Source organism: Passer domesticus, chromosome Z (genome assembly GCF_036417665.1).
Source record: "Passer domesticus isolate bPasDom1 chromosome Z, bPasDom1.hap1, whole genome shotgun sequence".
NCBI classification, from domain to species: domain Eukaryota; kingdom Metazoa; phylum Chordata; class Aves; order Passeriformes; family Passeridae; genus Passer; species Passer domesticus.
In genome coordinates, this window is record NC_087512.1 from 74256394 (window position 1) to 74800631 (window position 544238).

Genomic DNA, 544238 nt, shown 5'->3' on the forward strand with positions numbered 1-544238 from the left:
TTCCCAGATGGCAAGAGATAATTGAGCTGACAGGAGGGACTGGCACTGGGACAGAGACTCCAGCATCCAGTACTGCTGCTTGGCTGTGGAGGCAGCATGGGAGCTGGTGTCCTTGTTGCTTTGTGTGTAGCCTGGCCATGACAAACCAGAGTGGACAAGGCACAACTGGTTGACTAGCATAACCCTTCAACTACAAGTGGTTTATTTGGTTTTTAATCAATACCTGTAATATCGTCATGCTGCAGGGTGGCTGGATGAGATCCTTGATATTCTGTCCCTGTCACTGAGAAGCGCACACACACACACACTCTCTCACCTCTCACAAGGGATGAAGGCAAAAGTTTGAGAGTCTTGGAAATATCTGCTGGCACTCTCCTCTTACTGTTTTCATAGTCAGAACCCCAAGCCGGGTGGTGGAAGCCGAGCTCGTCGTGGAAAAGGGAAGAAAGCCAGCTCTGCAGAAAAAAAAACAAAAAAAAAACAACCAACCCACCCCCCCCCCCAAAAAAAAAAAAAAAAAACCCACAAAAAAAACCCATCCCACAACCCAGTTGCCTGCAAAGTCCCTTCTAAGCCAGGGTAGGAACACACGGCTGCCAGGTGGGTCAGTTTGCACTCATCTCAGAACAAAGACAAACTTTGCAGGCATTTGCACCTAGGTAGGATTTTCTTTTATCTGTGCAACTTGAGAAGCTGTAGGCAATACCTAGCGATTTAATCTCAATTGTCTGCCACAGACCGCGTTTTACGCTTCATTGAGTAATTTTGTATAGCACCTTCACCACTGCTTTTATGACCAATTTGTCTCACCTGACTGATTTCAGCCCCCAGCAGTGCTCGTGGTGGTGGAACCTCTGGAGTTCTCCAGTTCACAGCTCTCCGTTTAAACCAGGGATGAGTAACCTGAAGCAGCTCGACTCGGAGGTGACAGGGGCTGGAAATATCCCTGGGGTAGTAGAGGTGAACACCCGGGGCAGCCCCCGGTGCACCTCTGTGTGCACACAACTCCTCCTGCTCTCACCTGCCCAGAATGGCCAGGGTCTGCAGCTGAACACAGGGTGACATGTAAGGTTGCATGAGACCCAGCAGCACGAAAACCAGCAGGGCCTTCTGAAGGTCTCCTGCTCTGGTGTATGACAGTTCTCTTCCCAGAATGATGTCAGGATGGCTTTGTGCAGGCATGTCCAGGAACCACTCCCCAGGGATGGAGACCTTCTCCCTCCCTCGTGCACTGTACCTTTTCCTGTCCAAGTTGTGGCAGCTGTGGTGGTGGATTCCTGTGCTTGCAACAATGGCAATAAGCACACGCACAACATCTGCCTGTGCTGAGGGTGTCTGAGCAGGCACACCATGCAATGGGTGTTGGCCATGAGTCTGATGTTTGCACTACAAGGGAAGGAGACCTGCTGGAGACCTTTGAGCCTTCCCAGCTTGGCTGTGCAAGCCCCATGCAGCTGTCCTTGCTCTGAGCACAGCTTTGGAGCTGGGCACCTCCAGAGGTTCCCTTCCAACCTAAATTTTGACAGGATACTTCTGTAATGGCATGTGTACTTAGGTTTTGTTTATTTTCCTCTAAACAAGAGCTTATTGAGAACAAATTAGTCATAGCTGGACTACTGTTGGAGTGAGAAGGTTGTACAGAGCCTTTTTTTTTAATTGCCACCCCAGAAGAATTTTACCAAAATGGCAAGTTGCCACCCAGTATCAGTCCTTTAATCACCTGGGGCTTTTTGTTCTTGTTGGCCAAGTCACAGCACCACTCCAGTACACAAAGGCCATGGTTTTGGCAGAGGATCCAGTAAAGGTCCCAAATGGTTACTGGCATCTACAGGTATGAACCTCAATAAAACTTTGACTCCTGTTTTGTACTAATTTTATTCCTTGAGTATTTTTATATTTATTACTTTTAGTGGAAGTATTTCTGTGCCAGGGAACATAAAACTCAAAAGTGCAACAGCACATGTCTGCAGAAAACAGAAATGTTATATGTCTCTTTCACCACACATATATGTGCAAATATATACTTACATATTCTTTTTCTGTTTTTTACAGTGCTGGAAATAATCATTATGAGGGAGAGGCTGACATGGTGAAAGACAGAGCCTTGGGTACCCTTGGGTACTCTCTTGGATAGAGATACCCAGACGGGTATCCCTAAACGGGAGGACAGGACCACCACGGGTTTTACACAGCTCAGGAAGCAGAAGTGTCAGTGGCATTTGATACACAGGGGTGAGGGAGGAATAACCCTGAGGATTGGTTCAGACTGAGAAGTGACTGGGGGATAGAACTTGGAAGTAACTGTGAAAAGAGCTTGAACATGGGCCAAAAGTAATTCTCATTGCGTATAATGCAAACTGCTTACTAAGCTGTACAAGGAGGACTGCAGCCAGCCCAGTGAAGGGGTGTTGGAAACTCTTGTATACCTGCAACTCCAGAAAGCTTTTCCAAATTATTCATTACAGTGAGGAGAAATGGCTAGTGATGCTGGCCAAGTTCTAGATTCTTCCACAGCCCTCTGCAAAACTGCTGTGGTTACAGGTAGTCAGACCAGTGGAAACCCAAGTGTGTAAGCAGGGAGAGTGAAGCGTGTCTGCATGCTAGCAGAAGACAGCAGGCAAAATGTCTTGCTGTATGTTAGGCACTGGAATCAACAATACACAGCCTGCTGGCATGCCCTAAACAACTCATTGCCTGGATAGGGCAGCCCTGTGAGCTGTGCCAGCATGCAGGGTACCAGCCACACTGTCCTTTTCGCTTCCTCCCATCACTTCCAGTATGCTGGTGAGGTAAGGGTTAAGGTAAGTCTTGCAATACAGCCTGTTCTCTTCTCAGTCAAAATGGCAGGTTTTTGGCACTGACTACTGTCCCTCAGCTTATTTTCATGTTTTGCTGCTGCTAGGTGGCATTTTCTCTGGGGTACTTGGCCACAGCGTTTCCAGTCTTGCTCTTTCTGATACCACTGTGATTCCTGGTGGGTGGGTTTCTTACTATCACACCATCTCATATTGCATGAAGCAGGGGTTGCTGAAATGGCTGAAACAGTCTCTGCCCTAAGCTGTTGGTGCAGCAGCCGCCATGGTGTTAAACACTAGCAGGAGTTGCCTATTTCCCCTGAAGGGGGATCTTTATAGCTCTGCCCTTAGTTTCTGTTGTAGTCCCAGAAATACTGTAACTCTGACGGCAGGGGTTAGAAATTTGATTTGTTAAGACATTGCAATGGCATTATGTCTTGGGTTTTTTCAGAGTTTCCTGGATGTTACTGAAACAGGATAATCACTTACTCATGTGCAACCAACGACCACATGGAAACTGCTAACAAAAGAAGCAGCAGTTTCTTTGCTAACAAAGGAACTCCTTACTGCTTTATTTTTCCAACAAAAATTTTCCAAACATAGTAATTAAATTTATCCCTTTGTTCCAGTTTTTGTGTTTATTCTCACAAGAGAGCCCAGTGAGGGGATGGAAGACAGGGTTCCTTGGTATTGTAATAAGAGCCCTGGTCTGAAGTTTTTTTCTGTTGGTAATTATTCTTAGCTCAAAAATGCCAGAATGGTGAAGATTTTTCTTCTTTGGACTCTTTTGTCTAGTGTGTTCACATTACCATAGATGGAATACTTTGGAGAAGCTATAAGATTTCAGTTTAATCAGGTCCAGGCACAAATTTTGGACCAACAGCTAATACAGCAGAGCATCAGCAACATCTGTCTCCCCTCTGCACACAGAGAGACGGAGACTCAAGAGCTAACCAGGCATGACAGAAAGATTTGCTTATAAAAGAGCCATCTTCCCTTTTCTCCTCTTCAGTCTTCCTCTTGTTCTCCCAAATGCAAATCGGTAACACTGATTGTTAACACCAGGTCTGAAAAACATTTCTATGTTTAAATGTGAAGACAGATGGGTGTTTGGTTTGGGGGATATTAGTCAACCAGGAATGCATAATCAGCACGAGTAATTAATTACAGTCAACACATCCAACGGCTTGGGCATCCCTGGGTCGGGATTCCTAGGACTGAGGGACCCAAGAAGAAGTAGACGGGGAGGAGTCAGCTTCCCGAGGGGAATGAAACTCTGGCGAGCTGGGGTGGAGCTGTTTGCCCTGGGACTTGTCTGGAACTAAAGAGACGCGGCAGGAAGAGATGCTCGTGCAGAGAAACATTACGTGGTAGCTAAGCAGGTCTGGAGGACGGTGAGGAGGGGCTGGGTTGGGTCTCTGTCCCCACGTGGGTCTGGTGCGTGAGCTGGACCTGTGGTGGGGAACAGGGTGGAGAGTGCTGCCCGGGCATGGCTCAGCTTGGGTCACACCAGCGGGAGACACCCCAAAGTGAAGGGCCAGCCCGCTTTCCTCCTGCTGTCATTCTGGAAGTGGAGCAGAAAAACGCGAGTGGGGCTTCACCCAGAGCCGCCCCTGCGCATCTCCCGTGTTTGCAGGCAGCACCTCCCGAACGCAACGGGAAGCGCGAGAGTTGGGGCAGGGGCGGGATGCCTTCAGTCCTCCTTAAAGGCTGCACCTGACCTTAATTGTATTTGGGAAGTGCCCAGGTTACTTTTTTCACAGCCTCAACCCTTGCAGTGATGTTTATGTGTCCTTTTCTCTCTACCTCCACGCTCACGTTTGAAGATGATTCACCGGCCCCTTGCCAGAGGCAATCAAGATTAAATCAATCAGGTGTTAATGATCCACCTGCAGGCTGGGCTTTTGTAGCCTCTGTGAACTAATTCTCTTTCTGGGTCACGTCCCCAAACGGTGAAACGTTACTTCATCTGACATCAGCTGTTGTCCCTCGTTTGTCTCTCTGGGGAAGGCACCAAGCTAAATAATGAGATCCCCTCTCCCGGTAGGTTTGCTGTGGCTGGTACCTTCAGCATCCACCAGAGAACAGTCACTCTGTAGGACTGTTAACCTTTGCATCTTTGCAGTGTTAAAATAGCATGAGCGATTTATGCTGGGATATCACAGAATCATAGAATGGTTTGGGTTGGAAGCAAACTGAAAGGTTAGTCCTGCCGCTGCTCCCCCCATCCCGGCCCCACCAAGGCAGGATCATTTCCTTTAGACCTCATTGCTCAGAGCTCCATGCAATCTGACACTGAACACTTCCAGGGCTGGGGCATCCACAACACCTCTGAGCAACCTGTTCCAATGCCTCACCACCCTCACAGTAATAAATTCTTCCTGATATCTAGTCTGAACCTGCATTTTTTCAGTTTTAAGCCATTTCCCCTTGTTTTATCACTATGTGCTCTTGTAAAAAGTTCCTCTCCAGTCCTCTTGTAGCCCCTTTAGGTACTAGAAGGCTGCTACAAGGTCACCTCAGAGCTTTCTCCTCTTCAGGCAGAACACCCTAACTTGTTTAGACTGTCCTCATAGCAGAGATGGTCCATCCCTCTGATCATCTTGGTGGCCTGTTCTGGACTCACTCCCACAGCTCCATGTCCTCCCTGTGCTGGGACCCCAGAGCTGGGTGCAGGTTCCAGGTGGGCTCTCAGCAGAGCAGAGCAGAGCAGAGGGGCAGAATCCCCTCCCTCCCCTGCTGCCCACGCTGCTTTGGATGCAGCCTAGGACACGTTTGGCTTTCTGGGCTGGGAGTGCCCATGGCAGGGTCCTGTTGAGCTTCTTGCCAACCAAAACCCCTAAGTCTTTTTCCTTGTTTTCAGTCATGGCAGAGGGAGGAAGAGTGCTAGGTCTTGTGCAAGTTACAGTCCTGAATTTAGGGAACGGCAGTCTTCCATGGAACATGTCCTCCAGGAACTTAGACAACCAGGCAGCTCATACTATCAGGCAGTCAGAAAAATAAACCAGAAGGGACGACTGGAGTGCTCTCAATACATTCCCTGCTCGAAGCAGGTTAACCCCAGTGTCAGGTCCAGTTGTTCTGAGCCTTATCAATTTATGTTTGTGGTATCTCCAAGACCAGAGACGCTACCAGCCCTCTGGTACTTGTCTGCATCCCTTCTGCAGGGAAGCAATTTTTTCTTGCATCCAAACAGCAGTTTCTCTGTGCCCAAATGATGGTAAAATAAACATGTGCCTTTGCCACACACATCCTCTTCCTTGGGCACAGAGGGACAGCAGTGGGAAGTGAGGCCACAACACTGTCTGCCCATTGGGAAGGAGTCTTGGAGCAGGGAGGCATCTGTGACTCAGCCTGCATGGGGAAGTAGCAAGGAATCCCAGTACAGTAGTCTGTAGTGGGGCTGGAGCTGAAACAGAAAAAGCACTTCCTGAGGTTGAGACCAGCCTCGTTTGCCCTCCTGCTGTGCCTCTCCACAGAGTTCGGTTAGGAGAGATGGTGGCAAGGACAGGGCTTTCTCACCATCTCCTGCAGGCAGCAGTGCCACAGTGAGTCTCTCCCTGCAGTTTCAGCTGCTGCCAGTGGGTTGGAGCTGTGCCTTCCAGGCAGGGGTTTGGCCCACAGCTGACTTTTACGCTGGGTTTTAAGGGGTTCGTTTGCATAAGGGAGTATGATGGCATTTCAGGCATGATGGCTATGGTTGCCATAGCAGCCTGAAGGCCTGAGTCAGCATCTCCCTGCTGCTGTGGCTGGAAAGATTTGTTCCAGGCATGGCACATGAAAACACAACACTGGAACAGGCAAGGGTAGTGTGTATAATGTTTGAGGCACACCCTGAGGGCAGGAAATATACCAAAGAGAAGATCAAATCAGTTTTTCTCACAGCTAAATGTGGGAATCCCTTTTGAATAATACGGGTTGGATGTGCCCACCTGAAGGGTGAGTGCTCTCTTTATCATGAAGCTCCTTCCAGCTTCTTCCAAGAATATCTGCTTGTGCTCTTGCCATGTGCTGGCTGGGGCTGTGCAAGTGTGTGAAATGCTGTGTCCAGATATGTGCTGCCTCAAACTTCTTGGATGGCAGGAGAGCTGAACCATGGTTCTCATGGCTCTCTCTTATCTCTCTCATCCCAAACACAGAGATAACTGTGTTTGTCTTTGCAGCTGCAATTTGAGAGCAGGAGTCACCACTCTGACCTCTTCATAGCCCACTGCAACTGAGGCAGTTTTGTGCACTGTGCACTGAGCAGGGACCTGCAAATTATCATTACCACCAGCAGTGCAAACTCTGCCTTCTGCATCCATGGGAGTCAGAGGGCATAAAACTCTCAGGCAGTTCACCACAAGCCCTGGCCTCTGATCATCTGCTTTTAATGAGAATGGTCAAGAGAGAGTCTGTCTGGAAAGGCAAGACTTCATCCGTCAGGCATCCATCCATGCTGGTCCCCTGGCCAGGGTATGCACTCGGTGAATATCCTCAGCACTCACTGTGCAGAGTTTAAGAAAAGATTCAGTGGCTCTGCTCAGGATGGCCAAAAGCAAACCAATTAGAAATGGAGAGATAATTCCCCCTCCCGGGACTGGGAAAAGACATAATTAGTCATTTGGGCACTGTTAACATTTTCTGGCATTCCAGATAAGGTTCAATCTTACTTGTGCAGCAAAATATATTTTGTTCTGATGGGGCATTCTTCTAATGAATGTGTGAACAGATTCAAATTACGAGCTCACTCTGTCCCCCTGTACAACAGATCAGTGACAAATGGCACTGTAAGGATGTGGGAAAACCCCCCAGTGTTTCTGTAAGTGCTCTATTTTGAGACCAGTAAGCGCTGAGTAAACACTGGTGTGCTGGGAGCAAGCTGTGCATGAAACATGAAACTCCTCTGAGAAAGGTCATTTTCTTCCTCTGGGTGCATCACAGGATTGCTAGCAAGATCCAGCTCTTATTAAGCACAATGTGGAAAAATCTGTCCCATATCCATCCCTCAGGGCTCATGTCCATCCCCAACCCTCTGCCGCCCTTTTTGCCTGTGTGTTCCCTGTCCCTCTCCGCTGTAAAGTGGTTGGCACCTCCTCCTAAAAGCTCTTTGCCTGGTTTCACACCTCCTCGCGTCCAAAGGTGTGTCCGGATTTTGAACTCCTGTAACCTGTGACCAGTCTCCTTGTCCCATCTGCCGCCGAGAATGTCTGTCCAGCGCAGTAACAGAACCTGCCCAAGCTCCTCTTCTCAATACAGCCACAGCTCCCATAACTCATCAACTGCCTCACAATGTGTTTATAAATCTCTGTGTGTGCAGTGAAGTGAATTAGCATTAGTGAAGGTAATTTATTTCTTAGAAGTTGCCAAAACAAATGTTGCAATTCAGGCTTTCTCCGCCATAGGATTTTGGTGTGCAGGATTGTATTGGTTCTCTTCTATGAATTGACTCACAGGACTAACACTCCTATAATGGGGTTTTGACCTCCAAAACTACCCAGATTTGCCTGGAGCTATGGCACCTCCATAGCCCAGCAGCCTTACTCTTTGTCCTATGCTGCAGTGCAAGATGTCTCTGTTGCCTTTTTATATACAAGGACCTTGCAGAACTGGATGTATGAACAGAGACATACATGATCCTCAGGATGGTGTTTTGCCAGGTACAGTAAGCTCAGACATGTTGCTCCGTATGCAGTGTGGACCCACAGCACAATGCTGCACAGTGTTTGGGCAGGAGAGAGAGAGTGTGGGTATGGTCAAAGTTTTCAGCTTCTGATCCAGCTCCATGCTACCTGGCTTTATGGGTGCTCTGCAGGCTGTTTCCCATCTCTTTTTGCTCACCCATTTGGGTCAGTTTACGGTTCAAAGGACTTGCTCTCTTACTTTAAGGATCTTTCATGTGGATGAAGTGCCTCTTTCTGGCTGAAGCAGAAGTCTGCTGCCTGCTGGCAGCAGTACTGCTTTGTAGCAGGCAGATTTTGGGGGTCCCAACAGCAGTGCCTCCGGGTGGTCTGGCCTGTAGACATGTGCACGGTCTTTGCTGGCATGAGGTGTGCACTCATTGTGTGTGCATAGCGACTGACCGGGGTTTCCCTCCTTCAGCCTGTCCGGGGTCTCACAGGTGGGGATGAGTTCTGTGTGTGCTGCATCATGGCACTGTCCTGTGCATCAGCACATTCTGTGCCTTCTGCTCCCCAGAAACGTGTCAGATAAGCCCCTGATCTGTGGCACTGATCTGCTTTCTAGTCATGTGAGCTATTGCTGACATGAGGCTAAGGTTAAGAACACATCTGCTCAGTTCAGTGCCAACAGCCCTTTTCCCTACTGAGTCCTCTTGGGGTCAGGATGTTCTCTGTGTGCTTGGTTTGCAGCTGTCTCTTGAGGAGACCAACCAGCCATCCAGGGTTGAAAAGCATACAACTATGCCACAGTCCCTTCCCTCCCTTGATTTTTGACTTCCCAGAATGTGGTTTTCAGCCCAAAGACTACTCTTCCTGCCAGCATAGTCAAACACAGGCCAGGAGCCCCCACCTAACCACTGGGCTGTCCCCTGAAGCACCTATACTCACAGACTCAGCTGTGATTGCAGGTCTCCCTCACCCAGTACAGACATGAATGTTTTAGTGGGCAAAATGTGAAATACCATATGGTGGCCACCAGAGAGAGCAAAACATGCCAAATGGCTTGGCAGCACTACTGCCAGATCCCTTCTGCTGAGCTGCAGTACTTTAGCCATAGGAGACAGTTTTCCTTTGGTTGGCACAGTCCTGAAGCCAAGGCAGAGTTGGGAGCTGGAGCAGCAGGTTTGGAAGGAATGAGCTGCTTTGCTGTGCCACCACTGCTGTGCAACAAGGTGCTGAAAGGAATGTAAGTGATGGGACAACAAAAACAAAAATGACATACTCAGCAGCTGCCAGAGTGGGACATTCCTTCCCCTAGGAACTCCCGTGGGTCCACATGGGCAGGGCAGCCTGTCACACAGATCCAGGGTAAGTGCAACTTCTGACACCAGACTGCTCCTGCATCCCCAAAGATTTCCAGCCTGAAACTGTTGGGGAGAGGAATTTCCAAAACAAGTATTGGTATTCAAGGAATGCAGCAGAGGGAGGAAATAATCACAACAGAGATAAGGAGAGGTTGGTTATTTGACAACTGTGCAAGTTCCTCTGCCTCCTGGCTTGTTTGGGATGAAACATCAGCCCACATCCCTGTGCCCCAGGTGACACAGTGCTGCCTTAACATCAGCTTTGCTGGTGGGGCTGGGGAGGCAGCTCTGAGGCAGTTGCAAGGAAAGGTGAAATACAGCTAGAGGGGTGAGGGTGGTAGAGGGGCATCTGTTCCCACTCTGCTCTGCAACTCCTCTCCTTTGCAGCCATCCACTGGGCTTCCTCTGTTTTTTTTGGCACCAGACTCTTTCAGTAAGAGCACGTGCAGGTTTCAGGCATTTCTTTGGGAAGCCAAGTAGCTGTACTGCACTGTCACAGGGATTTTGGGGGCTTATCTGTTTTTCTTCCTGTTCTGGGCTGTGTTGCTCTCAACTGCCAAGATTCCCTGTCTCACCACCAATCCCCTCAGGGTCCACCTCTGTTTAACATCTATCTGGACATGTGGCACTCCTCTGGCAGACTGCTGAAGGCTTTGTATAAGTGTTCTGCCGGAAAACATCTGGGGTCTTGTTCTCTCCTCCCAGGGATAAAGAAAAAACTGCATTGCTCTTGGCTTGGAGTTCAGGAAGAATTTGTTTGCTAAAGCCAGATGTCTGCGTCCACTTTTGCTGACTCCACATTGGGGCTTTTGCACCTGACGCATGCAGAGGGGCTGTTCTCTCACTGACAGGCAGCAAGGGATTTGTTAGAGCCAAGGTCCATATCCCACCATTCTCGGTGGCAGATGGGGCCAAGAGGCTGTGCACATCTCTAGCTTGGAAAATAAGTGATATGAAAAAATAGGCTCACTAGCTGGACAAGCTGCAGAGGTAAGATGGACAGACAGTGAGTGCCTCGGTAGGTGGATGCAAGGCATTGGCTGTCCCAAACACACCCAAGTGATGGGGCTTATACTGTGCACACAGAAACTAAGGAAATGCCCTGAGTATTGAGACAATACTAGGAATCAATACTTTCAGTCCTTTAAGGTGAAATTATCCACCCAGAGGAATGGCTTCAGATCTGTAGTTCCATCTTGGCTCTGAGGTATGCTCAGTTTTGCTTGTCCACCCCGTGCCATTTGAGCACACTTCTTACACTGATCATTTTAACTCACTGCTTTTCCAAACTTGCTCAACACTTTTATCTCTTACAAAACACTTGTGAGGATCTAAAATATAAAATGCAGTTGGCATGGAGTAATTTTTCCTGACTCCTGCCAGTGTCCAGCTCTGCAGCCTGAGCCCTGCCTTATAGTCTTGTTGCAACATAGAGACACAGAAGTTTCCTTTAGAGTTGTCAGTGCCTCCTCCTCAGAGATACACCCAGTGTGAGAGAGGAGCACAGCAGAGACTATTGACCTGAGGCTAGAGGGGACTATTACGGCCTTCTCCCTTGTGCTGCCTGTACCTCTGAACTGGGCTCAGAGACACTCTTTCCCTCTTGGATGTGCAGCACAAGGTTAATTTTTGTAGCACTCCTTGCTCATTTCTGCAGTCCTTTGAATATGCATGTGTCCTTCATCTTCTGGAAATACAGACAGCAACAGAGTACTTTGCCTACCAGGGCTGTGCACAGAAGCAAAAGCTGCCTGTTTCTAATGCTGTTACCCACTTTGTTACACCTGGGGGTTGCATTATTGTCATTAACTGCAGCACAAAGAGCTCATGGTGTTACCCACAGATATACTTAAATCTCTCTGCAACACTGCTTAACAAGGCAGATCTCACATCTGACATTATTTGCCTCCAGTTGTTTTTGTAATTTATTAAAGTTTACTTCACCAAACTGTAATGATTTGGTTAGATCCAGAGCCTCCTGGAACAGAGACATCATTTGCCATGCCACCATGTTTCTGCCATCTGCAAACTTCTTACAGGTTTTGCAACAGCTACTTTTTGAAAGGTTGCCAGACCATTTAAAAACTCTTTTTTCTTTTGTATAAGGCATGGGTCTTACTGAAGCATCATGTGATATTAAGTGAAAAAATGCTTTGAGGAAATCTGACTATATAACACAAACACCATTCCCATTATTGGATTGAAGCAGTAATCCTGTACTGCTTGCTTTTTATTATTTTGTGTTGTTTTTATTTTGTTTGGTTTTGTTGGTTTTTGCTTTAAGGAAAGAAAATAGAATAAAACAAGTTTATTTGACAGTACTGTGCCTCATGGGTGACTTTTTCAGTTTCTTTGTTAATCTTGAGTGTCAAACCAACATTTGTATAAGGTGCCAACTGTTCTCTTACACTTACATCTTCTGTCTTCATGGAAATCCTATGCTGACTGTTTTTATTCTGTCAGGAACTCATTGACTGGATAGAGAGTACATGGGTGCAGGAGCACTTGCAGGAACAAGTGGCAGGAGCAGCCACAAGGCAGGCAGTCATGGATGTCATCTGCATTAGCTGACTACAGGTTCCAACTGCTTTCCAGACCACTCCAACCCCCAGGATGGTCTCAAATATTTGACAGCCTAAAGCAAGATATACTGAAGGCACTAAAAATTATCTTTGGAATACAAGACGTAAAGCATCCTGACAAAGAGACAAAGAACAGTGAGTATTTCTTAGTGGTTCCCAGAAGAGGAGCAGAGATGAAGAAAATGCACGGACAAGAGACCACAGTCACCATCAGCTCCTAACAGGTACCAAAAGTCAAGACAAAAGCAGCACACATTTCCTGAGGTAACAACACAGGAGCCATCATAAGATCTCAGTAGTGAGTGTCCCTTTAACTCTGCATCAGCATTCAGTGTCCTTGGGCAGACTGCTTGCATTTTGGTGCTTTCCTGGACAGACCACTCAGATGCTCTCAGCTTGAAAATCCTTGTGAGTAAGAGGCAAGTGGCTTAGTTTCAAAATAAGTACTCCCTCTTCCCACAGAGTCTAACAGTGAGCTTTGCTGTGTTGTTGCAAGATGAGCTTTTGCTCTGAGATTTCTGAGATTTGGTTTTTTGCCATTTGCTGCTGTCACCTGGGGCTCCATGAGAAAGAACATTGATTGCTGGTGGGTAACAGTCCCAGCCTTTACACTAAAACAGTGGATGCTCAGCATACCAAGACCCTGTTGTGGCCTGTTATACATGTTGCCAACTCTTCATGAGTGCCTGGAGTGTGAACTGGCCTGTGGTGCCAGGTGTCTCTTGTTATTAATGTGTGAGGTAGGCAGGATAGCAGCAGGGGCCTTGAGAGTTTTGGAACAGGCCAGAAGCAGAGGTTCCAGGACTATAAATAACTCACTGGCAGTGGGGTTAGGTGTGCAGCCTCAAAAGCTGGGCACAGCCTGTGTTAAGTGTTCCAAAGAAAAGCAGCAGCAGCTGAGCAATGAGAAACACATCTGAGCAACAGGGTCAGGCACCTGCTGCGGTCTGGGAGAGCAGCACCCGCCAGCGTGTGCAGGAAAGGGGCTGGAGGACAGGGGCTCAGAACTGTCTGGAAGCTCAGACGCCTGGAAGAAGTGCCAGGATGCCAAATGTGGTGTGATTCTGGGGGCTTCTGTGCCACAGCTGTGGAGCTGTGGACAGCTTTGCTCCACACGTCTCTGCTCTCCTGGGGACCACAGAGCTGAGGTTGGAAGGGAGCTTTGGAGATTGTCTGGTCCAAGCCCCCTGCTCAAGCCAGGCCACACAGAGCCAATCACGCAGGACATGTCCAGATGGCATTTGAACATCTCTAAGGATGGATATTCTCATCATCTGCCTGGTTGCAGAACCCTTTTCAGCCGGCAATAGCGGGTGCATGGTGCCATGAGTGTGTCTGAGCATAGCTTTTTGTGCCCATCTAATGCTCCAAGTCTCGATGGGTTTAATACATTGTGTCAATGTGTCTAATCATGACTTTGGGCAGTATTATAATTAGCACATGTGGGACAGAGCACTCCCTAGCAAAATGCTTCAATGGCAGGCCAGTGGCAGTGGTTTAGGCATGCTGGTTCTCAAAGCAGCTAATTTTGCAGAGAGCAGACTCTCAGGCAGAGAGCCACATCAGCCAGTCACAGCCTTGATGCTTGCAGTAGCCAACACTGACTCTGATACTCAGCAGCCCTTTACATGTTAAAGGCTCATAGCACCTCTGCAATCAGATGTCATCTTGTCCACCAGAAATTCTCATTGCAGTGAGATCACAACTTGGAGGGCTGCTGAGTAGATCTGAGAAATCCCAGTTTCCATTCCTGTTTCTGTATTGTCTGGGCAATCATTGTTACATCAACAAGGTGTGCTGAGACCTTGTTTCTCCAGGATTCTTGCTGAGAAGTACCACAATGTTGATGTAAGTTAGAGGTAACCAAAACACAGTCAATTGCTCACTCTGTAATTGTGTTTTCTAAGGGTATGATGGTGGTTTAGAATGATTACAGCAGGGGAATATCTCTTGAGGGCTATTGCTCAATCCCTTTACTCAAAGCCAGTGTAAATCTGAATTCATACTTTATCATCTCTCAGGGATTTGTCCAGTTGAAGTGAAAGATGTAGTCTTCATCCTCCTATTGCTTCAGAGACATCCAACTTGTCCCCTTAGCTCCCTTGTAGGACTCCTGCTTAGACCTGTGTTTGGAAAACCACCCAGGCCTGGTAAATATGTGAAGCAAATTTCTAGCAGCTGGGTGAGAAAGCAAGTTTTAGAGACACAGGCAGAAAGTCAGTGTTTTCCACCTGAAATGAGCAAGACTTGGCATTCTGCAGGACATCAGATGTTATCTACCTGAACTTGTGCAAAGAGTTTTACACTGTCTCACATGACATCTCAAAACAGGAGAGACATCGATACCCCAGTCCTGGAAGTGCTCAGTCAGGTTGGATGGGGCTTTGAGCAATCTGCTTTAGGGGAAGGTGTCCCTGCCCATGGCAGGGAGGTTAGAATTAGATGGTCTTTAAAGGTCCCTTTCAACCCCAGCCATTCTATGCTTCTGTGACATTCTGAGCCTGCCTCTGGGGACTTGTTTCACCAACACATCCCACCTCACCTGTGCCACTGATGTCCTTACAAAGCCTTTGCACTTCCTTGTGTCAAGCACATCCCCAGGCATTGATAATTGATGAGTGGATGCATTAAATTCATTAATTTAACGCCAGGTGCCAGGGCTGACCATACCACTGCCTCCTCTGTAAGAACACATCAGCTTTGGTAGTACTACAGTCAGAAGGACAAAGAAATTTGGACCACAAACAGAAGAATAATCTCTTTTCCCTTCAATACAGATTTTTTCCAGTCCTGGTTGCTTCTCTGGCACATCTCACTCTTCCTTGGGTACACATATCTCTGACAGTATTTCTGGAAATGGGGAGAATAGTTATGCTGCAGAGACATCTCCCACATTGCTGGAACACAGGCTGCTCTGGAGTGCTGTGACCTCAGACCCCAGACCCCCTTCATCAGTGCTGCTCTGCCCTGTGAAGACTTGTCAGCACATTTCCCTTAGAGGGGTCACTAAATCCCATGGGAAAGAAATACAGTGGCTAGGATTTTTTTTCCCCATTAAAAAAAAAAACAAAACAAAATTGTTCCAGTTGTATTTTTGGAAAGAAAACTGAGGCATTTGCTAGGTGGGGTGTTGCTGGAGGGATGACTTTTCAAACTCTTTTTCACATAGAAATCTACCAATGTTTTGCATTTTTTGACTAAGTTGTTGCTCTCCCTCTTGAGAGAAAGTTGGAGGATGTAAAAAAAAACAAACCAAAAACAGTGGTCAGTGAGCTCTTAATGTGATTTTCTACGTGCCAACAGTGAGTAGCACCTCCACATGTCCCAGACATGGGCTTAACAGGTTTGCCAGCTCTGGGTGAGTTGGACACAGCCTTGGAAAGTTTCACAGCTCCTCCTTTTCTCTCCTGCAGCACAGCAGATGGTCACAGTGTAAACACCATGCCAAGTTCTGATTAGTAAAATATAGTGTAAAGCAGGTTTGGAAAGCACAGGCAACCCCCTGCTCTTTCCTTGGAAGTGCTCTGCAGGCTTCTCCAGGCTTGTTGTCATTGTCCATGACCTTAGTGCAGCAGTGTCCCTTCACACAGGGACAGCATTCCTGCTGCTCTGCTGGCTCTGGCTTGGAGCTCCTGGGGGTCTGGTTTATTGCTGTGTCAGTCACACAGCCCAGGAGCCACTGATCAACCCTTGAAACCTCCCAAGGTGGCACCTCGGTATGCTGTCCCAGGACTGCATCCTTGGGAAGGGTTTTTTCAGAGTGTTCATCCTGAATATCCCAAGCCTTCCCTTCTGCAAGAAAATTGGGAATTTCACTAGAAGTCCTGCTTGACTAAATAGAGCACTTCTTGTAGCAAAATAATAAATAAAAACCAAAACAAACAAAAACCAACCAAACAAAAAAATCCAAACAACAAAAACCCCCAAAAAACAGCAAAGACAACAACAAAGCAGCATGTAAGAATGAGAACTACAATAGCAAAAGAATGTAGTAAACATTGCTTGCTTGGGTACTTAGAGGTGGTATTGAGCATGGCCAAGTTCCACCTACAACTCAGATTAGAAAGGGTCATTAAAGATATCACAACAGGACCCTATAGGTATTCTAGAAGTTGGGGGAAATGCACATCCACTGACAGATGGAGGAAACACTATGGTACTGGACAATATGGAAAAAACCACAATGATCAAGATTTTTGTAGCATCTTCGGAGGCAAAGCTGACTCCCAGATGTCTGCATTCACCAGCTTGGTTTTGGAAGTAGGTAGGAAGACCAAACGTGAGGCTTAAGGACTGCTTAAAGAATAGAATAGATGACACAAACCCAGATGAATTATCAGTTCATGCCAATGAAGCTGCTGTCAGTCATGGTGGAATATCATGGCAAATGGGAAAAGGCTGAATGAAAAACCTAATATGATGCCCACCTTTAGGGAGGGCAAGGATAAAGTTACGTGAAACAGCAGTAGTACCTCCATCCTTCTGTAGCAATTACAAAATGTAATTACAAAATTATTATGAGCAATACCTCCATCCTTGGAAAAATCATGGAGCAAGAATTCTTGGAAATAATTTTCATGCGTATGAGAGGCAGGAAGGTAATCAGGAAAAAGTTTACTGGTCCAGCCTTTGGATTTAACCCAAACCCCTTATTTTCTCCACTTAGCTCATCACTGCAAAGTCTAGTGCAGACTTGGGAAGTCAAGGCACCACTGACTCTACAGAGATTCTTGTGCAGTCATCTTCATTGCTGGTGGTTATACTTAGAGCAGTGGATGGATAAGGCAAACAGGATCCAGGAACAAGGTTGCTGCCTTGGGTTGACAGAAAATATACGTGTCATATGAGTGCATTGTCCCTGAGTATGCAGACATCCTGCACATTGGATGTAGTCAAATAAGAACACATCCAGCAATCAGCAATGCTGTGCTAAGACACAGAGCAAGAACAAAGGACAAACACGCCTACTTCGGACTCCTTCCAAGAGGGTGAAAAGGTTTAGCAAACTCCAGCTTAGAACTTTCCTTCCTTTTAACAGCTTCTTTTTTGTTGTGGGTTTTTGGCTCTTTTTTCCCCCTGTGGGCTGGAGAACAGTAAAGTGTAGCAGGGTAAACATGTGGGATAAATGTAATGTTTGCTCCCTCATCCTGGCTCTTGGCAAGCAGGTGGAGCATGAGGTGGAGAAAGCTGTGCTGAAGCAGAAAGAAAGCTCTGGAGAAAGTTCTCTGAGCAAATATGATCTCACAGCAAGAGTCATGGGATCCTTTACCAGCCACAAGCTGATCTGGTCCAGAGAAGCCCTGGTAACTAGTGGAGAGAAGGGTGAAATCCTGGTGACACTTGTCAGCTGCTTTCAGCAAGGGACAAAATTTCCACACATGGTTTCTTCCAGCCATGGAGACTCACCCACTCAGGATGTAGAGAGGAGGAATAGCTTAATACTCTGAGGGCAGAAGTATTCTGCCCACAGAATACTTCTCCCATCTGCAGGAGGAAGTGGTAGGTTGCTCTTAGACTATTTTTTTGCCTGTAGATGCCAAACTTGGAAGGATGAAAAGGTAACACCCATGATTCCTTGCAACATTTCAGGGTTTGAGAGTCAACAGAAAATGCAACAGGAACCACCAAGCCTGCTGCAGCACCCCAGTTTGCTGGCAAGTTCCTTTCAGTAATGGTCCTGCATTGTCCCCAAAGCCCTAGGAGGCAGTTGTGAGGGGACAAAGCAGGCAGAGGCCACTGCTCTCTTCCAGATCCCTGTCAATATGGCCTTCAGAGCATGCCTGCAAACAGCTGCAGGAGCTTGGGGATGTCCTGCCCACTGTGCCAGCCTGGGCCCAGAGGCTGGTACTTGGTCTCAGCTGGAAACAAGCCCACCTTTCCCTGGAGAGCACTGGGGAGCTCATGCCTAGCCTTAGCCACAGTCTGGCCAGAAAGAACTCTTCCACAGAAACTGTTTTTGAGAGAAATTGCCAAGGAACACAAGCAAGGTTTACTTCAGTTTCCCAGGAATTATTCCTCCATTTCCACACTCTAGCCAAACCCACAAGCACTCAGGGAGCAAGCAGTGGCCTGTTTGCCTCAGTGAGGGTTTGCATCCTCTGGTTTCAGGAAGGATTGCATGCTGTGCCCCTACCCAGATACAGGAACCACCCTAGTTTTCTGGTGTCATTTGGGGACTCTCAGGTCTGTGTCTCTAAGGGGCAAAAATTTTGCAGCACAGAGAAATTAATTCAGGAAGTAGCCAGAGGGAGGAAAATCTGGAGAAAGTTAATGCAAGGAAATCAAGGCACAGCCTAGTCCACCCCATGAGCCAGAAACCCACGAAGATGGGGTAATCCAGAGCAATGCTGCCAAATGTTGTAACTGAAAATATTTTTATTTGACATCAATAGTAAAGAAGACACATTGGATTACACATCCCTTGATATATAAATGGTAAGAATGCAAAAGCAAAACAACCTACAGGAAACCCAAAGGCAGTCCAGTATACAAGTAGCATCCTGGGGGAAAGCAGCATGTCAGGACCCTTCCTCATGCTAACAAAGAGTCAGTCATCCCAAAGAATCCAAGCGTTAGCGTTTCCTTTGAAGCTGTTTTTCTGGGTTTCAACCATTAGTTACAATCAGTATCACTTTGAGTGTTTTCACCGGTAGGGGAGAGGAAAAACCACCACCCACCACAGGACACAGTGGAATTGGCTTCTGCGCAACATGAGTGTTTGTAGCTGCGGCCCCTGAAAATCCCCGGGAGAGAAATTTCATGGCCATGTCGAGTCAAGAGCATTTAATGAGTTTGACTGATACAGTTTACACAGAGACAACGAGATCTTGAAATCACAGGTCAGCACCAAAGGGCAACATGAGCTACAAAAGGTGGCTTCAGTTCTTTACATGGCTTGTGGCTTCAGCAGTGGAAGAGAAACTATGCAGCAGCTTCTTGCACTGCTAGAATCTCTCTGCTGAAAAGGGTTTTCAGGTTTCCTGATTTTCCAGTTTCCATTTCTTCTCTCTTTCAAGGCACATGTTGTAGAAACCTCTGATCACAACAGCCAGAAACAAGTGCTCATCCCACCTCCATGACATTGAATAATTTCAGCATACAGCCAAACAATGTGTTGTTGCACTAATTTTTTTCTAACCATCAAAGAATCTCACTGCAAGGAATGCTGCCAGCATTTTCCCCTACCCACCTGATAATAGATAGACATTACAGCTGGAGGTCCCAACTCTTCGACTTACACAAGGCTCAACACAAAATTGAGGTGCTCTCTGCAAAGACATGGCATTTTCAAGTGCAGCCTTGATAAATTTTTGGTTATCTGCTGCTACCTGTGGAGGTGGAGCCCTCCTTTCTAAGGCAGCTTTGAAAAAAAAATTAAAAACAGTGCCCTCCTGTGTCTCCATTACTGCTACAGACTACACCCATGCCAATGTTTTACAGGGAGACATTTGACGTGATTTCTGTAAAACTCATCTTCTTGTAGTCCCTTGCATCTTTAAGACCAAGAGCCTGGTCTGCCATAAGGACTATTTTATTGTTTGGTTTGGTTTTTTTTTTTAATATTCAATGATAAGAACAAGGGGTAAACTCTTAACCACAAGCTCCTTCCTTGCACTTTGCTCCTGCTCCATGCAAGGCCATCTTTCCACAACTCCCACCATGACTGGAGCAGCAAGCCTAGCCAGAAAGAGCTTTGAACCAAAGAAGACGAAGACTTTTCCAAAATGAGACTGAAAAGGCACCTAGTAATTAAAGTCCCTATGCATCCTGTGAGCCACTGCTGGCCTAAGAAGAAATGCACTGTTCCCTGGTCCCTGCAGGATCCCACCCCTGCAGTGCAAGGGTTCAGCAAAACCTCAGGTCACAAAAAATGTAACAAAAAAAACCAAACTAAACCAAACAAAGGGAAAAAAAAAGGCAGTGCTGAAGTTGATCCCCAATACAACAAGAAGTGTCCCTGATTTTAACAACCTTCAGCACAGGCCAAGGAAGTGCAAATTGCTGTGGTCAGAGCTGGTGGCAAAGTACTCACCAGAAGGAATTCAGTTCTGTGTTCTGGCTAAGAGCTTTAAATCACTTAAACCAGCTCCTGGGTGTCAGCGCTTGAGGCTTTCACACACGGTCAAGGGGAGGAAAAGCAGGGTCTGTACAGGTGGTGCCCTGGTGCACTGACAGAAAATAGTACTGCAGAATGTGCATGCCCCTCAAGCCTGAGACAATCAGAAGGGAGGTTCCAGGTACAGGACACACATTGCAAACAGGCTTTAGGCAAAGAAAAATCATTTGGATGTCGGCCCTGCTGTGAGTATCTCAGCACCGCAGGAGATTTAATAGACAAATACACAGAGCAAACAAAATACATGGCTTATATGAAATGACGCACATAAAAAGCCTACTAGTCTAAGGATAAAGGAGGCTTTGAATCACATCCTATTACACTGCACCCTACTTTAATCTGGTATTAAATATACTGCTTATGATACACAAATTACCTTTAGAAGTTATTAAAATGTTACAACAACAGCAAAAGTAATAAAAGATTTCAAGTTTTATGCACAACCTTGCAAGAGAAAATTTTGGTTTTAGGAAGCTTCAGACAATGCTTAAATAGCGTGGTAACTTCCTACCACTGCTAACAAGTGTTAGCAAATGTTAAGGCCATAATTTATTTGTGCAATTAAATTAATCTTTATTTAATGGAAAAAAAACCCCAAAAGACAAATCAACACCTCAAACGCCTCTCTGAACTCCTCCACCCAAAAAAAAAAATAATCCCAGGTGGTGTTGTGCTGAAGAAAATAATCTCTGTCATATTCAGAAGTAAGGTTATCTGAAGCCAGTGGTTTTTAGAGATGTCATCTGTATAGCTTCCCACCCTATGCAGGGAGCTTACCCACAAATTCTGGCAAACTGTCTCAACTCACTCAAAGCCTCCTTTGAGACTAAAAGAAATAATGACATTCATTGAATCCAGACTTGATTGTTCAACACCTGCTCTGCACATAGAGGAGATGTTTGTTTTGGTCGCTCTGAGAAAAAAGTTGTATTTTGCTGTCTCCATTTAAAAAAATCTAATGCAAAGCGTAAACTTGGACAATTTTAGCAGCATTTTACAGTCCTTCATAGAGTAAAACCAGGAATTAATTAAAAAGAATGCCTGCACACACCTCAATCAAAATACCAAATATCATGGGCAGTTACTGTTGATATATCACAGTCACAATCAGAAAAATTTGAGTCCAGCAATTAATTCAACATGGGGAGTACTGCAGCAAATAGATCAGATTCAACATTTTCTGGCAAAGTAACTATTTACAACTTGTATGTACAGCTTCTGGACTTACAAAACAATGGAGAGTTAGAAGGCTGTGTACAGTCAAGTTTGAAATAAAAAAAAAAAAAATTTAAAAAAGCACTTGTCCAACCAATTTGGAGACACTTTGGCATGCCAAAAGAGGCCTATTTTTTTGGTTCACTGCAACTCTTATACAACCAGCACATATAATGCATCAGTGAGGCCAGATATCCTGGGCAATATAGGCAAGTCTCTGTTGTGTCACTGATGTTAGCTATTGGGGGAGCCAATATCCACTGTGATCTTTGTATACAGAGGGTACTTGTCAGTTCTTAACACCTTGTAGGATAGTGTGTTTAAGCCATCAGAATTCATTGTCTCCCGCGTGTGAGCAATTCGGTCAAACCTGCAGGAGGGGAAGAAAAAAAAAGCGGGGGGGAGAGGGTGGAGACAGCAAAGAAAGGAAAAACGTTTAAACAATTTCATCTTTGCATGCCTCTGAGGCAGCACTGCAGGTGTTTCAAGAAAAACCTGAGTATCAGTGCCATAAACTCCCAGATTTGGCCAGCCTGAGCAATGGGCCAATGCACCCCTATGGGGTCAAATTTTAGCTAGAAAGAAGCAGCCAAGCTTTTAAATCACACAGGTCCTTTTCCAACCCTGCACTAGAGCAGAGGTTTATACCCCAAAGACAAGCTGGAAACAATTGCTCAGAATCTAATTTTCTGCATTTAAGAAATTAAAAAAAAAAAGAGGATATGCCTTTGTGCCACAGTGCAATGTTGGGAAAAAGGTCTATAAACAGATAATAAACTGGCAAGGGGAGGGTGGCAGCTTCCAGAGCAGGAGCAGAGAGCTCAGTGAGGCTGCAGCTTTTCCACATTGGACCTTTGTGCCCAGCAAAGAGAAAGCCAAGCAGTCGGAGCAGCAAGGGCAGGAGGCACCCCTAAACCTGCTGTGGGAAAGGGTAAGACACACCTCTCGGGGTTGGGTTCGTTCTTCCTGTCCCGGGAATGCCGAATCATTCTGCACTTCCCAATGACCGCATCCGGACGGGATATCCCCATGCCTTTAAACACCAGCCTGTAGAAAGCAAGTACATTAAACACCCAACGGATGTGGAATGCTCTGCTGCACCTTCCACAAACACCACTGGTTTTACCTATGTTGGGGTTTTTTGTGGTTTTTTTTGTTTGTTTTTTGGGTTTTTTGGTTTTTTGTTTTGTTTTGTTTTGTTTTGTTTTTTTGAGGGGGGATGTTACTAGTGCACTTCCAAGCTTGCCGACACAAGGAGGGAAAGCCAGTCCTTTTCCACACAGACACTATCTATGGCGTGGAGTAGAGACCTCCCCCTGTCAACACCAAGATAGCTCACCACACCCTCACATACACCTCTATCTCCTCCAAACAACACCCAACACCCACATTAACCCTGGTCCAAGCTGTACACTGGAATTTGAGTGGGAGTCATGTAGTTTTTAACCCATCTGGATAGGAGCCAGAGGAGCACTTATTTCTTTTGATGTGAAAGCTGCAGTGTTGGGGGAAACCTAAGTGAATGGTGGTGAAGCAGCACAAAGGAGACACACGGTCAGAGTCACAGTGGTTCCAGCTAGGATCTACTGGGTGAGAGGCAGCCCAGCTTCGTTTGCATGCAATCTACAAAGCACCTGCAGAGTTTTTTCATGGATATCAGTGATGAAAAAGACTTGATTTTTTGTTTGTCTCTCCCTTTGCACTTCTTTGTAGCATCTTCCTCAAAACTCGAGTGCCCCAAAAAGAAAGGACTGCCACCTTGCTCTGAATGCCCTACCAGAAAGCTGTCCCTTTCTTAATTTTTTAATAGAAGTGCAAAACCTCAGGAAGGTACCAATTTTTTTAACACCTTTCCTGAAGCCTAGAAGAGCTCAGAAACCCCAGATAAAAGATCACAGAGTAGTTTTGATACTGAGAAACATGAAGATGGCCTCCAAATACAAGGCCCTCATGATGATTTCTCTCAGTGAATGCTGTGGATATGTGAAGCTGCAAGGTAGCATGTTCATCCTTTGCCCTGGTCTTCCCAGCCTGCCCTGTGAGAACACCATCGTCCTCTCCTGCACTTCTGAGCCATGCTCAGCTTCCTTCCAGTCAAGCTCACATGGCTCTCAGCATTATAGAGACAGCCTGACAAATGGAACTCTCCTGGGAACAAAGGATCTGCTGCAAGACTGCAGACCCAAACAAATCTTGCACTGCATTGGGCAAGGTGGGTCAAGGTCTCATCCACTTTCAGCTGCATGTCCTGAATTCCCTTCTTTGAGCCAGTGCTGGGAGACCCAGAAGCACACTGCTCCAGCCAGTGCACTGGTGTGGATGCTGGCGAGTATACAGGGAGAATGAACAATGGCAGAGGGACTTTTCCAACTGAAGCCCCTCCCCACTGCCCCTTGGGAGCTGAGAAATGGGGTGCCAGCACCCAGCAGGAACATGCTCTCACTGAGCCAGTAGGTTGCCCACACATCACCTTCAGCTCCTGCCTGGAGACACCCCATGTCCTCCCACACCCAGGTGAGAGCAGCAGGTCGGTGTTCATCCCCACCCTGGATGCACCCCAGGGTGCCAAGGAGGAAAAATTATTTACCTGTTATAAATGTCATCATCTTCACCACCCCAGCCCCAGTAATTGTTTGGGAACCCATTGATCTTTGTGAACTGCTCTTTGCTTAGGGCAGACACGCCTCCAAAGTACTGATTGTAAGGCAACCTGGAAGCAGAGAAAAGAGCACATTAGAGGAGAAGAGGTGTTAGCCAAGGGTTAGCCTGCCTGCCTGGAAAGGGCTTGCTGCTGCCCTTCACCCAGCCCACACACAGCCAACACCCACAGGAAGCAGCCATGTGCTGTGGTACTCTGGACTCGGCCGAGGGAGGGGGAACTGTCCCAAATATATCTGAGAAGTATTTGGCAACTGGAAGTAGCTGCAGCCTTTTACTGAGCAGTGCACCGTCCTCAAAGGACAGGCTGAAATGTGTGTCACCTCACCAAAGGTGACATGAATGCCACAGGAGTGGCAAGAGCTCAGACAGACATTGGATATGCCACAGAGCCTTCTCCTCCTGCACCTCCACACTCCTCAGTGCCCCAAAAGGAAGCTTGCAGCCCAGAACTGAGCTGGCAGTGTGACCTTGCACACAGAAAGCCAACCAGCTTCCACCTGAAACAGGACAATTCACCGGGAGACTGGGGACAGATGAACTTCAGACCCAGAGCATAAGGAGACAGTCCACACAGGCATCACCAGGATGTAGTACAGACTTGTCTTTGCTTTAACAAGCAGAGAAATCCCCAGGGCTATGCATTTCTATTTTAAGTTTCACCTCCGTGCAAGAAAGAACTGCAGCTGCTGCAGTGCCAGTGGCAGTCCTGCTCCAAGCAGGGCTTGGGTCTGGAGTGTAGACATGTAGAGACCCTGCCAAATCCACCACTGCTATGGCTTTAGCACTGCTGGCCACCACAGGGTCATGACCAGTCTTTATAGATAACTTTTAAACTTCTCCTTGGGGATTTGGTACAGAGGAAAAAAAAAAAAAAGAAAAAAAAGAAAAAGAAAAAAACCCCAAAACCACAAAAAAAAAAAGCCCATAAAAACCCCAAAAACACCCCAGAAAGGAAAAGCAAGACACATTTTTGTTCAGAACAGCTTGCTAAACCCAAATGTTTAGCTGCAAGAAGTTTTGCTCTGTTCTGCTCTCATGTACCAGGGCAGGTCTCTCAGTGGCATAAAACTAAACAGCCAAAAAATTTTTGTCTCACTCTTAAAATAGTGTCTGATGCAGTCTTTTTAAAGCTGCACATAATTCTCACTGTGTGAGAAAAGTGTCTCACTTTTCAGACTGGGTGGAAACACTAGCTGTCTTCCAGCTTCCAGACTGAAACACAAGAAGGGATATGTGGGCATCTGCTAAACGAAGGCTGCTCAGCTCTTCCTCACCCTTCGTTTCACCTTCCAGAAGCTGTGAATTTTAATAAACCGCTCAGCTGCATTTCTCCGCCTTCCTCCCCTGCAGCCACCCGCTCCCTGCAGGGCCAGGCACGTTAAGACAGGCTTTTGGGAGAGATGCTTTCCCATGCTTTCAATGGAGGGCGGGGATGTGTAACACTGCGCCTGCCCTGCTAGGCTGGCAGCGGAATTAGGAAACAGATGCCACTCCAAAAGGTGTCTCACCGAAATCCAAATTTATCCATGGATACAGAGAGGTGCCGTGGCTGGCTGTAACATTTGTAGGTGTTCCTGTCATCCATTGGGATGAGGTCTACATCACTAAACACAAAGCAATCATAGTCATACTCCTTCAAGGCCTCTGCAAATCCAATATTCAGCAGTTTAGCACGGTTAAATTCTTCTTCTCCATCCTAATTTAAAAACAAATAAAAACAGTTAAGTTTAAATTAGACAGCTGACATCAGCAGTTTCTTACCTGTGGCCAGATGCTGGTTGCTGCAGAGGGCTGATGTGCCCTGATGATGGACTGAGCTCGAGCCCAAGCACTGCCCTTGCAGCACCCATTCAATGTTTGCAGCAGACCTCCAGTGACCCCAAATGCTGCCTGCAGGACAATCACACTTGGGACAGCCACAAACTGTGGGGGCAGGAAAAACGGCTGAGGAAAGGCTGGACCCAGCTCAGCTCCCATCTCTTGGTGGGAGCTCCCAAGAGGGGTCTCAAGAGGTTTGTACAATGGTAAGCAGTCCCTATGTCCCACTCTGTGCACGGACATTTAAAGATTGAATTTTCTTATAGAGGGCAAGCAGGTGGGGCTTCCTGGAGCAGCAGAGAAAAGCAGAAAGAGGTGAGCTCCTCTGGAAGAAGGGACTCTTGCAGCCATGACAAGGACCAAAACCCTGCTGTGGCCAGAATTTCAGCACCCTCCTCCCAAGCTCTGCCACAACATGGCTGTGAGACTGTGGCGCAGCCACTGCTGACCAGTGTGGGATCACACACCAGACTTGATTTGCAAAGCACAAGATGGCACCAGGAGCCAAGGTCTGATGCTTTGCTGCTCACCTCTGGCCCTCTGCCACACCCTGAGCAGCCATGAAAGCAGAGGAGCAGGATGCTCCCTGGGCCCTGGGCAGCAGGCTTGGCACGTGGCTGTGACACAGCCTTGGTTTCTGTATGGCAGGCCAGCACAAGCTGCTTCCTGAAAGGGCTACAGCTCACGAGGTGGATGCTGCCACTGCTGTGGTGGCACATCCCCTTCTTTGCTGCGCTTCCACCACTGCTCATCTGTCCTGGGGGCTCTCTGGATTTTCTCTGGTTGAGATGATCCCGAGGTGTGTTAAAAAGTCTCTTTTCCCCAACCCAGCTGTCAAAGAAGAGATCAGGAGTCTTTGGCTCACGTTCTCAAGTCTGTTTATTATTTCTTATCTAAAACATTCTCTGTCTGGCTTGCAGAGGTCTGTTCTGTACGTCAGTCTGAGGCACACTGCCCTCCCCCAGGGCTGGTGTTGTCTTTTATACTATAAACTACGTATTCAATATTTACAGTTGTGTCCCAATACCTATCACCTGTGTTAGACAGTGACTTTCTACTCTAAACCAATCCCGAAGTGCCACCATCACCAAGAAGGTGGAGGCTAGGAAGAAGAAGGGAGAAGAACAGGATAATGCCCAAATTCCTCCATCTTGTGCCCCTAGACCCCCATAGTCAAATTCTTCAAAATTCCACCTTTCACCCTGTGACAACTACTGTTATGTTATCTAAACTTTTGTGACCTTTAGTTCTTCATACAAAGGTGGTAATTTGTTCCATGGGTTGAACTCAAAGCCACAGGGGTCTCTGGCTGCATGCCAGGGTCTCCAACCCCCCTGCCAGGGCTTCAAAGCCCCCTGGTTGGGGCTCGGCTCATCCAGGATCACCAGGGGGATGTCCTGGGTTCTGACAGGGGGCCTTGATGGGAAAATGCAATCAGGAAAGCTCTCACCATGATGGGCAGGACTTGAAAAGAGCTAACACTACAGCAGGGTATATTTATCCCAGGGCAAGCACAGCCAATGAAGGGACTGGCAAAAAGCAGGGCAGGAAAATCTCTACTTTTCTCCCCAAGTAATGAAGCACCTGAGGAGAACCTGTTTTTCAGGCAAAAACATTGCAAAAGCATATGTGGATTTGAGCACAAGTAGAGGCTCACAAATTGCCGAGCACTTTAGCTTTTTAGCTAAAGGATTGTACCAAAACTCCAAGAATACTGGTGGTTTGAGAGTAAGGATTTCCAGTTGAAGACCCCACTCTGCAGCAGCAGCTTCAAACCCAAACCCTGTACAAGCCAACATAGCAGGTAGAAAGAAACTCATAGGGCATCACTCAAAGAGACTGAGGGTTTTTGCCAGCCTGGAAACCTAATCCATTCCACTTTTAGTTCTCCACACTCTCTGAGCAGTGTTAAGCAAAGGACTCCCCCACTGTGCAAACTGTCCCCCCACTCTGCAGCACCCTCACCCAACATGGGATGCAAATCAAGGATGGATAAAATACTGTGCCCAAGGAGCAGCACGTTGAAACACCACACTCTTTGTAACAGCTTCATCTGGTTAATAAGCAATCATTTTGGTAACTATTTAATCCAGACTGATTAACAGATCTGTTGCTGAAGAGCCAATGCAGGTTCTTGAAACAGCCCCAAGTATATTCCAAATGAAGGTTTTAAAATGCAAGTGTCAAACCAGTTTTAAAAAGATTCCTCACCTGCCTTGGGCATAAATGACTTCACAGGGAGGAGTAAGCTTTCATGGAAGAGGATCTGAGCAAATTCTCAGCATCCTCACCCAAAACAAAAGGGCTCACACAACAACAAGGTGGTGGGTGGATGATCATCATCGTGCATAAAGCAAGAGCAGTGAAAACTCAAGTACAGAACATGAAGGCAAGCGGAACAAAGTGGCTGGGGAGAGGAAGCAGCTGAGGTCATGAGACTGGAGGGTTTTCTTTGCCCAGCTCTAGCTGCCCAGCACTCCTCATGTTCCAGGACACCAAACCCAAACTTGGCTCCAAGATTCTGAGGGGGACTTGTCCTGGTGCTGGTGCAAAGTGCAATGTGCTCACACCACAAAGCAACTGCTGGGGCCAGTCTAGGAGAGAGGTCTCGTTCCACACCCTTTGGCTGCTCTTTTCCTAATGAAATTCAAGGCAAAGGGCACCAATTTTGTTACCAGCAGAGGCTTAGCTGTAATTAACCAGTGCCTTTGGGTAGCCTCTATCTCTTCTGGGTGACACATGGGGATTAACAGTGCTACAAGGAGCTGTGTTTTTAAACCTCTGCCCAAAAAATCTCAAAGTGCAGAGAGTTTTGCACCAAGAGCATCCAGGACCCTTCCTGCCACCTCACCCACGGGACCCTGGCAGAGCTCACACTGGAGCCCTGTGCATGGAGAGGGGCAGGACACAGGGCAAACACTTCATGTGGGCATTGCCAGTCTCCTCCCAAATGGCCACACAGCTTCACACCCTGGCATCCGAAAAACTAAGAACAAGGGAATCACAGCCTATACAAGAAAACAGAGAACCCTCTCCAAGCCATTTTTTACTAACTGTACAGTAAGCATGTAGCTCATGCAGCAAACTTTGCAAGGCTGTTATCAACTGTGCCTGCTTTGACTGCAGGAGGTTGGCTTTCTGTCCCAGAAGGCATGTGAGGCTTTAACACAATATATTGGAACAAAAAAAAGACTGACAAGAGGTTTTGCTTTTTGCAGAAGCTCTGTTTCTTTACCTAAGGCACTGTGGAAGCACTGGCATGCTTGCATATCTCAGATTCAAATATCTCTCAAAACTCACATGCACGCTGCAATCTGATCTGATCCCCGACATTTTGGAAAAACAACCAAACAAGAAACCAGAGCTGTGAAAACTTCCTTCCAGGTCAGCACAGAGCGCAGTACTCGCCGGTGACCCTTGAGAAAGCAGGTAAAGCACAGCTGAAAAAACCTCCATTCCTCACCTCTGCCTAGTAGCTTGTCATCCCATGAATGCTGCTACTTGTCACAAAGAAATTGATTAGTTTGGGCTGGCTTGGACAGAGGAGCATTATCCTGAAGAGCAAGGCAGCACACAGAGGACTGCTAGTTAGACAATGCAGTCAAGCTCTAGACACAGCCTCCACGCTCTCCTAGGCTTTCAGACAGAAAATTTGTCATTCAAGCACATTTTTGTTGTTTTATTTTTCCTGACAATTTTGTCCCAATGTTCTCTTGTCCTGAAATTTAACCCATGTTGGAGCTCAGTGTTGGTGCCCAGCACCTGCTTCTGGCTCCTGAATTAACTCTCTCTATCACTCCCAGAACAAACTGCTGCCTTAGTCCTGCAAGGTCTAACACTGACTCCTGCTTTCACCTGGAGGTGAATGATCAGCCTGAGCAGAACAACATCCAGGCTTTTTTACTTCCCATCCCTTACCTCGGCTGAACCTGGTTTGTTCAGCTAGACCTGCCAAAGGAGGCAGGGTTCCTTTTTTTTCAGTGCTAGACAGAAAAAAATTGAGGTTTTTGGAATCGTTACTCAAACTAAAGGAGTTGCAAACCAGCAAGAAGCCACACGTCCTGGCTTTGTTCTGCCTCCCACATCTATAGAGGAGGCAGCTTTGTGATTCCTCCTGCAGACAGCACAGATGAAATGTGGCTGCATCTCTCTCACCTGAATCCTACGCTCATCGGATATCATGGAGGTAATGGTGAGGATGTATGTTTCTGGCCAGCGAGGAGAGCCATCACCTCCAGTGGGAGCTTGCCAGCTGAGTCAGGGATACACTGAGATGGCCTGAACCACACATGCGATATCCATGGGGAAGTCCTTCCTCCAGTGGACTTGACCAGGTAGAAACAAATTTCCAGAGCCACAGAAAGATATTAGGGGATACTTTGGTGTTTCTCTGTCACCGGGTGTTTTGCGGCCTCAGCACAATTACACTGGGCAGTGGGAGAGAGCAGCCACAGTCAAAACCTGCCTCCCTGACACTGCAAGGGTAAGCAGAAGCTGAGCACAATTCCCTCCTTTGCCCACATACCTGATACGCCCTGCAAAGTAACACGAGTAAGAGTGATGCCCCAAACACCTCACACACACACGCACACACCCCTCTGGAAAACTTCTACCAAGACACTGCAAATAGCACCAGGGGCCAGTGGAAAACGGTTGAACAACTGTCCAGTTTCCAGGGAATTGCCTAAATCTTCCCTTTCCCAAACTTCAGTTTGGCTGCATGGGCATTTGCATGGGCTGAAAATGCAGCTAGAAGATTAATTTCCAGACCTGAGCATCTGCGTGGCAATGGCCGCAGTGCGGAAGAACACACGGGCAACAGTGGGAATGAGCAAGGCTGAGGGAGGCGCTGAAATTTGTCACCTGTGGGGCATCAATGGGCCCTGGGCAAAGCGTGCCCAGCTGTGTATCCTCATCTCAGATTTACCTGGAAACTCCTCCAAAGCACAGGGTTTGGGTTTTTCTAGGGGTGGAGTGTGCAAGGTGAAACATCATACATTATTTTCCACTGGCTCCTGTTACATACCGGACATTTTACAAACATCATCCCCCTGACTTCAGCCAAGTCCTACTCAGAGGCATTCAGGCACGCAAGAACAGCACGGTGGAGACACAATGGACTCGTGACAGAAACACATTGTGCTGAAAGGAAGAAGTTTGACATTACCAGTGCAGCAGTAGCAGGGCTCAGCGCTCCTCTTTCTTTCTATGAGATGCAGAGCACAGAAGAGCATGTAGGCAGCGTGTAAGAACCAGATCACACAGTAATTCTCCTTGCTTCAGTGATTGCTTTGATATAGACAGGATTAACAAGTAAAGGTAATATTTCCCCACTAGAAGGAAAAATAAAATAAAAAAAAAAGGAGGGCAGATGCAAAGGGAAGGACAGACAAGAAAAAGAGAAAAGCAATTGTCAAGACAGCAGAGAAATAAGACTGTTTTCCTACTGTATTTCTGGAAGAATTAATACATTTTCTGAATCCCTCTCTATTCAGTGTACCCACTCACCCTTGGGAGATGCATCCAGTGGTTTTACTACCTCTGACCACTCCACTTCTTCTAGACATGGCTTATGAGAAGCATGCAGAAGGAGAACATTTATTTTACAAATTAAGTAGTCTTACTTGCTAACCTATATCTGCTGGGTGTGGTCAGGGCATATATATATACCCTGTGTACTGCATTTCACTCTCACTCAAACTATGCCCAAGGGCTGCACCTGAGAAAAAGCATTTGCTATAGAAACTTATGTAAGAGTTAACTGTAAAGGACACAGCCCTAGTGCTAGAGAACAGGACCACAGAAGAGGAGCAGTCAGCAACACAGGGCAATGCAAGCCAGCATGCACCATCACAGCAGCTGCAGGGACTCCAACCAGACTGCAGAACTGCCTGCCTTTAGGGGCACCAGCACTGCTTTCCTCACCCTGGAACACCACCGATGGGGACACACCAGCCCCAGCTGCACTGCCAGCTCTTCACAATGGAGGTGGCTGCTGTCCCACAGGTGATGCCCCAGACCACGTGCAGGCAGCTCCCAGCTGGCAGGTGACCTTCCTGCCTGGGAGAGCCGCAGCCCCCACCGCAGGACTACTGCTGGATACCACACCACCCTGTCGCTTCCAGCCGTGCTCAGAGCAGGGAGGCTCCAGCTGCACCCCTGACCAGCAGGGTCTGTGGCTCAGCCAGCCCCGTGGCACCAGCAACTCACAGAGGCCAAGGCTGCACGTGCCAGGAAACGCAGCGCGAAGCGTGGAGCGCTGCGGCTGGCCCTGCGCTGCTGCACCGCCGCGGCACCAGCTGCTCCGTGCTTTACACAGGATGGGTTTCCTTACAGGGCTCAGTTTCAGGGCACAGCATGCCAGTCCACATGCTGCAGAAATGCCTTGTGTCCCCAGCAGCGTGGCTGCCAGGCCACAAGTGCAGTCAGATGCAGACACCGAACCATCTTGGCTGCTGTGCTGGGGAACTACTGCTAATTCCCCAGAAATGTCTTTTGTCATGATCTCTGGCACCCTGGAAATGAGCAAAGCAAGAGAAATTGTAGTAACGGAGTATCAGTTTTCTCTCTCAGGATAAGTCTCCTCGTAGTTTCAAGTCTGACGAAATTCGTCGCTTGGGTGACCATTTTAAATATTCATGGTGTTTGGTGTGGCCAAACACACCAGCTGATCCAAGCAGAAGTTTAAGGAGTTATGACTTAAAAAAGCATGTTATTTCATCTCAGTTCTTGCTAAGCTGAGAAAACAGGATATAAATACATATCCAAGAGAGAAACTGCAGTGGAATTGTCCAGAAGGTGGTCTCTGCTGAGGCTCCCAGAATTGCATCTGCCCTTTTACCCTGCAGCCTGTACAAACGCCTGCACATTTCAAGCCTTTCCAAGGGTGAACAACACTCACTTATTAAACAGCATTACTCTACAAATTAAGACAGCTTGTCTTGAGTGAAATGTGCATTTTCACACCTTTCTTTTTTTAAAAGGGAGATTGAAGGCCACCAGATTGCAAGGAAAAAAAGCCCCAAAACAAAAAACTTCAAGAACTTCCCCATGATTGCTTGTTTCTTTTCCATTCCCCTGAAGACAACCATTGACCCACCCCGCTACCACATCTTTGTTTTCTCCATCCTGACTTTGTGCACTAACATCAACAGAAGGTGCTCGATAAAGTGAAATCCTACACATTTAAGGCACATCTGCTATACAATTAGGCATTAATACCAACTTGTCACCTTAAAAATCTCTGCATGCCATTCCTGCAGCAGTTGGGAAAAAAGGACATTTGGAAAGAGATAATTAATTGGGTTGTGCTATTAGGAATTCTTTCCTCCTCACCAAGTGTTTTTTTTAAGCAGAAACTCTTAAGAGGGAAGTGCACCTGAGCAGAAGCGGGGATCTCAGATTTTCCACCAAAATCATTGAAGCAAAATTTTTCTTCCTTTTCCTTTTCTTTTTTCTTATTCCTGCCTGCCAGCCTATTGCTTTTCAAAGGAAATAACCATTTGTTTTAAGGGGCACAGGCACTGTTGCAACAGCTGTGTAAAAGCTTGTCTCTATCATCTTACCTGGTTGATAACATATACTCCATAATCCAGTTGCTGCCTTTGGAGAATTGGGTGCAGGTAATAGAGCCAGTACTTCAGGTGCTCCTCTCGGTTCCTGAAAGGTATGATTATTGCTACTTTCTGAAGTGCTATACAGTCCTTCGGAGCAAAACGACCTCCTGCTTTGACCTGTGGGTTTATTCTTGCCACTTCTTCCAGGTTTACAGGCTGGGAAAACTCCACACGTAGTGCACCAACTGGAAGAGAGTCATAACACAAAGCAAATTAACACACATAATCTTTTTCTCTGAGCATACATCCTTTACAAACATTAGGGTTTTGGTTGGGTTTGGTTTCTAAGAAACGGAGCTTTTTGTCCAAACACAATCCCATCGGTGCTTGGAGGTGCTGAAGCTTGAGCCGTCCATACCCAAAGCTACCTCACACCACCAAGTCAGAGCAGACCCACAGTGCATCCTCTTGGTATCAGAACCAAAGGAGTCACTGGCACTGAGACCTGCAAATCCTACAGTCTGTGTGGCCAGCCAAGAGCTGTGTTCCCACTGGCACATGCACCACAAAACCAGCCTGAAGCACTGCCCTCTGGGCTCTCACCCACCTCGGGCAGCCCAAGAGTCAAGTACTTCAAAAATAGTCTGCTCTGCTACTGACAAACTCACCTATGGCTAGTCACATGCAAAGTGAATAAAATACTCTTCCTGGTTTGTTTTTTTTTTTTTTTCCTTAGAGATATTTTCAGGGTTCTGTAGACATGCCATTTATTCATAAGAAGTTCTGTATTAGAAATGCTAAAAAACTCCATATCCAGATTTGCATACCCGTTGGCAATTCCGGCAGATGGTTTCAAAAGTGGCAGGTTTTGAAACCATTGAAACAATGTGTCAAAACCAGGTGAAAAGTGAGAAGGCCAGGTGGCACCAGAGAAACCCTGTCAGAACAGCCAGGCTGGCCCTTCTGTTTGCTTCCAGCAGCTCCAGCACCAACGGAGCAACTCACCACAGAAGCCCAAGGAAGGGCCTCTCCGGCTGCCACGTCCTGCTTCCTGCACCAGCCAGCCACAAACTCTGCACTGGGGGGCTGCTGAGGGCCCCCTGCTTAAGGCAGAGAGCATCAACCACAAATGCCAGTCTGAGGATCACCCCTTAAGGATTGGCAACTGTATGCTCCCCTTCTCCTCCATCTGGGTGTGTTTGAGTGTCCCCCTCCTTGCAATGTCTGCAGGGACCCCCGGGTCCCCAAGGTGGGGTACACTGCCCTGGGGAGCTCGGGCACAAGTGACTTACGGAGCTCAAAGAGGCAGCGGTCGTCGCAATCAACCTTGTGCATTCCAAAACATGTCACTACTAAAAAAAAAAAAAAGCAGAAATAATTCTCCAGACTCACGGCTCGTTCCCTGGTTATTTAGAAGAAGCAACTGTAGTTTGGTTGTGCTGCTTCACAAACCTGTGCTCACTCACAGTGGAGAGGACAAGGAGGAGACTGGCCAAGCTGGCAGAGGTGCTGGGTGTACCTCCAGAGGCAGCAGGGAGGCTCTGCTGCATAACACCTACATAGTGGCAGCATGCAAAGGGATCTCCTGATCTCTGCATGTTGCACTGGTCACACGTGTGCAAGTTTCCCTCTCACGCAAGGAGAAGGCAGCGATTTCTCAGACTCCCGGGCACTGGGATCAGTCTGCCCCGCTCCCAGCACTCCAGCAATTCCCAGCTGCACCACGGACACCTGTGCCCAGTTCTGCACCCTCTCTGCCCCATGGTACAAGCTGGGCCCTGTGGATGCTGCCCTGCAGCTGCAGGGCCAGGGCCCAAGCCTCTCTGCTCTGAAGTCTAAATGTGGCTTGCAGGGAGAGCTCAGAAGGTGCTCTGCAGCAGGAGGATGAGGCAAAAATTGGAGGAACTGGGGCAGGAAGGAACATGCAGTGGAATGACTGGGACTGGGGCTCAGCGGTGACAGGATCAGGGCCCAGGCACAGCCATCCTCGTGCCTGTGGGACAGGCATCATATCAATGAGGCCAGAGGTGGCAGGAGGGGGAGACAGCATATTTCATGTTTCTGCTGAATGTGGAGGCTGCTTCCACACCACGGTGGAGAGCATTTTTCCAAAACAGCCTCTGGCCCCAACCCCAACTTGCACACCCACTTCCTCCAGCCATCCCTGTGCCCATGAGAGTCACCTCCATTAGGAAACTAGCACTCAGAGCTAGGACGATGCTACACTTGTGATTTTAAAACAGCAGAGGGCATTGCACTGGGCATGGTTCACCTAACCGGTCACAGCCAGCAAACAGGATTATGTTGGGCATCTGTGCCCAGGGACTTTATTTTCCCATCCTTTTTGCACCTGGCTGCCAGCAGCAGGACCTGCTGGGATGCTGCAGGAATCAGAGGGGCAGGAGCAACACATCCCCTCGGAGGGCCCTGCCAGCCTAGTCCACTGCCAGGCACTGGGTGTGGCTGCTGTCCCATCAAACAAGCCTGTTCCTGTTGGGACAAGCTGGGCTCTGTGTTCCCAGTTACTGGACTCTTCTCCCAGTTGCTGCTCCCAAGAAGTGACTGTGAACCCCATCAGACTGGAGAATGCTTTCTGGTTTAACAAACAAAGGTTCTTTTAATGTCTCAAACCTACTCAGAGTAAGGCAGAAGGAAATGAAAGTCTGCTATTTAGGTGAACTTACAGAGGAAATCTCCCACTGGTGACTTGTGAGCTCCAGCTGGGCAAGGACAGCCACAAGCATTTGGAACTGCAAACAGCATTTTGCTGGCTGGCATCCAGCAGCCCCCCAAGGCGAAACATAGACCACTCATCCTGCCAGCACGCACTCTTGCTTGCCTTACAGAGACTGGAACATTGGCAAGGAAAAGATGGGAGCAGAAAGCATATTCATTGTAAAATACAGCTGCAGAAGGCAGAGATTTAACAGTTTCATAGTCTTGAAGGGCATTGGTGAGAAATGATCTCTACTGCTCCAACCTCCTGCTTAATGAATCAGTTTTAAGGGCAGCACACCTTCTCACAAATACTGCCCTAAGGGATGCAGCCAACATGTGGGTCAGTGAGAAGTCCCCAGGCAATAGTGCCATCCACGAGTGGCAAGGCAGGCACCTCCGAGACACGCTGGACTCAAGTCACTCAGTTAATACATTCACCAAATACAAAACCAGAAAAAAAGCTGAATAGGCTGTTTTGAAATACAGAATGACTAAAACAAACTCAACTTCGTAAAGCCATGTGGCTGACACAAAGCAGCAGCAACATACCACCCACTGCAAATTGACACTTTCATTTGACTTCCCAAGCAGGACAAGGCTAAAGCCAAATCCACAAACACACAGGCTTTCCAACTGGTTAATAGAGTCACAGTTCCAGCTACTAATTTTAAGTCATTTTCACTGAAATTTGACTACCTGTACAGCAAGCAGCCCTAGGGCTGCTGTTTCCCAAGGATGCTGACTCAGGATGTAATCTGCAATGCCAAGAAAATGTGCAAAGTCTGCTGCAAGTGCTGTCCCTCCTGTCAAGACTCTGTCCCTCTCTATGTTTACTAGGTAAACTTTCCAGCTCGATTCACTCCATCTGAATCTTTTCTGATTCTGTTCAAGCTGACTGCCTGCCATAGGAGTCACTGTATTTGGAGTTCCTTCTAAAAAAACAGACAGGCATGACAGCACTGTGTGGACTTACAACACTGGTCACCCATCTGTAGGCACATGCCTGTTGGGTTCAGCATCACAAAGCTCCAGCAGAGCAGCTTCATGAGCCCCCACTGTGTATTTTTAGCAAAAGAAAATCTCAAAAACATAAATAGGCCGCTGCAGGAAGCTTGCAAAAGAACCCAAAAGCACAGCATCACATCAAAACGTTTCAGAGTTTGTAAAAGGAGGCTTTAGCTGGCGGTGGCAGGGTAAGAGAAAGATACAACAAAAAAAACCAACCCACTCCTGCTCCTCAGACGCGTTTCTGCTCACAGGGAAGGTGCACAGGAAAAGCCAGGGGCCATCACAAACTGGAAGCAGATTCTCACACAGAGCAAAATGTGAGGCTTGCAAAAAGCAGAGGCAGCTCAGTGCTGGAGCCCCAAGAGCCTGTCCCACAGTGCCAGTGATTTTCCCATCCCGACTTCCCAATGGCCATGCCTGCCACAACACCTAAACTTTCTGCAGCCTGAGGCTGCCAGCACACAGTCCTCCTGGTGCTCATCCTACTGAGCCAAAATGAGAGGACTCTCACACAAGCGGCCCAGAATCCACTCAGCCTGATGTTATTATAAATCTAGAGACTGCTCTAGCCTCCCTAGACCAAAGGGAGTAATCTAGGGAGGCTCCACGGAACACTTTCCCAATACTAGAAGTGTTGGGAAAACTCAGGAAGCAATGCCTCGCAGGGCCAGAAGTCATCCCTACAGGGGCTGCAAACAGGACGACACCACACTCCATCCAAAAAGGTGGGAACAGGTGATACAAACCAGGGCTGCTACCACAAAGGGCAGCCCTGGGGGACTCAGGCAGGACAGACTGGGGGAGCCCTATTCTTCAGGAATGCACTGTGGCCCTGGCAGAAGGAAATAGGAAGGAGGAAAACTAGTTCCCTGGACAGGCTTGAAGAGTGATCCAGACATCTGAATCACCCTCCCGAGAGCTTCACTGGGAAAACAAGCAAAATCCACCTGCATGCTTTAAGCCAGGCATCAATCTCAGACATTTAATTTAGTGAAAATGAAAGCAAAAACAGATAGCAGCAGTTGGAAAAAGACTCTCCCTGAACAAAGCCAAAAAGAATATTTCCACCACCCTGGCTGAGAGCTGGGCACTGCTATCCATCCACTGAGCCATGTGCACACCCACACCGTCACACTCAGACAATCCTCATGTGGAAGAAAAGCTGGAAAAGAGAAGCAGAGCTCGCAGAGGGAAAAAAACCAAAACAAACAACCCTCGCTTTGCAGGGGCCCGACAGAAAAGGGAAGGAAGGGCCTGTCAGCCACACCAAGCCCGCCTTGGCTGGGAAAAACAATATCAGCTCCACCCCGGACAATGTGAGAGCAAGTTCCCCACCCCAGGCTGTGAAGCAGGGCTGGACCCCAGCCCCACATGGCAGCTCCAGGGCAGGCAGGCAGCTGCACCTCACAGTTCAGCAAAGCAGTAACTTCCTCTTAAGGTAATTGAAATAATTTCCCATCAGCTAAACTTCAGAGCTGTGCCAGCAGCTTTTCAGATGGCACCAGAGAGACTCAAGTCATGGCTCAGGCCCGTGGTGGGGGGACGGGGCAGCCCCCATGTGCCATGCCCATCTGGGTCTCCCATGTAAAAAACTCCTTGGGGCTTTCTAGAAATATCCTAGACACAAAAAACCCCCAAAACCCTGCCCTCCCAAAGGCTGGGATACATTTCATTTGGCTGAGCTACACTTGTGTGCATACCCTCACAGATGTGGGGTACACCGAGGCAGGGGAAGCCTGCCACATGGGCTCTTCTCCTACCCTGGGCAGGCTCGCACATGGTCTGGCATCTGCAACTGCGCACCCCAAATGAAAACAGGCTGAAAAATATGAGGATGTATCACATGTGCTGGCAACATTGGGTCTGCCTGACTAACTCAGCAACTACGGCCAGAGAAAAGAATTTCTTAACCCAAGCCCCAACACTGACACTAGCATGTGGCATCTTTACAACAAAATAAAACAAAAAGGGAGACAGTCTTGTTGACGGAGGGTACTTCTGGGAGAGAAGCAAAGTCCTCCTTGGTGGCTCAAATCCAGTGCACGCTCACTGAGGCGGCTTTGAACTGTCTCCCTTTGAGCCAGGCAATCTGCATGTCATTAGCTCTTCCCGCCCGCCACAAAATTAAATTCCAGGCTCTCTTAACAGCAAACTACAAACAAACAAACATGGATCAGAAAAAGGGTTAGCAGCCATCAGCCACAAACCCCCCACCGTGCAGCAGGACGGGATGTGTGGACAGGAGCCCTCCCAGGACGGGTGGCATCTCAGGCACGTCTCTGCCGGTGGCAGGCCCAAATCATCAGGGAATCTCTGCAGCCCCTCTCCCGCGCCCCATCCCATCCTGCCTGTGGCATGTGCACCTGGATTCCAGCACTGCCCCAGGGCTGGGGAGCACTCCCCAGACAGGTGGGGGAGTGCCGGGTGCCAGGTGGGGTGGAGGTGTGTCTGTCTGGCTGAAACTCTGCCAGGGCTTGTGCACCCCAAAAGCATGGCTTGCTGCTGGCATCAGGGAGCGCAGGAGGTGAGGACAGCAGGAGGGCATTGCATGACTGGAGAGAAGGCTGCTGCTTCGTGCGCTGCCCTGGAGCACAAAGGTTTGTGGGAACCCATCCCATGAAGGCCTTTATAGGGCCACCTCCAGATTCTGCAGGAGAGGTTTGCAGGTAACTTGTGTCTTTGCCCTCAAAGCAAATCCAGTGACACCCCAGTTGAGGTGACAAAAGCAACTCTCTTTCAGACAAACATGTGCAAAAGCTTGGGGACTGCCCCGAGCTCCGGCAGCTCAGCAGCAGCTGGAAGCCTGCTGGAAGGGCTGTTTGCCGTGCCCGGGTCATGGCCACTCCTCAGTGAAATTAGCACCTGCACTGTGAATGCAATCCACACCTGGCACACCAGGCACCTGTCCTTGCAGGCAGGGGCTGCACAAAAAAACCCCACTGATTTGGTGGGGACAGGCTGAGCAACAAGACCTTCTCCTACCCAGAGAAACAGGAGCAAGCTGAGCATTGACACCGCTGCACCCGCATGCCCCAACACCCCAAATCTTTGGCCCTCTCACTGCAGTACTGCTGTGGACTGGCTGGGTTTGCCCCCAAACCAAATCCCCCTTCTGCCCTGCAGAGAAGGGTGTGCAGGAGGGAGCAGAGCAGTGGCTGGCAGGAGTAGTGTCCACTGGTGAGGAGAGGAGCAAGCTGTGGAGCCCAGCACCTCCTGCTTGTATGTGAGGCCACCAGACCTCGAGCACCTCCCTGCTGGGGACTGTGCACCTCCAGCACCCTGCCCTTTGGGGTAGGGATGGCCCTCAAGACAGGGACAATGTTCCCCGTCTGCTGAATGAAGTCAGACTAAGGGAGGAGGAAAGTGAAAGAGCTTAACTGAATTCTGTGTCCAAGCACAGTTTTGGAAGCTGCAAGTTATCTATCTCCTTCCAAACACAAACTTGGCCCAATCTCCAAAGGAACTAGCTATTGCTTCAGATCAATGCTGGCAGAGAAACAAGCATGTTATAAAACACTACATGCATGAGACAGAAAACTTTCATTTTCTCCTCCCTCTGTTGTGCTTTGTCCCTGAAACAGCTGCTCTTCAGCACAGCACACTACCTTTCCAAGTTACTTTGTGAGCCTAATTAACACTCCTTGACCTCCACATTGACCAGATAAGAGGATGCTAGTGATATTTTCCTCACAGAAGCTGCTCCCTGCCTGCCAAGGAAGCCTGTGCTTCAGAGGTATGATGTGCTCCCAGCCACACAGATAGACAGCTGTGGAGTTGTCGGTGGTGTTGCCAGGATCACACATCTGCTCCCTGCCAAACATCTTCAGCATATTCTTTGGAGAAGTTTAACAGTTTCTCAAACGCTCTTTTGAAGCCAAGAAAGCTTAAATTTGAGCAAACTAATTCATGTGTTATCTCCCCCTTCCCCTGCCCTCTCCATGCTCTTCTCTGAGTTTCTGTTTTACTTTTTCAAAAGAAGGCAGAAGAGGAACACAACACAGCCCCAGCTTGTGTCTGTGAGCAAAGCAATGCCTCCAGCACCCAGGCAGGCAGAAAGGAGCAAAGACCGGCTACATAAAAAAGGTTAAAAAAAGGCAGGTCCAGATGACAGAGGAAAGGGAGATGCTACATGTAAAGCAAATGTTATCTGCACTGCCTGGTACTGCAAGTGACCCCACAGATTCAGAGACCTCAAATTCCTGGGGCAGACACTCCTCCCACCACGATGAGAGCCTACAACCGCAGGTGGGCCATGTGACAGGATGACCAGACCCCAGGCATGCCAAACCTACCAAATCCCTTCATCACTGTCAGCACTAGAATTCTTCTAAAAAATGGCAGGCTTAGCATCTCTTAGGTTTTCACCCTCTTGCCCAGTTTTGTCCTGCTAGGATTCTGCCAGCAGTAAAAGATCTTCTACCTCTGCCCACAAAATGTCCACATATACCGAGCCTCAAAATATATTATTTATGAATTCCATCTCAGGCAGCACATAATCTCTAAACACTTCTGTAATGCAGGCCATAAGCATCACTGCTGATTTTACAGGCTACCTCAAAGCATCAGAAAACCCTCATCACTTATCTTCAGCACCTGCTTGTACTGACTACACAGGCATTAGAAGCAGTGCATTGAATAAACAGCCTGTGTAATAGGTCTTCTCCTCCCTGAGTGGCAGCTGTCCAAAGGAGTTTTTTTCTTTCATCCTTGTTTAAAATGTACCTCACTAACATGGAAATGGGAAGCACCAGTTTATATCCAGAACTCTTTGACGTCTTGGAGAAAGTGTTCTTCTCCTTGTAAGCCTAAGATCCCCAAGCAGAAGGACTTGGAGTGCTGGCTGACAAGAAGCTGGACATGACCCAGCCATGGGCACTCCCAGCCCAGAAAGCCAAACGTGTCTTGGGCTGCATCCAAAGCAGCGTGGGCAGCAGGGGAGGGAGGGGATTCTGCCCCTCTGCTCTGCTCTGCTGAGAGCCCACCTGGAACCTGCACCCAGCACAGGAAGGACATGGAGCTGTTGGAGTGAGTCCAGATGATTAGATGGGTGGAGCACTTTCCCTGTGAAGACAGGCTGAGAGAGTTGGGACTGTTCAGCTTGGAGAAGACAAGGCTCTACTGAAAAAACAAAGCTGGAGAGGAACTTTTGACAAGACAGTGACAGGACAAGGGACAATGGCTTTTAACTGCAGCAGGTTTAGATTAGATGTTAGGAAAAAATTCTTTACTGTGAGAGTGGTGGGGTACTGGAATGGGTTGTCTAGGGAAGTTTTGAATGCCCTATTTCTGGAAGTGTTTGTTCAAGGCCACATTGGACGTGTTTCTGAAAGATCTGGTCTAGGTAAAGGTGTGCATGCCCTCATCAGGAGTCAGGATTAAATAATCTTTCAGATCCATTCCAATTGAATCCAATCCAATCCATTCTAAGGTACCCCAGGAAAAAGCTGGTTTTAAACCTTACTGAAAATGAGTGCCTCCCTAGTGGTTTGTCCTTTGGACAATTCACTGGTTCACACATTAAATTACACTTTTGTTTTGTGACTATCTGTTTATTACTAGTGTACAGAGTTATCAATTTTATGATTTTATATCTGGGCATGAAAAACCATTAAGACAGACATATGACTGCAATATGTACCAGACTTGGGTGAACTTTCTCATAAGATGCTCATGGCAAAATGGGCAAAAGCACATCTTTTATGTTTGCCATGCCAGCAACACCTGGTGTCTAAATGGGGGTTAGAATTGGCTACGGAGACAGCTGTACTCTAGAATAACCTCCAGAAATACTCACCTGGGCAGGACTTGAAAATTACATCCCTGACACATAGGTAAGCCTGTCTATGAAATTCTGCTTTGCAGACTTCTACTGCACTAAAGTGAGCTCTTTTGGAAAGGGATCTTTCAGCTGAAGAATTTGACCCCTTGTGCATACTCTCCTTAAACCAGCAGGCATGTAACTACCCCAACACCAAAATACAAAAACCACATGGAAATGGTAGAAGAAACACATTTGACTGGTTTGAAAGTGCTAAGGCCAACACTACTTCTAGAGAGCAAATTTTTATTAAAAAAACCCCACCAAACCACAATACTGTTCTGCATCTCCTAAAGAATGTAACAATTTGGGGAATGGACACCTGCAGGAAATACCTGGATTTACTTGTTTTCGGGCCTCTTAGAGAAACCAGAATTTCTCGGAATTCTTGAGATTTTACTGCAGCAAGCAGGTTCTGCTTCCTGATACCCTATTTAAGATACTCATTAGCATGCAGCTCTAAACTGGAGCATAAATCCAAAATGCTTATGTTACCTTGCATTAGAGAACTGCATAGCCTTTAAGGACTTTCAGCTAGAAGCTGAATTACAGTATTACCCCAGCCCTGATTTATTCTTTTAAATTATAAATGGTAGCAAGTGAACCATAAAAGTACATTTAAAATTTGGCAGCTTCTTGTAAGAGATTAAACCTCATTCAGCTAATGCATTTGTTGCAGAGCCAGACAGCAGGGATTGTAAACTACTCTCTAAAGACTGCTAGGAAGAAAACTGTGGGCCTCTGAAATGAGTACCTGGCTATTTTACCATTCAAAAAGCCTGAGCAGTTCAGTCACACATATCCTGTGTGAGTCATCACATGCTTCCCAACAACGACGGGGGAGGGGCAGGCAGGAAATTAAAAAACCCAGAATCATGTATGTTACAATAAATGTTGGTTTGTTGAGGAAATGGAGTTTTTGGAGCTACCTGTTCCCATCAGAGCACTTCCCCATGCTTTTGGGAATACAGGAATCACAGGACGATTCCTGCCTTTTATGTACATATTGATAGGTGAGTTTTGAGCTCAAAAAGGAGTATTTCTGAGTTCTGGGCGGGGCAATTACATGTCAGAAGTGCCCACAAAGTGCACACCCTCTATTCCCCACGGTGGCCTTAGAGACACATGAGATGCTGATCAGGGCAGACTCAGCTCTGACCAACACGAGAGGTACGATACAATTGTTTAACAAGTGCTGTTTGCTACCAAAATCTGAAAAGAACAGAGAGAAAAAAGAAAAAAAAAAACCAAAACCAAACAAACAAAAAAAGAACAAACAGTTTCTCACCTACATGCTGGCTATAAATCTTGATGCTGTGACGGTGCCAGGCTGCATGTGACTGCACCACCCCACAAGTACGGAAGGTAACACAGCCAGAAAACTTTTGCCTACTCTGTTGTAAAGAGCTACTCCTTCTGTGGCCCTGTAGCTCTCTTGACCATCAGTAACCACTGCCAGCAGCCTCATCTGCCTTTGACAGATTCAGTGAACGGCACTGAAGATGTTACAAAGATGATTTAAAACATCTTAAATGATCCTTCAGCAACTAACTCAAATAACACTTTGAATCTTGGGGTCACTAAGAGCATTTCTCTGAACTCCAGGCATTTCCAAAGCACATGACTCACTCCTGACAGGATCAGACTAACTGGAGACCATTCAAAGCAAAGCCATACTCATAAAGGGTTCCCACATCCACTCTCTGAGGACAGGCTTGCACAGCCACTTTCAACATAAGTGATGTAGGGGGAAAAAGTGAAAGATACGAATCAAAAACAGCAACACAAGACACAGGACAGTTTCTTTTAGTGACCTCAAAACCACCTTCCTAAAATAACAAAACAGTCGTTTGTAATTCAGATGCATTGATCCACAAAGAGCTGACCAGCAAGCACCAAGAGAAACCATGAATTTTTTTGTCAGTTCTGTAAGCGGAAAACCACAGGTAGCTTCTCTGAAGTCTTCCCCTGATGTGATCTCTGGTAACTGAGGTAACTGTGCTGAAATGGCACACTTGGTGGATGAGGGAGAGGAGATTACCCCCAGGCTCAAGGGCCCAAGGTGTGGCCAGGCTACTGTCAACTTGGGATGCCAGCAGGTCATGGCAGCAGCCCTACCTACAGCACAGGAGTGTCTGTTCAGGGAGCAGCAGCTGCAGGCAACAAGTTGGGTGGGAGAGCCTTTTAAAGGTCCGAAAAAATCTGAAACTCCCCTTGTCCCCAACTCTGCCTTGTGACAAAGCCAGCAGATCAAAACAGCTCCAGGCCATCACATAGTAAAAACAAGACCACCAGCAGCCTGCAAACCCGCCGAGATCCTGCCAGCATGCCAGCACCCAAGCGGTCGTGGAAGAGGCCTATGGGGAGCACAGCTCCAGTGCAGATAAAACACACGCCAGGCTGCCACGTATCACGGTACTGCATCACAGGACCAAATATGTCCAGTGGAAAGCGCCGCTGGGATACAGAACAACCGTACTCATGACCCTGCCCCACGGCTCATTTTAAACCCGTGCCGCTCATTCAGCAGGTCCGCGGACAGAGAAAGGCTGCGAAAAGCCTGCCCAGCGCAAAAAGCCTTCCTGAGCTTGGCAATTGCGCAAGAGCAGCATTTTGGGTAGAGTTCCGAGAGGAAATTACCCAACCTCGACGACAACCAGAAAGAAACCTAGCCGGGCGGGCTGGGAGCGCTTCCCGAGAGCGAAGGGCTCCGCTCGCCGCTGCCGTGCCCGCGGCAGCATCCCCGCACCGGCTCCCCGGGGATTCTCCCACAATCCCCCTCCGCCGGCGGCACGGGCGAGAGCAGCCCGCCGCTCCCGCTCCGCGGGGACAGCACCGCGGGCGCACCGGGGCCGCCCGCGCCTCCCGCCCCGCGCCCCGGGCGGCGTGGGGCACCGCGGCCCCGGCCCGCGCCCCGAAACCCAGCCGGGACGGCACTCACCGAGCAGCGGGGAGGGCTCGGGGCAGGGGCCCGGCGGCGGCTCGGCGGGCGGGGACCGGGCCCGGGCGGCGGGCGGCGACGGGCGGGAGAGCGGCAGCGAGAGGTTGGCGGGCGGCGGGCGGCGCGGCGGCGGCTCGGGGCTGCCCGGCGGCCCCAGGGCGCTGCCCGCCAGGTAGTAGAGCAGCGTGGCCGAGAGGTGGAGGGCACAGAAGGCGACGAGGAGGCGGCAGGCCCGCTGCAGCGAGGTGCCGGGCAGCGACGGCTCCTTCATGCCGCTGCGCTGGCGGGGAGCGCCGCCCGCCCCGCGCCGCACCGCCGACGGGGGACGGGGACGGGGCGGGGGCGGCGGCGGCTCCGCCCGCCGGGGGCGGCCCCGAGCCCCGCGCCCCGCCCGCTCCGCCGGGACCGCCCGCGGGACCCCCGGAGCTGCCCCGCCTCGGCGTGCCGCTGCCCGTGCCCCCCGCGCCCGCGGCGCCCCGGCCGGCCCTGCGAGCGCAGCCCGCTCGGCTGGCTCTCCTGCGCGGTGCCCGGTGGCAGCGCGCTGGGACGGTCGCTGTAGCGGCCCCCAGAAGCGCTCGCCCGTGGCAGAGGGTGTAAGCGGCAGCAGCGAGCTGCTGCGGGGCAGAGAGGGCTGTGTTTGTATTCATGCCCCTTGGAGGGCTACACGTTGTCTTCGCCTGGAGCAAATCTGCATCCAGATTTGGTCAGCTCGGTGGAGCTTGTTTCAGCTCCGTGGAGCTTGTTTCAGCTCGTTTCCTGCATTTAAATCACGCCTAGCTTTTTGTTAAATATATCACAACATCCTAGCAGTGCCAGTGGCAGGGTCTTCTGGAGGTCTCCAGTCAAACACCCTGCTTGGAGCATGACCATTGCCAGCAACGTGTGAAGTCAGCTGTGGTTTTGTCCCACTGAGTCTTGAAAGCTGCCCAGCGTGGCGATCTACACCTCTTTAGTGCCCCGTCTCAGAACTGATCCACTTTTCTGAGGAAAGATTTTCCTCACGTCCATCATCAAGCCAGTAGTAGTACCTGCGCAAGCAGGTCTGGACATTATCCAACATCCCTCAAAGTTAGTTACGTGTGTTTCTTATAACTAGTGAGTCCTTGAGCCTGGAAAAATACTGCCTTGATTCTACAGGAAGAAACCTGTCCTGTCTCGGCCAGCAGAGATGATGATGTAGGAGCAGGGGACAGTCGCAAGGCAGTACTAACCTTGCTGCTCCCCTGGGCGCTGCAGGCATTTCATTTGCAGCTGACTGGAGAGTAATCAGTGGGACATCGGTGACTCACAGGGTGAGACTGACAGCTGGCCAGGCAAAATCCTGTTCCTGGTCTGGCAGGCTTGCATGTATCTGGATTTCAGAGTGCTCCACGTACACCGTGCGACACTCAAGTGGTTTTAAAGTGCAATAAAGAACTCCTGCTAGTAGCCCTTAATGCCGCTGTTCATCTGGTCTCACAAAAGCGAAGTAACTGCAGGGAGAAAGTGAATCTCATTCTTCTTATTGGTAAAAACTGCTTTGTAACACACACACACACACACACACACACACACACACACACACACACAGAGCCCCATGAGTGCCTGTGCTACTCCTACTGTCCTCAGCCCTCATGGATCTGCTGATTTCAGCGGCCTCTGGTGCTGCCTGGTGGGCTGCCAAAGTGACAAGAAAGAGCTATCCTGCTGCAAAAGTGCATGACCAGAGACATCTGCTTCCTCTTTTCTGTTCACTTAGATATTTCCCAGTTCTTCCTGAGACATTCTGCAAGTCAGTCCAATAGTCACCCTGTGCTTTGTTTAAACCTGATGTTGTGAGCAACATGATGGCAATGCCAGTGTCCATGATGCTATAATGACACCATCACTGATGGCACTGATATTCTCATTCAACACTCAAACAAGCATCAGCTTGTTGAAGAATTGCCTTCTTCAATGAGTAAACTAATCTTTCAAAACCTTTAGGCTCTTCAGACATCTTTTATGGATCAATTGGTAAAAGGCAACCCGCAATCTGAGCCAGCAGAAAATCCATTTTTCGGGACTGGCAGGTCAGTCCAGTGTTTCCATGTTTCTCTACTGTCAGAAAATACCTGGACTTGTGCTAGTGAAATTTATCTTTCCCTTTTTTCAGTTTTGAACTGAGCACTTGTAGGGAAAGCGGTGTATTGTGAACCAGACCTCGATTGTGACTGAAGGCAGAGTCAGTTTGATTTCCCATTACACTATCATATATGCCATCTTTCAAATTTGTCTAGCAATAGCAAAAGAAGTGACAGCACTGTGCTCAGTAAAAACATCAGAGTTAGGAAATGTCTAACACATTTTTCCATGGGTCCACTGTGGCTCCCCACCATAAATGCCTGCTATATTTTATGTGAATCCTATAAAAATATTGCAATTTTTTTCCATGGGACCACTGTCTTACTTGGTCTCTGGAAGTAGAGCAAGGCTTTGTGATTAAAGAAGGCCCTGATTCTGGAAGGGATCATGCACACTCTGCGCAACTCAAGTGTGCAGTGTTGTGTGAAAGGGTAAATACAGACTTACAGATCCAGCAGGTAACCGCACAAGAGGTAAGGTGTCCTAATGAACCCATGATTGAGGAAAGAGATATACAGCCCCTATAGGAGAAGTAATAATGAGCATGTGTTTGTGCAAGGTCTGGCTGCTCACACTGTATGCCAGCCCCTCCAGCTTTTCACCATTGCAGTCTACAATCCAGCCCAACCTGTAAGGAGTCCTTGGAGATCTCACTTTTCCAGTCACACCACAGTCCATTTCGACCTCATCATGTTGTGATGTTCTTTTTTGGCAAAGTTAATTTTCAGTCCTTTTCTCCCTACAAAAAAAATTACTGCTTGACTATAATACTTTGTTACACATGAATACATCTGTCTATCCATCATGCCTAATGACTTGTAAGTCTGATTCTAATCAAACTTGGCAGTTGGATGAGATTGTAAACATCTAGAATACCTGCTGAAACAAGCCGTCAGGTTGCAACAGAATGAAAGTTCACTGGTAATGTGGCAAGACATTTCCAGTTAGGCATCAAAGTATGAGGAGGAAGAAGGAAGTTATAAGCCCCGTGCTCCTAGAAGAGAAGCAAAGTTCTCAAGGAGCATGGCAGAATCCAGGAAAGGATGTGAATATTAATCAAATGGGAGGTTCTCAGTCAGGCAGCTCATGTGCTGGGGTCAGCATTTTTGCCAGAGCAGTAGCACCATGTATTTCCACTGGGCAACCACTCCTCAGCTGAAGAGCAGCGTGTGGTCACCACGAGCACTGCAGGGATGTATCCGCAGGAAAATGCAGTGCCCCACAGCAAAACATGGCCCTTCTGCCTGTGTGGTCTTGTGGAGTTGAAGGTGGCTGGGACAGTGGAGGTGCAGTAGCTATTCCAGCCCTTCTGAGTCAATCCTCACAAGGCTCTTCCTGGCCAGGGAGGGCACAGAGAAGCACAGCCCCACTGCAGCTCTCCAGTCTGCTTATTCCAAGCTCAGTATATGTCATGTCATTCTTCCAGGAAGAGTGGGAGTTTGGGTTTGTGACTCTGCTCTTCAGTGTGGTTGTGGCAGCTCTGAGCATCTATGGGACAAGAGCAGTCCCCATATGTGTGAGCAGACCTGGATTGTGCTAGACTGAAGCCCACAGCCCCAGGTCACCTACAGGAATTAAAAATATGCAGTGCACATCCCCAGAGCATGAAAGTGGTGCCTGGGATGAGCATGGCTTGGGCAAGAAGGAGGCAAGAGGAGAGGTCAGAAGGTATTGTCAGGATTTGGGGTCAGGCCAGATGAAGAAGGCTTTTGCAGAGTGGTGGGTGGCAGTAGAGCTGTACTCCTTGCTGTGTGGGGGGGTCTGTGCCACAGTAGCCTGGGTCACAGGTGTCCTCTGCTAGCACCATGCTCCTGGGCGCTGGTGGGGAGCCCAGGCACTGTGCAGCTCCCCAGAAAATCCAGCCCAGCTCTCTCCATAGAAATGCTGCTTCCAGGGATGCCAGCAGGACAGAATCATGCTCCCTCTCCAGTGGTGTGGGCTGGGGGACACACGCCCTCTTTGACATCTTTGTTTCTCAGATTTACAGGACCTATTAAAGTGGTCTGATAGCTTTCCATGAGGTATAGCTTTCCTTAGTATAAAACTGCAGTAACCCAGATTAATGATATTGGTAATTTGTTCTGTCTTTATTTATTTCAGAGTGTGCTTGCAGCCCAGAAAGCAAATGGTAACCTGGGCTGCATAAAAGGAGTTGTGACCAACAGATTGAGGGAGGTGGTTCTACTCTGCTCTGGTGAGGCCTCACCTGGAGTGCTGTGTCCAGCTCTGGGGTCCCCAGAAGAAAGATGTGGACCTGTTTAGAGTGTAGTCCTGAGGAGGCCATGGAGAAAATCAGAGTGCTGGAGCACCTCTCTTATGAAGACAGGCTCAGAGTGTTGGGGTTGCTCAGCCTGGAGAAGAGAAGGCTCTAGGGAACAGCCCTTTGATAGTTAAAGGGGGCTTTACAAGAAAGATGGGGCAGTTTTTTTTTTTTTTTTATCAGAGCCTGTAATAATAGGAGAAGGGACAAGGCTATAAAACTGACTGTAGATTTAGACTGTTCATGAGGAGATTTTTATTTTTTTTTCAGTGAGGGTGGTGAGACACTGTAACACCTTGCCCAGAGAAGCTGCGGATGCCCCATTTGTGAAAGTGCTCAAAGCCAGCTTGTATGGTACTTAGAGCAACCTGGTCAAGTGAAAGATCTCCCTCTTCATGCCGGGGGTTGGACTAGATAACATTTTACAGGTCCCTTTCAGCCCAAATCGCTCTAAGCTTTTTCTCCCGTTGCTCTCTGCGAGGCCTGCAGAAGCGCAGGGACATCCCCGCGGTGCCTGTCGCTCACTGGCCCTGGGCATGCTGTGTGGATGGGCAGGCAGGCACGCTCCTCCGGCTTTTCCCTCGGAGAAAAGCAAAGGGCAGAGCAGGGCCCTGGGACAAGGACAGGTCACCCTGCTGCGGGGACGTGAGCCGGAGTGCCGCAGCACAGCCCCTGCTCCCGGGATCCTGCACCACGACATCGCTGCCTGCTCCTGCGTGAGCTGAGCAGCATTGCTGCCCGGGCACTGCTTTAGGAGGAGGATTGGGAAGGGCTGACTTCATCTGGAGGGACAGGTAGCAGCACAGGAACAAGGAAAGAGAGGCAGAAAGCTCTGGAAATCCAATTGCAGCATCCAGCTGCCTTTTGCTGAGAGCCCAGAGAAGTCGAATCAGGAGCAGCACTGTCTCCACGGGAGAAAGTTTCATGAGAAACCAGGCCACAAGCTTTGTCTACAATTTGCAATGATCGTTACTTGAAATAAAGACTTGAAGACTTGAACAAAGAAACTTGAATCATCTTACAAACCTGGAAGTCCTTTTGCACAGTGCTGCTGCCAGCATTGAACTGTCTTTGTGGGGTGATTTTGCACAGTGGGAAGGGTTCCAAGCAGCCCTGGTACGAATGTAGACACAGACCAGCTCCTAATCCTAACCTCCTTGCCTCCTGAGTGGTGCTGGCTGGTTCTGCTAGGGACAGAGGGTGTCCCATAGTTGTGACAGGGAAGACTGACGAGCTTGTAGCTCTTTACCCAGCCATACCAGGCTTATTCCCCCATTCTGACGCTTCTCTTTCCCTGGCTAGCTGATGACAAGAGTGGGGGGCGGCAGGTTCCCCCTGGAGCTCCGTTGAATCCCAGTTGTCAATTGTTTCGGCGCAATATAAAACACAGGCAGCGCAGACGGATCCCAGGGAAACTTTATTTGATGGTAAACTTCCCCTTTTCCTCTCCTGGGACCCCGATCAAGGGGCAAACAAAGACTTATAAGTGTGGGCAGGTCTCAGGGAAAGGCGCAACTTTCAACAAATCAGGAGAGTTGGGAGCAAAAATCCTAGGTGGGGATAACAGTAGTGAACCAATAACATTCCAAGGGAGGAAAAGCAGTTTCAATAAACAGCTAAAGTTTGGAGGAATAGAAACTAGAAACTAGCTGACAAAAGAACTGGGAAAAGGCGAAGACAAAAGGAAAACAGCACCAAGGAAAACCACCAAATCACAAATCAAACCATAAACCTACTAATAAAACAAAAAGCACGATACAACACTTTTCCTCTCAGCTGTATCCAGTCCTGTAAGGTCTGCATCTTTTTAACCACATGGAGCTAAGCTGTGCCCTGTGTCTCAGGCCCCACTTTGTGTGCTTGCCTCAGAAGCAAAGTGACAGTAATCTTCCGCACGAGGCATAGTCAGGCCTGCCAGAGCAAAGGGAGGTGCCTGCAAAGCTTTGGTTGTGTGTAGGTTGACGAGAACAAGGGAGCAAAATAGCTTCCTCTGCAGAGAAGCTCATCACCAGGCAAGAACATACGTTCTGTACCTGCAACTACATTCATCCAAGTGAAGAAAAACACCATTTCTCATTTACAGTCTTTGATGGCTTTTAACTTGAAAGTTTTCTTTATCTGTTTTGGGAGTTTTGGTGTCATACACAACATTTTCTAATCACTAGAATAAGGTTAAAGGTTAATGGGCCTTGCCAAAATCTGGCTCCAAAGCCAGCTCACATTTGGTTACTGCTGCACGTTCCCAGTTCCTTACTCATCTTCTGGTTTGGGTGGTTCCTGCTGAAGTGCCTAACATGCAGCCTGATTATTTGTCACAGCAATTTAATATCCAAACCACACAAATCCATTTGTTACAAGGGTTCTCAGCCTTTGTGCCTATCAGCAGTGCATTTCTTTTCTATGCACTGCTTTGCCTCCCTGGACAGACAGCAGCAAGAATAGCATCTGTCCAGAGGTGCCAGGACCTGGCTGGACCCTTGGGCAGTGTATTTTCTGGAAGAGAATCTGGGACAGCAGTTATGCTCAAAGGTAGGGTTTTTCCCACTGTTGACCTGATTTTACCTGACAGTTCTGTTCCCAAAGGAAAAGATTTGCATTAACATCTGGCTACTTAAGAGCAAGCTGCTTTCAATTCATCTAGTTCTGCTCTGATCTGCCAGTACACATCTAGATAATCACAGCGCTGGAGTGAAAAACAGAGCTTCCATGAGTTAACAGAGGATATAATGAGATATCTCAGAGACTACCAAGTTCTGTCTACAGCTTTTAAGAGAAATGAAAGCAAGTGTTGCAAGAATGTTTTCAGGTGTCACCGAGGGTGACTGGTGCCCTTCTGTTCAGTGGTATTTGTTGTGGCTCCCTCCTGGTGTTAATTCATACATACCCAAGTAGTGAACAGGTCATTTGAAAAAAAATTACGCCTGCACGGTAGGTGGGCTCTGAAGTCAGAAGTAGCAGGCAACATCAAGGACACACATTTCTGCTCTTAGTGTGGATGTGTAAACCTTCCTTCTCTGGCAACTTAACTAATGGGGAAGTGCTGAGTTTGTGTGCCTGCACATTCACTGGATAAACAGAACAGAGAGAGTATTTTATTCCCTGTTTTTTTTCTTCAGAAGGATGCTGCACCTGCAGATGTGTAGGAGAAAGAGGAGACATATGAATGTTAACCAGTGGCAATGTGGAAATCATGGCTGGGTGACTCTGCTGTTGAAGATCTATGCAAATGCAGCATCAGAGAACAGTATCTCCTTGAAATGCAAGGAGAAAAAGAAAGACTTTCCCAATTCTCTTACACTACTGCATCCTTATTTTGTCCCTTATTACATCAATTCTCTCTGGGGTGTCTTCAGGGACTTTAGCAATTGGCAGACTGGGAAGACCAGGCCTCCCTTGCAGAAGTCAAGGGGCCTCCTCCACAAAAACTCACCACGAGCAGCTGTCACTTTGAAGGGGGGAGCTGGCATTTATGCTACTCCTTTTTCTCCAGCATGGTGCTAAATGCAGGGTGATGACAGCATTCAGTCCCACACAAAATGAAATTAGCAACACTGTTCTTAGAAGGTGTAAAAAAACTGGGGCCCAGTACAGATTTATTCATTCAGAAACAAACTCCAGGGAAAAACAGACTGAGAAATCAAAATTTCTTTTTTGTTGTTTTTTTTTTTTTTTTGGGGGGGGGGTGTGTTAATTACAGTGGGTATGAGTTCCCAGATAAACAAGACTGAACATCAGTATGGTGGGGACAGCATACCTACCACTGCTGCCAGCACCCAGGTTATCTGTGTCAGCTCAGAGCAGGAGGGGACAGTACTGCAGCAGCAAGGGAGCTCTGCCTAACCTGCCCAGTCACACAGCCTCACACAGGCCCTGACACCAGTGCTGGGGCTTGGCGTGCCTCGGGCCAAGCATTTACTGGGCAAGAAGTAAATCCGTGGTTTTCTGCTGTTTTATCTGCTGTGCTTGGAATTTGGTCACTCAGTCCTCAAGTGCAAGCATGTGGAAAAAAGCAGGTCAAGGCCATCCTTAAGCTGCCAAGGAGCTGCAGAGCATTTGCAGACTGCGGGTGCATTTAGAGCATGTCTCGCAGAACAGAGGTATGAACAGGCAGTGGTCAACACGAGGGAGAAGAGAAGTGGGTGCCCATGGATCAGGGAAAGCTGCAGCAACTTCTGCCCAGCTACAGCTGTAAGTTGCAGCAGGGGATAAAATGTGCAATGGATACTCCCTTAGGCTGTTGCACTTCAGGTCCACTGTACAGCCTTGTCTGGTAGGAAACTCTAGTCTTCTCCAGAATGATGCCAGATTGATGGTTCAGACTGCATCTGGTGAGAGTGCCAGCAGGCAAGACTAGTCTGTGTACTCACAATCTTGTGTTCTTCCAGCTGAGAGTGTCACAGGGTAATTTTTCTATCATAAAAAAATAATGAACACTACTGACACACTTGCCTGACATGCCACAGTATTTACTCACAGTAATAAAAAGGAAGAAGGTGGCCAAAGATGTATTCTGAATCCTGAAAATCTGGCAAAATTGCTGGGAAATTGTGATGGCTGGTCCCTTCCCCAAGGGGACAATCTTACAGAGTGAGATTTTAGGTGTTCAGTTTTGGATCCACAGTATATCCAAGGGTAAACCTCTGATGGTCAGTTGCATCTCTGGTGTTGGTTTTGGGTTTGGGTTTTGGTTTAGTTTGTTAGGGTTTTGTTTGTTTATTTGTTTGGTTTGTTTGATGGAGTTTTTTAGGCTTTTTTTTTTTTTGGGAGGGGTGTTGTTGTTGTTTTTTTCATACAAAGGAGAACAAATTGCTCCTTCTCTCTCCTACTTGTCTGGAGACCTCAGAGTGGCCAGAGGATCAGAGGAGAGACTGTTATCCTCTCTATTTTGCCTTGCCCCATTGTGCAGCAGGAGGCAGAGGGTGGGCTCTGGTTTGGGCTGCACAAGCAAGGCAGCACTCTTCTCCGGGGGCACTTGTGGGACCCCGGTGTCTGCTGGTACGCCAAAGCCCTGGGAGGAGCGGCAGAACAGGAGTTAAAATATCAGTATGGGTGCAGAACGTGGGAAGGCGGAGAACAGCCATGAAATCCAGGAAAGACAAGAGATAACAGCAAGGAAACGGCAGGTGCTGGGTGGAGTGGTGACGACACCAAGGCCACGCCGCCGATAAGGCCACCAGGCAGACGTGGGGCAAGAGCGATGTGACGCAACCCGGCCTGGCTGGCTGCCAGCTGTGCCCACTCAGATGGAAAGCCTGCAAGCAGGGCTGCAGTCCCCTAGCAGGGGAGAGATGTAATACGGGCTTCTGATGTGATGAGCGATCCCAGACGAGTGCATGGATGTGGGTCCACTGGTGTGGCACAAGCACAAAGGCAGGGGCAATGCTGCAAGGGGGCAGGCCTAAGGTTGGTTTCAGAATCAGAAGTCTGATTGTTGCCACTGTCTCCAGTGGAGTTTGTGTCTTGCTGGTGCTGACACTAGGTCTCCAGCTCCTCAGGCAAACCCAGAGCCTTCACATCTCCCCGTCCTGTCTTCCACATCACCATCTTGCTGCTGTAAGTACAGGGAGAAAATGCAGAGCCAGCTGGAGCTCCACAGCCAATGTGAGGGAAGCAGCCACCAGAAAACCTCCTGCCCCACCTGAGGAAGAATTTCCCCACTTCTTCTTCAAGGGATACAGTAGGCAGGGACTTTCATTAGGAGTTGCAAGTTTGTGCTTGTCAGAAAAGCTTGAAAAGACAAAAACAGTATACAAGAGGTCATTTACCCTTTGTCATCTCTTGGCATGCCATTTTAATCTGCTTTGTGACGGCACTGGAATTTTAATACCACTGAGGAATGAGGTAGAGGAAGATCAAGCCTTGTATCAGCCAACGGCTTTGCTACAGCACCACTGACCTTGCTGAGAGGGGAAGCAGATATTTCCTGTCACCCTCTGTCCAAGGGGAGTGATCTGGAGTACACCACGTGTCCCAGCAGCACAGCCCCAGCCTGCTGCTCCTGCACTGCTGCTGGCGTGACCAGAGAACCAGGCCATGCTTGGAATCAGAGGCAGCTGAGGTGGCACCAGAGGCATTACAATCAGGATTTGGATTTCTTGGTAGTAAAAACTTTGGAGAAGACTTTAAGGCCAAAGATAGCCCTGGGGCTGTGAAGTGTGTTGATGTGTGAGCAGTTTGCAGGAGGGGGCCCCGTGCTGTTCATGTTGTCAAGTGTTGTCTAGGACCAGATTTGCCAGATATGAATCTAAGGACGTACATCCACATGTGCTGGAGACTGACAGCTGCTTGTCCCATGGACCCAACTTGCTGGTGGCAGGGTCCTTCAGGGCTCACCCAACAAACCTTGTGCACAGTGAGGCTTGGTCAGGTACACGTCCTGCTGAGATGCTGATGTCCCACCTCTCGGCTGGTTTGGGTTGTACACCCTTTGGGGTAAGGCTTCTTCCCTGGCTCCTGACCTGATCATGTCAAGGCTGCAGTTTGTGACAATTGCTTTTTATTCTGTCATCTGGCACCACCAAAAAGAGATTGGCTCCATCAGCTTCCCTTCCAGCAGTTGTAGGCTGCTATCAGATCCCCCTTGGCCTCCCTTGTACTAGACTAAACAAGACTAACAGGACCCCATGTGCCTTGGGAAAAACTGCTAATGCAGTTAAATATTTACTTTAGTTGAGGGATTTCCAAAGTGGAATAATAATGAAAGCCAAAGGTTATTGAACTGTGTAAACTCCGTGAAGAGGGAATATAAAACATGTGTGCAGCTGCCTTGGCAGAGCGGAGGAATGACTCTGCAAGGGGAACCCTGAGCTGGTTACGTTGCCACTTTCCAAGTCCTGGTCACAGCCCTGCTGAGTTGTGTGAAAGGACCTCCAATAGAAGGATGCAAGCAGCCTCTGGCAGGGCCCACAGCTCTCTGGCCACAAGGGATGCTCAAGCTTCCCTTTTGACTCAGACATAAAGGCCAGCGTGTATCTTCCTCTGGGGAGAAAACATCCTAAGCACAGTTGTAGTCAGATCCTCAGTGAGTGCAAATGTGTGTGCTCCGTGCATCTGGAGCTCTCCCAGCCTGCTGGTGGTTTCTGTAGGGCATCTACCCCCTGCTCAGCCCTTGCGCACATGATACATCCCATCTGCTCCCATGGGGAAGGTGACTCTCTGTCCCTTCTGGCCCACACCTCATTTCAGCAAGTCTGACCCAAAGGAGTTTTTAGTCAATGTTGGTCTTGCACTGACTTTATGATCAGTGGTCCTTTTTTCTATCCTTCACCCTTCACCAACTGTTTTTTTTCACCAAAGGAAAGTGGGGACAGATGTAGAAAATAAAGCTTCTGAGAAAGAGCAGATAAGAATGCTCACCCTGACATAAAGCATCCAGTCTTGCAGGCAAAACATCTGGGATATTCTGGGGTCATGATTCTTTTTTGAAAAGGTGGTGTTTCTTGCCACTGAGAATGATCTCCAGCCTCTCTGTCCTCTCCCTGCTTTGTGTGCCACCTCTGTGTATTTAATCTGGGTATCCATGCACACTGCCCCCTCCCAACACACTGAATCTTATGATGAAGATAATTTTGCTCTGGCAACCTCAGCTGCAGCCAAGGTGGTGAGTGGAGTAAGGTATTAAACCACCTCTGACTATGTGGCTCCTCTGAGCATAGGCAGCGACTGCACCTGCAGCTCCTTGCCCCCATGCAGCTGAATTTTGTACCCTCCAGACCCTCTGCACCCCAGGCTGTCCCATCCCATCCCACCCAGTGACTGTGGGTTTGCTGCAGCACGGTGACAGGCCTCCCATTGTGTTTGGGATCCTGACCAGCGCCTCAGGCAGTGTGTATACACCTGCCTGGGTCTCATGGGATAATGCCACAGTGCCACCACTCTAATCAGCCTGAATTTCCTGGCTTTTCTATGTCTAGTCTCACCACTCAAGTGCAGAGATCTGTCATATGAAGAACAGCAGCTGCAAGGCTGAAGGGATGGTTTGGGTGAGATACAATCAGAAGTAGCTGGCTGGGGTCAGCAGAGAAGAGCAGCATTGCCCAGCCCTCATGTGTTGGTTTTGCATGGACTGGTTTTTGATAGTGGGGGACCACAGAGGTGGCTTCTGTGAGAAGCTGCTGGAAACTTCCATCATGTCCAGCAGAGCAATTCCTGATGGCTCTGAGGATGGACATGCTGCTGGCCAAGGCTGGGCCAATTGGAGAGCTTGGTAATGCCTCTGGGATAACAGATTTAGTAAGAAAATCAAAACAAAGTGGGGCATGCAGTGTTAATTCCAGCAAGAGAAGAAGAGGAGGTGAGGACATGTGGAACGTGTGAGGAAAACCACATGGGGACACCAAGGTCAGTGCAGAAGGAGGGGCAGGAGGTGCTCCAGGCACCGGAGCTGAGATTCCCCTGCAGCCCTTGGAGCAGCCCATGGTGAAGCAGCTGTGCCCCTGCAGCCCATGGGGATCCACAGGGATGCAGAGATCCACCTGCACCCCATGCAGGTGCCCACACTGGAGCAGGTGGATGCCTGGAGGAGGCTGTGACCCTGTGGGACACCTGTGCAGAGAGGGGCCCTGCCCCCAGGCTGGAGCAGCCTGTCCTTGGAGGTCTGCCGCCCGTGGGAAGAGAGACACATCACAGCAGTTTTGGGAGCACTGTTTGCCCTTGGGAGGGACTCACATTGCAGCAATTTAGAGAGAACTGCTGTTCATGAGATTGGAGCCACGCTGGAGAAATTCAGAGAGAACTGTCTCCTGTGGGAAGGGACCCCACAGTCTCACAGGGAAAGGGCTCCTCTCCCTGAGCAACAGAAGAAAATCTCAGGTGAACTGACCAAAACCCCCGTGCCCTCTCTCCCATGCTGTCAGTGGGAAGGAGGGAGGGGTTGTGGAGAAAGAAAGGTGTTTTTAAGGGCTTATTTTACTTTTCATTATCTTCCTCTGATTTTGTTAGTAATAAACTCACGTTGTACCTCTAAGCTGAGTCTCTTTTTCCCTTGGAGTGTTTTCTGTCAGTCCAGTCCTTATTTCATGAAGCCTTCATGTAATTTTTTTCTCCTCTGCCCAGCTGTAGCAGGGGAGGGTGAGTGAGAGATTTCTGTGGCTGCCTGGCATTTGGCCAGTGTCAAACCACAACACCTGACTAGAGTGCAAAGAGATCGTAAAGCAGCCTCTGATGCTGCCACCTGAAGCTGACAAGTGGGAAGCTGCATTGGAAGGCTTATCTTATGTGTGAGAGTGCCTAAGTGATCTCTTAGGGTGCACAGTCCAGCTGCTCCCAGCAGGAACAAAACTCTGCTTTTCCCAGGGTTCCTGAGATAAGGCTGTGCCCTCCTCCATAAAGGCAGCCACGAGCAGAGCGAGGTGTGTGAGCAGGTCTGCCTGAACTCACCATGCCTGGGAGAGAGCTGCTGCTGCTGCTGCTGGCAGCAATGGCGACTCTGGTCGCTGCCACAGGTAAATCTGCTCTGCTGATGGAGCTGGTTCATGGGGGGCAGGTTGGGAATGGCAGACGGAAAATGGGATGGAGGGGAATGCATGATAAGGCATAAAGACCCAGACATTCTGGTTTGGAGAGGAAGTGAGGTTAAGGCAGACAAACAGCGGCAGCATGGTAAGGGAGAAGGACTGGAGCAAACACACTGTGCCTTCCTTATTAGCAGTTTGTGGCAAGGGTTACAGGCTGGTTCATCAAAAGTATTGCACTAGGGAGTGATCTGGGAGAGGGGAGACTCCACAGCTGCTGCAGTTCCTGCCTCCATGCAAACTGGCAAGTTTGCAAGAACAATATGTGCTCAGCATATTTACGAGGGAAGCACCTGTTTATAGGTGCTGGGAAGCCATTGCTACCTACGTGCAGGTAGTGGTGGTCCTGCAGCTGCCTGTGTGTGAGCCTTCATGCTCCCAGGACATTTGTGAACTGCACAGGTGGGCTGTGAACTGTTCCTACTGCTCTGCTTGTCTGAGAAAAAACGAACCCACCAAATGCCACTCACCCTGGAGGTGCAGATGTCCTGTTGTGCACTATCACCAAGTCTCATCTCTCTGAGGATACCCCATGCCACATGCTGCATTGCATGGTTTCCCGTTTCCTGAGATGTGTTGGATGCTCCGTGGAGCTTCTGACCCACAAACTGGGAAAGAGGGCTGTTGGGAGAGGGTTTAGGGGGTGGGAACAAAGCCATTCACAGCTTTGTCCCAGCCAGCTTAGCTGTGGATGGAAGCAGTGTACTGTGCTGCGGTCAGGGAGGGGTGGGAGTGGCGTACAGCAGCAAACTGATTCCCCCTCATGAAACCCAAGAGCTGATTCAGTCCTGTGCTCTGCACAACACTGCCTTCCCTTTGGTTTGGATGTGATCCTCTGTCAATATCTTGTTCTTCTGCTGTCAGGCACGGGTGTGCCACGCTCATGGGTTTCTGCTCTGTTTTCAGGGGCAGAGCTGAATGAAGGGGGTGGCCTGAGAAGGGTAAGAGGCTTCTTGTTTTCTTTGTTCATGGCTTGAGATGGGCATGCCTGCTGTGCCTGGGAGAAAGATTGTTCCCAGAAATCATCCCCAGCCTCATGGCAACTGGTGTTCCAGCACCAAACCCACACCAAAGCCCAGGCCACGTGTCCCTCTGAGGGATTCAGCGGCCCCTGCTCCTCTGTGGGCATGCACTACTCTGAGACACAGGGAACCAGGTTGCCAGTGGCACTTGCTCCTGCCTGAGTGTTCTGGGGGGAAGAAATGGGTGCTGCTGGCACTGAAATGTGTTCTGTGGTTTCTCCTTTCCAGCCAGTGTGTGAAAACCTGGTTCACCTGCAGGCCTGTCCCCTCCTGTACTTGCCCATCTGTGGCAGCGATGGGAATACCTATGCCAATGAATGCCAGCTCTGTGTGGAAAAAATGTAAGCTCATGCCCTTGGCAGGGACCTCCTGGGTCTAATTTTGGCTGTCTGAAACTGGGTGCTTGTGAAGTACAGCCATTCAGGCTCCCCAGAGCCTGGGAAAAGCCGTGGCAGGCTGCACTTGCATGGCAAATAACAAACCGTGTGCTGGGCTGCAGGAGGGGAGGGATGGTCAGCTTGTCAAGAAAAGTTGCAAGGAAGTGCAGAGGATCTGTACCCAGCCAGGCTGAGGAAGGGGATGCCTGGGGATATCCAGCAGCAGTCTACAGTTGCAGATGGGATGGAGCCTCAGTTGTCTTGGTGCAGGCAATACAACATGGGGCAACAGCCACAAACAGCAGCCCCAAGAGGGTGAAAATTTGACACAGGCAGCAGGTCCAATTGGTGATGCACCAGAGAGGTGTGTGTGTGGTGGGATCTCCATTCTTGGGGGTGGTGGCTGGGGCTCAAATAGAGCCATAGCAACCATAACCTCATGCTGGGGACAGCCCTGCTGTGAGCAGGTTGATCTGCAGATGCACCACCAGTATCACAGCCCCTGGGAGGGCACATCCATGAGCCAGGATGTTGCAGTCACCTCAGCTCTTTAGACAGGAAAATGAGCAGGTCAATTTTGTAACAGTCAGCTCCATTCCATTTGATGGAATGCAGCCAAAGTATGACTCTTGGAATGGTGTTTTTTTTTTTTGATCTCTTACTCTTTTTTCCTATATTACTCTAGGAAAACCAGGCAAGACATCCGGATTTTGAAAGATGGGCAGTGTCAAGATACCTGAGCTTTCTGATAGCTTTCCTGAGACTAAAACCAGGTGATTAATTGATCCTGTGTGTTCTGTGTGAATTGCACACTTAAGCTAGCTATGGTGAATAATAAAATGACATGCACAATCTTATTTCAACAGCACTTTTTTATGCATGGCTGGAGGACAACATCATAAGCCAGTTGCCACCAAGGGCTACTAAAAGTGCACAATCAAAACAATAATTTCAAATCCATATAACAAACCAGGGTGCTCTGCACAGAGTATTATCTCACCCACACTCCTGCAAGAAAGGCCATGGGGGTGTAGCAAGAAACGCACTCATCCTGATGAGGAAGAGGCTGAACAAGTGCAGATTTTCTCTGTAGGAGGCAATTTAGTGAAGGGAAAATAAAGTTTCTCTGGCATGGGAGAAGATGAGTCCATGGCTCCCTAGCAAACTGCTTCACTGGTTCTAGAGATGATGAAAATTGAAAATAGTCAACATCTGCACTTCCCATATTAGATATTATTCTGCTTTTTATCTAAGGCCCTTTCATAGAGCAATCAGCTCAGATAACACATGGGAGCATGGGAAGAGCCTGAGCAGAGATGGTGAACAGCAGGGATCCCAGATGTCTGCTCCAGCACTTGAGAAAAACCCTGAAGTGCAGAATTTTCAGGTGTAGGTTGCTCCTGGTGTCAGGGCCATCTTTGAGATTGTGGCAGGGCTCAGTCCCACCAAGGTAATAGTGTCAGTGTGCATCAGCAGGCCTTGGGGCTTCCTCTGCTCTTTCATCTCCCACTTCTAGCACACGGACACACAAAACACCTGCAACAAGGCCATACAACTTGGAAAGGCAAGGAGTCCCCTTTACTCACAGTGGCAGAGATCAGAGGGCTTATGCAGGGCTTGCCTCCTTAGGCCATTTCAGTCCCACACGAGATGTTGTAACTCTACACAATTACCAGCTGAGATTTCTGATCATCTTTGAACAGTGCTTCAGGGTGAGTTGAAACCTTCCAAGGACAGGTCTGTGCTCACCCACAGGAGATCATGTTGCTCTGACTTGCTGCTATACTAGTATCCCATACAGCTCTCATTTGCAGGCATCTCATAGGAGTCTGGGATCTACCATGTGAGCTCCCCAAAGCCAGTGACCATCCTCAGAGTCTGGGAGATGTGCCAGTGTCTACCACGACTATTGTGCTTGGTCAGCTGGAATTCACCCTCTCACCCAGTTCTGCACCTTGCTGGAGCCACCAGGTGGGACACCCACAGCACCACAATGCACAACAAAGCCATTGCTGACAGATTTAATGCTGCAGCTGGAAACAGTATTGAGGGGCATAAAACAGCTGTGCTCAGTCCGATGGATTGTATCCATGATTTTCTGTCCCAGAGTCAGCTGCTATTAAAACTTTATTCTCCTTAGGAAGTTCTCTCCCAGGCTGAAAAGTCCTAGCTTCACTAATTGCTCAGGGTTGTCCAGAGTTTTGATTTTCCTGTTTTCCTTTCCTGACCCCTTTCTACTTCTGCAGAGGAGGGGACACCTGTCCATAGCTGTTGCTATTACCTGTTCATTTGTCCCAAGGCTCTGCAAGGCTGTTTGTCCCCTTCCAGTCCCCAAATAGCATGGAAGAGGTGGTCTGGCTGTGTGCTACTCTCTGTGTTGCCAGTGCTTCTCTGCAGAGCTTGTTGTCTCCCCTGCACCATAGGGAAAGGCTCTGGTAAGGCCAAAACACATCCACAGTGAACAACACAAATGTATTGCTCACTTCTGTACTGAGGTTTTCTCCTCCTGCTGCCGCCAACTCAGCCACAGGCAGGATTTATTTGGGCGGCTCTATCCCAGTTTTCTGCCAGGGCTGAGGGGAAGTTATGCCCAGCTTAGCATAAGTGGGGCTCGTTCTCCTCTGGGGTGGGCAAATGTCACCGGGATGTCAGCCCCACACCATGGCTCGAGCTGCACCAGCAGAGTGGCTGCAGCCCAAGAGAGTGTGTGTGCTCTGTGAGCCCTGAGAGCCATGACTATTTATGTGCAGAGGCTAGGAAAAAACAACACAGACCATCCAGCAGCTCTTCTGAAGAGGGAAACCGCATACCTCCAGCACAAACTGGAGTGTTTATTCAGAAATTGCAGAACTAAAGCACAGACTAATAGGCCAGACCTGCAAGGTCAAAGCATGGGCAGCCACAGGACAGGGTCAGTGTTGACTCTACACACAGCAAATTCAGAGATACTCGTCCTCCCCAGGGACTTGTGGATTTGGCTGTTTATTTCACATGGCTCAAAAGCAAGTGGCAGACCAAGGGAAGGGTGAAGGCAGTGATTGAACGCTGCCACAGACCTCAGGGCCTGTGCAAGACCAGCCTGGTGCAGAAAGCCTGACTCTGAAGCCCAACAGATCTGTGCCTGCCAGGTGAGACTCAGGAAGCAGCTGGTGGACAGCAAGATGCCTTCAATGCCCTGACCTGTGCCACAGAGTATGCATATGAATTTGCACTTTTGCATATGCTTTTCCTGTTCAATTTTTCTGTCTGTTTCTCATCTTTTCATGCTTCAGTCAAGGCAGGGAAAGAAAGGGATTATCTGCTTTCACAGGCACCATAGTTTGCTACACAGAGCAATGAGTAGTCCTGCTCCCAGAGCAGTGTGTTTGCAACCAGGCAAGTTTCCTCAAGTCAGGGAGTGAAGGACAAGTCTGCGAGTTGCTTCTCTGTCATTGTCTTGTGAGACAAAACTGCAAGAAGTGCCCTGACACCCTGTAAGAGTGGCAGCAGCATAGCTCCCCCAGCTGCCCACGCTGACCAGGGCTGCATCCATGACTGCGGGGAGGGATGTGTGGGTCTCTGGATAGTGCTTCGCAGTAGCCTTGCCAGACAGGGGGACAGATACCCTTGAGGCCCACAAGGACCTTTGACTTACACATAGATACAAAACCTGGTGTTGTGTCTACAGTAAAAGCAGTCCAGACAATGGCAGGATCCAGCCCTAGGAGTGTTTGTCCCTTGGACAAAACTTTCCTAGGATATTTGTGTGTTGAAAGCTGTGCGGGGGCATGGTGAGCTGTACCCAAGGTTGGTGATGCTCCCCTTCCAAGCAGCTCCAATGTGAGCTGCTTGGAAGGGGAGCATCTGTGACACTGGAGATGCTCAGGTTGCTCAGTTGAACACTCAGTTGACATCTTCCAGGGCCTCAGGAACTGAGGAAACTGGACACATCAGTGAAAATGGCCCAGGGTTAGCTGAACTGAAATGTGGAGGGAAAGGGGAGGGAAGCAGTGCTTGGCATACTGTGAAGTGTCCAGCTGCAACAGTTCATGTAGCCAAGACTGACCATAAAATGTAACCCACTTGCACAAGTTTCTCTGCAGCAAAGAGGGTGCTGCTTTGGCTGCATCTCAGTCCCTCTACTTCAGAGCACAGAAAACTTGAAAGTAGGTGGTGAGGCCTGTAATTTCCACGTTGCTAAGCATTACCAAAGTTTTCTGTGGGATACTGAAATTGCTTCCTTGGCATTTAAAGCAGTTTACACTCGAGGGACAAGTGTCTTCTAGAGATTTCCTTCCTGAGAGATGCCAAGTGCCAGCTCTGTAAGATTTTGAAGTCCATGTATTCCATTAAACACCTCTGAGAACTTGGGGGCACAGTGACTCTTTCTTTCACAAATGCTCCCTTCAAGGTCAAAGACAGACGAAATGGAGGAATATTCATAGTACCAGCCCTGCAGTGTCTTACAGCAAAGTTTTGCTGAGTCAAGAGTCACTTATCAGCCCTCACCAGGCTTTGGGGTGACTACGTGGATGGCTGGTGTGAGAAGCTGAGTGAGCCACAGCCTGAGCACACGCCCAGTTCCTGTGGAGCCCTGAAACACACAGGGATTTCCACCCTTCCTTCCATGCTTCATACCACCTGCAAGCAGCCCAGAATATAGAATCATAGAATCATTTAGGTTGAAAAACACCCTTAAGACTGTGGAATTCAACCATTAACTGGCATGTCCTGCAGGAAACCATGTCCCTAAGCACCATGCCTACACATCTTTTAGGTACCTCTAGGAACAGTGACTCCACCACTGCCCTGGGCAGCCTGGCATCCAACCTAAACCTACCCCAGAGCAATTTGAGGTCATCTCCTCTTGTCCTATTACTTGTTACCTGGGAGACGAGATGGACCCCTACCGGTCTACCATCTACTATCAGAAAGCTGTAGAGAACAACAAGATGTCCCCTCAAGTTCCTTTCCTTCAAGCTCAACACCCTCAGCTCCCTCAGTCACTCCTCAGAGGACCTGTTTTCTAGACTCTTTGCCAGCTTCTTTGCTCTTCTTTGAACATGCTCCAAGCACTTCAGTTTCTCCACCTGGGATGGGGCCACCCTGGATGTGTGTAATGACAGGGAATGAGAGGCTAGAGAGCAGCTCCATGTAAAATAACCTGGTCTGTAGCAAGTTGAACATGATCCAGCAGTGCCCTGGCAGCCAGGAGGGTCACCCATGTCCTGGAGTGCATCAGGACAGCATCACAGCCAGGCAGGGGAGGGGATTGTCCTGCTCTGCTCTGCACTGGGGCAGCCTCACCTCCAGGGCTGGGGACAGCTTTGGGCGCAGTTTTCGGAATAAGAAAGACACTGAGCTCTTAGAAAGTTTCAAAGAAGAGCAACAAACATGGTGAAGGGCCTTGAGGTGAAGCTGGATGAGGAACAGCTGAGGTCACTTGGTCTGTTCAGCCTGGAGGAGACTGAGGGGAGACCTCACTGCAGTTACAACTTCCTTGTGAGGGGACAAGAAGCAGCAGGCACCGATCTCTTCACTCTTGTGGCCAGTGACAGGACCTGAGGGAATGGCCTAAAGCTGAGTCGGGGGAGGTTTAAGGCCGGATATCAGGAAAAGGTTCTTCACCCAGAGGGTGTTTGGGCACTGAAACGGGCTCCCCAAGGAAGTGGTCACAGCACCAAGTGTGTCAGAGGTCAAAAAGCATTTGGACAATGCTCTCAGGCACATGGTGTGATTTTGTGGTGTTCTGTGCAGGAGCAAGAGTTGTACTCAATGATCCAGCTGCGTCCTTTCCAGCTTAGCATATTATGTGGTTCTGTGATAATGTGTTTTTTGTCACGAGGGACACAAAACCAGAAACAATGTTCAAGGTCTGATATGTTTGCCCCTCCAAAATCAATGGCTTTGCACAGTGAAGTATCCTGCCAGGATACAGTTCCCAGATGTCTGCAGGACCAGGGTGTCTCTAGTGCTTTGCATCATCACACAGTGCTGGAACATGGACACCCTCACCAGCACAACTTGTCTTCACTTGTGACTGAGCTACAAGAAACTGTTCTGTGAATGGCTTGGTAGCCCCACATCTCCTTATGCCATCCATGTTCCTGGCCCACCCTCCATATCAGAGCCTTCCCATATCTGCTCTGCTGCCACCACCCTGTTGCTTCTTTTGGGGCTGTTAGACCTACCCCACCTCTCTGGAAGTACCATGTAATCTGCAGTGGACACAGGGCAGGAGCTCTAGAGTAAAGTGGTAACTCAGGGGATAAGAAGAATGGCAGCAGAGATGACCACAGACCTCCAAGGTTACATCTTAAGAAATCTATATGCATGAAGTTTCAAGCTCTGGAGCTTCCACAGACCTAGAGAGAGATCGTGCTGAGAGTACAGAATGTACACTGAAAATAAAAAAGACTTGCAAGGATTGGAGTCAGCCAGATCTGCTCACCCCTGAGGAGGTGCTTTCCTCAGGGCAAGTCCTCATACCGCTTGAGGAGGTGGGATCATCCCTGTCAGGAAAGGCAGTCGGGTTCCAGAGGACCTGAGGGTAGGCACATTATCAAGTCCTTCTACCAGCCTTTGAACCACTTCTGAATTCATGGTGGGCAGGGAGGGAAGGGATCAGGGGCACTAGCACTAACCAGTGCATAAGTAGTTGAGTGTCTCATGGACAAAATTGCTGATAGCAGCTGAGTGCACTAGAAACTGGCTGAAGAGGTATCTCTGGTCCATCAGCGTAGTTACACACAATATAAGCTTGAGCTTTTCTGTGCTATCCTGGCATAAGAAGCTAGGAAGACAGCTTTCAGGAGAGGCCAAGATTACCCCCTCACCTCACATGCACTGATCTAGGGGCCTGGTCATTCCCAGAGAGCAAGGAACAGGCTCTCAGCATTGAAGCCATTGTACCAGGCAGCAGCTTCCCCTTTGCAGCGATTCTGGCCCTGCAGGTGTCCCTGCAGGAGCCTGCAGGCCAGCAGGGCTGGGGCTGCAAGGGGCTACCAGCAACTAGGAACAGCCACTTAAAGAAATCATCCTGTGGGGGCAAGGGAACAGCTGGGTCATCCCACTGGTTTTACTGCCCATTGCCATCCTGCTTCAGTGAAGTGCTTTGTTCATAGTCCTGATCCACCAGGGACTGGACCACAGGATCATTAGGAAGTCTTCAACATCCACAGCCAGGCTGGCATGGATTTGTTATTCTGTCTGGATCCCAGGAAGCTGGTGCAGCTGTTGGACAGGTAACATGACTGTGACAGTCTCCATCCCTAGGGGTTTCCAAAGAATATGACAACACAGCCATCCTGACCTTGTGAAGCAGCCAGTCCTGCCGTGAGGGGAGCTGGAGGATGTCCCTTCCTACCAGCACAGCTAGGATCCTATGCAAACACCTTCAGACAGTACATGTCCTATTTCAGACCTCTCAAGGGGTCCTTAAGGACTAACAACACGTCCCTGCATCTCACTCTGGAAAGAGCAGTCAGGCAGTGCCACATCCTGCCCTGCCATGTCCACTACAAAGGAGAGATTTTCAGTCACAGTTTAGCATCAGTGAATGTAAATTTCCTATCTGAAGTGGAATTATTTGCAGTATAAAAGCACTAACATGTTTTGCAATCTACACAGTAGGTCCTGGACAGAGACTCACACACCTTTGCACTCTGATAAGGAGAATATTATTACCCTCCTAGTGGCCTGGCCAGATAAGAGGTTTGGGGCGGGCAGTCTGCATTTTTTTCAAGCTCTCATTATGCTGCACCAGTATCTCCAGATGCTGTTTCCAGGGAACTAAGCTGCTTTCTAATTAAAACTGCAAAGAGCAATGGAGAGTTTAGGCAAAGACCATGCTTCTTCGGACTCTTCCCTGCCACCCTCTGCAGCCTGTGAGGAGTATGCTGTGCCAGGTAATGTGATAACATTCCTAACTTGAGTTTTTTGAGAGAGCAGAGCATGATTTTTGCTACCAAGTGTTTCTCAGAAAGGAACTAATAATTATTAGTCTAGCTTGGGGTACAGGATGCACATTTAACTGTGAATGCAGTGTCTTTTTACATGTTACGTTCCAGATCCCAAAGGCAGAAGCACATATAAATGCTTTTCAACTGAAGTCCTTCAGAGAGCATCAGTAGATTGTCTCTTTGCAGACTGGGAGTACTGCCTCATTGTTTTTACAGCTTGATTTTCTTTTCTCTTTTCATTTAATTTTTGTTTCTCTGTGGCCTCTAGTAAATATTTTTTTCATCAGGATGCATATGTTTTACTGTGGTCTTTCCTGCTTAGTGCTGGCAGGTGACAGATTTGGAGCTATTGTGGGGCTGCTTTCTTGGACCAGTTAGAAGTGAATTAGGGGTGTTTTCTTAGAATGGACTGCGAAGGAGACTGATTGTGAGCAGCTAAAATTGCTTTTACAGCTCACAAGACATTTTTGAAGGAAAATAAAATTACCTTGGCTGCAAATGGGATGTGCAAGAGATTATGTACTTCAGTAGCTGAACCGAGGTCCTGCGCAGATCCTGCAACTGCAACTTGTAACCACATCTTCCCAGGGAGTTTACTGCCTTTTTCTCTGTGGATGGCAGAGTCATCTCCTGCTGGCTGAGCCCTACTGTCCCTGTTACTGCCTCATGTCCAGGAACAACCTCCCACTTGTCTTGGAGTTGTTCTCAGCTTCCCTGGACAGTGCTCTGGGCAGCCCGATGTAATTTTAAAGTTGACTCTGCTTTGATGGAGGGCATTGAAGCATAAACCAACATAAATACTCTCCAAGATAAATTTTTGTAAGATTATTATTAATTATCAGATGTGTCTTGTGTAAAAGTCTACTTTGGGCAGAGACTGGCTCCTGCTGTCAGTTTTATATTGTCCTGTCCTGGACTACAATTTTTCTGGCATTTAATAAATACATGGGACAAAAGACCTGTAATCCCAGCTTGGCCTCAGAAGTCTTTCTCACCTTGACACTTCTATCATCTGATCAAGAGAATGACAAAATGACAATTTTTCACTGACTTCACTACTTTAGTGTGAGCCAAGGCTTTCTGTGAAAGGAGCTGGATGCGATTACATCTGGAAGGAGCAGGTCATAGTTTTGCTTTTCCACTTGTGTGAGTTTTATTGAAACTATGAAATCAGTTCTTTTGTGATCTCTTCAATGTACCTTTGGGAAGAATTCCCTCTCCCTCAAGGCTTCAGGGCAGTAGTGTTTTTCCCTGTGTCTCCTGGAATTGGATCTCATGCTGCTTGATTTGGTACAAGTTTTTACTATCAAAGCTTAGAGCCTACACTAGAAATCATCAGGATTGTTGTCTTTTAGGACAAAGACACAGAAAGTGAAGTTCGGACCATTTTTTAGGCTGGTCATTGCCTCAGGAAGCCATTTGGAGCCCATTGCAACCAGTGAAATGGACACTGCTTACCTTGGCCGAGGGAGGCATGGTGGCTGGGATCTGGGAGTGCTCCTCTCTGGTGCTGGCTATATGCAACCTGCACATCCTGCCCAAATAATAAAGCCAGCATTGGAGCTTTCTCACATCAGTTAGTCTTTCTTAGGCCCTGCCATGGTCTTCCTCACAGCTGCAGACCAGCTTGGGGCTGTTTGTGTGGTGTTTGGGACCAATTTTCTCAACCCCAGCAGTGTGTACTAGCCCTGTCTTGGTCTCTGGTTGGATCACCATCTCCCCACGAGGTCTCAGCCCAATGCACGTGAGCATCTGTGTGGGTAAGGCTGTGCCCTCTGGCTCATCCTTGTCCCCACAGAGCTGTTCCTGTTTTGAAGGACTGTCTGTCCTGTGGGTCAAGGCTTTCTCCCAGGTTTTTAGATAAACATCTTAATTTCAGTGGTGGCCAGTTCCAGCTGTCTGGGAAAAAGAGTAACAATAGAGAAATCATCTTGCAGTCTGTACTGATGCCTGATCAAAGGCACCATGCCCCAGGTCCCTACAGTAGGGTTGGACACGGGCCACCCCAAGGAATTGTCACTGGAAATCTAGAGTAATTGTCAGGCTAGGAGCCTGGGAGTTTTGGGGGCTGTGTCATCAAATCCTACCCACTGGTGCTGTGCTGGAAGTACAGGTGCTCAAGGAGTTTCATATTAAGATTCCTTTGGGACAAAAAAAAAAAAAGAGCATGGCCTCTTGCATCAGTGCTCTAGTGCCAGGCAGGGAGGGATAAGAATGTCACATTAGCATTTGCTATATCGTTGTAGATGTCATCATAACCCGTCGCTTGAGGGACCGGGAGTTGCTCAGGAAAAGAAAAGCAGAAGCCCTGGAGAAAGATTCAGCTCAGTGGGTTATGAGGTAAATCTTGCTTTTTCTGTCAAATTGCTTTTGTGGTGCACTTAACCTGTGCCCAGACATGGCCCAGCCCCTCCATCTTCACCCAAGGACAGAGCCATCAGTCTGCAGTGAGGAAAGCTGACCTGCAGCCAGTAGCTGCTCAAGGTCTACACAGGCACTGGGGAGAGAGATGGATGGGGGGTAGCAAGAAAACCTCAGTCATTATGTGGGGCTGAGGAAAAATGTGTTGCCCAAGCTCCTGCCCACTGGTGCAGCTGCAGAAGGCTGCTGTGCAGAGCTCAGGAGGGGGGCTGAAGAATTGCAACTTCTGCCGGGATGAACTGGGTCACAGTCACAACAGGGGGACGCAGCAAAGCTGCCTCAGGGCAGAAGGGAAAGTCCTTTGTCCTATTCCCAAGTCATCATCCCTGTGAAATCCCCTGGCAGAGACTATAAGAACGAACAGCAAAGGAGAGCCAGAAGAGCCAAAAGAGGACGGGGCCGTCAGACAGTGGTCAAGGCTGTCCTGGAGTCAGAGCCAGCAGTGGACCCCCAGCCTGACCCTCAGGAGAAGGCTGAGCCAGTGCCCTCTGAGCCAGCACTGCCTGAGCCAGGCTTTCAACAGCAGCCACCTCTGCTGACCCTCCAGAACATGGGCGGTGGGATGCAAGCAGTGCCAGCAGAAGGGGAGCTGGCAGAGAGGAGCTTGGACCCTGCTGGTGAGTTGCCGCAGAGCTGCTGGCCCCATGGTGGCCTGGGGAGCAGTGCAGTGCCACCGCTTGAGGACTGTCAGCCAAGGGTGCCCACCTTATCAACAACGATCCTACAGCATCTCCAGGTGTGGGTCCCTTCCCCACAGAACCTGGGTAGCTGAGGAAGGGTGGGGGGATGGTGGGACTGCAGGGACAGACAGCCCTCTCCGAGTCCAGGGGAGTGATAAAAAATCCGCTGTTGTCAGTCACTGGGATGGGGTTGTGGACCTGGTCCTTTATACTCCTTGTCCTAAGAACACTTCTGTGACTCTGCCAAGAGCCATATTAGCACAGGGGGATATATCTCTTCTCTCTGGAGAGAAGATGAGTTTTTTTGTGGTCAGAGCTGGTTGGGGGAGTCAAAGTCAAGACACGCTCTGAGCACAGTCCATCCAGTTTCAGGACTGACACTGGGATGGTGGGAGAGCAAAGTGGACACTGGGACGAGGGGTGGGTGTCTGCAGGCAACTACACTTTGAAACCTGCCAGGACTGAGGCATGGAGGGCACTAAGCTGGTCTGAATGGCAGGCTGGTGTCTGGGCTCAGAAAATCCATTTACAGGTACTGCAGCAGGAGCTGCTGCCAGATCTGGCATGGAAAAGTAGAGTACATTCACTTTAGCAGTTATTGGGTCAAGCATGCAAGTTGCTTCAAAACCAGGAAAACTAAGGATTAGGAAAACTAATCTGCTTCAGAGGATGTGACAATCTTCTGACCCTCAACTGCTGCATTCCCAGCAATGTCTGCAGAGGGGGGAAGAAAAGGCCTGTTAATGCAAGGCATGTGGTGCCGTTGTGCCATGGAAAACAGCTATTCTGCATCCTGGGCTCTGGGCTGGGTGTCCAGCCTCCAGCCCTGAGGTCTAGAAATGGGCAACCATCAGGGTTGTGGTCGGTTGCCTCGGGCTTTACCTTCTCCAACTCCCCTCCACAGCTGGGACTGCCCTTGAAAAGCAGGCAATCCACCTAATGCTTTCTCCAGGAAATTGCCGGAGACTGGCCAGGGAGGTTTTAACATGGGACAGAGGGGTAACGTGGGAGCCCCCAGTACAAAATGATCTGTCTCTTACATGCCTTACAGGTGAAGAGGATGTGCTGAAACCAGCAGAAGCAGCTATACTAGAAGAGTTGAATACTCCTCTGGAAAACGACCACCAGGATAACGAATTCATTCCGCACATTCTGTATTAACTTTCTGATTGTTTGGGGATATTTTTTATTTTTACTCTCACCTCACAAACTTGATAAGTACGGCACAGTGATTTTGAGCAGCTGCTTTCTTGGGAGCCATAAAGCCCATACTCTCCATGTCACTTTGCTTTCTATGCTTCCTCCAGGCTAGAGAGGCAGCCCCTAGGGAGTTGCCTGTGGCTTATGAGCCTCCTGCTCTCTCTGCAAACAGGCTGTTTTTCTTGGGCCCATGGAGGGCTTCACAGTGCTCTGCCACACTACAGTTCAGTCGTACAGTCCAGCATCCACCTGTGTTTCTGAAAGTAATTTCTTATTTGCATAAATGTGAGTGGCATTGCAAAGCGAACACTCACCGTGATTTTTTGCTGGCTGGAGCAGCCCAGCTTGGGCTTTTTACTGCACCCCACAAACCCCACCACCCTTTGCACCATTATTTTTAGTCTGAAAGTTTTTCTCATAGCCTGTTTTCATCTGCAATAAACATCTTGCTTTCCTAAAGTTGGAAATATTTTCTGTTTTTAATTTCTGGGCAGCTTCACTCTGACCTTGTAAGACAAACAAAAGAGGCTGAAAACAGCTGAGTGCATTGGGCTGAAACTTGGCTGAATTATACACTTTTGTCAGGAGAATGCCATTTGGGGCAAAGACAGGAGACACTCTGCACAGTAATTTTCTCCCTGTCTCCCCAGTCTTCACACAGGATTTCTCCTGAAGCCAGGAGGTAATGGGGTGCCCTGTGTCTCCCCCATGTTTTGTGTCTTGTGGTCCTTGTTCCTGTGCACACCAAGGGAAGAGGCTCTCTTACATTCCTGTAATGTCCTGACACAAAGGGTCCTTCTCTTCTTGAGAAGGAGTGGAGGTCGTATTGCCACTGTCTGACTTCCCAAGGGCCTGTCTCCCAGAGCACAAGGCTGGCCAGATCCTGCAGGCACCCCTGATTTGGGGGATTTTTAGATGGCTGTGGACATGTTGCTGCTGCTGTCCCAGAGCCCTCGAGGCTCCGTGTCACAGCATGTGTGACATCTAACTGGTGACACCAGTAAGAGTCTCTCCAGTGACACGATGGACACCCTTGACATCCCACCCCTGCTTCGGTCCCAGGGACACGACGTGAGGAGCAAGGGCTTGCCAGCTCTTCGCACAGCCTCCCCATGCTGAATCCTGACCTCCACAGTCACACTGCCAGAAGCTCTAAAGCACCTGGGGGGCGTCAAAGAAGAAAGCATTCAGCAGCACCATACCAAAGCAAATCCAGCTCCATTCCCCACGGGCAGCTCCTGGAGGGATGGGTTTCCCTTGTCAGGCATCCTGACACTTCTTTGTTCTCCATAGGGGTATCACCTTACTCGAGGTTTCGCTCTCCCCTTGAGCCACTGATACCAGTGGCAGCTGAACGAGATCTCTCAGCTTCCGCCACGAACCACTCAAACCTCACCCACAATCCCAAATATCTCAGGTACAACAAGAGGGCCTTGTGAAAGCCCTGCAGCATGGAAGGAACTTCTATCTGTGAGGTTTGCTCTTAAACCAAGGCACTGGGGGAAGGCAGCTGAGGCTGCACTGGCCTGAAGTGGAGCCAGAGGCTGGATGTCATGTTATGGGTGAGCAACATCCCAACAATTGTGCTTGGGTCCTCCTGCAAGCGTGGCACCCACACCGTGCTGCAGAAAGGCTGGGCTGTGGCTGCTGCCAGGCAGGCCAGGAGACCCTTCCACCTGGTGGAGCCCCACGTGTGCCTTGGCAGGGACAGCAAGAGCCAGGGGCCCTTCCCTGCTCTCTAACCCTCTGTAGTGCTGACAGGGAGGGGGATCAGCCATGCTGCCCACTCCACATCTGCAGACATTTAAACTCTCATGGTTTCCAGAGCCCTTTAGACTTTGGGGAGAAGAAACTGCTGGGGGGCTTCCTACAGCTTACATCAATCAAGGAGGGCACAGAACAACCGCATTCCACCTTCTCCATTGTGAAATGGAGCTGTAGGAGCTGGTGAAGTCCTGGCAGAGTGAGTGTCCATGAATGTGGGGCAACACTCACTCTTGAAACACACATGGGCAGTGGTGCTTACCCTTGCACTGGAAGGGCTGGGAGAGCTCCCTGAGGGCAGAGATGTGCAGGAACCAGAGCAAGAGCCTCTGTCCATCTTTGTGGAGATGCCTTTGGTGGCTAGGAAGCCCTGGAGTCATCCCAGGTACTTCACACTCTCTCTTAGAGCTGCTCTTACTTTCTTTTCTCTGGCAGATAGTAAGAAAGGTGTGCCTGTGCAAACAACAAATCTTATCACAAACTGAACATGAGAAAGATAAAGTCCTCCTAATCAACATTTTTACTCGTCATGCATTGGTACTTTCTCTGTTGAGAGGACAGATAACAGAGCTCTTGCTTATACAGATGGGGTTCAGGTGTGAGGCTGGACTCATGGTGGTCCACGTGTACCCCTGAGTAGGTTCTGCTGCCTGAATTGAGTGGGGACAGGCTGGCAAAGGCAGCTGCATCTAGGACAGGGAGGTTTTTAGGTGGAACAAGTCACCTTCTCCCTCTCTTCTCTCCTTCCTGAGTCCAAGACAGATGTCTTTACCCAGGACCTTGAGAGAGAGTCCAATAAAGAGAGAGTCTAATAAAGTAAATTTTCACCCTCTGGGTGAAAACTGGATAGCAGCTATGGTCTGGGTCTGACATGAAGGGGAAGTCTGGGGGAGGCCAGAGACCTTTAACTGACTGCACCCTCCTCACTGGCAAAGAGAAGGATATGGGTGCAGGGAAATAGCTTCTGAGCTATGGAGCCAGCACAGGGAGCCAGGTAAGTGCCTGACACAGTGATCCTTGCTGTGTTGTAAACTGGCAGGGCTGCCTGAGGCTCCTGCAGGATGCTCTGACCTGCTCCTTGCGGCACACAGATGAAGGCATGCTGTGGTACACAGCGGACATGAGCACTGTAGCTGCCTCCTCACTAGTGAGATTCAGCAGGATATTGGTTAATGTCAGCTGGGCTGGACTGAACATGCTCCTGTGAGCTTTTCTCAAGGCTTCAGGTCCTGACCCCCCTCCTGCAGAGCACGGGAAGCCATCCTGAGTCCTGACAGCCATGACACGAGCGCTAAAGAGAGGAAACCTAACATCATATCCTGGAGAACCAGACTCTCCTCTGTCCATGCTGATTACCTTTCAGTATCCTTTCAGGAAATATGCTTCCAGCTCTGTGGGACAAGGGAAGTTGTTTGGTTTGTGCACCCTGACTCCTCAAATCACTCTTAATACATGGGGCCCCTCCTAAAAGTCAGGGATGATCTGTGGCAGGCTGTGGCTCATGGGTGATGTTTTGAACCAGAACGATCTTCCTGTCTTTAGCAGCAGTGAAGTTGTAGCAGAAAGAAGTTGGCAAGCAACTTAGAGCTAGAAGCCACCACAGGTCAGTGAAAGACTTTCCACCCCTGGTCTTGCATGATAAGAAAAAGTTGCTAATTAATTTACTAATATTGACTTTAAGCAGTAAATCCTGGAGACAGCAAATACCCACTCCCTCTTTGGCCACCACTTCCTGCTCAGAGCTTGTTAGCTCTGCTCCTTCCCATCCTGTGTTCACTGTTTAAATAAATGCTTTTATAATGCCGCCAGGGCTGCCACAGACCGGAGCTGTGTGTCCAGCTCGGCTCATCAGTGCTCCACCACCTGGCCTGACTCTCCTGTTCCACCAGGAAATCATGTAACTGTAGAAAAAGTTGAGTCAGGAGAGATTTCTGAAGATCTTGAATCCAGAGCATGGCTAAGTCTGACCAGACTGTTTTGGGCTTTCTCCAATCAAGTGCTGACCTTCTCCAAGACATGGGATCATCCCCCCCCTTGTCCTCATTCCAGGGCTGCTCCACTTTCAAGGAAAGAATGTTTTTCCTTTATGTCCCACCAGGCCTTCCCTCAGCATAGCTTTAGCTCCTTGCCTCTTTCTCCATCTTAGTGCCCTTCAGAGGAGACCCCAGCTCCATCTTCTCTGTAACCCTCTTTCAGACTGCAAATTAGACTCCCTGCTCACCTGCTCTCCATGAGAACAACCCTGATTCCTTCAGCCTGTGTCCTACGTCCAGCTCCCTGCCTTGACCGCCTCAGCTGAGCTCCAATATAAGAATGACTTTTTTGCACTGGGTTTACCCTAACTGGATCCAGTATTCCTGATGTGGGTGGGCTCACATAAGGCAAGGGGAATGGCCACTTGTCTAAGGCCACTGCCTGAAATTCAGTCCATCCAGATGGACTTGGGGTGCTGAGCATGAGCTGTGCCTGTGTCCCCCTTCCCTTCCCTTCCCTTCCCTTCCCTTCCCTTCCCTTCCCTTCCCTTCCCTTCCCTTCCCTTCCCTTCCCTTCCCTTCCCTTCCCTTCCCTTCCCTTCCCTTCCCTTCCCTTCCCTTCCCTTCCCTTCCCTTCCCTTCCCTTCCCTCCTCCCTTCCCTTCCCTCCTCCCTTCCCTTCCCTCCTCCCTTCCCTTCCCTCCTCCCTTCCCTTCCCTCCTTTCCTTCTCCCTCCTTCCCGCTGCTCTTCCAGCGGCGCGGCCGGCAGTGCTCCCTAGCGGCAGCACCGCAGATTCTGCGCTGAGAAGGACCTCAAAGACCATCTCTTCTCCCCCTCCCCCGATTGTTCACAGACACATCCAGCCTGGCTTTGAACACGTCCAGGGATGGGGTATCCATAGCTTCTCTGGGCACCCTGTGCCTGTGCCTCACCACCCTCACAGGAATTTATTCCAAATATGTGATCTAAATCCACCTTTCTTCACTTTGAAGTAATTGTCCTTTGTCCTAGCACATGGCTCTTGTCAAAAGTCCCTCTCCAGTTTCCCCGTAGGCCTCTTTCAGATAGTGGAAGATGCTATGAAGTCTCCCCAGCTGTGTAAGGTCTTCCTGGATTTAAGTTCAGTTCCTGTTGCGCAGAGAGGTACTAAAATCTTATATCCACTTAAGTAGGAAGGCATAAAACCATTTTCCTGGTTGCTTTAAAAGAATTTTCTTTTGCCTTTTCTCCAGAAGGGAATGGTGGAGAAAACCTCTATGGTAACACAGTACAAAAGAAATTACCCAAGAAGGATTTTTTTTTTTTAACAAATGTTTCCTGCATAAAGGTCAAAGCTCTGAATCATCCTCTGCTTCCTCCATGAAAAAGGCACTAACATCAACAATAACATGTTGATGTTGGTGGCCACCAACATGGCCTCTCACACCGTGACAGGGTGGCACTTCTCACTTAGGCATTTATTCCGACCTGTCTGTAACTCCAGGGCAACACCAGTCTGTAACTCCAGGGTCCAAGTCTATTGGTTGGTCAGTTACTCATTGCTGCAGAAATGCAAGCCCCTGTTATTCAAGTAAAGGCAATTTTTGAGAAAACAAGAACAAAACAAACAAACAAAAAACCCCAAACAAAGCAAACAAACAAATAAACAAAAAGAAACCAAGCAAACAACAACAACAACAAAAAAAAAACAAAAACAAAAACAAAAACACAAAAAAAACCCCAAAAAAAAAAAAAAACAACCAAACCACCAAAACAATTTGAGAACTACTGAAAAAAAAATGCACATACACCAATAAACTAAAGTGTAGCCAAAGATAGAGAAGGAAGAAATCATCACCACCAGTATGCACCTCCTGATGAAGGGAAGGAAACCTTCTCTGAGAACATCACAGTCTGCCCATTGAAGACATCACAATGCTGATACCCTGTAAGTCTTGTTCCCCCTCTATTCTTGCAGCCATAAACCTGAGAACACAGGAAGAGTGGCTAGGGAGCCACTATTTAATTGGCCAGTTCTAGGGCCAGCACTCCAGTGAGCCTGATGACAGGCTATGTGTAAAAACATATGGCTGTAGAAGTGATACGAGGCCTCTGACATCGTCTGTAACCTCAGAAAGTGATAGCCTGGATTCATGGGCACCTTTTCCCAAGTGGAAGAGGTCAACTTGAGATGCAGATGGTGTCCTTGCAAGAGCCAGCCACAGGGATAATTGACTCAGAGTGGTTCATGCACCAAGCAAGCTGTCTCTCAGCTATCAGACCAAGAGCTCTGGTGCTGACACTGAACAAAAAAGGTCAAAAGCTGTTCCTTAATCAATTAGGATCTCTTTGCATCGCTCACATCCAGACAACACCTTTCCAAATTCTTAAATGGCTAATGAATCTTAGCTCCCTGGCATCAGAGAAGGGATAGCAGTGAACTCAGCAAGCTCTTCTGTGCCAGCCCACAGATAATACTCCTGCCTCCTCTCCATGGACATTTTCAGCCAGAGCATGCAATGGCCCAATTAACTTCCTGTCATCAGAGGAGGCTAGGATACAGCCTCTTTTCCTCTTAGCCCAAGCAGTGTGGCCAGAGTACTTCATGTTGGCCAGCTGCACCCCGTGCTCCAATGCTGAGAGTTCAGTCTGGCAGCCCTGAGCTGGGTTTTCCTCCCCCTAAGTTCGCCCACAAAAAGAGGGGTTGGATGACTGTACCACATCCAAAAGTAACTCCCAAAAATAACATAATCTCCCACCTTGACTTCTTGAAGGCATACATTTCAACTGGACTGAGTTAAGAAATCAGCTCTGCTGTCTAGAGAGGGCTTCCAGCAAATCAGGGCTTCAGGATTACACGAAGACAAGTGCATAAAGTTGTTCTTTGTGCCAATATAGGCCACTGTATTCTCATACACCAGGCTCTGTAAAGTCAGACCCCCATCAGCCTTCCTGTGCTCACATTAGTTCACTTCCAGGTCCCACATGAGTGGGATGCCCTCTCTGGTCGCTGACATGGCATCTCTAGGTAATGGACACAGCTAAAGTCCAACTCCAGCTACATAGACTGCTTTCCAGTTACAACTCACAATGCTCTGGACTCCCTCCAAGGTACTCCCTCCTGACCAAATGGCCTCCCCTGCATACTCTTTCTCAAAAATTTTATCCACTTCTTGTCACTTTCAAAGGCAGATCATATTTGGGAGTCCCAACACTATTGAAGAAGACTTTCCTATCTGCTCTTTGGTAACTTGGCAGATTTAAGTACCTGTTCCCATCTCATTTGTTACCCTCCAGGCAGCTTGGGCTGTTGACAGGGCAACAGCTGCAGAATTCACTATCCCCCAAACACCCCCAGGAAGCCAGTCACCCCCTCTCAGCAGGAGAAGGGGCAACATCTGCCATCATCTTACCCATGTGCAAGCCAGTTCATCGCCCTGAGGTGTGGAGTTGCCCCTGAAGGCCTGTTGCACCCCGCATTAGCTCTGGCTGCTGCTGGATGATGAATTGCTCCCACAGATGTTGCCATTGCATAAGGTGAGCACGGGATCAGCCTGCGGCTGCGGGAACTCCATCTCTGCAGCGAAAAAAAATAACTGGCCTGGGGTGCAGGAGGCAAGACCAAGCATTTCTGATGCTGCTGCCACAGGACAGGCAACACATTTCCAGCAGCAACACCTCCTCCAGCTGGCCCAGCTCCATGCTGGAGCATCAGAGAGTAATTAACACCAACCACAACCCCCCTGCCAGTCTCTGAGCTCCTGTTCCTCCCACAGGTAGTAACCTTCCCTGCCTGCCCCTTTTTCTAGCAGAGACACGTGGCTGGGATGGAGCTCCATGCATTGGCATCTGGGGCATGCTTATGGTCTGGCAGGAGACCCTCAAAGCAGACTGGTGACTCAAGGGGTGGTGGAAGTTTGATACACCACCTGTGGCCTGGCCCTGCTGACCCATCCCTCCTCCTTTGCTCTGATGTCTTCAGCAACCCAGCAGACCAAAAAAAGCCAAGGAAAGACAGGGTGAAAAGCAATAGCAACCCATGTCACACATGTCTCTGTATGTCTCCCCGTCTCAGGAGTACAGGGAAGGCTTGAAAGAATAAACTCAGAGACACTTCATTGCAAACAATGCAAAGATTTATTTCCATTTCAAGTGAAGTAGGAGAGTAAATACAAAAAATTCCCCAAAAACCTCCAATACAGAATATAATGGTCTCCTAGGCTGTACAGTCCACTTCTTTCTCAAAGTCTGCTCAGGGCCTGACTATACCAGAACTTGGGCAGAAGAGGAACCAAGAGGCTCTGTCCTTTGAGGAACGAGCATTTTCAAGGCCCCTCTCTTTCCTATCAGTGCTCACATTTTAAGAGTTTCCTACAGGATTACAATCCAGATTTATTGGACTCTTCTGACAGAAATCAAAAGAGTAGTTTGAAACTTCGACTAACTTTGCTAAAAGGAAGGCTCTTGGATATTTACAATAAAACATACAGAAATATTTTTTTTCTTATTCTTGGTGGTGCCTGAGAATTACAAGCAACGTGCCAAACATTGAGATCCACATGTTTAACATATCCCCACGGCACAAGCATACACTGAGATCCAGTTGTCTAACATATCCCCTTGGCATATCCCCATATCCTCTCAGAGAGACCCAACCCCGTGGCTCCCCAAGGACACAACAAGTGTATTTTCCTGTCAGTGGTCAGGCAGTCCCATGACACACGTGGGCACAGTGGCAGTACATCTCAGTGCCATAAGGCACAGCCTGGACAGACCCACAGTGTTCAGCACACCCTTGGCACCTGAGCCTACAAAACAGCTCAGTGAGGTTGGAATAGCCACAAAACCACAGCAGTGCTGGTGGGAAGGGATTGCTGGAGTCTCCAGGCCTGCTGCAAGTGGGAGGTTGGAGCACTGCCAGCACTAGCAAAGGGCAGGTACAGCTTCATTTGGTTTTGCTTAAAAAAGCTCGAAGCATAGACCACCCCACAGAGATACAGAGTCCCTTGAATGGTCCCAGTAGCTCTTCACATTCTGACCAGGGCTTCTAGCTGTTTGTGACCAAAGTTTAAGCAGTTTTTGACCATGTCTCAGGTTCTCAATGCAGCAAGCTCATCACTGTACCTGCCGCAAAAAATTTACCATCTAGATATGCCCAGTTTCCCTAGTTTGTAGGTATAAAAAGATCTGGAGAGAAACAAGAACAAGCATCTAGACCTTCTCTGCAAATAACACACAACTGAACCTAGCCAATCTGTGCATTCTAAGTCACCAAGATCTGTCAGGCTTGTCCTTCAGACACTGAGTTTTGCTCCCTGAACTGCTTACAGATGCTATCTGAGTTCAGAAGCATCTTCCTCAAAACCTGTATCATCATTGGCAACCTTTTTTTAGAACTCTAAACTGGCATGAGGGCTGAAGCAGAGAACAAAATGAGAGGAACAAGGGCCATAAGACATCTGAACTCTTCACTCTCATGACCAGTGACAAGATTCATGGAGGCATGGAGGGAGTTTTAGGTTGGATATCACCCCAGATGGTGGCTGAGCACTGGAACCGGCTCTCCAGAGAGCAAGCAGCAAGCCTGACAGAGATCAAGAAGCTTTTGGACTATACTCTCAGGAACATGGTATGATTCTTGGGGTGTCCTGCACAGGTACAGGAGCTGGGCTTGATGATTCTGATGAGTCCCTTCCCACCCAGCACTGCTGGTTTCATAATTCTATGAAAATTATCTGGTCCACATTTGATAACTGCTTCTACAGGAAGGAAAGGCAGGCATTAAAAGGCAGGACATCTCTTCTCCCAGCTACTCTCAAATGAGCAAGAGGTTGGCATGGCTTGCTGTCAAAGTGACACAGTCCAGTCTTTGCAGGCAATGAAAGCAGAGCCAGCAGCTATCAAAAATGCTAGGAGCTGGCACAGGTGGTACAGGCACAGCTGGTACAGATCCTCTTCCAGATGGTGAAGGGAGAGTTGGGAGAGGTGTTAGCACAGCTGCTGGGGAGACCTGCCCCTGGCTGAAACAGCTCTCTCCAGGATGGCAGCAGCTTCTGGATGTGCCAGGACCAGGAAGAACAAGGAAGATACAACATACCTCTTCAGAAGGGATAGGAAAAGAAAAATCTGACTGACCTCAGCACACCAAAGAGTTGAGTGGTGCTTACACTTGCTGTCTGTGCTTGCCCCCGACTGGCTCCATACATGGAGCAGCCTCCCCAGCTCTGTGTACAGACAACAGCTTCCTGTGGTGCCACAGACAGGTCTACAGGCACACAGGGCAGTGCCATCAGGTCACTATCACCTCCCAGCCTAGACGCTGCTTCACCACATGCCATCCCTGACACTCTGAACCCCTGAATCCAAAACTCATCTCCTGCCTCACAGCCCTGCGGAAAGCAGACGTACAACTTCTCATGCCCACCTACTGCAGAGGGCTTGACTCTTCTCCATACCAAGCTGTGCTGTGAGGACACCCAACCACCTTCCTGCTCCACTCCATTTCCTCTCTCAAGTCCCACCTGGATATGTGGACCACAGCACCCACACAAAGCAAGAAAGCTGCCTCTACACAAATTTCATCCTGATGAGGACCTCACCTGAAAAATGCAGAACAGAAGATACAGGTGTCTTCATGGGATCAAAAACTCTTTGCAGCAAAGCACAGCAGTAGGACAAGAGACAGTAAACATGAAATGAGACTAGAGAAGTGCTACATGGAGGGTGCAAGGAGAAACTTCTCCCCACAAGGACAGCCAGGTTGCCCAAAGAGACTGCGCTGTCTCCATCCTTGGAGGTGATGAAGACTCAACTACATAGGGCTGAGCCTACTGGTCTGAGCCATAGCTGACCCTGATTTGGGTACCAGATTGGAACAGAAATTTCCCAAGGTCTTCTCCAACCTGAGTATACTGTGATCTATACCCTTCTCTGGTAAGGGAGACTCTGGTGTATGTGCGCCCTGTCTGCTCTTCCAAAGCTCCTGTCGAGGTTCTGGCTGCACTTCCTCGTTTCCTCTCCCCACACAAGGCCCCACCACACTGCAGGATCTTCTCACCAACCTCCTCCTGGCCCTGGATACACAAGTTCCCCACCTCTACGGGAAAAAGAAGCTGTGTAAGAAGACCTGGGTGCAGGGCTGTGTCAGCTCCCTCTATACCCACAGCCCAGGCAGAGCCCTGGGTACCCACTACTGCTCCAGACCCCTTTCCAGGGTGGTGAGATCTGTTGGGAGGGTCATGCTTGAGTTTCCCCACAGATCTAGTTTCAAGCTTCTGGCTCACAGACATTCCTATTAGTTGTTCCCTCTCCATATCTTTCTCCAGACTCTTTTCCATCCCTGTAAATCTTGAAAGTGGAGCAACTGAAGATGAAAAGGCACCATATCCTGCCTCCTGTGTTCCAGAAAGAAAAGTTTTCTACTATATATCCAATTTCTCTAGGCTACAGACAGATCTGGGCTGATCTTGGGATCAAAGTAATTTAGGCTGTAAGTACCTCTGCAGACCTCAGGATCAGGTCTCCACTCAAAACATGTCCAGATTCAGTGTTGTCTACGACTTCAGAGGCAGATCAGGCTCCATCGAATCAAGCTGGAAAGACCTCCAAGGGCAGAGGTCCCACAGCTTCCCTGTGTCCCTCTTCTAGGGGCTAGGCATGCTTATAGTAGAAATTTTTGTAGTTCTAATCCCACCACTGTTCCCACCCCTGCAGCACGGAGCACAACACCTCAAAGGACGTGACTTGATGCAGCCCTGGCATCCAAACCTTCTCCAGCCTTGGCCACACTGCTGGTGTAAAGCCTGGGGCTAAAGCAAGAGCCAGCAGGGACATGCCACCGCATCAGTGCCACACATTCTGCTTTGACAGCTTTGCCTGCACGAGGCCAGGGAATGATTCCTCCTGCCTCCCTCCTTCACCTCACCAACAGACATTTAATTCTCTTTAAAAAAAACCACATCAACAGCAGAGAGACTTTTAGACGTGAAATCTTCCTGGGTAGACCAGAAGGGGTCCGGTTGGGTGTGCCGGGAGAGTGGGAGCCTGGCAGGAAGCTTTGAGCACCTGCTCCAGGAAAGGCTGTAGAAGAAGAGACTGCTCGCCTCATCCAAGCACTTGGGAGTCCCTAGGACATTTCTGCCGAGAGCGGACAGGGCTGCACAGGACACCCAGGTCCCCAGGGCTGACTGCGACACTCCTCGCCAGGAAGCCTGGGCAGATGGCAGAATGCGTAGGCGCAGCCCAAGGTTCTTCAGCATCTTCCCGGGCAGCGCCGGGAGCAGCCGTGCCGGCTCCGCCGTCTCCCGGGCTCCGGTCCGCTCCGTCGGGCCTCTCCGGGAAAGGTCAGAGCGCCGGGACGAACCTGTCGGGGCCTCCAGGGTAGGTGCCGTGCCGCGGCGGGGGCTCGGCGGCGCTCAGCTGCCCCGCGGCGCCGTAGGCGTGGGGCAGCGGCGGGAAGGGCGCGGGGGAGCGGCGGCCGTAGAGCGCGGCGGGCCCGGGCGGAGAGGCGGGCAGAGAGGCGGGCAGCACCATGCGCCCCGACGGCGCGTACAGCGGCCCGGGGGCCCCGGGCGCGTAGGGCCCGGCAGCGGCGGGCAGCGGGGCGTAGGCGTGGGGCAGAGCGGCGGAGGGGCAGCCCTGCGCGGGGAAGGCGCTGGCGAAGGCGCAGGAGGCGGCGGCGGGCGCCGGGGACAGGGCGGCGGGGGGCGGCGGGGCGGGCAGCGGGAGGAGGCGGCAGGGAGCGGCGGGGCGCTCGGCGAGGAAGGCCGGGTAGGTGGAGAGGTCGCTGCGCTTGAAGCGCTTTCTGCGGCGGAGGAAGGACCCGCTCTCGAACATGTCGCGGGCGTGAGGGTCCAGCGTCCAGTAGTTGCCCTTGCCGGGGCGGCCGGGCTCCCGTGGCACCTTGACAAAGCAGTCATTGAGGGTGAGGTTGTGGCGGATGCTGTTCTGCCACTTGCGGGGGCTGTCGCGGTAGAAGGGGAAGCGCTCGGTGATGAAGCGGTAGATGCCGCCGAGCGTCAGTCGCCGCTCGGGCGCCTGCCCGATGGCCATGGCGATGAGGGCGATGTAGCTGTACGGCGGCTTGCCCCGCTCCGCCGGGCGCTTGCGGCGGCGCCGCCCGCCCCGCGGCCCCGCCGCCGCCGCCGCCGCCGCCTCCTCTCCGGGCGGCACCGCGTCCGCCTTCAGCGGCGGGGGCGGCGGCGGGGGTCCCGCTGGCAGCCGGCTCTCGGCTGTCATGTGGCCGGCGGAGCGGCTCCGCCCCGGGCCGAGCCGAGCCGAGCCGAGCCGAGGGAGCGCAGCGCGGCACGACCGCGGCTTTTATGCGGCGGTGTCCGGCGGCTCCGCGCCCGGGCGGCCGGCACTCCCCCTGCTACGCCCCGCCGCCCGGGAGGCGCGGGCAGGGCCGGGCGTGCCAAAGCGGGCAGGAGCAGCGCCCGGCCCGGCGCCCCCCTCCCGCCCCTCGCCGCTGCTCCCCGTGCCCAGCGCCCTCGGGGCGCCGCGGAGCCGCCGCCGTCGGGAGCGCACAGCTCCGGAGGACTGGCGGGCACCGAGCGAAGCTGGGTCGTCTCCGGGCTCCCGGTGCGGGTGTCCGGGCACGGCATTTCACGCGCCTCCCCGTAGGGCTGGCTGCCGTCGGGGCCGCTTGTGCCGGCGGCGGCGGGGAGGTGGCAGCGATGAGCGCTGTCCGAGGGCATGCTGCTGCCGTCCGCGCCGGACAGTCGGCCCCGGGCTACGTTGCCCAGGGAGCCCAACAATTCTTTGCGGAAATCAAGCTGTCGAAACAAATTAGGCTGGAAAAAAAGCACCCGGTGACAGATCTGCGTGGGGAGAGATAGTAAGTGCGGGCTTAGGCTACGCGGTTTGCTTGCCGAGCGCTATGTAGAATGCACTAAGGTTAGGGCCCTCCTAGCTGGTACCCAGCAGCGATTTGGCACAGGGCTAGGCTCCCGTGACCCCGGTTGACACTTGAGCTGACCTGCTTGTCCGTAATCCTTATGCCACAGGACCCCACAGGTCCACCATCCAACCAGGAAGGATGCCAGGCTCTCCACAGGCTGATGCTGGGACATACCTGCCAGCTGCCTCATGTTTGCTCAGATACTTGGGGCTGAGGGTCAGACCCCAGCTGAGCATGCCAGCTGGTGAGGAATGCTTGCCCAGGACTTGGACCCCTGTGACACATACCCACAGGCCTGGGGACAGCACAGCCTCCTCACCTGCTGGCATGATGGTCCTTGCAAGCCAGAATATAAAGGAGATGGCAGGACAGGACGTCCTAAAGGTGAGGTGGAAAGTGTGTGCAGGTGTGCAGAGGCAAGTGTGCATGGCAGGGTGCATGTGCATGGGGACATGGGTGTGCAAGGGCACTGGTGTGGGTGAGGATGTGAGTGAGAATTTGTGGGTGAGCCACAAGTCAAGTTTGTGTCAAGTTTGTGACAGGCAAGTGTGTGTACAAAACAATACCAGCACACACAGGTTTGTGGCTGGACCTGAGGCTTGCGTGTGGGCATGTCGGCAAGAAACAGATGTAGGCAGATGTGTGTGCAGAGAGGTGGATATGCACTGGTGCAGGTGCTGTGCATGGCTGTGCACCTGATCCTGCCCATGTCTTGGTGTCTCCTGCTAGTTCTTCCAGAACTTGAGTCACGAGTGCACTGCTGAATCTATCTTTATAGGAGAAGCTTTTCCAAAGCCCTCTTAGGCATTACACAAATTATTTTTTAAGGGAGAAAGGAGAGGTAAGAGCTGTTTATCCTAGTGAAACACAGCTTGCTTAGAGGTGTCCAGCAGAGTTGTTGAGCTGTTTATCTGCTTGGAGAAAAATCTGGTGTGTAGTCTGTGTGTGTGTATGTATGTGTGTTAGAGAGAGAGAGAGAGGATCCATTTCCATGCAGCAAACAAACCCCAGCCCTACTTTCCAGCTCAATAAGGGGCCCGGGAGTCACCAGCCACCTGCTTATCTCTGCAGCTTCCCAGCAATCTGGGAGATAGCAAAAAGTCCTGTGGAGCTAGCAGAATAAACCATGCATTTGCTATGGACCCACATGTGCGTATAGCATGTCCAGTAGCTGGATGCAGAAACTGGACAGAATTTCAAGTCACATGCTGTAGAGTTTGTGTCAAGAGAAAAAAAATAAACCTCCTGTACCAACACTCAAGTTCTTGAAGTCTGCACAGCAGACTAGGGTAGTATTACCCTGCACAAAACAAAACCCATCTCCTTCAGTATGAAGCTGCCTCATCAGTAATGCTCTGCCTTCTAGCTTCTGGGATGCTGCAGCTGGGAATAGATTTTCCTATCAGATGTTCCAAAAGGCAGTGCTGTAGTTCAGTAACCTCTGGGACTGTGTCTCTCTGTGCCATGCCAATTCCATGCCTCCAGAGGGCAAAGTCAGATCGTGCTTCGCTTTGCACTTGTAGAGGATGGGGAATGAAAGAGGTGTGTGCTGAACAGCTGCTTTTGCCCTCCCTGCTGGTGTTGAAAATCCTTTCCCAAGTAAGCACTTTCCTTGGCAGAGCCCGAAGCAGACTGAAATGGATACCCAAACAGCATGTGCTGGCTCTCGTCCCTTCTCCTTTCCACATCACACAGCTTAAACTGTGGTGCCAATATTTGGCAGTGAAGTGTTAGTTGTATAACATGGTGCCCTGGAGACTACTCTCAATCTGACATTATCATAAACCTGTTTAAAAACACTTTCAAGTCTCTACTTTGGGAGCAGGAGTATGTCTTGTGTTGAGCATTGGTGTCTCTTTTGAGTACCAGTTCCCATGGGGAGGGAACTATGGAGAACATGAAACTCCAACTAACCCTCTTGGATCTTAGACTGCAGATCTCCTCCATCTGTAAGTCAAGTGGTGCCTGTTGCTGGAGCAGAACAGTTGGTGTTTGTGTTTGTGAAGCATTGTTTTCTCTTTTGATTCCATCACGCTGCAAGAGGGACAAGAGTAAGTAAGATGGAAAACACCATGCATTGATTAAACATGTTCACAATGGAGTTCATAATACAATAAAAAATGTATGATATCTACATAATATTACCCATATGGAATCTATCACTTGAACTTTCTTTTGGTCTCTGTGCCAAAGTTTAGAGTTATAATTTTTTCTGTCTAAATTTCTCAGCTCAGAGCCTGCTGACACTAAGGTCTGCAGCCTTCAGCTGGGCAAAGCAGTCATTGATTGTGAGACCACTGCACTGCAGAGTTGTACCCTGCAGAAGGGCACTGTGCCTTGGCCTCTCAAAAATGGAGTTTGTTAGTACTGGTATCCGCTAGAGAATTACCCCAAACAAAATCCCATCTGCCTGGATCTCCAAGAGCAATTTCCACCCATGGAAAAAAAATCCACTTCACTCCCCCCGCAGTTGCCGTGTTACAAACCACACCACTGAGCTCCCTCAGGGGTAGAGTGTGGGGACACCCTGCTTTTCCTTAGTCCTATGACCTGAGCTGCTTCTTCCACTTCAGCCAGACAAAGGGAAGTGGACACTAAATGTGTGATCAGCCCCTTCATGTGCAGCACATTAATAGTTTTGTTTCTATGTCAGAATTCCTCTCTGAGGTGAGGAAAATTTTGCCTCTGTGTCCCAGGAACTACAGGGTTGCATTTAATGTGTTCCAAGTTAAAGGTCTGGCAAAATCAAAATCCCAGATCATATTGGCCGAATGCAAATGAAGTGAGAGCACATACCCATGGCACAGCCACCACTCCAAGCTCAGCTGTACCTGTCACGGAATGGCAGGTTTGGGGTTTTTACTGGCTGTGTGTTGGTGCCAGGACCTTGTAGAAGTGTGGAGAGCATCACAGCCAGACACCTCATGATATTTTGTGACAAGGTGCTTAGCCCTACCTGCAGTTTATGGGTACGATCTGAGAGGGGACCATAAACCTGAGCCTTTTGGAATAAGACAAGTGATGGCATGGCATTATTCATGCACTTTCAGAGCACGTTCCACAAAGAAGTATCCAGAGTGACTGTGCTTATGATATTTTGCATCTAACTGGAGTTCGTTCGTGGGAGACAAAAAGAGGGAGGTGATTGCATGGATTTTGGAAATACTTTGTGGATAGATTGTGGTGTGGGGACTAAGGTGAAACCTCTGAGGGAGAACTGATGTGCAGCTGGACATGGAGTATGACCACGTGGCAGAAGAGAGGCTGGAAAACAACATTCTACAAGGATACTGCATCTTTTCTCCAGCTGTTCACTTGCCTTGTCTAGTGGGGGCAGTTTCACTCTCCATCAGTGGCCTGGTTGTTTAGTATTGCTGCTGTTTTTCCAAATTTCTGCAGCTTCTCATCCCTTTGTTGAGTTTTCTATGGGAACTTGTGGCTGCAGCAGGGAAAGAATTGCTTGCTGAGAGGATCACACGGATATAGCCAGGATGTGGCTATATCCGTGTGATCCTCTCATGTGGGAGACTTGAGTTAGCTGTTGTGGTCATTATTCTGTAGAAAGAACCAAAACATCACGGTGGCTTTAAAATAGGCCATGTCTCAAGCCAGAAATTGGGGCAAGAGCCGTGGGCAGTCTTAGTCTCCATCCAGCATGGTTCCACCTAGGCAGGGCACCAAGCATGCTTGCCTGACAGCCCAGCAGCTCTCCTGGCTCCTGGGGGGAGCAGGACCTGCAGCAGGTGAGGTGCCACAGGGGAGGTGCAGGTGGGCAGGGCAGCCTGTCTCAGAGCAGAACACCACCTCTGGGCATTCCCTCAGAATGCTGCCCACTCTCTGCCCCACTCAGGAATTTGGTGCGAGCAGCATAATGGAAATAGGATTGGCCATCCAGCATGGGAGATGTGCAGGATTGGTGCTCTGGGGTGACGGTAGCGCTGAACTAGAGGGAGTGGCTGACACAAGGCCCCAGCCTAGAGGGACCACCACAAAGGGGAGCACGGGACTGCAGCAGTGCCTGTGTGCTGGTCCCAGCTGGGGCCCGGCTGCAGAGACTCCAGGGAATGAGGAATGCTGTGCATGGGGCTGGGCTCCGGCCAGCAGTGACTCCTGCAGCAAGTGAGCCACACTCCGTACTGGGTTTCCTGAGGAGCACAGCCTGTCAGGCAAACCCAGGTCTGTGCCAGCACTCCTGAACAGTTACACATGGAAACTTGCTGTGCACACTGGCAGTGAGGGCCTCGTTTAGCTAAGACATGGCGCCACAAAATGAAGCAATAGAAAACACCACATGTGATGTGGGCAGCAAGGAGCAGGCACCTTCTTGGTGGAAGCGGTGTGGATGCAGCCTGGGCTGGATGGGCCATGACACATTCGTTTGTTTTCCTGCTGAAGGAGAATTTAGAGTTGGTTTCCAAGAGAATAAGCTGCCCATTCTTGCCTTTGCATCACCAAGATAACACTGGGACTAGTGCAGATCAGTCAGATGCTTCAAAAAGGAGGAGCTGGCTTTTTCTGGAAACATGCAAATCAGAGTCAGGCTCTTCTATAAGCAGAAAATCACTTGCTATGCTTTTTGGGTGGGTGGTTTCTTGTTTTTTTTTTGTTTGGGTTGGTTGGTTTTTTGTTTTTGGGGTTTTTTTTGTTGTTGTTTTGTTTTGGGGTTGGTTTTTTTGTTGTTTTGTTTTGTTTTGTTTTTGTTTTTTTGGTGTTGGTTTGGTTTTTTTTTTGGTGTGCAGGTGTTAGGAAGTTTGCATGGCTCTTGCTCCCCTGAAGCCTGTGAATTTCAGCACCTCATGAAAATCTTCCGGATGGGTATCCTTGAATAGCCTGGGTATCTTTGAATAGCTGTCAGACACCCGTTGGCATGGAAATAAGTTCTATTTTGCCTATCAAATGCCCTATTTGGGCAGTCATTCAACAGTTTTGAGAGGCTGAATCTCTGGCAGGGTGAATATCTCCTACTCAGTATTTCCCAGGTACCCTGCTGGGACCTGGTCTGCACTGCTGGCTCACAATAGATGGCACTGGCACCTGGCAGAAGCTCCTGCTGAGGGCCCACAGGATCAGAAAGACCCTGAGGCTTGTGCACAGGAAGTGTTACCTGATGACGATTTTTTTTAAGACAAATTACTATTTGCCAGAGTAGTAATTCGGCCCTCTTCACAGTTACTTGTGAAACCTGATGCTTGATAGAAAATTATAGAATACAGCAGTTTAGAGGGAATTATTAATTGCTTGCTTTGGAAGCTGGGAATTAACTATTTAAGTGTAATTATTTAATTAATTGCCATATTGTGAGCAAAATCCATTAGCAAAAATCCTGGTTTACTTCAATAAGCTATGTGGAAATAAGTATTCTTTTTTTTTTTTTTTTCTTTATTGCAGACAGAACCACATTGTCCTGGACACTGGCTTTTTCTAACTCTCAGGTGGGATGAAGGGACAGGTCATTTTGGCCAGACTGTAGAGTTAAGAGGTAAATTTCCCAGTGCAGGTTAGAGAAATTTCTTGGTGTTCTTTGTTGGCAGCGTTCTTCGTGTTGTTTCACCCAAATATGGATATTTAAAACTCTAACAAATTGCAGTGGCAATGCCCTGTAATTTACTAACCAGTTCCCCGTCCCAAGACATGCTGTGCACTGTGGCTCTTGCAGAGCACTTGCTTGTGGTCACAGACACTGCATCAGCCAAGGAGGGAGAAAAAGGGGAGCAAAGGCCTTGGGAGCTAGTAGATGGGAGCAGTGGTGTAAGACTGGGAGCACATGAAGGAGGGGAAAGAGAAGTACCGTGGAAAAGCAAGGAATGTGGAGAGGAAGGGTTGGGGGTGGAGCTGGAAGAATATGAAGAGCCTTTGCTGAAACACTAGTTGGGAGGTTTGTTTTTGTGGAGAGAATCTTGTACGAGTAGATGGGAAAAAAGTTCACTTAAGTTTTGGTTCCTCTAGGTCTTGGTCTGGAATCAAATATTCGCAGCATCACTTTGGTACAAGAAAAAAAAAAAAAAAAAAAAAAAAAAAAAAAAAAAAAAAAGCAATGTCAGAGCTTTCTTGGACTGGTCTATACAGACAACGAAAAGGCGCTTTTTTTTTTCTTTAAACCAAAGTAAATCACTGAATAAACTGTATTACTGAGCATTATTAAACAAAACACTTGTTGCCCTTCCCTGGAAGCTGCAGCTTTTAGCACGCTTTGCGTGACTCCACTCGATAACAAAAATAAGCTGTTTCAGTAGGTCGGTTCAGGCACCCAGCCCTTTTGTGTGCCCAGTTTGTGACTCATCTTCGGGGCTTTCTGGGGAAGCCCTTAGCGACAAAACAGGTCAGAGGCAGAGCTGGGGAGCAAAGACTTGGGGTCAGAGCCTGCAGCAGGGATTGCAGCCAGAGACAAAGGCACAGCCACGGCGTGGCCCTGCGGCTGGAAGCAAATCCCCCAGCTTGGAAATAGCTCCCAGTTAACGCTGAGCAGCCTCTCTGGGCTCTTTCCTGGCCTTGGGCACAGCCGGGCGGATGCCCAGGCCGGCGAGCGTGTGTCAAGCACTGATCGAGGAAAGAAAAGTTGTACTGAAAAAGGCAAAAGCGCTGCAGCGTTGTGTGCGAGCGATTGCCCGAGCCGCGGAGAGCTGAGCACCGCCGGGTGCCGAGCCGCGCCGAGCCGAGCCGAGCCGCGCCGAGCCGAGCCGAGCCGCGCCGAGCCGAGCCGAGCCGAGCCGAGCCGAGCCGGGCTCCGCCGCTGCCGCCCATGCACTCCGCTGCCGGGGGGTGCGCTGAGCGGGGATCCGCAGGATCCAGCGCTACCCCGCTGTAATTCCATGCCTGAGGCATGTAAATAGTCTTTATTTAAAAAACAAAGTGTAAAGTGGGGATAGTTTGAGTTTATTGGCGCTGGCAGATAAAATCTGAATACTTTTACAAAGAGCCCCTGTTTTTTTTCCCTAGGCCCCTTTGTTCTCATTGCCACTCTCTGACCCTTTAGCAATCACCATGGTAATTACCAAGTAATGCCCTATTTACAAGTACCTTCGGAAATCTGCTGGAGTTTTGCTTGAGGCTGTAACAAAAAATGTCTCTCCCCAGATGAGAAAAAAATGGGTTCTTTCTCAAATTCAAGCTTTTTTTTTTTAATTTTTTTTTTTTTTTTAGGCAAGACTGAAAAGGCAGTGAATAGCTGACATCCTGCTGAAGTTAACAGATTTGTGGGGATTTACACAAGATAAGCATCTGGCCAGCGTTTGCCTGCGGCAATATCTCTAACCAAAAGTGTGTAGGTCGCGGTAATCTGGAGAGAAAGAAGTGTTTTTAAGTTTTGCGCTGCTAATAAAAATAGGCAGTGCACTGCATGTATTTCCGGGGACAGCAAAAAGTTTCAGAAATCTCTTTGTGATTTCGGACAGTCTTACTTGTTCTGTGGCCAGTCCGTATTTCTCTTGTGAAGCCTGTGCCACGGGACAGGTTTCCCAAAGAGATGGTGGGATTTCTGTCTGTCGGACTTTTTTAAATTTTACTTGGTCATGGCCCTGAACAAGTTGATCTAACTTGGGGCATAACCATGCTTTAAGTTTTTGTTGGAGAAGAAACTTTGTCATTTCTGCAGTTCTCTGTTCATGTGGTAAAGCCACGATTTCCAGGAGTTTCTCTCAAATCAGCTCAAGTCCTTTCAATGATACAGGAAAGTGATTTGAGAACACAAGCAAAGGACTTCTCAGAATGCCAGGTGCTCAGGTTTTCTTTCTTCCGGCTGGCTCTGACAATTTTGCTTATGCAGTTTGGGTATTCATATGCAAATCACAGATTTGCCGACCGCGCTGGACCATTATCAGAAAACAGATCTTACAAGTGATTTAACAATCACTTCCAGGATCATTTCATGTATTGGATCTGGAAGGGGAAGCAGAGTGGCATCATTTTGAGACTTTTAGGACTCCCTTCCCTTTACTGTGCTGTGAGACAATGCGGTACTTGCTATGTGAGAGTGGCTGGGATCGAGTTAATTTCTTCAGCGGTGGCTAGTATGGGGCTATGTTTTGGATTTGTGCTGAAATAAGTGCTGGTAACACAGGAATGTTTTTGTCGCTGCTGAGCAGGGCTTAAACAGAGCCCAAGCTTTTGCTGCTTCTCACCCACCGGACGAGAGAGGGGGCTGGGGGTGCGCACGGAGTTGGGAGGGGATGTAGCCTGGATATCTGATCCCGGCTGACCCAAGGGATATCCCACAGCATATGGTGTCATGCTCAGCGTGAAAAGCTGGGGGAAGAAGGAGGAGGCGGGGGGAGGTTCGGAGCAATGGCGTTTCTCTGCCCAAGTCACCGTCAGGCGCGACGGGGCCCTGCTTCCAGGCCGAACACCTGCCTGCCCGTGGGAAACGGTGAATTAATTCATTGTTTTGCTTTGCTTGTGTGTGTGGCTTTTGCCTTACCTATTAAACAGTCTCTATCTCAGTTTTCTTGGTTTTGCTCTTCCAGTTCTCCCTCCTATCCCACCGGGGGGAGTGAGCGAGCAGCTGCGGGGGACTCCATTGCTGGCTGGGGTTAAACCACAAGAGAGTTTTAAAAAAACAGAGAACAAGGGAGAGGTGGACATTTAAATGTGAAAATAATTTTTTTCAATACCGTCTTCCTGCAAGAAGTGTTTATTTAGATGCGAACGCAATAAAAGGTCTGGGACAGGCTAAGATCTGCTTCCAGTAAGTGAGGAGAAGACCCTCTGGTCTCGACAAGGCGCTAAACACGGGAGGTACAGGCCTGGCCTCTGCAGTCAGCAGAAAGAGGGGGCCTCCAGAAGTACCTCCACCCTAAAGGCAGGAGATCACAGCTGAGCTCGGTGCGGCCTCCCTGGTGCTCAGAGAGAAAAAACAGGGCAGTGCAGCACATGGTGCCCGCGTCCCCATTCCTTCCTGGGGCCTCGCTGGTCATTCAGGGGACACCCCCCTCTGGGGTGTGGAGCAATGGACCATGGCAGCGAGGGGGAATAAGCCAAAGAAGGGGAGCTTTGGTGCATCCCTTGGCTGGAGCTGCCAGCCCAGTGCTGTCAGCGACGCTGTGCCATGCTGAGGGCTCAGCTGTGGTGGAGAGATGGGGTGGCTCTTGCTGGTTCACTGCAAATAGCTGAGCACCAAAGGTAATTTCTTTCATTTGCCTCTTACACATCCTGAATGGGGCGTGTCAGTTTTTTCTCCTCAGAACTAGTCTGGGCAACACTGAGAGAGGAGTTGAAAAAATCAGAGCTAATCCTGCAGGAATGACTCATTCTGGCATAGAATTTGCAGAGCAAGATGAGAAGTTCAGGTAAAACAAAGGGAAATGGAGTCTGTAGTAAAACTCTGTGGTTTGGAGCACGACAGTTAAACTGCTACAAAGTCAAAGTTGGAAACCCCCTCCCAACAAATTGCTGAACTCAAAACCTTGGCAATGTCTGGAGCAAGTCAATATTCAAGCACGCTAGCTGCAGAAACTGAAGCTCTTTCCCATGGGACCTGTAAGTCGGATTGCTAATTACCATGGGTCTGGAAAACAATTACTATTATTTCATCATTATTTTTAATTAAACACAAATAAAGCAATGTCCTTTTAAAGTTGGACTTTGAAATATTTTCTCCATTTTTTTAGCCAGGATTACCCTGGCCAAGTCCAAACAGAGAAGCACTGGAATTCTGACAAAGGTTTAAGGTAATTTTTAACCAGATATCTCTAGCAAGGACAGTAGAGTAGTTGGAGTGAAAGCACAAGCCTAGCCTAAATATCTGGGCCCAGGAAAAGAAGGCTGGATTTCTAGAAGGTATAGTAGACATAGGAATAATTTTCCCCTGAGTCCTTTCACAAGTCTTTTAACTACTTTAGCTTGCTTTCTTCACCTGCTATCTTTGCAGACACACCCACCAGATTGCAGACCAGTAGCTCAAGAGAGCACACCTCCAGAGCGTGGATTAGAGAAAGCAATTTTTTCATTATTATAAAACATTTCACCTTGTAAAATAAAAATGTTAGTGTGGTTACAGCAAAAAAGCTAAAGCATCGGGGAGCCACAGAGGACAATTGTCCATCCCTGCCTCTCCCACTCGTTAGTAGCGATGTGACACTTGCAGGAGAGGTGTACTTAGGTGAGGATAAAGACTAAGTTTTCAAGGAAGATGTTTGTAAAATGCCCAGAACACTGGCAGAAGTGTGGCGGCCTTTCAGTGGATGGAGGTCCTGTTCTACAAGCCAGGGTGGGACAAAGCTGCTGCCCTTTGTGGACAGACCAGCCGAGGCCTGCCGGGCCTCTGGGTGCTTGTGCCTGGCAGGCAGTGAAATGCCGGAGTCGCTGTGCCACGGCTTTGGCAGCAACAGCTTGTGTCTCGCTGCCCTTCAGACTTCGCCGTGGGCAGGTCTCAGCTGCAAAAGGGTCTCTGGAAGCAGCAAACAAGGGACAGGGCTTGCTGGAGCTGCAAGCCCACCCAGGGCCCAGTGGGGCTGGGGCCAGTGCAGGCTGGGCTGTGCCTCCGGCCGGGCTGCTGTGCATGCCGCCGCATTCTCCCGAGGATTAGCCCTGCGAGGAATGTGGGGCTGGAGGAATGTCCTCCCGGTGCAACCTGAAACCCTCGGTCTGACACAGCCTGAAAAACAGGGTGGGTTGTGGCAGCGCCCTGACCCCTGGCTCCCAGGCTGCGGGTCATGGGAAATGCTTTCTGGGGTCGGAACCGGACTGGAGCAGTGGCCTTGCATGCTCCATGGCTGGGGTGGAAGCAGCATCCCCCAGGAGCAAAGGACCTCAGGTGAGGGCACTGTTGGCAGGCTTGGACTCGTCTCCCAGTACATTCTGCCACTTTCTGTGGCACCAAGGTCCTCTGCCCCTACAGAGCGAGCTGGGCAGTGGTTATGGGGAATTGGGTTTTTTTTTATTCAACACTCTGGGGCTTGAGGGTTCTTTCCTCTCCCTCTTAGACCCAGCTGCTTGGCACAGCTGTCAGTGTAGACGCTGACCCAGCTCTGGAGCCACCAGTGCTCTTGTCAATGTGGCACCAGGAGGTGTGTGCTGCTGTGTGCCCTTTTCTACAACACCCCTTGGGCAAAGAGGGTGTAACTGTGGCCAGGAAAGCCATGTTAGATCATGTTGATCTTCTAAGGCCATCTGGCAAATCCAAAATAAAACTCAGTCCACATATGATGCTCATCTCAACTGATTCCTTCACAGAGCTCAGCCTCTTCCCACATTGCTTGCTTCAGAGACAGACCACAGTTGTTTTTCTGGTCCCCAGCCTTCCTCTAGCACCAGGTGTCACACAGCTTGCACAGCAGTCAGATGGTGCTGCCGCACCTCTCTGCCAAGCGAGCGAGGGGTGTTTCAGCACTGCACGAGTCTCCAGGGCCAGGGCTGGGTGTGGATGTATCATATCTCGTGCGGCTGCTGTGCACAAAGCTGTTTTCCAATGAGCTCATGGCAGGGTCAGTGCCAGAACAGGGGCAAACGGAGCGTAAAGAGGGTTTGCACCCACATGCTGGCCCCATGCAACCTGTGTTTGGTAACTGGGACTTAACTCCTGATCAAATTCCTGCCAGGTTATTGCTCAAACTCCTTGTAGGGGCAGGAGCTGTGCGCACTAGGTGAAGGCATTTGGCCTCATGCAGCTACACAGCAATATCTTTTCTGGCAGCTGCTGCTTTGGGGTTTTTCCTTCTCCTTATCTGGAGGGGCTGCCAGACCCCTATGCAATGACTGGGGATCCTCTTCCCTTATGGGCACATTCCTGGCAGCACCCAGCTTTTCCTGTGGCTAACCCAGCAGATAGTTCGTCCTGCTGCATGAAGCAGAGACTTAGGAACTAGTCCAGCATTAAATATCCTGGGACCCTAAAGCTCAGAGCTTCCTTGTAGTCCTGTTTGATGTAGCCATATGAGATCTCTCAGCTGCCCGGCTCTTGTCTGGGAAGCCAAACCAAGCCAACCAAGGCAAAAGCCCAGCTAATAGTTTAGAGACCCTGGATATAGAAAGTTGCACTGTTGGCTCATGATTTTTGTGAGCCCACCTGCAGACCTTTTGCACTACAAAGACCTGGGGGCAGGTAAACCTGCAGAAGCAGGTAGGAAGTCAAAGAAGGAAGGAAGCTTTGAGGGCACCACAGAAGATCCACAGCAGACTCAGGGAGTGCCATTTCTGTCATGGTAGATAGAAGGAACAGTGCAGTTCTCCATTCCTTGAAATACAGACAAAAGTTGTTGCACATGGCTGTGTGCTCTGGGATGACCCTGCCCCTTGAGCGGTGAGGTTGGACCATGTGACTTCCAACCCATCTGAGACTCTGTGAATTTGGAGTACCAACCAGCACAGGTGGCCCTGGGACCTGCTGGTGACTGGAGCAGCTGGACTGAGCTGCCCCCTTACATCCGTGGCCCCAGGCATGCCAAGCACTGCCAAGGAGAAGTGGAGGCTGGCTCATACTGATGAGCAGAACAAAGCCTGATGGGGCTGGGGGCACAGCTGCAGAGAGCCTGAAGCAATAGAAGGGGATGGCCCCCAGAGGCCTCGGACAGGTCTTCCAGGGCAGATCATTGTTCTTTTGCTCTGCCCTCTTTCCTTTACTGTTAATAAAATGATCTACATCAAAAGCATGGCATCAAAAGCAAGGCATCACCTTCCCTTTTCATCCTGTCTTCCCTCGCTTGCAAACCAACAGAGCAGCAATGGCTGTGGGATTGCAATGAACAGTTTTCCATCTCTTGCGTCTTATGTCCCAAAGAGCCTGAAACCTGCAGGTTTTCACCCAAGATCCCCAGCCAATTCCTGGCATTATCCTGAGCACATATTCCTTCTGTTCAGCTCCTGTTTCCTTTCTGTGAACCAGTGATAATGGCTTCCCTTGTCTTTCCCCAAGAAGGTCTGGCACACTGGGCAGGTACTAGGTAGGAAACACCTGCATCCAAACCTCACACTGACTCATTACCACTCAGGCCCTAAAAATGTTCCCGCACAGCAGACTTTTCTCCCAGAACCTTTCCCAGCCTTCTAGGCATTAAGCATAAGATGGCACAGTGCCGGAGGAAGACACAGTACTTTCCTAAAAGGTGCCTGAGGTTCTTCTCTGTTTTTTTTTTTTTGGTTTTCATCATATTCCATTTCTTTGATTTTTTTTTCCCCTTCATTTGTTTTGGAAGCCTAGAGGGCTTTCAGGAGAGGTCACTTAGGGAAAGAGGCCACAGAAAGGCAGACATTTCTTTCTGGTTTTCTTCTGAGTCAGAGTAGGAGGTTTGGTGCAGAAGTTTTATGGAGGGACTTGGGATATATGTCTGCTGCTCAAATTACTCTCTTGGTCCAATAATGGAAGCACATGAAGCTTGTAGGCACATCACTTCTCCGAGGCAGCTATACCCTGTATCATGGTGCAGAGCAGCTCCTGGGCAGATGGAAAGCACGTTACCACTATTTGAAATCCTGGGGCTGGGCTGGGAAAGAGCACCTGCTCCCAGTGCTCAGAGCAGGTTCACTGGGGTGCCTAGCCCCTGCAGCCCACAGGTGTCTCCCCCACCACTGGCAGGAAGGAGGACTGGAAGACACTTGAGCTGCCAGGGCTTCTGGCCTTGTGGGTGGCTGGGACCCCACCGTGGGCTGTGCTGTGTGCTGCTCTGGGTCTGGAGGAGCTCCTGCCTCTTTCTGGCAGGACCTTCAGTCACAGCCAGAACAGCACAGGGCTCTGGGGGGGTCACCTGGCAGCCACAGCTGCCCCTGCCAGAAGAGATCCATTGTGCCTGGCTTGCTCAAAGGACTTCTGGAGTTCTGTAAATGAAACCGCCAGTGCATGAAATATGTAAATACTCTTCTGAGCAGTGATGCTGACCCTTGGTCCCTCTTTCTGGCCCACTGATCTTTAAATAGCTTAGCCTTAATGGAAGGGTCTGACACCACCTTCTTATGCCCTCCCACTAAGAGGGCAACATGTAGCCTGGAGGAGCAAGAATTGCTCTGTAAAGGGGGAAGGTGGGAAAGGGTTGTCCATGGGCAGAGAAGGAATTGGCATGGGGGGCCCAGTCCATGCAGTTTAGGAGTGCTGGGTTTAGGAGGGAGAGTGCTCACCCTTTGGGAGGAGGAGCAGGAGTACCCTGGGGTTGGTGTATGCGAAATTTCCACTGCAGACATATTTCTGAGTTCTCCATTGCCCAGCAGAAGCTGGGTCCACGTGTCTGCTCACACCAAGAGTCCCTCGGGCACCATGTGCCCCAGCAGCTGCAGGGGAAAATGCCTGGTTTGGGGCTGGGCTGGGCTCTGGCAGGGGAATGTTTGCACAGATCAACGCCTGAGCTTCATCCCCTGTGTTCAGGCTACATTACCAGCAAGCTGCTGAGTAACTTCTGGGTAGCATGAAACAATATTTCCCAAACCAGCCCTGCCCATGATTCATCAGAAGAACTCTTATCTTGATCGTTCAAAAGCTTTTGTCATTTAAATGAAGGAACAACTTCCTGCTGGCTGGATGGGCGATTACCCAACACAAACTGCAGACATTCAAAGGGATGTGATCCTGTGATCCATTAGTTGGCTGAGGGCTATTCTTCAGCCCAAGAGCCAGGATAATCCTAGGTGGGAACATCCACAAAGGGGTCAGCTGTTAAAGGAATTTAAGTTCCTTTACATTGGCATCTAGAGCCCCGCTGGGAAGCTGAACCCTATGGAAGACCTCCCGTGACCTTTTTCACAAGTCTTGGGGGAAGGCTTCTAAATCACTGAGGCACGTCTGAAGGCTTCGCTCTCTGTTTTCTCCATCACTGGGCTTTCAAACAATTGCATCCTTGTCACACATTTGTCAAAGAGAAAGGGGGAGATGAAGAAAGAAATTTCAATAGTCTCAGGGCTTTGCTTACGGCTGTGTTAATGCTGAATAGCACGCGGAGGTGGAAGGGATATCCTGAACAATGTCTGGTCTCCAGGCAGAATCCGTTTCCCATGACAGTGCCTTTCTGAAGCAGGAATGCCAGCATGAAGCAAAACTTGTTAAAGTAGTAAAGAAGAGGTCTCTATTGTGTCCTGTGTGACAGAATAATCCTCCCTCAAGAGCAGACTGCTGTCTCTTTCCCTCCCATCTGTGAATTTTGGCTTCAATCAACTTCGTGATTTTTGCAAGGTATAAAATTAAAGTCCTACCCCTGAAAAGCAACGAGCCAACCTTGCAGGATCTTCCCACAGACATGCCCATAACTGTGAACGTAGTTTTCCTGTACCGACTCTTAAAATGTCTGACTGCATTAACCTGAAATAAGTTTTCCTGTTAAGAGTTGCATTTGATAAGAAGAAACAAACATTTTCGATATCTCCATCCATTCCACTGGTTAAACATAATTTCCCTTTCTCAATGCCTTATTCACAGGTTATCACTGTGTTTCTCAATTTTCTCCTTTAAATTTCTCCCAAATTTTCTCTTTAAAGCTTTCCTTTCTGAAGTACCTGTGAAAACCAGCATACAATTATTTAGACTTACCAAAGCTATCTTGCTCCTCTCTTTCCAGCTCCTTGTCCTCTGTGCTTGCCCCACATTTATGTTCTGTGTTTGCACCCTGGATAGTGTGTCTCCTCTCACAGCTCAGCCTCTTAAGGGTTGTATTAATAATTAATCACAAGCGTCATTAGTATTGTCAATATATCTATACAGGAGTTGAATATACCAAATTAAAAGTGAAACAAGGCCTTAGCAGGGAAAGAGGGTTGTTCCTTCCACCTGTTTTATTTCAAAAAGCTACTGGTAGTCATGTTCTTTCTACTTATCCTCTTTTTTAATTCCAGCAATACTCATTGGAAGTTGTTGGAGGTTGTTCATAGTATGCCTGTGATTCTACCATCAAGGGAAAATAGATGGGGTTTTTTTTGTCTGGGAATGGAGAAAATCGTAGTAATGAGTCTGGTATTCATATTAAATAGTGCTCACTGGAACAGAGCATCTCTCCAGGTCCGTGAGCACAAGGGAAATGATGCACATAGGGGATGCCCAGCTATTGGAATCCATGCTCGCAGCTCAACACACTTGATAAAGGATCCTGAAGACAGAGATTTTTAATTTCATGTGCCCATGGTGAGCACAAGCCCTGGAAACCACAACAAATGGGTGTCAGAGCCAGCCCTGGGACCTGGCTGGGCTCCTGGGCAGTCCCTGCCTAGGAACCACTGGGCAGGCACGGTGCATGCTTCTAGTGTCCTCACATCCTGTCTTGTGAGGTGGGTGGGGGGTCCACAGCCTGGAATATTTGGAGGGAAGTTACCATGTCAAAAAATGCCAGTCTTGGTGGGACCTTCACTTTGCTGGTAAGGGCTACCCAGATTTGGGTCTGGCACTTGAGGCTTAAGTACAGCCTTTGCACACAAACAAAACAATTCCTCCTAAATTTCAAAGTTACACATCTCCAGATCTGATAACAGCTCTGCACTGTTTACTTAGGGATTTCTTACATTTTTGAAACAGAAGTCTGTCAGCAAGCACTCAGACTATGGATCTTGGTTACTAGTTCACCAGTAATTTAATTATGTAGCCTTAAGATTCAGACTCCCTCTTTTTGAGAGCTATGCTCTAGCTGAAGCGGGTGGGTTTGGTAATCCTGTACCACAGTTGAAACTGGTCCATTTAGCTCCACATAGAGTGATACTCAAAACCAGCCCCCTCGCTGCACACAGGAGCACCATGATGCCAGACAAGCAGGGTCCACACTGCTGCTAGATGCACACTTCAGACTGTAAAGGTATGCTTCCGTGGCAAACTAAATTATTTCTTGAATTTGATCCAAACTGACAAACAGTTTCAATTGAAAAGAGGGGAGTAAAAGTTCCTGAAAGTGGAAACAACACATTTTGACATTTTCCAAAGGAATTTCTTCGCTTTCTTCTTTCACGAGAAGCTTTCAATTTGAAACTGACCCTGAGCTGTTTTCTTTTTTTTTTTTCTTCTTCTTTTTTTTTAATTAGTGAAAAAACCCACAACCCTCTGAAAGGAAGAGGAAGGTTTCCTTATGGTCGAGGTGAAGTGAAATAAATAGTCTGGCTCACTTGCTGCCATGCACAGTCAGAAATTTGCCCTCCCTAGACATTTGCATGCTGAAAATCAGTGTTCACAGGGAGAAGAGAGTTCAGGAGAAGCAGAGTGAGATGGGTGCACCATTTCTCAGGCAGGGTGTTCTAAAAATTGTTCTTTAAAAACTGTTTAGTTGCCAATTCCTTCAAAGTGTGGAGGGATGCAGTTTCCGATCATAATCCCAGCACCATGTACTGTTGTAACAAGTGGGCTGGTCTATCTGTAATGAAGACCCCATCCATGGCAATTGAGAGCTGCTCAGAGAGGAGCACCCACTCCCATGGCTCGCCTGTGGGCTGAAGTGGTTTACCTGAATCCTTCTTATGCATTTCAGTGAGTCCCCACTCTCCAAAAAATGCTGACAGTAGTGCATCCTCCATGTGTGGGAAGTGTGGCACAACACAGTGTGTTTGCGTAGGTACCAGTCCACTTGTGCTTCCATCAGCTGAAAACTTCACAAGAAACAGCATCTTCTCCTACCTAGATCTTTGGCTACTTTACTTCAGAGCAATGCATCAAGAACAGATGTCTGCTGGATCTGTGTCAGGAATAGTCAGAAAAAGAACTTTCCACAGAGTTATTTTTTATCAGTTGCTTGCTTTTTAATCCATGTGACAAGTAGATCACAGATATTCAAGGGATACTTATTAGGCACCTAAAATGAGATTAAGTGAACTGGCAAAGCCATTTGGCTGCTATAATTATCATCCTCCTGTTTACATTGTGCCTTTAGCTGAAGTTTGGGCAGGACTGATGAGAAACCAGGATCACTCAAGGGTGTAAGTTAGTGTTAGTCATATTTCCCTGATTTCTGCGTGGCTGCTACAGATTTCAGAGGGGAGCCAAGTGGAAAGGAGATTAAACTTAGTGTTGCTTCCTCCAGCCCAGGGCGTCTTACACAGCCAGGATGTTTCAGCACCTTTGGGGCAGTCTATATGTCATTTGGGTTGTTGTAGGACTTCATATGTGATCTCCTGGCCACCTTCACTGCACTATCTGTGGTTCCTGCAGTTTCTTTTTAAAAGGGAACACCTCTGAGGAGTATGCTGTGGGGGATAAGCTCAGAGAGCAGTTGCTTGGCTCAGTTTATGCGAGTAAAATGCCATGCATTGTGATGGAAGAGATATCAAATCTTAACTTCTTAACAGAGTTAGCCCACCTTGAGAATAATGTCAGGGGATGAGATTAAAAGTGCCATACTGAAACGTAATTATAGCTTATAGTTTCTTTAATGCTAAGACAGTTTTGTTTGAAAGCAGGTTGGGTTGCAGTGCATGGACATAGCAGACCCTATGCTGCTGTCCTAAGGGTGAGCAGTAATGGGAGTTCCATTTGAGAGGGAGGTCCTAAAATCAGTGGGCTTATGGCACTTAGGAGAATGGCACAAGACTGGTGCCACTGCTCCACTTTGTTAGCCCTGCATTTGATAGGCACAAGAGTCCTCAAAATTTGTCCAGAAAAGTTTGCATTTGGAAAGAGAGGCCTTGACTGGAAAAACTGAGATGTCTGACAGAGAGTATATCAGCAAGCAGAAGGGATGACTGCACATGCATGGGGGTGTGTGCATAAATTTTCCATTTACATAAGGATGGTTGGCAAAGGCTCTCTGGGCTCTAGAAAGAGAAGGCCCAAAAGCTCGGATGACATTTGCTGCAGAGAAGAGAAAGGAGTTTGTGGGCAGGCCTCAAACACATGCAGTGTATTTAGCTTGTCATCATAATTTCTGATGCATTTTGGTTGTGAGGGGAGAAATCCTGGGGAGCGGAAGGCAGCTTGTTCTTGTGATACCAGACAAAAGTGAAAGACAGCTAATGTACTGTAGGTGGGTCATCACCCCTAAATATGTCGTGGGTGCAAACTCCCTAAATTTAAAAATCTGAAAAAGTGAAACCATCTGTTTGATACGCATTTTGTAGCAGCAAGGATTACTCTCTGTGTGGTTGTGCCACTGTGCCGGGAGAGCTGACAAAAAGAAACTGGCAGCAAATCTGTGGTGACCAGCCAGAGCAGCAGCCTGGGATAAGACATCATCCAGCCCCGAAGACTCTGGGAAAACAGGTGAGGAGAGCTTGGAATTACTACACTTCAGGAGAGGACTTGTTACTCATTGTGTCCTGTCTCTCTGTTCACTTCCTTTGTCTCTTGTGGGCTGTAAAGTCTTTTGAGTTTAATATCCCTGAGACTGAAGCCAGCATGACAACGACAGTCCTAAAATTTTATTTTTGTTGGTGTTGTTGCAAGCAAGAGATGCCAGCTGCTGAGTGCTCCAGACACCCTAGCAAGGCACTGGGGTAAGACAGAACTCTGCTGCAAGAGAGCATGTTGTGAGCCTCCCTGGCAAGTTCTTCAGATGCCCATTCTCCTCCAGTGTTGTATCACCTATGTCTGCTGCCTCCAGGAAACCACAAAATGATCCTCAAACTCCTTCCCTCCAGTTTCGGTCTCATGGGGCTGAGATTAGAACATGTTTCAACTTAACATCCTGCAACTTTGCTGGCTTCCCTCCCAAGGAAAAGGTGTAGAACAGATTTAGAGAGGTCTAGGGAAGGCTCAGGCAGAGGGGGAGCAATCCATCACTTTGTTGAGAGGGAAGTTCCTCTCAAAACCAGCAAATCCTGTGTTAAAATCCTGTTGGCTACAGGTGTGGGTTTTTTGTTAAAAATAGTTGAGAAGTTTTGTGCATAATTTGTTAAAAACCATTTACAGTTGAAAAACAAATGTTTAAAGACTAATTAAAATAAAAAAGAGGTCTTCCAGTGAAGCTCAAATTCAGCCTTCCACACATGGAGAGCCACTTCCCAGTGGATTGAGCTAGCTGCAACTACGTATTGCCAGATGACATCCCAATGGTGCTGTGCTCTGCAGTTTCACTGGATGGCTCACACACAATTCTGCGTGGGGGGATCCTTGCCTGAGCTGTTCCTCCAGCTTGCTGGTGACTCACAGGCATGAAAGACAAAATTGAGAAATATGCTGCCAGTGACAGCCCTCTTTACCTCCAGAACATGTCTGTAAGGCTCCAGAGCCTACCTTGATTATCCCAGCCTTGCCTGATCTCTCACTTGTCTGTTCACCTCCATCCTTCCAGAGGTGTACAGCAATGCCATCACTGGCTAAAACCTTATCGTTTTCCCATCTGGGTTTCCCTTCCAGGCAAAAGGATTGTACCCAGCTCCTTCTTGAGGAGGCAAGGAAAGCCAGGCCCCTCTGCTAGTGCCTCCGCATAAGCCCAGGAGGAGGCCATCTCTGCTCTGAAGCAGTCTGTGGGCTCAAGGCCTTATCAAGTAGTAGAGGAACAGAAGCACATGCCTACCACAAGGTTTCTCATTCAGCCAGTTAGTTTTGACAACAGCCTCTACCTGTGCTCTCTGCAGCAGAGAAAACCTGCCTAGGTTCCCTGATTTTCATTCCATATGCAGCCCGTAGTGCAGCATCCTGCTGCAAGCTCAGCGGATCATTTCCAAGTCAATGGAAACTTCCAACTGAGCCGTGCTCAGCAACTTCACTGCTGCCTTTTCTGCTCTGCAGAAGCCCTTGTTTCTCTGTGTTCTTCATGGCTCTTCTCACCTGCACAGAGCATAGAGAAATCACCAGCAGCTGAGATCTAAGGCTGTTTTGGCTGCTGCATCATGGCTGTTCCTCCAAAGATCAGTGATGTGACAGGCTTTGCTATATAGAAATCAAACACCACTAGCATGCATGACATAAATTTTTAACATACAGCCATCGGGCACCTGTGGTGAAAGGTTTAGCTTTGCTTTCTGAGGACTTTGTAACAGTCATCAGGGGGATGACAGGAAGGACAGCAAAGGAGGAGTGTGTGGCACTTCCCTTCTCAGCAGGAGGCATGTGCATACCTACATCACTACATCTCCCCAAGGTCCCGCCCCTATCCTCTTAGAGGATCCTGTGCCACATATTGCTGCTGCTCACAGGATGGAGAGATGCCTCAGAAGGATTGCTGTGTGGTTCCTTGAAGAATTGCAGAAAAGTTTACATCTGGTAGTCTTAAGCCCAACTACCTGATCAAAGCAGTGGTGACAAAAGCTAGGTCATGTTGCCCTTACCCTGCCTGTCTGGGGAATCTCTGAAGACAGGGATCTCACCACCTCTCTGGTGTCTATCCCAGACCTGCTCTACTCCCATAAAAAGAGTTTTTTCCATATGTCCAACAAGAATTTTCCCTGTTGCAACATGTGCCTCTCATCTCTTGTCTTTTCCCCATGGACCTTAACAATAGTCCACGTCTCTCTCTCCCATGTAACCCTGTGGGACTGTGGATGACAACAGCTTAGTACCGTCTTGCCTTTTCCCCTTCAGGATGAACAAGCCCAGCACCCTTCTCTTCTATCATGGGTCACTCAAGTGCAAAAAGGATTGCTTCCAACCACTTTCAACAAGAAAGTGAACCACCCTGAAGAAGCAGCCCAGACACCCAGCCAATATCCCACCATCAAGATCAATGGAAATGTGCTGCAGAGAAGTGGTAATCCCCTGAAAAAAGTCCACTTAAACTCCCTGTAGATCTCTTTGGTCTTTTACTTCTGTCCTTCTCAAACTCTCCTTTCTGGTGCTTAGCTCTGAAGAGACACACTGCTCTCTGGGCAGCAGGCTGCATTACCGTCCTAAGAACACTCTGTCTCCAGGAGATCCTCTCTCCAGTCTCCACTTGTGTGAGCTGTTGAGTGGTTAAGTGTGGATTCAAGCCTCCTTGTCATAGCTGGCTAGGCAGGCATTTCACTGGCGACACGGGGTGCATCCTGCTGGAGAGGTGAAGGCCCTTGAGTCCACTGGAGTGGGGGAACATGCAGACCTCCGGGACTTCTCTTTTCCGCTGTGCTTGACTACGAAATGTGCTGTGGCCTTAGTCACACACAGCTTTTTTCTGTGACACTGTAGGTATAATGTAAGACACAGCCTTTCCTGAACCACAGAAGGACTGTTAAGACTGTTTATCTGCAGCTCTTCTCCAGGATGAGCCATGAAGTATACCCTAGTTAGTGAATAGGAGGATTTAGCTGGTTTCAGTGCTTGAGAGTAACTAATTTCTGCTGAAATCACTGGGAACCCTCACTGCCACATAGATCAGGGCTCCAAAGGTCATGGTTTTTCATGCTAAGATGCTATAACAAATTATCCTGATGTATCTTAGCAGCCTAGATACCAGACTGCTAAAGACTGCATGCCAAAAAATTCCAGGTAGTTGCTGATACCAGTCTCATGTCCAAAAGCTGCCAGACAAATCAGTGAAAAAAACTGAGAAAGACATTTTCATGTAAAAATCTTGCCTCTCTCATCACTTTTTTATGCAGGCCACATTTTGTGTTGCTTGATTGTCCAAGGAAGGAAAAGCACAGAACATTCAGTGAGTATATCTAATGTGAAAAATGGGATTTGGGGGTGCTTGAATAAAATCGAATAGGGAGGCAGACAGGCTCTGCAGTGTGTTGTGGATGTCAGAGGCAGTTGCTGCAGGTTTCTTGCACATGCTGCAGAGAAGGTAATGCAGGACTCCAATGCATTACAGAGGGACAAAGCTCTTCTGGCTCCTAGGCTCCGTCGTCATTTCTGTGGCTTTTTTTTTCATTTTGTAACCTCAGGAAAGAAACTTTCTTTGAGAAGGTCTTGAAAACTCAGAAACACGGATCTTTCTAAACTTTCCAGTTAAATATTTACTGTCCCAGACAGAAAATGCTTCATTCATCGTCTGAATGCCCCCACCTGGAAAAGAGTTACAGAGCTTCAGAGATCTTTCAGCAAACAAATTCCTTCTCATTACTGGCTCTGTGGGCATGACTGCTCTCAGAAAACTTGAAAGTCAAGCTGCTCCGGAGTGCTGCCCATACATGTTTACCTTGTACTCCAGCTTCCCTCTTCAGACTAAATCAGGTACTTTTTGTCTGGTTTGCCTAAACAAGTACAGCCGAGGAACAAATGCTGGAGGATTCCTGGGGGTTCAGCCAGGCTAGCCCTGGGTTTCTGACATTCATTTCTCTATGATTCCTGTAAACTCCAGGTTAACCAGCAATACCTGCATGTTCCTCGGCACCACACAGAGATATCAGAAATGCTTGTAAATGTATATTTTTTATGTGTGCTTGACCTTACTCCTACACCTTGCTTCAGGCTTGTTCTCTCACATGAAGTACAGCTGACATCTGCAAAAAACTACTTTTTAACCCAAGGTCAAACCGTGGGCTGCCCTGCCTAGGGAAGCAGGCATTTTAGGTCTTGAACTTGAGCTGCCTGTCTCTGAGAGGCCATGGGACTAAGCTGGAAGTTGCAAAGGTGGCCATGGAGGGCAAGCCATTTCTGCTGCAGCCTGGACTGGTCCTGTCAGGACCAGCTTCACAGGAAGGAGCACAACCCCACAGTGTTCCACAGAAGTCTGGTCACCATACCCCAAGCATAACAGGCTGAAAGATGCTGCATTCAGCAGGAATAAATAACTTTGCATTTTGCTGGGTGGAGGACATGACTGCAGTGTGATGAGAATATTTAAAATATTGAATGAACCTGAAATCAGTGCAATAGGCTGAAACCACCCACACCACAACTAGTGAACTTGTGAGCTGTGAGTGTGCTGCGTGTTAACAGTTTCAGAGAAATCTCAAAAAGTGAAATTAAATTGTTTTTCTCTCTCAGTAATTCAATGTATTCCATTCCTCAGATATTTAGTTGTATTGACGTATTTCAGAACATCACAGAGAAAGCCTGTGTATACTTTTTCTCAGATGATAATGTGAATTCATACCTGATGTAATTACTGTGCTGTTGGCTGGCTGGAGTAGTTCTTGGGAAAGATCTGGCCTACAGATTTTGCAGCATTGCTCAACAGTTAATATCTGCAGCTTGTACCTGTACTGGTAAGCAAGTGGCAATATTGCAAGCAAATAGTCATTTGCCTAAGCCAGACAGGTTTCTGTGCAGCTGATCAGTGCTTGGAGCCACAGCATCATGACTTCCATGGTCAATGCCTATTGAAGAAATGCATGCAAGAGCATTTTGTCTGTAAAAAGAAAATAAAGGATGGGGTTGGGCGGCTGGGGATGGAGACAGATTAAGCCAAAGTAAAAAAGGAGAGAGTGGGACACATAACAGAGAAGTAACATGCTTTATTTACACATTTGTTCAGTACTGACAGGGAGGGGGGGGTCAGACAAAGGTGCTGCCAAACTGCCAGGATGAAATCCTGCCTAAGTATCATTCTCTAACCTGTACAGAGTCCAGATGTCCATCACTAGTGCCCACCCACACTTCTGCTGCTTAATGCCTTGCATGGCAAACAGCACCTCCTTCCCATGTGGGCTCCTGCTGTTCCCTCTTCCACATGAGAGAGCACACGAGCAATCATTGAGGGACCAGTTCTAGTCTGTATGAACACACCAGTGCATACAGCCACAGAAGCATTAGAGCATCATCAGAAAAACCTTTGTGTTCTCAGGGTGGCCACAATTCCTGTGTACACATCAGGGGTGGAAGCAGACATCATTTGTTGGCAGACTGAAGAGAGATCAGTGCAAGGCCATGGAGATGGTGGGTGGGTCTGGTGCACCTGATGGAGAGAGGAGGGATGGAAGGAATCAGGCTTTGTTGGCATGGAGAAGGGATGTCTCAGGGAAGCCCCAGTTGCAGGTGTCCACTGACTTACAGACAGTTACCAACCTTCTCTCAGGAGTTCACAGGGATGTCTTGTTTTAAAAAGTCTTGTTTTGACCCTTGTCATAAAGGACAAAGAGAGACACACTACAGCATGGGAAATTCTGTTTGCACATTAGGAGTGAAACAACAGTGGTGCAGCCCTGGGACAGGGCCAAAAGAGGTGGTGGGATGTCCACTTCTGGACATGTTCAAAATTTAGCTGGTCAAGGTGCTGACCAAGCTGACTTTGTTTTGAAGGCAGTTGACCTTGGAAAGGGAAATGAGAATAAAGACCTTCAGATGTGCCTCCCCACCTGAATGTTTCCAAGATTCTATGTGCACAGCCTGCAGCTCCCAGCCATGTGTTAATCATGCCTTAAAAAATAATTTCTGAGTAATCCTGAGGATTATTTACTTGACCCTGGGGCTCACTTATGTGAGCACCAAGTGTAGGACTTGCTCTTAATTGAAGAGCTAAATATACATCAGCAGCCCAATGGGATTACTCAGTCTGCAGCAGTGTCTGTCAAATTGGCATGTGTGCTTTCCATTCATTCCTTTCAGATGCTGCTCTGATACAGCATTTTCTGCAACATTGTGTAGCTACATAGAAGAATTTTCCATGTGTTCCTAGTAGAAAGGAAGGTCAGGTTTACTTTTACTGTGTTTCAGGTTTGTTTCATGTCAGGTTAGAGAAGTGCTACAAATCAAGTTTTATATCATTGACTCCCTGTTGATCTCTATTATCAAAATGTTTGTATGCACAGACGGGAATCCCTAGTTCACCTTCATTGGTGCTTAGTGATTCCTTGGGACTGGGTCTTCTCAGCACACCTGCAACCAGTTTATCTGCCTTCGCTTTTATGGACCAGAAAAGCCACTTTAATTTTAAGCAAGCTAGTTTTCTCATTCTTATGCATTCACAGATTTTCCCTTACCCACTTTCACACAGGTGTTCACAGGCACGCAGAGCTCTAGGCCCAGGCAATCTGTTCAGGATCACTTGGGATGGCACAGTGGATGAGGGACACGAGGTATAAAGTTTTTCATTGAGTCTCCTGCAGCCCCTATTGGAGGTACCTCTTGGTAAGTTGGTTTTTGGGCAGGTCTTGCATACCCTCTAGGATACAGATGTTGCTACAGGGGACAGTCTTGCCTCAGCACTCTGTTTTCTTTCAGCATCATTCCTCTTTGGTTTGGGTTTCATGAAGTACCAGAAAGAGGCAAGACGAAAGTGTGTTCTGGGCCCTGGTTGCCACCCTCCTGGTGTCAGGGCATACGGTCTCTTGTTTGTAAGTCACCACCTCATCTCAGCACAGGCCTCCTGGGCATGGCACAAGAAACTGCATTCAGTCAAAACAAATTCTCCATTTCAACTTTAGGCCCGCTATATTTAATTGCATTCCTGCGAAATACAATTAAAGGAGCTCAGAAAAATTCAGATTGGATGGCATCTTTGGAGGTCCTTGTTCTAACAGTGTGCTCCAAGCATGGCTGACCGCAAAGCTAGATCAGGTTATCTCCGATGATGGAGATCCCACCATCTCCCTGGACCACGTCCAAGAACTGGACGATGATGTGTGATGATTTCATCTCTGTTTTATCAAAATTTCTCTTGGATTCAATCTAATTCGGGATGCTGCCTGATCAGAGCCATCAAGCAGTGAAGAGGCACTCCTGTCCCCTGGCTTCCAAGGACCACCCAGGCCCTGCTCAGCCACCAAGTCCACAGCTGACATGCCTTGCTCTCCAGCAGGATTGCAGCCCTTCTGGCCAGACCGAGGGCCTCATTCACTGCTGAGTTTCTTACAGCCATGGGCAGGACGCCTCCTGTGCTCAGGCTGTGCTCCAGGAGGTTCATGGCACCCCATTTCTGCAGCCTGTTGAGGCCCCTCTGAAGGCTGTGTTCCCCTCCAGCTGCTCCTCAGTGTGAAACTATCCCCAGTGCCCTACATCCCCTCTTTTGTGTTGCTGCTAAAGATGTTAAAAATATTGGCCTGGTATTAAACCCTGAGAAATGGTACATGTAGCTGTCTGCCAGCTACTCTTACTGATGGAGCCCTGTCCTTGAGCCTGACAGCCCATCCAGCTTTTCACCCATTTAACAGTTCACCTATGAAATCCATAATTCCATCTGTTTAACTTCAAAAGTAATGATCAAAAACTCCAAAATAACTTATGCCAGAAGATTTCCCTTCCTGAAACATCATGTGCAGACAGAAACTTTGTTTTTGTCATTTTGATCCTTTGGCGCTGGCCCAGCCTAGGGATCAGCACGTTGGTTTTGTGTGTACCATCTGAACACCCTATTATTGTGATAAACTACACCCATCATCATTTAATACTGGCACCAGCAAAAGGGGTTTTTCATATGTGAAAACTAGCAGGGAAATCCATCTTTTGTAAACTCCTAGAGTTAGAAAGTTCATGCATTATTGATCAGACAATAAAATAGTTATCATGAAGGAAAGAGACTGACAGAGCCCTGTAAACATAGTTTTACTAATTAGGAAAAAAAGCAGCATTGATGCTTTTATTATCTTGGGACAGAATGTGAGCTACTGGAAGGAGTTATAGGCAACAAAGAAACATGGCTTTATCTGCAGGTTGGGTGTGCTTTAATCTGACATCCTGACAATGCTGTACGGTGAGTAATACCTAGAGCATGTCTGCCAAAGCTCTAGTGCAAAAGCACAGAGTCTACCTGTCACTCAGAAAAGGCCCAAATGAATAGCAGGACGCTAATCCCTCGGGCACCACATCGCCTGATGCATCTGTTTGCTACAGTAGGGAGGAGACGGTGCTTCCTTTCAGATTACCACAGGTGTGGAGCTCCCACACACAGAGAAAAACACACCACTGCTAAAGCTTTCTGGTAATGGAAAGTAACATGATTAAACTCCCAGAACACTTGCAATTCACTGTTTCAGAACTAAAACTTACCTTTCTCAGGATGACCCCCTACCTCCGTGCATTTCAACATTTGTTTTGCTATGATGAAGTATTACATGAGAAGCTTAGACATTGTTTCTCTGCATGCTTCCCTAAAACCTTACCTATTTTTATAGAAAAAAAAGTATTTAACTGACAAATCCTACAAACACTGTGAATAGCTCATATAACTAGTGAACACTGTTATTAGATCTGAACCAATAAACCCCTTTTCCAAACTAGATATATGAAAAATTTTATTTTTACTTTCCAGGAAATATATCTGGAATTGTTTTTACGCCACAATAAAAGTTAAGAGAAGATACAGACCTCTGTATTTGGTCTTTTTTGTAAGTCATTATTGCGTTCATACTGGTGCTCATTTAGCAGGAAGCAATACTTACTCTCTCAATCAGTATTTCAAAGAATCCTTTACAGAAGTTCCTGAAAACACCCAGGATCACCTTCCTCCTAAAAGGGTCGTTCAGCTAGGCTTTTTCTATCTGCTTTTCACTTCAATCACCTTTATTTCCTTAACTAGCTGTGAGCACTGTGTGATCTACCTGAATAGCCTGGAATCTCTGCTAGTAAATAAAGGCTGTGGACTTCACCTATTTTAAAAAGACAAACACATCTAATTGTATCTAGAATTACTCAATTGCAAACCAATCAACGAAAACAAGCACTTGTCTGTGAGAACTTTCTTAGTTATGTCACCTTAGACACAGTATTGTCCTATCAGTTTTGCAGCTGAGAAAGGAAGCAGATTTTTGTAAAAGTGTTCACAGATTAATAAAATGAAACAATTGTCTCAGTCACTGCATGGGTACAATAGATTTCAAACCCATCAGATAGCAAAAGGGAAGTTTTTTCTGCAATTGCTCTCAGAAGGAAAAGAAAAAAAAAGTAATTTTAGTGCTGAATCAACTTTTGATCTCTGCTTCTTCCACTGCTTGGAATGGCAGAACCTGGATTTGTTTGGCTCATTTACTTACTGTTTTGTGTAGGAGAGGTGGAAAGAGATGCCTTTCCAGAGTGTTCAGGCTCATATTTTAAGTGGAGTCCTTTTTGCTACCAAATCAATCAAGTATACATGCTATCACAGTGCAAAACACTTCAGTGAAAAGGATGTGGCAGGAACAATGCACCATCAGGATGAGCCTCCCTGACTTGCTTTCCTCCCTAGTGAACTCACATCTCAGGACTACAAAAATTTTTTATTCTGCGTTTGGGGTCACAGATTTGAGTCCTGCTGGTTCAGCTGCAGGAGGTGTGAGAGGTGCAAAGCTGAGGGTCACCGGCAGACACAGACCTTGAGTGGCTTACCCCTACTAAACCAAAAGACCTTTCTGTTGAATACCTGTTTAGTAGATCAGTGACAACAGGGCATTTACTGATCAGAAGCCACCTTTGGAACTCCACCTTGAAACCAGAAGCATGCCATGCGCATGCAGAAAATACCCAGCTTAGCACGGAGCTGCCATATCCCGCCCCAGCTCCAGCTTTCAGGGTGACTTAAGGTGGAGTTCTTGTGGAGTGGCTGTGATGCTGCTTCTCCAGGGGATAACTGCCCTGCTGACGAAAAGCAGTGTCACCACCTCAAAGCTGTGGCGGCAGTCTGTTGGGCAGTGGGAAGGAAAAAAGAATCCCTGCTACTCAATGCTACTCAGCCCTTCAGGAATAAAAAACACGGCTCCTTTGCCTGGAGAGCGCTGCAGCTGCAAATGCAGCTCTCAGCTGCAAAGCAGAGAGGCTTTATCCCTCCCTTCCAGGAACCAACCAACATCCCGTGTATCATGTCTGGATTAAAGTTTACTTGTTTCTCTGTTCTGGCCCCCAAGATTATCCCTGTGCCTGTGTTTGGCAACTGCAGCAGAGCTCGGCGCTGCTGGCAGTACCTGGAGACAGTGCTGAGCCATGCAAAGGCAGAAGAGGGAGGGTAAAGGGGGAGAGGCAGCGGCTGCCTCGGTCTGCTTCACCATGGCTCCCTGCAAGCTTCCTCCAACAGGGACACCATCGATCTCCTGGCCAAGGAGGGATGTAACAACTAGTTCAGTTATTGGCCAGATCGGTGTCTGCACGTGGACTGAGATAACTTTTGGGGTTACATTAAATTTATCACATGCAACAGGTTTAATTCTTGCACTGGAAATGTGTCTTCTGCTTATCTTTGGAAGCATTCCTCCTCATTCCTCCTCCCCTCGCCCCACCCTCCCTTTCATTTTGAAGACCTAAGTTTCAAGTTCACATCTATCAGTACAAAAAATAGCAGGACATGCCCTATCATGTCCTGGACACTCTAAGCCAAAAAATTAGGGAGCTGCACCCTTTCCCCCTCATTCTTTTATGTGCACTTAAAATGTTCACACAAAGCTTTATCACGCCCAACCATTTCCGAAGCAATGAGCAGTCACATTTACTATTAGAATTTTGAAGGACTGTAATTCCAGGGTAATTTTACCACTCCCTCTGACAGTCTTTTGTTTTTCTGATACTATATGTGTCTCATAAACAAAACAGTCCAGAACATATCAATCACATTATCAGCACGGAGAGGATTACTTAGAAAGGCACTTAGAATTTGCTCTGCACTCCAGGCAAGTCCAACATAGCAGGTAGACAGCCCATTTTACTGTGTAACAGATTAACACTGATGGGAAAAGTGTTAGTACCTTTCTGGTGTTCATATAACCCAATCCTCCTATAAAGCTAAAAATGCATAAAACAACAGATACTTTAGTTGGATATGTATTGAAAAAACCTCACAACATTACCTTAGAGTCCCTAAACCCACCCATTCTTTCTGTAGACTTCAAAGTTCAAGCTAAAATGGTATTTTCCCTTGAGCATCTTCAGGACAATATGTTAGTCTGGTTTGTGAGCCCAGAAGTTTTACTTTTCCATGGTTTTTTTTCTGCCAGAGTAGTATTTTATTTCAGTGTATTGTGGACCATTACTTACAATGGCTTGCTTCATAGCTTTGAGTCTCAGCACTTCTGGAAAGTCTGTTTTGGGTACATACACACTGAGGATCTCAAGCACCAGGGAATTCAATCCTTTCTCAATTTTGTAACCACAATGCAAAACAGCCAGTTGAGTTTAACTCCAGGAGCAAAGGAGTTGCAACCAAACACATGGAATTTGGGTTTTGCCTGCCTAGTTATCTCCTCAGGCATGTAAATGTGAGCACTTTCACAACAATGAAATTAGGCTGAGACACAAAAATTCATAAAGACCGTGTGATTATGGAATAGTTAAAGTCAGGAGAAAAGCATTACATTCCTTTCTATATACAGGCAAATTTTAATTCAAAACCCACAGAGAGTATTTTCTTAGAACATGCTTACAATATTGCTAGACAAAAGTCATAGCCCAGAGACAGAGGCATGTTCCCGATTGGGAAGGCATCTTCAGGTCCTGAAGAGCCCACAAGGTCCACCTAGTTATCATCAGACAACTATGGCAAAAAGGCATGACAAAAGATATTTCTTGACTGTGTGGCCAACATAATCTTCAGAGAAAAGCCTTACAGATTTTTGATGTTGATCTGGAAAGTCCATCCAAACAGCAGCAAGGTTTTCCTTGATGTACAGAATTCAATATGCAAAAGTCAGAGCAAGAAGTACCAAAGGACAATTCATTACTCCCTTTCACCTTTCACAGTAAGAGATCAGGGTTGCAGGTCAGCCCCTTTCTGCTGAACACTTGTGAGTCTTTTGCACTGGGTCATCATCAGTGCATTTCCACTCCCTCGCCAGTGGGATTTCTGTGTGTCAGGAAGAACAGGGATGACCTTGATGCTTACACCTGGAGCCTGACTGCAGTCAGGATCACTTGCAAATCATGCCTTCCTGCGTGTCCCCCTGCATGCTGCTGGTACACGTTTCCTGAGCAGAGTAACTCTCAGTGGGGCTTTGTCCAATTAAGCATCCATCACCCAAGATGTGCTCCAGTGTTGTGGAAGCCAGCACGTGCAGGGTGTGCTGCCATGAGCTCTGATGGATTTCTTTGAGTCTTATAGTACTCTATACTCTTCTAAAAGCCATGGCTCCATGGACATAGGAGTACATAAGGATTCCAGCTTCCAACTTGTACTAGGGAAAACATGACATTTGAGCCCAAAGATTTGGACGAAAATGAATTTAAACTTCAGCTTCTGTTTTGAACACCTAGTGGCATTCCATGATAGAGTGACTCCATTGACTCTATGAGTGGACAAGGGAAGGGCTAGAGATAACATTTATCAGGACTTCTATAAAACCTTTGACATGGTTCCCCGCAACTTCCTTCTCTTTAAATTGGGGAGAGATGGATTTAAAGGGTGGACTGCTAGACACTTAAGAAAGTGGTTAGACTGTCATACCCAGAGAGCATTAGCCAAGGCCTCAGAGTGCGAATGGACATCAGTGACAGGTAGTGTCCCTCAAGGGGATGTACTGGGACTTGTGTTATTTAATACCTTCATTAATGACACAGACAAATGGGTCAAGTACCCCCTCATCAAGTTTGCAGATGACACTAAGATTAGTGGTGCAACTGACATTCCTGAATGACAGGATGTGATCCAGAGGGATCTGCTCAAGCTCAAGAAGGGGCCCATAGGAATCTCATGAGGATCAACAAGTTCAAGGTGCTGCACCTGGGTCAGGGCAACCCCCAGTGCCAGCACAGGCTGGGGATGAACAGATGGAGAGCAGCCCTGAGAGAAGAGCTTGGGGTGCTGTGGGTGAGAGGCTGGACATGACCCAGCCATGGGCACTCCCAGCCCAGAAAGCCAAACGTGTCCTGGGCTGCATCCAAAGCAGCGTGGGCAGCAGGGGAGGGAGGGGATTCTGCCCCTCTGCTCTGCTCTGCTGAGAGCCCACCTGGAACCTGCACCCAGCACAGGGAGGACATGGAGCTGTTGGAGTGAGTCCAGAGCAGGCCACCAAGATGATCAGCTGTAGCACCTCTCCTAAGAGGAATGACTGAGAGAATAGTTTATTCATCTAGAAAAGAACAGTCTTTGCAGTGACCTAATTGCAGCCTTCCAGTACCTAAAGAACCTACATGAGAGCTGGAGAGGGACTTTTTATACAAGGACATCTAGTGACAGGACAAGGGATAATGGCTTCAAACTGAGAGAAATAATTAGATTAGTTTTTAGTAAGAAATCTTTTGCTATGATGGTGGTGAGGCAACAGGTTACCCAGAGAAGTTATGGGTGCCTCATCCCTAGAAGTGTTCAAGACCAGGTTGCATGAAGCTCTGAGCAACTTGATTTAGTGGAAGGTGTTCTTGACCATGACAGGGGGATTAGAACTAGATGATCTTTAAAGTCCCTTCCAACCTAAACCATTCTATGATTCTGTGATTATTTATTAAAAATTCACTGTTACAAGATAATACCTTGCCTTTCAATTTGCTACTGCTTCACAGAAGGAAATATGGGGCATAATGTCACAATCAGATATGGCTGTGCATTTATTACATTACAAAGTGAAGACACTCATCTAATTTAACTACAAGCAATTACATGTAAGTGCTCACTCTTCTGGGAAGCTGCATTTTTGTGGAGTTCACCCTAGTTGCCTTTGCTTTATTTGTGAAGCCTGCTTATACAAGAATGAACTACCCCAAACACACAAACACAGCTTGACATGACCATCTTCAGGGCATCTGATGTGTTTCTGGCATTCAGAGATATAAGGCACTGCCAAAGAACAAGGAAGCAAAAGAACCAACTTGTTACATATCCTCAATAGATAAGGTCCTGGGATTTCAGCCATTCCTGAAAATCCATTTAATGAGAATGGATGAGTGATCTGCTATTCTGACTACTCAAAAGCTTGAAAATAACCAAGAAGTCATTGATTTCCAAAAGGTTAAAATAAAGCTGCTCTTAAACTCCGTCTCCTTTGTGCAATCCTGAAAAAAACTTGGATGCAAGAAAATATACATCAACTTTAATACTAAAGGACTCAGCAAGATCACTTCCAATCAGCACTGGGGAAATGCAATCTTGCTTTGCAGTGTACAGAATTTGGTCAGCTAGCAGCTTACAGGAGCAGTTTCTGGTTTTAGGGTGATGAGTGAAATCTCTTTGTTATTTCTGTTAGAAAATAAATTTTTTTCTGCATTAAAAAAAATCTTATGGTAGATGGAGAGAAGCAAGAGACTTGATCCTTTTTGGGTTTATTTTTTATTTCACTCATGGTAAGAAGATCTCACTTCTCAGAGACAGATGAATCTTCTGGAACCTTGTCTCTTCCTTGCCTGATACTGCTGTATAAACAGGCAACAGGTGAACAGAAAGCTGTATATATATATATATATATATATTTTTTTTTTTTTTTAATATTTATTTATTTATTTATTTATTTATTTCAGGTCAACTGAAGGCAAGTCTCCCCTCTGAAGGCTGTCAGCTGTCGTAACCTTCTCCAACAACCTGGCTGTCACAATGGAATGAAGCAGAAAGATCATCTTTCCTGCACATAAATTGAAGAGGCACCTAAGAGGCACCTATGCTGGTGTAAAACCTGTGCTGTAAACAAAATCCTGGACTCTGGTACAGCATCTGTTGTTTTAACACAGGGCTGACTACACTGCTGCTCCTGCTGCTCCTCACGCAGCCTCAAGCTGTATTCCTCTGAGGAAGACCAGCTGAAAGCTGGGAGCAGACTCCAGTGTGCTACTGCGCCTATTAAGAATCAGTCAAATTTAACTGCAAATAAAACCAGTGGGGAACAGAAAAATGTAGGTGCAGCTATTGGTTCCCCACAACCTTTCCTAAACAGGTCTAAAACTATCTGTAAGGTGAGCCCTGCCCCATCTTTCTGAAACCAGTCACTAAATGTGCTTATCAAAAGTACTTGCATTCCATTCTGTAAATAAATGCCAGTTAGCAAATGCAAAAACATAGAGTGAAACAATGTAAATATCAAATAATACAAAGTCTTTAAGAAATGTTTCTAAACACAGGGAGAATGGTGGTGTCAGGCACATTGTACTTGCACAGAGGACTTCTAAAAAATAGTATTAGTTCATGCATGAGTGTAAGACAGAATATATGAATTGGGCAAGAAATATAGCCCTATGCAGCCAGAGGTTGGTAGAGACCTCTCAAAGTTCATACAGCAAACAACAAGAGCTCTGAGCCAGTGTCCTGTCACTGTATGGGAGCATACTCCAGTGTTCCTGTGTGCCCTAGCCAGCTTTCAGCAGCAGCAGGCACACACTGTGAACATGTGCCATCACTTCCCAGACCCAGAACTAAAAGACAACGCCAGCACATGCCTTAAAGACTGCCCAGCACAAAGCATACCCAGACCCTGCAGAGACGGGCTGGGCCCCTCTGCTCAGCACATCTGGAATTTCAAAGAAAAGCTTTGGGTTCCCCAAGAAATGATAAATTATTTATTGATAAACTAAGGAGCTCAAACACAGGATTACACAGATGTCCCAGGGATGGGAGTGCAGGACATTTTGGGAAGAAGTGGACGAAACTGATGTTCAGCCTGAGGAAAAGACTACAGTGGGCTACAATTTTTAGTCAGCCATTGCTTACTTGAGCAAGGGGCACCTCTTCTCTGAGGTGCATGAGGAGATGGTGACACAACAGGCATGAGCTGCAACAGAGGAAATTCTAGCTGGATATAAGCAAAACATTCTTTGCATCATTGATGCAGACAAGGCCCAGATATGAGGTGATGGGACCTCTGTCCTGGGAGATACTCTAGAGTTGACAAGGCAGCCTGACCTCACTTGAGTGAGTAATGCTTTGATCAGAGGGTGGGACAGGGGACCTCATTATGATCCTCTTCTAATCTAAATTTTTCCACTCTTTTTACGACCCTCAGGTGTGGATTTTACAGTTGTTTGATTTGGGAACAAAGCATTTCTGAGCTTCACAGCCTTTGGAGTAATGGAAAGAGGGCCTATTTTGCATGTCTGAACATGGCAGGGGTCTGAGCATCCTCTAACCCAGACACTACCACTGTCTGCTGTGAGGCTTTTAGAGACAGAACTTAATGAAATTTTGGACATGAGATACAAGTTTAAAAGACCCCAGCCCACTTTTTCCACTGATAGCACTAAAAAAAACTAAGTTGTTTGCTCTCTGCTTTTCTTTGGCTAGCTCCAGTCCCTACTTTCTGTGGTGGCCCTTTGTATGTTGGTCCGCCAGCACACCCAGAAGGGCCTGTCCTGATCCTCTCTGGCAGCAGGCTCGGCCGAGACGGGGATGCAGACCCTGGTGCTGCCTCCTACACCAGTGTCCCCTGCCCCAGATGTTCAGGAGTAGGGCAGGATGGAGGTGCACCACAGTGGGGTGGGACAGTGCAATTCTCCCCTGCACCCTCTACGCTCCCCTCCCTGTGAGTGGGCAGCTAAAGAGGCTCCCCAAGAAATGGGAGATATTGATAAACTGAGGAGCTTTGGAGCCACTGGGCTGCCCAGGGAGTAACAGTGTCCTGGAGAGGAAAGTTGCAGAGACCTTATCTCTGCTTTATCTCTTGGTCCACACCTCCACACAGGCCTTACCCTTTCCATTCCCTCAACCCCATCCACACATTTCAGTGTCCTATTGTAGCTGAGGCACCTGCCTGTGCTCTTTTCAAGAAGAAGCCACTCATATTTTGGTTTGTTACATATGTTAACCCACTTAACAGCGCTGCTGAAAGGGGACTAAAAATGAAAGGTTGGAAGGGAAATATCTCTTCCACTCGTTTGTAACCAAATTTTTTCAACTAAAACATCAGGCACGTGCTAGTCTCATTATTCCTTGTTTAACACTAAGCAAGAGTTGGAATGAGCTGGTAGGACACAGTGCAGAAAGCTTGTGGGCAGAGCCACTGGCCAGAAAGATTAGGTTTCATAGGTGTGTTTCTTTGATGTGAAATATTATTATTATACTGTAAATGGGTTGACAAGGCAAACACGCACAATTGCTTCGTAGGCAGTCAGTATGGATGCTAAAAGCAGATCCCTTTGCCCATCCCTTGCACAGGCAGCTACTGCCTTCCCACAATACTCCCAGTACAGAGCCTGTCTAACATGTTATTTCATATGAAGAGTCCAGCCAAATGAACCATGAAACAATGAGACAGGCAAAAATGAAGCAAGTACAAACCATGCCCACAGCAGCAATCAAACAGGTTGGGAACTGTCTGCTCCTCCTTCATGGATGCTGTGATGAAGACCTGGCTGCACCAGTGTGGCAGAAGGACTCTCATGAATGTTTTTCTCACCAGGAGTAAAGAGCAGAATATTAAAGAAATAAACACCCTCCTTTGCCCTTTTTCTTCCTTGCTGACCCAAATTCCCTTTCTCTTTAGTTTCCAGCTCCATTCGCTTTGCTGGACACAGCTAAAGAGGATCTGTGCCTTCCCAAGCAGCCCACCACGGACCAGTCCTGCACAGGACTTAAATCTAAAGGGTTGTTGGGGCTGCCAATAGACTGGCCTGTTTTCACTATCAATAACTTTAGGTTTCCTGCATGTTCCCAAGAGCTGGGCTGCACAGAGAAGAGCTGAAGCCATCTGGGAGCTGGATCGTTTGCATGGCAAGTCTTACATCTACAGAAGGCACCACAGCTGTCCTTACCTGGGCAAGGGCATGAAGCCTCCAGACTTCTTTCCCTTTGGTGGCTAAAGCCCCTGTGATGCAAAGCAGATTGGGAGGTAGCAGGGATAGAGACTCTCAGCCAGCTCCAGGGTATAGCCCTGGAGGGTGCACCCCAGCAGACCATGATGTTCCAGTGTTACCCACACACTGGTGCAGGTCTGTTCCCCACAGCCTGGCAGGAACGTGTCCTAGCTGCTGTGTAATGCTGGCTTTGGGTTACCCCTCCTAACAACCTCTCACCTAAATATGTACAGACACTCAGACCACATGTTTTGACAGTTGTTACTTAGGGGCAGGGTTCAGTCACTGGAAGGAAGGGCAGCACGCAAGGGCTAGGAATTCAGGTAGTCTGGTGGGACACCTGTGTGATTGGGACCTTATCTGTGATTGAAATGGGTCTGACTTTGAAGGGATATAGATGAGGATTGTTCCAGGAGTTTCCCAAAGGTGCTCCCAGGCCTGGGTATTGTTTGGGAGTGTCTGAGCCAAAGCAGTGACAAGCACAGGGAGGGACACCACACAGAAGCAGTGGTGGTGGTATAGTCAGGCCAGAACCCAGGTCCTGCCACAATGTAAAACACTCATACTCTGCAAAGTCGGGCTGATTGTCCCTTCCTCCATCTCAGCAATCTCCACAGACTGAAAATAGGTGGCTACAACCACACATGCTCAGAGAGATACTCACACAGTGGCAGAGGCCGCATGAATAGTGTCTCTCCCTACACCAGTCAGCTTTCCTCCAGCCCTGAGTCTGGGTGCTACCTACCCCAGTGTTTCATCTCATGGCATGTGTTTTGATTGCTGCCAGGAGAAGCAGCTTTGTCCTGCCAGGACTTTGAGAGAAGGTTAATCTCCAATGGCTCCTTGATCAAGAAAACAACTTGATTCCCCCAGCAGACATGCATATGCTGCAAGGAATAACAAAGGAGCACAAAACCTCTGTCCATCCTTTGTGTTTGTTAAAACACTTCCTTTGATATGCAGCCACTGGAAGAAGCTGCATATGTAGAGGATCCCCTGCAGAACTGGGGGAAAGTTAAAGGAAAGCACAGAGCTTTTATTTAGGTGAAGTTTTTTGCCGTGAAGCAAAACTGGGGGATGGGAAAGGACGGGTACTGGGGATTTAAGGCCAAAGCTGCATACCTGCAAGTCTTCCCTTATCAAAGGTGATGCATATCTCATTTCACTGCAGACATGCCCTATTGTTGTATGTGTACCTAAAGTGTCACCATAATGGCTGTACCTTGAATTGTGGGGGCAGCTCCTGGGTAAAGACACAAGAGAAAATGGTTTGAGAAAATGGTTTACATAAAAATTTGCCCTTTGCTGCTTTCTGGGCTATTCTTAAAGCAGAGTTTTCCCTTGCCAGCAGTATTTTATGACTTTGAAGGAGAAATTATTCTAACAGCAAGAGAGGATAATTCTGTAAAAAGAACAGGACATCTTACTAGCATAACATTCCTAGTAGTAAAAAACAGACTACTGCTTCATCTGTTCTCCTCCTGCCCCCCTGAGTGCCCATGGCTTACTTTAGGACAGACATGTTGGCACAAAGAGCAGCTCTTGCCTCGAGTACCACAAGCCTCACACAATAAACTTCTTAATTCTGGGCTGTGCCAGCAAAAATGGGGCCTGACTCCTAGGCCAAGTCCAAAACCGTGTATTTACAAATATTTAAAAAAATGCTGAAAGTAGATAGAAAGTCCTGCCAGCCTTCACCCATCTAAAAGCTGAGTGCTTTTCAGCCTGAGCTGAATTTTAACACTCTTTTTGCCAAACACTGTGTCCCCTCTCAGTGATTTTCTTTGCAGAAGGCAACTTAGAAAATAAAATAGCTCCATTTCTTTCAGGGATGTCTGAGAAGCCATTTTCCAACAGTAAAAATGACAGATTCAGCTGCTTTAATAACTATGGTATTACCTTGACCTGAATTGCTTTCAGAGCTTGAGGATTCTGCTGTCACCTTCTTGCATGAAACTGCTTGCAGGGGGAATGACTCCAGTGTTTGTTACCTGCTGTGGGGCCTCCAGGGTCCATTGCAAGCTGCTGCAAGAACTCTCTTCTCCTGCCAGATGTTTCTGTAGCAGCCTTCACTTCATGGGTCACATCACCTCTAAAGAGGCTTGTCTACTCTCCAGTCTTCCTAGTCCCTCTGTAGAGCAGCTTTCATAGGTGCCCCTCCCTCAGAGGCTACCACTGAAATGCCCTGAATCTTCTCCCCTTCCAGTGAGTTTTCAGAAGCTACCTTCAGCAGTACCTCTTCACCATTGTAGGAAAGAAAAGAGGGAATTTAAATAAAAGGTGAAGTTTTTCATCAAAAGTGCTCTCATAATATGATTTCTCCTCCCTGGGACAGGGGGAGGGACTGTCTCTGTTTCCAAGTGCATCTCGGCAGGCAGAAAATCAGGCAACATGTAAATGGTCACAACACCCCTGGGAACTTCACTGAAGATGCCTAAAGGACCGTGGCCTGGACAAAGCAGAAGCTGACAGTGGTGCTGGTAAAGTCTTTTCCAGGTCATCATGTTTATCTACATCACTGAGAAGCCCTCAGACAACCAGGGAAAACATTACATAAATGATCAGCAAACAGCCAGTTCTCTCCTCCTTGCTAAACGTATCCAAACACACTTTTAAATCTCCTCTTTCACATGCCTCTCACAATGCCAATGGAGTAATATTTAACCTTTATCTCCCTGGCTTAGAAAGGAGATGGAAGAACTCAAAAAGGACAGAAATATATTGGGAGGATAATGAGAAGTAAGAAATAGCCAATTATATCAAGACTATATGCTGGTCTAGAAAAGAGATGACTAGCATGAAAGCAGATTCCCTCAGCACTGAGAGGCAAGGAGAAGGTCAACAGGCAGTAAGTACTCGTGTGTCTCTCAGTGCAAGAATAAAGAGGCAACAAATGAAACCAGCAGACAGCAGCTTCACATTCAGCCAGAGGATTAATTTCTTCTTACCACACACAATCCAGCTGTGTGACCCATTATTGCTAGTTATTGTAGACCCAGTGGTCTTGCCTGGATCTAAAACCCACAAGACAAATTCACAGAAAGAAATGGACAAAGTAACAGGAAAAGACAAAATCCACCAAAGCAAATATTGCTGTGATAAGGAGGATCCAGAAAACAGTAAGGAAGTGCATGAGACCCTCTCCTGGAGCAGCCAGCCATGGTGAACCATTCACTGAGAATTACACTCAGCTGGACTGTGTATCTAGCTAGTCTGCTAGCTTCATTTGGTTACTCTTTATTCTTGTTGGCCCACTTTATCCCTGTGCATTATTAATTACTGCTGTCACTGAAAACTGGCAATGGTGACTTCCAATCAGCACATTGCCTTGTGCCTTCTACGGAAAATGTGCTCTGCCTTCACATTACCTGCTGACAGCTCCTGACTGGAGGCTAACTTACTCTTGATTGTGTTAAAGAGGTGTTGTCAGCTCAGTCCATTCTGCAAAACATATTCTGCTTAGCATGGAAAGGAGACATCTGAGGAGGGGCCTAGTTACAGCCTCCAGTTGCCTGTAGGGCATTACAGAGAAGGTAAATCCAGACTCTCTTCAGAAGTGACCAGTCACAGCATAGAAGGCCCTGCAGAAGGGGCACAAGTTCCAAAAGGGTTTGGATGTGAGGAGAAAACTTTCCTTGAGAGCAGTACAGCCCTGGAACAACCCACAGAAAGGTGGTGGGAATCTCTGTCCTTGAAAGTACCAAGCACTGAAGCAGATGAGGGCCTGAGCTCCCTGACCTCGTGTGAGGTCAAGCCCTGTAGTGAGCCTGGCTGGGCACTTAGGCTTGTATTGACCACCTCCAGAAGATGTCTCCTGACACAACTCTCTGTCAGATTTTGGGAACCATATTCCATCCAGCATGACTAGCCTTGCAAGAGAGAATTGATCATCTGTGCTTAATCATAAACATAAGTGCTATTGACAGGGGAACATCCTCCATGTGTGACTGTGACAGCAGCTCACAGACTTCATGGGTGGTTCATCAGCTCCGTGACTCACGCCGCACCTCTGTGCTGCTGCCTGCCCTGTGGTACGGGAAAGGATCTGCACAAGGGAGGAGCTGTACCTGGCACACACCCTGAAGCACTTTCAGACACTTTTCTGACTGTCTCATTGTTGAATTGTGTGTAGCAGTGATTCCCACAAATGTCACAGGTGTTGCCTTGTCCATGGTAAGGGCAGGAAGCCACCAAAAATCATCCTTGGGATACTGCATGTAGCAGCCTTCATGTGGTGGCCTCTGGGGAATATTTTAAAGTTTTAAAGAAAACAGAAGCCATTCTCTTGTGTCTAATTAAACAAAAGCATCACTACCAATTCTCCCCAAGCTCAGTGACACATTATGCCAGGTACAGGTACACCAGACTGTGGTGTACAGCACCATTTCCACTGCCCTGAGGAACTGTGGCCCAGACAACAGGCAATTTGCCTGTTGTCCTGCATGGAATCAGGTGGACAGCGGAAAGTGGCTCAGTTTACCCCTAAGGGAGAAAAACAGGCAACTCCTGCGATTCAGCCCTTTCTAAGACACAAATTCAAGTAATTTGTAGCAGTCTCCCATGGACTCTATGTAACAATCCCATGGTCAGTTTAAAAGACCAGCTTTGATGAGAAGCCTGGATTTTTGCATGGCTGCAAGAAGTGAGCAAATCAATCACTTTAGAGAGACACTTGGAGCTAACAAAAGTGGTATGGTATGCACATGAGACTCAGATGTGCAGTTTGGCTGAATCCCTTAACAAAATCTCCTCTACCTTCTCAGTAATAACAGCAATATTACTTTTCCATCTCTCTTTCTCCCCCTTCTGTCTGTAATTTGCTCTTCTTGGTGGAAGGGAAAGGAAGTGTAAATTATTGCAACACTGACAAGTCCTGAGCAGCATCTTCTGTCACTACCAGTAAACCTTAGGAAGTAGAACAGACCTCTGACACGGCTTTGAGGAATGTGGAGATGCCATCCACGTGCTTCTTTACCAACTGAAAACTGTAAGCATGAAAGCAATTCAAAGCATGCACGTCTTTTTCTGTCTTTCTTATTTCCCCAGTTTCTGGCACATCGCAGGTATTTACTAAACAAATTCACAATTCTTTAGCAATGAATGTACTGAGATGGGCCAGATGTAACTACTCATGCAGGCACACTAAGGTAAATTTGCTGTGTCCTTTTGCAATAAAGAAGCTCAAATCACTTGCTCTTCCTGTGCAGCTGGAGGGCCCAGAAGTAATTCAAACTGATCTAGCAATGTGTAGACTGCAGCCTCACAATGGTGGTCAAATGTTGTTATCTTGTGAAAGATTCTTTACATGGTTGTGGCTGGAGACAAAATGCCTCAAGCAGAAATCTGACACAGGATTTTTTCATCCTCAATCAGACTCTCACTTGGGAGTAATAACATAATAATCACTAACACTTTTTTATATGGCTCCTGTATTTCTACCAGATGATGTCTCAACGCATTCTTGTTGTGCAGCAGTTACGCAGTGAGCACTACATACACACCCTGGGTTTACTGAACACATACAGGAAGATTTTAGAACATACAGGACTGTCTGAGCACAAGCAGCTAACCCACAGCAATCATGAACCAAGGTTTTGCAGCTTCTAGGTCATTTTGGATTCACTGGTTGTACAAGAAAAAATAGGTCTGCACACATCATGGTTGCCTTTCAGGATGCATGCATATTCACCATGCCTTCAGAGATTATTGCTGCATTACACTGCATTACTCTTCCAACAGTCTACCAGACACTCAAAGTCCTGGTTTTTGAAAAAACAGCCCAAATTCTGGTTTTTGGCCTGCACAAAAATTCTGCCTGAGAAAAGGAGACTTGATCAGGGATCCTGGTTCTACACTCTCCATATAAGGAGGTCTCCAAAAAGGCTATACTTTAACTCACATTAAACTCATCCTAGGTGGTTGTCTGTCTCCTCATAAGCTGGACTACATACTGCTAATCAACTGAGCTGCTGTATCAAGAGAGATAAAATATGCATGACAATCCACCATGGGGCCACTTTCTATAGAAGATGATAGAAAGTTGTGGTGTCTCCCCCACTAGGGATACTCAAGAACTGTGTGGATGCAATCCTGTGCCATGCGTTTTGGGATGACCCCGCCTGAGCAGAAATGCTGAACGAGTCAAGGTTGCTCCCTTGCAACCTGACCCATTCTGTGATTTTAATGTAAGGATTTCAACTGCTCTAGGGACCTGTGAGCCAGCAGGATGACACCCGGTTGAGGCTCTGTTTAACTGATTGGTCCCTTGCTTCTGTCAGGTACCCAGAGATTTTTGCTAGAACTGTGTCCCTAACCTTTTATGTGGTCTTGTACCATCTTGCCAGCAGCTGTCTTCACTGGTGGTGTCAGACACTCCCAACACAGAGGTCACTGAAGTGATATCACTGGCAGCTGGAGAACACCGAATTATGTGCCCATGACTCCTGCTAGTCTTCTGTGCTGCCAAAGTTACAGAAGAATACACCTTACAAAGTTGTTTGTTTTTGGTTTTGTTTTTTTTTTTTAATAGAAAGATTACACTGTTTGCCCTGTGTACGCACACACAGAAAGGATGCATTTTGCTCATCTGTTTGCCTACCTTTTTAAATGTTAGTAGGAAGGTCTGGAAAACATGCTTCAACAAACAAGAGCCAAAATAGACATGAAGTACTGATCTGGATGAATGAATGGACATTTTGGAGTAGCATCAGGGCAGCAGAGCCGTCTCTAATGTGGCAGAGTGACTCTGTGCTGACTATCCCTCGCCCAGCCACGGCCATAGGTACAGCATATGTCCCAGCCCAGGTAGCCTGACGTTGCTGGAAGCCCCCAGCTAAGGATGGGAGAGAGCCTGCACTGCATTGCCATGCAGTTCTAAAGCGCAGAGAAGCCGTGGACTTCAGACTCCAGAGTGACATAGCTATGGTTTGGGTTAATTCAGCAGTACAGCAGCTTTCACCTCAGTTGCTGTTCTCTCAGGGCTGCTTCCTTTCAGTTTGATAGAAATAGAGGAAAGAACCAGCCAGAAGCTAGCTGTCTCATTCAAAACTGCACAGTGTGACTTACAGCGGGAGTAAGCCTCATCAGTTTCAACTTATACAGAGGCAAAAATCTCTTCTTTTAGTCTTGATCTTTTGTCAGCAGCACGAACAGACAGGAAACTCAACGTTGCTGCCATTATTTGAATCTATTGTTCTTTGAATGGCAGATTCAGAGGAACAGGTTTAAAAAAAAAAAGGAAAGAAAGAAAGGAAGGGGGGAAAAAGAAAAGAGAGAAAGGAAACAACCTAAAGGTCTGTCAATTGTGCAAAATGCATTCCTGCACTGCAAGGTGGGTGGTCTGCTTGGAAGTTGTTACAGTCTCAGCATAAACTGCCACAAAAGATTAGTGATGTGCGCGTAAATACAGCAGTCTGATGGCCGCATTTGAAACGCAGTGCTTACCTGTGTATTGAATGATGTTTAACACAAGTACTCCACTAACTGGCCGTCAAGTGGGAAGCGCCACTTCATCGGAAGTGGCACTCTAACATCGCATCCACTCTCTGTCCGGAATTTAAGTGGCATTTTAAAACTGGGATGAATACGCTCTAATTTCCCACACACAGAAACAGATGCATAAAGCTCACAAAAAATGATATATTCTGGGAGTGGAAAACGAGGTGCCTTTCAAGACGGAGCAGCAAGTTAATTGTGCACCTTTAATGATTAAATTGCCAACAAGATGTAAAGCCAAATCAAGCACTTTTTCAGTAGGTCGTTTAGTGCATGAATCTGGCTGAAGTACTTGCAGTTCCAAACACGAAAATTTATTTTCTTTTTTTAAAACAACTGGACATCACGAAAATATCTTTTCATTTTGAAACTGACTTTTGTATCAAACACAAAACGTTTTACTATATACTTTGTAGGTGTGAGATTTGTAACTAAAGTAAACAAAAATTCTTGCTATTCTTACAGCTGTGTTAATGCAAAAACACACACATGAAAGGGAAGCTTAGGATCCTTCTAGTTTAGCTTCAAGTTAGAGGAATGTGTATTTAGGTGGAGATTATATGACCAAGCATTATGGCTGGTTTCAAGTAATTCAGGTAGATTCCACTTATGACTAATTCACTTGATTTTTTGTAAGTGTTAAAATTGGCTCTGAGATTTGAAGTCCAACAGCATTCACGGAACAGTAATTAAGAGCACCCTCTTGTGGTCATTATTACGGATGTTAATTAAACCTTTTATGGTAAGCTGCTAATGTATCTGCTCTCTCATGCCAACACGGTACCCAAAAAATATTTATTAAAATATGCACATGCATGTACTATACATGATTTGTTCTATATCTGCCCAAGAGTTGCAACTGCAAGGTTTTATCTTGTTTATTCACCAAAAGTTGTATGCTTTTTAATAAAAAACATTTTAACATTTCACACAGCTTAGAGCACAGTAATTCCTTTATTTGCGATTTTCAAAATTGGCAAGGAAACCCTCAGAAAAGATACAAAAAATGATAGAGCAGTAAGTTTGGTCTCCATTCCGGAGGACTTAGCAAAAACTATAACAGAGGATGGAATTAACGTACAGCTGCATGAAGACAATCTGTTGAGAAGGAAGCAATGTGGCTACTGTGAAAGTGAGTAATGATTAATTGATCTTTACAGAACTACTGCAGTTCTCCGAAGCAACCATGCAGACTTTACATTTAATCATAACTTTTCTCAAGATGCCTAAGCATGGAATTTACTCAAATAAAGAAATTAATGTCTGATAGTCATTAAACGTAAAACACAGGCAGAACGAAAGCACTAGGTGGGAATATTTGAGCATATTATGGCAGCTCCAGTCAAGTTAGCTTTGGTTAGACTATATGAGAGCTATGGTATAAGAAACTGTCAAAGGTAAGGGACAGATGGAAATAGTCTTTACGGACGCAGATTAGGAAGAGTATCTTGAATCCCAAGTAGCCAGCAAGCATGCTTCATCTGCATATAATTTCCAAGCACACCCCCTAGACATGGATTACACCTCAAGAATTTGCTGTATAATATCAGTATCATACTGGTCTTCATTTAATCATTATGTTGCATGATTCAGTTAGTAACCAAAGTTCTTGCTACCTGCTACCATGACAGCATACTATTTACTGAGTGAGTCCTCTGGGATTTGCCACATAAACACATGAGTCAAGAGAACTCATGTACCATATCAGGAAATTCGCAACCAGGATTCTGCCTCAGTTAAGACAATTTTATGTTGTAATAGGAGATTACTGCAGTGTGCAGTTCTGAGCAATCACTTTGGGGAAAGTAAGAAAGAGCAAGGAAGCAAGTTTCACAGTATTAAGTCATTAACGGAATGATGAAACAAACAAGCAAAGTATTGAAATTATCAGTGTATTAGAGAAGAAACAGAGGTTGTGCTAAGCAGCACTAAAATGTTCCATTTTCTTCCAAGAAGACCATTTCTATGGACACCAGGAGGCATGCACTCAGAAAATGAAGGCATTGGGATTGCGCATCCCAATACTTTTGAATGTACCATGAGAAATTGCATTGGTCAGAGGAGAGATGGGGTGGCTATCACAGACAAACAGTCCAAGACCATGGATGTCTGGGGTGATTTGTACACGCATTTTCAGATTTTGGTAGACACCAAGGTAAAAGCTAATGAATCTGTAAAATGTTGCTGAGACTTCATCAACTCTGCTTTTCTTGCTTTCTCAGAAAAGTGAAGGACCAAAAAAAAAGTTGAAACTAATAAAAATATCTCAAACATAAACTAAGAAAACGTGCAACACTCAGAAGAAAAAATGCACCCCAAAACCAGTAAAACAAGTTAAAAAATGGTACATGCGGAAGATCCACACCTTGACAGATGAAAATCCAAGCTGGTTGAGTTTAACCAGGCTGACATACCACAGAGAGACCTGGAGTACCTGCAGACTCATGAGCAAGTAACATTCCTCCCGGCATGGGACTATTCCAGTGGTACATCAGTTGCAGTAGCTGGCAGCTGAGTGTGTCAAGTCTTCAGTCAGGGAATAGTCAGGTGCTAGACAGGATGCTTTCCTAGACAGGTGAGGATGCTTCCACTCAGCAGTGAAGAATTTCATTGCCTCCAAATTCAAAGAGGGTGCTGAAAACTGGAAACTGCCACCAGTGCTGTAAAGAAAACCCTCACTGAGCAAAAATCAAGAAAGTGTAGTCTCTGGTAACAGAAGTGTCACATCACTAGATCATTAACTACATTCCAAAATAACTTAACTAGATTTCAGATCTAGTCAGGAAGAGAAAGAACCTCTTTCGTTCCCCCTCTCTTATTTTTCGTCACAAATTACTTCCAATGCTCTAGGCATATCATGGCCTTTCAAGGAAAATAAAAAAGAGGGTTACAGTAAATGGCAAAGCTCAGTGTACCTATGCTACAAAGATAACAAATTCTAGAAAAGTTTGATTTGCACAGCTTAGCCAGAAACACTTGGATGAAGTGGAAGTAACACAGGAAAGTAGCATATGCCAAACCTGTAAGAAAGGTCCGAGTGGCATCATGAATTCTTTTTATATTCTTTCACTCATAAACAGTTCCAATTTAATCAGAGGTACTAAAACCTTTGGAATCCATTCTTCCCTGTACCAAGACAGAAATCAGTTATCATCACGTGTTAAATTGCTATGGTCACTGCTCTTCTTTCTGGCAAGGCAAAGCCGAGTTTTCACACTGAGGAAGGAAAAAAGCCAATTAAAACTAAGACAACAAAATCAGCCTGCTGAAGTAATCCAGGCAGCAAGACCCTGATGAGAAAGTATTTTCTGATCATGTTGAGAAGATACATTCAGATTATGTTCAAGATTCAAATTCAAGATGGCACAGTCCCTCAGAAGCCCCTCCCACCAGTCCTGCACTCCTAGAGGGCTTAAGCTATGTGTTGGCTCCATATTTCTCTCACAGGTAGATTGGTGTGAACCTAGAACGCACAGTCACCAAGATCAATTCCACGTTATCCTTCTCCTCTCATGCTTCAATGAGCTGAAATGGTCACAGCTTCTGGTGGTGTCTGTCCTGAAAAGCAGGACTGGGGCCTAGGAACACATATGGACAGCACCATGACATGAACTTATCATGTGTTTGCAGCTAACATTGGGAAAACAAACTGGAGAGAGTGATCTGATCAAACCTGTGAACAATGACACCAAAATGTTTGGCAGAAATTTGCAAGGACCAGAAAAGACACATCTTGCCTAAACCCTGGTAACTGGGACATGTTCTTCTTGCTACAGCAGAATTTGTCAGCTGTGTTATGGTCTTCCATTCCAGGTACTCTGCACACAGGAACAAGTCAGGCTGACTTGGAGCAACAGTAAAAATGGCTTGGGAAAAAAAAAAAGAAAAGAAAAAAGAAAAAAGGAAAAAAAAAGGTGTCATACATTGCACAATATAAGGTGGAAATTTCAAGAATTTTAAATACTTACATTCCCCACCTCCTTAATTACGTCAGCAAGGCCTGAATTTTGAACTTCTCTCCAGAACACTCAGCCTTTCACCATCAATACAACTAAAGTTCATGTCTTTGAGACTGTTATAGTACATGATGTACCTATTTTCTGTCTCAGAAATGCCCAAGATGCTCTTAATAGAACAAAAATGTGCTAAAGCATTCAGCAAAGTTTCTTGACGTTTCTAAGTTGCTACAGGAAAGGTTCTTGCATGGATTAAATAACTATCCATATAGAAATACTAGGAGGGAGAATAAATCTGTCAATACAGAGATCCCTTTTACATCATATGTGACTATTCCTTGCACACTTGGGAAAAAGGCCCAAAATCCTGAATAGCTCAAATTTAGGACAGCTCAGACCAGTCCTCAAACCCATTTCTATAACATCTCCTCTGCCAGCCACTGGTGGGGCAAGAAAAATATCCTAGTGTCTTGGATAGTTTCAGTAAAAATATATGTTTTCCTACAGTATTTTTTGTCCTTTGTATTGAAGATATCAAATCAGCAAAGGCTGCCATACCACAGTTACAGAACTTGTTTGTTGTTTTACTGCGGTTTCCTACTCTTTATGAGCATCAAAGAGAAAGATGGCTTTTTCTGCTAAAATACTGGAAGAGGATTTCTCTTTCTGGATTGCCAATCAATAGCAAAAGTGTCCAGTCAGCTTTGTAGCAATCTCTGAAACAGTAAACAGCATTTTTTCATCATGTGGCCATCAGCACTCTCCTGTTCACAGATATGAAATGAACATTTTCTATTGATATTAAAAGCCAACATATTAAAGTCCTATTCAGGAATAAAACAGAAAAATCTTGTATAATGCTAGCAAATAAAAGATATTTACATTGTAATTTCAAATTCTGTCATCTCCTCTAATGACAAAATGATAATAAACTTGTATAAAGATGTCCTGTCAGAGAACAATGCCAATTTTTGTCTCTAAACATTGCACTTTGATTCTTGCCTACCTGTTTCTCTCAGATGTGTTGCTTAGGCATTCAACACGTTATATGTTTACTCCATTACCTATCTGTTCAACCAAGATTGCATACATCAATTGGACTACAATAAATGGAGCGTGAAGACAGGCCACATTACTATGAAAATCCTCTCCTACAGGTAGTGAGCAAAGGAGAAAATCTCAGAGAGATGACAAATCTAATTTACTCTGCATGTCCCATTCTGTCCAACAGGATGATTCCCTGTGTATCATCTAGGGAATGATCTAAGAGCTATGTCATAGATGAATTCAGAAAGAAAACATACAAATCCATGCAAGTACACTATCTGGTTTTAACAAGTTCACTTTGCTTTTCACAGGTCATGTGCTTCTTTTTCACCAAGAAGCCAACAATATTTCTCTATTTATTTATTAAAGGTAACATAAGAAATAGGTGTATCAAGCTAAAAAGGATGGAAACAACATCACGAAGGGCATGGTATTTTTTGCCCTATATTCCTAAGGATGCAATTGAACTGTTCTCTCCACTTCAAAAAGCATTTGAAATCACTGGACAAAATCCAACACCTTAGTCATGCTCAGAGGCAGCAGCCCAACAGCCCATGTGTATTGGCCAGCCAGCTTCTGGCTACTGAATTCGAATGTGGCTAAAATTGATGCTACCACATGAACCTCAAACAGAGGCTGAGGGATAGGTGGGAGAGGGGGGGAGAGGAGTAAAGAGATTTTCGTCCACAGCTGCTCCTTCAAAAGACAAACTCATCAAAAGAGTAAGACTTAGGTCTGTTTCTCATGGAACAAGTATTTTCTGCTGAGGAAGGACAAAAGGATGGTTTGGTTGTAGGTAAGCAACTGCAATGCAGCTGTATGCATATTGCTACTAAAATTTTTGAGGACACAGAGAAAGAAAATCATGAGGCAAAATAGAAATACATGCCCAGCAGCTGCTCTGTAAGTAATTCCTGGTGCAGATGAACAGTGAATTTGGTTGGAAAGACCCCATGGCACAGGCTTTTTGCTATCATGTGACTCAGTGTGATCCTCATGAATACAGAGGAAGAGGTGTACTGCCTCGGATGAAGAACCCATTCAGTCCAACATCCTGTTTCCACCACAGGCCACAGGCAAACGTCAAAGGAAGAGGAAAAGCAAGGCAAATATATGATATCTTCTCTGCAACACTCCCACAGCTACCAACTGCTTTCAGCTCAGGGAATTTCCTGAGCGTGAGGGGGTGTTCATTCATTAACTCTCAACACAGCCCTCTTCCAAATACTTGGCCTATCTTCCCTGCACCCTAGAGAAACAGCCTGTACTCAGCGCGCCATTCAGAAACGCACTGAACGAAGAACCATCTCCTCTTGCCTATTTAGACTTGGGCAAATCTGATGGTTTGTACTCAGAAAGTCAGCTGGCATCCATCCTCTACAAGTTACATAGGATGTGACAGGCCTCATGCATCCTCACTCTTTGGTGAGAACTCCAAACCTCAATTGTCTCTTTCAAGGGACACAAAGTCAGACAGACGAGCATCCTTGTTATTCTTTTCTAGTTCCAGCATTTTCTTTCTAAGAAGCAGGAAACGCAACAGGGAACAGTACTCATGGTGCAAATTCACCACAGATTTCTGGAGTGCCATAAATGCGTTCCTGGTTTTGTTCTCTGTCCCTTTCCTTGAAATGAGCCTTGCTTTTCCAAACATAAAGTTGGTGTTCATGTAGGGCATACACAATTAAGCCTCACTATTGAGTGGCAGCAACTAATTCAGGTATTTCTACCTTTTACATAAAGTTATGACATCACCTTGCATTTATCTACTCTGTATTTAATCTACTTTTTTACTGCCTAATCACCCAAAATTCTTTACAGATGACCCTCACCCCCTGCTAACTTTAAAAGGTTTTGCACAGTCAGCAAACATTCTTATCTTGCCACTCACTGTTTCCTCCATGGGAGTGATGAATTGTGAAGCACTGCTCAGCTGCCTCCTTGCGCTCAACTCTTCACTGATGATGGTCTCTGTGGCAATGAAATACTGCACATCTGTGCTTGACAATTAATGACAGCCTACCTTCTAATACATGGCTACCAGCAGCCAAGGAATACTTGATACTACTTGGCATACAGAAGCTGAAAAACTGTTTAAAACACAGATACCATTATAATTATTATCTCATGTCCACACATTAAGCCACATGTGTTTAATATTAAGCACAAATATTATTGCATGACCAGAGCAATGCATATGAGATAATTTGTAGCTCCTTGCCAATATAAAACTATTAATTTTATTACTTTCTCTTGGCCATGAAAATTAGGAATATTGTATTTGATTCATTCTTGTCAGAAGCAGAGCTGGGGAGAATATTCTGCTTTGATTGCCCTGTCAGACTCTCCATGAGAAAAAGCCAAACAACCCTAATATATATTTCTAAAACATTATTAAGTTTTACTTAATAATTAACACTTCCATAGATAGTTGCGGCCCACAGGCAATTTTATTTGAACGCCTTGCCTCTGAATTTGCTTTTGTTTATGCATTCTGATTTCCTTTTAATCCTAATTCCAGTTTGGTTGCATAATAATAATAATGTCCTTTTGCCCTTAAAACCCTTACACAGGGTCTCAAACTTGGCTTTGCTTTAAGGCAGTTTTGGTTTATGAATGATACAGAACTATTTGTTACCCCACAAGCACAACTCAGTTCACTCCTCCCTAAATGTCTGCTCCTACAAAACAAGGAAGAAGAGACACCAAAATAGCATAAGGAATCCAAACATACGTGTGTTTGCTTTTCAAGCAAACATTTCCATTTCCAAGACATCTAGTAAACATTTTTCCTCTATCTTTTTTATTTCACTTGTTTCTACTGGGTTTATTACTCTGTTTGGAACTCCACTGTCAGTAAGTCAGTCCAAACAAGGGAGTAATGAGGTTGGAGAAACGTATGCTCATACTGTATAATTGCATAAGCTCCTTCCTGTACGCTGGGGTTACGATTTGCATTTTCATCTATTAAATACCTTGTGTTCTAGATCCTTCTCTCTGACGGTGAAACGTATTTGGACATCTCCACTGTGGCACTTTTCCAACTTTATACAAAGACTGGAAAGCAATCTCGCTGAAAGCAGACGGTTTAGTATGACTTGGTTATTAATTTTTAAGGAAGAGGTTCTGTGATCTGCGACAAGAGAAGTATTTTAATTGACGGGAGGAGCTACCTACCACTCATGCAAGTATTAGAACCACTTAAAATGTCTTCATCTGCATTTCTGTACATATGTATACATATATATATGTATATATATATATATGGAGAGATATATATAAATTTCCCAGAAGCAGGATGTTCTTTTCTCAGCGTTCATAGCACACTCTGCTGGCTGTTGTCGAAAGTTAATGCCAAGCGAGGACGACAAGCTAAAAAGAAATAAAATGTTTTAGGACACAGGAGAAACACAGTCCATGCAGGTAATTACCGCGGGCATTTGAACGGAGAGGAACAAGGGACGTACTCTGGGAGCAGCAAGGAAGGGTTGGCAGGAAACTAGTTTAGTTTCACGGAAGAGAGCGAGCTTTTCTTTTCTTTTTTTTCTTTTTTTTTTTTTTGGGGGGGGGGGGGCGGTTATGGGAGGGAGGGAAGGAAGGCTTCTCCCTGTGCTGAGGTCATCCCGTTTCAGCATGGAGGCAGGGAGCACGCCTCTGTGCCAGTGCCTCCATTTCCGTTCCTTCAAGGACAGGGCAGGCACTGCCTGACGGGCGGGCGAGGATCACTGGCTGCTCGGCATTAAGTGGCTTTATATGAAAGTGGCTTAGAGCCACATTTGCATGACAAAGCCATTTGCGCGTCCCTCGTCAGTAAGGGAGGCTGCAGCCTCCATTTATCCTCCCTTGCATGGAACAGGCGAAATGTTTAAGGGCAGGACGGGATTTAGCCCGAGCGAGGCAGGGAGCACGGCGGGCCGGGCACGGCGGCAGCAGGGAGCGGGGAGACTGCTCCAGCACACTTTTCAGGGCAGAAAACGTGGCCGGGGCCGTTTCCGGCCGAGCACCAGCCTCGCGCAGGGCTGTGGCGGGGCCGGCCCGGGCGGACAAAAGGGGCATTGCTGGGTGACGCTGCTGAGGAATTCCTGCCGGGCGGGGCGGGATTTATGGCTTTTTTTTTTTTTTTTTTTTTTTTTTTTCCACGGGGCCGCTCAGGCCCGAGGCGGGGGCCGGTGCAGAAAGCGCAGGGTCATCGTCGGCTCCCCTCCCCCAGCCCGTCCCCTCGGCGGTGCCGCTCCCGCTTCCCCGGCCCCGCTCCCGGCCCCGCCGCCCCCCCCCGGCCCTCACCGGCCCCCGGCCCGGCCCGCGCGCGCCCCCCGCCCCCCACCCCCGCGCGCCACGCGGGCCGCGGGCCCCGCCCCGCCGCCTGGCCGCGCGCGCCCCCCCTTCCCCTCCCCCCTCGCGCGCCCTCCCGGCGCACCCCGCGCGGCGGCGGCGGGGCGGGGCCCCCGCCCTGGCGGCTCGCGGGGAGGGGCGGGGCGGCGGCTGCGCGCCTGCGCGGGCGGCCTCGCCCCTTCTGTGGCCACCCCCGCCCCCCGCCCTGCGCAGGCGCAGTGCGGCGGCGGCTCGGCGAGGGGAAGGGCGAGAGCGGCTGCCGGAGCGGGGGGGACCACGGGGCTCCGTCGCTCCGCCGCCGCCATGGCGGGCGCGGCCCCGGCCCGCGAGCAAGACCACGAACAGGAGGTTTCGGCCGCGGCGGGCGAGCGGCCGCACCTCTCAGCGGCGGCGCTGGCGAAGATCGAGCGGAACCGGCAGCGGGCGCTGGCACTGCGGCAGGCGCGGCTGGCGGCCCGGCCCTACCCTGCCGCAGGTCGGATGGCGGCGGCGGCGGAACGGGCGAGTCCCCGCGCCCTTTTTTTCTCTTTTTTAGGGGGGGGGTTTCGAGAGGGGAAAGATGAGGGGAAAGGGGGGCGCGGGGCGGCGGGGGCGGCGGGGGGGGTGCGGTAGCGTGGCTGGAACCGCGCGGGGTTGGGGTGGGGTGGGTTGGGGTGGGGGGGGGGGAGAATCCGCCGCGGCGCGCGAGGGGCCCCCCCTCCCCCCACACGTGTGGGGGAGGGGGGGGCTCTTGCACGCGCGCGCTCTCCGCGCGGCCCCCCGCCTCGCGCGCGCGGCGCGGTGGGGGCGGCCGCGCGCGCCCCCTGGCGGCGGCGGCGGCGCCTTTAACGCAGCGCGCGCCTCGTTTGTGCTCGTGCAGGCGGCGGCGCGCGGGCGCGGGCCCTCCCCAAGGTCGTGGACACGGGAGGGGGATTCTTCCTGGAGGAGGAGGAGGACGAGGAGAAGGAAAAGCGCGGCGCCGCCGAGAAGATCGTGCACCCACCCGGTAATTAAGAAAAAAGCCTGTAGGGAGCGGCGGGGGCTTGGCGGGGAGGCGGCGGGAGGAGGCGGCGCCGCGTGCGCGGGGCTGGCGGGGGAGGGCAGGAAGGCGCGGGGGCGACAGTGAGCCGGCTCCGGCCGCGCCAGCGGGGCGGGATGGATGGGCGCCTTTTTTTTTTTCCCGGGCTTTTTTTACCCTCCTTTCTTACCGTCTCTTTCTTTCTTTTTTCCCTTTTTTTTTTCTTTTTTTTTCTTTTTTTTTTTAATTGCTGCCATCCCTTTTCCTCCTTCACACGTTTTTCTGGATGTGCTCGATTAGTGGCGCGTCCGATTCTTTTCAGATTTAAATCGGCTATAGCAAATGCGCGGTAATTAAAAATGAAGAATTTTAAGCCGCGGAAGTGGGACACAGCCAGTGCCCTTGGGTATAGCACATTTTAATTTTTTTTTCTCCCCCATAAACGTTATTTCCATTATTTCTTTCGGGGAATTTGAATTTTAAGACCGACATGAGGGTAAATTTTCGCGGCTTCGTCGGTTGTGGGAATTTTGGGATTTATGTGGTTTGTGCCAAGACCGGAGCGCTGCTGCAGTGCCAGCTTTTATCGTTATAAAACGTGCTGGCGCCAAGTTACTGATCGTTTGGTGGAGGATTTCAGCACATTGCCTTGCGATATTCTTCCCCCCAAAAAAGCAAATGGAGAAGTAAGGGTCCCAAAATAGATCGACTTTCTTCTCTGGGATTGTCTTTGTCTTGCTTTGTTCTGCTTGAATCAGCTGCGGGGCTGTTGGTGCAGTGTATCTCTTTGTTAGAAATCAGCAGCAGATTTCATTAACAGTGTAAACAATTAGCAGCCCTGCTTCTTTTGATGGGCTAATGTTTAACAATAAATTAAAGTAGATCTGGGATGCCTTTACACTGGGCGGTTTTTTTGCTGTGTAATTCATAACGTCATTGTCTTAATAAAATGTCTTCGTGTTCGGGAGCGCTGCCTTAAATGATGGAATGTGATGTAAGAGTATGAAATGACTGTGAAGTACTGAGCATCCGGCTGTCGCTAGTCGGACTGAATTTACATAAAATGTCGTCTTTGCTGGATCGGATCTGCTATAAATGCAAACGCAATTAAAATATATGGTGCTGCATGTTAACCATTTATCTTCTGCTTCAGGTGTTGCTAAAATTTCACAGCACTGCCTCGCTTTCAGATTTCAAAACTGTATAGAAATGTTAATTTTCTGATAGAATTCCAATGTTAGTGTTGAAGGATGTTCCTTATAGCTGTTATTCCCCGATCGGTGTTTTTTGGTGTCCTGTGGAACATAAAAGCAGATGGTGATGACGCTGGAGGTGATCCGCCCGTTGAGGATGCGGCCAGAAGCAGTGGCTGGCGCTGAGATGAGTCTGGGCTTGGAGCAGTGCTGAGAGGGCTTGGGGAGAGGATTGTAGTGGAGCTCCATCCCCATTCCACTCCTAGCAGCTCTCTGGCCATCCACCTCCGTGTCTGCCAGCTGGAACGGACAAGAACCTTGCCAACTGCCCCGGGCTTCCACTGAGCTCGTTTAGGGAGAGGCAGGTGTGGCTGAGCTAGGGAAAAAACTGGAGCAGAGCTGAGAGAACTATGATGCCAGCGCAGCTCCTGTAGTTTCCTGCTCCAGCCACCCTCTTCAAAGTGAATCCCTTCTCTGCTTCCTCTCGTTTCTGCCCGCATGTCCTCTAAATCAGGGCATATTTTGGGAGGGTCAGAACAGAGGAAGTGGCAGGAGAGGATTTGAAGCGCTTTGTGGGAGAAGTGTGGAGAAATTTTTTTAACAATAGCTAAGTTAAATATTCATTTAAATGTTGAAATTAAGTACTTAATGCTGGTATTACAACGAGAAGACATTCCAACAGACGTGGAATTGTGTGGTAATGGGTTTGAATTTGTACTGTATTGTTCTGAAAAACTTAGAGTGAAACTAGTTTGTAATATGCTTATGTGAATTCTAGTAAAGTTGCCTGTAATACCAATTCTAGATGCTTGTTTTTATCATTGTGGTCCCTTTAAAAATATTTCTTTCCATTAGCACCCGTACTAGAATTTGACTATCTCATCTGTGGAGACTGTGGCAAAGAATTCATGGACTCCTACCTTATGCAGCACTTTGATTGGGCAACATGTGATAATTGCAGGTATTACAAATAATCAGGAGAAACACTATTTTGCATAAAGATTGCTGGCTATAAGTCAATGAGTTAGTCGTTTAAAGAGACTGTCAGCAAGAGAGACATATTTCAGTAACTTGAAAAAAATGTAAATGAAATTTGACTGATACCCTGTGCAAGTTCCATTATGGAATTGAATCACAGATTGTCTCATAAGCCTGCCTTAGGATAGGGGACATCGGTGGATTTTCATACAACATTATGGAAATGGGATGTCATGAGAGCAGTTGGTGTGTTTGTCAGTGTGAAAATTTATGTCTGGCTGCAGACTAGAGCCATTTGAAAACCTGATGCAACACAAGTATCCACTCTGGAGTGGAGCAGGGATTAGGAGAGTGTTTGCAGTCCCAGTGTTTTAACTCGGGTGAAGTTGGTACTTTGGTCAGCATGGGCGTGCTGGAAGCACAGCAGCCAAAGGGCAGAGCCCCCATGGGAGGTTCCTGGTTGGCCTGCGAGGTAAGCAGGAGTTTGACCTTGAGGGGAGAGCAAGCTCTTATCTTTTAACACAGAAAACGCTCCAAAAGCCATCAAGATAACCAGGGCAATGAAACCAACTGCAGCAGCCGGCTGCCCATGTGTGCAAGAATGAATTGGGTGAATGAAAAAAGCAGGAATTCTGGGAGCCTGCCCATTTACTGCAGGGAGTGGTTAGGGGTGTGCACGTGGTGTAGGCAATTCGCAGTCATATTGGAGGCAAAGTTCTGCTTCAGAAGTTGCAGTGGGTAGGAAAAGGATGTTAGGAGAGGACTTGGAGCCTCTGGAGCCTTGGATCTGAGCTCTTGTAGCTGATGGCTGGAGTGTCCTTGGTGCATTAGCTGTAACTGTGAACTTTGAATTCTAGTAAACCTACATTTACAGCAGTACTTCCTTGATGACCGTTGTTAGCACTTAGTGTTTGGCAGATTGGCTCAAGCGATTCAAGTTGTACTTCAGTCAGGATTGCGTAAATGTAATTTTTTCCATTAACTCATAAATGCTGCTGTGGTTACAGAGTTTTTCATTATCTATCTGGTAAAGGCTACAGTCTTTAAAGAGCCTTTATTTTATGGCTTCCCTGCCTACTGTCTTGCATTATAGAAAGAAGTGCTCTGTGTGCTAATCAGTTTCTGAGATCTAGAAGCATATGGAGTGTGTATATTCTCAGGTGATCTGACCTGTCTCACATTACACATTCTTTCTGTCTTGACCATGCGAAGCTCATGCTTCTGTCCTCTTGGATTGCATCTGAGTTAGGTGAATACCTGAAATTATTCATATTAATTTTCAGTTATTTCCTCTTGTAAGAAAATAGAAGAAAAGCCTTTCTTGAAGAGCAGACTTCTCACTCTGTTTGCTGAAATGGGGGGAATTTTTAAACACTTAATTTCAGTAAATCAAGTCTGGAGTTTAGCTAGGCTGTTGGAATCCAAAGTTATTTGCATGCATAAAAAACTGAGGGTATTAGGGCTACCTGTATTTCAGGAATGTTAGAAGGGATGGGGACTTAGATGTTAATAACCTGTGGTTTTAGGGTGTAGCTTTCTCATCATTATTTTACATGTTGCAGAGATGTTGAAGATAAACATAAGCTCATAACAAGGACAGAAGCAAAAGAAGAGTATCTGCTTAAAGACTGTGACTTAGACAAGAGGGAACCAGTGCTCAGATTCATTGTGAAGAAAAACCCTCATAATTCTCGATGGGGTGAAATGAAACTTTATTTAAAACTACAGGTACAGAAACATCCTATGTTTCAGATATTTTTTAACCATACAGCTTTGGTTGTCACTTGGTACCTGAATGGTTTTTGTTAAAGTTAAGTGTGTTATGTGTAGCTTGTTACAGTTAAATGGTTGCAGTCCCAAGTTGTGAAAATGTCTGGTTTTGAGAGCATTTTAAAGATGTTCGTTGAGCAGAGCTTTAGTGGGTTGCACAATTACAAATCACAAAGCACATGGCCCTTCAGTTTTACTCTAGAGTGCACGGGGCAGCTGCAGCTGTGTGTGGCCCTTTGTAGCTGTGTTCTCAGCTTTGCCTGCAGAGGCAGCAGGAAAGGCAAGTGGATTTCCCAGGGCTCTTGTCATTTCTTGTTCGGTATTTCATAGGCATCATACTGCTTCAGTAAAATATGGGCAAAATTAGAGCTGGGTTTAAGTTTTCTTAAGTTACATCCAGCTGATACTAAAGACCCCAGTGTTGTCTCTTCCTGTGGAAGGGGTGCAGTCTTTTGTGAGTCAAGAGCAGAGACAGGTGGGAGGCAGAGCAAGATTGGTTGGTTTATATGTGTGTGTAGGGAAAAATTAAATTTGTAAGTTAGAATAGTTTACTTTTATCGTTTCAGGGAAAAAAAAAAAAGGCATTTATGTCCATCCTGTAGGTAATCAAGCGTTCACTTGAAGTCTGGGGTAGCGAAGAAGCATTACAAGAAGCAAAGGAGCTCCGCCGTGATAGCAGAGAGAAGATGAAACAGAAGAAGTTTGACAAGAAAGTTAAAGGTAAAGCATTAAAATTACATATTTCAGTACCTGAAGGGAAGTACAGTTCTGTTTAAACCTGTGTCTGCATCTGAATAAATTGCTGAGAAAATACTCAGTGTGGTAAAATGGAGGTTTTCAGGACGGGGGGTGAGCCTGGAGCAGTCTGGTGTGACCTCACAGATTACTATTTTGGGCAGTATTGGACTGCAGGGCTTGAGGTCTCTTGCAACTTGAATTCCCCTGTTACCCTGTGGACATGATGTGACAGAAATCAATTACAATGGTTCATGATAGTGTTTTTCAAATTTTTAGATATGACGCAGAATGTGCCGTGGATTGCTTCTGATACTTTAGACTACTGGAAGACAGGGATTTTTGTAGCAGTGTGTTATAATTCTGTGATAGCCTTCAGGTGGAACAACTGTAATGAAAATGAGTTTTCCTATTGTTCACAGTATTCCTAGCGGCTGTCTTTACTGCAAGTTGCTCTACAGATATTTTTCTCTGATAAATTACTATTTAGAGGAGTATTTGATGGGTGGAACCTTTTGTACCTCCTATAGCATCCATGCTTTGCTTTGGGGTGGTGTTTACAAGGGCAGAAAGCTCAAGCTGGCTGTACTGGGGCTGTCTGAAGGAGGCAGAACTAGGGATTGCACAAATAACCCCTGTCTGGGCCATTGATGTTTTGCGCACAGAAGGACTGGCAGCAGACTGCAGCCAGGATGCCAGAGTTCAGTGCAAGTACAGGCCTTAACGTGACAAAGTTTGCAGCCTGAATGGCTTGGCTCAAAATGTGACCACATTTTGCTGTTCAGTATTCTTGCCACCCGCTTGCAACATCCGGATAATATCTTGGGCCCTGCTGCCAGCTTGTGCGCTCTAGAGAACCCGCAGATTTCACTGCGGATGCTGCAGAGGCAACTCATGCTATTGGGCATAAAGCTTAGAGAATGCCAAGTCATTTGGGAGGCTTAATGTGACCTGAATGAAAATGACTCTTTCTTGGTCATGTAATATAAATGAGGTGTTCTATAAAAACTTTTCCTTTACGTTCCACCGACCCCTTTTGGATATCTTTGAATGGCTTTGTGTGAAAAGGCAGCAAGGAACACGTCTTTAGTCCAGATAGAAAATCTTTGCCTATGAGATCTCATGACAGTGTAGTTCTTGGCCTTTAAAATATGCAAACAAGGTGAGGATTGCAAGGCAAGTCAGAGCTTGTTCTTGCAAGAGCAGATTCTTTCCCAGACCTTGTGGAAGATGGGCGGCAAGCATATTGTCATGTCTAGGCCTCAGGAAGCTCGTTAGCTTGAGTTTAATTGAACACTGTTTAAGATTTATTAAAATCTTAACATTTTCTTGTATTTTTTACCAGAACTCCGCCGTGCCGTGAGGAGTAGTTTGTGGAAGAAACAAGCCAGTGTCCACGAACATGAATATGGACCAGAAGAAAACATTGATGAAGATAATTATAAAAAGACATGCACTGTATGTGGCCATGAATTAACTTACGAGAAGATGTAGTGTTAACCTGTTTTTTAATTTTACTTTGTTTTTAACAGTATTTTGTATTAAAGTCAAATAAATGCTAATCATGAACAAGCTGTTGCCAAATTCTGTGAAGCATTATATTTTTCAGTTGCAAGAAGCTCTGAAGAATAGTAGGCTTTGGCCTTTAAGCTAGATCTGAGGGTAGAATATAGCAACAGTTCAACAATTGGTATCTTCTTGGTCAAAAGATAAGTTTGTATCATTGTACTTGATGCACTGATGAAATCAGGGTGAGCTTCCCATGGCTTTTCTGCATCCATCAGGAGGACGGCTCATTTTCTAACTGTTGTGTGGTTTTCAGTTCCTGGTCATGGGCAGGCAGAGGGCTGACAGAGCAGCACTTCTGGTGCTGAGAGGCCGTATGACACAGGTTCTCATTTGGGTCGGATACACAACTCTGTAAAGGAGAATTGTCTTTTAAAAGGAAAGCTGCCTGCTTCCTTGGGAGGTTCTGACATATATCTGCTGTATTTTGCAGGATAGATTCTTAGGTGTATTTTCTACTTTTTTTTTTTCTTTTTTTTTTTTTTCTTCCCAACTTTTGAAGCACAGACCAAGGCAAGGGTCAAGACCTGTTCTTGGGCAAGAGGGAAGTAGTGTTCCATGATAGAGCTCTTTTAAATGCACTTGCACGATGTTTTCTTTCAGTAAAGTGAATGTACTTAAAAGTTTAAATTATAAATTCTCATTCTTGCAGCTGTTGAGGAATGCATGTGGCAATTACTGAAGTAAAGGAACATGTTCTGAAGTAAAGGATCATGTGTGGCTCTGCATTTATTTACCAATGTAAATATGGCAGATTCCAGGAATGTCTCTGGAGACTTCCTTTGTGAGCCTTGGCCACTGTGGCTGTGCAGAACAGAAATTTTCAATAGGAAAACTATGACATATTTGGCAGTACAGAAGTGTGGTGGGATGACTCCCATGGCTGGAGTGCTGCAATGATGGCCATAAGCTCTTCGGAAGGGACAGGCGGGCAAGCAGAGGCAGTGAGGTGGCTCTGTACCTTAGGGAGAGATTTGACTGTACGGAGCTCAAGGGCAGTGATGATAAGGTTGGGTGCCAGTGGGTAAGGACAGGGGAAAGGCCAATGAGGCAGACATCCCAGGGGCAGTCTGTTACAGACCACCCAGACAGGATAAAAGGGCAAATGAAATGTTCTATAAGAAGCTGGCTGTTGTTTCACAATCACTAGCCCTTGTTCTTGTGGGAGACTAATTTGTGGGATGGGATGTCTGCTGAAAACATCAGCAGGGAAGAGGCGGCAGTCTAGGAGGTTCCTGGAGTGTGTGGAAGACAAAAGGACAGCTGGCAAGTGAGCTGTCTCCTGGTTCTGGCCAGGACAGTTATCTTTGGCCATAGCCAGGAGGGGCATAACCCAGACCTGGACGTTGTCCTGTAGCACCTCCCACCATAGCCAGGGCGGGTGGGCAGAAGGGGGTCCTTTCCAGTCAGGGTAACATCGGGTTTCACGAGGTGGGCATTTGCATGTGAATTTATCATCTTTCCTGTGCACCATATTAATAGCGATATGGAGACTGTTCCTTTCTTACCCCATTGCTGTTTCCAGTAAATTGCTCTTATCTCAATCCTTGATCTTTACCTTTTGTGCCTCTAATTCTCGTCCACTTCCTACTGGGAGGAGTTGAGCAAGTTGTACATGGTTTGGAATGTTTCAGTAGAAATACTAAATTGGGGAACACCATTCTTAAAACTACAACATGAACTTATCAGGGGCAATGGCCTTGTAGATCTGCTGTTTGTGAACAGAGAAGGGCTGGTGGGAGATGTGGTTGGAGGCCGTCTTGGGCACAGTGAAATGATAGTTTTTAACCCTTGGTAAGTAAGGAACAGGCTCGACAAAACCTCTGCCTTGGGTTTCTGGAGGGTGGGCCTTGGCCTATTCTCTGAATACTGGTTCAGAGAGTCCCTGGGGATACAATCCTTAGTAACAAAGGGGTCCCATGATGACTGGCCATGCTTTAAAGAGGAAATCTTGAAAGGTGGAGAAGCAGACTGTCCCTATGTGCCAGAGGAAGACCACAGCCTGGTCTTCCTGTTGCTCCTGGCTGAACAGGATGCTTCTGCTGTAACTCAGGGAAAAGAGGTTATGACCCTTGAAAGAAGGGGCAAACAACTCAAGGAGAGTACAAGGATGATGGTAGGTCATGTAGAGAGAAAATGAGAAAGATCTCCGCTCAGCTGGAACTCAATCTGGCTACCACTGTGAAATATAGTGTTTTTATAAATACTTTAACATCAAAAGGAGGGTCTAGGAGACTCTCCATTAGTTATTGGAGGCGTGGGGGGACATTGCCATTAAGGATAAGGAAAAGGTTTAAGTACTTGGGTTCTTCTTTCTTTAACAAAAAGACCAGTTATCCTTAGAGCAACCAGACCCTGGGCTGGTACACAGGGACAGGGCGCAGCACTGACCTCCTGTAATCCAGGAGGAAGTAGTTAGTGACCTCTTAGTGAGCCATTAGACCCAAGTCCTTGGGGCCAGATGGGATTCACCCACAGGCACTGAGGGAGCTGGCAGGAGAGCTCACTAAGCTGCTCTGCATCATTTGTCATCAGTCCTGGATAACCGGGGAGCTCTGGGTTGGCCAGTGTGATGCTCATCTATAAGAAGTGATGGAAGGAGGATCTGGGGAGCTACAGGCCTGTCAGCCTCTGTAGTGGGATGAAATAGATCATCTTGAGTGTGATCATACAGCACATGCAGGAAAACCAGGGGATTGAGCCCAGCCAACATAGTTTTGGGAAAGGTGGGTCCTGCCTGACCAACCTGATCTCCTTTCATGACCAGGTGACCTCCCCAGAGGGTGAGGGGAAGGCTGTGGATGTTGTCTACCTGGAGTTCAGCAAAGCCTTTGACACCATCTCCCACAGCACACTCCTGGAAAAGCTGGCAGCCCACGGCTTGGACAGGAGCACTCTTTGCTGGCTTAGGAACTGGCTGCACAGTCAGAGGGTGGAGGTGAATGGTGTCACATCCAGCTGGGGGCTGGTCACCAGTGGTGTCCCTCAGGAATCAGTATTTGGCCCAATCCTGTTTAAAATCTTTACTGATGATCTGTATGAGATCAACTGTACTCAGCACAATTCACTGATAACAGCAAACTGTGTGGAGTGTTGACCTGCTGGAGGGCAGGAAGGCTCTGCAGAGGGATCTGGACAGGCTGCCTCAATGGGCCAAGGCCCAAGGTGTGAGGTTCAATAAGGCCAAGTGTCAGGGTGGCTCACAACCCTGTGCAGGTTGGGGCAGGGTGACTGGAAAGAGCCCCAGCAGAAAAGAGCCTACGTGTGCTGGCCAGCATCCATCTGGGTGTGTGCCAGGTGTCCAAGGCCAATGGCATCCTGGCCTGTATCAGCAATAGTGTGATCAGCCTGGCACTGCTGATACCAAACCTTGAGATTTGTGTCCTATTTGGGGTCCCAATTCAGGAAGAACATTGAGGGTCCTGGGGTGAGCCCAGAGATGATGGAGCTGGTGAAGAGCCCAGGAGCTGCTGAGAGAACAGGGCTTGTTCAGCCTGGAGAAAAGGAGGCTCAGAGGTGACCTTACCTTCTGCAACTCTCTGAAAGGGGGCTGTAGCCAGGTGGGGTCTGTCTCTTCTTCCAGGCAACCAGTGATAGTACAAGAGGATATGTGGCCTCAAGCTGCACCAGGGGAGGTTTATGTCAGACATTAGCAATATTTCTTTACAGAAGGGGTGACTGGACATTGGAAGGGGCTTCCCAGGGAGGTGGTAGAGTTAACCATACCTGGAGGTATTCAAGGAAAGACTGGACAGGGCCATGCCATGATTTAGTTGACATGGTGATGTGCAGTCATAGGTTGGATTTGATGACCTCAGAGAGCTTTTCCAACCTAATTGACTCTGTGGTTTTGTTAGAGGAGACAAGATGCCTGGGAAGGGCACATGATGCTTCCAATAATAGGTCTTCACTTTTCCAATGTTCTCCTCTGCAGCTATGCAGTAACCTGCCTGCCCACCAAGCAGAGAAGGATTTAAGGCCTTACAAGACCTAAGAAGGTGGCATGGGGACTTAGCTAGAAGAGGCAGGCAGGTCCCAGGAGGGCTTTTGGAGGTAGTCCTCCTTGTCATGGTTTCACAACCCAGTTCTTGGGTTCTTAAATGCCTCTCTGGGGCAGATGGGGGTGGTCACTGACCACTGCCCTTGTGTGGATGTGCTGCAGCATCTGCCCCACCCCACAGCAAGCACCACCAGCCCACACCCTCCTGACCTCCTGCAGCAGCACTTCCCTTTTCCAGAGGGCAAGAGGTGGCAAGGGAGAGGGAGAACTTCTACATCCATCAGCACCTCCATGCACCTAGCAGCACATATGCTTGCATCACAAGCCCCTACCTGGCTGCAGGTAGGGGAGCGTGTTAGACCAGCTGTAGTGTAAGGAGGTGAAGGCTTGTATGTTAAGTCAGGGTACCAGCACTGGGAAACAAAACTGTTTCACACCCCTCTTCACTTAACACCAGCATAACCCAGCATGACTACTTTGCTTCAGTGTCTCCCAAAGAGACTGGACAAACACTCTCAGCAGCAACCTGCTTCACCTTCATTTATTTTTGTCTTTATGTGTGCATTTTCTTCCAACCACACCACATTTCTACAGCATCTTTACACTATCCACCACTTCATATTTCAGCAGTTCCAAGTTTCTCCAGTTAGCTGCTGGTATCACTACATAAGCATTTCACTCTTTCCTACAGATGCAGCAAATTTCCCAGTCAAGTCCGGTGTACACCATTAAACCTAAAAGAAGGTGAAGGTGTCCAACAGACTCAAGAAATGCAATCAAAGCCCATGCTCAAAGCTTGGCATGATTGGAAGTCAAATCAATTTTGAAAGACATTGCTATTTGGCTTTAAAACACAGGATTACACTCAAGCATTTGCAACTGTATCCCCAGCATCAGTATTCGTCAAGGCTCAAAGAAAGTTACAGGTTTGCAAGTTCTAACTGCATTACCAGTTTTACAGAAGTCACATTTATAGTCAGAACCCTCACCCATTAGTTAATATCAGAACCGATACTGACCCAAGCCAGTGAAAAAACTATTAAAGTCCAATTAAAACCTTTAAAGTATTAAATGCTTCCTAAAAATAAAAACCAACAAGAAACCCTATTTGATTACTTAAGAACATTAACAGAGAAATATCTGAAGCATAAGTCCGTGCATGACTGACAAAATCCTTGCATAAAGCAAATTTACAACAAATAACAATACACCCTGAAAGAATGGCGGGGGAGGGGGTGTGGGGGGGAAATCAGTAAAGTCAGAAAGGGCAAGCAGAAAAAGTAGAAGTAACAGATCTAAGTCTATGAGGATATACAGGGTTGCTACAGGCCACACACAAAAATCAGATGAACAGTCAAAGCAAAATGTTCAATTTTTACCTTCCTTGCTTATTCAGGAGGTCATTGGTCAACATACAGATTAAATGCATTTCTAGGTATAATACCTAAAAAAAAATAATTTGTACAGGAACAAAAGTACTCAAAGCACGTAATTTCCTAATCTAAAACTAAACAGCACTGGGTATGAAATTTAAAACATTCTCCTGCAAAATGAAGAGACCATAAACAGCTTGGAAGCCCCCTGCATGCTGACGGACCTGAGCACCTAAGGCAGCATCTCTGCTGTTCACCACTGCTCACTGTGGTACAGAACATTCTGGTTTGGCTCTTATGTACCTCATGTTACTGGCCTAACTCAAAACTAAGCCTGCTCTATTTTCAGTTGTGTTCTCAGTCTATGCCTCCTGTAATGTATCACTTAATTCGGCATTAAAACACTTCCTGACGACATGGGAGCAACGTGCTGCTGTCACGTTTTAAAGCCACGGAAGCGTAGCAGATGCAACAGTTGTTGCCAAGCCAGATGAGGTGAGAGCACTTGGTTCATCCACTGTCACTAACAGAAAGATTTCTGACATCTGTCCAGCCCAGCACAATTTTTTTTCTTTCAGTTACAGGCTGAAAGAAAAAAAAACAAGCTCAGAACTGTCTGGGGCATCTGGGGAGTTGGAGCTCCCAACACCCAGGTAAGGCTTGCAGCATGGAAGTCAGAAGTTTGTTCCACACCAACCCTTGCTAACTGTCTCTATTTATCAGTGAAGACTGCTACTGAGAGCAGTTCATGATTTCTTGACCACAATGCAAAAAGAATTGCATTTTTCACAAGTGGTCCATGAAGTTTCTCTACTGACTGTTTATAGATATTGTAATAAGACACTAGACAATACATTTAAAAAACATATATCAATTGTACTATATGTTCTTTTAAACTGTGAAAATCTATCTGGCTTGGTAATAAACCAAATTTGTATGCTCTATGCTACTTCAAAAACGTGTTTCACATGCCCAAAGACAGTTTTCCTATGTCATATACTAGAGAACTTATCCCACTGCTCACTGAGAAGGTGCATCCCCTTTCATACTCACAAAACACTACTAATTGTTCCTCATTTCTGCAATTAATTTGATTTAAGGGACAAGCAGAGGTAACAAATTCAATTGCTTGGGGTTGGCTTTTTTTCTTGTGAGGTTAGGAATATTCTTGGGGGAAGGAGTGTGCCTGATTTTCTTATATAGGCAAGAGGGGAGAAATAAAATAACTATCATGAAGAGAAGATCAAACTAAATTAAAAAACAAAAAGAATTAATACTTTACTTCACAAATATCCCCTATTAGTCATAACTTTTAAGGCTTACAATGCTTACACAGTTTGTTTTTTTTAGAACACTCTATTGTTTTTTATATAGGAGCACACGAAAGCCAGTTTTAGTAAAAAAAATTCTTCCATCCCCATGTTAAGTTTTGCCATTAAAAAAAAATTAAATTTCACTAAAGTCCTGCAGACAAGACTCTGTCCACGGATGATCCCTCAGGCCTGCAGAGCACAGAACTGCTGAAACACAGCCAGAATGTGGTGGTCCAGTTCAGCTGTAAACAGGAGGTTCTCTAGCGTCACCATGTACTGCTGGATTATCTGGTGGTGCTGGCAGATAAAAAAAAAACAAAGACAAACCACATATGTTTACTGTTTTTACATTTATATCTGAATAGGCAGAGAAGTCAAGATATGTAAGAACCACAAATGTTCTTATCTGAATTGTTTAGCACATCTAATTTCCACAACACAGCAGCAATGGATAAGAAAAGCATGATGTAGAGGCAGTGCTGCCTGCAAGAACGAAGCCTGTGCTGAAATCTTGCTTTGTGCTTCCATTCTTCAACACATCTTGTGGTCACACAGGTAAAATGTCCTGTAACTAATCACTTTCATCCAGCCACCTGTGCTTATTCATTGCATTAACTGATTTAGTACAGAGGCAAATATTCAAAAATCATATTTAATAGATATTTACACACCTCACTAAAAGGAATCCTGCAATTTTTTTAATTCACTTATTTAAAACATGTCTATTTTAGCATTCTTGTGCACAACACTGCCCTTACTAAAAACACACAGTTAAGTGGAAATCAGTGAAATTCATAACCACATCTTGAAATATCTTTGTGCTACGTTTACAGCGATGAAGTTGTCCACTCAGGATCAGTCACTCCACCAGTCTGCGGCACAGATTTGGCCAGAGCCAGAGAGTTGTGACCGAGCCCCACACCAACCTCTGGGGAAAATGTGCTGCTGCCACCTACTGCTACTCTTGTGGAGCCTCAGCCCTCCATCAAACGAGCTTTCCCAATTAAGCATGGCCCCACCAACACCCTTCCAAACTGAGAAAAGACACTTACCTGCAGGAAGATCTGCTGCAACCTCTCTATACAGCTCTTGTACCAAGGAGTAAATACATCAATTCCACCAGTCTCGCAGCGCACTAAGTGCTCCGTTAACAACATAATGAAACGCTGCAAAGAGAGAAACACAAACTTACTCAGTCTCATCCAACTAAAGAAGAATCCTAACCTAAGGCAAGAGGTGTCAGAAGCTTTGAACAGCACCGTGAGAATAATTATTTTGCTTGGCAAATACTGAATTTAGTATGAAAATAAACCAGTTACCTTCTGGTTGTTCAGGAAATTTGTGTGCTAGCAGAACTCCTCCTAAGCACTTGAAACTCATCAGATCCTGCTCCAAACCAGTCTTTGCAGAAGGATGATCTGGACTGACTCTAACCCATAGTAAAGTCATCAACCCCTTCCCATATTCTTATTCCAAGAAAGTGCCCAAGATAGTAGTGATGCTGAAAGCTTATAAATCAAGTAACTTCAAAATCTAAACTGAGAAGAGACTTTGACCATCATTACCTGGAATATAACAAGGAAGAGGTTCTTCTGCTCACTCTGGGCTGACTCTACTTTTTCCTGCAAGCGCTCTATCTGCTCTTCCAGTGGTCCATCTTCCCGATCAGTGCTTCGGTCATCATCATCATCGTCATCATCACTGTCTCGCTGTAAATGACAACAACACAGGACTTAGCCAGTAATCTGGCAGGTGTGGATACCATTAATACCCTCCAGTTCTACGTGTGGAAAGGTCTGCAGAATAACTGAAGAGCAGCACACAATTCTGGATAAAAATTTGGAAGGAAAAATGTTAATATGGGAAAGCCCTGAAAAAAAATTACCAAGATTTCAGAGAAACTAGTGCAAGCATAAAGATTTACCAGAATTAAGGTGTTTTCCTCCAGGAAGGTGCTGTGGCTGACAGCCCAGCTGAGGTGCCCCTACACCAGGGCATGCAGTATGGGCAACAAACAGGAGGAGTTGGAAGCCACCGTGCTGCTGGACAGTTATGGCCTTGCTGTCACTCCTGAAACTCGGTGGGATGGATCCCATGACTGGAGTGTGACTAACAATGGCCACAGGATGTTCAGAAGGGACATGGGAAGAAAGCGACACAGAGGATTGCCCATCAAGGGTGGATTGAGTGTGAAGAGTGTCTGAAGAGCAGCCATGAGCAAGGGTAAAGCTGGTGGGTAACAATCCCAGCCGAGGCAGCACAGGGAGCCTTTGGTGCCTGTGACCGGCTCCCGACCAAGCAGAGCCCGCTGACGGAGCCTCCCTGACCCGGGTGCAGGAGGCTCCGGTGCTGCTGGGGGACTTCAACCACCCTGCACACCCTGGAAAAGTAGCCGTAGGTAATCCTTGAGATTGCTGGAATGCATGGAGGATAAACTCCTGACCCAGGAAGAAGAGAGCTCTACAACAGCAGAGGTGCCACTTGGATCTGTTGGTCACCAGCACATGGGGGCTAATGGGGAATGTCAAGGTAGGAGGCAGCCTGGGAGGCAGTGATCATGCCTTGGTGGAATTCGCTGTCCTGAGGGATATAGGTCAGGAAAGGGGTCAAGAGAGGCCCCTGAACTTTGTGAAAGCAGACTTTCAGCTTTTCAGGGACATAGTCAATGAGATTGCCTGGGAGACTACTCTCAGGAACAAAGGAGAGGAACAGAGCTGTCACATCTCCACAAGAGCAAGAGCTTGCAATTCCCAGGAGCAAGGAATCAGACGAGGAAGACAGGAGACTGACATGGCTCAGCAGGTCACTGCTGGTCAGACTAAAAGGAAAGAAGCAAATCCAGAAGCAGTGGCAGCAAGGACATGCAACCTGGGAAGAGCATGGTAGGGGTGGGGTGGGAAAGGCCAAGGCAAAGCTGGAACTGAATCTGAATTAACTGGCAAGGGATACAAGGAATAACAGGAAGGCATGCCAGCCAGAAAAGGGAAGTCAAAGGTGTGTGCCCTGATAGAAAATGCTGGTATGCTGGTAGCAGCAAATGAGGTGAAGGCTGAGGAACCCAAGCTTCTTCAGAAGAACTTCTTTTGCTGCCATCTTCAATGGTAACCCCTCTTCCCACATCTCTTGAGTGGAAAAACAGGATGGGGACCAGGAGAGTCTCTCCCACACTAAGTAAAAATCAGGTTAATGGCACCTGAAGAACCTAAAAGTCTATGGGAGCCAATGAGATACATCCTAGAGTCCTGAGGCAACCAGAAATGTAGTTGCCAAACCACTCTCCATGACATTTGAAAAGTTGTGGCTGTGAGGGAAAATCCCAGGTGACTGGAAAAGGGAGAACATTGTACTCATCTTTAAAAAGGTAGAAAGGAGGACTCCTGGAACAAGTGACCTGTGAGCATCGCCTCTGTGCCTGGGAAGATCATGGAACAGATCCTGCTGGAAGCTGTACTAAGGCACATGGAGGACAGGGAGGTGATTTGGGACAGCCAGCATGGCTTTACCAAGGGCAAGTCCTGCCTGACCAACCTGCAGGCCTTCTGTGATGGAGTGACTCCACTTGTGGGCAAGGGAAGGGTAGCAGATGTCATTTATCAGGCCTTTAACATGGTTCCCCACAACATCCTTCCCTCTAAATTGGAGGGAGATGGATTTAATGGGTGAACTGTTAAATGGATAAGAAATCAGTGGCATCCAGAGGGTAGTGGTCAACAAATCTGAGTCCCAGTCAGTGGGTCATCAGCGACCAGTGGTGTCACCCAGGGGTCTGTACTGGGACTGGTGTTTTCTTGATTAATGACAGACAAAGCAGTACCCTTACCAAGTTTGCAGATGACCCCAAACTGAGTGGTGCTGCTGACACTTCTGAAGGACAAGATGCCATCCAGAGGGACCAGGACAAGCTCAAGATGGGGCCCACAGGAATCCCATGAGGTTTAACAAGGCCAAGTTCAAGGTGCTGCACCTGGGTCAGGACAACCCCCAGTGCCAGCACAGGCTGGGGATGAACAGATGGAGAGCAGCCCTGAGAGAAGAACTTGGGGTGCTGTGGGTGACAGGCTGGACATGACCCAGCCATGGGCACTCCCAGCCCAGAAAGCCAAACATGTCCTGGGCTGCATCCAAAGCAGCGTGGGCAGCAGGGGAGGGAGGGGATTCTGCCCCTCTGCTCTGCTGAGAGCCCACCTGGAACCTGCACCCAGCACAGGGAGGACATGGAGCTGTTGGAGTGAGTCCAGAGGAGGGACATCAACATGATCAGAGGGATGAAGCATCTCTCTTATGAGGGAAAGGCCACAAGAATTGGGTTTGTTCAGCCTGGAGCAGAGCAGGCTCTGAGGTGATCTAATTGCAGCCTTCCAGGATCTGAAGGGAGCCTCCAAGAAAGAGGGACTAATGACAAGAGCATGTAGGGGTAGAAAAGGATGAATGCCCTTAAACTGAAAGGCATCAGGTTTAGATAAGAAGTAGGGAAGAAATTCTTTACTGTGAGACTGGTGAGGCACTGGAACAGCTTGCCCAGAGAAGCTGAGAATGCCCCTTTCTTGGGATTGTTCAAGGCCAGACTGGATGGAGCTCTGAGCAAGGTGGTCTAGTGGAAGGTATCCCTGCTCATGGCAAGGGCTTAAATCTAGGTGATCTCCGAGGTCCCTTCCAACCCAAGTCATTCTATGATTTCATGGTTTATTTAAGGGAAATACAGTGAAAGGTAATATGCCTGCTAACTTTATCATTACATGGTAAGGGACAACTTTGTATTTAAAAAAAATCTGGCATAGATATTTTCAAATTGTATCTATTGCAACAAGACAGGGAATTAATTAAATAAAGAGTTCTGAAATCTCAGGGCTTTAAAAAATAATGCACCTGGTGCAAATCCCCTCCTGCACTTGGTGCAAGAACTCAAATGAACCTAGCTAGTTAGCACAGCAGGAAGGCTGAAGACTGGAGCCAGTGTTTTGTAGTGGGGACTCCCCATATTCATCATCAAAAAGCTACTCTCAAGACAAAAAGGGTTAGCACAGAAACTGATCTACCAACTAGGAATATGGCATGCTTCACTGCATCAAAAACAACACAACACTACCACCACCCACAAAACACACCTAAGAACCAGCTCAGGTGACTAAGTCTTAAACAAGACTACAAGGCATATAGGAGGAAAGAGAGGGTCTGATGGATTATGGCAAATTCAAACACAAGACAATGCTTTAGTATAATATAGTTGTTTCTGTGCAAAGACATGCATAAATTACTAGCTTGAAACTTTAGATATCTGTAAAAGAAGCATGTGTACCTTTGGATAAATGTGTTAACTCACCTACAGCATAGGAAATGAAGTTCACAAGACAGGTATAGCTCTGAATCAGTATAAAAAATTAAAACTTACCAGAGCAAGTGAGAATTTAATTTTATTCCCTCTATAGGAACTTGCCTTTTTCCCATCTACAGAGGTTTTCTGAACTCAAAGCACTTGAGGACCAAGATAAAGCATACAAGCATTGGACTCATTCCATGGTAAGGGAACACCCTTCATGCTGGGGAAATCAAAACTTGATGGCATACTTCCTCTAAAAGGAATGGTCATGCAGCAGAGCAACAGCCTGCAGAACTACTCACTGCTGCATACAAATGTCTCTTCCTGGCACACTACTCATTTAAAGTACTAAGTAATAAAGAGTTTCAGCAAGAGACAAGGACAGCAATTAAAACACTGGTATATTTAGAGATGCCAGAAAAGCTCTTTGCTTCACAGTAAGATCAATGACTGCACCTAAGTCTTCCATAATCACAGGCATTTATTAACTGTTCATCAATGTAGACTGTGGAGGCAACCAGGATGGCTTTTGCTGTGAGTGAGGGAAACAAGATGAAGGGGTTGGGACGAACCAACACTGGCAAGCCGAGAGTTATTAGGGATCTCTCAACAGAAGCTTCTGGACAAATGACTGACTTGAGGAGCTTTCTTCAATAAACATCAGCAAGCTCTGTGTCACATTTTGACACTAACCTCATTCAAAATTTTGGAGCTAGCTAAGTTGATGCAGGTAAACACACAGACCTCAAAGAAACACAGAAATTCTCTCGCTTTCTGCAATTCAGCATATTTATGAACCGACTTAATTCTGTCATAACTAAGTACTGCATTCAGCCAAGCTTCCTCGGGCCCTATCTTTCCCAGCTGCCACAGATTAAGACACTCACTCCATTTTACTGGCCCACTTGAGACAACAGAAACCAACAGCAGCTGCCTCCTCATACAGTTTGCTGTATTTAATAATGCAAGATCATGCAATTGTATTCAGGAAAATAAGCTGGAAGAAGGAAGTGCCATGCCAGTGTCAGAATCCAGCAGCATCCATCAGAAGAACAGTAACAGCCAACTTCTCAATTGCAAATAGCTGTTTCTGTGCACTTCTGCATGGAAGCCACAAGAGCACTCTTTAACGGAACTTACTATGAATAATTTGTAACTGTTCTTACTGTTCTCTAATAAGGTAATTGGAATCCAGACTAGAAGGCAAGTGGTAGATATGTTCATATTGCAAGAGAAACTTGTGAGAGAGAACTTGAACAGACCAAATACATATGCATTCCTTTAAAAGATTCTACTAAATTCTTAAATTACAGCTGGGACCAAGAACATGTATCTGATTTTTGATGTGTCAGTGCTACAGCTGACCACACCTCTGCATTCCTGAACAATCATATGTATTCAGTCCTTCCCAAAACCAACTGTGTGTCTGTACATCAGCATGCAGGCTTATATAACCTGGTTCAAAATCTATAAACAAATTACTCACTCTTTTGTGCTGCCTGGCCAATCTTGCTTTGGTCTCCTCCAGTTCTTTGTGAATCTTCAGGACATGCTTATTCATCTTACGAATTGTGGAATGCAAGATCTCCCAGATATAAAACCTAGGAAAGACACACAGCTCAAAACACCACATTACACACTATTTGAAAATAGGAAACTAAATGTCGTTTCTTACCAGAGAAATATAAATTGGAGAATTAAAAAATCTATGTATCATTCAAGGAGCCATCTACCAGAGTGAACGAACACTCAGCATACAGGAAAGCACACTTGTAACAAGAATTCTTAACAATCAGTTCTTGCCTATTTGTTGCAGTACACTTCAGAGTCAGAATTTTATTTCATATATACACTGCAAGAGTATTAACACCAAACTTGACTCCTCAGATTGAGCAATCCTTCTGATCTCAATATGCCAATGCACCAGTGGTGGTACAAGTTACATACCACCCCCAAGGGCTGTTTAGGAACAGCTCCACTTCAGCAGGTTTAGACACTACTCGCAAAATGACATGCTAGCAGCAATCCTGCACTGTCACACCAATATTCCTACACCAACTCAGAAAGAAAAGTGTTTAAGTATGTATTTTTTTGTACTTTTTGTACAAAGGGCAAAAGCCCAATTGTACCTTACTCCACTACTGAGTTTTCAAAGACTGAATTATGTACTGGCAAGTTAAAATAGCAAATTAAAGACAAACAACAACCCAAACCAAGTTCTTGTTACCTGGTAAAATCATGTGCCAGCTCTGAAGAAAAGATCCAGTTTGCTACTGCAGCACAGTCAACAATTTGTGTCCGAATCATCTTGTCCACGAGCACCGCAATCATCTGTATTTTGTGAAAGACAATACAAACAAAATCTGTGTAAAATATTCCATCCTCAGATAAAACCAGAGACTATTTGATGCAACTCTACATCAGTGGTACTACTGAGTAATTTTGAATACTTTAACAAACTGGGTAGTCTAGCTTAAAACATTTCAAATGAGGGGATCTGTATCAATTACATAAAGCATTCCAACTTGGTTAACAACCATACCTACCTCCAAAAGTATCACTCCTTGCTAGCATACATACTCCCATACAAAAGTAAAAAATACAAAAATCACAGTTGGAACTGAGGCCTTGAGAGACACGAGCACTAGTATTTGACATCAAAGTACTCCAACCAGAGCACATATACCTGTCAGATCAGCATAATGAAGGAGCTGCTGCTAGCCTACTCTCCTTGAACTGCAGCAGCCCTCAAACGTGACAGTAAGCTTTTCTCTGCAGGGCCCACTGACTTCAGGACAGAACGAATGCATCGTGGAGTCAGTGGAAAGGCATACTTGCTACAGGCACTGATTCTGAGGGACTTGCAAGCCATCTAGCAGGCAACTGCAATGAAGAGTTACTGACCAAAGAAGATGCAAGCTGTTCAGAAAAAGGGCTTATCTTAGTTACTCATGTGATTGAATGCCACAGTATCTAAGAACCACAGCCTGCACTGTATTTATCCTTACAACCACCCGTTGTCAAATGAGGAAGTGTAACAAAGCTCCTTTTAAGGAAGGAAAATTAAAATAACTGAATGAATCATACAGAGGACTCAGCACTCAACTTTCAAGTCCCAGGATAGTATCCTATGCTTTATTTGTCTTTCTGCATTGCCAGGAAGGATTTCTGATTACTTAGCCTGGTCTTCCAAAAAACACACATCTAGGATTTTGAGAAAATATTTAATCTTAATGTTAAAGTTTCTCTTTATGAAGTCACCCCCACCAGCTTGCTTTTAAGTCCAGGGACTAGTGACTCCTGCTATTAAGTCACTACCTGCAGCACAGACCGCTCATTAGTGCTTTAAGCCATTGTTGGTCTGAACCAAACCAAAGGATGTTCCCATAGACATGAGAGTAGGGTGAACAGCCTGAAAACAGACTCTGGACAAGTGTCCTGCTCTGAAGGCACCATTCCTTCCATGCAACAAGGTGGCTGTGGACTTGGGAATAAGAAAAAAGTGCTGGTTCAGAAGCAAAAACCATGGAATTGCAGTAAATGCAAGGGAAGAAAAGTCCCATGATTAAGTAGAACAGCAAACAGTAGACTTTCCTAAGTTTTGCACTTGAATTTTTTTTAAAGAATTTTGATTCATTAATAAAAATTTAACATGACTATTTAGTCTGGGTTTGAAACCTCCATCTCAATTTGGTAATGCTGTGATACAAGGGAATGAAGAGGAAGCTGATTCAGATATAACACAGCAGTAATTAAATTTCCTCTGATCTAGTTAAATGGCAGCAAAAAGTAGGTCAGACTGTAAATGTCACATTTTCAAGGTCAGTGAACTGAGTAATAAGTTAAATTTTTTTTAAATCCTTCTTTTATGACGTTTCTAAGAGAGGTAACAGCTTGCATAGGTATCTTCTAGGTGCTCCTTTTTACCACTAGAGAATAGACCACAGGTCTAGTAGCAGATGCCCAGGATACTCCTGGTTCTCACTGGCATCACTTTGTATAGTACGGCTGGTGCAACTGAGAGGCACAGCCTTCATTTTAGTATAGCAACAACAAAAACAATCTAAGCTTTCCTTAGAATGACACTAGACAAGTTATTTTTAAAGGACAGGAAACAAACTTCACATCTTTTTAGACATATATGACCTCTGTGAGTTGAAACTCAAAGATCTTTGACATTCCAGCCTCTTACCTGTGGATGATTCTTCCAAACTTCATACACAACTCTCAGAACATGAAGCTTCCCCTCATCACTTTCAGCAAGTGTTTTGAAGACTTCATGAAACCTTTTAATAGAAGTAAGTAGTCAGTGGATAGGCAGGGACCAGGTCAAAATAGCAGCAGGTATAAGGCAAGTGGTTTAGATCAGCCTAAAGATAATAATGTGACTATCTACAGCATTTCTTAGACAACTATTCCCTGGAAAATATTAAGATCCTGAGCTAAAACAGTCTACAAAGACATGACATCTCCTAACAGCAACTTACATGTTAGTGGTGAACCTACTTCCTGAAGCTAAGGCTACATTTCTCAGGCTCTCAAAAGCAGGAGGCACTTTTCTGCTTCATGTGCTTATCTATACACAGCTGAACCAAAATCTGCTGCCTTTTTAGCCTCAGACCTTCCTCTTAACGTGTTTCTGCAACTTCAGACACTTATCCTAAGTGCCTCTTTTCCAAGGAGAGGCTGCTAAAAGCACCTATTTTAGCAGTTACTCTGACTGCTACACTGCATTCATAGCCCAGCTTATTGTAATATAACTATAAAGCATAAGAGGCTCTTCTTGATCTCTTGGCTGCCACTGTTGTGCAGCAGAGAAAATACCATGGTCTAAGTATCTGAATCACCCTGCCTCTTTTACTCCTGACTGCAGGTTACTACCTGCAGTTTCTTATCAATATTGCCTCTGTGGAGCTTCCAGGTGCATGTTTTTGTAGCTGTTTTATCTATCTTTAGGGACAGATAGAAAAATAACTCATTAAGATGCATGTGACTACTTTTCATGTAACAAAACCACTTAAAATCAACTCCAAAACACTAAGGATTAAAAATGTTATTCTAATTTTGCTAAAAAATGGTGCAGTAAATTCTTTGCAGTTCCAGCATATCTTTAAGGGACGAACTCCAAAGTCTTTTAGGATGCATTTTACTCTGCTTTGGTAGACAGAAGAAATGAACAGCAGACTGCTTTGACGTTTCCTTTTTTTTAAATACAAATATAATTGTCCTAGATTCATATTCATAATATAAGATATTGTGATGGCAGCTACTCAGTCACTGAAATATAGGGAGAATCCCTTTTTCTTTGCCATAATCAGCAAATAAGCAATACACAAATGAAGTAATTTTCCAAACCTGTCTCATTTAATCACATGAGTGCAATGCATACATTTCTGTTAATTCCATTCATGAGGTATAATACATCTATATGTATAATCAGGATTTATACTACCATCCCTCCAGTAAGCAACGTCATTAGCTCTTCTAGTCATATTGCTTTGTGGAGTAGCAACACTGCTGAAGCTTGCATTCCATTTCTTTTATCAAGCATTTCACTGTCAGAATTAAACTGTTCTGTGAGCCCCAAAATAATGCACATATTATACTTACTTTGCCAGGGCGCTGAAGGAGTGGCTAAAAGACTTTGCGGCTAGATGGAGCAGAGTCTGAACAAAGACTTCTATTTTCAGAGGGTTGAAGGTAAATCCTTCACCTGCAAGTTATTTGAAGTTAGTTGAAACTAATAAACACTTCAAGTAAAACATGTAAGCTGCTCATACAGCTGTAGAGATAACTTATGGTTTTAGCTCATTTCACAAGATTTCCATCAACACAGTTTTGCAGGGCTGGGCAAGGAGCTAGTAAAGACTCCCACAGAACATCCAGTTTCCCACTCCAATTTTGCCATGGAGAAGATGTGCAGGAAGCTTCTTCACCAACATGGAATTGTATCAGAGACACCCCACCCCACCAACATGTGACAGCACTGATGGCAGCAAAGGAAAGTCAGCAAAGGAAACTGCAGCTGTGCACCAAGATGAGGGCTGAGAAGGCCATAAACATGGGGGCTGAGTGAGGAGGGGGGAAGGTAAGGATCATTAACATACAGAGGCCAGCCATTTAGGATATAGGAGAAAGTAGCCATAGTGCTGTACATGCCTGGTGGACCTACGGTGAATGGGGACAGGTGCCCTCCTGAAGCTGAAGAGAGGCAGAAGGAAGAGCATTAATTAGTAGGTAATGCCCAAAGCAAATTAGGAAACATGACAGTGGATCCCAGGGAAAAAATAAGAGCAGAGCATGGTTGCTCTCTGCCTGTGTAGCTGAACCCCTGCAAATACTACAAAAATGAAACATTCACCATTGTTTAGATCACTTCTAAACTCTCTCTCACTCCCCTCATTCCATAAAACACTCAGGCTTTAGGAATGAGTGCTGCCTGTGGCTGCAAGGCCAAGAGGAATGTGAGTAGTCCCAGTGTGAGTTTTCATCCACGGAACATGCCAGCCAGCAGGCTGTCTGTCTAAGGTGCTGTGGGACTGCCCTGAGGGGAGGTAAGCTATTAGGGCAGAAACACTGAATTTCAGAACTGCCCTCTGCAGCTGAAAGCACAGGGGATGTTAAATTATTTTATTCCGTCAATAATTGCAAGAAAACACACCTCAAGCACTGGGCTATCTCTATCACGAAAAACTGGCAGGCCTCTGCATGTAAGATGTTTACAAAAAAAAACCAAACCAAACTAGCAGTGGTGCTAAATTGAAATCAACTACTAGAAGGAAAAGCATACAGGTCTGTGAACCAACACATTCAGCTCCAAAGCATGGCAGATCAGTCTACACACAGAATAAATGACAGCTTGTTAAAGCCTAGCAGCTTGTATCTTACCATCATCGTCATCCTGGTTTGGATTGGGTACATCTTTTAAAATGCTGAAGATTTCATCATTGCTGGCCTTATTTTTAATTGCAATTGTTAAACAGAGTGCCACAGTATATCCAGGAAGAGACCCTGAACAAAAACAAAAAAAAAAAAGGTCAAAATTATGGAAAGGCAAGTAAGCATGTCTGCCTTGCAAAGAAACAAGTACCCTTCCCAGCTACACCTAAAACTTGGTGTTTCCAATATCACTGTCAACCTCAATATGCCACAAAATCTTCTGGTCTTCATGTTAAATTCAAAATTTGGAGTAGAACTTTCAGACTTGAGCTCAGGCAATCACGTTCCTCACTAAAGTTCTATTTCAGTTTCCACCAGGTTTCTAAAAATACAATACTTCCATGTTTTTCCTCACTGTATCTTTGATGATGACACTTTTATGCTCAGGACTGTATTTACACTGAACAATAAGAAGAATAATAAGGTCCCTCTCTACTTCAGTCTTTATGGTGTCTGCTCCTTCTGTATGCTCATTAAATCAAGTTTACTGGTAAAATATTCTAGTGCTTCATGAAGTTCAAAAAATAATTTCTCATTATCACTTCAGATGCTGATTTCCATAGTGTTGTGCTCAAACGGGTGAAATAGGTTAATTGTCCAATTCTAGACTTGTGGAAAATAACATTGCACAACACCACAACCATATAAGCAATAGTATCTTGATGTATCTGGATTTTCTTTGCTTCATAAGTAGCAGACAGCATTTTATTAGAGATCCAAGCTTAAAACATATAAAATGTTCATGTGAAGCATATTTACCCATACAAAAATAATGTATATTTGATCTGCATTCTTATTTATCAAGACAACTTATATTACTGTTAATCTAGTGTGCTCCCTTGCTCTGAAATACTTCGACTGGACCACTAGTAATTTTAATACTTACTATTGCTCTCATCGCCGTATTTGTAAATGCAGACAGGATTAGCAGGACTGAGGACAGAAAAACTTGCAGGAACAATGTCTATTATTCGCTGATGGTAGGAGAGTCTGGAAACAACAAGTTTCACATCATTAGAATTAAAAAGGGAATAACACCACAGTTAATGAGTCCTTTATAATGTTTTTTTCTCTATTTAATGTCCATAGAACGAGATTCAGAATGCCTATACAGCAGAATGCTAGCTTCTGTTGGGTAGTAAGAGCTGAGTAAACCAAACTTACAAGTATGTGCTTTCTATTTTAACTCTGTGATGCTAGAGTTTCATCTTCATACAATTAATCTGCCTTGTGAAAAGGCTGCCTGGTAAGAAATTTTATGCAAAAACCTACGATGTGCTGCAGAAAGCTAGTAAGACGTCAGTATTCAAAGCAGGAAAAATACTAGACTGGATATCTTAATTTTACTTTCCAGGTTCATTTCACTCTCACAAAGACTTAATTTGCTATCAGAGTTTTCACTGAAATGGAAGACTGTCACACAAAAAAATGCATTTGTTGTGCAGCACACTGCTTTCATACTTCAGATATGGAATTCACCCAAACCTCGATTGTTTTCACATAAGATGCTGAATAACATAGGCTTTTTCAACTCTCTCTCCTATACCACTCTAATCTCAACAATTTAAAGCCCAGACTACTTATCAGAACTACTGATTATGTAGTCTTGTTGGGTTTGGAGATTTGGTTTGTTCAGACAGTTGTCCGTTAGTTTAAAGTAAATGAAAATCAGAGGCACCTAGAAAAATCACGACTAGGTTCTCAATTTTTAGTACGATTAATAGTCAGTTCCCTCTATTTCTGGGCATGCTAAATAGTTTCAAAGAATATAGCCTAAATTGTCTTTCTTCCCATGCCTAGGGTGAAGCATGTCTTTATGTAACTACGTTGTGCATGGATAGCTCACTGCTGTCTGCGCCACCCGTTTCTCCCTCTTTAAAGCAGTGTCCTACAGCCAGTAAATCAGATTAAAAATCATACAAACAATAGGCTCATCTTTTAACTGAAAATTAATTGTAAGAATAGATGTGCCCCAGACAAGAGTCAAGTTAAAAGGACTCCAACAGTATTCAGATGAAACTTTGCCTTGAATGCATCTACGGAAAGATCTTACTTACCGCATGCACTTTTCCAAAACTTCTCTCACAAATTTGGGTTTGGGTTTTTCAAGGTCCTGAGTAAGACAATCTGACCTATTAAAGGACAGAACACAATGGCTTTTAGCAAAAGCATTTAGTCTTCTAAGTCTCTTTTTGGCTTGGTCTGATAGTACAAAACACTCACAGTCTGAAGACAATGGGGGTGCTGGACCATTGGAGTGTAGGCACTTTAAAGCCACTCAGGTAAGTTAATCACTACTTCCTTATTGGCAATTAGCATTGCTGGAATCTCATCTCTGTGTGACAGAATTTCAAGTAACCTCCCTTCCCCCACCACATTAAAAATAATTTGTGGCTGTGGCTAGCTGGCTTTCCCTTTCCTTAGGAAAGAAACCTTTAGTAATTTCATAGTCTGTTTCTCCCTCAGCTCTTCTGGCCGATTCCAAATGCATTGCAGGTAAAGAAAAGCCTAAAATAGTTACAGCAAGATTTGTGAAAAAAATCTCTTGTGAGAGAGATCCATAGAAGCACTGCCATCAAGGAACATTCAGGCAAACTAAAATTACCTCATTGAAAACTGCTGCTTGGTCAGTCAACATGGATGCATACCAGGACAGCCACAAAGCCCTCAACTCCACAAGAGGACAGTGCAAGAAATTTAAGTAAAGCCACAGAACCCTATCAGAAGGCTGAACCCCCCCGCCACAAGGACTCTCAGGCAGATCACCTACAGAAAGCAGGTACAGTCAACAGCCTGAGGAAATTACTCCATGGAGGACTTGGCCTCAAGGGAATCTCCCTTGCTGCATGGGTGCCTGGAATAGAAATCTCAGGGAACCTGTGCTCAGACATTAATGGACTCCAGGGAGCTCCTGCTACAGACGCATAGTAAAAACAGATGGTAGGGCAAGCTCTGATGGAACTTCAGGCAGGAAAATTTGGCAGGTGGGAAAAAGTCCACAAGGTCTCAATGACAAGGTTTAGGGTGGGGCAGAGAGCAAAACAACAGAATGAATTCAGGATACAAAGAGTCAGCACAAACCAAGTAAAGAAAAGGTATGTGGATGCATTTTGGAAAGTTTGCTAGCAACTGACAGAAAGTGCAGGACAAATTAAAGGGGTCACATTTCCACTTCCCCTCTTTAAGGTTTGAGATTTACCACAAAGTTCACCAGGGACAATACAGTGATTAAAGAGATTACCAAGATAATTACCACTGAATGCTAGTGGACAGATAACAAAAGGTCTCTGATAAGCTAGAGGAAAGCCATTAACAGGGCCACCATACTGTGACACTTTCCAGATGTGTTTGAAATGTTAAGGTTTTAGCAAGATCAGGTTTGAATTCAAAGGATAAAAACTTACCAGTCTTCCCAGCTCCAACGGAACTGAAAGTTGCTCAAGTGGTGTGAAAACCAGTTAATAAACCTTAATTAAAAGGAAAAAAAACCAAACAACAAAAAGCTCTGTTAATGTCAGAAGTGCAGGAAAACATTCAGTTGAGCTTTTCTTATAAATGCATTCTACTTTTCCAAGATGAGCCTAAACTATTTAACTTATTATAGCATTAAACAGGTTGTAATAGCTGAGATACAAAAGACTCCGTTTGGAGAGTCAAAAAGGTTCTATGACAAATAGCCTGTCAAGCATTTCACATGAAGAGATGAAGTATTTAATTACCAATCAAAATGTTAACTTACTGTGAATAAACAACTTTCACATTTTTAATGAATCATTAACTACTCTTCTACTCAGTGCAGACTTCACTGAAAGGCTAAAATCACCACTATTTTCCTCCTCTGGGTGGCACAGATGACATCAACTTCTCTTCCAAGTCACGCCCCCAACCACTAGGGAGCAGGCACAGTGTGTAGCAGAGTGCTGCACAACCATGAACAATTCTGAACACGGAAAAGCTGTCACTGATCTTAACTGTCCACAGACAGCTGGACTTGTGACCTGCAGGGGGGCGTCCTGGGAGGAGAGGCAAGCAGTAAATCCTCTGCCTTCTATGCAGATTGCTTAAAGCCAGAGCTCACAAAACATTTTGAATACCAGGTAGATCTAAAAAAGGCTTTCTGACTACTCTTTCCACAGCCTGTTTTCTTCTACACTGGATATCGAGGGATGTTTTCCACCATCTTCAAAACACATTTACCTGTCCACACATGTTGTATTCATTGTGTCCAAACGCATGTAGAGCATTTCTGTGGCTTGTGCAAGCTTAAAGTTGCTTATTAAGGTTTACAAAAAAGAAGTAGGTATGTCAGATGTTTTTAATTTGTGGTTTTTAATAGAATGTCATCAACTTTTTGTATTGGAAGCTCCCTGAGCCTATTCCAAAATCAGGTAAATTAAGTAAATCCACATTAGAAAAAGCAAAGAATATTGTAAGTTCCACCCTGTAAGCCCAACTTGCTCTTCCACTATGGCAACAAGACTGCTGGCTTCTTCTACAGAAGGACAGCACTCACACAGTACAACAAGCAATGCAAGTGCTACAGTAAAGTTTCTTGCAGATACTGTGAAATACTAATACTGTAAAATATTACTAGTATTTTTTACTGTCCCATCAGCTACAGAACAAACAAAGACTGCATTTCATAAATGCTCCTCAGGAGCACAGAAAGGATACAACTTGTGGTAAGGAGCCAGGCTGAAGTTTGCACAGCTCAATCAGCAGCGTTGTGTACATGACTTCAATATGTGGTGGAGATGGCAGCTGAAACAACTCTGCAAATATGACCTGTGGGAGAGGAAATCACAGAATAAGAGCACAGTCCAATGTGTCCTGCACAACTCTCAGCTTCTCAATAATGGCCATCAATCTTAAATAATTACCTATCCCAAAAGATCTATGATTCTCTATCAAATGTACATTCCAGGAAAAAGAGAAAGAACCAGTAAGAGGCAGTTGTAACACAACACTGTACTAATACAGTCCACTCCTAACTGCTCTTATCATTTCATGCTAACACTGGCATTACACATCTATTATGATTAACAAACATAGCATGTAACAGTAGAAATGGGCATAGTTATAATATGACCTACTGCAGTGATACCATGTGATCTGAGAAATGCAGAAATAATCTGATTTTGTGGAGTAGTAAATAATGAAGCCTAAGCATTTAGTATGAAAGAATATATGCATTAAAATTACATTTTTATATTTTCCATTGTGTCCTCTTTTCTCCTACACAAAACTGTATATAAATAAGTCACAACTTTAAACTGAGAATTACAACCAGCATTTCATACAACAAATACAAACGCTCACCACCCCTTGGAGAAACCCTTCCAAGAAACATGAAAATAATCCTGCAGTCAGCATTTTTGTTCTTATTTTAAGGTTTGTCTATAATAACAGCATGTCAAACTCTGGGTGCTAGAAAAAAAAATCATCACTGTACAACATCCACCTTTGAGTTCTGTTTATTTTGTATTCCATTCTCAACTAAATTTAAATTACATCAAAGGAGTCGGGAAACGGATTCATTATGGTTGATCAGTTTCCTCTTTAAATTTTTGAATAAAGCTTAAAGCAGCCTTTTTTTTTTTTTTTAGAAAAGCCTTACTTGTATAAGAAATCAACATCCATTTATAGACTTCGAAAACATCACATGAAAACACAGTGGCTAAAACTTGTTTTTCTAAGGAAGGACTCGAAAGCATGAAGAGACTGTAAGATGCTGGGGATCCTTTCTGTGTCAGCATAATTTGGACATTTTGTTCAGACAGATATTGCCAAAAGGCAGGGAAAACTCTGTTGGGCAGAAAATGGCTCCATTTTCCAAGATAGGAAATAACAAGTGGACAATCAGTTACATTCTGAAACTCAGTGAAATTTCACAAGAAAAAAAAGGGGATTTTTACAGTGTTAGTCATAGAATTTATACACTTTTAGTTTTTTCATCATTTTTTACAGCACTTTAATATACTAGAGGTAAAATCACTGCACGTACTTCAATGTTAAGGCATAAAATTATTCCTAATTTTAACACTGTTTAATGTAATAAACTTAATACTGTTCTGAATTCAGAATAAAAAAAGAAGAGTCACAGAGGTGACCGAAACTCATGCAATTTCACAGCAATCAGAGTATTTGGCATTTTAGCGGTGAAAGGAATTCTTAATCCCACTTTAAAATCAATATTCTACATGGGATTATTTCTTGTCATAATTAGCTCTGAAAAATCATACTCCTAATTACTTCTTCATAAAGCCTTTATACAAAAAGTTACTTTTACTCTGAATTTTTGATGAAAATTAGTGAATATGGCTCTGCAACTTGAAAACAGTTTTCAATGAAGACAGTAAAAGAAGATCTGTGCTGCTCTGCTGGTACACATAACAGTTATCTAGAATTCTCAAGTAAGGAGATGTCCCAGAGAAAACATGTTGCTACTTCATTACAAGTTCTTTTCAAGGCTAGTAGGACAAAATAATTTAGAAGATCCAAACATAAAATCATGCAGAATGGCTGAGTCTAACTGGAGATCATCAAGTCAAAAGTCCTCTGCATACTGCAAGGGTCACCTAGAGCAGGTTGCTTAGGGCTCTGTCCTGCTAGGTTTTGAACTTCTGCTACTCTAACAGTGCTTAATCACCTTTGCATTAAAAATAGATTCTTCTAATGTATAAACTGAGTTTCTTGAATTTCAGTTTGTGCATGTTTCCTCTTATATTTCAGTTTAAAATTGAATGCACCAAGTTAAAATGACAACAAAAGCACAAGACTATCACTCAATTGTACACAAACCTGCTCATTTAAAAGCTGTTGGTTGAATTTAACAAAATTCTGGTTGATTCCCAAATCAAACTGCAATTTAAGGAACTTAGAATGGAATGAACAGGGATGTGTTACTCACAAAATAATGGACCACTAAAAAGGTGATCTATAAAATCCTTACCTCTACTATGTGGTAGTTCAAAGGGATCTTGTTATTTCCCGGATAGCTCAACAGCTGTGCAGCACTGTAAAACCACAAACACATTAAATTTGAACATAACACAGCAAATGTGATATACAACTCAAGCAAGAGAATTACAGAAAACAAAACCAGCACCAAACAATCAATAATCCTTCAAAAATCTGTTATTTGACCCTCAGAGCACTGAAGAAACAGCACAAGGATTCACTAGCACTGCCTAAACCACGATATGTAACAATGTGCAGCAGGAACATTGCTTGAACACTATCCTGCCACCCACAATGGTTTAGCACAGAAAGTCACAGTGCTCTGTAATTGTAGCATGTGTACATGAAAAGGGGAAAAAAAACGATCCCAAAAAATCAAATGTTTGGAATGGCTTGAAAGTACAATTAAGCTAATGGTTTACATAAGAAACTCTTATGTTTCAAATGCCTTATCTTTTAATCAGGTTATTATCACCTATCATTTGTGCAAAGCAAACCACTACCTCTGGCAAATCTTGCATCTCTCCTGGTCTTTTACTATCCTCTGAGAATTAATGAAGACTATCCCAGTAACAGCAACAACACCAAATTTCTAGTTTCTGCTGAATCAAACAGCTGCAACCACAAAACTTTATCACATGCCATCACCAAAAACATTTTTCCGCCCATTTCATGCACATTATTCAGTGTTTGATAGTTTTCATACAGAAGTATGACAGCTGTGGTAAACCATTTTGGTTATCAATTATCCACATCAGATAGTGTTTGGGCAGAAATAAAGAAAAGTGCCCTGACTGCCTCCTGGCACAGCAGAATTGAAACTGATAAAATCTGGCCCTGCAGCGACTCCCCAGAGTCAATTATCTCTGGCATGTAATTCCCACAGGCAGCACAAGAAGGAGGTGTCCATAAACACCAATGCTCAGTCAGCTGCAGATGAACCAGCTCCATGTTCACTGCCCCAACAAATAAGCATTCCAGGAAGCACAACATAACCACATTTTCCACAGAGGTCCCATGAGGAATAAGGCATGTCTGCATACTTTTTGCAGCACATGCCACATTACCAAGGGATTCCCTTCCCAAGAAACCACTGCCCTCTGGATTACACAGACTCTGTTATCTGGATGCTATGGATACACAGTATTCTGGGCAAGAGTTTCAGCACAGATAAATGCAGTATATGAACTTTTACGCCACCAGCTTCAGGAAACGTTTGATCTGGAGCTCTTGCCTAACCAGTGCAGGACATATTCCCACTAGCACCAAAGCCACGGTAGCATTCAAAAAGTGCCACAGTCCCCCAGTATTAAGCTCCTCCTACCAAGTCTTTCTCTCTTTCCAGTGGGATTTGATGATGCAGTGGAGGTTCTCCTCTATTACAAATCTCTCAACGGAGTGGCTGCCAGGCATGACAGGACCCTGGTAAAAGGTAAAAGTGAAGACTCATGAAGATCACTGCTAATGCAGTGGTACCACAGGCAACAAGCTTTCTTAGACACATTTACAGGTAGAAAAAAAGTAATCCAACATCCATATAAACACCATGAGGTCTCAGCTGTCCTATATCCTTCAGGACTGAAAAGCTGGTATGACACATTTCCACACAAACCTCAGAGTCATCCATGTTTAAAACAAAATAAATAGTGGACTCATTAAAATAAGAGATAAGAACAAAATTAGAGAATATGATTCTAAGTTCACAGAGCATTGGCTTCTTCCCTTGCTTTGAGGAGTCACTGGGAAAAAAAACCCAGCTAAGCTAGACTGTAATAAAGCCATAGAGTGGAAAGAATACACACTACTCATGGTCTTCTTCACTGCAAAACCCAGAGGCCAGTAAGCAAAGGTAAAAGGCAGCAGACTCAGTTTTGGTGCTGGCCTTCCAACCACTCACTGTCCACTCACATTTTCACCAACACTGCCCCAGGAACCTAACTGTGAAATCCACTCACCATTCCCCGCATCAATCACGTACCTCAGGGTCATCCGTGTAGTCAAACATCCTAAAAATAACCCTTGGCATCGGGTACACGGAATCCTCAGTGTGAGGTGGGGGTGTGAAGGGAGGCAGATTGTGTTGCAGTGCCTCACAGAGAACGCTGTCAAAAGCCAAGTAGGGCCTCAGGATATGCCGCTCTTGCCAACGGTCTTTTTTCAATTTCTGAATCTGAGACCAAAGGCAGTCTAAATACTGAAGGGAAAGGTGAGAAACATTAGATCTGCTGAATCTCTGAACAAAAAGGGCCGTTTCCTAAACTATCTGCAATGTATACATTCCATACTACATCCAGAAAAAAACCCAAAGTTTCTTAAACTGCTGATTCAGTAAACCAACAAATAATTTAAGAACTCTAAGTGCCAGAACTATTCCTAAATCCACACAGTTTTGTGTCAGTAAAATTTAACTCCTGGCAATTTTTTAAACATCAACAGGCACCTCAGAAGCCCCAGAGAAACTACAGCAGTGAACAGTCACTGCTCTTTGGAGGTATTAAAAGTCCTAATATCCCAGTATGCTCACCGTTTCACCAAAAAAGTCCTTTTAACATGAAGCACTGTAACGTGCAGTTCAAAATCAAACATTACAATTTACTTAATAAACTTTTCCTCAGAGGCTTGCAGCAAACAAAGAATCCCCTCCTTCTGACTCAACACAGCCTCTTATTTTGGCCCAATAATTGGAAAAGAACTCCCCACAAAGAATTTGCTGGAATCAATGGCAAACAACAGACAAATCAAAGCATTCATACTCTTAGAGATGCCTTCTAATTTCACGATATAAGAACACCTTAGTAAAAAATTATTTTCCCAGCTTTCTAAAGGAATGAAGTGTAAAGTCTAGTCACCTCTTCTTGTGGATGCGGTTTATCAGCAGTCCACACTTGCAGCATGGGTACATGAATCTTCTGGCGGCGCCTGTTTAAACAGGAGAGAAAACCTGGCTTTTAACAGACTAATTTAGGGCAGCAGCTTTGTTTTTATTGTGAGTGTGCTACTATTTGTTCTCTTCAGCTGATGAATTCTACAGTGGATAAAAACCAGGTTTGTGATACTTAAAATATCTCCATTATAGTACCTTGAAGCTCCTAGAGAGAAAGCAAAGACACTGAAGTAATGCAACAATCTATCTGTATTAATAGCACACTTACAAGTCCAGCTGCTTCAGCATGAGCAGAACAAGACCTTAAACATATCCTAGAACTAGACAAAACCATAAAACTTTTCAATTCAAAAAAACTCTTCACCTGCTGCATTTTTAGGGCTTTGTTCCCCCCACTAAATGGTTCCCAGCTAAAGCTTTAGAATACTTTAAAGTGAGCAATAATCAACAATATTACTTTACACTAAAATATATATCGAAGAGAGTGTTTCTAACCAGTTACAACTTACTTCAGATAACTTTCTGCCTGAGACAGGAGACGATCCATTTCGGCGTCCTTCTTCTCATATAACTCCTTTCCAACCCAAGGCAAAGATGACAGAAATGCGAACATATACCAGTCACATCGCACCTACAGGAAGGCAATATACCAAAACCTGAGTAAAAACCAGTAAGCTCCAGCAGATTTTGTAAACACACATTTTAATTTAAAACATCAGCAAATTCTTTTGGGGGAATGTAAAGACCAGCAGCTGCAGATTGGATAGGCAAGGCATGAGAGAAAATATTCATGCTTGAAAACTATAATTTTTCACTTGAACTGTGTTAGGCAGACTTAAAAAATGGAATAAATGGCATCACTTTCAAAGTTCTCCTGGATATTGTCAGTACAGCAGAAGAGCTAGGCACACTCTGCAATTGCCAGAGTGAGGTAAAATAAATTCAATTCAGCCACTTCACCATAAAGGACTATACTTTCTTACTGTACACATATTTCCCAATTGCCACAGGCTCCTTTTACTAATGCTCAGGAAACTGTATGCGCCAACTTCTTTAGGTTGCTCTCCCTAAAACCCCCCTCTAAGCATAAGGACAGAACAGTACAGACAGATTGTGAAACAGGCCCAGGGAGCCTAGAGATCTTTTGCTTACCTGGGGTACGTCCTCCTCCTGTGTCACACTCACAAAGTTCTCAAACATAGCTACCATTGAAGGTGCAGCTATTACATGGCAATTCACGAGATCGGACAGAAAACGTACCTAAAGAGGAGAAAAAAAAATGTTCTAAATGAACAGTTTTTAAACTGGCTGCACAAGAGCAAACATTAATGAAATAATTAAAACAAACCACTAATAGACGTATAATACTCATTCAGTACCACAAAGGCTGTGCACACTGCACAGACTCGCCTTTCAATGACAAGCATCATAGGTGCTTCCCAATATATTGTTCATTATAATGTCCTTAATCCCTTCCACTACAACAACATCGTAAGGATAATATTTCTAATTAAGGAACGGGAAACATACAAACTGATACAACAGAAGAAAACCCTTGTACTTGTCCCTATTCTATACAGTATCAGATAACAAAAATAACAGGTTCTAGCAATTAGATCTTATTAGCAAGTGTCCTACAGTTGACTGAACATCAGTCTCTTGACTAGAATCTTAATTTTCATCAGCGGCATTTAGAAAAAGGCAGGGAACTTGGCAGTGGGCTTCTAAATCAGAAACAGCTTAAGTTCTAATACCTTACAGCAGACAAAATCTCTAAGAAGTGAGGATGGAGCAAATGGTTTCAAAGACAGGCAGCTCTTAAAACTGACTGCTTGATCTTTACCCCTTATCAGCAGAATGAAACCAGCCATCAAAAATAGCTTTTACGAGCTACAGTGTTCATTTTCTTTTCAATTTTTTTCCCATGGGAGCCACAAAATTGTCATGTACCTCTGAATACAAGAAAGTGCATTGACTTTTTTTGAAATCTTTTACATCTGACTGAAGAACAAGGAGCAAAATGCACCCCTGTTTAACACACATTTAATTTTTTACTGTAAAAAAAAATACTGCTGGAAGTAAATTGTGCAAATGTAATATGACTCCACATCCCTGAAAAAGAAAGTACTTCTCACATAACACACATTTCCTCTTGGAATATTTAGTGCACTGCACATTGATGGCAAAAGACATTGAAATACACATTGCAAGGTCCAGCTCTTCTGTAATAAAAAGGTGAAAGGAGGAAAAAAAAAAGACATGAAACAAATATATAAATAGAACCCCACTTACTAAATGCACAGCTTCATTATACATGTTGACTTTCAGACATTCTTTAAGCTGACGAATCATGGCTTCTACAAATTCTCCGCCAAAATTGTAGTTCCTGGCATTCAGCAAGCCCACCAATGTCGTGTAAACAGTAAGCTTTTCTGGTAGCAGACGTGCACTGACAGAAAAAAAAAATACTGGGTTAGTTGTTTATTCATCATGTGCCAATTGGCCACCGCACAGTACCTTAGAATCTGCCTGTTGTAAGTCAAACTTGCCTCATAAGGAAATCAGAAAAGACAGCTGCTATCACTTTCTAGCACTAAAATATGTGCTTTCCATTTATATTTAATTGCTGAGCATACCGGAGGGTTGGACAAATAATACTAGAGAAAGAATTTATTACAATAATGCAAAAAGTTGTTTTAAGTTCACACTTAATAAGTAATGTTATTACACAGCATAGGGAAGGCCAGGTGCTACTGTAAAAAAGGAATTTACCTCTACCATTTTTGTACGCATGTAAGCATACTATAAGCAGCGTCTATCTGCTGCCGGGGAAGGAAGCACACCACTTGCCCTTTAATAAGAGTACTGCTACAAAATAGAGTTTAAGTATCTGCAAAACCTTAGCATAGGCTATATAGTCTGCACCACACCCTTCCTTCGGACTTCCTTACCTCCTACGACAGACCCTGCACAACCCCTCCCTCAACACCACTCAGCGACCCTGCCACGGCACCTCTGCTCCTGCACTTTGTGAGGGAGAGGAAGGAGGGCTGGCAGCCACCAGAGTGCCTGGTTTCTGCTCCTCACGTTCCCAGCTCCTCCCCCCTAGCAAATGGGCTTACAAAGGCACGAGCACATGACTACCAGGGAAGAGAACTCTGCGAGAAAACATCGCAGATAGCACAGGTAGCTGTTAGCAGCCGCTCTGGTAGTCATAAGCATTTAATGTGAACCAGGATTTTGCCCGGAATTGCTGTGTTCCCACAGCTACTGCAGACCAGTTCTAACGTTTCATCTACCTGCTTTATACACATTTCAAGCACATCCCACATTCCCAGACTTTCTCAATACGTACACAGTACACAGTATTCTTAGTATCTTGCTTTTGTAATTTGGCAGATCAGCTTCCAAAACACCAGCTAGGCCCTCCAGGTTGCTCTCCAAAGATGAATTACTCTAAAATGAAAAAAAAAAAAAAAAAAGTTTCATCAACCAAGCCAAACGAACCAATCCAACTCTCACATGTAAGACAGTGAAGCTGGACAAGAGCATACTTTCACGTCGCCTCATTTTTCAGGGCAACAATTCTGTTCCATCAGCAGCAAGGAGCTGTTCTCCCTTGCCTAAGAGCTGCACCCGACCGCCAAGCTCCCTTGCTAGGAACTTCGGCGTTCCCCAGGGATGCAAGATCTAACGTCACCTCAGGAGCATCCCGGTAGCGCGGCCGAGCATTGGTTAACGACCCAGCCCGAATGAAAACACCTTGTTTTTCAGAACATCATCATCTTTTGTTCTGCCACCCCCCCCTCCTCCATCAGCCCCATTGTCGGGACAGGAAACTTTATGCCGCGGGAGGACCAGTTAATTTTTTCACACCCTTCGCAGGCCAGAACCATCAGCACCATCTTTACATACAATAGTAGCCATTCCCTGGCCGTTTATGGGCGACTGGGAGGCACTGCGCTTCGATTTAAGCACTTAACGGCCACAGCACGTGGCTTAGCAAAAAAACCCACAAAACCAAAAAAACGGCAACTTTTTATCCAGCTCAAAAAATAATTTTTTTTTTTTGAGGGTCGCTTTTACAGACGAAGTGCTCCCACCACCCCACGCACGGGAAGGAGAGAGGGCGAAAGGAAACAAGGTTTTAACTCTCCCGAGCCGCCGGCCCGCCTACCTTCTCTCCCACCCTGCAGATGAGCGACTCCAGCCTCTCCTCGATCTCCGACGGCTCGGACGTCCTCCGCCTCTTGTGGGGCTGCCCTGCTCCAACAACACACCGAGCACAGCGTTACGGACGCCGCAGAAACCCTGCCGCTGGCTCCATCCCGCCGCCGCTCCAGCCCGCCCAATCCACCCTCCCCGCCGGGCCACCTCGGGGGGGACGCGGGGCTCACCATCGCTGTCGTCGCTGTGCCGCCGCCGCGACATGGCAAGGAGCAGCCGGGAGGAGCGGTGAGGAGCGGAGCGGAGCGCTGAAGAGCGGTTCGGAGCGGTCCGGAGCTCCGAGAAGCACTGGGCCGAGGCACCTCGCGCGGGCCGAGAAAACGCTCCGCTTCCCCGCCCCCGGCCGCGCTGTTTCCGGGGCGGGCCCGGCCTCTCCCGCCCACTTTCCTGAGGAACCCGAGCTCTTCCGGGGCAGGCAGCAAGAGAAGGGGAGGAGGAGAGCGGGCGCTTCGCGGCGGAGATGGTGCCGGGCGAGGCGGCGCCGGCCGGGCCGGGCTCGCCGCGGGGCAGCGCCGAGGGGGCCGCGGCGGGCAGGAAGCAGCGCGCCGCCGCCCGCAGGAAGGTGGGTCGGGGCCGGGCGCGGGGCCGCGCCGGGCCCGGGCCGGGCGGCGCGGTAACCTCGGTAACGCCGACGCTTGTGCTGTGTCCAGGCCTTTTCCCTGTTCGTCAAAGCCAAGGAGGTGCCGGCCGCGTCGCGGTGTCCCGGCGGCGGAGAGGGCGTGCGGTGGCGGTGCTGCCGGCAGGCGTTCGAGGAGCTGCCCGGCATCCACAGGCACGTGGCTCTGCACCACTCCGGGGACGTCGGGCGGCAGGCGGGGCCCGCGGCGGGGCCGGCGGAGGCCGCGGGCGGCCCCGAGGGCGGCCAGGCGCTGGCGGGCGGCGCGGAGATCGCCTGGGCGCTGCCGGACACCAGCCACGTCAGCCGCGATGATCTGACGAGGTAAGGGAGCCCCCCGCCGCTCTGGAGCTCCAGGAGTGCCGTACTCGGCTGTACGTGGTCGCCTGCCGGTAGTACTGCTTATGGTATTCAGTCAAGCGACACTTTAAGGTACAGGAGGAGTCTTCCTCAACATCCTTCTGGATCTTCAGATTCTTTTGGTATCCTTTGCATGAAGAGCTAGATCCCTTGCAGTTTTTAATGGTGGATTAAACTATCTGAGCCTCTATCATCCTGTACTGTTAAAGCAGGCCTGTAGAGAACATGGGTGTTGTTTGGCAGCTTGGATCTGTAAGGAAGGACCGCAGCAGAGAAGGGCAGAACAGCAGGATATGCTCTGCACGGGTTCTTTCCTTGCTGCTGTTCCTTCAGGTTCCTGAAGGGCTCATTTAGTTATGAGGAAGGTTCACAAGAACATTTTGGACTGTGACAGAGTTCAGCTTGTGCTGCACAGAATGTGGGAACACACAATATCACAAAAGAAGTTGTCTTTTTAAGTTTAGACAGCTCAAGTGCTTGAGTTTTCAAGTGCCGTTTTGGCAAAGCGAGCATTTAATGGCTTGGTTGTGTGCACAAAAATCAGCAATTCTTGTGTTCTGTGTGTAGAGAGAGCGTATGGTAGGTTACTGGCAGTGAGAGTACAAAGTTCACTTTATTGCTAGACCCAAGAATTAGAAGTGTGGAAGGTTTTTTTGGTTAATATTCCTTCTGTTTGAAATAAATCAAACCCAGTAGTGCTAATCCTTCCAAAGTTTGTTTGACGGTTTTTTCCCTTGACACATCCAACAAAAGAAAACTGTCTGCTTTTTGAATGGTTACTGCTAATAGTATAATCTTGTTGTTTCTTAACATTATTTTTCTGTTTGCTTACCTTTGCCATGCTGTGGGCAGCCAGGTGGGAGATGTACTTCTCTATTACTGTTATTGTGAGGTGAGGGATCCGGAGAAGCTCTGTGCTTGGCAAAAGGCTTTGTGTCAGCATCTACATCTCACTGGCAAGGTAAGTCTTGAAGCAATGGTTCTATTCTTAAGGAAGAAGCCCCACATCTTTATTTAGTGCAGGATGATGGGTTATGTGGAGAACCAGGTGTGTTTTGCACCAAAAGGTGCTAGTCTATTCTGATCCCATTAAGAAAGGCTCTCAGACTTGGTAAGGTATCTTTAGAATTCTGCTTAAGAGTTATCACAATAAAGAAAAAAAATACAGATAATCTGAAATCCCTTTTGATACAGGGAGGCCTGGGCTGTGTGGCATTGAGTGAGCCTCACAGGCAGCGCACGGTGCAGACCCCATCCTTGCAAGGGCTACCCCATTTCCATCAGTTTTACACATGGAAATAGGAAGATGAGTTTTTTGTCACTCCTGCCATCAACCAGAAAGGATATTCACACGACAAATTCATTATGCTTCTTTCTCTAAAGGCAAGGAGATGAAAGTGGCTTAATCACTGGTGTCAGCAGGGAGCTGCACGCAGGTGTCTCAGCATTAGCAGGCTGGGTGTATCCTGTGGCTGAAGGGCACTACAGCACAAGGCAGCCTGAGGGCTGGGCTGGAGGGATAGCATGTCTGGGCCTGCTCCACTCACTGGTCACCTGTATCCTCCCTCCTGGTGCACAGTGGGCTCCTAGTCAGAGTGGCTACACCAAGCTGTAAACCATACTGTCGGGAATTAGGCGAGAGCAGCCAGCACCTTAGACCACACCATAATGTTCTCAGCAGTTCTCTTTCCTGCACAGTCTGTTCCCTTCATTCCTGGCAGGCTAGACCAACGATGTGAGTTGCTTGTGTAGCTGGCCTCTGTGGGAGAAGGTGAATTTTACCCTCACAAAGCTGATGTTCCTAGGCTGTCTGTGGGGAGAAGGAGGGCAGGAGTGCGGAGCAGGAGGCTCCTTTCGTCTGTGACTTGTCTTCCTAAGTAGCTTCTTGCTCTCTGCCAGTGGTGCATCAGCACAGGTCTGGGGGTGAAGTGTCATCATGGATTCACTTCTGTTTCTGGTCAGCTCTCTTGCCTGGTAGTTGCTGTTTTGCTCGAGTTTCTTTTCTATTTTTTTTCATCTCATATCCAAGACAGGTACCGCATTTACCTTCCCAATCCAGTTGGTTTTTTCCTTGCTTTTTATATTCAGACTTTCCCCCTTCCCCCCACCCCCACTTCAGAGCTTTTGTTCATTTGTCAGTGCTGGAGATAAAATGACTCATCCCAAAATTTAATATTAGATACAATGTTATGCATATTCACATTTTCTTTTTTAGCTGTGTGAGCCATGCAGCACAAGCCTATTGTTCTTTCTGAGGCAACTTCCAATGGGAATTCTAATGCTGACTGCAGGATTTGCAGACAGCAATTTCTCTGTTTATACAGCATTTCTCTGTTTATTGAATGGACTTTTCTGTCCTGATGTGATTCTTTTAAAAAGATTGAGAAGTGATTACTAGATTGTTGAGGGTTTTTTTCCTGTCTTTATGTTCAATTTCAGTCTAACCATACTCTTCCTTATTCAATATTCAATAGTGTCTTTTCTGAACATACTCCTGTGCCTGCCCTTTGTCACCCAGTCCTGTTTTGCTGATTTCACTCTGATCTCTTTTGCTGTAACTAAGGCTCAGCCCCAGCTTCTCCTCTTGCCTTCTAGGTACGAGTTGCTTCAGAAGGTATTAATGGGACAGTTGGTGGAAGCAAAGTAGCTACCAGGCTCTACATTAAAGTTATGCTTTCCCAGCCTCTGTTCAAAAACATTTTGTGTCAAGAGGATTTCAAGGTATGAAAAAATAATTTTTACATAGGCATTGTTAATGAGGGTAATTTCATTTTCAAGAAATGACAGTATTAGTTCTGCCATAGCAGTTCTGCTTCCCTACTACTTACCTGAGTTGGTGGATCTTAACCATATAGAATTTGGAGTTTCCATAGCAGCTGCTACAAGCTTTGGCAGCTATGGGTGCAGCTGCAAAGCCCCCCAATACAGGTGAGTGAGGGAATGTGCCTAAGCCCCATCATGCTGCAACAAGCATTTACTCCAGACTGGGCAGGCATCACAACATACACTTAGCTCAGCCAAGTGTTTGCACACTGTCCTCTTCACCCTGCTTTGACTGGAAGCAGTGCTGCTGCAGGTTTTGGTGTCCATATAGGTGCACTGTCAGTTCCATGGATTGGGTATCTTCCAGAGAAAACACACAGGGACTGTCAAGAGGTTTCTTCCTGCTCCACTCAGTGCCTGGCTGGAGCATATGTACTGATTGCTGTCCTCAGATGATGAGGGAAGCAGTGGCTGGTGCACTGTATGGCATTTTGGTAGGCTTTGGCTGCCAGCCACTGTAGGTTCTGGTTTCTCTGCAAGGAAGGAAAGCTTCTGCTTAAGCAGCAGCTTTTCTCCACGCAGTTTTATTTGCAGGGAGTGCTATTGTTTTTTCATAAGCAACTAGATCAAAGGAGTTAGTGAAACTTGCGAAACTCAAATTCCATGCTGAGCTGCAGTGATGATTCAGTCTTAGCTTTAAAAGTGTCTGTTATGCTTGGCTGAATTTCAAGAGGAGTTGTGTTAGTTACAGTCATATGTAGATACAAAAAAATAACGGGGATGGAATTTTACCCCGACCTTGGCAAAACCTTCAATCTCTGCATGATCTCTGTGGGCATCAGTGTTCAGGCATTAGTGGAATACACTGTTTGCTGTCTCACAGTTCCTCCTGAATGTTGTATGCCCAAGTGAGTGAGGCTTTCAGGTTGCTGTGCCATGAAGACATGGCATAGAGGAGAGAGAACTATGCTTGGGGCTATAAACATAGCCAGTGGCCACTACAGTTGCTGCAGACTGATTTCTGTAATAGTTGGAGCACTGCTGCACAGCACTGCACTTTCCTTTGAGTGTTTATTTACTTGATGATGCCTAAGCCATGTGTGAGGCTCAGCCCTGCAGAAATTCTCACTCCCTATAGCCTGCAATGGTGGTGCCTACCAAAAAAGGGCTTACCAGGACTTCTGAAGGGGCAATCCCACGCTTGAGTTTGAGAGGAGAGGGAGGTGCCAGCCTGCACTGTTTACAGCTCTCGTGCCTGGCTGACCTCCCATACGTGTCCGTCACACACATGAACACTGCAGTTGCCATCACACGCGTCACGACTGGAGCACAGCTCTGCTTGTGTCCGGTGCCAGAGGGGTGAGGAGAACCACAGGGCCTGCAGAGAGAGCTCAGGGCCTGCCTGTGGCAACATGATCCATTACTGGAGGACATTATTTGACATTCCTGTCACGATCAGCATGCTTTTGTAGGGGCCTCAACTTTCTCACAATAAGGGCTAGTAACATGTTGCTGACTAAGATTTGGTCCACATCCCTGCACTCCCAACCAAATGCTGTCTGTCTCACGTGCCTAAGACACCTGTCTTCCAGGTCATGTTAGGGGTCCACTGCCTAAATTTCAGGATTTAGAGCGTGGATTTCAGCAGGAAAGACTTTTCTTTCCCTCAGCCACAAAGATATTTTCATATTGTAATGATCTGTAGAATTAAAGTGAGTGAGTTATTTAAATTTTGACGCCAGGCAAATTTTGATGAATTGGTTTTTTATATTTGATTTCTTAGAGCAGTGCAGGAGGAGCTCACTGTTTCCCAGACCTTCGAGTTGGAGTATTCAAAGAAATTGTACCTATGGGCATTGATCCAAAGATAGTGTCTTATAAGGAAACTGGTAAGTTTATGTAATGAAAAATAAAGTTTCTCACCCAAATGAGAGATGAGTGACAAGTAAAATCCTTCATCAAAAATACTTCCCTTTGCACACTCACCAGGACACAGGAGAAATAGATACAGAAATTGGTATCTTAATGGTAATGAAAAGCTACGGGTGCAGAGAATTTGCTGACCTAGATTTTGGCTAGCCAAGTGTATGGCTACCTCAGAAAACTTCAGGTTTTGTGTGAGGGTTCAGATGATATGGACCAGTTGCCTTGTTGTGGGGTACAGACTGCTAACTTGGCTTCACATGTTTTGGCACCAACAGCCATGCTCCTGCATTTTGCACTCAGCAGATCCAAGTTCTGCATGAGCTCCATCTGACTGCATTTGTTTTGTGCTAATTGTAGCTGCTTAGTGTGGATTACGCCTGGTAAGGTGTTCCTGGCTGTGGATTTGCTTTAAGGATGCTTACATAGGTGGTAAGCAGGACCACAGCAAATAGCAATTAACAGAGCTGCTTTGGGCTTTTTTTTTTTCCACCAAGAGGTTTTGTTGGTGCCAAACAGCATCTTTTTTGTGGATTTGGAAGAGAATTATTTTTATTACAATTTTTTTTTAATTTGTGGGCTGTGTTTCGCTATTTTTTTCCTTTTTTGCCCCTTTTCCTCCTCTTTTGCAGCATTTTATGGAGATGGTTCCTATTACTCTGGCAGGTTGCTTATAGGGGTATTTTTTAATAAAGTAAAGGATTTTGTTGGTGGAGCTTTTTAGTTTTTTCAGTAGATTAGGAGTCCTAAGCCCTGAAAATTGAGAAACTTCATGTAAATTGAAGTTGTACTGAAGTAATACATGTTTATGGAAATTTTCTATTGCTATCGAGAAGAGTTTAATTTAAAAAATTATATTTCTGCACCTCCAAGTATAATGACACATGAGCAAAGAGAAATGGCACATGTCACTCCCTCTTCTACTGCTGAAAGAGTAGCCAGGGAGATGCAACAAGAGATCATAGAGATAAGTAGCTGTCTGCTGCTTCTTCCATTGTATGGAAGAATGTTATGTTTTCTTTCATTTGCCGGTAGAAAGCCAAACATGGATAAACTTGGCTGATTGAGTTGGGATGAAAAGTCTGAGAATAATCAAAAAAAGTTTTGTGTGGAAATCTGAGGAGAATCTGGATCAGTAATCTCATTTGTGACATTGTTTCATAGTTCTGCTTCTCACTTCTCTTCCCCCCTCCTTTTTTTTTTTTTCTCTCTTCCTCCCCCCACCCCTTGTTTGTTTTGTTTTGTTAAAGGAATCCATTTATCCCCTCAGGAATTTCATAGAGAAGTAGAACAGTATTTGTCTCAGGCCACTCAAGGACAAAGTGATACCATCTTGCTGGACTGTAGGAACTTCTATGAAAGTAAAATAGTAAGTGCTGCTTGCCTGCTTCTTTACAGGTGCTGGGGTGAAGTATTTACGATTGTGAGGGTGTAACCTTACTGTTAGAAGAGATTACATACTCCAGATTGACTATAATGTGTACAGAGTGCAGTTTAGTTATGAATATTAGACACAAGGCGTAAAGGACCTGCCCAGCAAATCAGGATGGAGCCTGCCTGGCCAAGTGCTTTTACAGTGTCAGGCAGAAAGAAAACCAAGAGGTCCATACAACATGAGCATGACTGTTTGAAGTAGCATAATTTGTAGGGATGTCTTTTAGGAATTCTTGTCTTACCCCATCTGACAAAAAGAAAGGGGCATCCTGCTGTCACAACCACCACCCCTCATGCACTGTTGTGGTTTGTCCTCTCTCTGAGAGTTCGGCTTAGCTCTCTCTTCTTTCAGTGAGGAGACTTGGTGTGTCCAGAATCCTCCTACAGATTTTAACTGTATGTTTTGATGCATAAATGCAGCTGAGGAGCTGCCTAAAACAGCTGCAGTGAGCTGAATATTCCAGCCCAAGGGTTTGTTACTTCCTCTGGTTTGAGGCACAGACCTTACCAGTGACAGTGCTTGTAACCAGTTGCATGGCCATCTGTTGTAATTGCAGGGACATTTCCAGGGCTGTCTGGCTCCAGATATCAGGAAGTTCAGCTATTTTCCAATCTACGTAGATGAAAACCTGGAGCTTTTTAAAGACAAGCGTGTCCTAATGTACTGCACAGGAGGGATTCGTTGTGAAAGAGGCTCTGCTTACCTCAGGAGCAAGGTGAGATGTCATTCTGAGGGCACAAGTGTCAGGGAGTTGAGGCTGCTTTAAGGGTCTTCTTTTGTCTTGCTGGTGAATTGTTACTGTGCACAAACTGCAGAATGCTTGGTGGGGAGATAGATGCCTCTGACATGTGCCTGTCTCACGCTGACTGTCAAGGACCTGGATAGTTGAGTGTGGCTCAGTATGACCTGCGTGGACTAGTGTCACAGCAGTGAAAATAATTACATAACCCATTTCCTGAGAAGAGATATGTGTAGGATTGTTTTAGGAAGGCTTGAAAATACTCTGCAGTGTTTCCACAGACTGTCTGGGTTATGCTCTGTGGTCATTACTGCACAGCTTGAGCATCTCACAGTGGTGAAAATTAGCCAGTCAGTGCTTTTCCCAGAACTAGATGAAGCGCAGTGCATTGTTCTAATTGTGTTTTGAAATTTCCATCCCACTCTTCTCCTGGATCCTTCTCTCAAGGATCAAGGGAACAGAACACAAAGGTTCTCCAGAGATTTAAACCTTGTGGTTCTTTTTTCTGCTGCATCAATGTGAACCCTGCGAAAGTCTGCTTCTACTAACTGTTAACTAAATAAATACTGAATAACAAGCAGCAGTTCATTGAGATTCAAAAGCATTTGAACTGTGATACAGCAGACCTTCCTCAGGTGAGGAGGTTTCTAGCTCCCTTAGTGTAACATTAAATGAAGAGTTGGGTTCATTCCAACAAGCCAGCATTATGGAGTTGCCCAGTGCTCCCTGGTGGCACTGCCTAGAGCTGTGGCTGCACATGCTGCCATCTGATGGTCACTGAGAGGCTGCTGCTTTTCACTGACCACTGGCACTTAGAGCACTTGCTTTGGGAACTCTGGCACACCACCTATGATGTGGTCTCCTTCAGTTTTTCTGCTAATATGCTTTAAACAGGCAGTGTGCAGAGAGGTTTACCAGCTAAAAGGTGGAATTCACAAGTACCTGGAAGAGTTTCCAGATGGATTCTACAGGGGGAAGCTGTTTGTATTTGATGATCGTTACGCCATTTGTTCCAATGAAGATATCATCTCAGGTAGGACTAGATAATGTAAGTGCACAAGGCTGGGAAGCTATTGCAATAATTTCAAGAGGTGTGCAGGATAGGGACAACCAAACTGGCCTGTGTAGTTCTTCCTCATACTTGGCTTGATCTCATAGTGCAGTCACTTCTCGTGATGACTATCAACACTATATGTAAACATGTACATGTGCTTTAACATGTAAAACAGAAATGAGAGGAAAGGGGGTCAGTAACAAGAGTTCAGTAAAACGGGAGCAGTAGAAGGAAGTATCCCCTGCAGATCAGCTCTGCTATGAGCCCTCTGCACCTGTGGAGACATGTCCAGCACTACAGCTGTAGTTACCACCTGATTGCCTACAGTGCTGAGTAGACTGTGTCTGGCCAAGCGACCAAAGCCTTAAATAGTTCTCCTGCTACCAGCAGTCCTCTGCTTCAGCAGTCTCACAGAATATCAACAAAGACTTCCAGATGTTGGGAGAGTAGTGGCACTATGCTCTACAGCAATTTATTATTTTTATGCTTAAGAAATTCTATATCACATGGAATTTCAAGTGGCCTCTAGTCGTAGTTGTTGAGAACATTGCCTGATCTTCTGGCTGGGATTGCTCTTCAATTACTGCAAATTAAGTAATCTCTTATTTTGCTATCGGTTGCTAGATACAAGTAGCTGGAATTTGGCTCTAATCCTTCTTTTAAGGAAGCAGTGCTGTTTTTTTGCTGAGTTGGTAACTTCTCAAGCATAACCTCCCATTCCTCCTCTGCATTTATACTCTATACATCTTGAAGGGGCCTGACTTGGTATGGAAACAGAACATACTCTGGATACATCACAGCCATCCCTACAGAAGTTTCAAGGGGAAGTGCTGAGATATGCACCTTCTTGGTACAGCTAAAACTGGGCTGTAGCTTTCAGTTAAAGAGTTAAACCCCATAATGTTCTGGAAGGACTCTACCAGGACTGCAAATGGCACCCTGTCTGCACAAGCCATTGTTTGTAGATGGAAGGAAGTTCCATGGTATCCCCCTCCTCAGCAGGTGACATTCCTGCATACTGGCTTAGTTGCCACCTGCATGTCTTTCTTCTTCTCTTGTCAGTAAGAATTTCTATATCTGTCTATTTAGAACTAGAGAAAGTACTAGTGAGCTACTCTTCTCTTTTCCAGAGGGAAAAACTGTCTTAAGTATGTCAAAAAAGATGTTCTAAATTGAACTAGATTCTAGAAGATCAAGCTAAACAGGAATTAAAAACCTACAATAGAGAGCTGGCAGCCCCATGGTGCCTTGGCAAGCCCTCTGCAAGGGAGCAGCCAGAGCAGTATGGGTGTTAACTTTTTCTTTTCCTCCTCCCTCCAGCATGCAGATACTGTGGGGTGCTGTGGGACCAATATAAACTTTGTTCCAGTCAGCACTGCCGGCAGCTTGTCCTGACATGTCCAAGTTGTTGCAACAAAGGTCTAACAGCTTGCTGTCCTGTTTGTCAAGAGAAGGAGCTCAAGGTGACTTCAAGAGCTTCAGGACAGATACTTAAGGAGGAGTGTGAATGTACAAGGAGACGGCCAAGGGTACCAATTGAACGTGTCTCATCAAGGATGCTGGACACAGGAAAAGATTAAGTTGTTTCACTGGTTTATCTGGCATGTGCTCATGTAAAGGGCTTCTGTAACCAGATCTCTATCTGTTAATCAGTTAGGTTTGGAAATTATGAAAATATGTCGGCTTGGAAAGTCTTGTTCATATGCTGCCTTTAAACATAGAATATGCCCTGAAAACCATCCATTACTTGCCTGTAAATTACCAGAGTGCCCGATTCATCACTAGCACTACAGGATTCCTCTCTCTGGGTACAGTCTTGTAGTGTGGCCTTTATCATGGGGATTTTGGAGCAGAGTATCTGCAACGTGACAGAGCTGCTCACAATTCAAAAGAAACTGAAGAAATTCAAGAACAATTCCATTTTTTTCTTCCTGCATGGAGATCAACCTTTCTGACCTCTCCAAGGATCATGCATCTGCTTCAGTAGCTTGTAGTAAGGTGTGCAAACAGCAGATTTATCAGTTTGGTGTGGGTATGTGACCAGACTAGATCCTGAAGATATATTCCACACGCATGCCATCAAGCAAGGCAATGTTGCCTGAAATTACTGGCTTAACTCCTGTAAAACTGGCTGAAGGCAGCCTAAGGAGCTGGAGCAAAGGCCTAGAGACACTGTTTGCCTAGCCATACTTGTGTGACCTGTAGGATGAACAGCAAACCCAATCTTCTCTCCAGTGCTCAGTCTCCCTGGGAACTGTTTTTTCCCCTCAGCTTGTCAGTGTATGAAATAGGCAGGGCTCAGCTCTGCTTGCACTAAAAAAAGCTAACAGCTTGAACCATGTTAAAACAAGCAAACAAAGAGGGGAGCACAGAGACTGTCAAAATACCAGCATCATGGCACTGGAAGTGATGCATGTGTGCATAAATATCAGCAACAGCTATGAGGAGACTGCAAGATCCTTTATCCAGGTTAAATAATTCAAGTTCTGGGAAGCATTTGTGCTTTTTAAACATGAGTTGAGATTTTTAAAGACTGAAGATGTTTATGCAATTTCCAGCACTTGTTAGTGGAGGAATTGTCTTTGAAGGGATCTACAGCAAATGAGCTTAAAATACTGCTCCACGTGCTGTGTTGTGTGCCTGATGCTGCAGAATGTACAGAAAGGATTTATTAATAGCTAGGAAGATGTGTCTTGACTGAAAAATGTCTTTGAAATTTACTGCTGTTCTGGGAACTAAACAGTAAGTCATCAAAGTCACTAGGTTTGGGGTTTTTTACTGGGAAATGCTTTTAAAAGTAAGAAAATAATTTCTTAGGTTTCTGCAGTTGCTTAATGACAGGGCCATGTTACTTTCATATAGATTGTACCTTTCTCCCATGGTGCTATTAATTCAGCAAGGCCTCGTTGTTACCTTGACTAGCAAATTAAATACATGGGCATTGGTTCCATTAAAGCCATGACAAACATTTCTTATTGCTTCCAGTATTGCTACCATGAAATGAACAGTTCACCAGCTGTCCTCAAGACAATTCTATTAACGAGGCAAAACCCTGGAGCTTTGGAGTATTTCCTTTGGGAACCTTTCTAGGATAGTATTTAATAGTAAATCTGTGAACAACCCATCCTTGAGAAGAAATTAGAAAATTCCCATCAGCAGACACCTTCAGCAGGAGTCTGAGCAGTGCCAGTGTCTCCCTGGCTTCCCGGTCCCTGCTGGCCGTTTAACCTCTGTGGTTTTGAGGACTGGAGTATTTGTGAAGAAACATGCAAGTTCTACTTGCAGGTCTGGTCTAAAGCACTGATGGGGAGTGCCCCATGATCTTCCTGTGTTAGGCTAAAAAGAACACAATTTTGTAATTCAGTCTAGCAGCAGGAGTGGAACACTGTAATCAATTTGCCATGCTGTTTCTGTATCACTTATCAATACAGGATGGGAACAACTTTATTTTATATGTAAATTTCTGAAACATCTATGATAAATAACCTTTAGTGCTTCCATTATAATTTTTTAAGTACTGCACAAATACACTTCATGTACTATGTTGGAGGTGCTTAATTCTGCAGAGATAAACACTGAAAGTAGTTAGTCTGCCACATGGTAGACCTGGCTACAAGGTACAATTCTGAGAGCTCCTCACAGCTGGAGATTCTACCTCAAAGGCAGAGGGGAGCCATGAGGCCTCTCCTGGTCCTTGCTGCAATAAGGTAAGGGAGGAGAAGGATTTGAGATATACAGATGGAGTCCCAAAAAGCCATGTTCTCTCTGCTGCAGGGAGCAGAGAAGGGGATAAGAGATGTTTTAGCCTGTTTCTTGCAAGTTAGCCCATAAGGGGCTCTCTGTTCTGTTTTCTGGGTTGGTTTTGTCAGATTAATACAAATAAGGACTTGCCATGTGAAAAGCTATGTGGTAGCATCCAGGCATCTCAGTGGTAATGCCCGAGAGAAGGCACATGTGCTCCAGGAGAGGGAAGAATTTTCAGCAGGATGGGCTGTGACTGCCAGATGCTGCAGTCACCAGATGGCTTTTCCTCCTTTTTCCCAGGGAGCTGCTGGGCCAGATTTGCAAACAGGGATACATTTGCTCCTAAGTATCACCATTTTGTAGCTCCACTGCTGCACAGCTTACAGCCTTTCACCACACAGCCTGATGCCTCAGCACTGCCTGTCTCTGCTGCACCACCCTCAGCTGTCAGATGCATCCTGCAGCAAAACAGCTCTGTGAGGATCAACCAGGGAACCTGGGATGATCCTGGCAGCTTAATATACCTTTGGGCTGCAAGGTTAATGCGGATGCTGCTACAGTGAAACACAGGACAAAGTTCTTATCTTTTTTTTGTAGTAGTATGCATGTGGTAGTGGTCCCTGGTCTGCAGATGCATCTCCTTGCATGTCTGTGCTTCTTAGTACCACCAGGTCTTTCCAAGATAAGATTAATTTACTTCTGAAACCAGGGGAAGAGCTGAGCCTGTGTCATGCAAATCTGAGTAGATGGCTCAGCTGGAAGTGAGCCATCAGAGCTCTAATTTGATGATTCAGTTGGTCATTTCAAAGTCTTCACAGTGCACATAGAAGGAAGTACTTTTTAAAGTCTGCCAGTTTTTTTCATTTTAATATGTTTTCAAGTATTTTTATTCCACATTCATTTTCTGATACAGAACTTGCACAGTGGAGGAAACAAGCTGTGGTAAAGCATTTTATATGACACCATGGGCACATTTATTAAGATTTGGAGAGCAACAAGTATGTTTCCCACATTGCTGAATAGTGTTCTCTGCTTCGCTGGTCAGAGCTAAATCATCAGCAGTGTTTGTGCACAAGCTCTGGAGAAATCTCTGGGACTTTGCCAGAATATATGTAAAAGGCTGAAAGACTTCACTCTCTAACAGACATTTAGAGGTAGACTTCTAGCAAGAGAGAACATTTTCTAGGATGTGTCATCTGCCCAAGAATAAGGTTTCAGTACAGCAGTGCTTTTTCCGTGGAGACTTCTTACTGAGCAGGATCCCACCCACATTAACAGTAGGAGTTTTGGATGTGCTGGGTCCAGTCTGCTGCAGGTCTGGGAGATGCACAAGCCTGTGGGGAATTCCTCCCAGGCTGGATGATGAGTGTACACTGACAAAAAGCTGTGAGATCATACGTAGTGTAAGTTCAGATTTGGGGTATTTCACTTCACAGCTTTTTTAGGGCACAGCATTTATTCTTGCATTTATGTGGACATAAGGGACAGCAGTAAGAGAAATAATTCCTAGCAGAACAAAATTTAGTTAATAGACATGTTCATCTAGACAAAACAGCAAAGGGAGAGAATTTGACCTGTCTGCAGTGAATATCTGGACAAACGCTTTTAACACTAGGAAACTGAAGGAGTGGGGAGTAAAAGAGAAGGTTCTCATTTGCCAATTAGTTTGGCCAGCTCTGGGGGTTAGTGTTTGCACCTCTAAGAATGACTGCTTCCTTCACATGTGCATGGGATTGAAGGATATTCACCCATCTTGATTTTTGAGACTGTTTTATATTTGGTGGCCTTAAATTCCATTTAATCGGGAGTGGAGATCAGTTTTTTATAAGAAACACTGGGATGCATCTGACACAACATCTCAAATGATTCAGCAAATGTTGGCAAAAAATTGTAACTCAATTCTTGAAATTAGCCATGTTTCCAGATGTTAGAAGTGCTTGTTAAATGCTAGTTTCTCCTCTGTAGTTACTTGAGATCAACTTTGAAAAATAAAATAAAGTATTTTTTTAATACTTCTATAATTTGTGTGAAACAATTGTATCTTTCATTCATGCATACCACATCCTAACTATGAAACACCGTGCAGGAATTTTATAGAAAAATTAATCCCCTTTAACGCTGGATTGTACTCTAAACTGAGGTTGCATAAAATTGACACGTTGGCTTGAATAGTTTCCAGCTCTACAGAAAACATCAACAGTCCTACTGGATAAAATCTTGATACAAACTACAGCCACTATTTCATTTCAACTGTTAGTGCATAAAACAGAACAGAGGCACCACAAATACTCTGTCAAGGCACTTAATTGCCTTTAGATTTCCACAGTGTAGCACAGATCACTGGGAATGACCTCCATAGTCAGGAACTACACTCCAGTTCTGCACTTGGGAAAAATAGGCCCATTCACCTCTGCAAGTCTTCTCTTCCTCACTGAAAAAGAAGAGAAAGAGGAGTCAGTCATGGCAACGGGATAATGTGGATGGCAGGATTGCCTTAACAGCTGCAGAAAGGAGCTGAAAGATGTACTTTCTGCCAGGAAAGAAATAGAATAGCATCAGCTTTTGAATTCCTGCCTTAAGCAGCAGGCACAGCCTTATACAGTAAAATCAAGGAAGATGAGGTTTTTCTCCCTATGCATTTTTAAGGCCAGCAGCTACTTTCAGCCTTACCTCCCTTATTTTGTAGTTAATTATATTTCACAGTTTGTAACTGGACTTCAGCCAGTTCATCATCTGACTGATGGAGAGACAGCAGGAAACAGATGTCACAGTTTTTCCTTTGCTAGTTTTTCAAATTAAAAATCTGCCTTTTCAATAAAAAAAAAATTAAAAATCTCTTCTTATCCTAAGTCATTGGGCTCCAGTCCTCTGATCATGGTTAACATGGCCAAAACAGTCTCATATCTAGTCTTAAAAGTTGATTTATACCTCTTGACACCTACACTCATGACTTTCCAAGAAAGGTGTGGGAAAAAAAAGCCAGAACAAAAATGTATAAAGAGAATGCAGAAGTTAGCTGATGAAGATGAACATAAAGCCTTCCAAGTCGGTTCACAAAGAGCATCTTAGGGAACAGAAGGTAAGGGACCAAAACCATGTTCTGGTGGCATCTGATAGGCAAGAACACTGGAGTGGAGCACAAGCAGAGAGCTATTGCTGAGAGGGAGGAAAATAAAGGGTTTTTTTACTTATGCATTGTCCAGGTGTACAGCTGAGATGCTATTGCCAGAGACCATCAGATGGATGAATATGAGCTGCAAACAAGAACCAAATCAGACAAAAAATAACAGATCTTAATGGCCAAGGAGGCAAAATACACAACTCTTACATGGAAGGCAAGTTGTGAATTCGTTCTCTTAACAGCAGGAACAATCAAAATACTAGATTGTAAATATTTGAGCTGATTACTTTGCATGCCAGGTGCTGCAGAGTCATTAAAAATCATGTTCTGTTCCAAAGGACAGAAAATAGCAAGCTTTTCCCAGCACAGTGCTTGAGTGACTAGGTACTGAGTATTTTGTGTGATCCTTGAAGAACTTGTACATAGCCTGGCTGTGCTTCCTAGGAGCAGAGCACTGGCAGAAGCAAGGTTTATTTTTTCCATTTGTTTTTAAAAAACAACAAATTTATCATCTGCCTGATAGTACAGCTGCTGTGTACAGGGTGGTGGGTGTGTTAGCTGCATTCAGCACTGCTCTGCTGGCCTGGTTTCCAGTGCTCTACAGCAGCTTATAGCCAAGCAATGGAAAGGCTCTGCCTCGTGCTTTGGCTGAAATGGCAGTTTGCAGACTTGCCCACATTTTGCTTCTCAAGCACGTCTAATCACTTCATCGAGGGTATACAGATAACTCAAAGCAATGCGGCTTCCCACGTATCCCTAGAAGCAGTTCCAGTTTGTTTTGCTGAGGGGGATGGGCCAAACCTTAACTGCTGTCAAAGTTCAACTCTACTATTTCTCATCTCCTTGTTAAAGGGGGAATGAAGCTGGAGGAAGACAAGCAGTTGGCAGGAATCACAAATGCTAGAAGCTCATAGCCCATGTGCCACATGCTGTATCACAAGCTCTACTGAAGCACATCAGCAGCTCTTGCTCCTTCCCAACAATGCCCACTGTTACTACAAAAAACATTGCCTGGCTGACAGCAGCTCAGTAAAAACCAGCTGGTGAAGGCTGCCTTCCTCCTTGAGGGGCAGAGCGTCATCAGGCCCTTCAAGAGGCACATTCTAATTCACACGCATCTTTAACATGAGCAGTTCTGCACTAATCCCACCAGGAATTGCCCACAGGACCCTCCCATGCTTCCCAGCCTTTGGCCAGCCTGACTCACCCAGGTCATTGTTACTCATCATGGCATTGGAGGCGCGAAGCCGGGGACCTTGCTGAGTGAAATGGTACCCAAACTTCAGCAGGGAGGTGTTCTTTTCCAATATATTTGCGATTTCCATTTCTACCTTGTTGCCCAAGGGCTGACTCTTTTGAAAACAGAAAACAGAAAAGCAAGCTGTTCAGGCTAGAGGGTGATTCAGAGCAAGCACTTAGAGGGAAGGGGTGGATTTTGTGTGATCCTTGCAGATCTTTCTCTGGACCTCTGTCCATGTCTGACTTGGAGCTGGTAAAACAAACCACTGGCCTGTTCCTGTACACACGCTACAACTGAGAGGCTCCAGCTTCTCCAGCAGACATTCCCTTTGCCCAAAGACTTCATTTCTCGGACAGATTAGCAGCTGCTGGACATCTGTAGAAACCAGGATTTTGGTCTCTCAGTCAGCTGTCTCTGAGTTGCCCATAGCTCAGCTGCTTCAGGCTGTGTGTTTCTCAGCCTCTGTATCCCGGCACATTGCTCCCTACACACAGGCCACGTTCACCTGCCCAGAGCTGCCACCCACAGTGCCTTTACCTGGTTGTCAATGCGCAGCTCCACAAGCGACGTGTTGCCCTCGAGTGCTTCGACAATAGCCAGGATCCCAGACCCAGAAATGAAGTTTGACTCCACATTCAGGCTCTTCAGTGTGCTATTGACCTTCAGCATTTCTGCCAGGGCCTGTGGACAGAGGTGGGCAGGAAGAGTTGGCAGTCAGACAGGCAGGGGCAGAGCACCACAGGGCAGCAGGGCTTCAGCCCCCCTCACTTTCAGAGTACTCCTGGAGGATCCCACACGCTGTGCAGTTTCACTGACACCAGATGGAAGTGCTCTTGGTGGAGTGAAGGGTATTCCCTGCTGCTGCACGGGGATTCTTGAACATGAGCGTGCTGGAGGCCACAGCAAAACCTCTCATGGACCAGCACTTGGGGCCACCCCAGAAGGTGATAGTCCACACTTGCAGCTGCCCTGTGACAGCTTCATCTGTCCCTCCTCTAAAGCCAGCACGGTATGACAAGGATGCTGACTAGCACTGGCCCTGCCTGCCCTGCACAGGGTGGAGATGCTTCCCATTAAAACATGCAGAGAGAGGAGCACGTCTTGAACAACAAGGGATCTCCACATCCAAGGTGTCCTCCCAAGCAGCATAACAACCATCTTGGTCATTTTTGTCTCCTTAGTGGGTAAGACCAGAAGTGGTTGGAATGCTTGTAACACCCCAGACCTGATCAGATCGTGTCACTTCAAATAAACTGCAAGGGAGGATTCATGTACATGAAGCAAAAGGACCAGAAGGCGATGCCCACATGGCAGGGCTAACCTGCACCCAAAGCATTTAGCCCCACAGCTCCCCTAGCCCAGCACAGCGCCCCTCAAGCTCTTACACAGCACCTGTCCTGCCTGCACAGGCAGTCTCCCCAGTCCAAAGTGCCTGAAGTAATTGAAGAGCAGTATTGCAGAAAGTTTCTTTTTCTAGTAGGAAACTGGTGTGCACATGTCTCTGTGTGTATGTTTGTGTGTGTGTGTGTGGAGGTAGGCGGGGGTAACCTGGGCGATTGAGAGCAAAAACTGACTGCAGTGGTGCTGGAGAAGGATGTAAAGATGAAGCCTGGAAGCCAGCACAAAGGCCAGGCAGAATGACTGGCTCCTCCCTGTGTCCCCACTGATATTTAAGATCACTCACAGCAGCCAGAAAGACCCATTATCACCTACAGGGGCCACACATTAGGAGATGCAGAGTCCTGCTTCTGCACAGGTCTGCACAAAGAACATATGAGAGACAGCTGGAACGGAGGTGTGTGAGGGGAGCAGCAGGTGTGCAGACCTTTGAACAGAAACAAATCTCCAGAAACAAACTGCTTTTAGAAGATGCCACTAGGAGGACATCAGTTGCTGTCTCACGCTCCTTTTCCAGGAGATCCTAGAGGACAAATACGGGCCTGCACAGATTAAATGACTGCACCCTGAAACCTCCATAGATGAAAAACGAAGTGAAGGAGCCAAAGCCTGTCTGTTGCTGGCTTCCACTGGTGCTCCTGAAACTGAAGCACCAGCAAACAGCCAGAGGTGCAGAACGTGCCAGACACAACACAAGGCGCAGAAGCAGTCAGTCAATAAGACTGAAAGTGCTTTGCCTGGGAACAGCTCCTGTGACAACATGGGGACAGTGAGCTCACAGTACTTACAAAAGCAACAGGATCGTTGCTCCGGGTCCCGACTATGCTGAACTTCTTCACATACGTGTTGTTTTTCAGCGCTTCTGCAAAAGCTTTTAGAGTTGGTATGGGAATATTCTGTGACAAGAAATGAGAAATCATGTGTTAGGCCATCATCTGCATGCAATGAATATGCAATACATGTAAAAGATATTTTAACTTCTCATCAAGGTCAAATCACCAAATGCACTGAAGTAATTTGGGAAGGGGTTGAAAAATGTTTTCACAAGTTCTCTTGCTATAACCAGCATGTTCTAAGGAGCATGGCAATGTCTTCAACCTATTTTGTGCTCTGCTGAAAGCTCACTGCCTTGATTTGAAGCCACATCTCTGCTCTTTAGTTGCCCAGAAACTCAGCTACCTAGGAACATGGGCATTGTGGGGATACTTGTGACCAGGACTCGTGAGCCTACAAAGCACTGCTTCTGTGCTCTCTGATACGAATGGCAGCACTGAGAAACATTCATGCCACATTTAGAAAATTTCCTCCTACAGGAATCCAAAAAGGCCTGAAATTATCTCCTCGTAACACAAATCACAGACACCTCTGACTGCTTTATACAGCATCTTACAGGCTAACATTTGCCATGCTATGGCTCAGCCCAGAAAGAAAATCCATGCTGCTTTTTCTGAGTTCCTCCAAAATCAGTATTTTTCACTTATGAAAAACTTTAGATACCCTTTTCAGATGTTCAAATTTTCACCTAAAATTGTAAGTGGCATCCTCACCTTGGACTTCTTGCCACATCATTTGGATCCCACCATGTAGAATCATCTATACTCAAAGTCATGGCACCCAGAAGCATAGAATATCCAGTCACTCCCCAGTTCTCCAAACCTCATCCCAAAGTCATGAGTTCAACACAAAAATAGTGCCTGCCTGCCCAATCCTCAGCCTTGTGTCCTCAAGGGATGGGGTCACTAGTCTGAATCAAATACATTAAAGTAAAAATATTTCTGTTTTAGAAAGGTGTGGGTAGCACAGCAAAAATGTCTTTGATGTGCATGTGGAGTTAAGCGTGTTCTTGCTGTCCAGCTATGCCACCATTCAACAGACCCCACAAAATAGAAACTGTATTTTTTATTGTATGTATGTGTCCCAACAGCAACATAAGAAGTGGTGCTATGTCCTGACTTGTTTTCTACAAGAAGTTGGAGCCCACAGAAGGGATGGGTGGGCAATAGACAGAGTTACCTGCAGGAAGGGTGACTTCATATTTTTATGGCAAGTATCTGGATTACGAAACCTTTTTCCTCCCACCATTTTACATTATACATTAACATTCCCTCCACCAAATATGCCCGTCTAAGTCATTAAAGCAACCTAAAACCGCTTTAACCAGACATCCAGTTTTGGGTCTCCCCAGACCACCCTTGACACAGCTCCATTTTTCCAGAGGAATCCTCCTGCTACCAACCCCAGGCCACAGCACATAACAATCCATTCTGCTGCCTACAATGGAGATGGGAAGAACTGGTGTTTCTTGTCTGGCTGCATTCAGTGTTATGATACTGCTCTGTGCAGCAAAATAGACTCAGTGTGTGCCTTCTGTGCATCAGAGTCTTGTTACTAATAGAGGAGGGTAGAAAGGAGCGAATACCATAATATTGTTAAGGTTGACTTCCTCAAGGTCAGGATCATTGCTTTGTATTCGTTTGAGAGTTTCCTCCACGTCTGTTGAGTTTGGCTCCTCATCAGGAACTGGTTTGTACTTTGTGGGCTTAATCACACCTGCAAGTGAAAAGCAAGATGTGAAAATGAAAGCAGCCTGAGTAGCACTATGTTTTCTTTGAGTGTTTTCCTCCCCTTCCAGAAGCTGGAGGCCTTGTCCGATGACCTGACAAGCAGTCATGAGATGAGAAGCCACTTCACTGGAGCCACCCAGCGCAGGACAGCCAGTGCCTGCTGCTGTGTGCTGCTAAGGTCCAAATCTGGGTGACAGAAGGCACACTGACTGCATGGATCTGTCCCTTGGGCTGTGCTGGCTCCCGGATGGCACCAGAGAAGTGGCTGTGTGTGAGACCACACTGGCTGGCACAGGGCAAGGATGCACCAGAGATGGCCCCAGCACTCACAGGCTGCTCTGACATGCACATCTCTAACCTTCAGCATAAAAATAACTATCACTTTGCCTCTGCTAGCAGCTTCACATTCTGCAGCCTGCTAATGTAAATCACTTACTGTTGAGGCCTTCTTTGTTCACGATGGTGCTGCTCCCCAGGGCCTCATAGTACTGCTGGTTACTCATCAAGGTGTGCATGCCAAGGATGGCTGCAGAAACAGGAGAATATGACTTATTGTAGGTTCCAGAGCCAGAAAAAGACACAGCACACTACCTTTCCCTGTGTAAGCATAGAAAAGCATACAAAGACAGGACGAAGTCCCCCAGCTGACATAAATATACAACAGTGCTCCAATGTGCTCCCTTGCTTATTCCAGTGTAGCCTGAGCTATAGAGGAAGAGGAACATCATCTTGTGGACAACAGACAAACATTCAAATCTTCCCAGTAGCCTACCTGACTCAGCATCACATGAAAATAATGAGGAGAAGACAGTAAAAAACTCAGAAAAATGCCATTGGTAGGCTTTAGTATAAGTGGCCCAGTCCAGCAGGAGCCTGCACATCCTCACCACCCTTGCTCACTCAGCACGTGCCACACAATTCCACAGCCCAGTTTTGGTGAAGAGCTGTGCCCCACGAGGAGCCAAACGGACCCCAAGGCACCTGAAGCATAGCAATGCACATTATGTTTTCACTCAACAGCAGGCTGGGGTACTGCACTTGGTACGCTTGGAAGGGGATATTGTGAGAAGCTAAAGCTCTGCTGCCTGGTCAAAATGTAAAGAGTGGTGCTGTGAACACCATTCAAATGCTGTAAGAGCCCAAAAGCCAAGCTCAGCCAATTTGTGTCTCTCAGACTCAAGACTGCAAAGCCAATATGAAAATGCAAATTGAACCGTGTCTGGGGGCTCTGGTGAACTTCCTGGCATCTGCAAATGACCAATAAGAAATCAGTGGCTTAGGCACTTCTGGGTAAAGAGTTTGTTTCTAAAAGTAACCCTGCTACATGCAGAAAGATCAAGTTTGAAAATAAAAATTATTTTAAATGGACAGCTTTTTTCTTTAATAGCTATATGACTTTTTAAAGAAAAATGCAGACATATGAATGCTCATTAAAACAGACACATCTGAACAAGTGTTGATCTCTGGATAGACATAGCTGTGAAAATAATAAATTTCTCCCTAAAATCCAAGCATGCCACCACAAAGGCACTTCTTAAACTTGGGTGGCACCAGTCTGTCACTATGTTCTGTTGCTTTGGCCAAGAAGAGCTGGAATTTGCAAGAGAAAGGTATCCTTGAAGCCTAGCACAAGAATAGGATCTGTTATGGTGACAGCTCATCGTGACTCAATGTCTGGGTTGCACAGGCTGGACAGCCAGAAGCAAAGTGTCTCAGTGAACTTCCCAAGCCACCAGCACAGTCCCAACTGGATCTCACAGAGCCAAGCAGTCTCCATCTGAAAGTCTGAGTGAGGCTGGGCACTTCAAGTTTGCTTGTTTGTATTTTTAGCTGGCACTTTGCTCTGTCATTTTCGCACAGATGGAATTTTCAGGGGTGCAACACAGGTTGGAAAAGTAATTTGCAGGCTTAGCATTTTGGTAACACAGATAGCCCCCAAATCACAGCTTACTTGGGCAATGGAACCTCTCCAGCAGCCAGGAGTTGAGTATCTGGACTGCAGAGAGAGGCAAGCATCTGCTGTCATGACCATGCATTTGGAGGTCAGGTTTGTGTTGGTAGACAAGAGGGACTCACTCTCTCCAAGTCTGGTGCTTATGGTGTATTCTCCAAAGGAACTCAGGCAGAACAAAGACACCCCATTTCTGTCTCCCTCACCTCACCAAAGGCATGGGAGACCTTCCAGGGCTACTGGGAGCCACCCTCCAGGCCTTGCCAAGGAAGGGATCCAACACATCACAGCTCACAATGATCCCTGCTAAACAGGCAGGAGCAAAATGAGCTCCTGCTAAAGGAATCCTGCTAAGCATGCAGGAGCAAGGCTGTCACTGTCAATACTGAGATTCCAGCACAGTTTGTATCACATCCCTACTCCTGCTCCCACTTAAGTGTATTCTCCCAGCAGCTGCAGAACAAGCTGCCCTGAAGAGCATTTCCATGGGACAATAATTGCTGCACAGATCTGCAGCTTAGAAAGGCAGGTTTTACAGGATAGAGCTTTATCGGACTCAAGGATCAGCAGCAATAAAAGTAAAATCCAGAGATGCAATACTTGGCCAGGGTACATATGTTTGGGAGCCATAATGCAGAAACACATTTCTAAGCCAAAAGATGGTATTATTATGTAGAAGATGTCTAGTGGGTATAGTTATTCCACAGACTTTGTAAGTCTTACAGACGTCCAGCAAGAAGAATACTGCTAGGGAGTATGGAAACCTGAAGGAGACAGAACTGGAAGAAGCCAGTATCACTGAAATATTCACTGCTGCTGGACCAGCAGAGCACATGTCAGCTTCATAAGGCATCATGGGGTGTCCATGTGCTCCTTTGGCCAAGGCATGCCCTATCCCAAGCACAGAGGTAAGTCCACACTATGGCCTTCAGCAACATACCAGTGTTGTCATCTGACTGCCTGACCACACAAACCACAACAAATCTAACACTTAAAATATGTTGGAAAAGCTTCTTAACAACCACCAGGCCTGAGTGTCCACTGAAAGGCCTCTATAACCTCTAGGCAGAGCCTTTAACAGGTTGCACAAGAAATCCACTGGGTCTGCTTGACTGTTTCCTAAGATTTGGTGTGAAGAAAGTTGAATGTACAGGCTGGAATTAGCAACAGTCAGTGGCAGAGACAAAGGAAGAGATCAAACCACACACTGTTCCATAGATAAACCCTTCTTCCCCCTGCTCAGCTTTGGTCCACACTCTTGATTAAATCACATAGGCTTAGAGTAATTTTTTTAAAGAAATAAATAAATTCTGTCAGAACTGACAGCCTGTAGAGAAACAGCAAAAAGTGCAATAGCTCATTTCCCACAAAAGAACAAAATAAACCCCAGAAGTTGAACAATGTTCACCCCTGATTACTGTGAAATTATTTTACCAGCAATGTCACAGAGTTCTGCATCAGAAGCATTAGCAAGGGCTTCCTCCAGTTCCGGCTCCAGAGTCACACTTTCCAAAACGGGATCCATCGGCTTCTGCTTGGGAATCCAAGCTTTTCCTATAAATGCAAAACGAGGTCACTCGGTATAAGCTACAGCACCCAGTTCACAGCTACTCTTGCAGATGCATTTCCATGTTGTGAGATTTGAAAAGTAGAAAGGACAGAGGGGGCACAAGAGAAAAATCAGAAGAGAAACTGAATCCCTTTCCATCAGCTTGGTCTGAGTCCTGCTGCGCTGCGAATGGGCTCAGCCCTTCCAGCAGGGCAGCATCCACAGAAATCCAACAGCACATTGGTACAGGATCATGGCTGTTCATAGCCCGGCACTCGGAAAGGCATGCACAGCCTGACCCTGCAGGTCCTCACCTCTCTGGAGGCTGCACAAAAGGGGTGAAGGTTTGCCAGCACTCAAGAGGGGCCTGTACCCAGCACTGTGCAGGATCAGTCCTGCCACTGAGACACCTCTTGCTGTTGTGCATGTTGGCAAGGCAGATGGCACATTGGTCAAAAGAGGGTGGAAAGGAGGTGGTGGAAAGGAGGTGGTGGAAAGGAGCAAGTAGAGACAGCACTTCAGTGAACACATGGGATGCAAGGAGGAGCAGGCTTAGGGCAGCTGCCCAAATAGCTCAACCCTATTGCAAAGAGCATGCCAGATGGAGATCCCTGTGCTTTATCTCTCTGGACAGCAAGAGGCCAAAAACCAGAGCTATTCCCTACGATTCAAAGGTGCAAATCCACAGGTCCAGCTGGTAATGCAAACCTGTTGTCTTAGCTGCTTGCTTATGGCCTTTTCCTAAGGGGGGTGTCTGCATGGACAGGAGGCTGGAGCTTTGAAGGCAGTGCTCCCTGCCAGTCCCCACCCCATTGCTTGTGGCAATCCTGGGCAAGCCACAATGCCTTCTCTGCCGGGGCTGGCTGCATCCCAGGAGGAATGGGAGAGTGACAGGGCTGATGGCCCTGCACAGCTGCTCCCAGCTCCTTACTGCTCATGCTGCAATGGGCAGCAGATCCTCCTCAGAGGCAGAATGGGTAGGTGTGGGATTTCACCGCATGGCATTTCACATCCACCTCTGACAGCCCAAAAGAAAAGAGAGAGGCTTGTGATGTTTTAACACTCCACAGCAGGGAGCAGTCTGCTGAGTAAATCCAGCATTGCTGGGACAGGGGGAGGAGGGCTCTGGGAACATTTTGGAGCAGTCCCCTCCCCTAAAATAGTCTTGGATCACTGCAGAGATAGTGGCTGCAAAAGGTCTGGCCTAGCATGCCAGCCAGGACTATTTTTGTCACCTCTCTGAAACCAGAGTCAGTGGCACCAGAAGGGAGAAACAATCCTGCTGCTCAGGGATATGCAGAAAGGGGCTAAATTTAGCCTCAAGGAAGAAGCAACTGCACCTCAGGGTCCCCTGGGGCAAAATGGAGGCTGCCATAAACAGCCTTTTGCTCCTGTGCTCTGCCTGCACGCTGCCACTCTGACAGAGAGCAGGAATCTGCCTCCTGGGACACAGCTGCCCTTGCAAAAATAGGCAGAGTGTCATGTGCCTGCACAGCCAGGCACCTTCTGGTACTCAGCAGCAAAATGTCTGCCCTGGCTTGGTGTGGAGATCTGGAACCCCTGTCCCACCAGATGCATGGCTGGGCAAGCTGTATGTACCTTCTGCAACAAGAGAAACAGGGCTAACTTAATTCTGCTGTCTTGCAGTAACTCCTTCGGACACCTCAATGACACCAGAATTTCTGGGCTTTAATTCTAGTTTAATTTTGGTTACCTAACTTCAGTCAATTTCTAAGTTTTAGAAAGTTTTGTATTTCAGTTATGCTTTGTTACAAGATGGAACTTTAAGTTAAACGGTGCACATATGATGAAGACAATGCATGACATTTTATGTCACAACACAGTACGTCTGCACACCCCAGCTCCCTCCCTGCCCAGCAGCACGGACAAGGACAGCACCTCCCATGGCCAACTAGTAAATCACCCTCCAAACTGCAAACGTGGTGATTTATTTACAGCTTCATCACAGCTATGAATATGTAATTTACCATCTCTGGCTCACAGTCAATGTAAGTAGTGTCTCCTCTCAACAGCGTGTTACAAATGAAAATATGAGATCACAACAGACTGAAGTATGATGCTACAGACTCAAAATGCTTGAAATAATTCTGCCTCCTGCAGAACACTGCTTCTACCTTATGGCCTAGCCAGGTGGGTAAGCAACACTGGACTGGGGCACATCTGAAAGGTATCAAACCACTCTTCCTGATAGCAGTCAATTTACTCATTTATTTCTCTCAAGGACTACTTTTTTTACTTTTTTTTTTTTAAATCTAAAAATACCACCTCAGATTTTATTAAATGAACAGATTTCCCACAAGCTGTTTTCAAGAGAGCCATGTCGGTCAGTAAGGAGGCATCTTTCAGAAAGACCTTCAGTTAGGAAAGATGTTCATAGGCCCACATTTTCATGCACTTTTTATTCATACAGGACAACCATTAGCATGAGTAGTGCTAATGCTGCAGGGGGGGATCACAGTACAGAGGGAGACACAACAGCTGAGAGAAGCTGCTGAGAAGCTCCTGGAATGCAGAGGCAAGGACTGACCAGACCGTGTCCCATGTCAGATGATATTTGGAGTTCTAACGGGAACAGGAAAGTCACTTGGATAATGGGTCATATATGAGAAAAACAGCAAAAGATGCCAGAAGCAGAGAAAAAGAAACGAGACAGAGAAAAACCCCTGCTCACAGCCCTCAGGGCCGTGCAGAGCAGGAGTGCAGCAGCCGCTGCAGGGTATAGCGCAGGAAGACACAAACAAGCAACCTGCAGGAGACTGGGAAATAAGGGTGGAGTTGTCAAGAGACTGTGAAAACTAGATGGGAACTGCTGGGCCTCATCATAGCTGCAGAGAGCTGTGGAGTTTCTTTACGGTGAGAAGCTCACAGAATCAAAATGGAGTGTGAAAGGCAACAGTGAAACGTGGAGCTTAACATGAGCAGCTCACAGGAGAACAGGGCAAGGTGGAACAGGAGAGGACAGAAGATGATTTCTTTCCCAGAACCTGATACAGATGCAGTGGCATGGGGATGGGAGAAGGCTGCATAGCGGTACAACTTCTGTCCAGCATTTAACAACATATCAGGTGGTGCCCAAATCAGCCAGCACAGGGGCCTCTTGGGCACACCCCAGTTTAGCACCCCCTGGGCTGGGGCTAGGCAGCAGAGAGAGCAGATTCACCACCGCAGTAGCGTCAAAAAGAAGTTTTATCAACACAGCTCAGACATAACCCTTCTGCAGTGCACCCACTATGGCTCCATTGTGATGCACCCAGTGTGGTGCAAGGGATGGCCATACCTCTCTTTTCGCCCGTGAAAGGAACCAAGTCTTCTCTGTCTTTAATGTCCTTTGCCTGCTTTTCTAGGTGGGCCATGAGCTCCTCCCTTTTGAATGGGCCAGTTGGTGGCTTTTGCGTCTGATCCCGCTGCCTGAGCCCGGCTGGCAAAAGTGCATTCTAGAAATGGAGGGGAGAAACATGGGTTATCTCTGCAGGCTACAATCCCCATCTGTCACTCTTCCCTCTACACTGCCCTCATTGCACCACCCTTCTTCCACAGTGCTGGACAATTTGCTTCTCCTTGTGTCAAAGGTTATCTTCATCCAGCCCCACTGATTCCCACATCATCCAAGACATGTGATGCTCCTTCCCCCCTTCAGTTTCAGATGCTGCCCAGTAGCTGTCTCTCTGCAACATCAGCTCCGGTCCTTTCTTCCTGGAAGCTCTCAGCCACCTTCCCCCCACTATATGAGTCTGTCCAAGTGCCCACATTGCTCCATGTGTCCCAACAAGAATCAGTTCAGTTAAATCTCATTCTCTGCTCTCTTTCACAGAGCAGATCAGAGAGTTGTGGTGGTCTCTTCTGCCTTTCAGGATCCATTAGAAAACTACACAGAGAAGATCACTTGGTTGCAGAGCAAAGCCCCTGTGAACCCCAGCTTTTTTTCCAAGCTGCCTCCTTGTTATTCAGTCACGTAAGCCTCCACGGGAAGTTGGTTTGTGCTTGACATATATGGCACGTAAACACCTGCTTATATTTAAATATAGAACAGCCTTAATGCAGTAAGTAAGACTATTCCCAGATTTGACACTAAGCATGTTCTTTAAAGCTTTACTGGATAGAAGTCAACATTTACTTTTTAAGACATCCAAGGTGATGCTGAACAACACACTGATTTTTCCATGCCTCCCTGATAAAAGGAGTTCATTATAATTTATATCTGTATCAGTGAAAAGCCTGGAAAGGAAAATTACTATGAGGAAGCAGTGATACCCAGGCAACCCTGGAGGGCAAGAAGTGTGTGAATTGCACAAGCAGGGAGGAGTAGGAGACAGCTTGCTTCCACAGGCTTCATGCCGTGAGAAGCAACTATGCAATCTTCAAGCAGACTACACCTGCACTGACAGATGTCCATAATTATTTTACCTTTCTTCATCTTTCACAGAATGCTGCCTGACTCTTTGTCCTCTGAGGTAGCTGTAACCATCAGCCCATACGCTTAATCCTGGGAGCTAGTTTGTCAGGTCTCAAATATTTTCCTGCATTACAATTAAAAATACTGACGATGCAATCTACATCACCCATCGTTTACTCCAGAAACACTAACTGCATGTTGCAGGAGCAATTTCTCACTTGGCAGTGCCCAAGCTCCTCGAGTAACATTGCCGCAAGCCAGAGGCCAGCCAGTTGGCTCTGCACATCCCTGCAACAGGACAGAGCTGTCTCCAAAAACCTTTCACCAGCTTGGCACCAGCAGACCCCACGTTTGCGTATGTGCAGCTCCTGCTGATGCTAGGAGGGTGCTAAAAATAAACTGTCCCACTTTGCAAAACTCTGGGATTTGGATTTCTGCCTAAATGGAGGAAAATACAAGACATTTGAAGTTTGTTACAAAAAACCCAAACCCAAAACACCAAAAAAACCCCAGAAAACCCTAAAACCAAGCAAGCCACAAAGCATTCCCTCCAAGGTGGCCTGCTCAGAAACAGAGATCCATTTTCCACAGGATTACTGCACTGCATCAGCACTGGCTCATATTGCTGGTGCAAATCACAGATGCTCATCACATTGGGAAAAGGGCAGGAAAACAGAAACAAAGATACACATGTAGACTGTGCTTCCAATGGCAAAATATTCTTCTGTGTATCTGCAGCCAGTCTCTTCCACTCTTGCTCCAAGTACAGGCTCTGCAAAGGATCCCACTGAAATACAGATTATTAATGCAGCCCACTCCCCCCACAATTACTAAGATTCACAACCTAATGTCTCAATTAAAAATTACTTACATCAGGATCCAGCTCTTCCAGTTCATTCTCTAACTTCCTGAGCTCCTCCTCTGTGAGAGCTCCAAGGATCTGATCTTCATCTAGGTCTCGGTATTTTTCTAGCTCCTTTCTGTAAGACATCTTAGAGGAGTCCCGTGGGTCTCACTCTCCTGCTGTAACAGAACCTGATATGAAAACAAGAAGTGTTAACTCTGAACACATGAAGCATGACGCTGCAGCCCGCCTGGCTGGGGAACACTGAACACTCCAGAGTTGGAGATTTGTGCTTAAAGCATAGCTGATTCCAAAAGATTGCTCAGGGCCCCCCTTTCATGTCCCACTCGAAGACAATTACCCACAGACGCGAGAGCAGCGCAGCTCCGGTAGCACATCGCCCCACATGGATTCATGGGACAGGACTGAGGAACGTCTTGGTACAGGACCCTGGCTAGGGATGTCTTTCTGCAAGCAGTGCTAGATGTTAATGTAGTATCCTAGGCACTTATTTATTTGAAGGACAATAGGTCATGAAGCATGCAGCTCTCATGTCCTTACAAGCCCCCAGTAACACTGCCCTGCACATGGCACTCCAGATAACATTGTTACCGGATGAGAAAACAGATTTGTAGCACCACTGAGTACCTCTGAGCCCTGAAAACCTCCACGAGGCTACAGTGCATGGCACTTCTTCCTGTGTTTTAAAGCCACAAGGAGATCAGGAAGTATTATCCACTCAGGTTCAGGAGGCTCCCAGTTAAACGTGGTATTTAGTGACCCACCTTTCCTTGGACAGCACATGTTTGCACTGCTGCCAGCTAAGCAGCTGACCTGTGTGCTACTGCACGTTCTACACCAATCCTTCAAGAGGAGAAGAGAATGGCCTATCTGGATAATCCCTGCTGACCCCAAGGCTTGGCCCATGTCTCCTAATATAATGTGCCATACACAATCATATGCACGTAACTGGACCTCGACAAGCAAAAAGACTGCAAAGAAAAAGGTGTGTTTAAAACATGCAGGTGGGTTAAAAGTACACTCAGCATAACACAAAAAAGCAACCCTGCTCTTTTGCTGAGAGTCTCCTTCTGCTCCACAGCACTGCTTGTACATTTATATTTTTTTGCAGAGAATACCGAGTCCTAGATAATTTAAAGTGACTTTTCTTAAAGTGTTGCTATTCTTTTGAGTGACATTTACATTAAAAATAACAGCAAGGCCTGTGTGTTTTTTACGAAGCCAAACATCTTTTGAGTTTCTATAAATGGTCTCTTTTCAGCCTTTGTGGAACGTCAGAGCCCTATTCTGAATCACATCTTTCCAGCTTTGCTTGTCCCCTCAGGACAGATTATGCTCTTATGATCACTCTTCATTAGTGGAGAAGTTTCTTTATACAAGTTACAACACAGCTGCTGTTGAAGATAGGAAAATTATCTTTAGCTTGGTCACAAAAGGGCACAGTAATGCACACATGCTTGCTCAACAGCAAGCCCTTAAATTTAGAAGCTGTCCTCTTGTCAGATGTTTGGTTCCCACTAGTGTGATGGCAATTCCTGCCTCACTCACATTCCTGCCACTCGCCACTTAGGAGGTGAAGCGTGAGGAGATGGTGCCTTCTTGATGGGAGAAACAGCCCCTGAAGCTCCCTCAGCTGGGAACTGAGAGGGTGAAAATCAGCTTTTCGCTGGGCTGGTTTGCTCCAAGGAGCAGCCATCAACCTGTGGGCACCAGAGGCAAGGGCAGCCAGGAGGGCAGAGAGGAAGCACTGGGGCTCAGTGGGTCTGGCTGGGTGACGGGGAAGGAACCCCACGCTGCAGTGCTTCACCAGTGCCCTGAAGCCCTCAGTGCAGGGCTCCCTGTGCTGCGAGGCTGGCGGGCAGCAGCCACACACCGGGCAGCCTACGAACCATGTCCAGCAGCTCAATCCCTGCAAGCCTGCCCTTCCTGCAGGCACAGAGAAGGGCAGAGCCTTTACTGCAGTTACCCATGAACACTGAGGCAGGAGATCCTAGAAAAGCAGCCTGGACTTGGATCTGGATACGTGCTGTGCTACTGCAGCCTTAGATTGCAGCGCATGAGCCACAACTAGCCTGGAATTCATGTGCCATATGTAGTTTTGACCATTCTGCCATGGAAGGAGCTGGAGCTAGGAGCAAGCAGAAAAGCAGAGAATAACCCACCCCAGGCTGCTAAATTCTCTATAGTGGCTTAAAATTCCTGCCACACACAGAGCAGTATCTGTCTTGGCTAGACGAGGACAACTATTCCCAGAGGCAGCCACAGACCCTTCCCAGGAATGCAGGCAAGACTGCAAGCAGGGGCCTGTCTGGGAGCAGAGTGCAGCCCCGCAGGGTGACCTTGTTGCCTCCCTCCAGAAGGACAGAGATGTCAGCACCGAGAGGCAGGACAGACACGGGATGTCAGTGCACACAGGCAACGCTTCTGGAAAACGCCTCGGGTTTCAAAGCATCTTGCAGAGATATGAAGCCGAGGCTGCATATAGCAAAGGCCCTGAGGGTTGAAGACAGGTGCAGAGCCTGCTGAAACGCAGCTGAAATCCCCGTGGAGAGAATTTAATTTGCTATGTACCCCAGAGAGAAGTGTCGGGGGGCACAGTGCCCTCCCAGACCTGCGGGTGCAGCCTGACGGTGCTGGCGCCTCGCACATCTCCTGCAGAGAGCACACTGGGAGGACTGCTCACAGGAGCACCAGCCTTGCCCGTGGCAGCAGGACATTCTGTTCTGCTCCCCTGCCTGCAGAACCTGCCGTTCAGCACCGTGTCCTCCAGCACGGCCTCCAGGACCAGTATGTTCGCTGGCATTCCCTTATCTCCACATCCCAGGCCTCTTCTACCCTATCTTGCTAATGAGTGCTGGGAGAAAAAGCAAACCAGCCCATCTGCTCTAAATGGAAGGAAGAGGGCTTTGAACTGCCAGTGATAAGGTAAATTCTGCCTAAATGTGATTGTTTTCATTTGTACAGAGTACTGAAACACCCACCACCACAAAACAGCTCTCCCTGACTTGTGTGAGTACAAGCATGGTTTAACACAGGTCCCACCTTACCTGAGCTCAAACTAAACAACAAGATCCTTCAGCACAACTTGAGTTCTCACTCTTTTTCATTAACCCTATCACTCTCCATTCGATCAACCAGGGAGGCATCACAAAAGAATATAATTGCAAAATGCAGATACTGCACAGAACTGACACTGCCGCAGCTTTAAGTCCTCAAAAATTTGAAATTCATATAGACTACAAAGACAGCAAGATATTAGGTGTCTTTGTTCAAAGTACTTGTCAGTCACACAGGAAGACAGCCCAAGCACTTGCACTCAGTAAGTCTGAACAGCACACAGGCTGGAATGCACAACAATCGTTAAAACTGTTAAAGGAGAAAACTTTAATTGGCTGGGAGATAATAAAAGGTCATCTTCAGGAAAGACTGATCTTACCATGAATATGGGAAAACCAAACCAAACCAAACCAAACAACATTGCTAATCTTGAGGGCGATAGAACAGTTTCTTTCTGAAGGATTCAAAAGTGCTGAGCAAACAAATGGATGCTGAAAATAAGTGAAAATGAAAAGCATCCTGTATGACACTGGAAATAATCCTTTCACAGTGCTTTGCACTGGTACAGCCCCCTGCAGCACCATAACCTTTTTGGGGTGCCGAAACCTGAGAGCAGCACTGACGTCTGCACAGGGAAACGGTGGGAATCCATCTGGGAAAGCTGCCCACGTGGGCCCACTGTTTCACCACCCGCCGAGGGCAGGCATCAGTACTTGGCTGTGCTCTTCAGGTGGGTGAGCAGGGAGGGCAGGAGCAGGGCAGCAATGGGCTTAGGCTACAGCAGGCTGCTCGGAAAGGCTGTGGAGCAGCACCAAGTTGAAGGGTCCGCTGGATTATCCCCCCGTGATCCAACAGCTCCAGGAAAAAGAACAAATGAGGAGAGGAAGAAGTGGGTAAAGTGACAGGAAGAGCAGCAAGACAAATTTGAAGAAAATACAAAACTGTCGCAGTGGAAGCCGCGGGTGCTGTGTCGGGCATGCCGTGTGACACATCTGGTGCATGTTGTGTGACACATCTGGTGCATGTTGTGTGACACATCTGGCCGGGCAGCCCAGCGCCTCCCCGCACACCCTCCCGCGCCAGCATGCCAACAGCAGGACAGCACAGAAAGCACTTCCCTTCAGCAAAATGCAGGGAGAAAGAGCAACCAAGCTCAGCAAAGGTGCAGGGCTTTCCAGGGATAAATTCTGTTATCAGTCCAAGCCAAGCCTGGCTCGGGGGTCTGCCCAGGCTGCAGCGTGCAGCACCATGCCCAAGGCTCAGCACGTGGGAGGGTCTGGGGCATCCCTCGCCACACCCAACAACCACCAAAGGCAGAGGACAGGAATTCTGTGTTCTCTGCCACACAATGAGAGCCATGCCTGAAAAAAAATTAACATCCCTGCCCCAGACAGCCCATGAGTCTACCACAAAAGCTTTCCTGTGCTCTGAAATGTGAAAGCAGACCACGGGGCTTGGGTTTTGGGATAAGGAGGTAGCCAAGCATGACCAGCATAGCTATTGATGATTCTTGAAAAAACTGCCAAGTTTGAAGTCTGAAGTCTTTTCAGGATGAAAGCTGTATTTAAGGAGCAGTGAAGGCAGGAATTCATATCATGAGGGATGGCTTGAAAACTGTTCCTGCTTGACTCACACAGGGTCTTCATTTATGAGATTTTTTTTTTTTTACAGCTTAAGTATAAATCTGAGTCAAAGTCCAGAGTTACTATTTTGCAGTATAAAAATAACAAACCAATATCAACCATCCCCTCTACAGCTGCTACAATAATATTTTTTTTTTCCTTTGACTTGCAGCATAACTTAAAAGATAAATGCCAGTGGCTGGGATTTTTTTTGATGGAGGAGCTATACATACCTCAAGTGACCATTTCCTATAAATTCAAGAGAAACTAGTATGTACCTTCTGTGCATACACTTAAATCTCAGTGAGTCACCCAGGTGCAGATCCAAGATGCATGCTGTGCAGATGAGAGGAAAAAATCACCTCCAGCTTTTTTCTAAATAAAAACTGTCTTCTTATGTGGTCAGTCCTCTGACAAACCTTAAAGCCAGTGGTGAACCTTAATGAAATCTCATGCAGGACTCAGACCCTTATTTCTCAGGAAGCTGCACATGTGTGCAAAGGGTCTGTCAGCCTAGAGATCTTCTCTGGCTGACAGTCAGGAAATGAAGGAGAGCTGGGGCACTTGCACAGTGGTCTAAGGCTAGGTGGGGGTTACCAGAAGCACTTGGAGGAGGGATAGCTGTTACACACATAATGTTGGAGCAGGCAGGGTGGGGATGTACAGATGAAGGAGATCAACCCACCAAAAAGCAAGTCTCTGCTGATTCTCCCCTCCTGGGACAATTTTCAAATCCTGAGCTTGCACCCCAACATAATTAGGTGCTGATGACTCCATGGTCAACTATGCTTTTTGAGTCACTGGGCAACCAGACATAACCAGCTCCCTGCAGTTTCAAGAACTGACCAACAAATTATGGCCAGATCCAGTAGCAACAAGGGGAAAGATGCACATCAGCCCCCTGAGACCACATCTAAAAATGGGAATCTATATGAATTGTGCAAAACCCAGCAGGAAATCAGAGCAGAGCAGAGGAGGAGCTGGATCCATCCCCAGTGTCATGACACAGCCACACACAATAGAAGTCTTCACTGGTGGGTGCTTGTGACCACGACTGACCCTGCCCACAAGGGGAGTCAGTGCAGCTGTGCTGGTACAGACGTGTCTCCTCCCAGCAAACATCAGGTGCAAACATCACACCTCGGCCCCACAGTCCCTTCTCTCACAGACACAACAGAGCCCTGTAGTGGCTTTGCTAGCGAGTACATGTCCTGAACCTGAGGTACAGACCTTCAAAAGTTTATTTTTGAATGTACATTGTTCTTCTTAAAATGAAAGGAAGATAAATGCCTAAGACCAGTCCTTTAGGGTAATGGGCTCCTGCACGTTTCTGTAGATCCCTTTTCAAGCAGATCTCATTTTATAGTCAGAAAGGAAAGCATCATTTTAACAAGCCATAAACACACAGCCAGGCTGCAGCATCAAGTACTGTTGGCCTGCCTGGGCTCTACACCATCTCCTTGAATGTACAAGATGATGAAAACTCTAGTTAAAGCTACAAAAGACTTTTGCTAGACTCTGCTCTAGGTTTGGAGTCCAAGATGCATTAGGAAGTGTCCAGCCAGGAGACCTATGTGGGAGACCCAAAGGGGACCCTCTGCTTAACACCCCTGAGCATGCAGCTGGATGCTGCAATGCTATTTGATGTCTGCAATAGAAGACAGGTCTTTCCAAACTGAACAAGCAAAAGGAATTGGACTTATTCAGTCTGGAGAGGGGAAGACTGCAGAGGAACCCAACCGCAGTCAGTCATGTGCTGCCTAAAGGGAAATGTTTTTTAAAGAAGAAAAACCACAAATTCTGGACGAGGAGGGTGGACAGAGAAAAGACAGGGGATGCTCTGGATGGTGAGAAGCTCTGCCATGTCAGATGTGGAAAGCAGAGCACACACTCTCATTGCTCCAGGCAAGTCAGCCATCAACAAGAAAGACTGAGGCACGCTCAGCCTCTTTGCAGGAGGCTCACTCTCAAGCAAATCCAACAGCAAATCTGCTGTCCCTTCAGGAAACTGAAACTTCTCCAAGGAAGATTTAGGTTTCCTCCCAACTAGTAGCTGTTAATCTAAGACATCCTGAAATTCATATTTGAAAGGAAACATCTGGAAGAAAGCATTTTGTGTCTCTCAAAGCACATGACTTCTCACTCTTGAAGTGACATGCCAGCCATGCAGAACATGTAACACTATCTGGAGTTACCACCACCACCCAAACCCCTGCAGCAGTGAAGTCCAATAGGCCATAGGCAAGACTTACTGATGATGCAGCTTTACTCCCATGGATAGATATCCTCATGTCAGAGCTGACATTCCCATCCTTGACAGCTCCACAGCAAACATCTTGTTGTCTGAGGTGATGCACACACTGGGGAAGGCTCCTTGCACTCAAGGTAAGTAACCTCTCCCTTTATCCACTAGTGCTGAGGAAAGTCTCACACTGCTTGTACTCTCCTCAGTCTTCTCAGCTCACCCAGTGCCTGACCCAGTATCCAGAAACTGCCTGTATCTCCTGGCTCTCCTGCTGTCACTAGCCCTGCAGCCTGCAAGCCACACAACTCAATACTGGCGCTCACCAAGTGGTCTTTGTCATCAGCAAATAGCCTGGATGTTTGGTGACCAGGCCAAGAACTAACAAAGCCCAAACACAAAGCATCCCAGCTGTATCTCCCCCACTTCACATATTTTTAAGACACACACTTGTAAACAGAGTTATGTGTTCTCCTATTTGGGGTGAGGTGCTCTCATGCACCTGGCATGCACAGAGCTGTTTAATTACTAATCCCTGCAAAAAGCATGTGGGCACACTTGAGTCATTAGTGACACTCTGCACCCAGTTCCTGCTCTGTAACTTGAACCCTTCCACTTGGAACCTTCACAGCCAGCAAAATCTCCTCTGGAAAGCGATCCTGGGTTTCTTACTGGGTTTCTCTTAGTCCTCAGACGGACACCCCTGTTTCTGTGACACACTCTGGTTTTGCAGGGAGCCTGATGGGTGCATTGTGAACACAGAGCAGAAAGACTCCTTTCTTGCACTGAGCAGTGCCTCACATCCTCAGACAGGCAATGGCCATGTCGTAAAAGAGCCCTGCCAGACTGCCAAAGAGCCAAAGGACAGTGTGCTACTAACACAGTCATCTGTTAGTAACCCATGAATGTCTGCACATCCCAATCCCACCCTGCTGCTAGCGTGGCTGAAGCACAGGGAATGGCAGTGAAATGCCCTACCAAGGTGCAGCTAATCAGCCCCAGACAGGCTGATGCTTAATTAACACAGAAGCCCAATGAGCACTGTTCCAGCAGCAGTGAGTATGCAGGGTGCACCAAACCTGAACGAGGCACTTAACAGAGGCAAGACCCCCACACCATCCTGCAAGGACTGCAGACGCAAAGAGAACAGCTCCAGCTGGGAGAGCTAGCAAGCTGCACAGAGCCTGCATGGGCAAGAGCTCTGGGGAGCATCACTGCAACCTTGCTTCCAAGCTTCTCCCCAGGCTGCTGCCAGCCATAGTGTCCTGGGATGTACAGGCTTTGGTCTGAGCCAGGATAACCTCTGTTATGAGTTTATCTCATTCACCATGAACAAGTAGGAAGAATTCCCTCCCAGGAGGGTGATGCAGCTCTAAGGCAAGGCTTCATGAAGTGGGGGAATCTCCATCTTTGGGGATTTGCAGACACAGGCCATGTGAAGCCAGAGCCTTCCTATCTGAGGAGAGGTCTGCTGTGAGGTGGGGATGGGCTAGAGAGCCACAGAGCCTCCCGTGGGGCTGCACCCACGTGCCCAAGGACATGGGGGCATTTAGCACCATGGAACACAACTTTCTGTCCTGTTTCTTCCAAGAGCCTGGTAATTTTACCAAGTGAAGACATTTTGTCTACAGGTCTCTGTCTGATAGAGGAGTGAAGACAGTCTTCCTAGCTCATGATGTGCAAATGACTGTCAGCTACAGAGGAAAACAACCAGAAGGCAGATCAGAGTTTCCTTCCCCCAAGCTGTGCTTTCACAAAAACTCCACATACCTGAAAAACAGTGAAGCAGCATGCAGAAAAGTACAATTCACCTGCAAACACTACATTTAGTAGCACACTGCTCTGGGTAATAGGAGTTACACATCTGGCAACAGAGGACTGGTGCTTCTTACAAAAGGCTAATTCAGGATCTTTTGTAAAGATAAATCAAACGGCCCTTTGGGTGAATGAAAGTAAAACTAGGGGGAAGAAAATCAGTAATGAGATAGACCAGACTATTTCCATATCTGTTTGGCTTTCCCAAATACAGTAAGGGGGTGAGGGGGAAGCAGCATATTTCCAATATTATCCAAAACCACAGTATCTGGAGAAAAGGCAGCAGATCATCACAGCTGAGAAGAGTGTGAAGAGCAAGATGAGTCAGGCTGGAAGACAATGCAGTGCTGGAGGAGGGGTGGGGGAAGAGCCCTGACGGGGGAAAACAGAGACTTTGAAATGAGAAGCAGCAAGCCTGTGATGCAGCGTGCTTGTTGGAATACCCAGACGTGTGTGCATTAGGGCAACAGGCACAGAGGCTGTCTAGAGACAGCACTGCAAAAGGCATTTGGCTTCGGGCGCTGCAGTGCGAGCAAGGTGGTGTTTGGCTTTCATGTTGTAGCCCAGCTCCTCCTTTCAAGAGGGCGAAAGAGCTCACTACTATAACCTGAAGTAGGTGTTCCATGCCCAAAAATCTTGCCCAGTATTTGCTCTATCAGATAGTCTGAGAAAAGGTGCCACCTCTCAGCATAAATCTTAAGGAAGTCACTCTTCACTGCTGCATGATCTGGCAGGTCACACATGAGAAAGGGATTAAAAAAAAAATTAAAACTCTTAAAACCAACTTCAGTCACATGGCTGAACACACTTGTGGCTCAAGGCCCAACATCCAAGGAAAGATGTAAAGCGAGTAGAAAGGACCTCCACATAAGGGGGGAGCAGCTGGCTCTGAAGGGAGGCAGAGGGCTGTGGATTCTGCCCAACAAACCATCCATGACTATTTAAAAAGCAGAGGGCAACAGATGAGCACACGAGTGAGAGCAGAAGCTGTGTCCATCTGAGCGAAGAAAGGTTATCTTTTAGGATAGACAATGCTTTTCAAGGCAGTCACTATTTCAAGCTGGAGAAAGTAGGACCAAGGCAAACACAACAAACGGCCTCAAGGAGCCTCTCCCCCTGCTAATTTCCACTTTTCTCTTACAAACGCAGCACAGCTTTCTAGCGATCCATTTTCTGGAAAACTGTCTCCTAGAAGGGGTCCCTGGATTACAAGCGCAAGTGAAAACAGTAAAAAAGGACTCTCGGTGCCCTCTGCAACCCGCTCAGCACCGCGCAGAGCCCTCTCCCACCATGCCCACCGGGATTTGCCGCGGACACGCGTGAGCGCCGCCGGCTGCCATCCATCCCAGCGCCTCCGCTCCCGGCCCGGGATCGCGGCTGCCGCAGCGCCTGCCGCCGGCTCCGCGCATCCCGGCGCAGCGCTCCCCTCCGGCACGGCTCCCGGCAGGCAGGCAGGCAGGGAGGGCGACCCAGCGCCCAAGCAGTGCCCTTGCTGCGCGCTGCCCGGACCGCTATTTCTGTCCGTGCCGGCCAAATACTCTGCCCCGATACGGGCCGGGCCCGCCGCCCCTTCGCCCGCTTACCGCACCGTGCGCCGAGCCGAGCCGAGCCGAGCCGAGCCGAGCCGAGCCGAGCCGAGCCGAGCCGAGCCGAGCCCGGGCGGCTCGTCCTGGCCGCGCCGGCTCCGCCGCTGCCGGGGGCGGGGGTCCGTCCCGGCCGCGGCCCCGGCCCGGCCGTCACTCAGCGGGGCCGGCCCCGCCGCCCCTCCCGGCCGGGAACAGCTGCGCCCGGCCCGGCCCCGCCCGGCCCGGTTTGCTCCGTCCGTACCCTCCGCCCGCACTCGCGGCGGCAAGCGCGCTCCGTGCATCCCCAGGGCGGCTGCGGAGGGTGGCAGCAAGAGCAGCGTTTGTTCCCAGAGGGTCTTTCCGGCTTTTTAACGAGTCAGACACGCTGGAGCTTGCCTTTTGTCCCGTGGCAACGTCCTTCACAGATGCTTCGGCAAACTGCTTTTTTTTGGGAAACCCCGCAAGTTATACACGCATCTTCTTGGGGATCCACGACACTGTAAAGCACCCTGAGACTGCGGCTGGAAAAACTCCTTCCCGGGAGAAGTGGTGCAGCACTGGACAGGGGGAGCAGGGAGCCGCAAGGCTCAGCCAGAGGAAGTCCTGGCACCCCAGGCCTCTGGCTGGACGGCCCCACTACCAGCACTGCTGGCGACCTGTTGCTGCAGCCATGGGCACTTTATAAACGCTACTTCCCCACAATTGCCATCTGTATCTATGCACCTACTAATCCCGCGCCGTACTTTACTCCCTGTCAGTTTGCCCCGTACATCCAGCGACAGCCACTAGAGCTGCTCCAAGTCTGCAGTCAGCCCAGGAGAGCTGCCTTCCAGGAGACCCTTCTGGTATCAAGTTCTAACATTGCTGCCAAATCTCCTTTCCCCTGTGTCACCTTTGAGTCACTTCAAAGCCCCATGGATTTATCCTTTAATGATTTTTTACCAAATCTCCCAAAAAGTGTCAGCCCCAAGCTGCTCCTTGGCTCTGCTGTCTAGTCTCCACCAGCAGCCACAAGCCAAGAGTGGAGAGGTTTACCAGAGGTGGCCAGTCCATGTGAATGCTTCTCTAGCCCCGTACTTCCCAAACCCTAGTGATGACCTTCATCTAAAAATGTCTCCAGATGCCATGAGAGAGTACTTGGCTTTTTTTTTTACATGACCTGCCTGGCACTGAAATTCCATGTCCTGTGGCATTTGGAGGAAGATTTGCAGTTAGCTCTGAAAATACTGCTCCCAGCTAGGACAAAGGAAGGATACAAACGGGGGCTGTGCCAAGCACCAGACTCAGCGCATGTCTCCTTGAGGCGAGCAGGCCCAAGTCACTGGCATCATCCCAGCTGCTGGCAGGAGAAAAGAGGGTGTTTAGAACCACCCAATTCACCCAAATGCCTGTTTGTCCAGGCTAAAGAAGCCTGACAGACAGGTACAAGATCAGACCTGGATGCCAGTTTCCCTGCCACCTGTTCACCAAGTGCCTTTCTCCAGGGCATGCAAGCTGGGAGAAGCTCAGGAATTGATCCACTGGCACCACTGAGCTTCTCTACATGCCCACAATGGTTTTGCACTCAGAGATACATTTGATACACTTTTTTTAAAATCCCATCTGGCTGCTGTCAGATGTAGCTTTGTGGGCATCAGAACCTCATCCGAGGTGTCTTGGTCCCCGCAGAATGCTCTCAGCCTGTCTCCATCAGGCCAGATATGGACCCAGGTTCTCAGCACATTTATTTTCAGTGCATCAGTGGTAGCGGTAGTCTTAGCAGTTTGCTGTGACACACTGCGGTAAGGAATGCTGCAGGTAATGTACACTGTAGCACCTTTCACAAGACACCAAGTTTCACTAACCCAACTACACAAGACTCTCAAGGAAGTGGCTGGCCTGCTTGAAGCATGTCCATCAGGCCACGGGCTCCCCTTGCCCTAGCCAAGCTCCAACTTCACAGAGCACCACAATTCTCCTGTTTAAGAATTCCAATCCAACTTGAAAACATCAGCAAAGAAAAAAAGATCACAAACGGGAGCTTTCAGGCTTTATGAAGGTTTAAAGCGATGGTTTTTTCATAGCATGATTTTTCTTCACTTTTCTCATCCAACACAGACAGCACATGAGAATCCAGGCTCTCAGAATTGTCTGATGCACAACTGTGAGGACAAAGGATGAGTGTGGTGAAAACACAGAGACAAAAGATCTTTACAACAAAAGTCTTCCCAAATGGGGAAAGAATAGTCCAGGATTGGAAACCCTAGGGATAGGAATTAATTTTGAGATGGCAAAGAGGGTTCTCATGTTTCTCTGACAAAACAAGAGTTCCTCAACATGAGCTGGAGTGAACACACTGGGAGATGAAAACAGGTAAACTTAAACTTTGTCAGCTTAACAAAATACAGCTGAGATTGAATAAACAAAAAAGAGGAGGTTTGCAAGTGCTTATTGTTAACAGCCTTGGGTAAGTAAGAGATCTGCTTTGTTTGTTTTAGTTATTACAGCATCTGTTTTCTCTAGCTAATGAAGGATCATTTTTCATTTTTAAAAATTTACAATGATCCACAAAACATGTTTAACAAAGCTGCATTCCCCTTTTCTGGTTGTAAAGTTATCCTGGGTGGGGTCCCAAGACTTAGACATTCCAAATCCACATTCCAAGGGATGATCAGCTTCTGCAGATACGTCCTACACGGTTTTGGCATTTATAGTGAAACTGGAGTTCCAGTGAATTCCCTGTCTGTGCCCCTTTCTTCCTGCAACTAAAGCTTTTACATGCCTTGTTTTATCTACATATAAAAATAGTTACCAGTGAAAACTTCAGAAAGTGTTCTCCTCCTTAGCCTTTTTCCAAGCAGACAAACTGCAAATCCTACTATTTAAACCAATCTTCCAAGACATCGCTGTTGCTTTCATCTGGATTCTCTGTGATTAATCCACATCTTTCCGGGAGGACAGTGCCCAGAACTGCATGGAGGGTTCCAGTGAAGCCTTTCTAATAGCTGTCAGAATGGAAAGTAACTCCACCACCTGTCTGATTCAGACACGGGCTGTGGATGCAGCCCTAGTGAAGCGCCATGCATTCGTGAAGAGAAAAACCATTCACAACCACCCGCAACACTGACTGCTGAAACACTGAAGAACCACGCAGCATTCTGTGTGCATTAACAACTTCCACAGAGCAGGCATGTCTAGTACCTCCTGGGGACAGCAGACTAACTAATTATTATGCTATTTCATGGCTTGGAAACTTCCGCAATCCTGAAGTGTTCAATACTGTGTATGCCCAACGTGCTCTGCATGTTTTTCAGAGCAGAGCACAAAATGTGTCAAACAGCACTAGCAGGTCAGCTAGCAAATGTCTGACAGGATCTTACGTGGGGTAAGAGAGCAACACTACAAGCAGGTGTAAAATTATAGTTCTGCACAAGGACAGAGCAGTACCTGTACTATAATGGACCAGTAGTGGAGTTGCTGAAGGCAGGGGTGGTACTGTATCCTGGGAATGAAGATGGAGAGACACATCAGTGCAGCCCCTCTGGATACAGCATATGAATGGAACGCAGCGTGTCAGTAACTTTGGGTTGGGTGTACGCTCCATGCATGCACAAAAACCACGTGAACAGCAGTGCCCGAGGGCTTGCTGATCTGTTAGACTGCAGTCTGCTTTACCAACACACAAAGCAGCTTCTGTGAACTCCAGCACTGAGCTGCGCAAATGCATGGGACTCTAGGATTGTGCTCTTGCTTCTGACCTGGGCTTTTTAGCCAACAACAACCAAGCAGAGGGGGAGGCATATTTCAGAAGGGGCACACAAGTTTAGAAACCATCTTGAGTATCTTGAACATCTGCCAGGGTCTGTCCTCTAATACTACAAGTGAAGTCACAAACTCTGCCTCATCAGTGCAGAGGTGCAAGTAAACTTCTGACAAAGAACAGATCCTCAAACCTTAAGGGATGCAAACACAGCCCAGGTATTTCTCATGAAACTTTGAAGTTCCAGCAAAATGCTCTATTGCCATGAAAATGGCTTGCAGCCATTAGCCTGCACAACTGTGAAGGTGAGATATGGTCCTACTTACATAGGAAATCTCTCTTCAGGAGCTCAGGGGAGTGCTTGTCATTCTACTGCCCTACATCACTGAAATTTTCCGACTCAGAACCCATCCTATACAGAGGGAAATTTGCATTGACGTTTATTTTACAGTAGTTCACCACCACATGACTTACTTCACTTGCATTCTTCACCTTCTCTGCCATGGCAGCTGAAGTTGATTAATATGAAAAACTAATTTTATCTTCATTGTTAATACTACCTCTCTCTCAAGTACACTTAAAAGTCTCAGCCTCAGCACACTTAAATATGGAGAGGACCACGTTTAAGTAGCAATTCGCATTAGAGTAGCAGTTTGCTGGTTTATCACTGCCCACTCTCATCATAAGGGCTCTGCTATACCCAGTGTACATCCAGAGAGAGAGACATGCACCAGACTTCCAAGAGGACTCCTTGCTGCTTAGCCCAGACCACCATCATAATTTGACTAAGGAGTGCAAATATATATTGAAACAGCTTGTTTGCTCAGATTATTTGTATGCATTTTCTCTCTCCCACCCTACTATTACACATGCATGAGTTGTTTCTCTTTCTGTCCAGTCTCCTGTACTCCTGAAAAAAGCATTATAGCAGAATTCCTTAGCTTGGCTTGTGTACTACTAGAAATACTACATAGCCATGCACAGCAGAAAAAAAATCCCATTGCTGCCATTCATTGTGTAAAGTTTTAATATTGTGTTTAACAATCTCAAGGGACTATGGCAAACAAATTTAAATTGAGACAGCAGACTATGAAATACAATCATGTCTACACCTCCTCTAAATATTTCTAAGACCAAAAATAAAGTAGGTTCCAAAGATGGCTGAAAATACTGTGTTCAAAGGACTTTAAGCAACCATCTGCATGCTTATAGGATACTGCTTTCTCCTGTCTCCAGGGAGCAGAAGTCCTCTGAAGATTCGCAGCAGCATACATGAAAACAAGCTATCAAAAAATGAGGGAAAGGAATGCTTTGAATTTCGCAGCTGGTCAGAGGGGTGGTGTGAGGAGGAGAGCAGAGAATTCATTAAAGTGGTACCACTGCTAAAGAACAGCAAACAGAGCAGTAAGTACACAAAGTGCACACCTGTCTGTGAATGCTCCACCCCACAAATGCAGTATGCCAAACAAGGCACTATTCAAAGCTTACCAAGTTATGGAAAAGGGAAAAACTCAACAATAATGCATATCTCTGACAATAAATTCAGAAATAAAAACCACTTGTTAAGGAAGGACTACCCTGTAATGACTCTGAGTAACAGCTATGAGATAAAAATCCCTCCAAAATTAGGGAATGATCACAAGAACAAAACTGAACATTGTTTTATTGATAAATAACTTTTAAAATAATTTAACTCAAATATTCTAGCATTACAATGGTAAACAACGTGAAAATTGTCAGAAAGTCAACTGAAGTCAACAGAATCCAAACTTGTTAAACAAACACAGATTTTTCAATTTTATCCCCATTATGTCTTCAAGGCCATGTAGTAGTTATATTTCTTTTCAAAGCCTGTTACTCATTTTTATTGCTAAGCTGCTACATCGCAGAAATGATGATTAATCACCCTTTGAAAATTCCACAAGACTTTGAGACACAAAATCATGAATCCATGTATCAATATGTGGAAGAGATGTGTCCACAAGAAAAGTCACTATTTTTCGATCCCAAGAGTTAGTGTTGTCATTAACTGCCTGTATCTGTGCCACAAAAGGTTTCTTCTCTACAAGATTCCGAAACACTATTGATGCCTCTTCTGACCACTGCTGGCTTTTCACTCCTAGGAAAAATGTAAAGCAAAACAGAAGGTCATTTATAGACTAGAACAATCTAAGTTTAAAAGAAGTGGTGTGAGTTTAAATACTTGACAAAACAGATTTTAAAGTCCTAATGCATACAACTTAAATCTAGAAAAGAAACACAAGCTCACTCATCTCCCACACAAACAAGCTTAATTATTACATGGACTAGGACACTTATTTTTTCTTGAAGTCTAAGGATAATGATGTGTTTGCAGAAGTGAAAGGCAAATGCACTGACTCACTGAGCAATTCAGAGAATATTAGCTGCCTTGCATGACCAGGGCTTGTGAGGAACCATGACAAAAAGGAAACTACAGACCCTCTCAAAACAAACTTCCTTTATCTTCAGCCTGAGGGTGCTGACATTACTTGTCCCTTGCTTTAGATTACTTGGCCTTGCTTTAGATTTTCTTCATCTCAAAGCAGCACCAGTTACTAAAACACCTGCCAAACCTTCAAGTCCCAAACAAGACATAGAGAGGACAGAAACAAAGAGAAATTATGCCTAAATATCTCACAACTGCTCTTACTTTTTTTCAGAGTAGTATCCCACAAAGTCAAGTCTGCTGGGACCTAAACAGGTTTTTGAATATGGGTGCAATCCACCTAGAAATAAGTGGCTCCTGCAGACTTGGGATTCAGTTTCCCAGACCACTGCTGGTGTATGGGACACAGGGGATCCTGTGCATCCCTGGCATCTAGATACAGAGACTCAAGTATTATGGTGGAATACCCAAAAGCCACTTGATGGATAATAGAAGCAGAACAGCAAAATGACAATACTTTGCTTTTACTATTAGCAGCAGCTTGCCACTGACAGGACAACACAGGAGCACAGCTGCCTGCAGATTACAAAAGGAATTAAAAGTCAATAGTTCATCAACACTTAAGGAAGAGTAATTAATGCTAGGAAAGCGTTATGCAAATGGGAACGCAAATGGGATTTTACAAGGAAACAGATCAGTGACTAAGAGGCATGAGACACAAACACAGAGACAAAAAAATTGGAGGAATAGCAGGACAATAGTTACTGATCTTCCAGGCTCGGCTGGCCTGCTTTGACAGTATGAAGCATTTCAGAGGCAATTTAGCTAGCTGCTTGGGAGACCCCGTGAAGCAGGAAAAGTGGATGACTTGCAGACTTGCTGAGCTGGATCCTCCAGCAGACAGAGCTAGAAATCAGCCACATTACAGCACTGCACGCCAAGGACCCCACCCTGCTGGCAGGACATCCATCACACATCACTAGTTTAAAAACAATCCCCAAGGTCACTCTGAGGCTATGCAGGAAAGCAAACCCACAGAAGCCACATGGCACTAACTCTGTCACCTGTCACTTCCAAAAAGCATATTCTGTGACTGAAATCTAGAGCAGTGCTGACTAAACAGCTTCAGAAAGCAGCAGCTGACTAAGATGAGACGTATACACCCAAACATAACACAGAAATGAAGGAAAAATTTTGAAATTAAAGAAAAGATAGTAAGGAGAGATCAAGTTTTATTTTTGAAATTCTCTCAGAAGCACGCACACTCTCTATGTGCCATATTCTCAAGGAAATTATCTAAGCTTATTGAAAGCTCCATCCCCTCAAAGAGTTCTTTCTTTGTTTGAGAAAACCAGTATATTTCAGGCAACTCTGGATTCCAAATATGCACTGGAGTACTGTAAATTACAATAGGGTCAAGATATATACCAAAAAATCCTCTAGAAATTCAACATCTAGGTTTGTAAGTTTATGTAAACTGTGACAATGGGGACATTAGGTTCTTACCAACAGACATCATAAGACACACTTTCACACTTGGTAATTGTTTATGTTAAAGGATCCAAAAAACATTACATTTTTATTTCCCTGTGTCTTTTGCATAGTAGATATCACACACATTAAATGATAAATTTTATAACCATGAAAAGCAGCTGCTGGGAAAGTTTAAAGAGTCTTCATTTTCAAAGACAGTATCTTAAAGTGCTGCATTAAATTAAACAAACAAAAATAATTACACAGAATCATCACGCCTATGCCAAGAATAAAAGCAGGACATAAACATGTAGAAAAAACCCAATTATATGACCTTTGACTTTTTTCCAATTTACATTTCTGTTCATCTCATATGCCCACTGATGTATGACTTTAACAAAAACAATTGCAAATGCTTAATACCTACCTGCAAGCTGAGCTGTGATAGCTTGGAAAGGTAGTCTTCTGAACGTATCTAGGAGTGGCTGTACTTTACCTACGCTGACAAACTCATGTTTGCCATAGTCCAGCTCATACACTGACAAAAACCCATTTCTAAGAATCCCTTTTATTATGACCCTGTACCACCTAAAAGGGGGAAGAACAAGAACAGACCATTTGAATTAATATTCACACACTGCCAAAGTACCAGGAAAACAATGCACAACCAGAAGATCTTAACCAACATGTCTCAGGCTTCCCAAATCTAGATTTAGCTGAATAAAAGTCAACTATCCCAGCTATAATCTGGAAGCATGAAGAGACTGCAATCTCATTTACTCCCTTAATCTCTCAGACATCATTGGACATCTGCTGTGTTGTTAACAATGCGGACTAAGCAAAACCAGGCTTGCCTAGCTTAGCAGAGTTAAGCTTGCTTTCAAAGATTTTAAGTAATTTAGGTATCTACTTACTCATCTCCAATTTTAGCTGCATACAGCTTATTTTTTTCAATGGTCACAGGTTTCTCTTCTGCCCTGCTGTAGTACAAGATCATTTCTTCCATTAGGGTGTAGAGATTGTTTAGCTCATTCCAAGGCTGGACAACAAAATGACCGGGATGGCAGGCCACCGAGACGTAGACATCCATGAGGTCACCAGGCTTTGGCAAGGGTAGAGGAGGCGGCAGCTCAGTGGTGGACACTGCACTGCCGGGTTCTCTGCCTGAATCAGGGAAACCCTTCTCCAGCTTCCCACTAGGTAACTGCAGAGATGGAACAGCATCACCTACAGCTTTTGTGAAGCTAGTCCCACTGGGTGCCACACTCAAGAAAACATCTTTCTGATGCTTCCACAAGTCTGCATTTTTGATCTGTCTATTGATGCTACGATCCATGTCTGGGAAATTCTCTGGAGCAAACAAGTAGATGTGTGCAATTCCTTTTGAAGCATCCTGTTTAATCACCTTGGAACACAAAGTACAGTTTAACAACGAGTAAGTAACTATTAAAGGCGCATCTGATTTTGTACAGAAGGCTAAAGCAGTTCATTGCATTTAGGCACAGAAACATTTTCAGTGTTCTCCCTAAGATATTCAAGAAGTTGTGGGTAATAAGCTGTTTACAGCAGATAAAAAGATAAAAAGCACCTGCAGCAATTCCATTAACTTAAAGCAAACACAAAACTTGAATTTTGTTACATCCAACAGGTACAATCACAGTACTGCATGTAGAATTCTTGTTTTCAGAAGAATAGTAGCCAGTGGCCACACAGATCTAAACAACTCATTAAATAATAACACCTAATCCTTTAAACTATCTTCCAGTCATTATGGGAAATGAGGCCTGCTAAATTAGATGAAAAAAAAAAAAAGAAAAATCTTCCAGGTTTCTCTCACATGTAGTTTTCAATCACTGACATAAAAATATTTCCTATTTACCATCAGATATGCTAACATTATTAATAGTAAAGCACTTAAATTTCAATTTGACAAAGTATGCAACGTTGTTTTAAAGATGCTTCTGTTGATGCTCCTAGCCAGGAAAAAAACTTTCTGCAATTAGAGCATGCATCTGTTCTCTATTATTTAATACAGTAAAAACTAGCACCAACTTCAAACTCTTTTGGAAGAGTATGTCTATAAAAGCCAGGTGCAACAGGTGTAAATCTCAGAACAGAGGTCTAGACTAAAGCAAGCAAGAAGGTTATAGAAAGCTATAAGCACTTTTTCAAAGTGTCTGACAGTAGCTGGAATCAAAAGGTTAAGAAGAAATTATCTTTGTTTACTCTGTAGTTACACTAGATTAACTTTAGAAGAGTATTTTCAGTTAGTTAAACTGGCTAGTATAGATTGCAAATGGAAACAATTTTACCTCAAAGATAAGAGAAATTCTAACTATATAAAGCATGTACTAAAACAAAGCCAATTAGAAAAAGGAAACAAAAAATAAAACTGCTTTCAAAGACTAGAAGGAGAAAAAGCTTTGCTCACCAGAGGCATTAAAGTAATTCAAGATTAACTCAGAAGCTGAGTATTTTTGTGTCCTGAAATATGACAACTGCGTTTCTTTCTTATCAGTGGCAAAATAACCCTGGTTGCGTATTTGGACTTCGACAGCAAAATGTGAACAACTGCTGTGAAAATTGCTAAATTCACAGAAGAGGGGAAAAGAAAATATTCTAACAGGCCTAAGCAAATAAGTTTTATAACAAATTTGCTAAGAAAAGAACTTTGTATAGAATTTATGTCCTTCAGCTGGTTACAAACTTCTACACTTCTGTAACCAAAACCAATTTGATGAGTTGTTAAGCTTTTGAAGTTGTTCTTCATATGCTCTTTCCACATGCCTATGCGAGTTCAGGTCTTATAGGCATTTTGACTACTTACCTTCATGCTAAATTCAGGACAATTTATTACAGCATCTCTCAGCCACAGTACAGCATCTGGAGTCCACATGCCAGTGTTAGGAGGCAGATCCGCCAGACAGCACTTCAAAGCCTAAGAACAGAATTAAGTATACAAGGTATAATTTAGTAATATGAAAGCCGGTACAATTCAGGGAATAATGCTGACAGAGTCAATCACGTACGACAAAGAGAAAGAGAAAGAGCAAAAACGCAAATCCAGTACCATGACACATGCACAACATCCACCAGCTCACAGGGCTACACTGTGATTTATTTCAGGCAAAGATGCATAATAAAATGTTGAATGCTGTGAAACAAAGCAGAATTTCAGTGCATAAACCTTGAACCAGCAGCACTATAAACACTCCCAAAGAGATCGAATACAGGTTAACTTTAACATGTCTTTATACCTGAGGAGGTATTGCAATTACTTCTTTCAGGAATTGCGGTGGGATTTCTTTGAGCTCTGATACTTTTACAGTTGCAACTGTTCCACTATCCATAAATTGCACATCAAGTGCCCGTCTAGTGTGAATAATTTTTATCTGAAAGAAGAAAGCAAGAGCATAATTTTGAGGTTAAAACCCAACAGTGACACACACATTATAAAATATTTCATGGAAACTAAACATTCAGAGTGAGCTGAACAAAAAGAAAAGACATTTCTATGTGGGCAAATTCTAGCTGCTTTTTTAATACTTCTTACCTCTACACGTGCCAATTTTCCTTTGGAAGGAAACAAGCAGATTTTGCCACAGAAAGGTAGCAATACATTGAACTCAGATGTTTGCTGCAAATATAAAAACAGGTGTCAAAAAGCACAGAGCTATTACTATCTGGCATTCATCTAACCATTTCAAAAGCAACACATGGCATAAACAGTACTGAGAAAAAAAAGCTCTGTTTCAAATAAAAAGTATCTTTCCAGCTTTAGAAACACTTCTTATCACACACATTGCTTTAAGCTTCCCCAGTTGGTATCCTTTTCATCCCAAACTCTGTATCTTACAGGGAAATTGGGAGAACATGAAGTGACAGGGGTAAAAAGCCACATTTGGAAATAGACTAGGAAATCACCAACAATTACTTGACTTGCAAAGTGAGAGCAGTTAAGAGGTATGACAGACAAGTGAAGAAGCTCCTAGGTTATATTCTAGAACATACAATTTCTTGAGACATATAACAACCCAAATTTACTGCTAACTCAAATGAAAGTCTCATAGGGGTGACAGGCACCATGACAATCCTAAATAACATAACAAGACAATGGCTACACTACAAGAAGTAGGGAAACTCCATTTGAAGAACAAGCAACACCTCACTAGGTTTAAATTCTTGGGCAAAATGAGTTAAAACCCTCCAGATAAGCTGCAAAGCCTGATATTAAAAGAATTTGAAAAACAATCTCTTTCTTTGATAGCAGCAAGAAAAAAACAAGCACTCTCTCTCCCAAGTATACCAACTCTTGAAACACCTATATGGCTGCCTTCCTTAGTGTCTTTGTGTTGCTAAATATTTTAGCAACTTTTAGCAACCTGTGTTGCTAAACTTTACCAAGATATTTATACACTTTCTTTCAATGTTTAGCTTGCTTGAAACTGAATCCTGATAAATGAAATGTGTTCAGTATAAAATATTACCAGATGGGCGCAACAAGAGGTCTAAAGCTCAACTTCTACACCTAGAACACTTTGGACAGCATAGTTTCACAAGCAGCAGTTCTAACAGGACCCCCAAGGAGCTGCATTGCATGATTTGATTTTGTCAGGCTCAGGTGAACTACAAAATTTATTATCTTAATTCTTACAAATTACATTCTCTTAAGATTTCTTCTATTTGGCCTAAATTCCCTTGAATCTAATAAGGATTGTTGCATGTGTCTGTAAATGGCTGGTGGAACACCAGACTTCTCCACCACATTTTAAAGCAACTTAAGTTGCCTATTTTAAAGCAACTTAAGACTTTTCAAAATGTTGCCTATAGATCACTTTGATGTTGAAAAGAAAATATCAAAAGACACTTTTCACACTGAAAGGTGCACCCCAGAAAACCCCAAACTAGAAAGAGAACTTTTAGCCTTTTTGGATGGCTACCACAAAAACTTGAACTTACACGCAAGGAAAATTATTGGTACTCTCTGGAGGAATGCTGCATGACTTCACCACTTCCCTCACCGTAGAACTTACCTTGTAGAGAAAATAGTCTTCTAGCTTCTGCAATATTTCAGAAAGTCTAGACAAGCCTTTGGATGGCACTTGACAATACAGGCTCCCATCAGAGGAAACACTGGTTACTTTGACGTTGGTATATAGTGCATCTACCTGCAACAGTAAGAGTGCAACAAGAAAGGGAAAAAAAACCCCACAAAATTTAGCAAATTTCTGACTACTGTTTTTGCCAACCTAAGACCTCAATAGTCAATGATTTTTAATAATTAAGGAGGAAACAGGACAATGGTACCTGTAGGTGCAGTTCAAGGGACTTGTCATACAATGCCTTCAGACAAATAGCATTGATGTTGATATCATCTTCTCCAGAAGTGTCATAGAGAACAAGAAGAGGAGTATCACTCTTTTCCAGTATTTCCACAGCAAATATCTTGAAGCATGTCTGTGATTCCACAGCCTTTACTAGGACAGGATCATCACAGAAGGCTTCCAGTCCTGTAAGACACACTTTTAGTGTACAGAAGTTTTACTGCACCCCTACTACTTGCAATCTGCTTAATTTCTACCTTTTTATCAGAGAAAGCCCTCTTTGGGGACAGGGCAGAATAGAAAAGAAAAAGACCCTCTTCAGAAAGAGCTGAGGCAAATGAGTAGAAATAAATGAAAAGCATCCAAGTATTAAAAATTCAACCAACCAAAAACAAGACAAGCTCATTCACAGCAATTTCAGCAATAATCAAAATTCAATATTCAAAATTCACAACAATATTTAAAATTAAATATTTTTAAAATGTTAAAAAGGCCTACTAGTTTTAGAAAGGCAAATAAATTTACCTTTCTAATAGCATCAGGATCATTTCAGAGTAATTAAATAGGCTCATATTTAGAAATATTGCCTCATTTGGCCACAACAGATGTACCTCATTTATGGAAAAAAATGTTGTGCTAGTGTACATTGCTTGATGCAACATGTTTCCTTTACTTTAAATGCTTCTTTTAATTTCTTTATGTTCACATATATTAAAGGGACAAAGACATCCATGTTAAAATTAAGCTCTGTTACAGAGGTACAGGACAAAATAATCTTCTAATATCAAGGATTCTCTGTAAAACTCTTCTTGACATCCTTTCTTCCTTCCTTTTCCTTCTTTCCACACATACCCATGTCTGCTTAGACTAGCTGAGCTGAGCAAAATCTATCAAACACATACAGAGCTGTTACAAAAAAGGATCAGAACTCCCAGACTCACAGAGGCTTCAATACATAAGCTGTGCCAACAGTAAGCATGTGTGCAGTCAGCACTGGCTTTCTCTTACCTGCCAGTTTACATTTTGCAGCTTGAAAAGGAAGTGATCTGAACTGTTTCTGTAGTCTGCACACACTGTTGCTTTCAACAAACTCAGTGAAGCCATGATCAACATAGTACACCTGAGAACAGAAAATGGAATTAAAAGCACAAGATCATGAGTATAATTGTAAGTATGTTTTCTTGAGAATGTATTCGGTTGCCACAGTCTCTATACACCCATAGACAAATTACTTTTTGCCAGTTTAGTACCATTAATTTCATGTTTTCAGGGAAAGCCTCCTTCTCAAAATCTCTATAAAACCCTCCTCTCCAACTGTTCTACAGAATCTCAGCTTTAAACAGGAACTGTGCTGCAAGGATTCAGCATATATTATCTCAAACTATGTGAAGAAAGGTAATGAAGTCACAATTTTTATTTACAAAGTTCTGAAAGTGTTGAAAAGTCAGACCACTTAGGTGCCATTTTAAGTTTTGCCTATTGTATTTACAGCATTAAGAGAATAATTTTGACTTAAGTTTGTCTTTACTTTGATATAAATACCACAGTGAATGCAGGAAACTAGAAAGCAAACTACTACTGGCAACAAATATCTGGAGCTAAAGTTACAGAAAGAAGGCTTTGATGGGACTTCCTACAACTTTTTTTTTTCCCCGAAACTCCATCTTGCAAAATATCTGCATAGCAAATATTAAAAAGGAGGTCTAAACACTGTGACACAAGATAATAGCAAAAGCTGCCACAAAGCAGCAGCCTTTTTTGGGCTGATAGCTCTGACTAGGGAGAAATTAGAAGCAAGCACGCTACTAATTTTCTTGCCACTTCTCTAAACCCAACAAGACCTCTCTTTCACAAGACCAAGTTTTGACACCCAACTCCAACTCACAGCTGAAGGGTATCATACTAACTTTCAGAAAAAACTCCATTCTAATACATGTGTTATTTCAGTAGTTTATACTGAAATATATACAATAGTTCAACTTTAAAAGTATGTTAAGGAGGGCTAGGGAAAGAAACAAAAATATTAAGGATGTATCATTATATACTGACTAGACAAGAAATAACTGAGCAGTTTTTCACTTTTTTTATCCTTCTAATATATGTTCTAACTTCACTGCAGATGGCAAGAAGAGTCTGTTCAGCATAGGAAAATTTTAACAGAGGAGTTGAATAATGTCAATGGGGTTTAACTAAAATACATACAATAACTCCCAAAACACCAGATTTGCCTGGAAGGAGAAAGTATACTCTTTTTTTTTTCTTTTTTCTTTCTATTTAGTGCATGTTAGAGATACTTCAGTACAAGACTTCAGACAAGATCAAGGAGCAAATTAATGTTGTCCTTCCCTTTCTCTCCCTGTGTTCCCCTCAAACCATTCCTCCTACCAAAAGGTACATTTTCACCAAAGTGCTATAGGGCCCAGCTCCTTTTAAAATCAAAACTCCCAAACTCAAACTATTCATGGAGAAAAACCTGAAAGACCATTTAATTTTGTCAATCATATGACTTCTACAAGGTCATAATTTCTCATATACTTGAAAACAGAAGCACTTTACGGCAAGAAAAGAAAGAATACTAGTGCAGCATACTTAAGAACTGACTGTGTATCTAAAAAATAAGCTTGTCTCAATTCTTTCTCCAAATGCCAAAAGAAGTAATTCCTTGCCTTTACTCTGTTGTCCTCTAGAGAAATTATCCGTGCACGCAACCAGGCATCTTCTTCAGCATGTACTGCAACAAGCTGCCCAACACTCAGAGACTGAGCTGGTGACACTGTACTGTTCTGACTGTAGTATGCTTTCATTTCATCTTCCATTTGTTCCTGGGCAGAAGAATACTCTTTGCCCACATACCTACAATATTTTACAAAAAACCCAAAACAACAACAACAACAACAACAACAAAAAAAACAAACAACAAAACAAACCACAAGCAAACAAACAAACAAAACAAAACAAAAAAAACCAAACCAAACCAAAACAAAAACAAAACAAAACAAAGAAAACCAAACCAAACCAAAACAAAACAAAAAAAACACAACAAGAGTTGGGATGCAACTTCAAAAAAGCTGAAGAAAAACATAAGAACATTTACATGCATATATGAATAATTTATATACATTTTCTAAAACATTCATGTCCAAACTCTTCTCTTTTTAGGACAAAAAAGTTACTCTGTCACTAACAAACACCATCTTAATCTGGTTTTCATTACAGCTGATCTAAACCAAAGCATCAAAAGTATCTTTAAAAATTAACTGTTAAACCAAGTGCTGTTTTCTCTAGTACAACAGCTTTATCTTGGTATTTGGCTGCTGACCTAATGGCTCATATTAATGCTCTTTGTGTGTTACATAGGTCTTCTTAAATCAAGTATATAAACCTTCCAGAAAATCCACATGGGAAGTTCTGAATGCTTCAGAAACAAGTTAGATTAGAGCAGACAAAAAGAAACTTACCCACCCACAAATCTGTATGAGTAGCTACTGTTTCAGCTTGTTATAGAGATCATGATACTACTCAATTCTACCATATAGTTTAGATTATATGCCCAGAGACAGTGCAGATATTGTAATACAACATGGTATCATAAACCTGTTATAAAATTATGCTAAATCTGACCACATTCCAGGGAACTCTGATTTTCCTAGAAATAGCCTTTTTGTTTCTGTGCAAGCATTCATCTACTTTGTAATGGAGATAATGCGGGGTGGCAGTCACGTATGCGTGACTCAAAAGTTTCTTGAACATTTGTTTCATAAAGATACCTAACAGTCAGAGTAACTCCACAGAAACCAGAAGAATCTTCCAGAATTTCCTGCTTCACTCCCTATTTTATTCTCCATTTCTTGTGAGAATTCAACTGCAGTACCTAGTGTATCATCTCTGCCTTCAAACACTCTGTTGTGAATGTCTAGCAAATATCTAGGAGTGTTTCTATCATTTCACTTTTATTCTGACTACATTGCAATTCTTTGAGAATTGATCCATGTCTCAAAACAGAAACGGCATCAAAACCAGCACCTTTCAGCATTGCCTTAATTTTTTACCTCAAGTGAAAGGTTTCAGAGAAAAAACTTAGCCACATATCAAGAAAGTAAAGAGATATTGCTCCATCCCTGAGAGTGAGTTAGGAATCTTGGTTTTATTGATCCTGCAAAAATCAACATCAACCAACAGAAGCTACATAGTTCTTGTGTAGGTCAGCAGTAGGAGGCTGGTAGGCAGGTAAGAAAAGAACAGCCTATGCACTGTTTCCTCCCTATATGTCTACATGAACATTTTCCTGTCATGGCAAAAAACCCTAATCCTTTCAGGGGTAGTTTCATCACCAGGATGACCCTGCCCATGAAGTACATGGACAACCCTGAGTAGAAATTTTTGTAACTAGGACCAAGAAACCACTAATTATCATCATGTACCTATAAGAGCAGACAAACTGAGAAACTTCAATACTGTCCAAGAAACATGGTTCAAAATTTGGGAACAGCTGCTTTGAAGAGAAATTTTTACATAAACACCCTCAGCTCAATGTCATATGGTATTTTAATCCACGTACTCAAAGTATTCATCCAAAATACTTAGTGGAAACATCCTTAAAATAACTGACTAGAAAGCTAAGAACCATTACTCTACATGGACAGTAAGTTAAAAATGATGCCAGAACTAAAAGGTGCACAGGAATGTTTTGTAGAGTTGAGTCACATGTGCATAGCAGAATGGAAGTAACAGATGTAATGTAACTAACAATCCACGTCTTACACTGTCCCCTTAGGATTAGGAACCAAATCAAGAAACACTAGTCATTTTTTGCTGGATGAATGCTCATCTTTCCATAAGCGGAATCTGAATGCACTCAAGTCATGCCTAGTTAGTGCAAGTTATAGAAGCAAAAAGTATTTTAATAAGCACAATAGTAATATCCGAATACTGTTTTGTGTTGTAGTGGAATTATTTTATAAAGTCTTCCAATGGCAAGTCAAATCTGCCTTGATTCTCAGACAAGCTAAAGCTAATGATAAAAGTGATTGGTTCAGGACAGAAAAAGTTTCAGAAAATTTCCATTTAAACACACAAACAAAAGGATTTTTAATTTTCATTGGCAAAATAAGTAAATAATAAAGTCCTGATACCTCCTGTTCATCTAATTTTTTCTGGCAGCCTGCACAATATGAATGTGTAGATTTATAAATAAAGCAAAAAAGGTAGATTTCAAAATTCAAACTTGCCTAATAAGGACCTCATTAGTGTTTTTCAACTCTAACACCATGATGGACACAGATCCTTCTGACGGAATAATTAAAGAAGGAACAGTTATGTTTTCCAGGTACTGGTCCTTGGATTCTTCATACTGCTGTTCAGCTGTGGCCTTCATATCATCATGCCTCTTGACTTTCTCAGTGACATTCAGATTTTCATCAATGCATCTCTGGGGTTTAGCATAGAGGATCGCCTTTCTGGGGACTTCAGATACATAGTCCACAATACATACATCTGATAGCGACTCTAGATTATTTAGAATGTCTTCTGGAAATTTTACTTGGTAAGTGTCTTGGTACACTTTGGGAAGTGCATGAGCCCAAAGACCATTGGAATACTTCAGCAAGATGCCAACAACTTTTGCCTTGAAGTCGCTACTGAGTGATGCAGGTGTGGTCTCCATATTTGGCTTTAACAAAGGGTCTGCTTTTGGTGAAGTAACATTTTGAGATGCCTTTTCTTGCTCAGCATCACTTTTTGCTGCTGGTGATATTTTCTTAGCAGGATAAAGAAATCCATCAATTGGATCACCTCTGTGTATTTTCTCTACCTTGGAAAACAAAAGACAGTCAATAATCAGTTGCATCTCTAACACTAAATTGTTTTGCCAATTACACTTTTATAATATGCATTTTATACAGACATTGAAGAGAACATCCACAGGGTGCTAAGCTTGAGGCAGTTACTACAGGTTAGCATTTCCTGTAATGCTTCCTCTTCTGTTTTGAAGGGTTCCAAACACATATGAGTACATCAGTAATAGGCAATTATCTAATCTGTGCAATACAACTGGGACTTGCTTCCAAAGAAGTACAGTCTCTCTTTCCTCCTAGCAGGACCAGAAGATGGTGACACCCTTCACAAATTTACATCTTTTGCATATTAACCTCCCCAATCTTCCTCACAGGCAAGCAGATCATAAACAAAAGTTTCTCTCAGTTTTCTGAGGGAAAGGAGTTTTGATTCTATACTTCAGAAACAAGAGGACACATGCCAGGCAGTGCTGTCAGGAAGGCTGTCATGCTCAGGAAATTACTTTTCTTTACAAAGTTCTGAAATCAAGGAAGAAATTTCTGGTTCATAATAAATGTCATAATAAAATTGATTAGACCTTTTAAGTCATACCCCCAGCTTCCTTCAGAACCAGATATTCTGACAGTCTCTACAAAGCTAGCCTTTGCTATAAGCATATCACACATATGCTGAAGTCACAACATTCAAAGTACAGTTTGAGAACTGTAGCCACAAACTCACAATAAAATTCTGCTTGCTGAAGCTTTGCAGTTTCAGCCTAGATTTATCTAACCATAGCTTAGCAGGAATCCATGTAAAATTGAGATAAAAAAAGGTCTTAGTGTTTTTACATTGGTCCCAAAGGAAGAAAAATAAAGAAAGTTACTAAGGTCTACGTAGCTCCACTTTGAAGTTCCTTTGTCAGAGGAAACAACTCTAATCAAAATAATTTTCAAAAGTAGATCAATGAAAAAACATGGAGCAGCTGAATTACTTGCTACTACTCAGGGGTAGCATTCACCTCCACTCTATTAATGTCCACACCCATCAGAACTTTATAAACCTTGCCCATCTAATTATTTGCAGCTCTGTCCTAGCATCATACAATCAAAGCATAATGAATAAGACTTCAGGTATTATCTTACAAAAAAAGAATAACACATATCACTCATTATCAAGATAACATAAGCAAGAAAAAAATACTGAGTTACAGTACATTAAAAAAGAATCATATGGCCTTTGCTCTGTCTAGAACCATGGATTTTGTCCTATATACATCACATCACAGCACAAATTGCCACAAGATCTGAATTAAGAGTCAGGAAATGAACTATATAAGTGCATTTCAATACACTTGCTCTGCATTACATTGCCTAGGCTGGTGCCAAGACAATCTGTGAAGAGGTTATTGGGAAGATGTCTTGGTCAATTTCCATGAACACTAGCAGGACAAAAAGGAAATAATTTTCACAGATATAAAAAGAAATATTAACCATGTTAGAGAACTCTCACACATTCCTGGTAGCATGCCTAAATTATTCTCTATCAGTGAAAAACCAAAATAGAAATACTTTCTGCAAGAATAAGACATAAGAAAGCAAAGTTCTTGGGCATCTCTACTAGTCAGCTTGATATAAGAGACAGAAAACATGTCTGGCAGTAAAACTTAGAAGGACTGAGATGCCTTCAGTGATTCCTGACAGAGAACACCTATATTTGTAGCCTCTGATATGAGGAATCTTAGAGTACCCTTTGCACCACAGGAGAAGAAAGGAGTTCAGTTAAAAATAGAACCAAACCAAAAACTTATCAAAGCCTTGCAAAGGCTTTGATACATGGTCAGGAGACCTAAGTATATCAAGTCACACAGACAGAAAAATCAGAGCATGCCATTTTGGCAGATAATCACATCCTAGACAGAGAGGAATTGATAATGATGTCCCATGTGTCCATGGACACGGCTGAGGAATTAATTTACAAGACCAGTCAAGGTAACATTTAGCTCCAGAAAATACTTAACATTATCAGGACAACAATTTGTTTGATAACGTTTTGTTGGAATATATTGCAGTTCATCCTGGAAGAAGCTGGATGCAGAGGTTTACCCTTATGAATCCCTTCTCTTGGCTAGTGCTCTTTAAATAGAGCTACAACAGAGCTGAATAAATTTTTGCTGACAGGACTATAAACCCTTACACATTAAAGACCAGCAGCAGACTGACAAAAGAAGATCCTCAGAGACCTTTAAGCCTCTTAACTCCAATAATAGCTCTAGGGTTTTCTAGACACTGAAGTCAGTTTTGAAGAGGCTGTACATGTTAACTGCGCAAACCGTTTAGAGACAGCAAAATGCTATTTTCAGTAAATTATTTCAGATTATTTCAGTATAAATAAGCACAGGTTGACATCACTAGAATCACGGAATATCTTGAGTTAGAAGAAACTCACAAGAATCACTGAGTTCAAATCCTGGCCCTGCACAGGATATCTCCAGGAATCACATCACCTTCAAGGCCACAGAAACTTTTAATAACAAGCAAATGGCTCCACTTGTGAGCAGCACTTCAAAACAGACACCCTTTCTTAAGCACAAATGTCTCAACCAAGGTGCCTGTTGAGCTCACAGATTTGCCTTCAAGGTACTCCCCTCTAGTACAGCTGACAGCCTAGCTCTGCAAGCACGTTATTATACTAGGAGATAGTGAGAAACACCTGAAAGATGACACAGCCATTCATCACAGCCAGCACAGATTAATGAGGATAAAGTTCTGCTTGTCAAACTTGATTTAATTTTATGACAAGATAACCCACCTAGCTGATCCAGTGGATATAATCTTTTTGGGCTTCAGTAAAACTTTCCATACTGGCTCTCACAGAGTCCTTCTGGACAAAACATCCAGCACACACCTGGATAATCACATAATGGGATAGGTTCTGGCTCATCGGTCAGGTGCAAAGGGTTACAGTGAATGGGGACATCAGACTGGTGACTGTCACTGGTGGGGTTCCACAGGGCTTCATCCTCAGCCCTGAGCTCTTCAACAGCTTAATAAATTACCTGGATGCTTAGTAACCCTGAGAAAGAGTACCAAGCAAGTTCACAGAAGAGAAAAATATTGGGAGGAGCTGTTGACTCCCTCACAGGCAGGGAGGCCTTGCAGACTGACCTCAATCAACTAGAGGGCTGGGCAAACACTAACAGTATGAAGTTTAACAAGGGGAAGTGCTGGATTGTGCACTTGGGATGGGGCAACCCTGGATGTCAGTATAGACTGGGGAACAAGACTGGAGAGCAGCTCCATGGAATGGGAGCTGAGGGTCCTGGTCAGTGACCAGTTGAACAGGAGCCAGCAGTGCCCTGGCAGCCAGGAGGGTCACCCATGTCCTGGGGGCATCAGTCAGGCACAGCATCACAGCCAGGCAGGGGAGGGGATTGTCCTGCTCTGCTCTGCTCTGGGGCAGCCTCACTTCGAGTGCTGGGGCAGTTTGAGCTGTTAGACACCATCCAGAGGAGGACAACGAAGGTAGAAAAGGCCTTAGGTAGAGGCCATATGAGCAGTGGCTGAGGTAATTTGGCCTGTTCAGCCTGGAGAAGAAGAAACTGAGTTGCAGTTACAACTTCCTTGAGGGAAGGGGAAAAGGAGCAGTGAGTACTGATCACCTCTCTCTGGTGACAATAGTGACAAGTGACAGGACCAGAGAAAATGGTCTGAATGGTCAGAGGCTTAGGTGCGATATTAAGAAAAATCTTTTTCAGCCACAGAATGGTTTGAGCACTGGAACAGGCTCCCCAGGGAAGTGCTCAGAGCACCAACCCTGACAGAGCTCAAAAAGCACTTGGACAACACTCTTAGGCACATGGTGTGATTCTTGGGGATGCCTTGCACAGGGTTAAGACTTGTATTTAATGATCCTTATGGGTCCCTTATAACTCAGAATATTCTGTGATTCTATGACCTTGCCTCTTACCACCTCTCCATTACAGAGCACAAAGCAGAGGCAACAGCTGGCAGAATGAATTATCAGGGCAACAGAGAGTGAAACTGTTCTACACAGGAGAATAGTATTTTTTTCCTGGGCTTGAATATCAGAGGCAGCTCTTAAAAATTGAAATTTGGAGACTTAAAGAATAACACTTCAAATTAAAAAATACTCCCAATATAAATACTGACACTGCAACTAAGTGAAATGCAAAAGAGCAAGTCCCCTTGTTTTGACATACACATATAGCAAGAACAAAGGCCCACATGCTCCTGTATGTGTTGGCAGGAAAAAAGCTTTGCACATATACGCGTGACAATGTTAAAAAAAAACAATGACCAACACATATAAACTAAAGAAAGTATCCACTTTCCAATGCCAGCCTTGCTTAATTGTGTGTACAGTGATAATCATATATTGGTAACCTCCTGGAGCATCAACATGATGTTTCCAAGAAGGAACTGGAGAAAACACATCCTTGAAATGAGTTTCTAGTCAGAGTAAATGTCCTTCAGTGTCAATGTTACATTCAAACTAGCACATGCAGTTATTTTCTGCTGTTCTTCTGCAAGGCAAGAGAAGGAAACCAGCAAAGGAAGTTAGCATTTAGTGACAGAGTATCATCGTATGTGGCAAACAAGAAGTCTGGCTCCATGATTTTTGGTATCCAACGGGTTCTCAAAGACAGCTCTAAAATACAAATCAGAACTATCACTCTGATTCACTGAGAAGAATTCTTCGGAAACGTGGTGCAGGAGTTCTTTCAGATCTGATTTAAATATGCAACATGGAAGGCAACTACCACAGCGTACATACCATGGACTATACACAGAAACATTTTAGTGGCAGGCACCTTAGACAAACACTTCAGTGCGAAGGCAGCTCTCATCTACCTGACCTTCCTCAACAATACGTGAAGTTAAACTCCTAGCAAACTAAAGCTCAAAGCAGTGAGGAAGGTATTTCTGGCCTTGAACAGCACTACCTTGCAACTACACACTGGCTGACAGCACTTCTCTGTCACTGGCAGCCACCACAACTTCATGTTCCATTGGTTTTGCCCATCCCTCTACAGTACAGGTCTCCCCAGGCAATGGTGAGATGCTGCTTCAACATTAACATTCAACTCTTCCCTGTTCTTCCAAGCAACTGAAAGCAACAGAGCTCAAGCTACTGAACTGCTGAGTATGTGTCCAGAGAAACTAAATCTAGGGAAAAAACCAGACTTGGTCAGTGTTCTTGAAAGGCTGAAGATCCCCACTGCACATGGTGGCATCACTCAGTAAGGAGCTTTTCCTTACAAGGATGTGGAAGCTTCTTACATTATCCAGTTACAGCTAATCCTTGGAATCCACTCCAGTGTTTACAACTTCTAGTCTGATATGCAATTGTTTTGCATGGGAAGCTATCTTCTTACCCAAAACCACAAAAGAACACATAAAAACACTTGTTTTTAGCCAAGCCTCATGTCAGCTGGGAGGTTGAAACAGGACTGGAATATGTTGGCCAGAAAAGCTGTAGCGTGCCCATTGTTAAAGACATGACTGGATACAGACCCGGACAGACTGCAGGTGGCCCTGCATGAGCATGGAGGTTGCATTAGATAATCAAAAGAGGTCCCTTCCCACCTAAGTGATTCTGTCTCTAGCAGTCATTTCTTCTGTACTTTCCTGAAATGCTGGAATGCAAATCATACTAGGTATATTTTTATATTTTCATTTGCTGTTAAACTAAAGAATCCCTATTGTCAAGATGGCCTCTGTTCAGGTTCAGCTCATGCTCAGAGCTGGGATGGTAAGCTCTACTAAATTCAACATGTCTTTAGATTGCCCCTTTCTGCCCATCCTCTTTGCCCTCCCACTCCATTACCCTGCACATCACAATGAAGACACTTATACTCCAGTTTCTTGTGCTTACAAGACTGGCTTCTGAAAATACACAATTACAAAGGATGTGATGCAATTGTGATGCAATAAGGCAGCTGAGCCAATCTAACAACTCCATACTGTTGAGGGTTGCCCCTATTCCTCACATCTTTATGCCAGCACTGAAGATCAGTAGGCAACTTTGTCAGCAGTTCTTTTTGGCTGTAATACCCTTTTCCTCATAACGCACTGAAGTTCTCCTAAAAGGTCAGAAAAGCACAAGATTTAACACACAGGAGATGCACGGGTTGCAGGAATAAGGAAAGATGCCGTCAAAATGGAGTCTGACTTTATTTGGTGGCTCATCTTGCTGTCTAACCACTCATCACCAGGACTGAGTTTCAGGTGTATCGATTTACAGCCTGCTCTAGCACTGTGTTTGGACAGCAAAGTCATTCTGGACCTTCTGTCCTCAACCGGCTCATTTCCACACATGCTAAGACACCATCTTCTCAGTGAGGCTGACACCAACTGTAGGCTGCTCTGTGCTGAAGTATGTACAGCACAACTAATTACATTTTAGGTAGAACACGTGTTCTCTGAACTCTATTCTAAATGGCTACTAGCTCTCTGTCTAAACACTGATTTCTTCAATGAGTGCGGCAAAAGAAAGTTATTGTAATTCAAGAGCTCATCTACTGGAAACAGCTTTTAGGGTTTGTGTAAAACTGTCAACTTTCATCCATATGTACTACCTATGTGATAGCCTGCTCCATTGTCTCCTCCATGTGCAAAGCACATTAGAGCTGGATTTTTTTATTCTTTCAATTTTGTTTCTGTTTAGAAAGATGACTTTTGCTTCACACAGCTTAACTGTGGTATAGAAATTCCTTCTCTTGAGAGTAAAGGCCTGACAAAACCAAAATTTCTCAAGGAATACAACTCTGCTGTGGCAATCCTTCTCTTTTCTGAGCATACCTGTTTAATTCACTCTGTGTAAAATATGAATCTGAGAACTAAATACAGCTAAAAAAAGATAAAATAAACAAAACATCCTACCAGTCAATTAAGCAACATCACATTGTTGTCTCACAGAGGTCTCATTCTTATCTAAAAAAATTCTCTACCTTCCTGTAGTGATAAACTTCAACTTGTAGTAACTATTACCAAAAGAAAGACCAAACCAAAACCCAAACAAACCAATCAAATATCCCCAAAACAGTGAATAAAAATGTGCTAATTTCCCCCTTAATTCCTCCAATTATTTTTCCAGTGACAAATTTTTAACACTAACAGACGGTGGGACCTGTCCAATACCTTACCAGATATCCAAGAGATTAAGTGAAGAAAACTAAGCCCTGCTTTACCCTGTAAATCCTCCTCCTCACTGTAAACAGCCAGGAAAATGGTCTTCACTCTGAGGAATCTTATCACACAGCATCAGCCAATCCAGTCACTAAAGGTCGCTCTTAGTGGCTTAAGGTCACTAAGGAATATAGTCACATGTTACATATCATTTAGCTTTATGTTTATTAAAAAGCAGTAAGAAACCTGACAGAGGAATGATAGATTACAGACAAAAAACTGTCCTCTGACAACTAATAGTTAATCTGGTATGTAGCCAGAGTCAGTAGAGTATTTTATGGAAAGTATTTATCTTGGTTCTAGAACTGCTGAAAAGCAAATGTATCTCTTCCAGCACAAGTGGATTTTCAAAATTCAGAAAGGTAGCATTATTTTTCTATCAGCTCCTTCAGAAAACAAACAGAAAGACTAAGGCAGTCATTACCACAAGACAACTCCAGAATCAATTCAATATGCATACATCCCTTCATTCTGTCAATTAAAAGGTGTCTGCTTGTTATTCATTCTACCAAAATACCAGCTCTAGGATTGGTGTTTTCACCAAAACTTTGGGTTTTATAAACATGGAAGAACTTCTGAGACACAAGCTATGATAGGGTCTGACAGGATCCATCTGTCCTGATGGATGAAATTATTTTTGGCTGTTAAGTGACCTGTTGTGCCACTCAGACACTCACAACTTTATGGAACAGGATGGGATTCTCCTGAGAGTACTAAGGGCCCTGAAGAAACACTTGCCAAGCTGCTCTCATCATTTATCATCAGTACTGGATAACCAACAGGCTGGTGACTAGAGGTTGGCTAATGTGATGCCCACCCACAACAAGGGTTAGAAGGAAGATGTGGAGAACTAGAGGCCTGTCAGCCTGTAGTTCTTTGCCTTGGTGCTGGCAAAGGCTATGGAATAGATCATCTTGAGTGTGACCATACAGCACATGCCAGACAACCAAGTGATCAGTCCACTGCTCCCCAGACAGCATGTGTTTGGGGAAAGGCAGGTCTCACCTGACCAACCTGATGCTCTTTTACGACCAGGTGACCTCCCCAGAGGATGAGGGGAAGGCTGTGGATGTTGTCTACCTGGAGTTCAGCAAAGCCTTTGACACCATCTCCCACAGCACACTCCTGGAAAAGCTGGCAGCCCACGGCTTGGACAGGAGCACTCTTTGCTGGCTTAGGAACTGTCTGCACAGTCATAGGGTGGAGGTGAATGGTGTCACATCCAGCTGGGGGCTGGTCACCAGTGGTGTGCCTCAGGAATCAGTATTTGGCCCAATCCTGTTTAAAATCTTTACTGATGATCTGTATGAGATCAACTGTACTCAGCACAATTCACTGATAACAGCAAACTGTGTGGAGTGTTGACCTGCTGGAGGGCAGGAAGGCTCTGCAGAGGGATCTGGACAGGCTGCCTCAATGGGCCAAGGCCCAAGGTGTGCGGTTCAATAAGGCCAAGTGTCAGGTCCTGCCCTTGGGTCACAACAACCCTGTGCAGTGCTACAGACCAGGGCAGAGTGCCTGGAAAGCTGCCCAGCAGAAAAGGGGGATGCACCTGGTGGCCAAGAAGGCCAATGGCATCCTGGCCTGTATCAGCAATAGTGTGGCCAGTGGGACCAAGCCAGTGATTGTCCCTCTATATTCAACACTGGTGAGGCCACACCTCAAGCTGTGTGTCCAGTTCTGGGCCTTTCATTACAAGAAACACATTTAGATGCTGGAGCAAGTCCAGAGAACAAAGGGAGCAGGTGAAGGGTTGGAGCTGGAGAGGGTAGGTCCTATGAGGAGTGGCTGACAAAGCTGGGTTTGTTCAGCCTGAGGAAGAGAGTCTCAGGGGTGACTTTATCACCTTCTGCAGCTCTCTTTGAGGAGACTGTAGCCAGGTAGGGGTCCATCTCTTCTCCCAGACAACTAGTAACAGGACAAGGGGACACAGACTCAAACTGCACTGGGGGGGTTCAGGTTGGAGACTGGATTTCTTCACTGAAAAGGGGGTCAGGCAGTGCACAGAATGCCAAGGGAGGTGGTCAAGTCGCCATCCCTGGAGGTATTCAATAAATGACTGGACTGACAACTAGTGCCATGGTTGACAATGTGGTGTTTGGTCAAGAGTTGGACTTGATCTTGGAGCACATCTGCAATACTTGTTGAACACCAACACACACAGTATGATAAACATTAAGCACTGGTTAGTTCCCAGAGCTATTTCTTTGGTGTCAGCAAGACTTGGTGGAACAAGTGCCACACCTGGGATGGAGGGCTGCAGGCTCTCCAGGAGGGATGGGCAGTACAGGCAATGTGGAGGAATTGCACTGTATGAAAAGCGGAGGTTTGACTGCACAGCCCTTACTGTTAGCGATGGTGAGAGACCCTGGTTTCAAGGGAGTGTTGTAGTGTCTGCTCCAGGCACTCAGGAGAAAGCTCTGGATTTGTATCTTGTTTTTACTGGAGACTGCACCTTCCCAGATATCTACTGTGAACACTGTAGGCAAATCTGGGAAATGTGTGAAGTTTCTAGGAAATAACTTCTGGTCAAAAGTACTCAGTGAGTCAACTAGGAGATATGGCCTCCTAGGCAGAGGACTTTTCACGGAGCTTCGGACTTGATATTAGGAAGCGTTTCTTTGCCGAGAGGGTGGTCAAACACTAGAACAGACTTGTTGGTTGATGCCCTAAGCATCACAGTGTTCAAGAGATATTTGGATAATGCCCTTAATAACAAGTTTTAACTTTTGGTCATTCCTGAAGTGGTCAGGCAATTGGACTAGATGATCACTGATAGGTTCCTTCCAACTGAAATACTTATTTTCTATTTATTTTGCAAATACTTATCACTTGCATTTTTCCATACTGAGTCAAAGTTAGCACAAAGCTACTATAAATTCCAAGATCCCTTTTTCTCAAGCTTCAAAGTCCACACAGATAAAAACCCACTTTTTTAAGTATAGAGAGAGTGCTTCCTGTCCATGGCTGGAATTAAGATTACAATGAAATTTTATGGGCCAGAAACACGGTATGAGGAGGTTACATACCTCTTCAGAGAGCCCTGGTCTTTATAACTCTGAACAGCCCTGAATTTTATTATATTACCAGCAGAACTTGTATTGTATTGTATTTGCATCCTTCTTCAACTCATGTGTTACAATTCAGACCAGCATGTGTCCAAGTGTTACCCCTGAGGTATCCCACCATGACTTCCTTTCTGAAAGTAAATCATTCAGTCCTTCTCCATTTCCAGTCTTCAAACCAACTAAACATCTATGTAAGGACATTCCCTAATGTCCTACGACTGCCTAATTCTCTAAAAGCTTTTGGGAAAAAAACCATGGAAATTCAAGCAAAAGTTTTGAGAAAAGATCTAAGAGTTTAGCCTTCTTTTGCATGGCCATATCTGCATCACCATCACATCATGCCTGAATCACTCACAGAGTTCAAGCAACTGAGCTGAGTATGTAAAAGGAAAAAGTCCCTTAAACATACATACAACTCAGTAAGGAGGTTTATATTTAGACTGCAAAGGGAACCATTTTGTCATGTTGCCAGTACAAAATACAAATGCATTATTACTTTTTGGGTTGTGACTTACAAAAAAACCCCCAAAAAACCAAACAACTATTTAATATACATGCCTACATACCTCTCACACCTCTGCTGCAATGCTCTCTCTCCCTCAGGGGTTCAGCTGCCTGCATCCAACGATTCAAGACTGAGCTCAAACACAGTAAACTATATAACTTTGACTTAGAAGAAGCTGTAAGAAAACAGCTAAGTTGTGAGAAAGACTTGTGACAAAAATATGTAGAAGGATAAGAAATGAGACAGGAGTTGGAAGTCTAAAATAGAGATCACTAGCTGCTCAAAGACACATGGCAAAGTAATTAGTCAAACAGAGAGGTAAAAAAAATCTGATAAAAAAAGGTGAAGGTGGGAGGGTCACTGCCAGTCATTACTGCCAGTCATTGCAAAGTACAAGTGCTGGAGGTGAAAGCAAACAATTCAGCAACACTGTGGATTTGCCCAGAGCTGTTGAAGCAGATTCTTCTCCTGGCTGAGGTCTGTCTAGACAACAAAGACTTCTAAGCATATTTATTGTCAGCCCCACTGCTCATGAAGACTAGACTACAATCTGTGACTGCTAGCCACTACTTGGTAACTTCGTACTTTTGCATGTAGCTGTGCAAAGTATGTGGCTACAGGTAAGATGCTCAACTAAGCCGACCTGAAGAGGGAGGTAACAGACAAATGGAGACAAAGTCAGCCTCAACACCTCCTGCCTGAACGATGAAGACTGAAAACAAGATCATCAACCTGCAAATTACACTGACATTGGGAGACTTAAACTCACTAAATAGGAAAAATATCCATTACCCATGGTTGTAAAAACATGGAAATTACCATTTCCTAGATAAAATTCCTTCCTTCCCAACAGAAGTTTTAGAGATGTAAAGTTATTCAGAAGTGATACTCTCCAAAGCAAGTCCTCAAATTAAAAGCCTGGAGACACTGAAAGTGTATTAGGTTTGTTGCTGCTGGTTTGCACCTATGCTACACTGATCAGAATGAGTACAAAAAGATATATTCTCCTTTAAGAAGATAATAAAAGAAACACCAGGCATGTTTTTGAGCCTGGCAGACACTCCCAAGTGTAAGAAACCAACATGACAGAAATAATTCAGATATCAGATATCTACACATTCACTGGAGAGTACAGTCTTTCTTCTGCATTTCAAAGGTTGTACAAAGCTGTACACCTGCAGACAATATGTTTAAACTAGGAACTGATTATATTTAAGAGATGTATAGTAGCTTTCATATAAGAAGTCCCAATTCAAACTTCTCCATGCCTGAGCCATAATTACGATTTTGTAAGTCAGTAAACTGAGACAGGCTTTAGAAAGTCATTAACAGTTCTCTACAATAAGACTGACTGTGCCAAGATAACTTGATAGTTCTGACTGCTGTTGTACTGTGCCCATTGTATTACAATGTTTCCATGGATTTAATCAGTGCTTATGTATGCTTAAATGACACTATTTGCATGCTACAAAGAAAGAGACAGACCCAAGCAAATAGATAATGAACACAGAACAAAGATCCTGGATGAACAGGACAGACTGGAACATTAGCTATAAAAAAGGACTAAAATTTGCTGCATGAATTAAGCAATTCAAGACATAACAGCTTGCTCTGTAGATAACACAGGAACCAGTCATCAATCATCAAAACAAATTGCTGCTGACTGCATACATTTCTAGTGTTTGTAGTAAGGTGTTACTAACACATTTTATGTATCTGTGAGAATACCATACATGCATGCAAATGGTGTCATCCCTGAAGAGCAGTTATTCAACTCAGTTATTTTCTTTTAATTTCTTTTTTTGGCATTTAATGCTTTTACATGAGAAAAGACTTCAAGTATGTACTTGAAGTACATACAAAAAATGTACTTCAAGAAGGGAAATATTCTTATTATTTCAATACTCTTCCGTGCCATAGTTTGACAGATACCAAAGAAACCTAAAGTCTTCACTGATATCACTGGCCTGTTAAAGTAAAGCTAAACAAAGCCTTGATGCAAAGTTGCATGATGCCATAAATGACCTGTGAATGCAGAAGAGGAGACAGAAGTACAGCAGTTGAAGCCCCTCCACCCTGTGGCAATGGCAACTCATGTCAGACCTCTAAGTGCACACAGGCAGACATCAGCCCCTACCTAATAAGTGATGCAATGACACCCATGGTAATCAAGGGGTAACAGGCATCAGAAGGAGGACAGAAAGGGGATTAGCTGTAATCCCTCCTCCCAGCATTACCACTCTTCAATTTCATCTATTATTGTATCATAAACCTAACCTAAACAGTAAAATTCCTTGGCTTAAGATGTGAGGAAGACCTCTGGAAAAGTCTTGACAAAGATAAACACAGTTAGACCTCAGACTGTTCACAAAGGAGCTTGTAGCTTTAAGCTTTAAGAGGAGGTAAACCTACCAACAAGTAAAAGCATAAAAAGCAACGGGGGGAAAAATCCAAACCAAGAACAACAAACATGGCAGGGACATCACCTGTTATCAGCTATTTGAGTTGTTAGTACTGGGGTCAGTTAAAGGTGGCAAGTCAGCAACCTCAAGCACTTGCTTCAGGACACATGGAGGCTGACCTTCCTTGTTCAAAACACTAGTCCAGCCAACAGTGATGTTCTGGGGTTTGAAAGGGCATTGTTACAATTTGGGAGTGGAGTGGTGGGGATGTAGGGGTTTTCTGTCACTGCTACAGAGCATGAAGGGAAATGCAGGTACGCATAAAATAACACTTGGCAAATGAACACTCAGTAATCTATAGGGTACTGGCATCTTCCATAAAAATGGCTCAATACTTACTGTGCACACATGAGGCCAGTTCTCAAGCTGATAGAGCACTTCTGTGCTAAGGTCCTCCCAGTACATTTCCCGATATATCTGAGGCATCTTCGACAGTCTGACACCACTGCTGTACTTGCTCAGCAGCTCCTTAATGCGACTTTGAAGTTCATGGACATCGGCAGCAGAAGAGCCAGGGGAAACAGCATGTGTCTCTGCAGTGGATGTATTCAAGCTATCTGTTGAAAAGAAATTACAGCCTTGAAGTAATTTTGAAAAATTACAGCCTTGAAGCCCTACAAACAGAAAGCTAGATCATTACCTCCATACTTAAAAACTAAACATGGGAGCTGCCAGCATAGCACCAACTCTAAAATGTGGCTCTCCTGCCAAGCATGGCTGGTTCAGTCACTTCCTGTGGCAAAGAACTATGGAAATCTCAGACATTAAGTAACTACCTAAATATGACTTTTCAATCACTGTAGTTATTTTCATAAGATGTTGCTAGGTATTACTTCTGAAGGGATTCTGGAAGAGAATACAGAACTGTCAGCCCCACTGCAGCTGAGAGACTAAGGTAGTATCCCAATAGGGGCACAGGATAATTTCTTTATGAGTACAAACACCACAAAGATATTGCACAACACCAAGAATGTTCTTCTGTATAAATGGGTGGACAAATCAGACCAATTATTTGCCCTTCATTCCAAGATATGTCCTGAGGAAACGAGTTTCATACATTGTGCGTAGGAATTAGGCACTCATTATTCCAGGGGCAGGTTCACATCACTAGCTTACCTGCTGCCTCACCTCTACTCCCCTTCTCCCTTTGGTGGGGTATATTTGCTACCAGACCAGAAGCTTCACAAATCAAAGAAAGCAACCATCATTTTGCAAGCCCATCAGCTGCACAGCTGTTGAGCCACACAGGCAGAGGAGTATTTGCTGGACAGATACATTAGTAATGCTGCTTACTCCTGAAAGCCAGGATTTCATCCTTATACCAGATTCCTACCCCACTGGTGAAGTTAAGCTTAAGCCTCCTGTTCCCAAACTCCTCACACTGGCTTTGTGATTGGCTTTGACACTTACTGCCCAATGTTTTTCCTACACTGAGAGGCAGACAAGCAAACACACATTTCCTCAGCACAATGAAATAAGAGGGAAAAGGTTCACTCACAGAACTTGATTCCTCATCCAAATCCATCTTCATTCAAAACAACTACTAAGATGGATTTTTTTTTAAGATGACACCTGAGTAGTCAACAATCTGAGTAGTCAACAAATCATTTCTCAATGGGCATACCATTTGAGTCTGTGGAAGAGCTTCTGGACAGGTGAACTTGCAACTCCTTTTGAAACCGTGGTGGGACAGTCAGTCTCTTCTCAGATCTAGAATTGGAAAGAAAATTGCTTAAAATCACTCTTCTGTCTCTAAATAAAATTCCATTTGTTTTTAAGACTTATACATGAAATAAAATGCATTCCACACATTCCATACACTCCTAGAAGGCCTCCTGCACAAGATGAATAGCCACAATGTCCTTGTCAGGAAGACAACCTGATCAGCAGTAACAGGACAGATCAAGAGGTGGTTTCTAGTTTTTACTCATTTTTCTCACTATTGTGAGAAACAAAACACAGTAAAAAGACATTAGCAAAGGGAAAGTGTCGGAACCCAGGACATCTCTCTGGATGCCCTGGATGTCTCAAAGCCCTGGCAGGGGCTCGGAGACCCTGGCAGGAAGCCAAAGACACCTGGAAATTCAATCTTAATTCATAGAGCAAATTGCCAACCTTATATAAAGAATTACAGGCCACAAAAGTTTAAGTAGCATAGTAGTAGCAATCACAGGGTGAAGGGAAAAACTTTGGAACCCTGTACAGGGGGGTTTTGTATGTTGTACAGGGGGGTCTAGAATTCTGTACATGGGAGTCAGGATGCCCAAGATGGAGGAATTTGGGCATGCCCTGTCCTTCTTCTTTCTTCTCTGTGGCATCCATGTTCAGGATGATGTTGGCATGTGTGGATTGGTTCATAGAAAGAGTACACTTGCCAACAAGGGCAAAAAGTATTTGAAATAGAAGGTAAATATCTAATACGTAGTTTTCACTATAAAAGAGACAACCGCCCCGTGGGCGGGAGAGAGTGCCCTTGGCTGTCTTGCTGATCAGACCTCAGCTGGACAGACAGAAAAACTTTGTAGATAAGGAGCAATAAACTCAACTGAGGACCAAAAGCAAGAGTCCAGACTCCTTCTTCAAAGTGCAGCCTGCCCAGAACCACCTTTTCCCGTGCTGGGGCAGAGACGAATAACAGCCGACCCCGACAGGAAAGAATTTAAGGTCTTTTTGTGGATGCTGCTGGTTACATTGTTTAAGAGATTCTCCTCAGAAGATCTTTCCCAACAAAAGCACACAAATATTGTGCTTGCAGGTCTTCTTCTGGGATCCCCAGAAGAACACAGACTTTACTGGGGAATACAGACACCAAAATGAGCTCCTGACACTGAAGAGGGCACAGCACCGTGTAGCTCACAAAGACCTGGAAAAAAATCAGCTGTGGAATAATTACATACACTGCAAGCAAAAGGGAACAAGAGTTGACAAAGGGAATTCAAAGACTAGGCAACATCTCCATCATAGCACAGCAGGTTGCTCTAAACCAGGCATCTCCTGACCAGAGCAGACCCTGAACATGCACTGGGCAGGCTTTGTAGAAGATCTCTGCCCAGGGGCCAGTTCTGGAATTCAGAGACAACAGTGGAACAAGCCATAAACCTCACCAGCTGCAGAAACACCAAAGGTGATTTTCACAGCTTCACCTGGACTCTGAGAAGGTAGGACAGCAGTTCAAGTATAATGCTGTGGCTAGTCGCAACAGGAAGTCAAGACCAAGAAGCCCTATGTGTCATCACATTGACTTTTAATCAGAGCATATCCATGAATCAGAAAGAGACCTCCCACATTCACATGTCTTCTAAGAAGCATGTTAAAAGATTTAACATTAATTTGTCTCCCCTTTTGTCACACCAGCTTTTATGCTGTTCTTGTTAGGTGAAACCATGGCTCCTCCATCAGCTACGGGGTATCACTTGTACCAAAGACCATACTTCTCTTCTGAGTCATGTCTCACAGCACTAGCTCTGAGAACAAACACTGCCCAGCTCAGCAATTTACAAAACAGTAGCCATGGCCAGAAGTGCTAGGCAGCAGCAGATCAACTACAAGCACATTTACAAAACTCAGAAAGTACAATAGCAAAGTCACCCACCCAAAATCAAAACTTACACTCGCACCTGGTACTTGCTGGGTAACTGAAATGCCTCTTACAACACTTCATCTGCACTACAGAAAAACCCTCTACTTTCTGGGCACACCCCAGATGCCCACACAAAGCAGCAACAGTCTCCTCTTAGAAGTTGGCTGTGGCTGCCCAGGCAGATGCTGCGAGAAATCCAGGATTCCACTTTGTATGTGTACCTACCAGTATGGACAAATCTAAGCTGAACAAATACTCAAGCTCAAAAAGTCCTCTTAATGAAAGCAGACTCAAGAGAGACCACCACCTTTGCTAGGCAGAAAGAAAACAATCCTGTGAAATAGCCCCATGAGTACTGGAGACTGTCATGCTACCCCTGCCTGCCAACAGGAATCCATAGCTGTGCTCTAGTCCTCTGTGCCAAAGACACTTGTATCACCTTAAGCCCCACATCAGGTGACACAAATGATGTGACTGTAGGATAGGCCTGTCAGAACTGCAGGCAAGTTCTAGTGAGGAAGAGGACAGATGTTTCCTGCTTAAGCCATCCCATGTGAACACCCTGGAAAGGAAGCTGGAACAGAGGATGGATGATTCCCTTCTGCCGCACGTAAAAGCTAATTGGATTTGGGATCCTCTCAGTATTAAGAGACTTTATGTAGGGTCTTCCTGTCCTTTCTGTTGTGGTTCAACAGTTTCCCACAACGTGGTGCTGGCATCAGCTTTGAGCCCAGCCATCACCAGTTCTGAGTGCTGCAATCAGACGAGTGTCGGGTGACGTGCTGCTTGCTCATGCAGATCATGGTGGTCGTACATCTCCAACAGCAAGATGGGATACGGCCAGACAGTGCCAGGGCCAACATGCTTCCCTTCAGTTTACAGGTATGGATAACTCAGCTACTTGCAAGGCCTCATGTTCCTCAGCTGTTAGAAGCCTGCTCCCAGGAAGAGGCATCCTAGCCACACCAGCAGCCTGGCCCTTCACAAATGCCTGACCAGCCATGCAGCCCTGCCAAGTCCCCACGCGTAGCTCCAGCTGAGCAGCTAGTCACGTCTCACTGCCACACATCACTGCCTCACAATGAAGGGAGCAAGGCCCTTCCCTGCCAATTGCCTTATCTTGGCAAGGCCCATGCCACCCCAATCTGCTCTCTGACCCTTGGACAGTGCTATCTAAGCAGCAAGGCCAGGTGGTGGCCAGCAGCAAATGGCTCCTGCTGCTTCAAGCAAGGGGGTCACCAAGCACCTGAACCTGTTCTCATCCATGCTGCTGCCTTCCAGCCTCAAGGATCTCTGCAGTTAGCCTTACCAGCAAGGTCTCTCCCTGCTTCTCAGAGTCCACAGCAACATAGTCAGAATAAACCTCAGAGACTGCTGCTATAAAGACAAGCCTCAGACCCTGCAACAGCATCTGCAAAAAACCTTGGACAACTAACTACCTTCAGCATTTCTCTGTTGTCATGTGAATGTGAGAGAATTGGGAAGACAAACAACCTGTTCCCTTTCTCCTACGTGCTACACAGGGGCAAGCCCCTGAAGCTGTGATCATAAAAATCTCTGAAAAAAATAAAGCACTGCAGAGGTGGGACATAAACTTTGGCAGTCACAAGAAAACCACCATTTCCAGCCTAACTGAGGAGCTTCACTACATGGTACTGGGTGGAGCACCTGTCAGCATCCAAAGTCTGTCACTGTCAGGACATTGTGTCAAGGCAAGGAACACACATCTGCCATAGCACTACAGATGGTCAACAGAAAAGGAGAAAACAGAGATCCCTATGTGCAACCATGAGAGCATGGGTGTCCTTTCCTACAGTGAGAGTACATGGAGGGGCAGGGTGGGTAACAGGAAGTCAAAAACTGCACACAGATAACAGCTCACTCCAAACTGGGAAGTAAGGCAGAGACAGTCAGTTACCCTCAGGACTTGTCTCAGTCAACCTGACCTGAGAAGGCTCAGCCACTCTCATAGGCAAGTGCTGACATCCCTGCTGGAATAGTGCCCTCAAGCCTGTGCCAGATAACTATGAGGCTGCTGCCAGCCCAGGATTTTTGGGGATGCTGTTCATAACTCCACTCACTGCACGTTGTTTTTTGAAGTCAGGACCTCCTGGCTCAAAGAAGCTCTCCGTCCTGCAATTCCCAAAGTACAAGCAACTACAACGGTTCAGGAGGTACAAAACGTCCCCAGCAGCAAGGACACATGGATCTTGCCAGCCCTGCTTCAAACTGGCCAAGTTGAAACAAATTAACAAAAGAATCCAGTCACATACAACCCTGTATTCACAGGGAATATGAACCGCATCTCCCTGAACTCTCCCTTCACTATGTACCCTAGTTAACAGGAGAGCATTTGGACTCTGCAAGAGCACAAGATGTCTCCTCCTCCAAAAATACATGGGCCAAACCAGACTTTACTTGTAGCTTCTCCTACAGTGCAGAGCAGAAACAGACAACAAAGAGAAAGGCAGAACACTTACCTAAAAGGAGCTCAGGAGAGACTGTCAGAGATGAACAAAGATAACACAAGATGGAGCAGACTACATTAGGTAGGAATAGCCAGAAGAGGGGTGACATCTACCTAATTTTATTTCACATATTACAAATCTTTAAATGTGATAAAATACATCCTGTATTTTCCTTACAGTAACTAATTTGGAGAAAACTCTTAAGTGCTCTTTTTGCTTTGCCTGAGGCAAAGTGCCTCTGCCTTTTAGAGAAGTACCACTTAAAAATATCCAACTCATCTGCACACACAGAAAAGGGAAGGCCCAAGCACAGCTGCTCCTACTCCTTTCTGAGTCACAGCAGGATAGCTTGGTCCCTCTCTCCTCTGCACAACAGACCCCAGATGGCACATGGAATTCATGCAGGTGAGTGGGGCAGGACATGCCTGCTTTCTGTGGATCCTCCAGAAACAGCAGGCACTGCAGCAGGATTAAGCTGTTGAGCTGCTCTGGGCCACCTCACAGCTACGCCACCGTGGAAGTGGCACGCCACTGCCATTTCCATTCAGCACCAGGCTGGCTTCCAACCCAGCCCGGGCTGGAGGCCTCCCCCTGCACAGGATTACTGCCACAATCACAGCTCCGGAGGACTTAGCACAGCCACAATGAGCAACAGCAAACACTTTCTCACCACCGTCACCTGATGGCCCAGGGCAGCCGAAAACAACACAGAAAGAAATGATGGGGCAGCAGCTGACTAAGCCAGTGGGATTAGAGAGGCTCAAACAGGGCTGAAAAGCAGCATGTACTGCTAACCCAGCAGAACTGCAGCTCCAGCCCTCATCCCAGTTCACCCAAACACGGTCAGCTGGCTCCTGGCTCCGAGCACGCCGAGAAGGGGCACAAACACTGACGCTGCAACACAGAAGTCAGGCAAGAGGGAAAGGGCAGCCACCTGCACACAGCCTCACCCTCAACACGCACATCACCTGCTCCTGCACACAAATCTGCTTCTCCTGCTTTCTGTCACACCAGCCACAACAGCTCCTGAGCTCAGGCAACAGCTCCACACTCCCTTGCTGTGACACCTTTGGCCACATTTCTCTGAAACATGGGAACAGGCCAAGAGCACAGGGTAGCTAGCTATGGCACCACCCAAAAAGGCAAAACATCACCTGTCTCCTTCCTGGGTACTATCCCATATTCAGACTTCACCTGCTGCAAGGGCAGAGGCCCGGATTCCCACTGGATCCCAAAAGACACTGCTTGTATGGCAGCATCTAAGGGTCCATCACACTTAATTTCCCCTCACTTGTGCGCGTGCAAACACACACACACACACACACACACACACACACACTGACCTGTTTACCACAGTGACATGCCTCTGCATAGGGATTTCTTTAGGTGGTCCACTCCCAGCAGCTGAAGGTAAGGCAGATCGGGCACTCTCCACCACAGGTTTCACACCTCCACATGCCACTTCTCTGCCTCGGGGCAGGCGAGGAACAGGCCTCTTACTGCCTTCTTCTGGCATGTTCAAAGACCGGGGCTGCCGCAAAGTTCCTTTGGGCTTTCCTAAAGAGTTTGCAGAAGCAGGCATGAGTAGCATTCTTTTCCACGCAGTCTACCTCCACCTCCCCGGGCACCTCCTCCACTGCATCCAAAGGGTTTCTTCTCTACTCTGGTTTGTGCGCACCTGAACTCCCACCACACAGCAGAGGTGACCAAGTTACACCCACAGAGGAACACGCCAGCATTCAGGACACAACAAGGGATAAACAAGCTCTTGGTCACTTTGCTGTTTATATGCTGGATGTGCCACATCAATTTTGGAGATTTCAAACACTTCTGAGGGGATTGATGTGCAAGACAGTTAATCAACCTGCCTTTATAATTCCCGTCATTTAACTGTGATATGAGCCACTAGCTCAGCCTCCCAACTGGCATCCTTATAGAAAAGCAAGAAGCAGCAAACACTTCATTACAGACAACAGGGGACCACACACACTATGAGACCCACTGTTGTTCCAAGCTGCCAACCTGCAAGCAAATGGGTCCTGCCTGGGCTTAATCCTGGACTCAATTCCAGAGAGTCACACAACAGCACAGCAGTGAAGAAAACCTGACCCATACTTTAGGAAAACACTGCTACAGAAGCTTATGCAAAAGGTAAGAAGTAAAAAGAGTTTAAAATGGGCATCAGAACTTTTGTGGCACTGTCACACTGGCATCAGCAACAGGAGCTGCTGAGACAGCCACAGATGATGCTACAGGGACTCCTTCTCACTGAGGGAATGGTTCAATCCTCCCATTCCACAACAGGCCAAGGCCAGCCTTAAAGAACATGCAGGCTTATTGCCACATTTCTTGCCTGCATCCCAACTGTGTTTCTCACAGAAGCAGGAGCAAATGAAAGTGAAGCCAAGCATCCTACAAGGACTTTGTTTTCCAAGATCATTCACATCCTGCATACACACCTGAAAAGGGCTTTCTCTCTGGTCATGGCTTTCAGATATAAGCATCCTTGTCAAGAACACTCATCCTCCCAAGAACTCTTCACTTGGACCCTGTAACCTGTGGCTGTAGGTGACACACCCTCACAGCCAAGACTTTTGTGCAGCAGCTGCACAGTTCATCCATAAAGGCAGGCCCTCTAGAGCTGCTATGGCTTACCTGATAAACTGACTGGAGATGTGTTCTTCAGCCTCATCTGACAGTTCACCTGCCGGACTGTTTTCTTCTTGGAGCTTCTCTGTCGGGCCACCAGTTGAGCAACTCGTACAGTTTCATTGCAACTAACAGCATGGCAAATTACCTTGTTGGAGCAGGAAGGGGACAGGGGAAAAAGCAGTCAATGAGACCCATGCTCATCCACAGCCCTTAGAAACATTTGTATCCCTTTCCAAGCCTGTAACTGTTGAATCATGTAGGCCAGCAGGCAGTTCAGGAAAGGCTTCAGCAGCGGACAGGGATCTTGGAGATCTCACTCTCCTTTTGTGAAACCCCAAAAGAAATCTCAGTGAACCTCAGAAATCAGCAAACCAGACAGCCAGAGCCTCTCCATCACCTTTCTACATTAGGTTGGGCCCCTCTGAGAAACAGCCTGGTTTCCATCTCCCATTCCACAGGCCCACAATCTTGCTTTGTAGCTCTGGGAAGCCACGGGGTTGCAGCCTGTCCTTGTTCCTCCTGCCATGGCTCACAAGAGGCTCCGGCACCATGCTGACCCTGTGGAGCAGGGTTGCCTTTGCCCTACTTACTGAAGAAACCGCACAACTATCCTGGCTGCACCACCCGCCTCACAGGCACTGGGCTGGCCCCCAACAACAGCCCAGCCTTGAAGAAGCCCATAAGTATCTCCCTTCCCAACTTCATGGCCTCTTGCCTCAACATCCAATTACCACAGGCCATCCTGTGGATGGACACAGGAACTTAGCCTTGGCAAGACACCAAAAGGTGTGCCTAGCACGCACTTTGCATGAAAAGAAGATGAAAGCCCAAACTTTTGGGGCATTCAGCTGCTGCAAAGGCAGCTGGGTGAGTACTCCTCCAGGATTCCATAAGGACACAGTTACCCCAAAAGCAGTTACCCCAAAAGCACTAAGTTAAAAATGGAAGTCTGTGGTCTCAGCCATGTTCGGTGGTGGTGGTAGAGGTTGTGAAACCCTGGCACTGCCCTTTCTCAGTAGTGCCATGGGGCCAATACTGCTACCTTGCTAGCCATGGCCCCCAAGGAACATCAGAGATGACCATTTTGCACAGGAGCAGGGCAAGAGAAACTCAGGGACTTCACCAGCGCCTCTGAAATTTAGCAAACAACAGCTCCAAAAAGGACAGGGCAACCCAAGTAGAAAAACAACAAAAGCAAGAGATTGCTAAGCAGCAACAGCTTGATCCAAGGATCTTCTCAAGTGGCCCAAGGTGACCCACACAGCCCAGGAAAACATGGGCAATGGATGATGGCACTAGAAACCAGGCAACCCCTCCAGCAGTGCCCTCCAGCTCATCCTTCCCCTTCCTTTTCCTCCTCCTCTGCTGCACACCCAGCACCTTTGCTGGGCTGGCTCAACACAGAGCCACTGCAGGCAGGGCCTCTCCTTCTGAGGGACAGCTCTCCTACCCCAGGAACTCCTGATTACAAGTCAGACAGTGTCCCTGCTGCACAGTCAGCACAGATAAAAACAGCAATCCAGCAGTCTCACCACTGTAGTGATTAAATGCCAGGAATCACGGAAAAATTAAGGCTGGAAAGCAAAGTCCATGTCATGCAGCATCTTTGCTCAAAGCAGCATCAACTAAACCTAGTAAGTCACGTGGTGGAATATCTTCAAGGACGAAGAACTCTCAACCACTCTGGAGAACTTCTTCCATTGTTTAGCCAACCTCACTGTAAAAAGTGGGCGGTTCAATGTTTACATGCGACTGCTTTCATTTTAGTCTGCTATCATTGTCTCTTGTCTGTTCGCTGAATACCAATGAGAACTGGAGATGGAGTCTGCCTCCATGGTTTTGTTTACTCCCTTTAACAGACATAAGGATAAGATTTCCCTTTTCCAGCACAAACAATCCCCACTGTCTGAGCCCTGCATCTAAGACATTATTTTCCATCCCCTTCATAATCTTCACAATCATTCCATGAACTTGCTTCAGTGTGGCCATGTCTGTCTCGTTCTGGGAAGCTTAGAAAAGGATGTGGTTTCACTGCTGCTGAGCAGAGTGGAATTATCACCTCCATTAGAGTGCAGGCAACTCTTCTTAATGAATCCCAGTATGCTGTTGGTCTCCCTTGCTACACATGGCACCCTGCCCACTGTGAACTTCATACCCACCAGAACTCCAGAGCATTTCTCTGCCAAGCTACTTTTCAGCTGGTCAACTCCAAAACTATACAGGAATACAGGTTTTTTCTTCCCCAGGTGTAGGACTCGGCATTTCCCTATACTGAACTTCACAGGGCTCCTGATGCTCCATTTCTCCACCTTCTTGAAATCTCTCAGAACAACAAGCACATCCATCTGCCCTGTAAGTCCTGATACTCCTGTAATCTACAGACTTGCTGAGGATGATCTCTGTCCCATCTCCTAGGTCATTCATGAACATGTTAGACACCAATTCCTGAGCATCTATTCCTACAGCACATCACTTTTAAGTTGTCTCCCAATGGGTTTTGTGCCACTTTTACGGAAGAAGATATTATAAACTCTACCAAAATTCAGTTAAACTACATCCAATGCTCTCCACTCAACCAATCATCTCAATTTGGAAGGGTATCTATTTGGTAACATATGATTTTCTCTTCGTAAATCCATACTGACTTGCCTTCTGGTCTTTCAAGTGGCTGGAACAGCTTTCCAGGATTAGACGCTCAACAACTTTCCAACAATTCAATATCAGGCTGATCTTCCCACCCCACCCTTCTTGGTGAAGGGTGGTGCTTTCTTTCAGTCCTCCAGCACCTCCCACAATTACCATGACCTTTCCAAGGTAACTGACACCTGTGGGTGCACTGCAATAAACTCATGGACTTATGCACATTCAGTTTTTCCAAATGCTCCCTACCTTAATCCTCCCCAAACAAGATCAGGACTTCCTTGCCCTGCACTTTCCTCTGCCTATTTCCATAGTATCTCTATACCCCTTCCAGGTCACCCAATTCTGCTTCTACCTCCTGTGTGCATGCTCGTAATGGTAGATTTAAGTTAGGCACTCCTTCTTCAATCAACTATACCTGCTCCAGCCTAGCTTAAGAGAGAGACTTTGTCATACAGCAGCCTGTACCTGAGTCATAACCCATCTTTGTGAAAGGTGAACCTGAAAGCCTTCACTCCTCACCCTTTTACAGATGTCTGTGTAACAATCTGCGCTCAACAGTTTGAGCATGGACTTAATAAGGCTTTTGTGAAGTGAAGCACAGGAAAAAGCTGAAGGTCTTCATTTGCTGGACCTTCTTTCTTCCAGTTTTTCTGTTGTCCCTGTATCCCTGTCCTTGTTTCCTCCGATTGCCTGTACACTTAACCAGCTATTTTAAGGACCTTGTTTGGAAGCACTTGCTCAGAACTGGCAGTACTCTGGGAGCTGTTCTCAAGAGGGCGGCATGTTGTCTTGGTCTTCAAATAATGAATACTAAATGCAGTCTTTCTTAGGTCCACGTAAGGATTGTTTAGGCAGCATCTGTATAATCCTCCAAGGTTGCTTCTCCCTGCTCCCACCTCATGCATGCTTGCATTTATGGCTCAGTTTTGTCAGTGCTCCTGCCCCCTTTGCTTTTTCCCCCAACTATTGGAACACACTATTCTTGAAACTGCAGGAGCCAATCCTTGTAAGCTCACTACATCTCCTGGATTATTCTCTTCAGGACTGTATTCCATGAGCCTTCCAAGAAGATTCCTGAACAGGCCAAAGTCTGTTCTCCCAAAGTCCTGCACTGCTGATTCCACTTTTTGCTTTGTTTCCCTCCTTTCAGGCTCACAGACACCATCTAGCCACAGACAGGGCTCTTCCCAGCCTTTACATCTGCAATCGTTCCTTGTCTTCAAGGACTGTGTCCAGCAGAGCACCTCTCTTCATTGATTCACAGCATGTGTCAGGATGCTGGGAGCAGCAGACCCCAGAAACATCCTGGATTGTTCATACTTGGATGTCTTGTCCCTACAGCAGGAATAGCAGTGGCCCATGTCACCCATGTGGTTGTCAAAAGAAGGCATCATCTGCTTTGTCTGCCACTTCTTCCCACTTAAGATATTTGTAACAGCCACCACATTGCCCATACACTGGTCTGTCCACTACTCATAAGCTCTTCCTGTCTCATCATCTGTCCCAAGACAGAGCTCCTGGCATCCCCACTTCCCCACTGCTCCCAAACCTGGAAGACCTCACAGGAACTCCTCCTGTTCACCACTGCAGCCCATAACTCCTCAGCAGCCAGTGTCAACCCACAGCAGCATGCTGGTTGCATACGTGACCTGTTGCAACAACTCTCCGTGACCTTAAATGAGATCACAGCCCTGAACAACACCAAGATCTCCAGTTTCTTCTGGTTGTAGCCCAAGCTGTGGACAGTCACGTACTGGCTCCGCAGAGAGGTGCCCATTTGTGCTGACTTCCACAAAAGTGTGTGAGAACTTTTCTCCAACTCCTAGCTAACAGGAGTGGGATGCATGGGATGGATCACTTGACATTTGTTCTCAAAGTCTCAGTATAAAAGGTTTCTTGTCCCTATACAGTTTATCAGTTTTATAAACAAATGTTCTCGCATCTCTGGTACATTTCAGGTTTTTCCTGTCACTAATGATCTAAATAATTTTTTTTTTGCATTTCCTTCCCTTGTTCCACAGCGATAAAGTTTAACAAAGTGGTTTTAATTAAAATGAATTCACACGTAAAAAGGGATGGGGTAGATCAGTAGAACAAAGCAGTCTCCAAATTTCTCCTTTTGAAGAGAGAAATTGACTTCTTCAAGCAGAAGTCAGAATTTTCTTAGACAAAAGTGCAACAACACACTTCTCATAAATGAATATGAGGCAAAGCAAAGTAGAGTTCCCTGAAGTGATGCAACCACCTGCTGCAGGTGCACAGTATTTCAATGAGTCCCCTTGCAGTGCTTTCTGAATACTGAACTTAATTCTAATCTTCTGTGGAAACTGGAGGACATAGCTACTGCATAAAGAAAACATCATCAGATTTAATCTTCCCCACATTCAAGACAGCAAATTAGTGCTCAGTATCAAGAGGAACAAAGGACAATTTATATCATTGCCGTCCCAAGATAATGTCTGTTCAGCCTCAGTTACCTAGCTAATATTCACCTCCCACGAACACTTAAGGCAGCATGTAACATGTGGCACTTTGAGATCGATTTGTATTATTTGCTGCCTAGTTTATACTATTCCTTTTTGAATGCATTTCCTGTAGTACATCTTGGACAGCTGACCTAGCAGTAAGGAAAGTCCTTTTAAGACTATCTCGACTGCAGCCATGATCATTACCTGCTAGCAGATCCCTGGATGTGCATGTCTTTGCTGTCCTGCCCCACTGCCTACAAGGGGATTAAAGGAAGAGGCAAGGGTCTTGACATTTTCGAGGTCAGGGTACTCCATGGAGAGAGACTGGCTGACTGCGTGCTCTTGCAGTGGCCTTGTGTGAACTCTGAGCTACGGTATCAGCCTATAATGGAGCTCAAGTATTCTGGAGAAAGGTGAACCAAGAGAACAGGCTTATAATGACATATAGCTTGTAACAAGTAAGCACATGGGAGCAGTCCCAGGTAGCTTAGCAGCCCACATCAGTGCATAATCATGCTTGCCACCCTCTGTTTAATGTCTGCCATGCCCACACTGTGGACAGTGGCAACAGGAGTGTCATCAAGCAGCAACATGGGCTCAGTCTTTGCACTTTTCCTGCCTCCCATGTGTTCAGCAAGGCACTTCCTCTCAGCTGTTTCAGTCATACAGCACAGCTGGCACTTCTGAACCAGAGTGAGTCCTCCTCAAGTACCTCAAGACCCCTGACTTTCTCCTTTTTCACCTCCTAAAGCTACATTTCACTCTCTCATAACAGCTGCCACAAAAAATTCACTGCCCCTAGTGCTATCCAAGAGTTCACAAGGCTCTCAGCACACATCGCATTAGTGGATAAACAAGACTCTCAAGGGAATGGGAGGATACCAGATTACACTCTGCAAGGCCCTAGTTAGAAACAGATGGCTATCTGCCAGAACCACCACGAGGAAGCATTTAATTGCAGGATCACAAATGTTCCCAGACCTGAGGTACCTGCAATCCTGTTACTAATGTAGCTGCAGCTGAGGTAGGCTTTGGAGAAAAAGAATCCCAAACTTGCTTGTCTGCTGTAAAAGGGCAAATTCTGATGTAAATATGCAGAAAGGGAACCTGTTGCTTAAAAACAGCCACTTTTCTAGGTATTAGGACAAACTGATTCTCACTGTATTGTCACCACATAGGTAATGAGGGAGAACTAGTTCTGAGCTCACAGATGCCATTCCCAATCCAGCTGAGCAAACAAGGAAGCTCAGCCTTAAGTCCTATCTCTTCAGACCTGCTATGACAGCCACACACTGTGCCAACCCCCACCAGCTTTTTGCTCTGCCTCAGGCTATGAAGACTTCAGGAACCCAGAACCATAGCTCCATCGAGGGAGAGGCTTCAAGCCTGCCATGCAAGACCATCTGCAAGTCACACAGCTGCACCAACTACCAACAGAACACATTCTGACTTCAAACCAGGAAGTCTGGACTATTGGGCAAGGAGGTTTGTGGTCCTAGCAAGGTGCTTCCAAGGTGGCAGCCACCAGGAGACACAGGCTAGTGAAGCAAGAGCAAGGAATAAAGGACAGCTCTTCTACCACACCAATGTTCTGCCAAGATCTGCTTCTCCTTCTTGATCTGTGCGACGACCCTTTATCCCTTGCCTGCTTGCCAAGCTGAGGCACTTGAAATGTTGGAGCAAGGCACCTCACTTACATAGCACTTTGTAACCTCAGCACATATTTGCAGTCTTGTTGCACTGCAATCCATCAGGCTTATAAGCAACAGCACCTAAGTTTTACTGTAGGAAAAAAATGATGCTAAACTCCACTGAGAAGAGATGATTAACACACAAAAGTTAACCTTCCTTAAGGTCCCAGGACAAGCCACTAGTATCTCCTCTAGTCAGAAATGCTGAGAAAGGGGCCAGATCTCCACAGTCACACAAGTGATCTTTCCAGACAGAATTCACATTGCCAGGAAAAAGCCCTGCAACTTTACACGTTTTGCATACACTATCTTGGGTCTGGAATGCAGAGGCAGGAAAATAAGCAGCACTTCGTTTCTTATGTCACAGCTTCCACCTCTCCCAGAATTAGTGCACTATATGCATGCTACAGAAATCCACAGCACAAAAGGAGATAAAGCTATGAACCAGGAACATTCTGCAAACACAAAACCCGTTTCTGAATTGTAACTGATTCTTACCTCTCCTATTTTGTTCTCTTCCATTCTGACCACTCCTGGGATACTCTCCAAGTAGCCTTCCAGTGTGTCATATCCTAGGTGCCTGAAGGGAATCAACTCATTGGTCAGGGATCTGTATTCACTCTGAAGTTCTGACAAACGTATGCCATTTTTAAAGGCATGAAGAACAGCTCTCAGGGCTTTTGCAACAAGTTCTGGCTCCTGCATCTTCACCTAAAACCCTGTATACAAAAGAAAAAAAAAAAGGGAAAAAAATTTTTACATACATAGGCTAAAATCACTGGCTTTTACCATTCAAGCTCCCTCCCCCAACAAGCCAGAATGCAGCAACTCAGTGGCTCATCTCTGGAGACTCTGATACTTCTGGGTAGACCTGTAGGGCAAGCCTACAGTAGTAGTAGTGCAAGCCAAGCATAATGTTGTAGGGAACACACAGGGCATGACATTGTCAAAAAGTGCTGAAAAAGGAGCGCAGCAGCCATCATGCACAAAGTGGCTGTGCCAGACAATCACAAGAGGCCACATGCACAAAAGAGGGACAGGTGCTGCTAAGCAATTGACCCACCATGCAGTACTGGATACTGTACCTGGGACAGGGCAATTCTGGATGTGTGTATAAGTGGGGAAAGAGAGGCACTCTGGAGAGTGGCCTGGGGGCCCTGCCAATGGGAAGCTGAACATGAGCCAGCAGTGCCCTGGCATCCAGGTGGGCCACCCATGTTCTGGGAGGCATCAGGCACAACATCACAGCCAGGGAAGGGAGAGGATTATCCCACTCTGCTCTGCACTGGAGCGGTTTTATCTTGAGTGCTGGGGGCAGTTTTGGGTACCACAGTGTAAGAAAGACATTGAGCTGGCAAGAGTGTCCAAAAGGGGGCAACAAACATGGTGAAGGGCTGTGAGGGGAAACTATATGAGGAATGGTTGAAGTCACTTGGTCTGTTCAGTCTAGAGAAGAGAAGACTGAGGAGAGACCACATTGCAGACTACAACTTCCTTGTGAGGGTAAGAGAAGCAGCAGACACTGCTATCTACACTTCTGTGACCAGTGATAGGACTCAAGGGAATGGCCAGAGTGGTGTCAGAGAAGGTTTGGGCTGGATATCAGGAGAAGGGTCTTCACCGAGAAGGTGACTGAGTACTAGAACAGGCTCTCCACAGAAGAGGTAACAGCACCAGGTCTGACAGAGTTCAAGAAGCACTTGGACAACAGTCTCAGGCACGTGGTGTTTCCTGTGCAGGGCATGGAGTTGGATTTCAATGATCCTGTGGGTCATTTTATCCGATTCAGGATATTTTGTTATTTGACGACACCTTGCTACCTGCAGGGCTAAAACTTCCACTGAAAGTGGGAGAGGGCACAACAACCACCCCCTGTCACAGCACCCTGCACTCTGTGGTGCGGGATGTTCCTCTAGAGAGACCGGAGCTGGTCTGCATGCCCCTGAGCCAGCACCTGCACCAATGCCCACGTCTCAATTCCACCACGGAAACAGCATGCATCTGGGGCATGCAACGTCTTACCCACAACGCACAACGCCTTGACTCCACAGACTCTTCAGAGAGAAAACACAACTTAGGTCCCCAGGAAAGTGATCCTCTGACAGAGGGATTTTGTTCTGGGCCTTCTGTTTTTTCAGCCTGTGTTGCTCATGTCTGGTAGGGCCATGGGATGGATGCCCAGAGCCTGCCCCAGGGATATGCACTGCATGACCATCCCACGGGGCTCTGCCTGGCCATGGAGCCTTCTCAGCCTGCATCGAGGGACAGACCTCGATCCCTCTTCCAGGCATGTCACATGGTGCATGCTGAGGCCTGCCTGGTGGCCACCTCACACAGCTCCACAGCCCTCAGGCAACTCCCAGTGCTCTGTGACACCTCCTGCCTGCTCCCCAAACAGCTCAGTGCTTTTTCTACAGCCACAAAAAGCGCAAGGTCTGAACCTGCCTCTTTATCTTTGTGCAGTGCATTTCATCCACTTCTACACATTCATTCCACCAGCTCTCAAGAAAGACTGCTTTAGCTACCTCAGGCTTATGGCTTTACCATTACAAATGTCTCATTCACATACCTCTAGAAATGTACAGAATTAGCATATCTAAGTAAGAATCTACTGATTCATTCCTTCATACAGACAACTCTAACTATCTACATACCCTGTGCATGCATATAAATATTTTTTATATGAGCTGCATATAAACAGTTTGAGATCTGATCCTTCCTGGTACAAGGAAGCAGAAGCTGCAACACTGAACAAAATGGCATCTCCCTCCCACAAAATGGTGGCAGAAACCTTCCAGCCAGGGCTTCGGCCCAGGAGGTCTGGGCAGCGCGGCAGGCGGTTTCAAGGCCAGAGCCAGCGCTACCTAAAGCCCTCCCAGCCCCCCAAATCTCAGGCCTGCACACACTTGGGCCTTCTCCAGCAACACCCAGCTACGCCCACGGGACGTTGGGGAGCGCCAGGCACAAGTGCTGCAGGGCAGGCTCTGTGCTCCCAGCTGGGCATCCTCCTCCCAGCCGCTCGCTCACCACAGGGACACTCCCGCCACAGGAACCTCCCTGCCACGGCCGTACCCCCAAAGCCGCACGGAGCTCTCGCACAACCCAGCAACAGCCCTGCTCTCCCAGCGCCTGCTGCACGCAGGCTCCGCTCCAACGCTGAGCACGGCACACGGCTGCACCTCAAACGCCACATCCTCGCCCCCCAGCAGTAATGTGCAACATCAGCAGAGCCACTGCTTCGGGAGAAGGCCACCTCGCTCTCCTCAACATGCTCCAGCTCCAGCCACAGCACCAGAGCGCTCCTCCTCCAGCACACCAAGGCCAGCGACGGCTGCACGCGGACCTGCGCGAGGCTCTCTCCAATCTGCAGCGTGCCACGAGGGGCCCCGTGAAAGGCTGGTCTGCACTGCTCTCCCCTGAAGACACCCTCTCCCAACACTGCTTCCCTTCCTGGCAAAGTCACCCTGGGCAACAACACACCCAGTGCAATAGGAACAGAAATGCCCACCCTCAGCACACTTCACATGCCACCGCACACACTCCAGGCTCTCCCTTCCTGCACCCAACTTCACCACCGTCCAGCTCCGGGGCCCGACAAGGAGTCACAGCATCCTTTTCTGCACCCTTCCTTGAGCAGTTTCACTTTAGGCACACACAGCGTTTCACTAACACAACCCTACCTCTGCTCTCTACACTTATATTCGTACACAGGTCCATGTCCCTGCACCCATACACACGGCACAGCCAGTACACGTCTCCACACACACCTGGCTCCTTAACCCTGCAGTTTCTGCCCTTGCTGCTCCAGCGCCTTTCACCGACTCATCCTGCAACAATCCCTCAGCAACAGCTGCCCTCACTGCTGCCCTCTGCTCAACACAGGCACTGCCCACGACGAGCAGCACACACTGAACCTGCACATCTCCACACAGCAATGGCCAAATCTACACTGGGCACTTGCATCCTTCTCTCATCCTTTCAGAGACTTTGCAGCTGGTGCACCGAGCTTCAAAGAATCAGAAGACGTGATTGCCACCTGCCAGAAGAAAAAAGACACACGAGGTTCATATCTCCTTTGGACCCACTCAGTTTCAAATGATATCATGTGCCTCAGAAATCTGTAAGTGATGTCAAGTCCCGATCATATAAAAAAATCCCAAACACTGAAGCACTGAGAACTACAGCAAAAAATGCAGTTCTATCTATGACTGTATTTCAAGCCACATTCATTAAAGAGACATGGAAAAGCTCATAGAAAAAAATTTGCAGATTTTTGTCTACTGTCTCTTTTAAATAATAGATACAATTTCTTATTCGGCTAACATGGCTCTTGAAAGTTCTCCTGCCTAAACTTTCTGAGTTTATCTCCCTACTCAGATAAAATTAACAGTATATGCACTACATCCAAGGAGTGATAAATAAAATTTAAAATAACCTGGAATGGCAGTTTAAAAAGCTGATTCAAAATAAAAAAAACTTCACTAAAAGAAGAAACTGAGGATCACGGGGGAATGACATCATGTCAATATCAGACATGTTAGTTGCATACCAATACAATAGTCGAATTATATCAGAAACAGCAAACAGCATATTATAAAGTCCATCTCCCTAAACTATACAGTGAGGAGTAGTCACGAGGACAAGTTAAACGAGGTGACAGGTACTAGGGTACAAAGGTTAAACCGAATCCAGTCTCAACCCACGCCTTACAATCTACCCATTCCTATAGTCAGCAATTACACAGACTTTCAAGGCAGTAATGGTGACAACACCGATACATTAACAGAAAGCTACACAGCTCAGAGTAGCTTCCGAAGCTTTTTAAAAATCGTTTTTGAGTTAAGCTGCTTTAACGTTAGATCATTCAGCAGTTATGACATTTTCCCGGCGGTTCACTGCCTCCAGACAGCAGGACACTTCACTAGAAAGAGAGCCCGAGCTGCCTTCATCATCACTAAGTCAGCACACATCGCTCAAACCACCTCTGCCAGCATCTAAACCGAAACTTCCTTCGGAATGCTCAGAACGGATGATCCGCGCTGCGGATCATCAGCCAGGCTAAGGAAAAGAGGAAATGCGGACAGCTCTCCCGCAGGGAGTGGACGCACTCTCTGGTAACCTCGTTTTCTGCAGACTACAAACACTCCCCTGGGGAACACATCTCCGAAGGCAGAAAGCATCCACTAACCCGCTGAAGACGGGCCACTTTCTCTGCCACCGCGCAGGCACTGAGGAGGAACAGCCTCCCGCTGGCTGGCAGCGCCCGTCCCTCCGCGCTGTCTTTCCCCTCAGACCGCGAGAACTTACGCCCGGCGGGGCTCCACTCCTTCCTTTCCACCTCCTCCACCGGGGGCTCTCAGGCACCGGCCAAAGCCTCTTCGGGCCGCCGCCGCGGGCCGGGCCGGAGCCAGGCGGAGCCGCCGCCTGCGTGCGCGGGGCCAGACACTGAGGGGCTGCGCGGCCGCTCCCCGCGCCACCGCCCAACCGGCCCGGGCCGCCCCGCCCGGCCCGGCCCGACCGCCGCCTCCCCCCGCCCGCTCCGGCCCCGGGCGCCTGCGCAGCACCGTGCCGTGCCGCTCCCGGGAAGGGCCACGTGTGCCCTCGGCCGCGGGAGCCGGGCTGGGCTCGGCGGGGGCTGGCATCCGGCCGCGCCCGTGCCGCCTCAGGCCGCCGTGCCGTCTTGCCGCGGAACTGCTGAAGTCTCAGTCCTGTCACAGGGCAGCAGCCAAAGTCGCCTTCCAGAGGGAGCGGCTGAGGAATAACAGCTCCGTTAGAGCGTCAAATTCTCTTCTGCAGAGAATCATAGAATGTTAAGGGGTTAGAAAGGACCTTCGTGATCATCTAGTCCCAAGCCCCTCTGCCATGGTCAGGGATACCTCCCACTAGAACAAGTTACTCAAGGCCTTGTCCAGCCTGGCCATGAACGCTGCCAGGGCTGGGGCATCCACAGCCTCCCTAGGCAGCCTGTCACTGCATCTCATCATCTTCACAGCAAAAAATTTCCTCTTAATATCTAACTTTCCTCTCTTTCAGTTGGTACCTGATTATCCTTGTCCTGCTGCTACAGCTCCTGACAATGCCTTTTGTCTTCCCCATATAACCCTTCAGATGCTGGTTGCAATGAGGTTTCCATACAACTTTGTTTCCTTTAGGTTGAACAGCCCTAACTTTCTCAGCCTGTCTTCATAGGGAAAGTGCTTCAGTCCTTTCAGCAACTTTGTGCACCTCCTCTGGACTTGTTCCAATAGTTCCATGTCTTTCTTAGGTTGGGGCACCAGAACTGTATGCAATACTCCTGCAGATGTTTAATTAATCCATTTAAATGCCTCAATTTCAGAGTACCAAAACCCACTGAATTTAGTTCTGCAGCTGGAGCTCTCTCTTGTCACCTTGTACAAAAAACACTCCGCAGGTGCATGTTCCATCAAGGAGGTGCTGGTGGGTGCCTGCCTGCACTGCCACGGGGCTGCAGCCCTTCTCAGGAGGGCTATGCTTGCCCAGCCCATATCCAGGTTGCTGCCAATCTCCAGGTGGTGTGCATCTGCATAGGCACCTTGGGCACTTCTGCCTTCTTGACAGCTGTAGGCCTACAGCTTCAGCTTTCAATGTGTTGTCCAGTGTTCCAAGCACATGGCTGATTTGCTCCCCACGCAGGTGGTTACTAGTGATAGAAAACTGCTCAGCATCCTGTATCAAGGGACCCTGCCACCCTGCGTGTTGCGCACAACAGCATTCCTCTCTCTGTAGATGGTCACTTCTGGGAGCCAGACTGGAAGCAGCATCAGGCCAAGCTGTGTGGTCACTGAATAGTGGAGGTCTGCCAAAGCCAGAGGCTGGCCCCACAGAGGGGCAATGCCAGGACAGAGGTGGAGCTGCTGAACCTCACAGGGTTCAGCAAGGGGCCTGCAAGGGGCTCCCACCTTCTTCTATGATTGCTACAGCCTCCACAGACTGCTTGCCACCAGAGTCCAGTATCGTCTGACAAAGCATTTTTAGAAAATCCACACATGGCGGGTCCAATATTTAATACAAAGTTTATTCATTTGAGGCTATTTTAATTTACAAAGCCTTTCCATTTAGTAGGGTGATATGGCAGTTACAATAAACATGCACATTAAATTTTGCAGACTGTAGCATTTCCAATATATTGCAAAATCATAATACAGTTGTGAATCTCCTAAGTGGCCTCTAGAATATGAATATTGTTATAACACTGTCTTCAACTGCTAGGAGGGGATATGTGTGCTGCAGCCAGCTTAGAGCTGAAGCACTCTCTTTAAAGGTTCTTTGTTCATAGTTTTTTGACATTTTTGTACTTAATTGTGCTAAATCTAGCTGTCATGGCTAAAATAAATAAAACAAGGTTGTAGGCTGAGAGAAGTTTGTACAGAGCAAGCTTCCTGAGGCCATGTAAACAGTACCTACATCACTGCCCACAGCACTATCCTCATCCTTGAAAAGCAGGTCTTACTTTTTTAATTTTTTTTAAATTTTTTTTTACTTTTCCTTCTCTTGGTCAAATGTGCCCATAATTTTGTACAGAGAATTGTTGGACACATTCTATGTCAAATGAGATATTTGCAGTGCTAACACAATGATGTAGTAAGAGAAATAGGGCCCAGGTGTGAAGACCTTGAGAAGCAAGAAGCATAGAGAAGTACAGGCATGAAGTGTGATGGGGTGGTGTCACAGAAACTGTGGGAAAAAACAGAAACTCTTCAACATGTTTTCAGGGTTAGAGCATCAAGGCATTACTTTATTCTGCCCAGGATGTTTTTCCAACCAGTATATGCAACAGAAATTATTTCATCCCCACATGCCTGGATTGTGCACTGAAAATCACACATGGTTTTTACCAGACTTTTCACATATTTATACATTAAACCCCAAAGAAATTCACATTCATTGGTCTTAAATGACACAATTCTTAGTATTCAATTTCTTATTGGCTATCGATCACCTTTGATGCTAATTGCATCTTCATTCTTCGTTTCTCCTAACAAGCTTTTCCCAGCCCAGATGTCTCTAACTGCACTAGATGTGCATTAATTAATGTTCATTAATGGTCATTAGTAGTTATGGTTTATCTCCTGTGTATCTTCTGGCTACTTGAAATCCATAGATGTTTGGATCATGGAGACGCGCCTGGGAAACAGGATTGTTTGAAGAGAAACTTCAATGCCCTTCCCCCTGGGCAAAGGCAAACAAATCCCTGACCAAAGTTATATAAAAAAAATTGAAAGTGGTATAATTTCCAGCAATTGCACAAAGGTTTAAGGCAGGGTTTGGTTTGCAAAGGCTGCTGTTGGCCGCATGCCAGTCCAAGCAGGTGAATGGACATGTTCACCCAGGGCACAGTCTCCTGCAGGCTTGCATTTCCAGGACAGACAAAATTCTAGACCAAACGAGTTTCACAACAAAGACCTCATGCAGCTTGGTAATCAGATACACCCCCAGTAAAAGGTCTGATTGAAATTCTGTGCTGTGAGAAAGGCACATGACACAGCTGTGAGAGCAACTTCTTCTCACAGTGCCCCAAGTACACCATGGTTATGGTTCGTTGGAAAGCACAGGACTAAAACCTGCACCTGCTGGGCAGGTATCCACAACTGCTGTGAGTGACAGTGCAGGGCTACTCCCCGCAATTTCTTTGATGCTGCAGCAGGCATAAGAACCCCTGATAGCCTCAGGATAGGGAGATGGGCAGGCAGACATAGGAGAAGAGAACCTTGAATGATTTTAAACATCAAAGCTTTAAATGAGACTTCTGCATTTCTGTGGTGCATGACATCTCAACAATGAGTGATTCCAATAGGTAGAGAATTCCTGTGTCTTTTTTCTTCTGGCAGGTGGCAATCACGTCTTCTGATTCTTTGAAGCTCGGTGCACCAGCTGCAAAGTCTCTGAAAGGATGAGAGAAGGATGCAAGTGCCCAGTGTAGATTTGGCCATTGCTGTGTGGAGATGTGCAGGTTCAGTGTGTGCTGCTCGTCGTGGGCAGTGCCTGTGTTGAGCAGAGGGCAGCAGTGAGGGCAGCTGTTGCTGAGGGATTGTTGCAGGATGAGTCGGTGAAAGGCGCTGGAGCAGCAAGGGCAGAAACTGCAGGGTTAAGGAGCCAGGTGTGTGTGGAGACGTGTACTGGCTGTGCCGTGTGTATGGGTGCAGGGACATGGACCTGTGTACGAATATAAGTGTACAGAGCAAGAGGTAGGGTTGTGTTAGTGAAACGCTGTGTGTGCCTAAAGTGAAACTGCTCAAGGAAGGGTGCAGAAAAGGATGCTGTGTCTCCTTGTCGGGCCCCGGAGCTGGACGGTGGTGAAGTTGGGTGCAGGAAGGGAGAGCCTGGAGTGTGTGCGGTGGCATGTGAAGTGTGCTGAGGGTGGGCATTTCTGTTCCTATTGCACTGGGTGTGTTGTTGCCCAGGGTGACTTTGCCAGGAAGGGAAGCAGTGTTGGGAGAGGGTGTCTTCAGGGGAGAGCAGTGCAGACCAGCCTTTCACGGGGCCCCTCGTGGCACGCTGCAGATTGGAGAGAGCCTCGCGCAGGTCCGCGTGCAGCCGTCGCTGGCCTTGGTGTGCTGGAGGAGGAGCGCTCTGGTGCTGTGGCTGGAGCTGGAGCATGTTGAGGAGAGCGAGGTGGCCTTCTCCCGAAGCAGTGGCTCTGCTGATGTTGCACATTACTGCTGGGGGGCGAGGATGTGGCGTTTGAGGTGCAGCCGTGTGCCGTGCTCAGCGTTGGAGCGGAGCCTGCGTGCAGCAGGCGCTGGGAGAGCAGGGCTGTTGCTGGGTTGTGCGAGAGCTCCGTGCGGCTTTGGGGTACGGCCGTGGCAGGGAGGTTCCTGTGGCGGGAGTGTCCCTGTGGTGAGCGAGCGCCTGGGAGGAGGATGCCCAGCTGGGAGCACAGAGCCTGCCCTGCAGCACTTGTGCCTGGCGCTCCCCAACGTCCCGTGGGCGTAGCTGGGTGTTGCTGGAGAAGGCCCAAGTGTGTGCAGGCCTGAGATTTGGGGGGCTGGGAGGGCTTTAGGTAGCGCTGGCTCTGGCCTTGAAACCGCCTGCTGCGCTGCCCAGAGCTCCTGGGCCGGAGCCCTGGCTGGAAGGTTTCTGCCACCATTTTGTGGGAGGGAGATGCCATTTTGTTCAGCGTTGCAGCTTCTGCTTCCTTGTACCAGGAAGGATCAGATCTCAAACTGTTTATATGCAGCTCATATAAAAAATATTTATATGCATGCACAGGGTATGTAGATAGTTAGAGTTGTCTGTATGAAGGAATGAATCAGTAGATTCTTACTTAGATACGCTAATTCTGTACATTTCTAGAGGTATGTGAATGAGACATTTGTAATGGTAAAGCCATAAGCCTGAGGTAGCTAAAGCAGTCTTTCTTGAGAGCTGGTGGAATGAATGTGTAGAAGTGGATGAAATGCACTGCACAAAGATAAAGAGGCAGGTTCAGGCCTTGCGCTTTTTGTGGCTGTAGAAAAAGCACTGAGCTGTTTGGGGAGCAGGCAGGAGGTGTCACAGAGCACTGGGAGTTGCCTGAGGGCTGTGGAGCTGTGTGAGGTGGCCACCAGGCAGGCCTCAGCATGCACCATGTGACATGCCTGGAAGAGGGATCAAGGTCTGTCCCTCGATGCAGGCTGAGAAGGCTCCATGGCCAGGCAGAGCCCCGTGGGATGGTCATGCAGTGCATATCCCTGGGGCAGGCTCTGGGCATCCATCCCATGGCCCTACCAGACATGAGCAACACAGGCTGAAAAAACAGAAGGCCGGAACAAAATCCCTCTGTCAGAGGATTACCTGCCTGGAATAATGAGGAAAAGACTATAGAGGCTCCTCTAAAAGTCTACATGTCATTCTTTACAGTTATGGCATCTTTGCAGATAAAACACAGGAGTCTCAGCATGCAATGAAGTCTGTCCTGTTGGATAACAGTTACTGCAAGGCCCATAAGGACCAGAACTCCTGAGGAAAAGGCAAGTGGATCATTATGAGCATTGGGGTGTTGCAGAGGTTTTCTGCCATCATTGTGGTGCATATGGCTCTGATGGGTTGGATAGATGCAGAACTGCTGGACAAGGCAAAAAGGTTGCATGGCAGACTACTGTAGCCTACATAGGTCAAGGTCATACCAAGCCACATCCTTTTGTTGGAGGTTGAGTTTCGTGTTCACATACCCATCCTCTTCCTGTCCATCTTCTGAGGTGATTTTCAGGAAAATGATAGTCTCAGATTTCTCAAGGTCGATTCTAATGCATCCATGGAAACACATATGAAAGGACTGTGCCCTGGCCACATAATGAACAGGGCTGGTGAGTGTAGATGTGCATTGGCATTGGCTGGTCACAGCTGAGACTACTTCTGAATGTTTTGTGTACCCTTTGGATCATGGAGGAAGAAGAAGGGATTCTTAGCCTCCATGTGGTCATATTGCATATGTGCTGTGTGCCTGTTTAAGTTCAAGCACAGACAAAATTGCCTGTTCAAGCTCTGACACTGCTGGATTGCTGTTTTTATCTGTGCTGACTGTGCAGCAGGGACACTGTCTGACTTGTAATCAGGAGTTCCTGGGGTAGGAGAGCTGTCCCTCAGAAGGAGAGGCCCTGCCTGCAGTGGCTCTGTGTTGAGCCAGCCCAGCAAAGGTGCTGGGTGTGCAGCAGAGGAGGAGGAAAAGGAAGGGGAAGGATGAGCTGGAGGGCACTGCTGGAGGGGTTGCCTGGTTTCTAGTGCCATCATCCATTGCCCATGTTTTCCTGGGCTGTGTGGGTCACCTTGGGACACTTGAGAAGATCCTTGGAACAAGCTGTTGCTGCTTAGCAATCTCTTGCTTTTGTTGTTTTTCTACTTTGATTGCCCTGTCTTGATTGTGAGAAAAGATCCTCTTTGGAGCTGTTGTTTGCTAAATTTCAGAGGTGCTGGTGAAGTCCCTGAGTTTCTCTTGCCCTGCTCCTGTGCAAAGTGGTCATCTCTGATGTTCCTTGGGGGCCATGGCTAGCAAGGTAGCAGTGCTGGCCCCATGAAGGGCTGCTTTTCAGACTGTGCCACCACCTTATAGGCAGAGCTGAGGTTTGCAGAGTATCAAGTATGCAGTTTTGTAGAGTGAGTCTGTGTCTTTCACCTGTGGGTTACCTGAGATGTAACCTTGTGGCATCTTCCATGTGCATGGCTGTTCTGAGACTGTTTGGAGAGATGGGTCTGTTTATGTGCTGCAGTGTGGTGGTGGAGATTGTGGTTTGTGAATACCCAGGTGCAAGCCACAGTGCTGTAGCACAGAGACCCAGAACGGGTCTGTGGGTCTGTACTCCGGAACAGAGACTGACGAGCCTTTATCTTTTTGGATGCTGCCATAGCTACCCTGATAGGTGATGTGTGTGTTGAGCGTGAGGCTGTGTGCAGGTGGCTGCCCTTTCCCTCTTGCCTGACTTCTGTGTTGCAGCGTCAGTGTTTGTGCCCCTTCTCGGCGTGCTCGGAGCCAGGAGCCAGCTGACCGTGTTTGGGTGAACTGGGATGAGGGCTGGAGCTGCAGTTCTGCTGGGTTAGCAGTACATGCTGCTTTTCAGCCCTGTTTGAGCCTCTCTAATCCCACTGGCTTAGTCAGCTGCTGCCCCATCATTTCTTTCTGTGTTGTTTTCGGCTGCCCTGGGCCATCAGGTGACGGTGGTGAGAAAGTGTTTGCTGTTGCTCATTGTGGCTGTGCTAAGTCCTCCGGAGCTGTGATTGTGGCAGTAATCCTGTGCAGGGGGAGGCCTCCAGCCCGGGCTGGGTTGGAAGCCAGCCTGGTGCTGAATGGAAATGGCAGTGGCGTGCCACTTCCACGGTGGCGTAGCTGTGAGGTGGCCCAGAGCAGCTCAACAGCTTAATCCTGCTGCAGTGCCTGCTGTTTCTGGAGGATCCACAGAAAGCAGGCATGTCCTGCCCCACTCACCTGCATGAATTCCATGTGCCATCTGGGGTCTGTTGTGCAGAGGGGTAGAGGAAGATTTGCTTGGAGCACTCATGAGAACAGCAGCCAGCCCCAGATTTTGTGCCTGAGAGCACAGTGTTCTGTTGACAGCTCATAACCTTCCTACTGCTTCTCCCCAATGGCCCTTTGCTGTGGCTGTGCTCTCTTGGGTGTGCTTTTTGAACAGTTCTCCACATGGGGCTGACAGAGTGGGCAGGTGCCCTAGGGGGAAGAGGCAGCCTTGCAGTGTGGATCTGCTGCGTTTTGCTCCAGGCCAGGGCTCTTCCCAGGGGCAGGAGACACTCCTTGTGTGTGGACTGCGGCTGTAGCAGCAGCTGTTTGGACTTGCCCAGACAGTACCTTGGAGAAGTGGGGAGGTGGGTGGTAATGGCAGCAGATCCAGAGGTTGTGAAGCCATGAGGAGATAGGTGTCAGGAAGAGGGAGGAAGACAGAGGAACTGGCAGCAGCTGTGTGAGGAGTAGAAACTTGGAGGTAAGAAAGATGTGCTGAGTGCAGCAGGTGAGGGAGTGAGGCCAGTCACCCAGCAGGAGCAGGGAGACTCGAGATGGGCCTCTGTGTGTGCACCACAGCTCTGAATGTCATGAGTGGACTGAGTGGACCCCTGTTGTGGTCTTGAGCAAGCAGGGTGGAGCTGCAGTGGAGAAAGCTCTGTGCTGTGTTTTGTTAAACATACTAGTGTATAGAGGACAGAAGGACTAAGCTGTCTAGCTGCACAGGAGAGATTTGTTCTGCAGTTCCTTCCACCTCAGGTCCCCCTTAAGCCATCCAGTCTGGGACCTAGTCTTCAATGCATGCAGACTCTGCCCCGCCAAATTCTCTGTGCTCATGCATGCAGGGCCTGGCCCTTGGGCTCTTGAGGGCTTTGCTCCCCACCTGCATCCCAAACAAGACACCTGGTGTCTGTCTGGGGTTGTGCCACCACAGTGCATCACTGTGCCCCCATGCAGAGTGCTGTGGGGCCTGGCCTTTAGCCATGCTGGGCCATGAATTTCAGGCTCCTACTAGACATGACAGTTGTCACACTTTCCTCAGGGCAGGCAGAACTTTGCCATCAAAGCTGCACAACTCTCAGCACCCCTGGAACTGGCCCTGGAGTAGTGCTCGGCTTTGTTCTCCACTGCTGAATGCTGTGGCTTGGCACCTGTGCTGTCAAATGTCATGGCTGTGTGAAACATTGTTCCTCCATGTCTTGGTTTAACCCCATCTGGCCACCAAGTGCCACACACAGCCACTTACTCACTGCCCCACCAGTGGGACTGGGGAGAGGGAACAGCAAAACCTAGAAGACTCTTGGTTTGAGATAAAGACAGTAAAATATGGAAAACAAAAGCAAATTTAAAAAGCACATAGGCAAAATCCTCCAAAGAATTTATTCACCACTTCTCCTGGGCAGGCAGCTCTTCAGCCATCTCCAGGGCCCCCTCCCACCTCATGGTGACTTAGGGACACAAATGCCATCACTCCAAATGTCTCTTTCTTCCTCCTTCTTGCACTCAGATTTAAATGCAGAGCACTTTGTCAAATGGTCTGGAATATCCCTGTGGCCAGTTCAACCTCCCATGTACCTCCAACATCCTTCCCAGCGTGGTAGTACAAAAAGCAGAAAAGGCCTTGACTCTGTGTAAGCCCTGCTCAAGAATAACTAAAACATCTCTATATTATCAACCCTGTGTGAAGCACAAACCCAAAACACAGCCCCATTCTAGCCACTGTGAAAAAAATTCATTCTATCCCAGCAGAAACCAGCACACCCCAGCTCACCTCAAGCCAAGCACCACTGAGACTGGCTGCTGGGCCATGCCTTGGGCTGCCCTGTGTCCCTTTGCAGGCAAATTTCAGAGAGCTAAACTCCCCCTGCCAACTTTCCCCCTGCAGGGGCCTGGGTCCCTTGCACCCTTCCTGTGCAAGCAGGGCACAGCTTGCCAATGCTCCCCCGGTACATACCCCCTTCTGGGGGGGAATGGCACCTGCAGAGCAGCGCCCCACACCTTTCTGCCGCTCCTCCCAGCAATGCTGCCTGCTGCTCCATGGGCTGGACCACCCCCCTGGCCTGTGAGACCCAGCAAGAAATGCTGGCAAAACCGTCCTCAGCAACCTTGGGAGAGCAGTCTTAGAAACCTGTGCCCTCAGGACCGCACCATACTGCCATCAGTTTTCTTCCCCAAACTGATTATCATTTCAGAGGAGGATGACTTAAAGAAAGATGGAACAAGCTTTTAAAATCCATGAGCCAAATAGTTAAAGCATAAACATCTTTGCATAACTACAGCGTGTCGTTTCTCTTAAAATAATTTTTAAACCACAGCAATAGCACATCCAGTGTCTGTCTGGGCAGTTCCTGAAAGCCTTTCCAAAGTCAGGGGCAGGTTCTGCTATCCTCAGTCAGAAAGCAAGAGGGCAGCAGCCTCCAGTCTAACAGTGAGTTAACTAGCCAGGAAAATCATGAAGTGGTCCGTGCCCAGCAGCAAATGTCCGTGTTTGTGTTAAAAAGGAATTGCCAGAACTAAAGTCCCTGTTTTAGTAGCGTGGTGCTTGACACTGTTTAATTTTTGTGCCAACACTTATAAAACTTGTCAGACACTTAGAAGGATATTTATAATTAACAGAAACTCAAGCAGCTCCCTCTAACAGGCAGATAAAACTGAGATCTTGGACAGGTTTTAGCAGGATGCAGGTTAAAGTTTATGACCTGAATTGTTGACACACCACAGTTACAAACTTTAAAAGACTGAAAAAATCCTAAAAATGTTCACCTGTAACCCAAAGAAGCCTGAAAAAGGTGTTAAATGTTTCTAGAGAACAAATATGACAAGCCATTGTAGACAGCACTAATACAGGAGTGACAACAAGTCCTGTGGCAGGAATGATTGATGGGGAGTTAGCAAGAGGAGGTGCCGGTAGGGGCCAAAGACTGGGAAGTTGAAGCAGGAGAGTGCAGAAAAAAATGTGCCACCCAGGCAACTGAAGCAGTCTCCTTTCATGTAGCAGTTCTGATGGAGTGTCTTTAATTCTGGCATGTCCAGAATGATGAGTATAATAATAATACCATAGATGAGTATAATTTCCACACCTTTGTTGTAGCCGTGCTGAGACACTGTCAGATGGCGATCTCAGCCTCCTTGAGTTTTTTCTGGACTGGAGATGTTGGGGATTGCCGGTGGGGACAGTGGCTTATGAGATTGAGAGTCAGTCATAGAAGACTTGCTATCAGCTCTGCTCCATGTTTTGCTGGGGAGGCGGCTTCATCAGAGGACACCAAACCATTCCTGTGTGACAGAAAAATATGGGAGCAGAACCTTCAATGCAAGGCTATGTAGTGACCATGTGACTGGATTAATTTGTTTCCACTTAGGCAGTTTGAAGCGGGGTTGGCAAGATCGACATGTCCTTGCTGCTGGGAATGTTTTGTGCCTTCTGATCTGCTTGTGCTTTGGAAATTGCAGCAGGGTAAGCTTCTTTGAGCCAGGAGGTACTGACCTCAAAACAGTGTGCAAATGAGTGGGGTTGTGAGCAACATCCCCAGAAATCCTGGACTGACAGCAACCTCCTAGTTATCTGGCACAGACTCGAGGGCACTGGTCCAGCAGAGGTGCCAGTGTTTGTCTGTTAGAGTGGCTAATTGTGGTAAATGATCACTGATTAACAGCACAGGTTGGCTGAGGGAAGCCCTGAAATTGACAGAGCTTGTCCCTTCCTCATTTTCTGGTGTGGAGTGAGGTGTTTGATCTGCAATTTCACTGTGTGTGTTTTCTAATGCCTGCCCCTGTCTCTGCCCCCGATTACAAGGGCCCTGCATTAAGTCACCAGGCTTCTGGTCAGAGCACTTGTCTCTGCAGACTCTGTGCCTCATCTGTGCTGATTGTTTTACCTCTCCAACCTGCCTATAACCATTGTGTTGCTCTTGGTTTTCCCATCCCTCTCTCTTTCTGTGATTCCCTAATAGACTCTTAGGCTGCATTTCTTGGTTTCCAGAACCTGAAAGCCAGGTCCTGGATAGACCAATATAGTATGGTGCCAGCTACAAGAGAAGTCTGGGCAAATTGTGAGGGACAGAGATTCATTCAAGAGTGAATGTTGAGCCTTATTAGTTGAAGAGGAGGCAAAGTTTGACCCATTTGTATTATTCAAATCAAGGCTACTTGCCTGCAGGTGGGCACCTGCACAGGCACTGCTCTGTCTGCATGGATTTGTTTTCAAGATGCTGATTGCTGATGCCACCACCACTGCATCTTGCAGCATTTGGTTATTCAGCCCTGGCAGGAGAGATCAGAGGTGCTACAGTTGTTCACAAGAAAGCATCTGTTTTAGGGCCCAAAGCTGTCATCTGATTATCAATTTGATGTCCAAAATTATTCCATTAGCCCTTAAATTTAATTTCGTTGAGATTTCATTATTTACCTAAATGTTTTTTTGTTTTTTTGTTTTTTTTTTTTTTTTTTTTTTTGTTTTTTTTTTTTTTTTTTTAGCTGTGCTTCAAAGAGTATTGTCTAATTGGTGGCTAAATCCACACTGAAGTTACACTGGGATTTATCATGGTCCAACCTATCCTTCCATTCTCAGACACCAGTTCCCCTTGATGAGAAAGTGGTATAGCCAGATTGCAAGGCACAACCCTGTATGGGCAGGGAGGGACTGCTGGTACCTGTCTATTCCTCTTACAGCTCTCTCAGCCCAGAGTGGGGCAGGGATAAAATAATTTCAGGTTTGGATGTTTTGTGCTTTGTCTTTTTCTTTTCTCTGTATGAAGGTCAGTGTTTTGCTCGCTTCCCCTCTTTTTCCAGCACTGTAGCCCTAGAGTTTTTCCATGTATGGATTTAAATGTAATTGTAGCTGCTTCAGGGCTTGTTGATTTGCAGTCCAGCAAGGAACAGTAAGGTTTTTCCAGAGGTATTAGGGCATAACCAAGGCCTCTTTAGTTCTGCAGTCAATTGTTGAACAGAGCAGGGAGAACCAGCTGCTCATTGCCAGAGGCAAGGTTACTGCAGCAGGGACACCCCAAGTGGAGGTGTTCAGCTGAGTGCCTCCCCCCCATCCCCACCCATGAAAGGCAGACCCTAACCTCCAAGGAGGGATGAACTGTCCACCCAGAGTGGGGCAGAGTTTCCACCTGGGCCTGGCTCACTGGACAGCCGTTCCCAGCTGAGCCCTCCAAGCCAAGGTCCATGGTCTGGCCCTTGAGTTGTGCAGGCCAGGTCCACCACTGTTCACCTGAGCCAAGCACAAGGCTATGTGTGGGCCTGTTACCCACAGCCTGAAAACCAAGTCATGTGTTTCTAGAGAAGGGCAAACAGGGCAAGGAATTGTACAAAAAATACCTTGGAAAATCTTCATCATCTTTAAAGGAAGTCTGTGTGCATTAAAGTAAACTGTGGTGCTATCACAGAAAGACTTTACCAATTACAGTGCTAACCACAGAAATAAGGGTTCTAGAGGTTCTTGAATGTTGCAGGGATCAAACTTAGATGTTGTCTCACAAATGAAAACGTTTGAAATCACACTGTTAGAAGACAGTCATCCTTTCACAGGGCATGACCCAATCTCAAACAGCAAGGCTACAGAATTCCGATAAAAGCAGTGCCCAGCTGAGATAAAGTATGTTTGTTTCTGCAGAAGGATATTCCGCTATTTTTAAAGCATAACTACTCCACAAGCATCCAGGGTAGAAGAGATGTTGTATTTGTCACAGCAATTCTAGTTACAGATCTCTGGAACTTGTAAATAATACTTAGAATACAGTATTTCATATTGGTGCAAAATGTACAGTCAAACACAAAACACGTATTGCAAAATATACATAGAATTTTCTAAGAACAGAACCCCAGGATGAACAGATGTTTAAATATAAGAGAAAAGTCCATATTTTATAAATTACTTTTTTAAAAAATCTATTAGTACACTAGGTATTTTTTGTAGACAAGTTACCACAATATAGTGACGTCTCATTTGCAAGGCAGACATTGAGAAACAAGTTACATCATTAAAAGCTAGTTTTTGAGACCAATCCACGAGTAAATGTGTGATAACACATTACTGCTTTGAGGCACAGAGTGTGGAAACTGTTTTCAACCACTTTAATGCTTATACTTAGGCTGCTTCTTTTTTTCTGAGAATTAGGCAGGTGCACAAAGAATAAGCACTAGACAATAACTTGTCAGCTTACATTAGTTTATTGGGTCAGGATTATTTATTACTGATGTATTAGAACATTCACAAGAAATGCTATGAGACACCTTAAGAGTATCTTGATAATAAAACAGCATTCATACAACTGTGTAAATTGGATTATTTAAATAACCAGAGGTGAAAAACAGTTATTTAAGCAATAGTTAAGTTACAGTTTGAGAAGAATTAAGATGTCATCAGTCATTTTTAAGTAGGAAAGATGCTGATATCTATAGTGAATTACAAACTCTAATGCTTTGCATTCAAAGCAGAGATGTTGTCTTCCAATATTTAGAACTTGTAGCTTCAAGATACTGATTGCTGCTAGCTACACCATTGATAACTAAACTATTACAAGGATAACTTGCTTTGGGCATGTTTGGAATGCTAGAGTTATACAGCTATTGCTATGCTACAGATCCCCAAATTTTGCTTTAAAATAGCAGTGAAGGCTTTATAAGCACCCAAAAATTACACAATAAATACTCAGTAATACTTCAAGCACCTCTTGCTACCCAATTTGGCAAGATAAGCAGCACTAAGAAATGGATGCCATGGTGAGACAAGATATTAGCAGTTTGACTCAGGCACTCTTGAATTTGTGCCTGCCTGCCTTCAGAAAGCAACAGAAGTTGTGTGGCACACTCTGTGATGGTGACAGAGAGGACTGTAAGTGCCAGTCACCAGACTTACAACCTCTATGCAGTCAAGCACAAGGGCAGCCTCTCTGCTCTTCAACCTGCAGTGATCTGTATGGGGAGAAGCTCTGCCTTGTATGGCTGATGTTTATATGGGGAGTTGCTGCCAGAGGTGTAATAGGGGATATGCACTATATAAATGAAGTCATATCTTCTGAAATCAGGTTGTCCCCTAAATAATACACTTGACCAGTGCAGAGTGACATGCTAAATGGGTATGCTACCAGGAGAGCTCAGAGGGATAACTACACCAGTAATACTGCCCTATTTAAAAATACTCTGCTTTGGGATAGATCTTTAATATCTACAAATGTTTATTTCAAGACTTCAACTTTTTCAGCACTGATCTGCTATAAAACCTTCTCATAAATTATCTTCACAAAAAATAAAGTCACTCTTTCAGAAAACATGTTCAATATAACACACCTGTGTCAGTACAAATTCTGCCCTATGAGTTCATGGCAGAGAAGCCATAATCCACACTGAAATCTCTCCAAAGCAACATAACCAGGACGCTAAAACCAGAAGGCAACTATTCCATTAATTACCACGGTAAGCAGAAACAGTGCTTCCAAAACACATGAAGAGTGCACTGTTTCAGTGGACGTGTATGGGTTTACAATCAATAGTCTCTGTCCTGTAAACATTGAAACTGCCACTCTAAATGCAGGTTAAGGTTAGTAATTTGCATTCATTTCACTGCACTCCACATACAATGCCTACACTGCTAAAAAGAAACCACAACAAAACAAAACTATTAAACAGCAAAAGGAATGAAGGCTTTGGGCTGGATGTCTCCTGAAACTAAGTGTCAAATCAGTAAGTGTTGACATTATAAATAAAACTTGAACATTATTTTATGCATTATAGAAGCAGTCTAGTAAAACCTAAAACTCAGAATAGCAGCAAATTTGCTCAAAAACATACACAAACGTTCAGTCAGTCAGCTATAAATACATTCTGCAATGTGAGAAGCCATCTCTATCCCCAAGCAGGCTTTCAAGGAGAACACAGTGTTAGACATGGATGGGGATCAAGAACACTGCAACCAGAGAAACTCCTAAACAATTGTAATCTACAAACTTGTTCTCATTGTTATCTGAAAGTGCATCTTTGTATCTGTAGAATCATCCCCATATTTACAAAAAAAGTACAAACATTGCAATTTTGCCACACCCTAAGCCTATCTAACCTGTATTTTCTGTTAAGTGCAAAAAGTATAATGCAGTTATACATATTCTGACGTATATAAGATCAAAGCCTGAAAATGAGGGAACGTTGTCACTGGTGAATCCAAGGCAATTCAGTAGTTGCCAAATCTTTGCTGCAGAGCTGTTAGATGGCTGAAGTAGAAGCTGAAGTAGAAATTAAAGAATAGTCTAAGCCAAACTGACAGAGCAGCATTCAGAGCAGGAACTCCATTCCCCCACTCTCCACACACATTCATCAGCACATGCTCACACCTTCATTACCAGTTTTGGTACAGACCTAGGCCCAAAGGGCAGGAGAGCAGCCTGGCAGAAATAGGAAGATGTACAGTCACTTTGAAGGTGGTAAGGAAGACTTATGGGGTGCAAACTGAAAAAGTATCTACTGCCAGTGCACAACTCCAATGAGCCCCCAGTACTGGTGCTGGAATATGGACTGGAGACTATGCAAGACAGAGCGTACCTACAGTTGGTATATTATTAAATACATATGCAACCACATCTGTTGTGTCTTCAATGTAAGCCCTTTTAAAGTGTCACAACAGCTCCTCTTACCTTCTCCTCCCGCAAAAAGAGGTTTCATTTGATAATGACACTTATATGCCAACAGACTGCTACAGAATCACATGCACGCATAAATACTGAGCAACTCGAAACAGCTGACATTCAGATCAAGTACAATATTTGCTCTAAAGACATTAAATCAATACAATATTTGTAAGAGGGTAACTGTGAAGATTAACATCAATTGTCTATAACAGTTCATTTAGTTTTGTTCCTCAGGTAAGTCTTGCAGTGACAATTTCTTCCTAGTTTTTAAAATGCTACAATAGCCATAGCCACTGGTTTTAGACACACAGATACTTGACTAAAATGTAGAAAGAGCAAGCAGAGCTCAACCTGCATACATGCAGAAACTGTACTGTAAACACAGTTGTGTTTTCACTATATTGCCATCATGTCTTTTTGGAAAGTACAAGTCCTGCCTCATGTCCAAAACCGGTGAAAGGAAGATCCAGAAGTGAGTGCTATCAGAATGCTGTAACAGGGCAAAAGCTGTATAATTAGGCACTGTGGAAGGAAATACAATAAGGCGTATTCTTAAAAGGTGTGTGTGCACATGTATGTACACACACGTATGTACACACACGTATGTACACATATATAAACAAAAGATTTTTGGCAAAATAACCCTTTCATCTAAAACTCAATGCAGTGAAAACACCAGCAATTTAAACTGTACAAATCAAAGGTAAAAGCCTTGGGGGAAAAAGCAGCAAATTTTCTGAAGTAGCACCCATATCTCAGGGATGAGCTTTTGAATTTTAGTTCTACTAATTCAAGGCAGAGGTAATGTGTTTATCTATCAAAATAGATTTTAACCAAGTGACCACCTGCTATAATCTGCAACACTGTGGTATTTGAAAGGAACCAGGATTTTCAGGACCTCTCTCTCCCCAGTGCTGGCTAAGTAGGACACTAGTGAAAGGTCAGGAGAGTGTACCTCAGCGAGAGATGCTAGTTGTGCTCTTTGTGCCTGCCATGGTTTATAGGCAAGGTAAAAAGGCGGTGGAGAGAGGATGAAGGAGTGTGCTCAGGACAGCAAAGAGCCCACTCTCTTCACTGTCCACAGTTACCACTCCTGGTCCTGTGTCCCTGATGTTACTTAACACCTGTCTTGACAGAACTGAGCCTCTTCCCCAATACTTTTGTTGCTGCATTATTTTAAGTACTTGGCCATGTGACCACTAGGCTCTCACAAAATACTACTCAAACAGTCAGCATGGAGAATTATCTATCTGCCCACTCTCACAGAAATGATACTGCATTGTTATGTTCAGTGGAAAGGCTAAGTCTAAATGTTTCATATTAACTGCAAAGAGTTACCCCCTCCCTTCATGCAGGCCTTGCATACCATGGAAGAAAATACTAGGCCTTCTCAGACACCATATGCAATGAAAATGTGAGAAAAAACATACACACACGCATACATATAGTCTTGATAATATGGCCTTTACAGAGCCTGAAACTAGAACATCTTAATAGAGGGGTTAATGAGCGCGTTTCTCTTTTTAAAAGCTTTACAGGGGGTTTCCTACCTCAAATGAATCTGGTTTTGTCATCAAAACATATTAAGCCTCATCTTTTGATGCACAGAGCCCTTATATACTAAGTGTTTTTCTTAAGCTATGTTTTTATTCCAGTGTGGCACTCATCTGCTCAAATACATGGCAGTTGGTTTCTGGGGAAAAAAAAAAAAAAAAGGGAACAAAACTCAAACCCTTCTTGTCCTCTATCAGGATGCCCTCTGGAAGCTAGAAAGAGATTACACTCATACTTCACAGTCACCTTGCTACCATGATGCTATCCCAAAACAGCCTTTACAGAGTTCCACAGATGGGTACAAAGAATATGCCACAGCAATGGGCCCTCTGATTAAAATATTGTGACCTGTGAGTTTCATGTTATTTCAGATAACAGATACAGAGCAAAAGGAAAGACAGACAGGTCCTTAACAAGCCAAGAAGTTGAAACACTTTCAGCTACATTATGCAGGATTATATATGCCTGGAAAAATAGTAAGACAGCCTTATTTATTTGGGCAGCAGAAGACAGTCAGTACCAGAAATCTTAAAATTTATGCATGTTTTCTGTAACAATAAGCCCAGCTTCCATTACTGAGTCAGCAACTGGAAAGTAGACCATGCATTATTTCTGCTGTCCCAAGGATACAAAGCAGTTTCTCTCTCTTTCTGGACAATTATGAAGCAGCAGCCTGTTCCAGATTTCCTCTCTAATTTGTGAGCTTCATTCAGAGAGTGCACTTTCTAAAATAAAATACTTGATCTTCCCTACTTGTAATGCTGGTACCAGGATGCCAGAAGAGGTCCAGCTGACCCCTCATGCCCAGGTTCTAAAGAAGACAACCCTGTGTTTAATGATCTGGACAAGGCTTTTAGCTCTGTACTATCCAAACTATTTCCTTCATAGCATGAGTCCAGTTTTCATGTTGAACGACAGTGAAGTTACAGTCCACGCTGTGGGACCTGAAGAACATCCCCAGATTTAAATTATGAATTTAAAAAATTAAGAAAAGGTTTCACTGAAAACAGAAATCATTCCTCCAACTGCGTCTCTACCAGAAAACTGAGAAGGAATCACTAGATTAAAAGGAGAAGCTGCAGGCATCTGCCATTTTCCCATAGCTGTTTTGTCTTTCTTTATAGCTTTAGCTGCATCATTCTGTTGCTATAGATGACATTCACACCCTCCTTGCACCGTGACCAGAAAGTAGAAAGTACATGTAATGGTCAGCTGTTGCTGAAGCTGTCACAGTGCTAGGAGTGGATCAATGAGACCCAGCAGTAACTGCCTCAGCGTGTAACTGGCTCCATCACAAAACAGCTTTTGCACATTTCAAAGTTACACTTTAACTCCCCCAAAGCAGCCAGAGATGTTTTTCTAGACACACTGGCAAGAGGAATGCTTCTAAGGCTAATGCTCAAGTGATGAATTCACGCCACCCACAGCTGAAATAGTTGTTACTGTGCAACAGAGGACAAGTAAGCCCACCATATGGCTAAGCAGGCTCTAGCCAATATGGCCTAAGCAGCTCCAAGCAGCAGATGCATAGAAGCGGCAAAATCTTGCAGGCCCCATCCCCCGCCCACAAGTGGCTCACAGAGCCCTTTGTGTATGATGTTGACCAAAAGTGAAAGATTTAGTTCCTGGGGAACCACAGTGAGATGACACAGCAGAGATGTGAGTGAAGAACAAGATGACTACAGCCATGGGTAGCACATCTGGAGGGTGTGTGGCAGATGTGCAGCTGCTCCTGCGCCAGTCTCCAGCACAAAGCTGTAAAAGTACTGGATCACCACAGCTTCAGCAGATGGGTAAACACAGAGAGGTGGCCTCACAGGAACTGATGAAGAAACAGCACACGCTCATCCAAGTGAGAAAAGACAGTCACTGTGTCCCTGGGCCCACACCTAGTAACACCCACAAAGACTTGAGAAGCCTAACGAGGTAAGTGAATTTTCATGAGTCTCGCATTCCCAGTTATTTGAAGCCTAGATGCTAAGGCTCCTCAGTAAAGCTATGCTGTGTATCAGTTCAGCTCTAACATATGACTGTGCTAATTTACTTAATTGAACACTTAAGTGGTACTTCTTTTAACCTAATTAATGATGATTCTTGAGCTTGCTGTTATATGAGTCCAAATTCATGAAAATGAAACAACACAAGTAAAGTCAAGACAAAAGAGTCTGGTGTCAAAGTTAATGGTTTCAGTGATAAAAAAGAATTGGTATAACATACTATTGCCTTGGGTATGCTTGTTCCTTTTTCATTTTGAGAGTTGTAGCTGATGAAATTCAAATGGCTTTTAAAATCAGCTTTGGCTGAATAATGAGAAACTAAGCTACCGTTGAAAAATTGCTCTACAGGCTGTTTCCCCTTCATTCATGCTGTCCAAATACTGCTGAAGTGAACACTCTGAAATATTTTGACTCAACTGTTCTAGCACTTTCTCTCTTCCCAGTGCTGGGATCCTTTTACAGAAATAATCTCTCCTGTGTTTTGTGTTTTTCTCTTTATACTTGTACTGTTTCAGCTGTGCTATTTGGATTGATCTAAGGACCTCTCAGCAGCTCATGTTTTAGCCTTTTTTTGGTTAGGATGCTATTGTGAGCATTAAAGGAACACATTTTCAGTTACAGAACAATTAGAAAATTATCTATGGAATCATTTTCTTTAAGAATGAACTGGGAGGCGGGAATGATTTTTTGTGAAGGCAAATGCAGAAATCTCAGCATCTTGGAATCTCTGTTTGGCTGGGAAACATCTTACAGAAAAGCAACCCCAAGTAAACATTTCAGATGAGACAAGTGGTACATAATAGTTATTTGTGACAATGAGGTACTATCTTTGAAGGACAAAGAAGAACCCAGCACTATCAAAATGTAATGAAAGGCACACTCATAGGCAGCACTCTTCACGACTTGTCTGCACTTGGTTTTACTGGACCGGGGTGGTATCTACTATAGGTATGAACACAGGTCTCCCCTTTGCGTCCTCCTTCAGAGACTGACGTGCTATCCACTTTCATCTCTTTCAGGCTTCCAGTTTTTTTCTGCTTCTGCTTGGATTTTTTCAACATATGGACCTAAAATTGAAAAATTTAAAAGGTGAGTATTAAAATATCTGTAGGTATCAATTAGCTGGTCTAAGGCAACAAACTAACAACCAAATAAAAAGCTGAACTGCAACAGAAAAACATATAAATACACAATTATGTGGTGCACCTATCCTTGTAAAGCTATAGGATTTACTGCTTTTTTACATAAACATATGCACATTATACATATGTATGGATGTGCATATATACTCCTGTACACACATACATATATATCTACCCATAGAGATAACAAGTCACTAACCTGGTAGAAGAAGAAGACATGTTTCTCACTGAAAGACAAGTTAGGTTTGCTCTCTCTCTCTTTCCATTACCCTTCCACTTCTTCTCATGAAAGAATAAAGTTTTAACATATTCTGAAACTTTGAGGTATGACCCTCTCTTTTACTTCTCCTCAGCAAGGGCAATTGTTCTGGTACCCCTCCCAGTACAGCTATATAACCTTTGAGTTTGCCTAACAGCAGCATATGTCTGTGAGTTGAAAAGGCATCCCTAAGGTAGCAGGCAAATGTGCAGACTGGTGTGTACCACAGTCACCTACTGCAAAATGCTTATTTCACAATTTCAAAGTCAATAGAGAAGTTAAATTCTTAGGGAGCTGATGCTGTCTTTTATGTACACATTGAGATAATCAGGAAAAAACAGACACTGATTACCCAAGTCTTTTTCACAGGCCTTGCTCTTCTCTCTGGAAAATTAATAAATTTTCCTTCTTTGCTACTACTGTCTGACAGACCTTCCCTTCTCCAGCAGACTGATTCCTACCTCGCACACTGCACTACTACCATGGCCTTTACAACTGCTCTGCTTCAAGAAAAGCAACACTGCCTGCAGATCTCAATACCGAGGAAAAATTGGATCACTAGGCCAAACCTCAGGGACTACTTTTTTAAACATGAGCCTCATCTGAGCCACTGGAGAGAGCCCTCAAACAGTCCTCTTTAGAAATTGCTGTGTCAGTTACCACACAGTGCTAAGCAACTCCTTTAGGGTTAAGCATGAGAACACAGACAAGAAAGATAATACGGCAACATCCAGTGCAGGAACAAAGTCAAATTGCTAAGAGAAACCTACACCCAGTACCTTTGGTCCTGCAGCAGAAATTATAATCTGGCCAGGGGCCTGAATCCAGGGCTCTCCATCAACTTGAACTGGAATTGGCTTTAGGAGCGTTACACGGAAATACGAGCCTTGAGCTATGCGGATTCCTGATCGAAAACCACCTTGGACTTGACCCTGTTAGGGAATAAAAACCAGGACATCAATCACCCAAGCTAACAAGAAGTACAAATACTAGCTGCAGTTAAACTGAGTGGTTATTATTTTATTCTCACCTGACATTTTAAGTTTCAGCTAAAAAACTGCTTAAGCAAAGCTAGGAAGCCTTTACTACCCCAGCATTATTTCAGCTACTCCAGGAAGGAGGACTCCCCTGCAGGCTGCAGGAGGCAAAACAACTTCCAAAGCAAAGCTGTTTGTATGCAAAGGTTGGCCAAGCAGCATGCACTCACAAAGGTCTTGTTTGCTTTGGCTTCCCCCTCTGTAACACAGTAAATAGCTCTAAAAACACCTAATTATACACACAGACTTCAGCACATGTGAAATTCCAAAGTCTAAAAGCAGTTTATTAATCAGAGAGAGTTCTTCCAAACTCAACTCCAAATGTGGGAGTAAAAACCTTAATATCACAAATCTAAAGCACAGGTTTGTTAACATTTATACTCCCAAGTTGCTTCTACTGTCACAGAAGATTTAAGGATCTCTACCAAAACAACTCTTTAGTGTATTTTAGAAGATCTAAATTACAAAGTAAAGTTGACCAACACCAAAGATTGAGCTCCACAAAATTTAAGCACCCACATTTCCATTTCTGGCAGTTTTATGGATTAGTTATCTCTAGTTACCTGACTACATATACTTTTTCAGCAGCAGATTTCTTTAAATAGTGGTAAGATATGAAGACAAAAATAACCTACCATCCCACAGGAGTGTCTTACTAATAGCAAACCATTGTAAAAATACGTAATACATAAAAGAATTAAAAAATAATTGCCAAAGTTGAGTCATAATATTTTTTGCAGAACAGCAAAGAACCTGCTTGATGTAGCAATCAAATCAAGAGCAGCAAGTATCAAATTCTCAGTGACGTGTGGTGGAAAACCTGTGGCAGATAATGATAAAGCAACCTGTCTTGATGGAATCTCTGCTGTGATTGTGGTGAGATACAACAAGACTTTTGCAAATACACTAGGTGAAGGGTGCCCGTTTTTGTAATATTAGAATAAAATCTTGTTTTCATCCCATGAACCATTCAGTCTGGACACCATGATACCTGCTATGAGAAAGCTAGTGCATTCCATAATACATACATATATTTGTATTTTATATATACATATATATTGCATTTTATATATCTATATATATATATATGCACATATGTATGTTTTTCTACTTGGTTCAAAGTCACGAAGCATTTCCCCATGGATTTTTAACAAGTTCTCAGTTCCTATTACTTCGTCTTAGCCAACCTTAACAAAGAGGCATAACTGCACGTGCAATGCACTGTTTGTCATGGAAATAAGCCTGTCCCATAAAATGCATGTTTCTTCCGAGCTTGCTGGGATGCCAACTCACCATGTGAACGACGCCGGTGACGCCAACCACTTCCAGCAGCCCGTCATCGATGCGTGGCTTCTCAAAGCGGTTGTCACTCTCGGACCCCCAGAGGTCGGCCCCAGAGCCCCAGCTGTGTGGAGAGAACACCAGTGACCACCTGTGCTCTGCCCCCAGGCACGCTCCCTGGTGCCCTGCTAAACCTCCAGGCTGGTTTCTTAGGCTTCAAAGGCTACACACTGTGCTCCCCCACCAGCTGAAGGGAGCAGTTTTCCTGCATTCTAAAAGCAGCAACTCTTTTTCTAAAATCTGGAAGAATTTTTATCAGGTCTTTTAGTAGTAAAAGGAGCAAAGTAAATAGTTTCAGTTGGAAAGAAAAGGTGTAAATAGGAAGAAGGTAACTCTATAGAGTTTTAGTGTGCTAGGAAATACAGGTTACAGCTAAACTAACCCTTAATTTTCAAGACTAAAGAACTTAACATAACTCTAAATGTTGTCTTGACAACATTCACAGAAGTTACTGAAGAGAAATTAAAGCTAAAACAATTATCAAGATTTCATTCTTGTACCTGGCCAAAAGCACTTGTAGTTAGGCAGATATTCATGCACTTCAGTCCTCCGAAATGCTTCTGACAATTTAAACCATACTGGTCTTTGTGCAGTACTGACCCTTCCCACTCAAATCACTTGCTTATTGTTCTGGCACATGAACTACTCATCATTTAATTGGGATCTTGTCTTCTCCACAGCTCTCATGTGCAATGTATTTGTGTACATGTAAAAAGGAGCATTTGAATAAAACATTTTCAGACTGAAACGCAGAGATACAGGTTGTTTAAGGCAGATGGTACTTGAAAAAATAATAGTATGGTAGGACTAATTACCTGCTGGTTTTATGCAAACAAAGAACCTGCCTCTATCAACATCACATCTAAGGAAGCCAGACCTCCTGTCTAATTACACAACAGTTACTCTAGCTCCCTGCAGGTGTCAAGGAAGCACTCAGAGACCTGTAAACTTATCTGAACTGTGGTCTTCCATGGCTACCCAGGCAGCATCACACACTCCATGTGTATTGACCAATTGCCTGTAGGACCTTGGCAGTGTTTGACAGCTGAAATCCTGGCCTCCACTGCAGGAACTGCTTAGGTACCCAGTCCCCAGCATGACAGAAAGTGTGTGCAGGTTGATTGTTGTTGATCCTGTTACCAAACCATTTGGCAACTTGATGCTCAAATACCGAGCGGCAATTTTACACGCACAGACCAGCATGTACCCACAAGGGATCCTTCCTCTTCTTTTTACCTGGGTATATTAATAAAGATGAGTCCTTCTATACTTGGTAACTCCACCTCATGTTGGTCCACTTGCAGCTTTATGTCCTTGTGAAGGTTTCTAGTGTGACTTATCTTCTGCAGTCCAACTTTCACGTAAACTCCCTTGTTGTGAAATCTAGGAGCAGACAAGGATCTTGTAACTAAAAGGTAAAGCCAAGCATAGCACTCTTCCCTGTATGTATACCACTATTGTCCTCTAGCAGGTATATTTACAGTTTTTCAATTAAAACTCATTTCAAATTCTTCTAGCTTTACTGCATAAAAACAAAGCACAAACCATGAACTGCTACTTTACATACCTTTAGTTAAGGGATGATTCTGTTGTTGAGGCATGTGCAGATTGTGAAATTTTATTACAGGAAAATTGTCCCTTCTTGAAGCATTGCCTGAATACAATGCCTCTTTGAAATGTAAACTCCTGGGGTGGAAGATTACATTTTTGATTAAGACTTAGAGGTCATCATGACCAATTTTAAATTGTTTTCTCAAGCAATGCTACAATACTTACGGCAAAAAAACATTTGAAAATCTTTGCTTTACACATTCCTAATTAATTTGAAATATACTTAGATTCAGAAACTTAAAACAGGCTTAGTAATCTCAACTTGTGACAGAGCTCTAATATCTCTAATTTTAGAATAAAAAAGATGAGGAAGATTTTTATGGTATCCCTAGAAATGACAAAATATTTTAAGAATAACATAAACAAAAGATAGTTAAACACACAGACTATTTTCTTCTATAATGGAAACCTTTGGATACATGGCCTTCAGGGCAATCTTAAAATAAAAAGCATAAATTTTCATTATTTTATACCCTACTAGTACATGGGTGTCATTGGAATTCAACTCTGCAAAGTCTCTCTAGCATTACATCTAAATACCATAGACATTAAAGTGGGGAAGACAGCCAATGCAGGTTACAGCCAAATCTTCAGACAGAGACTCTTCAGATTTTCCAGTCATCTTAAATTATTACATTGGGGATGATTAGTCCTCTGTCCTAACAGTTTAAAATAGCACCAAATTAAAGGCACCTCATATAATGCCATTTAACATACACTTCTGCTCCATGCAAGATGTGTCTATGCTAAGACAGCTTTTGTCTAATTTGGATACAACTGAAAAATACTGGACTATCAGTAGGAAACACAACACTTGCAATATCCCCAAGAAGCATTAATTTTTTTTGCATGAAGAAGGAAGCCATCAGAAACTGAAAGAATAATTCACAGTGCCCTAACTGCAGAACAGTTGTATATCTCTGTAAAACAAGTCTAAACTTGCATTAAATTGCACAAAATATTCTCCCAAACCTTGCATTTAGGAAACTGCTTGCCATGGCAATCTCCTGACATTTTGGATGGTACAAGTAAGATGTGATCTCTTCTGTAGTATGCAATCCTAAAGACTGCTCCAGGATCCCCTGGGAATGACTTGGATGAAGAGCCAGATGCCTCCTCAGCAAGTTCATGACAACACCAAGTTGCAAGGACTGGCTGATACCCCAGAGAGCTCTGCAGCTGTTCAGAGAGACCTTGACAGGCTGGAGAGATGGGCAGATGAGAAACAATCTGAAATGGAACAGTGTCCTGCACCTAGGAGAAATAATCCCATGAATCAGCACAGGCTGGGGGCAATCTGCTGGAAGGCAGCTCTGAGGAGAAGGACCTGGGGGTCCTGGTGACCTACAGGCTGTCCATGTCCATGTGTCCTGGGGGCCAAGAAGCCACTTGGATCCTGGGTGCATTAGGAAGAGCATCACCTGAAGGTCGAGGGAGGTGATCCTACCTCTCTGCTCATCCCTGGTGAAATACATCTTCAGTCTGTGTCCAGTTTTGGGCTCCTCAGTACAAGAGAGACATGGAGCTCCTGGAGTGGGTCCAGTGAAGGACAACAAAGATTATTAAAAGACTGAAGCATCTCTTTAACCAGGAAAGGCTGGGTGAGTTGGGCCTGTTTAGCCTCAAGAAGAGAAGGAACCTTATCAACGTCTATAAGTATCTAAAGGGACAGTGCCAAGAAGACGGAGGCTGGCAGCAAGCAAGAACAAGAGGCAATGGGCAGAAAATGATGCACAGAAGTTCAATCTCAAATGAGGAACAATTTCTTTACTGTGTGGGTAACTGAGCACTGGAGCAGATTGTCCAGAGAGGGTGTGGAGTCTCCCTCACTGGAGATATTCAAGAAGTATCTGGAATGCAATCCTATGCCAAGTGCTCTGGGATGACCCTGCTCGAGCAGGGAGCTTGGAGAAGATGACCACTGTAATCTCTTCCAACCTGACCCACTCTATGATTCTGTGAATGAAGGCAGATGCCCTGTCATTAAATTTTATACCGTGAAAAAAAACTCATATAGTTTGGCAGCCACCAATGCAAAGACCATAACTGTCACAATATACACTACTTTTATCTGCCCCGCAATGCAAGATCAGTGTTGAATTCCTGCAGGGGTGTTATCGCTGCACGTTGAGCTGCTAGCTAAAGGTAAGCAGTCCAGCGCATAAAAAGAGACTCTACTGAGTGAGGCCAGAGAGCACACAGCTTTTGGGACATTTATCATTTAAGGTCTTTCTTGCTTCAGAAGAGCACTCAAGCCCTTATTTCTTCCAAGGACTACCTGCAATTTCTGTTGCCACAACCCAAAACTTCCTGTTCGGCACTCAAGAGTGGCCGCTTTGCCTGCCGGCAGCTGCTGCATCTTGCATTAAGTAGATATAATTTTTAGTTAATTTACTAGAAATAATGAAAAAAAAAAAAGAAGATAATATTACAGACAAAAGTATGCATTTGCTTATGATGGGGAAGCATAAATTCAACTATTTTAGCAGTCATTTTCACAGACAAAGGTAAATATCATGTGTCAGCACTGTTAGCATGCACAAGCTTTTGGTTTCTGCAAAAATGTACCTTAGTATCAATTCATTATTTCAGGTTTCCTTTTCGGGAGTATACAGCCCTTTAGATTTGGAGAAAAAAATTAGTTCTTTTTCCCACAAATCCTTCAAGTCACCCTGCAAGAATGATAACAAGACATTGTCCACTGCACTATGGATGCTGCACACTGGGAAATGACCGAGATGAAGATGACAGGGATGAAAAGCACACAGGGCAATAGCAATCAAAGTATATCCCTTAAATGCAGTGGCAATAAGAAGAGGATGCATATTTTGAAATGCTGCAGCTTTGCAAACATGGAGTAGTATATTTTGAAGAAAGAATGAACATAACTTCTACATTATATTAACTGCACAAGTCCATCTAGAAAAGTTCCATGTACTAGAACAGATACTGCCGTACACAAACTTATTGCCTGATTTTACTACCTATGTCAGGTAGTAAACACAAGTCAAGGTAGTTTTACTACCTTGACTACCACAGTCAAGTGTATTGAAAATGCAAACCAGTGGCTACTAGCATCTTATGTACCAGGAGCCATCTATATTTACATCAACAACTGTATTAGTCAGTTTTTAAGAAGAGCACCATGAGCAATGCCTGTAATGACAGGCAGAACACTACAAGATGGATTGGATTACACATCATTGCACTCATAATTGGTCAGAGAATATTTTTAAAAGTTACAGTTTGAACACTACATAGTTGTAGCTGGCTGTAACTCTGGCAACCAAGAGATAATTAAAAAGGCATTTAATCACAAACGTAGAGGAAAGCAAACAAAAACAGTTTCTATAAGGAATTACTGATTAATTACACAGACATGATTTCTTCTGCTCATCAATTTCAGCAATTATGGGAAAAAGAAAAAGTCCCAGTACTGGTTGATGTGCATGCCAGAGAGGAGGAAGACCTCTGTCAACACATTTTTAATAACATTCTCACTTGAGATACAGAGAGTTTTTTATCCTTAATACCAGCAGGCAGGTGCTGCAACAGCACTAGGCAAAACAAGAAAAGGTACAGTGCTTATTGCTCATGTAGCATCACTGCCCTCACTCTTGCTAAAGGCTTTGAGCAAGAGATATTTCCACTATCTCAAAATTTCACTAAACTCAACAGTGCAGTTACTGGCAACTGAGAATACCGAATAACAATGCCATGGCTTCCAAAAACTGCTTTGGCTCTCCTCAGCAGAGGAAAAAACCCCCAAACCATACACAAACCAACAAAACACAGGAATTGTGTCTATGACTTCCTGGCTAGCTTAATTCCTCCTTGTTCCAGCTCTGCCACAAGCAATATTAGTGGATACCTATAGCATTTAAGATTATCATTTGTAGTGTAAATTGGAAGTAATGCAATACCACAGAATTGACCTTCATACCCAGTTTCCCCAGGATTACCTGCTATTAAATTTCCCTGGTTCTTCTTCTCTAGCATGATGAAAGTCCAAGCTCAACTCTGCATCAATGCCAAGACCACAGTAATTGTTCATCTGTACAATCTGACCAAAAGGAAAAAAAAGGTATAATTTCCTGCTTACATTTACAAATGAAAAATGAAGACCTTGCAAAGTTTTTCAACAAAAGCAAGCTTTGCAGATGATTCTTCCAAGTCACTTGCATCTTGACAGATTCTGGAAAACATTTTCCAGAAACACTGCACTAAAAATAAAGCTGCATGAACAACTGTTGACATGCTTAGTCATTATTTCCAAAGCATCAGAAACTTCAAAACGTAATATTTTAATTAAAAGTAACAAGCATAATAAGGCAGAAATAAAAACAAATGCAGAAATAAAACCAACTCAACCTCTCAAAGCAATTCTATGCAATAACTTCATAAGCTGCTGAACACTAATGCCACTATTGTTTTTGGCATCAGCTATGGATTTATATTACATCATTGGGAAGACACTCTTACTTACTTTGGAAGGTGACCAGCTTACACCAGATGAATGAACAACTTGACTTCACCTACTCAGCTGCATTTTAACTAGCTCCCTATATGCCAACCTCAAGTTTCTACAGATATCAACCATTTCTTCCATTAAATCCTTGCAAGCCAGTTCATTCCATAACTCCTTTATCCTAGGCCTTACTCTCCCATCCTTCACCTTTAAAAAGGCAAATGGGGGAAAAAAAGCCCCTGTCTCCACCAAGTGAAAAATAGCTGGAACCTGAACATCTTAAATCGTCCAACTGACTCATAATGCCTAGAATTTTCCAGTGACCAGACTAAAATCTTGGACAATTGCTACCATTGTTACAATTTCCTACTTTTTTTTGCAAGCCCCTTGTCCAATTTCTTCCTTTCATATGAAAAGAGACAGAACTAGGATTCACATAGAGCTCCAAAATCACCATCTACAATCAACATTTTTTATTTTCCTAAAGAGAAACAAGCTCATATGAACCAAGTGACAATGACTTTCACTCAAAAAAAAAGGCAAAAAACAGATGGCACATATACAGACACACAAAAGAAGTAAGATGACGGAAGAATTTACTCCCTGTACATGCTAGCAACTCCTAGTAATTTCTTAAACTGTGAAAGAAAAGATGAGAGTACCTCTTGGTGAAGGGAGTGTTCTTTGGTTGACACTCCAGTTTTACAAGTGTTTTGGCATTTCTTCCAAAGCCTTTTCTTATTTGAGAAATTTTTTTTTTCCAGCTGAAGCAAACAGGAATGCCATTGCCATGTGAATCTTTTCATTAATCCTCTATCAGATGCTTTTTGCTAAACAGCTACAAAAGATGCTCTACAGTCAACTAGTCCTGCCAGAACCAAAACACTAGGTCCAGATGTGTGCTGTATTCACTAGGAAACAGCCCAGTAAGGCCCAAGCACAACGACAAGTGAGCAGTAAAAATTAAACTATGTTAATACCCATCCTCTTTGTGATTTTCACTAGAGCAACAGTTCCTAAGAATCACGCCCAAGTGATGCCCAGCTCACCTTGGGAGGCTCAGGTTCCGCAATGCCATTTTCTGCACCTTCAGCTGGCTCTTCTGCATCCAAAAGGATAGTCCAGCGATCCATAAGAACATCATCTGCCTCATCCACAGAAATCAAAATGGAGTATGGGTCCTCCCCACTGTAGCCAGCTCCCCAGCGCAAGACTCTCCCCAGGTCATTACCTGAGCGACAGACAAGAACACCAGAACGTGACTGTGTTTCATAATCAGGGCGTCAGCCCTGTTTTACAAATCACACTGCACTAAGGTGCTCCAATCAAGTCACAGAAGTCATTCATTCAGAAAGAAGAGTTAACTAGCACACCAAAAAAAAAACCAAAAAAACCCAACCCACAAAAAAACAACAACAACAACAAAAAAAAAAAAAACCAACCAAACAAAAAAAAACAACAAACAAAAAACAAAACAAAACAAAACTGTGTTGTGTCTGCACACGTGCTTACCATTGCATACAGACACACTGGAGCATTTCCACAAAAAGTGGTAGAAAAACCTGTTGTGGAATTGAGACACCAGGGAGCAAATGAGTATGCAAAGTATTACAGCAATGGCTGGTGCACCTGTGGTTGTCAGGAGGAGGATATTTTGCCCTCCCAACTCCTGCCCACTCATCCACACACATATCAACATTCCTGCTGCTTGTTTCTCTGAAAGCATGACTGACATTTCCTTGAAAAGCTGCTACTGTGGTTTACTTTCCTGCACCAGCCAGAACTGAATCCCATGGCATCTCAGCTGCAAAACTGAATCCTGTGTTGGACTGATAAAGATAAAACTTTCCAGAGAGCTTCTGCGCTCAGCTTCTGTTCTTGCTGTGATTCTCACCTGTTCCTAAAGGTAAGATGGCAACTGAGGGCTCTGAGCACACCAGCTTGTGCCTGATCTCCTCGAGGGCACCGAGGACCCAGCCAACGGTGCCGTCCCCTCCGCACACCAGCACTCGGAAGGAGGGGACTTTGGAGAACGTGTGAAACCTTCATTGTGAAGCGAAGCACAGGGGAAAAGAAAAATTACAATGGAATATAGGAAATGCAAAGTCCCCAATATGCTATTTAAAATAACACAGTATTATTTGATTTCTGCCCATGCCCCTTTACTATCAGTTTCTGGATCAAATTCAACAAAGTGAATAGAAAAATATGAAGTTATAGATAAAGATGATTTTTAAAAGAGTGAAAAACCATATTCCTCTAAAATTCTTCACAGTTAGAACTAAATGGTTAATCACTTCCTTTTTCAAGGGCACAGAGACCTAACTAGTCATAATTTCAACATGAACATCTGTAACTCTCTAAATCCTAGAGGAGATCTTGATTATGGGTGGTGTTTTTGTACTTAGTCAGAGGTATCACAGTACATTTTCTTCTTAATAGCACTGTTTTCCTGGTGATGCTTACCTTTTGCAGCTTTTCATCCTACATACTAACATATCATGGAAAAGAATTGTTATTTGCCATTGCACAAGAAGCATTAAACAAGTGGGAGCATTTTGTCATAAAGCTACAGAAAGATTCCAAAGCCAAAACAAAATGAACTGGTTACTGAAGTTGCAGCTTGAAGTGCATTAAAAAGAAAACAGAATTATACAGTTCTGACAGAAAAATTAGTTTGTGTAGCTTGTTTATCTTGTCTCTTACATAAGCTGCATTTTTCCCACAAAGCTTTTGTTCTGAAGATCTTGCCATGACAAGTTTTTTATTAAAGCAGTAGTGAGGGAATGAGGAATAGGCTACAGCCATCGCTTTCAGTTTTATGAAGCTGTAACAAAGTGGGGTTCATTAAATCAAGTCATCAGTTCCTGTCTTGCTACAAGCACATTATGTTCTGTTCCTTGTAGAAATGTTGCAGCTGTGATCAGGCAAACCCTGTTAATTCTGCAACTGTGGCCAAGTTTCAAGAGTCAAAATAGAAAATTCTATTACACTTTCCTGGTAGTTCCCATGAAACATCAGAAAATACAAAAGCAAAAATCCACTCTCATCAGGAAATGTTACATTTCTCTTTCCATCTCCATTCAATTATAAAATCTTATTTATTTTCAATAATTATTAAACACATACTACTGTAAAGTGCATACGACTTTCCCAGAGCCAGACTCTGCTAGATTTGATAGAAGTGTATACATCAGGAACTACTCTATTCTCTTTTCTTTAGATATGTTTAAATATGTTCTCACAGTAAGAACAGTCAGAAGGAAATGATCCACTGCCCTGATCTTCAGGCACAGAACAGAAGAAATTTAGATCTTCAAAATAAATGAATCTAGTCTACCCTGTTAAAAAATAACAAAACAATGTAAATTAAAAAAAACAAACCAAAAAACAAACAAACAAAACAAAACAAAACAAAAAACCCATGATGACTTACCCAGGCAGTGGGCCCCCATTGGTAAGTTCAAAGACTTGATGTGGGTTCAACAACTTTCTAAAACTGTACAGCAGATCCCGACCTTTTAGACCACCACTTTTTGGATTCACAAATACAAGAAGTGGGCAACAATTCTGTGGTATCTTGGAAGCCTGAAAGAAGACAAGAAAAAGGACAAGTCAATGCCATGAAAAGGCAGGAAAATTACTACTGCGCTCTCAGAAATATTACCTACTAAAAAGATCCAGATTCTATAAATAAAAAGATTCAATGTCCAGCCAATGGACAGGTTAGCTGCTGATCTTGCTTCCCAAGGAACTGAAGGCTCCTTAACCGACTCCAAGCACACATTTGAGCCTAACATTAGAAACATTAAAGGCATTTTAAGTAGCCCTTCCTACGCATTTTCAGTAAACAGTCTGGCCAAAACACAGTGTGAGGGATAAGATTTTTGTAGAATTAAAACAGTTTCCTTGAAAAGCAAGAAATCCCCAAACCAAATGAAAAATCTTTCTTTAGTTTTGTGGTTGACTTAGAATGCATGTCAATTTACAAGGAGAAAGCATTTAAAAATGAAGATGTTTGGGGCAGACAGTGGTGTACTTCTCCCTATGAAATTAGAAGCTGAAAGCTTCTCTTAAAAATATGTAAGCTAAGCTTTTTCATCATGAGGATTTACTCAGGGGTGCCAGTATCTTATGACCTACTGAAGCTGCTGCTGAAAGGACTCTCAAAGCCTCCAGAAACTGCAAAGGAAGCCACTGGATTTCCTGGGACACTCCATGGACTGCATAGGAACAGTATTTGCAGCCTCCCTGGAGGTCAAAACTTTCAGCCAACAGATGAACCTTGGGACTAGTGTTCACCCAGCCTGTCCACCCATAAATAGTTCTGTAAAATGATTTCTAAGTAGCTCTAGAAAGATTAGAAACCACCAGTATACCTTTCATCCATCCTGCCACAAGGGTGCTGGGGTGTAAGTATGTGCCAGAAAAGTCCACTGGACATTTCAACAACTGCACCTCTAAACACAAATGTTTGCCGTGGTCCCTAAGTTGTGGTAATTGTTATTTACAAATTGGACAGCATTCAGGGAACAGCAATTTGTCACGCAGCTGACCGGATGGATTCAGGGAACAGAACAACAGTGCTAAATATAAGTCAATTTAGACAAGAATGATTCAGGGGTCGGTGAGGCAGCAGTATGACTGCAGCATGCAAGCATGTGGAGAGATACCAACAGCTACAGACGGGAGGAGGCAGCACCCAGAGAGCCTTTCAGCTGCTGCCTGTGAGCAACTACCAGAGACCGTGATCTGATGCGAACAACGGAGAAATTGGGTCAAATTTATGAGTTATATTTGTGGGGATGAAAAATAGATTTTGAGATTGAGACACCCCAGACCTGTGACCTGATTTAGGCACTTTACAACCAAATGATTGTTTGGGTCTTCATAGTACTTGAGCGATTTCTTCTAATTTTCTGTTCTTAGCAGAACTGGGTGCTAATCCTCTGCAAGTCACACCCTGCCAGATGTGTCAAGATGCTGACAAACATACAAAAATCCTTCTCCTCTAACCGTGTCTGCTTGAGAAATGTGCTCTGCCATCCAGTGTGACTTGTCTCTTGATACAGAGAAAACACATTGAGAAGAGGAACACTGAACAGGTATAAAAGCTGGTGAAGCAGGCACACACTGACCCCTTCTTTACTCATCCTTCATTTCTACAAGATATTCAGTTTGAAAATATATCTGTTTTCTTGAAAAATAAATGAGCCAAATAAGGGCTGTTTTGGAGGACAAACAGCCAAAAGAACTTCAATGCTTTATTTTACTGGAAAGGTTCCACTGCAGACAAAACAAGTAGGTTGATGATAAAGAGGCTGAAAGCTGTGCACACAGCTCTCTCCAAAGGAACCATCTTCGTGCTAGACTGACAACTGAAGTAAAAACACCTTTGGCCTCTACATTCAGGTCTTATTGGAAAGGGGGAAGCAGTTACTCAAAGCATGCCCAACACATAACAAGCGTAATATATTGATTTCTTTTAAGCACATGGGAAGGATATTTGTAGGCAGCAAAGGAAGTCTACGGAATATAATGCATGCCACTGTCACTAAAGGGATTCCTTGGGTATTAAGTCAACAGCTCAAGGATCCACACATCCAAAGAGACTAATGGATTTTGTCCCCTTGAGCCATTCAAGCATTAAGAAAGAGTAGGCAGAGATCTGCTGTTTTCACAAGCAAAGGCCTTCTTGTTACTCTACCAGTTCCTGCACCATCATCTCCCATATCCCACTTAGAATAGCCCTTTGATAATCACAGAATCATCAAGCCTGGAAGACAACTTTAGGATCATCAAGTCCAACCACCCACCCAGCACTGCCATTGTAACACCTAAACCATATCACCAGCACCAGACCCAAATGCCTCTTAAACGCTTGCAGGAATGGTGACCTCCCTGGGCAACCTTTTCCAATGCCTGACTACCCTGACAGTGATTTTTTTTTTCCCTAATATCTAACCTGAATCTCCCATGTCTCAGATTAAGGCAATTTCCTCTTGTCCTCTCACTGCAGGCACGGCAGGACAGACTGACCCCCACCTCACTACACCCTCCTTCCAGGGAGTTTACACAGCAATGGGGTCAGCCCTGAGCCTCCTCTTCTGGGGACTAAACAAAACCATCTCTCTCAGCTAGCTCTCACAAGACATGTTTTCTATCCTTTTGTGAGCCTTGTTCCCTTCTCTGGACACACCCCAGCACCTCAGTGTTCTTTTTGAAGTGAGGGGCCCAGAACTGGACACAGCACTCAGGATGTGCCCTCACCAGTGCCAAGTACAGGGGGACAGTCACTGCCCTGGTTCTGCTGGCCACACCATTGATGACACAAGCCAGGATGCCAAGAAGGCACCTGGGCACACTCCTGACTCATGTTCAGCCAGATGTTCACCAGCATCCACAGCCACTCTGCCCAGCCTGTAGTGCTGTATGGGGTTAAATCCCACGAGCAACAGAAGGCAGAGCAGCTCTGAAAGGAAACATCATCTCCCATGGGGTAACAGAGCACATTGTTCCCTTCCAGCACTCCTTGTCCAGCTTTTATTCTGCCCTATCCTCTCTCCTCTCCACTTCCCATTTCTTCCTCTTCAGAGCTTTTTAAATACATAAATTTATCTCCAGCTATTTCAATTTTCTGAACAATACCAGCAACCTGAAACTTTAGGCTTGGTATAATGCCTGGAAACTTGTGGGGTTTAAAAAAGGGGGGTTAACAGGATAATAAAAAGAAAAAAAATTACAAAGTTCTGCAGCTTGAAGTAACAAAAACTTTTTCAAAGAAGAATAAGAAAAAAGAAACCAGCCCAGCTCTGGAGTCTAACAAATACCTTACTTGAATGTAACAAGAACATTTGATTACCTTCTCTTCTTCAGGAAATCAGTTTCTAAAATTACTGGTTTGGGACATTCAGAAGTGACATGCTGAACACATGTTTTATATTACTTGCTTTTAGAGGCACGTTCTAATGCACTGGGTTTAAAACCAAGTAACTGAAATAATTCAAAAGCAACATAAGGGAATCACAACTATTTCTGAGACATGGTACACTCTAAGGCATTCAAAAGCACAGCTGTGTTTTGTAAAGTTGTCTGAGATCTTACCAAGTAACATAAATTCTTGCTAATATGTATTTACAGTTTCTACTGTAAATTGCCAACTGTATTTTTTATCAAATGTCAATACTGTACCTCAAAACCCCCAAACTAGTTATATATATACCCTGAACGCTACTAAGATTCACAAGCAGCTGCAGCAAATGCCTGGAGCTAATAAAAAATCTGTATGTAGTGTAAAGGGAATAGTTCTACTACTCAAACCCACCTCTGTTAAGGTAACTTCCAACGTGAATTCCTAACAAAACCCATGTAGATGCAGCTATTCAGAATAAAAAGATTATTTCAAGAAAGTGCTTGTCCTTACAGTGAACTTGCTTCCCCATCAGAACTCTTCATTAGGCTTAAAGGAAAGAAACACTGCTAAATCCCAGATAAAGGTCACCATCTAAGAAAGTAATTATTTTTTTGTAAGAATTAAAAGCTCTTGACAGTTTGTACAGTAGAGCAGGGTGCTGTGCTTTCTCAAGAGCACACTCTTTGTTACAATTACAGACAGCCACAAGGGTAGCACTCTAATGCTGCACAGTTTTAAAAAGTTCCTTAATAAAACCCCACTGGGACAGAGGAGTGAGTTTGTTACTGGGCAGAGGAGAGTATGTGACTCACAGCCCGAGGACTCCCTTCCCCCTATAGCCCTGGCTTCAGTGCTGTGCCTGAGGAGTGAAATCTGCAGAAGGGTTTTGCGTTGGCTGGCATTCAGGAAGGAATTTATTGCTCTTTTCTTACAGACAGCTGAAGGAGGCTGCGTGACTTAGACACTCGGATAGTCACTGTGAATTACTTAATTTGTCAGGAGTAGCACAACACGGCTTTAAACTGGGGCAAGATGTTTATTATCCATGCTAATCCCCTTTCCATTGACTGTACTGTGTAATCACATCTCACGACAAAGCAGAACAAGGCGTTCCGTGCCACCAGCCCTACCAGTGGGACACCCACAGCACATCTTCCTGGGTGGTGGACTGTCTCCAGGAACTGCAGATATCTCTGACAAGTAGAATTCAACATTTGCAGATGGCTGCCAGCAGCATCTTCCATGTGCAAGGACTCACAATGCCCCAAGCACAAAATTTTCTCTACCCTGGCCAGAAAGGAGTCATTATCTGATGAGAATTATGTGCAAGGTGTCACAACACTACTAGAGTAGCAGGTAGGTCAACCCCCAAGTCTTTTCTTTATTTTTTGGCATATTGCAGAAATAGGAGAATCACAGAACCATAAAAGTTGGAAAAATACCTGTAACATAACCAATTCCAACCTCTTACTAAATACCATTTGTTGACTAGAGCACAGCACTAAGTGCCATATCCAGTCACTTCTTGAACACCTCCAGGGATTGGTGATCCCAATGCTTCCCAGGGCAGTCCATTGCAATCCTTGAAAACCCTTCCAGCAAAGGGTGAAAAAGTTGACAACCCTTTCAGAAGGGTGAAAAGCAACCACTCATGTTTTGGCTAAAATGCTCATTTAACTACCATGCATTTAAGATGTAAATATATATGTAAGGATTTAGCAGAATGAATTAAATGGAAAGTTTCATCTATTTGGGAACCTTCTTCATATTTTCCTGCTACTCTTAACAAATCTAAATGCAGAGGGCACTCCACTAGTAAAAGGCATTCGTGATAAAGCCACAAAAACCTGTGGTGATTTTGGCCACATACAACTGTCTGCTGACTTCCTTGCTTGCCTTTGCTGCAAAACAAGTTTTGTTAAATTAGTTCTGAATTGAAAGATTTAGTCCTGCAACGTCTTTCACCTTGAATTGACACCAAAGAGTGAAACCAAACTGTTCCTACAGTTCCTTACACACAGCAGCTGAAGAGCTTTATAATATACTGCACTTTTTTTTTTTTTCACACTCCAGTGAAGGGAGTATTTTCATTCATTTGAATATAGTGAAATGAAGAAGTGTTTGATTAAATTCCTAAAGGCCTGAAACAGCAGAACAGACCAACACGTCGGTTAACACTAACTGCTTGACTTTCTAATAAGCAGCTTACGCAAACTGATTCTGCGCTCAGACTTCTCAGTAATGGGAATAAGAGGGTGAATTGCTTTGGGTAGTCCTGAGCATGCCAGACTAGAACCATGCCTCCTCCTTATATGGTATGTTAGACACTGAGTAAGCAAATTTCACCTCAGAAAAATAAGACTAGCAACCTGCTAACCACCAGTACTTCCGTGCTTTTACCAATTTTTAAGAAGGGATATTTTGGTTTGCTGTTTTTTTATTGGTTGGGTTTTTCTTTAATTTAACTGTCAATTTGGAAAAAATCATTAGCCCTTCATTCCCAATTTCTTTGAATTTCACTCACAAAAGAAATGTCAAACATGGTGTAAATTTAGTATTGTGTCAGTTCCTGTGTATTTCCTGGTACTGTATTTAAATCGACACACATATAAACAAAGACTAATATTATCATAGGCTAAAAAGACAGCCTGGGTTGGAAAGTACTGCAGGAGATAATCTAGTTCAATTGCTACCCAAAGTAAAGATGGTGATCAACCATTGGTCTACCCTGGGTAATTAGTGAATGGCATAAGCTGGGTGGACAATCAACAGAAAACACTTGAACTATCATTTAAATTAACTCTTGGCTCCTTTCAGTGAGATGACCAAATACAAACAACACATGCTGAAATAGAAACACAATGTCTGTTCTGGTGTACAGCCCCTCTCTCCTGCTTAAGTATTAGAAATTAGTCCCTAGCAGTCCCCTGAACTGGAGTTTCTAAAAAATGTCTTGCATCAGATAAGAGACAGCAATGTCAACATTTTCCAGGCATCAAGAAATTTTCTTCAAACATATCCACTGTCAGAAAAACAGACATATGTAAGCAGCAGAGTGGAGTATGTGCAACTTCACACTGCAGACAACAAATACAGGCTCATAATGCATTTGCCTAAAATACACCTAAAACAAGTATCCAAAAATTCATCCTGCTTTCTGTTTCCACAACAGGCACTCTGAAACCTAGTTCGGACAAGGGGGCCTTGATTTCTAAGGACTTCACAAAATGTAAGAATGCATAAGAACAAGGTTCTCAGTTTTTTAGGAGGGGGTGCAACTTTTGATTTTGCCAGTTGCGTGTGAGCACTACCACTAGTATCTACTGAAACCATAATTTTACCTTCAGAAAGTCTTGACAAGTGTGGGAATCATTTTTAAACAGTGAAAGCAGGTATGTGAGTAAGCAACTACAGCCATTGAACTTGATACCCTCCTATATAAAGTTGTTTCATAATTCCCACTAAAATGTGATTTTTTTTGACCTTTTGGGATGTTCCAAGAAGTCAAACCAGGACTCACACTTCGCTTGCCATAATGCAGTTCCAGAAAGATAGTAACTGCAAGATACTTTCTGCTGAGGTGCTGTGTAACTATGGCAACACTTTTTTGGACAGAACCTACATAATCCTGGTTAAAAATATCACTTCACTCAGTCAATAATTTTCCTCTTCTCACATTGACTCACTTTATTAACATGAAACCTATAATTAACCAAACTGATTCACATGCAAGTGATTAGTAACAACAAGAATAAATCAGAATCAGGCCTGAATTTGTGAAAGGACTCTTGCACTAATTCTTTCAGAAGACTATGTTCTTCCGAGATCCTCAGGGGCTAAACAAGGTCAAACTACAAACTCTACTACAGAATGGGGGAAATAATATCACTGTGAAAATAAGCAGAAGTGTTTTACCTCACAGTTAATGAAGAAACACATTTAGCTCCCATACCAAAGTTTTGTTAGCATTTTACATTTTAAGACATACCAGCTGAAACTGAAACCCTACTTAATGTTTTGATCATTGAAAGAAACAAAGAGAAAAAAAATTGTTTTCCTCCTCTTTATAGTTGTACAGTAAGGCAGCTGTAGATTGACAATTGAACAATAACAGGACAAACAACTTAACTCGCTGAATATATCATATACATGAAGTACAGGCTCTGAAGTTGTTTTTTTTTTTGTCTCACTACTTATAGTGTGGCCTATTTGAATAAAACATATTTTCATTTAGTTCTAGCAGAAAGAGTTTTAAGGCAGTAGTTTTTTTCTTTTAAAGACATTTTTTAAATTCAAACCTGTCTCTTACCATAACTGCAGGAATCACCACAGCATTCAGAGGCTTGTCATTGACAACAGTATCTTTAACTAGCATATATATTCTTTCAGCTTCAGAAAAACATGAAATTTGGAGTACAACAGCACCTGTAAAGAGGCATCAGAACTACTTTTTATATTTTCTATTATTATTATTATAAAATAGGTCTCATATTATAGCAAAAGTTTACTCAGTTTACTGAGGACATTATTCAGCAAAACTTATTCTGAAGTCATTTGTTATCAGTTGAATTGTGTTGTTATGTTTTTCAACCTTCCTTCCTACCCTCAGATTTTTGTAAAAGCAAAGCAACTTGAAGAAAAGAACTGCAGCACAGAACTAAGGCATGTTTAAAGATTTCCTTTGAGCTTCAGGGGTAGAGCCTATTTGCATACTCTTTGTCATTACTAACATTATGTTCTCATTATGTACAAGTGACAGAGGTATCAGGTTTCATTTTGTAAGCAATTATTAAAAATCCATTAGTTCTGTTCATTAACAGTATCTCAGTAAGAATTACTGCAAGCAAATATTTGGGCTGATATTCAAGTTTAGATCTTTATGTTGGCTTAAGTTCTGAATGGAAAAGTTGGGGAAGAAGGGAAGACAAAAGAGAAAAGACAAAATAAATACTGAGAAGTTAATGTAAAGTAAGATACTTGGTGAGGAGGAAAACAGGGCAGGATAAGACAAAAATGGAAAATGGACAGTATATAAGATGTAGACTAGTAATATAACCTGGCTGCAACAAAACAGGAGAGTTAGGAACTTATGAGAACCACAAAAATACAAACATGAGATGAAAGTGGCAATAAAAATCACATACAACACAGAAGCATCTAAAAAGCACATGCATGTAAATGATGCTGTGACATGGGACGAGTATCACAAAATCAAGTATTGGCAAATATGGAAAGGAGAATGTACATGTCAAAGCTTTACAGCTTCTTTTATGCAAAGACTGAAACCAATCAGTATCAATTAGTCATGTGGAGACAGCAAATAACCCAAAGGAAGCACACTTCAGTCTTCAAAATCATGCTCCAGAAAGACCCATTTAGCAGACATGTGGAAGTTAAGCCTGCCAAAGGATGTGAAACATCTCAACTATAGACACCTAAACACAGAGAAGAGAAAATTCCACACTTTAATTTTTTACCAAATGCAGATCTCCACCTGACCACTGCACTAAAGCTGCCCAGAGCCACTGCTGCTCCAGCTGTCAGAAGCCTCATGGCTTCTCCGACCTCACTGAAATAAAATTCATACAGCAAAAGCAAAGAAACAGCTCAAAGGATGAACACATTTATTTTCTTCAACTTTCAGCCACTGAACTCTAGCTCTTAACACTGATAGGAAACAGTGACTATGAAACAGTCCCACTGAGTCCAAAAGCAGCACCAAATTTTAGTATTCTCAAAATCAAAGAGACTAAAAATCCTTCACTTGAATGATTTTTAACAGTTCTGTTGTGTTAGGTTATTCAGTTGAAATGCAACTTCAAAACTAGTTTTTATGATGAAATATTACTGCCTTCTGGTACACAAGGCATGCAGTCAACCTTTTAACGTTTTTTAATAAGGTAACACTAATCCATTGCTCTTCATAAATACAATGTGTTACATTTTACCTGAAGGGGTTTTTGCTTATGCAGTAAGACTAACATGCTCTGAGCTTCCAGCCTCTAGTATTAGACTGCAGCTTTGAACATAGACATTGTTTGCAAGATTAAAAATTTTAATGCTTACCTTGTGCTTGATAAACATGACTCACAGATACTACATTTGCTGCAAAGGGGAAAAACATAAACACATAAAACCTTGGGTACATTCAGAGTAAATATTTAAAGTATTTTAAAAAGTTACACAAATATAATATAAATAAATATTAAAAGTTATACAAATACAGGGAGAACCTTCAGCTAACACTTTTCCTCTCATGTTTACTTTGCAAGTAAGCACAGCTAAACTGATTTTCATAAAAGGTGACTAAGAATTCTTTCTGGCATTTCAAGTTTAATTCCTCTTGAAGTGACATAAAAGATTGGGAAAAATGCTTTGTTTCCTGTAACAAAAAGCATGACACATTCCTGATACTGTTTACAGAAAGTATTGTTTGAAGGAGTGTTATGAAAATTCAATTACACTTCTTTGAAAAAGAAAAATAAATTCTTTTCCCTGAGTGTTTGTCCATATATGTGTGCACACACTGCTCATACTTCTCCATGATGGGGCATGGAGCTCATGACTAACATGGAGAACAGCCCAGACAAAAAGTGCCAGAGGTCAAAAAAGGCAAGGGATATTCTGCACATAGTTTAAGGTATGTATAATTATTCTAAAAAGTGATGCCTTTTCACACAAACATACAAAAAGAAAAAAAAAGTGTAGTCACTTATAAATAGAATAACGTAATAATTATTCTGTCAATAACAAGCTGTCACAACTTTCCTGTAACTGTGTGCATGTCAAAATTACTAAAAAAGCCCATGTGAGAGTAAAAGGCAGAATGATTTTTTAAAATCAGGTCAGAAATAGTTAGAATTATAAGAAATATTGATACTACTAAATTTTGTTCTGTACAAGTTAATGTGTCTGAAAATGTACCTGTTTACTTACTTTTGATAGCTAATTCTTCCTTGAGAATATTTGTGTATTCTTCAGGAGAAAGCTGAGGTGGAAGGCCACCAACAAATAAATTTACTTGTACAATAGATTTACTGTTTTCCACAATGTAAAATCTTGTTTGATTCATTTGACGTATTGAAGTCTACCAAAATAAAGGAAAATAAATTATATTACATTTGGCAAAAAGATATTATGAGGCAAAATCCAAAATAGTTCTGCACTTAGTAATCATGTCCTCTATGCCTAGAGAATATCAGGAACAGAAAACAAACTTCAGTTCAAGCACTTAAGCTTCTCTATCTTTGAGCCTGCTTAGGGGGTAACCAATTATTCACTTTTTCTGTAAGAAAGGGAACTTCATACTCGCTAAAAAACAAAAAGATCATGTTTCTCTTTCAGATTTACCTTTCTTATGTCCTTAAGTCTGTTAAGCATCAGCTCCTGATTGTCCAAGACCATGCGCTGAACTGGAGAGGGCAAGAACATTCATCATGTTAAAAAACATGCAAATTATTATCAGACTCAATTACACAAAAACAAAAAGAAGAAAAATTAGGGGAAAAGCAAAGCTCTGCATACAACTAATTTTCTCATAAACGACTATGCAGATGTGAGCTACGTCTTATTCAACAATAAAAACACATATGTGCTTGGAACAGTCTGACTCTTTCCACAATTCTTAAATACCACCCTCCTTTTGAAAAAGGCAGAAACAGCCTGAACCCCTCAAAAGATAAACAGTACTTTGGTAATAATCTAACAGTTTGACAGAAGACTTTCAAACTGTATTTCCTAACAAGTACAAAAAAACCTACCTTCTGTATTTTATCAAAATATTAAAACAATTCTAACAACTTCAGTGAATGCAAGGTTGCAAATGATGCTTTAAAACAGAGTACCAGAAACCAACCAAGGTTATGACATTCACAAAGCTACAAAAACCTTATGAAACAACTTCCCAATAATGCTTGCAAATAAAGCAAAGCATCGAGACAGTATCTGAACTAACAAGATATTTATTCAGCTGTGGTCAGAGCATTAGGCTACTTCAAGGTTTTTATTTCTCCATGCAACCTTACAAATACTGAAGCACAAAGGGATGTCAACTTGGAGAACACTAGCCCAGCTCCTGCAGGATCACAAAACACTTGAGCACTGCTAGAACTGCAGATTTCTGTTTTTCCTAACAGACAAACATATTTCTTGGACTGTCTTAGGACTCAAACTTACTCTTCTTCAGGGGCTGCATCAGGAGGAAAGAAGACAGAGGAAAGAAGCCATTTGAACTTTAGAATTAATCTTTAATAAATAACTGCAATTAAGAAAATTATGTCAGTCAAACATAGCTCTCCAAAACAGGGCAAAAGTGTCAATACCTACCAGAAACCACAAATGAGTTTTTAGATAATAATGAAGGAGAACCTTATTCCCAAGGACAGACAGGACTGAAAAGAATCAGCATCACTTCTGACTAAGTATTTCAATGTCATCATGAAGTTATTTTTATTTGTGTGTTTTATTGTAGAAAATGAACTGTGACTGTTAGAATGGGGGAAAAAGCCCACAGAGATCAGATGTGTCTTTGGCCAATGCTCCTTCACTTACCTTGCTTACTGCCCATAAGCACTTCCACCAATTTGAAATTCTGGATGCACTCCGTCTGCCAAAAGATCAAGCATGTAAATGCATCTTCTAACCGATATAATTTTGCCAGATGTTACATTATTGTGTGTTATATCCTGTCCATAGTGTATAACATAGCACAGAAAATTAAACATTTTAAAAAAATTAAAGCTTTTTAAATTAACCATGATGTTCTTCCTCCAACCAACTCCTTCCAAGACAGGAATAATCTTCATTTTACACATGCATGGCATCATGTTCCCATGCTCCTGAAAACATTGGCATTCTCACAGCCACATTGTGAAGGGACTCCTGTACAGCACAGTTAATTCCATTCCTGCTTCAGCAATAAGCAGCTAGCTCATCTGGAGTATTTCCTGAGTGTCCTTCCAGAGAAAGCATGCAGGACTGGGAATGAGCATGCTCTTGGAGAAGATTGCCCAGGAACCAGCTTGGCAAAAGCAGGCTGACCACTCTCCACCTCCTGGGACACTCCAGGCACTGATGGAACAAAACCCTCCTCACATGTGCCACAGCCTCTTCTCCAAGATCTTGCCAGGAACCACTCAAGTCCCTTGCAGCTGGATCAAAAGAGCTGGCACAGCCAAGAGCTGTACTGTTTACAACAACTGAAACCCTGCAAACATACATGACTGAAGGACATTCAGGAGGAAGGGTTTTAAATTTTGGTCTTAAGACTCAAAAGACAAATGATCTTGCTTTACATGTCATGAATGGGGGTGGTAAGAGCCTCAACTCCACTACATGTGCTTTGCCTGACATTTGATGAAAGCAATTTGAGCACAGGCAAATTCTGGATATTAAGAAGAGATTTCCTGTATGTGCATGTTTATACAGAAAAACAAGTAGAGCATTTAAAAATTACCACTACTGGAGAAATTGCAATTGAGCCAAAGAATTAAGTCTCTTAAAGCATACATCTAGCTGCCCAAATACAGAGGTGTGAAGACCTTTCCCTAATGGAATTTCTAACTATACAGCTTGACAGTTGCTTTTTTCAGATGAGACAAAACTTTGGACATGATTGTTCCTATTTTTGTTAAAAGGTCCACAGCACTTGAGGAAATGGACTGACAACAAATCCTGGAAGTATCCTGTAGCCAAAACAAGCTCCATGCTTTACACAGCTGGATACACCTAGACAGATCTATGATTATCACTAACTGCAGAGAGCTAGCCACACGTGTGTTCTTATGTACCCTATAAATAACCACAAAGGGCAGCAGTCGCCCTCTGTGAGCGTGGCTGTGCCCCAGAGCAGTGGAACTGTGCTGATTCCCTGGTGTGCTCACAAGCCCCAGGTGCTGACTAAAATGTGCACACTACAGCTTTGTGTCTCCATACTGGGGAGGCTGGGCCTGCCAATGGCTTGGCATGCCAGCAAAGTCTACTAACATGTTTCCTGAAAGCCATGCTGTTTTGTTACCAACCCTAAGAAGGACAGGCAGGTTGAAAAGAGATTATCCCCCAAAGAAAGCATGTGCATCTACAAGATTACAAGACGTAGCTAGAATTTTCCAGTGATGTGGGAAGCAATCCACAGTAAAGCACATCAGTGCCATTTCCACCTTGAGTCCTTCCTTGTATCCTTTGGGGGCTACAGAGATGTTGCTTGCCACCACAGGAAGAAAATTTCTGCAGTGCTCTTTAATGTTTTTATAAATTGTCTGGATGAAGAAATCAAAGGCACTGTGAGTTTCCTGATGATACTAAGCTAGGAGGAACTGTGGACACCCTCAAAGGTAGGGAACCCTTATGAGGAAATGTGGATGTGCTAGAGAGCTGGGCAATCACCAACCATACGAAATTTTTAACAAGAGCCACTGCCAGATTCTCAGCCTGGGACGGGGTAATCCTGGTTAAAAATACAAACTGGGGTATGAGAGCTGGAGAGTAGCCCTGTGGAATAAGATCTCAGAGACTGGGTCAATGGCAAGTTGAATATGAGTCAGCAGTGCCTACCTACCCTGAAGATTGTGTTAAGCTTTTAGCAGCATGTGGGTCACAAAAGATCATCTCCCAAATGCTAACAACATTTACAATAAGTGCAAATTAAGGGACTGTAATTTTTCTGAAGAGAAAAATATATACTTTCAGGGTCACTCAGGTGATGGATGTGCTTAAGATCTTTCACTTACCTGCCTTCCAAGTAATGGGAGCACTTCTTTGATCACAGTCTGCACAGTGCTATCCTTATTTACTCGTAGAGAAACATATGCCATTCCCACCCTAAGGAGAAAAATACTTATTTTAGTATCTACCCTGTGTGTACCTTTTTAAACTAAGTATAGAAATGCATACATATTTACATTCGTTGAAGAAAGTTGCTCACTGAGGCTCATAGCAGATGTGGTACCAGTGCCACAGACAAGAAAACACTTTCATCTCAAGGAATTGCTAATTACAATTGTAGCACTAAAGATTGGTTTCTTCCTAATCACAAAGATAATCTGCAAGTCTTTCATAAAACTTGTCAATGCAGTTGTAACAGCAAAACGAACATATGGTTAAATTTTATCCCACAAGTCTTCAGAAATTAGTGGATCCAGACCATTTTGTTTCCACTACTAAATATGCTTAAAGTTCATATTGTCCTAGTGGTAAATTGTATAGTTATTGGGATTTTTTTGTTAGTTTTTTTTTAATATAATTTTTTTCTTTCTCATCTCACATGAGAGGTTGCACTTTAGTTCTTCCTACTTCACATTTCTTCAAAAAGATCCACCAGCTTTTCAAGTGACGTGTATGTCATCATTTGTTTACAGATGTAGCTAATGTAAAGTTGCATCTTTCTAACCAAACACATGACAATGGAACTGCACAAGTTCCATGCCGGGGTCGGCTGTCACTTGTCTCTGCCCCAACATGGGAAAAGGTGGTTCTGGGCAGGCTGTGCTTTGAAGAAGGAGTCTGGACTCTTGCATTTGGTCTTGACTTGAGTTTATTGTTCCTTATCTACAAAGTTTTTCTGTCTGTCCAGCCGAGGTCTGATCAGCAAGACAGCCAAGGGCACTCTCTCCCGCCCACAGGGCGGTTGTCTCTTTTGTAGTGAAAACTACGTATTAGATATTTACCTTTAATTTCCAATACTTTTTGCCCTTGTTGGCAAGTGCACTTTCCCTATGAACCAATCCACACATGCCAACATCATCCTGAACATGGATGCCAAGGAGAAGAAAGAAGAAGGACAGGGCATGCCCAAATTCCTCCATCTTAGAACACCTGACCCCCATGTACAGAATTCTAGACCCCCCTGTACAACATACAAAACCCTCCTGTACAAGGTTCCAAAGTTTTTTCCTTCACCCTGTGATTCCTACTAATGTGCTGCTTAAATTTTTGTGACCTGTAATTCTTCATATAAGGTTAGCAATTTCCTCTATGAATTAAGGTCAAATTTCCAGGTGTCTTTGGCTTCCTGCCAGGGTCTCCAAGCCCCTGCCAGGGCTTTGAGACATCCAGGGCATCCAGAGAGATGCTCTGGGTTCCGACAGTTCCACTATATGTTCCACGCATGTAAAGAATCCCAAGGGTTTCCAGGCATGGAAATGAATGTTGTGCACACTACTCATTCAAAAAATGAACAGAAGAATCCTGAAATAGAGAAAGAAACTGCAATCTCTGTTAGAGTTCTGCAGCTTTAGTTAAAAGCAAACAGGGCTAGACTACAGAGGACAAATGTAGACAAGCAGAATAACCTTGTGATCAAGAGGAAAAATACTCACTTTAGCCAGGCAGGATAAATTCTGATCACTTCTTCATCCTTTGGCTTGGCTCTGATGATCCAAGCTTCAGGAACAGATTCTCGGAATACTGAGCCCAAGTTGCTGTCCTCTGCAGCATCATTCCTGTTGATAACATCATCAGAGAGCAGCACCTGCTGTGTAAAGGTCTGAAGCTCATACTCCTGCTGGTCATCATTTATGTAGTACGCCCTCAAAGCAGCCTCCTAAAACACAGCAAGATAAATTAACATTTACTTGAAAAGACACCATTAATACCTATATAGCCATAGACACTATAAATACCTGATTTATGAAATGAACCTTCAATGTATATTCTAACCTCAGAGGAGTATATATATAGCAACAGCAAAAATAGTCAAAGCAAGAGTGAAGTTTTGAAAACAAATTTCAGTGAACATGAAAAAAGAAAGCTTGAGATATTCATGTATTTGAACAAAATCCACAGTATCTTTGGAAAGTAATAGTCATTTTAAGACCAAATGTAAAAATCGAGGTCAAATAAATCTACATTCATGCATGTAAAATTTAGACCACAAGGAAAATGGTGAATTACACTTGACTGAACACAACTCTGCCTACTCAGTCTTCTTGCACTAAGGGATGCCAAAAATTAGTGAGCTTCTCAGCCACAAAGCTGTCCTGAAGCCACACACCTGTGAAGAGGCAAGGGAAGGGCTGTCTTTGCAAGATGCACACAGAAATTTTACATCCATAATGGGCCCCTGCCTGCAGCACCTCTGCTAACACGGATGCTGTGGTCAATACAGCTTGCTTATAAGAACTTGAATTCCTCTTCTCTGGTATTAAAGTGACAGCCTGGTAAAATGTGCTTGAAAGGCAAGCAGCACTCCTAAATATCTTCAGTCCTGTACATAATTTTTTCTTAAAGATCTTTGACATGCAGAACACTACAAACCCTTAGCAAAACTCCTGTTGATTTTGAGGACAGTATCAAGATAAAAATCCTAATAATTTTAGCTTTGTATTGTCAAAATACTGATGTAATACATTCTTCAGACTTCTTTGCCAAGTCTGTATGACTCTGAGTCCTCACCATGCACAATTTTATTGTGAACCACCATATTCCCCCTCTGGGATTTATCTCTCACAGCATGGGGTCTCTGCGTAGACCAGTAAATAAAGAGCTGTACAGCCCACTTGATTTAGAACGGAGTAATTTTTCCATCCCAGATGGAACACTGGAAAAGCTAGAGAGAGGCCAGTATGTGATCAATAACTGATTATTTTCACAGCCAAGGGATGGAGGTAACTATAATAAGCCTTAGTGTTCAAAGCTGATTAACTCAAGTGCAATATTGATGGCTGTCCAAGATAAATACCAAACCTCTACTGCAGAAAAGGTGCAAGATCTAAGGAGCTGGTTATCCTGTATTGCTTGTAACAGTAAAATCAGGCTTCAGGGTAACACCAGGAAGCAGAATGACTGCTTAACAGCTGATGCTGTGGTCGCCATTGTGTTACAGACACATTGTGCTACAGACACATCATCATCCTCAGATGATCTAAAACAGGAGCACTACCTGAAGAAGTCAAATTATGTTGCAGTATTATAGCCTATTCACATATTTTTGTTGTTCAATTATGTTTCTAAAACTTAGCTTTTTACTATTGTAATATGAAACGACATGTATCACACTGGGAAACTGACCCTCACTGGGTATCTTACCACAACTTCTTCATTTTTTGCAATCCTTGGAACTGAAATCAGTCGAAATTGATTACGTTTCACTGCGTCATTCCCATCAAATATCTTTAGTGTTTGTTTACCTGAATGGAAACAATTGTATTTCATTAACACATACCTTGAATCAGAAGAAAACTCATGCTTTTAACCCACTGAAATGTTTCTTCATGGGAATATTCTTTGTCATAGGCCAAGCTTTGAGGCTGAATATTTTTAAATTTTATTTTGTTACTGTTTGTTTAAAACGGGGGTACATTCAGAGAGGAAAGAGGGATGAGTAATCACAGTTTTATCCTGGCTTTTGATATAACAGTTACAACCAGACTGTGTATGCTATCACATCTTCATCCTCAGCATTCAAGACTGCATTGACAAGTTGAACTTCAAGACAAAGTGCCACGCCCTTCAGAATACCTCCCAAAGCACTGCCAATTCTGCGAATGTGCTTCCAAAAAAAGTCCTTAAAATAGCTGGTTAAGTGTACAGGTAATGGGAGGAAAATACAGGGACAACAGAAAAACTGGAAGAAAGAAGGTCCAGCAAATGAAGACCTTCAGCCTTTTCCTGTGCTTCACTTCACAAAAGCCTTATTAAGTCCATGCTCAAACTGTTGAGCGCAGATTGTTACACAGACATCTGTAAAAGGGTGAAGAGTGAAGGCTTTCAGGTTCACCTTTCACAAAGATGGGTTATGACTCAGGTACAGGCTGCTGTATGACAAAGTCTCTCTCTTAAGCAACGTTTTTAAGAGTAATAGCAAAGTGCAACTAAATTCTCATAGAACAGGCAGGTTTTGAGAGGTTTTAGGAACAAATTAATATTACTAGTGCATTACATGCATCCTTACTGCCCCTGGAAAGGAAACCAAGTTACTCAATCCAGACCAAAAAGAAGATTTCTTTAAGATAGACCTTGTGTCCTCTCCTGATCACATCTTTATGAAGACACCTGATGAGCTGCTAAGTTTTGCAGGTTCTTGCAGGTACTCCCCAGAGGTGATGCTTTACAGGAGACATAACTACTTATCACTGACAGAATATGCCCTTTTTATTGCAGTATTGGACTGAACGATTAGCAGAAGTCACCCATTGTACAGCACAGTGTTACAGTCTGATCTTACAATAAATCTGTAAATAAATATGTACACCTGCATTCATCATCAAGTAGTACAATTACCAGAAGCTGTCACTTGCAGTTCTTGGCATGTTAGAAATATTAAGTGAAACCCACATATACCAGCTGTAATGCTCACACAACTGGTTAATCATTCAGCCTGTTAATGCACATTGTAAAGGAGATATGTTACATGCTGGAGCCTACTTCCATGCTTCCCTGACAGCTTGGAAGTACTTCATAGTACAGAATAAAATACAAAGAGCCTTTTGCTGTCAAATAATATCAGCTTTTAGGTTCAATGAAGCACACTAGCAAATTGCCATTTACCACAGAAGGATTAAAAAGGAGAACTGGAACTGGAGGAAGAAAACCACCAAACCACCTCTAACTGATGACTGATAAAAAGCAAGCAAGAATCCAGGCAGAAATGTGCATCACTGTGTACCTCAGTGCTGTAGTGGCAGATTATGAGGAAATAGTGCATAACTACTTAGCAAGGACACTTCAGTGCTAACTTTCTTGAACCACCTGAAACTAATCTGCCTATTTCTGCTTCAGTATATGTTCTCCAACTTCAGTCAAAAGCAGACACCACAGAACTAAAGGATTAACTAAAGGATTATCACTTATGTGTGAAAGCAGTCTTTTAAAAATGAGATTCTAACTCTCAAAGAAAAATAATGATATCTTAATTCTCATGATCTTTATTTCTCCTTATTCTGAAATGTGACAGCTATGCTTGGACTTCTTTTTTAATGTAGACTTGTCCACTTCTTAAGAATATTTCCTCATTATCAATTCCACTGGTAATGGCACAATGTGTGTGCACGTACATTCTCATTACATAACATGAAGACCTCATTGCACAGCAAAGCAGTCCCTAGTACAGCCTCACATCCCGCAAAGTTGTCCTAGTCTCTCCTGGGACAAAATTGGCTATGTTGACTGGTCTAGTGGCAGGTGTCCCTACCCATGTCAGGGGGGTTGGGGCTAGATGATCTTTGAAGTCCCTTCTAACTCAAACCATTCTATGATTCTATTATGATATTCAAAACCTTACTGAACATGACAAGCTGCTCTGAGTGACCTTGCTTGAGCAGGAGGCTCTCTTAGAGAACCTCCATGCTGCCTCCAACCTCAGCCATGCTGTGACTCTTTGGAGAGACACCTGTATAACAGATTATGTAATGAAAAACAGACAGAAATAGAACAAATACAATCACAGAATTATGAAACAGTTTGGGTTATAAGTGCCTTCAAGGATCATGGAGTACAAGAATCCTGACAAGGGACATCTTTCAGTAGATCAGGTTGCTCAGAGCCACACCCAACCTGGTATGATACATTGTGACTTTTCAATTCTTTTTGTTGACATGAAAAGTAGTGTCACTGTGGATTTTCACTTTTCCAATTATCATAGTGGTTGTCTCTGTTGTCAATTTCTTTTTCATCACAATATAAGGAAGATATAAATATCATGAACTCTTACTTCTGAAGTACCCTTGAAACTCAACCATGGCATTGAGGCCACAGCACACATTAGAAAGTGACTTACTCCTTTAAATTCTGCTGGCTCTACGCCAGAATGAGTGGAATTCTTTCAGACACAGATTTCTGTCAGCGTGATCTCCATGGTAACCACAGCATAGACAAATGTTAACCAAAAGACACACTGTGTCCTGAGTGACCTTCTTTAGATCTAACACAACTTGAGAAAACAAGTGAACTCTGGTTTCTGACAGCCCAGCTGATGTTCTGAGTACGAACTATCATAACACTATCAAAATCTCTGCTGTTTTCTCTAGCAATCCAGAAAGTAGACAACCATCTGAGAATAAAAACATTCATCCAAGTTCTAGTACTTGTTTTCATTTGCTGTGCCCTTGTAGTCTGTTCTTATGAGATACTAGTTGTCCTAAGAGAATCCCTAGCAATTGTAACTGGAGAATATTTTATGAGCTCTCCATGCCTTAAGAACAGTCAAAAAACAGTTGGATTGACTCTCAAAATAAACTGGTTTACAAGAACATGTTTAGATCTATGGACCAGTAGCTAAGCTCAAGCACATTTCTTAGATAAGTAAACATAATGCTGCTAATCTGGTAACCATAACACAAAAAACCTCCTCAACTTTATCACTGAAAAATCACATGTGATTTTGTCACTTTCCTTCTCACAGGGGACACCTTTACTGCAACCCAGCAGAAAATGGCTTGCTTGCACATGAGCTTCTGGAAGCACATTAACAGAAGAATAAAACAGCTACATACTGCAATTAGACATCCAGAAATACATTTCTCCACTGAGTCAAGAGCACATCCAACACATGTAAATTAAGGGGTGTCTTACGCCAGTCTGATTTGTCTAACTAGCCTTGGCGAGAAGCTCACCTATAACCACTTCTGAAATTAGGTAAAACTCTTCCTTCCACCTGTTCCAATTTTTAAATATTAGAAAATGATCCAGCTACCGAAGTGACGTCTACATACCCCTACCTAGTGTGTATATATATATATATATATATGTATGTATATATATATATATATATATATAACCACTTGCTAATATGAAACAGATGCACTTATCAAATTGTATTTAAAGGAGTTTTGTAATACTGGCACTTCACTTCTAAATGTCTTTAATCTTTTCCTGTTGGATCAGAGTACACAGTATCAGGACTTTCTCCTGAAAAACACATCATTTTTTTTCTTACCATGGGATACTGAGCTGAAAATAACCTGTTATTCATGCTTACCCTTTCCAAGGGAAAAGTAACTACAAAAGGTTAACTCCAGGCATAATTTACCAAAGTGTGGAATTTGATTTCAGAGGTTAATGTACCAAGTTTCCCTGGGAAAAGGACAAAACAGCATTGGATAAGTTCAAAGTTCATGTTCCCTTTGACTTCCAAACTCCCACGGAGAGGACATGGCTTCTGAAAAGACTTACATGTGGCTTGTGACTGAGACAGGAAAATTATGCGGTCCTGAATAATTTTGTCACTTAAGAAAGCTAAAGGCCCATACTGAGTGTATTTGTGAAAATTACCCTTAAAAGACTAAATTCTAGCAACATAGCTTACCAAGAACCACTCTTCCTGAAACAACCTGTGTTATTTACATGCTATATGCACTTCTTCTCTACTGCTACTTCTCTGAGTGGGGACTATCAAATTTTGGTTTATTTCAGTATTAGGATTCATAACCTACATGATGGCATTTATATATGTAAGAATTATGTATTTTTTTTCTTTTACTGCCCTTGAGAGCCTTTCAGAATCCCAGATTCCTTCCTCCCACTCTTCCTTCCCTTCCTTCTTTCTTTCCCTAGCTCTTTCTTTTCCAACAGAGCCATTTGCAGGTGTGTGCCTTCTCTGAACTTGTTTTCTTGAGCAGCTGAAACTCCCCTAGTTTCAAAACAATTTTGAAGCACAAATCTGTGTTAACACCTGTCCTCCCATTCTGGTAGCCACCTTTTAACCTTCCTTCTCTTAGTTCTTAGAGCCTTTCCAAGCATCTGCTGAGGAACATGCGACATGTTTAGTTATCTGTAAGCAGTTACAGAAGAACATAATGGCCCTTTTTGTGAAAGTTTAAAGTTTTCTTAAGTATCTTTAGGGGAAAAAATCTCTCCCCAAATGCTGTCCTTGCTTCTTGTGGAAAACAGTTTGTTCCTGCTTGCATAATTACAGTGGAGGTCTCCTCTGCACTGTCAGCTGGTTTTGGACAAGACATAAGCAAACTCTAAGCCAACGACTTGGGTCTATCTAATACAAAACCATTTCATCTCTTACTCAGCAGAAGAACAGCAACCTGAACAAAGCAAAACAAGGGCTGTGGAAGGACATGCTGTGAAACATCTGTTTGCTGACAGCACTGAAGCTCCCATTTCTCTGGTAGACAGATTCCTCTAACATCTCCTCCAGAATGGGTTTTCATTGATGGCTGAATTCTGTCCTGCAGTAGATGGACACAGGCTGAATCAGACAGTTCACGTGCAGCCAGTGAGTGCTGAGAGACTCCCACAGGGCACAGAGAGTCCTTTGCCAAACCCACTTGTGTGTCTGTTACATCTATCAACTCAGAAACTGTGCAATCATTTTTATGTTAATTTTATGCTTTTGGTTTCAGTATCTTGGTAGGCTAAATGCAGTGGTCCATTTAACACATTTCAACTACCAGTATTAAGACTTAGATCTTCTAACTTTACATTTCACTCAACAAGCCCACTACAATAGCAAAGTAACAAAAATGAATGTAGACTACTAATTCAAATATTCTTCCAATACTAAACTACAGACTTGGTATCCTTTTCTACTGGCTTCTCTCCTATGGAAAAAGTGTGTCTTTCCACATGAATCTTATTCAATTTGTTCTGACTTGTTTTTATTGCTTTAGAAATATGTACCCCTACATACCCCTACCTCTATAAAGAGCTGGAATTAAGAAAAGCTAAATATTCTGGAATGTAATTGAGCTCAGACACTCTTGAGGGAAAGCATAGCAACATCCCAAAAGACATGGCAGATGTACTAAGTCAACACACAGAAGCAGTGAGCAGCTCCTGCTTGACCCATGTTATTCAGTGGTGTTATCCCGAGTCAGGTGAAAGTGGTGCAGCCCCCTACAGCCATGTCATTGTCATGTTAAGTTCAGCAGCTTATGACACACAGAGAGGCACAACAACACAACAGCTGGCAGGTGAACCTCAATAACTTTAACAGCTGCCCCAAGGTCATCAATCCCATCATCTGGGGGTGGCACACACCAGAGGAGTCCACAGGGGAAGTTCTGTAGGACACCTCACTGACCAAGGAGGGTGCTCAGGTTGCAGGGGTATATGAGATGCATGTGAAAAGCATTCTGGAATGGTACAAGGGTTGTTAGGGGAACTTTAGGAGAGGAATCAAGGCAAGAAATCAAAGCCATTTGGGGAAGAAGTAGTATGGGAAAACAGAAGGATAAGGAGACAAAGGAAGCTGGTCATGTTTACAGAAGTTGCTGGTTAGCACTGCATGGCCATGCCCTGGACCACATCACCACAGTCTGTCCTGTCTTACCAGTAAATGCTATTTCTGACTCTTTTTGTGACTGTGGTTTTAGCTGAGCTTTCTACATCACAGCAAAGTTACTGGACTCTACACTCCAAAATTTGTGAAAATGTATTATGAGAAAGAAATATTTTATGCCACTGTTCTTTTTAAAACACAACCAATGATACTTTACATGACCCTTGAAAATATACCATCTACTGCTGCTTTCTCCAGTCCAGAGACAGTCTGAACAAATGACATATTAAAGTTTGTATGCTGCCCTGAATTTTCATATTTCTTTTCTTCTTTTGGGAAGGCTAAACTAAAGCTGAGCTGAGTCTACTATGATTCCAATGAATCCAGATGAAATATCTGGATATGTAATTTGCTCTTTTTGACAGTCATAAGGGAAATAGGTTTAATTGTTGAAATGTGGAGGTCCTCACACTCAATCACTTAAGCCACTTAAAACACTGGAAAAAGTCAAAGTTGTTTAGACAAACTGCAGTTAGAGCTCTTTCCCATAATATGGAAGTATGGTGATGGATCATAACCTAAAGACACTCAGGAACTAAGAAAGTGAAACAAGAGGATGCTTGAGATCTCTTCTATAACTACTTGATTTGATTGATTTGACTACTTATTGAGCTGATTTTTTAAAAATTCCAAATAGCACTTGCACAATTAGCCTCTTAGTTTTGCAAGAACTTCAGGATTAAAATATTAGTATTTATTGATTTGAAATGTCCTTTTTTACAACAATCCATGCAGCTCCACTAGGCAGCGTGTATCAAGTTGTTCTAATTACTAATATAGATATAAGGGTGGGAAGCTCTTGAATTGCAGTTCTACCTCATCTTCTAAAAAGCAGGAATTTGGTTTTTACCAACCCCAGAAAACTCCACATGCTCAAAAATTTAACTGCAATAAAAAGCAGCCAGTCCAGCTCAGTTCTGTTTACTGCAACATGCCCAAGCCAAAAAGAAAAAAAATTCACCTGATGTCCTCAGCAACATTTGGATCCAGCAAGCACAGAAGCAAAAGGCTCTGAAAAGACACTGCTGTCTGCCCTTTAAATTTGTAGCTTATCTATGGATTATTAACACCATGTTTTCTTTCTTCAATTACCAAGTTTTCTTTCTTCAATTACCAAGAGAAATGACCTGTTTGCCAAGGTAATGAACAGATTGCCACTTATGCCAACCTACCAATGGAAAATATCAAGGAGATATTTGTAAGGCCCTGGACAAATGTGTTGGACCAAAACTTTGGATCTGAAACTAAAACCTAACATTAGAAGAATAACCATTTAATATTTTTTCATAAGGAAATACAAGTTATGATCATATGAATAAAATGAATAAATATTATTATATGAATGAAGAAATGGGTGACTATTCACCCTTTACTAAAATTTTGCTTACTTGAATCGGTTGAAATTTGGATATCTTTTGTTGATCCTTGTGTTGACCCATCAACATCATCATCTTCATCTGTAAAAGAGAGACATTTTAAGGAAGGATTTTTGTTAATTTGCATGGAAAGGAGAAGGTGTTTGTCATTTAAGAACAGTTTCCATCAAACAAGCTAAAACAAAAGGAACCAGTCAGAAAAGCCCACTTTCTTTTTCTACCTTTTTTTTATGATAATAATGCATCGCATTAAAACAGCATTACAAAACCAAATCTGCACTGTCGTGTAGCTATAGTGGAGGCATACATGAGATCCTTACACTATTGGCTTTAATATTTCAACTACTGCATTTCATTCTTTTCTGAAGCCATGATGTTTGACTGTCACCAAAGTATGGATGTTTCCATTAAGTTTTAAATTATCAAATCAATCCAGCCTTCCAGTCAGAAATAATGGTGTTATAAAAGTAATTTACACAACTGAAAAACAAAGTTACTGACACCCAAAGAGATAGAAATTGCCGCTACCCAGAAGAGAACTTTGACAGTAGGCTCATCTCTCTCACTAAAGCTAGGAGCTTTAGAGTCAGAAGATAATGCACCCCTGTAAAACCATACAAAAAATATGAAAAAAAAAATTTAAATAAATGCTGGGAACATTTTGCATTTGCTTCTGTGCAGAACATCCTCATTGCATTCTAATTCCTGACACTCAGGGCCACACAAGACCAGTGCAAATCCAAACGTGATCAATTTTCCTTCTCTGAGGGTAGCAGTAGAGTGCAATGCAAGTGTTCATCAAATAACAGTATTCACACTCACACCCACTGAAAATCCCAGTCAGTCCAGACTGGGATGCAGGAAAAGCCCCCAAAAGATATAAGCCAGGCAACACCTTTGTAAAAACTGTGCCTTGCAGCTGAGGGAGAAAGCAAGAAAACAGCACAAAACAAGTAAGTATAAAATGAAACAAGTAAATGCAGATCTTCAGAGAAAAAGAGGTACTGGGGAAGTCAAAATCCTAAAGCAGGAGAACCTTCCAAGAAGCAGAATCATAGCATGTCAAGAAGGGTACTAGGCAATAGTCCTAAACTTGACACCAGGTAACTCACTGAATATTTGGGTAATGCTTCAAGTGTATACAAGAAAGACCAACAACAATGCTTTTGAGTTGTGGCTTTTAAAATATAAAAAGAGTGTTGAGATATTTCCCCTGTTATAGCTGACAGACAAACAGATCAAGTTTCCAACTGGAGAGAAATTTAGACAGTATGGTCTTGAAACACCTCAAAATAAGAGAAAGCTGAATGCCTTCTTGAATTTCATTCCAGAAAAAATTAAGTTAAAAAAAAACCAAACCAACAAACAAGAAGTAGCAGATATAACTGATTGCTCCCAACTCTCTTCTTTCTCAGTTTAGATGAGAAGAAACTGACTTCTTTTATTACACTTTCTCTTTCAGTCTGAATAGTAGGGAAATCTACACCAACAGCATCTTGGAACTATTCCAGTGAAGTTCAATGACTTTGAAATTTGTTACAATAGGAATCATTTGGAGGAAGGGGCTCTACCATTGCATCCCTGGTAGCTCAAGAGTTTAAAAGAAGTCTCTTCCAACACAGAGATGTTTGCTGAATGTTGGTGATGAAGCTTAGCATTTACACCGTGGCAAGAGCTGCTTCAGACAAATGGTCCCCAGTGGGTCAGAGATGATGGCTGTGCTCATTCACTGCATGGGACAAGTCATCTGGCACTTCCCAGCCACAAGCTTGGGACAAGCTATGCCTGCAGCAGGCATCTGACAGCACTTCTTTGTACCTCAGACTGGTCTTCTCACAATCTTATGAGTGATTGTGGCAACAGAAGAGCACCCTCTGTGCGTGCCACTTAATGAGCCTGCCATCACACAGAAGTGCTAATTATCCTTCAGCAAAGGAGTTCTTCGCCCCCCTGAAACATCCCTAACATGCACACAATCTTTAGCAAGATCTGCCACCCAGAGTCTATGCTTTTCTCCTGGAATAACAGCAGCAACTCCTGGGGCAGCTATCCCGAGCTGCTTCATTGTCAGAGGAGCATCAAATACATCCTAAGAGAGCTGCTGGATCCATGCCACATCTTGGTAACTTTCAGCACATACCAGGAGCTAGTGGGGTTCCATAAGAAAATGAAGATCTGTTCTGTGAACATGGGTAAGAAGAAGGACTAAAAGGCACTGAGCTCCTCAACACAGGATCATGTGACAACTAGTTCAAGACAATTCTTGGCTCTGCCTTTGAGGAAGAATTTGGGCAAAGAAAAAGAGCACATAGTAATGGTAGCCAGTGCTTTTGGCGGTGACCTGCAGACACCTGATCTTCAGCAGGTGACTGAGAATGGCAAACATCCAGCAATGGGTCTTGAAGCAAGGCTTAGCAGGATGTGGATGGTGTAAAAGGAGCCACGTGGAGACACCAGACTAGTACCTGAACATTCAGCATGTAGGTGCTAAACCAAGATGCAAAAAAGCACTGTCAAATATGGAAACTCAGAACAAAACCCTTTATGCAGAGTGCAGGGAAGGTGCTGCACCACAAATATTACTCACCATGTCTTGTGCTGAGCCACAGCTGTGGCTCGCTGACCATGGGAAAAAAAGGAAGATGTAAATTGCTGAGGCAGCAGTTAAGGTCACAGGTATGCAACAGATCTGCAGCAGGAGGAAAGGGGAGCATCCCCATGGCTCGGGCACTGCTCCCCTGGGTATCAGCAGCCCCTCCATCCTGGGAGGCTGCTGCCCATTGGATGATGGGGAGCTAAGCCCAAGGGGCAGAAATTCCCATAGGCCACAGGAAAGAGAACCTGTGTTAGAAATGAGATTTTTCAGGGTGTTGCTATACCATACCTCTGTGACACGCAGGCTAAGGACTATAAAAATACATTCTGGCTTTCCAAACAAGGTGAGTTTTATTCAATTTGATTTTTTCCCCCTTCATATCACAATAAAGCACTGAAAATGGTCCAAATTTAGTAGTGAATATTTCTCCATCCCTATGTATCTGCTTCTGACCAAGCTGATGGCTGCATTCTCTCAATTGAAAGGATCAGACAAACTCTTCCATTAAAGCAATGCAAAAAAAGCCATTCTTACTTTAGAAAACCTCGACTGTGCATAACATGAAATAACACATTTAGCACGTAGCATAAGTACTGAAATAAAAAACTTTCTCTTCTATCTCTTAAAATATTGAAGGAAGAGACTAGAAGGTGTAGCTAAAATTGTGTAGCTTGGATTCTTTCTTAAGCTATTCCATGTTCAATTTTATTAAGAGATGATTTAAAAATTAAAAAAGTGAAAGTTAAGTCTGACATACTAAAAGAACACACGACTGTTGAAGAGAGTAACTTAGTTAGAAAAGTCAAACTGAAGACTCTATTTTAAAGGTTTGTGATTAACTTCTCTTAGTTATAATAACCAACTTTATCTTCACTTAAACCTTTGGGACACTTGTGAAATACCTAACAATAGATCTGAAACAAAGTTCACAGTGAGTCCTACTTCAGCACACAGAACACAGGGGACTTGCTGATCATCAGCTCTCCTCACCAAAACCAAACCTGAGCTCAGAGTAGAAAGCTCAAGAGCAATTTACCAGGTTGAGAAAAGAGCAGTTGCAAATATTTAAATTTCATGAGCTGTGTTATGCCTACCTTTTATTTCCTTTCCTATTCCATTCAAGCAACAGAAGAAAGGTTTTCCAGGTGTGTAATAATCAAAATACAAATGAAAAAAATACTTCCATGTACAACAGGCTTAAAAAAATTCTTGTTCCTAAAGAGCTGTTAAACAAACATTCACTCTAGATGGCAGCACAACATTACCCTGCCTAGACATATGGTATTGTTTCAGCACAGAAACCTTAAAAAGGACAAATGCTTAATCCAAGAGACAAATAAAAGTATCTGTACACATGATATAAGATGTAAGTGTTTCCAGCAATGATAACACTAACACCACAATTTTTTTTGATTTTAAGTTTTCATTATCTTTGTTTCAAGGACAGTGCACAAATTGCCCAGCACCAGTAAACAGAAGTTTCTACATTTTGCACATTCTCCAACCTCTCCCAGAAAAATAGTAAGAAGTTACAATATTGCCACAAAAACCAATAAACATTAGCAATAATATACTTAATTGAATGATGACTCTAGGTTAAATACACTCATAAATTAGTTGCCTTCAACTTTGAAATTTTTACCTGATTCTGTTTGCAAATTTTCCGATATCCGAAAACAATGCAATTTGCTGAAGTTGCGAGAAAACAACTGAACACAACTTGGAGGAAGAATCATATTCCTTAATCTTCCAAAGGTACATTCTGGTGGGACAATTACACAGCAAGCAGCATGAGCCTATAAACAACAGCATTAGTTAAGAACTTGTGATACTCAGTGGAAGTAAATTTATTAATAACAATCTATGACTGAAATTGCATAATTTAGGTTAGGGATTATATAGACTTTTTGTAAATCACCTTTATTAAATGAATGGCACATTTGCCATTCTATGATTTTATTTTTTTAATAGAAACAAATTTAAAAAAAAAAACAACATTACCAGTAACGGGGACGCTTAATATGTCAAGGAACTTTCAAGCATCATGAACCTGTTCTACTACAAAACAAAAGGTTTTTATACAGCTACATGGAGAAGTTTAAAGCTTTGGTCTCAGACTCTGATAATCCACCCTATGTGGATATTTATTGGGGGAAATTGAAAAGATGCACAGGTTATACTGAACAGCTTGGAAAGAGAGGTATCCTCTTATATAGCTGTACCCACTTGCTGATTCTGAGGCAAGACTGTTTTCAGTTTTATTTCAAAAGGTGACTGGATAGTTTCTGCCTTTACACTTTTGCAAATCTTCTGCCTTTATTGAATACACATGCCTTTGTATGTATGGCCACATAACGTTACATTTCTCAGACTGTTCTCAAATACAGCCCCTCCCACCTCAGAAATTATGTCTCAGATTAAAATACAAACTCCACAATATTTTAAAAAAAATCATTGAATCATACCTGAAGTACTGAATAACCTTTAGACTTTTATTTTATATCATTACTACATGGTGTACCTTATCTAGCTTTAAGTAGTAAGTTAATGATTTCTTGCATATACTTTCAGTTCCCACCTCACCTGGTGCTACTTTCACTTTCACCATATTTTAATATGAGGTGGCATTAAGTGGATGGACTAATTGTTATCTGCACTACACACTGTTGATCAGTGTGTGAAAAGCTGTGGTTTCCAGAATTATTATTGAAGGGTACCATCAGCTTGCATGGGAAATAAACATGTGTCATGTGAATGGAAAAACACAGAAACGGATATTGACAGCTTAAAAAAAACTCTAACCACACAGGCTAAGACCCATTCTATACTGAAATAAGAGTAAACATATTAGAACGGTAAGTCTTTAACCTTGCAGAATTCATTATTTGAAAGAAATTCTGATTTAACACAGAAAGTGCCTGCAGGCTTCTAACCACAGATCTATATGCCCTGTTAAATTCCATTGGATTTACAGAACTCTTCACAGTGACTTTGAGAGCTGTTCATTAAAACTACTATAAGAAGGATTAAAAAAATCAGATTTCCCATCTAACACATAAAAAATACATATATTCAAATAAATAACTATATAGATTAAGTGTATTTACAAAGTGTATACAAAACATATTTGTACAGTGTGCAAATAAATTATGTTTCTATCAAGTGCTCAAATAAGCACGTGCCCATATATATGTGGTTACCACACATATATGCAGAAGCACAACATACCAGTATGCCACACCATTCACATCTCATGCCAGACAGCACCTCAGAAGACCCACAGGTTTTTTTGCAAAATTCGCAACGAGCACTTGAAGAAAGGTTTCCCTCCCTCCAGTGGTGGTGGTAAGTATCCTGGGGAAACACATCACAACTTAGCATTACGTGAATCAGAAACACATGCATTTTCAATACAACTCTAAAATCAGTAATTCAAATAGCTCTGGGGAAATAGCAACAGATACTAGGGCATTAAGTTTTTCTCAGGATAAATACGAATCTTTAACAATCTAACATTTCACTAAAAAAAGAAGTTTTATCAAACTATCAAAAAATTTATCACCGTGCTTTTCCTTCACAGTCCACTAAAAATATTCTTTTAAAAAAACATCCTCCAATGTCAGTATTTGGTATCTACTGTGCTGTGAGAAGATAAGAAAATAGGCAGCTTTGCCTCAGTCAGACTACAGGAAACATGAGGATAAGAGAATGTTTGCCAGGGATGCAATGCAGCCAAGAGCTCAACATACAGAAAAAAAAAAAAAGACAAAAGAGTTCCACACCAGCTTTTACAAAGAAACTTTTATATAACGTACTTGATATTTTAAAATTTTATTTGGAGGTAGTACACATTTCACAGATTTTTCAGCAAGAGTTCAAAAGTATTGTGAATATATCAGCATTTGAGTTCATCTCACTCTTTGTAGTGTATTCTGAAGTCACATATGTCCTTTGCCTGCCAATAAGCGACCGAAGTGCTTTGATTATTGGCAGCATGTGAAACTAAAGATCAAGACTGCTCTTTCTCTAGTCCACAAGACGCACGACACCTTCCCCTGCTGGGGCATCTGCACTTACATGGTCCAGGTGCCCATCCTGGTGACACTGCCGGCAGTCACTGCAAGCAAACAGGATACAGTCTGTGTGCACATGTAGCTCACAAACTAAAAGCACAAAAACAAAAAAACTTCTTTAGGCTGGAAACCCCAGGGTTCTTCTGCATCTCCTTCTGCCCTCTTCCCTTCAATACTCCTTCAGCATGCTTTTCACACCATACTTTTTCTCCTTCATGCTCTTTACATCCAGCAAAGATAGACAATAAAGTTCACTAGCATTGTTTTGTGTGTTCCTCCACTTCCTCAGTGTTAAAAAGATGCAGCAAATATACAGGAAAGGCTGAGCTAATTTTGCTCATCAGCAGCATTTGTCATATTTCCCCCAATTACAGCAAGTTAAACATGTACAACTGGTTGGCTATGCCTCGTAGTTTCACAGGAACTGTTGCCTACTCCAACATACCTGTGCCTGAAGGCTACTTTGATTCAATCACCATGTATAAGGTAAGTCACTATTTCATTGTCAAAAAAATGAAATCATTTTTTCAGAGCACCCTCCTAAGTAAGGGCAACATTGCCTTCCAAAATATTGTAGGCACTGTAGGTGGAAGAAGTTTTTGAGTGAACCCTGCAAATGTTTAGGCAAGTTTTGGTTTTAAAATATCTTCCTTATTCAAAAGCTGACTTGAAATACCAGATGTGAAAGAACAGAATCTGCAGTTATGCTGCAAAGGATGAGTTAAAAAAAAAATAAAAATCCCAAAACAATAACTAATAGATCTCAATACCTAGCTTGATCATTTCAAGAGTTAGGAGGGTTCTCTGTGGGCTTCAGAGACAGAGATGGATAAAGAAGATCCTTCTGTAGCTGCTTTGTAAATACTCTGCAAAGGCATTTGACTTTTCATCAAGTAAATGAAAGCAAGAGACAAGCATCAAATTTTTCAAATACCTTTCAGTTCCAGTCAAACAAGTTATTTCTCCAAGCATATCACAAAAACATGAAAAGTGTAACCTGAAGATTGGAAGGTAGCAACTGCACACATTACCACATTATCTGAAATTATCTTGAAAACAATGCTATTAATTTACATAGAGAATAATACCGGTTTGAAATCTCTTTGGACTGTTCCAGAGCAGAATTAGCATTGTGTTATTCTAACCCCAGAGAAGACATAATCTCCCGTCACACCGAAGCAGACTCATGACTAAGTCAACCACAAACACACACAGCTCCCCATGCTCAGTGTCTTCACCGCACTCAAGAGCTTCTCTCTGAGCTGTGGCACAGTCCCTCCTCCACTCACATTTCTCCCTCTTTATAGATGTAGCAGGAATATTTTCCATTTTTGCCAGTTCAACTAACCAGGCAAACTAGATGCTTGGAGTAATACTCTTGCTAATGTTCAAAGTGTCCATAGACAGTGTTGCAGCTTCAAGGAATTTACAAAAGCATTGGGGTTGTTATTGTGAATTCTGCCAATACAGGCATGCACTGCCCTTTGCTATACCTTGTAAGAACACAGAGGGGGCTTTTACCTTCTGTTTAATTCACATCTGCTGCTTCTAGCACCAACCTTAGCCCAGAATTGGTAAGAAATATGTTCACATAAATGGTGGGAGTGTCCTAGGGACTTAATCCCATAAACTGACTATCCTGGTGTAGGAAAGACAATGTTTTTGAATGTAAACATTAAATTAGAGGTCCTACAAAAATAAATTTCATCTTTATCAGCCATTCCATAATCAGCATTATTCTTTAACTCATAACAGAATGACAATCTTCTGCTCAAGCTAATTATGAAGGTTCTTTATGATTGCCAAAAAACCCAACCTGATTAATTTCAGATGCATAAACTTGAGAGAAGAGCCTTTAAAATGTTAACTGCATCCTTGTCCAGCAAATCTGCTGCTCTTGCTCAATGATTATTAAGGAACTTTTGTAAAGAATTCGGCACCAAAAAAATGTTTGGATTACTCCAATTTCTATTTTTTTACTTTCCATCCCTTCTTCCTGGAAATAAAAGGAACAGCAACTCTCATCATCATGAGTCCAGGTTCAACTGACACCACTGAAGTCTGGTAGCAAAAAGAGCTATGCAAAGCAATCAGTAACTATCACCAGATTGAAGTCAAATTATTGTCATTTTTACCAATGGCATGTATATATTTATTTCAGTATGGATTAATACACATGCATGCTCATTTTTGAGAACAGGTCCCCTACTGTGCACCCACAAGATTTATGTAAATCCTTAAGTAAAAACCTTTTACTTCCTTTCAATAAAGTTTCTTCTATTTTAATATATAAACAGTGTAAATCAAGTGATTAAAATCACTTGAAAAAAGTGATTATGTTAGAAATACATTTAATGATGTCAATCCTTTGTTTAGACAAGGCAACTCCATCTTAATCCGTGTTTTTATCTTAATTATGGCAGAGTCCAGAAAAAGTTCTTAATTTTAGTATCAGACATGAACAACATAAACAAGACTAGATTTGCAGTATTAAGCCAAGTCATTAGATACAAACAAAAAAAAAGGAAGAAAGTTCAATATCTCCATCTGAATTGAAAAGTTTGATAGCTTAAAACACAAAACTTCTAAAACAAATTCCACAAGCATTTTTGAAGAATAAAGGAAGACTCTTGTGCATTTTGTGAACTTCAGCTGCCCTTTTTAAGATACATTTTTAAAAATTAGCAGAGAAACAAATGGTAGACTTACTGGTATTCAGAAAAAGGGCACGGAACAAATCACACCACACAGTAAAACCATAAAATCCCTGTGAGGAAAACCTTCAACAAACCATTAAAAAAATTCTGTGCATGTGTAATACCTAACTACAACATGTGATTTCATGTGCTTCATATTTACAAACACTTAAACAGAAACATCTGAAAAAAGCATCCCTTTGCACTTGTGTGCTGGATTTGACTGGGGTAGAGTGAATTTTTTTCACAGTGGCTAAAATGGGGCTGTGTTTTGGGTTAGTGCTGCACAGAGGGTTGATAATATAGAGATGTTTTAGTTATTCTTGGAGCAGGGCTTACACAGAGTCAAGGCCTTTCCTGCTTTTTGTACTACCACGCTGGGAAGGAAGTTGGGGGAGGTTGAGAGGAGACACAGCCAGGACAGGTGACCCAAACTGGCCAAAGGGACATTCCAAACCATCGATATCTTGCTCAGTATTTAAAGCTGGGCACAAGAAGGAGGAATGGGGAACATTTGGAGTGATGGCATTTGTCCTCCCAAGTCACTGTTATGTGTGAGGGAGTCCTGCTGTCCTGGAGATGAGAAACACCTGCCTGCCCGTGGGAAGCTGGGAATGACTTCTTCATTTTTCTCTGCCTCTGTGTGTGTATGGGTTTTGCTTTCCATATTACACTGTCTTCCAATTCTCTGATGCCACAGGTGGGGCAGGCAGTGAGTGGCTGTGTGTGCTTGGCAGCATAGAATTAATAGAGTAAGAATATGAAAGCAAAATTTAGAAAGCTTTAACTAAATTGGATCACTAAACTAAAGCTATTTGCAATAGTGAAGAGGGTATAACTAGTGACAACTATTTTCAAATTTCTATGTTTATCTAATGGCACACAAGTTCTGAGTCTTACTAAGACAGACCACTAGAAAATTCCCTGTGCTATCTGTAGCTCACAGAACATCCTACCAACCGTCCTGGTCACGTGGGGACTGTATTAAGTGACATGTTCCCACTAGTCAGAGTGGGAATATGTCACTTAGTATAGTCACTCCCACAGTTTGGCTCCATTATGCAACTCAACGGACAAAAGCAGAAACAGAAATACTCAGCCATTCCGAGTCTAAATGCTGTGATCAAAGAGAATTGCTTCTCCTACACATACACATAGAAAAATCGTATTTAATAAGACATTGTCTTTAGCAAAACAGTGATTTTGGAAGCAACTCAATTCCCTGAAAAATTGATTTTTCATTTATTAGACTTTTTTTAAAAGAGTTCAGAGGTAATATTCCTATAAAACAGTAAATTCTATTTAATCTCACGACTCAACTGAACAACTAATAGACATTTAAGATGAGGGAGAACTGAAGAGCTGTCCTACATCAAAATCAGTCATGTACTCATGCCACCATGTATTTCAAATTAAAAAATGGGGTAGTTGGGTGATTTCTTTAATTACTGTTTTTTCAGAGAATCCATTTCAGAACACTCAGACCAGTACTATTTTCACAAACAATATTTTCAAATATCTTTCCATTGAAGGTATCTCATCCTCATGACAAGTAACAGATATCTGAGACAAGTAACACAGGAAATTCTACATTCTTTTCTAGAAATACGCATACCTGATAATTCTCTGTATCAAAAGTTTCCACTGGAAACAGAAATAAATTACTGCAATAGGACATGTCTTTCACCAAAACAGCTCCTCATTCTTTGTCCATCTCAGGCAGGGATTCATTGCACACCACCACAGACTTGCTCAAAGTAAATTGGTGGAAAGGTGAAAAGAGCGTAGAGGTTTGACAAAATTTGCAGTTTATGGAAGGTGGTTGATCTATTATTCCTTAGTTTGAAGTACACCTTCCCACGACCAATGAATGGATAATAAACAAACCAAAATTTTTCAAGCACGCGAGGTATGCAGTGTAAGGAAACTGTGGGTTACTGGGTGGCACACAGATGGCCTACAAGTAGGGTTTAAGTTACCTTCACATCGAAAGGCAAGCGACTCCAGGGACTTCCTGCACACAGCACAAAACTTTCTTTTGTAAAGTCCCGGGGGCCCAAAACAGTGTGCAACTGGAACCTGCCAGCAAAGAATGCATAAGACATCATCAATTTCAACTTCCAAAGTGTCAGTTAAAATTCATAGAAGCCGCTTTATCTTGTGACAACAGGGCAGTATATACAACGTAAACTTAACTAAGGGCAAGAATAAATAGACAGATGAAACATCCTTTAAAAAGTAATCATACTTAGAAATATACGTTAAATACTTAAATGTAACTTTTAAAAATTCTTGGGAATTAATATGTATTGTAGATACTTTTAAGCTGATTAGTTTCTTGATGATTCACAACAACATGAATCCAAAGGCTTCCTTTGGGACATACCTGTAATCACAGCTGTTCTTCTAAGCATTCTTAATTGAATCAAGGACAATTAAAGAGTAATTACTGCACAGGTGAACAAAATACCCTAAAGACATGCACAAGATAACTTTTAACATCTCAGTGCTGCCACAGTTCAGTGCTCTCCACACGCCTTTCACTTCCTCTCCAAATATAGCCTGGCCACTGGTTGACCAAAGGGATTGGTTGGTCTCCTCCTGCCTTATCCAAAGCTTCAAAGACTGACTGATATCCAGCTCACGAAGTACATGTAGATTGAGTTTCCTCTTGACTGTAGGTTGAAAATGACAGACTACGATTTTCTCTTACAAGAGCTGCCTGTACCAACAGTTTTGGCAAATGTATTTCTTATTATTCACTTACCTTAAATTGTTTTTTTCTTGCTTAATTGATTTTATTAATTATTAATTCTTGATTAATAATGAAGATGGGAAGTGATAGCACCAAAGTAACAACAGATGAAGCAAAGTAAAGAATAAGAAACATACTTAAGGTTAATACATTTTCTAGAGACTACTCTTCCTACGAGATGCACAGCTCTGCTAAAGTGAAATTTACATTAGAAGGAAAGAACATAACTGCATGTTTAAAGTCCTGGAATCCAAATGAGTTCCACAAAAGTTTGCCGTGATTTAGGTATTTAGTATGATGCATTTCACATGCCCTTCTCACTACAGTGAAGTTTTACACATCAAGTTTATCTTGTGGTTGTATTTCTGGTAAAAGCCGCCCAATTATTATTTAGGTGTCAAATGAAATTAATCATTCCCAGTAAAACTTTGGAAATAAAGACTTCAGATACATGTAGTCACAGACAGTAGCTTATCCTCTCAGATATACTGGTAAAACATCCTTCAATTATTCATCAGGATTTGAATTATTTTCCTTGTATATTGAGGTTTTCCTGAGAACTATCAGCAGCAAATCTGACAAGTACTGCGAACACAGAATTTGATGACTCAAGGAGTTGCTTCCAGTTATAAGCATCGAATTCCCACAATAATTTTCTGTCTCAGAAAGTATGGGAACAGTTACATCAAACAATCCTGTTATTCAAACATGAACAATGAAAGAAGTGAGATAAAGTTTTGCCAGATGCAACACAAAGAGAAAAGAACAATGCTGGAAGTTTAATCAAGAAAAATCAGTAAGCCCCAAACTGCAAAGTATGTGGTTCCTCAGTGGTCCTCAGAATTAAGCTTTGGGAGATAAAAGAGGACAAAGAGAGGTATGAAATACATTTGCATTACTAAACGTGAACAGGATAGTGCAAAGCAGGCGACCTGTGAAACAGAGTCACCAGCTCACTGCCCCAGCAGACCATGAGGAATCCTTGGTCCCTGACTGACCAGGAAACTGCCCATTCTGATCTCATGCTCCCCACAAAACTGGGCTGGCAGCCAGCCTATGAAAAAGACTCCATACCAGTATCTCCAATACGATATATAACAGCATTGCCTCTGAAAGCTTCAAGTTTTAACTTGATGTACAAGTTGGGGATTAAAAAATACAGCCAAACAGTTCTTTTCAGGTCCATACCCTACTCCAACCAGACCAAACTGAAATTTCATTCTCTGCAGCCCTCCGTCTCTGACAAAGTTCACAGTTGGCTTATACAATTTTTTTAAAAATCAGAATACTCAAGCCATATAATGTATGTTTACAAAAAGAATATATATCCTTGGTGGGGGTAAATTATGCTGGAAAGCCTAAGAAGCTTTAATCATACTATTAAGATAAATTTAAAGCCCAGATTAAGTTTAGGGCTCATAATCCCTGCCCACCCTGCTACTTCAAGAGAAGGAAGAAACAAACCTCTCTGTACAGTAACATGCAAGTTACGTGGGCTCAGTTACTGTGGAGGTAAAGTGCCAGAGCTGCAGCTCACTCTAGCCACTCCAAGAAAAAAAAGTTTGCTGGGAGAAGGCCACTTGCACAAAATTCATCCTGCACAATGAATTCATGTGCAGAAAGCTGGTAAGAAATGGCTATGTGAGCATAACCTGACCCAGACACTGCAACTGCAAGGAGTACTGAAAAGCCCTGGTGGGATTTCTTCAGGCAAGCTTTTCTGTACATCCCAACCTGTCTTCAGGTTTCAAGTGTCATCTTTAAGTGCCCTACCCCTGCCACAGCCTCAAGCACCATGCAGTACCCAAGAGAGAAGAATTCAGACGCAGGGCAGGCCTCCTTTAGCTCCAGGGTGTGAACAAACTGCTCTGGACACCCAGCAGGAGCATCCAACCCCCTCAACAACCCACATTTGAAACACAGGGGACTCTTTCTGACCATGAATCTGGCTATTTTATCTTAAGCCTAGCTTAGAAATGCAGGACGTTCATTATTGTCACAGAGAGGTTCTGCTAAAAAAAAAGAACATGTGGAAAAAAATGTTTATTTTCTGAAAAATTGTGAGAAAGGACTTTGACAGAAGGCAAACTTATTCAGGGTCTGACTGTACTTATCTAGAATACTCGAAGGAAGGAGACCAAGTCTAAATTCTTCAGCTGTTCAGACCATGGTGACAATTGTCTGAAGTCTCAAGTCACTGTCAAACATGAGGGAACAACTTGGTCATTGAAATGTTAAGTGGGGGTGGAGAAGGGGAAAAGAAAGGGGAAAAAAGTTGCTTTCACTTCTTTCATACAAATCAAGCCAAAGAAACTTTGTTTATCATGAGTGGTCTTTCTAACATGCTTTGGAAAATGACAGGTATAAAAGCAATGTAGAGCCTGATGGAAAATGGGATGGGAGTAAGATGGAAAGAAAGAAAAGGTAAAAGAGCAAGTACAACATAAGAAATGCATCAATTGCATAATGTTTCTCCCAACACATTTTGGTTGCTGAACCAAAGTTCCAAGCACCTAATAGATAGATAGATAGATAGATAGATAGATATAGATAGATAGATATAGATAGATATTTGAAACTCAGACTAGAAAAGCCAGTGAGACACCATCAAAGAATACAGAACATTACAAGTTATTACCTAGTTTATATCTACCTCTGTAAGTACAGCAAAGTACAGAAGCATAAGGTGGCCTACAGAGAAAATGTTAAAAATTCATGAGAGTTTAAAACTGCTTTTCCAATCCATCTACTTAAATTACCTTATGAAAACCACAGAAAATTTCTTCTAGTAATACCATTAAATGACATCTAAGTGCCCTTACAATATTGATCAGAAGCATATCAACAGTAAGTATAATGGTAGCACTCCAGTATGATCTCCAGAATGACTCTGCACTTAGGGACAAGATACTCCTAGTTCCTGTTCTATTTCCTGCCATCTGTTAAGGAATGCAAAGCATTAGAGCATGTAATACAGATCTGCAAATGATCCTATCAGCCTGTAATAAATTTTGATCCTATAGAAACCTAAGATTCTACCTCCTTTAGTGCAATCTGTGTAAGTGCATAGCAATTCTGCATTAACAACAACAAAAAAACAAACCATCAACAAACTGCTTTTAAAATGCACACTTAGGAAGAAATACAAAGTACAGAATTGCTTTCTTTTGATTGTGCCTTTTAAATTGTTCCTCACCCTGAAATGTCACAGGATATCAAGCATGTGACCAACAGTATGTAATGAATTCAGGTACTCTTCCACTAAGGTGGAGTCACTGTGTGCAGAGTGACACAGCTACCCTCCAGTTCCTCTGATTTGTGTATAGAGTCAGGCCAGGCTGTCTTACTGGTCTGCAGCCTTCAGGATGCCTCAGCAGCAGGGGAGAAAATACAGCTCCAGGAAGGCCTGTTTTTCACCCAGCAGCAACTTCTTTTCTACCAGCTCAGGCAGAAGAAAGCTTCATCTTGACTCATGAGGCAAAGACTTCCAGGTGCAAAGGGCAATGAGAAAAATACAGATATATCAAATCCCAGTGTGGCAGCTGCTGTCTTGGGCAGTCTTAAAATGGAGCTACCTACTAAAAACTTTTCCTAGGCCTACATCCAGATATTATTTTGCCCATGCATCTCCTTCTCCATCACATCAGGCTGACTTGCACTTGGCATGACTTTGTAAAAAATACCAGCGAGATGAAGAAACCAGGGTGGCAGGACCTAAGGTAGTGTGGGGCTGAACAGCTTCCAAGAAGGAAAGGGCAGACAGAAAGGAGCATTCTAAAACTCTCAATAACAGCCTTCAAGAGTTAAGTAAAAGGAATTTAACTTAAGATCACTAGCTTGCAGTTCAAAAACACTGTTGCATTTTAAGGATAAGCACAAGCAGCTTGGAAGCAACCATCTTCATCAGACACCCACACAGGCAGTCACACAGGGTCATTCTCAAAGAATGCCCTCAACATAAGGCCAAAAAAATTTCCTGATAAAAACTAAAACTGCGTTTCTGAAACAAAAACATGGATGTTTAAGTGTAGAAGCACTTCCCTAGCTAAAATTTCTGAGATTCACTCCAATACTGTAAACCTTTGCCCCAGGGAGGTAGATATGGTGAACACACCCCACTCCACCCCATGACTGTTCTGCCCAGGCCTAGACTATGCCCTCTCTGAGAGAAGCCAACAACTTTGTGATTCAACTTTTGCCCTTATTGATATCTATTCAATTACTTCCTTATTGCTCAGTAATCCAATAGCACTTTGTTTAAAACCTCTTATTTAGTAGCAAAATATTTCTGCAACTTGAATACACTGTGTGCTATGTTGGTTTGGCATTTCAGGGACAGTACCTATCAACTACTCTTCACTTGTTCTGATCACCTGATTTACTGGCTGGTGTTTAAAGGCAATGTAAGTATGCATTCCATATGGTACTCTGAAACAAAGTAAGAACACAAAGCTAAATGGTGTCTCAACACATAATAGGACAGGAGAGACAAAATCAAATACTTAATTATCAAATTTTAATTGGGGCTAATGTAAGGGAATGATGCACACATCTATATGCTATCTCACTGTATCCAGGATTATTTTTCTTCCATCCTGCAGATCTCTGTGACATGACATTTGGCCTTATACACTCCAAGGTCTCAAGGACCCTTTGCAATGGATAATGCACCCCATGCTATTTCAAACCAGAATGACATGATACTTCTACTCAAAAGTAAGACCTGTGTAAAAGCTTTCCAGTGCAATTAAGAGTTGCTTAGCCTAGTATTTTTTGTACTGTAAAGAAAAAATAACATGCAAAAATCATTCACTCCTTGCTTTTATTACTACAGAGGAAATCAACATCCATGTCTTCTTATCAAGACAAAGATTAAGAATTAAAACAAACACAGTGCCATTCCATAATGCTTCTGAAACTGAAGAGTCACTGATACAGCTGCAGAGCTCATCTGGAGTTCAGATCAAGTTTCCAGAGAGCATAATAAACTCTCCTGAGTTTGCAAACTAGGAGGAGCTAGCCCTTCCTTCCCTTAAGCTCTGAGGTTCTCCTTCAGAGAGAAAAGGGAGAAAACCTTGGTGCAGTGCCAAGATAACCAGCAAGCAGTTTAAATCCTCATTTGGATTCTAAATTATGCCATGTGACTGTCTCCAAGCAATTGCCTTGCTGAAGCAACACAAGCATGGGTCAGGTGATGGGGAACTGGAGAAAGACCTCTTGAGAGAAGGTCAGTGCTACCCAGCAAGGGCCCAGATAAAATCACAGTCACAGAACAGCTTGGGTTGGAAGGGAACCTTTAAAGGTCACCTAGTCCAAATTTCCATGCAGTGAGCAGGGACACCTTTAACTAGGTCAGGTTACTCAGAGCCCTGTCCAACCTGGTCTTGAAGATGGGGCATCTACCACGTCTCTGAGCAGCATGTGACAGTACTTCACCACCCTTATTGTAAAATGTTTTCCTTAAATCTTGTCAGAATGCATCCCCTTTTAGGTTAAAACCATTACCCCTCATTCCATTACTATGGGCCCCCCCCAGAAAGATCTACTTTCAGATTGTTTTTACTGACCCAAATAACCATTATTTGGGTTGCACACAGCTTAACGCAGCATCCAGACGGAGAAACTCAGGTCAGCAGACAATTACAAAAGCAGAGACCCCTGGAAGCACCACAGCCTTCCCATTCCTTACCCCAGTCCACGAATGCAGCAGCTTTCCTTACAAAGGAAAGTTTTATTTTTAGAACACAAAGATTCAGAGGCTGATAACCTAGACTAGCATTTTTCCATTCTAGACAACCTGGCTTTAAGAATAACAGCACACAACAAAGTCTCGTGAGTAGACTTCAAAACCTTCTTAAAATGGAAATGTTTAGCAACCATTAGAGCAATGCAACAACACACCAACAAGGAAAAATAAGCATAGCAAATGCTGAACATCACTAAACTATTCTTCATGTGGTCTCATTGCAATTTAGTTTTCCAAGAACAGCTATATACAAAATACACACACACTTCTAAGAAGCTGTAATAGAGCTTCAATTCCAACCTAACAAGGGAAAACAAAACAAAAAAGTTTTGTTTTTACTGTTATTTTGTTTTGTGTTGGTGTTTGGGTGTGGACTATTTTTTGTCCTCCCTTTCTCCACCCTTTTTTAAAAAATGTATACTGCAAAGTAGGTAAATACTTATGGGAATGTAGCAAAGAGGGAGTTTGAATTTGAAAAAGTTGCTGAGACCTTACCATTGGAAAAAATCATATGCCCTGCAAACTTTTCAGAAGGCTGATCCACAAAGGCTTGTTTAGAAACATCATGACCTGGATCCACTCTGGAATACTAAATGCAGGTGATAATGATTTACAATAGAGAAAAACATTCATAGGACAGCCTTAAGAATGATATGAGGCTGGATGCAATTGTGGCATGCTTGTGACTCTGTGGGCCTTTACTTGACCCTGAGAAGGAAACCCTACTGTCAGGAATAAAAGTTTCCACCAAACATCTGCTGAAAAATTATTCTCTGATGGGTTGACTTAGTATCAAATGACACACATTCTGATGAGCTTTAACAATTGCCATCTTCTCTAGATGAAATCCAGGCAAGCAAAAAAAAAAGTCTCATCTCTGTAATACACTGAATATTGACATAGCTGAAAGAACTATCAGAAAAAAAATCCCAGCAGTATTCCCTCCTACGTCAGACCTTTTAATAAATAAATAATCTGAAAGGAGAGATTAAGAAAATAAACTTTCCACAAATTGTATAAATGGCTGTCATTTGTTTTTCACTCTGTTATATTTTTTACGCAAATGCCAAGTCTGGTATTTGCTTTGACAGAGCCTGCATGCAAAACGACGTCTCCCATATGGCAGCCTTCACTTGTACAGCTGATCAGGATTAATGCAACTTGGATGACCACGTCAAGGAGGACATGACTGTCCAGAACGAACAGTACAATCCAGAGTTTTCAAAATAAAATCATTACAGCTCAAGACAGAAAGCACAGAAGACTCTTCGAGTTAAACACAGCAACACTGAACTGCAAACAGTTTCAAAGACTGGCAACGCCACCAAATAACTATCCTCGCTGTGCAGAACAATTTGTGTTTATTGTTTACAGATAAATCACAAGATAAAAATTTTGGGGCAGATAGATTACAGGGACTGACAAGAGAGAAAAAAATTACACTGACGTCTGTAACTGATGCAAATGGGAACATTAGTAAGTTTAAATTGAGGATTTTTACCATATAAAAGCAAAGGAATAAATACTATTTTGAACAATGAATTAAATTTAGAACAAATCCAGAAAAGAAGCCGTCATAAGTATGTACGACGCCCACACTCTGAATTAAATTACTATTTTCCAGCTGGATTTTTGCCTCCTCCTAAAGGCCTTGTAGACACCTATATAATCTGATTCACTATTCCTTTTGCTACAATGCCTGATTGCCAACATACCGAAACAGCAGAAGATGCTAATTCTCAGTAAATGCACTTCTCACTACCTACATGTCCCTTTACCATGGGTTCTAAGACTTACTTTTCTTGCTGCTTCACTGGCAAGTTTCTAGGTAACAGTCACCTTTTTGACACCTCTCAAGATGAAAGCTATGTAAGGAAAGAGGAAAAGCAAGAAAGAGAAGAAGCAAAGCCTTGCGTTGGCACAGCCTAGCAGCTTTATCACCTAGATAAAGCATCCTGAAGAAAAACAAATGGATAATTTCTCTTTATCCAATCCCTGTAACTCAGATTGCATACTGTTTTCAAACTTCCAAATCTCACCCCCTACACAGGCTTCCACAACAAAAAGAAACTGGTAAAATATTGTATGACAGAAAGAAGGGAATCAGTTCCCCTTCACAGGTCTACACAATGGATTTCCATAAATGTGCTTTGACTCAGCAAGGTCTGTAATGAACATGACTTTACAGCCATGTCTCATTTGACTTTTGCCTCTGGCTCCTTAAGGTATTTGTAGAGTTTTACTACTTCTCTAGAAAATTTCTCATGTCCTTCTCTCCTTCTGTTCCTCTTCTGTCATCCTTTCCCAAGTGGATAACACATTTAGTTTTCTCTTCAGTTTAGCTTCTTAGTACCTTAGTCGCATCCTATTATATTCTACAAATTTGATTCATGTTTCACACCCTTTGAATCAATCTCTTACACATAAAGTCTTGTGGGAGAAGGTCACAAGCCATCTGAAAAAGCAAGTACTTTATTGCGAAACTTCCAGGTAATGACACACAGTAAGAACATCTAGTAACATTTAAAGAATGCAAATAACTGGTCTTCAAAGACAGAGTATCTACAGTTGCTCATAGCAGACTTCTCAAAGGAAGTGTAGCTGCCTGCGAGCAGCTATAAAAGCTTCTGTGATGACTAATACAATTTTTGCATTATGATATGAAAAAACCCCACTGCTACTACGGCACCATGTTAATTGGTGATAAATGTGTGGTATTACCCTAAGAAGGAGACAAGCCAATGACTCTTACTCACCCTTACAAGGCTGGGAGCAATACAGGAGCATGGTATCTTGACATTCTTGAGGCACTTTTCATGAGACATGAAGTTGCAAACTGTGGAAATAAAAAAAGAACCATGAGCAACTCTTCACAAGCATGGGACTTTAAGAAAGACAATCAAACAAAACCAAAAATGGAGTCAAATCCAAGTAGGAATACATCTTTTTAAACACATTTGCTATCCTCTAGGTTTGAGAATGTACACAACTGTCACACCTTGAGCAGTGCATGAACTCCAAGTTGTTTTGCTACTAAGATGCTGGCAATGGAAAAGGAAGAACAGCTTATCCCAGAATGGTAAAAGCCTAATGCAAGTCATGTCCTCCCACACTGTCTCTCTCCATGAGCATCAAAATGAGTTCTTAAATTTCAAGAAAAGTTTTAAACAGTCCAAAACAGTCTTTGATGTAGCCAAAGCAGAAGGACATGTTTGCAAGTGAATTATTCTACAAGCTAGTGCCTGTGACATAAATGTGAGAAAACAAACTATTGTTACAAACTGAGTGTAATGGGTGAAGGTTGCCAATTATAGGCAGCTTTGAAAGTCAAGAGTAACTAACTATTTCTTTTCTTACAGGTTTATAATTCCATCCAAGCTCCACAAAGCACACTTTCAAGCAGGACAGCTCCACTTGTCATGGAGAGGATATTTTTCACAGCTTCTTACCATGAATTTGCATTACATTAAGCTGTGTGAAGAAAACAAGGGATTCTTTATTTCACTCCTACCACCTCTGATTGATTAGGAACTAATAAGCCATGCAGCTATGGATTTAGAGTAATTTCTTTCAGAATTACTCTCCACCAGTTCAAGCGTGAAGCCCTGTGCAGATGCTCAGCTCCTGACCCCTTTGAGTGGAAGCTCAGATCCCTCCCAGTGCCAGGGAAGATCACTTGCCAGCGGCAACTGTTGCTGTACACGGGGGGTTTTCTTCTCCCTGCTTTTCCTAAGCACAGCGTACCACTTCCTAAGTTTCCCAAGTATCTGACAACACCCCAAGTGCTTCAAACTTCCCACCTGCAGTCCACTGTTGCCACTGACTGTATGCGCTATTGCCACCAAAAGCAATTTCCTCTCCTCCCCTTTCTCCAGCTCATTGAGTTTTGATTGCACACTTCTCCTTCCAGGCCAACTGAAGCATTAAAATCCAGGTCCACTTCTCTAAACAGCTTATTGCCCTGCCCACACAAACTAAGTTTTCCTTCTGGTATCACAAAAAGGATGACACCTCTCCTCTTGGCATCCATCTTAATATGAGCAGTAAGCTTTTTTTTTTTTTCATTAATCTGCAAGTCAGAAAAAGAAGCACTGCAAGTCACTACTGTGTTCAAATGTGTTATTCATCATCCATGGTTGAACCCAGAATGATTATTGCACTGATGAAATAAAATGGAAAGGAGCAGAACCAAATATTCTGCTGGGAGCTATGAAGAGTTATGTGCATCTCTAAGGTTTATGGCTGTTTCCAACCAAAGAGGGCAGATCAGGGAAGGAAACAGACAAAGAAAGGATGATGAAATGGATTCTTGCAGCTGCAAATGCAGTTGCTTAACAGGTTTGAAGGTGATCTCCATGGTGGGGAGGAGCACACAGCCTACCAGTGCAAAGGAGACCAAAGAAAGCAAAGTCATTATCCAGGCAGAAGAAAGATGAATCTCCTGCTCCAGAAAACAGGTATGAGTCCACACAGAGAACTGGTGAATCCTCATCACTGATACGTGTTTTCTCAACATGGACATAGTGGTAATATAATGACAACATAATTAAACTTGCTCCTTCCTTAGGTGTCAGCAGTATTTCTACTGATGCTCTTAGGAAGGCCACCTGCTTGTGGTGAGAGCAGGTCTGTAGAAGCTTCAAGAGAAATGGGTCAAAGGCCACCTGCCCATTACCACCTGTAGTCTGAAATTTGTCACTCATACCCTGAAGACATCTGCCTCAGCCACCTCAATGTTCAGGTGACCTTGTCACTGTCTCAGAGTGGTGCCCAAAGTTTATCTGACCTGGCTAGGTGAGTGGAAATGCCCTCCAAAGGCAGAAGCGTCATGACAAAGGTTCTCATAGCTCTGACCCATGAAAAACAGAGTATGAAGCTTCAAATATAAATAGGCAGATGTCAAGAATTGCATAAAGAAGTGAGAGCTAGCCAAAGAGGAATCAGCAGTGACTAATGAAATTCAGTGAAATGACACATTCAGAGGCAGGCTGGCTAGAAAGGAAAGCAGAGAGCATGGTGGTGCAGATTGATCACAGGAATTTTCTGATCTTCAAGATGCAGCAGGCAACTCAAGTCTGCAAGACCACCCTCTCTAAGTGGCTATTAAATTTAAGTGCACACAAACAATGCACAAATCAACGGAGCCCTACCCAAACACCTCAGGGAATTCAGACAACCAGCTCATGGAAGAGATGCTCCTCCCATGGACCTTGAGAGGTGCTCTTATTTAGACAACCCAAGTCAGTACACATACCACAACCCAAGTCAGTCAGTACCACAATTTTCTCTTTGCACTGACTAATCCAGCAAACATGGTCCTGCATAAAGACAGTATGGTTCAGATAAGGAAACATCTCATGACACAGAAAAGCATACTAGGTCAGCAACTTCAGAGAATCAGTAAAACCCAACTAAATTAACGTTCCAGATGAGGAGCAAAATAGGAAGGTGCATAAAGTTTTTAATTGTTTGAATGCATACAGAAGAAGACAATACAGAAAATAATTAAGTTTCCTAAAATGTCAGCCAGAAAATTGAAGCATTTGCAAATAATCAAATTAAGAAATATCACGAGACAAACAGCAGGAGATAAGTAACGCCCAAACTTAGAAGGTAACATTCTCAGTGAAAGATTTTCACATGTTTTTCAGGAGCTATTCACACAACTCCTCCTCTGCTTGTCACATTCCTCAGCAGGTGAAATTACTCCTACAAGTCACCAATTTGTTTTTATTTTGCACATTCCACACAGAAAGAAATAAACCCAAAATGGCAGCAAACTGAAGCATTAACAATATTTGGGGGAAGGAGAGGTGGCAGAATCCTACATTCATATCAATAGTCCCAGAGAGGCTTAATTAAGTCATAAGTTCTGACAGCTAGGAGGGGTTTCATGGGTTTTAAGGGGTGACCTTTTATTAGGAAAAACAAGCCAGAAGACTCTGTGTGTGATGTTTCAGTAGATGAAATGCAAAATTCTGAGGAAAAAGCATTTAAAGGAAAAGGACAGGTGGATCTTTTTAAAGAATGAAGATTTCTTGATCCATACAAACTCAGTGATGAGCTACAAGCAGACACATCTATGGGTTGTCTAAGTCAAAAGAAAGCCATTCAATTGCAGCTTTCAGACACTGTACAAAACATTTACTTAATGGTTTAGGAGGCTTTATGAGGTCTCTCTTCAGCATCTGGTCAGGCATACTGCACCAAACATATTTGACAAGTTTACCTTGAGGCCTTCTGCTCTTCAGTTATAAATCACTTCCTTCTTGTGAAAAATTAGGTTTTGCCAATGCTCAACAAGAAGCCACCTGGCCATTGGGCATCACAGTGCTGCTCCCTGTCCACACGGAGCACAAGATATGGCTTTACAGGAGGCTCTGCCCATAAGCCATCCCTTCCTGGGCCACTTTTCCTACCACATTCTGTTTGACGTGGTGTTTTAATAAACATAAAGGCCATGTGTACCTATGGCAACTCGTGGAAGGTAGAGCCAGCACCTTTCCAACATACACTTGAAAAGAAATAGAAAACATCTCTCTCCAGGCCTCCCCAGCAAGGCAGGACATAAAAGCTGGGAATCACTGTAACTCATGAGCTGTGTAACACTCCTTAAAAAAAGGATGGCTATTTATACCCTCCAACATGTCACACTTTTTCCATATAAGCATTTTTCTCTCTGTCCTCAAGACAAACTTCAAAGCAGAATCCAAAACTAGGAAGAAGAAAATAATGAATTATGCCCTGTACGGACTCTAGCCGTGTATTGGTGTCCCTTGCAAATGGTGAGAATTCTGGGTGAGAATTGCTCATGAAATATCAGATACAACACAATCTTCTCCCACTTTTGAAAAGACCACTCAGCTCTGAGAAAATGTCTAGAAGGTATTAAAAATTACTTTTGTTTCCTCTTTGGAAAATACTCACCATAATTCAGTCCTGGTGTTTTTCAAACAGAAATGTATTTGTATATTTGTATTCCAACATGCTAGGTTTTATTTAATTTTTTTCTTTTATCTGTAACACTGAAGTGTAACGTTGCATTTTTATAAGAAGAACTATCAAATTGCTTTCCAGGGAGGATAAATTTTTTCAATTTTTTTTACAATAAATTTTCATTTCTGGAAAAATTTGAGTGCAATGCATTAAAGAATGTATACAGCTTATTAATGTGAATATAAATACAACTAAATTAAGTGCAGTAGTTCTCTGAGGCATCTTGTTAAATGTAAGACTTGGAAGAAGTCCCTGTCTTGGAGAGTTTACTAGAACAAATGGCCTGATATATGTAGGAGTATTACATAAATGGAAAATCTCTACAGTCCTCTACAAAAAGCCCTATAAATGTACATAGATTACATGAAAGAATTACAAGGGGACTAAAATAAAACAGAGAAAGGAAAATGTCATGTTCAAGATCTAATGCTGCATCAGACACCTACAGACTCAGCAGCAGCTCAGCCATTGCACAGAGAGAATCAGCAAGCTCATTTTATGCTGTGGCACAGAGGTGGCTTTTCTGCCACTCCTCCCCAGTCTTTTCCTAATAATGTCTAGCATTCAAGTTGCCTTTCTTTGACAATTACACCATGGGCACATATTTTCCTGGATGCAGCATTACAACTCTAAGATCCTTTCCTGCCTATCTGTAAAAGCAGACTAAAGACTCAGCAGCTTGTAAGAGAACTTTTCCTCCCCTTCATAACCATCACTTTACAATCAACAAGCAATAAAATAATAGACTGGAATATAATTCTGTAATCTGTAATCCTCAGCAGCTGGTGTCAGCGTGAGCTCTCAGCTCACTACTGGCATTGTAGAGGAGGCTGTGGACTGTTAATGGAAGAGTTGTGTAGCACAATCCCCCACACTGCCACAAATCCATCTGCAGTCTTCACTGAGTTCATTGCTTCCCTCTATCGCTTTTATCTGACACCCAGACCCACGCAGCCAGTGTGTTTTTATTTTAGCATTTCACACTCTGTGAATGCCAACTTTCAGTTCCAGTGGGAACCTTCCGTGCACAATATCTTTGTTTATATCTGTCTTCTACTAAGATGCTCAGAAAAGCAAGGCTAAGAAAAAGCTGTGGTATGGTTACCAGCTGGCTCTGACACTAGACTTGGGTGGCCAGTGGAATGTTGTTTATATCTTCCTAAAGAAAATTTTATAGGATGAAATAAAACAAAGTTTCTACTAGATGAAATATTGAACAATTTGGGTTTTTTCAACACAGGTGTCTTAGAGTGTTATAGGTTCTCTGTATCTAAATAAATTATCTTAAAGAGGTTATTTTTCACAAAAAAGAAGTTGAAGCAATGGACAACATGGATGGAGAAACATGGGCAAAGTCCTCAACAAGTATCTGAAGTGTAACTTAACTCCTACTCTGAAGTGTGTCTCTGCACTGACAAGTAGATTTCCACATCCCAAGAATCTCTATCCTCCTTTTTTCATATGACAACCTTCAGCCCTTTATTGTATTTCACACATCAAATGAAACTCATCTGTGGTCACATCCTCTTTTCATCTCAACAAGTTCCAGCAGCTGTAAGAAGCAATGTTTTTTGCCAATCAAAGAATGACAATTCTCTGAAAAGACAGGTCCATGCCCCTTAAGACTGACTTCCCACCACACATTTTCAGACTTAGCTGTCATGAAACTGCAGCAAGCCACAACTGGCCCAAACTCTGACTGCCACAAAAGGGTACACAAGAAGTCCAGAAGGTGTACACAAGAAGTCTAGCTTCCCACAGGTGGCAAAAGGACATGTACCTTGTGGTAGCTTTGGCCAGAGCCTGCACTGATAGCAGATGGTTCCAAAAGCCAACAGTGTCATGGCTGCAAACTCAGGGTGACAAGCACCAAGAAAAGGATTTAGTTTTCGTTTCCCAGAAAACGGTTTGGATTCAGTGGACCTCTTGGAAAGATGACAGCATAGGCATTTTTTACCTTACCACTCGCCTGGCGCAACAGAGCGGCAACCTCTGCAACAAGTGATGTTTGGCAGCAGTTTCCTCGGGGCAGGAGATGTGCAGTGCAGTTCAAGCCTTGTGCTTTCACAGCAAGCATGGCTATGTTTTAAATGCAACAGGTACTACAGAGAGAATAATGGCTCTTGCCATTTACTCCAGAGGGGTAATTCATTGCAGCAGAGACTATCAAATTTATTTTCAATACTTCCAGTAATTTTCATTTTCAGTAGCTCCAGTAAAGAGAGCATTACTGTTAGGAGTGCACTACAGCTACATCCGACTACACGGTCTGTAGAGTTAGAGTCAGATTCTCACATGCTATATATCAGCACGACTACTTTCAGTTTGCTAAAGCATAACAATTCACCCAAGTCAAGGATTTTTAACTTCAAGTTAGTACACCAGATTATAAATTTGCCCATGTAGCATACATCTTGTTTTTATCAAAATGCAATAATGAATTACGGGTAAAACATTACCAGGCTTTCTGTAAAGTTTAGTGCTTTGAACAGACAGCCATCAGTACTTCTAGCAGTATAAATATTTCTCTTAAACAGATGCAATTATTACAAATTTTTGTTCCATACATCACCAACTCATATAAGGCATTCAACAATCCAGAATAAGAGAAAATATTTGAATTTGCCTACACTACAGCCTTTCAAGCAGTTATTCTTACCCCTCCCCTCACTGAAAAAACCTCAAACAAAACAAGATAGTGCTCAGCAACTGAAAAAACAGCTTTTTTTAAGAGCACTGTCAATCACTGCTAGAATACAAGAAAACAAGATGTTCTTTTACTGTCCCTCTCATTCAAGAAGATGTAAATACTTGTCCAGTCCAGCCACTATCCCCAGGGTTGCCCTGAAACATAGTAGAGCTCTCTGCTTTCTGGCGCAAACCAAACTGCTTTACTCCAGAATCTGGAAGGGCTTCCAAAATTCCCAGTTTGTTTGCCATGATTCAAAGAGATGCCATCACTTCCACCTCGGTTCTGCCAGGATGCGTAGTCATAAAATTGCAGCACTGGCTTATGCAGAGAAGCTGTTGATGAGTGCTCGGGGAAGGAAGATGGGTTCAGAAGTGCTGAACGTGGAAGAATCAGCTTGCCCCAGTTAGTTAATAAAAGTGCCCCACGCACACAAAGGCAAAGATGGCCACTGCAGGAGGCACAGCTACTGCAGCATGCTTAAAAGACGGAAGGAGGAAGGACAACTGCCTGCAGACGGACAGAGGAAAACAAACAAGAAATCTAGCGAAGCCAGGAGTAAACCAAAGCTTCAAAGCTGTTATGCAAGACAACAATAACAGTCTCTACTTTCCAAACAATGAATCAGTGGGATTTAAAGGGCATATCAGCACCAAGACAATTCAGCCTAAGTCAATCTAACTCTTTCAAAACAAAGTTTTATTTTGGTCAAAACTAAGTAGGTTATTTCCTCTGCTCTGCCTGCTCTTCCATAGCATGTGCCTGACAAAACAGAAGCCAAAATACAGGTTTAATCTGCCTCTCTCCTTCAGGGGCTTTATCACTCCCTTCTGAACTTGTCCTTGGTGTGCAAGCAGGCTTATTTTGTTCAGCAGGACTGCCTTTGCATTCACTGAAGAGATCCATTGACAGTTAAAAGACAATAGCTTTCAGAAAATGCCCACGGGCTAATTAGTCACAGATTGGAGAAAAATACTTTTTTTTTCTATCACAGTGTTCTTAAATTATATCAAAAACACCAGACTGCTTATCCAGACAGGATCATTCAAGCTGGTGGAGGAGTCACTATTTTCAGGAGTAACTTAAAAGCACACTTTCATTTTACTGGAAGTTTGTGGGACTCAACTTTTACATTTGTTACACAGCTTTGAGCTACTTTTCCATTGTAGCAGCTTGCCAACATAGACGCATTTAGCTTTTCATTTACAACTGTGACCACAGGCCAGTCTGAATACTGTGACTATTCACTGAAAGGAATGCTGGATGCAGTACATGGACTTCACCAGCTTATTTTCCAATTCAGCAGAAACATGCAAAGACCTGTATGTAATATTGGTGCGCTCTCTCAGACAAAAAGCCTAGTTTAAGCTTAGAGTTCTGTTGTGCAATGCTTGCTAAATGTCACCAGGAAAGCTGTCATAGAAGCTTTCGTCTTCCCGAAACATTTCAAACAATGGTGAGAGAGGAATGGAAAAATGTCTGAAATCTTTAAGAAGTTGAGCATTAAAAAGACCCTCCTTTCTCACTGTGGTGAGAAACTTCAGGCCTTGCTTACAGAGTGCTTGACACCACACGGTAAATACTCTTCAGAAAATCCAAAAGAAATGAAAACCATGTTAAAGTTTTCCAGATACCTGCTGAGTATCCTTATAGATGACTTGTACTTGACAGCTCTTTTCTCTCTCCAGGTTTCTCTGGTCTTGTCGACTAACCAGTCATTCGTGCTTCTGTTTTAAATGGAGATACCAGTACATACCCTGTTTGACAAAGTGCAGTTTGCCTCCACACAATGTGAATTGCCTTGCACTTTATATTCCCAGAATTATCTGCATGAGAACACCTTCTCTTTATAGGTACAAATACTCCAAAGAAATGTCTTTGTAGCATCTGACCTCTATAACTTCAAGGCAGCACATCTGAATTCCTATTCATTTGTATTTCAAATATGCTGGTAGAAAATAACAAAGTAACAAGACAAGTGAAAATAAGACAAGCTACTTATTAAGAAAACAGGTAACTTAGGTGATATACTTGAACTGTCAATCATTTGGTTGGTTATAGTAGGTTTGCTTGAATTGTGTGAGGCTCACAAGGCACCTGGGCAACATAAGCACTTCTCACTCGCTCATTCCTGCAGCCTACAACACAGTATCTTGCTTCTCCATCCTCCTGGTACTGTAGAATGAGTACTGACAAATTAACTAAAGGAACCTCACCTGCCAAAACAGAACTCTCTCCATCTTCCCATCTCCTGACTCTACCCAGAGCAGGTTTCTTAGATCCTGCTAAGCAGGAAAAGCCAGAGCACCAACAGCTGGAGGCAAAGGCAGCTACACTGTGTGCTCAGTCCCACCAAGGCTTTGCATTTCAAGGAGAAAACTGCACAGAGAAGTTATACCACAGCAGTGAAAGCAGCCATCTCCATTTGGTCAAGAGGCTTTTCTAAGTCCACAGCCATCAGAAAATCTAGACATGCTAACAGCTATGTCTATACACAGAAGGGGGGTCTATCCACTCCACTTAAGATGCTGCAGTCCACTCTCTTTCCAGTCTGTACAGTATGGCCAAGTGAATATAGGCTGAGGTGTGAACAGAAAGAGAGCAGCGCTGCTGAGAGGCACTTGGGAATGTTGGTGGACAATAAACTGAGAAAGGAGGTGATTCTTAACTTTTCCTCTGCTCTCAGAGACCCTGCCTGGAACAGAGCATTCAGCTGTGAGATCCTGAGCACAGGAAAGAATGGATACATTTGAACAGGTCTTAAAGAAGGGTCACAGAAAATATCACATGGCTGGAGCACCTCTCCCATGAGAGGCTGAGACACTTGGGATTGTTCAGCCTGGAAAGTGAAGGCTCCAGGGAGACCCTTATACTGCCACTTTCTAATACTTAAATAGGGCATATAATAAAGAAGCAGGGCCCATTGCTATAGGACAAGAGGTAGCACTTCTAACTAGAAGAGGGCAGATTTTAACTGGGCGTAAGGAAGAAATTTGGTATGATAGGGGTGGTAAAACACTGGCACAGCTTGTCCAGAGAGCTGGTAGATGCCTCATCTCTGGGAACATTCAAGGTCAGGTTGAGAGGGCTTTGAGCAACTTGATCTAGTTGAGAATGTCCCTGCTTATTGTGTGGGATGTGTGGGAGTGGGATGTTGGGCTAGATAATCCTTAAGGGCACTTCCAGCCCAAACTATTCTGGGATTCTGCTCTGTGAAATTTTATGAGAAAGGTAAGTTCTGCATAGACTTTACTTTTTTTCCTCTTAAAAGACAGCTGGATCAGACTTGTCACTAGTGAAATTAGGGTGAACACAGAATTTCAGAGTTTTAGTTACTGAACAGGTCCCCAATATTAAGAGTGTTTTCTTTTTCAGAAAGATGGAAGATGGCTAGTCTCAAACTTGCATTCACATCCAGAAAGCACTAACACCTTCTCTTTCCTTGAAGATTAGGCCAAAGATAGGACAATGTCATGGGACAGGGTGCTGGGGCACTGATAGAAAACAAAAAAATCTCCAAGAGGGCTACAACATCAGGGGAGAGAGTTCAACAACTCATCTCCTGACAATTAAAAAAACAAAAATATCCTTCAGAGGAAGAGGGCTCCCACTAACAGTGTGAAGCTGCACAAGGAGCCTGGAGGGACACAGTTTTTGCCACCAACAATGTAACAGCAATAGACCACTGGCTGTGACTCTTCTCCCAGCAGGCTCCCAGTCTGGGTTATCAGCAGTCTTCAGGGATGCTGAAGGCAGGAGCCCAAAAAGAAATTGTCTCTGAACCACAGAAATCTGTCTGTGGTTCAGAGGTCAAACTACTAAGCACTTGAGCAGTTCTCTTGTACAGGCAGAAGGATGAAGGCTGCCCACACAAACCAGATGCAAGATATTTGCGGCTTTTTCTCAGGTTTTCCAGACTGTAGCCTTTACACAGCTAGAAAGGGTCAAGCCAGTTTGAAGGGTGACAGAAAAACCTCTGATCACACTACCTGCACACGCAGTGAAAGGCCATAGATCCTGACAGCCTTCAAAGAAGAATGACACCCAACTCATGGTTTCAGCAAGACAGCATGGCAATAAGAAAATCAAGTTCCAGATGCCACTAAAAGACTCTTGAAGACCATTTAGCAATCAGACATTTCTCCTGGCTCTGTCTTAGGCTGGTGCCTCTTGTATCTTTTGCTGCAGACTGCCCATGCCACCAATTGAACCCCAGTGGCTGGAGCAGAAATGGGCCAGCTTGGCAGCATTGTATAAACAAAATTGGACAGGAGGGGCAGAGAAACATGAAATGGTTAAAGCCAGAAGAACAAGGAAGATCCAGCTGGACCACAGAACCACCTACTGCAAGGCATGCACACCGGTGTCTTAAATGGTTACCTCCCTGCAGCTGTTGTCTGCAACAGCTTCTCCAAATCACTGTTTTCAGGGTGATGCCTTACAAAGAGAAACTTTGTCAATTGTTTATCAGCACTGTCCAGCTGACTAACAGCTACTGGTCAAAACAAAGAGCTACAGCTTACAGCATTCAGAACAGCACAACAAAAAGTACATGGAAGACTGATCCAGCCCTCAGTTTAAAGGAAAATGCACTAAAACAATTTGACATTTACTGCAAGCATCCTCACAACAAAAACCTCATCATGGAATCATAGATTTGTTAGCGCTGAAGGGGACCTTGAAGATCATGTAGTTTCAACTAACCTTGCCATTCACCACATCAGGTTGCTCAGCTGTCCATTCAATCTGGCCTTGAACATCTTCAGGAATGAGGCATTCACAGTTTCTCTGGGCCACCTGTTCCAGCCTCTGGGCAAAGAAATTCTTCCTAACATCTAACCTAGAGAAGCTCTACTTCAGTTTAAAGTCATTGTCTCTTTTCCTGTCACTATCTGCCCATATAAAAAGTCCCTCTTCCTCCTTTTTATAACTTCCTCTTCAGCTAGTGAAAGCCATCTCTTCTCCAGGCTGAACAACCCCAGCTCTCAGTCTGTCTTTATTGCAGAGGTACTCCATCCCTCCAGTCATCTTCATGATCTTCCTCTGGACGGACTTTAAGAGGTCCGTGTCTTTCTTGTGCTGAGGATCCCAAGCTGGATGCAGTGTTCCAGGTGGAGTCTGACAGGGGCAGAGTAAAGGAACAGAATTACCTACCTTGACCTGCTGGCCACACTGCTTTGGATGAAGCCCAGGATGTGCTTGGTTCTGGTATTGCCAGCTCGAGTCCAGCTTTCATCCATCATAACTTCAAGTCCTTCACCTCAGGGCTGCTGTCAAATGACTTCTTCTCCCAGTCTGTACTCATGTCTGGGATTGTCCCTAGCCAGTTGCAGCACCCTGCCCCTTAGACTTGCTGACTTCATGAGGTGATCATGCCTCGGCAGCCTGCACCAACACTGCAAGGTTCCAGCCCTCACACATGCAGCCTCCTGCACCACTATCACTTGTTACCCAGTACAGCACAAATAAATCCACACACTGCCATGTCAGTGTCATCCTCCTCAATAACAACACAGACGTCTCCTATGAAAAAACAGTCCTGTTAACACTTCTGCTACGTTAGACGTACCTATGCTGAAATGCCTCCCCACACATAAAAGGGAAATAACAGTAGCACATCTCCGACTTTGAAAAAGAAGAATTTGAGTTACACTGAAATAAACAGGGTGGATCTTAGCTGAAGTTAATGCACAGTAGGACTTCATAAACTGTGACAGAATTTTGGCAGAAAAATGTGATACTGACACAGTTGCCTGGACACTCTCACAGTACCCAAAGACTTGGAGACATTCTCGACATTACAGGCTACAGACCAGCTGTAATACACACCAGTTCTGCACCTATGGGGCATATGACCAGTGACACACCGAGTAAACCTCATGTGTATCCCATGCACACAGGAACTCAGTGAGTTAGCTCTATGCTCTTAGCAGTGGGGGAAACCAAAAATCCCCTCCAAAACACACATAAGATGTTGACTGGACCAAGGAGAGCCAGGCAGCATTTCACATAAGCCCAGTCTTTTTCACCCAGTGATATAACCAGCAGACAGGAGGTTTGCAATCCCTCTCTTGCCTCTTAAAAACTGAACACAGAACATAAAAATATAATAAAAAATCTTGAAGATACTAGAAGAAAAATCACTGCTAAGCTTAGTTGTAGTAGCATCCACAAATCTCCACAGCACAGTTGCAATTTTTCAAGGAAAGTTGGATACATTTAAACCATAAGTCCCATTATTAATCTACATAAACCCACAATAAATTTTCTTCCACATTTAATTTGGGTAATCTCTGGATTATCTAAGGCATCTCAATACTTCCTAGCAACAAAATAAGGAAAAAAACCAAGACACCCCAGAGCTGCCATGGCAACCTTTACTTGCCATTCCTATAAGGCTTCATTTCCAATTGCATCACACTCAGAAGTGTATAAAACAATAGGATCTGAGTGAAAAATAATCAGACCTGGAATGAATGGAGGGGGAAAATGCAGAAAGCAAAGAAACATAATCCTGTGCCAACTGGGTAAGTACATTCAGTATTTTCTCCAGTGTGGTTACTACAAAGCTATTGACATGGTCAGGAAACTAAAGGCAAATGATTCACACCATGGTGAATCAGGAAAACAAAACACTCACAAGGCACTATTTCCAAAAGCCAAACTGAAAGTGCTGATCTCTATGATTTTTTAAAAATTCTGATTCTTCATTTCACTGACTTTTATTCAAGTATTTTAGAAAGATTCTTTTTAAGAACATGTGAGTATTTTAGTTCCAGCACTTAGGCTTGAGTCACTGATGAGATCGAGGACTATTTCTCCTAAATTAAAGCAACAGTCTCTTTCATATATCTAAGATCATACAAAGTTCATAGAAGATAAGTGTTTACATCTACACTGGACAACAGAAGCCTGCATACAAATTATATATGCTACTAATGAATACACCACAAAATAAAATAACTCTGTTCATAAACACAAAAACTCAAAATCTCTCCTGAAAAGCCATAAGTCTTTCTCAAAGAGGGACCAAATTATATCCAGGCTCATATATTAGTTTAATTTTAGTGTTGTTTGGCATGGTCTTCTCAATTTATCAGACAGAGAAAGTTCTTGTAGCACTCCATCTCAATTTACTTTGTAGCATAATCAGCTATTAATTTATGCACATGAATTATCAACACACACTGAAAGGTTCTTAAAGTTTCCCAGGATAGCATATTTAAGAAAAAAATTACACTGAGCAAAAGTAAAAGTGAGACAGCAAAACAAAAAAAAATGTAATATATCTCCATTATCTTATGGATTTACTTTTGAATAATCTATTTGGTTCACCTGAAGAAAAAGTGCTTGAATGAAAAATACAATAACATCGAGAAATCTTTATGCATTTGCGAAACATGAGCTATTCTGGAAAGAAATATAATAGGAACAGAATAACAGAAGTTGAAATCAAAATGGACACAACAATATCTGGCTGTTTTGAAGAGTATTTTTAACATGCTAGTATTTTTACCTTCTACTTTAGCCTATTTTTTAAAAAAGGATTTGGCAACCAAGGCCTAAGAGTCCCAGCTCCTGTTAGTTAACTTCTTCACAAGAGAAAATACAAGCATGTAAGTCTGTACTTGATTTCTGCACAGAAATTGAACTTTTAAGTTCTTCTTGCTTAAGGTTACATCTCTTCTTTCACACCTCCTCATCTGGGATCACGTGTTCAGTTTCTCACTCAGCATCTTCTGTTAACAGAATTAAGTCTGCCCAGCACCCAGACAGAGAGTTGGAGCATCAAACATAATTGCAATTGAAAACCATTTCCTAGGACAAAGGGATTGTGACTCCTTTTGGAAGGGCTGCTATTACTACCATGGACGCTGTCAGCAGTGAGGGCAGACACTCTGCTCACAGCTCATGTGCACACGCAGGCACAACTGCTCCAGCACTGTACTGTGCCACTGGGACATCCACCCAAAATCTGGGCAACAACTTGCAAACATGTCTTGAGACTTTTAAATTATGTGAATATCCAAAAATTTTTAAATCAGCTTTTCCAGTACTCTGTAGCAATACTGTTTTGAGAAGAGGTCGAATGTGAAAAAGCAGTTTCTCCTAGGTTGCTGCTCAGCCCACATATTTGTTTTAATTCTAAGGGTTTCTTTTTATAGTAGATACATTCCAGGATTGCTAGTCCTAATCAGTTTCCCATGTAAATTTGTATGTGTGATGATTTACACTCTGCCATTCTAACTATATTCTGAAGAAAATCTGTCATCTCACAAAAAGCCCCTTTTATTCTGAAATAAAGCATTCACAGTCTCAAATGCCCTCAGTTTTTCCCCTTTATGTTCAGAGCCTTCCCTCATGCCATCTTCATGCTTAGGGTAATCTTACCAATTTCTTTGTATTTATGATGATTCCAGGCAAAGATCCTAACCACATAATGGTTTCAGCACTGAGAAAGTATTTTTGCTTGAACCACTTAAGAAACTGGTTAGTGGATTATTTCTTATGTTCACTGATTAATAAGGTGTACCAGTTGCTATTTTCACATTCTGCAGAGAAAGTATTGCACAAAAAGGAAAGACTAATTTCCTGAATGATAGTATGACAAACCAAGACACTGAAAAGTGACACAAGCTGCCATGCAGCAAGAAAAGCAATGAGGAACTGAGATTTTTTCTTCTATACATTCTTGCACTTCAACTGTATGTCATATTTCCTAGCCACTAATACTACCCTGCAGAACAACACAATGCTCCCAATGTAACACTTGAAGTTCAAATTATTCAATCATTCAATAATTTCTTACAATAAATCTGTTTAGCTAAATACTCATAATGTCTCTAGTAGTACTGTATATGGAAAACCTTTGATTAAATTGTGATCAAATACAGCATTGTTTATTCTGTTAGTTGTTCTAGATCTTAAACAATGTTATTTTTACAATAGTAAGTGCCGTAACAATTATATCATACAACGGGTATTTAAAAAGAAGCCAGGCAGGTGAATGATAACAGCACATCACACTAATAATCTTAAACATATTTCCAAGTAAGCAAGTTCCACTGATATTCAGTCTTAAACAGGAAAAGAAGCAACAAAGTCATATAAATTATGTGAGTATAGATGCATGAATATACACACAGCCCCACCCCCATTCTTCTAGAGCCAAGCAAATAAAAATTCTTAAATAAGAACAGGAAGTGAAATGAGGGGTTGACTCTACTCTACTGAATAACAAACTTCCACAAGTGAGACAACAGTAGGCAACAATAAGGAAGAACACTGTGGTAGCACACTTTAAAAAAAAAGAAGTGTGCTTCCAACGTGTTCCTTATCACACTGTGATATACACACATTAGGTTTCGCTCTCTGCTTGGGAGTGTTTCCTAACAGGCTTATCCCAAACCGAAAGTTACTATTAAATAAAAAAGCTGGAGGGGGGAAAAACGCAAAAAGAAGAGAAGCTGATCAGCATGTATTGTTTAATCCTTTAGAAAGGTGTATATACTGTACACACAATCTCTTTCCCCGCTGGAGCTGAGTCAAATTAAACATATTCAAGTAAGTTAGTCACCTGTTTTCTGTAAGTGTTGCAAAAGCAGTTTCACCAAAGGTACTTTCAAGCGCCAGCTCAGGATGGATCTAATTGCACAACAAGTAGCCCAGAAGGAAGTCAGCTTGAGCTAATGAAATACCGAGTTAGAAACACCTCTGCAAGAAACAAGTGACATAAACAAAAAGTAAAGGTCATCCAGGGACAGCGTGGTTCAATGAAAATGCAGAGCTGCCACCTGAGAAGGTGGCAAAAAAAGGGAAAAAATCAGAAAAGAACCAGCTTTCTATGGATACTAAGAAGCAAAGCAATATTATGGACAAGTTATAAACAGCACGTAATCAAAAAAGGAGAAAACAGACCAGCAAAGGCACCATGCCCAGATGGAACACACTAAAAAAAAAAAAAAAAAAAAAAGGCAAAACTTATTATTCTTGGATTTGTAATTCCGAGTATGGGTGGTGCTAAGCACCTTGCACGCCATTCTCCCCCCCCGGCAGTAAACTTAGGAGGCCACACCTTGAGTTACAATTGCAACTAGGTAATTAATGCCCATTGAACATAGCAGCTTCCCTGCTGTAAAGCAATTTTTAGACCCTTAGCACAGGACTGCAAGAACTATGGTCTCTCGGAAACTTACCAGAGGAAGACTGAAAAAATTTGTGCAAGATTAAAAGCAGCCCACGGTATCACCCTCGAAGATGGCTGAGAAACACCTGAACACACTGTGTCTAAGGTACCTTTGATAAATGATCATCTAGAAAGAGAACCTGCAGAGCAGCAGCCGCAGCCACTTCACACCACGATGGGGTAATGAGCACCTTCCTTAGTGCTTTTGTCACTGCTCAACGAGTCAGACTGAGCCAGTAACACAGATGATATATCAAAATGCTGTGCAAGGCTTGGTATTGGATTACAGGCTTTAGCACTTTCTGCAGTAAGTTATTTACTACCTAATTGAGTTTCTGGACTGAAATCTGAGCTAATGCTATCAACACAAACTATAGCTTCCAGCTACAAAAGCTGTGTGCATTCTCACAAAGCACCCTGTCCTTTTCTCTGCATCACTGATGGAGATAGTGATATTTTCCTCTGAGGCAGGGAAAAGAAAAGCATGAATTTTCTTCAGTATAAAATGGATTATCCTTCACATATAGACCAGCAAATTGCATTTTTCAACGTGTCAGTCAATGCTCCAAACATTTTTCTCAACATGTATACCAGCTGAACTGAGCCAAGTTTCTGTGTTAGGTTTTATTTTGTGGAATTTTTGGGGGGTGTGTGTGGGTTTGGGTTTTTTCCTTTCCTTTTTTGACTCTCTTTGTTTGGTCCATCTAAGTTTCAAACGCAGCAAAGTCGCAAACACTCAAATATCTCAGCACCAAACATCTTGTTGCACAGAAAGGCCCCACCACCGACAAGGAAACCACGGAAGAAAAAAGACAGCAAAGTCTTGAAAATGCAAACTGATTGGAGGATAGAAGCAGAATTGTATTGTGGTAATGCGCCAAAAGCAAGCAAAGCTCATCACAAAAAGGAAGAATATGTTTTTCCTTTTGAACTGCAAGCATTAAGACTCTTGGGGGAATCTCATATATCACTCACTTCCTTCAAAACAGATCTGAATGAAAACTGTAGGGTCAAGGATATTTCATGTGTCTGTCTCAACAACAGATCTAGAAAGGATGAGAGTCCAAGGAGACTGGCCCTTGTCCCCTTATTCCCTGCTACTACTTCCATATCTCAGCAGACTCCCAGCTTTAACACACCTTCCTGATCTGACTCTATTTTCTTAGAACAGCCTTTAAATTTAATAGACTGCATACAATATTTGTCCAAAATATGCATCTGAAGGCTGCTGCAAATGCTGTCTGAACATCTCCAGGATCACCTAAATCAACAAGGAAAAACATGGCTTGTCCTTATCTGGAACATGCCTGTATAAATCACAGCAGTTTTCTGGCTGTCTTGCCAAATCTGAGATTTATGCCATAAATATAACTCAGATCCACCATTTACATTTTATTCTGGAAAAGCTGTGGTGTTGTCAGCCAACATCTAAATCAGATTAAGAGAAAAAAGCTTTATACATCTTGGAACAAGTTTGGATGGTCTGCTTAGAAGCCAAAAAAGTAATTTAACACACGCCCCCCCACCCCCTGCCAAAATCCCCTCAAGTCCTCCCCCAAAAACAAACACAGAAAATAAAGGTATTGTTTCCCCAAAATATTATTTGACTTAGAGCCTTCATATCAAGACAGGTGCCCTATCTACTCAAATAAATATTAAGAAGTCCATGACTGCAGCTTCCCATAAATATTCCAATGAAATACAGAGATATAAAAAACTAAAATGGTTAAACAATTGTAAATTTTCAGTCAAACTTGCTTATTACTTAAATCCCCTACATTTTGTCCTTGGCCAAAGTAAACCAAACCAACTTTACATTATAAAGTTTTATAGAACTGGAAATATTTGTAGCCCCCAAAAATGTAGAGATGCACAATTCGTCCAACTCAACTTTTTTTCTTGAAGTATTTTATGTAAAATAAAGCACTGTGAAAAGAAATGTATTTATTGGTGGCTGAAACTAATCCCAAACTCCAGCATAAAATATCTGCTAGCTACCTTTTAGTGTATGAAATTGGTACTTCTGTGAACTACCAGTAGGAGGTCTCCTTACAATTCTTACACAGACTTCATATATCTAGTATTTTTAATTTTTAAGATGCATACACACATGCACAAAACCTCAGTCATTTACACTGCCTCTTCTTTGGCAAGCCTGAGGAAATTTAAACCCACTCAAACCTGAAATGGCCATGGTTAGGAAAGCAAGCGCAATATAAGGGAGCAGTTTTCCATGCTGTGCTCAAGCTTCACTTATTCTGTCACACATACACACATACTTATCAAAGGAAGTCACAGCTACAAATAGCAAAGTGGTAAGAAACACAGTTCTTCACAAAAGGTTTACAGAAAACAGATTTGTCAGGGTGGGGAAGACATGTGAATAAACCACAGATGCAAGCCTGGTTGACTGATATTATATAAATATGTGCACTGAAGCTTAATACAGTGACATCTTCAGACCAAACTGGACACCTATTCCACATAGGAAGAGTATTATATTCCTTATACAATTCACTTGTAAAAATATCTTGCCAATCTAAGCAAGACAGCTGCAATTCATCCCTGGAGTACCTTCAGTCCCATACAAACTGCTGATGACAGTGGTGTGGAGCTGGCACTGGAGTGGGAAACAGTATCTTACTTTTAAACAATCACAATAGATGCAGGACACTTTGTGCCTTTTATGGAGAGCATCAGAGCATCTCTTCCATGTACTTTTTGGAATTCACAGAGGAAACCTAAGGACCATCTTGGCTCCACTATGAGAATGTTTTGAGAATTTATTCTCTTTTCTCGTACTTTTGCTACACAGCTACGTAAGCCACATGGGCACGTGCCCATCTACTGAGTAGTTGGTAAGTTAACAGAAAAACCCCACAAACTTGATCATTTACACATAGAAGATGCCATTCTCCAAGGGTCTAAAGTTCAATCACAATTAAAACACAAACCCAGGTGATTCAGGCCATACAGCTACTTAAACTAATGACAGATAAGAGATGGACTTTTTTCATAGGTTTTTTTTCTCCTTTCAATAACTGGAGGAGTAATTTTCTTCCTTTCAATAACTGGAGGAGTCACGAGCATGCTTGGTTCCCTTCAAAGATTGGAAGCTTTCTGTTTTGGTAATAACCAGCTTCAGGGAATGTCAACACAAACAGCATCAGGAGACTGAACATCTGAACCTACAGATCTGGAAGAGCAACCACTGCAAATCCACTTAGAAAAAGGCCTCTCGATGGCTTCATGTTGAATCCTGTAGGTGGTTCATCAAGCCGAGTCCAAAGACAGCTGCAATTACACCTGCAAACCTAGCCTCTCTGTAGAGAAGAAAAAGGAGGCAGCAATCATCTACCACGTTTTTCAAGTCTACAGCAAACACTTCCTTCTCTAACAGCTGGGTGGGTTACTTTTTTGTTTTAACATCCTGGCACTCCTTCTATCACTTTCTAAAGTGCAGTGATCAAACTCCATAAGTTAAAGTAAATGTGACAAGGAGGTAACTATTAAATGGAATTTAAGAAATTCCATTTAATTAAGAAATCATATTAGCATTTATTAAATAACTTGGAACTTGACAACAGCAGACACATGAGCAAATGATCCATCAGATGGTTTTGAGTTTTATTGTTTAGCAGCAAGTTGTTGGAAAGACAAACATGACTGTAAGCATAGCTGGTTGAAAACAGATGAAAGGACAAAAACAAAACCAAACCAAACCAAAAAAACCCCAAAAAAACAAAAACAAAAAAACCCCCAAACAAACAAAAAAAAACACCAACCAAAACAAAACACCCCCCCCAAAAAAAAAAACCAAACGGAACAAACCAACACAAAAAAAAACCAAAAAAAACCCCACAACAACAACAACCAAAAAAAAAAAAAACCAAACCCAAGCAAACAAAAAGCCCCCAATTCTTATTTTTCACCCAGTGGAGACACCGATGTGCCAGGTGCCATTAGAGGGTTTTCCTGCACACTCTGAGCAGAGAATGTTAGAGGTAATGAAAACTGAGAGTATTTCCCCTCTCTTGTATTACGCCTCAGAGAGGTTACTTGTCTGGGGTGAAGTTTTCAGATGCAGTTTTAAAAGAGATATTTTAACCATGCAGCTTAGAAGTGCCCCATCAGCACATGGGTCATTAGACAGTGGTGCTAAGGATGCTTATCCAGAATTCTGCTGGAAAAGCCAAAGGGGAAGAACAGTTCCAGAGCACCAACCGCAGTGGAAGACTAGGAAAAAATCCCAAATGCAACTTGCAGGAATATACTACCTTTAAGTATATTATATGGGAGTGGATTAAAAAAGAAGTGAGACATTGTGGCCATTCTGATCCTTTCACATTTTGCTAGCATTACCTGTTAGCATTACCAAAACTATTCAGATCTTTAACTGACAAACTGACATCTGAATGCCCAGTCTTATGATTCAAAAATTTGCCATTTTTAAGTCATTGACAGAAGAGAACACAGAAGACCGGTTTTGTGTGTTTCCACAAGGAAAGAAATTATCGTGTGAGCTTGGAGCTTTTTTACTTACGAGGATAAGCCATGACCTTATGCTACACAGACAGAACAACATTTCTCTCAGAAAACTTTTAAGCAAATACAAAACCATCCTTGCAAGACTTGCTTTGCACCACACAGGGACATGACTTCCACCTAACCTAATACAGCACTCTCTTCACCCCTGGCAATGACAAAAGGCAGGAGCTATTTCAAGAAGGGTATTTGTTCTACACCTACAGCCTTGTTTGACACCCACCCAAACAACGAGGCTCTTGTACAACCTGACTCTTTGGACCTGGCCTGGGAGCTGCAACCCAAGCCAGCTGGACTGCATATGCTCATGAAGACATCATGTTTTGTGCTGTTTTGTTTGGGGTTTTTGTTGTTGGTAGTGGTATGTTTGTTTTCCTTTAAAGAGGGACATGGAGATCCACTCTTTTTGCTCTGACACCGCTGGATTTTGCTGCATCAGAACAAGTTATAATTTTTATCTGTTCCAAGACTCTCAGCCACCGCATAGTCCAGCAAGGAAACCCAGCAATTCGTTCTCCCTTTCCTGGCGTCAGCCAAGGTTTAAAAGGTTCAAACTCCAGACAGGTTTCAGATTCTCCATGGGATCAGGCATTTCAGCAGGTAAGGGTGCCCCTGAGATGGATCCACTGTGAGCTTGCTGGGGTGCTTGGTGGCTCACGGTGTGTGTCACAGGATATGCTGGGGCACTGCTGGATCACAGCACACACCGGTGTCACCACACAACAGTGAGCAGTGACACATCTCCGATTTTAGTTATTTTGGTTAGGAATTATTATTATTATTATTTATTCCTATAATTTAAAACAGGAGCAGCATTCCTGTAGTTTTCAGACTTGATTTTTGCAATTTACAACTGTTATTATTAGAACATAACTAGAATTTTGATTACTACCATCAGACGCTTTTTGTGATGGAATGCACTATTTTTATTGCTTTATTTCAGTACTGCGTTTAAGTATTGTGGTTTTGCACTAGATTTTATAATTATATTTTAGTACAATAGTTTGTCGATACTATTGACGAATAGAGTTTTTATCAGCGGTGGGTTTAGGCAATTTTCCTCCCCCCGCCCGCCTCGCCCCGGACGCGTCCCCGGCAGGTCCCGCACGCCCGCCGCCGCCCCGGCAGCCCCTTACCCTCGCACTGGTAGCCGGCCAGCCCCCAGATGAAGTCGGTGCAGTAGTGGCAGAAGGTGGGCTTGGTCAGGGTCACCCTGCGGAACGCGTGGCCCGGCGGGCTACTGCCCCCCGCCGCGGCGCGGCCGCGCCCGCCCAGCACCGGGCTGGAGGCCGGGCTGCCGCCGCCGCTGCCGCCGCCGCCGCTGCCGCGCAGCGAGCGCGCCCCGTCCGCCATTCCCGCCGGGCGCCCGCTCCGCGCGCTCCGCGCCGGCCGCTCGCTCGCTCGCCCGCGCTTCCGCCCCGGGGCGGCGGCGGGGGCGGGCGGGGGCGGCGCCGCGGCGGCGGCGGCGCGCGCTGCCCCCTGCCGGCCGCGCCCTCAGCGCCGCGCCCGGCCCGGCCCCCGGCGGCTCCGCGGGCAGCGCGGCCCGGCCCGGCCCGGCCCGGCCCCCGGCGGCTCCGCGGGCAGCGCGGCCCGGCCCGGCCCGGCCCGGCCCGGCCCCCGGCGGCTCCGCGGGCGGCGCGGCCCGGCCCGGCCCGGCGCCCGGCCGCGCGTTCTGCGGGGAAACTCCGCCTAGCGTCCGTCCTAAAGGTCCCTTGCGCAGCTAGAGAGCGGGTTCTCTCTGCTGTCTGTAGCCGCCTCGGAGAAGAGGCCGACCCCCACCTGGCCACAGGCTCCTCTCCGGGAGTTGTAGAGATTGATAATGTCACCCCTGAGCCTCCTTTTCTCCGGCTGAGCAGCCACAGCTCCCCCCCCTAAGAAGACTTGTTCTCCAGCCCCTTTGCCATCTTCCTTGCCCTTCTCTGGACTCAGAGGTAAGACCTCCAGTTTTTTGCCACGACATTAATCTGGATGGTTTTGCTATCCTTTCGTTCATACCATTTTAGAGCACACAAAGCTCCACCTCAAGAAGATTTGTGATGATGCATTGGCAGAAGAAAATTATTTGCCTTCTACACTCAACATCTCTGACTTCGTGAGAAAAGATAAGGGATTCTGCCAAGTCTCCCTGCTCCATAACACAGGGCTTTTTTGTCCTTTGTATACATAACCTTCTTGTTGCTAGTTTGGAAGATGTTTACACACCTAGATGTTTCTGTGATGCTAGTCTCTGGAATGCCTCTGTTTCTTTGACTTATTACATTTGGTAACCTCTTATGGGTGGAGTAGGTTGGGACAAGAAAGGAGGCTATCACTTTGGATTTTGTATATATAGATGTATGCTGTCTGCAACTCAACTTGCCTTGATCTCAGCTTTGTATTGAGAATCTCCACTGAGCTGTTCAAAACAGCATTCAGGAACCTCCATTAAGCAATGAGAAACAACAAAGGGTAGTCAAAATTTTTGTTCCTGGCTCTGATTTATCTGTATTTTGGTGAAGTGTGTAATAAGCTGGTGTAATAAACCTCTTCTGTACTAACAGTGAAGTTCTAAAATTTGTTAGTGTCTTCTAGTTTGTGCTGCTCTTGCTTTCTCTCTCCTTTCTGTGTTGTGAATATGAAAGTAGTTATGATCAGAAGAATTGGACCTTCTCAAGGAGAAAGAGTAGAAATAATTAAGAGGCCAAAGAAAGCATAATAATGACTTTTTATGGTGGGAGAAAGAGTGAGTAGTTGCATACATAACATTTGAAATACTTCTAATTGCTTCTACAATTTAGAAAACATCTAAAATACCACACAGCTGTACGAAGCCCCAAATACACAGGCAGAAAGGTAAGAGGGAAGCAGTGTGAAACCCCTGTGTTTGAAGATGTGTGCCTGCTGAAGGCAGTGAATCAGCCAAAGCACATAATGATAGGTCCAATCTTCCACAAACTCAGCCTTGCCTCAGTGCTTCTTAAAAATCATGGCACAAGGCCCCTTGGAACACGTTTCTGGGCTCGTGGGGAAAAAGACAGAGGAACAGCCAATATTGGATTTGACAATGGTCAGTAGTGCCCAACCTACTTGATTGCTTTCCGTGACAAATGTGTAGATCTGTATAGGAGGGGACACTAGTGTAACCTTGACTTCAGTAAGGTTTATGACTTGTCTCCCACCGTACTCTTGTATCCAAAGTGGAACATTATGGTTCCACATGGGTGGACAATTAGACAAGTAAAAAACTGGTTGGATGGTTGAACTCAGAAGCTAGGGATTAATGGGTCAGACTTGAACTCAGCCTGGAGGCCCATAATGGGAGGAGTGTTGCAGGGGTCTCTCCTGCACCCTGGGCATTGAGTGTATTTATCAAGATCATGAGAAGGTGACAGAGAGCAGTATGGTCAAGGGACGTCAAGCTCACACATGACACCAAGCTGAGGGAGCAGCCATTACACTGCCATCTACAGGGACCTGAAGAGACAGGAGAAGTTAATCCTGTCATAAAATCAAAGGGTTGGTTTGGGTTGGAAGGAACCTTAAAGATCATCTAACTCTTCTGCTGTGTGGAGGGACACCTTTCATTAGGCCACTTTGCTCAAAGTTCCATTCAGCCTGACCATTAACACAACCAGGGCTGGGGCATCCCCAGCATCTCTGGGTGACTTTTTCTAGTGCCTCATTACCCTCACAGAATATAATTTTTTCATAATATCCATCTAAACCTACTCTCAGTTTGAAGCCATTTCCTCTTTCTGCCAATCAATACACACCTTTATTTATTCTTAAAGTCCCTAGAGCTCTCTTGTAACCTCCCCTCTGCTGCTGGAAGTCTACATTTAGTTGTCTTCTCTTCTCCAGGCTGGACAATCCCAATTCTCTCTGTCTTTCCTTATGGGAGACATGCTCCCTCCCTCTAATCATCTTGGTGTTCCGCCTCTGGACTCCATGACCAACAGTTCTTCAGGTGGCCATGAACCTGATTTTTACTTAGAGAAGGAGAGGCTTTGCTTCCACAGTCACCATCCTGCTGTTTGTCCACTCAAGAGATGTGGGAAGAGGGGTTACCGTTGAAAGAAGTTTTTAAATACCTCAGCTTTCCTCTCAATCGTTGTTACCATCATTGTCTGTCAGGGGACACACCTTCTTTGACCTCCAAATGAGCAGACAAGCAGCAGGGTAGCACTGCAGAAAAGGTCCTGGGTGTCTTGGTTGTCAATGAGCCAGCTGTGCACACTGGTAACAACCAGGATCAACAGCATCCTGTGCTGTCCAGGAGCACAGCTAGCCAGCTGAGAGAAGGGATTATTACTGTCTCCCCAGCACTACAATATTAGACTGTTGCATTCAGTTTTGACCTCCATAAAGGAAGAGCACGACAAACTGCTGGAGCAATTTCAGTGGAGAACCACGAGGGTGGTTAGGGGTTGGTGCACTTACCCTGTGCAGAGAATGCTGAGGGAGCAGGACTTACTATGCCTGAAGAGGAGGCAGTTACCAGGAGATCGCATAGCACCCCGGTAGTACTGACACTGAGGTTTTAATGAGGAAGGACCAAGGTTCTTTACAGGAGTGCGCACTGTGAGGACAGGAGACAAATGGCAGAACTTCAGACTAGGTGTTCAGGCTGGATTTGAGGAGAAACCTCTTTATCCTAAAGACAGTCAAGCAGAGGAGCAGGTTAAGTGAAGTTCCATTGACCTGTCCTGCCTTTTTTTCAACCTAGCCTGTCCTCTTTAAATGTGTTTCTTTTGTATTGATCTAATAGTTCTTCCCCTCTTAAGAGTCAGAGGCCCAAGATTTGGAAAGCTGAAGCTCATGTGAACAAGTCTTTCCTACAATCTGGGAAACTACCTTATAATCATATCAGAATGTGACTGTTTTAAAAGCTTGAGGAAGTTATCAATTAATTTTTTTATAAAAAGGTGAAAATGCATTCAATTAACAAATAATTACATACACTACTGAATCACTTATCCAGGCAGGTAATTACAAGGTTTCTTTGATAGAAGACTGGAGAATGATAGTTTTTATAGTTTAGATATAAATGAAGTGTGAGATTTTGGCTATTTTTTAACAACTGACTTTCCAGATAAATACTTATAAGCTGTAACATAGCGGCAAGAGCTAAACATTTGGTGCTTTAACTTCTCATCTTATCTCTGAGCAATCTGTATAATCAGTCAAAACGACCTAAACCATCCAACACCTGTCTTCAGCAAAGTCTGCCAAAACATCTCTTGCCATCAGCCATGGAGTGTGGTAGCTGTGAAAGGCTAGCCTTCCATCCTTTCCATTTCACGTGTGTAGCACACCTGCTTCCTAGACTGTAGAAAAAAATGAGATAAAGAATTATTACTGAAGCTGTTGTATTCACAAATGTGATAACTCATTAGAAGTGGTTTTTTCCTCATGCAGGAGTTGTTGCTTGACAGGCTGGTAAATGAAAAACAGGATAAAACTACCACTTCTTAGGTACACCTTCATATTTTTTTTTTTAATAAAGAAGGGCCTCACAGATAAAAACAAAATTATTTGAGCATCTGTTGTCTTTGTTTTGACAAGATTAGTAAGACAAGATTAGGAGAAAAATATAAGGCCTCTGAAAAGAAAATTTACTTCTTTTTACATCATGATAAACATTTTGTGGCACTCTGGATTCTACAACCTCATTAAACTCAAGTTATGCAACTCTTGGGCAGGCAGTACGGGAAAATTGTCATTTTTACAAGTTTCTTGGCTTGGTAGAGGTGTATTCAGTAAATGGAGCAAACTTTGCACTGGGATCTTCTGAACTTTTTGTAACCTTCTTGTACTCTTTATATCTAGGGAGCAAACGTACTGTGACAAATAGAAAGCCTTTGATACAACTGAGAAATGCAAGTTCTGGTACATCATCCCAAATCTATATACAAGATTAAGTAAGTTTGATGTGTGTCAATATCACATAAAGTTTTTATCCTTTAAGGACACAGTTCATTATACCAGCACTCTCTTGACACTCAGTATGATGAAATTCAGTTACTCAGTTCTTTCATGAAGCAATTTATTTGTAAGTAAGCTTCAAAAAACCTGAAAATAAGTAATCATATCAAGTCCAGGTGAGATCCAGAGGATTTTATAAGACGGTATAAATATGGAAGTAGTGGATGAAAAGCAAATGGAGCTGTGCTGATTTTTAGTGATCTGTCCTGGCTTTGCCTTTACTGTTTCTCAGAGACCTACAAACAATTTCATCCATCTACTCACATGACAGGAGTCGGAGTCATTAGCTTCCCAAATGCTGGAAAATCTTGCTAAATTTCTGTTTCTATAAAATGTGTTCTTTATGTGTTGGTGAATTGTGGAAGTGTGAAATCCAATGGTACCTATCCCATAGAACCGTAAGTAAAAGCATTTCTAGAGTACTGAAATCTTCTATATTGTTGACTTCTCTTTTCTGAATTCCCTTCATTCCCATTACTGCAAGTAATTGGAAGAGAAGAATAACACAGACCATATGTGGAGGTTGAAAAGGAAAGTTTAAAATAAATTGTTGCTTCCAAGAACCAAGAATTTAAAGCTTTGAATGTGCCCTCCTGTTGGCAACCAGCAGGGAAGAAGAGCTACCGGGGAGTTGGTTTCATTTGGTTTAAACCAGCACAGCAATATTTGGAAATTGAGGGATAGTGCTTTTATGGCTCATGAAAGGAAGTGGCTCGTGAAGTATCACCTTCCCAAGCAGAGAGGTTTCAGATTTGCAGTTTTTTCACCTCTCCAAGTTGGTGATATCTGAATCAAAAGAAAATCGTGATATTCATTTAAACAGGATATCTTTGGTTTTTTTCCCCCAAATATCACAGCTGAAGAGACAATAAAAGTATTAGATCCTGTTTATGCACTCTTTGTCTTGCAATAGAAAACAAAAGAGAAATTCAATTTCTTATGCCTACACTACAAAAAAAAAAAAAAAAAGAAAGAAAAAAAAGAAAAGAAAAAAAGGCTAAGCACCTGGCACATAATTAGTTTGGTGGGTTTTTTTTTGCGGGGGGGGGTTTGGGTTTGGTTTGTTTTTTGTTTTTGTTTTGGTTTGGTTTTTTTTGCTTCATAATAGCTCTACAGTTATTTCCTTCCTGAAAAAAAGTCTTTAAAAAAACTGTTTTAATCACACTAGGAATAAATCAAGTGCTGACTTGTTAATTAAAAGCATCAACAGCCCCTGAGTAAGAGAAGCAAAAGCCCTGCTATGGAAAGCCAACAGAGTTCTGAATCAGTTCCAAGTTATGCAGTAAGATATGGTATGTCTTTCAACTTTTTATTTGATTGCCAGATTAACTATACCTTTTCAAATAAAGGTTATAATAAGGAATACATTACATTGCATAATCTAAACAAAATTACATATTAATGTTTCTATATCAAGTATATGCATACTTTTCATGTAGGTAAAGAGACTTAGAAGAAAATCTTTCAGTTCAAATTCATCCATCTCTTGTGGGAAAAAAAAGCAAACCCTATGGAGAGCACATGAAGTAAAACATCTTTATTTCACCAAAAACATTATAGTCAGCAGTAATAAGTATTTAATGAGAAGGTAGATACATTTATCACAATAGACTCAGAACTCATATTTTATTTTAGCATTGACACTCTTTACTGTCTCAGGAGTTTCCCTAGTTCTGCTGACAGAACTGAGACTTAGTAAATAATAAACCGTATCAGAGCTGAAAGTAAAGAAAACTGTGTAACAACATAGCAAAGTCAAAAGGTTGAATTTTAAGACCCAGCCTGCCTATGACAGGCAAGTTATTTGTTGTTCAAATACACTACACTGATTTTAATATTTAATAGCTTATTTCCAGCTCTTAAGTTTTAGAACAAATAACTTCCTGACAGAGTACATAAAGGATTTGCTTAGAGTTAATGAATCACTTCTCTGGGAGAAAAACACCAACCAATCAACCAAAAAAACAGCTAGGGTTTGATTTATTTTTTTATTGTAAAGGACTGCCAGTTTAACGTCTTTAGTCATGTTTTGTCTCTGGACCAAGGGAACATAGAAGCAATTCTTATGAACTGAGTACCTTAATGCATTCTGAAATGCAGAATATGCAAAACACCCACATATGGAAAAACAGATTGCTGTTAAGGTTTAGTAAGAGTTGTGCACTCTGAAAATAAAATGTCCAAGTCTTGTTGTTAAAACCACATTTCAATTTCTGATTCTGCACTCTAATAATATATCAGAAACCTAGTATATAAAACACCCTTTTTTAATGTATGTGTATATGTGTAAATAGACTGAATTATTTATTTCTATACCTATTGGCCTACAGGATAGATCTACTCCCTTACAAGCAAGAATGTAAAGAAATACCATGTATTACTAGACTCCAAAGTGATGTACTCATGCATGAGATTGTCCTTTGACTGTGTCACTGGTGCCAACATTGATGACAGGAGGTAGTGGTCTGAGGGCTTGACAAAAGCACCCCAGATCAAAGGCCATGAGGAGCAGCAAACCTGAGATGGAGAGGTCAGCAAAAGTAAACTCTCCAACAACCATGACTTGCTCTGTCCTTGTGAGGGGCTCAGATGTCTTTCCCGATCAAGCTTGTTTCTGTTTATTTGTTTTCAGAGTATTGCACCTGAGTGCCTTCAGTTCATACCTACTTGACCAAAAGAAGTAATTCTCCTGTTGCCAGGAGTCACAAGCTCCCAACATTTCCACCTTGGGAGTCACAACTTTCCCACCTTGCTAGTCCAAATCTACTACAGAGTCCAGCATTACCTTATAGCTGTCCTACCTCTTAAGCAGCTATTGAAGATAAATTCTTAAAATAAGACATCACTGTGGAGTTAAAGGGGTTTGTTGATGATTAAATCATTATGAAATTATAATTAAACAATTTTTGAATGATAATTAAATAGTAATGTAATGAAACAACTACACCTCACTGCTGTACAGGCGAACACAATGACCTCAAGGGTGGGGCTACAGATGTCTATAGTATAATGTGGTTGATTTGTAGTTAACCTGCCTTGGTGCAGGAGTACAGCCACAGCAATTGTAGTTTTGGCTAGTCCTGCTCAGGATGGTTCTGTTAGGCCCTGATAAGTTGTGGTGTAGACTCCTTGGTTCCTGAGAAGTCAATGGCCTGGCACAGTTCTCTGGGTGTGCGCAGCAGGGCTGACTGGCGCTGATGCCTGAACCAAAGTGCTGTTCACTCAGCCAGAGTCCTGCACCCATCACTGCTGCAGAGGGCTCCAGCACTTACCTCTGCACAGGCACCTCCTTGGAGGGATCCTGTTCCCTTCCTACTGATCCTCCCTGGTGCTATATGGTCTGCTGCCTTCTCCCATATCTTCTGCACCAGACGGCTCTGTACCTCAGCCCTGCACCTCAGCCAGACATCAACCTCCTCAGTATCACTCTGAGAAGAGGCACCTGTCACTCCATGTAACCCTACACCTGCAGGGCCCCCTGTGTTCTCTTGGAGCAGCATCTGGGCTGGTGCTAAGGGGCATGCTATTCTGCTGGCTCCAGCACAGTCTTCAGCAGTTCTTCTGTGCACCTTTGGTATCCCCTGTAATGGGAGTGCTGTGCTAAAGCCAGCTGCCCCTCACCAGTGGATCACTGCTCTCCTCTGGTACAGCTGAACAGAAGTAAACACACTCCGACCAGGAAAGCACTGACTTGATACTGCTGTGTCCCACAATAAGGAAAACAGGAGAGGCAGCAGTGCATCTCTATCTGTGAAAAATAAACTGGTCTGTTATGTGCCAAGTCCCCATTTGCTATCCTTGGTTACCACTACATTTCCTTCTTCTGTTCTCTAACAGTTTGTAACTAAAATGGGTTCTGTTGAGTGCAGTCCATGGTTGATTAATGGAAAGATAATTCATGAGAAGGCTGCTGCAAGCAGTGGTTTTGTAGGTGTTTAGTTCATTGAATAATGTGGAATAGGAGAGGACTCTGTAGCTCAGAGCAGGGGCAACCTTACAGTTAGATCCAAGTTTGGTATTAAAACAGTTCCCCACATTCTCCCAGCAGAACTGTTGACTTGCTTTATCACCTTGTTATGCAGATGAAACTTTACTTCATGTGTGACTCAGTTCAAGATTTCAGAAAGAATGTGAGTTTTCCAATTCATGCTGCAAGTAAAACAATTAAAAACTTACTTGTGTGCTCTGTGACATAACCAGAGGGGACCAACAGGTGGTCAGTGATAGAAATTTTCAAGGTGTGCAGGGCAGCTGATATCTTGGGCAATGGTGTGACATTTCAGAGGGTCAGCTAGAGAAGGAAAAGAGGCAATGACACTTATTGTTGCAGAATTGATGTCCTTAAATTCCCTATGGGCCTAAAGAAATTAGCATCCTTTTTAAAAATGGGCCTACCACTGAGTTAACAGCGATCCTGCACCTGTGCATTCCAGTATGGGAACCAGCACCACCTCCAGCACCAAAGCTGTGATGGGCCTGGAGAGAAGCTGAAAACTCATCCCAAATCCAGGGACCCACCTACAGGCTGGTTACAGGGTGGAATAGCCATGAATCATGCAGATTCCTCTAGCTGTAGAAGAGGGGATTACAAGTGACCTCACTCCTAGTAAGTCACAGTTGTACTAATTAAACAGCCTTGCCCTTAATGGGTCACAGCTGTGACTAATAAAGGTAAGTGTGATGAAAGGGGTAGGTTGGCTGATTAGGGAGACCTTTGAGGAAGAGGACCTAGAGGTAGAAGACCTTGAGGAGGTAGAGGAGCCTTGAGGAAGTAGAAGAGTCTTGAGGAAGAGGAGTATGGAGTATGAAGGGTGTGTACGTTACTCATGGCAGCGGAAGCAAGTTGTTGTATCAATGTCTCTTGGATGTGCATCTCAAGTTATGCTGCTTGGCTTGTCTCACAGTACTTTTGCACCAGCATTGTAAATCAATTATTCAATTCCTCCCCATGCCTTTCAAGATCTTCCTTAGAAGAGGGCAGAAGGCAAGGAGGCTTTCTCAGAACAGAGATGGTATTGGGTAGGCTGTGAAGGATGAGCCCCATTTTTATGCTTTGCTGAAAGAGTGTGCAAAAGGTAATACTGCATCAGAAACTGCCGACTGTTTTATCAGTCCCAGCTTCTGGATTGGAAACCCACTAGCAACTGCTCTGATTGGGTTGTTTGTCTACTTCTTGTTGGGTTTTTTTCCCCATAAATAATATAGACCAACAGTATAAACATTCCAGCAATCATTTCTAAAAGACCAGAGGAGCTCTTTTAGGAGCCAAGAAACAACTGCAGGATTCAAATTCCAAAAGTGTCTTCAGAGTCATTGAATCATCAGATTTACACAGCACCCAACATTCAGTCAAGCTCAATAGGACTGCTGTCTTCCTGACCATCTTGTGTGTAATTATGTTCCCCAGTTCCCATCAGACTGTTTAAAAGATTTCCTAGCAATCTGCCATAGGATGAGGCCTGCTTGGGCATAACTCCAAAGAAAAGTTGTCCTATTCTATCTAGGTACTCATTATACAGGAGTCTCTTTTCAGCAGAGGGTGATGTTGTTCACACAATACTGTACATACTGTTAGTTTTCCTCCATCAACTGGCAACAACAGAAACCAGATGAAGTTTAGCAGTGGTTGCACAAAGGGTGAACCCTTCTCTATCAAAGGATGTTTCTGTGTGTATGTTGTAAAAACAATTGATGCACTGGTCTTATTTTTTAAGCAGAGAAATTGTAGTATTGCCTGAGCTACAAACATGTCCACCTCATTGCGGTATCTGCGGGACAAGGATATTCCACCAGCATATTGCACAGCCCTGACCATCTGTTGAGTGCAAGAAGTGATACTGAGATTCACTACAGTTTTGCTCTTTCCACAAGGTAATAGCTGGTAACTGGTATAGTTTTGGATGTCCAAGTATTCCTGATCCCCCACTGGACCATTTTAGTGCTCTGGATATGAAAGCCGCTCTTTCAGGAGAATTTGGATCCATTAAACTAAACAACTTAGCCAAGTTTTCTGAAAGGTCTTCTGCTACTTTTGCATCTGACTTCTCCAAAGACTCCAAAACCAGCATGGACTGTTCAGCAGCACTGTTTTGCTGGTTATGACTGAAGAACAGTAAACTCCTGAATACATTAGTTCTCTTGCTTCTTCACATTCTCCTTGTGACATACACCTGAAGAAGAGTGTCTGGTACATCTGGTGATGGCCTGACGTGATAGCAAGAATACATGATAAGAAGGAAGGCACAGATAAGGCAGCCCAAGAGTTGCCCAGGATAAGACAGCCAGAAGCTGTGGAGGAACATGGCCTTTGAGTCATGGGAAGGAGCATGACCTGGAGTCACAGGGAGACAGCAGCCAAAAAAGAGCCGCCAGAAATAACGCAGCTGGGAGAAGAGCTGCAGAAGTCTGGATTTCGATTGTAAAAAGAGGTATGGCTGCAGTCTGGCAGGGTCCTGGGGCAGTGCTGTGTTCTCCTGACTGCTGCTGAGTGTGTGGATGCCTGGCCCAGTGGCGAGTGCCCTGCTGGCCCTGGCCACCTGGCTGAAAGAGCCATCTGGCTCTTTCACCGCTCCAACCCGAGGACACAGCAGGCAGCGTGGCTAAAGCAGTGAGTGGCGACGCAGGAGCAGCAACAGAGCTCCAAGAGACAGAATCATTAATGTGACCCACAGAGAGCTCTGAGACACCAAGTTGACTAAGGAGAGGTAAACCAGCCCAAGAACTAGAAACAGAGTGGTTTTATGTGCTAGTAAAACATGTGTATTGTATTTAAATATTTGTATAATTGTTAATCCTAAGCAGAATATGTAAATATGTCTATTTAAACATGATTTTTAATTAAAAGAAAAGGGGGAAGTATAAATGACCTTGCCCCTGGTAAGTCACGGTTGTTCTAATTACCAAAGAAGACCACCCTTGCCCTTAATGGGTTTCAACTGTGACTAATAAAGATAAGTGTGATAAAAGGGGTGGGTTGGCTGGTCAGGGGGAGCCTTGAGGAAGAGGACCTAGAGAAGAAGACCTTGAGGACATAGAGGAGCCCTGAGGAAGAAGGAATGATCCAGAGAGACAAAGAAGAAAAAACAAGGAAGAGAATTGCTGTTGCAAAAGGTCTGCTGTGACATCAGTCTGGGTCTGATTGAGTTAGAGACTGACCTGCAGTCATAGTTGAGCTAGGTAAAAGCCTGTGGTCAGAGGCAGCAAGGAAATACTGGAGTCATTTTCCAGCAGGAAATAGTCAGCAGTCTGAGTTTGCCAGAGAAACCAACAGTAGGAGCTTGCTGTAGTCAGAGTCAGGATGGCTAAGCTCTAAAGAAGAATAAACTGAGACTCTTTTCATGTTGTTAAATGAGAGTCTGTGTCTTGGCTCATTTCTACCCCTAACGAGAGGTCTGCTGCAACAGATTCCCACCACAGACCACTGACATAATGGAAATCTAAGCACTGGAGTGTTGAAGTGCGTTAGGAATAAAAAAAGTGAATGAGTGATTTCACTGATTGAAATGAAGCACTGAGGGCCTGGTAACACTTCATAGGAGATCCCACTGGATAGCTTTCTCTTGGCACAATCACAGCTTTTCATTAAGGTCTCTGGTAAATGAGGCAGTTTGTTCACTGAAGGGAGATTAACAATAGAGGTACCATTTGCACACAGAGCAGTAGTAGAGGATTTCCCACTCTCATGGCATCTAGATGTTGTGCTGATGTCAGAAACGGGGTAAAAAAGCCCACCAACCTCTGTCTTCTTTGCTGTGTTATCCCCTTCTTCCGTGTTTGGGTGCAAAGAATTGAACTACTTGCAAACGGGCAAAAAGGACAACTTTTGTGGGATGTAATTTAGCTCTGTGCTCTCACTTGTACTACTGGTCAGGGTATATCCATCACAATACTCTCTGCCCTTAGGCAGGAAAACATGTCAGGTAAGCATCCATCCTGACTGTGCCATGTCACAGGAGATCTGACCTTCTCTCTTCAGGAAGACTTGGAAGCAACTAAGTGGAGTATTCTTAAATTGTGATTGCTGGTTTTATTCAGCACGTTAATTTGCTGGGGGGAAATGGAGGAATCAAAAAGCAAAATACTAGTACAAACATCTTGGGAAAAATAGGCAGTATCCAATTTTTCACTGAAAAGTAGTTAAGAACACTCACTCATGTTTAGACACAACAATAAGTAAAATGTTATGGAAAAAGAGTCTACCATTAGAGTGCAGCAAAGGAATTCCTACTGCTCTTCTGTGCATCTTGATGTGCACATTTTTGAGCACAATGTGTATGTATAGGCAGCATAAAATGTGGACCTTTTTTCAAAAAGCGTGTTTTTCATTGCTTTCTATAATGTGCCCATTGTTTTTAACGAAGTTCTAGATGTCAGAACAGCTACAAGTAATTACTAGTCAGTACAGGGAATGAAAGGGTAGTGCTGCAGTGAATGTCCAAGGCTGTTATGTCCAGTCACCAAATGCATGCAGCAAGCATGTAGTAGGAAACAGGTGGCTCTTAGGTAAGGGTTACGGACTGTGTGCGCAAGTTCTTTGGGCAGGTCCAGTGGCAAGTGAAAACTGCTGTCTTAGACTAGCCACGCGATAGATGGTAAATTGCCTGGGCTCCAGAGATTGTATCTTCTACCAACTTTCTGGATTAGTTTACTCCCCACTCCATCCTGCTCTGTCAGATGAGTAACATGTTCTGTCAGAGTCCTGAGCTCAGTAAGGGAGTGTTAGTGCTACTGCAACACAAACTATGAACAGCACAAGTCCAGCTTACTGTGTGCAAGGGTGTTGTACATTGCCTATACACCAAAAGTTTAAATAACGTTTTGAATATGGGTTGTCTTCAAATGAGCATTCACAGGAATCTAGTCTGGGTTAAAGTCCTTTACACCATTCCAGATATGCAGGGAAAGACACTGGTGGTCAGCAAAGGCTTTTGCATTTACTGCAAGTTATATCATTACTCTTGAAAGGCACAAGAACAATCCTTCCACTTCAATGGTGGAAACAGTTTTTCTTTCTCATGCTCTATACAGCAACTATAAGCTGATCGTAGATTATCTGCTTTGGAAGAAATTTTCCAAAAGCATTACATAGTTTGGGGCTGAAGGTGCATTGCTGGCAGTGAAGGGTTTTACTTGTCTCAGACAATTTATTCTTTAATTTTGGGTACATGGTTCCATCCTCAAGTCCCTTTTCTTCAGTTCCTGTGGCACAGTCCAACACATGCTTTTATTTTGTAAGAAAACAGTATTATTTCTTGACAATATACTTGTATGAGTTTCTACTTGGGGCTAAGAGAAGGATCTGAGCTCCCAAGTCAATGCCCTCTCATAGGAGTGACAACAAGCCTCCGCTAAACCCCGTGTAACCAGTAGATGGCAGACCTTTAATCTTTGTTTTGCTGCTGAAAACACGTAACTGCAATTTTCTGAAGATTCATTTAAAGACGGTTAAGTAAATCAGTGCTAAGATTAGAAGAAAATTTTAAAGTATTTATTAAAATATGCCAACCACAGACTTTCTTTTGGAGGATGCACAATCATCTAATTAAAGAGGGAGATGCAGTAGGACCTCAGTTCAATAACCAGAATCTACTATGGTATTTCTGAGGTCTTCTGGGAGCTGTCAAAATCTCTTTTTTCAGACTTGTACTCCCGTTGCACATTGAAAATTTGAACAGCTTAAAACAGTCATGACTAACAATGAAATCTCACCCATGAACTCCTTCATGAGCCACCAAAAATAATTTTCTGTATTCAGGACAAGCTGTAGGCCATAACCTGCAAGCTACTATCTCACTATCTTCAGTTCATTCACAGATGGCTTCAGGAACACTTTTACTGTTGTACTCATTTGAATATATAAATTCATATGTTTTGTAGAAGATAGTATGTTAAATTATATACCCTTAGGTGCTGCTTATGGGGACACAGCACTTCAGAGCAAACCATCAAGCCTTTTCATTAAACTACGGAGAGCCAGGAAAAGTAGGACACGTGCAAGCACTTCTTTTTGCTGACAGCTCCAAAGCTCTGGATCCTCTAGGCTGCCAGCTCAAGTTTATTGCCTCCCTGTCAGACCTATCCTAGCCCAGTTTGAGACTGATTGCAGCAATCCTGTGATTGCAGCAATCCTGTGATTGCTGCAGCCTCAGTGATCAGCTGAGCCTGCATGGAAGATTGTTACAACACTGAAGTCTACTGCTGTATGGTAAGGCTTTATTGACTGTAACAAGCTGAGAACAATCTCTTGGCAATTCAAATAATTTTTAACTTCTTGATAGGATCAGAAAGAGTGAAATATGTCGACACACAATAGTGAAGTCAGCAATTGAACAGATATGATGGGCTCCCTGGAGTTTTAGGATATTGGTGAATAACCTCAAAGAACACTCCAGAAGGAATCTGTTATTAGACCAATCTTCTTGGACATAGATTTCATTAAGACAGAAAGGATAAAGGACTGACACATAGTTCCTCATCTGTTGTGCAATAATTTAATGAAAAACTCTAAAACCACTCTAGGATACACATGACTGCAACATGAAAGGTGTTGTTATTCCTATTTGCATCAATTTTCACTGCAAGAACAGAAAATAATTTCTTTAATCCTGATTTAGCACAATGCATGATTGTCCAAGAAAACTGTTGAGACTTCTAGGGATCTGATCTAAATCTGATCCTAAAATGAAGCACCCATTTCAGTAAACATCTTTCTTCTAAATCTGATCCCACATTTTCTAAATCTGATCCTAAACCCAAGAATATCTTTTAAATCTGATCCTAAACACAAGAACCCATTTCAGTAAACATCTTCCTACAAACAATAGATCTAATATAGTTCTCTCCTCCTGGCAGTCTTGGGAGAAAGGCAGACTCACACATTTTGGTCATGTGCTAAATAAGCCACATTATTGTAAACTCAGCCCCAGTGAGAAGAATATTCAAATGCTGGAAACACCAGCAATAACATTCAGACCATTTGCCATTGAACCCTTGAATGAACAGCCTGTCTCCCAATCCCATGATAGCCTCTGTGTCCTTACAAAAAACCAGGAGAGGCTGAAGCAGTTCTGCCTCTCTTTCTGGGACACAGAGTCCTCCCAATCTGCTATCAACCTAAGGGGCCTTCCCTCCCCATAGAACAGAAAGTACAAACCTTGCAGATACTCACTGGGAAAAGTCAGAGCTGATGTATGGATTTCCCATTTCTGTTGCTGACCTTCTATTTTCACTAGTCTTTGCTTTTTGTCCAAGAGATTTTAGGTCAATCAGATTTTGCAGCAATTGCTTTGGTATCCAGGTATGGAGGATTTTATTCATGATTCAAAACTTATATACATGGGCCTTGGAAGTCCCTTCTGTTAGAAACAGCAACAACAGCAACCAAATTAAAACTTTAAAATTTTCTTTTTAAAGGAAGTGACCCAGAGAAGCATTACAGGACTTAATCCCACCAAGAGGAACATATTTGAAATGCCTTTATTACTTTTAATTAAACATATACAAAAATAAAAACTTCTATCAAATAATGAAACATCTAAAGCTCTAAGAGATTTTAGAAATTCTCTGGCTTTTCAGACCATCAGAGTCATCTACTATTTTGTGGTGTCATGTGGAAACATGGGCTTCCACCTTCAAGAGCCAAAAGTCAAACTACAAACATAACTGTGTTCTGCCAAACTCAGTCTTAGGAACCTCTCTGGCCAAAGGTTTGAAAAAAATATTATGACTTAATGTTTAGTTCCATGTTAACCATCTGGTAAAGCAAATCATATGTTCTAAAAACCAATACAATTCTAAAAGAATAATTTAGTGCAAGTGAATTACTCCATGAGGTATTTATGCTGAACAGAAAGCAGGCCAATCAGGAAGCAATTTTGAGCAAAAACTCAAAAGCACTGTATGTTGTAGATTACAGGCTATTTAGAGGTATCAGGTCAGAGAATAGAAGGTTTAGTTGCAGACAGTCCCTAGAAGTCTCAACTGTTCCAGTGAAATCAGTAGCAGGTATGTGAAAGCCAGGATTTCCATATTAAGTTAAAAAAAAATCCTACTCAATGTATCTTGTGTGCTAGATCTTGTGGTCCTTCCCATTGATTTCTTCTGGTCTGACAGTTCCAGCTGGACAGTGTGTGTAGGCAGGAGAATCTGTCAGCACAGGTCATTGTGCAGGAATCCAGTCCACAAACATCCAGGTGAAACACTATGGGCATTTTCTATGCTTCATCCTTCTTTACAAGTAGAGCTAAGCACTTCCATTTTCACTTACCTGAGACTTGCTCCTCTGCAGCAAAGCCAGCAAGTATCTCAGTTTGTTCTTAGCCTAAACTTTCTTCAGGTAAAAACAAAACATTATGAACCTTGTTTTACTCCAGCTGTCAGTGGTTAGCATGTCTCCTAGCCAGTGACCTCCAAGACCTTACCAAGACATGCAGAATATTTACATTCCTTGCAACTCTTCTTTACTATGTATACAATTATTTTCCTGGAATTAGATACTTTTTAGTTTACTTAATTGTTAAGCAAAGTTTCCTGTCTGACCATCCAGGAATCATTCTGGCAGGCACACTCAGACCACGTGAGCTGGAACAGAGGTCACTTCACAATGGGCGGCTCCAGTGAGCGGAGAGGTGCCCTGTTGGACACACCCCACTCTCACCCAGCCAGACCAGGTTTCTTTACTGGCTGGACCCCAGGTTTCCCAGGACAGAGTCTCAGACTCCTGGATTCTTAAAATGGTTTAATCATGGTGCAGTGACAAAATAACAGCTCAAGATGGTGTCTCCGAGGAGGGACCCTGAGCAAAGCAAACCCTGGGCTTTTATATCCTCACAGTCTAAGTGTGTGAAAGTCTGTGGTCTTCCAGCTGAACCATTGGCTCCTGCTGTGTCTTTCAGTGCCTGCTTACCTAGCTGGGCCACAGGGTCCTGCACCCTTTGGGGTCAATGCCAGTTCCTAGCCTCTTACTTCTGGTTCCTGCTATCCAGAGCTCAGTGTGCAGGTCCCACTGCAGCTGTACTCTGACTACTTGCACTGAATGTATTCCTCAACATTATTCAGGCCCAGACCATATACTGTTCTACTGGGAACACACTGGACACTGATAAAGTCTCCATGGCACTCAGATACGGGGGTGATGTAAATTATGTCCTCTAGGATGTCCTCTACTCTGATATTGTTCTTTAATATTGACGTCATTATATTGATCTGGACCAGCTTGTAAGTAACAGCCTGTTTCTGCTAACAGGCAGAATCAGCTGTCCTGCTGCCAAGAGAAACAGCAGACTGTACCACTCCTATTGCACTACCACGAGGATGAGGATGCAGTCCTGTGTGTCAGGTGTTGTCCCGAGTGACACCTGTTCGCTTCCGGGCCCAGCCTTCACTGACAGCACCTCTGGACTCCTCCGAAGCCTGAGCAAGGGCTCGGGCTGTGAGCACATGGTGCGCTTACGGCCGGCACAAGGCACATCACTGCCCGCAGCCTGCTGCCCATGTCGCAGGGCCCGTCTTTCCGACGGCTCTCACACCAGCAGATCTGGCCTTGACCTCCTAGCCATCCTTCCACACTCACAGCTCTCCCCCTCCTCCTACTACATCCGAGGAAAGGGGCTGGCCGAGGAAGCAGCGGCTCTCTCCGGGGCCAGGGCTGCGGGCGGGAGGGGCGAGCCCGCGCCCCCGCCGCCCGGCTGGCCATCCGCTCGCTCGTCCTCCGTCCCTCCCTCTCTTCCCGCCTCCCTCTCGGGCGGCTGGCGGCCATCCCGCTGCCGCTCCGGCCTTGGGGCGCGGGGCGGAGCCTGCCGCCACCGCCCCTTGGCTCTGCCTGCGCCCGGCGGCCCCTGACGGCGAGCAGCGGCGGCGGCGGCTTGTGCTCCTCGCTCCCCGGTGAGTGCGGGCCCCGCTTCTCTCCCGCCCGGCGCCGGCGGCTCGAGTGCCTGGGAGCCGCCTCCCCGGCCGCGGCGTGCCCGCTCCCGGCGGCCGCGGGGAAAGGCTGTGGGTGGAGGGGCGCCCCTCGGGGCAGAGCCGGCACGGCTGCGGGCCCGGGCGGAGGGCGGGTAGCGGCGGTTAGCAGGGCCCGGTGGCACGCCGGCGGATCCTGCCGTCTGCCGGCCCCGGCTGCCGCGCTGGGGGCTGGACGGAGCCGTTGGATGCTGCGGAGGGACGGCGGCTCCGGCGGAGCAGCCTCTGCGAGGCACCTTCGTAGCAGCGGCGGCTGTGCGGCCCCCGCCGCGACTCCGGGCCCGGCTGGCGAAGTCTCCGAGACCCGGCCTGGGGCCGGCTCACAGGGAGTACAGGGGCGGCTTTTGCAGAGCGGAGAAAGAGGAATAGGTTTAGCTCGAGAAGAGCAGGCGTGGAGAGAAGTTGTGGTGCCCTGTCCTCGTGTAGGTGAAGCTTTAACATTGCTTTTCCTCCTGGAACTGCTCGAGCCTTGTCTATTGGTATTTCAGTGGTATCTAAATAGTGGAGGATAGTGTGAAATATACGTACCAAGCACACAGCAACTCCTCTGTGTGGAAAAAAAACCTCAGTAGATCTGCAACATAAGTGAGACAGGGAAAGGATGAAAGAAAATAATTGGAAGGTGATGCCTATAAAGTGCTTGGTTTTAATAATTTTGGGTGACAGAATAACCTGTTTCAAGTTCATGGTGCAGACAGCAGGTGCGGGTGTTCTGTAACAGTCCTGGAGGTCATAGCACAGATGCAGGTATTTGCCTTCTAATTTAACTTGACTTGGGACTGTGGCGGTGGAGATGCCCAATTTCATTAACTGGATGAGGTATATGTTTGGGTCAGTTCCTGTTTATCTTCAGTATGTTTCCATGTTTCATAATATCTCCGCAGTTCCCATTTATTTTTTAACTGGAGGTTGTACTTTGGTATTTAGTTTCCACCTCTAAAGCTAGTAAAGGTGGGGGGAGGGGGGTAAAGGGGAGGACGGAGAGATCTGGACTTTAGTGTTTTTTAATATCAGCAGGAAACTTGGTCTAAAACAGAGGATTCTCTCTCCAAACAATTGGAATTGAATTAATATCTCTGAGCACTCAGTGCTGTTGCTATTGTTCAGACTGGCTTTATCAATCCACAAAACTGAAGTAAAGGAAGACCACCCTAGTGAAATATTAACACTGGAATGTTTATTTAGTAATGCTTTGCTTAAAAGCAATTGTGCTTCATCAGAATGTCCTAATAAACTTCTGGGGATTGTTACTTACTGCTTCAAAGAAAGTAAGAGGAGTGTAATAGAGTAGGAAGTGCAGCTGAGTGTTGTGCCTTCCAGGATCTGTGGTGTGTGTGAGTATTTATTAGGAAAATTATCAATACTTTACTCTTCTCAGACTTTATAAGATAGAAGAGATTCCTGGAGAAGCTTTCCATGTAAAAAGAAGTCTGATCACTTAGCAGTGCTTGACAGAGTACTTTATGCAGACTATTGCTGAATTGAAAAGACCATAAAGCTTTCAAACTGCAGGTTTTTGTCATATCATATTTGTAATTTAACACCTTTCTTTCTCTCTGGTTGTCTTTGACCAGAGGATGATACACTCCAACTTTGATACTATTTGTTTTCGTAGTAATAGTAGAAGAGTCAAAACCATAAATGCAAAAAAATTAGAGAAGAAATAATATTTGAATAGCAAGAAATTGAACAAATCTCTTTTGCTAGTGTTTTCCAGCATAGACTCTCACTGTAGGATTGTGAGAGTAAGAGCTGGCAATTTGGTCCCTTCTTGGAGTAACAATCCACTTAAGCTAAATGGAAAGATGTTAATTGAAGAGTGGTCCCTTTGTGTCTTGAAATATACAGAAGGTAGAGAGAAGTCTTAATTGTGTGAAAATGAGAATTTTTTTTCAGGGTTTTTGCCTTCACTGCTGCCTTAGGGATTGGTTAATTCAGAAGATTTCCTTGAGGTGTTTGGCACTTTCTTGAAAGAACTGGGACATCCCACAGCTGTAGGGACAGGACTTCAGATGGTTGTGAAAGAGCGTGTTAATTGTGGTTGTTTGGGGGTTTTTTTTGCCTACCCTTTCTGTGTGAAAATTGTTAAGAAAAAGGTGATTTTAAAATGTTTAGTGGAACTTAATTTGCCTTCTCAGGAAGCTTGGCCAGTAAACTCTGCTTAGAGCTAGTTTGAGTTCATGAAATTGTATCAGACACACACTTGTTCTCCTTACAGCCTGAAGCTGTGGGTGTTTGAAAACTGGATTAACCTAGACAAATAGTTGAATAGCTGCTGAGATTGCCAATAGAAGATTTTGGTGTGAGCAAATTATCTTTATTTCCAGACAGCAAATTCAGGATTTGTCTTGAAATGGTGTGAAAAGTTAGGACCCCAAAGTGTCAAGATTATTTCACAACAGAAGTAATCCTCTCATCAGTTCTTCATCCTGAAAGGATCCTTCCACCTACATATATTCAGTAGCTCTGAAACAGTGCAGATTTCAAGTTGCAGAAGAGGAGTTCTCAAGGTGCAGAGTGAGCAGTTTATGGAGCTGGTGTAATGGTAATGGTATGGCATGAGAGCTGATTCACAATATTCCCATTTTATTTGCCTTTCCCATGCACCTTGGCTGCATTTCTTCACCCTTCACAGGAGTCTTTTGAAATTAAGAGATCAATACTGAGATGTCTTTTCATCCTGCCTTTTGACATTGAGCCAAAATTTTAGACCAAATCTTTGTCACATGCTCTGTATTCCACACTTCTTGCAACACTTCCACATTGGTTTTGTGTTTTTCTAACACTGAAAGCTAGTTCTTTGTCAAAACTGGTTCAAGCTGCATATTTGTTAATGAACAGTCTAAGAGTACTAGCATAGGGTAAAAAAGCAGCAAGTTTCTGTAGGGGTAGGAAGTAGGTTAAAGTTCAGAGCTGCTCTCTCAGGAGGTGGAAAAAATATTTTAACACTTCATTTTTCAGTGTTTGGTAGTCTCCAGATAAGCTTCCTTTTACTCTCGGGTGTAAAGCTGCTCATTTTCCTGTAGCAAAAAGGAAAATTAGTCTCTACTTTTATCTGGGACACTCAGTAGTGAGTGTGCTGAGAAAGCATTCCCTTAACACTTACACCTGCTTAATTATGATCTGGATTTTGTTAAGACTAGATTGCATTTCAGAGGCTGTCTGAGAGCACATGAGAGTACACTATCTATGTGTGCTCGCCTGGTTTACCAAAGGCTGGTGAGATCTAAATGACAGGAGAGTTTTGACTGTCCCTCTAAGCTGTAATACCTGTTTTGAGGTGAGAGAGGAGGTAGCATTTGGCTTTCTGGAGGGGTGATGTGGAAGAATTTAATATCTGCATTTTGGAACTGGACACCTAAACTTCCAGCTCACTTGGAGTTGGGGTTACTTTAAGACCTCAATGTTTGATTTCACAAACTTGATCTCTGACCTAAAGTTTCAGTTCCAATATGTGCGATACAGCATTGCTAACAAAGTGCAATGATCACAATATTTATGAGAGCCTATGAAATACACAGATTATGGGAATATGCAATTAACAACCTGAATAGTGTGTTGGAAGTTTAGCACTTTATGGATCTGAATAAGTAAGTATTTTAGCATTGCAGTTAAAAGTTTCAGGCAGCAGGAGAAAGCAGGAGCATCTGCAATCCAAAGCTCTGTTTGTTCCAGTACAGTGTTTCTCTTGAGCATTAAAGTTGAAAGGGGTTCTCTGAAACTTTGCCCAGAGATTGTTTAAGAAACCCTGCTTTTTCTATTACTGCGTTTTTTCCAGTGTGGAATACTGACATAGTTTATACTGATGAAATAGTTGCTCAGTCATCAAATTGTTAGTGGACTTCTCTTTAATGATCTATGTGCAATGATGGACCTTTCTGTGTAATGAAAAAACACAAAGATTCTTTCTCGAGTCCCTTTAACTCAGTGTGTGCTAGCAGCAATGGAACAGTGTTTATTTGTTACATAGTGGCTTTATCTGCCGCAGGTAGAGTGTTACATAGTAAGAGCTTCTCTAAATCAAAAGAAGAAACCTGTGTTTATTGCAACAGTAATTGCACTCATCTGTTCTTTGTACATTCAAGAGTAATTATAGCATTTTATATTTTTATAAAACAAGACTCTGCTTGTTCTACTTCTGGTGTTGAAGTCTATCGAAATGCTGGGTGCATGTGTGGGCTTGAGGTATTTTTTCCTTATGGTTTGTTTGGTTGGGTTTTTGCAATTTTTTGGTGGGTAGGTGGGGTTTTTTGTTGTTGTGTTGTCATATGTCTGGTCATCTCTGTCTGTTGATTTACCCAATGTAACAAAAACATTTTTTCTTAGGCAATTTGAATATTTAAACTAAAAAAAATTCCTGCCACACAGATGTATTTATTAGTATTTTCTTTGTAAACTGACTGGATTTATTTAGTGAAATTTTACTACTTTAAACACCTGACTGATACTGAATGGAGGTTGCCTTTCCATATCAAAAATGCAGGCTTTTGTCAACATACTTAACATGGTTATTCTCCCTCCTTGGTTTTTGGGTAAGGTAAGCATGTGCAGAACATGGTGCAATTCCAATATGATGGAACTTCCTACATGCTGGACCTCCTTGGAGGTCTTTATTCATGGCTATGCCATCTGTAACTTAGGTAAACTGGAATTAGTCATCAACTTTTTTAATGGAGGCCCCTGCTGAGTAGAATGTGAAACCATGGGAAGAGCTATGAGAAGTTTTAGAGGCTCAGGGAAATTGAGCAATAGCTCTTAATTAAAGTGCTGTTCAGCTATATCTAACTGCTAGTAGTGTCACAAAGTGCATGCTCAATGTTGTGATGAAAAATTTGTAACTCAGTAGCCTGCTGCTCTGCTGCAGCTCCACTTGGATTTTTTAAATTGCTTGCTTTTGCTATTTGGAGGTGCTTGTTGCAAACTTGGCAGCTAAGTACAGATACATACAGTGGCAGTCATTTGAGTGGACAAAATCAAGGGAAATAACTTGTGGGCATAGGAGTGATAATAACAACAGAAGGTGGTAAGATCAGATTCAGCATGGATGAAAAATGTTGCATTTTTCAAGCAAGGTCATGGATATTGCCTATGTCCTGCTTTATCACCAGGTAAGGACTTTTACCATGGTGGCCCTGCCAGCTCAGCTCTTTTTTTCCAGTTTTCAGTTGGAAGTTTCATCACAGAAACATCATATTTTGTCATGTTTCTTCACAAATTTCCTTCAAGTACCAGCAAGTCTGAGCCTTTCCCTTTTTCTTGATGACAGATAAAATGTCATCTTTGCTTTGCCTGAGCGTAATCTTTTTTAGCATTTCTAGAATCTGGTAAAATGTTCAATTTAAATTGCTTCTTTGATGAGTGTGTGCTTCCCAGTGATGGCCAGGAATTTACCCACATTTGAGGAAAAAGAGCATTTAATACTTGAAATCTGTTTTAGTTAAGATACCTGGTGTTTAGTTTTATGAAGAGATGTCTAAAATTAACCTCTTATCATTAATAACATAGGCACCCTTTCATAATTGGAAAGACAGCAGCTAAGAAACCAAAGATGGAATAAAAAAAGCAATTGTGGAAACATGTTTCTCCAAGTGAGGAGATTAAATATATGTCTGTCTAAAATGCTGAATAAACGTGGCTGTTCTGTTCCTACTTTATGGCCTGAAGCTTTGACAGAAGTTTTCTCATCCAGAGCCTTTTTCCTTTCTGCAGGTCAAACAATCTGTATCTTTGGTTTACTGTCAGGTACTTCTGTAATAAATGTGATTATTACTAATCAAACATTTGTGTTGTGTACTACAGAAAGAGCATGGTTTACTGTCAGCATGTGTGTAGGAAACCTCTCTGTGTGCTACAGTTTTCTCTTTTTCTGCATGGTGAGAGATGAGTGGGATGCTCTGATATCCCTAAAAAACTCCAGAATAATACATATTGTTGATAGTATGGATCTGTTTATAGTCAATAAGTGCAGCTGGGCTTTTTAAAAATAATCTCTTTTTTTTGTTTGAGATGTGAGATTGCTGCTTTTAGTGTGACTAGCTGTGTTCAGTTTCACCTTCAACTCTTAAGAGAGTAGAATAGTATGTTATAAAGTGATGCCTAGAACAGTTTTCAGACTTTTTCTCAGGTATAGCAAGAGACTAAATACTTTTTTTGTCCTCCCTATGATCTTCATGAGATAATTTATGCAAGTGCAAAATTACAGGCTATATTATGTTTCCTCAGTTCCATTAATTTCAGTAAAATTTATATGATGTCATTGTTCTAAGTTATAAAACTGCTTCTAAAGGGATCTGAAATAGAGTCAAGGAGTCACTGTCAATCAAGAATGTGCTTTAAACTAAACCAAGTCGTCTTCCAATCAATGTTGTTGGGATGTGACCAGTATTGTGTTTATGCTGGATAGTCAGAAAGGTGCAACAGCTAAAGATTTTTTTTTAAAGTTACTTAAATCCTTTTTATGGAGATCCACATGAAATTTTAAGATAATTTGAATGTATCTGATGTAGTAGATTAACAAATAAGAGAAGACAAGGAAAGTGGATGAACAGACACCTTTTTCCTTTTGTCCCCTTGGACTTGTGCATGTTTCTTATGTCATGATCATTACAGGGTGTGTCCTTCAGGAGACCACAGAGGTAACCACAGACAGTACAGCCAGCAGGCATCTTTGCAATGATCTTTTGGTGCTAGTGAACATCTGACGTCTCATGGTAAAAGCTGAGTTTGCTGGCACACTCAATACAGATGAATTGAGGAGTGTTGTACTATGATTTTGTTTGTTCAAAAAGCCTTTTTAGAGTAGCATAGTGTAAAACTTGTGTTTCCAGAGAAATTTGAACTGTATCATATATAGGGATGCAAACAGCAAGAGACAGCTGTTGTGGCCAAGGGTTTATTATCTACCCTAAAGGGCAAGATGTTGCATTTGCAAAACACAGCTTCCTTTTTTTTATATTTGGAAAGTTATGGCTTTATCCAAATAAATTTACCCCTCCTGGTATTCATGGTTACAATCTTGCTGTACTTCTGCTTCTCCAAGGGAAAGGGAAAAAACAGAAATCAGACTTTCTCTGGTGAGCTGATTGTGAATTCAGCCTGGGTGAATTGAGGTGTGTTCTAACAAGAGATTGAGTGTGGGACACAGTAATAAGCTACTGCATTGATGTAACAAGGTGAGTGGAAAACAATATTGATAGGGAGTTCAGATTCATAGATGATCAGCATTAGTGTGGGCCAGATTCTGGGTGTTATCAAAATTTTAATAGTAGGCACTAAGGAAGGGCTAAAATAAGACTGTTTTTTGTCTGGTACAATTCATGGAAGTCAAGCAACCCTTTAAGAAGGTTCCAGTACCTTGAGATTAGCTCTGTTGGTCGGAGCATGGTGCTAATAATGCCAAAGTTGTGGATTAGAACACTGTATAGGCCATTCATTCGGGCTTGGTGATCCTCTTGTGTGCCTTCCAACTCATAATATACTGTGAGTCTGTGCCAGTAATGAGATGCTCCTTTTTTAATCCTATTCTGCATTTTCAGGTTTGAATAATCCACTTTTTTTAATGTAATCTCCACACAAACAGTTTTAAGGTTGTTGGGTGGAAGATCAAGTGTTTGTTTTGGTATGTCTGAGCAGGTATCGATGTGGTCACGCACTGGCCATGGTCAGCATGTGTGAACCTGTGTGCTGCAGCAGTTCCAGGCAGACAGATGCCTGCTTGCCCATGTTTGCATATTTACATTTCAGCACCTGCAAAACACAAATAAATATTCCCTGCTGTAATCACAAGTTGACCTGTATCAAGTTAATAAAAAAGTTAACCTGTATCTATCGCAAGGATGACTTCAAAAGTTTTGGTATACTCAGTGTGCAGAGTATTGCCCCCAGATTTCTTTTTGGCAAATCACAAGTTTAGAGTTCTGGCCACTTGACTGTGTGGAAATAGTAACTGGTATGACTGAGCTTCCCTGTCTCTGTGAAATTCACTACAGTAATGCTGCTAGTTGGTATTTTTCTAGAGATTTTATGTCTTTTCAGATATTTCTGAATGTCTTCCAGGTTTGTAATGGTGTTGTTCATATCAGTGTGACCAGGCAGATGAAAAGAATTTATGATTTGGCCTTGGTCAGCCCACAGTTTGGCTTATTTGTGTAACTCACTGATGAGAGGAGATTTGTACTGAAGTATCTCATACTGTGAACTAAAAAAACTGTGGTCAGGGAAGGGAATGATGTCTGATAAAGTAATGCTAACATGTAGATAATGTGTCTTAACTTCTTGAATTTCTGCTGTGATTTGCCAAGACATGGACTTGGATGGAAGTGTTCAAGCTGCAATTTATACTTGGATGAGAATATGTGAACTGAGTACAGTGGACTCATGGTCATATCAAATTAATGATCTGCTTTATCTGTCAGGGGATATCCGAATATTTTCTATCTGCAGCTACTCTTAGATTTTCCCATGAGAAATTGATATTAATAAAATAAAGCTCTCAAAGTGGAATGCAAAAAAGTAAATCTTAGCAGGAGGGTAGCTGGCAAGAAGAGGAAGGAAGAAATTAATTTTGATCATGCTCAGTTGTAGAAGCGCAGAGTTTGCTTAGAGAGATAGCTAGTAGTTCATGCTGATTAAAGATCATTACACCTAAAACTTTAGGGGCTTGTGTACAGAGTGAATATCTGCAAAGCTGAGAAAATGAGTTTCAGAAAATAACTTGTCAGTGGAAATGTGAGAGGTGGTACATTTGAGGTTGTGTCTGTGTTTGCAGTCTGTTCATTTGCAAACCTTCCACCTTCCCTGGGCATTCAGCTTTTTATCTAGAAACATCCGTTGTTTTCTTTGAAAGAATTCTGGAAATATTTCTTTCTCTACATTATCTTGTTGCTTTACATCCTGGACCTTCTTTTGTTACTATTTCTGCTGTTTCACTTTGGTTGTTTTCTAAATACATGAATTTTGAAATTACTGGAATACTTTAAAAATCCCCCATAAATGTGTTCCACATAGTAGAATTTCCTGAACTTTGCACGAAACTAGAAGGTGAGATAAATAAATTAATTTTTTGGCCTTGCTGTGTCTGTTTTTAACAAATACTGGACTTTGTGCATCATTTTGCACCAGTCTTCAAGGCCTGTCATGTGTATCTGCTGCCTTGTGAGTTTTCTTGTTTGAAAAACTGGGGCAAGAAAAGATAATGGTACTTGAATGAAGACAGGAACAGTACTCTGAGAAAACAAGGGATCTGAAAATCAGACCTGTGGTTATCTCCCTACTAAAAAAATTTTAATCGTGACTGGGAATGTTGCCAGGCACTGCAAGAGAATTGTTCTCACTGTTAAATTGTTAGCTTGATCCTTGGCATGTGTTTGCTTAAGCCAACGCTTCCAGAAGAGACTTGGGCAGAGTTCAGGTCTTCAATGTGTCCCAGGAAGTGTTCTATTAAGTAGTTTGCATATGGTTAACCTTTTCTGGACATTAAGAGATATTTCTGTAGTGAATTTGTGTTCCTTGCTGCTAGTTGGCTTTGCAATGGGGAATATCATAGGAGCTTTTAATTTCTGTATGTGAACCTAAAAGTCCTAGGTCCCAGAGGAATGCTTTATCCAGCAAAACATTAAGGCATAAAAACCAGTAAATCAGTAAGCAACAGCAAAAAAAGGAAATATCTCAAACTAAAGTGATGCTTACAATAGAGCCTATGTAAATTTTCTTTTTGTGGTGACCCTAGCAAATCTTTCTGAAATTAGAAGAATTCTTTTTGTCTCTGATAGCATTCATAATCTTAGTCTATAATATTTTTGGTCTCAAAATAATAGTGTTTTCTGGTTTTTAAATTATTTTAAATTTTGAATGTGAATGTCTGTCAGTTTCACTTTAAATCAATGCCACTTCTGTTTGTTTTGGCTGGTGTACAGTTAATTTTGTCCCTAATAGTTAGTATGGAGCTGTGTTTTTTATTTGTGCTGGAAACAAGTTTGATAACACAGGGATGTTTTAGTTCCTGCTGAGCAGGGCTTACACAGAGCCAAGGCCTTTGCAGCTCCTCACCCACCCCACCAGCGAGGAGGCTGGGGTGTGCAGGGAGCTGGGAGGGGACACAGCTGGGACAGCTGAACCCAGCTGCTCCAAGGGGCATCACACAGCATGTGGCATCATGCTCAGCATGTAGACCTGTGAGGAGAAGGAAGAGGGAGATGTTCAGGGTTATGGTGTTCCCAAATCACCGTGAGACGTGATGGGACCCTGCTGTCCTGGAGATGGCTGAACACTTGCCTGCCTGTTGAAGCGGTAGATGTATTCTTATTTTGCTTTGCTTGGAGGTCTAGCTTCTGCTTTGTCTATCAAACAATCTCTATCTCAACCCATGAATTTTTTCATTTTGCTTCTCTGATTCTCTTCCTTTTCCCACCAGAAAGGAGTGAGGGAGTGGCTGTGGGTGCTTAGTTGCCGCCTGGGGTTAAACCGCAACACACTTAAGAAATGGGACTGTGTTGTCACGGTGGTTTGTAAATCGCAGAGGCACAAATGACTGTCTAGAAACAGCATAAGGAAGAGAATAATGAAGACATTGAATTTTCTTTGTGAAATTGTGTCCAGAGGAGGGCAGCAAAGATGGTGAAGGGGCCAGAGCACAGGTTCTTTGAGGAATGGCTGAGGGAGATAAGGTTGTTCAGCCTGGAGAAAATGAGGCTCAGGGGAGACCTTACCACTCTCCACGACTCTTTGAAAGGAGGGTGTAGCCAGGTGGGGTCAGTCTCTTCTCCCAGGCAGCCAGTGACAAGAAGAAACATGTTCTCAAGCTGCACCAGGGGAGTTTATATTTGATATTAGGAAAAATTGATTCCTGTCATTGGAATAGGCTGCCCAGGGAAGTGACGGATTCATCATCAAAAGGTGTGTGCGTGTGGCACTTGAGGGCATGGTTTAGTGGTGGATACGGTGGTACTCAGTTGAAAATGGGACTTGATGGTCATAGAGGTTGTTTCCAGCTTTTAAGATTCTGTGATTCTAAACCATGCAGTGTATCTCTATTTTTCACAATAGTGCTATCTTCTTCAGACCTTTTATCTCTGAGGATGTGTTACAAGTAGATTTTTGGTGGAAGGGGAATGATTGACAGCGCCTTTTTCTCTGATACAGGCCTTTGTGTGTGGGATAGATACATTGTAGACTATGGGACATGTACTTCGTGTGAAGGACAAATGTCATGGAAATGCCCTTGCTTTTTCTTTTGTTTTAGGGACACTGACTAGGGTCTTCAACAACCATGAGCAATCCTTTCGTACAGATTGTGGAGCCACTGGACCCGAAACAGCCTCTGAAGAAATTCTTTAATCTGAGCAAGTTGGAAGATGTAAGATATGGTATGTTGACAATATAAGAAAAGCATTTTGTTAATGCTGATGGATAGAACCTGAACAGACTTGGCCACATTGGATGATTCTCTGGTGAGAACTATGAATTCAAAAGGTGAATCTTGAAAACAAAATTGTAGCAAAATTTAATTTTTGACATTTAGAATGACAGAAATATTGGCAAGATCACAGTAGTACTTTCTCATCAGACTGTGCACGCAGCAGTCTTGATTTTGCTGAGTGGATGAGGAGAGCTTGGCAAAACTAAGAGCCCAAGTTTTCTAATACTGCTAAAGGCTGGATAGGATCTAACACTGATATGTATGACTGAACCAATCAGAAAGATTTTTCACCTTTGAAAACAGTAGTGGGTAGAGAATCCTTTCTGAGGAGGCTTTTTCCTCTGACATTTCCCAAATCTTTCAGTGGTACTGCTAAAAATCTTAGTGTCACTGCCATTGACTTAGAAACTTGAGTAGCTATACCTTAGAGTTATCTGTGGTGGGTGTTTGGTGTTTGAAAAGGAAATAGGTGATTAAGGAGACTTCAGGGAGCAAGAGGAGGAACATTTTCTCTGAATTTCAGCAACACCTATCCGTTACAGGCTCCACTATGTGAGCAGTCAATTAATGTCAGTCCTAGTGGATGAAAAGCAGAGAACAGTCTTAAAGAATAGACAAATACACATATGGTGTTACGAACTGATCCATTCCATAATTCCAAGAGTGATAACCTCCAGATTCTTTAAAGGAGAAAGGATGCGATTCTCACTATCCAGCATAAAAAGGGAATAGCTTAGCAGGGAAGGGCAGGAGAAGATTCTAAAACACCCCAAAACAACAACAGTCACAATAACCCCCAAAACTCCTAAATAAACAAAATCCCCCAAAACAAAACCCCTAACAGCAACCAACCCAAATTGTTCTGTAATTGCTGTGTCCTGAAATACATGTTTGTTTTTTTTTTTACAATAGCAGTAATGAGGTCTCACTGAGATTAAGTGACTTTTATATCTTGAGGCCAGCCCTGTGTAGAAAATTAGAACAAACTTCTCAAAATATTTTAAAATATGAATATTCTGAGAGGCAATAAAACAACTATTTATTAAAGTGAACCCGAGGAGGAAGGACTGAGACATGTTTGGATTTTTTCTGCACATCCATTCCTTGTAGTAGAGCTGTCAGGACTGTTCCAATACTATTTTGTGTCATCATCTTTAAATATTACCAATTTTAAGTAAAAGAAGATTGATAGATGCAGAGTCTGACTTTCAGTCAGTTTCATCTTCCATCTCTTGAGACAAAGAGACTGCATAAACCACTACAGCTGTGCTTTCCAACATGGCAGGTAGAAAACTATGCTTTTCCTACAGACATTTATATGTCTGTATTCAGTAACAAGAGTGAGAGCAAACTGCAGAAAAACAAGGTGAGCACAGCATGTTTTCAGGGTTGCTGTGCTATGGAGGATGGAAAAGTCCCTCAGCAAAGATGTCTACTGTGTCACAGGAGCTGAGATAATAAACCTGCTGAAAGCATCAAGTGGAACAGATCAGTTAGTACTGATCTCCTGGCAAAGCTGGAATGGGGAAAAGACGTTTAGATAATCGGAATAAAGCCTTGTGAGAATATGGGGACCTGTCTGCCCCAGACATAAAACTTTGCACTTGCTGACATATTCCCTAAGGTAAAAACTGAGTTTGTTTCTTGCCTCTTACCCATGCAGGTCGCCTGCCATTTTCTATTCGAATCCTCCTGGAAGCCGCAATCCGTAACTGTGATGAGTTCCTAGTGAAGAAAGGAGATGTTGAGAACATTCTCAACTGGAAAGTGATGCAACACAAGAATGTTGAAGTGCCATTTAAGCCTGCAAGAGTTATTCTGCAGGACTTCACGTGAGTCTGATGGTCTCCAAAGCAAGGAAGATGGTCTTTTGAGAGTGCAACAATGCTCACCTTGGGGTGGAGGGGTGAGCTGAGGGGAAGAATAGCAGTGAGATATTTGGAACATCCTTTTTCAGCGTTCCTGGATGTCATGCTAGAGACAGCACTTGGAGAGGCAAACACTTAGAATAAGACAATTGAAAAAAAACTTTCTGAGACGGAGAAGTAAATATCTTCACAAAACTTCAAAACAGAGGAAGAAAATAGGATTGATAAATTGCATCCAGTTGAGGAAGTTTGATGTTTAGAAGTTATTATTTGAAGGGGTAATATTGTCTATTCTCTCTCTCTCTCTCTCTCTCTCTCTCTCTTATTTGGTTGGGTTTTTTGTTTGTTTTTGTTTCCCAAGGGCTCTTGCTTTCAATTTTTTTCAATTTTCTACCTATTTCAGTTCTCACTTATAACCCACATAATTTCTTCCTCTTCTAAATCAGTGTTATTATAAATATATTTTAAAGACTTCTCTGCTGTTGAAAAAATGAATATATTATTTTTCTCAGAAATGCAAATTGAGATTCCTACTTAATGGACTCTAAAAACTGGGCCTTGTTATTGCAATGAGTTCTCAGGTGTCAGTAATAATATAATAGTCCTTGTTCAATATAGAAAGTAAATTTTCAGGTGGAACAATAGCACCTAATTGTTCTAATACAGTTTGGATTTGCAAGTCTACTTCTTTGTATCCTTGTACTCTGTCTTTATAAAATATTTTAGTACATCCACAGTAAGCCCAGTGCAGCTATGCTGCCAGTTGATTTTCTTCCTCAATGGTAGAGTGTCTTAGCTGTCATAACCTCTGTTATGCATTTTCACAGAGGTTTTCAAAGTGCTAGAGACCCAGTACAGCTCAACTTAAAGACATTAGAAAAAACTGGCAAAACTTCAAATTAAAGAAATGCTGGTTTCCTAGCTATTTTTCATCCATTAGCTGTTGTTAATATTTTGAAAAACTGGAGCAGAAAGGCAGCTGAAGTTTCAAGCAAACATTGTTCCTTCTCTTACTGCTCTTCTTTCTTGCCCCCTACTCCTGCTGAGTTTTAAAAATGTGCCTATAAGTCTGCAGAGCAACTGCATTCCTGGAAAATGAGCTCTTGGACAGGCCTCTGAGGACATTTTGAAAAAGGCAGCTTTGGCAACTTTCCAAAAGCCATGCAACAATTACATTCAGGTTGTCCTGATTTTGAATTATCTAACTTCCTAGTTAAGATTATTCTGCATTTATCTTGAGTTGTTCTAAAACAGTAGAAGGATACTGTGTCTGTTCCATATTAATTGTATAACATTCATAAGTTGGCAAAATAATTCTTCTGCTGTTTTCTTCCTACCCTCCCTCCCTCAAATTCCCACAGGTAGAATAGCACAGAATGTCCTATTTTTTAAATAAAAATCTTATCCTGGAATGTCAAACTGCTGAACAATATTAATTAACTGTGTCCAGTTTAGATAATGTGGATCCTTTTTCCTGTGTATTTTTTGGTAATTATTCAGGATTTTCAAGGTAAAATTCAGTAGGAACTAAAATACCTTTTGCTGCTGTTGTTGCATTGTTTCTGATATTAAAAAAAAAAAATAACTTCCTCATGGTCAGAGTTAAAAACATAAACCCTTATGGCTTTGGGATGCTCTTACAGAAATACAGTTTTTTCAGTGGGTTGCTCATTGATGCCAGCTCCTTATGAGCACATCAGAGAACTCTTTGTTTTAGCAGCCAGCAAAATCAGATAGGTTAGTATGTAAGAGGGTTTTCCAAGCTGGTTGAAGATACTATGGTAGAATATACCTCAGTAGAAAACTGAGAATTTGTGTGCAGAGAAGCACCAGAAGCTGTGTTAAAAGAAATATTGAAAAGTGCATGATATCTTAGACAAGTCAAGTGTTGAAATGCCAGAAGCTCTGGTTCCTACTCATTATTTGTTTCCATTGAAAATGGAGGAGTGCAGTTTGCTTTGTACGTGACAGTAGCTATCTGTTCTGTGTCTCAGGATTGTTGGTTGGTGTTTGTTTTGTTTTTTTTCTTTTTCTTTCTCTTTTCCAAATTGTTTCACCATGCCCATTTTATTTCTGTTGTAGTGGGGTACCTGCTGTGGTTGACTTTGCTGCAATGCGTGATGCTGTGAAGAAACTTGGTGGGGACCCTGAAAAAATAAATCCTATCTGTCCTGCTGATCTTGTGATAGACCACTCCATCCAGGTTGATTTTAACAGACAGTAAGAAAAAAAAAATCACTCTTTACTTCTTAATGGTAGTAAGTAAACTGAATGTGGTTACTGGTCATCAAGGTAGTTCTATTGGTAATAATGTTAGCACTTGTACTACAACATTCCAGACATTAGGAAATTTTAAAGTTGGACTGTTGTATCAGCTGTGGTGAGCTGGGGGAGAGAATTTTCTCTGTCTGTGGTGTATCTCTCAGCAGCAAAAGCCTGTACTAAACTGTTGATAGAAACAGACTCATTCCAGGCCTGTGTTTATTGTACTTCTCTTTAATAATGCTGCATTATTATTAATTGCTCGGAAATGGCATTTTCCCCATGTGCACTTTTTTGACCCCATAAAGGTTTTCAGAAAGAATGAATGAGAATATTTCCTTTCTTTCTCACTTCTCTAAGAATAGAGGTGATCTACACTAGGCTCAGTTCTGAGGAACTGCTTTTTGCTTCAGTGCCTACAGGCAGAAGAGCATGAGATACTGCTTACTATGGCCCCTATGAGTTCTGGAAAGAAACATAAGGCTATTCAGTCCTCAACAGGCTGAGGACAAAGATACAAAACTTTCTAGGATTCACTAGACATACAGTGAAATAAAAGACCTCTGTATACAGGTCCTTCTGCCCTCCAAGGTACGTAAATATGGGCCTGCTGAACAAATCTTCCAAGCAGATCCTGCAATCACAAGTTTTATGGTGGTTTCCTTCCACCTTGAAGTTTTTTGGCATCATTATTTAATCATTATTTTTTGGGTTTTTTTGCCTTATTTCTATTATGCATATTAACATATGCAAGAAAATAGAGATTTTTCTCTCATATAGAGAATGTTGGCCAGATTTATGCTTCAGTTATTTCAAAGTCAGCAGACCTAAGTTAGGCAGTTGATTGAAGCAAAGAATTTGTTAACACTGTTTAGAAACACAGAGGCTTCAGGCAGCACTCTATCATAGTGACAACAAATAAAGTTGCAGGACAGTTGTGTTCCAGTTTACTGCCTTGCTGATTCCTTCTGATTTAGGTGTTGGAAAAGTCACATTTCTCTAACATGCAGTGTTGCTTTTCTCAGGCTACAACATTTAGGCCTGCCAAGTGCAGATTAGTATTCACATGTGAAGCAGAGTTCAGGTATTATCTCTTGAGATTTCTTAAATCCTTTTCATTGGTTGTCTGTAGTGATATTAAAATGGTGCAAGGATCAGCATTCACATTAGCTAGTAAATATTTTTTTTCTTTCAACCTTTGACTAGATATAAAATTCACATGACAATTTTGGTTCTGACAGCTGATTATTTTCATTTGCAGGTCAGACAGCTTGCAAAAAAATCAGGACCTGGAATTTGAAAGGAACAAAGAAAGATTTGAATTCTTAAAGGTACCGACAAAAATAATCTTATTTGCATGGAGAAAAGTTCAGTGAATGAAAGTTCTTCCAGTGCTCATGTTGAAATATTTTACTCTAATTCCTTTTGTTTCAGTGGGGCTCTCAAGCTTTTAAAAACTTGAGGATTATTCCACCGGGCTCTGGGATCATCCACCAAGTGAATCTGGAGTACTTGGCAAGAGTGGTGATGGATCAGGATGGCTACTACTATCCAGACAGCGTGGTTGGCACTGACTCACACACCACCATGATAGATGGCTTGGGAGTGCTTGGCTGGGGTAGGTACAGCAGTGTTTCACGAGCAGTCTCCTGGCTCAGGGAGCTGTGTTTAGGCTCTGGTGAGTTGATCCTGGTTGGCAGATCACCCCCACCCGATCACTTCCTCCCTCCTCCTGCTAGCACAATGGGGGAAGAGAACTGTTAGTCCAAATGCAGGATTAAAGTAATGGGTAGAGACAAAGACAGTTTAAGTGAAGAGGAGTGCATGCAGGGAAGGGAAATGAACGAAGCGATGTGAAGACAGTCAGTCACCAGCTCCAGTCAGCACACCAAAGCCCAGCCAGTCCCTCAGCAGTGGCTACTTTGGAAAGCCCACTTCCCCGACTGGTGATGAGCCTGGTGTTTTATGGCATGGAATATCTCATTGTTCAGCTCTCATCAGCTGTCCTGGCTGTACCTCTCACTGTGTTTTTCCCACCCCAGCTTACTTGCTGAGGGGCAGGGTGAGAAACAAAAAGCATTGATATTGTGTAAGGACTGCTTAGCAATAGCTAAAACTCTGGTGTGCTGTCAACTCCAATTTGATCGCAAACCTAAAACATGGCATTGTATGGGCTGCTGTGAAGAAAAGTGATCTCTGTGCCAGCTAGACACAGTTATATAGCCTAACCCCAAATGCAAGTAACCTGATAAGGTCTCTTACAGTTATATAAGACTTTGTAACTAAGCTCCCCTTTCTGATCACTGCCTCAGATGATTTCTGCTACAAGTGTTGCCTTTGTTTGGGTTTTTCTAATATATTCTTTTCTATTCTGCATTTAAATGACAAGGAAGTAGATAAAGAAAATTTTTAATAAAAAAGAGGATGGAAGTATCACCGACCATCCAATTTTTCTTGTGTCACTTGGCTACTTTAAAAGTCTTGGATTATCCAAAAAGTATTGCAAATAAAAATCCATTAGGTGGAAGGTGATGAAAATTAAATCTGACTTAAATATGATTGGAGAGGACATTATGCAAAACAGAGCTGTGAAGTTCTAATACCATTGCTCTGCACAATATTTGTTACAGGAATAGATATAAATAATTTATTTTTCCTTGGAGTGGTAAACTGAAGTGCTTGAATTATTGAATAAATAGGTAACTATGGAGTGGAAGTGTTTGTGGTCATCCTACACAGTAGCAAAGACTTCAGCTGAGCCTTTATTTTCCTGTGATATGGTAATAGGAGTATTGAAACAGCTGTTGTCTGAATATGGAAAACTGTGTTTTTAAAGAGTATTTGTCAGTTGTTCATGAATGTGCTTGTGAAATTCTGAGCACCACATATGGTAGGACTTTCTGATTTTAATAACCCACCTCACCTATTGTACTTCAGCAGCATTAGTTAAGTGAGACTTTCTGAATCAAGGGTGAAAGAGTTCCTGGATTAGAATACAAAGGTAAAAAAGTTCAATGTATCTAAAACATCTTTTGGATTAGACACATCTCTTAGTCTATATGTGGTTGCAGCATATGCATGGAGCATATGATTTAGATGAAGTTGTAGCACTAAAAGCTGCCTGGAAAAGTGTGACTCTTAGCCTTCAGTTTTTCTCCAGAATATGAAAAGTATGGCTGAACACAGTCTATAGTGTATGGGCTCAAGATACATATTCTTGGATCCAACATTTTTTCCAGAGGTTGGTGTTGTTGAACTTGGTTCGTGACTGTCAGTGGTAGTCAGTCAGTTATTTTGACTTACTTGAATGTTTAAAAATGAATCAATGCCCAGTGAAAGAAGCCATATGATTGGATCTGTCACAGCATTATCTTTTAAATTAACAGAGGTATATTATTTTGAATTAAATAAATTAGAAATTATTTTTCAGAACCATTCTTAGATTAAGTGGGAAAAAGGATTAGAGTAGTGATTTGGCATTCATAAGCAGCTATTACAGGCAGTTTTTTCTAATTTAATATTCATTAAGCTAAACAAAAGGTAGAAGGAGATTTCAGAGAAGAAGATAAATACATGAGGGACTTTCCACAAGCAGAAGGTTATAACACTGCTTAATGGTTTGGGTGCTTAATGCTAAGTTGCTAGATAATAAACATCATGGCTTTGTTAGATTGGATCTGACTATGACATCTTGATATGTTACCTTAACAAATCAGCAATATTAAATAGTAACTGGAATTCTGATAGTGAAGTTGTGCTTATGCAACGATTCCCACCTACACATTCCCAAACCCTCTTGAAACATAGTGGGCATAAGGGAAGCTATTTCTGTCTTAACAAGTACCTTTTATGTTAGCATTCTTTAGTAACATTTCTTTCAAAATAATTTCTGATTTTTTGTTTGGTGACCAACAATCATGGTCTGCATATGTTTCGCTCACAGCACATATTCAGTGCCATGTCAGTGGTTCTTGATTTGTTGCATTACATGTTTGAGGTATTAAATAAAAATTTTACATCTGTTATTGTAAAAGCCATTCTTAGAGTAAGTTACTTAGATTCACCTTATATCCCATCTAATGGGTTAGAAACAAGGATGAAAATACGGATCAAAATGAAAATAAAAAGCCCAACCTTGCGGGAACAGCAGCAAGATGAGGAATGCCTCTTAGGAGAAGACTCAGACTCTCTGCTTTCTCTGCCCTTTCACAACTAAATAGAGTACTCATCAGGCAATTGACTTCATGAGTTTATCTGTGATGTGTTAGTATATTTCTGAATAGTCACATTGTGTCCTCCTGTTTTGTGCAGGTGTGGGTGGCATTGAAGCAGAAGCAGTGATGTTGGGACAGCCCATCAGCATGGTGCTTCCTGAGGTGGTTGGCTATAAGCTGGTAGGAAATCCTCAGCCACTGGTAACATCCACTGACATTGTGCTCACCATTACCAAGGTAAATTACCAAGATTTGATATTTTGATGTTACTGCTAAGAGATAAACACATTCTGTAGGACAGAGCCACTGTACAGAATGTGTAAGAACCCTATGTGTGCTTCCAGGTAGTAATTTTGAATTTTTAGAAAGGTTTTATAATTGTCTATGGATTGAATTCAGCTCATTCAGGACAATTTTCTAGGCAAATCTGTTTCCTAGAAGCTACACAAAATATATGTTAGGATATTTTGGAATTGAGTGGTGTTTTGGAGCAATAGTGCTTTTTTCTCTGCCTCAAAAATCCCTGATGACTTGTTTTTTGAGATCACCACTTAAAATAAGGCAATATAAAATCTGGAAACCAGACAGTAAGCCTTGCAGTCTTATTTCTTTGATGTGCAGGTGTTTGATTCTTGTAATAGGTTTATAATACGTTTAGTTACTCTGTGCATTGTCACTGAATTAAGAGTATTGCTGGGTCAGCATTGCTGGAAGTCAGAAATCTGGTACAGAAGGTCAACATGGAATGCTGTCTACAGAGAGACCTTAAAAAGGGAAAGTCAACATTTTTCTCATAATTTTATTCAAATGTTGTGTGTGTTCAGTTTGACTCATGTACTGGTGCAGTTGGTTCTCCCTGTTTTTCCCTATTTTCCCATCTTCCTGGGCTTGCTCTGTGAAGAGTCCTCACACAGTTCTCTTCCTCTTAGAACATCATATTGGGAAAAATACAATTGTAAGACAGTCTAGTTTAAATGAAAGGAAGAGCAAGTTTTAGAAGAAATATGGTCCTATGTTGTACCTTATTATTGAAACTTTACATCTCAGTGTCCTCATCTTTATGATTTAGTTTAGCAAAAGCTTCCTGGTTTCAAATGGCTGTAGAAATATTCACAAGAGATTTCTCTGAGTCAAAAGCTGGATATCATAACAGACATGCTAATGCCATTTGACACATAACAATGACACAGACACTGTATTTTTATAACAGCATCTTCGCCAAGTTGGAGTTGTGGGTAAATTTGTGGAGTTTTTTGGTCCTGGTGTTGCCCAGTTGTCGATTGCTGACCGAGCCACCATTGCCAATATGTGTCCAGAGTATGGAGCAACAGCTGCCTATTTTCCAGTGGATGATATTAGTATTGGGTACCTGGTACAAACTGGTGAGTATAAGAAGAGACCATAAGTTAAAAGGCAATTGAAAGGATGCCAGGTCTATATGACATTGGCAGTGGGATTGAATCAGGTGAAGCCTTCTGAGCCTCAGTTCATTTTTTTATTGGTGTTTACTTATTGAGACTAGTTTTTGCACTTAGGATGCATGTTTAGGAAGAGCTGATTGTTGGATTTATGGCAACCTGCCAAAAATCTGAATCTAGATTGTCCAGATGACAGAAATAGGAAGCTAAGATTTTGTTCTGCAAATCCACTAACTCTGCTCAATTGGTTTGTTTTTAGTGAATCTCTAATATTTGCCTTGAAAGGGTCTTGTAGTGCTATTGACATTGTGCCTGTTATGCACTTTTTTTTTTTGTTCTGTAAGATGTTCCTCTGTTTCACTTGCATTTTGGTTTTGCTGTATCTGGCTTTAATTTTAGGCCGCGACAAAGAGAAGGTTATGTGCACAAAAAGGTATCTTGAGACTGTGGGAATGCTAAGAGATTTCAAGAACTCTTCTCAGGATCCAGAATTCACACAGGTTAGAAACAACTCTGTTTGCTGTCTCTTTGCTTTATGTCCTGTCCTATTTTATTGTGACAATTGTCTGTTTTTCACAGAAACTAAGAAATAGTCAAGGAATTCCTTGTCCTTTGCTTTGGTCTGCACAGCTGTCTTATTTTAATGCCCAGTGGAATGAGTCAGTTGGCTCTTCAGGTGTGAAAACTTTGATGTAGGTATAGATTGGCTTTCAGTTGACCTCCAGCTAGTGCAGATTCTTCAGTGTGTTTGATGGAGCTTTGAGAAGTCCTTCCAGACTGAAGGATACTCTGAGGAGTAGCTGTGGAAATAATGTGGATGTTGTGTGTGTAAGCCCTGTTTGCAGTTTTTTGCTGTTCAGCCAGTTATGTTACTGTATGAATCAGGACCCTTAGAAGCCCTGTGTGGTAACCACAGAGCACACAAGTAATTTCCTGTGCTAGACAATTAAGATCTTACTCAGTGTCCAGGAAACTCAAGAATATTCCTGGTTTTGTCTGCTGTAAAATTTTATCTTGTAACTTGTGTTTGAGTCTGCATGATTATTCAAAAATCTTCGCAGATTTGGAAGGATGTAGCACATTATGAAAACAAAGTTGGAAAATCGGTGAGGAATAGATTAATAGTCTGCTTTGTTTTGTATCATTTTTTAATCTGTTTCTGGCATGTGAAAAGACAAATTAAAAAATAATTCATAATGCTTAGATACTTTAATTACATTGGGTTTTTCAGTAACTTTAGTACTTTTGATAGCCATACCTGTGAGTTGGCAACATCTAAAATTAGAAGTGTTCCTTTTCTTCTGATCTTCTCATTCTTGTGTGTCTTCAATAATTTCTGCAAATAATGATGTGCAGACTTAGCATTGATTCAACAGCAGAGGAAAGCATACCTGTAGCTTACCTGGCTTCTACTTATCAGGCCAACCACTGTCTGTTTATCTTACTTGAACAGGTTGTTGAGTTGGATCTCCATACTGTTGTGCCTTGCTGCAGTGGACCAAAAAGACCTCAGGACAAAGTTGCTGTGTCAGATATGAAGAAGGACTTTGAGACTTGTCTGGGAGCCAAGGTAGGGACTGGGAACATTTGGGCAAACAAACTAATTGATGCTTCTAAAAGCTGTCTGGTGTTCAGGAGCTACGTTCTGGGGTTATCTGTTGTTTGTTTGCCTGCTGAAAAATAAATGAGGATATTTGACTGCAGTTTCAAAGGTGACAGAAGCAACAGGTAGTTTAAAATTGTGATGTTGTTTCTCTTGCATGGAGGTGTTCATGCCCTATTGAAGTAGTATTTCTTTCTGATCTTAGTCCTAACACGATCTTGACGTAGACTAGAGATTTCTGAACTCTGCCACAATGGGGTGTTTTTAATAGAGGGGACAAAATACCTACTGCACTGAATTCTGAGATAACTACCCAGCTCTTCAGCTCTTAAGCATTCTAAGCAGGTTATGCCCTGAATCCACGATGTAATTTTGCACTAAGTATTGAATCTGTTCATCAGAGCAGAACTGCACGTGTCTCTGTGACTCTTGGATGTTGGTGGTAAAGACAGAAAAAAATGACTACATGCTGCATCATTCAGTCAAAAGTGGTCATTGAAAGAGGCACGAGATATATATTTGAATGAATATTCCTGAATACTTTAGTTTTCTAAATCAGTTTAAATCTTTACCTGATACAGTAATCATCCCTGTTAAACGCATTACAGAACTCCAGTGATGTAAAATTAAAGCAGTTCCAAATAATTCTTGGTTTGTTACATTTTCCAAACTCCATTAGGTGATTTTATGCTTTCAGATCTCTAAATGTAATTTTTCATGGCATGAACAGTGCCTACTTGCTCTTTGTTTTTTTTCCAGCTGTCAGACCTTTGCCTCTCAAATCAGCTCCTGGTATACATTCAAGCTGTTTGATAATCCTGGTTTAAAAGTCTTATGTGTTATGCTAAAATCTCAGGACTAGATTGTGTGCTAAAACTATGTGTGATCAGGAATCTGTAACATCCAGGAGTAAGTAGCATCTGAGAAATCCAAAGAAGGATACATTCATGCAGGAGGAAAATAAAAACATGTTTTGCTGCAAAGGCTGCCTGTTTTACCAGTAAACATAGAAGAGGGGAAACCCCAGAAAAAATAATTTTTGTCCACCATTTTGGTTGGCCAGAGATGCAAGCCTTCACCATCAGACCTAAAAGCACAAGCATGGATGCGACTAACAGATGATTTTCATTGGTGAAAAAACAGCTCATACTAATGTTCAGTTAAAATGTTTATGTTAACCACTCATTTTGATTCTTATTTTCTCCTCCTACAGCAAGGATTCAAGGGCTTCCAAATTGCACCAGACCGACAAAACAGCATAGTCAAATTTAATTTTGAGGGCCATGACTTTGAGCTTGCTCATGGTTCAGTAGTGATTGCTGCCATTACAAGCTGTACAAACACCAGTAATCCCTCAGTTATGTTGGGTGCAGGTAAGCTGATTTGCCTAATGTGCAGTAGTTTCTCTTTGGCTCTGAATGTGTATCCTAAAGATGACAACAACAACACTGATGTAATTCAAGGTATACAGTGCTGGTTTTGTGATTTGGAGTGTTAAAACTGAGCTTAGTTTCTAAGGGTAGCAAAGGACTTGTGGAAGTGGTAGCTAGAAATGTAGGTTGACAAAAATATATTCTTCCTGCACTGTCTTTTCTACAAGGAAATCTGGGACTTAATTAAGCAACACTTTTGACAGTTTTCCAAATGCACAGAAGCTGATATATGGAGATAAGAAGAGGCTATTGAAAGTCAAAGCCAGAAGAGGGACAGTGAAAAATGGTCTTCTGGGGCAAGTCTGAAGGTGTTCTGAACTGTCAGCAGAGCAAGGAACACACATTTAGCTAAAGGTTGTCCTCTAAAGTTGTTACAAGAGTCTGGGGGCATGGTAGGTGTGAGTAAAGAAGCAAATTGTATTCTCAGGGATTGCCAGCTTTCAGAGCCTTTTCATTTGCATCTTAACTACATCCAAGAGGAAGGCAGAGGTGAGCTTGGTATGCACCACTACAGAACAGTTAGTCTGACTTGGCTGTATAAAATTTTTGGTCAGGAGATTGTTCATTTTTAACATGACTAGTCCAATCAGAAAATTTGTCCTTCCTAATGTGTGCTTCTGGCAAAAAATAGGAAAGAAGATTGTCAGCTCAAAGGGTTCAGTCTATACTGGACAAGTTTGGCCCAGTTCCCAGGCACTTGGCTACATGTTTACATATTTATTCTCTCCTCTGCAAGCATATACATAGATGGTATCTGCCACTGTATGATGATTGCTGCATAGAGGCTAACTAGTCTGTCAGACTTTATTCCTACGAAGGTCAGAAGGGATGTGCACTGGGCAGTACAAAGGCCCTTCACCAGAAAGGATTACTTGCTGGTTAAAGTAATATAATTTCTATTTGTTCCTGTGTGGTGCTGGGAAGCTTTTGGGCTGTGAACAGTCTCTGTCAACTGTCACTTTGTGTTTGGCTTTTTGATGTGATATTTATCACTTGTTTTTAGACTAACATCTATATTTGCATACTTTACATACCAGCAGTTCACCCACTCCCAGGCCAAAGGTCATTTAAACTCCAGCAACAGGTTCAAAGTCCCCCATAAAATAAGATGTGGGACAAAGGAGAAGCCAAGGAGAGACCTGCTCATTTTCTTAGCACTTTGAGAGAAATTGAATTGAGTTCAGAATTGAACAAGGTGTCCCAATCCACTTGTCTTTAACAGGACAGCCAGAACAGCATACCTCTTTCCTCAGGTCCATTCTGCATTCTCACAGAAATATACCTGTATTTCCTTCTTCCAAGGATCAAGAAGTAGGTTTTCTCCAGGCAGACTGTGTTTGCCTTGTCTATTCCCTTAGTTCTAGGTGGATGTATCCCTCAGTTGTGCCTGTTGAGGATAGTTTCCTCTAGTGTTTGGCTCCCAGGTTAATGACATGCATTTTTGACCTTCTCTGAAGCAGTAGGGTTACTGAATGCACTTTGAATGCATTCACTACTATGTGATACACTGCACCCTCAAGAATGTAGTTCTAAGGATTTTGGTTATGTACTCAGATTTAGTGGCTGCTCTCACCTTTGCTGCCTTTCTGTGCAGCAGCATTTATGTTTTGACCTTGACAAGGAAGGAACAAGTAATTCTGTCAGTCTCTGATAACTGTTGGTAAACAGCAGTGTTGAGAATACCCACAAGAGATACCCACAAGAAACACAATAGCTTGGCTTTCAGGATGAAGTTTCAAATGAAAGTAAATAAACATACAATGTTCCCAATTAAGTAACCAAGCTAAAAAAAATCCAGGATATGAGCAGTTGTTTCAAGCTACTGCTCTCTATCCTGTGCACTACGCAGGGGCTGTGTGTCTGTGGGGGTACTGGGTATGTGCTGTAGGAACTTTGACAGCCTAATATGACCTTAAAAAGATGTTGGATTAAGGTTGCTCAGAGGAGCTGAAGTTCTGGCATTTCCTAGCCAACTTTGAGAGTTTGACTATGCTATCTTTTCAGAACTGGTAGAAGCAGCAAGAGAGAGGCCAACACTTTCAAACAGGTTGTCAAAGTCTCAGTTCCTAGGATGACTGTTTGTTCATGGTCTCATTTGCAGAAGTATCCAAGAGCTCCAGTTTCTGCAGATTTCTCTAGTAGCTAAGGAACCTTAACAACTTCAGGAATAGGACCGCTTCTTTAAATTCACTTGTGTAAGCCATCCCACACAAAGTGTCATGGTCCAGGTCATGTCTAACAAAGGTGCCAGACAGCTGGCAAAGACAAACCAGTTTGATGACCTCTTCCTGTTGGAGATCATGTTGGATCAAAGCACAGTTTATGTCTGTTTTCTTATCTAAATGAATGCCATGTGTGAGGGGGAAAATGCAGCATGGGAATGTGAAGTTTTGCATAGTTTACCTATCTGCTGCTTCTTTTATGTTCATCCTGGAAAAGAACTGGAGAGGAACTTGTTCTCTGAACATGCATCACAGTATGGACAATTTATTTCAAAAGAATATTCAGGATAAATGTGTGTCTAGTAAGACCTTCCACTGAAATATCTCTATGCATATTACAAATTCAGGAGCAGTAAAACAGCAATAAGTAAAACTTGTGCAACAAGCTGTGGATTGTGAGATGTCTTGTTTGTGGCAAAGGCCACCATTGGTGCTCTCATAGCCTTCGGCTCCTGAGGGCAGCAAGTCCTATGCTGGCAGTTTTTTCTTCTCTGGTTACTCCACCATGGTAAGTGGAAACTTAACAGATCTTCATTGCATTTTTTGTGAGACATCTGTCTTACAAATAGTGCTCTGAATTTTGAATGTCTTCTTGCAACCCCAGTGAGTGCATCTTACTGAATGAAACTTCCATCAATTTTCTAGTGGAAGAGAAATTGCAGGCTGGATGTACAGTTCAACAGAGCACTCATCCTCTAGCTGGTTGTCATGGAATTAGTGCTGTTGGCTTGCTGTACCAATTCATTGCCGATGCCTTTTCTGTTCCCAGTTGTTTAACGGTATCTCTCCTAACATGCTAATCCACCAAACTGTCTCACTTCCAGGAAAATCTGCAACTATCGTCTGTATTTTTCAGGACTGCTTGCTAAGAAAGCTGTTGAAGCTGGTTTGACAGTGAAGCCATACATTAAAACTAGCCTGTCCCCAGGAAGCGGGGTTGTCACTTACTATCTGAGGGAGAGTGGAGTTATGCGTTACCTTTCTCAGCTAGGGTAGGAGTGCTTTTCTTACTGTTGTCCTATGGCTGCTTAAGTAAAAGCATTGTCAACAAGTGAGGCAATAGAATAACTGTTTCTCTGTACAGCTTAAAAGATATTGCAGGTACCTTATGGTGTGATCCTGAATGAGTGAACACATTGCTGTTGTGCTGGCTGGCTTTGTACCAATGATTAAAGCCTGCTGTAACTTCTTGAAGACATGTTCTTAAGCAAGAGAATGGGTTATTTTCAAGACTAATTGTTTTGAAACAGTGTAAATGACACTATATTGTTGTTCCTCTTGCTAGGTAATGCATTTCCCATTCTGTGTGCATGGACAATCACTGCAGTGGTAAAAATAGAGCTTTGAAAATATGCTGTTCTCAGTAGCATTTCATTTGTTAAAACAGTGTTTCTCCTGAAAGTAACAATTGCCTTCTGCTGAGTGATTAAATGTCTTGCTCCAAGGTAGCTTTTTGTTCACCATTATTTTTATACTTTGTATAGGTTTGATGTGGTGGGTTATGGCTGTATGACATGTATTGGCAATAGTGGACCCCTACCAGAGTCTGTTGTTGAGGCCATTACACAGGTATGCAGTTTTTCCTATGCAGCTCATTTATGTTAGCTGTTCTCTGCTGTGTGCTCTTCTGAGCTGTATTATACTGTGTGTTGACTGTTTTCAGCTCCGTACAAAGTAAATTCAGTCTATATTCTTTTCTGTGGGAAGTGTTTTGGGATTGTTCAGGAGACAGTTCTATGACTGGTCATTGTTGTTGCAGTGCAGTAAGGCTCTGCAGACTTGCTGTGTGTGTGGATTCTGCAAGCATCTGACCTGTCTTTGTCACAAACTCCATCTCACAGGGAGACCTTGTGGCAGTGGGTGTGTTGTCTGGCAATAGGAATTTTGAAGGGCGTGTCCATCCCAACACCCGTGCTAACTACCTGGCCTCCCCGCCACTGGTGATAGCCTATGCAATTGCAGGGACCGTCCGGATCGACTTTGAGAAACAGCCATTAGGTAAGACAGTGCTGGGATGCTTCTTTTCACAGCTTAAACTGTTTGGAATTAAGCACTTCAGAAACATTTGCCCTAGGGAAGTGCTTTAAAGTACTTAGTACCTCTGGGAGTCAAATTATACAATTGTTAAGAGTCAGAGGAACAAAGAGTCAGAGATGATGGAGAAAGAATAATGCTTTGGCTTGGCTTCCCCCTAATTCCAGAGGGTCATATTTTGGTTATATCTGGGTGATAGTCTTTCAAGAGCCAGCCTGAGGTCGTTGATTTTCACAGACCTTCAAGGACCTTCAAAGATCCTTTCCAGCATAAATGATTCTATAAATTATTCTGAAAGGTCATTGGAAGTCACAAGAGAAGGGTTATGTACAGGTATTATCATGTTTGTGACTCAGCTTTCTGTCAGACCCTTGCAAGTGAAGTAAAGTGTGTCTTGTGAGTGTTACAAGGAATACATAGCAAGAGAACACAATGGTAAACTTTTCTTTCTTCTTAATGAAAAATATAGGCAACAAAATTGACAATACCGTTTTATACAGGAGTAAATGCTTCGGGGAAGAAGATTTTCCTGAAAGATATCTGGCCAACAAGAAATGAGATTCAGGCTGTTGAGCGTCAATTTGTTATTCCTGGGATGTTCAAGGAGGTCTACGAAAAAATAGAGGTGAATTAATCCTCTTGGCAGTAGTTTGATTGATGTACTATGCTATTCTGAAGATATTAAATAAGATGATCATGATAATTAAATTAACCTTTTTTATATCTAGGTTTTGCTCTTGTTCTGACAGATATTTAGATGAGGGTTTTGGTTTCTTTAAAATCTTGTGGATAATTAATTCATTCCTTCAGACAGTCATGTTTTGAAAATTGCTCCTTATGATATTTTTAATGTAACATGTAGATGATGTGTTTTCAACAGTCACCCCCAGCTGATACTAGAAGGTGGAATATTCCAGCTTCACAGATGTTTGATTTTTTTCACCTGACATAAAATTCATTTGCATTAACTAATAGGATGGATATCAGAAAAAAGGCTTGTACTTGATAACATCTTCCTGCAAATCTTAAGTTTTGAAACAAAATATTCTTATAGTTTTTATGTTAGGGAAGCTTCTTAAGATTACTTAAAAATACAATAGACAATTATAAAGTGTTACCTGTGTACATAATACAGGTTATTCTCAAAAAACAGGATGAGTGTATCTTCTTTTGTAATGAAATTAGGATTTTCCTAAATCTTTTAATAGACAGAATCATTAAAAAGCACCCCCAAAAGTAATGTAGGTAATTATGTGTATTTTCCAAAGTGCTCTAAGAAATACATAAGGCTTTTGCTGAAGTCTAATTTGTAATTTTACCTGGATTCTGAAGTAATTATGTTGCTTCTGAAAACTTAGAAATTGATGAAAGGATTTTGTATCTTTTTCAGACAGTAAACAAAGCTTGGAATGCCTTAGATGCTCCTTCAGATAAACTGTATACTTGGAATCCCAAGTCTACTTATATCAAGTCTCCTCCTTTCTTTGATGGTCTGGTACGTACGTGGCGTTCCCTTTGAATCAAGCCAAAGTGTGCAGTCATCTTGACTCATATTGAAGGAGAAGAAGAGCCACTTCAAGGGGCCTGAGAGGATTCATAAAAGCCTATTGAGGCCTTGGTTCTTAAATGTTAGAATTGTGCTATTGTGTTAATTTTAATACAAAGGCATTAGTGAATCTCAAAATTGTAAGGATTCCCTTTCACTTCAGGGCTCTTGAAAAGTCTCCTTTGCCTTTTAAGTTGAAATACTTCTAAATGGTCACAAAGCAAGTGAAGAAAAACAACAGGAAATTAAATGCACTGTTTTCCCTGCTTGCATGTTGCACCAAATAGTCAGTGTTTGAATTGGCAATTCAGTGCCATTTAAAAGTAAATGGAGACTTGAATGCATGCTCATGTCTAGGAATTCTCAATTTTCATTCATGTATCACAGGAAGCCTTGGCTGGTTTTTTTTTTTTGTCTGCTGTATTTTCTTAATGCATGAGCTTGCTGGCAGACAGCCAGGGCATCATATTTGTTCAAGAACATAAAGATTTTTAATAGTGTTGGGTTTTTTCTTTCTCCTAACCTGTATAAAAAGGGAGACTTTATTTTGCAATTTGCACTTTTTTGAAAAAGGTAAAGGAATTATTGTTCATACATTAATTGTTTTGTTTGTATTTATGATGGCTTAGACTTTGACTCTTCAGACCCCAAAAACAATAGAAGATGCTTATGTCCTGTTGAGTTTTGGGGATTCTGTGACAACTGACCACATATCTCCAGCTGGGAACATAGCAAGAAATAGTCCTGCAGCCCGTTATTTGACCAGCAGAGGGTAAGCACTGCTTATTGTTCTTGTCATGCATTGGGAAGAAAAAACAAACCACAACTGTTATGGCATGTTACGGGCACACATACCTTCTGTCTGTTCACATTCTTCTATACCTTGACAGCTGCCTGGACAGCATATAAATTAAGAAAGAAAAGCATTTCTCTTTCTGCTACTTCAGCAGCTCTCACTAAGTGTAAGAAGTAGAGTACATCTGTTATCCCTGTAGAGTTAAAAACATTTTTATGAAAATAGGGGAAAAAGATTACTTATTGCAAAAACTAGCTTGGACTAGCTTTGAATAAATCTTTATTCATAAATAAGGGAATCAAGATTTGTCTCCCTATCAAAGCAAAATGACCATTTTCATTGGTGCCAAAAATGGGTTTTATATTAATTTTTTTTAGCACATGCAACTATTTCACATATCTAGGCTCTTAGGCACAAAAGAACATCCAGAAGTTTAGGTTTCAGTGCAGCTACAATAACTGCAACTATTTTGGTTGGAGTCTAGTAAAATGTTAATCTTTTTCTGTGGCCAGTCTGTCAGTTTAGCACTTGGGGTTCAACTTAAGGCAAGACCAGGACTTACTAAGTTGACCTATTCAGACTTCACAGGTAATTCTCTGATTTTAGCACTTCTTACAACTTCAGTGGTGTTTCGAGCAACAGCACTGACATGAAAAGTCCGAACTCACTAGACCTAATAATTTTGGAAAGAGAATGGATTACAACAGTGTGATATACTGAAAACCAACTGCTCTGGACTCTCTGAACCCCTGCTATCAGTTACTTGGAAATCTGAAGAGTCCTACATGCATTACAAAACAGATGCTGTATGTCATAGCTGTGGTTTGGATGTAGCCCAGTGCAAACAGTCTAATTTTCTGTCACATTCTAGTGCAATTTTTGTTTGCTGGTTAGGCTGGAGTGTCCCCTCATTCTCATATTTCTGTTTGCAAGTGAAATTTTTCTTCTGTAGCTCTAACTTGCAGCAGAGATTCTTACTGCCTTTTAGATATTTAGCACAGTGCTCTGCAGTTGTTCTAGATGCTATAGTAGTATAAACAATGAGAATCTTTGGGCACCAGCTATTAAGAAAAATACTGTGCTGCGTCTGTTGACTTAATGTGAGTTATATCCTTGCATCACTGTTGGATACTATTCCTAGGGCAAGAGTTGCGAATATTATGGAAGCTGCTTTTTCTGACCAAACTGTAGCTATTTGTAAATTACTTTTCCTTCAAAACATCTCAAAGGAGAAGTATTGGCTAATTGGATGCTACTGCCAGGGTGGGAACTACATACATACCTACCTCAGAAACACCAGTTTATTACCTTCTTTTTTTAGAGCCGAGTGCTTTTAGTCTAAAACCAACAGTTTCCTTTCTTCTTTTCCCTTAATAGCTTGACTCCTCGCGAGTTCAATTCTTACGGCTCCCGCAGAGGGAATGATGCTGTCATGGCCAGAGGGACATTTGCAAACATTCGCTTGGTCAACAAGTTTATTGATAAACAAGGACCTCAGACGATCCATTTCCCTTCTGGGGAAACTGTAAGTACACCTGCTGCTCTAAACTGTGGCTCACTGACAACAGAGTGGATTACTGCTGGCTTTCCTTCTTACCAGCTTAGGTAATTTACTTCAGTACCTTTTAAGTAAAGCTAATTGCGGGGGCAGGAGCTGACTCAGGAAAGCAGTCACATGTACCTAGCAATGTGGGCCTTTCAGGCACATCAGTGGAGAGTGTAACCATGGTAAAAGCACCAATGGAATGTGCAGGTTTGCATTGGGAGTGAGATCAGACTAGAAGCCACAAAGTGCTGTATGGTCAATATCCTTGAAGTGCTGCTTAGTGGAAGTTGTGGGCTTCAGTTGTTTATGTGGGGACACTTTTTTCCTCCTTTCCCTGGAACTGTGATTCCACTTGCAATAATTTTACAAAGCATTTGGCATTTTTATTCCAGCTGGATGTGTTTGATGCTGCAGAAAGATACAAGCAGGCTGGTCATCCTCTGATTGTGCTGGCTGGGAAGGAATATGGTGCAGGAAGTTCCAGAGACTGGGCTGCTAAAGGACCATTCCTCCTGGTGAGTGGCTACAGTAAACTAGGAGGACAGTTTTAACAGCGCATTTATTTGTCAGTAAGACTAGCTTATGACCAAATCACGGGTAGCTCATTCTCACTTCTGGTGAGAGATATTTTGAAATCTCAGCTGCCTCCAAGAGACACAGCAGAGCTGCAAAAGCCATTTAAAATTAACAGAACTTGTTCCGACTGGAAGGCTTGACTGATCTTCATCTAGAAGTCCAAAAGGCCACACTAGAAAGGCCAATTTCTTTACTTCCACTTTCAGTAACCCCACAAGCCATAGGACTGCTTTCAGCAGCATTGTTAAGCTCACTTAGCAAGGAAACTAGAAAGTGTAAGAGAGAGTATCAGCGAAAATAAAATTTAGCATGGCTTCACCATGGGAGCCAAATACAGATCCACATACAGTGAAATACCTGTTTCTTTATGTGTCCAGTCTTACACTGTTTACAGCAAGAACTCTGATTCAAGTTTTATTGCATTGTTAGAAAAATATGCAAGAGAGTTGGTATTTAAGTTCATCTAGGTTTTTGGAGTTTTTTTTCTGGCAATGAGTTTTTGTGTTAAATGTATTAACATGTAAAATTTTCAAAATTAATTAAGCTGCATGCTGGTGCTTATAGGAGGGCAACACTGAATTAGGAGGAGTAGTGGAAATTACTAGTGTTGTTCTGCATAAGATATGTTAAAGTAGATGCAGGATTCCTGAGAAAATGTGTTACTTTCTTGAGTCAAGCTTCTTTTAAAGGAGGTGTGAAGGTTAATGTACAATCAAGTCATCCTGGACAGTTTGCTGTCACAGATCTGCTGACTCTACCAGTAGCTGGTAAATTAAATGGAGGGGACCAAAACCAAACCAATTTTCTTCTTGTGAGTACATAAAGACTGTTCTGAAGTATGAAATAACTCAACCTGTTGTTTATTCTCCAGGGTGTCAAGGCTGTGCTTGCTGAAAGTTATGAGAGAATTCATCGAAGCAACCTAGTAGGAATGGGAGTGATTCCTCTGCAGTATTTACCTGGAGAGGATGCAGGAACTTTAGGACTCACTGGACGGGAGCGTTACACCATTATCATTCCTGAAAAACTAAAACCACAGATGAATGTCCAGATTAAGGTATGAGACACCTAGGAGCTGAATTTTCTGAATCACTGTAATTTTACTCAAAATTAATTGTCCCTTCAAAACATATGCTGTGTCATATGGCAGTCAGATTCACTCAGTATAGGAAGAAGAATTGAGATGGTGAAGAAGATTAGAAGTTATTCTAACAGGGGTTAAACCAAAGGAGGGTAGAATTAGGTTAGATACAAGGAATAATTTGAGATGAGGCACTGGAACTACTGCCCAGACAAGCTGTGCATTCCTTCTCTCTGGAAGGGTTCAAGGCCAGGTTGGATAAGGCTTTGAGCAACGTTCTCTAGTGGAATGTTCCCTGCCCATGGCAGTGGGGGTTCGAACTTGGTGATCCTTAATGTCCCTTCCAGCCCAAACCATTCTATCATTTACTATGACAGGATATAAAAGCAGGATGCTCAAACTGTTTTAATTAACACAAAGCCACCCTGTATTTTGGACCAGTCACTCAAAGTCAACTGTAAATTTCTCAGTTATAAATGAAGCAGCCAATGCAAAGAGAACTCCATACTGTGTTTGTTATGGTTTGTTTTAAACCACTTTCCTCGCAAGCAGCTTCCTGTAGTCTAGTCTGGATACAAGTATTGGTGCCTGTTCACTTTAGCTTTCTATCATAATTTTTTAAGATAGTGAAACTATGCTAGTAGTCTTTATTTTACTGTGATGTCAAATAACATGTGCAAGGTTCTGCTGCTTGAATGACTTTCTTTGACCCTAACAGCTGGACACTGGGAAAACCTTTAATGCCATCATGAGATTTGACACTGATGTGGAGCTCACTTACTTCCACAATGGCGGCATTCTGAACTACATGATCCGGAAAATGGCATCCTAATCAAAAGCAATTAAGCAAAAAGGTCCAGGTACAAACCTGCTTCTCCTGAGCACAATGAAACTATAGCAATCATGCATTTCAAAGTGTGAACCATAAAGTGAACAATTTTTTTCTGTGGATTGTATTAGAAGGCTTGTTTACAGTGCTGAATTTTTCTGTGTATCAGGAAACTGGACACACCCTCATAAAGTAAACAGCATTTATTAACTGTTTTGTATGGCAGTTGGCTTGACTTACCTTAGGACACAGAGCAAAAGTCATTAAAATACTGCTGGCATCTGTAGAATCATTGAAGATCACGTGCTGATTTCATATATTTGATCCACGTAGTTTGACTCTGAAGTTAAGTTCTATGCTTATATCAATGATCTAGAAATTATCTGACAGTATAAAAACATTTTTATTCCTTCCTGATTACCTGACACTAACTTGCTTTCTTATTCAGTTAAAGAGAATCTGAATCTAATATTGAAATTATTTAGCTGTTTATTAATTTTAAAAAATGTGAACTCTGTTTAAAATCCAAGCCTTTATGGAAAGGTGGACTTATTGGGGATATTTCTAATAGATAAAATTAAATTTATTTTTAAAAAGTTTGGTGGTTCTGTCATTTTATCCTTAGTGTTGTGATGCAAAGCAAAACTTCAACTTACACTCTTCTCATTGTCCCTGTAGGAACAAAATCATATGAGTCTTGACTTTCCATATTTTAATTCTAGTTTCTTTGACAAGTTTTCATGAGCTAGAATGAATACAAATACTGTCAGTCTTCTGTAGCCTAACAGAATACTGGCATGATACAATTCCATCTGTTTTGTGCCATCAAGAAGACAATCTCCACACTTGCAAGATCCTCATCAACAATTTCTCTATCAGTTAGCAACCAGTAATTACATTCATTAACTCAATGCAGTCAGTGACTGCCTAATCAACAGTGCCATGTGAATATATTTACAGTGACAACAAACTATTCTTACTCAGAGATAAACAATTCTCACTCTTAACTGCATTTACAGCAACTGCCACAACAATTAACATAGTGGAGAAATTACTTCAAAGTAATTTCCTAATGCATTTTTAGTGCAGTCAAGTCTGGGTTTGTGGATAAAAACCAAGTATTAAAACAGTTATGAAAGAAGAGACTTCAGGAGGGCACAAAGACTGCACTGTACCTGAAACAGGCTATTGCTTGATTGTGACTCCTCTAGTAAATCCATCAGAGGCCCACCACAATGTTGCAGGGTCTGAAGTGTCTCTCATGAGGAGAAGCTGAGAGCCAGGACTGTTTAGTCCAGTGATGGAAAGGCTCGGGGATATCTCTGCTCTCTGTGTACAAACATCTGAATGGAGGGCACAAAAGAATATGCAGCCAGGCTCGTTTCAGTGATGCTCAATGACAGAGCAAGAAGCAGTGGGCACAAACAATGTGAAACACAGCATGTTCCCTGTGAAAAACAGGAAACACTTCTTCACTCTGAGAGATCAAGTGCCAATGGGAGGAGATTGCCAAGAGAGGTTGTGGTGTCTCCATCCTTGGGGATGTTCAGATGCTGTCTGGACATTGTCCTGGGCAATCCCTTGGGTCACAAGATGACCTTTAGAGGTCCCTCCCAACCATAGCTGTCCTATGATTCTGTGAACATAGTTAATATGGTAGTAATCTTAGTAAGAAATATGCAATTTCAGCTTCAGGGTTTTTTTTTAAAAAATCAGATATTCTCAAAGGCCAAATAGAGTGCTGGTGTTCCTCCCCACCCTCCCATCTTCACTGAAGGAATGTACTGAAGGAAACAGGAAAGGCTTCTTGTATCAAGCTGAATTCTTATTAATGTGTTATTCCCATCAACCTTCAGTACTCATTTAGGCTGAATTGCAAAGTTTTAGTCTGAAATCCTTGTGCTGAAGGAATAGGAAAATATTAAAAACTTTCAAGTTCAACTTCCCAGGAGTTACTACTATAAACTGGAATTTTGGACTGATTTTTTTTTTTTATGCCAAGAGTCCCAAAGCAGATGGTCCTTTCAGAGCAATTTGATACTTAAGAACTGTGATTTTTCCATGTACTTTTAATCTGACAGTGCTAAATTACCCTTTTTCAAAAGCATTTTGTTCCTAGTATTTTTGGAGGGGAGGCATTATCTAAACATAAATCATCTTAATTCATTGTTCTGTGTTTCCTTTTAGGTAAAAACTAAGTACAGAGGAAGTTACTGTAGGACTGAGATTCAGCCTTCCTGTACAGTGCATACAACTTTCACAGTAAAAGCGTGGATTGAGTTGGAACATGAAGCAGTGCTTACAAAGTTCTTTTGCTTTTAATGCCACAACACTTTACAAGAACACCACAAGCCTCACTGAGTATGATTTAGGCAGTTTAATTTTTGAACTCACAAATTTAGGTTCATTTTTTTTAACTCTTAAATTAGGTTTGGGGTGGGAGGGTTGTGTTTTGGTTTTGGGTTTTTTTTAATCAGTTCGAGTGTTTTGTAGCATAATTCTTGCACATACATACCTTACCACATTGCAAATACACAAAGTGAACTTAAAATACATTTGGTTTTGGTTCCAGAAATACTGAATACTAAGCTTCTTGAAAATGTGTGGAATCAGCAGGTGCTTTTAAGTGTTCAAGTACAGCATTTCATAACTCTGTAGGAATTTCTGGTTTTCCCAGAGAAATCTGGGATCTGGGTAAAGAGGACAGATTTGAACAAACTAATGCCTAGATTTTGTAAGAATGCTAGATCAGCTGTGACAGAAAGCTTACAGTATTTCCAGTGTCTTGAGAGATTTTAGATGACAATCCGTGAAACAGTGCATCCAGGTAAGTGCTAATCCCCATCAAAACTGAACCTCCTCCCATCACGCAGGGCACTTTGTCCCTATTAGGACATGTTCAGTTCAGCAGCACAGGAGGGTGCCCATTCTGCAACTTGAGCAACAGCAACTTGATCAAGGTGCAGTGATATAAAAAAGTGCTACCATTTTAATCACAAGGATGAATCCCCAAGAGGGCTCTGCCCTACTGCATTTCCTGCTGTTGCAGAAGCATTTCCTATTGAAGACAGATTTAAGAGATGTAGTATCTTCCTTACAGAAAAGTTACTGGACATTTTTCTTTCAGTTTTATATATCAACGTCTAGAACATTAAAAGTAATTTTTTTAAAAGTTTCAAAAGTAGCTAGATACTGCCTGAAGTGCTGGCAAGCCATGTTGTTTGCAAGGATGTGAAATCCAACAACACATTAGTAGTTACCAGAGAAGTTGCTGATTCACACCTTGATTCTTGAAAGTATAGCCTGTTACCTAAAGTTGGATGTTTAGTTAGTCATTCAACTTGATCTTACTTTTTTTCAGACCAGGTAACTCACAGCCATAATGATTTGTATCTAGACACCTAGGCACATATTTGTCCTAGTAAAACTTCTGTTGAAATATTTCATTATATAGCAAATACTGGTTTTAGTGGCTTTACCAGCCTTCTATCATCTAGCCAGATGCAGGTGAGTGGCCTAGCATAAAGAACAAAAGTTTTTATAGAAAATTGATCATTGATCATTGCTGCTACTGCCCTGGAACAATATATCCATTAAAATGTTGAGTTCAGCTGCATGTTTCTTCATCAAAATTCTTCAAAGACAAATTAATACTTTTCCATTTCGGAAAATCCATTTGCATCCCAGTTTCAACATCCTCTAGTACAAAGCTTCTGATTTTGATCACTGGTAGATTATCAAACATCTTGTACTTCACTATGATCCCCCAGTCATGCTGGCACTCAGTATTTCGGCAATGCATCTTGCTTTTTTTCTCAAAACCATCAAACTGAATCAATTTCTTGTGGGGCTTTGTTGTATAACGCTCCTTGAACGCATCACCTAAGACAGTGTGATGAGCCTCCTGAAACACATGGCAGAAACACTTAATATTAGAAACAACATTCCTCATTTTTCTCTTGTCATTCCCCTTCTCTTCTCAAATACATGTTCTCCCTGTTAAGGCACTTGCTGTCATCCAGGAGGCTCACCTTCCAGCCTCTTTGGCTCATTGCTCTTTTTTCCCCCCTGTTCATGGATACCAGGTACTAGAAGGACCCAGGCCTGGGCTTATCAAAACCAAAAAAATGTATATCCCCAGTCACCAACTTACACATATTTGAACTTAGTAAGCTTTTTAAAAATTGTGTTTGCAGTATTTGAGCCATGCCTGTGAAACTAAGAGAGTAATTCAGACAATGAATAAGTTTGGGAGACTTCTGTTTCCCATGAGGAGTCATGCAACTACTTTGAAATGGTAGAAAAAATAATCCTTAAAAGAAGGAGCTACAGTTATTGTTTATAACATATATAATAAAATGTTAAAGAAATTAACAGCCTTGTTTAAAAGCACATTTGCAATCTGAGCTTAAATCTCAAAATTATAGAGCCCCTGGAAATGCAGTTTGTAGGGAATTATTTAAAAAACTGAGGCGTTATTTGCAGAGTACTAAGCAAAACCACTTACCGAAGAGTGTTCTGAACTCTTGGCTCTATTTGTACAGGCATAGGTGATAAGCCAGGGGAACAAAATAGAGTAAAAGTCAAAGGTGCTTTAGATAGCCCTTGTTTTTGGTCAAAGAAATGTAACCAAGCGTTCACAAAGCTGAGCTATTCCCGACTCCTTGCAGAGCTCAGCTATAGTGAGCACCATCTACATTCCAAAAACAGCCGATAAAAACAAACAAAAATTTGGCAAGGGCCTGAAGGCAGACACAGTAATGCTCAGCTGTGGCCTGAGGCCCCTCATCACATTGCAACTGCACTTTTCAGAGCAGTACAAATAGAAGCAGCTTCAAAAGAACAAAAAAGCAGAACTATAAAGGTTCAAAGTGCTCAGAAAAGCCTCTCTTCCATGATCATCACTTTCCATGTGTAAAGAGTATTGCCTTCTTTTGTCTACAAATAAAATATTAATGTTCAGAAAGAGTACAATCATAATGTCCCTAGGATATACATAGAAGCAATGTGAACTACACCTACAGAATGAAAAACAAAATAATACTGAAGAACTGTAGGGCTCTTCTTGTGAAACCATGGTTTACCTTGCTTTTCAAAACTCAAACTGACCCATAAGACAAGGAGTTTGTAAGCCAATCCCAGTACTTTGTGTAGATAATTTTCAGTCAACAGAAATTATGGGAGAAATATCTCAACAGCAGATAGAATTCCATCTGATACTAATCAGGAAAGTAAATATCCAGCAGTAACTCTAGAAGGTTATGTATTTGAAGAGCAGGGGATTTTCAACAAAATTTGTCAGAAGGGCTTCAGGAAAACTGAATCGATTCCTACCATATCCCATATTTCCACTCCTTGGACAACGTCCTATCATATATAATATCATATATCATATTTCCCATATATCATATCATACTGCAGAAGTAGTCACAACTGTTCCTGTGGTTTACTGATTTACTCAGAATTTCTGTTCTCGTCCAGTTTGCACAAAATAGCCCACTTCCACACTGATAAACAATGCAGCTAGTTCAATAATGCTGACTTCCCTTGGTGGTCATGGATACAGATTCCTGTACAGAAACATACCTTTATAATTCTGATGTCATCTGTACTGCAGACATATGCTTTGCATTTTCCACACAAAAGTTTTTTCTTCCCTTCTACTATTTCATGTTTTGTTTCATTCTTCCTGGAATCTCGTAGCATCTTCTCCTTCATTTGCAGGCCACGTATCTGTAATAAATAAATAAAAATCAAGATCATTATGAAATGAAGTCTCAATGTCAGCCTAAACATGACTTTGAGCATGTAATATCTAGGAAACTATTACTTAAAGCACACAAAACAAAACACACTTTGTTCTGGCAACTCATACCAAGAAAAAATAGTACATTTGTCAATTTAGAATGCAGTGACTACGTGATGAACAGCATTTATGCTGTTTGTTCCTTCCTCCTCTCTAGCCCCCAAAAGCCCTTCTGGTCTTCAGGCTGGTATGTCAGTGTGAACCCTTAAGTCACATGAGACCTACACTATAATTAATGCTGCTGGTCTGGGAATCTCACAGTTTGGAAAGAAAGCTACAAAGACCACAGAAACTGCAGGCAGAGAAAGAAGCAACAAGGCACAGCCTGTAGTTGAGAACCAGACGCAGAAATGGAATCCTCCAAGAAGAAGTGGGAGCAACTGCACCAAGCCTTGGAGGTAGGAGAAGAAATGTCACAAAGACCAGGGGGCCTTTGGCAACCTTTGTTGCACAGCTCAGTCTCTAAAAGCTTGTCTGGAAACACAGGATGATCTGTGAGTCCAAGAGGGTATGGGATAACTGTACCCCAAGGGGGTATGGGATAACAAATCTTTTTTGTTAATAGTGCCTGCCACTGCCTTTTTCCAGGCTTCCCTGAGGCCTGGGGAACACCACTGATACCAGCCACTAGCTGTATTTAACTCTAGTCACTCCCACTCTCTGGGCCCAGCCATTTTTTTACACAGCAAAGAATGCACCCATCCAAGCCATTAACAGCCAGTCTCTCCAGGACAATGCTGTGGGAAATGATGTGAACTTCCTTACTGAAGTTCAGACAGACATCAAACACAGCCTTCCCCACATCCACTAAGCAGGTCACACTGTCCCAGAAGAAAATCAAGCTGCTCAAGCAGGACGTGCCTTTCATAAACCCGTTCCAGGTGGGCCTGATCCCTCATTGTCCTGTAATGATGGGGAATAGTACTCAAGGTGATCTGCTCTGTAATGCTCCCTGGCAGAGAGGTCAGGCTGATGGGGCTGTAGTTCCCTGGATCCTCCTGGTCCTTCTTGCCAATGTGTGGTCACACTGACCAACCTCCAGTCACCTGGGATTTCCCTGATTTTCCAGGACTGGAAAGTGCTGGGAAGTGGATTGATGAGCTCTTCTACTAGCTCTCTCACTACCTTTGGGTAGATCCCGTCTGCCTCCCTAAACATGTGTGTATCACAGTGGTGTAGCAAGTCACTAATCAGCTCCCTTTGGATTAAGGGGCCTTCATCCTGCTGCCTATCTCTGTCTTCCAGCTCAGGGGGCTGGATATCCTGAGAACAACCAGTCTCAGAGAGGCAAACAAGGCATCAAGTGCCTCAGTCTCTTCTCTTCATCTTTGTCACTACGTTTCTCCCCATATCCAATAAAGAATGGGGATTTCTCCTTAGCCCTTGGTGGCACTCCATATGAATATCCAGCTGGGCTTTGGCCCTCCTGATTTTCAGCTGCAAAACATCCCAGTATCATTGCACAAGATGGCCTCAAACTCTTACATCACCCATGAGTCCTTCTCTTTTCATAAACAACAGGTCATAAATTCTACCTCACACTCTTAAGTTTTTTGCAATTACTGTACAGTTGACATTCACAAAGTGGCAGTACACAGTATCCCTTCTCTGCTGACCTAGCCTTTGTCAGAAATCAAGTACAATGAACACTTCCCTCAGGTTATCACTTGGCCCTACATAGAGCCTTAGTAGGTGAAGGTTGATACAGATTATGCCATTAAAATTTGAGTATGAAAACTGCACAAATCACAAACCTTTCTTGCAAATGTTGTTTCATCCCAGTTCTGTAGCTTTTCAATAGCTGCATTCATCATTTCTTCCTTGTAAATGTTTAGTTTTTCATTCTCAACCACTTCTGTTTTGCTTGTCACAAGGATGCACTTGCTGTCTCTTGCCCTTCCACGACCTACATAGCAACACATTTATGCTCTTTAGTTACTCTTAACAACATGTGCAGAAGTGACAGGTCTGCCATAAGACTATTAAGGGCCTTCTGGATGGCTGCTTTTGTTTGCAAATTTCAGATTCAGACAATTCTGAAGAGCATTCTTCAATAACAAACCAGAACAAGATACCCCCTTCCAGGTACCCTCATGGATGTACCCTAGCCAGTACTTTATTGCCTGCTTCTGTGGCCTCCCTGCACTGAATTCAGGCATGCTTTGAAATACAGTTTTTGTGTAGCATTTGCTGTCTTCTTGTCATGTTAAAAAAAAAATAAAGTAAAGGAGAAAAGTTCCTCTCAGTCTTTCTTATTAGTTTTCAGCCCTGCTAATTGGTGTCTAAAAAAAAAGACCCAAAACCCCCATATATCACAAAAACCTAAGGAACTGGAAATATTGTGCTGACAAGAACACAGACAACAACAGCAAGCACCTTCTCTTCTACCTGACTATGCCTACTGTTTGCCTGTTTATTAAAGCTGTGACAAAGGCAAACCCAGAACCACAGGGATCTCATACCAGTTTAGCAGTATTTTGGTTATAAAAAAGTGTTCACACTTTCTTTTGAGCTTTTACTCCACAAAAATCATGATTCTATGTGGTTTGGAATTGACATAACCTCTCTTCTTTACATCTTTAATGGCTTTTTAATAATAAACACTATCTTTTCATCCATGAAAGTCAATTCTGGGCCAATTGTTTCATTACAAAACACAGATAAGAAGGTCACAGCACACAAACCCTGAAGTGTACAGAGTGAGTACAATGGAAATCACTTCACATTATGATATTAACTGCTTGGGAAATAGAAAAAAATATTGTAGAGGCACCCTTAAAAGAGTAGGCAGTTTTATGCCGTTTAGGAATGTGAAGCAGAAATCAGTATTTAGTGTGGCTCTTCATTCCCCTCTACTGGCCATACTGTAAAATCACCAAATTTAAGGCCAAAGTCACAACAGACTTCTCTGGACAAGCAGGGAAGACAGACACAGGGTGTCTTTCTTTTGGTCCTAAATATTAGAGATCTGCACAGGCAAAGACCTCATGTACCTGGGAGTAGCTGGGCTGGTAATAAACCACCAGGCTGGGGAAGGCCTTCAGAAGCCAAGGCAATACAAGAAATTCCATTGCAGCAGTCCTTTGTAAATTGTCACAGAATGATTTGTAATACTTCTGACAACAGTTCTTCTAGCCATACTTCTGCTTATATGTAATTGTCAGCTGGAGGTATCAGTCCTCAACAGCTCAATAACCTTGTGCAGCATGGCTAATTTGCCTGTTGTCAGTCAGAAAACATCAAGGACTTGGCTCTGTGAACAAATTTATCATGTCATATCATTCACCTGACTTTGCTCTTAAGGCACAGAGAAATAACAGCAAGGCATGCACATATTACTACAGTATTTCCAGTGTGCCATTTAGTAGCATTTCATGTCCATTTCTAGGCTAAAACAGGTTTCTACAGTAATAGCTCTGAAATTCCATACCTCTGACTTGGATCATTTTGGTGACATTACCGAAGTATTCATAGAGCACCACAAGGTTGCACTCACTAATATCAATGCCTTCGTCAGCAACAGAAGTAGCAATTAGCAGTCTGATGTCTTTGTCATTTCTGAATGCGTCCAGTACACCCTTCTGCATTGGCAGGGTCATACCTACAGTACCAAGAAACTGTGTCAGCAAAAATCACTGAAGAGCTCCTTGAGCAAGATACCCCCATTTGCTTTTACTGAAATGATTAGAAATTAGTACATTCTTTTGATCTGGAAAACTACTTCAAGTTTGATATGCAGCTGGGTGTATATTATACCCACTGACCAGGGATTCCTGTTGATGTGTCACAGGAATTATCAACCTGGGAAACACCATTTTAGACACAACACCCAGATCATCTTTATTGGAGACACACATGCAGCTTATTTCGTTAAAACCAACCTAACTCTGAACTTAAGCCATAGGTAATTAATTTCAGCTGTACCTTCCATTCTATCTTAAAATGTCTTTCTGCTATCAAACACAAAATAAGAGAGGGATCTATAAAAGTAACAGAGATAATATGATAATAAATCACAAGAAGCTATGACAGTGAACCAGCAGAATAATTCTGCAGAAAAGTATTGTTTAACCAAAGGTTCTGGACAGAAAATGCAAGCATCTCCTTAGGATCCATTCAAGGTCTTCCTGATATGGAAGAATGCAAGTGCAATCCTGCATGGCCTTCCTCTGTTTAAGGGCACAAAATTTGAGATGAACACAGGAAAAGCAGAACAACTTTAGCAGCGTAGCCACCACTGGTGTAGCATATCTTAGTGCAAATCTGCATACCTGTTTTCTGATCTCTTCTTCCCTTACCCATCAACACATCTGGCTTTATGTGGCTAAGAAGAGGGTTTCCTTCTATCCACTTCTTCAAAGCCTAGAAAGCAAATCAGGAAGTTAGATTCCCTGTGCAGATGAAATTATAGTTTGTGATAGGTAGCAGCTTAAAGGCTGGCTAGAGAGCAAGCAGCCTTTCTCTGCAAAAAAATTTTGCATTTTTCTCTTATAAACTAACAGGTTTGCCAGGAATGCTACACCTCTGACATCAGAGGAAGGTAGTTGATATTTACAAACTGGGCTTTGTAGTGACAGTAGCACATTCAAACTGCTCTTACAGAAGAACAAAATTCAGCCAAGCTACTGTAGGCTTTTAATTCTAAAATGGAAAGCTTCCAGCAGAGGCTTGGTGTTGTTAGTTTGGACTTTAGCCTGCTTTTAATTTTTTTCTGGTCTGCAATTCATCCAACATGTCTGAATGAAAAGGATAAAAAGGGGGGCTGGATCATTCAGCTGATAAATCTGTTTACAGTAGATAGAGCTGATATTTGCATTAAATGTTTTGTTCTACTTGTGCTAATGATTAGTAGCACATCAACGTCAAGCATGAACTTTTTCTGGGAGCAAGGTACTGTAAGAGAAAAAAAAACGTCATCCAGCCTAGATTCTTGATCATAGGCAAGTATGAAATAGACCAGTGATAACAATAGTCCAAAGAACAACTGCTGCACAAAGTTTTTCCTTTTTCTTGATCAAAAACAGGTGCTAGGTGACAGACTTTCTTTAGGTCTTGGGAACCCTTTCAGAAATGTATAAATATCTCCTGATGTGCAGTCAGTAATGGGGTAGAGCTGCTGATTCATAACACCACTACCTTAAAGCCAAAACCCTTAAACCACATCTTGTTGTAACTCACTTTAGGCTTAAAATCAAAATCTGATGGCTTAATGATCAACTACATCAGTAGTTGACAGGTATCATGAAGGACACCATAGCTGTACTGTAGTTTTCAGAAAAAGAAAAAATCCCTCACTCATCCTGCCTCAGGGCATCAAGGCTTAGGTAGACTCAGTAAAACAAATTAGAAGGATCAAATACATGCACATTTTTCTATTTCAGATCAAAATAGGAAGGGTAATATGATGACTCATTTTATTTTCCCATTTTAGGAGTTTTAAAAACAAATGTCATACAGCTACTAAGGCTCTTGTCTTGGCAAAGAGAATAGTGCGAGTCTGTGGGTTATAGTGGTATGCTTCGTCCAGGATGCAAGCAAGCTCTTCCAGCTTGGGATTCTCATTTGACTCATCTTTTGAAAGGGCAGTCAGCTCTAGTTCTTTCTCTGAAAGAAAAAAAGGTTTCTTGAAAAATTTCCTTTTTTAATTCAGAAAGCAGAATTCCCACACAAACCTACTTTCAAACAGCACACACATTCTCTTTAGCTTCTTTTTAAATTTTCTATTCTGTTCTTTCAGATGCAAGCAGGGAAATCTGTTGGTTAAATGCAACAAAATCCCCAGAAAAAACCAAATTATTAATATCTCACATTTTGTAGCAAACTCACATGAGAACTTCTGTGATATAATGGGTGTCAAAAGACAGCAACATAACAAACTCAGCTCTTGTGCTATTTCTTCCAAGAAAACAACTGAAACTCGAGGGAAGACAGACCAGTGATTTAAAATTGCAGTCAGCATTGCAACACACCAGACCACAGGCTGGAATATATCCCACTGCTAACTAAACCAGGTCAGAGAACAGTGATAACCTCTGACTTTCAACCAGAAAGGTACAAGGGCCACCTGCTTCTCCCCAGAAGACTGAGACTGGCCAGGAGGCTAAGCAGTGCCCTGAGCAGTGTATGTTGACTTATATCATGCTACCAGCACCCATGACTGTAGACCATCCCCCTACTTGTGGGGCACGGCCATAAGGGCACTGTTGTGCCTTATCTCCAAGACAGGCATGTAAGAACTTACTACAGCACCCAGCTACAGGTATTACTATTTTATCAACTTCTCCACTGGAAGCTTACAATCCCAGAAATTTAGTTCCCCCCACCTGCCCTAAAACTGCACTCGCACCCATGCAGTCACCAGATCTTCTGGAAAGTTTCTGAAAAAACAACTGCAGTAACTAAAGAAAACATCTGGACTATCCTACTATAAGCTATCGACTGTCCTGAAACTGTCACAGGTCCTGTGGGAAATACCTTGAAATTTCTCCGTCAGCTGCTTCTCTAACTCTGTATATGGTCCGTTTTTTACATTTGTGAAAAATTCATTTAGGTAGGCTAAAGCATCTTCAATGCGGGCATCTTCACTGATAATGAGAGCATCATTGAATTTCTGCTTGGAAAGAGATACAAGCATTTAGGCCTCATTTTCTACAGGGAGGGATGAACACAAATTTCATTTAGCTAGATTAAGTGCTGCAAACTTGTGGTGTTCTTCCATTTCCATGACAACACAAGCACTGCAAAGCCTCCTCTGCATTTATCTGTCCGCAGTGAGTATCACAGAGACAACTTTTACATGCTTTATGCTTTAACCTGTGTCAGCTTGCTGCAGCCTTCAACAGCCTCACTTAGTGGAGAGGCAAGTACAGATCTTTTCACTGTCATGACCAGTGACAGGACTTGTGGAAACGGCCTGAAGCTGAGTCAGGGGAGGCTTAGGTTGGATACCAGGATTTCTCCCAGAGAGTGGTTGGGCACTGGAACAGTCTCCCCAGGGAAGTAGTCACAACCCCAGCCTGACAGAGCTCAAGAAGTGCTTGGACAATGCTCCTGGGGTCATGGTGAGGATATCGTCTGCAGAGACAGGAGCTGGACTCAATGATCCTTGGGGGTCCCTTCCAACTCTGCATATATTCTACAATTCTAAATAGGACAATTCTAGGTGAACAGAAGGAACAGAATGACTCTACTCTGTAGGGAAGGAAAGAGGATACACACTTACACGCAAGTGTTCAGTACAAATGAAAAGGTCTCTACAAATACTGCTCTCCCTCTCCTTATCTTCCAGTTGCAATAGTCTGCATTTCTTCTGAGTGGAAACTATCCAATGTTCGTATCTCTGTGTTCCAAAGTAACTCTTGTTGATTTGGGAGATGGTATCTATTAAAGGATAGAAAAAAATTGTCCCTCTTGATTAACCAATAAAAAGCATTAGCTAGCATTTCCCACTAATATTGGCTCTAAAAAGCCTATTCAAAAGAACAGTTTTATGATACAATCACAGAACCACTGAGGCTGGAAGGCATCTGTGGAGATCTTTAGTTCAACCCTCTGCTCGAAGCAGATCACCTACAGCACGTCACTCAGTTCCAATGGGCTTTGATACTTCCAAGGACAGAGAGTCTACAACGTCTTTGGCCAACCTGTTCTAGTGTTTGACCACCTTACAGCAAAAAAGTTCTTCCTGTTGTTTAAGTATTTCTGTTGGTGCCCATTGTTTGTGCCCATTGCTGTTTGTGCCCCACCTATGGGAACCATCTGTGAAGAATCTGACTCGATCTTCTTCACTCCCTGTGTTTCAATGTATATCTAGATGTTAACCTAAAATTAACACAGTACAATTCAACTGAGGATCTGTGTACACACGCACATCTGCAGGGACTTAGTAATAAAATTAGAGCTCACCTATCCTGTAAGAAGCCTATGGTATTCAAAAAACTGCATGTACATTGCTCCTTGACCTACCAGCTATTCAACAGTTTATATTCATTCATGAAATAGCCCACAAGCACACTGTCCAAGAGGCTATCCTTGAGGCAGAACTAGGCAGTACCTCTTTGCTGCATACACACTCTGCCTGAGTGCTTCAGGGGCTCCAGTAACCACAGGGTCCACAGAAGGGAAGCCACTGCTATTCATGCAAGAGGAATTGTCATGCAAAATAAGCTTCAGAAGTGTTTGCTTAATGTAACATTTGTTTTGAAAATCTCTTTGTTCTTTGATCAGTCTTCTTGGGTTTTGGGTTGTTTTGCTGGGGTTTATTTTGGTTGTATGGGGGTTTTAATTCTCCCTGCTGCCCCAGAATATAGTTCGCTCTCAAATATCTGGGAAGTGGAGGGCAGGAGGTAAATCTAGAACTGAGATAAACAGGTTTAAAGCACTGCAGTCAGGGTGCAAAAACCAGCCTAAACACAGACAACGTCCTTTAATCCAGAGCTGGAGAGACCAGGGCTGATCCTGAGCATATCCATTCATGGGTCTCTACTCTGTACCCCCTTCTGCTCTCCATTTTTTTTATTAAGGCCACTTACTGGACAACACTTAGGAACTCTGCAAAAGCAGAAAATATCAATTTATTCTTGAAGGGTTATAGAATTAATCTCATAATCATGAGACCCATTTTCTTTTCACAATCATGCATCTCCTCTCTGCAAACCTTCCCACCAGAGTAGTTCCTGAAGCTGGAACCCTACTGACAATAGTTTCCTTTCTTGGACAGCCACATCCTCTTTCCAGTGACGTTTATGTTGCACAGATCCTACTCTGAAACATTACCTCAAAGGCTTTTAAAAGAAAAACAATTGAGACCTGGTAAAAAGTGGAAACAGTAGTAGCCGGAAGCATAAAGAGGACAGAATGTTGACCAGAAAAGGTGGCCAGGGCAACCCTAGAAATAACTCTGAGTGCAGCTTGGAGACCAGAGAAAACACAAGTGTCAGAGCAGCAAATGTGAAAATAAACTTCTGCTGTAGGGGAAAAATTGCAACATTCAGATGTGACATTTCTTGTTTTCCTAACAGAGACAGATTGGGTGTACAAGATTTGGAGAAATGCTTAAATAAGAACATACAGGTATCACTCATCAATGAAATCCAGCCCACTGCATTTTGAATGCAAGCCCTTTTGTTTCAGTTCTTTAAACTCAGAAGGATTTGACAGTGTCAAAACCTCTGTTTTCAGTTGCATGTGACAGACTGAAATTCAAGTAAAAATGTTTATGATTGTCAAACTAATCAGGTATAACAGGAAAATAGTTGATTCTCTTCTCTGTAATCTCTTATTTAGAAAATATTGGTTAAATGCAACTAAAAATGAAGGAGAAAGGAAGTGAAAAAATAGTGTCTGTTCTAGCAGCTGTAAGGATTCACACTGATTTAATCAAATACAGGCACATTACAGCACCTTACCCACTGAGTAAATCTTCCTCATCAACACCTCTGTCTCAGTCATCAGACGTGAGATAATGTCTGCAAAGTGATTCTGAGCTCGCATTTTAACCCATCTGATATCTAGAGAAGAGAAATATTAGTCAGTGTGCTAAGTAAAACATTTCCCTGGGAAGCACAGAACAAATTCTTGTCTAGATGATAGCTACACATGGTGCTCCATGCAATCACAATCAAGTTTACTGTTAATGAGCACTGCAGGTGCACAGAAATAAGCAGAACTGAATTAAAACTAGAGATGGCACATCAACAGCAAAGAGAAAATATGCCCAAGTGGGCACTGCCTTACTGCAGGACAAGAGATTGCAAGCCTAAACTTCTTTCAAGCTAGGAGGAAGCAAAGCTGCAGCTTAGTTTTAAGCATTCATCTTAATCTAAAAAAAAGGGGAATTTAGTAGCTGCCATAATCATGGTGCTTTGCAACTCACAGGAAAATAAAAAGAAAGTCTGCTTACGTGTTTCTGGCTTATTTCCAAACCTCTGCAGATCTTGTTTGTTCTCTCTGACAGTGGATATGGCCTGTATGTCAAGGTAGGAGCAGAGGGTACAGATATGCTCTACAGTTTCCTTAGTGCTCTTGGCATTGCCAACTCCAACAGAAGCAGTTAAACCTACAATCTAAGCACACACATGAATAGCAGTGGTTGCTCCTTTGTCACAAATAGAATAAAACCAGGAGACATTGTTACCAGTCACAAAATTGGCACCATATTCAAAAACATGGAAACAAAACAGGCAAGAGAAGTGTAAAAGAAGCAGGCACAAAAACTTAAGAACCAAATCCTGTATGTACTCATGCCTACTCCAAGGCACTCAAATTAGAGAATTTAAACTTAAAATAAACTATCCAGCCACTTAAATCCATAAGGAACTCTATCTGCCAGTACTTATCATACAGAGGAAGAGCAAACCGACTTCCAGACCCATCCTTTGATTCATTCAAAGATGTCTTCTCAGCTGGATGAAAACCTCATGCCAGCAGAGGCATGGCTCCATTTTATTGGGCAGAAAACAGCAACAGAGAGGTAACAAGATTATTAAATTACATGCTTTCTTCCCAGTTCAGCTCTTCCATTTGCTCTCAAGTACTCAAGCCTTTGTTGTGCTTGATCAGTCTTCCTTGGCAGCTGCAGGGAAGATGCAACATGAGGAAAAAGCCTGGAAGTGTTCAAAAATGAAAAAATGTTCCAGATGCTACCATTTCCATTTGCAGCTGTTGTTAAATGGGAGTTTGAACTGGATCAGCACAAAAGGCAAGACTTTGCTGACTGCATTGAAAAACATTTTCCTCTAATATTTCCGCCACTGATGGGCTGGGCCTTACCTGAGGCAGCTGGTTTGCAGAGGAGTCAAATTTTTCATCCAGGTATCTGGTCATCAACACATTGTAAGGATGGTTGCCTGTAGTGTTGTGGCACTCATCAAATATCATCAGAGTGAAGATGGAGAGGGAGCTAAGGATCCCTTTCTCCATGCTATTCACAAGAATCTGGGGCGTTAGCACAATGATGTCACTGTCCTGTATAACATTTTCTACAGAGATATTTGCAACTGTTTCACCACAAATTCCTTGAACAGAGTATCTGGAAAGAAGATACAAAAAACAGGGTAAGAAAAATGATATCTTGCAGGTCACGGAAAGCTAGAAAAATGGGCTTTTCAGCGAGCTTGAAAGGCAGTTACTAAGTTTCAAATGTCAAAGAGTTGGAGCTGGCAGTTTGACCACAGAAGCTGAGAACAAAAAAAAGAGATGAGGGTAAATAACTGGATATTCAACTATCATTAACAAAAATATATAATATTTGAGAAGTGATTAACTTGTACATTTAAGCTGCATTTGTCAGTTCACATGTAACATCCCTTTTTTGTACATGTCTGGCATCATGGGACTGTTTCTGCCTAGCAGCCTCCTTTTCCCATAGTTACAAGGATACATATATATGGATGTTGAGTTCCCTCACAATCCAAAGATATAGGCTGTTAATGCCCCTCCAAGCAATTCACAGTCCCATCTGAGAGGTGGACTATCATTATCTGACTAGAGGTTGAAAAAACAAAGAAGTTTGGGTCCTTCCATTTAGAAAAGAGAGACTCTGAGAATGGCAAGAGGAATCTCACTGCTACTGCCAGGAACTACCTCAGCTTTGGAAGCAGGTGTGAAAGGAGTCTCAAGAGAAAACACACCTCACTCTTTCAGTACAAAAATACTTTCACCATTTCCACAGACGTGCAACAACAAGTGCTTGAACTCTCCAGAACTAGATTTCAGACTCTCCAAACAAAGTCTGCCATGGCAAGATGGTACTGCCAAACACTCTTGTTCACCAGTAAACATATGACATCTAGCCCTAGCCATAGCTGACCTATAGGGCAGTTTACTTTCTGTGGAGGAAGCCACCAGGGAGAATGACACTTACCCACTTCTTTCAAAATGCTGCCTGAATACATTTTTCTGCTGCTCATACACTGGCACTTTGGTTGCAAGGAAGACAACTTTAGCCTTTCGTCCTGAGGGAACGTTTTGCAAATGATGTTCACAAATCAGAAGTGCCACAAAAGTTTTTCCAGATCCTTCAAACAAAAGAGATGAATGGTAAAGGACTAGTATGAAAAGGTGCATTTGTAATCAGCAGCTTGTCTCATCTGAATACCTTGTGACAAAGGGGAGCTGACAATAGGGTCGTTACTCTTCCAGACTTGAACACATTTGGAACAGGTTTGAACACAAGCATGTTGCTTACTCAGGTGGGGAATCATCCCTTTCTCTCTCACAGTCTCAGTCTGTAAAGGCCATTAAGCAGTCACATGGATTAAAATCCATTTACAGTTGTATTTGAATTCTTTGAAATCACTGAGTCTTTTTTTCACTCTTAGCATGTGCTCTCACATCAAATCAGACTATGTATAGTCACTAGGCCCTTTCAGCTTCCATCCTTCCCCATGCAACCTTGCTCCCCTCCCTCTCGTTTTCCTTTGGCCCTCAGGCTCGAGGTGGCACAGCTATTCTCTGTCCCTGCCTCTGTTATCCCACTTGCCTCCAGGGCTCAGGGGAAAATTAGGTTGCCTGGATGTTGTAGGCATTGCAGTAGAGAAGAGCCAGGAACCTCAAGCTCTCATCCTATTTTTCCTTCAACTTGCAAGAGAAATTTCTTAAATATCAGGATTAGTAACTGGCTTAAACTGAAAAATCCACTCTGGGGAGTGAGAAAGCAGAAGTCAGAACATGGAAATGAATGCTGAATGTGCTGAATACAAGCACTGGTGTGCCAACAGACACGTCTCTCCTGCCAGCCTCTGTGCTGCCCATGGTCATTAATTGCAGGATAGATCTGGATCTACTGCAAGAAAGAAAGCTTTGAAATAAATGGCTGAAGAAGTCAGATTCAACCTTTACCATTCCCTATCCTTCACAGCCATATGCACCATATGCAAGAGAATTTTTCTAGGTGCCTGTCTCCTTACCTGTAGGTGCACAAATCAATGTGTTTTTCCCATCAATAGCAGGCTGTGCAAGCTCAATCTGGTAGCTTCGAGCCTTCATTGGTGCATAAACAGATGAAGACTCACAGATGCTTTCTAGGATAAAACAATGTTTTTGTGAAGAGCATTGCAATAAAAATGCAAAAAATATGCTATGCCCCATATAGTTGCATGATAAAGGTAGAAGAGTCCTTGCAGTCCACACAGAACATTCCCTGACAGACAAGCTTTTTAATAGGACAGAGGCACCAAAGAAGAATTTTGTGTGAGTTTAATGGCACACTTTTGTTACCCCTCAACTGTGATTCATGAAATGAACTCATTTAAGGTCTTGGCTGACAACACTCACTTCAACCAGTCTTTTTTCAACTCAGAATGAAAACATAAAGAATTATTTTTTCCCCAAATACATGTACAGGATTTATTTTAGCCTTCTGTTCTACAGACTTTTGAAATTATTACTCTCTTAAACTGTGGTGTTGTCAGAGTGTTTGGACTTGTGGAAAAGGAACTAGAAATAACTGGTGGAGCAAAATTTGCCATGACAGTAACAGCACAGATCCTTTGCAGTCACATTCAGTTCTCTAAAGTGGTTAATATCAGGCCATGTGTGAATTAATTATATCAGAGAAGAGATGCATAAACAACAGGTGTTTGGGGACATTTTTTAACAATGTGCTAACAGAACAGCTTTTCACTAGATATGTGATAAATATGGGGCAAGCCCTAATATTTGCAATGCCCTGCATAAGATCCTTTAAACATTAAAACAGAAGGCAGCTAAATCAAGTCAGAGATTTGTACTAATCAAATACCTCAGTACCTTCCATTCTGGTACACTACATCTGCGTCCTTTGGGAATCAAGGAAATGGAAAATATCAACCACAAACTTCTAAGTTCTTAAGACTTACCTGAAACTGAAGAGAGACTTTTGCTCAGATTGTCACATTCTGCTTCCTCAGAAAATGTCATCACAGTTTCAAAGTAATTCTCAGAAGCATCTGTCATTTCACCATCAACATCTTTGCCATTATCTGTATAAAATGGGGGGGAAAAAAGCATGTTATTGATCCTTATGATTTTAAAATGTATTTGCTGTGACAACAAGGTGAAGGAGTTGGTTGCTGGAAGAAAAAGACTACATAAAATGATGCTGAACACAGGCTCCTTTTCAAGGAAGATCGACAGTACTGAGAATCTTGGGTTTAGAAGAACCATGTGCTCCATGCGTGTGTAACAGCTTCCAAAAAACAAAGGAGACAATAGATTGGGAGTAAAGTTTGTCCTCTGTGTTTAGTGACAAGAAATCACTATGTGACATGGACATTAACCACAAGCATGAAAAATTCTTAGGAATTCAAAGAAGCTCTGTAAATTCCTGATTCTGATCTCCCTTACTCCCCACCTTCTGAAAGGACATAGAAATTGTAAGAATTATTCTTTCTATTACACAAAGATCAAAAGAGAAATTGTCTTTGATGTTATAATTAATACTTTCTCAAAGAACCATGCCAGGGCCCTGCATGAAGAATCTCTTTGCAAACAGAACATATGATCACAAAACACTGCTTTTGGAGTGGGAGAAGGAGCACATCTGCACATCAATCCAGCTCCAGAAAGCACACAGTATCTGCAATTAATTTCTGGTAATAACTCTTCTTAACTGCCAGCAGCAAAATGTTTCCAATATGGACAATGTTTCTTCAGTAGTCTGACTTTGGCTTTGCTGAGTTGGATGTTAGAGGAAGCTGCCCCAAAAGACAGTGATAGCTTTAACTTTAAAAATATAATTGTCAACATATAATATGTATAGCCATCAGGTACACAAAAGAATATCTATATACATATAGGTATTACTCTTATGTATTATTTTACCTATATTTTAATAAATTTATTAATTAGGTATACAACTTTATGTACATATAGTAATTCATTCTCCAAATAAGAAATTATACCCTTTGATTGCAGTAATAAAAACATTTCAAAATAAGAGAAATATAATTGAAGAAGCCACTTAAATATAGTTTACCCCTGTTGCTAACTAAAAAACAATTCAAACAAGCACCTAGGGAGACAACAAATGTAGATATGAAGATATATAGTCCAGTTCATCTAAAATCACTTTTTTAGTAGCAAAATAATGTATTCTCTAAATTCTCCTCTGTTGCAGGTTGCTTGTATAAGTATTTTTGAAAGAGGGAAAGGTAAATTCAATGACAAAATTTGATAATGACAAAATAATTTCAATGACAAAAGCAAAATCTAAGAGAGATAATTTTGCACTTTTACAAAATATGAACATAACTTGGGAAGGGCTGCTTATCGATTTCTCATAGAAAAAGCTATGTGATCTGCTCTGGGGATCACAGAAATGTATCACTCTCTAGACTATCACATTACTAATCATATTTTAACAGAAAATATTGCATCTATCATAACTCAAGCAACCAAAAGATGGCAAAAGTTGAATTAAGAAGAGAAGAAAGAAGATAACTACTTGGCTATTTTTATGCTTTCAGAGCCTGTGCTGATTCTCTATAGCAAAAAAAAAAAGGTTCCATGCCTAACCATTTGGGAGGAAAAATAGTCAAAAACTAATTTCTGCCTGTTTGTACAACAGTATTTGTAATTCATTTTATACAGAAGACATTTAAAATAAAATTTAAAAGGTTTTTCCTTTTAGATCAAAAAGTAGTCTGATGGTATCCTTCTAAATAAGTCTGATTCTCCTGAAAAAGAAAAAAAAAATTACTGTCTGGTACAAAACCAGGAAAACAGCATTATAAAATCAATTCACATTTTACCTTCTCTTATATTCCACAGTTCACTTGCATTGTAATATCCTGCATTATCCAATGCCAGCTGAAGACTTTTGGGCCAGTTTTCCTTATCCGAGCGACAGAGGCATTCAATGAGTTTAGTTATCCCGGCCGCTTTGCTTCTGTACTCACTGATCTACACACACCACAAACAGAAACTGCTGTAGGTTCTGAGCAATCAAACCCCTGCTCTTTGCTTTGTTATGTTTGATGTTCAGTTGAAAACTGCACTTCCTTCTCAATGAATCAAAGCTTTACAACAAAATTCAGCCATTTACCCACTACAGCTTCAATTCTGCCAGTGAAGTTGAACACTAAACTTAGCTGGCCTATAACAATAGGTAGGCTGTTTGTTTGAATATTTGTAAATGGTGTGAAACATCACAGAGCTATTCTGTCAATTTCTGTCTGGCCAAGTCTCTCTAATAAACTCTATCTGCCATAAACCTCTGAGGCTTTCCATTTCAGAATAGGAAAAAGTTATAAAATTATGGCAGACCTGTGGCCAGCCATCCTCCTCACCCAGCCACCTGTCACACAGGCACTGACTCAACCCACAAGTGAGGAGCCAGCACTTCTCTGAAGCAAAACCAGGCAAATACCAGGATTTTACCATACCTGCAGGATCTCATCACACTCCCTCTCTATCAGGCATGTGTTTATGTATGGCATGATTGCTACAGGATCAATTTCTAACATTGTTGCTTCTATCCGCTTCAACAGCTGCCTGTGCAGCTCCAGTTTTTCCAGTTTGCTGAAGTCCCAGTTTTCAATTGCTTCTGCCAGTCCAGTGTAACCTTTCAGAAAAAAGAGACAAATCATTACTGTGAATTCAATCTCTAGCTAGAATAGGTAGGAAGAAGCTGAAAGAACATTTTCTCAGCCACAATGGAGATAATTAAAATTATTTTTTCCTGTAAATGATAAAAATCTAGGTGAGCCAGGTACAATTTTTATCTAATAAGTTGTGGGAACTCAGTACATCACTCCGGATGTCCAGAGCTACCGAGACAACCCTTGGGGGGCTCGGAGGCCCTGGAATGTTGCCAAAAGTACCTGGTGGCTTGACTTTGATCCTTTTAAAGAAATGACACCTGAAGGTGAGGAGATGAGAGAATTTCAGGGCTGAATGGTGAGGGGATGTTATTCACTTGTTAGAACTTAAGTTAGAATGCACTGTACAGGGGGGTTTTATGTATTGTACAGGGGGGTCTAGAATTCTGTGCATGGATCAGGAGTCCCAAGATGGAGGAATTTGGGCGTGCCCTGTCCTTCTTCTTTCTTCTCCTTGGCATCCATGTTCAGGATGATGTTGACATGTGTGGATTGGTTCATAGAAAGAGTACACTTGCCAACAAGGGCAGAAAGTATTGGGAAGTAAAGGTAAATATCTAATATGTAGTTTTCACTATAAAAGAGACAACCGCCTCGTGGGCGGGAGAGAGTGCCCTTGGCTGTCTTGCTGATCTGACCTCGGCTGGACAGACAGAAAATCTTTGTAGATAAAAAATAATAAACTCAACTGAAGACCTAAAAGCAAGAGTCCAGACTCCTTCTTCGAGAGCGCGGCCTGCCCAGAACCACTTTTTCCCGTGCTGGGGCAGAGACAAGTGACAGCCGACCCCAGCAATAAGTGACTATTTTTCTTTTTAGCACTTCTATGTCTAACATGAAAAACCTTATCCTAAAAGAGCAGAAGCAAAAAAGAGCCACACTATGTCACAGGTCATATCACCACATCACCAAGCAACTATATCCACTCCTCTCTTTCAATCATACAATACATGGAATTCTTGCATTCCATTATTTTCTTCCAGAGGATTCCCAGGGCAAAGGACACTACACAGAATCACAAGGAACTCTGGTAGTCTTTTATTTACCTGCATTTTATCTTTTACTCTTGTCCTTGGCTCCACCCTCCTTCAAAAATCCCTAGTGTACTGGATTCAAGCCAGTCCCTGACTGAAAGCAGTACAGACACCTGAAATCTAGACAGTCACCAAACAGCTGAAAATACTGTCCTGAACTGTCCTTCACCTCTAGCAAGGGAGGCACATAAGGACCTGTGTGACTTGCTGTGTAGGCTTCTGAAGTGGAAAAATGTACATCAGGGTCCCAGAGGAACTTGTGGGCAAATAAAAGGAATTTGCCTAACTTCTTATTTTCTTTAAGAAGAGCAGAAGAGTGCTGTGGGTACTTACCACCATAATGTCTTTAGTCTAACTATTACTTATCCCTGCATCTGCCAAAAAGAAGGGTAATCCTAAATTCCAGTCTCCGGTCCAATTAACAACTACTTGGGATAGCACTTTGAATCAGAGTGCTAACTGTCTTAATTTTTTTGTTGAATATACATCAAACTGAACACTACTAGCAGGTTCAAAGTGGATAGCTCTGCAATTCAGAAATCAGGATTGTCACAGGCTGATAAAAGGACCTAGTACTTGCTTTAAGGGATGAGTGGGCTACATCCAAATGATAAGAAACTTTGCAATATTTGTTCACTGAAATAATTATTCATAATTAATGGTGAGAAAATGAAAACAAAAGAAGTTTATGGAATGAAATTATGGGGTTCAGCATATCTAATAATTCACCAACAAGTATCTATGAAACAATATACATGTATAGAGGAAAGCTGGCAGACGCTGCTTATTTTTTACCTTCACAATCTCTTCTGTTCCATTTCATAATGGAAATTGGATTAGGAACTTACATGTCAAGCAGTTATAGCTACTGTGGAACAATCATCCTTATAAACTACTAATGGTTGTTTACTTCTTGAAAGAAAAGACTTTCAATGACATTGAGTAATTTTTTAAAAATTTCTTAAAGTCGCTTAAGACCTTGTCGTTGAGTGAAGTTACCACACACTACCAGTCAATCCGCAAGCGCCTTCTAGAACACATTTGCTTTTCTGCTTCAGAGGATTTAGCCTCCTTTCATTGTATTCGGTAGGAACAATGGCTGTCTTGTTTATTCTCTAAAGGCTCCGAGACAGGCAAGTCTCCTGCCAAAGAGGCTTTCTCCATCCTCAGAATTGTTCCCGATGCTTCACTTCCCAACGGGCCTGTTTCCAGACTCTGCCAGCTGGCCTTTTCCTACAGCACCTGACCTGGTCTGGCCGAGCCCCGGGCTCTGCCCCGCTGGGCTGAAGGCGGGCTCGGGGACCGAAGGCGCCCGGGGGCACCCACCTGCTGCAACCAGCGCATCCAGGAAGCCGCGGAGCCAGCCCTCCGCCTCCAGCAGCAGCACGGCGTCCAGGAACAGCGCGGCGGCCGCCGTGACGCCCTTCTCCTCCTCCTTTCGGACTCGCTCCTTCACCTCTAGCGAGAAGCCAGCACAGGCAGTGAGGGGCAGGGCAGGGCAGGGCAGGGCAGGGGCGGGGGGCAGCGTGTGCCGGCTCTCACCGTCGGACAGCCACTCCGTCATGTTGCTGAGGATGTACACGGGGTTCAGGATCCTCTCGATGTAGCGCCGGTAGCACCGCAGGTTTCCCTTCTCCTCCGCCGTCATGGCGGTCCCGATCCCGCTGCCGATCCCGATCCCGGTGCCGGTGCCGATCCCGGTGCCGATGCCGGTGCGGCGGCCCCGGCTGCGTGCGCGGAGCTCGCCCCAGCCGCAGTACGGAGAGAGCTGCAGGGAGCGAGGGGGAGGCGCCCCAAGCAGGGAGCGACTGGAAAAAGAAACTACAGCGCAGCCCAAGAATGGAAAGCGAAAGCGGTCTGGAGCGGGAGTGCTGCGTCAGTCTTGAGCAAAAGAGAAAGGGGACTGCCGCCCCCAGCCCAGCCAAGGATGCACACGGTTGGAAAGGCTGTAAGCAGCCCGCGTTGCGGCTGACTGGGTGAGAAAAAGCAGAGCGAAAAACAGGAGCGTGACAAACGCCAATCACTTGCTTTTAAAAATTTAAGAGTTTAATAATAATAAAAGGGTTATAAAAATAGCAGTATAATTAGAGTAATAATAATTTGGACAATTTGGATTAGGATAATATGAGACAATAAAGAACAAAGGGTTGTGGACAGTCCGGGTACCTCTTTCTGGGCAAAATAAGCCCGAAAAAGGACGCAGGTTAGTAGAGGATTAATCCTTAAAAACAATAGCCTGTTGCATATTCATACACGATAAATTTCATTCAAATAAAGGATTTTCTCTGGTCATCGTCAACTTCTTCCTCTTAATCCTAACGACGTCTTCAGGGCTGAGCGAGGCAGGAAGCAGTTAGTTTCTTCTGATAATGGGGCAATAAATTATCTTTCTCAGAAAGATTTAGGTGTTCTGTGGCTACTATCTCGGTGCGAGTTCTTTCTTAAAAAAAAGTATCCTACATAGCATAGTTTCTATTTCAACATTATGTTATAAACTAAAACTAACACACTACTTAAGAAAATTAATACAGCATAACTTCTATATAAGTTTCTAACATAACACATACAATATTCACTTTAATATTTGTGAAAAGCCAATCATAAAAGGTGAATTTTTCACACAGTGGCAGAAGGAGGGGCATTAAGGAAGGCATTGACATTTAATTTTCTGCTCTTTTATAGTCCACTTTTACTCTATATAGGATATATTTAATATCCTTCCATCCCTTTCTCTTATGTCTTCTGTCTGTGGGAAGAGCGATTTGGCACTGGATTACGCTGCCCTGGGAAGTGGTGGAATCACCATCTCTGGTGAACCACCCCTGAAGGTGTTTAAGAAAAGACTGGGCATGGCACTTAGTGCCAGGTGTGGTTGACAAGGTGGTGAGAGTCGTCTCGAAGGTCCTTCCCAACCCAATTTGTTCTGTGATTTCACAGTAAATAGGGAAAGTACTGTTCTTCTCAAAAGGCTGTAAAGGTCATTAGGGAGCTTTGCAAAAGCCTTTGGTATGGTTTGTTGTGCCAGACAGCAGGATCCCAAGCAGCATGTGGATTGCTGCAGTACAGCAGGCAAGGGGAAGCAGGATTTCCATGGATAATTGCATTTTCATTCTGTAAGTCAAGAGGATATTCATATATCCCAATTTTAACAAGCAGGCACTTCAGAGACCTTATTTCCATCATTACGCAAGAAAGCTGCATGTGGATTGATGCCTCTGTTTAAGGACTGGATTGCCTCCTATCGCAGGAGTGGGGCTGCTGAGCGCGAGGGGAGCAGGCAGCAGGTAAGGTCGCTGGGGAAACCAGAGTGCTTGTTTCTCAGGATTGCTCTTTGCATGCATCCTACTACACTTGCCGGGGATCGTCCATTCCTCACAATGTCCTTGTTCGCAAGGTGCACAGACTCCTGCTTCAGCTTATCATGCCTAATGCTGAATAACTGAAATACACAAGAGCAAGGGTTGCTTTGGCATTGAGACCCAGAGTAGCTCTTTGATGTCCTGAGAATGTAATACTGTATGCACAGTGAGTGGTTAAGACACAGTAACTATGAACACCAATGCCAAATTAACTAGATTTGCTAAATCCCTTGAGTTTTGTGTGGAAGACAGTTGTATAATGGGCTGAGAAATGTGCTGATAAGTTATGCTGTATCTCCCTCTGTTGATCAAGGCTTGAATCACATTTGACTAGAAGTCAAGAGAATGGCAGCATTCTAAGCATAGGTTGTTTTTTTTTCTACAGAGTGAATCTAAGATGATCTTTAAAACTGCCCATTTCTGTAAGTTCCTCAATAATAATCTACCATGCAGAGAATAAACAAATTAGAAAATAATTTAATGCAGTTATTAAATTGTAGTTAGTGTTGTGTGAGACCAGATGTGTCATGGTTTGAGGCTGGCACAATGCCAGTGCCCCAATGAAAATACACTTTCCCTAGTGGCTTCTGTGAGATGTGATCAGGAACAGAGCAAAGCAGGCTTCAACTTAGGAATAAAGGAAACAAACTTTATTGACTACAACATGTAAAAAGGAACAGACACAGAATTAAGAATGAAAATGCTCCAAATACATTCCTCCTTCTCCCCCACAGCATGAAATAACACCATAGATTTCCACCCTGTCACCATCTCTCAGATAATCAACTTTTAGTCCCTCAAATAATCAACTCTCAGTCCATCAGGGAGAGAGGAGTCCCCCCTTGCACCATAGGCTTCCCCTGGAAACACAATTGAACCCTCCTGTGCTTCCGTGTCACTCGTGGCACCGCCCAGAGAACATCGGCCCTCGTGACTTCTCCCCCTCCATGTCCAGTGCTCTCACCACTGCACATGGGCCAGGACTGCTTTTAGGATTCCTTGTTTAAGGATGCTCCACCCAGTTCCAAAAGCAGCAGTCTCTCAACTTTGGGACACCAGTCCTCCCCAAATTTCACCCCCTGGGGCCTCGGGGCCTCGGGAACAGAGATCTTCCTCTCCACGGAGACAGAGGGCAACCCACACCCTCCTCAGCCGTCTCTGTCCATGCCACTGCTTCACTCTTAGCTCCAAGGCATTGCCTTCCCCTAAATACAGTCTCTGGGTCACAGGAAAAACATGGGTCTGTCCATGGCTATACAAGAAAGAGTCCAGCTCAAGGCCACTCCATCATCTCTTCCCACCTAGGATTCTTCTCACCTCTTCGGACATTTCTCATGCGCTTCAACTTTCATTACAACTTTCATTACACTTGCCCATTTCCTCCTGCTTCATCTCCCTCTCCTCATTCTGATTCAGGAGGATCAGTATTTGTAAGGCTTCCGTTATTCTAGAAAGAGATTAAAATCTTTGCCTCTGTCTGCCCAGAACTCCCACAGCGGCCGGGCACTTTTTTGCGTGGCATCTCCCACTTCTCCTTCTGGCCAGCCGTGCTTCCAGTCCATGATATCGAATTTCAAGGCATCACAGGCACTGGCTCTCTCTCTCTATCTCTCTCCCGGGGGGTGTTGGAGGGGGCCCGATGCTTCTCAGGGCTCCTCCACCCTTCCATCTTGCAAGGCCTTCACCTCCCTCCTCTGCCCAAGGCTCCAGCCTCCCTCACCCGGCCACAGGGCTTCCCCTCCCCAGCCAGCCCCAGCTCTGACCTCCTTCACGGGCCAGAACCAAGAGAGTGTTCTGCTGGCAGTTCTCTGATTTTAACCCCCTGGGTTCTCAGAGGCATCCATACCTTCAGTGGCCAAACCAGATGCCAATATTCAAATCCAAGCAGTGATTGGTTTGACCACAACCTCCCAAAAAACTCACTTCCTTCTTAACCTATGACAAGATGGTAGGTTCTCTTGTGGCAGGAAAAATGCATAAAGTTTTTGACAGAAAACAGCAGACAAGAAGGGCTGCAATTACTAATCCTTTCATTACTGCAGAATGCATTGTTATGTGTCAAAACAACATAAGGTTTTTCACTGCAGTATCTACTTCCTCTCTTGCAAAATCCTCTCATGTCTCTGGCTCTAATCCAAGGGTCTGAAACACCTTTTGAACAAACACAGCTGTTCTCATTACTTGGTGACTCCTCCATCTGATCCCATTGAACCTTCGCTTGGGTTAACCTGTAAGAGCAGCGTCTTTTCAAAGTGACGTTTGTCAGCATGTCAGCATGTCATTTTATGCTTCTTCAGAAAAAAAGCCCCACAATCTCTGTTTAAAATGCATTTCTTCACCTAAAAATATTCTTTTTCTTTTCTGAAGACTTTTATATCCCATTCACGAAGGCATGGGAAGATGCCCTGCAGAGATCTTAGAAGACACTAAAATTAAGCTAGAGTTTACTTTTACAGTTTGCAAGCCAAAAGACAAGAAATGGAAGAAAAAATTATTTAAATTACCTTTGCCTGTTCTGTTTCAGGAACTCAGCGCAGCGCATAAGTAGCATTGTAACAGAAAAATTGTCTTTGTGACACTCTTATCTTTGGCTTAAGGAAAATCTTCAAGATACTGTCTTCTTCAAATCTTCAAGATACTACATTTGAAGTAGGCTTGAATCCCCTCTAATGCTTTCAGCCTTTCCTTGTGAAATGAACATCAGTTTTTATTCTAGTCTGTTTTGTCTCAAGTACTTTAGGTCAAGTGTTACTTTACAGCGAGACAGAAACTTCTCCTGAACTCAAGAGCTGAACATACAAAGAAACAGGAAAGAGCAGAGGTGGCTGACAATGGTTGCTAATATTTCGTGTCTTATGAACAGCAGGGCTGTTCAGTGCTGCTCACTGATAAACCTTGCCCCTGTGAGAGTTAAATTTATTTTTCACAAGACTTCTAAAGTGTCTTTGTCAACCAACATGTATGATATTTCAGTCCTGGTTTTCAACAGGCATTTGGTACTGCACAGTCCTCTTCTCCAAAATATTTCAGGAGTTCTTGGCCCAAATAAATTTTTTAAATCCTGGAAACTAGTGTAATAGAATGATAAGAGGTATTTATAACTGACAGCAGCTGAAGATGCCCAAATCTTCATTATCTCAATTATTTTAATGTCTAATTTTTTATTAGAAGGCTCATACTGGAAAGTAAATCTATGAAATGATCTTGTGCATTCACTATAGTATTTAGCACACTCATGTCCCATAGGTTGCAAAAAGGAATTATGTTCCACTGATTAATGTGCGTTGAAGTCTTTACAGGCTTGACTGGCCAGAAGAACTCCCTCCTGTATGAGGTAATGAATAAGAAATGTAATATTTATCAGCCAAGTCAAACATCATGGAACTTACCTGTGGCCTTAGCAAAAATGTAAAAATAAAAGCATAATGCCTGATGTGTAAAGGAGCAATGAAACAAACGTTGTAGGACACACTGGGTGCAGTTTGTTGCTAACCTCATTGTTACCTGAAGTAGACTTTAGATAGAGAATGCTCTGTTCACTAATTTCTCAAAGTCATGTGTATGCACACTGTGGGACATTCATCCCAGTAAGTGTCTCTGAGAAGGTCTGCTGAAGCAAAATAAATACCACTTCTGTCAGGTTCCACCTAGAATAAGCATGTTGACAGAAACCACCCATAACATTCCCATGTTATGAAATTATATTTTTTAATAAGAATTTGAATTAGTGTAAACACTGTGAAACATTTTCAGTCTAAGGACATGAGTCCATTAAGAAAGATTTAAATCTCCTTTTGCAGTGCAGACTGATAGACAGTTGTGAAGAGGAGCAGCCTGAATCTTGTGTGTTAATGGGTGCTCCATTTGTTAATGTAAATCCTGATACATGAGGTGTCATATTTTTACCTCTCAGTCAGGTGTCCCTTTGGCACAGTTCTGCTGACCACGTAGGTCCCTTGAGGCTAAGTTTCTTGCACATCAAGTGATTCCATGATGTTGAAGCCCACCTGCACCTGTGCAAGTACTCGGTTCCTCCACATCACAGGTAAAGCTGGTGCTCAGCTGATAAACACAGACTCCAGGTGCACTGCAGCGCCACAGCCACTGGAGTCTTGTGCAGCATGGCTTTGTTTGCACCAAACTGCTGTTAACATGATAATCCCGTTGGATTCAGGGGTAAAAGCTGCTGCTTCTGTGGAAGTCAGTAGGAGCTCTACCACCCTTCTCAAGCCCAGCAGCACTCACACAACAAGACTGTTCATGTCAGTATGTTTGTGTGTATCAACATAGCTGTGCCTGATTGACCCTCCTTTGTTTTCATCTTTGGCTGAATGAATGAATGAATGAATGAATGCAAAATGCTTAAATTGAGCATGCATACCAGATGTTTACTCAAGCACCAAAGGTTCCAGAAAAATGTCCCAATTTGAACCCCCCTGATGCAGTTTCATTCTCTTTCCTAAGGTTCTGTTGCCGGTCACCAGAGAGAGATCAACACTTCCCTCTTGGCTGTCCCCCTTGAGGAAGGTGTAGACTGCCATGGTGTCACCCCTGAGCCTTCTCCTCTCTGGGTGAACAAACCTAGTGACCTCAGCCTCTCCTCCTAAGTCTTTTAATTCCTCAGCCACTGGCCTAAGCACAGGATGACTCACATGGGTCTCACAAGTCCTTTAACCCCTGTTTATCCTCTCAGGCTGTGTGTCCACTAATGCAAGGTCACTGACCTCAGTGGATGTATCCCTGACCTGTAATGAAGTAGCAAGTAGAGGAGCAATCCCAAAATCCCTCAGCAGTGACCGGCTCTGTGGTGTTCCACACTGAGAGCATACACTGGTATCATCCAATTGAATCTCTCATGTAAGCATGAGGACTACTTCTCATTGAATTAACAACACCCAGCAACTTCTCACATTTCCTGAATTCCCCCCGATCCTACTGCCCAGACACTATAAGGTGCCTTACAGAAGTGCCACAGAATGAGGGCTAACTGCTCAGTGAAAGGAAAGGAGTGTCACTGTTAAAATGTGGCATTTTGATTTTGATGACGTCAATCTGCAATTGCTGACCCGCTTCTTCTTGCTAGTGTATTTCAGAAATAGCTAATCATGTTCTGAACAATGGACAGAAATCTGTGGTATGCCATGGATTATGAGCCAAGAAACTAGGAAGCCAATGCTACATACTGGTCTCAGTGGCTTGTATGTAGCTGATTTTAACATATCTACTAGGCAAGGTCCTCCCCACAGAAAAAAACCTCAAGAAGTTCACTGTGAGTGTGGAAGATTTGAATGACTTGTGGGGAAAGAGGAGGCAGCAGCTCCCATGTTCCCTGCTCCCGTGGTGCAGGCACTGCTGGCCCATGTCTCTCCAGGGCTGTGGGCCAGGAGTTCACCTGCAGCATTTGGCAAAGGCACTCGCTGGGGACAGGACTGCCCACAGGGGCCAGACGTCCCTCCCCTGGGAACATGAATCAAGCAACACATTTTTTGTTTAAGGTACGATGCCATTGATACAGACATTCCTGTGTCTATATCCCCTGGCAGTGAAGCAGGGGTCTTTTTCAATTGTAATAGTTCTAATTACAAAAAAAACAAAAACAAAACTCCCAAACCAAAAACAAACCAAAAAACTCCTCAGAGATCATCATAGCACAGATCTCTTGATCAGTCTCACAATGACCTAACTCTATATGTGAAAGTACTCCTGCACTCTGTAATACTATAATTACAATAATTACTAGTGTGCTGAGTGGACATCATTGATGTTTTAATGGAAAATGAAATTAAGGAGTCAGTTTGTTATCCTCCTAAGAAAGCAATTCTGGAAGAAAACACTGAATTACAATAAGTCTGACCCTTTTGACTAAGTTTGTGGCTCTAAATGCTCTTCTGAAAAAAATCACAAAACCTAAAACAATAAGCTAATAATTTTAAGCTTTATCACTGCACCAGGTGGTAAAGTACTGTAAAGATAAATGGTTTCTGTCAGAATTAATGCTGAATCAAATAGCAGTTTATGTGTGTCCGTACCACACCAAGCCATTAATGCATGTCTGCTTTAAAAAAGTGCTCAATAGTTCAGAGTGGAATTTCATCACAAAGCTCAATTTCCATGCAACTCCAGGAAAAAAGGAGTTTTGAGTATGTTTTTCAAAATAAACCAAGTGATCAAGTTTTCAAAATAAGCCAAGGACCAAAAAGCCAGATTTGCAAATTAATAGAAGCTCAGGTACGTCATATGGTGAGGTCTCAAGACAGGCTTCTGACACATTGGTCTTAAAATCTCAGTCACAGATTTTAAAATTTCTAAGGTTCTCAACTCTCTTGACAGTTTACTGTTAGTGTATTCTTGTTTTTTCTTGCTGTGGTTAATCTAAAATCATAGAAATTATTCTATATGGTTTTTTTTTGCCAGAATGACAGAGTGGTTGTGGTTGAAAGCACCTCTGGAAATTACCTACTTCAGTTCTCTGCTCAAAAGAGGGTCAACCAGGTTGTCCAAGCCTATTTCCACTCAGTTGTTTTTTTTTTTTTATATTTCCTAGAATGAAGACTCTCGTGCTGAATTACCTTTACAGTGCAAAAAATAGTAATTGTGTTTAACTAGAATTTCCTTTATTTTGCTTTGTGTGCATTGTCTCTTGTCTTTTTACTGGGCACTGATGGGCAGTGTCTGGCTCTTTATCTATACCTCTATCTAACCAGCTATATCTGTAAATATTTTATTTGTTTCTTGTAAAGTCACACAGATCAGCAAAAGGCAAGTTATGGCACTTTTCTCTATCAAACATTGCCTTATCCCAGCTGGCTTTTTCCATTTGAGCATTCAATATAACAGTTGCAGAGTATTGTATTGGTATTGGTATTTCTATGTTATTGGTATTTCTTGGTATTTCTATTTTATTCCGTTCCTTGTTCATCTAACTTTTGGAAATCCAGATTGGCAGGTCCTTTCAGGCCTTTAAACAAGTCACTGCTTTTTGCATGGTTGCACTTAGACACACACGTCCAATAGGTCCTTGGTGAATATTCAGAATATACATCTGTCCTGTCATGTTAAGACTCACGTGGATAAGACAAATCTGTGGCAATGGGGACTAAAGAGAGAGAAAATTCCTGTGAGTCCCACTTGCATGTGCTTCACTCAACAAAATAAGGAGAAAATATCTGACTTTCTGCAGAATTGTACAACTAGGAACATTTCAGTCATTATATTTGTCCATGGCTCACATTTGTGTCTTTGTGGACCTGTACAGAAGCACCAAGAACATGCCAAGAGCTTAAAAGATAAGAAGTAAGGTTACTTTCAATTACCAAGGCTTAGAATTGTATTTTTGAAGATTGTCATGGACATATGAAGGGAAATTTTCAGCACAACAGAGAAGATAAATTTCATAGATATGCCAGTCCTTTCTTGCATCTCCCCATGGTATTCCCTTTCAAAGAAGAAACAGTTCACTCATTGTGAGCTACTTTAGCCCACATCTGACACTGTTCAATGTTCTTAACTAAAAATAGTTCTGAATCAGGGTTACCTCTACTTTTCAGAGTACTTCAGTAGCGCAGGCTGTAGTGCCAGCCTTAGAGTTTACCTATTCAGTTGGAAAAAAGGGCAACAAGGAAACAGACAGCTGCCCATAAATGAAGCCTGCTCTTCATTCATGCCTTCCCCTTCCCTAAGGCAGCTGCCAGTCTTTACCAATATATTGGTGACCAGCATAGTCACTAAGACATCAGCACCTTCTATTCCTAACAACTGTGAACAAATCACGTTGCTTTCACAACCTTAATCTGACTCCACCTTCTAAAACAAAAATTAAGTACCCAGATTCACTCTTTCTATCTTCCCAAAGACCTAACCCTAAGTCTCACCATGTCCTTAACCAGAGAGATACAAACCAGTGGTATTTGCTAATATCAGCACTGAATGCTGCCAGGGAAATCAGCTGCACAGCTTGTTAGCATCCTCTCCTTGCAGCAGTTACGTCACATCCCCTTGAGGTCCAGAACAATCTTCTCATTCAAGTAACCCTCATGAAGGAAGTTTAACCCCAGAGCACCAACTACAAGGTTGTATGAGCAGCAGGAGGGTTGAAATCAGATGGCACCAGCCCTGGCCTCAGCAGGGCTCGCTGTTTGACCACAAGCAGGAGGGGAATTAACCACACTCTGATACTCCTTGCACAGGCATGCAAAGGGCTTGTGTGGCCCGGGTGTGTGGGAAGGGGGGAGGGAGCCCTCAGCACGCCTGGCAGTGCCAGCCACTGAACCAAAACACACCCAACTCAACCACGAGCTGCTGTTTTTCCCGGGCACTGGAAGTACAATTCTGGCTTTGCCTCCAAAGCTGTCACCCAGCGCCACCACTGCACTGTCAGGGGAAGACACTGCAATTTACAGCACAACTACAGAGAAGCTTGAGAAGATGTGTCATCTGCTCTGTGTTGCTCATAGCAAGACACCGTCCAGGACTTATCTGTGCCTTAGTCTCTGCCACTCTCTTCCCGTCAGTGTCTGCTGGGATGTGCAAGCAGCAGAGAGCTCCCAGATGAATAAACCAGACTAGATGGAAGATCCAGCTTAGCTGAGGTGATCCAGCCTTGGAGAAAGAGCTTGCAGGGTGCTGCAGTAGTCATTCAGTATGTCTATTCCTCATTTGACCACCCTTTGTGCCTTCCTGCAATTTCCATACTCCTTGCTGAAATCCAAAAATACCCCCAAAACACCTAAAGCACTATAAAACAAAGGTGAAAAGCCTTTCATATCTAAGTTTTCAGATTGGATTTTTCTTTCACAAATGAAGTTCTGTATGGATCTCTGAGACACCAAAGAGTCAAATCTTTAGAGCTTTAGATTCAGCACAGTGTGTAAAGAACATTTTATTAGAGAGACATTTGACGATGCGCACGTGTCAGTCTGGCAGAGACACATGCACACAAACACTACATTGGAATTCAAGGTAACTTGGATTAGGACAGCTGCTCCTTACACAGAGAGCATTCACTTGATTGTCACTAGAACTACTAACATCTGTCCTGTTCTCTGGAATTATCATTAACATCCTCAAATTAGCTGTCCTCCGGTTCTGTGTGGGTGTTTGGGGAAAACAGGAAAGAAGCAGCATTCATGTGCTTAAAATAGTTAGAACCAGAGACTAACAGAGAAAATAGCTTCACATATCATTAACTAAGCACATGAATAGCGTGTGAGAATTAAAACACAGAGACACATGCACACATAATACATGACATCATACCGCATCATATTGCCCCATTGTTTTCACTGTTTCTGAGATTTCGAGCTGAGGCTAGGCTGTGTGGGCCTTTTGGGAAGTGTAGGGACACCATCTAGCGTTGTCATTTGGAAAAAGCACATTGTGTCCCAGCCCCTTAAACTTTTACCCCACCATGGTAGGACAGGATGAAAGGTGACTGAAGAAGTTGCTGAACTTGTAGCTACGTCCTTCATCAGGATAAAGTGTAAAGTAAACAAGCTGGATGACAACAAATGAAGCATATCAGAGCCCATCTTTCCAAGAAATGAGGTACAATGCTGTAACAATTGTAGTGTCCATGTTTCAGTAAATCAGACAGCTGGGCAGCTTTGCTTTCTTAAGCTTTACATTACTGTCCCATCTGGCCATGCTGAGGGGTTTGTCTTAAGGATAAGAGTTTTCTCACCACTTCTGTTATCCAAAAGAAATTAAGTTTGTTTTCATAATTTCTGAAATTGGAGGGTTAGAATGACATCTGAATGCATATTTCACAGCTAAATCTGACATGAGCAGTGTATTTCCTATGTTTCTTTTTGGACAGAGCAACCACCATTGGAGCAAGAGAGAGGCCTTTTCCCAGCTTCAGTCCCCCTTACAGCGCGTAAGTCTGGCAATATCACTGCTGTCCACTACAGTGGCTGAGAGAGTGCCACCAGAGAGGCAGCTCTGCAGCTCCATTTCTTCATCAACACAGAGTCCTGGGAGTCTAGGTGGAAGTCTTCTCTTCTGTTAGGAAGAGAAGTGAAACAAAGCAGAGAGCCTTCTGCTCCTGTGGCACTTCTGGGTGGAGGCAGCTTATTCCAGCATCTCTCCACAGCCTGGGAACATGCTGTGCAGTTAGATTTCTTAGGCATCTCTGTCCCAAGCAGTCCAAGCCCTCAGATTCCCCAGATATATACAATTAGCTCCTGTGTAATTCCACTAATTCTTTATCACAGAGCTGTAATTTTTTGGGGTTTTTTTCATGTAGAACTCAGCAGAATCAAACTTAAGAGGAAAATGGTCATCAAGCCTATGATTTACACCATTAAAATCTCACCAAGGTTTACTTGGCCCATTATTCTCAAAATATACAAAAACATAGTTATTTAATATTTGCTGGGTTTTTCCTAAATATGAGCATTGCTTTTCTGAAATTTCATTCACCATATTTCAGCAGACTGCAGTAAATTTCAGGCCTTATGATGATAGATTTTCATCTACTGTGAAAGTTGTTACCTTTCATTTTCAAATTCCTCTTGTTTTAAAATGCTAGGTGTGATTACAGGCGCATGTGTGTTAGTTAAGGACAAACAAGGGGGGTTTTGCATGCATGCAGATGGACTGCAACCATCCCTGTACTGCTGAAAAACTGAACAATATGATCAGTAGTGTAGGCACACGTGTTTCTTGTCTTTTAACTTGATACCAAAATTTGATGAGATTCATCAAGAAAAACTCCTAGTCTGAAATTTGCAGGGAGTAAAAACACTATATTACTAGGCAGAGATGTCGTCAGTTCTACTCACATCAGATTTTGGTGGGCAATTAACTTCTTTCATCATGATTTAATATTTGTTCTAAACACATAAGAAAATCAGTTTTACAGCTAAAAGGAGTTCCTATCTCCAATGGACTAATGGCACCATTACACATATTAATCTAAGTATTTAAATGTTTGTTTATCCTCACTATAACTAATACCTGTCTCAAATACAAGGTTCAACAGGTAAATGGAAATTCAGAGCTGTCAAGGACTGATTAAGGTAAGCAAGGTATGTTCTGGCAAGGTTTGTGTCTGAGTCTTTTTTTACCTAGCACATGTAGTCTCTCTAGGCAGTGACTGAAATTCAGCATTTTCAACATAGTTGCTGTTGGAAAACAAAGTATCAATCAAACACCACCTGTGAAAATACCTTTTCTGAGTACCACATTATTTTCTACTATATTTGAGAGAAGTGTATGTTGCATTGAAGGTGGCACTTGTTTAACCAGCTTGGTGAGCTGTAGGAGGCAGGGCCACCACACTGCATGTGCCAGGGGGAGACTTGTGACTCCTGGAGCCCAGAGCAAACCTGGGCTGTTCTTCTGCTGGATTTAACAAGCAGCACAGGCAGAAATCCATTCCATAGCCCAATGCCGTGTTTATTTGAACAATCTATGTTCTGGAACACTTTGTAATTAAACAGGCTGATCACACAGACAGATCTCAAAGACTGCACACAGGCCTGTGTCTAATTCATTTTGCTATAAGATGTCTTCATAGCTTTGTTGTCTCTCTCCTACTTTGCTAATAAACAAAATATAATTATAAAACTACAGATTTACTTTCTTTTTGCTCCCTGGTATTCCCTGTAGTATGAAAAAGACCACCAAAACTTTAAGGTATTTTTTGTGTTGTTTTGGTAAAACAGTTTTTAAGATGTGCCTGTGTTGCTTCCACTTCTAGTGTTTCAAGAATTCTATTTATGACCGCTCACTTCCTTAGGCCTTTAAGTGAGATGAAGAATCTGGAGACACGAGACAGCACGTAAACATTTTGATCCTTGTTTTTCTGCAGCAGAGCGGGAAATCCCCATGAATAATGAGGAAGGAAATCTAGGGGTTTCCCTGAAGATCAACAGACCGCCTGAGCATCTTCTGAAGTACTGTGCAGCAGGAACACTGCTAATTGACCTGGGAATAGTACAGCTGGGACTGGTTTCGTGGATAGGCTTAAGCTACACTTTTGGAAATTAATAGCAACTGACACATAGCTCTTCAAGTAAGATGGTTTCTCTTTTCTTGCTGTGCACCACATCCAAGGAAAAAAACACCACAGATAATACTGAAGTGTCTTTCAGTTTTGCATGTGACAAGCAAGTGGCTGGAACAGAGCAGGACAAAACAGTTAAATAATTTATTACTTCACTAGAAAAAGAAGTAGCACAGGGTGAAAAGCTATTCACAAATCATGCACTAATGCATCAAAACTTGTCTAAGAACAGAGCACAGAAAGATTTTTAAAACTTCACTGCAGTTTGCTTTTTGGCATGCTTGGGGTTGTTTTTTTTTTTGTTTTTGTTTTTGTTTTTTTTTGTTTGTTTGTTTGTTTGTGTGTTTTGGTTTTTTTTGTTTTGGTTTGTTTTGGTTTGTTTGTTTGTTTTTCTGTGTTTTTTGTGCGTTGTTGTGATTTTTTTGTTTGGTTATTTTTTGTAGGTTTTTTTGGTGGTGGTGGTTTGGTTTGGCTTGGTTTGGTTTTGTTTGGTTGTTTGGTTGTTTGGTTGTTTTTTTTAAATTTTCTTTTTAAATGGGACTTAATTTAAGCAGAAGGGGGAAAAAAGAACCATAGCATGCATAGTAGAAATATGCAAAATGTTTGGTTTTGGAAAGAACCCAAAGTTAGTTCTTGGCTTCCTTTGCAGAAAGTAGTTCTGTTTCAGTCAGAGTTTATTTAATTTCTATTCCTTGTTCAGTCAGAAGTTCTTCCCGTTCAGTCAGCATAACAAAAGAGAATTAATCACCCACTCCTAACCTGGAATAACTTTTCAGATTATTACTGAAATTTTTTTGTCACACCCAAACACAGGGATCCGTGTCCTGAAGAGGTGACAACTGCTTTTGCTGTGTGTCCCTGACTTCAAGTGCCATGAGTGTGCTACAGGTTCTGAATGTACTTCAGGTTTCCACTGAAGTGTGGAAATCAGCCTCCACCACAGACCTGTGCTTCTGCATTTCAAACAAACATCGTCTTTTCCCTTGCTGAGCAGGTTAAATGTTGCTACATAAGGGAGGGAACTTTGTTGCCTCATGTTGCTGCCAGGCAGGCAGTATCTTGTTAGGTAAGTAAAAAGTTATGATATCAATATGTTATAGACAAGCTGGCATTGAAAGCAAAAACAGATGAGAAAATAGAGTGTGGTGTCAAACAAAAGACTGTTTGTTATATGGCTATTTGAGGATTTGTGCAAGTAAATACGGCCATCATCAAAATAATGCAATGGGTGAAAGAGTGCAATGAGCTTTACCCAGCTTTGGATCAAAGGCAGAGGACACAACATTTCAGTAGTAAGCAGAGGAATATTATAATAGAATATTTTTTTAGTACCTCCACCACTTAAATGAAAATGCTGCCTCAAAACAGCTCTAGTGGAAAATAAAGAGTACCTGTCTGGCCCATAACAACATGCACATGTACAGCAGCACATGTCCCAGTGAGGTTTGAGCGCAGCTTCTGAATGAGGATCCCCCAGTAAAGCAGATAGACCCCATTTATGGACTTAGGTGGAGTGAGAAATGCATGGTAAAGAGCTCACTTCTCATTGAGGTTGGTCTTGGACAGCTCAGAGCTGCAAACTCTGCTTGCTAATAAATTTCAGGTTAAAATGTACAAGGAACTTGCAGCCTGGGTTCTAGAGACAGGACATAGTATGTAAGTGACCTCTAGTTCCCACTTTATCTACCAAAATAATTCTTCTCAACCTATCACCAACTTCCAACTGCAAAGTCTTCCTCCTTTGGCTGAGGGAATTGGTCACTGAAAATTAGGAGACTATAAGGTAGAATCAATAGCAAAATTGGGGAATTGAGGCCAAAGAGATTCCAGAATATAGAATGTTTCATGTTTATCGAACTTTTAAGTCAGGCTTTCTTGTTAACGCTGTAAAACCTAGTGCTTCAGAATACAACAGAAAGGGTAAAATTTTACAATTTTTAGATTAACACAAGAAAAAACAGTCAGTGGTTATTAATATAGGACACTGCAGGTAACTTTCCCGTATTTCATAATCTCATTTGTTGTACTACCCTCCTAAAATGTCTTTAATGCACTATTTCTTCTATGTTATTTTCTCTTGAGTGTCTGTGTGTCTGAAGTTATCTTGAGGGTAATAATCTGTATGTTACAAGACTCTAGTTATTGTGGCACTAGCACCTAAATTAGTGACAAGATTTTAAACCTACTAAAATGTACTCTGTCATCTGTCACACCAATTAACACAGCATTAATAGAAATACTATGTTACCCTGAGTCTTAGAATTTCACATATACATTATGGGGACATATGCTCAATATTTTTGAACTGAGTGACTGATCTCACCATAATCCTTTTTATACTCTTCAAATCCTTCTTGTAGGTACCTTTCATAGTTGTTATTCACAAGAACTGTCTTCCACAAAAATCCACTCTCATGTAGCATGCAACCCACAATAAGGCACTTCCATAGTTACCAGGCTGTATAATAACTTCTCTGTGACCCATTTGCTCTCTTACACAGCCTTTCAGATCCTGCTTTACAGGGAATTTTCTCCATGATTTCAAGGCATGTACATCCATATGTGCAGAAATATCTTGATGTGGTGCTGTTGTTGGGCTTCCTCAAAGTGGAGGAACTCAGGGCTCGGGGTGCTGTTATCTTATGCTATGCACTGGGAATTTACAAACTAACCGCAACAGACTCTGATTCATCTTTCTATTGCTGAATTTCACATTCCTCTCACAGACACCTGAAAAGAACATTCTTAATCATAAAGCAAACTGATTTCCACTCAGAAATAGGAAACTTAACTCTTTACTCACCTTCACATTAACTGTGTTGACTTGGTTTTGCTCCTCACACTTTGATTGCACTTTGCTGAACATCTTTGCTTCCTTTCTCCACTTTTATGCAGTGCACTTGGGGCTGTCTCTGCTCATCTTTCTGGACGTTTCATGTCTTGTGCCATTCTTAACTGCAAGCTCTACCCTTGCTCTGTCCAATGCAGAAATGAGCAAGTTGGAGATGGCTTTTTACTAAGGGAGACTGGTGCTTTGGGAAAGCTGATGTAAAGCCTGGAGAAACAGTTCATTTGGAGCAAAGGAGAGATATGTTCTGCTGTGGAAACTGGTCAGACACCTAGGAAGAAGTGTAGGAAAAGACAGGAAAAGGATTTCATGAACTCTTGAATTTGGAATGTCTAATGAAAAGAAAGATTTTAAGGTTGTGAGGAGGTCAAGTGATCCAAACCCAAGTCAGAGATATTCATGATGCTAGCAGCAGAAAGTCAGAGATATTCATGATGCTAGCAGCAGAAAGACTTCCTCTATTTAACAGAAATGCAAGGGCCTGGGGTGAGGACCCTTGAGAGAGAATCTTATAGGACCATGACCAAAGATAGGTTAAAGAGCACTCAGTGAATAAAGCTGAATGGCTGTAAGAAGGATTTCACCAAAGGCTGGAAATTTTTTCATTGAAGTTTTGCTTTGGTTATTGACAGGAGCATCAAACACTCTGCTTGTAGCAGGCAACTACCCATATAAATACATATGCCCTGTAGGAAATCCACCCTGGTTGGGCTTTTTTCAAAATTAGTAGGATTTTCATGTTCCTACCTGCAGCTAATTTTTAGAAACATTAGAAATTTTGATTTCAGCAAAACTTATCATCTGCAGGGCATGTTGAGAAAAGCACCTCTATTGGTAGGAATATAATTTCACTACGAAGGAAATCCTCCAAAAGAAATGGGACATAGTATGTTGTACATAAAAGTGAGTATACTATAACTACCATAAAATGTCCTCTATTGTCCTTCTAAACACAAAGTATCTCCGGGAGCTCTGCATCAGCTGGCAATTTATACAGGCTTTCAACTGCTACCAATAAAATCCTAAATGGTGGGTTGCATCACTTGAGTAACATCAGAAGGCTCATGTAATCACGCCATTTATACAAATACTTTTTCTGTTTATTATCTCCTTCCTTGTAAGGAGAGTTTGGCATCAAATCTCATTTGCCTCCTTTCAGCAATACATGCGATGTCTGTAACTTGTGTTTTAAAGTTTTCCACTTTGAGAAAACCTACAGAAGGAAAGTATATCCTCCATGAATGTTATTTCTGAGTGGAATAAGGAGTAATAAAAATGTCAGTCTGGTGGAGGTGTGGAAAAAAAGGACCCCACCAATATATGTCAGCTGTTTGGGGCAGTCCAGATGTTGAGTAGTTCTCATTAATCTTTGAGACTGTCGACAGCAAGGCCAGTTTTGATGAAACACCATGACTTACTGCAATATTTATTGAACCTACATCAAACATATCTGCACACTCATATCAGCACACAAACAGGTTTTCTAATTCTTCTGAGGCATTGTGCTATTTCATTTCCTACAATGAATTCTATGTAGTGGTGAAAGCTTCTCTCCTGACTTCACTCAGTACTAGAAAGAGAATGTAGGAAACTATACAGAATAGGAATGAACTCTGTGCTTTGCAATTTAGAATTAATTGCATAGCAATAAAATATTACAAGATCAGACACTGTTGTTTATACGCTTATCCAAGATCTTTATTTTCTAGAGCTGCCATTTAACTTATAATTTGAAATCACTCTAAAATCTAGAATAGCTTGTAAACCAGTTCATGCCAAATTCCTCCCCAGTGTATGTGATGCAGGTGATTAACATTGGCACAAGATTTCCAAATGGTCGATAAGATTGCAAAAGTGAGTCTTATATATGTTAGGAAGAACAATAAACAACTAAGCCTCTGCAAATGTTGGTGTACATTTTGAGTATATCAGTCTCTGTAATCAGGGGTTGAGTTACATTTTCTAATGTTACTGAGGAAGACTAACAGAGCACTTTTTTTTTTCTGTGTATGCCTTGGGAGTTTTATGGACAGTCCCTATCAAATTTAAGAACGAATCAATATCCTGTAAATAACTGTTCTGTCCTCTGTAATGGAGTCCCAGTTACACAGTGTCCTGGGTTAAACAGAGTTCATTTGCATTCTCCTGGGTAATGCTTCATGCAAATTTTTGCCTTTTTCCAGATCACCATCTTTTAAGTTTCACTTCCCTAATTGCTGGGTTTAGAATTAAACACTGCCCAAATGAAAATTAAAGGGTAGTCTGTTGTTTTTACGTCATCTGAGAAGAATTTCACCAACTGTACCTAACTTTGTTATTACCAGTATTTTACTGGCTGTAACTCTCTTCTTCGTGTAATTCTCTTTAACCAAAGACTTTGGATGTCACCCAGATGTTCACATAAATTATATTTTACTTTACTTGAGACTGACCTCATTGGTGTCCTGTAGCCATAAAAAGATTTGGGAGTAATTTATAACCCTGAATATCTAATCATATTTTCTAGAAGTGACTTGCGTTTTTATTGCTGTCGAAAAAGTGGCCGTCAAGATAAAGGTTGTGTGGAGAAAAAGCTTCTTCTGGGGTGCAGAACACAAAGAAAAGCAGTTACTACTTCAAGCTACAACACACTTTACTACACTGGGTAGATTATTGATCTTGTTCACATGGTATGAGGCTCCTACTTAATCAATGTGGCACAGTGGTCATTTAAATTCCGTGGGCTTGGTTGCTTTTGTCTAAATGTCTGCATAGCTGCAGTCCACACCACTGCAACACTGCTGTGGTCATCAGACCCTTCACAGGTCTCATCCCTCATCCCTCTCATCCCCTACCCCTGCTAGTGAGCCTGTGTGCTGGGGTAGGGGATGAGAGGTGGCATGCACACATTCTCCATTAAAACAGCAACTCGACTGCGGTTCCTAAATGATCCTTTTAAATACAAAAAGAGGATGCTAAGGATGTCAGTTCAAGTTTAGCCTACAGACTCTGTAAATCATTCTTCAAATATTATACGTGCTTTCCATGTGTTCCAGATGCTTCCTAGAATTTGGATTTTCCCAAAATTATTATTAGAAGGCCTCCTGTGGGATTAAAAATCTTTGGAAAGGTTATGAGACCTTTATTTTTCTAAGTAAACTCACAAACCACAGTTCTCCTACACATTGTTCAGCTTCACAAGCTTGCTGAACTAGTCACCAGTTATTAGTTTTATGGAGTTATTTTGTGCCACTTTTTTTTTATTCTTCCAGGAAAAGAAGAGTTTTCTCAAGGGTACTTCTGTTGCTTCAACAAGCCCATCAGGCAAATACATCCCAAATGTGTCAGTGACAGCATTCTCTTAAAGCTCTTTTGTGAAATAGTTTTGCAAAAGGTTGGAGATACCATATAGTGACAACTTCACTCTGGGCATAACAGGAGATTGAAAAAGACCCAGATTTTTAATTCTTAATCACATTTTAACATTTTGTTAATGTTTTCTGTCACAGCAATACAACATAATGACAGGACACTGATTATAGCAGGATATAAATAAAAAAATATTGCTGAGAGCCATCTTGAGAAAGCATAACAAGAAATCTACATCACTTTGGGAAAACACGTTTGGTTTAGTCTGTTGTGTGTCACTGGGGCACTAACAGAGGTCATAACAATGGACACCTTTCCCATCAGATATTGTAAGATAAGATACACCTTGACAGCTACTGAAGAGTATCACACAGTGGCACACATCTGCACATCAGTTCAGGAATTAGACCATCATTCAGGAGTGTAGTTTTCTAAATCTTAATTTTTTCAGCTCATAAGCAGAGTCCCCTTCTATCAATCAGTAGCACTTCTGGAAAGTGACGCTTGTCTCTGAAGCCAAACTAGAGAGGACTGTGTACACTCACAAGACCTCCACACATAACAGTAAGCCAGTAGGATAAATTAAGGAAAAAAAGTCATTAGTAGACATTTCCTATGCAATAACGAACTTTCTTATCATTTTATTTCCAAACTGCTGCTTTTTCATAGTGTCTGATAATCAGAGAGAGCTCTTCTCCTCTCAGGATACACAAACCACAGAATTCCGATGACTCACACCGAAAGAGCTTTCAAACACCCGGAGGACGGAAGGGCACACTGTTTCTGCATTAAAGCATCCTGCCAAACCCCAGACTAAGCATACATGAATATATTTGGACGAAGTTTTAGCAACAATGGTAAGTTCACCTCACTGTAACTGTTCCGGTGAGACAATCATGCCCATTTTATGAACTGTCTGATTGCATCCTGTTTGACACTTCCTTTCTGACAATCACAGCTAAAGCAAAAACACTTGTGAAACTGTTGTTTGCACAGAAAGGTGCAATATTGACTTTTTGATGCAAGGATATAATAGCTCTCTTCACTGATGGTCAGCAAAAAAGGTGTTTGGGCTGAAATCTTGACAGTTCTTTGGACAGGACCTGTAATGCGTTATATCTTTATTTTACTTTCATCTCAATAAGCTCTTTACTGATCAAGCTCTTGATCTAACATCAGCAGGATAGTGCAAATTACAGTGAAGTTCTATTTTCTTAGAAATGTAAAAATAAATCCTTCAGCTGTGGCAGCACCTCTCCTCCAAAGGAGGAATACTGAGCTCAATCTGCTGCGGAATATACGAATCCTTATGGGAAAACTTCAGAGGAAAGGGGTCTGAAAGGGGAGACCAAATATACTCAGGTTGAAAGTGCAGTCTGATGCTGCTGCTGTCAGTAAAACTATTTGTCCTTTTCACAGAGCTTCTCTGGAGATATGCCAAGGCATTCACCTGCTGTTTAACACCTAGCTAACACTGCAGGGGAATAATGAAGCCTGTTCAGCCACAAGTTTCTCAGAGCAAAGACTGAATACCTCTAAATAACCTCCTTAGCTGAACTTACATAGTTTCTCAGACCATGGCTTAGACTTTGATGGAAAAAAATATAGAGCAAGTCAGCATGAATGGTTTGCAAATCAATAAATTTCAGATTGTGGTGAGCACCAGATGCCAGTGAAAGACCTGCATTATTAAATTCATAAACTAGGTGATGAGAGTGAGTGTCTGCCTCGAAGAAGAGGTGTGGCTAAGCCATGCAAAACTTTGAGATGCTGAGCTGATCTCAGAAGTGCAAAGCAAGACCACTGGACTTATACAACACCTCAAGTTTTGTTACATGAATTTGATCCTCAGCAGCTGAAAGTGCAGAGCTTTCAGTAATTTCAAGTTAATGTATGGATGCTACAGTCCCCAGATCCCAGGTGCCAGCTCCTTACTGACTGCAGCTCCATTAGTGAGGACAGAGGTAAATGCTAGAGCAACCAGACTGCACTCCTCATATGGACAGAACTATGTAACAGGAATAGAGCATTTGGTAGCCCAAGCAAGGGGGATTGTTGAGTTGTGCATTAGGATGATATGTATTTTTTGGGAATCTCCATAGGAATAGAATACAAGCATTGTGAAGGTACAACAAGGACAAGAAGCAGGAGATCTTACGCTTTAGGAGAATGGTAACCACCTTTATCCACCCTATTCACAGCCCCATTTTTCTTGATGTGTGGAAAGCAGATAACAGCAGTTTCCCTACGGTGATGAGTGCAACCCACAGTTTATGCTTTTGCTGCTCTCACAGGGAGCTACTGTGCTTAGTCTCCTCCTTCTATCAGTTGTATTTGCAGCTAATGACACTGCAACTGATACAGATGGTTGTTATTAGTCTCCCAAGATTCAAGGTACAATTCAGGGCATATGGAATACCATTCATGGAAGATTTAAAGGAGTTCTCCTTTTGCAATTCTTGCCTTTGCATCTTTCCACTCCATTCAAAGCTATGATTACTCTTTCTCCTTTATCCATTTAGGTATATTTAGGTACAATTACTATAGAAGATCTGTAGAAGGTCTTAAAGAAAATAATTTTATAAGTGCATGGTATTATTACTAGAACACAGTGGGTTTTTATCCTGTTTGTGCTAAGCTCCCATCCAAACTATTCCCTTTATGAAAGGTTTCCTAATAAACCAAGATCATAACCTGGTTTTCATGCAGATAATGAAAAGCAGTGGTTGCAGAGAGAGCTGATACTTTTCTCTTTTCTATGTTTCATTCAGTAGTTAAAAGTCTGCATAATTATAAATGTTTGAAGGTAGCATAAACTTAATATCAAAGCAAAAGTGGGTATTTGCATGAAATGGGAACATCAGGTCCTGGAAATAAAAAGCATGCTAGGTGTACACTGGCAAGCATTTCAATTTTTAAAGGTCTGAATTTAAATAAGAATTTTGAAGCACAGTCCTATATGACATTTTTAAATGTTAATATGGTTTGGATTATAGTGTTCTAGACTGGTTGATAAGTATTTCTGGAAAGCACACTTCAAGCAATGGTATTCAATGTTCTTGTTAACTTGGCTGATAGAAGAGTGAGTGTGTTTATTGCACCATCAGTGTTGTGTGAGCTCCAAGGTTAGATGTGCTAGAAAGCAAGGTTAGAGCAGTTTTTGAACATCAAAGAAAAGGTCTGGAAACATTGGGTTAAGTTTTCAGTGGTGAAAAATGCAAAATTCTACACAAAAAATGGCAATCAAATAATGCAAATGTAGGTTAGGAAGTGTTGGGCAATTGTAGCTCTGCAGAAAAGCATCTGCAGGGAGGGGTTTTGAAACCAAAGAGGTCCCACTGGGACACAGGGTCAGGTGGCTAACTTGAGGCCCAGGGAAAAATTGCTTGTGCTCTGCTGATATATCTTCAAGTAATTTTTGTGCTCAATTGTAGGCATCCTGTCTTAATAAGGGCGAAATATACTTAAATTTCATACGTAAATTACATGCATTACAACTGGAGATCCATAAGAGAAGAAAGAGAATGAGGGTGATCATAAGACTACAAAATAAAGCTGATAAAGAAAAACTGAGACATAGCATCATCTGTTTGGGAGAGGATGAAGAGAAGGCTAGGAAAACAGTGGGAGTCACAAGTTTAGGGAACTTGCACTAAGACAGGTGTGGATGTCTCAGGTCACCCAGGGGGTCTGAAAAGTCTCTCTCACAAAGCATCATTGTAAACATGACCAGGAAATAATCCTCACTAGTAACTGTCTTGGGGAAGAAAGTGGCCACAATTTGAGTCTGGGCATTCTAGACCTTTCAAAATGTCACATAGGCACTACAGAGTAGAGAAGCAGTATAAAAGATTTTTATACTTTTGGAAGGATTGAGGGGATTAAATAAACAAAGAGGAGGTGCAAGAGTATCTTAATTTGGTCAGTCTTTGAGGCGTTGTCTCTAGACCCTCGTCCAAAATTAGGTCACCGAAAAAACATCAAAAATCAATTTCAGCAAGAAGAACTTAGTTTTAATGGAAATAAAATCAGAACAGTTCACTTTCTTAATTGGGAAAACTCTCAACAACTAATTCAGACAGTTTGGAAATAGGAAGGTTGGTATTTCTTCCCCAGCCCACTGTGTCTCTGCAGGCAGATTCTCATGTCCATGGCTGGTTGTAGCCAACTCATTGACTTTTTTGAGCAGCAGTAGATTTTTCCCAGTGGTCTTTAGGAAATTTGCCCTTCTCCTCCAATCCTATGGTGCTTGGATATCTCATCTCTCCCTAGGCAAGAGCAACCTATACTCCTTTTTTCTTTTCTAGAGGGTTGAATCTAAACGCTTCACTTTTTAATGGAACACCAACACCATGGTGTTGCTTGAGTATTTACAATGATATATTGTGTCCCATTAAAACACCTTCTTGATGGAAGGTGTTTTAATGTGTTCCATCACACCTTCTTGATGGAAAGAATGCCAAATTAAGTGATGGTAAACAAGGACAAATAATTTCTGGAGTGTAAGGCCAAAAGGGATCACTCTTGATGTCTGCATAGCCTCTTCAATAACATAGATCAATAATTTCTCTGAAGTGTTTTTTGTCTGACAAAGGTGTTTTTCTTACTCCTTTAAATACCAAAATTTTAAATTAAAACTTGCAGCTGAAAAACCTGTCCCAACGGGTTTTTTTGAAACATTGTTCCAGTGGTTAGTTAGACTTGCTGCTGAAAATCTGTGATTTATTTCTGATTTTCACTTGTCATTCTCTGGTTCCTGTGATATTTTCATCTGCCAGGCTTAAGACATAGTCAGAGGCTTGCTCACTCTATTCGTGCTGACCCTCTGGGACCAGATCATCTTCTAACTTCCTCTTTGGTAAGCCAGCAGGTTTGAGTTTCCTAGTATGGGACATGTATTTGAAGCCATTACTCATCCCTGTGGCTCTGCCACGAACCCTGTGTATTTTACCATTATCTTTAATAACACTGCAGAAATAGTGGCACGTATTGAATAAGGAGCGGGGGCGGGGGGGAATTAATTTCAACTTAATACTTCCCAATACCTTTCTTAGGCTGTTTTAGTACTGTCATTAGAGGGGGGGACTTGCTTACATACCACCCAGAAATATCTTCTCACTGGTTCCTATTTACTCTCCCTGAGCTACACATGCTATTGCCCTTAACTAAATATTTAGATTTGATTGCAAAATCCACAATGCAATCTCTTCACTTGGCAACTCTCCAATATTTGTCTTATGAAGAATTTAGATTCTAGCCATCTTATTTATTTTTTTTTTCTTAAGTAACTGGCCAAGTGTCAAACGTATTAGATTTAAGCTTAATGGAAATGGGAAAAACATTCCAACACTTGCTTGAAAATGTATAAAACTATGATAACTTTCAATTTGCATGGTTGTATTTCTGAATTTTCATCATTTGTTTCTGGCAAGTTTTTTGCTTGCTGATCTCTACATGTATGTAGCTGTATACAAAGAGATACCCCAGATTGATCCTTTTGACAGAAATAATGGGGGGGGTTTTTGTTTGGGTTTGGTTTTTTTTTGTTGTTGTTGTTGTTGTTGTTTGTTTGTTTGGTTTGGTTTGGTTTGGTTTTTTGAGTTTTTTGGGTTTTTTTACCAAAATCACACTTCAAAACTGGGCCCATATTGGTAAGTGTTGTGTTTTGGTAGTGTCAAAACATTTTAATAAAGGCAACTGATTTTTCAGTTCGAGCAATTTTCAGTGTTTATTTAGGAAAAGTTTAGAAACCTTAAAACAACTTAAAGCAGAAGAAAAATATTTTAATATCCAAAAGGCTTCAAGATTTATTAAAAAGCCAGTCAACCAAAGGAGCTTTCAAAATGTTTATTCCTGTGGGGTATTTAGAAGTTTTTTGAATTTAATTATTCTTTGAAACATTCTGTAATTGTCAGATTTCCTCGGGCACAAAAATTACTGTGCCTGGCCAACACTTACATTTGAACCTCAGGCACTTTTAAAAGTGCTGTGGGCAGGTCAGAAGGACAACAAACCCCCAGATAATGCAAAACAGGAAGGAATTGTAAAACATGGCAGCAAAACAGTGACTCATGCGGATGGCAAGCCTTTGGGATGGTGTGATTCACACGCCTTATCGTGCCTGCCTGCAGAGCAGCAGGGCGGAGGGGCTCAGCCAGCTGAGCACTTCCACTTGCAAACAGGACACGTCTGCTGGCAGCAACTGCAAGTAACTCTCGGAGAAGAAAAGCTCCATTGGATGTGCAGTGCTCAGCCCTGTGAAACCTGCACCTCCACTCCCACCCTGCCTCCCTGGGGAGCCTTTCTGCACCTTGTGGAGACAGCACGCCACAGATCAGTTCTGTTCTCTCAACACCAGGTGCTGTGAAGACCACACTGGATCCCTTTCCTCTTTCTTGCCCGAAGGCTCTCTGTATAGCCCTTAACTAGCTCACATCAACCAAAGTAAACTTGACAGATATTTGTTTAATCCCCCAGGACCATCAGCCTTTCCCTTTAACATCTGCAGACAGCGTTTTGCATGGGTCAAGGGACAGGGTCTAGATGGGAAAATCCAAAGTGCTCCCATCATTGCGTGTACTTTCTGTTATCTCCAGAATAACTGAAGGGACTTTTTTTTTATTTTCACCTTTCTTATTTCAAGCTCCTTTTTCCACCCCATAGAGACACCACAATCATCTCTAAGTCTTCTCCCGTAGTCTCCCTTTCAGCAAAACAGGAGATCTTGGCTCCTTCCTGTTTCTCCTTGAGTTTTTCAGGACAGACATCAGGACTCCACAGCAAAGCCAATCACTGTCAAGGAGCAGTGAAACAGCGGGGGTTTGGTAAGAGAGTTCCTGGAGCAGAGGACATATTCATGGGGTTTGCAGAGCTCAGTGCCAGGTGTGGAGTATATGCTGTTACCAGCAAGGGGCAGGGAAAACAGCATTCTCTTACAGAATGTGTTATCAAGTTCAGTGCTGATGAGGAAGTGTGTGGGTGTTGAGGGATAGCAAAATTTCCTCTTTTCACAGTTGGCCAATCCCACCAGCCTCATGAGACACAACTGCCCCATTGATTGCATATTTACCTCAGAGGACCTGCTTGGTGCAATACTGCTCAGTGCCAACACTGCTTGAAAGTTCTTCTCATCAGACCCCAAATGCTTTATCTGAAAGTTTTAAGTCCACAATACACCTAGGCAGCAAAATCTGCATTGTTGTTGTTGTCGTTGTTGTTGCTGCTGTTGTTGTTGTGAATGGCAATATGATTTCTTGTGTTTTCTTGTGTCTTCAGACTCTGTTTCCTTCTCCTTCTTTCAATGTTCCTGTGTCCACAGAAATCTGTGAGAATGTGTCACATTAGTATTGTCACCTGCTGGAAGTAATTTTAAAAAATTACCCAACTGGCACCTCCATGAACTATTACACTAGATACAAACAACAGGCCTAGAGACCCTGCCCTGTGTATCATTGCAAATTATTTGTCTTTTGACGCATGCTTTTTCAGCTAAAAGAAAAAATTAATCCTGAAGTAAATAAATGAAGCTCACTGTCAGAGCATTCACATCTCTACACATGCAAATAATTACTAGAAGTTAACAACGTTTGCTAAGTCACAGAGCTGTCTTTCACACAATTATCTTACAAGCATTAGTCTTCTTTTTTTCCTCTAAATGCTTTGCATTAATTCAAATATTTGGATGTTGGCAATGAATGAAACATCCCCAAACTGAAAGGGTTTTTTTAGGAAAATAAAATTACTGATTCAGATGAATTCTGGAACAATAGATTAGCTCAAGACTCAGACAACACTTGCACAACTGACTTTCCAAATCTGCTTCTGGTAGAACAAGAAAATAATGTATTAAAAGGTATTAAAATTAAATTAAGCAAATATCCATAACAACAATGTGTTTCCATCATGTTAAATTTGGCTGATAACCTGACTGTATGCATGTCTTAAGAACTTCCTAATTAGTTACAAGTATTCTCAAAATACGTGTTGTCATGCAGCTTCCTTTTCCATAAATAGATGGGCCCATGGGCAATATTATGTGGTCACTTCCTACGAAATGGTCCATGCATTTTGGAACACAGGTAGTTTCAGAAGCATTACAGATTAATTTGAGGTCTACTCTTGTCTCTACTGTAAGACTTAGAGAATGACCTTAATTATTCAGGTATGAAGGAAACCAAGGACAATGCCAAAACATATTCTGTTAATTCACACAGTTTATACTTAAGAGATGGGTCTAGCTTCTTGTGGCTTTTTTGATTTTTTTTTTTAATTTCACAAATACCCCTCAGAGCAATAGACAGAAATATGCTGGCTGTTTTGACAGCAAAACAAAACCGAAAGTTAGCAAAATTTATTAAAAAGCATTATCCCTGAGATGAAAACAAACATCTGTCTTTCTTGGCAATTTGCACTGAAACTTATTCTCATTACAGAAGTCTATTCAATTGTTAACTATTTATAAGCACTAGAAAATCCAGGTATAAGAAACTCTTTATATAGGTGCTTGGATTAGCACAAAACCAGTACAACAGCATCAGGATCTCTGCTAATCTGTGTCAATTTCATTCTGGACTGCACGGTGTTTCACACTGTCTCACTTGCTCTTGTGACCACACAAAGTGAGTATCTTCAAGGAATGTTTTTAAACCTGACCATTTCCAGGATGCAGCATGGCAGCCTCTGATTCAAACTGTGCCTTTTCCTTACAAAATCAAGATTTACTACGATGAATGAGGATGAGGATGTAGCTGAGGATGAATGGGCTCACCAAGAAAGGACTTTTTTTTTAATATAAAAAGGAAACATAAAGAATACCACAGTCTGGTAATTGGCTCATCATACTCTGCACCAGGCTTTCCACATCCCTAGCTTTCTGATTAGACATAATTTTTCCCTCAGTATTTGAACCTTGTATTTAAAGCTGCCTCACCTTCTTCTAACCAAGTTCCTCATCAATCTCCATCACTGCTTTGAAAATACAGTGTCTTGTGCCAGCATGGAGAGGGGCAGGACATGGAGAAGTGGTGGGAATTGTTAATCTGGGCATAGTTTCCAAAGTCTGTGTGTCTGTTACTGGTGCAGTGAAGGGTGTGCTGCCTTGTAGCCAAGAGTCACAGACACTCCCTTCCCCTTCGAATCCAATTCACAGTGCACCCAAGATTTTTTAAGTTGAGCTTTGTTGAATTTGTAAGGGTATCCTGCTTGAAATCAACTCCCAGAAATCAGTCTTCTGTCTGAGAGCCTGGTGTAAATGACAGTCATTATAATTAGCAGCCACAATAACCACTTCCCTCTAACCATCCACTGAAAAACATATTTATCAAACACCTGCCTGTTTCTAGCTGCTGAAATATATGCAGTGTTCTTCCCACCACTGTGGATTCTCAGAAGGCTTGTTCATTGGTACTACTACACAAAGGGTGTGTCGTCTCAAGCATGTTTGTGGGGGGAAAAAAAAGCATATCTTGAGCTGAGTTCAGCTCTCTGCAGCCAGCTGGCTTTTTTGGGTGAAACTCAGAGTTAAATATAGACCTGGATAGACACAAAGACAGTTAAGAACAAGTCAAGACATGACAGCAATACACAAAATTTCTGTGACTGGTACACTTGTGTGAACAGAAAAGTACAGCAGGAAGGAAAGTCAAGAAAGCACTAGCTAGCTAGCTCTCCCACTCAATAGAAAGTATAACATGCCCTATTCAAATTTGCACTCAATGTATCTCATGTGTGTAGTTTTTATTGCTTTAGGAAACAATATTGTTCATGCTTTCTTCCTCTTCCTATGTTTTGGATTTGCAACCTATTTTGGATTTTATTAAAGAGGGTCCTGGGATTTTTCTTCCTGTTACTCACTATAATTAAACAGTGTTTATGTACTTCTGAGTTGAAAGCTTTCCAAAATATTTTTTCTTTTCATTATCAATCATTAGTTCTTTTGCCTTTTTTCTTTCATGACTCAGTCCTTTCTTTTCAGACATCTTGTTACTCCTTCCTAACTTGCATGATAGGCTAAGCTTTCACACCAAGACATTTGGCACTTGCTCTTTATAGCTTGTTTTGTTTTATTTTCCCTGTGCAAATGCGTTCTCCTTGGCCCATAAAGTCAGTTCTGTCAGCCGGTAGATTCTACCCATAAGCACCTCTGACCTCTGACTTAGTCTCTGTTCCAGACAGAAATTTTGTTTCCTTTTTCATTTTCTGAAATGTCTGACATACTTCTCAACTGTTGTTAGTATCATTGCCCCCTTCCATATTATATATTATCACTCTGGTTTATTCTGCTCTGAATACATAAGCAGTTGCTTCCTTTTTTCTCTTCTCATTTAGTCCATTGACCTCCATCCCCTCTGAATTTTTGGGGCTTGGAGTCTTAATTTGAGTACTGTTAATAAAGAGTAAATACTCTTAGAATACCTCAGATTACCTAACTCTTGAACTCAAGCCTGCATGCATTTTGCTAAGGTGTCATTACACCCTATTAATTTTGAAAAAGGCTTATATGATAAAACTTGTAGGTGACCTCAGCAGTAAAATGTTTTTGCTAGGTCATTCAGTCATTAAATATTTAGATTTCCAGATCTGTAGTATCTTTTTTATTCTCATGTGTTAAAAACACAGTGTAAGACTGGGGATCATGATCCATGGATTCTTCTTGCTTGCGTTGAATGACCAACAGGAAAACATTGTTTAATTACTAGGAAAGGGAAAACATTTTAACTGAAGAGCACAAATTATTTGTCTGTTTGTGCCCATTCACAGAACTCTAAGTTTAACACATGGGAGAGGGGCTTCCTTGAGATTTCAGACAACAGGACCCCAGCGAAAAGATGATGTCAGAACAGAATCCTCAGTCTTTCCTAAAAAGAATCAAGAAAACCCTCATTTGTCAATAAAAGAGATAGACTCAAGAAAAACCTGATCTGGCAATAAAAAGCTTTCTGAAGTCAGCGGTAGACAAAAGCTCTAAAAGTAAATGTTTTATAAGTGAAATCACAGGATACACTGAAAATCCCCAACTATTCTCATTTCCCTTTTTATTGCCTGTTTGTAAGATCATTCCTTTACAATTTTTGAGGGCTTAGCAGATCTTTTGAATGTATTGAATTTCCTCTTTCTTCCTGACTCTTTTTTTCCACTGAAACCTCTAGATACTTGTCTCTCAATAATGATACAAACGGATGTAGCCACCCACAGCCTTGCGGTCAGTCCTTCATTCTTTTTATTCATAAATGCCCACATGTTATGACCCCCTTCCAATCCCATTTTCTAGCTGACTGCAATGTCTGGTTAGAGGGGCAGTGCTAATATCAGCCAAGGAGAAATCATGAACACGCAAGCAGGAGAAAAACTGCAGCTGATACTAAAAATAAGAAGTTGCAATGTTAATAGCAAAAGTGCTAACAGGAGGTAAAAGTTTTGCCTATGGGTTTTCTGAAAGCAAATGTTTATCTTGTTTTGCCTTACACATCTCAGCCTCACATTGCTCAGAAGTTTCTTTATGCTGTGTCACCTACCAGTGGAAGATTTCATTAATTCATCTAGTGAATGAAAATCCAGTCTATTAATTAGTGATTAAAAATGTACTCAATCCCACAACACACATGGGAGCAGCAAGCTGAGCTTTTAGTGCCTTTGAAAGAGAGGCCCATCGCCTTGAAACTAACACATTCATGAAGCTTGATAAGTGAAGCATGGTCACTAATTACATACTGATGAATTTTGTATTTACTTCATTAATTGAAGACCATTAGGAGCTGGAAGTGGCTGGGGGAAATGCACAGAGGCTGTGTTCCCAAACCAATAGTCTTTGATCAAGGCTGAGTTTGGGCAGGCTGTGTAACACATGCTGATATGATACCAGTGTGCTGCATAAATGCTGCTGCCAGCACTGGGGTGAGACCTCAAAAAGCAGAGGTGGGAGTGCCATGTACTCTTTGCTGCCTCACTGAGCCACCAGTTATTCTTCACCTCAACATGATCTTGACCCAGCCTTGTGCCACCACAACATCAAAGTACACATTTCCCCTCCAGAGGTTTCTCTTGGAAATTCCCAAATCTCTGCAAAAGAGAGGTCTCAGTGCAGAGAATAAAGCTGAAAGACTTGTGCATATAGACAAAACAAGAATATTGAGTCAGAAAGTTTCTTACTGTACAATGTTCACCTCAAATACTTAAAGTTGCAAAGTTCCCCAGACCAGATGATAGATCCTCCTTTTGAACAAACAGGCTGTACTTCAGCCCCTTGAGCCTCTGCCAGGTGAAACACAGCAGAAGGAAAACACAAATGTCCTGCACTTCCCAGTTCACCCAGTCTGAACAAACTGGGTGCTTTGTGAGGCGTTCATACCTTTCGTGATTCAGAAGTGTACAAAGACAGCTACTGTGGAAATTCCCTTGTTTCTTGCCAGGAATCACTGTGATCACACCACAGGCATTGCAAATCTAGAGGATGAAATGTGTGCTCAGGTAATGTGGAAAATCCTTTCCCTCCTACCCAGAGGCAGTACGATACTTAGCTGGTGGAGGAAAGGGTCACTGCTGCAGGCGAGGGCTTGGTGCCTCGGCAGAAGCAGCAGCAGAACATATCTCTGCAGCATTCCCAAAAGACTGTCTGTTCTAGAGAAACAGTCTTTGCTGGGGCAAGGATAGTGTTCTCGGTGCTGGGAAAGCTGAGGAACAGCTTATGTGTGATTGATGGGAAGTCGTAAAAGCAAGTGGGAGAGTATTTGAACAGGCACTTGCTTACAAAGGTACAGGTGAAACAGAGCTGGCAGGAATTCAGGTTGTGCATGGTTGAGGCATAACCCCTGTGTGCAGAGTGATCATATTATTTGTGTTACAAAACCATGTAGCAGTCATGGTTGGCATGAACTTACCATTGCGGTGGATGTTACTACACATTGTCTGTATACGACGAAAGGAGATGATAGTACTGTTAATATATTCTTGTTGGATGAGAAGTAGCTGATCAAACACTTGCAAAAACCAAAGTGAACACAAGAAGTGTTTATTCAAATAGACTGAATAGTTTCACATGTGTGCTATTTCTAACATCAGTAACTTTCCATTTGAAACACTCAGAGGAGGAATTTCCTTTTTGCGTGTGAGAGTACCAAAGCAAAATACAGGTCTGTGGATGCATTATGAATTCAGATATAGATGAACACATCTATATTTTATGTATAATCTATTTTATTGTATATTCTATGTATAATCTATTCCAGCAGAATATCTGTAGATTCCTAGGTAATTTCAAAATATTGTAAATAATGTAATTTTAATGTTAATTATTATTTGCATGTAAATAATTAATAAAGTCTTAATTTGACACAGTCAAATTAATTTGACACAGTCAGTTTTCTGTGTAATTTATTACATGCTATGTAGTGTACTAGTGCTGAAATCAGAGAAGAAAACTGAGGTGGAATAGATACATAGCATTCTATTTTTAAATAGGATGTGGCAAGGTTAATGCCATGATTTGGTTAAGTATTTTGAAGTATGCTACTTCTTCATCTCCTTCCTCAGTGTTAATGTGCCACTAGAATTCTGTGTGAATGGTTGTGTCCTTAACTTTGATTTTATAGAAAGCCACCTTAAATACTGTGGTTGTACAGGTCCACCAAATATCCATGCTTACAAGCCATCAATTTTGCACCATTTCTCAGGTGGTAAAGACTCAACATACTTCAAAAAGCTAAGATGGGGTGTCCTGTTATGCAAGAATGAGTACTACTTTTGTTTTGAACCTTTCTAATTTGTTCTTCATAACTTTAAAAATTCTCTTTTCACTTTGGAACTCTGAAATCCAATAATCTGTTTCTAGTAAAAAAAATTGAAATTCCAGCTTATTCACACATGTTGCAGCTTAGCTTCTAGATAATTTCAAATCACTTGAACAATTAATTCCTCCAAGTATTACAGATTAACTCCAAATTTCAGAAAAATAACTCTTACTTCTAAAAGAGTTTTATGATTTATTTTTTTCCAAGTTAAAAGATACATCTATAAATAATGGGGTGCTCATTTTGCAATGTGTTATCTTCTTCTTCCCCGCTGGCAGGCAGGGGTTTAACCACAGTTACTCATCCTGTGACTCTCCCCACTTTGGCTGGGAAACAATTGCTGCAAATACGCTCCAACATGCCTTCCAACAGACCAAATTATCAACCTGAGCCGCTGTGGGAATATCACACCTCCTCCAGGAGCAGCCTCCCTTTCCCACGCACTCTGCACACAATCCAAGTCCTACCCTAGCACAGGAGGCAGGAACTATTTACCTCTTTGGATTTCCAGTTTAAAAAGGAGGTATTTACCTGGTAAGTACACAAAAAGATAGAAACACAGAGCAGGAGTAAGCAACTGGAAAAAGGACTGAAAACATCTTTTCAGTCCTTTTTCCAGTTGGGGCCTGGAGGGGCCACTGCATTCCACAGCCCACTGTGCTTCAAAAGACGAGCGCTGGGATTTTTCCCAATCAGAGAGTGCTGCCACTGCGCTTGGAGAAACCATAATGACACCAAAGGTGCAGCTTGCTTCCATGGGCAGTCAAAAGTGGCTTGAAATTCCCTGCTCATTAGGAAAAAGTTAGCCTTTCCAAGAATGAGTTGTCATGGTTCTCGTGGCCAGCTTTTAATTTATGTAAAACAGGGCAAATATCCAGAAGAAAAGGATTGAGGTCTTGGAACAAACTCAGGATCTGCAAGATGTTTTCAGTCCTTTTTCCAGTTGCTTACTCCTGCTCTGTGTTTCTATCTTTTTGTGTACTTACCAGGTAAATACCTCCTTTTTAAACTGGAAGTCTAAAGAGGTAAATAGTTCCTGACTCCAAGTCAAGTTTTCAACATGGACTACAGAGTCCAAAACCTAGTTAAGACAAAAGCTCCTAAAAGTAAAAAAAAAAATTTAAAAGCAAAAAGTTTTGAAAATCCAAATGTCATAATGAATTTTGGTTTAATTTTGACCATATGCTTACTCTCAATAATAATCAATTGATTATTATAATATATTTGGTCAAATGATTGACGAGATATGATTGACCAAAATGATCTTCGAATTAAAATACTTTTGGAAATCAAAGGTACAATTTTTAAATTGTCATCTAAAAATAAAATTAAATAGTATTGAAAGGAAAACTTTTCATGTAAGTAATTTTTTCATATGGAAAGCTTTGATTAGAATATATCTTTTTTAAAAGGATTATTCTCCTCAAAAAGCATCAATTTACCGATCACATTAGACTTGAGAAAAGGCAAGTGTAGACTTTTACACTTCACATTTCACACTTCTCATAGTTTGAGACACCTTCTGACACAAATCTTTACTCTTGATGAAGAACTGGAACTTTTTCTTTATAGCGACTCAAAATAACATCCTCTGCTGTGGTCAAATAGGGGAACAGTATCAACAATTTTGTTTTCAATATTGGTGTCATTTACTCAAGAATATTATAAAAATCCCTCAGTGAGGGGGGGGTGAGGAGAGAGATAGAAATGCTAGCTGTGGAAGTTCTTGGGATGAAAGTCTGAAGAATTTCTCTGGGGTTTTGTTGTGGGAAAACACATCAGAGCAGCACACAGTCAATGGAATATATACATATATATCTGTATTTCAGGACATGTCTGTCTTTAGCATTGTTTTATATAAAACCAGGGATATACCCTTTAAAACTCTTATCTGCTTGTTTCTTAGTTATAGCTAAGAAACTGTCCTCTGTCGCTGAGGACATATCACACAATTCACAATGAATCAGATGGAGAAAGATTAGGTAAATATTTTTATTTTTTACAATAGCCTTGAAATGCACTGAATTTTATGAGAGATTAAATAATAAAAGGTACTCACCTTTGTCCTTTAACTCACCAAATTACAGACTACTTTTAAACCTACAACCAGTGTTTCCTGGAGAAACTTCTTTTACCTCTGCACACCAGCGTGAGTGCCAAGCACTGGCTACTCTGGCTACTGGACCTTGGTGCTGTGCTTCCTGCAGCACTGGTGCCTGGCAGAAATGCACACTCTGGATAGGCAGTGGGGAGCTGTCTGGGGCTGACTTTCTCAACCCCACTGCTGGGAACAAGCCAGAGTATTTGGGGATACATGTGCCGGAGCAGGGCACACAAGGGAGTTTCAGGGAGAGAAGGGAAATTCCCAGTGTCAGGTCATCTGGCAGCTGTGGCTGGCCCTGTCCCAGGGCATTGCTGCCCTGTGGGCTGTTTGCTCACACCACAAGCAGGCTGCTGGGAGCAGGCAGCTCACAGTGTGCAGGCAGGGTGGAGACAGCTGCTGCTGCACAGCACACAGGCGCTCAGAGGCTTTATGGAGTCAGCTGTCTGCCTAATATAGGATGATGGCATGTTAGGGTTTTTTACAGAAGCTAGAGAACTGTTCTACTTTTGTCATGTGCCACAAAGTGGTAGGGGGCAAGGACATTGGGAACTTTGCTGTTTATTTTGAAGATGGGTATTAGGTTTCCTACAGCTGAAAGACAAGCAGCTTACCTTCTGTGGCCCCTTAGTTCTTGAGCTTCTGAATTTGAATATGTAGGAGAGAAGAGAGGAAATCTAGTAATCATTCTTCCCTTCAGCTTTTTGATTTATAAAACTTCAATTCCTGGTCTTCAAAGAGAGAATTGGTCAGGTCAAGCAGAAGCACACTGCCATCCACCCACACAAACTTCTTTTGGTAGTTTTGTTTGGGGTTTTTGTTGGGTTGGGTTTTTTTGTTTTGTTTTTTTTTTTTTTGGTTTTTGGTTTTTTTTTTACATGCAGAGCAGTAACTGTGCTTATATCCAGAGGAAAGAAAAGAACAAAACAAACAGGCTGAACAAAAGTTTATAAGAAAGAGTCAAAAGACTTCTAAAGATTCAAATCCCAAAAATTCCACTCCCTTATCATTGAGATTCAACAATTCATGTGAGTTACAGTAGCTCTTCCTTTACCATTAAAATGAAGCAGTAAAATCGACACTCCATAATACACATTAAGAGTTCTCTGCTTGATAACTGTAGAAGCACTGAAACTCCTGATAAACAAGTATCTGTTTTCAATGAGTCTCGAGTTCAGGCTCACTAGGAAGTAAAATTTCCTCTAACACAGGATGAAATGAGGAAATCATCAGTTACCTTAGCAACCCTTTAAAAAAAAGCACATGCACCTATCCAAAGGGCAACTAATCTAATTATAAATTATTGTAAAAGTCACATGAACGACAGTAGCAAGAGGAAGCCATGATTCATTATTTTAGTCTATGGGAAACAGTATTGCCATTGTGCTCCTGCACAGGCTGTTCTACTGCTCTGCTCTACAGACCATCTGCCAAGGGCTCCTGCTTAACTCACAGAACTGACCAAAATACATCTAGTGAAAAATGTGGCCTAGGCTCCCTGGCAGGCCAACTCTTTACCTCTCCTGGCTGGCAAATTTCTCACACCAGGGAGACTGGAGCCCAAAACAGGAATTTTCTTGTTCAATCCTGTGTATTGCTTGTGGCACGAAATTTTCAAGAACACTCAAACTTTGTTCAGCACTGCCTGCCTGCAAAATCACAATTTACCTTTTAAACATCCACATAGGAACTGGGCAGTGATATGTGCTGATACCATAGCTATTTAATAGCACTTAATTTATAGGGTGGTCCTAGCCAGCACTTTGTGACAGGTTGGGTGTGTCAAACCAAGGAAAGTGTCCTTGGTGTCCCACCAGCATTTTTCTGAAGACACCGCACACTCCCCCTGAGAAATTTTACCCTCAATACACCCCAAAGACAGTGTGTAGAAATTGTGTCTCCTGGAGCAGAAGAGGTCTCACCACAAACTCCAGCTTTCATTTTTGCTACATGTTTTACCAGGAGGATGAAGGCTTCACAAATGCCAGTGTCTGAGTGGCAGAGAGCAGACATGGTGAAACACTGGGGTTAATGGCAAAGGGTGAGAATGCCAGGTTTCATGGATAAATTCTCTGGCAAAAAAGTGATCTGTACTCTTTGGCAGGAACACAGTTTAAAAAAGGTGAATCAGAACTTCAGTCTCATTGTCTTTAGGCATGATCCTTGTTAAAGAGGAAGAAACACAGGAACTTACAGGTTGCATCTTTCTTAAACTGCTTCCTGTACTTATAAATTAGTGCAAAAACAAAAACAAAAAAATCCTTCCCTTGCCAGGTTGTTTAAACCAGCTAAAAGCCACTGTGAAATGAGCTGGACTTCTTCACTCAGTTTTTCAGCCTGACATTCCTAAACATTCATGAACACAAACTGTGAGAGTTCATGGACTTGAATAATGTCTTAGGTTTTATTTATAATGCCATGACCTGTTTTTCTGGGATGGTGGTTCTGTGAACCACCCTTAATTTCCAAGGTGCTGAGAGAGCCTGACATTTCCTAAATCAAAGAGCTGTGCCCATCCTTCAGCCTTGAGACCTCCACAGGGACCTCCATGCTGTTGAGCAGGAGAAACATCCCAGCCACATCCCAGTGGGATGCAGAATGTACTCGCCAGCCTCCACACAGCCTGCTGTTCTCTAGAAGGAAATCCCAGAGGCTATGAGAGGCAATGCCTTTCCCACGTTTAAATGCCTCCAGCTGTGTGCTGGCCGTGGGTTTCCTATTTTGAGTGTCATTTGAAACCTGCCCTTGAATTGTTTTTGGCATATATACCACAGGTTGCCAGACTTGCTTCAGGAGATTCTGTTTGGGCTCAGGCTGGGAAAAAATTTTTTGGGAAATCCCTGGAATCCCACCAGGTCTTCTGTATTGCGTAAGTATAGCCATGTGTGGTGTTTGGTTAGAAGCTGTGGGAACACAGGTTGAGATGGAGAAGCTCAGAGGATGCCTTTCCATTTCCTTCCCCTGGAAGTAAAATGTTTTCACCTGAGCAAAATGAAGACTCGTGTGATAAGGTAAAGTTTTGTGCTGATGTGGTAGAATTTTGCATTAGTTTCCACAAGCGCACATGGACAGCAAGACATCATCTCTTAAAATGCACTTCAGAGGAATGAAACTAAATAAGGCATAAAGGTAGTGTGTTCCTCTGTCTCCAGAAAAAGGCAGGAGGTAAGAGTTGGTAAGCGTCTAAGAAAGAAACCTGGCTTGTGAAGGATCCAGTAAGTTTTATTAGCCTGGGGACCATTTCTTTCATTCACCTCTCACTCCTGCAAGGCAATTTTGACACCTCCTCCCAACTTTGGATTTCTGTAGTACCCCAAAGAGCCAGAAAGACCACATTTCTCCAAAAGCAGCCTCCCAAAAGTCACTGAAAAAGAGAGTGAAAAACTCCTTGCGTGGCACAGGCAAGGAACCCTCTGCCATTACTCCTGATCTCATTAAGTCATTCAAGGAAACTCTAGACTTTTCTGGCACCATGTGAATAAAGAGTTGCAAATAGTCTCTGTGAGCAGAGTATCACCCTTGCTTCACCAAGATATTTATTATGCAACATAAAAAATGGGAAACGGAGGTACGGGGGAGTTACAAGGTCACACAGGAAACGTGCAGCCCAGCTGGAAATAAAAACATGGGTCTCCTGACTTCTGTGACCAACAAACCCTTTCCTTTCTGCAACAACAAAGGCTACTCTGAAAAATGTTTTTTGTTTCTCTGACAGCACAAAAGCATTTTATGTGCAGAAACTTAAAAGATTTATCATTGTTATCATCATCACTATTCTGTCCTTTTAAGAAAGCTGTTCAGAAAATGCTCAAAATTGGAAAATTTTAGTTCTAGATAATTTTCTCTCTACCTTAATAAGATAAGCTGTTGCGGGTATTTTTCAGTATTTCTCAGTTGTACTTTGAACAGTCAGATCTCTACTCCTTTTAATTTATTTTAATCCTGTGCTGTGATCTCTCAGTGTTAGCAGTAATTTAAATGATGGCCAGCAGGAGGAGAAACAGACCAATGTGTGATCCTCCACATACAAAATAAATATGATAAAATGGTTTATGTGGAAAGATGGTGTTAATGGGAGCTGGAGGTGGAATCACTCCTGCCTGTAGTTTTTCACCAGAGTGCTGTTTGAGCTTCAGTGGACTGCTGGTGTGTCCACCACTCCTTCAAAGCATACCGTGGCCTGGCCTGCTGTCTGTGGCCATCAGACCCATGGGGCTGCACACACAACCTCCACCTGACTCCTCTGGGTTGGCAAAGAGCACGTCAAGGAGCAAAAGTATAAAAGAGTCATCACACCTTCCGCACAAGTTTTATCTTGCTCTTCTTTAAACCCACTTGTAGGTGTTGCCATGCCTCAGGTAGCATGCCATAACTCCTGATTCCCCTCTGCCCAAGTAGGGTGAGAAGAAAGGACCTGGGGGAGGAAAGCTTCAGGAAACTGTCCACGTGTTCAAGAGCACAGGAGTCCCCTAGGAGCCGAAAGACACGAGGCTCACTGAGACTGGCGCCCTTGGTTTTGCGTAGGTCGCTGTGATGCAACCATCAGTGCCAGTGGCTGCACAAAGCAGCGTATGCAGCAAATTCCTTTAAAAGGGTGCGGTCGGTGGGGATGGAGGTTGCTTGTTTGTCTTGTCAGGCCTGCAGCATCTAGGGCCGGGTAAAATCCTGCAGAGGCACAGAGAACCCTCACCTCTTCCAGCATCTGCCTAGCATGGTTGGGATGAGAAAACCTGACAGGTTGTGAGGTGTGGGTGAGAGACCCCATCCAGAGGGAGCTGGCAGTGGGTTAACAGTACCACAGCTCATCCAAGATCCTTCCAAAATCTCAAATGTGCATGATGCAGTGCATTCTTTAGCAGAACAGGACCTTTTTCATCTGTGACAGCAATGTCCTGTCAGCATGGTCTTAAAAATAGGGGTTTGTTATAGGGTTACCAGTTTCCTTTAACATAGGGTTGGAGAGAGTTTTTTTAGTTGTTTCCCACTGGGTTAGCTTTCTGTAGCAAAAAAAAAAAATTAAGAGGGCAAGGAGATGTATCACAGTAAAATCAGTTTGGAGAGTCCAGCACAGGCCATAGAAATACATCCTGAAACTGTTCTATAAAGTCAAAGTAAGAACATGCACTGGAATGAAAAGTCATATATTCACTTGTGAACCTATCAGATTAAATATTTATTTTGATGTAATAAAGAAGATGGGATACTAAGATGTGAAAGAAAATCTGTACATTGGTGTTCCCAATGCCTTGTCTGACTCTCTGACATTCTCTTCAAACAAGCAAATAGCTGCAGAAGTGTATTTCTACTAAAATAATACTGAGAGTGATGTGAGTTTCACACTATGTGGTAATGCACAACATTATGCCAATAAATGACTTTTAAAGACAAGAATAATGGAGCAGTGTCATGTGAAAGGAAATGAGAAAAAGCATACGCCCTGATCCACATCTAAAGGCTTTTCAGAAAGACAGACAGACTGGCATATTTACAGATGTCAGGTTCTGGTTCAGTGCACAGCAGTGCTGCTGAGCCACTGCTAAGCATCTCAGTGACTATATGACAAAGTTCCAGTCCTTAAACTACTCTCCCTTTGATATAAGCACCCTAGAAGCCTCAACTCTTTCTGTGTCACAGGTATTCATAGCAGAAAATATGGCCTGCAGCCATTATGACTCAAAAACAAGGACAAAATTATAAACTAGTGTAACTTTTAATATACACCACTGGTCACAGCCATTACACAGGCAGATGTAATTTCAGGTTTATCTTCAGGAGACAGTCGACCATCCTTTCCTTTTGCCGTGAGAAGGGATACACTGATCCCTGCTTCATTGCTAGTGACACCTGGGTTGACAGAGCCACAGAAGACTTCTCCTCTCTGTGGACTGTTGCAATGACAACTTTTGACTTACTTTTCCTTTGTGCTGCTCTCAGCATCATACATACTTAAACATTTTTCTTTCCCCTTGCAAGGAAAGCTGGGATAATGCCAGTCCTTCTTAGCTGTGGGCATTTTCCCAAAGCCTATTCCCTTATCCAGTCCTCTCTGCTCCCCCTTGAGTCTAAGCAGAGCAGAATGAAGCTCCCTCAGCCTCACTTATATTACTTTGGTACCTTAGATGTCTAAAAGAGAGTGGTGCAGTGTTCCTATGAAGATGAGTTTCAGACAATCTCTAAACACTGCAAGGAAATTGTTCACTGTGTCTTCTTCTGTAGCATATTCAGAGTGTGGTTTGAAACGCTTATCAAAGAAATGTTGATGGAACTCAGCACAAATTATTGTTTTCTTCTTACGAAGTTGGTTTGGCATTTTCCATTTGTCTAGGCAGGTGAATCTGCTTTTCTTAACAGGTATAATTTATGTTAAAAGCAAAAGTCCAATATCATTATAAGCAGATAAAATATGTGCCTTCATCTGTCTACCTGATGAAGGCACATGTTTTAAAAGGGTGCTTTGATTCTAAAAGGGTACTTTGATTCTCTGGGTGTCTGTGAGGCACAGATCCTAGGGCAACACTACTGTTAGCTGAGGAGAAACCCACCCTTCTAGCAAAAGGCATTATTCCAACAGCAAAGCTAATTTCTGTACCTGTAAGTTTAATCAAACGCATTTGGCTTGATATATTTAAAACAGTTCTGCCAAAACACTTATATTCTTATCAACAAATGTGTTCTTATCAGTTAGAACTTACACAAAAGAATTTGTTTTCCTCTAAGTTTGTTTTCTAAGGAAGTTGACTTGTTTTAGCTGAAATAATTCACCATTAAAAAGTAATCACAGCATAATTTAGATTGTAATATTTTATAGGCACTCTGCTCCAACTCCCACTTTGAAACAGCCAGGTTGTGCCAGGACTTTCTAATTTAAGGTTTGAATATCTCCAAGGACTACCCTGAACTTTGTCCCAAAGCTGTTAACATCATCACGTTGCAGAAGTTTTTCCTCATACCTAATGGGTTTTTCCCACATTCCAGTGTATTGTATACGTGTTGCCTCTAAACCTGTTGCTGTGCATCCCTGAGCAGAATCTGTACCTTCCCACCAGGTAGTAACCACAGCCTGGTCTCCCCTTTCCCTCCTCTCCACAAGGCTGAAGGACCTCACTGAACTCCACTTCCTACACATGCCCTGTGTTCCAGCCACCACAGGGGACTTTCCACTGGACCCCTTCCTGTATGTCAGCATTTGTCCTCTGCTGGAAGTCTAGGACAGCACACCAGCACTGGTCTTACCACTGCTGAGAACCTGTGAAGGATCCCTTCCTCTTGCTGCTGCAATGTCTTCCTGCATGGGTGCACTTTTTCCTCCTGGACAAATTGCATCCTGCCAGGATCCTTGGGAATTTTCTGCAGAGCTGTTGCCAGCTGTCTGGCACCAGCCTCTCCTAATGCAGGGCTTTGTCCACTCCAGAGGACCACATCTACTCTAGTGTTTGTTCAACAAACTTGTTCTACTTGAACAGCAGCCCTGTCTTTCAGCACATTTTGGCACAAATCCACATTTGATGTCATCTGCAAACACACCAAGAGTGCTGCAGTCCAACCCATCATCCAGGTCACCAATGAAGGCAGCAAGATTTACTGGTCCCACTACTAGTCTTTGAAAAATACTGCTTCTAACTGGGCCTCATGCTGCCATCACCACCTTTTTAACCTGTCAGTCCAACCAGTTTTCCATGCATTTTATGGTGTACATATCCTGTATCTCACTGGTTTAGCTACAATGAGTCTATGGAAGACCATGCCAAAGGCCTTAACTATAGAACTTCCTTCCCTTACATCACTGTAGAAAGCAATCAAGTTGGTTGAGCACCATTTGTCCCTGGTACATCTGTCTGACTGGACTATTCCTAATCGCCTTCTTGTCCTTTCCATGGCTGGAAGTGGCTTCCAGGAGGAATTTTTCTGTCACCTTTCAAGGAACTGAACTGTGGCTGACCAGGATGTGCATCCCTGCATCCTGTCTTGCCTGTCTTGAAAATCCATATAACACTTGCATTTCTGTCATCATCATCAGAAATCTAAGTAATTAAGAGGGCAGAGATGAGGTTGGTAGAGATGGAGGTGGTGAAAAACACACTTGCAATGACACTGACCAGCTCCTTCCATCCTTGGGTGCATCCCAGCTGGTCACATGGCCCTGTGTGGTATTAATTGCTTCACGCTTCCTTCACATGAGCTAATGCACTCAGGGGGCTGCCTGGCCTAACAACAAAATTTTTGGGTGAAAAGTGAGCCTAATCCTTGTGGGGGGATTACCCAGGATGGATGATTCATTCTGAAACTGTTATTGTTTGGCCAAGTAACTGATTAACAAACTCCTCTAATGGGAGCTTAATTACTGAGTAGGTTAAGCACCCATGTACAAATGAGACCTTTTTTGCTTTTGGAGATTATTCAAACTTGAGATTAATTTAATTAATTAATTAATTTAATGTAAGGCCTATTGAAGTTAACATGCTTGTATCAATCTGATCTGTGTATGCACTATTGGGTTTATCACTTCTTTTAGCAAATTCCTGTAAAAGAAATTATGAGCTTGGCCTGTGAAATCTTTCTTTTTTATTTAATAAGTCTGTAAGAAGGCATTTTACTTAGCCTAGAAATTATAATTGCAGTCTCTATAATGGAACTCAATCCTTTTCTGTTGGGATGTCTTTGAATTTAGAGCCCTGAAATTTGAAAGAATAGCAATGGCAAAATCTTAATGTATTGGCACATGTTGTTCACAAATACTTGTGCTTGCATCAAATGAGTCCTGCAAGCACACATGCCTACATGCAAAGTACAACAGATCAATTAAAAGGCATATGAGTCACACCTAAATAATTGTCTGTGCTTTACATCAGCTAAAGGCCATCTCAAGTTGAACACTAAAAATTCATGTGGTTTTCTGCCCTCTGTAATGTTATCAAGACGTGCTTTAAAATGCTTTGGTTTATATTTAGCTTATGATGTGCTATGGAGAGGGTTAGTGTCTTGCCATTCCAGGCAAAGAAACAGAAAAATAATTTTTCTCATTGCAAATGCTTCAGAGATTCCTGAAATTTGTCCCCTTCTTATCGCTGCGTTTTATTTGGCAGTTGTAAAGCATGAAAAGAATGTTTATAAAACCACTGTTTGTCAATCAGGCAGCCAATGAATCTTTCTAAACTTCTTTAAAACATATCCTAAATTATAAATGTAGAATACTAACAAATAAACATTGCCACTGGCTTACAAGGTCAGCAAAACCTACCAAATACTGACAGTAATTTTAAGCTAAAGGAGAACAATTTCAATGAATCATAATCTAAAAAAAATTATAATACAGCTTTCATTTGTAAAAGAAGATGGTTTTTGGTCATAAAACTAGCTTGCTGTAAGATGCAGCTGAGTTCTATTGAGATATGGGTACATTTCTCTTGTCATATCACAGAAGACCAATGTCATCTGGTTTATCTTCAGACTAGCCATCAAAACAAGGGTATAATATTTTCTCCACCCTGATCTCACATCTCTTAGATGTAGGAAATAAGACGTGCTGAAGCTTACAAGACTATCTGCAGCAAAGTGCAAAACTGAATCATACTGTTGTAATTCCTGAAACACTGTTTTAAATTATCTTTCCCAGTACAAGGCAGAGGGGATACACTCCAGGAAGGAGGTTAACTTTAAAATGAATGTGAACACTGAGTGTCTATGACAAAGCAAGACTCTATCTATGTTTTAAAATACCTTCCTGTACATAAACCTATCTGAATGCAACCATTTTCTCACAGATTGGAGACAAATCATTGGTAAACCCAGTGCAGACCCAGTATCCAAAAACTCATGAACTATTGACTCACTCTGCCCGAACTCCCTCCTTGGCCTTTATCAAACAGTTTTTTTGTCCTCCATGAAGCTCATTTAAATCATCAAGATTAAATCTGAATTATTGCTCTGTACACTTAAGTATAAAGCCTGTGGTAGGATTTGGATCATCCCTGTGGGCCCCTTCCAAATGAAGTTATTCTATGTTCTCTAGACCTACATATAGCTGTCTCGTCTCCTGTGAGAGCAGGCAAAATCCAGTTTTGCAGAACAAGGGTGGGTGTCTAACAGCCACCTTCACTATGTCACTCTTGAAATCAATCATGAGCTCCCTTTGATAAGAGTGGGCTAGAACAGCACCATAGGGAAAATTTCCTAAATTTTCAGGACATAAATTTACTTTGCCTTCGTTTTCTCAGCTGTTTACTGTCATCAGAGGTGCACACTTTTTGCAAAACAAACTTTTAGACAGCTTGATTCATAGCTACAGTCCTGGAGTTGGACATGTTTCTGCATATAGGTGAAAGAATCTATCTTGACTCACCCATCTCCTCATTCAGTTTTACAGGAATTAACTTTAAAAATATTTTACTTCCCATAAGCCAAGTTTAGTCTGTAAAGTAATTGGCAAAAGAGTAAGTACTGGGGTCCATAGTGGATCCTGTTCTAAATGGTAAGTTCAGATATGAAGAAGAACTTCAGGCTCTGAGTAAAATGTTAAGAAATTACTGCCTATCTCATTTTTATACATGCTGCACTTAATGTGGAATTATTTAACCCTATCATGTCTTCTATGCTAACAAAGTGCAATGAAACATTTACATGGTTTTAATAATGGAACTTAGCAAGAATGTGTAATAATTCTGAACATCTGAGACATTAGTGATTTTTAAAGGAGGCATACAGAAAATTGTGGGTTACATCTTAAAACAGGATGAAAAAAAAAATTTGTTTCAAATTTTCAAAGCTGGTCGTAGACCAGAAGACATTTTCATGAACCAGAACTGTGGGAACCGGGAGAGGATGAAAGGGAGGAAGAGATGAGCTGAGATCCTTCAAAACAAAGCTGCTAAATACTGGATTACAAAGAGAAAGATATATATGTTATTTCATGCTACATTCTTTCTTTTGGGATGTCAGTCCTATAGAAAACTTAAATCTTAATTAGATTGTAAAACAGTGGGATGCATACACCAGTGCTGTTATGACACTGATTAAGAATATCAATGTTACTTGCAGCATTTTTTTTGCTAGACTTGGAGTTATTGATGTGGTAAGAAAAAAAGTTTATTCTTTTAAAACTCTAACTGGTGACTCTGCAGCCTTTATAATACTGCATTCAGGAAATAAAAGAGAAAAAGCTTATTTAAGTATGTAAAGTATACTGTCAAAATGGCTAATTAATCTTGACAAAATTCTCTCATAGCTTTGCTACAGTTCTCAGGTTTTAATGAGATTCTAACTCTCTTCTCTGTGTCACCTCACAATTTTCTTGGGCTACGGGATAATTATGTTATTATATATTAATCTGAATGCTTAAAAAATATGTCACCTTCTCAAGAATTTTCATAACAGACTTGGCTATCTGAAATTTTTCAGGTATTCCTATTTTGCTTCCACACATATGGCATATTTTAACTAGAATATCAGATGTTATGAGAATAACTTTAACGCATTTAAGTCCAGTACATGCTGTCTCCCTGAAGGCAGTCATCACACAGTCTAAAAGGGAGGACAAACAAGCTTTTGCCTCTGCAACAGACCCTGAGTTGTCAATATGGAACACGCAGTGAAGCATTGCCTTCTCTTTCATACGTGACCAGGCCACTGTCTTGCAGTCAGAATAGCAGTGCCCCCCCTCCTCATGTCCACACACACACATTTTGACCACATCTAGCTCAGTTCTCAGCTGTCTACCCCTTTTGTTATTTTACCTAATCCTGAGCATCTTAATGTATTTCTGCAGATCCCCCTTGACTTTGAGAAAGGCTTGTTCTTCTATGTGTCTGCATGAAGCAAATCTAGTTTAATCTTTTATTAAGATAGGTGAAGAAACGGTAGCCACTTAAGTGACATTATCTCTGTGTGCTGGTTTTGGCTGGGGTAGAGTTAACTTTCTTCACAGTGTCAAGGGGCTGTGTTTTGTATCTGGGCTGAACACAGGGTTGATAATATGTAGACATTTTTGTTATTACTGAGCAGGACTTACACAGAGCCCAAGCTATTTCTGCTTTTTGTATTGCCAAGCTGGTGAGGAAGTTGTGTGTGCATGGGAAGCTGGGAGGATACAGAGCCAGGGCAGGTGACCCAGACTGGCCAAAGGGACATTCCAGACCATCAACATCCTGCTCAGTGTTTAAAGCTAGGTGCAAGAAGGAGGAAGGAGGGGACATTTGGAGTGATGGCATTTGTCCTCCCAAGTCACTGTGAGCTGTGAGGTGGTCCTGGAGATGTAAAACACCTGCCTGCCCATGGGAATCTGGGAATGACTTCTTTGTTTTAATTTGCTTGTGGGTGCAGCTTTTGCATTCCCTACGCAATTGAATTGATCTCTACCCATGAGTTTTCCAGCTTTTATCCTTACAGATCTCTTCCTGATCCCACTGATAGGGCAGGTAGCAGGTAGCTGTGTCTGGTGCTTGGTTGCTGGCAGGGATAAAACTACAACAACTTGTAAATCCTTGTCTTCTGGTCTGACCTTCCACTTGTAATCACTTGTTACCCTTTCACCACTTTTTGTCTAGTTAACAATAGATTGGGAGTTTTCAGGCAGCTGGAGAAAGCCAGGTCACAGAAACTGCCTGCTGAAAATCATATACCACTTTTTCCTTCAGGCAAGGGACAAGAACAATGCACCCCAATTAGCAGGAAATCAGACAAAGGAGGCAAGAAACCACCATGGATGAATAAAGAACTTCTGTCATTCCTCAAGTGTAAACAGGAAATACACAGGCGGAAGAAGCAGGGCCAGGCCCCTTGGAATGAACACAGAGAGGTTGTCAGAGTAAGCAGAAATACGATGAGGAAGGCCAAGGCCTTATATCTGGCTGAGGATGTCAAGGAGAACAAGAAGAGCTTCTTCAGTAACAAAATACATCAGTAACAAAGGGAAAATTAGGGGTTGTGTGAGCTTGTTACTGTATGGAAGAGGGACCCTGGTAACAGAGGATGCAGAGAAGGCAGAGTTACTGAACACCTTCTCTGCACTGGTCTTCACTATGACCAGACATCAGCAATCTCTGACCCAGGACACAGGGTAAAGGAATGTTGAGAGGAAATCTTTCCCTTGATCAAGGAGGATTGAGTAAGAGAACACATAGCAAACTTGACATCCACAGGTCCATGGGCCCTAATGGAATGTACCTCAAGTCCTGAGTGCTAGTGCCCTATTCTGTAGGTCATCTCTATCCACATGGGTGACAAGAAGATGATCAGGAGTAACCAGCATGGATTCAATAAAGGTAAATTGTGTTTTACCAATCCAATTGTCTTCTGCAATGAGACAACGACCTGGATGGATGAGGGGAGAGCAGTGGATACTGTCTGACTCGACTTCAGCAAGGCTTTTGAAGCTGTCTCTCACAGCATCCTCCTAGGCAAACTCAGGAGGACTGAATGAGTGGACCATGAGTACTGGCTGAGTGAGAATCACAGTCAGTGAGACAGGGTCAACTTGGAGGTCTGTCACTGACATTCCATACTGGGTCCAGTGTTGTTTGTCCTATCCATCAGTGATTTGGGTTGAGGGCAGACTCCTCAGCAAGCTCACTGAGGACCCAAAGCTGGTAGGAGTGGGCAGTAGCCCAGAGGGCTCTGCAGCCCTTCAGAAGGACTTTGACAGGCTGGAGAGTTGGGCAGAGAAAAGCTGTCTCAAATTCAATAAAGGCACATACAGGGAATATTGTTCCTCCTCTGGGGAGGAACACCCCAGGCACCAGCACAGGCTGGGGTGACCTGCTGGAAAGCAGCTCTGCAGAGAAGGACCTGTGGTGCTGGTGGACAACAAGCTATCTATGAACTGGCACTGTGCCCTGAGATGCATTGGGAAAAGCATCACCAGCAGGTCAAGAGAAGTGATCCTGCCCTCTGCTCAGTCCTGGTAAGGCTGTATTTGGAGTCCTGTGTCCCATTTTGGGCTCTCTAGCTCAAGACAGACAAAGACACACTGGAGCAGGTCCATTGGAGGACCACAAAGATGATTAAAGGACTGGAGCATCATTCTTATGAGGAAAGACTGGGCAAGCTGGGTCTGTTCTGACTCGAGAAGAGACAACTGCAAGAGGACCTTATCAATGTCTATTAGTATCTGAAGGGACAGTGTCAAGAGAATGGAGCCAGGCAGCAAGCAAGAGCAAGAGGCAATGGGCAGAAACTGTGCACAGAAGTTCAACCTGAACATGAGGAAGAATTTCTTTACTATGCAGGCAATTGGGCACTGGAACACATTGTCCAGAGAGGGTGTGGAGTTTCCCTTGTTGGAGATTTTCAAGAACCATCTGGATGCAATCCTGTGCCAAATGCTCTGGGATGATCCTGCTTGAGCAGAGGTTGGACTAGATGACCTACTGTGGACCCTTCCAATTTTACTTTTTCTGCAATTCTGTAATTCTACAAAGTTAAGCCACTCCTTCAGGTCTAAATTCAGTACCTACTTCTCCACAAAAAGCCCTGGAGTATTTGGGGGAGGGGAAATTAAATTGTAAAATTCTGACACGGGATAAAAAATTCTTTCCTCAAGAGGCCTAATCAGAGTGTCTGCCTTGTAACTTAACTTTTGCCAGTATGGAAGTTATCTAGGTTTCCCTTACCTGACAGACTTAAAAGAAATTACATGTCTAAACAGACAACAAATAGCATTGTGACTGAAGAAAACAAAGAAAAATCTCATTTGCAGGACCTTGTATTAAACACACTTTCATCAGAATAAGTATTTGTACCACTTGATGTTTTCAGTTCAGAGGAGTCCTAACATGTAGCTTTTTATACAGCTTTACCCTCAGACAGCACTAATGACAGGAGTCTGACACCCCTCTGAGTCACTCTGATGCTCATTTGCACCATCAAGGCACATCTTTAATATGTGTTATCTGTTGGTTCATGCCCAGAGGAGGGGCATGCGAGACACCTGCACAGCGCTGAAGAAACCAGACTTCCAGCTTCATGCACGAAGCCCAGTTGGGCATTCTCTGAAGCTATTCCCTTGAGAGATCTGCACTGGTAAAGAACTGCTGCTTTCTGTTCCCAGTAGCCAGTTTGTATATCTCTTGGATCAGAATGAATTCTCTTTCCAGAAGAACCCGGACAGTGCTACCCCTCACATAGAGTTTACAAAGTCTGGTTTCACTGGGAGAAAGATTCTAAGAGCAGGCCCATCAAGAGCACAGTATTGCAGTGAGCAGAACACCCCATCCCTCCATGAAGTGCTTAATGTTCTGGTCAGAAATCATGCCCTCCTTCCTGTCATCCACGTTTAATTAATTCTTGTTTGTGGGATGGGAATCCTCTCAGAGTAATACCTCTTGAAAACTGCCTCATGTAATGGAGCAGAATTCTAGACACCTAAATTCTATGCACTTCCCACAAATTTCAAGTTCACAGAATTTAGTAGATTATGGGTTTTGTTAAAGACCACTCCCAACTTGGAGGACTATAACTGGTTATTGAATTTGGTGGAACAGATACATAAAACAGCTGAAAGTCTTTTTCTGATTGCATGCAATAGGAATTTTCCATCAGGTACTGAGCTACCGTATAAGGAAAGGAAGTATTATAGACAGCTAGAACTGCTGGCTGTCTAGTTAATCCCTTGTTTCCATGCCCCTTTCAGGAATGAGCAGGAAGCAAATACACACTGCATTCAGACTCATCATTTATTAGAGATTAAAGATAAAATAATATTGTCTTCCATGAATATCAAACATGCCTAAAAATTATGCTTTTGAACACCCCAGGGCCAGAAGAGCTGGGCACACATTTACCATATAAGGGTCATTCATTTAGGAATAGGCTTAATAATTTAAGGAAAAAGACAAAATGGTGCCTCCCTCAGTGCATCCTATTCTTTTCAGCAGAATGTTTTCCCTCCCAGCAATTCTGCCCTGAAAGGTGCAGAGCTGACTCATACTGTCTGGCCAGACAGGGACACAATGCTATCAAGCTGTGGGTGGAGAGCAGAGAATTAAAAACTATGTGTCTTAATGGGTGTTTCTCAGTATTGGTATTGTACCTGATTCAAGGAAAAATATCTAGTAAAAAACTTAACTAATAGCTTGTCTGGACCAAATGCAATTCTCAAACATTGACCTCCAATGCCAAGGGTTAGAATTGTAAATCTGGACTCCATTCAAATACATAAAATATCTCCTTCCTAGTGGCTAAGCAAACAACCCTTTATATTTATGCACCCACAAACCCAGGCAGCTGGAAGGGGTTGCTCCAGGCAAGTGAAATACCTGACCTGTGGTATGCAAAATCCAGAGCTGAATTTTGTAACCAAGACCCTTCCTATTCTGTGATGGAAAAACCCCAGATTTAGCTCCATTAGAGGTCTTGCACTTTGTGCTGAAAGCAGCTCTTTAGTTCAGCTAGCTTATCACTGAAAAGCTAGTCATAAAACTGTACCCAGCACAATTAGGATGCAATTTACCAGAAACCACAGGTACATGCACAAAGGTATAAGCAAACACAAAATAAATGTTTGTCTTTTACATAATATTTGTCCAAGTTGTTCTTTCTCCTTCAGCATTTTGCAGAATTCTTACATATTTTGTCTGAAGCTGCTTCATTTCTAAGAACATCTTCTAAGATGGGTAGTAATAAATATCTTTGTCTATAAAAATAATGAGAAAATGGGTTTTTTTTTAAATGAAACCCACTTTTTTTTTTTTTTTTTTTTTTTTTTTTTTTTTTTTTTTTTTTTTTTTTACATTTGTCTGAAATTTAAGGAAAAAAAACCCCTAGAGATAAACAACAGGACAAGTTTTCAAGGAACAAAGATGTATGGACACCATTGCACATCAATCACACATGTCTTAGGCATCCTCTAACCATTAGTTCATCTCTGTTCTGAGTGGAGTTATGACTTCTAGAATATGATATGGCAGCTAATGGAAAAGAAATATCTGCAAGGTGTAACTCCATCAACAAATATGAGAGCTCCATCCACATGGTAACTACTCATGGACAAATACAGAAGTTACTGTGATAGCAGCTCTTTGTTTCATTTATTGCTGCTACTGTATCATTTGTGAACACCGGCACTAAGGACGAGGAAGGTGGGAGTACTTTTTATTTATTTATGCCTCCCATCTGGTAAATACAGTTGCATTAAGTTATCTTAGATACCTTATGGAATGTGCAACTTTGTAAAAATTATGGGAATTATCTGCTGTGGCCACACATGTAACCACAACACCAAATACAGTCTAGCCTTTTAGCTGTTATTTCCCTTTTCTGTAATTGTGACTCCTACAGACAATCAGGTTAACAGGATTAAAGTTGTTTAGTCACCAGTGGAAAATTTTCTCATACAGCAAGCACTAAGTCCTCGGGTTATTGAAACCATTTTAGACATTCAATACTTCAGCAGGAGTTAAAGTATTGAATCCCAAGATTTGTAAAGTCCCAAGATTTGTAAAAGAAACAAACCACCATTTTTCAGAATATGAGCCTTGACTTTAAAGAAAATGATGGGGGGAGTATGGGGGTGGGAGTGGGGGCGACAGAGGAAGAAAGAAAACTTGAAATATTCTTACTTAACTTCAAAATGACCCAGTTAGAAGTACAAGAGCTACATGTTGTTTTCTGCTCACACATTTCCTCCCATAAGTCTTTGAGATCTATCACTTAACTAATGAGAGCAGCTCTTATGAAGCAGTGATGTGCAAAAGTACCTCGTGAAAGACACTGCAATTTACAATCAAGCATGCTCTTGCTGGGGAAAGAAGGAAAGATTTCAAGGGAAGATCAGCTTGGTTTGTTAACTGTTTTGGCAAGTTCTCTGCATCTGTTTTTCGTCAGAGCCTTGCCACTGAGCTGTAAGGCAAGAAAAGAAATCATGCATTGACTCCCTTTTTGCTCTGTGACATGGGGAGTCTAGTTACAGAACTGAGAACCAGTTTTTTGGAAAGCTGGATCACTTCACCTCTGTGAGTGGAGTAAGGCTAAAGTGCAAGGCAATCTCAGGCTGCACACAAAATATGTGCACAAATAAACCTTGTAAGTCACTATGTGTTGTCTTCTTGGTGAGTGGAAATTAAAAGGCAGTGGGAGAAGATGTTTGAATGTGAGTGATAGACAGCAGTGGTCAGGCTTAGGTAGGTGCATTTACTGTAAAGCCCCCATGACTTCCCTTGCTTTAGAGAAAATATGGAAGAAAGTACATTGAGAAAAAACTGTTGGAGACAGTTAGTGAAAAATCAAAGGCTCGATACTACCTGGGTGTGGTTATTTTTTAATTACTGTAGTAGTGCTCCTTCCACTACTTTGCACTCTACTGTTGTTTTTTATGACATAATTAGTCTATATAATCTGAAACTTTTCATAATTGCTTTCTGACCTCCCTTACTCAAGAAGTTTTTCCAACAGTTCACATCACTTCTCCCTCTTGCTTGTTTGTCCCAAACTTCAGTCAAACAAATAAACAAACAAATAAAAACCAACCAAACAAAAAAAAATCACTTGAAAACCTTCAAGAATGCAAGTACATTCGTTCTATTGAGCTCAGAATCTTCCTGTGTTATAGACTGTCTTTTTGGACCTGAATTGTGCAAACCTTTCATTATGACATTCTAATACATGGCAAATGGTGCTGAATATGATAATTAAAATGTAACTAGTGCATGATAACTTAAATAGAAATGTTTCACTGCATTTAATAACACATAATGATAACAGTGTGCAATAATAATGTCCCATCAATTTCTTTTATATATATGCATAATTATGATATCTTGCAAAAACAGGATGGTAGTAACATTTGTACTTTTAAAAGCATATTAAAAATCCCATTCAGTTTTATGAACAGAATAAATGGGTAATGAACGATTTATTTTTAAAATGTAGGTATTTTAAATTCCAAATTATTTTTATAAAATCACAGACTAGTCAGGGTTGGAAGGGACCTCTGGAATTAATTTTTTGTCACTGCTTGAAGCAGGTGCAGTTTGGTCAGGCTGCTCAGAAATTTGTCAAGTCAAATTTTAGTTTCTCCAGGATCAGTGACTTCACACACTCTCTTGGCTCTGTTTTAATGCCTGATCTCTCATGGTTTTTCCTAACATGTAATAGGATTTCCCGCGTTCCAGGTCATGTTCAGTGCATGTCATCCTGTTGGTGTTCACCACTGGGGAGTTTGGGTCCATTTTCTCTGTTCCCTCACACCAGGCGTTTGTAGACAGGAAAAGGTTCTCTCCATCCCCTCCTCTCTCCCAGGCTGAACTAGCCCAGTGACCCTCACCTGCCCTTGAATGCCCTGTGCTCCATACCTGACCCTCACAGTAACCCTTCTCTGGACTTATCCAGGAGAAATTCGTCACTGTGAGGGTGACAAAGCGCTGGACCAGATTGCCCAGATAAGCTGTGGATGCTCCATGTCTGGAAGTGTTCAAGACCTGTCTGGCTAGAGCTCTGAGGTACCTGGTCTAGAGGAAGTGCCCCTGCTCATGTCAGGGGCTTGGGACCAGATGACCTTTAAGTCCCTTCTAACCCGAAGCATTCTATGATTCAGGTGTGTCTGCACAGCAGTCCTTGCACATTGACTGCCCCACCCAGTCTGGTATTATTGACATATTTCCAAGACTGACATTCATCTCATCATCTGCATTGTCAAGAGACACATTGACCAATGTTGTGACACTTCCTCCTTGCCTGTATCCCAGATATTTGTTCAGTTGTTGCAGGCCTGGGAATGAATAGAGTCTGTCTGCTGCTGACACAGACCACAAGATTTCAGCCACTCCCAACCCAATGTTCTCTAAGATACTCTATGTTCCTCCCTCTCCTCACTTCTCCCTTTAATCTGTGGCTTGGGCTTTTGCCCTCTGCAGGATATCTAAAAAAGCCTCATGGAGATCCTGTTCCTCCTTCCTAATGCTACACCTGCTCATCAACTCTGACACTCTTGAAATTACTTCTTCAAACATGGCATCCATGACCGAAATTCAGAAGAAACACATTTTCCTCATTGTCTTTACCACATGAACCTGAGACAGTGGACTCAAGAAAATACTAGTACTATTTGGCAGTTTGACCTTTTCCAGGTATGAGCATTTTAATGCCTCCACGTGGCCTCAGAAACGCATGTGTGACACACAATCCTGTGAGTGCCTTCTAAAGACAACTCTCTCCGAATCCACAGCAAGGGCCTTGTGTCACAGTAGGCATTTGAAATAAAGATTAATGTTCACATCACAAATATTTCTAAAGCCCTTCTGCCTTGACATTCATATGGAGAAAACAGTATTTTCCTCTCTACAAGATGCTTGAGATGTTGGGGTTTTTTTTGGCTCTCAAGAGATGCTTCAATACTATTAAACTTCTCACCTTAGACAAAAAAATAATAAATGGTGTGTGAAATAACCCATCATAGGCATAAACCAAATTTCTTTTTTTATGCCCTTCTGAAATGTAAACATCTCCTTGCTGCAGGGGTGGCTGTAACTTACTGTTTGGCTATTCATAATCAGAATGTGTTTGTCTGGTGCTGAGAAACTCAAATAAAAGGGCTGCTCCTACACACCCTGGCAGACTTACTGGCAGAATTACCTGCCATGGCTCGGTGGATTAGTCCCAGCCATTAAGACAGCTGACTGTTAGGGTTACTCCTAAAAGTCATGCCTGCATGCAGAAATGATCCCTGCCCTGTCTGTAGCTTAGGGGCAGGGGAAAAGGTTCAAACAATCAATAAGAGATTATTCAATGCAATAAAACCAAAGCTCAGAGTTCAATCTCCTTCCTGTGCTCATTGTCTCCTCAGCCTGCTGTCAGCTGACACAGAAAAAGGAACTGTAATTCAATTTATGGGACCAAGAAATGTTTTATCAGCTAATAACCCAGAAAGGCATTTTAATTCCAGTGCTTATCTTTATAACAAGTATACTGACTGACTGCAATAAATTTTAAATATTTAGATGAAGGAAGGTCCTAAGAGTGACTGTTATATGAAAGACCATGCTCTTCAGAACCTGAAAACCTGAAAGTCCAGCTGTATCTCCCCTAAATTCAAACAAGATACTTTTAAAGAATAATCCTTGTCCCTTCAGTTTCATTCAAAGTGAAGTAGAAAAGGAAAATTCAGTCATCTACTGTCACTGAGCACCAGTTTTCAGAACCATTGTTCACTGAGAGTTTGCAGGTCCGGGCACAGTCTTTGCCCATCCATCTCTGACCTGGAAACAAATCAAACTTACCCACGCCTCAAGAGAAGGCTGTAAACAGTGGCTGATCATCTGTATTATCTCCTGCCAAAGTACACAGAAAAACAGAGACCAATAGTCCTGAAAGCAGATGTGCCAAAAGACTGAACATTTCTTCTTCTGTCCCATAACAAGTAACCAAGGCAAATATCTAATCTGAACATTTCCCACTCATCTCTAGCCATCAGATGATCTTCTTTGCACAGCTATTTTCACCTGGATCTCTGTGCCTGTAAAGAACTAAAGTTCTCCTCCCTGAATAGAGAACAGCTGACTGAGATGGCAGCTACAATCAGGTCTGTGATGAATGAGACAAGGATGCTGCAGGCTTGGGCTGGGAGGAGAGTCTGAGGTAGAGTGATCTGAAGGGATCACAGATTTATGCAGAGAGCCAATGCACTTGGCTTTGTAGAACCTGTTCACATGCTGACTATTGACAGGACACTGAGTGAAGGTGTTCAAAGGCCAGTGCAGGACACAGTTACTTTCACAGTCGTTGGGTCAGGGATTATCACCTTCTCTATTCAGAAGGGTAGTGTGGCATTCTTTTTTTCCCCCTTTTGCGACAGTATTAAGAGTCAGGGTGGTAAATTTGTGTAGTTTCTGTGGGCTATGTTATAAAGATCCAGAGTTAAAACTAATGGGCTTGAGGAGGTGATTTGAAAATGCCGTGTAAACAACCTGTTAGATTTTTTTCACTCCCCACCCATAGTCACCTGCTTTTACAAACAGGCTGCCAGTGGTAGCAGGCTACTTAATGTTTCAAAAGAGTATGTCAACCAAAAAAAAAAAAAAAAGAAAATCCTTCCGTGTTTATTTAAGTGCAAATTTCATTATTTAGTTTATTCACTGCCAGAACAACTCATCTCCTATATAATGACTCATCTCCTGTGTCAGAGCCAACAACATACTACAGCGCTGAATTCCTCCAAGCAGTGACACCGAGAGAATTTGGGGCAAATTCAGCTAATCTCCTCCAGAAGCACGGTTAAGAAAAAATTTTTAGGATTTTTACTCTGACACAAAAGGGATATTGTCACTTCCCCAAACTTGCAGGGCCAATGAAAAATAGAACCTCTCTGAAGGGGAGGGTAGGAGAAGAGGTTAAAATATTTTCCAATGACTTCAAGTGTAGTAAGTCAGCTTCAGGTTGCCCTTGATAGACTTTTTAGTGAGCTAATCTTCTGTTCAAAGAAATGACCTGCACATACATTTCTGAGCAGCTATTTCTATGTTTATTTTCCCAATACTAAGTCCAAAGTAAAAAGTTTGTCCAATGACAATGAAACTGAGATTTCAATATTAAGCCAAAACCATTCCCACATTAAATTTAGGAATTTACCTGATATCAGGGTGTGAGAGGATGGAAGAGATAGAGTTAAAAGGCTACCTTACCTATCCTAACAAATCTCTTCAGAGCTAAATAAATAGCTATATTTTATGTGCTCAGTCAAGCACTTTATGGACATGAAGTGAATGAATATCAAGTGCTATATGAATATGAAACAGGAGACATAATTTTGTCTTTATGAAAGTTTGAAAAATACTAAGAAAACAAGTTGAAGACAACAGGAAAACAGCATTAAAATTAAACTAGAATTTCAAGAGAACCCCTAAAATAACTCAAGGAAATTTCTGCCTTATTGTAAAGAATTCCTTTGTTTACACAAGAATCTGAACTGTGACTGTGCCTCTGATTTTTGGGAGTCTGAACTATGCTGCAGATTTGCTTGATATTGTCTTCTGCCATCTTCCTCTGGATATCCTACCTCATGAGAAAAGGCAAGGGGCAGGCAGGGGCCTAGGTTTTTTTAGGCACTTGCTGATGAGTTAGATGTAGGTCTCTTTTCATCTTTCACTCAATATTGGTGAAAAACTCAGTGAAAATTCTGTGGAGGGAAAGGAGTTTGTTCCTATTCTATGCTTGCAAAAAGACAGGCTTCTGAACATAGGAGATTTTGGCTCAGTAACTTCAGACACGCAAGTCAAGGCTGTATAATTAAAACCCAACCTCAAGTCAGATGCTGAGTTACCTAATGCTCCCGGTCCTTAGAGTGAAATTCAAAAGGTCAGCAACAGCAAAATGTCGAATACTCAAGGAAGGAGTTACAATTAAACCAGCTGCTGTGCAGGAAACCACCTGTAGCTTGGCAAACAGAGAATGGTGTGACTGCAATCTCACTCCTTTCTCAGAAGCAGCCTTCGGGTTCCCAGCAGCAGCTAGGCGTCCCTGAAGGCACAGAGCCCGGCGTCTTCCTCTGCAGCCGGGTACTGGTCTTCAGAAAGAACTGACACAAGCAGAAGTTACCCCTGCAGTAAGCCTTCAGGCAAGGTGCTCTAGGGCTGATCCAGCTTTCCTCATGCTGTGCAAACCATTTTTGGCAAAGGTTTGTGGTAAAGCTAAGGCTTAACCTGAAGTATTCAGCCCTCCTCTCCCTTTCAATAGGACACTGACACAGCTGCCTGCAGAAATCCCAAAGCTATGCATTAAACAGCACCAATTGCTAGGAGATTTTTGTCTCCAGTCTCCTGCCTTGACCACTGAAACCCATTGGTTTTGTGGTAGAGATTAGGTTAAAGTTAAACTGGTGTTCCAGCAGTTCAGACTAATGCCACAGCAGTAGTGCCCTGAGCTTCCTTCACTTGGAGGGAGTTCTTCCCATCCTCAACAGAGACTCAATATTTAACAAGGAGGATAATGTATTTCCAAAAACAGAGGTAAACATTCATATTTAGGAACAGCAGGACTTCCCCATACACCATTTCCAGGCCACAGAAGTGAACATGTGATTTATGTGCAGGCAGAATCCAGGTCAGACTTGGTGGCAACTACTTATGATATTACACTCAGAAAATTAGAGGATATGAACCTTTTTCTATGGTGGGTTTTTGGTTTGTTGGTTTTTTGGGTTGTTGGTGGTTTTTTTTGGGTTTTTTTTTGGTTTTTTTTTTTTAGTTATTTATTTTTTTTAAGTAGGTTTCTAGTTTTTGTTTTCTCCAACTTCTGGAAACAGCAGCTTACCCTTCTTTGCCATGCTCAAATATTTTAGGCCTGATAAAGTTGCAAAATTCTCAAATAGGTTTTTGTTTAGTCTTTGTTTTTCTAAACACTTGCCTGATTAATGCACCCACATACTGTATTTATTACTATCTACTTTTTTGTGCTACCCACACTTAATAGGATGGAGTAGGATTTTGCCAGTAATAGCAAACTTTACACGTTTTTCCCACCATTTCTGTTGAATATGCATAGAAGTCTGTCTGATAGATGTCCAGTAAATGTTGGTGGTCTATAACCACAATTTCTCAAACAATATGAAAATAAATCTACTCTGGATTATCTTTGATGTGGTATCAAATAAAGTATTTATTCACTGGGATGAAATAATAGGCATTTTTCAAGCCATTAACACAAACTTTCTGAAAAGTAAGCAAAGATATCTGCTACTCTGTGCTGTGGGACCACGGGGGTATCCCAAAATCTGATAATACCTTCTAAGGCTAGTCTGCAATGTACCGCTGTTTTGTCTCTGTGATGAAATGAATGTGTTGTATGCAGGAGAAGGATGCTGCATGTATGCTCATGCAGTTGGCACTGTGTTCATCCCCAGCTTCCTGATGCTGCAGGCAACACAGGCTGGAAGTGCTCCTGCCCTTTGCAAGGTGAGTTTTCAGGTGTTTCACACTGAAGTGGTAGGAAGGAGTGGGCTGTGTCTGTGTTCCATACATCCTGCCCACTCAAGAAGTGACCTTCCTGACTATTCCCTGACAGCACAAAGTTCACCAGGAAGCTACCAACAGCAGTAAGAGTAGGATTTGCGTTCACTAAATTCATAGCTCTTTTGAAAACAGGCTGTTTTGGGGTTGTTTGGACATTTTTTTGCCTCTGCCACCTTCCTTGCAAAAAAAGACTTTAATACCATTGCTAAATCAGAAAAGCAAACATGCATTTTTCACACATGATTTACTCAAAACTGCTTCTCTCATGCTGAGGTTCTCAGCCTTGTAGAGAAAAGTCCCCAAAAAAATAAAATCCTTACTATATGTTTCCAAAGAGCTCTTTCTCCACTTTTCAAATTCTGGTGGGTTTTTTTTTTTTTTTGTTTTTTTTTTTAGTGTAGAACAGTTTTATAAAATTCAGTGGGTATTAACACCACCCAGCTTTCATCACAACTCACCTTAAGCTCCTTTAGGGACAAAAAAGTCTCAAGCACCCTGTATGTGGTACTGTAAAGAAAGCAAGGTACAGAGGCCAATTTCTAGAGATTTCCACATCCCTGATCCCCTTCTGATACCCACTTAGCTGCCTGGGACACACCTGTGTGTGGCTTTGCCCTGGAGCAGTAACCGTCCTGGAAAGCTGCAGGGATGCACCTCTGCCAATAGCCTGTTCAGACTTATCTGGAGAGTGACTGGGCAGATCGCTCAGACCTTGTGAAAGTTCAAGGCTGTGTGAAAGTCTGAGAGAGCTGAGTGAGCCAGGAGGTTGTATGCAGAATGGAAAAGGAGAAGTTTATTATAAAACAGCCATCGAGGAGATAACAGCACAGGCCAGCAATGCTTTTTGGGATAATGCCATGCTCTAACCTCTTTTCCTTCCTGTTCAGATGAAGTCGTCCTCCCAGCACGCTATTAGGATGCAAGTGAAATAAAAATAGCCTAAAACCTGAAATTCTGTCCAGCTGAAGGACAGCCTTCAGCTGGGTGGGGTTGGGTTTTTATGTGGTTTTTTGTTTGTTTGTTTTGTGGGTTTTGTTGGGTTTTTTTTTCAGGAAAAGGGGAGGGGAATACTGGGAGAAGGATTTTTCTGAGAAATCCCTTTGCACATCTTGCCACCTCAAGAAAAAGCATCTGCCTCATCATCTAAAGTTATGGTGCTCCATGCTCACAGCCTGCAAGCTTTGCCAGGCCCTGAAAGAGTTTCAGTTTCTCATGCTTGAACATTAGTCCCTGACAGCAAACCACCAGAGAAACAGCACTATTATCTGTGAAGCTCTAATCCTATTCAAATCATGGAACAGAGACGAGTAAAATTATTTGCAAAGTTTTTCACCTTTAGCTGTCTGAAAATCTGGAATTAAGGCTACAACAGCTGTTTTGGGTTCCTCTGCATTCAGAGACAGTCACTTTCAGAAAGTAACTCTTCCCATTTGTCTTCAACACTCATTTGAGGGTGATTCTAATTTTTTGGTAAGACAAGAATAATGTACTTCTCAGTAACTATCAATTCCCATGTATAAGTCCCACTCAATTTAAAATAGCTATGTGATTTAAAATAGCATAACTCTCATAAATCTATAATCACACAAAAATGGTGGTGTCAATTCTTGCTACTAATAAAAATATATGTGAAATATATTTTTATTTCAGAATATGAATATTTAGGCTGTAGAGTCTAGATCTCACAAAGAGTTTTCCAGACCTGTTAGCAAGGATTGGAGCTCTGTGTTACTTCTGCCACTATTACATCAGTTGCTTGACTTTGGAAGTCTCTGTCCAGTCCTGACATCTATGCTTCAGAGCACATTCTGGGGGGGGAAAAAAAAAAAAAAAAAAAAAAGAAAGAAAAAAAAAAAAAAAGAAAAAAAAAGCCACAATGACAATCCCTAGTCACGAAGATTTTCCTTTCAGTAAGAGATAAACAAGAAATCTCACCAACTACCACAACAAAAGCCAAAAGAGTGATTTGGTCACAGCCTGTCAGTACTTACATTTGAGGCACATTCCCAATACTATCTGCTTCTTTCAATCAAGCAAGTAAAGAGACATGCCATTTAATGGCTGGAAGTTAAAACTGAACAGGATTAAGCCTACAACAATGATGTATAGTTTTTAAAATGGGGATGACTGCATACTAAGATGAGGATGAAGCTTTCTGCCAATGAAATTTTTCTGATAAATTAAACTGATTTTTCCACAGACATACTGAAGCACAACTGTGGGGTTAATACAGAAATTACTAAGCAAGTTTGATGGTCCATGCTGTTTGGAGATGGTGGTAGTTACCCCCTTTTCTCCCCAGATGCACAATAGTCTCTTTGTCTTCATCTTAATCTCTCTGTGCAGGAGTTCTTCATGCATTTCAGAAGATGGAAAATAAGAGAAAGGAATATGGGGGAGGTATTTCAGAACACGTGAAACATTGATAAATAGCAATGAATGAGTAATTCTCTAATTGGTTTGCAATAGAAAACAACAGGGTGCTTGAAGCAAACCACGACAAAGAGATGCTTTACCTGTTTGATGTGACTGTTTGATATTTGCAATCATTGTGGTATGGCAGTATCTAATTTTTCCCTACTAGTAAAATCTGTAATGAATAAGAGAACACATGCTCAGAAACAACAACAAAAATTTAGTTGACATCTCAAGAGCTATGGCAGACAGCACTAAAAGATAAGCAAGAAACCTTTCTAGACTTCAAACCACAGGGGAGATACAAAAAAATTGCTTTTTACCCATTTTCTCTGAACTTCTGGTTTTCCTGTCTGCAAAGGAGTTGAGAACTAGATCCAGACTGTCCAAAAGAGGAGCATGCCAGGTGCATTGTTCCCAACATTACACTTCATATTGAAAAAGGGCTGTGGTGCTTCAGGTGTGAGCATGACCACATGGATTATCAGCCAAAAAAACATATTCCTGCCCCAATCCAGTGAGAGCACAGCTGGTAAAGGCTCATCAAGAAATACACATTTATTTGGATTAGAAAATCTGCAAGTGGCAGTAACTGAGGTTACAGCCAAGAAAAACAGGTGGAAGTTTGTTAGTGGACTCTTTGCAGGGTTTTCAAAATTCCCTGATAAAGGGAGAGGCTTAATTATAATGAGTCTGCTGGCAGGAACAGCACATATTTCGTCCATCCAAGTGATTGGAGGATCAGGCTCGCATGATCTCTTGTGTGCTGACTCACCAGAGGGCAGCAGCTTTCCAGATGTGACATTAGCCCATAAAAATGCAAAACGTTCCTCTTGCTGTCCCAGTCAGACCACCCCTCTTTGTACTCTACTTTGATGCTAGCAAACCCATTTTTTGCATGCTTCACTGGAAAGCTGAATATCAAAACGTTTTGGGATAATGGCAGGTTGGGTCATGTACCTGATGCCTGGTTAATCCACAGTCTTGAAAACAGTATTTCAAAAACAATCTCATGTGGTTAATTTGCACTAAGATGATCTGCTGCCTCATACAGACAGACTTTAAGGTTACTCCATGGTAAATTGAAAACGTTTTTTTAGAGATTTTTTACTTTAGCAGTTAAATATATTTCCAGCAGGACATTAGTTCTTCTTCATAGTTTGCTACTCTAAACTAAAGGATGGAGAAAATTATATTTATCCCTTATTAAGACAGGCAAAGACTTTATCTTTCAGGAGTGTCTCCTGGCAAGGAGAAAGTCTGACCTCTGTGTATCTCCAGTGATGATGGTGTCTGCATCTACCCTTCATTACTAACTTCACACTGCTAACAGTACCCTCATTTCCCCAGTCAAAATCCGGTTTCTGTCCTGGTGGGGAGGTTGGAAGACTTTCTGGGAGGCACTGTGTTACATGTGCCATATGGAAGGACAAAGCACAAGAAGCAGGAAAGCCTTGCAGCATTTGCATTTCTGTTGTTGCTCTCTGACTTCTGGGTGGCCAGGTGTAATTCCAATGGCTCAGAACTTCCAGCACAGGCTTAGTACTGTAATTTATTAATAAGCTGGAGATAAGTTAACTGCCAGCACTGAAGAATTCATTTCCATTTCAGCTCAGTGGGAATGGCACCACACCTGGGACTACAACTTTCCACCAGTAATGCAGAAAAAAACTTTCCACCAGTAATGCAGAAAAAAATGTTTTTAACATCTGTCTCAAGGGGAGTTCACTGAGGGAGTGCACAGGACATACATCCCCAGGGTGTCCACCAAAGTTTTTCAGAAATGTGAGATGCAATATAGTTAGAGAAAAACAAAATACAGTGGTAGTTGTTTTAAATACCTCTGTCTAGTCCAGTACTTCTGGGAAGGTGAGAGGAATGGAACAAATACTATGGGAATGCAAACTGCTATCAAAAAATCCCTGACAAGAGACTGAGCATTTGTCGAGTACCAGGGAAGCATGCCATACATGCACAGTAGCAAAATAGTTTCATATTGACATGTTCAAAGCATAAACTCCTCTCCCTGTACCCATTGCACTTGAGACTTAACTTCTCAAAGATCTCTAATTGTTTGGTGTGGAAGCACTGACTCAGAACAGAAATTGTGATTGCTGTATAACAGAGGGGACTTCCACCGTTCACTAACACATTTAGAGTTCAATTACTTTGTTCTTAAACATGTATTTTGGGTGCTACTGGAGCTGGAGTAGCAATCCCAGGTAAGATCATAAGTAGACATTGTATACTTGCACACTGTCAAGACAGGCCATGGCCTAAGTCATTCATTTTCTAAAAAGGCTGGAGGAAGGATGGGCAAGGAGGGGCAGATAGAGGTGAAAATGTTTGTACTGCAGCAGATACAAAGCAGGTTACAGCATCCCCATGTCCATCTTGTATCTCTATCATTGTTTTTGCAGTTGGTGCTCACCAGCTTTTCCCTCCCCACAGATTCAATGCCCAGAGCCGGGGAAGTTTTTTCTGGAGCAACATGAAAGGTGAGGGAACAGAGAGAGAAAGACTGGTGGGCAAGGGATGGAGCTTCTCCAGCATATCTGGTACCAGATCAGAGGGAAAAGGGATCCTCCTTACCATGAGCCCTCTCCATCTGGTTCACAGGTGGAAATTAAGCCTTCAAGAGCAAGGGCTAGAATCCTATTTGTCTTATAGAAATACTGGTATCCAGTGAACTATGCGTGTGCCTTGTACAGTTCATTGGGGCAGATATATATTTCTTTAGTTGCTATGTCAAATCACCCCTCAGGCTTTTGGGGTTTTTTTCTCTTCAACTGAGATCTCATTCGCCTCAAGTCTTTCTAAAATATCTTAATTAAATTAGTAGAATAATTTCCTCTGTCTGTTTTTCTAAGTTTAAGTACAAGCAGAGTTTTTTAAATTTTGGGAGGAGGGGATAATAAGGATAGCAAAGATTATTTCTTTGGATTTATGAAAAGAGTACACATCTAACACAAATCAGATTGTATGGAAACGCATTTTTGCCTAAAGTGTTGATAATTTTTTTCCCAAGATCCTTGACAAGGTATTAATAATCATGTAGTCAAACAATCATTTAACAGCCCTAGACTGTGTAGATTTTCTGGCAGCTGTAACAAAGTTCATCTTCCCAGCAGTCCCTGTCAAGCATTACAATACTGCTCACTCTCAGAAGGCTGGCGTGGATGTTTTAACAAATTTAGATACAACAAGGCTGAGAGGGAGCAAACAGGAAGGAAGCACCTGAGTTACTCATACAAGCTGGAGCCCTGCAAATTAATTCTTAGTGCGGGAGCAAGATGCTCCTGCAGGGCTTACAGCAACAAGAGGGCACCCTGGAGCACCAGCAGGACCATAGCCAGAGGAGGGGGCAGGTAAAAGGTAGAACATGGAAACAAAGAACAGCTGCTGCAAGCTGCTACCACCCGTTTGGAGGGCAGCCCTTTATTTTCCTCGACTCTTATTTTGGAATGTGATTCCTCTCTGTGGTGGAGTAACAGCACTGCAGGCTTTCACTTTGTGGAGCATCAAACAGCCCCACTGCACAAGCCCACCCCAATGATGATTTCATTCCTTCCTGCTGTGGCTGCTGGGTGACTTTGAGGAAGGCGTATCCTCGCTGAACATGTTTGGCCTTCTGAGAAATAGGAAGAATTTTGAAACTCCCACGGCCCTACAACCACAGTTCCTTTAAGAGATTACAGTCTTATCAGCAATTACTAAAACTGAGCACTTGCAAACCTGTAGATATGTTTTTTGTTACCAGGCTTAAAACTGCAGTCCCTGGAGCCACCAGGTGCTCAGGCCCACTGGTGACCCCCCAGGTTTCCTCAGAGACCATCCTCCTTCTCCCAGGATGCCTCCAGTTCCCCCATTCTTGCTCCTCCTCCCCTCCACCACTGAAGCAGCACCCCACACCTCTGCCAGTTGAGAACAGCTTGTGCTCCTCAGTGGCTTTGCTGCCACTTGCACCCTTCTCATGTCAGATATGTCATAGCACTGGCCCCTCCACTTTCCAGTTTCCTGACATAAGACTGATAAAGAATGTAAGCAACTATGAAAACCATCAGAGGGAATTTACTTTGCCAATTTTTCTGCTATCATTTGCATGGAGGCTCTTTATTAAACTTGGAAATAAATATCTTTAGCACCCTAGCAAAAAAAAAAATATATATGCAACCATATTAATTAAAAATACATATATAACAAGAAGATCTAAGCTTCAAGGAGCCTTTTTGCAGAAGTAACTTTCATCATGTAGGGTTAGGTTTGCATGACTAATACTGTATTTTAGAGACTAGATAGCTTCCTAGGGGAAAAAATGTAATTCAGACCATGTAGCATAAGAGTAGTTAGCAGCTGCTGGTGATGAACAAAATATAGCTGCAAGTGTTTACTTTTTAATAGATAAGCAAGAACCTTGTATCTTCCTGGAGCCCAGCTGGAACTCAGATATTGTTTGACTTTTTCTCTCCTATAACACACATTTGAGCTTGTAATGCTTTTGAAATCTAGAGCAAATAAAATACCACAAGTTAAAAATTATACGAGTCAAATGTACCATGACTCCAAAAGAATGGCTCAAATTTACATCTGTAATAAAATATTTTAATGAGGAATTAAGCGTAAATGGTGTTTACCACCACTCATTTTCCTCGTAATATACCTGCCATCTCTATGAAGATTTCTGAAGATAACACCACTCATATTCTTTCCTGCACCTTCTTTTTTTTGGTGAGTGATTGGGTTTTTCCCACTGGAGAAGCCCAGAGCCTTTGACATCTGTTCATTATTTACCCAGTGCAGCGCACTTGGCAAGCACAGCCAGTTCTGCTCATTTAATCACAAAGTAAACCAAGGCACACTGAGGCAGAGCCTCACTGCCAGTGCTAATGGCTTACATGGCACCATGACAGTTTACACCAGGTAATGACTTATCCAAGGGTGTTAGACTAGTTGCCAGGGCTATGAAATTACAGGGGGACATAGGAGCTCTGGTCACCTCTGCCGACAGCACAGCACCTGCAGATTGGACCACTCACTGTCCTGGAAAGAAATTATGTAGGAAGGAAGTTCGTTGTCAGAAGTCACAAGACTTTTTCTTATGTGAAAATGTAAAAAAAATAACCCACTGGTCCACATAAGCACATGTGTTTGAGACATATTTAATAAAAATATAACAAAAATTCAAATACAAAAATGCAATATTTATTTTCAAAGTTATAATCACTCATGACCTCTAAATTGAGATTTCTGTGAGCAACCAAGAAACTATGACACTTGAGTTCAAGGATTTAAACTTTAAAAATTTTTGATTCCTAAATGTAGATGCCTGTACACACACCTAAAAAATGCCAGAATTATCGGTTACCTCATTAGAGTAAGCATTTCACCCAAAATAATACAAGAATCCCTGCAAGTAAAAGCTGAGGAGAAAATGCATTTTTGTCTGCTTTTTTAGCTTGTAGATGAGAAGCAGCTACTTTTTAAGATTAACATATCCTACAGAGTGCTATTTTTGATCTCTATAGCTTCAGCAGTGTCACACTAAGACAGTCTGATAAATGTCCTTGTTAAAAAAATAAGTCCTGCTTATATTAAAATTTGGCCTAAGCATGCCTTTAGAAACAACAGTATTTATGACAAAATAGCCTGAAATAATACCTATTAAAAAGAACCTTTGGTTATTTTATTTCACACAGACTGATGTTACCATACCTTCTCTACTCTTCTATGTTTGGGAGTATATTTTTTTCTATTTAAACGTTATTTTTCCCTCTCTGTCCTCATAAATATATTTTAATATAGTGTGGCATGAATTCCACAATGACAAATAGTTTTTCTAGTCCAAAATTTTATTGTCATTTCCATATCAAATCTAGCGCAATTACCTTTACTTAAGGAATTTTTTCAAAGCTTTAACATGGCACAGCAACTTTATTTATTTAAAACTTTCTTGAGTGTTCATAATTGTAGTGGGTAACTGCCAAAGTGAAAAGGATGTGACAAATAGTAGTTTTCAGGATTTTATATTTTAGTTACAGAGCTCTGAATCAATTCTAACAAGAACTGATGTAGTTCTATGAAAACTAATGTCTTCAGAGAACAGTATGTGTACCTGTGAAAGCAGTGAAAAGATGCGGTAATGTTCTTTAGTATGGCTTAGTCCAGAAATTGTGAGGTTTAACTGCCTTTTTTCTTGAGCAAACGAGTATATTAAATTACATTGATTCAGACCCCACAAGCTTTGAGACTCTGTGGTCCATCAAAATATGCTTTGTTTATTTTAACAGATAAACAAATCCAAGCTCCACCCTGGCCATGGAGCCAACTGAGAGTGGGTGTAAGTCAGTGGACTTACATTCCTTCTGGAAAAGAGATTTCTGAATAATTTGGCCTTTATATTTATCTCAGAATATTCATACCACTTCTGCTGCAGTGAGATATAAATTGTGTCATAGCTGTAGAGCCCCCACATGTTTTGTTTTCTTCCCCCTCACTTAAAAATTGTAGGGAGAAGACTATTGGAAAGGTAAATTTCTTATAATAAAAAGCTGGGTCCCTAATACAGGCAGGTTCTGTGGCTTATGAGAGAGCAAAGGCTCTCACTTCTGCAAACGCTACCCTGGGGAGGTTTGCCTTAAGTACACACAGGTAGAGGGAACTTAAATGGCTTTAACTCACCACTAAAACTAATGTTACAAAAAATAGTACTAACCATTCAGAAACCTAGAGTAGAATAGCTATGGGTTTATGGTTATTTCTTTTTTAAAAATCAAGGACTCCAGTAAGTGTAAAAACAATTTCTTTCCTGGCATTAGCAGAACCTAGATCTCTTCTGGGTTTTACAGACCCCTTCTTTGGGAGACTCAGTGTCTATTGAGCTGTTCTTCATAAAGACTCTTCAACTTAAAATTAAATCATTAAAACAAGACACTTTTAATGTTTGCACTCTAATGAAACCAGATGTGGCAAGAATGAAAGAGCCTGAATCCCCAAGAGCAAACTTTGGCCCCAAAAGCCTTCAGCTAAAACTATTTTACTTCATCTGTGCCCTTCTGTCTGGATTCTTCTTTGGCTAGACAGAGGTCTCCACAGCCACCAAAATTTTCATGGCATGTTACACTGTTGGTACATGGTGTGAATGGCCTCTCTTTCCCAAAATCAGAAGTAGATGGGACTGAGGCAAGTAAAAGAAGGTGCTATGCCAAGGACTGCCAAGACAAACTGTTTCGTCCCTGCATGTGAAGACTGTGTTTTGGGGAGCATGCACTTGAACCACTGCCTGTTTGGTTTGTTTATTTGTTGGCTTTTGTATGGCTTTATTTTTGGTGAGGAGGGAAGAAGCCAGCCATGGAAGTGATTTTTTGGGAGGAGCTGCTAAAAACTCCCTGTGCTCGGCAAAACCAATCACTGGCTGGCTCTGAGAACAGGCACATTGCTAAGTCAATTAGAAAAGCTAGTAACGCCTCTGTGATGAAATATTTAAGAAAGGGAAAATTCGTGGAAAGTTCTCTTTTTTTCGTTGCCTTTGAGGAGCAGGGAGGAGACTGCTGTGCCTCTCTTCAGCGGGGCCAGGCCCCTTTCCAGTGGGGCAGCTGGGCTCCATTCCCAGCAAGGCCGGGGCCCATTCCCAGTGGGGCTAGGGCCTGTTCCCAGTGGGGCCAGGGCCCCTTTCCAGCGGGGTGGCCAGGCCCCTTCCCAGTAGGGCCAAGGCCCTTTCTGGTGCAGCTGCTGAGATCAGGCTGAGGGGAGGCCATCCTGGCACCGCCAGCAGCCACGTGGGTCTTGCTGGCCAGCCACCATGGCGCCAGCTCCATTTAGCATCTCTCTTCCTGAAAGGTGCCAAAAAAGAGAAGTTGTTGTCACCCTTCTGCCCTTTTGTTTGCAGTGTGGCAGGCCAGAAGCAACCATGTGGCCACTGCCATCTTGGACTTTGCCTGCCTGGCTACTTCTAGCCTGCCGCACTGCAAACAGAAGGGCAGAAGCAGTGGCAGTAGCTTCTCCTTTTTGGCACTTGCACAAAGAGAGGCACTAAGTAGAGCTGGTGCCATGGTGGCCAGCACGGCCCACAAGGTGCCGGTGGGGACCCCATGATCAGCGGCGAGAGGCATGGCAAAAATTCCCTTGCCTTACCCTAGGCTGCCTCTGTACTCCTCAATGGCAGACTCTCTCTTTCAGAAAATCTAGGTTTGACTCATAAAAATCAAGACTCCTCCAAAGCCTGAAACTGCTTTTTCCCTGTTCTGGCAGATGAGACCAACGTGTGTGTGTGTGTGTGTGTGCGCGCGCGCGCACACGTGCAATTTCTAGTCTTTGGACTTAGAAATTTAGAATAGAAACTTTTGGTGGTTTGCATTTCCAATGACCACATACATATATATATATACATATATATATGTGTGTGTATATGTATATATATATATATATATATATATATGAATATATAAGAATATCTAAGAAAAAAGGCCAGTCCTCACACCACAAAGAGACAGGTAATCAGAGGAGACAGAGGAATCCACTTCAGAAGGTTCATAGAAACCTCTCCAAGAATCAATTTTACACAGTTGATATTCTAGTCTCTTAAATTAACACACTATTTTTCTTCCCGTTCCTTGACAGTTCATCTCACAGCAAGTTTCAAGAGATGCTGTCCCTGGTCACCAACTGGGAAAGAGCCAGGAATTCTCATAATCCTGGATATGTACATGCATCCAGCTGTGGCAGACAAACATCTTTCAATTTTTCATGCTGCCAACTAGAAATAATACCTGCAACCTGTAAGAGATACAAGGCTCATCTGAGCCACTGAGCTCCACATCTTGTGTTGAAGATTGCAGGCACTGCACATGGTACTCTTCACAGTGCAATCTCACAGCTATCTTTCCATTCCAGACCTCTATATTTCTGCTCTGAAAGAACATTACTAGTCTGTCAGTATCCCATTCTGTCATTACACTGAACACTGTTTTGTTTAAGTTGGATCATACCAAGGGCTTTCTGAGAACACCCATCAGATTTTGCATTTAAATTATCTACTTCTTAATGTTCAGGCTTCTTCAATTCTGTTTCCTTTGTTTGTGTTCAAATATTATTCTAGTAAATACTTTGTTTTTCAAATGGACCCAGTACGAAGAATTTGAGACAGGCAGATGGAAATACCTTCACAAAATTAGCAAGAAATGTAGTAATACTGTGAATGAGTTCCAGGAATTACTGAAAGTCACTTGGTATTAATTGCTTAGTAATACAGTGCTTGAGGTTTCCTGTCACTAGTTCAGTTTGCCAAATCTTAAAAAAAATTAATTTCAGTTTCACATGCTTGCAAAAGCCTGTTTCTACCTGATCATTTTGCAAAAAAGAACTGACCTGGTATTCAAGAACATTGGAGGGCTTTCCTTAATTCATTTGGTGACCAAACTTTTGTAAGAACCAACCATGAGAACAAGAACAACAAGGATAACACAGAGTTAAAATGTAATAGGCATCATTCTTCCATGATATCAGACAAATAATTCTATTGCTATTGCCAAATAACTCAAGCATAGCAGTTCATGTTCATTTCAACTTGCAGCTGCTAGTTCATGTTGGATAGACAGCTCCTCAACCCCACAAGATGTGTTTCCCCACATCCTCCTCTAACTCTGAGGCCGTCTGCTGAAACCACGGTATGGCTTTCAGGAGAAGAGGGAATGTGCTGACTTCCTCAGGAGGAACACACAAGCACTCTTGATCCTGATGGAAGCACAGCAGAGTGTCTGAAGACACACTGCCTATATGGCTGAGAACCACAGGCTCATGCCTGTGAGAGACTGAGAGACTTGGGAAGACTCCAGCCTAACCCCTGCCCTGAGCAGACTCAGCTATGGGGTCAGACCAGGTACTTCAGGGCTTTTTATACTAGTGGGCTGACAAAACTCCAGGAATGGAGATGGCACCGCCTCTCTTGGCCATTCCTGCATTGTTGGGCAGTTTTCATGGGGAAAAGCCTTTTCCTTCTCATCAGACTGAGCATCTCCTGTTGTACTCTGTGGCCATTGCCTTTTGCTCTCCTGCTCTTTGTTGCTCTGAGGAGCAGCTTCTCAGTAACTTCGGATATTGTCGGAAAGGCACAGTAAGAACGGGGCTGCTCCGTGGCTCACACAATAAGTGTGCCCCCAACACTGGCAATGCCCACAGTGGTGTCAGGCTGTTGACAGGGACCAGTAACACCTGCTGCTGACAACAAGATGAAGTAACAAGTCAGTTCTGGGGTCCTTGAAGGGAGTCTGCTTGCAAATCACAGGAGGTGGAGCTGAGTGCATATGATATAGCTCAAGTCAGAATAGCACCTTGGACTATTTGGTTGGACCAGAGACCTCCAAAGTTCCTTCCAATTGCCACAGTTTATCACAGATCATTTCAGACCACATGGTAGAGAAGTACTGAAAAGTAAATAATTCATACACTAGATGATTATAGCCTGGTGGGCAAAGCATGAACTCTGAAGCTTATTTTATAAGAGAAGGTGCACAATGAACAGAATGAAAAGAGCAGACTGTGTTTGATTAGTTCTCTTGTGAAGTTTCTAATGCAGTCTACTTGCAGACCCAAACTCTGTGACACAGGATCTCTTAGTAAGTTCCTCAAACTTTTTCTGAAACAGCTTCCAATACGTTCAGTGTAACAGGAAAATCATTGTTACTGTTAGTCACAGTGCCCATCTCTGCTTCTGTCTCCTCCAACAAGCCTACATTTCCAAACTTGGGAGAAATAGTAATTTTTGTCAAAGGAAGGCAATCTTGTCAAGGAAGGAAATGCCATTGGTATCCTTATCCAGGGAACTGTCTCAGCAAATCCTCAGTTTAATCCAAACTACGAGTTTGTGAAGTCCCAGACGTAAAGCTTTTTGAGAGAACAAAAGCCACGTGTACTGACCAAAAGGAGAAAACAAGGCAGCAGCCTTTTCACATTTACAACAGAACAGTGAGTAGAGTATGTATTTCTCTGTATCAGTTTTTTCTGTCCCAGGGGAAACACCTAAAAGCAACAAACCTCCCTGCTTCATGTGTTGCCACTTTGAGGCTTGTCTGGTCACAGAAATGGTCCAATGTCTCAAACCCAGACAGATCTGGTACTTCTGGGAAATTATGTGCACTAGTCTTAGCATGTTTCCTTGGAGGGAGACAGGTTAGGTGATGTACTCTTCCTTGAAGACCTCTGTTTTAAAGGACTAATATTTTTATGCTGTTAAAACTCATGCCTTTATAACCGGCCCAGCACACTGATGTAATTTTCCACCCATCTACATGGGTAATGTCAACACTGATACAAAGTGGTGCAGCCACCAGCCCTGAGTCAGCACCCTACAGCCTTTCAAGGACGTGTTACAACTCAGGTCTGCTGGGAGGAAGGCAAGCATGCTAGTACCCTCTCAACAAAGGCAGAAGAAACAAGATAAAACAGTGAGAAGTAGTGCAGAGGAGGGACCAGAACCAGAAATGTTCCAATTCTACTACTCTGGGGTAAAATTGTGTGTGCTGGGGAAATTCAAAAACATGGACAGCAGTCCATCGCTCAGACAATATGGCTTCTGGAGACAGGAGGCTGGGACAGCTTTTTATTTTACAGTCCCAAGGAACAGGCAGCAGGTGGGAATTTTGAGATCTTTTTGAAATTGGCAGAGATGTGAACATGTTTGGCATGCTTGTATAAATGAAGTATGTATAAAACAGAAAAAACAGCCTTGCTGTCCTCATTGTGTATGCTCCCTCCACAGATTCCAGCTCCTACTTCTCATGCCCTCCCTTCCCACCCATATCTCTTCTCTTCTGCCCAAACAGTTACTCGAAACTATGTCTGTGTTTGTATAGCTCCTCAAATAAGGTGGTGCAAACCCATAATTTCTCCCAGGACTGACCTCGTGCCCGGGAGACTCTGCACACCAACCCTTGTATGACATCACCAGGAATAGCAGCCTGATGGACAATAAAGTGGTTCAGCTGAGAAACAATGATTTTTTTTTTAGAGTTGTCTACCAAGTTGTCTACAACGTGGACATTGTACTGGCCTGTGCTTAGAAAAAGCATCTACATAAAGAACTTCCTGAGGAAGGGGTAATGGCACTGCAGGTTTGTCCCACATTGATAGTGCTGTGTGTGGGGCACAGGTCAGAAAGAGAGAGGAATAACTGCATTGTAAAAGAGAAAGTCTGGTCATCTGGTTGTGGTCTTTGTGTGTAATAGCTTCACTGACACATGGATGACTAAAACAGCCCATGAGTTCTCCCATTCAATGTTTTAAAGAGCAAATCCCTTTAAATCTATCCACCTCTGCAACTTCCTCTTTCACACTTTGCTGTGAAAATATACACAGCAAGATATATATGAAACATACATACCTCTTTGATACATTTTAAAAGTATTTTTTATCAGGCAAAAGTTTTAATTTTGCAAAGATCACTAGAAGCTTCTTAACTCTCAAAACTGAAACAAATATGTAAACTGATTCAGTGGTGGACATACCCAGAAAGCAAACAAATGAGAAATGTTTCATCTGGTTTTCTCCCAGAACAAAGACAAATGAAAAGACTACCTCACAGTTTATTCCCAGAAGAATCTTCTCATCAGGTAACACAAGCCAACACTGAATATTTACAGTACCCATGAGTCCTTGCTTCTGTTGCCATTAAACTCTGTAACTTTACTCAAGTCATTTAGGGAAGAATATTTTAGGGAAAACATGAACAAGTGAATTTCCTCCTTTCTGATTCTCTGTAGTCAGCAAAGCTTTTGGACCCAAATTTCTAAAACAGGACAAACAGAAATCAGTTTAGCTAAAACGAACACAGACTTCAGGAACTCTGCATAAGACTCAGAAGCAGCATATGCATAGAGAAAGAGAAAGTTAACTCTTCTGTGATAGACATATTTGGGAACATTACATGTATTCCCTCACACAGTCTTACTACACATGCGCTGTGGCACTGGAGAAGTGATGAAGTTATATTTTTATAGGAGGCATGCAAACTGTGGGTGTTTGCATCAGGAAAAAAACACAGCTTAAATAATAATGTTAATCAGTATTTAATACTGAAATGCTAATTTCACAGCAGCAAGGAGAGCCAAGAAATAGAGATGAGAACCAATGTTTTCCAGTTTTTCACCCTTTTCCTGGAGAAGCAAAATACAACACAATATCAGAAGTGAGAATAAGAGCACAGGGTGGGACAACATCAAGATTCTCCATATCCTGAACAAAGCGGAGAACATTCAAAAGGAGACATTTAAGGAAAACAAATATCTATTTCAAGATTCAGTTAAAATCAGGTGAAGTAAGAAGAGCTGAACAGTGTTTTTTCACACTTCTGGTCAATATTTGGACAGAGAAGGAAGAAAGACAGAACCTAAAAGGTATCATCAAACCCTGCTTCTCTGTCTAGCTTCAGGAGAAATCAGTGGCTGTGAGCTGTGAAGAGATGCACTTTTCCAGTTGTTTGGAAGCTTTTAGAGTCTTCTACCTCCTGAAACTGCCTCCTCTGCAGATATTTCCTAGAGGTGCCTCACCAGGTCACTGGCTTTGGTGAATTGTCTATCTGGCACCTACCATGTAAAGTCTTCATCAGGGGTTTAGGTGCTTCTATGATCCAGTAATGACTGAACATTACTCTAACACCATTGGCCCAGCAATAAGTGGTGATATACAATTGGTTTGTATTTTGTAAACATGGGAGGAAGATCTGAAAGGATGAAGTCTTACCAGTCTCAGCTGCCCTATATCTGATGGTATTTCAAGATTACCAGAGCTTTGAGATAAACTTGCTGAGACATTTTTCTTCCAATTGCCTCACCATTAGAGTACCCTTTAGAACTTTATGGATGTATCCTTCTCTCTTCAGTATCAAGGTTCCCTGCTCATTCCTCTGGGTCTAGACAGGTATCAGGGCACCCCTCAGTGTCTAGGCCCATATTTCCTTGAGCACATTCAGTTGCTTTTGAAGTGAGGAATATTCTTATTTCCTCTCCAGAGGTGTTCACCCAACACAATTCTTATAAAGGAGGTTAGCATAGCAGCTGAAAGTGAAAAACAATAAATTGACACTATTCAAAAACCCATCTGGTTCACAACAGGAAAAAATTCACCCAAATGTCCCCTACAGAGTTCTAAAAGCTGTAAGGCTGGGTTTGGCAAGTCAGATATATTTTACAGGGTTGACCTGATTATATATCTATTTCTTTAATTTTAGTATCAGTCTTGTATCAACTTCTATTTTTTTTTCAGGTGCACATCTTAGTCATTTTGCCCCTGAGGCAAATTATGAGTGCATTAACATGTGTGCAACCCAAAACTCAAGTTAGATAACATTGCAAAAAAACCCCTCATAGAGGAAAGACCTTCTACAGTGAATACAAGTAAAATGTAACTGTCACCATTTTGCTTCTAAAATGTAAAAGAAAATTTTTGGACTTGGGTCGATTCCCAGGTAATTTGTAACACTGTTTCAAGTTCTGCATCCTGTTACTCCAGCTCAAGGCTTCATCAAATTTTTAAATGGGTGTTAGTAAGGGAATTAGACATGAGACCAGACGTGAGAACCACACAGAACTTACAGCTCTAGGACCCCCTAAGTAAGGAAGGTCATCAGCCTAATGGAGCAAGTCCAAAGGACATCACCAAGTTGATCAGAGGAATGGAGCACCTCTCCTACTAGGAAAGGCTGAAAAAACTGAGATTGTTCAGTCTGGAGAGGAGAAGGTTCAGGGAGACCTTATAACACCCTCCACTAACTAAAGGGGGCTACTGGAAAGCTGAAGAGGGATTATTTTTCAAGGGCATGTGGTGACAGGACAAGGAGGAATGGCTTTAAATTAAAAGAGAGTACATTTAGATTAGCTATTGGGAAGAAATTCTTTACTGTGAGAGTGGTGAGATACAGACACAGGTATCTACAGAGAAATTGTAGATCCCTCCTCGTTGGAAGTGTTCAAGGACAGTTTGGATGCAGTTTTGAGCAACTTGGTCTATTGGAAGGTGTCCCTTCCTCTGACTAGAGAAGAAACTACAATGTCTTGAAAGTCTCTTCCAACCCAAACCATTCTTGGTTTGGGTTCTTTGATTCTTTGAAATGGTTCTTTGATTCCATGGTTCTTTGATTCCATGGTTCTTTGATTCCATGAAACCCTCATTTGTCCCAGATTTGTATGGCTGTGCCTCAACATATGCCTCAAAAATTTTGGATCTCAGCCGTGTCTTCTAGCCAATATGAATAGAACTCAGCATGTGACATGCTAATTGTTTCAGGTATGATGACAGATTGCAATGAAGCTGGGATAGCAGGTAAGAAGGAGAAGGAATTAATGGTGCTGTAAAACTCTGTGGAGATAAAGAAGGTGACAGGTACATCTACATTGCAGCTGAAAAAGAAAAGCAAGATTTGCTCTTCACACTGGTACATACTAATCCATGGTAACTTCTGCTGAGATGCATTTGGTTGCTGAACCTCTCCAGTAAAATCACCTGACAGCTACCTCCCTCCCTTTCTTTCATGTTTGCCTCATGACATGAGGCATGTCATGAGGCAAACATGATTCTTTCCACATCACCTGTTAATCAACACTGAAACCTAGCTCATATGCACAACCCCTTCTCTGACAGAAGGGCAGAATAAAAACTCTCCCTATGCTGAACCCATAGGTAGCAAGAGCTTGCAACACCCAAACTTTCAAGTCCTTTTATGACTATAATTTTCAAAAATTTGGAGGGTAAAAGGTTAAGAATACACACTCTTAACCCTGTGTCTGTTGTGGCTGTAACAATGCAGTCTGAATTCCATTTAGCATGCCACCACTGCCAAGGCAAACCAGTGCACCTACGAGCATGGCAGTAAAACTGCCCAGGTGCTGCTGTTCGCAGGAAGTGTGGAGATTGATGGCTGACAGCCCATCACACGAGTGACTGATCTCATGCCCAAATCTTCTGAGAGAAACATCTGGAGCTCTGTAACCTAAGAGACTCTTTCCTATTTTGTAGTCAGAATTTTGTAATTCTTTCATAAGGAATTGCATGAAGAATTGTAACTGAGTTATGGTATGAAATAAACCAGAGTACAAATAAATCTGTGAAGTTCTGGAATAAATCTGGTCAGAAATGGCTAAATTGCTGGTTACTTCTCCAATGGTGTTTGGAGACTTCCCAATAGATGAGAAAATTAGGGACGGTTGTGATTTCCTCATGGAAATTTACAGAAAAAAATTCTTGAGATAAGACTCCATCTCTTCCAAAAATCATGTCTTTCAACACAAAGAACGAGAGAGCAAAGATATTTACAAATTCCTTGCTAATTCTTCCAACTCCTCTCAAAGGAGAATAAGTATATGCAACTAACAAAATTAATTCAAATTCAGGAGTTTGTTTAATGCTACAGAATAAAGAATGAGTTTCAGTTCAAGCTGAAACTCAGTGCCAACCCCTATCTACCTTTTTGTCTTCTTACCTGACATGTACTGTTAAACAGAGTGTTTATTTATTTCATAGGAATTGTCTTTTGCAATATCTCTATTGCTTGAAGATAATAAGCATGGAGTATATGTCTACAAACTTACTCAGGAAAAATCATTGTAAAATGAAAGGGTGAATGTACAGTATCAGGGTTTCTCTATCTTCTAATAAGCTAAAAAAGTCTCTGATTGGTTTTTAGTCTCTCTGTTTCTGCTGTACTAGAAAACCTTACTATCAGTTCTTATAATTACAGCATTTATACTTCAGAATTTCTACAAATCCTAATTTCAGTTTATACTTTGTTGATTTTATGTTTCTTTCTATTGTCCTAACTTGCATTATTTTTTTTTTTCTGGAAGGAAATTCTTTAGTCTGTCAGGATATATGAGAAGCTATTTCAACTCAAGCTGGCCCCTGCTGGTCCTCATGTTGTTCATACCCCTCCTACAGGGCATCAGTGTTTTCTCATTGTTGAACACCTTGCTGTTTCAGCTTACAAATCATAGCCACATAAAGATCCTTAGACATGTAAAAAAAAATCCATTATTTTCCCCACAAATCAGAGACAGAGTTAGAAGTTAAACAGCCTGAAATATTTTAATCTCTCCCAGAGATGCTGCTCCACTTTATGAAAACAGGAACCTGTCTCCTTTCCTGATGGAGCCTTTCCTTTCAGTACCAGAGGCACTGTCATTGAACCTAGGGACTTGGAGAGAGGAACAGCAAAGGACCTCCAAGGTCTTTAACCTTAACCTCTAAGTCTAAAAAATGTGTAAGCAAGCGTCACAAAAATATAATTTTGGCACTGAAATTACCACGACACCTTACCGTGTTCATTTTCAAATGACAGCCAGATGGAAAAGCTGGGAAATGAAAGCCAGCTCTCTTTCTGAGGACGACAGAAACAGGAACAGAGTGGGCTGTGTCAAGATGACGTACATGTCCCTCCAGCATGTGTGTTACTGCTTAAGGAAGTCTGACAGCAATTCCAAATTCACAGGACCACAGTTTTCACCAGGTTGCAGAAGGCTAAAGACTAATCTGCAAGAATTGAATTTCATCCAGCAACTGGTGGACTTTGTTTCATTACTATCTAATTGTTGTCTCTTCATGGCAAAATCAAGTAGAATGACCCACAAGCAATAATGCTCTAAGCCCCTACAGTATGAGTTGGTTTTGAAGGTGTCTTTTTTCTATTTAAGATGCCTTTCCTGACACATAGAAATATGTCTATGACACTTTAACCAGAAAAAACAGAGAAATGGAATTGTAGGTTCTGTCTTCCCAAACTTTACGCTTTAGAGGTGATATATAAAATCTGGAAGTGGGAAACATTGGGCTGGGTGCCTAGCTAGGCCCCATTAGGCTAGGCCTGTGTTAGCTTCCACCAGGGTTTACACCAGCTGGTGGTCTGCACTTCCACTTTACCCACGAGCACAGCCTTAACATGTTTTACTCACCACAGGAAGTGATTCTTCTTGACACATACATACATCAAAACTAGCTATCCAGTACAAGATTGTCACAGTATTTACTCAGCTATCATTGCAATCCCAGGTGCCAACAGAAACAAGGAAACGTACGAGTTCCGGTCCCTCTGATTGGGATGTATCAGCCAGTAAGCAACACAAAGGTGCACAAAAAGTACCACTCATCTTCACTGAAACCACCCAAATGAAAAAGAAGGTAGGTTTGGTGTAAGTCATGTTGTAATCTGCCCACTGAGTGATGCAGCTTTTAACAATCCTGGCTGGACTACAGGTGTATCTAAAATGGGTGAAAAAATGGGGTTTCAGTTGGACTGGGAGATTTTTAAAGCAACAGGTAAGGTTGTTTCTCTGGAAAGAAGGGCCAAAACTTGCTATTCCAAATAATATTTAGGGCTTTTATGATCTATAATCTAATTTATACTTTTTGAAGTTTCTCTCTTTCCAGCTGAACCACCACGTGTGCCACATAAAAAAAGAACAGCAAAAAGAAGAAAGATAAGAAATTATCAGAGAGATAAAAAGCACACCATTTCAGAACAAGAATGTATGAGAAGAAAGTTTTACAGAGCAAAAGGGCTTTAATGTATGCCTCAGAAACACAATTTTTTTTAAAAAATAGCTGATGACTTTTAAAGTAAGCATGCAAAAAGCAACTTCTTTCTTGTTTGCTATTCACTGTGACAAATTTTAAGTTCTTTGTTTTCAGATGTTTTTCAGAGTATGAATGAGCAAAAGTGAGACAGACTGTCATGCTGGGAATCAGGAACAAAATTGTTATGTGCAGCTTTTCCAAAAGCATCTGGTAAGGGTATTTGATCATTCTTCTGAGTGCTTGCAAGGCTGACTTTCCAGAAGCCCTGAGCATGTACAAATCAGCAAAGAATGAGGAAACACAGTAGGACATAATTGCTGACAGAAAGAGAGAAGACAACACCCTGTGCTGTGTGATCACTTAACAAAAGGGAATTCTCAAATCTCGAAGTGAAACCTGCCATGCAGTTTCGTGGTGCAGTATCTGTCCTCAACATCTTGCACATTAAAGACATTTTTAAATGAGAATATTAGCACATGTGGTGGTAACTCCAGGCACTCAGAAAAAAAATAATCAAATTCAGCTCTCCCATTCCAAATCACATTGTGGTTATGGCCCTATGTTAAAAAGGTGTTTGTTATGGATTCCAGCTCCCCTGCTGTCAAATCCTTCACTCCTCCTGCACCTCAACCCCATCAAGGGCTAAATCCAAGAATTACTGCTGAATAAAGTGGTTTTGTGCACATACAATGAGTATTTTATTCAAGCCATCTAAGACATATTTTACAACAAATCTTTTCATTATCAGAGGTATTTAAAAAATGTTTCACCTTTAGTCACACTTTGCAGATACACTGTGTGTAATATTAAGTTTGGTGTTTGATGCACAACCCTTTTTTTTTCCTTAAATTCTTAATTATTTTTAAACCACCCCATGTTGCTAAACATTACCAGTCAGGGATAAGTAAATATTTTTGTCCATAGCAGATTTTCATAATTAATCCCATTTACTATAGTGTGCAATTGGTTCTTTTTCAGAATAGAAAGTAAAGAAATTATGTCTGTATGTGTAAAGGTGCTTTAAAGCATTTGTTTCTTTATGGCATTTCCCTGTGAATTTGGGGTTTTTTTTCAAGATCAGCCATTGTGTATTTTAAATGGGAGCTGTGGATGCCCTTGAAAATATTTTTACTTAATACATATTCATTTAAGAAACTACCTTTGAGATGCACACAGACCTAGAGATAATTATGCCACTGATCTTGCAAAAAACATTTCCTGCAATTTTTGGTTTTTTTCCTTACAGTCCTAAAAGGCCCCACATATCTTGCTTGCAGAAGCAAGTCTGGCTTGCTGAAACCAAACATGGTACAAATAGAAAGCATTACTTAGACTTCAAAATGAATGTAATTTTAATTTACTTCTCTGCTGAGTTTTGTCTCTTTTGTTCCTGCAAATCAAAATAAAACCAAACTCCAACCTCAGTTCCTAGTGAGCACCTCTTCTAGGCTGCTAAATTCCCTATTGGCCCATGAGTTGTTCTTGGAAATAATGAAGTGAACTGACCAGTGTCAAAACTGTCTTCTTTCCAGGAAAATATAGGATCAAAGTGACTGAGTTGAAAACTCTGCCTGCTGATGCAGGACCCAGGATAGATTAATAGAAGAACCCCATTTCCCTGTGTGGAAAGCCTTCTGTCTGTTAAGGGACACTCCAATCCCCCACCTTCCATCCCCACCTCCCAGTCTAATTTCTAATATTAAACCTGACCCAGAGATGACTCCATCTGCAATGTCATCTGACAAAAAAGTTCTGGGAAGAAATACAGTTTGTAACCACCTCTTCTGATGACTCCTTTACTCGTGACTTGACCACTCATATTCTAAGAAGTTAATTTATCCTACATTCTCTTCTAAGAAGTGAATCTGTCACCTTGTCTTGCTGGGGAGGCTGCATTTTTCTTCTCTGCAGCAGGAAGCTGAACTTTAAGTCTGCCCTACACACAACAGAAGACAGACTCTATGCTGCACACAGGGAGGAACCACTGGTGTGTCCATGCTCTCAGACTTGCTTTACATTGATTTTGCCTTATGTGGGTATGAGAAGCAATGAATACAGCAGAAGCATGATGAAATACTTGGCAATGAGAAGCACTTTGACTTCAATAAGCAAGCCAGGTAGGTCCAAGGTAGTGCAAGTATGTTTGTGGTCTGTGTGTGCGCAGCGATGTCCTAGAATGTCAGGATGCTGTCACAAGGTACCTGCATTTGCAAGAACAACTGCCCAGTATTGCTTCTTGCTGCTGTGCAGTGTCCCAGATGCAGGTACTGTGCTGCTGCACAGGGTGATACTGAGCAGCTGCAGATCTGGCCTGTCCCGGTGGACAGTGACCTCATTACATAGGCAGAGTAAATTGGTGGGGGTGAGGGGAGCCTGCTTGCTCTTCTTATGCAGATGGAGAAGCTTCATCACATTTGTGCCAGTTGGAAAGTGTCACGCACAAGAATACAAGTCACGAGTTGTCACCTGAGCCTGCTCTTCTGTTTTTACACCTTCCTCAGCTTCTGACAGTGAGCAAGGGAAGTACCTACAGGACAAAGTACTTCACATTCCTTGTTGTTAATTGGTTTGCAATTTGAAGTAAACATTTGGAAAACTCATGGTATCAAAGAGCCACTGAGCCACTAAAGTGTCCTTTTGAACGGAACCCTTGTCATGAGGTTGATGTCATTCAAATGAGGTCACTGATAAAACCAAGTCAAATATACACTGATACTTGTTAGTCATCCCCTAGTATTAGTTACTTATCAGAGAAGTCATTATAGATGTCAAAATATGAATAGACTGTACTACATATTAACTATTATTCAAGATTTTTTTTCAAGCAATATGGCAATGAGTTTTGGGGAAAATTTTCAGTTCTTTAAAGCCATTGAGTCATAATAGTTTCAATTTAGAAATCTTCTAATGTGACAACAAATTCAGGAGAAAGTTATCTAACATAACAAGCTGGTTGTCTGTACATTTTGCAGCAAAAATCACAAATCAATTTCACTGTGCCTCAGCTTGTACTTGTCTCCAAGTAAGAGACTTTGAATTAACAAAACCTTACTTCCTCTCTCCTCCTTCAACTTTAATATAAGGCCCTGGGATGGGACAGTTTCCTTTAACAAGGTAAATTCATTAAAACATGTGATTCGAAAATATACAGCTGACCTTGCCAGGCAATGACTGCCACACTGAAATCTTGCTCTGCAGTTGTGGCAGTGCCTGAAGATTCACACCTGCAGTATTTGTGGGTTTCTTTCCGGCAGGAAATGTCATGCCACACAGATTCATCTCTCTGGCATGGTTGAAAAAGTTGGGGGTTTTTTTTGCTGCCCTACAGGATCTGGGATACAGGGAATGAGGTTATGAGGTTCTGTCTCTTGCTCTTGCTAACATCCTCACAAACAACCATTACTGAGCTTTCTGTCTACTGATGAAAGCTGATATATGCCAGAAGCCTCAGATTGTGTGATACTCAATAAACAAAGACATGGCAAGAAGGAAGGATGAACTCTTTTTTTGCCATGTCGGAGCTGTTTCTTGCTGCATCTTAGGAACAGGACAGTATTAATAAATTCCAGGGCTACTAAAATTCTCAAACAGGCATTCCCTTGTTTACTGGAATAGAAAAGAATTCCGCATTCTGAGTGTTTTTTCCTAGAGATATGCTAAAACTTTGCAAACACAGAGGTATAGCACACCATTTACTGGGGTTTCCCGAAGGGATTCAATCTTTGATGAGTGCTGGGGGTCTTTTTGCGGGTCCCCATGATTGTTTCAGCTTGCTTCAAAGCCGCAGCGCGGCGCGTCCCGTCCCCTCTCTCCCCTCCGGCGGCCGCGCTTCCTCTAGATGGCACACGCACCTCTCCTAAAACTCGCACCCGCCTCGACATGGCATTTGGCAGCTTTTCTCGCTGCTATTGCAAACTTTAAAGCAAATAAAAAAGCAGTTCCGCTGCCAGGGCAGCGAGCGAGGCTGCAGACCCCGCAGGGCGAGGCAGGGCAGCAGGTGTGTGTGAGGCACCGTGCTCGATATCCCCCCGTAAAGACAGCGACTGCAAAGAGTAAAGGCGTTCCTCAGGAAGCATGCGCTTGAAAAATTGCAGTTGGCTTTGAAATCTAGGGGTAGGGTATGGAAACGGTTGGAATGTTAAAGTCAAGTCAGTCTAACAAAATATGAATATTCAAATGTAACCGTGTGAAGAATACAGAAAAGCCTAATTCTGCCCCAGAGCTGCCTCAGAGCAGCCTTCCGTCTCCCACAGACATGGAGAGGTCTGCTTACCATCAGCCCCAAAAGCAGGAGCCATGTCTGCTGGAGCTGGAATGTGCCAAGCCCCTTCACATGTGCTGCCCCTGCCTGGTCTATTTTGCAACCATGGCCCGTGGTTGCATCTGTCACAGGTATAACATCCATGTATCCATTAAAAACAGTATCCCATTGCTTGCAGGCATTACCAGTGGATGAACACGACACTGACTACACACCCCATTTCTCCACTACTGGGTGTTGCTCTCTGGCAGTAATCTTGTTAATCACTTCCTCACTGTACTCTTTCCTCTGTGTTTGGAAGTCCTAGTGCTTACTACTGTTTGCATATATGCTGTTAAAAATGTGGGGGTTTTAGGGGGAGAAGGGACAAACAAAGAAGCAAACAGACATCTTATATTTATTTTATTCACACAACTTTATTCATCCAACACTCACAGTAATGGTGCTCTGCTTTGCTGTCACCTCGAAGCAACACCAGAGATATAATAGCACATAAACCTAGGATGGCCACAGACCATCACCATCATATGCCATGTAGGTATGTATAAAATCAGAAAATATAAAGGGATGAACTTAAGATTACAAGGAACAATTCTCAAAGTCTTCCAAGATTCTCCAGTTTCTCAGTGCTGACTGTTAAGCAATCACTCTTCTAAGTTTTAAAATTTGCTTTTTTAAAATCCACATAAAACTTTGCTAGTCAGAAGTCCTCATATTCAATTGGGTGGATGGAAAAGCTATATTCAGCACATGTGGAGGAAATCACATGCTTCATACACGCTGTAGAGACCTGAAAATGACACCAGCAAAACTAACCCACTCTTGGGAGGCCAGCAGGGCACCTGCTGCAGCAGGTGGTACACTCCTGCACCCAAGGTTTCTGCCTCTCAGCTTGGTACAGTCATTGCTCTGAGCCCAACCAGAAGGGCTGATGCAAGCCTGATGAATGGAGACATGGCAAGCAGGTCCTAGGCTGGGATTTAATGGCTTTCCTCTGCAAAGGAGGCTGTCCTGCCAGCTGTAGAATCCCTGTCATCACTGAGGAATCAGACAGGAAGCTGCACTTCACATAATGAAGTTTTGCTGCGTGAGTAATAGAAGAAGGGATCCTGAGCTGTAAAATGTCAGACTTTGAAGGGAGCAGCTAGCACAATCAAGCAGATGTACTGCATTAGTACATTACCGGTCACTGCAAGATTACACAGCGTGTGGAACATGCATTAAACACAACAGAAATCAGTAACTGAAAGGGAAGGAAAACAAAAACAAACCTTCAGCTTTCCCTTATTGTAAAAAATCCATCTTTCCTTTTCAGTAAAACATTTTGTACTTAATTAAACTGGGAGTTAATAAATACAGCTTTATAGAGGACTGCACAGTGGTTAAGAGTATCTGAGACTATAGGAGTGGTAACTTATGTGCAAATATCCTATGACAGGAGGGCACAGTGCCATTCCAGAGGCAAGAGAAAGCAAAACACCTGTGTTTCCTAAGCAACAGCCTTTTGTGAATATGTAACTTGAAAACAAACACATGTCCAAATGTGCTTGACAGCAGCCATCATAGGCTGTCCCCAAGCCCCAACAAAACAGCATGTGGTAATTCATTGTCCCACACACAGCAGTTTGCACTGCAGCATCCACAGAGCAGCAAAAGCAGCAGATTAGGTACATACCCCTGCTACGCTCAGCAGCTGCTCCATGCCTAACTACTCAGCCTCTGCAGGAAAGCAGTGAAGGAATTAGAAGCTATTCCTGCCCCTGAAATAGGATGCCAATGGTTGTTTGGCATCAAAAACACCCTGAGCTGCTTTTTTCTTTTTGTCTTTATTTCTTTTTTCCTTATTTTTTCTTTTTTTCCCTCCTTAAAAAAAAAAAAAAAAAAAAAAAAAAAAAAAAAAAAAAAAAAAAAAAAAACACACACCACAGACTGATAAAGCTATTGTCTTTTCCTCACTTTGAGAACAATGTGTCTGTGGCTCACAAAAAAGATGGTTGTGCTTTCACTAGATTCATTTCACCAAAGGCTGTGGTTCTACAGTGACTATATGTAGCCAAGCTAAACAGAAATATGAAAAGAAATAATGAAATATAGCATCATGAGAAACAAGGCTAGTCAGGTGACTCATCTTTTAAGAGAGAACCCTAAGGCTGCAAGCAGTGAGGAATCTGATATCCCTCTCCTGATAAAATCTCTAGAATCTCAGTGGCTCCTCGACCATGAGAAAACTGTACTTGTTCATAAACAAAAATGTCTAACCTACATTTCTACAGGATTGTTCTTTGACAGGTAGTCTTACCAAAGTTTTTCTAGAAAACACTGCTTACATAAGAAATTTAAAATGCAATATGACACAAGGCTTTCATGGGCTTTACCACTACAATAAAAAAAATAGCCAGAAAGTAGTTTTAATGACAGAAATCTTAAAGCTTAACCAGTCTAATAAGTAAAAGATAAAACACAGACAACAGTGATCTCCTCAGGTAAAAGCAGTTTAGTTTGAAACCATATCATACTCTCTTTTTTGTTTAAAACTATGTAGTCTATGTATGTCTTACAAAATATGCCATTCTATTTGATGAGATCATATATGCACAAGAATTCCAGCACTGCCAAATTATACATTTGAGGTTGCTTTAAAACATTTGTGTCAAAATACTCAGATTTTACTGAGCTTTACTGTACCCTGGAGCTACAATACATATTAAAAAAAAACTAATAAGAAAGCTAGGAAAAACTGTCCATATTCAAAAATGGAATGCAAGCTAGATAGAATCTAAAATTACAGCCTATGCCTCCTTCTCCAAGGCAAAAGAGATTTGCTTTGTAATTTATCAAAGAGCCAGCTAATAGGTGGAAAAATAAATATGTTTTAAGTATCAAATAGCTTAAGGTAAGTTCAGTCAGATCAGTGTCTTGACACAAATATTTTAAAGTGACTTCAACTGTACCATCCCTCCTGCAGCACAGAAACCCATACATTTACCTGACTAAGTGTGAGGTTTGACTAAAGCCTCAGGCATCATCTGCATACCCATGTTTCCACTTTCTAGCTATCGCAAAAGAGCTTTGAATAGCAAATAACAAAAGACCAAGATAGTGGGAAGACTTGGTTTTGATGTCTGAGAGACATCAGGTAAAGCTGACTTGTCAGAGTAAACACGTCCTTTATTTTGGAAAAGTATAAAGCCTCATGAATAAGAGAAATTATCACAAGACAAGGAGCTAGAGAATGCGATATTTGGAAGAAAACTGCTTTTGAATTTGAAAATACTCTAGTTTTCAGCTACACACCTACTTCCAGCACTTGATGAATGTTCCAAAGAAAGAATGCCATGGTTAGAGTCAAGCTAATGCTTCACTGTTCTTATGAATTTATATGTGCTTTGGCATGACCAGTCTGTGTGGGAAGAGAGAGGAGCTGCACTGTGGGCTGTGGGACACCTCTGCAGAAGCACCTGGCAGCACAAAGGAGCACACAGCAGCACAGAGAGGTACAGGGCAGCACAGAGGGGGCTGTCTGCACCTGACCTTGGGTGGAGATGCCACTGA

The 544238-nt window shown here is 43.4% G+C and overlaps 13 protein-coding genes and 5 long non-coding RNA genes across 44 annotated transcripts; 7 read left to right on the plus strand and 11 right to left on the minus strand.

Annotated features, from left to right (window-relative positions):
* Nucleotides 1–19096: 19096 nt before the first annotated feature.
* B4GALT1 (beta-1,4-galactosyltransferase 1) lies at nt 19097–46516 on the minus strand. Its single transcript, XM_064403575.1, has 6 exons — nt 46193–46516; nt 33717–33952; nt 25842–26029; nt 24260–24382; nt 22615–22719; nt 19097–22042 (listed from the first exon to the last, which is right to left on the minus strand). The coding sequence occupies exons 1-6, from the start codon at nt 46461–46463 to the stop codon at nt 21907–21909; spliced, it is 1059 nt and encodes a 352-aa protein (XP_064259645.1). The 5' UTR covers nt 46464–46516; the 3' UTR covers nt 19097–21906.
* A 13329-nt stretch (nt 46517–59845) lies between these two features.
* On the plus strand, nt 59846–62323 carry SPINK4 (serine peptidase inhibitor Kazal type 4). Its single transcript, XM_064403845.1, has 4 exons — nt 59846–59998; nt 60974–61008; nt 61318–61430; nt 62152–62323. Exons 1-4 carry the CDS (start codon nt 59935–59937, stop codon nt 62204–62206), a joined length of 267 nt encoding a protein of 88 aa, XP_064259915.1. The 5' UTR covers nt 59846–59934; the 3' UTR covers nt 62207–62323.
* A 6192-nt stretch (nt 62324–68515) lies between these two features.
* On the plus strand, nt 68516–74166 carry HEMGN (hemogen). Its single transcript, XM_064404951.1, has 4 exons — nt 68516–69352; nt 71653–71746; nt 72173–72444; nt 73559–74166. The coding sequence occupies exons 1-4, from the start codon at nt 69271–69273 to the stop codon at nt 73666–73668; spliced, it is 558 nt and encodes a 185-aa protein (XP_064261021.1). The 5' UTR covers nt 68516–69270; the 3' UTR covers nt 73669–74166.
* A 7258-nt stretch (nt 74167–81424) lies between these two features.
* Nucleotides 81425–86660, minus strand: FOXE1 (forkhead box E1). Its single transcript, XM_064402676.1, has one exon. The coding sequence runs from the start codon at nt 86658–86660 to the stop codon at nt 85767–85769; it is 894 nt and encodes a 297-aa protein (XP_064258746.1). The 3' UTR covers nt 81425–85766.
* A 418-nt stretch (nt 86661–87078) lies between these two features.
* On the minus strand, nt 87079–96162 carry LOC135289236 (uncharacterized). 4 transcript variants are annotated; one of them, XR_010352027.1, is made up of 3 exons: nt 95928–96162; nt 95735–95840; nt 87079–89355 (listed from the first exon to the last, which is right to left on the minus strand). It is a non-coding gene; the product is annotated as an uncharacterized LOC135289236 (long non-coding RNA). The 4 variants fall into 4 exon arrangements; XR_010352024.1 differs by lacking the exon at nt 87079–89355 and adding an exon at nt 92038–93300 and having other exon boundaries at nt 95928–96161; XR_010352025.1 differs by lacking the exon at nt 87079–89355 and adding an exon at nt 94049–94134.
* On the plus strand, nt 95460–123647 carry LOC135289234 (uncharacterized). Of its 3 annotated transcripts, none has more exons than XR_010352023.1 (4): nt 95460–95683; nt 106255–106396; nt 108659–113065; nt 121280–123647. It is a non-coding gene; the product is annotated as an uncharacterized LOC135289234 (long non-coding RNA). The 3 variants fall into 3 exon arrangements; XR_010352022.1 differs by lacking the exon at nt 95460–95683 and adding an exon at nt 105292–106160; XR_010352021.1 differs by lacking the exon at nt 95460–95683 and having other exon boundaries at nt 105292–106396.
* A 9319-nt stretch (nt 123648–132966) lies between these two features.
* On the minus strand, nt 132967–141343 carry LOC135289233 (uncharacterized). 9 transcript variants are annotated; one of them, XR_010352014.1, is made up of 3 exons: nt 141319–141343; nt 140212–140406; nt 132967–140107 (listed from the first exon to the last, which is right to left on the minus strand). It is a non-coding gene; the product is annotated as an uncharacterized LOC135289233 (long non-coding RNA). The 9 variants fall into 9 exon arrangements; XR_010352018.1 differs by lacking the exon at nt 141319–141343 and having other exon boundaries at nt 132967–139715; nt 140010–140107; nt 140212–141274; XR_010352019.1 differs by lacking the exon at nt 141319–141343 and having other exon boundaries at nt 132967–139124; nt 140010–140107; nt 140212–141270.
* Nucleotides 141344–141573: 230 nt separating this feature from the next.
* Nucleotides 141574–148611, plus strand: XPA (XPA, DNA damage recognition and repair factor). The gene is made up of 6 exons (XM_064402677.1): nt 141574–141841; nt 142226–142351; nt 144412–144517; nt 146097–146262; nt 146907–147024; nt 148385–148611. The coding sequence occupies exons 1-6, from the start codon at nt 141670–141672 to the stop codon at nt 148531–148533; spliced, it is 837 nt and encodes a 278-aa protein (XP_064258747.1). The 5' UTR covers nt 141574–141669; the 3' UTR covers nt 148534–148611.
* Nucleotides 148612–153132: 4521 nt separating this feature from the next.
* On the minus strand, nt 153133–181921 carry NCBP1 (nuclear cap binding protein subunit 1). Of its 2 annotated transcripts, XM_064405198.1 has the most exons (23): nt 181789–181921; nt 181569–181654; nt 180747–180847; nt 179684–179840; nt 178544–178651; nt 177901–178022; nt 177357–177426; nt 176486–176701; nt 175832–175929; nt 174500–174563; nt 172222–172332; nt 171745–171809; nt 170952–171014; nt 169605–169679; nt 168434–168537; nt 167497–167619; nt 166219–166321; nt 164801–164894; nt 162836–162939; nt 162095–162209; nt 156857–157000; nt 156344–156457; nt 153133–155588 (listed from the first exon to the last, which is right to left on the minus strand). In XM_064405198.1, the coding sequence occupies exons 1-23, from the start codon at nt 181820–181822 to the stop codon at nt 155475–155477; spliced, it is 2385 nt and encodes a 794-aa protein (XP_064261268.1). In that variant the 5' UTR covers nt 181823–181921; the 3' UTR covers nt 153133–155474. The 2 variants fall into 2 exon arrangements, with proteins under 2 accessions (XP_064261268.1, XP_064261267.1); XM_064405197.1 differs by lacking the exons at nt 181569–181654; nt 181789–181921 and adding an exon at nt 181307–181333.
* Nucleotides 181922–182019: 98 nt separating this feature from the next.
* Nucleotides 182020–196273, plus strand: TSTD2 (thiosulfate sulfurtransferase like domain containing 2). Its single transcript, XM_064405200.1, has 9 exons — nt 182020–182180; nt 182269–182558; nt 183447–183555; nt 185190–185315; nt 187141–187246; nt 188531–188649; nt 189272–189430; nt 190349–190487; nt 191829–196273. The coding sequence occupies exons 1-9, from the start codon at nt 182079–182081 to the stop codon at nt 192086–192088; spliced, it is 1410 nt and encodes a 469-aa protein (XP_064261270.1). The 5' UTR covers nt 182020–182078; the 3' UTR covers nt 192089–196273.
* On the minus strand, nt 196242–222013 carry TMOD1 (tropomodulin 1). 3 transcript variants are annotated; one of them, XM_064405203.1, is made up of 11 exons: nt 221674–221877; nt 211361–211524; nt 209374–209530; nt 205961–206080; nt 203012–203101; nt 202431–202561; nt 200800–200907; nt 199151–199294; nt 198581–198725; nt 197441–197506; nt 196242–196683 (listed from the first exon to the last, which is right to left on the minus strand). In XM_064405203.1, the coding sequence occupies exons 2-10, from the start codon at nt 211478–211480 to the stop codon at nt 197472–197474; spliced, it is 1050 nt and encodes a 349-aa protein (XP_064261273.1). In that variant the 5' UTR covers nt 211481–211524; nt 221674–221877; the 3' UTR covers nt 196242–196683; nt 197441–197471. The 3 variants fall into 3 exon arrangements, with proteins under 3 accessions (XP_064261273.1, XP_064261272.1, XP_064261271.1); XM_064405202.1 differs by lacking the exons at nt 197441–197506; nt 221674–221877 and adding an exon at nt 221918–222013; XM_064405201.1 differs by lacking the exon at nt 197441–197506 and having other exon boundaries at nt 221674–221874.
* Nucleotides 222014–227040: 5027 nt separating this feature from the next.
* Nucleotides 227041–274637, minus strand: TDRD7 (tudor domain containing 7). 3 transcript variants are annotated; one of them, XM_064403097.1, is made up of 17 exons: nt 274426–274637; nt 269617–269837; nt 262320–262461; nt 261008–261221; nt 255241–255326; nt 253956–254173; nt 239827–240407; nt 237265–237451; nt 235607–235718; nt 234582–234784; nt 234308–234442; nt 232828–232911; nt 232532–232666; nt 232102–232212; nt 230189–230679; nt 229702–229862; nt 227041–227513 (listed from the first exon to the last, which is right to left on the minus strand). In XM_064403097.1, exons 2-17 carry the CDS (start codon nt 269821–269823, stop codon nt 227293–227295), a joined length of 3288 nt encoding a protein of 1095 aa, XP_064259167.1. In that variant the 5' UTR covers nt 269824–269837; nt 274426–274637; the 3' UTR covers nt 227041–227292. The 3 variants fall into 3 exon arrangements, with proteins under 3 accessions (XP_064259167.1, XP_064259169.1, XP_064259168.1); XM_064403099.1 differs by lacking the exon at nt 274426–274637 and adding an exon at nt 274307–274412; XM_064403098.1 differs by lacking the exon at nt 274426–274637 and adding an exon at nt 271141–272825.
* Nucleotides 274638–287732: 13095 nt separating this feature from the next.
* On the minus strand, nt 287733–376299 carry DGKQ (diacylglycerol kinase theta). The gene is made up of 23 exons (XM_064403677.1): nt 376035–376299; nt 353239–353318; nt 343961–344060; nt 339290–339375; nt 338441–338566; nt 336855–337008; nt 332629–332697; nt 325039–325139; nt 323331–323554; nt 321744–321834; nt 319567–319621; nt 318367–318428; nt 317953–318103; nt 317083–317121; nt 315326–315441; nt 307540–307691; nt 305998–306146; nt 305153–305334; nt 303598–303698; nt 299261–299407; nt 297977–298088; nt 296426–296578; nt 287733–295312 (listed from the first exon to the last, which is right to left on the minus strand). The coding sequence occupies exons 1-23, from the start codon at nt 376249–376251 to the stop codon at nt 295142–295144; spliced, it is 2838 nt and encodes a 945-aa protein (XP_064259747.1). The 5' UTR covers nt 376252–376299; the 3' UTR covers nt 287733–295141.
* Nucleotides 376300–376626: 327 nt separating this feature from the next.
* On the plus strand, nt 376627–431954 carry ACO1 (aconitase 1). Of its 6 annotated transcripts, XM_064403682.1 has the most exons (22): nt 394590–394743; nt 406058–406181; nt 407898–408066; nt 410185–410322; nt 411626–411695; nt 411799–411982; nt 414676–414815; nt 415789–415960; nt 416396–416496; nt 417450–417566; nt 418813–418972; nt 422111–422246; nt 422739–422823; nt 423096–423252; nt 423789–423913; nt 424679–424783; nt 425464–425606; nt 427008–427155; nt 427569–427691; nt 428624–428809; nt 429552–429693; nt 431850–431954. In XM_064403682.1, exons 2-21 carry the CDS (start codon nt 406085–406087, stop codon nt 429663–429665), a joined length of 2670 nt encoding a protein of 889 aa, XP_064259752.1. In that variant the 5' UTR covers nt 394590–394743; nt 406058–406084; the 3' UTR covers nt 429666–429693; nt 431850–431954. The 6 variants fall into 6 exon arrangements, with proteins under 6 accessions (XP_064259750.1, XP_064259752.1, XP_064259748.1 ...); XM_064403680.1 differs by lacking the exons at nt 394590–394743; nt 431850–431954 and adding an exon at nt 376627–376829 and having other exon boundaries at nt 429552–430258; XM_064403678.1 differs by lacking the exon at nt 431850–431954 and having other exon boundaries at nt 429552–430258.
* LOC135289823 (Golgi to ER traffic protein 4 homolog) lies at nt 386084–387055 on the minus strand. The gene is given in 5 exon segments (XM_064403685.1): nt 386084–386383; nt 386386–386643; nt 386646–386663; nt 386666–386980; nt 386983–387055. Coding segments are annotated over 5 exon segments (840 nt in total). The 3' UTR covers nt 386084–386207.
* LOC135289824 (uncharacterized) lies at nt 424738–427323 on the minus strand. The gene is made up of 3 exons (XR_010352564.1): nt 427253–427323; nt 425690–425823; nt 424738–424872 (listed from the first exon to the last, which is right to left on the minus strand). It is a non-coding gene; the product is annotated as an uncharacterized LOC135289824 (long non-coding RNA).
* Nucleotides 431955–432024: 70 nt separating the features above from the next.
* Nucleotides 432025–454894, minus strand: RIGI (RNA sensor RIG-I). The gene is made up of 18 exons (XM_064403684.1): nt 454625–454894; nt 454409–454540; nt 451833–452011; nt 451200–451350; nt 449307–449429; nt 448377–448490; nt 447332–447485; nt 446239–446497; nt 445370–445532; nt 444876–444977; nt 442691–442848; nt 441943–442078; nt 440924–441072; nt 439740–439830; nt 438899–439069; nt 437223–437374; nt 435249–435395; nt 432025–433566 (listed from the first exon to the last, which is right to left on the minus strand). The coding sequence occupies exons 1-18, from the start codon at nt 454728–454730 to the stop codon at nt 433270–433272; spliced, it is 2784 nt and encodes a 927-aa protein (XP_064259754.1). The 5' UTR covers nt 454731–454894; the 3' UTR covers nt 432025–433269.
* A 77519-nt stretch (nt 454895–532413) lies between these two features.
* On the plus strand, nt 532414–538511 carry LOC135290760 (uncharacterized). Of its 4 annotated transcripts, none has more exons than XR_010353554.1 (3): nt 532414–533146; nt 535901–536467; nt 536540–538511. It is a non-coding gene; the product is annotated as an uncharacterized LOC135290760 (long non-coding RNA). The 4 variants fall into 4 exon arrangements; XR_010353555.1 differs by having other exon boundaries at nt 532419–533146; nt 535901–536416; XR_010353556.1 differs by having other exon boundaries at nt 532957–533146; nt 535901–536029; nt 536264–538511.
* The last annotated feature ends 5727 nt before the right edge of the window (nt 538512–544238 follow it).

What these genes read in the sequence shown, in the direction of transcription:
- B4GALT1 (XM_064403575.1), bottom strand. Translation starts at nt 46,463, where the DNA reads ATGAAGGAGCCGTCGCTGCCCGGCACCTCGCTGCAGCGGGCCTGCCGC. An exon ending in GAGTATATGTTATCAACCAG is followed by an intron (nt 26,030 to 33,716) that starts GTAAGATGATAG and finishes TTTTTAAATTAG; the next exon opens with GATGGAGAAGAAGAATTTAA. An exon ending in GATGATGACATTTATAACAG is followed by an intron (nt 22,720 to 24,259) that starts GTAAATAATTTT and finishes TGCTTTCTACAG; the next exon opens with GCTGGTGTTTAAAGGCATGG.
- SPINK4 (XM_064403845.1), top strand. Translation starts at nt 59,935, where the DNA reads ATGCCTGGGAGAGAGCTGCTGCTGCTGCTGCTGGCAGCAATGGCGACT. An exon ending in GACTCTGGTCGCTGCCACAG is followed by an intron (nt 59,999 to 60,973) that starts GTAAATCTGCTC and finishes CTCTGTTTTCAG; the next exon opens with GGGCAGAGCTGAATGAAGGG. An exon ending in AAGGGGGTGGCCTGAGAAGG is followed by an intron (nt 61,009 to 61,317) that starts GTAAGAGGCTTC and finishes TCTCCTTTCCAG; the next exon opens with CCAGTGTGTGAAAACCTGGT.
- HEMGN (XM_064404951.1), top strand. Translation starts at nt 69,271, where the DNA reads ATGGAGAGTTTAGGCAAAGACCATGCTTCTTCGGACTCTTCCCTGCCA. An exon ending in TCAGCTCAGTGGGTTATGAG is followed by an intron (nt 71,747 to 72,172) that starts GTAAATCTTGCT and finishes ATCCCCTGGCAG; the next exon opens with AGACTATAAGAACGAACAGC. An exon ending in GAGGAGCTTGGACCCTGCTG is followed by an intron (nt 72,445 to 73,558) that starts GTGAGTTGCCGC and finishes CATGCCTTACAG; the next exon opens with GTGAAGAGGATGTGCTGAAA.
- FOXE1 (XM_064402676.1), bottom strand. Translation starts at nt 86,660, where the DNA reads ATGACAGCCGAGAGCCGGCTGCCAGCGGGACCCCCGCCGCCGCCCCCG.
- XPA (XM_064402677.1), top strand. Translation starts at nt 141,670, where the DNA reads ATGGCGGGCGCGGCCCCGGCCCGCGAGCAAGACCACGAACAGGAGGTT. An exon ending in CCGGCCCTACCCTGCCGCAG is followed by an intron (nt 141,842 to 142,225) that starts GTCGGATGGCGG and finishes GTGCTCGTGCAG; the next exon opens with GCGGCGGCGCGCGGGCGCGG. An exon ending in AACTTTATTTAAAACTACAG is followed by an intron (nt 146,263 to 146,906) that starts GTACAGAAACAT and finishes TCCATCCTGTAG; the next exon opens with GTAATCAAGCGTTCACTTGA.
- NCBP1 (XM_064405198.1), bottom strand. Translation starts at nt 181,822, where the DNA reads ATGTCGCGGCGGCGGCACAGCGACGACAGCGATG. An exon ending in TGAACTACCACATAGTAGAG is followed by an intron (nt 172,333 to 174,499) that starts GTAAGGATTTTA and finishes CCTCTCCCACAG; the next exon opens with GTCATATTTGCAGAGTTGTT. An exon ending in TGCAGCAGATCTTCCTGCAG is followed by an intron (nt 155,589 to 156,343) that starts GTAAGTGTCTTT and finishes TTTATCTGCCAG; the next exon opens with CACCACCAGATAATCCAGCA.
- TSTD2 (XM_064405200.1), top strand. Translation starts at nt 182,079, where the DNA reads ATGGTGCCGGGCGAGGCGGCGCCGGCCGGGCCGGGCTCGCCGCGGGGC. An exon ending in AGCCGCGATGATCTGACGAG is followed by an intron (nt 182,559 to 183,446) that starts GTAAGGGAGCCC and finishes TGCTGTGGGCAG; the next exon opens with CCAGGTGGGAGATGTACTTC. An exon ending in AGTGTCTTATAAGGAAACTG is followed by an intron (nt 187,247 to 188,530) that starts GTAAGTTTATGT and finishes GTTTTGTTAAAG; the next exon opens with GAATCCATTTATCCCCTCAG.
- TMOD1 (XM_064405202.1), bottom strand. Translation starts at nt 211,480, where the DNA reads ATGTCTTACAGAAAGGAGCTAGAAAAATACCGAGACCTAGATGAAGAT. An exon ending in AGCTGCGCATTGACAACCAG is followed by an intron (nt 198,726 to 199,150) that starts GTAAAGGCACTG and finishes TGTTTTCAAAAG; the next exon opens with AGTCAGCCCTTGGGCAACAA. An exon ending in GATGAGTAACAATGACCTGG is followed by an intron (nt 196,684 to 198,580) that starts GTGAGTCAGGCT and finishes CTTCTTTTTCAG; the next exon opens with TGAGGAAGAGAAGACTTGCA.
- TDRD7 (XM_064403097.1), bottom strand. Translation starts at nt 269,823, where the DNA reads ATGCAGGAGCCAGAACTTGTTGCAAAAGCCCTGAGAGCTGTTCTTCAT. An exon ending in ACTAATGAGGTCCTTATTAG is followed by an intron (nt 237,452 to 239,826) that starts GCAAGTTTGAAT and finishes AAAATATTGTAG; the next exon opens with GTATGTGGGCAAAGAGTATT. An exon ending in TGCAAAATGTAAACTGGCAG is followed by an intron (nt 234,785 to 235,606) that starts GTAAGAGAAAGC and finishes TGTGTCTTACAG; the next exon opens with GACTGGAAGCCTTCTGTGAT.
- DGKQ (XM_064403677.1), bottom strand. Translation starts at nt 376,251, where the DNA reads ATGGCGGACGGGGCGCGCTCGCTGCGCGGCAGCGGCGGCGGCGGCAGC. An exon ending in GTGAATGGTGTGGCATACTG is followed by an intron (nt 337,009 to 338,440) that starts GTATGTTGTGCT and finishes TGTTGTTTATAG; the next exon opens with GCTCATGCTGCTTGCTGTGT. An exon ending in AAATTTGCAAACAGAATCAG is followed by an intron (nt 332,698 to 336,854) that starts GTAAAAATTTCA and finishes TCTCTTTTACAG; the next exon opens with ATGAAGATGATGATGTTGAT.
- ACO1 (XM_064403680.1), top strand. Translation starts at nt 406,085, where the DNA reads ATGAGCAATCCTTTCGTACAGATTGTGGAGCCACTGGACCCGAAACAG. An exon ending in AGGATCCAGAATTCACACAG is followed by an intron (nt 416,497 to 417,449) that starts GTTAGAAACAAC and finishes TTACTTGAACAG; the next exon opens with GTTGTTGAGTTGGATCTCCA. An exon ending in ATTTCCCTTCTGGGGAAACT is followed by an intron (nt 427,156 to 427,568) that starts GTAAGTACACCT and finishes TTTTTATTCCAG; the next exon opens with CTGGATGTGTTTGATGCTGC.
- RIGI (XM_064403684.1), bottom strand. Translation starts at nt 454,730, where the DNA reads ATGACGGCGGAGGAGAAGGGAAACCTGCGGTGCTACCGGCGCTACATC. An exon ending in ACTGTGGAATATAAGAGAAG is followed by an intron (nt 449,430 to 451,199) that starts GTAAAATGTGAA and finishes CATTTTATACAG; the next exon opens with ATAATGGCAAAGATGTTGAT. An exon ending in TTTGTACTGAACACTTGCGT is followed by an intron (nt 442,079 to 442,690) that starts GTAAGTGTGTAT and finishes CTTTCCAAGCAG; the next exon opens with AAATTCAATGATGCTCTCAT.